The 576716-nt window shown below is 44.5% G+C and overlaps 1 protein-coding gene and 1 non-coding gene across 3 annotated transcripts; both read right to left on the bottom strand.

The window, feature by feature from the left end:
* Positions 1-89632: 89632 nt before the first annotated feature.
* On the bottom strand, positions 89633-533266 carry LOC124589659 (serine/threonine-protein kinase NLK-like). 2 transcript variants are annotated; one of them, XR_006976165.1, is made up of 10 exons: positions 532370-533266; positions 286888-287017; positions 248747-248802; positions 163836-163942; positions 151542-151627; positions 151251-151460; positions 146723-146911; positions 103095-103296; positions 95481-95695; positions 89633-95077 (listed from the first exon to the last, which is right to left on the bottom strand). XR_006976165.1 is itself a non-coding variant. In XM_047131572.1 (10 exons), exons 1-10 carry the CDS (start codon positions 532597-532599, stop codon positions 95023-95025), a joined length of 1359 nt encoding a protein of 452 aa, XP_046987528.1. In that variant the 5' UTR covers positions 532600-533266; the 3' UTR covers positions 89633-95022. The 2 variants fall into 2 exon arrangements, 1 of the variants encoding a protein (XP_046987528.1); XM_047131572.1 differs by having other exon boundaries at positions 95602-95695.
* On the bottom strand, positions 211494-211567 carry Trnat-ugu. The gene has a single exon. It is a non-coding gene; the product is annotated as a tRNA-Thr (tRNA).
* Positions 533267-576716: the final 43450 nt, after the last annotated feature.

Below are 576716 nucleotides of genomic sequence, written 5' to 3'. Positions count from 1 at the left end.
TTCATTCATAGCATCCATTTTATTTAAAACACTCATGTAAAGAGAATTTATTCATTTTGAAACAAATATCCCTGCAAAATTTACATACTTCCATATATACTTCAAAATTTGAAACCTATTACTCAAGAAATGTCAAGCCAAGAAGATCTTAACATCAGTGTACCAGAACTTATAACAACACAATTCACAGATACGGCCAATATCGTTAACAATGAATATCTTACAGAAACTCGGAAAACTCCTACAGTGTCTCAACAACTTTTAAACAATTTCCCCAAATGTTAATTACAGTAGAATCCCAAATCAAGTTTTGAAGTTTCCTAAAACATGCATACTTTAGACACAGGCTAACAGTAGGTCATACACAAAGAAGAAGACTGAAGGTGGTGCTTGATGCGTGACAGAAACTTTTTCAAATCTTACACAGAAAACAGTACAGGAATGTTTCCCTACGTAACTTATGAAATAAGACACAGTAGGCACTGCACAAAGAACAGTGTCCACTGTTGGTTAAAAAACAACACATTTATTTAAGGACCAAACTACTGCAGGAAAACATGAAATAGTCTCGAGATTTATTGATACTGTAGTAAGTCACTTCTACATCTACATCTACATCCATACTCCGCAAGCCATCTGACGGAGTGTGGCAGAGGGTACCCTGCACATCTGTTCAACGTCCCTTCTTGAAAACGGGGATGACATGTGCCCTTTTCCAATCCTTTGGAACGCTACGCTCTTCCAGAGACCTACGGTACACCGCTGCAAGAAGGGGGGCAAGTTCCTTCGCATACTCTGTGTAAAATCGAACTGGTATCCCACCAGGTCCAGCGGCCTTTCCTCTTTTGAGCGATTTTAATTGTTTCTCTATCCCTCTGTCGTCTATTTCGATATCTACCATTTTGTCATCTGTGCGACAATCTAGAGAAGGAACTACAGTGCAGTCTTCCTCTGTGAAACAGCTTTGGAAAAAGACATTTAGTATTTTGGCCATTAGCCTGTCATCCTCTGTTTCAGTACCATTTTGGTCACAGTGTGTCTGGACATTTTGTTTTGATCCACCTACTGCTTTGACATAAGACCAAAATTTCTTAGGATTTTCTGCCAAGTCAGTACATAGAACTTTACTTTCGAATTCATTGAACGCCTCTCGCATAGCCCTCCTCACACTACATTTTGCTTCGCATAATTTTTGTTTGTCTGCAAGGCTTTGGCTATGTTTATGTTTGCTGTGAAGTTCCCTTTGCTTCCACAGCAGTTTTCTAACTCGGTTGTTGTACCACGGTGGCTCTTTTCCATCTCTTACGATCTTGCTTGGCACATACTCATTTAACGCATATTGTACGATGGTTTTGAACTTTGTCCACTGATCCTCAACACTATCTGTACTTGAGACAAAACTTTTGTGTTGAGCCGTCAGGTACTCTGTAATCTGCTTTTTGTCACTTTTGCTAAACAGAAAAATCTTTCTACCTTTTTTAATATTTCTATTTACAGCTGAAATCATCGATGCAGTAACCGCTTTATGATCACTGATTCCCTGTTCTGCGTTAACTGTTTCAAATAGTTCGGGTCTGTTTGTCACCAGAAGGTCTAATATGTTATCGCCCCGAGTCGGTTCTCTGTTTAACTGCTCAAGGTAGTTTTCAGATAAAGCACTTAAAAAAATTTCACTGGATTCTTTGTCCCTGCCACCCCTTATGAATGTTTGAGTCTCCCAGTCTATATCTGGCAAGTTAAAATCTCCACCCAGAACTATAACATGGTGGGGAAATCTACTCGAAATATTTTCCAAATTATCCTTCAGGTGCACGGCCACAGCAGCTGCTGAGCCAGGGGGTCGATAGAGACATTCAATTACCATGTCTGAGCCTGCTTTAACCGTGACCTTCACCCAAATTATTTCACATTTCGGATCTCCGTCAATTTCCTTCGATACTATCGCACTTCTTATCGCTATAAACACGCCTCCCCCTTCACTGTCCAGCCTGTCTCTGCTGTATATATTCCAATCTGAGTTTAGGATTTCATTACTGTTTACATCTGGTTTCAGCCAATTTTCTGCCCCTAGTACTATGTGGGCATTGTGACTGTTTATTATTGAGAGCAGTTCTGGGGCCTTTCTATAGACGCTCCTGCAGTTTACTATTAGCACATTAATATTGTTATTCCCTGTTGCATTTTGCCTACTCCTACCTTGCCGCGTCTCAGGAGGCGTCTTGTCGGGCCTAGGGAGGGAATTCTCTAACCTAAAAAACCCCCATGTGCACTCCACACGTACTCCGCTACCCTTGTAGCCGCTTCCGGTGTAGTGCACACCTGACCTATTCAGGGGGACCCTACATTTCTCCACCCGATAGCGGAGGTCGAGAAATTTGCACCCCAGATCTCCGCAGAATCGTCTGAGCCTCTGGTTTAAGCCTTCCACTCGGCTCCAAACCAGAGTACCACGATCGATTCTGGGAACGATACGACAAACAGTTAGTTCTGATTCCACCCCGCGAGCGAGGCTTTCCGCCTTCACCAACTCCGCCAACCGCCTGTACGAACTGAGGATGACCTTTGAACCCAGACGGCAGGTGTCTTTGGTGCCGACATGAGCAACAATTTGCAGTCGGGTGCACCCAGTGCTCTCTATCGCCGCCGGCACGGCCTCCTCCACATCTCGGATGAGACCCCCCCAGCAAGCAGACAGAGTAAACACTGGCCTTCTTCCCCGACCTTTCCGCTATTTCCCTAAGGGGCTCCATCACCCGCCTAACGTTGGAGCTCCCAATAACTAATAAACCCCTCCCCCCGTGGGGTGGCACTAGACAGAGAAGTGGTGTGGTAGGAATTGTAGACAACGAACAGAGTCACAACCTCGTCTCCGAGTATCGTCAACAGGACACTGATACTTTTTTATGTGAGGCACGGAATTAACCATCTCTGGTGGAAGATGTGGCACACCTGGTCGTGTAGCAGGTGTCGAGATGTTGCGGTGCGAGTGTGTACGAAAACTTCACAATAAGCGTTTCAGTACGAGGAAATGTTACTACGTGGCACATCCGTCGCAGCACGGTCGCGGAGCGGAGGCCAATGTTAATGCCGTTTGGAGAAGGCGAAGAATGAGAGTGAGGCTGTGTTGACAGAAACCTAGGTAGGAACAGAGCTATTGTCCTGTACTGGTTGCCAGGAATCGTAGTAGGCAGGTATCCGGTGGCACAGTAGGATCGACAGCTCGGGATGCGAGTAAATGCGTGAAGGAAGAAATTTGGTGCCTTAGGAGACAGCTGTAGCAAGCTAGAGATGTACGGAACTGCTATGACACGTGTGTGAAAGGCTGCCAGAGGGCCATTGACATCCACTTTCATTAAAGCGTGAACCAGATTCGTAGTAAACATTTGAACGTATTGGCTATTCCTTAATGCAGGCCATTTCCTGAAACATGCATCCCATACACTCATTAACGGTAGGTCGTGTGCAGAGAAAGAGACTGAAAGTAGCGTTTACTGCACAATGGTAACTTTTCAAATCTTGCCCAAAAACAGAGTGAAAATATCAATACTTTAATGTGACGGGCAGTAGTTCCGATAAATATATATAAGGTCCAGGGAGACGTGCAAAACACTTTTAATCTTTCCTAAGATAATATAGTGAAATATCGGTCTTACCACAAGCCCTACATATACTGGACAAGTTTTACATTTGCCACGACAGTACAAATCGTGAACCGCAACTTTACTTGGTGCCCCAGATAGATTAAGAATCACTAATAACTGATTAAGTTAACTAAGCCAAAGCACTGTAATTATTGTATGTCTTGAAACAATCAGAAATAATTATGACTCAGATTAAAGTTGGAGCAGCAGTGTTAATCTTCCAGACTAAGTTGCACAAGTACAAAGATACACAGTATATTTTGGTGATGCACGACCAGGGCCACGTTGTCACACCATCCAATTAATAGGTGACACAATAAGCATCACACTCGCTACTGCTCCATTGCGGCACTGCTTGTTGAATGTGGCCGCTATTTCCTTGTGCGCACATGCACACACCCCCCTGCGGGTTCGGGGGTTAGAATAGCCCGGAGGTATTCCTGCCTGTCGTAAGAGGCGACTAAAAGGAGTCTCAAATGTTTTGGCCTTTTGTGATGGTCCCCTCTCGGGTTTGACCTCCATCTTTCTAAATTGTTCCGAAGAGCGAGCCAATTGGGGAAGGGCGCCTTACATGGTGCACTGTATCTGTTGTGCATTGAGACCTTTAGCCGCCTTTCTCGTCGTTGCAATGGTGTCCAGCTCGTTTTCTATCTCTTGGGCAAGGATACGTCCATGGGTGCGATTTCCATGCTGCACTGTGCAGTGTTGCTTTTCGCTGCGACGACGACCTCATACATTTTTGCACCTAAGATCCAGCACGAAGCCAATCCGTTGTGGTGGGGCCGCCATGTACCCTGTTGGTTGTAGCCCCCTGACAACACAGGGATCGCTCTGCTGATCCCTGCGCCGTTAACTCCCCACGTATGCCAAGGAGTAGATGCCCGTCTTCCTGGGGCATCAGGACTCCTGGCAATGGCCATCCTGCCAGGTGGCCCTTGCTGAGGCTGGGTGGCGCCCATGGGGAGGGCCCTTGGTCGAGTAGGTGGCATCAGGGTGGATGACACGCAATGAAGCGTGGCACATCATCTCTTGCTGGTGGCCAGCCACCAGCAGTCTCTAAGCGTTCGAGGGCTCATTTTAAAGGTAACGTTTATGACCCCAAATCGTTCCCATCCCTGGCCACACCATGGGAGGAACGAAAGGCAATGAATGACAGTGACACGTATTCGCCCTGGTATCTCGTCTGTACCAGAGCTGATGGGGAATCCTTTGTCTCCGTCAAGCCTCAGTTCTTTGTAGAGCATTTAGAGGACAAGTTTGGGGAGGAGGAGGGCTTGTCCAAAATGCACTCTGGGTCAGTTTTGATAAAAACGGCATCCTCCGCCCAGTCACGCAGGTTACTTACTTGTGACAAGTTGGGGGATGTTAACGTTACCATCACACCACATAAGAGTTTATATATGGTCCAGGGTGTTATTTTCCACAGGGACCTACTTTTGCAGTCTGATGACGAGCTGCGCACCAACTTAGAGCGTAGAGGTGTTCATTTCGTCCGGCGCATTCATCGGGGTCCGAGGAACAATCAGGTCACTACCGGTGCGTTCATCTTGGCCTTCGAGGGTGATACATTACCGGAGAAGGTCAAGGTGATGGTCTACCGTTGTGATGTCAAGCCCTATATCCCTCCACCGATACGATGCTTTAAGTGCTGGAAGTTCGGCCATATGTCTGCACTTCCAGCCTCACATGTCGAGATTGCGGACACCCATCTCATCCCGATACTCCATGTGCTCCGCCTCCCATCTGTGTCAACTGTGGAGAGCCTCATTCACCTTGCTCGCCAGACTGCAGGATCATACAGAAAGAACACAAAATCATGGAATATGAGACCCTGGACCGACTGACTTACACTGAGGCTAAGCTGAAATTTGAACGGCTACATCCCGTGCACATGATGGCATCTTATGCCTCAACTGTCACTCCTGCTCCAGCTCCTTTAGCTGCACCACAGTCCCCACTTCTAAGCCAGAGAAGCGTAAGTCTTCTTCGGCTTTTCTCGCTCGGAAGGGATCACTTGGGTCACTCCCTTCCCAGGTTCCTACCAGCGGCACAGGAGACACCAACCAGTGGCTGAAGAAGCCACAGGTTGCTGGTCGTCGAGCTTCGCGATCATCTTCGGTCCCAGAGACTGACTCCAATAAGCTCTCTCAACGTCAACCACAGCGAGAGAAAACGACATTGAAGACCCGTAAGACCAAGGCACCTACAGTGGCACCTACTCCACCGCTATCTACAAGCTCTGCGTTTGAGGATGCGGTGGAGATTCTTGCGTCCGCTGAGGACCTCGATCTCGCCGATCCCTCAGACGCAATGGATAGCACTTGCACGGGTGCTCCATCGGAGCAGCAGGTGACCCAGAGGCGTAATCTGCCTTCCCAGTCCCATCACGCCTTTCTCAGCCAAGGACAATTCCATCCTCCAGTGGAACTCCAGCGGTTTCTTCCACCATCTAGCTGAGCTCCGACAACTTATCAGCCTTCACCCTTTCTTCTGCATTGCTCTTCAGGAAACTTAGTTTCCAGCAATGCGAACCCCCGCCCTCCATGGCTATCGGGGTTGTTATAAGAACCGGGCAGCTTATGAAAGGGTGTCTGGTGGCGTCTGCATATATGTCCTTAACTCTCTTCACAGCGAGTCTATCCCTCTACAAACAGCTTTAGAGGCTGTCGCTGTTCAGGTGTGGACGCCACAGGCTGTTACCATCTGCAGTCTTTACCTTCCACCGGATGGTGATGTCGCGCAGCATGTCCTGGCTGTGCTGATAGCCCAATTGCTGCCACCTTTCTTCTTATTGGGCGACTTCAATGCCCATAACCCTCTGTGGGGTGGGTCGGTGGCGACAGGTCGAGGCGCCACCATTGAGCATTTATTGGCACAGCTCGATCTTTCGCTGTTAAATGATGGTTCCTTCACACACTTCAGTGTGGCGCATGGCACGTACTCCACCATTGACCTTTCGATCTGCAGCCCTAGCCTCTTACCATCTGTCCAATGGAGAGTGCATGACGACCTGTGTGGTAGTGACCACTCTCCGATCTTTCTGTCACTGCCGCGGCGTCAGTCTTCTGGGCGCCCTTGCAGGTGGGCAATGAATAAGGCTGACTGGGACTTGTTTTCCTCCATTGCCGCTATTGAGCTTCTGTCTAATGATGGCATTGATGCGGTGGTTCAATCGGTCACCACGGGCATTGTTACTGCCACCGAATCTTCCATTCCCAGTTCTTCTGGGTCCCCTCTGCGGCGGACTGTGCCTTGGTGGTCGCCTGAGATCGCTGAAGCGATTAAAGATCGCTGGCAGGCGCTCCAATGTCACAAGCGTCATCCCTACATTGAACACCTGATTACCTTCAAACATCTGCGTGCGCGGGCCCGCCGCTGTATCCGCCAAAGCAAGCAGGAGTGCTGGGAGCGGTATGTTTCCACCATTGGCCTCCATGTCTCTTCATCGCAGGTCTGAGCCAAGATCCGACGCCTCTATGGCTATCGGACCCCTGTCAGCGTCCCTGCGCTCTCACTGAATGGAGCAGTTTGTACAGACTCCGACGAAATTGCCAACCGCTTGGCAGAGCATTTTGCTCTGAGTTCCGCTTCTTCCAATTACCCCCCGGGCCTTCCGCTCCATTAAAGAGCGGATGGAACGTCGGAGCCTCTCTTTTTGCACCCACCATTCTGAATCCTACAATGTTTCATTCAGTGAGTGGGAATTTCACAGTGCCCTTGCCGCTTGCCCTGATACGCTCCTGGGCCAGATCGCATCCACTGTCAGATGCTGAAACACCTTTCAGTGGACTGCAAGCGACGCCTCCTCTGGGTCGAGGGTGAGTTTCCATCGCAATGGCGGGAAAGCATTGTCGTCCCTGTTTTGAAACCGGGCAAGAGCCCTTTGGAGGTGGACAGCTACCGCCCCATTAGCTTCACCAACGTTCTTTGCAAGCTTCTTGAACAGATGGTGAGGCGGCACTTGAATTGGGTATTGGAGTCTCGGGGCCTTCTGGCTCCATGTCAGGGTGGGTTCCGTAAAGGCCTCTCCGCCACCGACAATCTGGTGAGTCTGGAGTCGGCCATCTGTACTGCCTTTGCCCGCCGTCAGCTCCTGGTCGCTGTCTTTTTCGACGTGCGGAAGGCGTACGATACGACATGGCGTCATCACATACTTTCTACGCTTCATGGATGGGGTCTACGGGGCCCTCTGCCGATCTTTATCCGAAATTTTCTGTCGTATCGTACCTTCCGCGTGCAAGTCGCGGCCTCCCATAGTTCCTCCCGAGTCCAGGAGAACGGGGTACCACAGGGATCTGTCCTCAGTGTCTGACTGTTTTTAATCGCAATAAACGGGCTCGCTGCGGCGGTGGGAAATTCTGTCTCCGCTTCCCTGTATGCTGACGACTTCTGCCTTTACTACCGCTCTACTGGCATTGCAGCTGTTGAACGTCAGCTACAGGGCACTATCCGCAAGGTGCAGTCTTGGGCTGTAGCGCATGGTTTTCAGTTTTCGGCTGCCAAGACCCGCGTTATGCATTTCTGCCGGCGCCGATCAGTCCATCCTGAGCCGCGGTTTTATCTTGCCAACGAACTCCTTGCTGTGATGGAGACCCACAGGTTTTTGGGTGTAGTTTTTGATGCCCGGCTGACTTGGCTGCTTCATATTCGGCAGCTTAAACAGGCGTGTTGGCGGCATCTAAACGCTCTGAGATGCTTGAGCCACACCCGCTGGGGCGCCGACCGATCTACCCTGTTACGGCTCTACCAGGCGTTAATCCAGTCTCGTCTGGATTATGGGAGCCTCGTTTATGGGAGCCTGGCATATGGCTCAGCATCCCCATCTGCGCTGCAGGTACTGGACCCAATCCTACACAGCGGAATACGCCTTGCCACTGTTGCCTTCCGGACCAGCCCAGTGGACAGCATACTTGCGGAGGTAGGTGTCCCTCCATTGCGGTTCAGGCGCCGAAATTTACTGGCCGCTTATGCTGCCCATGTTTTTAGCATGCCCGGGCATCCAAACTATCATCTCCTGTTCCCGCGATTGGTCATCCATCTGCCAGAACGTCGGCCCCGGTCAGGTTGTACGATCGCGGTCCGCGTCAAAGAGCTTCTCTCCGGGCTTAGGGTTTTCAATGTTCCACCTCCTTTCCGGGCCACTTTGTGTACAGCCCCATGGTGTGTTCCTCTCCCTTGCCTTCGGCTCGACTTGGCACAGGGCCCGAAGGACTCAGTCCCTCCAGAGGCCTCCCGCTGCCGCTTTTATTCCATCCTGGCCACGTATCAGGGCTCTGATGTTGTTTACACTGACGGTTCGATGGTTGCTGGTTGTGTCGGTTATGCGCTAACTCTAGGGGACCATTCCGAACAACGTTCCTTGCCGGCTGGCTGCAGCGTTTACACTGCTGAGCTGGTCGCCATCTTTCGAGCCCTAGAGTATATCCGCTCCTGCTCAGGTGAGTCCTTCGTGATCTGTAGCGATTCCCTGAGCGGTTTACGAGCTCTCGACCAGTATTTCCCTCTTTCTTGTCTGGTGATGGCTATCCAGGAGTCCCTGCATACTCTTGCCCGTTGCGGCCGCTCTGTGGTCTTTGTGTGGACCCCTGGTCATGTCGGTATCCCAGGCAATGAACATGTTGACCGCCTGGCGAAAGAGGCCACCAGGCAACCATCTCTGGATGTTGGCCTCCCAGAGACTGATTTGCGAGCGGTCCTCCGCCGAAAAGTTTTTGCTCTTTGGGATGCTGAATGATGCGATCGGATCACGCCCAATAAACTCCGTGCCATTAAGGAGACGACGACTGTATGGCGGTCATCCATGCGAGCCAACCGCAGGGACTCAGTCGTCCTTTGTCGGCTCCGCATTGGCCACTCCCGGCTGACACACAGTTACTTGCTGTGTCGCTGCGGGGCGGCTTTGACAGTGGCCCACATTTTGTTAGCCTGCCCCCTTTTAGCGGACATTTGCGCTGCCTGATACGCTCCTTGCCCTTTTAACTGATGACCCTGCTATGGCTGGCTCAGTTTTACGTTTTATTCGGGCAGGGGGTTTTTATCATTTAATATGAGTGTTTATGTTTTATTTTATTGTTTTGTGTTGATTCTGGCCTTTGGCCTACGGTTTTAAACTGAGTTCTTAATGTGTTCTCGGTGGTTGGCTTTTCCTTTTTTTATTCTATGGTCGGCCAACCACTGCCACACTCCGTGTGATTTTAATTTGTTATGTCTGTTCTTTGTCTGAGTTTTTCTTGTCCTGTGTTGTCTGTTGTCTCTATTATCCGTTTTCTACTCTGTGTAGTAGTTTTTAAGTTTTGGAACAAGGGACCGATGACCGTTGCAGTCTGGTCCCTTTAATCCCACAAACCAACCAACCAACCAGCACACACACAAACAGGTACACTATGACGTGTCCCGTAATGTGTATCTGGGAAAAACTGCTCCGACCTGGGTAGCCCTCAAATTTCACTGCGACACCAGTAAATATTAATAGGGAGCCCGTTACCACAGTGCAGATAAACACGGTATTGTTTGAGTGTGCAGAAACGTGTGCCATTCTTCGAGAGCTGACAGCCTGCTGTTGGTGCCATTTCCGTGTGAGCAACCTGGAACGTTATTCTGTTGCCCGATTGAAATGTCTACTTCCATTTACTGCCCATCTGTTCCTCCACACCTCTCAGATCGTGTGCCGAAAAGGTCACTCAACCCCGCGATACCGTCAGGTGGCCGCGGTCGACTACAGTAGTGCCGACCACTGGCATATACTCCTCCCTTTATTCCCGGCAATTCCCTTCGATCGTATCTGATCTTCCCGACAGCCACTAGGCTCGATTTGGGATAGGTGAGCTCTTATAACATTTCCCTTCTTGGGATCCACTAACAATACTCACTATACTGTGGCAGGAGCTTTCTATCTTGTCAAGCTTTTTGCTTGAGACCTGGAAGTTCTTGACAGAGACCTGGAAGTTCTTGACAGAGACCTGGTCTCCCACATAATATGGCTCTGGGCACTGTCTGCTATTGTAGCACTGCCTGAAGACGATGCACCTTAAGAAGGTTCTGTTTTGCCCTCTTCCAGTGGACCACAAGTTGCCTTGGCCCGGTCGGTTCCAGCAGCAGGTTGACTGAAGGTACTTTGTGGACTAGAAATCTTGAAACACAGTAGCAGTTCACCTGGTGTCAACTGCAGCTTCCTCTCTATGTCGTGTTTAATGGAATCACCACTCGTGGGAGTGTAGGGTCCCAGTTCTCCCGGTCTTTGCTACGGTACGTGATTAGGGCTGCCCCCAGGTTCGGTTAAAACTCTCAGCATTTGCAGGGTTGGGGTAATAGGTGTGGTGGCATGTGTAATTCCAATACCACACAAAAGTCCCTAAAACCACCCAACATAAAGCATGTCACATTGTCATATGTAATATATTGTGGTGGACGAGAAACACTATAGATGTTCTTTAAGTTCTGTACCATTGCTTCAGTAATAGCTGCCCCGGTGGGAGGCAGGTGCAATGGACCTGCAAAATCAATAACCATTTTTTGAAGGGGACAGTTCACTGTAGCAGATGCTAACCAACCCACCTTCATATACTGAACAGGCTTGACCCCAATGCATACCTGACATATACTCACTCTGTTTTTTATATCACTATCAGTTCTCTTCCATGTAAAATGCTGACATATTACGGCATTTGTGAAAATGCCCACCTGTAGAGCACTCATGGAAATACTCGAACAGGAAAGGCACAAATTGCTGACGCACCACTATCTTGTTGTCCTTGTCGTACCTAGCCCCATCTGGTTTAACAACCTGCCCCTCCCCAATTTTCTTTCTGATTGGCGCTTCTTCCTCATCCTTCTCCTGATGTTCTTCAATATTTCAAAAATGCGGATTGTCACAACTTTTTTGTTAGTCTGTCCTGTTCATCACTCTGTTTTCCTGTTTCCATCTCCTGGCCCAAAATTTGAGCACTAAAATCATCGTTGCCCACCTGGCAATCTAACCTGTCTTTTCTGGCCGGCTGAGGAACCAGCTTAATGCCTAGATGTCAGTTTCTAGCATAAACTGCATATGCTCCTGGTAATGCCTGAATTTTTCTACTCTAAATAGCACTTCTAGAGCCTGTAACTCATAAACTGAGTAAGTGTTCTCTAAGTGGTTTTAGGTCTGGGATGCAAATGCTATTGAAATTATCCCTTCTTCATTCTCCTGAAATAGGACTGCTCCCATCTTACATTCGAGGTGTCCATCTACAAGATGAATCGTGTGCTAGAATCGTGAAGAGGCAGGACCGTATCTGACATCAAACCTCATTTCAGCGTCACCTGTGGTGCTTCTCGTGAGGCTGACCCCTCAGATATATGTCTCTTTTCTCCTAAATCACATAATTTCCCCATCTTCTCTGTGAGCTCCAGGATAAATTTGCAAAAAAAATTTCGCCTTGCGTAAGAATTTCACCACGTCTTTGACATTCCTTAGTGCTGACGGATGTCGATCGACGCTCATCCTGTCTGGGACAACCGTGTGCCTTAAGAAATGCATTAATTCACAGGTGAACTTGACCTCGGCCAGAGGAACAGTTGATCCTGCTTTTCTCAGTCTACCAAGTACTTCTCATAAATGTTGAAAATGTTCCTCCATAGAATTACTATAAACTACCAGATCGCCTGGTTTGGATCTAATGTCGTAAACAGTTTTGCCGTGTGAAATCAGCCGAAACATGAATGACGATCTGAGAGTGATTGTGATCACAATTTCACCTGTTTGTTCAGATCCCTATAATCCACCACTGGGTGATAGCACCCATCTGATTTGGGAACAAAAAACATGGACGCCACATACTGTGATTTGGACAGCCAAATAATCCCCTGTTCTAACATTTCCTTCAACAGCTTCATCGTGGGAGGGGCAAATATATACAGAGCTTTCTTTATCACAATGTTATCCTGTAGCTTGATATGATATTCTACTAATGGAGCAACACTCAACTTTGCCATCAAAACATCCAGGAATGCAAGATAGATTTGAATGCTTTGAGAAAATAGGCCAACCAGTTGCAGGTGTGATTTCATAGTTTCAGCAGTTGTAAAACTGTCTTCTTCAAAAGTACAAGGAGTGTCGAATAAGAAATAAATCACTTTTTTCAGTTGAACAGATGCAGAATTTGTAGAGGAACATCGCGAAATATTTCCGCATCGGCCCCTACAGTTTCGTGAAATTTCGATAGATGGCTGTGCTCTACAGAGCCTTCAAAATGGTGTCTGTAACAGAGGTGCATTCTGTGTGGAGAGTTGTCACTGAGTTTCTTTTCGTGGAAAACCAGTGCGTCACAAACATTCATAGGCACTTGCAGAAAGTCTACGGAGACCTGGCAGTGAACAGAAGCACTGTGAGATGTTGGGTGAGAGGTCTGTCATTTTCGGAATAAGGTCATGCAGACCTGTCCGATCTCGCGTGTGCCAGTTGGCACGCACGTAGCTGTGACTGCTGCATTGTTGGAACGTGTGGACACTCTCATTCCAGGTGATCGACAGATCTCAATCGAGCAGCTCACTGCTCAACTGGACTTCTCCGTTGGCAGTGCTGACACTCTTCTTCACCAGTTTGGGTCCTCAAAGGTATATGCCCTCTGTGTTCCTTGCCGCCCAATGGAAGACCGTCAAGAGCAATGAATCTGTGTGAATTCTTTACACATTACAAGGCCGATCGTGACAATATTTTGTCAACCAGTAGAGTGATGCTGTGTAAGCATACAGGCCCTCCCAGTAAGGTAGCGTAAGGCTATTGCACTGAACAGAGATGGTGTTGAAAAATAGGGTTTTCTAGCCAAAGGAGTGGGGAATAACACGGTTTATTGGAATCCTGAATAAAACAACCTGCATTCGTGGGAGAAAAGAATATTGCATTATATACTGAACGCCCCTCGTACATGCACCTATCCAGGAAATTTTTCACATCACAGTTAAAAAGAAGTAACATAGTGTAAAGGATGTACAAAAACCACTGGATAAAAATATAAACAAAAACTAAATAGACGCATATTAACATACTGGAGATGACAAATTTCAATGCAGAAAAGCTCGTGTCGAGTAAGATGGTACACAGTAAAACCAAATAAAATCAATTAAACAACATTCCCATTAGAGCTGGGCTATGTGTAAAAGTCTTCACATTAAAATATATGAGGAATTAAAAGGCAGTGAAATGGCTCATATGTGGCTGGTGCCGTGCTGCAACTGACAAAGTTGTCGCAGTGCACAAAATAAGAAATATCGGTAGGTGGTGTACCTGTGCGAAAACGTATGCGCGTAACGAACAGATAAACTGTAAACTACCAGTTGGCACGGTACATCAAAAAGGGACTGAGAAAAATTTTAGATAGAAAAATGGGGGAAGATGAGAGATAGGGAGGAGGAGGGGTACTTTAAATCAAAAATATCCAGACACCTGGCTGAAAATGACTTACAAGTTCGTGGCACCCTCCATCGGTAATGCTGCAATTCGATATGGTATTGGCCCATCCTTAGCCTTGATGGCAGCTTCCACTTTCACAGGCATACGTTCAATCAGGTGCTGGAAGGTTTCTTGGGGAATAGCAGCCCATTCTTCACTGAGTGCTGCACTGAGGAGAGGTATCGATGTCAGTCGGTGAGGCCTGGCATTAAGTCGGCGTTCCAAAACATCCCAAAGGTGTTCTATGGGATACAGGTCAGGACTCTGTGCAGGCCAGTCCATTATAGGGATTTTATTGTCGTGTAACCAATCACAGGCCGTGCATTACAAACAGTTGCTCGATTGTGTTGAAAGATGCAGTTGCCATCCCCAAATTGCTCTTCAACAGTGAGAAGCAAGAAAGTGCTTAAAACATCAATGTAGGCCTGTGTCGTGATAGTGCCTTGCAAAACAACAAGGGGTGCAAGCCCCCTCCATGAAAAACATGACCACACCATAACACCACTGCCCTCTGAATTTTGCTGGTGGCACGAAACACCCTGGCAGATGAAGTTCACTGGGCATTCCCCATACCCACACCCTGCCATCAGATTGCCACCTTGTGTACTGTGATTTGTCAGTCCACACAATTTTTTCCACTGTTAAATCGTCCAGTGTTTACGCTCTTTACAGCAAGCAAGTTGTCGTGTGGCATTTACCGGTGAGATGTGTGGCTTACGAGCAGTCGGTCGACCATGAAATCCAAGTTTTCTCACCTCCCGCCTAAATGTTGTAGTACTCGCAGTGGATCCTGATGCAGTTTGGAACTCCTGTGTGATGGTCTGGATAGATCTCTGCCTGTTACACATTACGACACTCTTCAACTGTTGGTGGTCTCTGTCAGTCAACAGACGAGGTTGGCCTGTATGCTTTTGTGCTGTACATGTCCCTTCACGTTTGGAAACAGTGGACCTAGCGATGTTTAGGAATGTGGAAATCTTGCGTACTGACATATGTCACAAGTGATACCCGGTCACCTGACCACATTTGAAGTCCATGATTTCCACCGAGCGCTCTATTCTGTTCTCTCATCATGTCTAATGACTACTGAGGTCCCTGATATGGAGTACCAGGCAGTGGGTGGCAGCACAGTGCACCTAATGTGAAAATGTATGTTTTTGTGGGTGTCCGGATACTTTTGATCACACAGTGTAACTGAGGTTCATGGACTAGGGCCACATCCACATCCTGTCTTCCCAAAAGATGGCTCGAGACAGTACTTACTTCACTTACTATGTTGCAGGTTTATCTGGAACACTTTCATTCACCAGCTTGTTACCATTGTTGCTTTCGATCTCCTTAATTACCTGAAAGTAACCTACAAGAACCATAAATACAGTTTCAAGTCCAGTTCTTGCGTTGCTTTAGGGGATTCCTCACTGACTTCCACCACAACGGCTTGGCAGTCAGATTCAACCTTCCAGTCATCTGTCAAGAGCTCCTGGTTCTGCACTTATACTTTCTCGAAAAGAGTTACTTGAGGAAGAGCCTTAAGAAGTTGCGGTACCCAAATTGATATCTTCAGGATTTTCAAGAGTTCCTTTGCCGACTTGACGAGCAGCTTCACCTCCTGCCACAGCGATATCTTGGGCACCATATCTTTAAGCCAGTCTATTGTTCCCAACTCTTAGGAGATGAAGATAAAAGGACCTTTGTCCAGATAGACACTCTGACATTGGAGCATAGACTTGTGTCTTCCCCAATCTTTTCAAAGATTGAACTAGCTGCTCGGGTTTCAATGTTGTATTGATCAGCAGATATCCTGTTGAATGACTGCTATCCCAAAAACCACGACTTGAAAACTAAATAAAAATTTGCTGCTTAAATAATTAAAAGAAAATTTTGAAAGAATGATTGAAAAAAAATTTTGAAGGTACACATATCCTGAATGAACTTTAACTGGCACTAATATAAACAGACCTTCAATATTCAATACATTTATTCAGATTTAAATTTACATGCTTCTTTTTCTTGTTACCGCTATTGTGCATAGAGCTTGGTATGACAATACTGGTTCCAGATCGCCCCTCTTCTGCTCACGCAAATTATTCCTGCCTGCTTCAATCCTCTCGATGCAGGATTCTCGGCGCGTCGCAGAGAGATGAACAGACTGGTATCGTCACCGTGAATGTATAAATAAACTTTGCTATCTTGATAACTTTCTTTAATACAAACTAAAGCACAATTGGAATACACACTTCTGAAGAATAAAAATGCAGTGGAACTTGTCACACTTCCACCCGCTACCACTTACAGAGACAGACAGACGAATCTAAAGCAATGAAAAAATTGAAGAGCATTTCTCTACCTCTATTGTTTCAATGCCAATTTTATCAATGGTACAAAATTTTATATACGTAGACACAGATATCTTATATGTATAAGAAGAAAAGAAAGAAAATAATAATAATAATAATAATAATAATAATATGTTACATTATAGACTGCAAAAATATCTGTCTCTTCTCCTGATTTGTGTCTTGGCTTTTTCTGGATCTGGTTACCTTGAGAAGTGGGAGTATCTGGACTCCTCTCTTGTTTTGGTAGTGGAAGCAACCTGTTTACCCCCTTTACTCTGGGACAGTCAGTCAGTCTCTCTCTCTCTCTCTCTCTCTCTCTCTCTCTCTCTCTCTCTCGTCCTCTTTTTTTTAATGGTTCAAGGCCTTTTAATGCCCTCCATCTATTCTTCGTTTGCCTCACCTTTTTCTCTTTTCCCCCTCTGAGCCCCACACAAGAATTTGATCTTGATCTGGTCCAACTTCACAGTGATGTCTGCCACTACTTGGGCTGGTCAGTCACGTGATTCATTTGCAGAAATGACTTCCATCAGTTCTAAATCCAGTGTTTGGGTATTTGCGGTATCATCAAGTCCCTCAGTTTTTATGTGTTATCTGTGTTCTCCATTTTAGTCCCACGAGAATTAGGGATATGTCAGTTACCAGTGGGGCCACACACAAGTGTAAGGCTAAGTACTCATGGAGGTCACCCAGAATCCCTGAGGTTCATTTATCCCCTTAGCATGGATCAAGTCTCATCTTGGCTTGGATACCTAGGGAGTTGGAAATGGCTGTGGGAAGAGATGTGTGAAGCACACAGCGTCAGGTTCATCTACATCTACGTCTACCTGGGCTAAGTGTCTGGCTTGTGAGACCATGTCAGTAGTTACACTATCGCCAGCATAGTCCTCGGCTTCACACGAACATGCGAACATCTCAACCACAAGTTCAGTGTTACGATAAGGCAGTGGAGAGGAACCTTATTGATTGCAGTGTTTCTTACATTTAAAGTGCTTCCAGAGCTAGAAAAAAAATCAGTTTCAACGAATAGATTATGACATTCTAATGGTGTTATTCTTTGAAAGACTAAAATAAAAATAAAAACGATTGTACTATCTAGTGTGAAATGCTCAGTGTACAACTGTGAATTGCGCACTGGCAGAAGCGTCCAAAGGAAACATATTGCTGACATAGGAGCCATTGATAATTGTATGCTAAGTCTCACTAGTGTAATACCACAATACAAAATTTGTAAAATAGTTTTACATCTGAACCTATAGTTTAGATTTACAAATGGAACTAGCAGAATGAGGAATTTACAGCTTAGTCATTGCTCAGTCTAAGCGACCAAAGGCGGTGATTCTGGCAGTGACAAGAAAATGAAGAGTGCAACAGATAGAAGACAATGTTCGGTGAGAAATACAAAGTACTCTTCTGTACAATGCCGACAACAGATTTGTGTCATTGCACCCAGTGTGACATGCCCCAGGGCAGTAGGCAAATAAATTTGTCACTGGAGGTGTATGGATTCAGTTATAACCTTGTACAGGCTCCATAAACTTTCCAAAAAAATTGTGCCGCATTATATTTTTGCAGTACATGATCTAATTGTTGTGAGTTCTTGCTTTCTTTAGGAAAGAAATGCACTGTAAAGTGGAATGCATTGGAAAAGTACACTCTCCTCAGCTGAGCGTGTAAAGTCAATTGCTAGAGGTTTGCTTTTCCAAGAAAAAAGTGAGACAAGGAAAACATAGAAGTACATCTATTGACAGCTGCCATACAGCAAAGAAGTGGAAGAATGAACCACCTACTGCAAACCCTATGATGTGCATATTGTGGATATGAAAAGAAGATGCAAGATTCCATCATATGATGGAATAATCAGAGAGAGGTGTGTAAAATGAAAAGAGACACATAGATTTCACTGCAAATAAGAAATGTTTCTTGAAATTCTACACTGAATGGTAATAATAATAATAATAGAAGCTAGTCAGGAGTACAAAAAACATGTTTTTTTAATTGGACAGATAAAAAAACTACTCACCAGGTGATGACAGGAGAATACACACATAAAAGAAGCTGATATTTACACAAGCTTTTGGAGCCACTACTCCTCCTTCCAGCAGAAGGGTTGAAGGGGAAAGAAGAGGGGTGAAGGAAAAGGACTGGAGAGGTTTAGGAAAAAAGGTAGCTTTTGGAAAAGTCACCCAGAGCTGCGGGTCAGGTTGAGAATGAAAGACTGGTTCAAATGGTTCAAATGGCTCTGAGCACTATGGGACTCAACTGCTGAGGTCATTAGTCCCCTAGAACTTAGAACTAGTTAAACCTAACTAACCTAAGGACATCACAAACATCCATGCCCGAGGCAGGATTCGAACCTGCGACCGTAGCGGTCTTGCGGTTCCAGACTGCAGCGCCTTTAACCGCACGGCCACTTCGGCCGGCATGAAAGACTGTTTGTGGGGGACTGCACCAGACAAGATTTGAAAGCCTGAGAATTGAAAGTGCAAGACAGGCTAAAATGCAAAACAGAGATTACTGCAAAAACATTGTGCATGTGTTAATAAGAGTGGAAAGCTAAGTTCATTGTACATAACAGAGACGGGAGGGAGACAGCGATAAATAGACAGGTCACAAAATGAAAGATGTAGATAATTAAAACTGAGTGAAGAAATGAGTATTCACTGTGAAGAAATGCTGAGACTGAAGAAATTAACGTAAATTAAAGCCATGTGGGTAGCGAGAACTGAGGACATATTGTAGCGCTATTTCTCGCCTAGAGAGTTTTGAGAAACTGGTGTCTGGAGGAAGAATCCCGATGGTGCGTGTGGTGAAATAGGCACTGAGGTCACAACTGTCATGTTCTAGAGCGTGCTGTGCAACAGGATATTGTGTGTCGCTGGTGTACACCTTCTGCCTATATCCCTTCATCCTAACTGATAACTTGGTGGTAGTCATGCAGAACAGGATTTTCGTAACAGCTGGTAGATGACGTGTCGTTCCGCAGATCTGTCCTATTCGCACCGTACACCATGCTTGTCACCATTGGTGCCACCTACCTCTATATCAATGTCCCCCCACGTACATGGCGTGTCTGCTGCTGAACATTTCCTCAGTCAGTGCCTGCCTGATTCCAAACCTGTGATATACATTCTGCTCACCTTAATCAACTTTATACTTACCAACAACTACTTCACCTTTGCGGGGCAGACAAACAAACAGATGTAAGGTATTGTCGTAGGAACCAGGATGGTTCCTTCCTATGCCAACCTTTTCGTGGGTTGTTTGGAGTGCATCTGTAAGCCTTCAGCCCCTGGTTTGGTTTAGATACATTGATGAATCATTGCCATATAGACCCATGGTGACACTGAACTGTTAAATCCCTGGAACCTTTAAATACCTCCCCCAATTAAATTTCACACGGTGCTATTCCAAACCCCGTGCAACTTTCCTCAATGTCGATCTCGCCCTCACCGGAGACCACCTACATGCATCCGTCCATATTAAACATAGTAATAAGCAACAGTACTTACATTTTGACAGTTGCCGTCCTTTTCGTGTCAAACATTCACTTCCGTGCAGACTCTTTACGGCAATACACCATTACCCCTAGAATAGGGCCGAGACGTTCCTCCCTGTCGTAACAGGCAACTAAAAGGAGTCTCCCACTTTCTGGCCTTATACATTATGGCCCCCTTTCAGGGTTTGACATCCGCACTATCCAAATTTTCCTAAGTGTGGGCCATTTGGAGAAGGGCACCTTAAGTGGTGCATCTTATATCCCAGATGCATTAAGATCTTCTGCACCCATTATTGTCATGTCGCTGCAACTCCATGAATATTTCAGCTATCTGGGCAAGGACACATCACACGGTGCATAATCTCCATCTGTTGTTCACTGTACTCTTTTGCCGCACAACAGTACTGGATTTCTACACGCCCAGTATCCGGCACAGTAGACAGTCTGTCGTGGAGGTGTCGTCACATACCCTCTCGATCGTAGCCTTCTGACTGTGCAGGGATCATATTACTGATGCCCGAGCTGCAGCCTCCCTACATATGCCACGGAGTAGATGTCCATCATCTTGGGACACTCAGAGTCCCGGCAATGGCCATCGCACCAGGTGACCTTTGCTGGGGCTGAGTGGCACCTGTGGGGAGAGCCCCTACTCACAGTGGCTGGCATCAGGGTGGATGACCCACAGTGAAGCGGACAAAGTCAGCTTTCGCTGGGGACCGAATGATCCCAGCATTCGCTAAGAAAGGGAATGTTGAATACAATGCTGCGACATGTGACACCCCAAGTCACTCCCCTTTGTAGCTATACCGTGGGAAAACATAGGGCTACGGAAAGAAGAGAGCCGTATTTGCCTTGTTACTTAGTGTGCAGCAGAACGATGGGGACTCGTTTCTGGTTAAGAAGCCTCTATTTTTTTGTCGAGCACCTGAAAGATAAGTTTGGGGAAGTGACAGCTCTATTCACAACGTACAGTGGAGCAGTCATGATTCAGACGGCATTCCTAGCCCATTTCAAGAAATTATGTCTCAAACCATGTGTTTTTGAGCGTACATTCATCTTATGTTCACTCCATCTGCGGATGTTTACATTTATTTACGCATCATTAACATTGTTTCTTTACTTAGGATGTGTTAAATTCTGCAGTGCCTAGCTCTCACTCCTGTCAATTTCTTCTGCAGGCTGGATTGAAACAAACTGTTAACAGAATAATTGCATTTAAAAAGTGGGGCAAAATTATGCAGACAATTTCCTACATTTAAACTGGAATGGGATGCTCATCCTACTTCCTTTTTGTTCTGCCTATCTGCAACTCAAAGTGTCATCTTTATGGTGAGAAGCAATCTATCCTTTTCATAATAATTTTTATCTGTTACAACTGTGCAGCTTGAATTCAGAAGGAATTACAGAAAATAACCGCTATGTAAACAGAACATTGTGTGTTGGTATTGGTAATGTGAGAATACTGGTTGAGCTGTGAACAGAAAAGTACCAATCAATCAAGTATGCCAGATGCAAATGGGGAGATAACAAGGTAAATTTCATATGGAGTCCAAAACAATCAATGGTCCACAGAAGCCACAAACTGCAGAATGCTGCAGCAAACTGTGTGGAAGGTTTTGTGATGATGGTTGCATTTCAAACAGTACTTTTTGCATCTTGTGCAACAATTAAAACTAGAAGATTATGGCCATCACCAATTTTGCATCACAGTGCAGGATGTAGTGAGTCAAGAATTTCCATGTAAATTCTGGAACCACTCGACCTTCTGCCTCCTTGAACCCCGATGTTTTAAAGATAAGTGTGAGAAAGCCTATTTACTGCACAACACATGTCTGTGTGTGCAGGATTGACGTTTGTCGTGGGAGGACAGGACCTGCGTCAGACGAGCAGCACCGACAAGTGTTTGCCGTTCACGCCTTGGGAGCTGCATTCGAAGGTCAAGAAGTGTTTGTGTAATATTCTGTGGTTTATGGTACTGTGACAATTGTTAAAGAATAGAGACATTTACTTACTTCATGTATGGGACTCACTAGAGGCAAGACATGTTAAAAATTTCTGGTGGTTATTAAACCAACCATGATATAAGTGTATATTAATAGAGTCTAATGTTTGATGACTGAGTTGGCTTAACAGATGTTAAATGTTTATACAAGAAATGGTAAAGTGGTTTCTTGTCGAAGTGAAAATATACCATGATTGAACTGAAAGTTTTCTACGATTACCCAATTATTTCAAAAGTAGAGTCTTTTAAATTCCTATAACCAGCGATAGCCTTCGGAGAAGAAGCTTTTGGGAGATCGACATGGTTGATTATCCAGAGAAGAGTATCAGCTAGACCTGTGATGTAAGTCAACTGATGAGAGAGGGGTGTGAATTGTGAATGCAATCCAGTTTTGCACTGCTCCTCGAATCGTCAAAATGTTCGAAGGAATCACTTAAGGATGAAAATTTCACCTCCAACCCGATATCCAGCAACAAAGCAACCTTCCTTGTAACTGAAAATGTTAATCACCATAGCGAGAAATTGTGGTACACAAATGAGATACACCAAAACGTAACGTTTTCTGTGCAGTGGCACAGATGAAATGGTATAGCCTGCTATTCTTCTGTGAGAAGACTGATGGACACTTCTGACTTTTACATGTAGCAGTATGGTAGTTTCCTAGAATTTTATCTTCCAACAAGATTGGACACTCCATTATTAGAGCATCAGTGTTCATCACTACCTAAATGACAAACTTCTGCATCAATGTGTTGGGGTAATCAGTAAGATGAAGGCACTTGTGGAACATTTCTTGAGTGCAAAATGCAAACTTGATGAGTTTACTGTTACGTTCATGCATCAGTCATACTTGTACATGTAATACGTTGGAAAATATAGAGCTCTGAAAATGAGTAAATGATTTATAGTAGCGCTGTATTTTTACACTGATAGAGAAATGTTTTTCTCGCTGTCAGGAAACCCTTTAGTTTAATGAGATCATTGTTAGTTCAGAATGTGAAATACTGTAAGGAGAGCCATCTTTGTGTGAATATTTCTGCAGTGCAATTAGCGTTTTAAATGTAAAGTCTTGTAACATTTTGTGAAAGCTTCTTGTTGTGCTCTACAAGCAGGAATAGATTATTTTTGTTCACGGCCAGTGGGTGGGAATAATTGCTTATACATTGAAGATGAATAGTCTGTGAAAGTTTTATTATAAATAAGTGAAATAGGTTGCTCTGCTATCTTTTAACAACCAACAGATGCACCATTCAGAGTACAGATAATTCAGGAATGAGCATCAGTATTGAAGGTCCACTAAGTTAAAATTTTTAACCTTCAGCACAGTGATCTTGATTATAAAACTTCCTGTATTCTGTCTCAATGTATCAGGGAATTTCAGACTATACTCAGCTGCAGAGTGATGTTCTATTCTAATTTCCTTATTGTTTTGTTCAACTGCTTTCTCTTTCGAGTTGCTTACAATCTTCTTTCTTTTTTTTTCCAGGGAAAAATGGCACAGAAAATGGACTATGATTACGATGAATCCAACCCAGATTATTCAGTTTGGGTTCCCCCAGAAGGCCAGACAGGTGATGGTCGTACGAAGCTCAATGAAAAGTATGGGTACTAGATTGATTCCTGCCATGAGTGAAAAGTTATCAAAACATGCACAGTTTTCCTCCCAATGTATATGCACTTCAAAGTACGCTGCAATAGTGCATGTGTTACCTGTTGACATACCTTGTTTGTAGTCCTGGAGCAGTTCTTCTCCCTTTCACAGATAGATAATAATTTGGCAGTCTTTCTTTACTTGTAATGAAGAAATAAATAAAGCAAGGGAAAGGTAAACAGCACTTCTGAGTGAGATGCATTTATTGTTTGTAAGTACAGTGATGCTAAATTGGTACTAACATTTTTGAAATGACAGACTTCACATTGACTTTGTTTCATTGGAATTATAAACATTGGGGGAATGATCATGCATGAAATTTTTTGTTGCTTTTCTTTATTTGTAAGAGTATTCATCACTGAGATTAATAAACAAATAAGTGGTTAAAGCGGATAAACATTTGTAATTTAATTAGTTTCTCTGCATTTTGAGTTGTTGGTGCCTTGAATACTAAAATCTTTGTACATGACATGAGACTAAAGTGTTTGCAGTAAGAGCAGAAGGTTGTAAAAGAACTGAAATCATAGCTTTAATCATAGCTTTAGTAGCTTACAGCACCATCAGTGACAGTGTTTTGTTGGGACTGATGTGAATTGTGTTTTATTCATCTCATGGTGTACATTTGCAGTCCGTTTGGTCTGCATACGGGAGACATGTATGAATTCATCCACTGAGTAAAAGCACTTCAGTGTCAGTACCTCGTATAGCTTTCTTTTAAGTGAACCTAAATTCCTCTGCATCAACTTGTTCCCTTTTAATTTATTAAAAATTTCCATTCCCATGTATTGAGATCCCTGGGCATACAGTCTGAGGTGGTGGGTGGGGAGCATAAAATTTTATTTGTTTCTAGTATCATGTGAATGGACAAAATGGTTTCCTTCAAATAATTCATGTCTGGTGTACAAAAATGTAATAATCTCATGTATGTATAAGGATGGCAGAGTTAATATTTTAAGTTTTCTAAATAATGGTTGACATGATTCTTTGTGATTTGCAGTGCACATATTTTGAATGAGTCTGTATTTTTATATCCGCACTATGTTTGTCGAGTTACCACAAAAAACAATACCATACCTAATAATGGATTCGAAGTAGCTTGTATATGCTACTTTTCGTATGTCCATGTCAGTTGCAGTTGCCAATATTTGCATTGCAGATGCAAAGCTGCTTGGTTTGTTTGCTAGTCATTCAATGTGTGCCTGCTAGCTCAATTTTTTATCTACATTTAAACCTAAGAATTTGAGTCATCTTCTCCTATACCTTGGTTGTTGTGTACAATCTTATCTGCTCACATTTTGACTGTTTGGTATACGAATGATTTATAAAGTTCTAAAACCCTGAAGTAGAAAGCAAAGTTAAATCTCTGCAGTAGAAATTGTAGCTGAATAAGCTCTTCTCTTAAACAGTCTGTCATAGATGCCCGAGCAAAAAACTGTGCCCAGTAGTTGGAAGGAAACACAGGTCACATGTACAAGAATGATCCTCAGATCAGCTGCCAGTTTAAATGACATCTTATGTTGTAGAATCCTAGAACATTTTCTGAGCTTAAATGCAGTGTGATATGTCAAACAGAATGACACCTCCATACCAACCAGCTGAGACTCCAAATACGTCAGTCAAAACCTAACTCGCACTTTTCACACATGACATTCTAAAAGCCAAAATGGTAAAACGTTTCTTTTGACTACCAAAAGAGATTTATCATCACCTGACATGTTTTGGGAAAATCCCATCATCAGTCCGGCAGCATGAAATATCCACATGTATTATAAATGTGAAGGTTTGTCTATGAGTGTTTGTTATTCCTTCATGCTGAAACAGCTCAATGGATCTGGAAGAAATTTGGGATTGAGTTACCTTATGTCCTGAATTAACACAAAGGTTACTGTTAAAACTGAGTAGCACAAGATGTTTATTGATTTGAAGAATATAACTGGAAATATGGACGGATAATTATGCTTGGAGAACCCTATTTACTCTTTGCTTTTGAACTGTATCATATTTGTGAAAATGCTTTTGTTGTTTAATATAGCCTACATAACACAGTTTAACATAATGCTTATACAGTCCTCAGGGTGTTTAATCCACAACTCCATACAAGCCATTTCATTGTAGCTGCTTAGCGTCATGTGTATCTTACAGCTCCTCGGACACTTGAAGACCTGCAACAATGGTTTCATTTTGTGCCATTGACAGAGAGGCATTGAGGCTGGATTTAATTAAAATATGCGAGTGTATCTGCTTGTAACAGGTGTACATGTGAGGACACGACATTGTTGCACATACAAATATTACAAAATATCTGCTGTGCCGAACTACAAATTGGTTATTTTCTTTCTTTGTCAAGTTAGTACGTTTGCTATTTCTTTGTGCTGAAGCAACTGGATGAATTTGGATAACTTTGGAAGGGAGATAGCCAATGCCCTGAAGCAACACATACGCTACCTCTATTCTGAAAAAAATAACTGCTCCCACGGGATGGTCGATGTGACTCCTGTTCCTGTGGGATGGGTAATAGGATTAAAAAGCTCTCCATGAAAGTTAGCTGCCAAATGAGTTGTATTAATTTTATTGGAGATATTAGTTTTGAGAAACGAAATAATATATACATAAATCTAGGACAGCAGAAATATTCCTGTAGGATATAATCAAGGAATGGAAAATTGTTGTTCATATGATCAGTTTTGATAAGCCTGTGCTTATGTAGTCAAAAGTTGGATCACAGTTTAAAATACTTCAAAAAAATCCCCTTGTATTCATTGCAAGTATGTGCTGACATTCAGGTTGTCATTGAGTAATAGCGAGTTGGCACACGTCTGCCTCTCTGACTATTTCAGAGGCAAGCACGGACGATATGTGTTCACCTGATGCCAAGGAGCTACATCTCCAGCTGTCTCAGAAGTATACTCAAAGGCCACACATTCTACTTACTGTTGTCAAGTACGCGAATGCTCTGGTGTCTCAAATGCACACCGAGATGCGAAGCGTTCAGTGTTCTTCCAGTATGAAGCATCAGCCTGTGCCGAGGTTTCAGCCGCTGTGTCATTTGCCTGGCACTCTACCTTCTCAATTCTCCACTTGTTGCTGTCTAGCTATCTTCACAGCTCAAACTCATTGTGAGCTCTGTGATACAGTAATGCCTAAACTGAGGAACTGATGAAGTGAGATATCTGACTTAAACAACCTAACCTAATAGTTAAACAGTGGAAAATCCAGCATGGAATAATGTCAGTATTATGAAACGGGAAGATTGCTACTCACCATATAGCTAAGATGTTGAGTCACAGATAGGCACAACAAAAAGACTGATAAACAAATAGGCTTTCAGCCAAAAGGCCTTTTTCCAAATTAGATGACATACAAATGCACATTCACACTAAACTCACACGCATGTGACCACTGTTATTTCATAATATTGCTATTAACCTAATAATTAACTACTCTAACCAACATTACAACCAAATGGATGACACAATTGGTAATTCAAAACAAATGCCAATTAAAAGAAGGAATGAAATAACAAAACCTAACCAAGAAACAAACTATCAGGATCCTACAAACTAACAAAATTACTAAAGAAACTATGAATCCCTCAAATCTAACTAGAAAAGTCACATCAATGTCCAAAAAGCAAACTTTTGATATGCCAGAAACAATATGAGTGACCGAAGAAACTGTGAATCATTGAAATCCGAGGAGAAAAACTAAGAGTAAGTCAGTGTTTAAGAATCATGATAATATCACAGTCCTGTACACCTCCACAATCCAAGTTTTCAACATTCATTCTTTTGAACTATCCAGACCCTAGAAGCACTCGAAATCTACAAAAAAATTATAAATCATTCAAATCCAAACAGAAAAGCCAAGTCAGTGCTTATGAATCCTGATTACATCACAAGACAATACATTTCTAAAACATTCTATGTACTGCAAAATATTTTCACGTGCATACATTACATTTTTATGGAGTTTAGTGATGATTTTATCCTACAGGAATGTAACAATACAATGGAAAGGGTAGTTGTTGCCATAAAGCGGAGATGCTGAGTCACACAAAAGCACAACAAAAACACTGTCGTAAAGTTAGCTTTTGGCCAACAAGGCGTTTGTCAAAAACAGACAACATACACACAAGCACACACACACACTTTCACACAAATGCAACTCACACACATGACCACAGTCTCTGGCAGCCCTCTCCACCCCAGCTTCCTCCTTACCCCCAACCAGTTGTCTCTCCCAAAATGCCCTGCTGCTCACAGTCTGGCTCCAGCTGCCAGAGACTGCTGTCATGTGCGTGTGAGTTGCATTAGTGTGAATGCGCGCGTGTATGTCATCTTATTCAGGAGAAGGCCTTTTGGCCCAAAGCTTGTTTATCAAACTTTTTGTTGTGCCTATCTGTGACTCAGCATCTTCACTATATGGTGAGTAGAAATCTTCCCGTTTCATAATACTGACATTATTCCATGCTGGATTTTCCATTGTTTAACTATTAGGCTAGATTTTTTAGGTCAGATATCTCACAACATCAGTTCCTGTTTGAATTTGGAATGACTGGCAAATACAGTCAAATCTTCCACAGATCTCACAGTGAGCTCAAGCTGTGAAGATAGCTAGACAGCAACAATCGCTAGTTCTTGCTGAACAGTGCACAATTGAGCAGGTAGAGTGTCAGGCATATGATCAAGCTGCTGGAACCCTGGCACAGGCTGATGCTTCAGATCGGCAGAGCACTGAATGCGTTCCATCTCAGTGTATAGTTGAGACACCAGAGCATTCATATACTCAACAACAGTAAGTATAATGCATTGCCTTTGAACGTGCTTCTGAGACAGCCGAAGAGGTAGCTTTTTAGCATCAGGCAAACTCATATCCTCTGTGCACGCATCTGGAACAGTCAAAGAGGCAGATGTGTGCCATCTCACAATTACTTGATGACAATCTGAATGTCAGAAAATATTTGCAATGAATACATGAGGTTTTAAAAAAAAAGTACTTTCAAAATTGACCATATGAACAAGGCATGCAACTTTTGTGGGGCAACGTATTGGAAGAAGGAGACGGTGGAAATGTGTTGCTTTTGGGGCAAGTTATCCATTCCCACATTAGATGACCCTTTAAAGGAATTACTTTCTGGAAGCACTGATGAGTCACAGTGGTTCCTAAACCGTATAAAAAGAATATATGTCATGTTTTCTTATGACCTCCTTTGGGACAGACAGAGCTACTTAATCGTTTCCAGCAACAACGCAACCTCCAGGCACTCCAGGACAGGTACATCACAATACGTTCATTAGATTAAAATGGCTGATTGCCGACCAGTTTTGTGCGAACCTAGGCAATTAGCTCCTGACCATCTAGTTATAGAAAAAGTAGGATTCAAGACTATCCTCAAAGAAGATATTACTCACCCTTCTGGTATTCCATAGTCATCACCCCTCCATGTAGTACCATAGAAGTATTCTTGGTGCTCATGTGGTGGGTGCTTGGTCCTCATGTGACGATTATTGTGCTCTTAATGCAAGGACAGTACCAGACAGAACAGATATCCAGTACCCCTGTTAAGAGATTTAACTACTTTTCATGCTTTCCCGACGGATCTGTTGCAAATACGCTTTTCGGGTTTGCCGCCGGATCGTATTGTGTTAATCACACAATATTTCTCCGATGCAACTGCTCGCCATCATCAGGTGGTGGTAGCTGCTGCTGTCACTGCTGCAAGGCGCGACTGATGATAATCGTGCGGCGGCGGCGGAATTTATCACGACGGGAGCAGGCAACACGTGTGCGCGGGAAGACGCTCGTAGTTGGAGGAAAGCGGCGCTCCTGGTGCCCCCTGCTGGGAGCCACAGAAAGGCCATCCGCGCGTGCACTATGGGCAATGACTGTGCTGCTGGACGCTCCTGCAGTAACTAAATCTCAACTACGCGTTGTGTCACTTGAGGAAACGGAATTTCTTGTTTTCCCTGTTTTTGATTTAATGCCAGCCAGTGCTGGATTCCAGGTGGCGCTCAGTTGAAAACCTGCATCCCTGTTGATAAGATTGTCCGCCGTGCAGATATGTGTGGCCTCCTTAATAACACAGATCCAGAAAGCTGATACTGGGGATAAAATTTCTGTCTGTTCGTAAAGCATACGATGTCCCGTGTCCAGGCAATGCTCCACTACCACTGATTTATCAGGTTGCCCCCGGCATGTACGACAAAGATGTTCGACGCAACGTTCTTGCACGGTTCGGCATGTCTGTCCAATATAAGATTTTCCACATTGGCGTGGGATTTTATACGCGCCACATTTCCTGAGGCTAAGGTCGTCTTTGACCGAGAACAATAAATTCCTCAGTTCTGCTGGTGGCTGAAAAACACACTTGACGTCGTGCTTTTTGAGGATTCTTTCTATTCTCGAAGACATGCTGCCAAAATAGGGCAAGAACACTGTTGCAGTGGGTGCCTCCGTATCTTCTTTACATCGCAAATCGACACATACAGAGAGCTATATTTGCAGGCCACAAGTGGCCATCATCCTGCGCAACGCGGTAGTGTCCTGTGCTCTTTGGTGCACAGAGCACATGTAGCCTCACATGCCGACAGTCTGCCTGGTGAGCTACAGCACCTGAGAATGGTATTCCAACAGAATGGCTATTCCGATAGGCAGATACGCCATGCATTCCGTTCCAAGCAAACTCAAAGCAGGGATGTAAAAGAAGATACGGAGGCACCCACTGCAACAGTGTTCTTGCCCTATTTTGGCGGCATGTCTTCGAGAATAGAAAGAATCCTCAAAAAGCACGACGTCAAGTGTGTTTTTCAGCCACCAGCAGAACTGAGGAATTTATTGTTCTCGGTCAAAGACGACCTTTGCCTCAGGAAACGTGGCACGTATAAAATCCCACGCCAATGTGGAAAATCTTATATTGGACAGACATGCCGAACCGTGCAAGAACGTTGCGTCGAACATCATCGTCATACACGCCTGGGGCAACCTGAGAAATCAGCGGTAGCGGAGCATTGCCTGGACACGGGACATCGTATGCTTTACGAAGAGACGGAAATTTTATCACCAGCGTCACTGTTCGGGGACTGTGTTATTAAGGAGGCCACACATATCCGCACGGCGGACAATCTAATCAACAGGGATGCAGGTTTACAACTGAGCTCCGCCTGGAATCCAGCACTGGCTGCCATTAAATCAAAAACAGGGAAAACAAGAACTTCCGTTTCCTCAAGTGACGCAACGCGTAGTTGAGATTTAGTTCAGACTTTAACCGCAGGAGCGCCCGGCAGCACAGTCATTGCCCACAGTGCACGCGTGGATGGCCTTTCTGCGGCTCCCAACAGGGGGCACCAGAAGCGCCACTTTCCTCCAACTACGAGCGTCTTCCCGCGCACGCGTATTGCCTGCTCCCGTCATGATAAATTCCGACGACGACGCACCATTATCATCAATCGCGCCTCGCAGCAGTGACAGCAGCAGCTACCACCACCTAATGATGTCGAGCAGTTGCATCGGAGAAATATTGTGCGGTTTACACAGTACGATCCGGCAGCAAACCCGAGAAGCGTATTTACAATTATAACTATGGTTTGCATGGTGCGACTGGCTTTCATTCAAATTCCTCTCACGAATGTGGACATCCCAAAAACCCATCGTCACACCATTTGGCTTGTTGGAGAGTCTCTTAGTGACATTCGGTCTACGCAGTGTTGCACGGTCTTGGTGAAGGTTTATTGATTCCGATAAGCATCAGACACACTTCGTGAAAATCTTTACACATTTAGAGTAATACAGTGTGGTACTGAGTACTGCTAAGAGTGTGCTTTGCCAACCACAGATTACCTTCTTGGGCCATCGGATTTTGTCAGCAGGGTCACTACTGTTTGCTTAGAAATTAGAGGTCATAAAGAAGATTTCACAGTCCAAAACTGACAGGAAACTTGGTCGTTTCCTAGGAATGCTTAATTTTTACCAGTGTCATCTGCCTTGCTTAGCTGCGTTGCGAGAACCACTCACTGCAATACTTTGTGTAAGGGAATTCTCAGACCCAATGGATGGACGTGATGAGGCATGCCTTTGAAGCAGCAAAGCTAACTTCTGGCACACACCAAATTTGACACACCTCTCACATTGATGGAAGATGCTAGCTAGACTGCTTGATGTTGCTTGGCACTCCCCTTCTTTTCACACAAGTTGTCACCTTTGCAACAAAAATAGAGCACTTACGATTATGAGCTGCTTGCTGTTTCAGATGGTCAAGCACTTTCACTCCCAATTGCGATCCCAAGAGCTCACGGCTTTACGGGTCACAAGACCGTAAAAAATCTAAAGTTATGCAGAATGGATCAAGTTTCACCATATGGGGGACACTTGGTCCCTTTTATGGGGAGACTTGATCCACCACTTTATTGTGGTAAATAAAATAATCAATTCATTATTCAAACCAAATTTTATTTTGCCTATTAGATTTAAAAGAGGGAATTGAGGTTTATTAACGAAAGAAATTAACATAAAACCTTAAACAACAAATTTATCGATGATCTCTAGTGGCATTGATGAAGTTGCAATCTGTAGCCTACAAAAAGTGTTATAGGATCTTCAAAAAGTCACTAAGTTATAAAATATATATTTTAAATAATTGAAATGACTGACAATAACACTAGAATAGCATGTTTAGTGTATCAAAGGTGATTTATAAGGTAAGTACATTCATACGAAGAAAAATGTATACTTCTTTAGGTTATCAGTAATGGTTGCCTGTGTTTGAAATATTTAACATGACAAAATTATAGACAAACATACTAATTACTCAATATTAAAGCCCTCGAATTTGACACTGTTAAAACTGAAACTGGTAACTCTGTCATTCTTTGAAGAAAATGTTGGTCATGAAATCACTCATAGAATTTGGTTTCTTTCAATGCCACGTATGTCTTCAGCTTCTGGTCAATTGAACCATTGGTCATCTATCTTTCTGGCATGTTTTACAGTGAAATTCTCTTCAGGAACATTGATAATCTCTCCCACCTCATGTTTTTCAGTTTTCTTTGTTTGGAAAGTTGCAATGATCCATTTACCAATGCGTGGTTCATCATGCAAAATTTCAACAGAAACACTCCTACTCAAACTCTCCAAATCATTATCAGACTTATATGAAGACAGTTCTTCACTTTGAGAAGTTTCAATTTAGGCATATTCTTTTGTTTCTTGTTTTCAAAGATTGGTCTCTTAGGTATTCCCACAAGTTTCAATCTTCGTGCATTTCTGAGTTCTTCCTCAAGTTTATGTTTTACTGGAGTGTTCATTAGGATCGCAGTAGATGCTCATTTCCTTCCTTGTGTATTTGTAGTGCAAGCTGCTATCTTGGGTGCCATCTGATATCTTCATAGGATCTGTATGCAGTAGGTCTGATTCCAGAAGGTAAAGGTGTTGATACTGAAACAGATTTATTTAGAGAATCAAACTCTTCCACAGATTCTAAGCGCCCTGTCGTATATGCTGACGAAAATTCATCATTTATAAATACATTAGAGTGAAAGGGTCATATGTCTGAACCGAAAAACCACTGATCACACTGCTGGGCGTAAAATTTTTAGGGAAAACTGTACCAAAAATCTCAGGGATATCATAGGTAGTGATAGTTTTTCCTGGAAGTGCTGCAGTCCAGTCTCCTGCTGCAGAATTATAATATGCCTTCCATGGACCATACACTGACATACCAAGGGGTTGCATTTTATGGGATGTATGGGGAGGAACTGTCAAAAGAGTAAAACCATTTTTTTTTTTTTTTTTTTTTTTTTTTTTTTTTTTTTTTTTTTTTTTTTTTTTTTTTTTTTTTTTTTTGCAAAAGTAAATATTCCAAACTAATATGACTGTCATGATTGTCCATAATGATAAGCACTTTGTGTTCAGCACTGCACTTATTTCCGAAAATGATTTGTAAATAGAACTGGTGGAATGAATGGGACCACTGACCACTAATTCCAAGAGGAGCTCCATGGAGCATCCTATGCTGCCAGTTCACGCGTGGAAAGATCATTAATGGTGGTATGTGGGCTCCAGTAGCATTTATTGCACAACGTGCTGTCGCAAGTTCACCTCTCTTGGCAGAAGTCATTTTTTCTACGTGTTTCCCTCTTCTTACAGCCACTATTTTTCCTGGATTGTGGACTGTAGTGGGACCCAGTTTCATCTATGTTCCATACAGATTCTGGTCCAAGAACTGCCCCAGTGATAATCTGGTGAAAATTATCAAAAAAAACTATCTAACATTGTGTTTATTAAAGCTGTTTCTTCTGCTTCTACTGGTTGCATCTGGTGTTCGAAGAGAGAGTTCAGGACACCTTCTCATGAAACCTCTAAACCAGTCACTTCCAGCTTGGCCCTCTCTCTTCCAATTTTCCGGAATTTTCTTTTTATTTTCAGAAGAAAATTCATATGCAAGTACATGGACCACTTTTGCGCTTAGGTTACGGTGTAACTTGCTTGCTGTTTTCAAATATTTACATAAAGAATATTCTTCCTCAGTTGAAAATGCTTGAGACATATTATGCAATGCACAGAAATACAAAGAAGAGATTTATTCTTAAGATGAACAGATTATAGAGTCAATTTTTTTCGTAGATTTGGCTCCCTCTTTCCTTTTATATAACACCCATATTTCTGCAATATAAAGAAAAATTATGATACCTTTTGTTTCAGTTTACTAGGCCTCTCATTTCATATAATTTAAAGCATTGAATTACAATAAAATGTCTATATAGTATGATTTTTTGGGTATTGTATGTACGTTTTACAATAATGTGATGCCAGGAAAATAATCAAATCTTTGGGAAACATTTGACTGCTTACTGTGTCGAGTTTGTGAGAAGAGTTAATGTGTGGAGGTTTTCTTCAGATTTTGGTAAAGAATTTCTTCTAACGTTCTGCAGCTGCATTAAATAAAGCGGAAAATAATAACCTAACTGAGGTGAATTATGGCATTCCTGGAGTCCAATAACTAAATTCTCTGTCCCAGTGTCTCGTCGTACGTGAGGATTATTTAGAATAAATCATCAAAATGGAAGCAGAATTCCAAGTGAATTTAGCGGAACAATTCAGGACCACATGTGGAAGTAAATGCACTGTCACAGGGTTGCCAAATAATTGCAACAATGCTACCAACTCTTAGCTGTGCTAGGGACAGCTATATATAGCAATATGTTTCTCATGTTCATCTTACCATGGGTACCCATAGGAGGAGTGCAAGCATGTTTGGTATGAAGTGTCATCTCCTAACGTCGCATATTCTGTATGGGAAAACATCAAACACTACAGTCTTACAGATTCACAGGTCATGCGCATCAGTACCAAACAGCGGTAGGAATGCGAGTGAATGAATAACAGTAACAGTAGTAACAATAACAAACTTATAATGAATTATGTTTATTGCATTACAAAATAATGTTAACAGTTAAAAATAAAAATAGGCTCATGTTCTGATGGGCAATGCATTTAGCATTTTGTTACTGAATTCTGTTCTGGCTATTTCCATGGGGGGGGGGAAAAAAACTGAAATGGTACACATCGATAGTTCAACGAGATCTGAACCAGCACCTAGCCTTGCCAGGGAGCAAACGTGACACTGGTTCATTTAGCTCTCTGCCATTACTCTGGTGGCTGTTAATGCAAACAGTTCAAGACTTGAAATACAAAACCATTTGAAATTAAAGTGTGGAATGACATTCCTATGGTCAAAAAATTAACCTCAGTATCACGTAAACGCTATGACTGTTCAGATTACTTCACCAGTATGAAAAGAGAATGTTACTAGAATTCAGCAGGATCACTCAGCAGCAAAGCTGAAAGAGAGTGAACGATGACAAGGCGCCAAAATATCACCAGCAGATCTCTGTGAGGCAGCGCTACCAGGCACTGACGTAAGAGACAGCTTCAAACTGAATGTAGATTACACTATTGAAAAATGTGAATGAGTTACACACTTACCCTGTTCGGCTTGTGGTGAAAATTTATTTTATCAACACTAGAAATGTGTGCGAAATAACCTTGTCCAGAATGTCAATAAATGGTAAAGATACTGTGCACTGTCGACCTTGCATAGATTGCATCTACGTCCAGCCTAGTGTCATACACAATTAGAATATCAGGAACCCATTCAAAATGTGGAGATATTGTGGATAATAGAGTAATACATCGATGCCACAGAGTAATAAATCAAATTGGGGATCAACAGAGATAAGTTGAACTTGTGACTGCTGAAGCAAATGTACAGTTGTACACCTTCATTCATTTTTTACCTCCATATCTACCATATATAAAGGATATTAACAAGGTTGTTCATTGCTTCCCTCAATGATCCCATCTTGTTTCAAGCTGAGATAATGAACAAAATACAGATTCGTGGTACAAGCAGTAGTACTGGGGCGAGGGGGGTTCTGACTCCCAGGGTGCCCCAAAAGTTCTTTCATGCTGACATCATCTAAGATTGTGGCAATGACGTCACCTGATGAACCAAGTACCATTGTCCAAGATGGCAGGAAACAGTGTGTTCACCAAGAGGTATGGGACTAGTACACAGTACCACCACCACAGGGCGCTGTCGTACACTCCGTGACTTAATCCAAGATGGCGGTCTGGTGGTGGAGAAGTGGGGTCTCATAACAGGAAATTCAAGGGTATATTGTTTATTTATATTAAAAAAATCAGTTTGTTGGGGTTGGATTTCTCTTGCTCATCATTCTCTGCTGTTTGGAAACATGTAGGTCTTGTAAGAAGTAATTACATGGAGCAAACATGTTGCATAACCTAATGTTTGGCACTGTACTCCAGGTGTCTTAACCTAATGTTTGGCCCTTTGTCGGCACTTAACCTATCATTCTGTTAAGTGGTTTTCCATGGCACCCGCATTTCCTTAAACTATTCTACTGTCTTTGATACCAAATTAAGTAATTAGTTATGTCATCCCACCATTTTCTGGTACACTTTTCGAATTTCACATGTTTTCGAACACCATTTCTGGTGCATTCTTCTTTGGCACTCACTACCTTAAATGATTGCACTGCGTTTTACATAAAAGTTATGCAAATTAACCTCCCCTTAGCTATTGTACCACCAACACCACTTTGATATAAAAAATGTATGCAAATTAATTAAATCTATATTTTTCACATGTATGGGGTAGTTTTTTTTTTAATTCACAGCACCCTATGGGTTGTTGAAATCTATGGAATACAGTTTAAGCAAAAGGTCGCTAATAAAAAACAGATCCCGGCACTCGACGCTGACGCTGCCCTCCCTCAGGCTAGCGGGTTAGGCTGCAGCAACCAGGCTCCTCCACCGTCATATCCTCGCTGATCATGTGTGGTACAGCACATACCTCCTTCAACTTCTCCACAGAACTCCAAGACGCGCTCACACCGATCCCATATGCGAAACACCTCTGGGCAGCACATGTGTTTACCGTTGCTGACACTATACCTGTGGATACTGTTTCAGTGCTATCCATCCCCTGAAGGTGTTGTCCCTCCTCCAAAACTCTTCCTCCAACTCAAACAAGCAATGTCAATCATTATGCGGTAACCAACAGCATACTGGTGAACGGATAGGATGGGAAAGACCCCCAGTGTACAGAACTGATGAGCATTACACTTGATTGTGTGAACAATTTTACAGTAATTTCAACACTGACCAATGATGTGACAGCAAATTTCTCAATTTCAGTATCATAGCTAAACCACCCCCTTCTCCACTTTGCAAGTATCATTGCGAATGTGGATAGATAACTGTGCAATACATCCATGCATTGTTAATTCTCAAACACATCCATCATCAAAGTATAACAGACAGTGCTCTACATATTTCTAACACTTCAAGCACAGTGCTTAATTTATGATCTATCTCTATGATGATGGGAGTAACAGAGCATTTTCGCAGTCGTAGGGTAAAATTAGAGACTGAAAGAGCCCCCAACACTGTCATTGACCAACCCGCCCTGCAGCACCATGACCGATTTAATCTGCAATCGACCAGAAGTAGTCCGTTACTTCCCACGTCTTGTGAATGAATGGAGCTTGCGAGTCGTTGCCCATCCAAGTGTGCAAGATTTCTCGAGATGCGTCCATGTCGAGGAGGTTAGCACTCCTTATCGATGTATAGTAACAGATTTGAAAATGTTGTGATGTAATAGCAAACAGTTAAGAAGAACAAGAAACAGGTGATTTTTATGCATGATGGAGCTTCATATGAATGGAGACGAAGCATTTTCATGTAAATCAACCAAGCTATCAAGTTTAAAGTATTATTCCAGAGTCTAGAATCAGTACCTGGAAGTTATTGGTAAGAGAGAACAGAAACATATGCACTCCTATGGCTACAAAGTTTCAAACTTAAAATGGGCTGTATGTTACATCGCTTGATTTACTGACCTATCAGTCGTGTGGAATGCAGCGCTGTTAATATCCCAATGTAAGAATTATATTTCAAGCGCATGGCATATACCCTTCTTCCTGGTTTCTCTACGACAAACTATGTTATCGAACCATAAAACGAAAAAACTACTGCCTTAAAACATCGGCTCTGTGTGATACGAGCATGATATAGCTGCTCAGCCTGCAGCAATGCCAGTGACCTGTGTGGGGTGTGATTCACGTTTCCCATTAACGGTAGGAGCTGTCAGAATGGAGAGGGCTGTTGGAGTGTAGGAAGGTAGATGAATTAACCGTGTTGCCCTCTAGACGACCGAATAGCTAATTAATACTTAGTTTGTGTTGGATAGCTTTCGTGGTCACGTGCAAATTGGAGAAGATTGAATATGGAGGTGCATTTGCGCTGGACCGTTATTCCCAGCATGTAAATTGTTCGGTTGACCGCTTCTGCACATTTCATGCCTTTATTTAGTTGAGAGAAGTTCGATTGTGGTGTGTGCATCTAGCATGTGTAAGACAAGTTTGCTGGTTCTCTAGACATGAGAAACACCTTAGTTGACCTTGTAAATTATAGGGTGATTTGGAATCTGCTACATCACCAACATCAATATTCGCAAGTGGAAATATCAGTTTTTTTTTTTTTTCCGAGTAAATATCTTTGCTTCTAGTTAGTCAGTGGTTTACAGCAAGCTCCCACCTAGCTAAAGTTTCGGGTTTCTAGAGAAATAATTTTCAGTCTATATCTTCGGAATTATATTGAGCAAGTGGTACTGCTATGCAAGCGATATTGATATGTTTTTGATATTGAGGCGCACCGCGAAAATGGTATGATACTCTAGCAAGCCATGCGAAATTAGATATGTTCTTGTAACCCCCGAGTCTGGAAATGGGTGTAGACATGTGAGGAAGCAAGCAAGCTGGTACAGACCAGAAACAGTAATGCGTTTGTGCCAAGGGGGGAAACGAGGCTGAATTTGTAGAACAGGTCTGAGAGTGACATCGATCCACTGTGGGCGCTCTGGTCACTCATTGTGGGTGGATGCCCATCCGACCTTGAGGTAAATATCTAGTGCACTGTGTTGTCTGTCTTCACGGTATATGTACGAATGGTGTAAAAGGGCTGACTTTGTACGGAGCAGGATACAAATTTCATGTTTACTAGATCTATACGGACGGCAGCGTGGAGGGTAAAAATCATAGGGGGAGACCAAGAAATGAATACACTAAGCAGATTCAGAAGGATGTAGGTTGCAGTAGGTACTGGGAGATGGAGAAGCTTGCACGGGATAGAGTAGCATGGAGAGCTGCATCAAACCAGTCTCAGGACTGAAGACCACAACAACAACAACGGTATGCGGTGATATACTGATGGGTCAGAGATTGGTTTCACATTCTAATATTCAAGCTCCCGCCCTCGGTGCGAGAGCAGTGTAATTGAGTAAGAGTCTTTCTGTATTTGAAGATATGTAGGGTAATTTGTAGGGTTTAATTGCCGGTGCAATATGGCGATCTGTGTAAAATAACTGTTGAGAGTCGGGGGGGGGGGGGGGAGGGGGGGGGGGAGGATGGATGATGCTTCCAGACCGGCAGCTTCAGTTATTCAGAGGGTAAATTCAATAAGAGAGAATCATAATCCCTCATTCCATTCATTCACACAACATCCTTTGTGCTGGGATATAGGAGTGTCTACACAGTGGTGAGAACATTTGTGTATGTTGTAAGCAGGAGGGGTAACACGTGGACAGGGTGCCATGTTAGGACCCGCAGGAAGAATGCATTCGAGGCTATTCTGAGCTATTTTCGTAAACAGGTTCTATTAGGACAAGAATTTCCATGCGGAGAAGGTGAGACATCATAAAAGATCCTACAAAAGTGTCAATTAACTATTTCTGGGACACTATACAATTTCGGAGTTGTCGACACAGTTCTTATTTACATAGCCATGTGACGACAGTATAACATTGAGAACCTTTTAGATGGTGAGTTGCCAAGCGGGCATTTCGTGGCGAGGTGTTAGTCATGCTGGAGCAGGTAATCACGGCTGGATGCAGTTTATATGACCTTAGGATCGTTAGGGATACAGCAGCCTGTATTATTCTGGAACAGATTTCTACAGTGCGGTCTGTCACATCAGTATCCACAGGTATAGTGTCAGCAATGGTAAATACACGTGCTGCACAGAGGCATTTCGCATATGGGATGGGTGTGAGCACACCTTGGAGTTCTATACCGGGGTGGACAGGGGTGTGTGCTGTACCTCACGTGATTGGCGAGGAAGTGATGGCGGAGGAGGAGACGCTCTGGAATCGGGCCGCTGCAAGCAGCCTTGTTGCTGCATCCCTAACCTGCTTGCCTGTGGGAGGGTGGCCCGTGGACGTCAGGGTGATGCTGTGGCGGCAACGTTCAGGGTGGGGTCAAGGCCGGGGGTAGCAGCGGCGCTGGGCGCTGAATGGTGTTTTTTATTTGCGATCTTCTGTTTAGACTGTATTCCAACGATTTCGCCAACCAGTAGGATGCTGCGAATTAAAAAAAAGCTACCCCATACGTGTGAAAAATATTGATTTAATTAATTTGCACAAATTTTTTATATCAATGTGGTGTTATCAGTACAATAGTTAAGGGGAGGGTGTGAGTGAGTGAGTGACATGGAGCAGAATAGCAGGTTAAGTGCAGAACACTAGATTAATTTGCATAATTTTTATGTTAAATACAATGCAGTAATTTAAGGGGGTGGGTGACAGAGAAGAATGCGACAGAAAGCATATGAAATTCGAAAAGTGTTCCAGAAACTTGGTGGTAGGACATAACTAATTACTTAATTTGGTATCAAAGGTGATAAAATACTTTAAGGAAATGGGGGTGACATGGAAAACCACTTAACAGAACAATAGGTTAAGCACTGACAAAGAGCCAAACATTACGTTAAGACACCCAGAGCACAGTGCCCGAACACTTAGGTTTGCAACATGTTTGCTCCATGTAATTACTTCCTACAAGACCTACATGTTTCCAAACAGCAGAGAATGATGAGCAAGAGAAATCCAACCCCCACAAATTGATTTTTTTTATAAATAAACAATATACCGTTGAATTTCCTGTTATGAGACCCTTCCTCTCCATCACCCAGACCGCCATCTTGGATTAAGTCTGGGAGCGGACGACAGCGCCCTCTGGTGGTGGTACTGTGTACTAGGCTCATACCTTGTGGTGAACACAGTTTCCCGCCATCTCGGATAACGGACTTGCGTCTTTGGATGACATCATGACCGCCATCTTGGATTACATCATGGATCAGACGACAGCGATCTTTGGTGGTGGTACTTTCTAGTAGGCCCAGACCTCGTGGTGAACACACTGTTTCCTGCCATCTTGGATAACGGTACTTGCTTCATCAGATGATGTCATGGCAGCCATATTGGATTATGTCATGTTGTCGGAAGTTTTGGGGCACCCTGTGGGCAGAACCCCCCCTTTTCCCAATACTAGCATTTGCTTTGAATTTGTTCAGAGACTTTCTCTTGTTTTGTTTGTGATGTAACGTATTCGCAATTCAGACGATTTTGGGTACTGCTGTGTGGTTGCCAGGAGACATACGACACTGAGTGTTAAGATTCAACACTTAACTTCTGACAGTTAGCACCACAATTAAAGTAGTATCGAGAGGGAGCTTTTGCAATTGGAAATGATTTCTAAAGCAGCTATAGTTTTACGAGAAAAACTGTAAAGCTATGCAGATAAGGCATTTCTGCAGTGAACACACTCTCTTTGTCATAATCGTAGCGAAGATAGCTAGCTCACAATGTGAAAAATGAGAGTAGGGGCAGCTTAGGCTACGGCCACACTTGCGTTTTTTGAAGCTGGACGCTGAGCGTCAAAAGACGCCACAATTGTAGTCAGACTGGAGAAGGCCGGTAGTGGCCACACACAGCGTCTTTTTCTGCCAACGTCCGACAGGAAGGCGGATCCTCGAGGTCAGACGCTAGTCGGATGGGCCGGGACCCATTTCCTGTGTCAAAAGACGCTTCTCACATTGCGTTCCCACGTGAACCCAGTAGTAACTTTGTAGTGTGTCAACACAAACCCCGTGCAGTCAAGTGTTTCGTTACAGTTTTTTCAATGTGCGAGATGGAGAAAATTGAACTTGATAGCGAATGTATTATTTTAGAAGTTCAAGCTCGACCTTTTTTATCCGACATTCAAAATGCGGATTATATAAACAGACAAAAAAGAAGAGACGGTTGGCTAGCTGTGACATCTAATGTTGTTGGTGAAGGCTGGGACAACATGGACAAAGAAACAAAAGAAGCCTTAGGTAAGTGTAGTAAAAACATTTAATTTGGGTAGTATAAAAGATAAAAATACAATAAAATAATTTATGAAAGATATCTGATGAATTACATTTGTTAAATTAAGTAAGTACAAGAAGTCACAATATATGTGCTTTATTGTAGAATATTAGAGGTGTCTTGTTATGCCAGCAGTCTTTTTCACTCAGCATTTGTTGCGTATCGCTTTTGCCAGGGCACAGAACCTGCGGTAGAACAGAAACATTCAACGAAGTGGTCTCTTGTGTGTGTGTGTGTGTGTGTGTGTGTGTGTGTGTGTGTGTGTGTGTTCCTTTCATGTTCTCTCTTGTCCCCTGGGCCGGAATGCTGTCCAAAGGACACGATAACGTGTCTTCATTAAGTTGTACCCATCGTTTTCCCTCACAAAGCTGTGCAGTACACAAATGGCTTCAACAATTATGTCAACCAAATCGATACTGACGTCAATCGCATGGTGGAATATACGCCATTTATTGGCTAAAATACCTAATGCACGTTCCACATACTGCCTGGCACTCGATAAACGGTTGTTAAAAATTCTTTTGATGTTAGTCAAGTCCTGACTGGGGTATGGTCTCAGAAGGTTTTCACACAGAGCAAAAGCTTCATCTGCTACAAACACATACGGCAGTAATTGACCAGATGTAACGTTTGGTTAGGAGAATGGTGGTGGTAATGGTAAGTTGTTAGAATAGAGTTTCTTGCCAAAATTAGTACTTTTCAGGATGTTTGAATCTCCCTCGTGTCGAAAGGCCGCAACATCTATATATCTGAAGCAGTAATTTGCGTCAGCTATTGCCATTAAAACTATTGTTAAATAATTCTTGCAGTTAAAGTATGCACTACTCGATTCTCATGGATTAATCACTCTAATATGCTTACTATCAATACATTCCACGCAGTGTGGAAAATAGGCGGTTTTTTTTTCCCCCAAGCTGTGAACTAATATTCAACCAATATTCAGCAGTTGTTTCATATATTGGCCTTGGATTGTTTCCCAGATTCCTGAGCAATGTCTCTCGAATAATCTTTGAAATTGTTGAACGTCCGAGTAGAAACTGGAAGTGTAGATATCTGATAGAATTGCCAGTTGCGAGATACCTACATGATAATGGGTTAAAAGTAGAACTAATATTCATATTAAGTGGTTTTTTTTAGGGAAGGATGTGCAAAAAAAGTAGAAGAACATTAAGGATTGCTACTGCAAAAATGTGAAAATGCACGATGGCTAAAGTGGAGTTTCATCAAAACCCAGGAAACATAACATTTATCACAAACAGTTGTCATTTCTCCAATTTTATGTGTAGAAAGAGAGTGAGTATTTCATATTTATAATGTTCGTGCATTTTTAAGTTCCAGGCTGAGCCATGCATGACCACAAATTATAAAATTTTACTGTGGACAATTAAAGTCTCTTTTTACCACAGCACATCTGGGAATATGGCCGTCGATCTAAACAGAAAGCACGCAAGACGCTGACAGCAACACTGCACAACAAGAAGCAAACACGACACCTGAAATACAACATACTACATCCGAAGCCTCTCCCCCTGCTCGCACAGCGCAAAGGGAGAAAGAAAGTCAATTTCCGAAGAAACGAAAACAGGACGAGTTTGAAAAAAGTTGTTGGGTGTTTTGGAAACGAGTTTGCAACACTCACGTACAAAGAGACCTAGACTAATGATGCAGATGAAATTTTTTTACTGTCGCAAATGCCCCTTATTATGAACTTTAGCCCAGCTGACAAGATGGATTTTCAATTGAAATATTTACAATTGGTTCAGTGCTAGACAGAGGCACAGCTGTCCAGAATCACATCTGAAAGTGACCAATGATCATCTCAGTCCACCAGCAGCACACCTACAATCATCTTCGAGGAAAAATCAGAAGATTCAGTCCTGTCCTTTTATGCATTGTAAACAAATAATACAGTAAGTAATAAAACTTCACTTACCTCAGAGTAATTGACAGTTTTTCTTCAGCCCTTATACAATCACGTAGTCGAGTGTTTCTTCCAGTAATAGCATTCGACACAGTAGACAACAGAGTTTCGTATGACTTAATAGACATCCTGTAGTACTCACATTTTCAGGGTTTTCTTTAAGTTTGTTGTGTAGCAGATTGAATGTTCCCCTCTCTGATCTGTCCTCAATTATTGGATGAGTCCAAAAACGTCTTTTTTGTCTCCGTAGAATCAGTAACAATACAGCAGAAAATCTCATAACTGGAATTGATCCACTTTTTTAGCACCGCTAAATGCTATTAACATTATGGGCGAAAACACTCGTTTTAATATTATACACTTGAAAACATTTTTCCATAAACAGAACTGTCACTTATTCAACATCTACGTACATAGATACTCCGCAAGCCACCTTACGGAGTGTGGCAGAGGGTACCCTTTACCGCTACTAGTCATCTCCTTTCCAGTTCTACTCGCAAACAGGGCGAGGGAAAAACGAATATTTATATGCCTCCGTATGAGCCCTAATTTCTCGTATCTTATCTTTGCAGTCCTCATGCGCATTGTATGTTGGCGGCAGTAGAATCGTTTGGCGGTCAGCTTCAAATGCCGGTTGTCTAAATCTTCTCGATAGTGTTTCTCGGAAAGAATGTCGCCTTCCCTCCAGGAATTCTCACTTGAGTTCCTGAACTACCACTGTAACACTTGCGTATTGTTCAAACCTACCGGTAACAAATGTAGCGGCCCGCTTCTGAGTTGCCTCGGAAGTCTTCCTTCTATCAAACACTCGTGCAGTACTCAAGAATAGTGTTGGAGTGTCCGCAGTGTACAAGCTGTACAATACGGGCCCCAGGACCGATCCCTGTGGCACCCCGGCACGAATACGCCTTCTGGTGGAGGTGGCAGTTTCTACTTTGACGGAGAAAGTCCTGTTCGTGAGGTAGCTCTTGATTAGCTGAACTATGCTCCCTGGAAACCCTTGTGAGTACAACTTGTAGAGTAGCCCTCTATGCCATACTGAATCAAAGGCTTTGGCTACGTCTAGTAGCACTATCCCGCAGTAGCCTCTGTGGTTGAAGCCCTCTGTGGCTGCTTGAACCATTCTCATGACCTGTTGTGGGGCAGAGTGGTTCTGCCGGAATCCAAATTGGAAATCCGGCAGAATTTGCTCTCTGGTAATATGTTCTTGTATGGGTTTTAGCAGGAGGCGCTCATAGATCTTGCTGAGTGTTGGAAAGAGGCTAATCGGCCTGTAGTGCTGCGGGAATAGAGGGTCTTTCCCTGGTTTGTGTATCGCGACCACTTCCGCATGTTTCCAGCAAGCTGGGAACTCGCGGGAACGAGTAATCTCGTTGAGGACGTTCGCGAGGTGTGTGATCGCGGTGGGTGGGAGTTTTTTGACTAACTGGTTTGTGACACTGTCGTGCCCTGGCGCCTTTTTTCTAGGGAGGGACCTGATTACTCTTGCCACGTCCTCGGGGACAAAAAGTATGGGTTCGTCCTCTGGGTCCTCCTCAGCATTGAGGAAGACGGCCAGTTGACGACTGACTACCTCTTCATGCTCTTCATCCTGGGGTTCTGCCGTTTGAAACTGCATCTCGAAGGAGTCGGCGAGGGTGTTGGCCTTCTCAGCATGGCTGTAGACCAGTCCCCGCTCGCCGTGCAGTGGCGGCATCCTAGCGCGTCTTTTTGTGAATTGTTTGGTTGCTTGCCAAAGTGTATGATCGTCTACTTTGAGAGCTGTGAGGCGGTTTTGCCATTGCTGGTTTCTGTGCTCATTGAGCGCTACCTTCAGTTCTCTCTGTAGACGATTGAGCAGCCTCCTGGTGGCCTGATTTCTGGTGATCTTCCACTCTTTTGCCACTCTGTTCTTGTGCTACAGTTAAATTCCAAAGTGGTTTTAGTCAGTCCGTATGCATCCTGCGTCTGCTACCATTTCCGCAGCTTTGCCCAGGTGATCGTTCCAATTTAAGTCGAACTGGGTAGAAGTCGGGGAAAGCCATATTCACCATCTCGTGCAGCCCTTGTAGAAACAGAGCGACCAGAATTAGTGCAACAGGACCATGTTTTGACCATTCACTGGAAATGGGCGCATGGTCGTGAGTCCCCAAACTAGATACAGATACTACAAAAAAATGGTTCAAATGGCTCTGAGCACTATGCGACTTAACTTCTGGGGTCATCAGTCCCCTAGAACTTAGAACTACTTAAACCTAACCAAGCTAAGGACATCACACACATCCATGCCCGAGGCAGGATTCGAACCTGCGACCGTAGCGGTCGCGCGGCTCCAGACTGTAGCGCACAGATACTACAGACACATGTCCATTCACATGTACCTCCCCAACATGCTATTTTCGTTATTCTGCACCATCCATCAGAGAAAAAGTATGCACTATAAAAGCTCAACTAATTTCATCCAATAAAGAACTAGATAAGATTTTTAACGCTTCTCTCTCCGCCCATAAATCAAAAACAAATAACGCATGTGTGCAAGTATCGTGCATAAGAGACAATCCCATTAAATATACAGGTATTGATCAACTGCATGCAACCGTTTAAAGTTCCATCACCTGTACTCTACGAGTATGATCGTATCCTGCGGACTATACTGTAACTCGCGAGAGACACCCCGCCTCCCCCTGTCGCCCTGTCCCGTTGTTTGAAACATATTTTCTACACGCTTTGTACACTGCCAAACATTTTATTTTATGCCACGACTCTGAGGTCTGTGTCAGGTTCTAAACCGACAGTAAGACATTCTGATCCACGGCCTCTCGTAGACAACACCCCAAAGTACAGTTACCCAAGACGTTGCGTTGTGATGCAATTGACGTCATTCAAGATGGCCTCTCAACTGGACTATCTCTACATTTAAACTTATCTGTCACAGTGACGGAATAGCTGATGGCTCTGCATTCCCTTTTGACTGATTCCTCATATTGCACTCATATATACGATTAGTGCTTCGGTGCTAGCAACCCCCCCGATGGTGTCATCCATCCACAAAACTCTTTCCCCAACTCAAACAAGCAATGTCAGTCAATCGTTATGTGGTAACCAACAGCCTGTCAGTGGATGGATGGAGTGGAAAAGACGCCGCTGATGTACTGTAATAAGAAGCATCACAGTTGATAGCATGAACAATTTTAGCAATTTTACAGTAATTTCAACACCAGCCAATGATGTGACAGCATGTTTTCCCAATTTCAGTATCATAGCTAAACCACCCCTTCTCTACTTTTCATGTATCATTACGAATGTAGATGGACGACTGTGCAGTACGTCCATTCATTGTTAATTCTCGAACACATAAATCATCAAAGTATACCAGACAGCACTTTACATATTACTAGCACCTCCCACATAATGCATAACTTACGATCTATCTCTATGCGGATGGGAGTCATGCGGATGGGAGTCATAGAGCATTCTCGCAGTCTTAGGATAAAATTTGAGACTGAAATGCCTCCCCACACTGTCTTTGACCAGCCCATCCTGCAGCACCGTTACCGATTTAATCTGCAGCTGACCAGAAATAGACCGCTACAATCCATGTCTTGTGAATGAAGGAGCTTGCCGAGTCCTCACCCATCCAAGTGCACAAGATTTCCCCAGATGCACCTATGTTGAGGTGGTTAGCATCCCATACTGGTGTATACTAACAGATTTGAAAGTGTTGTGGTGAAATAGCACAGGGTTAAGAAGAACAAGAAATGGGTGATTTTTATGCATGATGGAGCTCCAGACGGATGGAGTTCGAAGCATTTTACATAAATTAACTACGCTATCAAATCTAAAGTATGGTTCTAGAGTCCAGGCTCAGTACCTGGAAGGTATTGGTAAGAGAGAACGTAAACACCCGCACTCCTAAGGCGCTTAAAACAGGCTATAATGTTTGATCGCTTGAGTTTGCAACCTGTCATGTGGAATGCAGCGCTGTTAATATTCCAATGTAAGAAATATATTTCCAGCGCATGACATACATCCTTCTTGCAGGTTTCTCTACGATAAACTATGGTAACAAACTGTAACACACTGACTGTGTGTGATACATGGACAATATAGCTCTCCAGAGATGCATACAGTCCGCTGTCCACATCCGATCACGGTTCAGAAATTATGCTATGTCCACATCATTTCTATATAAAATGATCGTTAATAACTGAGAATACCTCATACAAGGAAACAGATAAATCCATAGCAGCAGTGTCCGACATGTGAAATTACAAGTCTTGCCGCCAGTTACTCTATAAACAGCACATCTGTCAAGGAGAAGTATACACGGTGTCTCACAAACATCTATCGCTAACTGAAGTATCGATTTTACACTTAACATGCGACAGGGGAATGCAGCACATCGCATAAATTTTCGTTCGTTTAGAGGAATTTGCTAAGGTATCATATGAAGCGGACATGCGTGATTTGTTGACCAATGAGGAAGAACCCAATTTGTATGAAGAGGATGGCCTAGTGAAAGATAGTTTACAGGCTATAGTAGGAAAAATACCCAGTCATATCCTTGTGGATACTGGTGCAAAAATTAGCGTGATGTCGAAAGCATTGTTTAAAGAGACTGACAGCCGCACAGCTTCGCCGACCTATCCAGTGCAGAACTGCAGGGTATTAGGAGCCATAGGTGGAAAATCTAAACTAATTAAGTTAAAAACCATGGTCGAAATACAAATTGAAGATATCGTTTTTCAGCCAGTTTTTCTAGTAGTGGAAGGGCTGACGGAACGGTGTATTTTCGACATGGATTTCTTAAGGGAAAAATGTGCAAAAATTTACCTAGAAACAGGGAAGTGTCACCTCTTTATTAATGGGAAGAACTGTACTGTAAAGTCAACAGTAGGAACGGCAAGCCTTGTCAAGCTATACACATCCAGACCTTAAAAGTCAATACATTTCGATGTCCTGCCTCGAACTAACTGTGGAGCAAAACGAATTTGAAAATAAAATATCGGAATGCGCAGAAATCTCTCAGCAACAAAAGAACGAACTTAGAAGTGTATTGTTGCGTTATGTAAGAGTGTTCGATAAGAAATCTGGAGTTATTAGAACGTATCAATATCGCATAGATGTCCGGCCCACGACACGTTCTGTAAAAACGCTCGTTCCGTACCATGGTCACAAAGAGAGGCGGTGGCCCAGGAGATAAAAAGGAATATTATCGCCATATTGCAGTAAAGAAACCAGATGATTCGGTGAGACTTGTTCTCGATGCCAGGGAGATCAATAAATTATTGTCCCAGTAAACCACCCGACCTGAAAACCTAGAACAGCGGTTTCATGGAGTACAATACTGAACTTGTTGACGACTTGCGTAGTTCATACCGCAGATTGCTTTACCACCTGAAAGTAGGAAATGTACAGCATTCATATTTGCACGTAGGTCTTACCAGTATTGAGATTTGCCTTTCGCGTTAAACGTGAGTGCTGGTGTTTTCATTACAGCACTCGACACTGTGTTAGGGCCTGACCTATGCAAACTCACAGCACATATAGACGACATCTTAATAGCAACCCCTACTTGAAATGAACATCTAGAGATTTCAGATAGGCGATAAAGAATTTTCCAGCTTCTTGCACAAAACGACAGCTAAAGGCATTCGTAAGATTGTGTTCTTTTTTCCGTCGGTTCGTGCCGAACCAATAACTTAATAGCATTGCATTATTAGGTCTATTAGACAGACAGTGGATCTGAACGCAACAGTGCCAAGCTGATTTTGATGCCCTGGTAAATTCCAATATTTTAGGACATCGTGACATGGGCAAAGATTTTTGTATAGTGGCAGATGCTTCATTTTCCGGACTAGAGGCCTGTCTGTTTCAGCTGGACGAAGGCGGGGGCACCGACAATGTTAAAGTAATTAGTTTTGCTAGCCGCACACTATCAGAATGCGAACGCAGGTATTCCACAAAAGAGTTAGAGTCCCTTTCTATTGTGTGGACATTTAAGAAAATTAATTATTATCTATTTGGGAGGCATGGACGAGTCTACAGTGACCACTCACTTGTAAGCTGTTAGCCTACAAAATCGTCTTGCACGGAGGACTTTAGTTTTGCAGTTCTATGATTTTGAAATTATACATGTGAATGGCAAAGACAGGGTAATCACCGATGCACTGTCAGCCTGCTTGCACATTACACGATTTCGCCCGTACGGGAAGAAACCGTACGGGTTCAAATCGTAGTCGGTTGATTTTCACATTGAATGATTTTTAAACGTTAAACAAGAACATCATTTCCCTTCAAAGTGTGACATGATAGTTCCTATTATGGATCGTGAACAAGTCATTGCGTTATGAATACTGTATTGACGTCGGAGAAGACGAAGGCGCAATCGCCTTAACTGGCTTCATCCAGTTAATCTGAGACGTGAAGAAGTCGGAGTTTTCTACACATTACTTGCAGATCTGAGAAACGACGCCCGAAAGTTTTTTAACTACTTTCGTATGTCAGTTGGCTCCCTCGATTAATTGCACGGGAAAATGAAGAATGTTCTGCAACGCCAAAACACGCAATTCAGACACTGTATACAGCCTATTGAAATGCTGGCTATGACTTGAAAGTAAGCTTTTAAATACATCTACATCTACATTCATACTCCGCAAGCCGCCTGACGGTGTGTGGCGGAGAGTACCTATTGGTTCTCCCTTCTGTTCCAGTCTCGTATTGTTCGTGGAAACAAAGATTGTCGGTATGCCTCTGTGTGGGCTCTTATCTCTCTGATTTTATCCTCATGATCTCTTCGCGAGATATACGTAGGAGGGAACAATATACTGCTTGACTCCTCGGTGAAGGTATGTTCGCGAAACTTCAACAAAAGCCCGTACCGAGCTACTGAGCATCTCTCCTGCAGAGTCTTCCACTGGAGTTTATCTGTCATCTCCGTAACGCTTTCGCGATTACTAAATGACCCTGTAACGAAGCGCGCTGCTCTCCGTTGGATCTTCTCTATATCTTTTATCAACCCTATCTGGTACGGATGCCACACTGCTGAGCAATATCCGAGCAGTGGGCGAACAAGTGTGCTGTAACCTACTTCCTTTGTTTTCGGATTGCATTTCCTTAGGATTCTTCCAATGAATCTCAGTCTGGCATCTGCTTTACCGACAATCAACTTTATATGATCATTCTATTTTAAATCACTCCTAATGCGTACCCCCAGGTAATTTATGGAATTAACTGCTTCCAGTTGCTGACCTGCTATATTGTAGCTAAATGATTGGGATCTTTCTTTCTATGTATTCGCAGCACGTTATACTTGTCTACATTGAGATTCAATTGCTATTCCCTGCACCATGCGTCAATTCGCTGCAGATCCTCCTTCAGTACAATTTTCCATTGTTACAACCTCTCGATATATCACAGCATCATCCGCAAAAAGCCTCAGTGAACTTCCGATGTCATCCACAAGGTCAATTATGTACATTGTGAACAGCAACGGTCCAGCGACACTCCCCTGCGGCACACCTGAAATCACTCTTACTTCGGAAGACTTCTCTCCATTGAGAATGACATGCTGCGCTCTGTTATCTAGGAACTCTTCAATCCAATCACACAATTGGTCTGATAGTCCATATGCTCTTACTTTGTTCATTAAACGACTGTGGGGAACTGTATCGAACGCCTTGCGGAAGTCAAGAAACACGGCATCTACCTGGGAACCCGTGTCTATGGCCCTCTGAGTCTCGTGGACGGATAGCGCGAGCTGGGTTTCACACGATCGTCTTTTTCGAAACCCATGCTCAGCTTTGTTATTACTGGTGTTTGAACAAATATGCCATTTAAGCTAAATAAGACATGTATAAACTCTTATTGCTGTATTTTTTCTAATTCTATGTATAAAATTCTTTTATTATATTTCTATTTACGAAAGTACCATACAAACAGAAAAGATGGTTATGCAGTAAGGTGATGTTGTAGTAGTAGGCAAAACAATAAAACACATGTAAAATAATCAATTTTATTTGCTAGGCTAGATTTGAGATTATGCTATAAATAAAAATGCAATTATGAACAAATATGAAAATCGCAAAATACAAACATTGTAGGTTTCTGATCAAATTATAGATTTCATTGGATTTATTGTTTTGGTAGATTATTTGTGATGTTCCTAAAACAAATTGAAGATATCAAATGAAGAAATCGGAATATGAGGAATTACCTGAAGGAGAAATAGACGGACTTGTAACATTTTCGCTTTGTGGAGAGTCACTGTGAACAATTTCGTGCAGGTCATGTGGTGATGTCTGTGTTTCTGGTTTGGATTGTGTACTTTTTTGAGAGGCGTTGAATGGTGTGCTTCTTTTGAATGATTTTGCACTCCACATATAGGCCTATGCTGATACAAGGAATGTTCTTCTACGCTAGTTGTAATCTGACTGGAAAACCTAGGCCCTGCATTGTTGAGGTGGAAGTGGAGGTTGTTGAATGTTTAAAAATAGTTGCGGTTGGATAACTGCAGATGGCTGAGACATACACTGAGGGAATGGCGGATAAGATGACATGACATCTGGTTGAGGATGAGAAACTGTTTGCTTTTAATTATCTTTATGTTATCAATTACATTTAACACTCCCATTTGAAATTGAAGGAATTCACTGACAGAATAGTTCGTCAAGTGAGGCATTAAACTCTGAAGGAATGACATCTTACTGCAGGGAATTTTAGGTTCCAGAGCTCTGAGTATTTTCATCTCAGCCTCGTCTGGTTTCTTATCTTTTCTTCCTCCTGTAAGACTCTATGGCGGGTTTACGTTAGTAGAAATCGGAGTTGTAGCACCGGCTCCTTCAGGCTCCCTGTCTTCGTCAAGTGTTTCTGGCACAATTTCTGGGTCCAGGCTGTCTACCGTATCCTTTTCGGTGTAGATCTTGTTTAAAAATTGAAGTTGGTCTGAAAGCAGGTATTTCTTACGTTTTGGCCCCAGATCCACTTTGTAGATTTCAAAGGCTAGAAAAATTGTTGAAGAAGTATGTGCAGCGATTTGGTCAGTAATGCGAGAAGAGTGTATTCCAACACTAACTTGTGATACGTGGATGTCAATCGCTTCTGACTTTGAAAGTGTCGCTAATTTCCCGCAGTCTTGGCGCTGTCGACGGTAAGCATATAAGACTGACTTGTCCGTTTGACTCGGGATCAATGTATTACAATTACAAAGATTACTTTTCTATTATGCTTATGGCTGTAGCAGACACAAAGTACAGATTTGTTTACTTAGGGGAGCTATGGTAAAGAATGTCACTCATTAATATTTAAGAGGTCCAAATTGTGGAGATCAGTAGATAGTGGTTCTCAGTCATTAGCTGTGGAACAACCTATTTCAGGACGGAGAGTCCTAAAGTGCCATACCTCTTTGTTGGAGACGAAGCGTTTGGCTTACACAAACACCTATCGAGACCCTTTGGAGGAAAACACGTAACAGTTGAGAAAAGAATATTTAACTATCGATTTTGCAGAGCACGAAGATATGTGGAATGTGTTATTAGATGTATGTTGAATGAATACTTTCTGTCTGTTGGGAAACCTCAGGCGATCTCATCAGATAATAGAACCAATTTTTCATGCCATGCTTGGAAACATTTCCTAAATGAGCAACAGGCAAAAAAATTTTTATATCCAAATATAGCCCACAATCCAACCCAATAGCAAGAATGTTTCGTGAATTGAATAGGTTTATGCGGACGTATGTAGCCAACAAAGTCTAAATGGATTGAATACTTAAACGTATTTGAACAGGTGATAAATAATCTTCCGATTTAGGATACAACAGTTATACCGTAGAATTCAATACACAATAGGAAAGAAAACAAACAATGAATGGGTGAACCCCATACTATCTGTTCCGAGACAACCTGTAGATTGAAATGATAAGGTAAGACATATATTGATCTCTCTTACAGAACAAGCTCAACGCCGTAAGAAACACTTTTACAAACAGCTACACGGCGTTATCAGATTTCTGGTTAGAGAAAAAGTATTACTTAAGACCCATGTGAAATCTTCTCCGTTCGCCAATAAAAACGCTAAATGGCAAATAAGGTATACCGGTCCGCAGATTATTGTACATACTACGCATCACGGATGTTATTTGCTTGCGTATCCTCACAATGGTAAAACCACAGGACTCTTGGCACACAGAGGCTTGAGGAAATTCTACCATGTTTTAAGTATCACACTTCACAGCTGTCTATGCATAAGAGTGAAATAAGTAACCTATGGTGAAAAGAAGGAATACGATTAGGGTTTTGTTCACCTACAGCTTATCTCCGTCTGCTGAAGAGACACAGCGTAGTAGTCAAGCGATAAGTTTTTATTTACTCAAGCTCGAACGCCAGTCAACTGAAGAACGTAAGTAAATACAAAGAATACTCATAAAAATCAAATAGTAATGCAGATTGTCCGTGCGCTCGTTGCCACGGAATAATGCTGCGTTTCACAGATGTTCTTCTGGAGACTCCCACAGGGTAAAGCAAGTATATTTTATGCAGCTATATGAATCAGGCATTTCACCACCAAGCTAGGGGATTGATGACTAGCAAAGTTAGCATAGGGTGTACTTGGAAAGTCTGACTAAATAGTTTATGATCACAGTGGTATTTTAGTATTAAGTTTATGTACGAAGGATTCTGGAGCGAACAATTAGCACAGACCTCGGAACAAACAAGCTGTAAGTTTTCTTTTGTGCCACTTGTGCATCAAGGTTGTGAGGTACAGGGTAAAAATCATAGACTCCCTAAGGTACAGCACAAGTATATGGTCACGCAATTACATGTCATGTTGCAGAGAGAATTTTTTTTCTGGCATATCCACACCACTAGGCATTATATACGAATGTATCGAGCAAAACGGTATTCATTTTTGGTGTGGTGCAATGATGAAATGATTTCTTGCTCCTAATGTAAGTTTAGTGTGGTATATACCATACGCATGACAACCTAATCTAAGTAAAGTGCATCTAAAGATATAACCTACGAATAAAAACTAGTGTGATCTTACTGAAATAAAAATAGTTTTTCGACTTCATACACACGTTAAAGTGCAAATACACTGTTGAGGTATGATTCGTAAACGTTATCTGAGGCAAACTTAATACTGTCTCTTATAATAATAATAATAATAATAATAATATGTACAACGTAAGTTACAGGAAACTGACCGGCAGAGAAATTAAGTAATGTCAAAACAAACATAATTCTTTACAGGTGGCGTTCATCGAGATGCTACGAGACTTCAACTGGCGATGAGATGCAACTAAGTTACACTATGTCACTACGATTTACGATCGACTTCACAAAATATTACCAAGATCACTGAGAAGTACACCAGAGATTTTTAATAATTTGTCTTTTCTTCGGCATGAAAGTACTAAGAATCTATGTTGACTTTAGAGGAATACATACACAAATTTTCTCTTACGTTCATAATATTTTATCCAATCTGAGTTGAAGTATTTTGTGGAAGATGTAAAATACGGAGTGACGAAGGTCAAATGGTTCAAATGGCTCTGAGCACTATGGGACTTAACTTCTGCGGTCATCAGTCCCCTAGAACTTAGAACTACTTCAACCTAACTAACCTAAAGACATCACACACATCCATGCCCGAGGCAGGATTCGAACCTGCGACCCTAGCGGTCGCGCGGTTCCAGACTGTAGCGCCTAGAACCGCTCGGCCACCCCGGCCGGCTGACGAAGGTCACGTTCAATATAAAAAATAAAATAAAATTGTGCACATACCAGTGATACAATATGAACACACGGACACGAAAACATGTACAAACACAGACACGGAGACTTAGGAAGCAGTATTGCGTACAGCAGCCAAGTTTCATTAGCAGTCTGTTGTTCGTATTACCTAGCATTTTAATTTTCTATTTGTGTGTGAATTTAAGTTGGTCATTTGTTTATTTATGTGTTTTTATTTCATTCTACTTGTTTTTGATGTGTGTACCATGCGTTGTTACAATGTTGGGTTGACGTAAAGATGAAATGCGCCCCACAGTAACTCGCGGGTAGTTAATGCACAGATTTCGCCTCATTGGGAGACAGTTTCTATAACCACTTTGGTGCATTCATTTTTTGTATAATCGTTTCGGTGTATAAGTGCATTTGTAGCACGATCTTAAGTTAGGGAAGCGCTGTTTTTCTCGAAAACGCGTTGTCTTATGCAATGTGAGATGTAAGATAGTATCGCAACCGCGAACTGTAGTGCTAGAGGCACGTATTTTCTGCGAACACATTCAACTTCCAACTTGTGTAATGAAATATTTTGAGCACTATGTAGGCAGATAAAGTTTTGAAAGAGGATACAGGAGCAAATAACGAACGTGGACACAAACTACTAAACACTAGCCAGTGGTCTCACGAACTACAAATTTTCGAACGGTAAAAATAATTACGCAATGGCAGTGAGTTATTCGGGGACAGTGATTTATTCAGTGACATGTTGGTTATACATCTAGAGGCAAGTGAGGATAAGTTTTACACCACGAGCCTTCTACTTCGAAATAAATGAGACCTGGTGGATGGAGGAAGCCTGCCTGCTACGGCACGGGTGTTCGTGCCCCACGATAGCACGACAGTGCGCTGTTGGCCAGATAAACAATAACGTGCAGTGGACGTAGGAGGTGCCCTGTGCTCCCTTCTCACAGTCAAGGTCTACGACGAGTCGAAGCAGGTGCAACAGTTTCGTAAAGGCTGCGAACGCTGCACAAAACACTTCATAAAGACGTACTGAGCGGCACGCGTGGCATAGTGGGAGCACGGCTACCGGACTCGGAACGTGCTGCAAGACTGACTGTCGCGTGTGCGGTTACTTGTAACTGACGGCGTGATGGGAAGAAACCAAAGTCTACCTTCAAATGACCACTCGGCACAGTGCAAAGAGATGTAGAGACACGATTTCCTGACCCACTAAATAAAGTCTCGCCACTACAGCTCATGATTTACGTAGCACGTTACGAAATAAAAACGACACCCATGTTCATTGAACTTAAGGCAGATCAGCAGCTACGTTTATGTATATTTAGTGTTAAGTCAGACTAAGTACTAATCTCTGTGAATTTTATTTGTTACATGTTTATCTTGCCCATGATGAGACAACTACGAAACCCAGAAGGAGATATACTGGGACGTTATCAAATAGATCCTGGTATAACGAGGGAGCCAGTGGAAACCATAAGCAACTATAAGGAAGAATTTATCGCACTTACCACTCCAGATACCCTTGCTAACCCCACAGCCTGGATCGGCACACCGAAATATACGACTTCTTGTGAAACTTTTTTATTTTCAGGAAAAGCCCGCATCTCGTGGTCGTGCGGTAGCGTTCTCGCTTCCCACGCCCGGGTTCCCGGGTTCGATTCCCGGCGGGGTCAGGGATGTTCTCTGCCTCGTGATGGCTGGGTGTTGTGTGCTGTCCTTAGGTTAGTTAGGTTTAAGTAGTTCTACGTTCTAGGGGACTGATGACCATAGATGTTAAGTCCTATAGTGCTCAGAGCCATTTGAACCATTTTCAGGAAAAATGTAATTGTAGAGTCATTTTGTTGTCAGCGTGCTATTGAAAATGTTATTTGTTCACAGGAACAATGATGCTGCAAACCATCATAAAGAACTGAACTCTGCACTTGTATAAAATGTAATGTAATATTCATGTATTTAATTGCAAAGGACGACGCAGTAATTTTTGTGCTTAGTATGTAAGTTAATGTATATTTTGTGTACTCTAGTGTATATGTTTCGTTTTCATTGCTAAGTGCCAGGGCCGGCACCAGAATTATATAAGCAAAGTGGTGATGAGAAATCCCTAAAGAGACGAACAGTGCAATTCAAGTACGTGTGTCAAGTGGTTGGGCTCATTACCCGAAATTTGACATTTCTTCGGACAATTCGCCCAAGGTGGCGATATAAAGGAACTTAATAATTTTTTCTTATGTACTGATAAATGTATAGATAATTATTCGGCTCTCACACCAAAGATCCACTTGAAAAGTATTTAACACTGACTGATAAAAGAAGCTTTACGCTCTTCGTTTATTACTTTTAGTATTAGTGACCTTTCGTTCTTCTCATGTCCTGGTGATAAATTCAAATGGCGCTGAGCACTATGGGACTTAACATCTGAGGTCATCAGTCCCCAATAACTTAGAACTACTTAAATCTAACTAACCTAAGGACATCACACACATCCATGCCCGATGCAGGATTCGAACCTGCGTTCGTAGCGGTCGCGCGGTTCCAGACTGAAGCGCCTGGAACCGCTCGGCCACAGCGGCCGGCCCTGGTGATAAGACGCGCTGTGTAGTTACTAGTGAAACTGTGCTGGATAATGAAAGCAACTTCCGAAACAAAACGACTTCGTCAGCTCCTGTGACTCTGGGAGATTACTATTATTTTAATTTTGTATGGAGAATTTTGATGGAGGCGACGACCTTCACGACGGCGCTTCTCAACAACAGAGGCAGGTGAACGTGTTCGTCTCCTTCCAGTCGTGGCCACCAGTGTCAATTCCAGTATTTAGCTCATACTTGCCGCGACATTCAAAACCTGCCATCTTTTTTTTTTTTCATTTAATTACGAAGTCCGACTATTTTCTTTTTCAGGTGAATAAATGCATTTTAACCACAATTCTTTTTACCCAGGCCACATGGAATGATAGTACTTAGAATGTACGTGCCTCTATCCCGGTCGTACATTCGCATACAAATGTGTGTTCCGACGTAACTATATACTTATGACCGTTTCCTTTACAGTATAAATTGACTCACTCACGAATGTACGAGGGGCGTTTGAAAAGTCCGTGTAAAGTCCGAGAGATGGCACCACCGGTGCATATCGAGGTCATGTTTACTTAGGAGCATCTTTGGAAAGAATGCACACCAAGCAGTGATCTCCTTAGTATAGAGATCACTGACACCAAGTTTCAGCCATATTGGTCTATTTCTTTGTGTTTGGCATTCGTGTGAATCAAGGAAGTCGAGTGATGGTCAAAAAATGGACGAAAAAGGATTTCGTGTGGTGATTAAACATTACTTTATGAAAGATAAAACGCCTCAGGAGACTAAAGAGAAGCTTGATAAACGTTACAGTGACTCTGTACCTTCGATTAGAATAGTTTATAAGTGGTTTCAAAATTTTCGGAGTGTCCATATGGGCACAAGTGATGCTGAACTTTCTGGACGCCCTGTAGAGGTTACGACTCCAGAAATCATTGATGAAATCCATGATATGGTGATGGATGACAGAAGAGCTAACGTGGGTGAGATTGCTAGTGCTGTGGGCATCTCGAATGAATGGGTACATAATATTTTGCATAAACATTTGGACATGAGAAAGCTATCTGCAAGATGGGTTCCGTGATTGCTCACGCTTGGCCAAAAACGGAATCGTCTGAAGTGTTGCAAGGATAGTTTGCAGCTGTTCAGGAAGAATCTGCAGGACTTTAAGCGTCGTTTTATCACTGTGGATGAGACACGGATACATTACTATACTCCTGAGACCAAACAACAATGTAAACAATGGGTTACCAAGAGAGAATCTGCACCAAAAGAGGCGAAGACCATTCCTTCGGCCGAAAAGGTTATGGCGACTGTCTTTTGGGATCCGCAAGGGATAATCCTCATCGACTATCTGAAAAAAGATAAAAATATTACAGGTGCAAATTATTCATCGTTATTGGACCATTTGAAAACCGAGTTGCAAGAAAAACGCCGGACCGCAAAAAAGTCCTTTTCCATCAAGACAATGCACCAGCACACACCTCAGCAGTTGTGGTTGCAAAAATAATGGAAATAAGATTTCAACTCGTTTCACATCCTCCTATTCTCCAGACTTGGCTCCCTCGGACTACTATTTGTTCCCCAATTTCAAGAAATGGCTGGCAGGACAACAATTTTATTCAAATGAGGAGGTGATTGCAGCAACTAATAGCTATTTTGCAGACTTGGACAATTCCTATTATTTGGAAGGGATCAACAAATGTGGATAGCGTTGGACAAAGTGTATAAGTCTAAATGGAGACTATGTCGAAAAATTAAAACTTTTTACCCCAAACACGTAAGTAGTTTTTATTTTTGCACGAACTTTTCAAACTCCCCTCGTACGTGACCTCTTATTTTGTGTATCAGGCGGGTGTATTCCTTGACAACATTACTTTTAGTATTCAGTGGCTTAGTTTCCACAATTGACCTCTGCCTGTGTCTCAATGGCCCTTCATGCAAAATATTTATTACGCGACATTCATACTAACTCTCATTTGAAACTTACAACACTGGTTGAGTAACTTTCTAACAATTTTAACAGGGCAGTTACAGGTCCCCTGGGGCACACCCGTAGTTACTTCTACATCTAATGATGGCTCCACATTCAAAGTAACATTCTGCATCCTCCCTACCAAAAAGTCCTTTATCCTGTCACAAATTTCACTTGATACCTCATATGATCATGCTTTTGACAATAAGTGTAGCTGTTGTGCTGAGTCAAATGCTTTTCAGAAATCAAGAAATAATGCATCTAACTGACTGACTTGATCCAAAGCTTTCAGTAAGTCATGTGAGAAAAGTCCAAGTTGGGTTTCACATGCTGGTTTGCATGGAGGAGGTCATTTTGTTTGAAATACCTCATGTTTGAGCTCAGAATATGTTCTAAGATTCTACAACAAATCAGTGTCAAGGATGTTTCCGGAATGAGATTTTCACTCTGCAGTGGAGTGTGCGCTGATATGAAACTTCCTGGCAGATTAAAACTGTGTGCCGGACCGAGACTCGAACTCGGGACCTTTGCCTTTCGCGGGCAAGTGCTCTACCAACTGAGCTACCCAAGCACGAATCCCGCCCCGTCCTCACAGCTTTACTTCTGCCAGCACCTCGTCTCCTACCTTCCAAACTTAACAGAAGCTCTCCTGCGAACCATGCAGAACTAGCACTCCAGAAAGAAAGGATATTGCGGAGACATGGCTTAGCCACAGCCTGGGGGATGTTTCCAGAATGAAATTTTCAGTCTGCACTCCGCTGCAGGTGCTGGATATGGCTTTCTCCAACTTCTGCTCAGTTCCGACTTAAATTGGAACGATCACATGCTGTAGAAATGGGGGCAGTTGTAGGATGCACAGGAACTGACTAAAACCACCTTGGAAATTTACTGTAGCAGATAGATTCAAGAATGGTGACTCGTTTTGAGATATGAGAGTGCTAGAAGTATGATTCACTTGTAGCTGTGATCTAACACAGGTATGTGGTTGAATGGAAGGACTTGATTCCAAATCACAGTGTATAGCGTAACACTAGAGATCTGAAAAGCTATTGTACATTTCTTATTACCTCAATCAGCACATCATCTACTGCTACTGTTTGTGATCCTTCTCAATCAGTCATCGGCTATAACTCAGTGGATATATTGCAGAACCTCTGACATGGTATCGAGGCAGAATAAGTTGCAAGTACTATAGAAATATCTAGCTAGGGCGGTGTGAGGGAGTTGCAAATACCACTTACATACCACTTTCCTTAGTCAAATCACCCTCAAAATTCAGCGATTTTACAAGGAGTTTGTATCATGGGCTACGTATAACTGAAGTGCTGGTCTGATAATACAAATTCCTATGATAGGGTGTCCATTTCACTTTAATTGAAAAAGGGGACATTTGAAATGAAGTAGAGAAAAACCTGGGACAATGAAGAAAAACAAACGGGACATAAATATTGTATTGACTAAATTTAATAAACATCAAGTTTACCTTTACAACATGCACTCAGATGATCCCAAATCACTTTTTACAATTATTCTGCCACACTATCACCGTACTTTTCACTTTTATGTACTTTATCAAGAAGTCCATTTTCGTTTGAAATTGTATCAGAACAGTCAGTACACGATACACCATTAAAGTGCGTTTTGACAATGAGCAAGGCCCTCACTGTTTCAACTTTCATTCTTGTTTTTTTCATCTGACCACAAAGAGTTCGCTAACGAAAACACACGTTCCACAGTAGCATTTGACCCAGGAATTGCTAAACAAAACTCCTCCAAATGAATCATGTTTTGCATGTTAAATGTTTTTACTTTTGAAATAAGCAAATATTTTACACCATGTTGCACTAACACTTTCTTTGTCTCCTCCTTCACTTTTTATGAAGTTCTGTGCGCATGAAAATTCATTTGTCTTCATCAACAGGAAAATTTGGTACAATACTTTTAACAAAAACACAACAGTCCTGAATATCCTTCTACTCTAGCTGCTCCTTTTCAGTATTAACCCAGTCAAATGCTTTAAAAGGTGTGAGAAATGGTAAACACCATTCTTTAATATACCCAATGCAAGAGTCATAGAAGATGTCAACATAAATATGAAATTGTTCTACAGTAATTTCACCCTCTTCTTCCAGCTTCCATAGAGTCACATGTACAAAGGATGTGAGAAATCTTTCAGATTTTCTACATTGTAATTTGCCCAATAATTTGTTTATTTCTTGATAAACTTCCACTATTGTGATCTCTTGTTTCTCAATACATTTAATTGTTGTGGAGAATCATTTTAGCTGGCTAACAAAAAAAAATTTAGAACAACAATAGACACAGGGTTATCAAAGAATTGTTTAAGGATAACAGGACACTTATCAAGCGAAATGAAATATGATTTCAAAGCAGGAAACATCTCTAGAATTCTTTCCAATGCTGGTAGCAGAGATAGCCACCTTGTCTTGCTGTGCCCAAGTACAGTTTTGTCAGTAAACTTACAGAATGACTTCAGAGATTCAACCCTTACTGTATATACGTGGAAATGCTGGTAGATTTTGTTTACTATTAATTGGCAGTCGATGGGTAGGCAATCTAAGCCAGCTTGTAAGGAATTCAGCACCACATGTGCTGGACAGCCAACACCTACTATATTATTCACTGTGTTCTGTTGCAGTTTATAGATCAAATTGTTTTTTCCTTTCCTCTGCTTACCACCAAAATTGCTGTTAGTGTTGTCTGCAGAAACTGCAGTCACCTTTCCCTCAAGCTCATATTTCTTTAAAACCTCCAGCACATAATTCTGAAATAAATCTGAAGTTTCTACAGCTAAATTAACCAATTCGACCACTTTCACCATGATGCCATTTTCAGGGTGAAAATATCTGATAAGGAGAGGAACCAACTTCAGATCCAGATGATTCGATGTATCAATCATTACAGAAATGAATCGAGCACTTTTCAGTTCATTTAAAACCTGCTGAGCTGCATACGGTACAATAACATTTGAAATGATTGCATTACATTTTGTGTGTCCACATGTGAATTTAGGATTGAAAATTTTTTTTTAACAACTGCTGTAGCACAGTTCATTGACTTAAAGCTATGGTTATGCATTGCACTGTGGTATGCAAACGTAGCTTCTTGTGCTGCCAACTGCCTATCCACTTCTGTTACTGATTTTAAGTTTACATAGTAGTCACTCACGCATTTATTTGCTCTTTTCGTTTGATCACTCATGCGATGTTTCTTCATCTTAATGTGGTTCACAATGTCAGACCTTCCACCATGACCAATAGCTTATTTTGATCTGCACAACGTACACTCTACAGTTTCTCCACTACCAGTGATAAAAGGAAACTCGCTTTTAATATTGCTGTTAAATTTACACTTTCGTTTTGGCATAATGAAACAGTGATTGCACAGTGCAAAACATTAACAGTGTGGTGACGAAAGCCAGAGAGCAAGTATCAGTGGTGTAGAGTATCTGTGGACCGAAAGGACGAATTCAGTGGATCAATTTAGAAGAGAAGAATCTTAGTTGTTATTCGTAATCTATAGTGCGTTTAAAATTACTTGCGATTTTTGACGGTTCGGTACATGTTTGGGGTATGCTGAAAGTCATCACAAGCTTCCTAGCGTAAATAATTGCGCAGTTAATTGCAAGTCAAACAACCAGTAGCGTAAAATACTCTAGCCAAGCGGAATCATAAAAAAATGGGATATTTGAGCGTTCCCAAAAAAGCTTTCGGGACAGCGGGACATTTTGGTAAAAAATGGGACTGTCCCGGGAAAAACGGGACGAATGGACACCCTATCCTATGATCACCGTCTCGGTATTTGTTCGGAAAAACCACCTCATTCAGAAGTAATGTCGTACCTCGATTTATAAAGCCAGTATAGCTTTTAACAGGGATACTTCTGTGCACATGTAGAACCAAGAGTGCTTGTGACAGTATATGCAGTAGTTGTAGCGATCGGTTTTTTTAACATCTGGCCGACTACGTCTCTCTTTCTAAGACACAGTCGAGCACTCGCAAGAAAAACATAAGAGACATGCCCACCAATGGTTGATTTTCTCTCAGTATGATTTCATATCGCCAGCGATCAGGTATTGACGAAGTTCAAAAATGGTTCAAATGGCTCTGAGCACTATGGGACTCAACTGCTGTGGTCATCAGTCCCCTAGAACTTAGAACTACTTAAACCTAACTAACCTAAGGACATCACACACATCCATGCCCGAGGCAGGATTCGAACCTGCGACTGTAGCAGTCGCACGGTTCCGGACTGCGCGCCTAGAACCGCGAGACCACCGCGGCCGGCTATTGACGAAGTACTACACTTAGTAGTAGTAGGGGATGCGTGATAGGTTCACCTTGAGCATCAGGCTTATAAAGTATGTGTTTGTATTCCGACATGTGCAAAGGAGATGACTGTGGAATACTGTGACAGCATGGGAAGAGGATGTCTAGTCATGAGAATAGGTACCAATATTTCTATTTCGAGAGCCACAGCCGTCAGCAGGGTGTATTTCTGATACTTCGCTCATTGATGAATGTCATTCAACTAAGACAGCAATGGTAACATTTATTGTAAGTACAGGGATAAAACATCTATATGTGAACGAATTCGTAGGATCGTTCTGCCTGGGCGTGCTTGGCCTGCAGCAGTGTGCGATTTGCAGGGGGGGGGGGGGGATTTCCCCCCCTCTGCATCAGACCATCCCCCCCTCTGGTTTTATTTTAAGCATCCCAACCTGGGATGTTTATTTCCCACGCACTGGAGTAAAACTTTACATACAATTTAAATTTGTGGAGCCGAACACTGAAAGTTTTTAATAAGTCTTAGTATTAATACTATTAATATGTTTCAGTTTTCTATCATCAGAATAAGTACAACTTTTCACAAATGTGCCTCTACTTTTTGAATTCCCGTCGTATATCTGTACCTGTATGTAGATGATTTTGTAAATAAGCTTTAGCTATAATGTACTTTTAAAGATATAACAAGGGATGGCTTTTCTGACAGTGCATACGCGTCAATAGTGAGTTTCGGCATTAACATCTATTTATAAGTAGCTGTTTAACCATGCGTAACGCCACGGTCCGAGCTAATAACACATATAATTCCACTAACCCCCTAAGACATCCCCCCCAACTGGTAGAAGCACAAGTCGCACACTGGCCTGCAGCACTGGTGACCTGTGCGGGAATGATTCACGTTCCCCGTTAATGGCAGCAGCTGTCCGAATGCAGAGGCCTGTTGGAATGCAGGAATGTATCTGAGTTAACTTTGCCGTCCTCTACAGGGCAGAATAGTGAACTAATACTTAGTATGTGTTGGGCAGCTTTCGTCGCCCCGTGAAAATTTGAGAAGATTGAATAAGGAGGAGTGTTTGGCTCTGAGCACTATGCGACTTAACTTCTGAGGTCATCAGTCGCCTAGAACTTAGAACTAATTAAACCTAACTAACCTAAGGACACCACACACATCCATGCCCGAGGCAGGATTCGAACCTGCGTCCGTAGCGGTCGCTCGGCTCCAGCGCCTAGAACCGCACGGCCACTCCAGCCGGCAGAGGAGTGTTTGCGCTGGACCGTTATTCCCTTCCGGGTAAACTGTTCAGTTGTCTGCTTCTGCACATTTCGCGCCTTTATTTAGTTGAGGGAACATCGATAGTGGTGTGTTCATCTAGCAGGTGAAACGGATGTTTGCTTGTTCTCTAAACATGAGAAACACCTTAGTTGACTTTTTAAATTATAGATATGGTTTGGAATCTGTTAGATCACTGACATCGGTACTCGCTAGTGGAAATATCATTTTCCTCTATTTGTTTCGAGTTCTCACCTAAAGGTCGGCGCAGACGGGATAAGTGCTAAAGTTTCGGCTGTGTAGAGAAATAATTTCCAGTCTGTATCTTCGGAATTATGTTGTGCGCGAGCGATCGGTAGGCTACTGCTGTGTGCTTGATATCGAGAAGTACCGCGAAAATGGTATAATATTTTGGCAAACCACGCACAAATTCTTGTGTTCTTGTAATCCCAGAGTCTGGAGATGGCTGTAGAAAAGCAAGCAAGCATCAGGTCCGGACCAGAAACAGTAACACGTTTTTGCTGAGGGGAAGCGAGTCCGAATTTGTAGAGCAGCTCTGAGAGTGACTTCGGTCCGCTGAGGGCGCTGTGATCACCCGTTGGGCGTGGATGCCCCAGTGCCGAAAGTATACTCGCAGTACATGTACAAATGACGTACAAGGGCGATTTTTTATGTTTACTACATCGCCACAGTATGCGGTAATATATTGCTGAGTTGGAGTTCGTTTTGACGCTCTAATATTCGAGCTCCTGACCTCAGTGGGAGAGCAGTGTAATTGAGTAGGAGTATTTCCGTATTTGACGATATGTAGGTGCACTTTACACGGTTTAATTGTCGGTGCAATATGCCTATCTGTGTGTGTTTTTTTCCCACTGAAAGTCTCGTCTGCAGAAAGAAAGAAAAGGCGGACGGTGCTTCCACACCAGTCGCATCAGTAATTCGGAGGGTAAATTCGATAAGAGCCAATCGTAATCCCACATTCATTCACAAGACATCCATTGTGATAGGTTAGAGGAATCACTACACAGCGGAGGGAATGTTTGTGTATGTTGAAGCAGGAAGGGTAACACGTGATGGACGAGGTATCACGTTAGGACCGCTAGGAAGACTGCATTCGATGTTATTCTGCGCTATTTTCGTAAACAGGTTCTGTTAGGGCAAGAATTTCCGTGCATACAAGCTGACACATCAAGAAACCGAGCGTTAACTATTTCTGGGACACTATACAATTTCCGAGAGGTCGACTGGGTTCTGATTTTGCATAGCCATGTGACATCAGCACAAGATTGAGAACCTCGTTAGATGTACTTGCAACGGTTTGTAGCTATGCGCAAGCACTTCTTGGCATTGCGTCAGTCACGCTGGGCAGCTAAAAGCACAGTTAGACGCAGCTCGCATGTCCAGCTAGGAACAATGCTCACTGTGCTACTCTGACGGTAAACAGGTGTCTCGCATATGGGAGCGGCGTGTGCGCGCCTTAGAGATCTGTAACGTCAGTATAATGCTGACTGTATACTCGAAAACAGAAGCAACTTTCACCTGCAGCAGTGTGAGAGCAATGGGTCACGCTGGCTCGCAACCTGCGGTAGCTCACGGCTGTGTCGGTGCGTGCAGCCCTGGAGTGCCTACGTTCCCGTCCCGTCACATCAGCAACGGTGCCTGGGTGAACACCTCATGCTCGAGGGCACCTGCGCGTGGTTCGACAGCCGACGGCCGCGTCACTTCGCAGCACTGCAGGTAGCGTCCTGTGCGGACTGCTGGACGGGAGGTGGCTGAAATGCTTGCGAGCATTGATTGCGTTTCTGTTGTATTACTTTGTGAGCAGGTGTGTAGGCTGTGCTATGCATTATTTGGACAGTTTACGAGTACTGAGTGTGTCTACACATCACTGTGCTGCATTATTTAGGAGCAGTTTGCAGGACTGTACTGAAATTATTTCAGTAAGTTACGAGCTATTTGCATGTCTGCAGAGCGTTATTTAGGAGTAGTTTACAGGTCTGTGGGCTGTGTGGCGTGACCCCAAGCATGTGTTTTGTATCAGTGTAATAAATATACTCCATCTCTAAATAAATTGTTCCAAGAAAGTAAAGTACACTCCTTCCTTACTCTCTCTAGCATCCCAGCATAGGCTGACTCATTTTCGTGCCTTTTTGCCCCCTCCGGACAACCATCTTGGATTACATCGCAGGAGGGATGACAGCTCCCTCTGCTGGCAGTACTGTGTACTGGGTCAGATGGAGTCTAGATCTTGTGGTGGAGACACTGCCTGCAAAATAAAAACTTATATCCAGCACAGGCAGAGTCGTTTTCCCAACATTTTCCCCCACCTCGAGCCACCATCTTAGTTTGCGTCAAGGAATCGATGACAGCACCCTCTGGTGGCAGTACTGTGTACTAGGTTAGTTGGACTCTGGACTCCATAGCAACCACACTGTTTCCCATCATTTGCCCCCACCATCTTGGATTATGTCACGGAATGGACGACAGCACCCTCTGGTTGTGGCACTGTGTACTAGGTCACTTGGGCTCTGGACCTCGTGGCGAACACACTGGATGGCGGTGATGGCTCAAATTGTTAAATTTCGACAGTTGATGATTAGTAGGCACGTTTGCAGAGTCTTTTAGTGGTCTGCATGTCTGTAGGCTGTGTGGCGTGACCCCAAGCATGTCAGAGCATGTGATTTGTATCAGTGTAATAGATATACTCTGTTCCTAAGTAAATTGTTCCAAAATAAATAAAGTACACTCCTTCCTCTCTCCAGCAGGCCAGCACAGGCTGAGTCCTTTCCCAGGCAATTCCTAGAAAGAGGTGGCAGTCGGATGAATTACGTTAGTGGAGGTAGCCCAAGTGACCTATTTCCTCACGATTTTCTTGTGTTACTAGAGATAACCATGGTGTGATGCATTATCCTTTTGGAATTTGAACTTCCCGCCGATTTTCTGGGGGGAGGGGAGGAGAGGGGGGGGGGGTTAGGTTAGTGGAGGTAGCCCAATTGTCCTATCTTCCTAAAAAAACACCATCTTGGATGAAGTCACGGCTGCCATTTTGGATACGTCATGGCTGCCTTCTTGGATGACGTCATCTTCGCCATCTTGGTACTTTGGTCCAGAACATAGGTTGCCCCAATACTAACATGGGGAACAGACCCAACCACAAAGCCGCCCATAATGGGTTCAGAAGCATCTGGGTTTGTTACCATTAGCTTTTATATTAACTGTATATATATATATATATATGTGTGTGTGTTGAGAGAGAGAGAGAGAGAGAGAGAGAGAGAGAGAGAGAGAGAGAGAGAGAGAGAGAGAGAGAGAGAGAGAGAGAGAGAGATTTCTTATCTGTTCTGCAAAACATTCTATCCAACCAAGAGTGGAGCATTTCACAAACGTTTTGATTTCGAAAAAACATGACTCTTTTCTTTCATGTTACATATGAAAAGCATATTTCAGTTTAAAACAAACAAACTGACCATAAATTATGCAGGTATGAGCTATCAGATATGTGGAAAATGGAAGAAGGCCTAACTTTTAGCAATCTTTTTTTTTTTTAGATTCGCCACTGTAAAAAGAAAAAAGCAATTTTTTGAGCTAGAAGGTTCTTGCCTTTATGTGTACAAGTACCCAAAAATAACTGCTGTAGATGACCAGAGACTTTGCGTAACAGTCCTGCACATAATAACAGATTTGAAACACTTGTTCTGGCGATCAAGGATTGTAGGCATAAAGTAGAAATATCACTGGAGTGAGAATTGCACTACCTATAAATGTTACATTCACATGATACCCTTATCCCTGGAAGTCTACATCCACTAGTATCTCCACCGAACAATGTATCTATTTTAATACATATCTATTTTAAAACGTCAACACATCGGCCTTCCCATTTTTTCTTGTGCAACTGTCTATCTGTTTTTGTATATTATGGAGGGAAACATTCCACGTGGGAAAAATATATCTAAAAACAAAGATGATGTAACTTACCAAATGAAAGCGCTGGCATGTTGATAGACACACAAACATACACACAAAATTCAAGTTTTCGCAACCAACAGTTGCTTCATCAGGAAAGAGGGAAGGAGAGGGAAAGACGAAAGGATTTTAAGGGAGAGGGTAAGGAGTCATTCCAATCCCGGGAGCGGAAAGACTTACCTTAGGGGAAAAAAAGGACAGGTATACACTCGCGCGCGCTCGCGCGCACACACACACACACACACACACACACACACACACACACACACACACACACACACACACACACACACATATATCCATCCGCACATACACAGACACAGACACAAGCTGACATTTGTAAAGGCAAAGAGTTTGGGCAGAGATTTCAGTCGAGGCAGAAGTACAGAGGCAAAGATGTTGTTGAATGACAGGTGCGGTATGAGCGGCGGCAACTTGAAATTAGCAGAGGTTGAGGCCTGGTGGGTAATGGGAAGAGAGGATATACTGAAGGGCAAGTTCCCATCTCCAGAGTTCTGACAGGTTGGTGTTGGTGGGAAGTATCCAGATAACCCGTACGGTGTTGGTTGGTTGTTTTAGGGGAAGGAGACCAGACAGCGAGGTCATCGGTCTCATCGGATTAGGGAAGGACAGGGAAGGAAGTCGGCCGTGCCCTTTGAAAGGAACCATCCCGGCATTTGCCTGGAGCGATTTAGGGAAATCACGGAAAACCTAAATCAGGATGGCCGGACGCGGGACCCGGACGGTGTAACACTGTGCCAAGATGTGCTGGCCGTGGACCAAAACATCGTACAGTATTGTTCACAGGTAAGCTTCGCACTTTAGCAAAACTGTTCTCGAGGATCTTGAAGGGAACACAGGAAAGAACTCACATATTCGTCTTGGGACTATACTGAAAGCGAGCAACAATTTTTGTCATTTTTCAAACTGCATTTCCCGATGTTAAAGGTTGGCAGGTGTGTAGTACCACAAGGGTCATGTCATTATATATTTGGACATTTGATTGTTATCAAGGTGCCGGTACATCCGTATCACGCTCCCTGTCGTCTGGCGAGATAACTGGGCATAATAAAAACGCTCGCTTGAGGCTCCATAAGATCGCACTGACTGGTGAAGCTTGCAGATGACATTGATTTGTTGACCTCCCAGCGTCACCTCCACCACTGCCACTAATACTGCATTGTCTAACAGTCATATTTCAAAGTACCTGACTCAGGATGGTGGTACAACATTGGAAATATTATGGACTTGCAAGTTGTCGAAAATCACTGTGTCAGACCGCTTTGTTTGCGCTTCCGGTCACGTTCTCTAATGATAATGTAGCTAGTAAGATGCAGTTTGGGTGGACCAAAACATCGTACAGTATTGTTCACAGGTAAGCTTCGCACTTTAGCAAAACTGTTCTCGAGGATCTTGAAGGGAACGTTCCTTTTGTAATCGTATTTGACGAGAGCCAAATAACGCAGCTGAGTTGCAACAAATGGATATTGCTCTCAGATATTGGCAAAAAATTAACAAACAAGTTGAAATGCACCATTTTTCATCTGTGTTTTTAGGCCATGCCACTGCTGCCGATATGTTGGGTGATTTTAAGATAGAAACATGTGATCTGAATATTACCAACATGCTTCAGGCACCAGTGGATGTCAATTGGGCATTGTTGAAGGGCTTGCATCTTGATCTGAAGAGTATTCATGGGGACGGTGCGTCAGCTTCTGTTCATATGGTATCTTGTGGTCTCCATACAATTCATCAGAGTTTCAAGAATGCAGTTTAAAGACTAACTGGGGCATTGTACCTATTCTGAGATTGATTTATACTGTGTTGGAGAATGAAAGTGTAAGAACAGCTGATTATAAATGATTTAGTAAACCCGTAAACCCACCATCCCCCAAAAAAAATTTGCTCTGTGCGCTGGCTGGAAAACGAGGATGCAGCTGACTGAGGTGTAAGAAATCATCTCCTTTCTAAAGACTTATGTGAACAAAGTAAAGGAGCACAAGATTAAAATCGATACTTATAGCTGGTGAACGATGTTGAAGTAGCTCAAAGATCCTCTGCTGACAGCTTATTTTACCTTGGTTTCAGGGCAGGTCATCACGCCCTTGCGGGCGTGACCTGCCCCGAAACAATGTGCCCCCGTGGCACGTTTCCTTTACAGTATTTTGTCATCTCTACTTGCTGTCCTTGGTTGTTAAGGTTGAAGCATTCACTGCCATGAAATCAGTGTGTGATATAAAACTTGATAATAAAGCCTAGTCTTATTCCTGACATAAACTTAGGTCACGCCGTACGGTCTGAGCTCTGAAAAATAAAAGTGCCTGCCATAGATATTTTACCTTTCAGGTCTGAGTGCAGGTTAATCCAGTTGTGATAAATAGCAGGCCAACAACTAGCAAGGCTAGAATCTTGAATCCCTAGCAGAAATTCTCTTCACATATTTGGATAAGTGTTAAGGACCATGATAACATTGAGAAAGAATTCTTGCAACTTCTTGGTGAGGAGGTATTTTTGGATATCTGTGCAAAGTACAGGACTGAGACGAGAATTGATCACTTTTGGAGAAACTTATTGGATGGTGATACCACCTGTCAGTATTCATATAGATTTCCTCAAAGGGTTCTCATTCTGAGCCATGGTCAAGCCTTTGTAGAGCAGGGTTTTTCCATCAGTAAAGAGTGTATGATAGCCAAGAAGCCAAGGCATTGGTAGGTATATGTCAAGTATATGATGGCCTGAAATCAGCTGGCGGTGTATTCCAGATCGACGTTAAGAAGAGAACAGTTCTGGAACATCGCAATGCTCGAGATCGGTATGGTGAGGCTTGAAAGCAGAAACAACGTGAAGAAGATGGAAGAGATCCATCGTACAGCAAGTTAAAGAACTGCAGGCCAAAAAGTCATGGATACTGGCTAAAAGGGCCACTGTACTGAGTGGAATTGATGAAGAGATCACTTCTCTCACAAAGGAGTTTGACTGGTCTTCATTGATTGATTTCAACTGTTTGTTTGACAAAATACAGAGTATTATTATTTGGCAGAGAAGTCACTAAATTTACCCCAGTGCTGTGCTCATTTTTTAATCTTTAATGTTATATTATACAACATATTTCTTTTATGTCTGTTTAGTCTGGTGCATTAACTTGGCTGGAAAGTTCATAAACCCTATATGCTAGGATGGTGTTACCAAAGTATGAAACCCCATGAAAATTGTGACTGAAAAGACATTTTGATGTTCAATTTGCCAGGCTAATTGGGATATGAATATATGTTTTATACATTCTAATTTGTGTCCATTTTTTTCAAACCCCCTTGTAATATATAGTTCCAGAATCTTGACCGTAGCAAACATCCCACAACAATTTAGGGAAATGATGCCCAGGTGGCTTATGTGCCACATGTAGACTGCACACAAAGAAAAGAAAATTCATAAAGAAATTAATTACAAATGTATGACACAAACAGATGCCAAAAAGAATTTCAAGCCATGTCTCTTAAAACAATTGTTAACCATTTCCATCAGTTGTGAAGGAGCCTCAAAGCCATTTTATGGATGAACCTCTTACTTCACAGCCTTCTCAGGCAAGCGTCGTTACCCACATCACTGCTTCAGTCTGTCAATATCTACATTATGTGATCAAAAGTACCTGGACACCCCCAAAAACATACTTTTTCATATTAGGTGCATTGTGTTGTCACTTTCTGCCAGGTACTCCGTATCAGCGACCTCGGTCGTCATTAGACATTGTGAGAGAGCAAAACTGGCAGACTCCAAATGTGGTCAGATGATTGGGTGTCACTTGGGTCATACGTATGTATGTGAGATTTCCACACTCCTAAACTTCCCCAGGTCCTCTGTTTCCGATGTGATAGTGAAGTGGAACCGTGGGGGGACACGTACAGCACAAAAGGGTACACGCCGACCTGGTCCGCTGACTGACAGGGACTGTCAACAGCTGAAAGAAGTCATAATGTGTAATAGGAAGACATCTATCCAGACCATCACACAGGAATTCCAAACTGCATGAGGATCCACTGCAAGTACTACAACAGTTAGGCAGGAGGTGAGAAAACTTGGGTTTCATGGTCGAGCGGCTGCTCATAAGCCACACATCACACAGGTAAATGCCAAACACCCCTATTTCGTGGAAGGACAACTGAACAGTGAAAAAACGCGTGGAGTGGCGAGTCACGGTACACAATGTGGCAATCCAATGGCAGGGTGTGGGTACGGGGAAAGCCCAGTCAACATCATCTGCCAGCGTGTGTAGCGCCAGCAGCAAAATTCAGAGGTGGTGGTGTTAGGGTGTGGTCGTGTTTTAATGGAGGGGGCTTGCACCCCTTTATCACAGCACAGGCCTACATTAATGTTTTAAGCACCTTCTTGCTTCCCACTGTTGAAGAGCAATTCCGAGATGGCTATCGCATGTGTCAACACGATCGAGCACCTGTGGCGGAGTGGTTGCACAACAACAACATTCCTGTAATGTACTGGACTGCACAGAGTCCTGACCTGAATCCTAAAGAACACCTTTGGGATGTTTTGGAACGCTGACTTCGTGCCAGGACTCACTGACCAACATCAATACCTCTCCTTAGTGCGGCATTGCATGAAGAATGGGTTGCCATTCCCCAAGAAACTTTCCAGCAGCTGATTGAATGTATGCCTGCTAGAGTGGAAGCTGTCATCAAGGCTAATGGTTGGCCAATACCATATTGAATCCCAGTATTACCGATGGAGGGCGCCACGAACTTTTAAGTCATTTTCAGCCAGGTGTCCGGATACTTTTGATCACATAGGGTATCTCAACTTTCCAAATTCAATTTGAGTTCTATGAAAGAGTGTAGGTTTGTGTCCTAACACAGCAGACACTTCTAATCTGTCAGGAGGGTGTGTGACGACTGATAATACTCTGTGGAAAGAAAAATGTATCCTGAAGAATAGGTTTTGATGTCATCTCTGTTGCAATAACTGTCCCCAGCCCATCATTTGAGAAATGGCTTGTATGATTTGAGACTAAACTTAAAAACGAGATGGTAGTAAATCAGTATTATTAGTGCACATGTGAATTGCCATTTCCAGCAATGTGTTACAAGGATGTGTACTATATGTTATGATTTGAACTGTTGTTAAAAATTCTTACTTTCTTAACAATTTTTCAGATACATTGTGTGTGATGTTGGGCAGGTAAACATTCAGTATTTGCTGAAAGTTAACTTTAGTTAGAAATTTTAAATACAGTATGCCTGCACCCAATAAAATATATGATAACCCTTGTATACAAAGGATGAAGAAGTGTAGTGCTATGATTTTTATATGCATGTCTCATTATATTACTTTAACACTTGTATATAGTTGTTCCATTTGCTTAGTCCTCCAGTCCCAAATGGTTATTATTGGAACTGCTGGTCCTTGTTGTGACTGAAGCTATGTAAAAATACACATTCAAGCCTAAATATAATGCCTGAATCCTTTGAATGCTCATTTTATAAATGCAGAGTGTTTTCTCACAGCTTAAAATTCATTTGAATTTCACATGAAAGGACTGAAAACTACTGAATTTTCACATACTGTAACAGCCTATGAAAATGTGAAACTTCTGTATGGTTGTCATTTAATCATAAGATTGTTGGGACTTTAGATATAAAAGCAGTTTTGACAAACTTCAAAACCATTATTGATTTTAACCTGATGAACAGTTTTGTATTCATATTAAATTCTTGCACTGCAATTCAAACGATTTGTATAATGATATGATATGCCATTACGTATGTTCAAAATGTTTGATTCCATAGAAAATATGTTTTATCTTTAATAGCATTGATGGAAACTAACACATGGTCTTAATATAAAAACCTTAAGATCATCATATTCAGTATTATGTATGAGATTTTGGGATGATAAACGGTAATTAAATAGTGGGTTCTTGCCATAAAAGATTCTTGTAAATTATTATTTCATAATATATCACCGTCACAGCTATTAGATGAAAAACAATTTAAGTTAAGTAAAATTTTCTGTACATACTTCAAATCTTTGCCCTGATAAACCTGTGCTTTTAAGGCTACATCATAGACATACAGATGTGTGTCAGTACTTGTTCTGAATTTGAAGAGGACTGATATTTTTCCAGCTTTTTTACCTGAGTGTTTCACGATGTAATCTCCTAAGCACCAAAGGAAACTAAATATGTGTGCACAAGATTTTGGGGGGGGGGGGGGACGACAAATGTTCCAAATTGCTAAAATTTTCACAGTCCAGTGGGTATTATGAATTAAAAGAACTCTACAAGCTGTACGGGAAACCTTGGAGTTTATATTTCCATTCTGAAATAGCTGAGAATGATATTACAAGAGACCAGAAAAAATAGTACTTTCTAAATTTTTCCGTAAACCAGAATATTTGGCTGAGTTGTAGAAAATTTAGTAATTGATAGAATTAGATCTTTCATGTGATTTTCAAAAGAGGGAAGGGACACTGCCATCAGCAGATAAACTGTAAAAAAGAACTATTAGGGTATTTCAGTCACTGCAGCAAAATCCTGGTCATCATGTGAAAGTAGCTAAAACAATGACTAAATTAAGTAAATTCAAATCTGTGCCTGTCTCAAGAGCCACTCAATATAAATAATACATGCATGACAGTTTTACAATAGTTTTCCTGGCAATTTAGAATTAAGATAGTTAATTACTCAGTCTTCTTAGTGTGGAATGACACACAATTTGCAAAATAGTAGTAGCTATAATGATATCCTCTGTAATCTAGCAGTGTTAAGTCCTTCTGAATGGGCCAAGAAGACATATATAATTATGTGGATGAAAGTGTAGTTCATCTCTGCAAATAATTTAGAATCTCAGATAACAGGAAAATTGCAAGAGCTTTCAGGGAGTGCAATGAACACAGAACAACGGAAAGAAAGCCTCATGATCTACAGCCACTGCTTTATGCTTCAGACACTAGTGCTTGTATCAACAGCTGAGTGTGAATGCTCAATTATGTCTGTGAATCATTGTAATCCCTTTTAGAAATGCCCTTTTTTAAACACATCCTTGGCAACTGTGGAGTGGTGGAGCATGACAAGTTAACTTACCCACAGCGGCTAAAGGGTTAAGAGCTATGAGGATTTTTCAATAGAAGAGATGTGTTTCACATTAGCAAAGATGAACAAATGCTCATCCCTCTTAAGATAAGCATTTTAGAGTTCATATTTCTTCTTTGCTTCGAGTGATCATTCCTGTCATGTCCCTGAGTGCTGACTGTGCCTCCTGGGGCAGCCTGTATAAAATCATTTATACCACAAATTATGAGACTTTCTTCTTTATTAACATTTAGTGATGACATCTGCATGCAGTTTGGAAGTGGAATATGAAAATCTAGGCATGCTTAGAGGAAAACTTGTGGAAACAGAGGACATTCACTCAGACAAAAACACAGTGGAATCTCGTCTATCTGGCCCTCATTACAGTATGTGGTAATCTGTATGTAATAGCAGCAACAATTTACGAGAATCATTAAATTTGAATTTGGCCAACCCCCATATGTAGATCCTGGCAAGTTATTGGTTAACATGTTACCATTGAACTGTACAATATTTTACTGTCCCCTTTTGGTTCGACTGTATAATGTAATCAAAGAAAAAGGTGATACTGGGCCCACAGACAAAAATTTATATGCATTGGATATGATGGATAAAGAATTATCAAAAAACGTTGCTGCTCAAATTGGTACTGAAGCCTTCACAACGATTCCAGGATGCTAAGACATAGGTGTTAGACATATAAATGACGGGCTGTGAAATTACAACGATGCGATTTCTGATGATAAAATTATCAGTTCGTTTGTCTGCACATGATGACAACAGTGTCGATGGATTAGCTGGCAAAACTGGCACAAAATCTGAAGACATTATGGTACATACAGAGGTAACAACACAATTGGACTAAGTAATGGTTTATTTGGAACGCCAGGGGATACAACACTGGCTGAACTATTGTTGGTGAAATGCTTACCTGATCATGTTGCAAATAAATGACATAAGAATCTGGCTCAGAAGAAACTTCAGTGTATGAAACAGTTTTTTTCTTTTTTTCCACGTATCATCAACATTTACATGTAAATTATGTGTAACTAGTATCTTTCCTTGCAAATAAACATGCGTGTGTTTCAACATTTAATCAATGTTATTCCATTTTTTTTCTTTCTGGATTATCTGGATAAATGTGTTTCCACAGCACCAATATTAGAAATTTAGAATCTGGGGAGACCCCCAAGTACTGCAGTATAGAGCAAAATAATGAAACAGCTAAAAAAACACAGGGGAAGAAAAGTTGTTTCAAGAATACTACAAGAGGGTAAAATTCATATTGAGAACTGAACTCTGCTCCAAGAACAAAATTAAGACAACTGGATTACTGTTAGAAAATGTCTTGTGTTAAACCACAGGAACTATCACCAATGCCTTTTAAAGAAAAGTGTGCACAATGAATGGAATAACACACAGGTCATCCCAATCTACAAGAGGGGTAGTAGAAATGTTCCACAAAAGTGTCATCCAATCACCTGCTGTACAAATTTAGAACAATTACTGAGATTAAACATCATGAGCTGTGTCTAATAGAATGGCCTCCTTCATGCCAACCAGTGCATGTGACAAGAGTGTGTTGGTATCTTTGCTGCTCATGTTGTACGTTGATGGTCTCGCAGGCTATATTAAGAGTAACCTTAGACCTATTTGCAGGTGCTACAGTTACTTATAATGAAATATAAATTCTACTTGAAAAATTACACACAAATATCCAGTCAATGTTATGACATCATCAGTGACTCACAACTGGAATCAGCTGACTCATACAAATGCCTGGATTTAACAATTACGAGATACGAAATGGAAAGATCAAGTAGGTTTAGACATAGTTAAAGCAGGTGGCAGACTACAGTTCACTGATGGAATACTGAAGAACAGCGATAGTCTACACAGGGAATTTCTTGTTAAACACTCGGTGAACCATCCTAGAGTACTGCTTCAGTGTATGCGACCCACACTAAATAGGCCTAACAGGAAACGCTGAATGTGTACAAAGAAGGACAGGACAAATGGTCACAAATTTTTTGTATCACATGAGGATCAGGAAAATGTTAAAATAACTGAACTGGCAGACTCTTGAAGGTAGGTGCCTGAGGCAGTTGGAAGTAATCTGGAATGCACTAGACTGCTTGCAACAATGCAATAATATGAAAAATAAAGATAACAGTGACATTCAATGTATTTACTTAGTTCACTTTAGTGACTAATTGCATAATGATGATTCTTTGTTACAGTGACACTACAGAATAAAACAATAAACTGTAAACAGTACAGATAAGCCAGTAGTGTAAAAAATAAATGTGGAGTGTAATATGAGTAACAGCACATAACCAGTTGGTGGATTGCAGGTGCAGTTCACACTGTGGTGATAGAATATGCAATACGATGCAGAAGCAATCCTCTTTGACGGAGCACACAGAAACATAACAGAAGTAATTTAACTGGTTCACAGTGGATGACAGCGATATGACACTGATACATACCTCTAATGTATTGCTCGGTGCAACATGGAGTACTAGTCGCTCCACACAACCTGTGTCATACAGAACACTGGAAGTGAAATTTCATGTTACCCGGTCTGCCTAAAAAATATTTTACGTAGATGAAGCAAAGCTACATCCACCTCTGTAGTTTGTTTATTAGTAATGCTTTTCTTCTTCTTCTTTCGATTTCGGCCATCTTTGGACCACGTTCAACAATTCACTTGCCCGGCGTTTTGATCTTTTTTTCTCTCTTCCCAATATTTCCTCATCATTTTCGAGTGGTTCCTCCTCCGCTCTTCCGACCATTTCCTGTTATTATTCTTTAGTTTCGTTTCTTCTGGAAAACACTTAATTTCGTTCACTATTTGTCTAAACTTTTCCCTGTCCCTGATTGACTCACGGGTGACATTAAAATAGGCCAAATCCTTTTTCACCATCTGTATCCATTTATTGTTGGTTTTTTCGTTCCTGTTACTATGTTCAAACACTTTTCTTGTTAGTCTGTTTCCATCCATCCTCGACAGGTGACCATAAAACGTTAGTCTGCGTTTACGCATTGCCTCACTCACTTTCTCAATAGTTTTGTATATTTCCTTATTACTCTTTAGCTTGTACTCTTCTCCAATCTTTCTCGGTCCTAATATTTTTCTCAAGATTTTCCTTTCTTTCTTTTCCATGTTTTCTATTTCCCCCTTTTTGTTAAGAGTTAGGCACTCCGATGCATACAGGCATTCTGGTCTAATGACAGTTTTATAATGTCTTAATTTAGCTTGAATCGAAATGTTTTTTTTGTTATATATGTCTTTGGTTTTTTGAAAAGCAAATTCCATTTTCCTTGCTCTCGCCTGGTTTGCACTCTTGTCTAAACCATTCACTTGAATTATTTCACCTAAATACTTAAATTTTTCTACTCTCTTAATATTGCCGTATTTAGTAATAAGATTTTTCTTGTTATTTCTATGATTAGACATATACACGGTTTTTTCAAATGAAATCTGCAGTCCAGCTCTGGCCGAAACTTCTTGTAGTTTCTCCAGGTAGTTCTGAGCTATTTCTTCGTTTTCTGTAATTATTGCCAGATCGTCTGCAAAAGCTAAACAGTCCACTTCTATTTTTTCTTTTTTTGTTCCAATTCTGATGTCATTCTTGGTGCCTTTGAGTTCTTCTTTCCATATTCTCAATATCTTTTCCAGTACGCAGTTGAAGAGGATTGGGGATAAACCATCACCTTGTCTAACACCTGTTTTAATTTCGAACTTCCTTGAAATTTCACCCATAAATTTAACTTTGGCCTTACTGTTTGTTAGCGTCTGTTTGATAATTTGAATTGTTTTCGTATCGACCCCAAATTCTTCCAATACTTTCAGTAATGTTTCTCTATCTACCGAGTCGTATGCTTTTTTGAAATCTACAAATACTATTGCAAATCTCTGGCCTCTTGAGATTCTGTAACGAATTAGTGTTTTCAGGTTAAATATTTGTTCAACACAGGATCTACCTTGTCTAAAACCTGCTTGATATTCACCTATTTTTTTATCCAGAACTGGCTCCACGATTTGAAGTAATTTCCTTGACAAAATTTTGTATCCTACTGGTAGTAGCGAGATCCCTCTATAATTATTAACATTCATCTTATCCCCCTTTTTGTGTAGTGGGTGTATCAGGGCACACTGCCAGTCTTCAGGAATTCTTTCTTCGTCCCAGATCTTCTTAAACATATGTTCCAAAACTTGTGGGAGGTTGGTATCCATTATTTTTAGGATTTCTGGTACTATGGAGTCTTCACCTGGGGCTTTATTGTTTTTTAGACTGTGTATTATGTGTTTTATTTCTTCAGCGTCTGGAGGTTTTGACTCGGTATTAGTATTTCGGTGGTTTTCAAAACTCATTTTATCTTTGGGTGGTTCACAATTTAGTAGATTCTCGAAATATTTTGCTAATATTTCACAATTAGTCTTGTTTGTCAAACCTAGCTTGTTCTCTTCATCTTTAAAACATAAATTTGGGGATTGGTATTTGGTTAGCTGTTTTCTAAAAGTTTTGTAGAAATCTCTAGAATTATTTCTTTTAAAGTCTTCCTCAATCTGTTCTAGGTTATCCTGAAATTGTCTTCTTTTTTTATTACGGAAAAGCTTAGCTGTTTCTCTTCTCTGGATTTTAAAATTGTCAAGATCTTGAGGATCTTTTGTGGAGTTCCATTTCTGCCACAATTTCTGTCTCTTCTCCAGGTTCTCATCACATTCATTGTCCCACCATGGATGTCTTCTTACTCTTTTCACGAGACAATTTTCTTTTGCTATTTCAACTATTTCGTTTTTGATCTCCTCCCATCCCGCTTCCTTATTTATTGTGGATATGCCATCGCTATCTTTGTGCAATGCTCTTTGAAACCGTTGTTTAATTTCTTCATTTTTTAACGTTTCTGTGTTATATTTTGGAATTTTGTAAAAGGTTTTCTTCTCTTTTCGAAATGGGAGTGGTCTGAATTTAATCGTAGTCAAATAGTGGTCTGAATCAACATCAAGGCTTTTCAGCACTTTAGTGTTTTGAATTTCTTCTTGACAATGAAGTGAGATAGCCACATGGTCAATTTGGAATTCTCCGAGAAGTGGATTTGGTGATCTCCATGTTTTAGTTTTTCGGCTCAGCTTTTTGAAATGTGTTGTCATTATTTTCAAGTTGAAATGCCTACATACCTCTATAAGCCTTTCTCCATTTTTTGAAGTTCTTTTGTGACCTGGGAAGAGGCCTACTGTTCCATGGTATTTTTTCTCCCTTCCTATTTGTGCGTTAAAATCGCCTACTAACATTTTTATGTTCTTCTTTGAGCATCTATCCAGTTCCATTTCAAGTATCTCCCAAAATTCTTCAACTTTCTCCGGGTTATTTTTGTTGTCCTGGTTTATGGGTGCATGGCAGTTGATTATAGAGTATCCTTTGTTTTTACATTTAATCTCAAGAATGGATAGTCTCTCAGAACTCGAGTAGAAGTTAGTAACTGAATCTAAAATTGAGTGATGTACCAGAAATGCTGTTCCCAGGTATGGCATTTGTTTCATTAAGATTTTACCTGGTTTTCCTTTAAATAAACGATAGTTTTCAAAATCTAAAGCAGTTTCATCTAAAAACCTTGTTTCTTGTAATGCACATATTAAAATTTCTTTCTGGTTCAGCTTTTCAATCAATAATTTCAATTTTCCTACTTTAATTAGAGAGTTTACATTTAGGGTTGCAAACATAGTTGCTTTCTTAAATTTCAGTGTTGAGGGCTGCATACATGTTGGTTGGGGTCCTCCAAAATCCTTTGACCCCTTTGCATTGTTTCTACGAACAACGGAGGATTTGCCATTCGGTCTACCTCTTGGAGTAGTGTCTATCTTTGACGACGTTCCCATCATGCTTTGCAGTAATTGTTGGATAATGAATTGGGGGATCGGGTTGCCCCGAATCCGAAATTAAAACCAAGGTAGTAAGCCCTGGAGTTAGCTCTTCCGCTCTCTCTGCCGTTGGGAAATTGTTCCTCTTCCGCCATTGAGACCGTTGGCTGGGTTTCACCTAGTAACCCTAGGCAGGGGCCCTATGACAGGGTGCTACCATCTGGAGCCGGACGGACCCTGGTTTTTTTACGAGGTTGTTACTCCTCCCCCTCCACACTTCCCCATCCTCTTGTTTTTAGATGGGCCCGGGCTTTTACTATTGACATAAAAAATAAAAACTGCTGTTATTGGGATCTGCGCATGTTCTCCACTATGCAGTCTTTCTCATTTGATTTCAAGGAAACATTTTGATAAAACAATATTTTTTCATGTGTTGACAATGGGCTGATTTTCTTTTCATTATTTTCCGTTGTTATTGTGATACCCCAAAGCAAAATACAGTATGTGGATATTTTGAAAAGTTTGCAGTGAAAAATGTGGTCGCTGGCCAGTTTACAGCATTTATTGCTGTGTAAGAAATGCACCTAATGTATCTAAATTGTTTTTAAAATTGAAAGAAAAGCTGTATCTCCTTCCATTCACAAGTAAAAATGTGACGCATTTTTGACATTTGGCTGTGACTAGCTACAACACACCACACTCAATGCAATGACCGCACGTCAAACTATGCAGAGCTGTCTCATGTTGCTACATGTACAAGCCAAAGCAATCACCCACACATGTGCCTGGAAACATGTCTTGACCTGTGCATTTCTTTCTGTGCTACATATAGTCAACAAGTCGTTCATACAAGAGGACTATCTTTCATTCAGCTTGTTGAGAAAGGCCCTTGTCTGCGGGATTATACCATGACATGATATTTGAGGGAAGATGTCACCAGCTTGACACGCAGGAAGATAGCAATGGAAATGAAAGAAAGAGGTAACAATTGTGGAAACCGTACCATTGTTTTCTACTCATTACCTTCAAGCTTACAAACTGCAGCTTTGGTCGATGGTTGTAAAATGTGTCATATTCTAAAAATTACTTCATACGAAACTGAAAATGGAGCCCCTGTTTAAGGTGCTGGAAATATCAACTGCAGGTATACAAATTGAGCAAGCCCCTGTTCCAGAACATCTCAACATACAGCTTCAAATGAAAATTTTCTACAGTTACTTCGATGAACAGATGGGGCTACAGTTCTAGTTTAATCATTGGATGCCATGACAGAGTAAGAATAAAGTATCACATTACGTGGTCTTTTCAGAGTGGCCATTCGTTATGTAATTGACACACTTTCACCAACTGATCTTATTATAATGGGTAGCTTCTCATCACAAGAAATAACAAATCAAAAATGCACCACAAAGTGAAAAGCATCTGGACTCAATCTGTAGAATTTGTGATTGTGCTGAGAGCGCTCAGGAGAAACAACAGCTTAACTGTATTTGATCTCAATAGCACTGCACAAGTGCATCCAGCACTTCCTCTTGTTTTTCAGTTGCTTGAGCTTCAAAATATTTATTAGCCACAATAATGTCCTCTTCAGAAGAGAACACAATTGCAGCTAACCCAGAAATGTGATTTGTGCTGTCTTGTCGTTTGTCACAAATCAGGTTGCATCGTGTACCACATCACATACCTTATCACCTCAGTGTGAACTGCACCTTAGGAAGCAGCAAGTTTTGGTATCTCGTTTGCCAAGAATCATCTTGGTAGAGGGCTATGGACTATTTTTCTTATATATTTACAATTAAAGAGGAGATGAATACCTCAAAAGTTAAGTTGTAAGAAAAGTAATTTGTCAGTAATAGTATTTGTCATTAATAAACTAAATACTGGAGTGGATTACAGGTATCGATACAAATTTTTTTAAGACACAAGTAGTGACAACTCTCATGGAAACATTCATTTATATTCTGCAATCAGCATTTGATTAAATCCAACACTTCATGTATCCATTTTGTTCTACTGTGCAGTTTTCACTTCATTCCACATAGGCTTACAGGCCTGAGTTACACCAACTTCACAGGTCATTGTGAGGTGAGGAATAACTTTTGCTTCCACAAATTCCTTTGTCCCTGTATTCCAATAATGTATTGCCTCAACAGATATACATACTAAAAGAAACAAAATACTTTTTTAAAACATAGTGGATTCACTAGCACTGAATGAGAATGCCAGCAAAAATCAACCTCATTGAGGAGAAAGTCACTGAAACAAAGTATGATACTATCTGTTTCAGATGAATATGAAGAGCTTTGAAATGATGCTGTATTACTACAATCCAGTTCATTGGTACAATGAAACAGTTGTCCAAGTTATCATCAAATATTTAAACCAGAAGTGGAAATGTATCATCAGATTGTTAACTCTGTTAACTTTTGAATTTGTAATGAATGATGGTATATGTGGGAATGATACTTTAAAAGCAAATGTTCATTTAAGTTATTCATAATTACTCTGTCTGGTAGTTTAATTGAATATATGTACAAGAGAGAAAGAAAATAATCCTCAGATTTTACCCAAATTTCCCGGTTAAAAATATACTTTTTCCCTGGTGAAAATACACGTTTCCCATGTTAAGTGACAGTATATTCTCCCTTGGAACTGTAAAAGTTATCAATCCTTTCCACGGTAGAGGTTTTATACACCAGAGTAGAACTTCCTGACACTTTAGGAAGCAAAACCCATCAAATGAAACAATGCGCTTTGAAAACATCTTTGGTGCTCAGCAACATGTACATTGCATATTTTCGTATTACAAAAGTATATATACAAATTACACCAAACACAGCACTTCAGCTTCCAAAGCATTTAAATGGAGATTATGATTTATATTTGTCAGCCAATCAAGGCTCGTGTACATGATCTCACCAGCCAAAGACAGCAGATATTCAGAGCATAAGATATGTGATGTGGTCAGCCAATAGCAACATCACTGTCAAGGAGCGCAATCACACAAGTAGGAAACTTTCATGGTTTACATTAATATACATTGACTATAGCTACAACAGAAGATAAGCTTTCACATACAATATCAGTCTTTTTTGCTTATGTTGCCCTTTAAGATATATGAAACACAAATACGCCAGTAAAATTTTAAATAATGACATAAATGTCTAGTCTTTTTGGCCCAAAATTTTTTCAAGTGGCTCATCCTCAAAGTGTTAAGTCTTAAGTGAGAATCAAATGCTCTGTGATTTAAAAAATTCATCACACATTCTCACCTGTAACATAATTAATCTTGTGTGAAAGGAAATTTACTTTGAAAGTAAAGCTTCTCACACCACCATTCACAGTATTTTCTCATGAACTGTTAGGTTCACTTGAGCATTTGCCAGAGAGCACAAGGAAACAAGCGTTACTGCGCATGTGCAGCTATGACGAAGTGGGAGGTCCATGCTTTGTGTTTGCTCTGCTCATGCGCCTTTTGTCACATTTCTGTTTGGACCGTGTGTTGTTCTGAAAGGACATGTGGAATTATTGTACTTAGGGCAATTGTTTTACCATATCCTATACAGATAAGAAATGCAAAATAAGAAAGCAGTCCTTGCCACAACATTTACTTCAAAACTAGACTCTACAGATCAAAGCACCCTAATCTTTTGCTATGTGGTGATTTTAACAAAACATTTTTTTTTTTTTATTATTTGTACTCAGCCATACTTTTTAGCAGCCTTTCCAGTCACATTTACATCCACAGAGCACTGCAAAAAGCTCGTAAGAAGGAAAACAAATATCTTGCAAAAATAAAATAAAACCTTTTTTTTTTAGATACACAAGAACTCAAAACAACCAATCTTTCATTACTTTTTCACACTGTATGAGAAATTAACAAGGTTATTTGTGAAGCCAAGAACTGTATAACTGGCAATTTATGTTCTACTTCAGAGTAAATATAAAGCCATATGAGGAGTTACAATGATAAAAAACACAGCATGCTGCCAGTCGACAATATGCCAGATAATGGCGTTCCGTAAATGTAAGACAAATTAAAAAATAATGTCATGCCGAGAGGAGGTATCAGACAAATCTTGAAACATGTCTTGTGATCAAAAAAATATTGTGTTTCACAAAAGGCAGATATGTAAAATTCTGCTAGAACTGTCAATATATTTGAAACAAAACACTATATTCAATACTACTAACCAAATTTGCCTGCTTATTCATCTTCAAGTGAAGGTTTAGATATGTTTGTGTATATATAGCATTAAGAGATTGTACATTACGTCATAAAATAAGTAGGACATCACAGAGTACTTCAAGAGCATCAGAATTCTGTAAGCCATACCAAAATACATAATTCTCCTTAAAGTGCACTTTCATATGTCCAGATTCACACTGAAGTCAGGCTCTACCTGGTATTAAAGCATTACAATGTGGTTTTCACAATGCCAATTTTCTTGGAGCACCAGTATTGTATTATCTCAGGCTTGGTTCTTTATTACAGCATAATGCTACATGTGCCAGAAGATGAAAATGTGCAATTAAAATTCAGTAAACAGTTGAAACTTGTCAACATGTGGAATGAAACACTTAATTTCACATAAATTAACTGTCTCTGTGGAAAAGATTAATAAAGCCAAATTACTTTAGCAGACCGACAAACATAACTCCATTGTTCTGCAAGGTGATTAATGCTCAATCGCCAATAACATGGAAGTAAAATCAGAAAACTGATACTAACAACATATTTTAGTCTTCAGTCCTTATGTGAATTCACTCGATAGCTCCCAGCCACATAAATGCATTTCATTTTCACTTGACATGAGAGCTGTAAACAAAAATAGCAGAATCATGAAATGTAATAATGGTTCACAGGGAGACTACCAACACCCATTAAAACTCAGATTGTTCTGTGCAAGCGCAAACCTGGCAGCTTAGGTGTGCCAGAAAAATTTTTCTGAGTAGCATCCAGTTGCTTGCTGCTGCTGCGTATATGACTAACAGCAACGCTTCAGGTGGCCAGTAGTGGGAGAAGGCACTGCTCAAACACGACTTCATCTCTGCGCTTGTGCACGAGCCTCCTGGCAACTGCTCAAACAAACCTGCGACACACTTTACTGTCTGCAGATGCTTGCATGCGCACTGTGTTTTGTTGTTGTAAATGTCTCATTTATGTTTTATTGCTGCAGTATTATTCTGCAGTAGCAGGCTAAAGTAAAATTCTTACTAAGAGTATCAGATCTTACCAGTCAAAATTACAAAAATTTAACTAAAAAAATTCCTGAATTCTAAAAAACTCTTCAATCTTTCCCATTTGTCTCCCGGATGAAAAAATTCTCGGGTTTTTCCCCAGATTTCTGAGTTCTCCCAGGGTGTAATAGACTGAATATTTACATAAGTAGAAAAGTTTAACAAATTGAGACCCAGTGAAAAAATCTATTTTGTTCCTAATGCCTGTGAACGATAAAAGCATGGAGGAAATGAACAAAAATTAACTGACAGTCTATAATGGAACTTTAAACTGGAATTTTCACTCTAGACGAACTGGATGTCTGCATTCAGTTTCAAGTAAACGCGCCATGTTCCACACTGAGTCTAATCAGATGCAGGAGATTTAATAAAGATCAGAAAAACAAATGTATACACAAAGACAAAAGTGTTTATTTTCTTTTTATATTTTCTCCCTACTTGGCAGTAAACACTGAAATTTTCTTGTGCTTTTTCTGAAAGATTACACAGAATTAATGAGGTATAACAAAGACACCAGTCTTTTAATCTACTAAGTCTTATTTAAATATTTATTTAAGCCCACACACGTCACAACTCATTATGAAACACAGACTACATGTGTCAGCACAACGCAATCAGAGCTTCTGGTGTTTTATTATTGGTTTATATTTTACACAGTCAGATCCTTATGGAGGGTAAAACATATCAGTTGGTCAGTTGATAAATCAGACAGAGACATATGAACAGCATGACAGCATTCATAAAACACTTCTGGATTTGACAATAATGTTGGACGGTATTTCTTTTTAATTAGTATAACTAGCAGCAGAAAACTCAGCTCTTTTATGACTACCAATCAAGCAGCCATTTCAAACTGATCAGCATCTAAAAACCAGCCACAGAGAACAAGCACATCACATCTTTACAAAAAATACCTTTAAAAAATATGACATTAAATTTTTTTACCAAATCTTGAAGAAGAACATGGCAAATTACTTGCTCTTTGTGATGATGTATTTTCAAATTTTTACTTTCAAGGCACGTGCAATATTCATTTAGCTACAAGACAAACGAAAAAGTAATGACCAGCATCAAGTACCACGTACAAATGACAAATTTAATTAAAATAGTGGAATTACACTATGTAAAACAGCTAAACAAACAATGATCACAGCTAAAACTGAACAACGAAACTGAAATTACATTGGTGAGAACATCAGCTTGCAGTACATTTTTGATCTGCCAGGCAGTACACAGTTACCATGTGTTCTGGTTTGTTTTGTGCAGACTACACACACACACACACAATCCTTACTAAAATAATGTACCTTATCCCTCCAGACCAGTGGCCAGCTGTGCAGCAATATCCTCTACTGTTTCTCCTACTTAACATGTAACTGGTTTACTGCTTTGTGTGTGTGTGTGTGTGTGTGTGTGTGTGTGTGTGTCAGAGAGAGAGAGAGAGAGAGAGAGAGAGAGAGAGAGAGAGAGAGAGAGTGTGCCTGTGCGTGTGTGCGGATGAGCATGTAGTTTAAAATTAATTCTGGAATAACAAAGTTAATGACTGTCAGTGTCTCTGCCGATTTACACCATGAGTGCAAAAACAAACAATTCGTACAACTACAATTGTACATGCTGCAGCTTGAAATGCATACAGAGTGCAAGTAAACCTGCATATATGATTTTCTTTAATTTTACACAAATATTGTCAGCAAAACAGTTAATACTAGCCATTATAGAAAACTATGTTGCTCTTCAGTCAAACTAGTGTCTCAAAATTGTGTTCCCTCCTTACAAGTGATGAACTGGGAGCTTTGATACAATACTACATTCACTTTACTGCACCTCTCAAACAAATAATACTCTATTTATCTTAGTTCTAACATTGTAAATAAACAGGAATGACTGAAGATGGTGTCTTTATTTATGTATGTATGTGTCAGTAAGTCTAATATGCTGAATCACTTCTCCTGTTTTTGTTCACTGTGAACCATAACTATTCACATTAAGATTATATCTACTTTAAAGAATCTAAATCCCTTACAGTATAATACAGGGAAATTATGAAAATATTGCGCAAATTTTTCTTAAATAAATTTTTAACGTAATTCCTAGTCAAATCTCCTTTCAATAATAAGTAAATACAGGTTACTGTAAACTGCATTCCACACACTAAGTACGCGTCAAAGTATCATCTTTATCCCTTTTCTAAGTTATTTATATCGTTTCAGAACAATTTCTTGAACTCCTGAAAACAATAATTATTTTATTTTCAGTTTACATAAATATGTCTTCAGTTTCCACAATATTTCCCATTCACACAGCATATATTTTATTACGTGCCCACAGACCCCCAATGCCTACAGTGAGGACATATTATCCTACGAGGAAAGTTATTTGACAGATATTCACAATTACCTTTCAAGTTTACTTTCAAACCTTCTGTCTACTAAACTCTTGAGCATAATTGAGAACTCTCACTGTAGATAGTGGCATGATAACCCGCATAATCTACTTCCTATCACTTTGTAGTCCTCACAAAATATACTTGATGCAGCACAAATCTAACACATCTTATTTTAACAGACTATGATTACAGGTTCATATGGTAGGAGAAGGTTCCAAGAGATATTCAAGTTCCATCCCGTAAATAATGCTTAAGGTATTACACATCTAGTCATTCTCTGTCATAATTAAATTAGTGACCAATAAATGTTTCTCCAATGAATATCACAACACTGTAAATAGGTTTATCAAATATGTATTTCCATTAAACGGAATTTTCATGTTACAAAAATTTTCCATATGTGCATCCTGGCACAGGTTTGTTAATTATAAACATACAGATATTTTTACAGGATTCAGCAAAGCTTCCAGATTGTCACTTGTTGCATACGACTGGAGGGCTGTGTTCTCCTAGTACTTTGTCAGCTGTCAATAAATTACATTTATCAGTTTGCAGGCAAAGCTAATGAAATAACTGGCCTTTCAAATTCAAGTCACTACCAAAATTCGGCAACTTCTTTTACTACAGCAATGGTAGCCATATATTAGAGTCAATCTAAAGTATTAAAAAAATATGTCTGTAAGAACCATCCCATGAACACAGAATAAATAGAGTACAACATTACTTAAGTGAGATGATTCTTATAGAGCAAAGTTGCAAAAACCTTCACCCTACACACATAACATATAATGACAATGTATTTTACAATATTTACATTAAGGAAGAGACTGGTGCTGTCCACTACATAACCACTCCTGATATACAATTGGTGAAATGTGACAATTACAGAGATGAGCAAAAGTATTACACCACAAAAACTACAATCGTCAACATTTCAGTAATGACATGAGCAACTTCCCTGACATAACTGTCTTATAATATGGCTACTTAAACACTGAGAATTGTTAGTTAAAATAAACTCATCTACCTTACTTATTCTTTCCTGATTTTCATCCCTACTATAATGATTTAAAATTTTTATTTTTTTTTAAATCTATAGTATTATGTACATTTTATTTCACGATATTTGTCACTATGTCAAACCGACACATACTGAAGTAAAAATGGACATACAGGAAAGCAAGTGTTTTATATAAGGCTCCTTTTGAAACTTTTCGGGGTGTTATTTCAAGCTACAATTATGGAACAGTGAATCTACATTCTTTTGCAGTTTATCTACTCAACTTTACTTATAAAATCCTCCTCATTAATGAAATAGTGCACTGTACAATAATTGTCATTAACACTGCACTCATAATAAGTAAAACTTCTCCAGTGTACTTTAACTGTAATGATATAATGCAATGTGCATATGATGCACAGTTGTTAAATGAGAAGCAGAGAAATGCTGTGAGCTATTAAAGATTGATCCCAAGCCACACAGCAACAGAAATTGCTGGGAAACCTCCATTAAGGTTTCGCTTATATGCTAATTATATTGTATATAAGGAATGATTCATTCCCTCCATACAGGAACAACTCTGTTCCAGCAATTGGAAATATGACCCATAGACCAGATACAAATGGCAGTGACTGGTGGAAAATTAAAGTAAATACAACATTTGCACATACCTACATCCATAAAGGGGGAAAAAAGGGCAAAGTTCCATACACCTTCTAAAACACATAAAGAAGATAAGCTGAATATTTTCTTACTCACACTTTGGCGATAATAATAAACACCCAGATGAAAAGTCTTTCTTTTTCACTCCAGACATTGAGTAATCGTGACATATACACACAGGAAATCACACAAGTTCATTCGTTACCTACTGTATATACTATACTGACAGTATTTGGTAAGGCCTCAGTTTGTGGGATTAACATAAATCTCAACATTTGATGTACTGTAAGATTTTACTGAGAATATTAATATGAGCTCTAAAACAACTCAGAGCTACACACATACATTTTCTGTACCAATGTAGCAATAGTGAACATTTTTTTACTTAATGCAATTACAATGCTTTCACTGTAACATGTTTCTTAAAACTATATTTTTCTGCATGAGCAAAGAAAAGGAAATGACTCATTATGTAAGCAACTTTTTCTATACAAGCTAATTCAGTAATTTGTGGAAGACAGGATGTAAAATAATTAAAAAATGTTCACAAAGCTTTGTATCTTAATACAACACACAAATACATACATTTCCTATTTTTAAAATTCTTCTTTACCTTTTCAAATTACAATTTATGTGTGTATATAGTGATTTTCCTCATCAAAAGTCTGCTATTCTGAAGTAATCCTTATAGACATATTGTAATGCAGTACATCAGTTACAAATGTTAATTTTTTTTCAAATTTGGTGGTCAGCTGCTACCATAAAATGTAGGTAATACATTAAATGCACACAAGTCAGTTCACTAGGGAAACATTTTATCGCCTAGTTTAAGAAGTCATTTTCAATAAATCTGAAAGTAATACAAAGCTCTCACACTCAAGCCTCACAATGCTCACACTTTAAAATATTGACCAGAGGAACACAAAATCAATCCTCTCGTACCCTAATAACTAAAATAATAGGAAACATTCATTAAGAGAGTTCAAATACATCAACTAAGCAACAATGCTCTAAGAAATAAACTGATAAAAATCTGACTAATTGGTGTTATGAGATCGGTGGATACAATTGCAAACAAAATGTTCCGCAGTGTATTGCATTAAGAGCTTTAAAATAGGGCATAGCAGGATGTATTACAGCTAAACATTAATAATAACAAAACAAGTCAGTCACAATGACTGGCTCTCCTTATCTTATGTACAAGCAAGAACGCAAGAGTAATAATGACAACACACAACCTGAAGGCAAGCGGTGATCTACAGAGGCCTGCAAATTTTATACCGTTTGAGACACGAGTCTACAACCACACACACACACACACACACACACACACACACACACACACACACAGAGAGAGAGAGAGAGAGAGAGAAATCTTACTACGTAACACATTATTTCTAATGCTGTTGAAAATATTAAATGCAAACATAAATGTAAGCCCAGCACAAAACACAAGTTAACAGAGCCATGAGATTTTTTTATTCTGCTTCATAGCTAAAAATAATAATTAAAAACATAACATACTGTTAATAGCTACTATACATCTTCACATCGCAATGTCCTCACACAACAGATGAAACACACAAAAATTACAATTAGCAAACCTCTTTCCTATATTAAAAAATAATGATGTGTCACTACTTTATGAACATCAGTATCAGATATTTCCCCATCAGTTAACTTAGTCTCCTACACTAACAGTTACTATGCATCTTGCTATGCCCACAACTTAAGCAGCACTTAAATTTATGCTACAACTATAATGAAGGTGAAATAAGACAAGGAAACGTGTTAGCCAACTGGAACTACAGACATATCAAGAAAGTGTTTTATGAGTTAGGACACAGATAAGGAAGAAGCAATGCAGTAACTGAAAGAAACCAATTTCAGATCTCACTATTTAAACACCAGAAAATTTGAATGCACTGCAGTCTCAGATATATATGATAACTCACCACTAAATATTTTTACAATACATAAATAAAGATACATGCCTTATTAAGTAGATAAATTAACAGTCAAATAAATTTTGTATCAAATGCACTGATTTACCATGAAACTGCCTTCCAGATACTAGGCAGATACCATTATTTTGTGTACAAATCCACTGGCGCACATGTGTGCACGCACGCACGCACGCCCACACACACACACACACACACACACACACACACACACACACACACACACAGAGTTTGAATACAGTGTTCAATCAGTACTAATGAACACACACTTCTTTTGCCACTTGACACGGTTACTCTCTGAACAGGCCTGTCAGAGTTAATACCACATTTTCAAGCAAATATCAAATGACTGTCACACACATTTTCACTTGTTCATTAACACTGCACTGATTGCATGTAATGGCATCATTAATACAATCACATCTCGGTATATACAGAGGCACAGTTCACTATTTACACTTCCCAATTTGTTTATTAGTATTTACCAACAATACGAAATCTTTTATTTTTGACGGTTGCCATCATGATGTGTCCTTACTCTCCCAACAGCCACACTCCTACACACTTCACCACCACGTTTAGAAACGTTAGTTTGTGAAGATTAGTCTGGAATCAAAATTCAGGTATGTTAAGTTATTAATTTGCATTAGGTGCAAACCATACCCCACTCGGCTGCCACATGTGGAAGAGAAGCAACCCAACAACCGGGCGAGAACGAGAATATTCTAGACATTTTCACAATTGGATGCTAGGATGAGGATAGCGTCACTCCCATTGATGGGGCGAGGGAGGTAGTTCAGACGGGTGGGCAACTGTAGAGCTAAAAAAGAGAGAGAGAAACCAAAATGTTAAATTTTTACAACCACACACCATTTAGGTTAATGAACATTCCATTTCATGACTAAGCTCACAAAATGTTCTAGTCTTTCTAACATATTAATCTATAGTTCATTTTATAAGCACATGCTGCATTATCTGCAGTTTACAACATATCTCTTAACACAAACTTACAGCTCAGCCAACCCTCGATTCAACTTTCAGAAAGGAACACAGAATAAACTTTTTCTCTTTGCCCTAGCAGTAAACTTTCAAACAAAGAAGAAGACAAGAAGGATTCTGCCAAACCGAGGACAAATACTCGTGAGCGAGTGTCGTCGGGAGCTGATCGAGCATTGCCTGCACGTGAATAACGTATAGTAAGTACAGGAAGGTGTGGACTGTACCCTCTCAGCATGTCCGGAGTACGACATAGAGCTTTATCGATCATTATCGGGGAAGGGATGAAGTAGGAGAAGAGAAGGCCCTCCAGATGTTTGCCTCTTGTGGCTGTGGTTGCAGCCTTACCTGGCAAAACTCTTGAAAGCTGCAGATTGAGGATTAATGCACAACGGGACTCTACTGGTATTCAGTTGTTCTGCAATAAACTTGTGCATTTCCTCTGTAAATAAAAAAGGAAAAAAAGGTATTAATTGACAATAATTAAATATAACCTGAAAGACAAGTAAATCATATATATTTTCAACACTTAGCTAAAGAAATAATGCATACACTAATACCACATAAAAGAAAAAGCTCACAGCAAGCCTACATTTCCTTCCGATAAACAGCATCTGTTACAGCACGGTTACAGAACAATATAATACACCTATAAAAAAATAACGGAATAAGATGCTGAGAACTGGGTCGAGAGGTATATTAGGATGGAGCAATCTGAGGTGATCGAGGATGTGGGGACCAGAAGGGAGGGTGTTGCGAGGGCTCTAAGAGGGAGGGGGAGAGAAACACGGTGCCAAAGACAGATTGTCACGATGTAGGCAGCAGCAAATTGTGATACGGGGGAGGAAACATCACAGAGTGAAATACAAACAGAATAAAATTGTCACGACGAAGATGACGACAGAGGACTCGAAATGGGATGGAAGTAGGTGAGTGCAGAACTGGAAATACCTGCAGCCACAATTTTCACTAACCTCAGCCCTACACACTTCATTCCAGAGACCCGACCCACCACCCACCACCTACGAAACCCTCGTCTGCACTGGCCTCCTAACACCCACCGGTACAACAAAATGCAACCAGCTCCCCTAAAAGACTGAAAATTAATATCCGTCACCAACGATAAGGATGTGGTTCCACACCACAAAATTTCCCCATCACCTCCAGAAAATAGGCATTTCTGACTGCCCAACTTATTTTTCGTACAATCCTACCTCAAAAGTTATTTAAATAACCTATTCTTTTTTGTGTGAAAGATATGGCTAACTGCAAATAAGTTTACACGAGAGTAAAGAAATACAATGTAAAAATTTTAGCTGTTAGGACACACTGTACAATTTTTTATGTTTAAAACTGACAATGGCCATGTGGCTGGAGAAATGTACACCCCTACTACAGCTTTATGACACATTTTTATACAATAATGTCAGTGGTAAGTATCAGGGGATTATTGTTTTTGCAGCCTTAGGAACTTTTGCAGCTTTAGGAACCTCAAGGCAAATTAGGTCCAAAAATTAAAGAAAAAAGGACTGTTTAGCTGTGAAAATCTTGCAACCACTATCAAAATCTGGAAAAATTGGAAAGAATAATTTCTAACATTATATTCAAAATGTCTTCCTACAAGTTTCAGAATGTAATTCATTGCCTTTGGGGGATTCTCGGTCTGGACATGACGACATCTCGGTCTTTGAGGACGATGAAAAGACCTGGAACTACTAATGTGATTCAATCTCTTGATTTTTTTGTCAGTAGAAAGCATTTTTCAGAAAACTACCAGAAAATATAATTTCCTATAAGCCTCTACCATTCCAGGTTTTATCAGTGGGATATTATCCTTAAACTTCAATCGTTTATGAATTATCAGTTGCATCACTACATTTCGCAAACTGTGTCGAGTATACCTTGTACACAGCACGGCAGCTGGGACAGTTTCTTATTCCGTCCCAGTTCTGTCTAAATCAAACAAGTACCGTGAAGTGCTTGAAAGCACCAATTGTTCTTCTATCAGGTATGCCCGATGTAAAATGTTTGTTTTCATCCTTCAACAGACATTTAACATTTTTGGGATGACTACAGGGAACAAACAAGGAATTGTTACACCGTTACTGAAACATATTATTCGAAAATTATCATGAGGACTATGCTACAGCAATTCTTATAAAATTATCTACGTGCAAGAAATATTTCATTTCAACAAATTAAGGTACCAACCGACAGGTTTTATTTGTAATGTTAACATCAAATACCGTCTTCATTTTTTTCTCTCTGCTGGTCATCTTCGTAAGAATTACATCCGCAACAGTTTAGCTGTCGACATGAACAGCATGTTGTTCAAAAATTAATTAGACATGATGTTTTTGGTATGATATAGCTATCAAAATTCACATATGTGTAACCTGGGATTTTTGTGGCATGCGGTGCTACACTCTCTTGCCACAGATGCTGATATGCAGCTAGGCTGGAAAGGCTGTGAAAACTGCAGTTATAAGCAGCAAAAACAAGCAACTTCGACATTTTTCGACCATACATTTCTTTTGGTGTATTCTCCCAGGGTAATTTTCAACGTGTTGGATTTGACCACCCCTTGTGAGGCCCCTAACGGTGTCCTACAATTCAGCAGTGTCAGTTAAATACCCAATATGACATGCACACAGACCCTATCTTACTGTGAACTAATGAAGAAAAGAATCAAGGCTTTGTGGCATAGTGGGATGTTTGTAGGCCAAGGGAATCAACCCAGACAGAAAATACTCTGATGCATTAGCCTTACAAGAACAGCTAAAGAATAACTATTTGTATTGCTTTCAACCACAGAGTGAGCCTCAGATATAAAAAGAACCCAACTTCTTGTGCCGGGAAAGAATAATAAACCTCTTGAGTCTGGTAGATATCCAGGAATTGCGAGAACTACAAGAAACAACACTCGGTATGAACATAAAAATAATGTGACAATCTTTGCAGATAGACAGAAGATATTGGATTTGACAAAGAGGAGGAAGATTCATACATTTAGGTCCACTGAACCAAAGTGAAAATATACTAGTACAAATTTGTTGAGGGCTACTTTAAGTTCTACTAGTACAGCCAAAGAAAGGAGGCTCAAAATGGAGTAGGCGTGGTACTCCACACGAATATCGCTACTGTCACTGATGTTACTTCTATAAGTGCCAAAATAATCAAGTCTATAATAACAACTGGGAACACCAACTTCACAGTAATTCAAATATATGCATCTCAACAAGGCTGGAACGATGAGACAAAGCTACAACAGGAGGATGTCATGATGATGTACCAATTTGAATGCAGAAGATGGAACAAACAGGTCTGGTGGTGAGTTAGTGATGGGGAGCCTATGGAACTATGAATACTGAAGCAGCAAGTTTCCTGCATTCTTGTCTCAGAAATATTTTTGTGATCCACTTGTAGCTCTCCTTGCAGTCCTGTCATTCTTTGTTTTCTCATAGTAGTTTCCTACTCTTATACTATTTACCATCTGGTATTTTCTGCGTCCTATTCTTTTTCTTCCACTCACAATTCTTTCTACAGCATCCATCAGTAAACAATCTCTTCTCATCCAATGTCCAAGCCAACTGCATTATCTTCTTCTGATTAGCTTTAAAATTTCTCTCTCTTCTCCCTATCTTCTCAATACCTCCTCATTTCTCCACTCATTTTATCCCTCCCATCCTCCTCCATATCCACATCTCAAACGTTTCTATTCTTCTTTCTTCTTCTTTTCTCAGTATCCATGCCCCTGCTCCATATAGTGACACGTTACATGAAGCACCTCACCTGTCTTGTTCTCATGTCCCTGTCTATGTACCCTCTCCCTAATAAATGCCTTCTTGGCAACTGCTATACGGGTTCCCACCTTATTACATCTCGCGTCATCCCTAATAATGCTTACCAGACATTTGAAAGCACTAACTTGTTCTTTATCTTCCTGTCCCAACTTTATAGTTGTTCTTACTTTTCTTGCACTTATTGCAATACATTTTGTCCTTTTCTTATAAATTCTCATTCTGAATTCCTCAAAGGCCTTATTTAAATTTTTTAACATTCCAGTCACAGTTTTTTCGTTCTCTGCCAATACCACCACATCATCCGAAAATCGAATACATTCTGTCCTCCTACCAACAGCCTACATTCCTCAAACATTTCTGAATGATATGCTCCAAATATATGTTTAACAGTACTGTAGAGAGGCAACAGCCTTGCCCGACTCCCCTTCCAACTGCACTTTTTGCTGCCATCTCATTCCCAATTTGTACTCACAAGATCACTAGATGTAACTGTGATCCAAAACTTAAAACACTTTTTGACTATGAACTAAAAATGATGAAGAATGCCTAGGATAAAGAAAAAGAAGCTGAAAGAAGATGAGAATAATGAGAGCCATTTAAAATTTGGTAAGACAAAATGTTCCAAGAATGGTCCTGGAAATGTTGAAGAATGGAATTTATTCAAAACATCAATAGTCAATTATGTCATCAAAGTATTTAGCCACACAGATATAAAGAAACAAAGAGATAAGAAATTCCAAGTAAAAGGAGTTGTGGGAGAAAAAGAGAAAAGTTGTGGTACCATCAGCCAGGAATTTGAAATATGCACTAGAAGAAATCAGAAAATAGTTACAATATACTGAAAAGTATGAAATCAGAAAGTGAGGAGATAAAGGCAATCTAAACAGAGAAAGGAATCATTGTCATCACAGGCACACGACAAGCATTCAAGTTACAACACCTCCAATTTTGTTTCTCAGAACAGTAAACAGACAGAAAAATGCAGTTTGTTTTAAAATACACTTGCATTCACTGCGAATGTGTGACAGAGACAGCTACACTGTAAGACACACAAAATTCTAGTGTCAGTGGCAAGAGGGAGGACTGGTTTTGATACTTAGAATGGCGACATTTTCATTGCGAGAACAGGATATATAAATATTTGTTTCTCCATTTGTGTGATACAACATAGACTTTCAGTTCTTTCCAATGATGAAGGACACTATGTGGTTGTTGCTTTGGCACTGTGAAAAATGTGTATACTGCAGGGAGATTACACTGGAAGTGACACAAGTTCCACAGTTTATGTGTGTTTGGTTCATGGGGGGAGGGGGGGGGGGGGGGCTACTGCAGCTGTTATAACTTGAATGCACACCGTAGAAGGAATAACAGACGAGAAGAAGATTTATTTGAAAAAGTTATTGAATGTGGAGAATGAGAAACGCCATGCAACAAGTGCTATCAATTACCTGGACAGAAGCAGAAAATGCCCTGAAATAAATGAAAGGAAGGAAGTCTCCTGGAGATGATCAGGTAACTACAAAAGCAATAAAGGCAGCAGCAGGGACCTATGGAGCACACTGAATACAGCTTAGAATCCTAGGAGTGATGTGAAGAGAAAACTAGGAATGAGAATTAAATACTACTATTTAAAGAAGGAAATAGGTAAAAGGATCAAGTGTACTGATTATATGGGGGTTAACTTTATTACCACGATAATAGGCAGTTCACTTCATTACACTCTACCTAAATATCTTTGAAATATTTCTGGAAAAAGAGGTTTGGAGTTATTGCAGAATCGCAGGGAAAAAAGAAAAACAAAAAGGAGAAACAACTGATCTTATTTTGCACTTGGGCAAATAATGTAAAAATATTGGAAGACTCAGGACTGGTGTTCCTATTTTTGGAGAAGACATAAGACAGCATGCTGCAGTATAAATTATGAGACTGCTTCGAGAAATGGGAAATCCCAAACCCTAAATACAAATATTCAGCATTCTCTGTTAGAGTCTGTTATATCAGTCAATTTCCCCATTTGCAGCCCAGGTATCATCACTAGGACTCTCTGCTTATGTACATTCCTTAGCACGCCACGTGGCTGCGACTCTACCGACCAGCATTCGATATCGCGGTGTGCAGTGATCATAATATTTCAGCTCGTCAGTATATTTTTGTTACGGTTATGTAACTGTTGAAGGTTGTTAACGACAAATGAAAGGCAAATTTGGCAAATTATTACTATTCACTGAAGGAATAAACTTGGGTTCTCTTAATAGTTTGATACTGATGCAATTCACAAATGAATGGAATAGCAGACAATATTGTTCTCGTAGGAGCAGTTTAGGCTTCACTGACTGTTATTACAAATGCAAATTAATTGAGAAATAGGAAATTCTGTTCATGTAAAGCAGATTCAAGACCCACCCATCCAGATTTTGGTTTTCACTAATCATTCCAAGTGAACACTGGAGTAGTTTCCATTAATAATTCACGGAGACACTTCTCTCTTTACTCGCATATAAACACTGTAGAGCTTTCTACATTGGTGTGACTACTAACCAGTTGTCCGACAGCACGAATGACCACTACCAACTGTTGTCGAGAACAAAGTTGACCACCCAGAGACACAACATGCAACTGAGCATAATGTGCTTTAATTTCAGTGGCTGCTTAACAACCCAGGCCATTTGGATCCTTCCCTTCACCAGCAGCTTCTCTGGTAACCCAATGTTCCCACAACCTCGACCCAACAATTTTCCCTTCCTCCATCTCATCACTCCTACCTATTCACTTCCCCACATTAGCCTACAGTGTGCCCCCACTGCTTCGGTTCCAACACCAGTAAATCACTTACCATCCCTCCTTCCAACTTCCCTAGCTGGCAAACGAGCTGCCTCTCTCTGAGCTGCTAGCCACCCATCTCTACCCCTCTTTCTGCCTCCCAACTAGCTCTCTCTCTACCCCCACTAGACACAAACCCCACCCCAACCTTGTCCACATACCGAACTGGAGCACTGGCATTTTGAGTCCAGCGGGCACCATCTAAGGGCATAGGCACGTGTGAGTGTGTGTGTGTGTGTGTGTGTGTGTGTGTGTGTGTGTGTGTGTGTGTCAGTCCAAGTTTGTACTATGTCTTTAATGAGCTCTCCTTTCTATGAGGCACTAGCTTAACTGGATACTGATGAGGTAGGGAAACTGGCTATAAATACCTTGGTGGAACCATTTTGGCATTTAGATGCTTATCTAAGGAAACCTTAAGAAAAGTTAAATCTAGATGGCCAAACAGATTCAATCCTCTTTATTAAGAGTATTTCTCTCTTAATTTAGTTGTATTGTACCACAATACAATGTCATTCATATCACACTGATAACCAGGTCTATGCAAGAATTGAATACATTCAGATTGTAGCAGTTGCAGAGCAAACCACCATTTGGTAAGTGGGCTAGTGCTAATGTCCTTAGTGAGAGCAGTGTATCTTACAGTCTACAGCAGAAAGTACACCACATAATGACAGTTTTCAACAGAAAACTGTAAATGAGGCTTTGATGTGGATTATTACCTTGGTAAAAATGTTTGTTTACTCCTATCTCTAAAAAACACGGTACACCCAACTGCATGTGACTGAGTGAGTGATCAAGCTGAGAAACAGCAAACAAACACAGTTGCATAATGTGAAGTATGTGACATGTTCTACTTGTGTTCGGTAAAAAATCTGAAATATATTCTTCAAGAAATTATGTACAATAACTTCTACAGTACAAATAAAAGCCAGTTTTTAACTTCTAACATTGGAAATGCCATTCCTTCATGACCTGTCCATCTCTCCAACAAGATAAAATACCACACTGGTCACAAAAATACTTAACAAGTGCATCAGAGCAGTTACTCGGTTATTGAAACTGGTGATGTTAATGCCCGCAGATAAGGTGAACTATTCTTCACAATTTTGTGTACTTTTATAGAAATTATAATAAATTTGTTAGTAGTTATCTATGTCATGAACATAAGTATTGCAAAATTCAATCAATGACAATATGTTTATATTTTAATTTACTAACCTTTGACCTGCTGAACAGAAGTCAGCTTCTTCTCCCACAGATCATCAAAGCTGTGGGGTGCAACAGGCTCGAAGTCCGGTGTGTACTGCCTGAGGCCTCCCGGAGTCGTGTAGCAACACTTGCACATGCAGGAGTGGTATCTTAAGCGGCCCTCGTCCAAGTACGGGTGAGCCAGAGCATCACCAACTGTTATTCGTTTGTCCTGGCAACAAAAAACAACAAAATAATGGATTACTGCCATGACAAAATCAATATCTGATTTGTCAGCTACTTTCCGCATTTCAGTAACAAGAAAGGTACAATCAGCAGAGTGCCTAAAACCAGTCCAGCTGATACAAATTTGTTTATCTTCCACACTTTATTACCACAACTGGAAGCAACCCCAAAAAATTTTTTCGACATCAAGGTAACACGTTCCCTTCAAGACAGGTTTAATTTAGGTTTGCTCAGCAAAAAACTTAGTGTTCAGATTTGCAAAGTGCACAGCCACAGAGGAGCAGTCCCCTCGAAACTCAGTATGATCCAGGACTGGACCAACTGAATTACATTCTCTGCCAGAGTTTCGATTACCTCTCGTCGTGCCCTGAAATGAGAAAGGTCCTGCCCACTATACTTCCCACCTCTCCTACAGTGGTATTCCGCCATCCACCGAACCTACACAATATACTCGTCCATCCTTACACAACCCCTGCTCCCAATCCCTTAACTCATGGCTCATACTCCTGTAACAGACCTAGACGCAAGACCTGTCCCATACATGCTCCCACCACCACCTAAATCCAGTCTAGTCACTAACATAACCTATCCCATCAAAGGCAGGGCTATCTGTGAAACCAGTCATGTGATTTACAAGCTAAGCTGCAACCACTGTGCTTCATTCTATGTAAGCATGACAACCAACAAGCTGTCTGTCCGCATGAATGGCCACCGACAAACTGTGGCCAAAAAACAAGTGGACCACCCTGCTGCTGAACACGCTGCCAAACATGATACCCCTCATCTCAATCCTTTCCACCAACACCAGCTTTTCTGAATTGCACAGGTGGGAACTTTCCCTGCAATACATCCTATGTGGCCTCAACCTTTGTTAGTCACTGTTCTCACCCATACAGCCCCCTCCCTCTTCCCATTCCAGCACTACATAGCCGTCATTTCACCACCCCACCCAATCTTTTTATTTCTCTCCTTTCCGTTACTTACCCCCCCCCCCCTCCCCTCACCACCTCCTCTCCTGCCCTCTGTCTAAACTTCAGCACTTCACTGTCTGCTACCCCCACCATACTATCACTCCCCCTCTCCAACCCAACCTCCTCCTTACCCCCACCCAGTCGCCTCTCCCATCGTGCACTGGTGCTGCTGCTCGCAGTGTGGTTTCAGTTGTCTGAGACTGCAGACGTGTGTGCAAGTTGCGTGTGTGTGTGTGTGTGTGTGTGTGTGTGTGTGTGTGTGTGTGTGTGTGTGTGTGTGTGTTTTGCCGACAAAGGCCTCAATGGCCGAAATCTATAATTGTGTGAATCTTTCAGTTGTGCCTATCACTCAGCATCTCTGCTATATGGTGAGTAACAACTTTCCTTTTCTAATATTATTATCGAGTAAAAGTGACAGAGATGTTTCTGAAAGTGATATTTCTGATAATGAAGACAAGTAATGTAAATGACACTAGTGTTGACAGTGACACAAATGAAACAGAGAGTGACAGAGATTTTGCAGCAACTGGTGCAAGTGTTTTCTAAAAAACAAAAGGTAAAATCATGGAAACTGGGAATAAATCACGATAAATCTTCCAAAATTTCATTTTCTGGTTCTAGTGGCATCAGTCCTGGGGTTAAAAGACATTTCTCTCAACAACTAATGCCCTTAGATACGTGCAGAAAAATGGTTCATGTGTCTTTTTGTGGGGATGTAACTGTAGAAACAAATAAATGGGCAACATCTTTAAATGAAATCATTATCGCTTTTGGCTGTTAGAATATTATTTATTGTGACTGCAATTTTGACATATTGCCATCTTCAAGCACTGTGGGATGTTGTGAACCAATCACTAATATAAATCTGTGCTATGCTGTGTAACAGCAGATGCATGGGGTGTTCCGTATATCACACATGTCATAGATACAGCTGGTGAAATAATGATGTAAACACTGAAGTCTAAATTTCATTTAGTAGGCATGGTAACTGGATCACAAAAGCGGTACAGATGTAAACATGTTCACATATCATGAAATTCAGCATATTTTGCTTCATGTATTTGTATGGCCCAGGTGAAGAAGCCAACACTTCAATCATATTGGTCAATAAAAAATCATTTCACACTTCTTTCTTTTCTGACGTCACACAATATAGAATATTCTTATATATTTCTAGGTTCCTTCATTTTGTTAATAACAAAAACCAACTGAACAAGTTGCAATCTATTTCAACCATCCCAAACAAAATTTCCAATGTGTTTATTATCCTGAAGATAAGCCCTTATGTCCCAGTCACACAAGAAACATGGAAATTTGGTAAAGCCACCTTGCTGACCATGGAGCGTGCGTGTTACTTTTAGATCGCCACATATCATCCAACCATGAGCAGAATAGCCTATTTTATTTAGCACTATTTCTAGATTTTCATAGCTTTATTTCATATGTACAGAATGTCCAACAGGTATAGATGCATCCATGTTATCATTGTGTAATAAAACAGCCTTTAAACTAATTTTGGATGAATCAATAAACAGCCTCCAGTCTTCCTTTTTCATCAGACTGGGAATGTCTGAGCAGTACACTAAATCCCCTTGTCGAAAAAACTTGGAAAATTGCTGCTCTCTCTTTCTATACATGTATATGCTGGTTCCAACTGCCAATAAGTTCTTTTCTTTTACTCTAGAGCCAAGCAATTCAGCATTTCCTTTTGTTAAGCCCAGATCCCTGACCAAATCGTTAAGCTCAGTCTGAGTAAACAATTTGGGCTCTAGACTTTCTGTATTACAGTGGAATTCATCATCATCTGGTTCATGTAAATCTGATTGTACATAAGAAAATACATCTCTTGGAATAGAATTTAAATCATCTGGTGGTTCAGGAACCAGCAAATCTACTCCATGCCCTACTGGTTGGATGGTAGACGGTAGGTTAGGGTAGCTTACTATCTTCTTGTTTTTCAAATGATTTCTTCGCTCCCTCCATATCATAGGAACAGCAAATCTAAGGGCTTTTTTTTCTTCTTTTTCGACCATTATCTCAGATCTTCAACACACACATAATATATCGTATGTGGTGACAAACCTTTTTCACAAAGTCTGTAATGTTTCTTTGGTGTTTTTTAATCACAAATTCACCACTTATATAACAAAAACTGTCAGCAGAGTTTTTACAACCACGATTAGACATTGTAGTGAGCACATGTACAGGAAACAAAGTGAGGTTAGGCTGACAGTAAACAAAACACCATCTGTTAACGCAAAACTAATATCGACCTTTTTTTTGCCAGCAAATGTTTTTCAGCAGTGCTACCAGTGTCATCTACATTCATTACACCTTCTTTTTAAATTATTTTAAGTACCATATTGGGATTTCCCACACTAAAAAAAAAAAGATTACATATTTTCAGCAAAAAAGTTTTTCCATAGTTGGCCTGAGTTATTGACAAAATTATTTAATTGGATACATAAAAAAAATCTACTCACCCAGCAGCAGCAGAACACACTTAAAAAACTGTTGTAATAAGCTTCCAGAGCCAGTGGTCCCTTCTTCAGGTAGAAGGATTGAAGGGGAAGGAAGAAGGGTGTAGGAAAAAGACTTGAGAGTTCTAGAAAAAGGGGTAGATTTCGGGAAAGTCACCCAGAACCACGGGGCAGGGGAAACTTACTGTACGGGATGAGAAGGAAAGACTGAGTGTTGGTGACTGCATCAGACAAGATTTGAAAACCTGAGAGCTTAAAGGTGGAAGACAGGGTAATATGCAAGACAGAAATTACTACTAAAACATTGTGCACGAGTTAATAGGAGTGAAAAGCTACGTGCATTGTACGTAACAGAGGTGGGCGATGAAAAATAGACGGGAAACAAAATGAAAGATGTAGAAAACTAAAATGGAGTGAAGCAAAGAGTAGTTAACGGTGAAGAAATGATGAGATAGAAGACATTAACATAACTTAAGGCCAAGTGGGTGGCGAGAACCAAGGATATGTTGTAGTGCTAGTTCCCACCTGCAGAGTTCTGAGAAACAGGTGTCTGGGAGAAGAATCCAGATGGCACATGTGGTGACACAGGCACCGAGGTCATGAATGACATGTTGTAGAGGATATTGTGAGTTGCCGATATACATCCTCTGCCTGTGCTCATTCATCGTAATTGATAATTTGGTGGTAGTCATGCCATCGTAGAAGTCCAAACAGTGTTTACATAATAGCTGGCATATGACGTGTCGTTTTGTTTCACAGGTGACTCTTCCTTTGACAGTATATGTTTTGCCAGTTACAGGGCTATTATAGGTGGAGGTAGGAGGGTGCATAGTCTTGCAGCGGGGACGGTCACAGGGATAGGAACCACAGGGTAGGGAGATGGGTGCAGAAGGAGCGTAGGGTCTGACAAGAATGTTGCGGAGATTGGGAGGGTGACAGAAAGTTCTTCTAGGTGTGGTGGGCAAAATTTCAGACAGAATGGATCCCACTTCAGGGCACAATTTTAGGAAGTCAGGGCCCTGTCAAAGTAGCTGATTAACTCATTCCAGACCAGGATAATACTGAGTAACAAATGGTGTGCTCTGAACCCGAATGGTGTGCTCTGAACCTTTTTTGAGGAAGGGTCAGCAGTACCAGAATTGGACACAATAGCCCAGGAAATCTGCATTTTAACTAGGCTGGTGGAGTAATTACGTGCAGTGAAGCCATCCTTTCCATGTCAAATGTTCCTCCCATACAGCCTTGGCATTTGTTTGGATGCAGACTCTTTACAGCAATACGCCACCAATCTCACCTCAGCCTTCACTGCACAGAATCAGGTCGAATCAGTCTTTCCTTCTCATCCTGTACGGTAAAGTCTCCCTTGATCCACGGTTCTGGGTGACTTTCCCGAAATCTATCCCTTTTCCTAGACCTCTCCAGTCCTTTTCCTTCACCCTTCTTCCTTCCTCTTCAACCCTTCTGCCTGAAAAAGAAGCCACTGGCTCTGAAAGCTTATTACAACAGTCTTTTAAGTGCGTGTTCTGCTGCCGCTTGGTGAGTATATTTTTTATCTATCCAACTAAAAAAGTTTTATTTTGGTATTATTCTACTGTTTATGTTTATTGCTATAGTATTATTCTGCAGTAGCGGGCTAAATAAAAATTATTTGTTAGTGTATCAGTTCTTACCAGTCAAAATTACAAAAATAATAACTGAAAACTAAAACAATGAAAAACTTCCAGAAGTCTACAAAATCCCCACGTTTTACCTAGACAAAAAATTCTCACATTTTACCTGGATTTCCCAGCTGTCCAGGGGCATATACACACTGAATATCAACAATATTACGGAAAGGATAGATTGGTACTCACGTAAAGATTACATCCTGTCTCACAGACAGGCACAACGGAAGTCTGTTACACATTGAGCCTTCAGCCAAAGGCTTCTTCAGGAAGGAGAACACACACACACATATTCACATGAGCAATCAAATCTCGTCGATACATGACTGCTATCCACTGCAGATACAACATACGCGTTGCACAAATGACAGCAGTGATAGGGAATGGAGCAGGAAATGGGGAGGGATAGCAGGGTATGGGGTGGGGAAGAGTGCAGGGCCAAGATGGCAGCAGAACAAGGCTGCCAGGTGCAATGTCAGGAGAGGTAAGGCACGGGGAGCAGAAAAGGAGAGAAGCAGAGAAGGGGGAAAAGATCGGCGAGTCCACTGACAGACAGCAGCGCACCACGAGTGTGGGGGAACGTGAACAGGAAAGACGGTGATTGGACGGGGGTGAGGGAAGAAAAACTGTCGGTTGGAGGGTGTGTAGATTGAGGCTGGGATAAGTTCGAGAGTGGAGAATGTGTTGTACGAATAACTTTCATCTCCGCAGTTCAGAAAAGCTGGTGGTGGAGGGAAGGATCCAGATGAGCTGGGTTGTGAAGCACACAGTGAAAACAAACATCAGCTGCGTGTTGTGCCATAGAGTGGTCCACTTCGCTCTAGGCCACAGTTTGACACTGGCCATTCATCCTGGTTGGTAGTCATACCAGTATAAAAAGTTGTGCACTGACTGCAGCAGAGATGATATATGATATGGCTTTCTTACAGATAATCTGGCCTCTGATGGGGTGGCGTAATACGTAGTGCTGAGTGGGTGGACTGGGCAGGTCTTTCGCCCAGGTCTTCCACAGGGATACGATTTCTGTGTCAATGGGTTGGGATTGCGAGCGGCATAATAATGATGTTACGGAGGTCAGGTGGGTGACGGAACACAATTTTATGAAGTGTGGGAAGTATCTCGGTTGGGATGTCCTCTATATCAGGGCACAATAATAGATAACCGAAGCCCGGGCGAAGGATGCGGTTCAGTTGTTCCAGTCCGGGCCGATACTGGGTGAAGAAGGGGATGCTCACTCCTGTGTAGCTGATCCTCGGGGATGGTGGGTGGTCGGAGGTGTGTGGGATATGGCGTGGGAAATTTGTTTGTACGCTCTGGGGGATAGTGTCAGTCTGTGAACAGCTTTGTGATACCTTCAGCATACTGAGCAAGGGAGCTCCCGTCACTACAGATACGTCGTCCCCTGTGGCTAGGCTGTACGAGAGGGATTTTTTGGAACGGAAGGGACGGCTGCTGTCGAAACACGGGTACTGTTGATGATGGGTGGGTTTAATGGGGACACAGGTGTAGATGGAGCTATCAGAGAAGAGGTCAACATCCGAGAGACAGTGGCGTGCTGGGGTTGAAGAGGATAAGGGGTGCTGATGGGAGAGGAGGTGTTGAGGTTGTGAAGGAATGAGAATAGGGTGTAAGGGCCCTGAGCCCAGATAGCAGTTATCCTTACAACACATTCTTTGATCCTGAACTTACTCTGGCCTCAATCTATCGTATCCTCTACTGTCCCCACAACTTCCATCCAACCGTTTCCATTTCCTCTGTCCTATCGCCTCATCCCTATTTGGGTCCACTCACCCTCATTTGTGCACTGCCAACACACCCACTGATCCCTTCCCCTTCTCTGCTCCTCTCCTTTTCTGCTCCCCATTCCCCCCCCCCCCCCTCCTCTCCTGGCAGCCCTGCCTGGACACCATCTAATTCCTGCACGCTCTGCCAGACAGCAGCCTTGCCTTTCCCCACTCCTCCTTCCCCAGCCCCACCTCTGGCTGTCGCTTTCGTCCAACGTGAGAGAGAGCTGCACTCCAGAGGCCAGAGGTGGCAGTCACGGGTGCACGGGGTGCGCCCACTCGTGCGAATGTGAGCGCATTTTATTTTCCGAAGAAGGCTTCGTTCGATAGCTCATCTATAATAGCCTTTTCATTGTGCTTGTCTGCAACTCAAAGTAAGTCTCATTTAATCTCATCTTCATATCAAAGAAAACATTAGTCAGCTTGAAATCAGGCAAGAGCACGGGTCTGTTCTCTTGCCTGAAGATTGAGGAGATGAGTTTTGTTCGAGAAAGCCCTGTGACATCGGCGCATGGCACTTCGTATTTAGTTGCTAAATGGGCAGTTGAGGGGTTAAAAATCTGTTGTTGATTCTGCAGTAAGGTGTGTTAAATCAAAGCACGATTTTTGTGGCTTGTTGACCATTGCTGTACTTATAATTGTCCTGAGTTGTGTTCGAGAACATCTTAGACTGCAACCAGATTGCAAGAAACAATGTTCTCAACAATACTAAATGCATGCCGAAAAACAAAAAGTATTTAAGCTTATCCACTTCAGATGTTTATGAACCTGTGACCGTTTATGCAATATAAATAAAGAAAACTGCAACCAGTCATTTTTCTGAAATAACATTTTCTTCATTAACTAATTTTCGAATCTTTTCAAGCTCATCTTCAGATTGTGCACAGGAGGTTCCACAACTATTACAAAGCATACTGTTGGGTTTGGCTTTGTGACAAGATGGAACACGCTTTAACGCACCACAGTGAGTACTGTTTATACGGTGATTTGGATGCAAAAATTAATTTTGTATTTACGGTGACAGAATGGATGGCTTTGTTGTTAATATTGTATCCATCTACCAGCTTCCATTGCGATTGACAATATGTAACACATATGGTGAAAAAGCTGAGTTTTCAGTCGCATGCTTCAGCTGCTGTCGATCCGTGATACATTTTCACTGTGTTGGATCTGTCAATTAACTGTTAATAAATCTTGCTGATGAACAGTCACCTTTAGAAATTGTTCTGGTGGTCCAGCTACTCAGTTCCACACCATGTACAACTTCTTTTTCTTCTGTACTTCAATCCTTGCTGGGTGATACTGAAATGTTAGATCACGAAGACTACTTAAAGCTACTAAATAAACCCCAAACTCTCATTTGCACTTCTCCCTTCAAGTCTCACAATGACAGATCTCAATGATTGTAATTCAAAATAGTTTTAACACAACATTACCATATTCTGACTTACTCCGAGCTGTCCATGACACCACACACTTAGAGGGCTAACGAGAGAGAGAGAGAGAGAGAGAGAGAGAGAGAGAGAGAGAGAATGTGAACCACACACACACACACACACACACACACACACACACAAGGTCTGGAAAAAAATTGCACTTTGCGATAAATGCGAAACAGATATGAATTCTGCCTCAAAATGTAAAAACGCGATATTACCTAATAAACATTGAAAATATTTCATAGGGAATTGTACTCAGATGCACTATTTTATCAGAGACAGTTTGAAATATCTTTATTTTCTGGATATAAATAACGAAAATTTAACCAATTTTCATTTACTGATATTGCACATCATTTGCAAAGCCCAATTTGGAAAAAATGTACACAAGAAAAAGGACATTAAGTTTATTCCATCAGCATCTAGTTTGACATCATTAACAAGCATGCATGTTGTATCAAAGCCGACAGAAGCCACACATCGCCTTTTGTAATTATTTGAGATGCTAAACTGCAGTAGCCATTTTGCAAACAACTAAAAGGAGCAACTCATTATTTCTTCAGTTGGTATATTCACTGCAGTTTTGGAAGCTACTGACGTCTATTTTCTTTGGAGGTGTGAGCTTTTGGACATAATGACTTCAGGATACAATGTGTAAATGATAAAACTGGTGATTTGGGCAGCAACACCACAGTGGCCCAGTAAGGCATTTTTATTATCATTTTTGTGGAAAAACAAATGTCAGTCAAACACTGTAAAATGATGACAGTGGTCCTTTGTCTGAAACTTCTGACTTCCTAATATTTCTTTATGTAAACATTGCTGCCGCATAGCAGAATGATACAATGCCAATGTTAAACTGGATGCTAGTAGAGAATTACCTTCAGAAATGAAAAGCTGTCAAAATTAAAGACTGAAATGATTAACGCCAAAGCATATTTTGACACATATTGTCTGTACTGTTAACCAATTACACGTATCATTGAAGAACTGTATCAGTGTGTCTGAAATTGTTCTAGTACCAGTAGTTTATTAGTCAGGATTATCAAATCTGATCTTCAAACACACTTTTGAGATTATCAAGCTCACCAGGGAGAAAAAAATTGTAGCAGTCTGATTTATTTGCTATGAGATATCAGGGAAGTCATTAATTACCTGAAAATACCAAATTAGCTTTTTTTGTTTCTGTGTATGTGGTGGTTACACTATTTTTTGTTTTTTCTTGAATACCAGTTTCAGGTGTACTGAGCTGACAATATTGCAAATGGTTCTTTACATCTGTAAAATACAAAGTATTGTGAACATTACTCATCTGACATTTTCAACAAATTTTAAATGTTGCACAGTACATTCACTGCAGTGGCTAAATAGTGATGAACACTGGATTGAAGAATTTTCTATTATGTACATTGCCATTAGTTGTGCCCTAAGTTTTTGGGATAGTGATGAGCAAACAATACAGTCATTTGAAAGTTAAATTTAGCATTAAATGTCACCAATGACTTCCCTGATGTCTCAATGCAAATAAGGCTGACTGGCATCTGTCCCTCTCTGTGATGAGATAGAAAATCTCGATAGTGTATCTGAAGGTCAGACTCAATAATCCTTACTTTTTGTATCCCGCCTGGAAGGTGGCGCGTGGGTCTTCTCCTGCAAACTGAAGGGTAGGCCGAATGTAGGAACTGAGTAGGAGCAGGAAAGGTGAAAATCTCTGCAGTACTGCTCTTAGAAATGGTTTTACTATATCACAATATTAACTGAATACATAACTTTGCACTGAGGTGCACCCGTCGTGTAAATAGTACACAGTCTCAACAGCAAGCCAACACCCTCGGAAGTTAAAATGATGTTTCTAGGCCATCTGCTTGATCAAATGGTCAGAATCTGGAGCGGAGCTCGCAGCGCTCTCCCGCTCCGGCTAGAGTGCGCTGTCGTCGGTGTCTGTCGTAGTGCCAACCTAGCAGAACGCACCTACGTTGTGGCATTGTAGCTATCGATACCACATTACTAATAACCTACTAAAACAAATTCAGACACACTGATGCAGCTTTTCTAAGATATGTGTAACCGGTTGATAATGAGGAGCATATTTGTCAGAATATGCTTTGGTGTTACATATTTCAGTCTTTAATTTTAACAACTGCATCATTTCTGAAGGTAATTACCTACTTGCGTCAAGCTTAAACACCGGCTCTAAACCATGCTCCTACATAGTGGAGATTTTCACATTAAAAAAATATTAGACTGTCAGTAACTTTGAACACAGTATCCGTCACCGTATAACAGCAGCTGACTTGACTGAGCCACAGAGGCATTGCTACATCAATTGCTAGTTTTAACATTTACACATCGTATTGTGGGCTCATTTTGTCCAAAAGTTTGCAGGTTCACATTTACAAGGAAAATAAAGAAAACAAGAGCTTCCAAAATTGCAGTGAATACACCAAATGAAGATATAATAAGCTGGAATGAAATTTCCACTCTGCAGCAGAGTGTGCACAGATAGGAAACTTCCTGTCAGATTAAAACTGTGTACCTGACCAAGACTCGAACTCCGAACCTTTACCTTTTGCAGGCACATGCTCTACCGACTGAGCTACTCGAGCACGACTCACACCCCGTCCTCTTCACAGCTTCTCTACTGCAGGTACCTCATCTCCTACACAGGAGCTCTCCTGCGAACCTCGTGGAACTAGCACTCCGGGAAGTTTCGTATCGGCACACACCCCAACTGGGTCAATCCAAATATGAAGTGGTCCAATAAAAATTAAGTTGGTTGCTTGACCATTTTTAGATATTTTAATTTTATTATATGTGATTACCCTATAACTGAGAAGTTCAAAACAGGTTTAAAAAAAAAAAATTACCTTTCACCTTTACTGGATGGCGGCCATTTTTGTTTGAAAGCGCGCGATAATGTTTCAGGTTAGAGACGTTACCAAAAGTATGAATATCTCTGCAGTGGATTAAGTTACAACATTGCAATTGTGTTTTTAGAAAAGTGTCCTCTACAACATTGTCTATTACACAAAATACCCTAAATTCAAAAATAACCAGTCAAAATTACCTCCAAAGTTTGGTATCTAAATTTTCAAAAATCCACTTTTTAGGCCTAAAAATAACAATCAAGGAATGATTTATGAGAGTCTATTTTTTTCCTATTGTTAGATATCATACACAATTGGCCTCATATAGAGCAAGAACACTTACAAATGTTTCCTTAATTTTTTATGAATTTTTGAAATTTGAAAATTTTCATTTTTTGTAAAGTTTGGGGTTAGTTTTCTCAGCTGGGTCTGAATATAGAAATATGATTTTTGCACAGTTTGTACACCTATATGATAGCTACGTAATGTAAAAATTCCAACACTGATATGAATTTTTGAAAATGAGGAGATAATTCACATTAACCTACAACAGATCTTATGGCTCTTGCCTGCTCATGTGTGATATTGGCAGGATATAATCAATTATTACTGAAGTAAGGTACTGAATTATATACAAAAAGTGAAAACATCACTGAAATTAACATTTATATTATTTTGACATACTTAAAATAAATATTTTCAATTAACATCCTTCAAGATGCAACTGTTCCTAAACCTGGTGGTGAATGTTAAGAACACTTATTTCTTGAGTAAGCTTCTGTGATATAGAATAAGACCTTCCAGTTGTCGTGGTAAGTTCAAGAACTGAAAGTTTCCTTAAAACATTTTTCATTGGTATCCACACTTTGTCACTAGTCAATTTCTTGAACGATGTTCTTGGGCCAGCAGGGTGGTAAAAATGCACAAAAACATCATTTCTTCAGTTGAAACTTCCAGGCTGAGAGGCCGTGGTCGATGTATAAAATTTCCCCCTAACGTTTCATCTCCATCTGCGGGAGACATCGTCTGAGGTCGTCTGGCTACTGCCACTGAGGCTCCCGGTACCCTCACATTTATAGAGCACATAGAGGGCACCACCATTCGTCACGTGATGCCGACGGTATGCCTATCTTTGGAAAGTGTCATCATTCTCGATGAAGAGTAATCAACTGTCATTCTGCTGGCACGTCGACATCCATATTTTGTCTAACTTTAAAACTTCCTCTTTTCTATTAAAATCATTGTTTTCCAAACTTATTCTTTCAACCTCTGCAAGCCACCACTGTCCATCATACACACGTGCCACTATGTCATTCAACGTTAAAAACAGAGATGTAATTTTACTGACAATAATTCCCATACATTTCGGTTTCTGATGTTACATAGCATCGAACTATGTTTTCTGGAATGCCAAGGAATTTGTGGAAATTCCTTGTTCCTTTCATTGCTAGCCTGTACAGTTTTCAAATCTGGTTTGAAGTGTTGTTTTCATATGCAGAACCACTTCTTCTTTCTTGATCAGAAAATCGGTAATGCCTTTAATACTATCCTTGCAAAAGACATGCACATGTCCTGTACTGTGAGAATTTTGCCTGTGGTTGGTCTTTGTAGGCTGGCTTTACTTACTTCATGTTTTGTTGTACCTCCTACTCCATCAGATGCGTTTTTACCATGGCAATATGCAAAAAAAGGGCCATTCAGCCTCCAACCCAAAGTCTACTTTGTGGTTGCACAGATTTGAAAAAGTCTTTCTGTTCTTATACTGACTACCACTTCCATCTGAAAAGTATATCAGCTTCACCACCTTGGGAAAATTTTCGTTTATGTAATTTATTACATACTTTTGAAACACATGTACAGCCAAAGTGTTGTGCCCCACGTAGTCACTTAGAATGCAAATTGAAGAACTGCAAACTTCATCTTTCTTATTTTTAAAGTAGAGAATTGCAACCTGAATCACAAATGTAAAATTTTCTGCAAAATCAGCAAGCATTATGCATTCAGTTTCATTAAGTTGTGCCTTTTTGTGCTTCAAAAACTTACTTTGGATTTTAGAAACATAGTGGTGACTTTTGAGTTTTTGTAAGTTATCAATTAAAGATTCCAAGTACTCTTCCTGATATTTAACCACTGTTTTCATTTCCGCACTGTCAGTTGTGACCCACTGTTTGAAGGTAATACTATCTGGCATTCCCTCATCACATTCATGAAACAATTCAATAACAGTTTCCTTACCACGGCATTTATTACACGAACTCATCATGCAATCATAACTGTTAGTGTCACAGACCATTAAATCTAGTAACTCTTTGTAGTTAAGATCACTGAGTTTTGCACCCGCAATAATCAGCTTGACGTTTAGATGATACAAACAACATATATGGAGTGTGTCCCTGAGGATCCATCCGAAACACACCACTTAGGGCAGAGCTCTCAAAATTATGACCTTCCAATTTTGCATTCAGTACGAGAATTTTTGAAAGCTGCATAAAGTTCACTTAAATCTGACAGCACTAGTCGTTTCTGCTTTGTTACTTTAACTCAATTTATAACAACTCTTTTGCTATCTTTGCAACCTGGGCACATTCTGCTGTTTTCATCACCTCCAAAAAACTTCTGGATCTTTTTAGTTGTTTCTTCACTTATGCCTACTCCTTTCTTCTTTCCTAAAACTGGAAGAATGCCTTGCTCTTTTACTAATTTTCAGGTTAGTTGAACCAAATGATGAGAAACGATGAATTCATTAACTATTTTTTCTCTTGACCGTGAGTTCGGGACCAAAATTAAAATTTTAACTTTTTCCTCTTTAGATGTCACTAAACATTTCATTTTTAATTTCTCTATTAAGCTCAAATATTTAGTGTCTGATGATGCTGGTGGTAGGTTTTCTTCTTCTTTAGAAATAATGTTGGTATGATGATGATGATGATGATGATGATGATGATGATCTGTATTATTAAAGCATGATTCCACGTCTTTTCTAGTTTTGTCTGAAATTTGTTGTACTTTATTTTCAATAGCTGCTTTTCTTTTTCTGCTACTTAATTTTATTGTTTTCGAAGCAGGAGATACGTCTAGCTTACAACAAGCAAAATCCAATATCCTAACAACTTTCCTCATTAGGAATATAAATGTCATTATCAAGGTTACACAATTCTGGTTCTGGATTCACAACAAATATTTTTGAGTTACAATTTGGGCACAGGAAATTTCCAGGAATCACATTACGTTTCACTTGGGGAGCTGTTTCACTCTCACATAACAAGGACAAATGTTCAAGTTTTATTTCCCTCAAACCTTTAGTAATAGGCTTCTTATGAAGTTGGTCACAGCACTTTCTTCCAAAAATGTGGTTGTACTTCACAATATATTTCTTCTCATGATACTCACGCACCGATGTTACAGAAGAACTTACTCGAAATTTAAACAAAGGTTGTCTAACTTCATCAAAGTCATTGACATTTTCCAACTTTTTTGAAACAGAACTGTAAAATGTTTTGTGACACACTCCACTTTCTATCTGTCCAACAGAGCACTGTTCATCCACGTTATTGCATTCCAGTTAATCTCACAAAATCAATTACGAATTACACACAGAACAAAAGACATAACAAATTCTATACTCTCGATGAAGTATATACATCCAATCTAACAGAGGTTTCAGAACAGACTGACTGCAACAATGCCACACCCAGCAATAATGTACTTCTTTATTGACAGTAAACCTAAACATAAATGGGCATTTTTATTACCACAGAACAAAATGGAAAGCTCCTATCGTTTAATACTGCATTGTTAAAAATAAATAAACTAAATGAATATTGGGTGATAGTGTTAACTAAATACATGTCATAATTAAATTTTATTAGAATGAAACAATAAACCATTTAAATAGGCAACAGCCATAAGATCAGGAAACTTCCTGGCGGATTAAAACTGTGCCGGACCGAGACTCGAACTCGGGACGTTTGCATTTCGCGGGCAAGTGCTCTGCCAACTGAGCTACCCAAGCACAACTCACGTCCCATCCTCACAGGTTTACTTCAGCCAGTACCTCGTCTCCTACCTTCCAAACTTTACAGAAGCTCTCCTGCGAACTTTGCAGAACTAGCACTCCAGAAAGAAAGGATATTGCGGAGACACGGCTTAGCCACAGCCTGGGGGATGTTTCCAGAATGAGATTTTCACTCTGCAGCAGAGTGTGCACTGATACGAAACTAAAATGGTCAAGCAACCATCACTGGGCAACTTCACACGGATTGACCTCGCTTCAGATTGAAAATTTCATTTTGGAAACATCCCCGAGCTGTGGCCGAGTCACGTCTCCGTAATATCCTTTCTTCCGGGATGACGACTATTCCACCTGGCGGCAGCGGCACCCGGAACGAATACGCTGCAGGAGCCGGAAGGGGCACAGACTGCTACACGAGTGTCAAAGCGGACAGTGGAAGCGGCAGATGCGGCACAGGCCTATCCCGTGCACGGTCAGGCACGTGTGGGCAGAGCTGGTCGTAGTCGCACGATACTGAGCCGTCGGAGGCGCACGTGACGCGACGGCAGCCGACTCGGCACAACGGAGAACTGCCGGTGTCCACTTAGGGTGCCAGCCGAGCCCTCGGGCCCAGCCGGCAGAGAACGGACGCAGTTGGTGCGAGTCGCGACAGAGAGCAGGTCACGGGGAAAGAAGCCCGTGATGCCTGTGGTGGCTAGGCATCGGCCAGAGCAGATGGAGCAGTACACGGGGCTGGTGGCAACTCCACCAGGGTACCATCACCGACTGGAGTGAGCCTATAAGAACTCGAGAACCTATCGATTGTGTCCTAGGGAAAGGACTGAATGTACAGACTGGGCACTCCACCTCTCCGTCGGGCTGTGGATGAAAGGGAATAGCCTTAACATGCCGGATGTCACTCATTTTACAAAAGTTTTCTCAATATAAACAGTGAGTCATTGTGCGTCACGAGTGCGTACGGCAATACTTCTGTGGAAAAAATCTTTGAGTAAGCCGTGACTGTAGCCGCTGTGGATGTGGACGAGCACGTAAGGGACTTTCGAGAAAGCGTCAACTACTACGAGCAAAAAACAGTTAAGGAATGGACCTTCAAAATTGATACGAATACTCTCCGAGGGGCAATGGAGGGCAGGCCACAGGGAAAGAGAGGCCTGTGGTGCCACTTGACGTGCGGCGCACTAGGACCAGCTTTCACAACACGTGTAATCTCAATTATTTTCAGCCATAAAGGCTATGTTTGTGGACTGTGACTGTGTGGGATAATTATTTATTTCAAGTTTCTGCTACCAGTCACTTTTTATTTTATTTTATGCTTAATCTAACATAATGCAACGCGTTTCGAACATGTTCTGTTCATTTTCAAGCATTAATACATATATACATACACACATACATAAGGAAATAAACAGTGTTAAACTAGATTAGTCTAGAACACTTTGTCCATTGTTTTATTAATTTTTTAATGTAGCTGCTGGTGTGGCATTTGGGGAGAAGTAGGGGGGCAGTGTATATCTAGAAATCGAAATCAGTGATGTCTTCTGCTGGTTTTCTTCTTTGTTGTTGACTATGTATATTACAGCCTATATCGGATGTAGATAGATTTGCTTCAGTTATGTGTTATGAAAATAGTTTGAAATGTTTTTATATGACAGTTGATCACTTACAATTTCATCATCTTGCTGCTTCACTAGCATCACTGGTGTAATGGCAGAGCTGTTGATTGACATTACACTATTGCACATTATATTTTGTCACTGATTGCCACTGCACAAATTGCTTCGATGTTATACACACAACACAAGATGGTGGACTGTAGCATGTGAGTCTGTATCGTTTATCGAGGTTTTGTATCGATATTCTTGGTTCTAGTCAATTATTTACATTGACATTTGTTGAATCTATTGAGTTAGAACTGGCTTAAGACTGTTGAAGAATTTTGAGTTTTTGAATACGGTTATTTCATTAAGAATGTTATCTCCGTGCTTTGTGTTATGTATGAAAATTTCCATTTCTTCCATGATATGCATTCTTTTACTTTTTCCTATTTTGTGTAAGATTTCGAGGTTGTCTTTGATTTTCAAAGGGTGGCCTGTGTCTTTAATGTGAGTTGATCAACTGTCATACAAAAACCTTTCACACTCTTTTCGTAACACCAGCAGAAGACATCACTGATTTCGATTTCTAGATATACACTGCCCCCTCCTTCCCCCCAAATGGCACACCAGCAGATGCATTAAAAATTAAAAAACAATGGACAAAGTGTTCTGGACTAATCTAGTTTAAGACTGTTTATTTTTAAGTAACATTTCTCTATGTATGTATTAACACTTGAAAATGAACAGAACATGTTCGAAACGTGTTGCATTATGTTAGATTACGCATAAAATAAAATAAAAAGTTACTGGTAGCAGAAACTTGAAATAAATAATTATCCCACACAGTCCACAAACAATCTGCCTATCGATAAATACGTAAATAAGAATAGTAATCCCCACAAATTTTTCCCAAGAGTTGTAAATTCAACCAATATTGAATTCAGTCAGACAGAAATGTCACTACTAAATAAGGGTTTGAAGCATAATATAAATCCAAGCATCAATCACAAAAACATAAAAGACACCATATGCTCACTAAAGATAGCCAGTGACTTTGCAAAACTTATGACATTGAACAAATTGAAATAGGCCACAAGGCTAATAAAATTATACAGAAACACATAACCACAAAAGCAACAAAAACAAACAACTTCGAAATAAATGTACTCCAATCTATCAATAAGAAACTACAAAACCATAATCCTCTGGCAGTAAAATTTGATACAGGTTCCACAACAGTTATTATGTTTAAGGATGATTATATACACAAAACACTCGAATTCTTTGCAAACAACCACATACTGGAAGTCCAAGTTGACCCCACAACAAAGTTTCAAGCTAAAATAAGAAAATGCCTCAACAACAGTAATGAAGTACAGGACCTTATTGTGATGAACCCAACAGCCCCCAAACTCAGAGCACAACCAAAAGTCCATAAAACCAACACACCTATCAGGCCTATTGTGAACTCAATTACTAGCCCAGCCTACAAATTAATGAGAGAACTAAATGACATACTTGTAGAAAACTACACATTTGAAAAATCATATTCCTTAAAGACCAGCTATGAACTTATTAACAGTTTGAAAGATTTGACAGTACCACCTCAAGCCAAGCTTCTATCCCTAAATATTGTTAACCTTTACAGCAGTATAAGTGTAGATGAAACAGTTGAGATAATAAGAATGAACCTATTGAGAAACAAGACAATGAGCAAACCAGATATCATAGAACTTGTAGATGAACTTAATCTAGTGCTCTCACATAATTACTTCTCTTTTAACAATAAAATTTACAAGCAGAACCAAGGACTAGCAATGGGAACCCCCTCTCAGTGGCCTATTAGCTGAAATATTTATCAACCATATAGAAAATAAAATTCTAACACTAAATGATAACATCACAAGCAAAGTTAAATTCTATAAGAAATATGTAGATGACACCCTCATTCTATTTGATGGCACAGAAGATGAAGTGACAAACCTCCTTAACAAATTCAATAGCCTACATAAAAATATTCAATTAACCTTTGAACAGGAAAAAGACACCATACCTTTTCTCGACATAAAAATATCAAAACAGAACCAAAAGGTAGCTTTCAATGTTTACAGAAAACCTACTGGCACTGACACCACTATACCAAGCTCCTCAACACACCCCTCCTCCTCCCCCCACAAAAAAAGCTGCCGGCCGATTCCACCTAGACCGGCTTCCCCTCACAGGTCGGCCCCAGTCAGTCGCAGTCTTTGAAAGTGCGTATAAAAGTAATTGCACATAGGAGGCACAGGAAGCACAGAGCCACCTTGTAACGAGAAGTTAATTTATGGTATTTTTTCCTTTTTACAAATTAACAGTTCTATTAATCTGTAAGCGCACAAACAGATCAGTCTGGACTTCCGCCGCCGGGTATCACAACTTCTCCCCTTCCTCGTTTGTGTCTGTGCCGACTCCCAGAGTTTTTTTTTTTTTTTTTTTTTTTTTTTTTTTTGTGGTTTTAGGGCGCACAACTTCAATGGTAATTAGCGCCCTGACTACGTTAAGAATGCACCGCGAGGCACAAGTTTAAAACAACAACTAAAAGGGAAAACACAATAAAAGACAGACTGACAGGCATAGGATTGAAAAACAGCATCATCAAATTGATAAAACGAAGAACACTAGCAGCTGCTCGTGGGTCATCCGCTAAAATGGCATCTAAAGTACATGGCAGGTTAAGATCTAGATGCAGTGTGTTAAAATCCGGACAGGACATTAAAATGCGGCGGACCGTCAGCAATTGCCCACATGGGCAGAACGGCGCCGGCGCAGCCGTCAGCAGATGGCGATGGCTGAACCGGCAGTGTCCAATGCGTAACCGGGCCAAAACGACCTCCTCCCGCCGAGAAGGGCGGGAGGAGGACGTCCATGCCGCGGGAAGAGGTTTCAAGGCCCGAAGCTTGTTGTCTGTAAGTGCAGCCCAATCGGCATGCCACAGCGATAAAATGCGCCGACAAATAACCCTGCTACAATCTGATGAAGGGACACAACAAGAAGCTGTCCGAGGCTGGAGGACCGCAGCCTTGGTCGCGGCATCTGCAGCTTCGTTCCCAGGGATACCGACATGGCCAGGGACCCACATAAAGCTAACCGGAGAACCGATGTCCACCAGCTGCTGAAGAGAGCGTTGGATCCGGTGCACGAAAGGGTGAACCGGATACGGATCACTGAAGCTCTGGATGGCGCTCAGGGAATCGGAGCAGATGACATAAGCAGAATGTCGGTGGCGGCAGATGTAAAGAACAGCCTGGTAGAGGGCAAAGAGCTCAGCTGTGAAGACCGAACAACGGCCATGGAGCCGGTATTTGAAACTTTGTGCCCCGACAATAAAAGAACACCCGACCCCGTCATTGGTCTTGGAGCCATCTGTATAAATGAAGGTCATATTGATGAACTTCGAACACAGTTCAACAAAACGGGAGTGGTAGAACGAACCGGGGGTAACCTCTTTTGGGAGCGAACTGAGGTCAAGGTGAACGCGGACCTGAGCCTGGAGCCAAGGCGGCGTGTGGCTCACGCCCACTCGAAAGGTTGCAGGGAGTGAAACATTAAGGTGTTGAAGGAGGCGACGAAAGCGAACTCCAGGAGGTTACAGGGCAGAGACATACAACCCGTATTGACGGTCGAGAGAGTCGTCAAAAAAGGAACGATAAGACGGGTGGTCAGGCATTGACAGTAGCCGACAGGCATACCGACAAAGCAGTATATCGCGCCGGTAGGTGAGTGGCAATACGCCAGCGTCAGCATGAAGACTCTCTGCGGGACTAGTATAAAACGCTCCGACCGCAAGTCGTAAACCCCGATGTTGTATGGAGTTGAGGCAGCGTAAGATGGATGGCCGTGCAGAGGAGTATACGAAGCTCCCATAATCCTGCTTGGAGTGGACGATCGACCGATATAGACGAAGCAGGACGGTTCGATCCGCTCCCCACGACATACCACTGAGAACACGGAGGACATTTAAAGAACGGGTACAATGGGCAGCTAAATATGACACATGTGGAGACCAGCTAAGTTTCCTGTCAAATGTAAGACCTAAAAATTTTGTTGTCTCCACGATTCGGAGAGCAACGGAACCGAGTCGTAAGGACGGTGGGAGAAACTCTTTGTAGCACCGGAAGTTAATACAGACCGTCTTCTCGGCAGAAAAACGGAAGCCATTGGCGACACTCCAGGAGTAAAGACGGTCAAGAGAACGCTGAAGACAGCGCTCCAGGACACGTGTACACTGCACGCTGCAATAGATGGTAAAATCGTCCACGAAAAGGGAGCCTGATACATCAGCTGGGAGGCAATCCATTATTGGATTGATCGCGATGGCGAAGAGTGCGACGCTCAAAACTGAGCCCTGTGGCACCCCATTCTCCTGGCGAAAGGTGTCTGACAGGACAGAACCTACACGTACCCTGAACTGTCGATCCATTAAAAAGGAACGAATAAAAAGAGGGAGGCGACCGCGAAGGCCCCATGTATGCATGGTGCGGAGAATGCCCGCCCTCCAACAGGTGTTGTAAGCCTTCTCCAAATCAAAGAACACAGCCGCGGTCGGGCACTTCCGCAAGAAGTTATTCATAATGAAGGTCGACAAGGTAACCAGATGGTCAACAGCAGAGCGGCCCCTACGAAATCCACATTGTACATTGGTAAGTAGGCGTCGAGACTCGAGCAGCCAAACCAATCGAGAGTTAACCATTCGCTCCATCACTTTACAGACACAGCTGGTAAGCGAGATGGGTCGATAACTGGAAGGCAAGTGCTTGTCCTTCCCCGGCTTAGGAATCGGGACAACAATAGACTCGCGCCAGCATGCGGGAACATGTCCCTCAATCCAGATGCGATTGTAAGTACGAAGAAGAAAACCTTTACCCGCAGGAGAAAGGTTCTTCAGCATCTGAATATGAATAGAATCAGGCCCTGGAGCGGAGGACCGTGATCGGCCAAGTGCGTTTTCGAGTTCCCGCATGGTGAATGGGGCATTATAACTTTCACGATTCGAGGAGCGGCAGTTAGGTGGCCTAGTCTCCTCTGCCTGTTTGCGGGGGAGGAAGGCAGGGTGGTAATGAGCGGAGCTCGAAACCTCTGCGAAAAAGCGGCCGAAGGCATTGGAGACAGCCTCAGGGGCCACAAGGACGTCATTCGCAACCGTCAAGCCAGAAACTGGTGAGTGGACCTTAGTGCCAGATAGCCGGCGCAGGCTACCCCAGACAACAGAAGAAGGAGTAAAACTGTTGAAGGTGCTTGTGAAAGCAGCCCAGCTGGCTTTCTTGCTTTCTTTAATAATACGACGACACTGAGCACGTAATCGTTTATAATTGATACAATTCGCCACTGTAGGGCGGCGTTTAAAGGTGCGTAAAGCACGTCGACGAGCACGTAAAGCATCTCTACATGCTGCGGTCCACCAGGGGACCGGTACGCGACATGGAGAAGAAGTAGGGTGAGGGATGGAATATTCAGCAGCAGCGAGAATGACTTCCGTGAGGTGTGCGACCTGACGATCGCAGCTTGTGAAGGTTTGATCCTGAAAGGTCGCCCTGGAAGAGAAGAGCCCCCAGTCTGCCTTGGAGATGGTCCAACTAGAGGAGCACGGAGAGGGGGTATGCTGCAGGAGATGGATAACACACGGGAAGTGGTCGCTCGAATATGTATCAGAAAGTGCATACCACTCAAACCGGCGTGCAAATTGGGGAGTACATATAGATAGGTCTAAATGGGAATAGGTGTGAGATGTGTCTGAAAGAAAAGTAGGGGCGCCAGTATGAGGCAGACAAGATTGAGCTGGTTGAAAAGGTCTGCTAACAGGGAGCCCCTCGGGCAGGATGCTGGTGAGCCCCAAAGGGGATGGTGGGCATTGAAGTCTCCAGTTAACAAAAATGGTGCAGGTAGCTGAGCAATAAGTTGCATCATGTCTGCCCTGGTAACGGCAGATGACGATGGAGTGTAAACGGTACAAATGAAAAATGTAAAAGTGGGGAGAGTAATGCGGATGGCAACTGCCTGCAGGCCGGTGTGCAACGTGATGGGATCGTAGTAAATATCATCCCGGACCAGCAACATAACCCCTCGATGAGCCGGGATACCTACCACAGGGGGTAGGTCAAAACGCACAGAGGTGTAGTGTGCCAAGGCAATTTGATCGCATGGGCGTAGCTTCGTTTCCTGGAGGGCTACGACGAGCGGACGGTGCAAGCGGAGCAGGAACTTCAAGTCCTCTCGGTTGGAGCGAATGCTGCGAATATTCCAGTGAATAAGTGCCATCGTAAAAAGAAAAGGAAGATGAAAGAAGGGGTCACCTCGAAGGCCGCTGAGGGCCTGGCTTCGAGCGAGCACTGCCGCCGCTATCAGTAGGCGGACAGTCATCGTCCATTGGGTCTATAGGTTCATCGGCCATCTTGGGAAGATGGCCGGGAGGGGGAGCTTCCTCCGCCGGTGAACGGCCAGATGTTCGGCTACCAGCGGTGCGGCCATGCGAAACGGATGACGGCCTGGGGCGGCAGCCGCTGGGTGGCGCAGGAGAAGAAATGCGCCGTGGCGGAGAAGGAGAACTGTGCTTCCTATGAGCCTTCTTGGAACGACGTTTGGTGGAAGTACCGGTCGAAGGCTGGGAGGTCGAGGTACGTAGGAAGTCTTGAAGGCCCGTGCATCTGACTTCTGGGTCTTCGTCTTAGCAGAAGCTGATGAAGGGGCTGGTGTCTGTGGGGTGACGGGAGGAAGAGGAGATGTTGACCGGGCAATCTTAGCACTGGCCGAACGGACGACCGTGGTGCTGAAGGTCAGATCGCATGTCTGGGTTGCCACCTCCCTGGTAGTCCGAGGAGAGGCGAGGACAGTACTGTATTTCCCCGCTGGGAGCAGCGTGGGCTTCCTACTAGCCAATAGCTTGCGAGCAGCCGAGGTGGACACTTTCTCTTTGACCCGAATTTCTTGGATACAGCGTTCTTCCTTATAGACAGGACAGTCGCGGGAGGATGCGGCATGGTCACCCTGACAGTTCACACAACGAGGAGACGGAGGTGGACAGTCACCCTCATGGGCATCCCTGCCACAAGTGACACATTTAGCCGCATTGGAACAAGACTGTCGAGTGTGATTGAAACGCTGACACTGGTAGCAGCACGTAGGTGTCGGGACATAGGGGCGAACAGAAATAACCTCGTAGCCCGCCTTGATGCGCGATGGCAGCTTAACACTATCGAAGGTCAAGAAAAGTGTCCGGGTCGGTACAAGGTCATTGTTGACCTTTTACATGACCCTATGGACAGCCGTCACGCCCTGCTCAGCGAGGAAAGATTGAATCTCCTCATCAGGCAATCCGTCGAGGGAACTAGTATAGACTACACCACGAGACGAATTCAAAGTTCGGTGAGCCTCCACCCGGACAGGGAACGTGTACAGGAGTGTGGCCCGAAGCAGTTTTTGTGCCTGAAAGGCGCTCTCAGTTTCTAGTAATAAGGTACCGTTACGCAACCTGGTACAAGATTTGACAGATCCGGCTATGGCATCTACGCCCTTCTGGATAACGAAAGGGTTGACAGAGGAAAAATCCTTTCCGTCCTCAGATCGAGAAACGACGAGGAACTGTGGGCCAGGCGGTAGTACTTTTGTCACTGGTGGCTGGTCATGTTTCCGTTTTTGGGCAGAAGTCGAGAGAGATGGAGTGAAATCCATTGCGGAGGAATCCCCCATGATTGCCAGCGTCTCCGATGGCGCGCTCCTTCCTTGTGGGGACCCTCTCAGAGGGCACTCCCGCCTTAGGTGAATGTTTACACCTCAGGTCACACCTCCCGAGAAACAGACGGAGGGACCAATCGGCATGGTCAGAAGGTATCATCTCAGGCAATCACCCCTCCCTGGGCCTGGCCTTTACCAGGGGGTACGCGCGTGCCTTACATGTCTACCCAGGGCGGGGAATTACGCGTTACCCCGTCACCGGCTACGCGTGCGAACGCGTGGGTCGGCCTTCAGGCGCACACAGGGAGGAAGGAAGAAGAGGAAAAAGGAGAGAGAGAGAGGGAGAGAGAGGGAGAGAGAGAGAGAGGACAGACTGTCTCAAACGCCGAGGCAGAGACCAGAGAAGGCAAGGAGAAGAAGGCAATGAGAAGAAGGCAATGAGAAGGCAAGGAGAAGAAGGCAATGAGAAGGCAAGGAGAAGAAGGCAATGAGAAGGCAAAGAGAAGAAGGCAATGAGAAGGCAAGGAGAAGAAGGCAATGAGAAGGCAAGGAGATTTTGCAGGAGAAAGAGTAAGGAAGACAGTGAGGTGGAGAAGAGCAAAGAAAGGAACCAACCAAAGGTAGGAAGAAACGAGAAGTGAAAAAGCAAAATGACCGCAAATAGAGGTCGTGGAACCGTCTGTCTCCGAACGCAGGCGCTAACTACCCCCGTGAGGGGGAGGGACTCCTTTTAGTCGCCTCTTACAACAGGCAGGAATACCTCGGGCCTATTCTAATCCCCGGACCCACAGGGGGGGACTCCCAGAGTGACCGCGCAACACCCGCATCAGAAGAGAGACCATCAGGTTCCTGAAGTGGCGCTAGCTAACATAAAAGGTGATAGACACAAGGAAAAATCCACGGCACAAGACAAAATTGTCTAGCAATTCTACAGAGCTACTGTCCATATGCCACTAAGTTTCATTGCCTCCTCTTTTCCATTAAAATTATCCTGATGCTTATAAATTTTAATGACTTCTCTACATAGTTGTGGATAATAATTTGACATTGTAGATAAAATTTCTGTTTCAGAAAGCTTTACTTTGTCGTTTCCTGACTGAAGAGCATGCTCTGCTACAGATGATTTCTCTATTTCTCTTAGTCTGCAAAGAATTTTGTGCTCTTTTAGCTGTGTACCTACGCCCTCCTTGGTAGTTTCAATATAAACTTCATCACACGTACACGGAATTTTGTATAAACCACATGTCGACAGAGGAGGGCGTTTATCCTTCACAAACTGGAGTACTTGACTTATTTTCACGAATATAGAAGCACGTATGCAAAATCTGCTCATCACATGTTACTCCGACCGTGCCCCCTTTCCTACAGTATATATGTAGCTCTCGGGCGTCCGACTTGTCAGTCGGGTAGCCTCATCGGAGGAGTGCATCGGAGGATGTCTAGCGCAGTCCTGGACAAAAGGCCAGGAACAGAAGAGTTTTTTGGACCACGACCTCACATCCCGAAAGGTTTACCAGCAGCTATGTCATCCGGTCGTGAAAGCCTTCATCCTATGATTTAGTACAGGATTTGTTCTGTGGTAGGATATTTACATAGACATCAATATAATAAGGATGCAAAGAGAGGGATAGAGGGGAAAGGGGGGGGGGGGGGGGGCACTGGGGGGATTCGTCGACTGATTAACTATTTTGAATTACTAAGGTTTTGAAACCAGTGGCTGTCTTTGTGTTGATAAAGATTTTGAATTTTTCAAGAAGGTCAAGAATACAGAAATATGCTTCAGCAGTAATGAATTAAAACTGTTAAACAAAGGCCTTAAGCACAATATTGTCCCCACACTAAGTAAAAACAGTATTAAAACATTAATAGTGAGCACAAAATTGCATTAACAACTGCTAAACTAAAGTACAATGAACAAAATGCTGTAGTCCACAAGACAAATGACATTATTATGAGAAACACAGATCAGAACAAAAAGTGCATGATACAGCAACAAATTTTCAACTGAAAATGTCCTTGTTGTCAGAGCAGACAAGAGCAACACAGTTGTTGTCATATACGAATCTGATTGTATAAACAAAATTCATGAATTTTTCAGAAATAATAACATAAAAAATAACATATGACCGTAACCTCAAATTCCAAGAAACAATTAAAGAGTAACTCAAAAACTGCAACTTCTATTGACACCAATATAAGCAAAGCATTGTGCAGTGATGAACCTATCAGCACCAAAATCGAGATCACGACCTAAGATCTATGAACTAGATTGTATAATACACCCCATTATGAATTCTATCAATAGTCCAAGCTATAAAATCAGCAGGATCTACCTGTGAGGCATATGTATTTGAATATCATTTCTCTGTCCAAAACAGTTACGAGATCATCAGTAGCACATAAGATACCCCACCGCAGCCACAGCTAGATTTGCATTCTTGACACAGTCTACTAATATCCAGACATACCTGTCAAGCAAACAATCAGTACAATATGAAATAACATACTCAAACACGGAACAATGAGCAGAGCTGAAATCCACGAACTCAGAGATCTCGGAACTTGTATTATCACACAACTACTACCAGTTCAACAAGTTTCACATTCAGGAAGATGGATTGGCAATGAGTAGTTGTCTTACAGACTTGCTAGCAAACATATATATTAATTATGTTGAAAACAACTATTTTAGAACTTTACTACAAATGCTATGTTGATGACACTCTCACTCTGATCTATGGAACAACAAAAGAAATAGAAAATCTACCCAAATAACTTAATAAATTACACCATAAGATTCAGTTCTCTGTAGAACATTAAACCAAAAGGCATTATCTCAAATAAAATTTAAAAGCATAACTTACAAATTTTCAGGAAGCTAACTGCCACCAATACTACCATATACAATTTTTCTTGCCATCCACGTCAACATAAAAAAAACATCTGTCAGGGCAACGGTTAATCGCATGCTGAAAATCGCAACGGACACAAGTGAAAGACGTAAAGAAAAAGAAATTAGTGAATCAATTGCTTTCGGCAATGGTAGAACCCTGCTATAATAGAGAAACCAATCCTTACAATGAAATTAAACCCACCAATTACTGTACAACCACCCACAAACAAGGAGACCACATTTGTAAGTCTGCCTCTTCTAGGGAGGATTTTTCACCGTACTGCTAAATGTAGCGACCTGCGTAACATTTCACAATGGATATCTGCATGTGCAGCTGTACAGCGTGCCACAGAAAGTGCAAGACGACAGCACCAGCAGAGGCCTCCACTGTCGGATGCGTGCGCCACTTCACCTTAGTGTACTCTACCTACCTACCGGCCGACCGACATCTCGTGGAGTCGGGCCCGGTCAGCCTTGTTGACATTCAGCCTGTGTGTCCCAGAACTCCGTGGCAAGTGTTTTCCCGGACCAGTATTCTTGAAATAATAAAATGTCGTGTTTGTTATTATCGATCTGTTATTGTAGTCAGAACACCGTACTCTTCGAGACATACAACACAAAGCGAGCTTCCAAACTGGACAACCTGGTAGAAACTTCACAACGAGATTTAAAGAGCACACGGATGTGATAATAACCTGAACAAATCCAGCTTTGCCGCGCATCTAGCCCGACACAATAATTCTGCAAACAGCACAGAACAGAACCTCCAAGTACGTCATCTTGACAACAAAGGCACGATACTTTACCATCCTGAAGAAATCAGAATCTGTATCGACACAAATACAGCATCTGACTACCTAATCAATGACCAGACTGAACTGGGGAACAAATTTTTCCTTCAGAGTTTCAAAGACTAGCTAGTTCAAAACAGCTAAAGTCATCAGTTCATCTAAAGTTTTGTTCTCCTTGCCTTCAAACATAAAAGTTCGTGCTCATACCAACAGCTGCAATTCTCTGCAAATACTATAACTTTATATTATAGTATTTCTGGGCATTTGTGTTAATGCCAGTTTTGATTAAAGATTTTGTATATCGACTTTATTATATGCAAACAAAAACAAATAATGAGCAAAGTAGGCTTCTGCATTATATCTTCATATGAAGATCTTTGTAACAAGTAACAGTTGTACAGCACATGCTGGTTGCTGGCAAAGTTTAGTAACTATTGTGTGTATACATGCAAATGATGTGAAAAGTGAGTGACGCTTACAAAATGTCCATCACAATGGAAGCTGATAGATGGATATTAACAACAAAGCCATCCATAGTGTTGCAGTAAGTACAACATTCATTTCTGTATCCAAATTGCCATATATATATATTTATTTATTTATTTTACTCACGGTGATGCTTCAGTGCACGTTCAATCTTCCAGTCACTGAATTATGCTGTGAAATGCTTATGAAACCCCCTGTGCACCACGTGAAGATAAGCCCAATAACGTTTGAAAACCGGTTTATGGAATTAATAACTAATCCACAACATTGACTGGTAACAGTTTTCTGTACATTCCACTGGCTAAAAACTATAAAACCTTAAAGCATCACTACAAAAATTTGTCACTCTAACTGGCACGGCTTAATGTCATTTTATTGAGACAAAAATTTTTTCTAGGGTACATCTAACCAAATATAAAACATTTATAGTGTTAGTGTAACAATTTTTGAAGGGAAAAAAGTTGGGGCAAAATGAGGAAGACCCAAGCGTGAGCCCAGAAAGACACACACAAAAAATGGGGTAGTTAGATTGTGTCGAGCGGTTGTGTCGGACGGGGTGTGAAAAAAGATACGGGAGGGGGGGAGGAGCGGAGGACGATGGCAATAGGCACGTAGGAGTAGGAATTCAGGAGGAAGAGACAGCACGTGTACGTCCGACAGGGATGCGACACACGTGCAACTGACGAATTTGTGCAGTTCACGACGACACGACACAGAGAATTCGATCGAGAGCCTACGCAGGAGAAGGGGAGACTGTTCGGTAGACGGTACGGGTGCAACGGGTTAGTTGGGATTGCGTCCACGAGACTTATGGGAGCAAAGGATATGTTGTGAAGATATCTCCCATCTACGTAGTTCAGCAAAGCTGGTGCCAGATTAGGATCCAGATGGTGCTTGTCACGTAGCAGCCACTTAACTCGAGCACACCGTGCTCAGCAGCACATTTTGCCACTACGTGACCGTTTGCTATAAGGGGAAATTCAGTTGTAGTTGTGCCCAAATAAAATGCTGTGCATAAATTGCAGCAGGGCCAGTACATGACGTGGCTGCTCTCATAGGGGGTTCTGCCTCTGGTGGCACAGGATAAGCCTGTGACACAACTAGAGTAGGACGAGCACGGTGGGCGAATAAAGCACGTTTCGCACCCGAGTCTCCCGCCGGTATACGACCCCTACGATGAGGGGTCGAGAGTGGAGTAGGGACGGACCGGGATGTCGTGTAGATCAGACTGATGGCAGAACACGACTTTAGGAAGCGTGTGAAGGATTGTGAGTAAGATGTCCCCCATTTCCAGGCACACCGATAGACAGTGGAAACCCTCGTGAAAGACACAGTTCGGTTGCTCCAGCAGGGAGAAGACTATACCGTACGGTGAGAGGAATGCTGCTCTGCAGTCGGTTCTCGGAGGTGGAAGGAGGGTCGGGGTCGTGCGAGGATACGGCACAGGAGATCTGCTTACGAGCTGGGTTTGGAGCTTAACCGGCCTGTAAGACCTTCAGCATACTGAGGGAAGGGGAGTACTGTTAAGCTGCCCACACAACCTACACAAAATCCTGGTCTATCCTTAGGCCACTCGTATTCCCACTCCTAACTCCTCGTCGCAGGGGTCACCCCCTCGTGGAAGATACGAGTGCACTATTTGCCCGAGTACCGAATCCGGTCAGAGGGGAGCCACCTTGGAAAGAAGTCACGTCACATACCAGCTCTGTTGCAAACTCTAGATAGCACTTTATTTGGGCATCTGCTGTCCACGAGAACGAACGGATGTCACCGAACTGGGGCAGCGAGCGGAGCTGACCGGCAGTGGCAGAACACACGACGTGCTAGAGTTCGGCGACCGCTTCACGACACACGTTGTCCGGGTCCGTCTCGCCGGCACCCGCTTTTTCTGTGCCGTCGTCATCGGGAGCTGCTGCGATCTGTAAGTTATACGTGTGCCTCATTTCTGTGCTCTGAGCTTGCTACCTTTGCCTGGCACACACCTCCTGCTTCCCTCTGAGCTGTCAGCCAGCCCTCTACAATCCTCCCTCCAACCTCCTTCCTCTCTCTGTCCACCACCCGTGACACGACCGGCAAAGTTTTCATTCTTTTTTGTGTGCCTGTAGCTGACTCGAGACTTCTACTACCGAGTGAGCTACGGAACTCACTTCAAATATGTAAGATATTGGTAAAAACAATGATGAAGATGGTAAGGTGGTGGGATGAGATGATATACAACCAGGATTTGAATTCACTCTGCAATTACACAAGAATATAGCGATTTAACTGTGGTTTTTTTTTTTTTTTTTAATTCATATATTTACGCCCGATAACAGAAAAAAACTATTTTTGTACCTGTGAAATTGCTGCAAACCAAGTGAACTCGCATTGTATCATCCCCTGACTGAGTGGTTTCATTAAAGGACACCTACTCACGGAGTCCAGTGCGGACCATAATTATCAGTGACAGTGAAACTTGGTAGATATGCTATTGTGTTGATGCAGAACCGATTTACACTGCAAAACAAATTAGTTCCACTTTTCGCCCCCAGGTACAAATCTGGCACTACACGCCGTCCGTACGACGATATGCCGTTCGCACTGTCATTCGACAAACCGTAACGTGAGCTAACAGTACCACTATCGAGAAGAGTGTCCGAGTGCTGCTAGTGAACAGCAGCAATCACAGTGCTGTATTGATAAAATATCACCGACTTGAAAGATCTGATGAGAAGCCCAATGTCATTAAATGGTTTAAAGGCGATAATGAAATTTGAAAGCATGTGATCTCGTTGTACCCGACTGGAAGTTAGTGACGAGTTGCTGTTGCTGTTGCTGTTGCTGCTGCTGCTGCTGCTGCTGCTGTAGATGAGTCTGCAACACACACCCTGAGTAGGGCCAGTGCTCGTGCAGCGTCACGAGAATTGATAATCCCGCGGTCAATGGTACAGAAAGTTTTGCAGTCTCTTTTACACCGATACCTGTACAAAACAAAGATGTTGCAGCACACGACACTTCACGATTCACTGCTACATTCTGAAACTGCTCTTAGGTTTCTTGCACAGATTGAAATTAGTAATATGTGGCTGTGCAATATTCTATGGAGTGATGAGGCATATTTTATCCTACACTGTACAGCGAGTACAGAACTGGGAAATTTGGGGTACTGTTAAACCACGTGTTGTACACGAAGAGCCACTGCACACCTCATACGTGAATGTGTGGTGTGTATTTACAAGCACCTCTTCTGGTCAATTCTCCTTCGAAGAGAAACCACCCAGAAGGCCTATCGTGTGCACCGTGTACGTCTGCGTGTTATCGACATCTCCTCGTACGAGGTGCGATTTCTGCCTCGGAAGAGTGCGACTCTGTGAAAATGACTCTTTTCTTGCAAGTCGGGGCAACATCTTACGTCACTCACCCAGTGAAACACCTCTGTAATGCGACCTTCCACGAATGTGTTATCTCCAGAGGTTTTCCGGGTGCTCGGCCTGCGAGATCACCCGATTCGAGTCCGTGACAGTTTTGGCTCTGGGAATATGTGAAAGAACAGGTTTATACGGGACACATTTGATCTCTAACTGATGCGAAGGCCAATACGCAGGAACACATTGCGCAATTCCACCGCAACTACCTCAACTGACTGTCGATCGTACAGTTCTACAGATACGGCATCTCACTGACAGTTCGTAATAAAATGTGTGTTGACGGAGCTGTTTCATAATTTCAAAGGTGTTCTCACTAATACGTGGAAATGAAGCTTTTTCAATACTAATACTTCACTACAAACACAGTTCACTTTTTATTTTTGTTCTTAACAGAAAATTGGCAAAACGTATACCCGTGAATGCCAGGTTTGTCAGGTAGTATGCCAAAAACCAACAGAACTTCATGGACCCAATCTCGTTATTCTAAAAAAAAGAAATACACTGTCTCAGTTGAGTTTGCTTCTATAGCTTTGAACTACCAACGAAACATTTTCGACGATGTGGAAATCGATACATGCCCGAGTCAATTTCTGCTCAAATGAAATGTTTCATGCATAAACAAGTTATTACTTAACAGTCTTCAAATACAAACACATTGATTGACAGAGCTGTATTAACCTGAAATGGCTCAAAGGAGAAAATTCAGCTTCATATAGTGCTTTCCCATCTAATACGTTTCCCTGAACAATGTCAATAATATCGTTCAAGGTATTGCCTAAAGAACTCAGAGGTCACTCACTGTGTAGAATTTTCCACCGTTCTGCTGTGTACTCTGCCACTTTTCTGGTGTGCCGGCGGTGAGAGCTGACAGCTGCATGTGGTTAGGTGAATGACATTGCTTAGATTTCCTTTTGTTTGAAGGGAGGCCCACAGTCATGAAATTCCACTCCACTGAAATATGATCCCTCACAATGCCACTGACCAATATGAATCCTATCAAGCCACAGATTCCATCTGTTGAGATTTTGTCACAATGGGGACACTAGTGTGAAACACCAGCAAATCCTGAAATTCAAAAACTTTGGCAATGTTTCATTTATCAGTTGTGTATTTAATTGTGCATATATGAATGGCCCAGAAATATCTTCTTCCTGTATGAACATAACAGATTTACCTCATGCTGTCGAAACAAAACATTCCTTCCCCCCCCAAGAATAGTCCACAATATCTCAAACAATAAAATACTTTTTTTGAGAAACCTAGAAGAAAATATAATAAAATCATGTAATTGATTATTCTCTTAAAAACTTTAAATAAATGTTTTAATCAGTTCTTCCAATATTTTTTCACAGAAGATGGAACTGTATATTAGCTTTCTCAAAGGACTTACAACCCAAGTTTAAAACTATACTTTATTCAGTAATTTAAGCAATGACTTTACGTAATTTAAATGTTTCCTTCTTCTCCTTAACTTCTTCAATTTTGTACTAGGCAACTGCCTTCTGAGGTCATACCTGATCTCACAATACAGTTTTATTGTGGACTTGCTACTATGGCAGGTCCATTAGCTCTGTCTATTTTTGCTTGTCTTTCACTTTCATATTGTTAGAGGCTGTTATAATCCACTACATGAGCTCCATTTAGTCATCAGCCACATTCGGTCAGTTTCTGAACCTTTCTTTAAAAAAATGTTTGGAGATGGGGCAAGGAGACTAGTGTATTGAATTTTATTATGTTTTTGTGAAAAACTGAGTCGTCCTGGCGATACCTTAATACTCCTTTTCACAAGCAACAACTCAATATGGTTCAGTTATTACGGTAAAAATTACTCAAAATGTATTAGTAGAGAAGATTTAAACTTTTGCTTTATATTTATGTAAATTATCAGTCTGAATCTGTACCAGAAGTACAACATAGGTACATGCAAAATTAATTAGGAATGATAGGTGGAACAGCTCCATATTATCCATATTATTTAAGCTCTAATAAGGCAATGCATACCAATTTGTTCAGAAGAAATCTCTACTTTTCAACACTGGTAGAAATTAAAAACAAATTCATGTCGCTAGACGTAGTAGTTTGACATTATTTACTCAGATTCCAAGCTCTCCATAAGTGAAACTATGATGCTTCGACGCAAGCAGTGGGTAGCAAAATAATTTTTTTATAGATTTTTCACGTGGTAGTTTGGTACATATTTTTCATGTGGATAAACAGGAATATTGCACTTAGCAAAAATTTTATAATGGACAGGCATTCATAAAAAATTGGCTAAGAATCTGCTCTTCCATTTTCAACAGTTGCAGATGAATAAATTTCTCTAGGTCTCATATTAGATTCCATTTCTGTACAGTTTTGCATGTGTTTTATACAAGATGACTGCCAGATAATATGAGTAATACAGATTTACATACAACTCTCAGTGAAGCCACACTCCAGTAGTCTCATCTAAAATTAATCCCCACCAACATTTTACAAATGCTACCACCGCCATCACCACTATTATTATTATCTTTCCTTTCTCAGACCTTAGGTCTGGTTCGGAATGAAAGTGACGCGGACCTTGATCAAGCGTCACTTCCTTTTAACTGTACGGTATATGTTACATTGCGTTTAGGAACTTTCGGGTAATTGAACATGTATCAATAATTACGGATTTCTGAAGTTGTATATATAAGTTTGGATGTAGCTGTATTGCATTGATGTACTGGTGGATATTGCGTGGTATGACTCCTGTAGTTGAAAGTATAATTGGTATAATGTCAACTTTATCCTGATGCCACATGTCCTTGACTTCCTCAGCCAGTTGGATGTATTTTTCAATTTTTTCTCCTGTTTTCTTCTGTATATTTGCTGTATTGGGTATGGATATTTCAATTAGTTGTGTTAATTTCTTCTTTTTATTGGTGAGTATGATGTGAGGTTTGTTATGTGGCGTTGTTTTATCTGTTATAATGGTTCTGTTCCAGTATAATTTGTATTCATCATTCTCCAGTACATTTTGTGGTGTATACTTGTATGTAGGAACGTGTTGTTTTAAAAGTTTATGTTGTAAGGCAAGCTGTTGATGTATTATTTTTGCGACGTTGTCATGTCTTCTGGGGTATTCTGTATTTGCTAGTATTGTACATCCGCTTGTGATGTGATCTACTATTATTATTATTATTATTAATTCCCGTGGAGGCCCGAGAAAAGAATAGGCCCCCGGTATGTTCTGCCAGTCCTAAAAGGCGACGAAAAGAACAAACCACTAATAGGGCTAACCCCCATTTTAGTGTGATTAGTTGGTTCAAGACAGAACTAAAGAAGCCTCAGACAAGCGCCGTCATAGTCGGGGACGACGCTTGAACCCTATGCCTGCCCACAATGGTAACGACACTGCTAGCCAACTGGAAAATGATTTAAATCCAAATAGAGGTGTTTTGCAGGATATGCTTCCTGCAACCACCCTAGAAGGAAAACAAAGACAGGGGATGAGATGGTCAGATGAAGTTAATTGACACCTCATGTTCTGTTATTACCAAGCAACAAACCTAGGAACCAACACAACTGGATACAGATCACAAGTATACACAACATTTATTACCAGATACCCAGAATTAAAATTTTTAACAGACCAACGACTAGCCGATCAGATCCATGTAATAATCAAAAATAACAGGATACCCCAGTCAGAATTAGATAACATCAAACAACAAGTACAACAAATACTAGAACAAAATAATGTGCAATCAGAAGAAGAAGAAGAAAATACAGTATTGGACTCAAACATCCCAGAGCAAACAAACAAAGGACAACACGCATCAATTAAACAATCAGAGGAAAACGAAATCTTAAGGCAGCCACCAGAACAAGCACAAATAGAACACAAAGTGACACACATGTTAGATATAGAAGAAAAATTTCAGCTGACATATATAGAATACAAAGACACAAATACAGACATTAGACCATTCTTGCATAGACCTCGAAATAACCCACAAGTCGAAACAACAATAAAAACTATCAACACCATCATACACAACAAAATAAATGAAAACACAACTATGGAAGAGTTACAACTGCTGGTTTATATAGGAGCACTCACTACACTAAATATACACACTAGGCAGAGATCAGAACCAACCAACACACAGAAGAAACCCACAAAATCAGCATGGCAACACAGGCTACAGATCACAACAAGAAGTGATAGAGCAATTAGATGAAAAGAAGCAGAAATTACAATCATTGGCCAAACGACTTAGAAGATACAAAACGAGAGTGAAAATAGAAGGAAACAAAACCAAACATTCAACACAAACCAAAAGAAATTTTACCAGACAATAGATAACACACACATTAAAATAGACAATCCACAAACATAACAGACATGGAACACTTGTGGAGCAACATATGGTCAAACCCGGTACAACATAAAAGGCATGCACGGTGGATGCAAGCAGAAACAGACACATACAAGATGATACCACAAATGCCTGAAGTGATAATTTTGCAACATGAAGTCACCCAAGCAATGAATTCTACTCACAATTGGAAAGCCCCTGGAAAAGATAAAATACCAAATTTCTGGCTAAAGAAGTTCACCTCAACACATTCACATCTAACTAAATTATTTAACAGTTACATTGCAGACCCATACACATTCCCCGATACACTTACACATGGAATAACTTATCTGAAACCTAAAGATCAAGCAGACACAGCAAACCCAGCTAAATATCGCCCCATAACATGCCTACCAACAATATACAAAATATTAACTTCAGTCATCATCATCATCATCATCGTCATTTAAGACTGATTATGCCTTTCAGCGTTCAGTCTGGAGCATAGCCCCCCTTATAAAATTCCTCCATGATCCCCTATTCAATGCTAACATTGGTGCCCCTTCTGATGTTAAACCTATTACTTCAAAATCATTCTTAACCGAATCCAGGTACCTTCTCCTCGGTCTGCCCCGACTCCTCCTACCCTCTACTGCTGAATCCATGAGTCTCTTGGGTAACCTTGCTTCTCCCATGCGTGTAACATGACCCCACCATCTAAGCCTGTTCGCCGTGACTGCTACATCCATAGAGTTCATTCCCAGTTTTTCTTTGACTTCCTCATTGTGGACACCTTCCTGCCATTGTTCCCATCTACTAGTACCTGCAATCATCCTAGCTACTTTCATATCCGTAACCTCAACCTTGTTGATAAGGTAACCTGAATCCACCCAGCTTTCGCTCCCGTACAACAAAGTTGGTCGAAAGATTGAACGGTGCACAGATAACTTAGTCTTGGTACTGACTTCCTTCTTGTAGAGCGCTCACTGCATTAGCTTTGCTACACCTCACTTCCAGTTCTTTCACTAGGTTGCCATCCTGTGAGAATATGCATCCTAAGTACTTGAAACCGTCCACCTGTTCTAACTTTGTTCCTCCTATTTGGCACTCAATCTGTTTATATTTCTTTCCCACTGACATTACTTTCGTTTTGGAGATGCTAATCTTCATATCATAGTCCTTACATTTCTGATCTAGCTCTGAAATATTACTTTGCAAACTTTCAATCGAATCTGCCATTACAACTAAGTCATCCGCATATGCAAGACTGCTTATTTTGTGTTCACATATCTTAATCTCACCCAGCAAGTCTATTGTTTTCAACATATGATCCATAAATAATATGAACAACAGTGGAGACAGGATGCAGCCTTGTCTTACCCCTGAAACTACTCTGAACCATGAACTCAATTTACCATCAACTATAACTGCTGCCTGACTATCCATGTAAAGACCTTTAATTGCTTGCAAAAGTTTGCCTCCTATTCCATAATCTTGTAGAACAGACAATAACTTCCTCCTAGGAACCCAGTCATATGCCTTTTCTAGATCTATAAAGCATAGATACAATTCCCTGTTCCACTCATAACACTTCTCCATTATTTGCAGTAAGCTAAAGATCTGGTCCTGACAACCTCTAAGAGGCCTAAAACCACAATGATTTTCATCCAATTGGTCCTCAACTAATACTCACACTTTCCTTTCAACAATACATGAGAAGATTTTACCCACAACGCTGATTAAAGAGATACCTCTATAGTTGTTACAATCTTTTCTGTTTCCATGTTTAAAGATTGGTGTGATTACTGCTTTTGTCCAGTCTGATGGAACCTGTCCCGACTCCCAGGCCATTTCAATTATCCTGTGTAGCCATTTAAGACCTGACATTCCACTGTATTTGATGAGTTCCGACTTAATTTCATCCACCCCAGCCGCTTCAGTCATTACACAGAAATTAATGACACATACAACACAGAACAAAATTATAAATGAAGAACAAAAAGGCTGTTGCAAAGGAGCACGAGGATGTAAAGAGCAACTGATAATAGATGCAGAGGTGACATATCAAGCTAAAACTAAACAAAGGTCGCTACACTATGCACACATTGATCACCAAAAAGCTTTTGATAGTGTACCCCACTCATGGTTACTATAAATATTGGAAATATACGAAGTAGATCCTAAATTGATACAGTTCCTAAACATAGTAATGAGAAATTGGAAAACCATACTTAATATCCAAACAAATTCAAATAATATCACATCACAGCCAATACAGATTAAGCGTGGAATATACCAAGGAGACTCAGTAAGTCCTTTCTGGTTCTGCCTTGCTCTGAACCCACTATCAAACCTGCTAAATAATACAAATTATGGATACAATATTAGAGGAACATACCCACACAAAATCACACATTTGCTATACATGGATGATCTAAAACTACTGGCAGCAACAAATCAACAACTCAACCAATTACTAAAGATAACAGAAGTATTCAGCAATGATATAAATATGGCTTTTGGAACAGACAAATGTAAGAAAAATAGCATTGTCAAGGGAAAACACACTAAACAAGAAGATTACATATTGGATAACCACAGCGACTGCATAGAAGCGATGGAAAAAACAGATGCCAATAAATATCTAGGATACAGACAAAAACTGGAATAGATAATACAAATATTAAAGAAGAACTAAAAGAAAAATATAGACAAAGACTAACAAAAATACTGAAAACAGAATTGACAGCAAGAAACAAGACAAAAGCTATAAATACTTATGCTATACCAATATTGACCTACTCATTTCGAGTAGTGAAATGGAGTAACACAGACCTAGAAGCACTCAATACACTTACACGATCACAATGCCACAAATATAGAATACATCACATACATTCAGCAACAGAAAGATTCACATTAAGCAGAAAGGAAGGAGGAAGGGGATTTATCGATATAAAAAACCTACATTATGGACAGGTAGACAATTTACGAAAATTCTTTCTAGAACGAGCAGAAACTAGCAAAATACACAAAGCACTCACTCATATAAACACATCGTCTACACCACTACAATTTCATAACCACCTCTACAATCCTTTAGATCACATAACATCAACAGATACGAAGAAAGTAAATTGGAAAAAGAAAACACTACATGGCAAGCACCCGTATCATCTAACACAGCCACACATCGAACAAGACGCAACCAACACATGGCTAAGGAAAGGCAATATATACAGTGAGACGGAAGGATTCATGATTGCAGTACAGGATCAGAAAGTAAACACCAGATATTACAGCAAGCATATTATTAAAGATCCCAATACCACAACAGATAAATGCAGACTTTGCAAACAACAAATAGAAACAGTAGATCACATCACAAGTGGATGTACAATACTAGCAAATACAGAATACACCAGAACACATGACAATGTAGCAAAAATAATACATCAACAGCTTGCCTTACAACATAAACTTATAAAACAACACGTTCCCACATACAAGTATGTGCCACAAAATGTACCAGAGGAATACAAATTATACTGGAACAGAACCATTATAACAGATAAAACAACACCACATAACAAACCTGACATCATACTCACCAATAAAAAGAAGAAATTAACACAACTAATCGAAATATCCATACCGAGCACAACAAATATACAGAAGAAAACAGGAGAAAAATTGAAAAATACACCCAACTGGATGAGGAAGTCAAGGACATGTGGCATCAGGATAAAGTTGACATTATACCAATTATACTATCAACTACAGGAGTCATACCACACAATATCCATCAGTACATCAATGCAATACAGCTACATCCAAACTTATATATACAACTACAGATATCCCTAATTAATGATACATGTTCAATTACCCGAAAGTTCCTAAATGCAATATAACATATACCGTACAGTTAAAAGGAAGTCACGCTTGATCAAGGTCCGCGTCACTTTCCATTTTTGACCAGACATAACATCTGAGAAAAGAAAGAAATAATAATAATAATAACAATAATAATTTTTACTCAAATGTGTCCATATAGGTCAGGTGTGTAGAAACATTGGTTGGCCTTCTTCTGTTTCCATATTTCTATCATTCTTTTGTTACGAGCTTTTTTGCTTGTTCAGACCAAGTGCCAGTGAAAAATTTTCAAAATCAGTTACATTGTTCTGTTTTTGCTTTACTCCTGGTTTCATAAAATTCAAGATTTTCTCTTTTAACTCTTTCAAGAGTGGTGGTTATCAATGTCAACCGCTTATTTGACAACACCTTTTGGCTGAACTGGGCAAGTTAGTCGAGCGTGTTCTTCCTAGATGGCAAGGAACTGGACACTATACACTTTGCTATCTTATTGTCACTGCGTTACAATCTGTTTATTGGTTTGCAGAAGTTTTGCTTGGTTTAGCTGGTGTAGATTTTGAAGGTCACATTTTCCACATATACACTACTTTTATTTTCAAGTAAGAATTTCCATACATAACTTTAGTTCACACTAACGAACTTAAGTGACAGGTACGTGAAACAAGTTTATTCATTTCATATTTATGTTACTTTAATCTAGGTTAGCACTGCTGACTACCATGCAACTGACATGCAACTTTCAACTAGTATGGCTAGGAGGTGTCTTAGTTATGATGAAATTTGAAAACTTCTTTTTGAGGACTTTCCATCAGGCTCAGATAGTGATATGTTTGAACACTCTGCTAGTGACCCTACATATGAACTACTCGTAAACAGTGATAACATAATATTATCATGCTTCAAAGAAAATGGCAAAGAATCAAATGATAACATAATGAAATGTAATCATCACTTGTAGCTCAATGAATCAGTATGTGAGGGACAAACCTGTGAAAAGAGGCTATAAAACGTAGATGTTGTGTGATGAATCTGCACATAACTTGAAGTTCTTAATTTATACTGGAAAAATAAGTGGAGGGAAGTCTGAAATGGGACTGGGTGCATCAGTAGTTACAAGTTTATGTGAAGAACTTTATGGTAAAAATCATATTGTTTTCATGGATTAAATTATTCACTTTTTATAATCTCTTGATCCTACTAAAATCCCAGAAATTGTTTGCAGTTGGAGCTGTGAGCACTCCAAATAAATTCCTCCCAAAACTTAAAAGAAGATAAAAGGATGAAATGAGCATCTATCACACAATAGTCAGCAATCATGGGGTATCAATTTACAAGTGGACGGATAAACTAGCTGTGAACCTGATCTACACTATGCATGAGCCAAGTGACACCACAAGAGTAAAAAGGAAGCAAAAAGATGGGTCAAGTACTGCGATGGCATCCCCCTTCAACTGACCAACTGTAACGGGAGTATGAATTTTGCTGTGAATTTTGATCATCTAAAAGGAGACTATCGTTGTGATTGCAAAAGTAAGAAATAGTGGTACAGGTTCTTTTTTTCTTCTCTTTTTTTTTACTTGAATGATGTGTGTCTAATGAATCCATTTATCATCCACAAAGAAACTGAGATGGGGCAGTTCACAATAAAGACGTCTGAAGGAAACTGTATGAAGGACTGTTTGGCAAAGCTACTGTGCACAGCAGTGATGCAAGTCAAAAATGGAAGAGCGTAACTCTCAAAAAACGTAAACCACATGTGAACAAATAAATTAGATTGGAAGTTAATGCCAAATCAGACTATATCTAAAAGGTAGGCAGTACGCAGCGCACATTCTGTTCCTGTTAGAGCACTGTGGGTGTGTTCAACATGTAACGTGCCTCTTTGTCTAAGAAAAGGTAAAACTTGCCTTCAGACATTCGATTCTCAATGTTACTGCACTTGTGAGCTCGTTGTGTAAACAATTTCTTAAGAAATCTGCTCGATTTTACCTCATAAAATCTGTTAACATATAATGGGTACATCTATATCCATTCAGTGCAAAACACCATGAAGTGAGTATTATGGGCAAAGGTTAACAGATGTAAGCACAATTTAATTGACTGTAATTTAAAAAGTAAGCTAAATATGAAATGACACAATTTCAGAGACTTTACTGGTCTCACACAGACTAGTGAAGTCTCTGAAATTGTTTCATTTCATTTGTATCAGTACCTTCACCTGCATTTCAGGCCAGATGCCTCATTTACATTCGATGCTGAGGTGCTATTCCAGAATATTGAGAGCCTCAGCAATTCTGCTTGTAAGTAATGGGGAATTTAAAGAAGACTGGAGTGGCAGTGAGAATATGGATCAAGCAAGGATGTTTGCCGGGTACTCAGTGCTGTTGTGTGAATTGCTACGCCGAGGTGGCTTAGTGGCTAACGCAGTTACCTATTAAGTAGGCGAACCAGGTTCGATTCCCAGCCTCAGTACAAATTTTCACTCGCTGCTTCAGTCTATATACATAAGCAAAATATTGTAAAATTGTATTAAAATGAATTGTTTTGTTTGTTATGTTTTATAATTTTGACAAATCACATGGTTTCATTTTCTAAGTGTATCTGTAAATTTTAATCCAAGTTTCCTAACATTTGTGTTTTGTCACAACTGATTAACCTACAAAATTTGTTCCGAGGATGTTTCTTTGGCCTCACTGTTTTCAATATCTGCTTTCCTGTTCAAAATTAGTTTCCGAAGCAGACACATTCTGCTTTAATGGTGAATTATTACTGCTCTTACTATAACAACAACAATAATAATATAATGATAAGTTCTTTCAACCACTATTTCTTGGATAGCAGCTGATGGAACAATTACCATAACTGCTGAGAATTATATAATGTATGGTTCAGCAAAAAGTTTTCCGCGAAATCTTACTACTACTAGGTAAGTCAACGGAACCATACTTTGGTTGGATTTCAGCTTGGTTTGTGATATTACTTTGACAGAAATAGTTTATAGTGCAGAGTATGTGTGGCAATTTAGAATCATAAAGAGATAATAATTGCTACAATGAAATTTCCCTTTTCTAATTTCCATTAATAGACTTTTTCATAATGTGTGGTTACTTACAGGGTCAAAAACCAGCATCTGGCACAGCAGGTGCACTGCCTCATGCGTGGCCTGTGAGGAGAGGGTGTATAGGGCAGCCATGGAGGGTGGCTTTGGTGCACGTCGCAGCATGTGGGTTCGTGCCCCGTCACAAGCGTACCGCATGTCTTCCAGTGACGGTGTGCCAAGTAGTTCCGTTATTAACTCCAGCTGAAAGACAGAAATAATCATGTTTTAATTATCTGATCTAATCTGCACTGTAACAAAATCTGAGCACACAATCAGAAATAGGTGATTAACAAAGAAAGTTCTTGCTTAGGGATCAATTTCATACTGCATTTCACAAAAACCAACTTCAAATTTTTCTACTCTCTCATGTCACATAGGAAATTCCAGTTAAATGACTACTGTCATTTACGTTTTCTTTGGGGTAATACATAATCCCATGATATACTGTTCGACATGCAATGTACTTCAGAAAAAAAAAAGGTGCAGGAACAAGTAAAAATCATATTCAGTTTCTCACGTGCTAGACTGGGGGCAAAGTCTACATTTTTATCAGTTGTTTCTTAAAAATTTGTAAATACACTTTCATAGAATTTCAAAATGCACACCTGACTCAAAAATTGTGTTTCATTGTCTTTAAAATCACTGTAATGTTTGCTGTAGTTAAAAAGCTACATCCAAGTACAAAGCCTCCATTTCACGACAGCTTTTAGCCTTCACAGGCCTTGAGATAATCATTCAAAATGGCACCACCCAAAATGGTTTATTCTTGATTATCCAAATAGCTTTTTCATTTTCTTTTTTGTCAGATGTTTAGAATCTATTCTCTTGAATGTAAGTTTATTGTACTTCCACAACTGCACTGGTGTTCAAAGAAGTATGTACTATTTCTGAAAAAAGTTGGGGATTCCCAACAAACCGTAACATTGTTTTGCATCATTCTATGCATGCAAAAGGTGCATTAGTGCTAGAGAAACTACAAGACGTCAAAGTAATCATTGCTGTTGCACAGGACAGAGCCGAGTAAATACAGCTGCTGTGTAGTGTACTGGTACTTTTTCGCTCACAGCACACAATTCTATTTACAAAGACAAACTATCAAAACACAGAGATGCCATTGGTATGAATGAAATTTTACTTATGTTGTAGTAGTGCATGTTGTACAATTATACAAGTCAGTTGTCAACTTAATCTTAGGAATTGTTTTGTTTGTACAGCTTTTTAAAGTAGTCTTGCTCTGTGTGTTTAATTCAATGAATAAACAAGAACACTACACACTCAAAATAATTAGTTTCGACATTTGTCATTGACAGAAAGCCATACGAAATTGGTGATTTTCTTTAGGAATCTGATACTTTCCTTTCAACAGATAATCAAATGGGTAGCTGAATTCAAATGTGGTTGAACTTCTGTTGACCATTATTTGAAAGGGATTTGAAACCCTGTTTTAACACCCACTCTATGAAGCAATTTCCGGAGTCCACCAAGGGACCATCTTCCGGCGGGCGGAATCTGAAGAAGAAGGGACTGCAGAAACAGCTGCTGAAAGGATGGATCCAGTCAAGGTCTGAGTAGATTCATCAACACTGACGTGTGGCAATACAGGGGGGATGGGAGCAGCGGAGAAGGCACCCCAATCAGCATTAGATAGGGCCCACCTGAGGGGGGGGGGGGGGGGGGGGGGCGAGGGGTGATGGAGTGAGAGACACTGAAGGAAGGTCAAAACAATCGGGTAATGGCCGCTGTCACGTAAGTCATCATGGACACCCCACTCAATGGAGGGAAGAAGGCTGGGACTGCAGATGGAGAGGTCAATGGTTGAGAAAGTTCCGTGTGCCACACTAAAGTGTGTGGGAGCGCCTGTGTTTAGTAAACACAGGTCAAGCTCTGCCAGAACAGCTTCAACTGTCCTGCCCAGGGCAGTAGTCGTATGACTACCCCAAAGAGGGTTGCGGGCATTAAAGTCCCCTAATAACAGGAAGGGAGAAGGGGGTTGTTGAAGAAGGGTAGTGAGGGCATGGGATGTGGGCAGCCTGTCAGGTGGGAGGTAAAGATTATAGATTGTGAAGGGAGTGGCCAGATGGACCCTGACAGCAACGGCTTCCAGAGTGGTAAGGAGGGGAACCCATTTACTAACAATGTCCTTGCGGACCAAGGTGCAAACACCACCAGAAGCCCGCAAGGGGCCAATTCGGTTCCGACAAAAAGAGTGGAACCCACGAAGGGTCAGTGAGTAAGAACTGACAAAATGGGTGTCCTGGAGCACAATATAAGTGGCAGAGTATAAGGAAAGAAGGGGCTGCAACGCTGTAAGGTGACCCAAATATCCGTTACAATTCCACTGGCAGATTCTCAAGCCGGAGTCGACAGTGGAAGTGATTGGACCGGAGTCGGTCACGCCACCGAGTCGCTATCCGTCACCGATGAGGATGGGGTAATATGCATATAGGTGGGTTCAGACTGTCAGTTCATTGACTGCAGGAGAGGAAGGTCGCACCTCAGCGGGTACCAGAGGGGCCTTGCCCTCGTTCCTGCGTTTCTGCTTCTTCTCTTGGGAAGGAAGAGAAGGGCAGACTTCAGCGAGGGCAGGCACGGAATTACAACGAGCAATCCTGGTGCTCACCGGCCGCGGTTCATGCTGCCAATGTGGAGCAGTAGATCGCCTTTCACGGGGGTGCCAGGAAGAGGAGTCCTAGGAGGGAGCTCCAGTACCGGCAGCTGCCGAAGGAGGGGGAGGGGGAGCACCCGAAGGTATGGGTACTGAGGGAGAGTGGGGGGTGGAGGAGAAGGCTGAAGGCATGGGGCGAATGGGGTGGGGCTGGGAAGAGGAGGGGGTAGGAGGGGGAATGGACGTAATTGAAGCAAAAGTAGAGGTCATAGACACAGGATGGAGCTGGTCATATTTTTGACGAGCCTCAGTGTAGGTGAACCGATCGAAGGTTTTGTACTCTTAATTCCTTCTTTCTTTCACAAACACCGGGCATGTAGGCGAGTGTGGAGAATGCAGCCCATTACAATTTACACACACTGGCAGGGCAGCACAGGCACGCCCCTCATGGAGGGGGTGCCAACAGTCACCACAGAGGGGATCAGTGGTGCAGTGGGAAGATCGTGTGTCCAAACCTTAAGCATTTAAAACATCTCACCTGTGGTGGAATGCAAAGTTTTGCATCACACCGATACACCATTACCTTAACCTTCTCAGGGAGGACATCCCCCTCGAAGGCCAGGATAAAGGTGCCCGTAGTGATGCGATTGTTTGGAGGGCCTCGCTGCACACGGCGGATAAAACGAACCCCCTGCCGTTCGAGGTTAGCACGGAGCTCCTCGTGAGTTTGCAGAAGAAGATCTCGGTGGGAAATAATGCCCTATACTGAGTTCAAAGATTGGTGGGGCGTGACGGAGACTGGGACGTCACTGAGATGGTCACAAGCGCACAGGGCGTCAGATTGGGCAGAAGAAGGTGTCTTGATGAGCAAAGCAACGGACCACATTTTACTCATCAATTCAATTTGCCATAGTTATCTTCAATCGTCTCCACGAAAAACAAAGGCTCGGTCACAGCAAAACTACCGCCATCCATCCTGGTACAAACCAGGTACCGAGGGAAAGGTTTCAACCTAAGCCGGCGAGTTTGTCCCTCCTCCCAGGGGGTGGTCAAGGAGGGGAAGGCCGAAGGATCAGAAGAAGGAGTGTCACGTCTGCTACCACTCTTAGAGGCAGCCACAGAATGGCCAGGACGGTGAAGCTTTTGTCGCTTCATGCGCAAGGCGTCCGCCCTAGTACCACCCACTCCGATCAGGGGCTCGTCCTGTGGGCGCCACCCAGCCACAGCAAGGGCCGTCTGGCACGGCGGCCATTGCCGGGAGTTCTAGTGCCCCAAAACGATGAGCAATGACTCCTGGGCATACATGAGGCATTAACAGCTCAGGTACTAGCAGTGTGATCCTTGTGGTTTCAGGGAGTTCAGCCAAGTGGGTACTTAACAGCCCTACCAAACAGACTGGCTACTGTGCTGGTGACCTAGCAGGAGGGGAGCCAGGGTGCAAAGGGAAAGGGGAGGGGAGGGGGAGAGGAACCTGCACCATGGAAGCTAGGTAGGGAGTTAATCCCCAAATGGCACACACTGAATGGAAAATTTTTGTAAATGGAGGTCATACCCCAAGGGGACCAAAAACGCCAAACAGGAGATGGAAACAGCAAACTAAACAATAGCACAGGCCAAAACAAAGCCAGGAGGATAGCCAAGTCGACATGAAGTCCACTAAGAGGGAAAAGAGGCGGCAGGGACAAAGGAGTAAGGAGAGGGAGGAAGAGGAACAGGGATGGTAATGCAGCCTTCAAAGGAAAGGAAAGGAAAGGAAAGGAAAGGAGATTGCAGTAGCTCGGGGCCCCGTGCGCACCACACACATACCCACAAAAGGACTGTGGGCCCCCTGGGGGGAATGTAATCTAGAGCCATTCAATTTGGAGTTGGCTGCTCGACACAACTCCCTGGTGTCATCGAGTGAGAAGTGCACATTGCAGACCACTAGTGGTTTACCTGTTGGACTGGGCTCTGCGCTTGAAAGAGGATGCGTCGCCCAAGAAGCTCCCCGAAGATGCAGCCGACGCTCCAGACGTCTACGGCAGCGGAGTAGTGTCGCGCGCCCATCAGTATTTCAGGCGCCCGGTAGTACTGTGTCACCACCTCCTGAGTCATGTGCTTTGACTGGTCTGGCTCCTCTACGCGTGCCAACCCGAAGTCGCAGATCTGTCAAAAGGTGACACGTCACTAAACTGCGACACCAGAAAAGTGGAACTGAACATAAATTGGAAAGTAGTAGGATCGTACCTTGAGGACACAATTGCTGTTGACAAGTAGGTTCCCCGGTTTTATATCACGGTGCAAGATGCGTGCAGAATGCAGGTATTTCAGACCTTCGAACAAAACCGAAGAAAGTATGAGTGCACAGTTTTAAAACAAGATTGTACTTTAATTTTGTATTAAAGTATAATTAACTGTTCATTCAGTTGCTTGTAAACAAGACATTTCATCAGACCTATTTCGACTTAAGTTATTGTTCCCCTGCTGAAAACTAGTGTGAAAGAAAAGATAAAGCTACATACTTGGCACACTCAGTTTACACAAGTACTAGTTGGCTGTAACAATTGGCAAATGCACTAGGGCAATCACAGCTAGAACCTAACTAAAGCAGATCTCAATTAGTATGCTAATCCTCTGTGTGCGCCATTTTAAATGTATAATATGGATGTTCAGTGTAGAACTGATGGAGTACACAACAAAGGGTACTTAGTACAGTACCGTGCATCATGGTGTCTTCTTGTTCCAACCACAAATGGAGTGCAGGAAGGCTGATACTTAAATGCCACTATGCATGCTGTAATTACTATAATCTTCTCTCCAGAATCCCTATGCCATGGTATTTAAATGGCAGAAGAATCTCTCTAAATTCTTGAAATTCTGCAAATATGCTTTTCCGTCTATCTTCGAATGTGTGCCAGTTAAGATTTTCTAGCACTTCAGTGACAGTATCCTGTGAATCACACAAATTGTGACTGTGCATGCTGCCCTTCTTTGTACACATTCCATGTCCCTGTTAGTTGTACACAGTTCAGCAATATGCTAAAACAGGATGCACAAGTGATTTGTAACCAACGGCATTTGTGTACTGACTACATTTTCTGAATATTCTGCCCATGAACTTTAAGTCTGCCACCTGCTGTACTTATGGATCATTCCATTTTGTATCCCTGCAAAATGTTACACTCAGGTATTTGCATGAAGTGACTGACTTTAACTGTGAATGATGATAATGTAGCCAATATACTACATTCCTGCCTTTTGAGAAATGCATAATTTTACATTTCTGCACATTTAATGCAAGTTGTCAGTCTTTTGGTAACTTTGCAGGAATATCAAGCCAATTCTTGATAAGATTTCAATTTTTATCACAATGCTTCATTATAGATAGCTTCATCATCTGCAAAAAGTCTGAGGTTGCTATTGATAGTCTCTGCCCGCTCACCAACATACAACATGATCAACAAAGCCCCCACCAAACTTCCTTGAAGTTAGTTTTCCATCCCTCACTGGTTTTCTGTCCAAGATAACATGCTGAAAAATCTTCAACCCAGCTCCAAATTTTATTTGATACCACATGTAATTGTAGTTATGATAATAAAAATGGGCAGTGTACTGAATCAAATGCTTTTCAGAAACCATCTACCTAATTGCTTTGAGCCATAGCTTCCAGGTGTTCAGTGGGAAAGCACAAACTGAGTTTCACACGATTTGCGTCCTCGGAATCCGTGGTGGTCAGTATGGAGAAGGTCGCACTGTTTGATATACTTCATTATGTTCTAGTTCAGACTACATTCTAGGACTCCACAACAGAGGAATGTCAATGAGATTAGACAGTAGGTTTGTGGATAACTTCTATTAACCTTCTCACTGATCAATATGGCCTTTGCTTTTTTTCCAATCACTGTGCTCTGTTCTTTGTTCTTTGTTCAAGGGACCTATTGTGTATTATAATTACAATGGAAGCTAACTCAGCTACAAATTCTGTACAGAACCTAACAGGTATTCTGTGAGGTCATGGAGCTTGTTAAGTTTCAGAAACTGTAGGTATTTGTTCACACTAGTGACAGTAACATCGATATCATTCATCTTTGCAGTGGTGAAAGAATTATGCTATGGCAGTACATCTGCTTCTTTCTTTGTTCAGTATTTCTTCTTTCGCTTTACTGCCCTCAGTTTCAACTTCAGCATCATCCTCGGGTGTCTGGGCACTAAGTCTGGTGCCACCAACAGCTTTTACATATGACCAGAATTTCTGCTATACTAGTCCTTGCAGGCTCCACACATTGTCTTCTTAGTACCCAATTTTGTTTCATTCAGCATGTCCCTATCTACAGTCCCATGTCCCCCCCCCCCCCCCTCCTCTCCAGAAGTTCTTTGCAGCGACATTACACTATGGAGGATTCCACACATCATGAATGGTTCTAAGTGCATATTTATCAAGTACATTCTCCAATATTAGAGAAGGAAAGTTGCAACTCACCATATAGCGGATATGCTGAGTCACAGATAGGCACAACAAAAAGATTCTCACAATTATGCTTTTGGCCACTACAGCCTTTGTTAACAAGACACACACACACACACACACACACACACACACACACACACTTTCTCTCTCTCTCTCTCTCTCTCGTACACACAACTTGTGTGTTGTGGTTTCAGTTGCCTGAGACTGCAGTCGCGCGCGTGTGTGTGAATCCGAGTTTACACAATGTCTTTAATGAGCTCTATGAGGCACCAGCTTAAATGGATATTGATGAGGTAGGGAAACTGGCTACAAATACCGTGGTGGAAACATGTTGGTATTTGGATGCTTATCTAAGGAAACCTTAAGAAAAGTTAAATCTAGATGGCCATTATGTTGTCACAGTTGTTTTCATGGTTGGTAGAACTGCCTTATGGTCACTGATGATGACATCAGTGGAAATGGTAGGTGCATCACTGTTATATTTGGTGGAATTTAATGGTACACAAACCAAGTGAAAGGCAGCCATCCGCCTATAGCAGACCAACCTGAGGTACACAGAAAAACGTAGCAAAAAAAAATATTCACATTAGGCTTTGAGATCTCAGCTCGGTCGTTTTCCAGTAAAAGCACACCGCAGAGACACCTTAATGTGCTCCTCCACTTTGGTGGGTGGGCACGTTTGGGTGTTTGTATAGTTGCATGTGAATGTGTGCACCTTTCAGAAAAAGCCCGAGAGTTCAAAGCCTTATGTTTTCTATATGAAGTCTTCACGGGTTGTCAGCCGAGTAGCATCGTTGCCTGGAGATGACGGAGACGCATTCCATCGAAACGTTGCTACGAGACGACGATGCTACTCTGCTGACAACCCGTGAAGACTTCATATATGAAATTCGTTGAGAAAGCCTGCACTCGCTAATGTTTCCTGTTATGTGTTTCTGTGCATCACGTATTGGTCCCCTATAGGTGATTGGTTGCCTTTCCTTTATTTAACATTATCTTCCCATCACGATGTGTTTATCTTAGTTTTGCAGCTCGAGTACAATGTGCGTACTGCATGCTTATGTATTGTCTACACTTTTTTTTAAAAAAAAGCATGAGGAGTTTAGCATTACACACTTTTCATTTACTCAAAGAGTACAGAGAGTTAATTTGGCTACGTCTAACAGCAGAATGTGTGGTTCTATAAATATCAAGATAACAAAAGAACAAATTTTTGCGAAATGTCAAGTTTAGAGAAAATAGCGCAATTTAAATTAGGGCAAATACTGTGTCAGTGGACCTGTCATTCTACACACTAGTTCTACCTGTTACCTACGACCTTACGAAACTCCTCCGAGAGAGAGTGTGCTACCATTGTGACAGCGGAAATGAGTAAAGATACACAAATTATTCCACAGTTTGCAACTTACACGGGAGAGAGAATTTTAAAAATCATTTTGTATACATTACACCTTCAGTTTTAGTATGAGAATCAAGTTAATTCTGTCACGTAGCTGTTAGTTTCTGAACCTGGTGACGAGTTCTGGCACGTGTAAAGGGTTAAGTCATCAATGACGACGTGGCCAGTCTCTTAAGGAGGTGTTACCTCTCTCGACACAACGTGGTTCGAACGGAGGAATTAATTACACGAACGAAACTCTCCTCACAATGTCGGACTACGGCAACGTACGACACTTCCTGATCTCGACGAGTAGAGATGGTATCGCCGTTCGAAGATTTTACAGTACGAGTTTCACGAGTCGCCTTAAATATTGCGAGAAATAAAACAAAATCTTTGTCTGAAGAAATCGGGCAGTGGAGAGAAGGAAAGAGAAATCGCAAAATGCATTGCTAGGAGCACTCAGTGATGAGACTTTTCGAGCCAATCGATGTGGAGCAGTCAGCTGTTGTGCTATTTTCCCTCTCATCTTGACAAAAGATTTTACAGTAACGGAAGCAGATCTCTGCAGGCGCGATCCACAAGACGGACACACCGGTGCGGGTAAAGTTATGGAAGACGTTCCGAGTGGTGGGCAGATGCACCCACAACTGGCCACACGGGGGAACGGGCGCACCACACTCCTAAACGGCAAAGCAGAGTCCGAGAGCCGAATTCACCGTGCTCTAGGAGTAGCGTATTTGACTGTCAAACAAAGGCCCCTGGGTTCCAGTATACATTCAATACACTGCTTGGATTACGAGTAATATTTATCAGCAACTGCGCCGAAAGAATATCAGTACGAGGAGTCACCGTCGTTCTGCCGATGGCTTTCCAAACAAAGCAGAGCAGGAGCTGCCATCAGGGCACCGTCTTGCCCTCGAGGTGGGAAACTGACTCACAGAGGAAGAATAGGCGACGATCGATGACACTAGGATACAGAAGGCAAAAGGAAACAACTGCACGAAAGAGACACACTGTATAACCGTAGGTCATCTCTCCATTGGCAAAGATTCCACATTCGTTTCCCACTCGTGTCTCGGGAGGGCACAGCCAAAGAGGTGATCGTGAGAAAGCGATTTGTCAACTGACAAAAGCGTAACATTCTAAGAATTGGAGCGTGGAATGTATGAATTCTAAATATGGTGGGAAAGCCAGAAAATCTGAAAAGGGAAATGCAAACAGTCGTCTTTTATGTGGCGGGCGGGCAGTGATGTGGAAGGGAAAGAATTCTGGCCATTTAATATAGATAAAACCGACAGCAACAGAAAATGGTGTGATGGGGTAGAATTCACCGCGAATCGGAAGGTAGGTCAGAGAGCGAGCTGCTGTGATCTTCAGTCGTAGGTTTATCTTCATCCGATTCGACGACAGAGCAACGCCACGTGTACGTGGCAACGTCACAAGCAGAGGTCGAACAGAGAAAGTATACGAGAATGTCGAACGTGTAACTCGGTTAGGGACGATTAACCTCGGTGAACTCAGCGTCGTCTTCGATTTGAGCATATAATGGAGATGAGGGCATTCCACGCACTTATCGGAGGGGATTGGGGGAGTCGAGTTATCGAACGCTGCGCCATATAGGCCGCTCTCTGGCCCGTTCGAACGCGATTATAGTTTGCCCGGCCCTGTGTTTCCATTTCGTAGTTATCAGAAGCTCGTTTCACAACACTGTGCTGCTGATACCGACTTCTCGTGTGTATCGTAGACCTTCAACTGCATTGTATTCAACTCGCTCGTTTTCTGCTTAATTTTTGCTCCCATATTGGGTGGGGTAAACTATTCCATATTTTATTTTATCTCATACAAAACAGAGCTGGCTTTGTCATGTGGTGCTATGTGGACTTTCGTGTATTTGTTACTACTTACTAATCTCTCTGTGAACTGCTCGATTCAAATGCATGTTACGTATATTGCTTTAGTTCTATTTTATTTTTGTTTGCATCTGTTCTCCGTAGTTTCTCGCATTTAATGGTGAACTCTGTGTTAGCAGGTTCTAACAGTATTGATATTCAAGTTTATTACACCTCGGAACGAAATGAGTATGTAATTCTACCCTGGACGGTACTGCATCTTGCCACTGACATTGACTCGCAGACTATGGGTGTGGATGGGTACGGTTTGTAATCGTGTCGACTAGATCATTCTGCCTTGCGAATGTACAAATGCGACAGTAGCCACTTAAAAGTTTTCATAGGAAGTTAACAGGTACTACAAACAGCACATTTTAGTACAAGTCAATGAAAATTTCGGTGGCCCCCATTAAATCCGAGAGTAAGAAAGCGGATAGAAACAAACAACGTAAAATGCGAGCAAAATAGTTACAATGCATTTAAGTGGAGCAGTTCACACGGACTGACAAGCAGCAACAGAAGAGTCCACATAGTACCACCCGACGAAATCACATTCTGTTTCATACAAAACAAGAACAGAAATGGCAACATTTATTCCACCCAATATTACGCATGAGAGCAAAAACTGAGCTGAATAAGAGCAACTTATTTACAATGCAATTCAAAGAGTGCAATACACACGAGAAGATCGTAATCAGGAACATAATTTCCACTCGATAACAGCCATACGGTCGAAATTGAAATGTTGGGTTTTACAAACAAATATACTTTACCCAGATACCAAACCCGCCGTAAAGTATAAATGAAAAATATTATCATCTAGTATTTTAATTTCGTAAAGCAAGAATATGAACTATCGTGTCATATTTTCTCGACTGGAAAAGTTCACGGCCACGCGATTCGGAGAGCTACGCTTGATTTCCGTTTCCTTATCGCTATGTGGGCCTTGCACTACCCCTGAAAGGTAAAATCAAATTTTCTGACGGATAACAGAAAGGTGGGATTGTGTTTTCTGGTTCTGAATGGGGGTGCAGGACGTGCCGCTAGGGGGAGGAGTGGTACAGAGGACGCAAGTGCTTACCCTCAATGAGGCTACTGCACTTTCTTTTCTGAGAACAAGTTTTAGGTAGCAATCGCGATGCACTGAGAACTGCTTCGCCATTCTATGAAAGAGGTTGTTAGGCGTAATCAGTACTAGGCGTTTCATTGACTCATTGGCTCCTGTTTTAATAAAAAAAAAAAACTACAAACACTAAGTATCATTGGTGTGGCGACATTGCAAAAATAAAAATCTTCACAGAAAATCCTTCTCGATCGTGGAAGCAAAAACACCCATTGCAAAACACTACGTTAGTGTTCTAGTCAACAAAATATTGTGATATTGAAAGGTTGGACAATAAGCATATAAAACGGCAACTGACTTTCATGCAACAGCTATGACAAACAACAAATAAATAAAAGTACGACTGATGCACTAATATCCTGTTATTATTTTATGCATAAGGGATTGGCAGAGTATGGCAAGGGTGTTCCGCGTACACTTGATATCAAACTGATATACAAATACTTCCCTCAGATGACGTCACGTATTCTTACCCAGCTGGCGTGCGGGTCTCCACCCCCTGCCCCTCTCACCACCCAATCCTACCGTATGGCGGGAAATTCAAAAAATGGCGGGAAATTCAAAAATGGCGAGACAAGTCGGCTGGAGGACGATGTATTGAATCGAGACGCAATTTGTGTGTTCCATCGTCATTAAGAGGGTCGTATCGTTACAATTAATTGTCAGTTTTGCGTCGGATTCGAAAAGCTAGACTCACAAAAAAACGACCACATGGTGACCGAGGCAGTATTAGACCCTTGGAGACAAGTCGACTGGAGGACGAAATATCGAATCGCGACTCGATCTGTGTGTTCCACCATCATTAAGAGGGTGGGAACGTTAGAATTAACTGTCAGTTTCGCGTCGGATTCGAAAAACTAGACTCACAAGAGAACGACCATCGGGTGACCGAGGCAGCAGTAGACCCGTTGAGACAAGTCGGCTGGTGGACGATGTATTGAATAGCGATGCAATTCGAATGGGAAAATCACCACTTCATCACTACCTCGGAGATGCTGTGTCCCATCACTCTTATGCTGAGTATAACACACTACATTCAGACTCACTTAAATCTCGATAATTTGCCTTGTAGCAGCAGTAATGAATCAGGAACTGTGCCAGTCTCATATAGGCGGTGCAATATTCTGTCTCTTTACATTGTATTTGAACACGCATTCCTATACTAGTTTCTCTGGTGCTTCAGTATACATGTATAGCTCCATTGGAGCGGGTTACCACTTTGTTCGTTAATGAAACGTGAAATGTAGTGGGTCACTGTGTTGCAGGGAGGGTTGACCAAGGACAATGTGGGGAGGGGGGATCTGTCAGTCTCCGACTTTATCCCACGAATGTGAGAATACTGTGCCACTCCCATTCACACAGGGAAAGATGGCCAGTTGGAATCGTAAATTCTGCACTACGATCAATGTGCTAGAAATATGAAGCTAAACAAACTGCATCTATACAGGATGCTGACTGGTATACTTTGGTGCATATGACCGAATGGACGTACTGCACAACCATCTATCTGCATTCGCAATCTAGTATATGGTGCTTGCTAAGTAGTGAAGGGGTGGTTTAGCGATGATACAGAAATTGGGAAGAGTTCTACTGTGTCACTGGCTGATGCTGAAAGTATGGAAGAACTGGTGAAATTGCTAAAATTGATCGCACTGTCAATTGCGGTGCTTACTGCAGTACATCGTCCCGTATCGAAGTTGTCTTTTCCGTCCCATTCATGCAGTGATAAGCTATTGATTATCACATAATGATTGACTGACACCACTTGTTTGAGATGTAGAAAGCATTGGTGGAACCTGCCACTTGTCACTGTAGAGCACAATGAGAGAACAGTATCTCTCTTTATTGCTACTATCCTGGGCATGTTGTGAACAGCTCTTCCTGGCGATAGTCATCACCGAAACTGCAAAATGAGAAAAGAATGGTCTCCAAAATGGAACAATGAAGCATGTGTTATGCAGTCACTGTGGGAGATGAGATTGCTTGTATAGATCATCACCTTCCAGTTTCTGCAAGTAGCGATGTCTTCCACTTTTTTGTTATTGAGAAACATCGCCTGTGTGTTTTATTTCTACCATCCCTTGTGTTGTGAGAGCAGCATAGTTTACGCCATGTGATGTTCTGCTTATTGTGAGAGCCAATGGATCAAAGCATGTTAATGTCAGTTTAGCCCTTGACACACACCTTGTAAGTCATGGTAGAAAAACAAAATGTATGGTGGTGTAAAAAGCTGTAGTCATACACTGCTCGAATGTCTTACAGCTGTAAAATAATGTATTAATCTGCTTACGAAAAAACAAAACAGGAAACTTGTCTTGCGATTAACAGTTTGTGGGATCTGGTCTTTCTCCAGTGCAGGTGACAAAACTTTACATAGATCTGTGAAGCAGACTTGGATCACTGGCCTTCTGCTCCAATGGAGCAATACATGTATATGTAATATCCTAAATGTCAACACGCAGGTGGGACTTGCTTTTCGATATAGCGGTAGAAAAGGCACGATAAAATTTTACAGGAGGTTCTATTACAGAGAGTGGTATGTATGACTGGTTAAACTCTGGATGTATTAGTTCATAGTTTTTTACCTACTCTCGATGTTACAAAATAATGACGAGGAGTGTTCTCAAACATACTAAATGACTGTATAGATGCTGATCTGTATCAGTATTTCATACACCTGCAATGAATGTAATGCCCTCGTGCATAACAAGTTCTAATTTGAACACACGAGATGCTCTGAAACAGAGCTGATTTTGCTCATAAAACTAGCAGAAAACAACTGCGGAATCATGACTTTTTATTACTATCGCCACGACTGTGTGATTAAAAATACCGCAATACTGAGGTACTGCAAGTCCTGTGTTATTTCATACTACATAACTGCCAAGCTTTTTGGAACCTAGAGAGGGTAGTGTTGTACGCAACATGTGTGTAGATCGCACTAAGCAGGCTGTTGTGTGACGATCAAATTGCTTACAAACCTAGTATGCAAGAAGCTGCTGGATTTAGACTACTTCTTCAAGTACGAATGGCAGAAAGTTCACACGCAGGTCGGCAGAGGGGAGCAATGGGGCAAGAATGTAAAATGTCAGCATGCAGATGGTATTTATTTTCAATGTATCTGAGTAATCTTATAGGGTTCTCTATTAGGTGACGTTATGTGGTTCTGTTACAAGAGACGATCTCATACATTTCACAAACGTCAGTGTGTTAAGCAGTACATTGGTAAAATGGGACTGTCCATAGTGTACAAAACAACAAAATTCTTTTGAATAATAGCTTTATTGTTTTTTGTGACATGTGAGCAAATGATATTACACATGGCTGAAATGTTTGTAGTATACATGTCCATGACAAGTTATTTATGGACACTGATTTGAATGCGAGGGAGGGTCCGAAACCATGTAATTTTGTCCATCAAATAAATGGTTCAAATGGCTGTGAGCACTATGGGATTAACATCAGAGGTCATCAGTCCCCTAGAACCTAGAACTACTTAAACCTAACTAACCTAAGGACACCACACACATCCATGTCCGAGGCAGGATTCGAACCTGCGACTGTAGCGGTCGCGCGGTTCCAGACTGTAGAGTCTAGAACCGCTCGGTCACTCCGGCCGGCTTTTGTCCATCAAACTGAAATAAGTCAATCACTTAACATAGATTTTTTTTTTCCTTCAGAGTTTAAATTCTCGCTTTATCTTTATTCTGATCAAAGTTTCGAAATAATGAGGACATTCTGCCGTGATTGGCAGTTTTCGCAGTAAAATAGTGGAAGTTTTAGTTTCGATTTTACGCAGGGGGACATGTCGATGAGATTAATAATACTTCATATCAGGAATATAGCACCGACATCAGCAGTTTTGTCATCTGTAATCGATGACTGTGCTACAGTTTTTTTTCCGCACTTCGTTGGATGTCGTAAAATAAGGGAAGTGGAGGGTGAGGGAGGGAGGGAGGGAGGGAGGGAGGGGGAGAGAGAGAGAGAGAGAGAGAGAGAGAGAGAGAGAGAGAGAGAGAGAGAGATATGGGAATTATATCCTAGAGTCAAACGTGAAACCTATACCGATTTTGCTTACAGAACTAAAAGGAAATGAACTGCGCCTATTTTCATGGAAACGAGAAATTGATTATTGTCGCTATTGTGTATTTTTATTTTTTTAAATAGACATTCGCTTATAAGAGGTGCGTTGACATTAAATACAAACGTTCTGCATCGCAGAACGGCACGTGCTTCTGGGCGGAGCTGCTGGAGGCATACGGGTGGAGTGGGTCATAGTGCGGCACAGCTGACTTTTAGACAAACGAGTCGCACTCGAGGTAGCTGTCATTTATCTCTCGAAGTTCTGTAGTGACGAGATAGCACGGGCCAGGTAAGAGTGGCTCCAAGTTGGTTAGTTCGTGACTGCACATCGATGAGAACGCATGCGTTGCATTATAAGCGCCCGTTTTTCTTTTTTGCACGACAATTTCGATGCGTAATTAGAACACTGAAGCGTTTTCCATCGTTTGTGGCAGCGTGTGTTGGCAGGGTGAGCGAGGAGCAGCGCAGCGGGAGGCGAGACGTCAAACAGCGGCGGCCACGGTGCCCAGCTGGACGCTTACACTGGTAAATGGCCAACACAAGCTTCTCGTCAGCTGAACTAAATTCCCAACAAAAATAAAGATAGCTTGTAGGTGAAGGGTAGAGTTTTAGTACGTCTGCCACTAGTTTCGAATGATATTGTGAACTTTTTTCCCATCAGGATAACAGAAGGTTTTTGTTTTTTTTTTCTCATTGCGTAGCGCTATCCGTATTTTTGTGTAATTAGGACCGATTTTTACTTCAGTTTCCCAACCAAAATACATAAAGTACACTAACCTAACCGTCCCCTCCTGCATGTGGACTGTTTCCGTGTACTGGAAGGTGGACTTGGGTTTCCCGTTCAGAAGGCCCGGCATTCTACTCCCAGAAAGGCCAACCGCCATTTTGAATTTCCCACCAATTGCCGGGTGGAGTGTGGGGTGGGACGTCAGCACATCCGTGGACAAAGAAATTGCTGCCATTCTGGAAGTTCCCGGCAAAACTGGAAATTCCTGGCAATACGGCGGTAGGCGAGGGGGTGAGGTGGGGATGGTGACGGGACGCGGCTGGGGAAAACACTTGACGTCATCTGGTGGTGGGGGTGGAGGTGGGGGGAACTGATTGATCAATTCAATTATTTTGTACAGCAGTTTTATATCACAACTGTCCTCGGAATCCCCTTATCCTACTACTCGGATGAACTCCGTGAGTGTTTATGAAACATGTGACGCAGTAAGGACAGCAACTGTCAGTGACGATTATATGTTTCTGAGCTGGTTTGTGCTGCATTGCTTCGAGTGCACGCCTAACGTTTAGCGTGCAGTGTAATTAAATTTCTTTAAGCGCGTGTCTCAAAGTTTTTCATTTCACCCTGCAAACATACTCGTACCATCCCCAACAGCTGCACAATTTCTAAAGCTGCAGCGAACGTGCAAAAACGGTGTAGACGGGGTGCACATGGCAAAAATCACTGTCAGAAAGTGACTTCTTGCTGTATTTACTGCGTCACCACTCAGACATTGAATTAATTTTACGACCTACAATTTTTTTCCCAATTTAATTCACAAGAAAAGAACTTACAGCTAATGTGAGGAAAAATACGTTGATTATTTCTTACCTCTGAGGATCTGGTAGAGGAAGACTTTGATGTGGTCGGCGGACAGGTGCTGGGGAGATACTATTATTTTGTGTAGATCACTCTGCAGGAGCTCCGTGATGACATAGCTGTGAAATGGTGGTCAAGGATTCGTACATCGACGTGAGTGCAAACAGATAAACAAACCCATACATCCGCCACGTCCGTTGCGGCTGTCAACAAAAATGCAAGTTACAACACACGTCAGCTGAGCTGACAGGTATCTCGTACATGTGAGAGGCAGACTGGGGATGCAGGAAGGTAGTAATGAGCGGCGGCGGAGGCGTCGACTGCTCACTCGCTGGGGCTGACTCATGTGCGTGGGAAGCGAGTGTTAGTCGGGTGCACCGCAGAAACCGACATCCTAATGCAACGTGCCACGGTCAGAGTAACTGTATTGACTTTCGGAGCTTCACTTTCTCCACCAGCTGCCGCCGAAGACTCGAGGACTGTGTCACAGTTAGGTAGGACGAACTCTAACAGAGAGCAAACCGACCATTTTGTGGCTCATTAAGTCTCCAAAACTAGAGATGGTTGGTGATTACGCCTCGCCTTGTTCTAAAAATATGCCGTCATTTGTAAATTATACCTGAATTTTGGACAGCAACACATAACGTTGTTCTATCATTGAAATGACGTTGCGTAGGAAAATATCGACTCGATAAGGCTTTATAATGATTACGTCAGTTTCTTTTAGTAACATTACGTATTTAGCTATAGCGTCAGTTTCAGTGGAAACAACGTGAAAATTGCGAGCACTGGAATATGCGACACACACAGTCTGGCATTTCGATGGAATAGGAGTCAAAAAATATTTCAGAGACCGTGATACGGAAAGTAACCAAAAGATGACCAGTCGAAACTGACTGATTCTTTTTCACTTAGTGACTAGATGGGATGGTACGTTTCAGTTCAATGATTGGATGGATCATACCGGCAAGCACATTTCGAGTACGGCAATTACTCGACAATATAAAAGCTCGTAAGTACCAGAAGCGCACAAAGAATGCTATCGCCGTTGTTCACAGTTCAGTTCCGTTCGTGCGACAGTACCACAAAAATGTTGTAACATTTGTTTCTGAGGCTGCACGGAAGGCGCGGCGTACAGTGTGTTTAATTGTAAGAACCTACAGCAGTGCTGGCACTACAAATTGCGCGTCATGCTTACACGAAAGCAGACGAAAGGATCGGAAGTAAAACTCGCTTTAAATGTTGTTCGTAAACAAAACTGAAATTGTCATGTACATTTATATATATATATAAATCAATGTATGTATGTATGTCTACTATGCGCTCACAAACCATTCATCCGATTGCGATGAAATTTTGGTGATTTGTTCTCCGTACGCCCACGAAGGTTCCTAGCCGAAAAAAAGGACACATTCTTGAGTAGATATGACGTCATAAACAATGAGACGCCACCGCGGGAAAATGCCCAGATTTATGCATCCACTATTTGAGAATGAGAGCACTTAGCGACTAGCAACAAACCCTCGCTGACACCCCCCACAAAATAATGAAAATCTGCCGCAGTAGGCATGACGTTTTAATGTATTATTTCGTTACTATTAACTCTAATCGCAACATATTTCGCATACAGTATCCACATATATCAGTAAACGCGCCGGCAAATTTATGTCTCTTTACGACATATAATTCAGGAGATATGACTTGGTAAACATCGAGATGCTTGAAAAAGTGTCGCGTCAGGCATGACGTTCTGTTCTATTATTTCTTCACTACTAACACTATTCGCAATACGTTTCGCAAAGGTGTTAAAGTATATAAGACCACGGGAGTATTCCTAAAAAACGTTGTGCCAAAATTTTAAATCAATCGGTCAACAACTTTCCGAGATTTCTTTTTAGCACAACTGCACAACAAAAACACGCAGAACAGTAGAGTGCAAAACAATAACGAAGCAGACGACAATGGCTACCTTGTGCAACACAGTCAGCTACGTAATGTTGGCAGCAGTCGAAACTGCGTGCCTACCGAAGCCTCCCGACGTTTACCGACTTGTACCGATTCAGGACTACACGCTGTACTCTTGACGACGCCTCCTGTGACAGTGGCCGGCGTTGCGCAGCAGCGGCGCGGCGCGGCGCGGAGCGAGCACGCGGTCGGCAGCTGGTAGGCTGGCGCGCCCAACTGGCGAGTCGCGCGCTGCCTGCTCATATGAAGTGTCGATAACAAAGCGGGACGTCGTCATCCTCCGCGATCGACGCACTTTCCAAATACGAGGACACTGACAGACTCCGAAGTGCGTTCCCGTGCGCGGACGCACAATTCTCATTTGACCTCTTCCGGTTTTCTAAGCGACTGGGTGTATGCCAGTGCTCTACGGCGAGCGGCATGTCGTATCAGGGCTGGCTGGAAGGAGTGTTCACCGAGAGAAGAGGACCCGGGTTCTACTTGCGACACTTGAAAGGGTCAGCATTTAGACTACCGGCACAAATCCGCAGGAGCCAGCTGCGCGGCTCTAGTGGTCCCATCTCTGGAAGTTGCTAGACTGCAACGGTGCATTTAACTATAGAAATAGGTGCAGTTAAATCCTTATTTACTATGGCGCCTCTTACGTGCACGACTGTACAGCTACTGCAGCAAGTAACTGTACAGGGCAGCGTTCGCAGCCGCGGAAGCTGTGTGAGAAGGACTAGGTCTAGGACTAGGGGAATGCGCCCAGCGCAGCGGCCTCGTCAGCTGGCTGTACGGGCGGGAGCAGAGTTCACAGTATCGATATTCATCCTATTACGCAATTTTGATTTCAAAATGCTCATTTGACTGAAAACCCTCTTCGTATCTGTATTGAATGGGGGACCCTTAACACTGTCAATTCAGACACACCGTAACTCTTGAAAGAAATTCGTGCCTGTGGAATCTTTACAACCACCTACTTTAGCCGAAAAATCCACTGTAAAACTACTGTTCGCCATTTTATGAAACTGATATTCCGTCACTAACTAATGACTCATTCAATTACGTCGGGCTTAGTACAACCAAATATTTCATTCAGTTCAGTAACCGGTTCTTTATAAGAGACTCGAGAACCTCGTTTGCTGAAAATATGCTAATTTTCTTCGGGGTGTGAATGCCATTAGGAAGCCCATTTCTTAGTTCTTCGGTTGAGTGCTATTGTGAAATCTATGCACCGTTTACGAGGGAAGTTTCCAGTTTCACGACTGAGTTTAATTTTTGAAATTTTTCTCAAATTCATACCGTATTGTACGGTTTAGCATCTACATAGGAATCAATATAACCAGTCTGGATATTATTTTCGCTGCAGGTATTGTAATTCTCCGAATCACTGACTGGATGACGTTTTTAAAATCCCGGAGTAATTTTGTAGGGTCAATCTTCTCACTTTCAAAAACCTCGGTTATCTTTTGCGTTTCCTGTACGATTGGTTCTAAGTAACACACATATAACTTATCACAGGCTTCAGCTGTGCCAGATTCGAATTCCAGCAAACCCACGAACGTACACACAAATTTTTGCACTGAGACGCTGAAACAGCGTATACAAACGACGAGTAGTTTTGTAACGGATATATGTTGATTCATCTAAAATTAAGCTCAATACATTTTCACCAATATTTCCGAAAAGTGTGCAACTAACACATTTCTCTGCACTCAGTTCTGTGGAACTGGATTTCTCTCACATATTTGCCCCCTGAAAATTATTTTTTTTTTACACAATTCTGACATGTGGTCACACGAAAGAATTTAACTGTTTTCAGCAACGAACATGCAGATTCCTGCTTCCGATAATGTATTAGCATTTGTTTTAGTCTCTCTTAAAAGAAAGCTTCTGTTGCCGAAAACTTTCGGAAGGATCCGAAAATTCGCTGTGTTTCTGTGTTTTATTAGCTTTTTAATGTCTGCTAACTATGCATTAATTTCGCACTTTCAGCAATTACACCCTTTACATTGAGGACAGAACTTCCAAACTTTTCTGTAATGTTGTTCGAGCAATAGGTCCCATAGCGAAACACAACAGAAATGCACAATTTTGCACACGGACACACTTGGAATCAAACACTGAAATGAACGTAACCTGAGCACACTGCATTCTGCCTGACTCACTGTTGTGACTTGTTTTGTTCATTAGATTAGAACGAGGGAATTCACAGAGAAAGATGAGTGTTAGGGCCAGGAATGCGCTGAAATAAGGCTGAAGAGGGGCAGCGGCCTTTTCAGTAGTTGCATGGGCAACAGTCTGGATGACTCACTGACCTGGCCTTGAAACGTTAGCCCAAAACGGCCTTGCTGTGCTGGTACTGCGAAACTTTGAAAGCCAGGGGAAACTACAGCCGTAATTTTTCCAGAGGGCATGCAGCTTTACTGTACAGTTAAACGATGATGGCGTCCTCTTGGGTAAAATATTCTGGAGGTAAAATAATCCCCCATTCGGATCTCTAGGCGGGGACTACTAAGGAGGACGTCGTTATCAAGAGAAACAAAACTGGCGTTCTGCGGATCGGAGTGGAATGTCAGATCGCTTAATCGGGCAGGTAGGTGAGAAAATTTAAAAAAGGAAATGGATAGGTTGAAGTTAGATATAGTGGGAATTAGTGAAGTTCGGTGGCAGGTGGAACAGGACTTCTGTTAGGTGAATACACGGTTATAAATACAAAATCAAATAAGGGTAACGCAGAAGTAGGTTTAATAATGAATAAAAGAATATGAGGGCGGATGAGCTACTACGACCAGCATAGTGAACGCATTATTGTAGCCAAGATAGACACGAAGCGCACGCCTACTACAGTAGTACAAGTTTATATTCAAGTAGCTGAAGAAATGTATGATGAGATAAAAGAAATTATTCATATAGTTAATGGAGGCGAAAATTTAACAGCAATGGGGGACTGGAATTCGATAGCAGGAAAAGGAAGGGAAGGAAAAGTAGTAAGTGAATATGGACTGGGGGGGGGGGGGGGGGGGGTGTAAGGAATGAAAGAGGAAGCCGCCTGGTAGAATTTTGCACAGAGCGTAACTTAATCATAGCTAAAACTTGGTTTAAGAAGCATAAAAGAAAGCTGTATACGTGGAAAAGGCCTGGAGACAGTGGAAGGTTTCAGATAGATTATATAATGGTAGAACAGAGATTAGGAACCCGATTTTAAATTGTAAGACATTTCCAGGGGCAGATGTGGACTATGACCACAATTTATTGGTTATGAACTGCAGATTAAAACTGAAGAAACTGCAAAAGGTGGGAATTTAAGGAGATGGGACCTGCATAAACTGAAATAACCAGAGATAGTAGAGTGTTTCAGAGAGAGCATTAGGGAACGACTGACAAGAACAGGGGAAAGAAATACAGTAGAAGAAGGATGGTTAGCTTTGAGACATGAAATAGTGAAGGCAGCAGAGGATCAAGTAGGTAAAAAGACGAGGGCTAGTAGAAATCCTTGGATAACAGAAGGGATATTAAATTTAATTGATGAAAGGAGAAAATATAAAATGCAGTAAATGAAGCAGGCAAAAAGGAATACAAACATCTCAAAAATGAGATCGACTGGAAGTGCAAAATTGCTAAGCAGGGATGGCTAGAGGAAAAATGTAAGGATGTAGAGGCATATATCACTAGGGGGTAAGATAGATACTGTATACAGGAAAACTAAAGGGACATTTGGAGAAAAGACAACCACCTGTATGAATATCAAGGGCTCGGGTGGAAAACCAGTCCTAAGCAAAGAAGGGAAAGCAGAAAGGTGGAAGGAGTATATAGAGGGTCTGTACAAGGGCGATGTAGTTGACAGCGATATTATGGAAATCGAAGAGGACGTAGATGAAGGTCAAATGGGAAATATGATACTGCGTGAAGAATTTAACAGAGTACTGAAAAACCTAAGTGGAAACAAGGTCCCAGGAGTAGACAACATTCCATTAGAACTACTGATAGCCTTGGGAGAGCCAGCCTTGACAAAAGTCTACCATCTGATGAGCAAGATGTATGAGACAGGCGAAATAGCATCAGACTTCGAGAAGAATATAGTAATTCCAGTCTCAAAGAACGCAGGTGTTGACAGGTGTGAAAATTACCAACCTATCAGTTTAATAAGTCATGGCTGCAAAATTCTAACACGAATTCTTTACAGACGAATGGAAAAACTGGTAGAAGATCTGGTTGGATTCCGTGGAAATTTAGTAATACACAAGGCAATACTGGTCCTTCGAATTGTCTTGGAAAACAGTTTTAGGAAAGACAAACCTACGTTTGTAGCATTGGTAGACTTAGAGAAAGCTTTTGACAATGTCGACTGGAATACTCTGCTTCAAATTCTGGAAGTGGTAGGTGCAAAATACAGCGAGCTTAAGACTATTTACAATTTGTACAGAATACAGATGGAGTTATAAGAGTGAAGGGACACGAAAGAGAAGCAGTGGTTGAGAAAGAAGTGAGACAGGGTTGTTGCCTATACCCGATTTTATTCAATGCGATGACCACAACAGCAATAATTTTGAAATTCGTAAAAAGTTACAAATTTTCATAATTTATTTTCCCACAAAATGAAAAAAAAAGGCTCAGAAGTGTATTTATCGAGTCTCATAGTATTGGGAACAAAGTATTCATTGAAAATAAATTTAAATCTCTCAGTTTTGGTTTCTTTATTACAATATTTTCAATTTTCGCTTTCATTACGACGTTTTCGCATATACTCTCATTAAGAGAGGTGTGTAGCATTTAAATAGACCACCAGAAAAACTAAATATTGTAGTTTTGGAGAGGTATTACGTGCAACTTCAACATATCTTTTTTTCAGCAAACTTTGAAATAGTGATGTGCCACATTCAGTCTAGACCTGTGTGACTTGATATGAAATGCCCTGTTAGATGTTGGGGTGATGCAAGTGATCCCGTCAAACTGCGTAAAGCGTTCTGGCCATTGATAATGGATACAATGAAATAGACGCTGCCGAATACGTACTTGTGGCAGGTTGTTCAGTGTGGTTGCTCCAGTTATTCAGCTTTCTTTTTACGCAATAGCTCATTAAACAACTGCAAATGTATATTTGTTTAACACAATGCAAGTAACTCCACTACATAAACACGAGCTCGGTGAAGTTATTTTGTCTACTCACACGAGGGAGCTAGAAAGGAGAATGCTGGGGAGGCGTAGTCAGCCTGTGGGGGAAGTCCCCGCAGCTGCCGAACAGCTCGAGAACAGTGTGCACAGATTTACCCAGATTCTGTACACGTGCGCTCATATTATTGGTAATACATATCTGAATTCCTTGACGTCGCAACGCACTCTGTGGAAAATAAACACACCGGTCCATATCTGGACACTGCGTCGGCAGTGACTCGTAAGCCGATATGCGGAATGGTTGGTACAACTTTGTGAAAACCCTTTGCTGTTGCTTTTTGTGACGTACCGCGGTAGAGACAATGGGGAACTGGCCGCTCGCTCTTCATTTTCCAGACCTACAAAGGAAGCAACTGATGACCGCAATCCAGCGACCTAGCTTCCTCCACACTTCCAACCTCCAACCCTTCATTTCCAACTCTCTAACACCCAGTGTGCGATTTGTGCTTTTACCAGTGGGGGGATGTCTTACGGGGTTAGTATAATTACATATGTTACTAGCTTGGACCGTGGCGTTACCCACGGTTAAACAATTGCTTATAAATAGATATTAATGCCGAAACTCTCTATTCACGCGTATGCACTATCAGAAAAGCCATCCCTTGTTATATCTCTAAGAGTACATTATAGGTAAAGCTATTTTACCAAATCATCTACATACAGGTATGTATTCAAAAAGTAAAGGCACATTTGTGAAAAGCTGTACTTACTCTGATGATAGAAAACTGAAACATACGTTATTTTTCTACGTAACCTCCCTGGACTTCAATGCAGTTTTCACGACGTTTTACGACTTCTTTTTTTTTATTTAATCAGAAAATACGTTTGTCGGTTGCATCTGTAACCAATTTTGTACCGCAGCAATGGCGTCTTCATCACTTTGAAATCTTCTTCCCTGTAGTGCTTCCGTTAAGGGTCCAAACATGTGAAAATCGCTTGGAGCAAGGTCTGTACTGTATGGTGGATGTTCCAGCACCTGGAATCTCAACTCCTTTATTGCGTCGGCTGTCCGTTTGGCAGAATGTGGGCGAGCGTTATCTTGCTGCAGGATGACACCTCTTCCACGACGTTTGGATCTGATTGCAGGTTTTAGTTTCGTACGCAACACATCACATCCACCATACAATACAGACCTGGCCCTAAAGCCTCATTTATGCTGGGGCGACGTCCTGCAACATTGTGGCATGCTACGGAAATGTGGCGTACGTTGCTTGCGGCAGGTTAATTTATACCAAAGCTACAGAATTTGTGCCACACATGTGTCGGGTTTGCAGTATACAGGATGATAAAGTATCGCAGCGGCGGCCTACTTGGTACTTGCACATGCAGCTACCAACGGAAATGAAAACCAAAGGAAAAGAAAACGATGGTGGAAGATAAGAGTATTTGAAGGAGGTCCACGAAATAGTATCCCAGGAACTAGAAGCAGACGATGGTGCGTTGTTTAGTAATGTGTACTTTCGTCCCAGGCGCGGTAGTCCGCGCCATACCGTTGCCAAAAGGTGGCCTAACGGTAAATGTTGGCACAGGTACCGGGCCCGTCACCACCCCGTGTCAGGGCCCAGGGTGGGACTTTCAGCCCCCAGCTCACCCAACTCTGCGGCACGACTGCCACGCTACTTCCCTCGCAAGCTCGCAAGTAAACGGATGACGCACCTTGACGAAAGCAACAATGACAACATGAGAATGACGATCTAGTTCTAAATGTTTTGAAATTCTTAACTACTAAATAACACTTTTTCAAAATTAACAGTATTAAAAGTAACACTGTATTAAAAACTTTCAGTGTTCGGCTCCACAATTTTAAATTATATGTAAAGTTTTACTCCAGTCCATGGGAAATATGCATCCCAACCTGGGATGTTTAAACTAAAGCCAGAGGAGGGGATGGTCTGATGCAGATGGGGGGAAATTCCCCCCCCCCCATCCCCCCCTGCAAATCGCACACTGCTTACACCACAATTTACCTCCTAATTGAGTCTTCTGCAGATCGACGTGGTATAATCATTTCATATATGTTCTTCACCTACTTCATTTAAGGATGCATGGTACTTATAAATAGTGGAAAAATCACAATTTTTTATGACTTTATTAAACTCTATAGTTTTTCGTGATTACATTGATGTATACATCATAGGGTTTCAAATGAAAAATGACCTATATATACCAAATTTTAAAGTTATGGTCATGCAAGCCGCCACGCCCCCTTTATTCCTGTTACAGAAACCAGTATTATTTCGAAAATAACTGTGAACTTTCTGTTTCCAGCTATTATACGTATGATACATTGTATATATTGGTAACAGTGCAGGTTTCTAGTGTCTGTAAATGATTATCTAGTATTTACTTTTGTTTCGATAAAGCGGTTTGTTCACGTTTTACTTAATGTTTGTTGCCCAAGTGCTACATATATTTGTCGAAGTATATAACCTTTAGTGTGCAACAAATACGAACTATGCCACGCATCAAGAAACTCAATAAAAGGAAATTCCGCGGTAACAAGTTCAGAAACAAACTGTTGAAACACACTATTGAAAGTAACCTATGTATAAGTTCTTCAGGGAAGAAACTCCCACATGGCACGATTCCTGCTGATTCAAATTTTTGTGTTAACAATGACTGTTTGGAATGGATTTTTTGTTGTTGATGTGGGCATCTTACCTTCTTTGATAAAGGAAGTGCTAAAATGTAAACAATGTTGTGGCGTAGGCTGTAGTAACTGAACACCAAAGCATCAGGAAGGGTTTAGCGACAAAATTAGTTGTTCTCTGTAAATCCTGCAATAAAACTACCACGAAAATGACTTCGAACATTGTGCATAATTCATATGATGTGAATTTGAAGTTAGTGTATGCAATGTGTGCAATAGGAAAAGGAAAAATGGCTGCTCAAAAGTTTTGTGGTTTGATGGACCTTCATCCTCCCCCTGTATGTTCAGCAAGTGCATAAAAATACTTTAGGTGCCTTGACGGTTGTGTATAAAGCATCTATGAAACGCGCAATAGAAGCAACTGTAAATATTACGACATTGCTGTTCCACTTGACTGGTCATGGCAACATTGAGGACATCGTTCCTTGCATGGTAGTGTAAGTGCAACTTCTCTGGAGAATGGAAAAGTTGTCGATGTTGGTAAGTACTGCCACACCTGCCACGGTAACACCGAAGGACATCAGTGTTCTAAGAATTATGATGGTTACAGTGAAGGTATGGAGTGTGATGGAGCTCTAAAAATATTTCAGAGGTCGGTGACCGTTTATAACGTTAGATATACGAAGTACCTAAGTGATGGGGACTCTAAAGCTTACAATAAAATTAATGAGTTCAGTGTTTATAGTGATACCTTGGTAACAAAGCTGGAGTGTTGTGGACATGTGCAAAAGAGGAAGCTACGAAGAGAAATGAAAGGGAAGTCGCTATCTGATGGAAAATTTCTGTCTGCCCGAGGCAGACTGACAGAAACTGAAATAGACCTGCTTCAGAGCTATTATGGACTGGCCATTAGCCGAACTGCACCTCTGAATGATGTTACAGCAATGAGAAAAGCTGTGTGGGCCACCTACTTTCATAAGTTGTCCACAGATAACCAACCTGCTCACGGACTTTGCCCTAAAGGAGCAGATTCTTGGTGTAGTTACCAAAAAGCAAAAGAATGTGGACAAATATACCACCATAAGCATTCTCTTCCTGCCCTGAAATAAAACCAATTTCTAGCGACCAGAGTGACCCTGTTGTGCTTACTAAACGTCTTCATGGGATCACTCAGAATACAAATGAAAGTTTCAGCCATGGGAAAGATTACCCAAGAACGTTTTTGTAGGACTAAATACATTAAAAGTTGGTGTACTACATGCAGCGATATGTTTCAATGATGGAGTGATAGGAAAGTTGGAAATCCTGAGAAATTTAGGCATAAAATGTGGCTCTAATATGGAAGATCACTTGCTTGCGTGTGACAGACAACGGGTGCATGAAGCTGAAAGATTCGCTCTTTAAGTTACCAAAGAAGCAAGAGGTACTAAAAGGAATGCCAAGAGGACGCTCGAAAATAAAGAAATGCTGCAGCACGAAGGCTATGCTTCAGGAATGTTCTGAGGCACAGTTTAATTGGACTGATATCCTAATTCGCAATTTCCCCCAAGTTGTATTTTTCAGAATTCAGATACAAATATGTCCTAAAGTTTATAAAGCATTGCTCTAATTTTTTTCTGAAACTTGCAATAGTCCATACTTACGTAGTAGACCTAAACTTTATTGTAGGATCAACTAAATTAAGGAAAAAATAACATTTTTACGAGGAAAAAATTTCAAAAATTAAAATGTAAGATGTGATATTTTTTATCCTTCTGATATACGTAATAGGTGTAATTAAATGGTTCTAGTACCTGAGCCATCATGTCACGCATTTCTGGTAAAAATTTGGTCTCCATCAAATGTATAACATTGAATTAAATGATACCCCAATTTGAGGAAGCATTTTGGAAATAAAAAAATGCATCCATTTCTTTGTAATTTTTAATAACTCTAAGCAGGTTCAAAAATATTCAAAATACTTCTAATTTGTTTAGAAAGTGTGCTGCATTACCTGATAACAACAAAAAATCTGTAAAACATATACATTATAAACAGTGCCTGAAAGAAATACTGTTGACTTTTACGTAATATTGAGCCGGAAAGGTACCCTGAATGCTTAACTATAAACAGTAATTTTATAGGAGTGAAACACTACATTTAATTATACGTATATCTCTGTCGTTTCGGAGATGTCCAAAAGAACAGACACTACACAAAATCCGCAGCTATGATACATATTATGTAAATTGAGGGTGGCGCGGGGAGAAAGGGAAGAAAAGAAACTAATGATATCAGCTGCACTGGAACTTTATGCGGAATCGGCGGCAGCGAGTGAAAATGTGTGCCAGAATGGGACTCGAACCCAGGCTCTTCTGCTCACGAGGCAGTTGCGTTAACGACTGCGCCAGCCTGACACAGTGTCTATCGCAAATGCGCGGAGTATCTCGTCACGTCACGCTACCTGCCCCACTCCAGCCTAGCGCCACCGCCCGTGCCCTCCGCGTTCGCCAATTGTAGACTGCGCACATGTGGCACCCGCACCGAAGGTTGTGTATCCTGCAGTAGTATAAGGCCTACGAGTCTCGGGCGCGTCGAGTGGAACAAGTGCGGCAGTGGACGATGGACGGAGTGGGGTGAAGGACCGTGACACTGGACTGGCGAGACAAAGGCGGCGGGGGGCCGTCCTTGGCGGCGCCCCACCATGCCGTGCCTACATCGCCACCTGCCACATCCTTAGCTACGCAATTGAGTAACGACAGCATTCGTTGTGTCGGGCTTGTTTTCGCCTCGATTCATGAGGGCATCATCAGCAGCCTGAAATACATATACATTTCCAGCTTACATATTCTGCTACGTGCTGCCGCTGCCGCATCGCGTCGCGTCGCGTCGGCCGCTCTGCCTCAAAACACAGACTCGCCGCCGCTGTGAGCGCCTGCAGCCGCAGTTTATTTATTTTTTCTTTTTTTGCCTCGTTCTCACACTGAGGCCTTTAACTAGCCAGCGGCAGCAGGAGGCAGATCTGTCATATCGGCGGGCGTGAAGTGGACTCTGCGGAAACCGCGCAAACAGAAAACCATATTGAACAGGTGAGGATGTACAGCTCGTCGTGCGATACAGGCGATGCCGATTACGAGAGCATTTCGAAGAAGGCCGAAGCGTACACTGACGTCGGTGCTTAACTGGTTCAAAATGGTAAATATTTCTGAAAAATTTTAATTTTCATACGTGCAATATGTTGTACCAAATGAATTACAGTATAGTATTAAGGACTGGAAATTAGTTACTGTTAATTACGTATACCACATCTTAATGTATCTGGAAGCTATTACACCAACTATGTAAGCAACCGTGTTATCAAACAGGAAACAACGGGTAGAAAATCGAACTTCATTCACGCCTCTGTGTCTCAATCAAACGAAAATTAATTGTCTCGCCTCACCTGGTGTGTCTGATGTCGACGAATTATTTCCGTGCTTGTTTCTAACGCTAACAACATAGTTCTTTTATAATACAATTTAGACCAATACCTCCTGTCTTTTGAGAAATTGTATGCTTAACACATGAAGTCAGTAAAGAGTTTACTCGTTAAAACTGACGTCATCCCCACCAAATTCTATGCTGCGCCTGCGTCAGCCCCTCAGTTAACTAGAAAGTGTCGTACATCCCTCGAACAAAAACTGTGCCCAGAAGTTGGAAGAAAACATAGGTCACATCAATCTACAAGAAGGGTATCAGAAGTGATCCAAAAAACTACCGTCCAATATCCTTCACGTATATTTGTTGTAGTCTTTTCGAACACATTCTCTGTTCAGACAGAAAGAGGTATTTCGAAGAGAATGACCTCCTCTATGTCAACCAGCACCGATTTCGAAAACATCGATCGTGTGGAAACACTTTTCTCACACCAAGTATTGAAGGTAGATGTACTGTTCCTCGATTTCCAAAAGGCTTATGTCCAGTACCATGGCTATCCTTATGATCAAAAGTACGATCGTACAGGGTCACAAGTGAAATTTGTGACAGCAGTTATTGATTGAGAGCCACCAACAGATGTTGACGGAACTTCGGGTGTGCCCCAGGAACTGTGTTGACACCCTTGCTATTCATATTGTGTATTTACGACATTACAGACAATATTAATAGCCATCCACTACGAGTTCAGATGGCTCGGGGCACTACGGGACTTAACATCTGACGTCATCAGTCCTCTAGAACTTAAACCTAACTAACCTAAGGACATCACACACATCCATGCCCGAGACAGGATTCGAACCTGCGACCGTAGCGGTCGCGCGGTTCCAGACAGAAGCGCGTAGAACCGCTGGGCCACCGCGGCCGGCCCACTACGAGTTCACTGTGGTCCACACACTGTTAACTTGCTCTAACTGTTCAGAAATGTCTAACTATGACTTCACAAAACGAAAAATGTATCTTATGACTGCAATACCAACGAGCCACAGTTGGAATCGGCCAATTCTTACAAACACCTCGGTGTAACAGATGCAGGCGTTCGAAATGGAATGATAGCATAGGCCCAAGGTAAAGCAGGTGGTAGACTGGTTTATCGGTAGAATACTGGGGAGAGGCAGTCAGTCTACAAATGAGATCATTTAGAAATCTTACGTGCAATCCACTCTAGAATACTGTGGGACTCGCACCAAATAGGACTAACAGGAGATGTTGAACGTATACAGAGAAGGCAAGCACGAATAGTCACAGGTTTATTTGATCCGTGGGAGGGTGATGCTAGAGAAACTAAACTGGCAGACTCTTTCTCGGAACAGTTTACAAGTCTACCAACAATGTCTGAGGAACCGGCTTTAAATGGTGGCTCTAGGAATACACTACAGCCCTCTACATATCGCTCCCATGTGGATCGTGTGGACGAGGTTGGACTAATTACTGTACGCACGAAGGATCCATTATCCAACAGTTGGAGTAGAATGTCTGCTTCATAATTTTTTTCCAGCAGTAGGTACAACGATAATTCGCGCCACGTTTGAAAATGGTGCGTCTACTTCCGCGAAATGCAGGCCAGCGCGCACAAATAAAGCACTCCACCTTCATCTGGTTTGTCCGCAGCTCTTGGTCGTGTGGTAGCGTTCTCGCTTCCCGCGCCCGGGTTCGATTCCCGGCGGGGTCAGGGATTTTCTCTGCCTCGTGATGACTGGGTGTTGTGTGATGTCCTTAGGTTAGTTAGGTTTAAGTAGTTGTAAGTTCTAGGGGACTGATGACCATCGATGTAAAGTCCTATAGTGCTCAGAGCCATCTGAACCATTTTTTTTCATCTGGTTTCTCCACGATGTGATGAAATACGGTTTTCGCTTCAACTTTAAAAACAATGCCGACATATTGGCTGCACTTAGTTCACAGCAACGTATCGCCCAAAACAAAGGAAATAGCCAGCGGCCACGTTTTTCGCTGCAAACCCTGCACAGTACTTGGAAAACAGATAGGTACCACAGTAACTATGACCAATATAGACAAAACAGACACTTCACCATCATATTGTAATGTGAAGCTACAAAAAACGCAAAAATCAACTTTTTGTACCACTGTAGTATCCTCAGAATCCAGTGCAGAAAACTCACAAAATCAATACAAGTTGTTTTTAATTTTTTTTAAAGAAGAGAATCTCTGTGGAAAAGCTATCTCCAGGAGATGACGTAGCTTTGCTTCACGTACGTACAGTACTTTTTACAGCAAGAAATTCGGAGAACTCGTTTTGCTGGTGTACCGCTACCAGCGGCTGTGTGGGAACCGCTTCCCGTGTGCCGTTAAAAACCGCTGCGTCGTGAACCGCACCGCCACACCGCTATGTGTCCGGCCGGGCCTTTAGGTTACAGCTGTCTCAACTAGGCACTTTCTCCGTTCAGCGCGCGTGAGCGACAAGTCATAAATAGACCTCGGATTTCAGGTAAAAACCCATTTTGTTCCTCATTAAACAAAGGGAAGAAAAGTTGTACATACACGAATTACGCCAATTTATGATCAAAAACGTTACTTTTGTAGCACCTAAAAATACCTAATTTCAGGTCAGGACCTGATGTACCAAAATTTTAAAAGTACAATTAAATAAAAATTTTTATGACTAACATTCTCTCGTGCTTTACCCAGCTAAGAATTGCGCAAATATTTTATCGAAAACTGTAATTTTCTAGTACGTAAAATACCTAATTTCATGTTAGAACCTGACTACCTCATTTTTAAAAATCCTAAAAATAGCTAATTTCATGTTAGAATCTGACTGTATCAAATTTTTAAAAAATTTTGTATGGCTAAAACTACTCTTCTGGTCATCCCGTCTACTTAGAAAACAGTAACTCATATCTGGTTTGTCTGCATGCGTGAACGACGACAGCACAGGCCAGCAGGCTGTTCCAGCAGAGCGTTGCCGCTGTGAAGCGTCAAATGGGCCGGCAGCGCACGTGCTGTAGGAGCCTCGTGGCCAACAAGCCCTGTTTAAAGCACCTGCACTGGCTTGATCAAGTCGGTCAGCGTGCTGCTTGGATGTGGTGACATATTTCACAGCGACAGTGTATCTGTGGAAAGTCAAGCATGCCGAAAGTGTGTATCTGTGGAAAGTCAAGCATGCCGAAAGTGTAATCTCTTATTCGTCAGTGCTTACAAGAATTTACTGATATCTCTACAAAACAGAAGAATTATTCACTGCAATGTGTGAAACAACGACTTAAGTAAAATGTTAACCTTTTATCTGCTGCGCGCACTCAGAGAACAGTGATGCCATTGCTTTTCCCGAGTTAACTTGGACCAGACTCATGCGAAAGCAAAAATATTGTTTCTAAACCCATAATGTAGGTTAATTTTGCTAAGTAAGTCTTGTAAGTAAATTCTTCCACAAAGTCATTTCTTTTTGGTTTTAAGTACGTTCTGAACAGATGTCGCATTTAAGTCAAGTTTTCTAGAGAAATACTGTCACCGCAGCATCCCATCAGAATCGACACTGAGAAAGGACTATTTAGATACTTTATATGAAAATACATTGAGCAGGATAAGTGAAGATATAGGCGATTCATACATGTGGATCTCCGTCCATGAGACAACTGACAGACAAGGTCGGTATGACGCTAGTTTGATTGTTGGGAAGTCAGATCCTGACACTCGCTCTGTACCTCATCTGATATGCAGCAAGAAGATCAGAAGGACTAACCAGGAAACAACTGCTCACTTTGTTAACGAAGGCCTCAAATTACTTTTCCCCAACAGTCTAGATGCAAATAAAGTACTTGTATTCTACACTGATGCAGCCGCATACGTGATTGGTGCTGTTAAATTGTTGAAAGTATTTTACCCAGCCTTGCTCCATATCATATCTCATGCCCATGGCACGAATCGTGTAGCTTGGACGATATGTCTCGAATTTCCACAGGAAGCTAGTTGCAACCATCAGAAAGGTTTTTATTGATGCACCCACAATAATCCAGTTATTTCGAACGTACCACTTCCACCAGAACCCACACTTACTCGCTCAGCAACGTGGCTAGAGGCCGTGGAATGTTACAGCGAGCATTTGGAAGACATTAAGAACATTGCTCTTAAACTGCGGGAGGAGGTACTGAGCATTACTTCGGCTAAAGATCTTCTAAAGAACCCAACAGTTTCCAACGACACTGCATACATGAAATCTCGTTATGCATTTTTTGTCCCTATTATTAAAGCTCTAGAGTGTACAGGGAAACCAGTCTACACGCAACTGCGATTGATGGAAGGGGTGACAAAAACCTCAACTTGGTCCGAGGTTCTATTGGAACGAAAGTTAATGAGAAACTGAAGGCCGTGCTATAATAATAAATAAATTAATTAATTAAAAGAAAAAACACGACTGCACAGTGGCTGAAACCTTATCGGGTAAATCAACAGAACATGAGTGTGCGGTCCCATTGGCCTAATGCCGTCATTTAAATATGCTGCGGTTACATCTGCTGACGTGGAACGGTCATTCTCGGCATATAAGATGCTATTAACACACAAGAGATGCAGTTGCTCAAAGGAAAGTCTGGAGAAAGTGTTAGTAATTTACGGTGACTGTAACTACGGACATGGACAATAATATGAAGTGGATTTTTGTCAATCTATTTATCTTCTTTTCAGACAGTAAAATGTCAGATTTTGGTCACCTATTTTCTAATTCTTATAATCTATTTTTGTAAGTAATAGAACCTATTTTAGGTACCTAATTTAAAATTTTTAGTACCTAAAAGTCCGAGGTCTAGCCATAAAACAGATTCGGCGGTACATACGTCACACAACTGCTTGTGACTTCATGCACAATAGCGGAAACTGTAAGTCCAAAAGCTTTAACAAATTAAGGCGAAAAACGCCAGGTAAACAGACGTTGGTCTCATTCCGCTGCACACAGACTGTACCAACCTGAAAATCATTACTGCAACGGCGTGATTATACAGAATGCGTGAAGAGATGGACGATTGTTGGGCACAACAGGTTCTGGGAGGGGAGTGACAACGGGAGTCGGCTGGGCTTCTCTCGCTTGTTCGCGGAGGTGTGTGGAGACGGTAGAGCTGTGGCAGCTACCTCGGGACCGAGTGCGGTCGCAGACGCAGCTAGGGCGCGGCGCCACCGTACCGCCTGCCGTTTTCCACATCAGCGAGATGCGATAGATGCACTCGGCGGCATAAGGAATAGCAGCACACAGTAAGGTTCCAACACTGTACTTCTGGATTTCCACTGCGCTCTTACAGAGTGAGTCACGAAAAGGAGGGAACAAATCACTCCAACCGCCTCAGACCGGTCAGACAGATACCGAGGGGAAGTGCGTACAGCAGAAAAACGTGTAGTGCGAAGCGAAGGAGCCGCGACAGAATTGGGTCGCTGTCGACGGCGTCCCTGGCAGGGCAGTGGTTCGCCAGCTGTACAGCTGTAGAGCAATACCTGAGTTACTCGGATGTTCTCCCCAGGCCTAGCGACGAAGCTGTTGCGTGTCCGTCTCGAGCGAGCGAGCAGCCAGCTATACAGCACAGCGCCGCCGCGACCACTTGCACACCGTTTCGTTTCGCTCGAGTCCCACTCACTCAGCCTCTTCCTTCCCCCAGAGCCTAGCAGCGCCCTCTCAGGTGCTCTCCACGCTCGCTTCGTACGTCGGCACGGTGTACGTGGGGTTACCATTTATTTCGGGACGTTTCTGAAATACTGTGCTGAAAATCCGGGACAAGTGAGCACAAATCACGATGCGGATAATTTTTTTAAAAAAACGAGTGGTAATAATTTATTCCGAGAAAGTGGGCAAATATTAATATTACTGCGCAAAGAACTCCGATATTAACGCAATATTACGAGTTTCGAACATAACTGGCGGAGTAGCTTTGCAAAAAACAAGTACAACATGGTTATCCGGATAAACGAATAAAAGAATCGGCTAGATACGAGTGTCACTGGAACAATGGACGACTACTTAAATAAATTACATTTCTTCAATATAACTGAGTAACCAGCAAATGGCGCAGTAAAATTCGTCACGAATTATTATGTCTGAATTTCAGAACTTTTCGTCTCGAAACGTATCGGTAATACAGTCCAACTAGCCGAGCCACTTGCTCTACGTCACAGTGTCGTACGCGAATGTAGCTGTTTCATGATCCTCAATGTCCATTACGGTATTTTTCTATACGCACTCACCAATTCCGAGTCACGGCGATTTACTCAGGAGACCGACTTTTTTTCCTGTCTTAGTTACTACACGATTTCTAACGTCGGCTCAATTTCACAAATATTACAATTAATATTCTCACCGTGTCATTCGCAAATGGTCGGTTGGTTAATTACACGTACCACTGACAATTTGAACGATCCTTTTATCGAAATGATGTGTAACGAGTCAGTTTACAGGATATGTATACATGATTAGCGTTAACAGTAATGAACACGTTATCACTTGATTCGTACTCGTGGAACTACATTTAACAACAAGTTTTTATTTTTATTTTTTACTTGCTATCAATGGAGTAGAAGGACTTGTCCAGGAGAAAGGATTTTGACTTAGATTCAAAACTTGCTTCGCTACCTGTCAATACATTTTATGATATTGGCCAAAGGATCAAATATTTATTACTGCTTATCGAACTCCTCTCTGACCCACTGACAGCTTTGACAATGGGTAGTAAAGGTCATTTCCCCCTAGTGTTGAAGGGAGGAATTAGTTACAACGAATTTCAACAGCGAAAATATGTACTGTGACGACGCAGTTGAAATGCTGACGCCTCACTGCAACCAATACTTTCTAAGTAGCGAGTTACGCCAGAAAGTTATGCCGTACTACGTTAGTGAGTGGAAATATGTAAACTCTCAGGAGAATGTTACGTCTGTTTCCAAGATTTGCAGTAATACGAAGGGCAAAAGTAGCTACTCTTAACTGTTTCAGAAGCTCGGAATACGCTTCTTTCAGTTTAACTTTTCATCAATATGTACACCCAAATTTTTGGAGCGTTCTACCCTGGTCACTGACTCTGCTCACGTGCTATGTAAACTGTTGGCATGACTAGTTGTCGTGCAGAACTGAATGTATTTTTTTTTTTTTTTAATTTAGGGAAAGTCCACTCTCTGAGAACTACTTATTACTACGAAGGTAATCCCAAAGGTAAGGTCTACTATTTTTTTTTATAAGTACAGAACTCTGTTTGTGTGGCAGTTGGTCACACTGTTACGAAGAGTGCTTCACGCGCTATATGTAAACATGCGCAAGCCACGCTGAGGCGCTGAGTCTTGGCTTGGCAGCCGTTGAGAATGGAGCTCCCGTTGGATGTTACCGCCAAGTGGGAACTGCGCGCAGTTATTCGATTTTTGAACGCAAAGGGCAATGCGCCGATTGAAATCCATGGCCAATTGACGGAAGTGAATGGTGTGTCGTGTATGGATGTCAAAAATTTTCGTAAGTGGTGTAGAGAGTTTGCAGCTGGTCGGAACGAAATTCACGACGAACAAAGGAGCGGGAGACCGCGAATTTCTGAGGAGACAGTGTTGAAGGTTGAGCAAAGCATGCGTGAAGATCGGCGGATCACCCTGGGTGATCTCTGCACGTTGGTTCCTGAGGTTTCCCGAAGCACCGCTCACAGAATTTTAACGGAAACATTGGACTACCGGAAGGTGTGCGCAAGATGGGTGCCACGCTTGCTGACTTGAGGACCACATGAGGCAACGAGTTGACGCTTCCCGCGCATTTCTTCACCGACTTGCAGCCGAACAGGACAACTTTCTGGATTCAATTGTCACGGGTTACGAAACCCGGGCATACCACTTTACACGTGAGACCAAGCAACAATCGCGCTAGTGGCGGCGAGCTGGTATGACATGGGCATACAAAAATTGCCACAGCGTCTACAAAAATGCATCGACTGAAATGGTGATTATGTCAAAAAATAGCTAACTGATGAAAACCATTGTAGAGATAAACAGGCCTATGTAGAAATAAGAAATACGAGGCGTTCCTTTTGAGATTACCCTCGTAACTCTCTTGTTGTTTTCTCTTTAATGGGATTTATTATAATACCCGTATCGTTTGCAACAAGTACAAGTTTTCCCTGTTGAATGTGAAGTGGAAGGTCATTCGCATACATAAGGAATAGGAGTGGACCCAAAATTGGAACCCTGTAGGACACATTTCCTAATTTTTATCTCAGCCACTAAAATTTTCTACGTTTTTCCGACATTGTCTGAATGATTCAAAACAACCGTTTACGCGCAATTTGTTAAGTATGATTCAAACTATCTATGTGTAAAGCCATCAATTCCACAAAATTTGAGTTTTTCTACGACAGTATCACGACACAATCGAAAGCCTCGGAGAGATCACAAAAAATATCAACTGGAGGTATATTGTTACTTTAGGCTTGTACTATTTGATGAGTGAATGTATAAATAGCATTCTTCTACGTCGATTGAGCTCAGCTGTGGCCCTAAAAATGGCTCGTATATTTATCACCAACAGCATTAGTCAAGAGTGTATAGTGTCTGTCTGTTCCCCAATATTAAATATACAACATAGACCTCAAAAAACCCATTTCGGTGGAGGTTTAACTTTAGAAAGGGTGACTGGTCAAGGTATGCAGATTTACTTGATGCCGAAGTGTCTTCTACAGACCCGACGCCAGAACAGTACGACACCTCGTGGCTGTCCAACATCTACATCCCTGGCCAGCCTTATTTACAGATAGCACCTTATTTATGAAATACCTCTCAGTGAAACACCTATAGAAACAGGAAACAAACTCATTTCCTCCATAAGAGAGTCAAAGAGCGAAAAGAGGATTGAAATAGAAAATCTGGATCTGAAAAGAGGGAGCCATAACGCCTGGAGACTTCTGCGAAACTGTGCAACTGAGACCGTGACACACCAAAATATCACCGCCGACCAAACAGCACACGAACTACTGCTAAATGGGAAGCCCGGCCATAAATCCAAAACCCAAAACTACAAAGAAATGGGCAAGAGGAGAATAAAAACTTTTCACTCTCATTCACGATGGATGAGTTACAGAAGGCTATCAAACAGAATAAAACTGGTAAATCAGATGGCTCGGATGTACGGGCTGAGCAAATGAAGCACTTTGGATTAGCAACTAAGAAATGTAATCTCCAAATCTTCAATAAACGTGATTAGATATGTCAAATTCCAAAGCTATGGCGGACGAGCCGAGTAAGTGCTAGACTGAAACCTGGTAAAGAAGGAAACGGTCCAAAGAATTTTTGACCAATCGCACTACTGTGTCACCTCTACAGACTGCCAGAGAGAGTGATTTTAAACCGTCTCTCAAAGGTTATTCATCCCTTGCTTGCACCTCAGTGAGCTGGATTCCGCCTCGGTAAAAGCTACACAGGGCAATTGCTCTGTGTCTTACGCAGAAGATGGCTTTGAAGCCCGTTCGGTGACAGGAGTGGTATTCGTGCACTTGACGCCAGCGTACATCGCCGACAGTCACCAACTGCTATTAACACCTCACCGTGCTCATCGCCAGTCATCTGCAGTACCGAAGATTGCGCGTTGATCTCCAAGGACAGGGCGGCCGATGGAGGCCACGGATGAGTGTTGGCTACAGTTCTGTTCAATATATATATACTTATGACCAACCCAGGAGCTTCTTGTACGCTGATGATCTAGCTCTGGTAAACCAAAACACACACTTCGATTCAATGGAAATCACCCTAAAGTGCGCTCTTTAAGATCTGTGAAAACGCTACAGACTAAACCAGCTTAAACCAAACCCATCAAAGACACAAGTGTGTGCTTTCCATCTGAGAAATAGGGAAGCACCCCGCAAGTAAAATACAGAATGGTCAGGGGTTAAATTTGAACACTGTGACACTCCAAAATGCCTAGGAATTACACTAGACATATCTGTAACGTTCAAAAAACACCGCCTGTATTTCAAATCTAAATTCTCCGCAAGGAACAACCTACGGAGAAAACTGGCCCGATCACAGTGGGGCAGCCAAGCTGAAACCACCCGAAATTCTGCAATGGCATTATGCTACTCCACTGCAAAATATGCCTATCCTATTGGACACAAGTCAACACATACGAAACAGGTGGATATTGCCCTAAACGACGCATGCAGAGTAATAGGCTGCTTGAAGTCAACTCCAGTCGACTGGCTCTACCACCTTGCAGGAATTGCTCCACCTCCTCTTCGAAGAGAAATAGCAGTAAACAGGGAAAGTACGAAAATGGAGTAGGAAAAAATGCATCCCTTGATGGGCAACAACCCTACACACATTGACTAAGGTTAAGGAAAGGTTTCCTCAGAACATTGGAGAACCCAACAACCACTGATTACAAAAACAGCCTGGAACGACGGAGGGCTGAAACATCCGACCCTCCAGGTTGGAAAAGATTTACGGAATCTTTACCCCTGGTCATGGTGACAATGGGCCAATCTGGAAGTCGCTGAACAGCTTGAGGTCAGGAGTGGACAGGTCACGGGTTAACCTGGCAAAATACGAATACAGCTAAGAAAACAAACCGCAGTTCAGTGTGGGGAAAAGCATCAAAACCGATTCAAGGATTAGTGAACATAGGGTTGTCGTAGCGAGACTGAATATTGTAATCCCCAAATCCTCGAAAAGCAAGCGAAAAATTTAGCTATTCAAAAATGCAGAAATTGAGAGATTTATACCAAATAAAACAACAAAAGACGGAGCTGATCCTCCTTGGTACACAAAACGGGTTAGAACACTGTTGCAGAAACAACGAAACGAACATCCCAAATTTAAACAGACCCAAAATCCCCGAGGTTGGCGATCTTTTACAGAAGCTCGAAATTTAGCGCGGACTTCAGTGCGAGATTGCTATAACAGTTTCCACAACGATACTTTTGTCTCCAAACCTGACAGAAAATCCAAAGAGATTCTGGTCGTATGTGAAGTATGTTAGCGGCAAGAAACAATCAATGCCTTCCCTGCGCGATAGCAATGGAGATAGTATCGAAGACAGTGCTGCCAAATCAGAGTTATTAAACACAGCCTTCTGAAATGCCTTCACAAAAAAAGACAATATAAATATTCCAGAATTCGAATCGAGAACAGCTGCCAACATGAGTAAATATCCTCGGAGTAGTGAGGCAACTTAAATCACTTAATAAAAGCAAGTCTTCTGGTCCAGACTGAATACCAGTTAGGTTCCTTTCGGAGTATGCTGATGCAATAGCTCCATACTTAACAATCATATACAACCGTTCGCTCGACGATAGATCCTTACCCAAAGACTGGAAAGTTGCACAGGTCACACCAATATTCAAGAAAGGAAGTAGGAGTAATCCACTAAATTATAGGCCCGTATCGTTAACGTCGATATGCAGCAGGATTTTAGAACATATATTGTGTCCGAACATTATGAATTACCTCGAAGAAAACGGTCTGTTGACACACAGTCAACATGGTTTTAGAAAACATCGTTCCTGTGAAACACAACTAGCTCTTTATTCACATGACGTGTTGAGTGCTACTGACAAGGAATTTCAGATCGATTCCGTATTTCTGGAAGGCTTTTTTGACACTGTACCGCACAAGCGGCTCGAAGTGAAATTGAGTGCTTATGGAATATTGTCTCAGTTATGTGACTGGATTTGTGATTTCCTGTCAGAGAGGTCACAGCTCGTAGTAATTGACGGAAAGTCGTCGAGTAAAACAGAAGTGATTTCTGGCGTTCCCCAAGGTAGTGTTATAGGCCCTTTGCTGTTCCTTATCTATGTAAACGATTTGGGAGACAATCTGAGCAGCCGTCTTAGGTTGTTTGCTGGTGACGCTGCCGTTTATTGACTAATAAAGTCATCAGAAGATCAAAACAAACTGCAAACCTATTTAGAAAAGATATCCGAATGGTGCGAAAAGTGGCAGTTTGACCCTAAATAACGAAAAGTGTGAGGTGATCCACATGAGTGCTAAAAGGAACTCGTTAAACTTGGGTTACACGATAAATCAGTCTAATGTAAAAGCTGTAAATTCAACTTAATACTTAGGTATTACAATTACGAACAATTTAAATTGGAAGGAACACACAGAGAATGTTGTGGGGAAGGCTAACCAAAGACTGCGTTTTATTGGCAGGACACTTAGAAAATGTAACAGACCTACTAAGGAGACTGCCTACACTACGCTTGTCCGTCCTCTTTTAGAATACTGCCGCGCGGTGTGGGATTCTTACCAGACAGGATTGACGGAGTACATCGAAAAGGCTCAAAGAATAGCAGCACGTTTTGTATCATCGCGAAATACGGGAGAGAGTGTCACAGAAATGATACAGGATTTGGGCTGGACATCATTAAAAGAAAGGCGTTTTTCGTTCCAACGGAATCTTCTCACGAAATTCGAATCACCAACTTTCTCCTCCGAATGCGAAAATATTTTGTTGACACCGGCCTACATAGGGAGAAACGATCGCCACGATAAAATAATGGAAATCAGAGCTCGTACGGGAAGATATAGGTGTTCGTGCTTTCCGGGCGCTATACGAGATTGGAATAATCGAGAATTGTGAAGGTGGTTCGATGAACCCTGTTCCAGGCACTTAAATGTGGTTTGCAGAGTATCCATGTAGATGCAGATGTAGATATCGTTTTTCAACCCTCTAATGTTCTGATGAAATAAATTAATTTTATTTTTCTGGAAACTGTTACATGTATTATGGTCTTGTACTGCTCTAATTTCATTCAATACTCTGTCTGTAACCTAAAAAAAAAGTGGCCACTATTTTACTGATTACTTTGCACTCGCACTTCCCGACCACGACGAACACAGGGCAACTTGCTAGTACCGGAACCACGTACTCGCACTGAACAGTACCATACGGCACAGCACGCGCGAAAAACAACACGTGACGAAGCGGACGCGACTGCAGCGTCCACGTACTGGGCTGGACTGGTGCGCCGCTTGACATGAGCCGACGGAACACGCAGTTTCACGTCCTCCAGTGCGCGCTGTGGCCTGCTGCTGCAGTCTTCTGACACAACGCATTCTACGAGGCGGGGTAATGGCACGGCTTCTCCCCCCCCCCCCCCCCCCCCCAAGTTCCAGCACGGATGCACGACCGGCGGCAAGGTGCCACACGTCGAGTCGTCTGCTGCCTGCATCTCTCAAATAATTGTTTTGCGTAGAAGGAACGAAGGTACACCCGTTAAATAAAACTTTTACTTTTGGCGTAAACAATGAAAAAAAAAAGTGTCTACGAATTTGCGTGTGTTCTGCTCTACGCAATGTTTCTCATTAGACTGCGAGGAAACTATTACATACAATAAGTTTATTTTTTCCCACCTTACAATCTCGATAATGAACTGGCTCTCTTTTCGTTACTGCCCATCATTATTGCGGTACGTCCACGGAAAGTAAAACACAGCGCTTATTTTGAAATGTTTGCAGTACAAAATATCGTCGCTGGCCATTTTACTTTCAGAGCATTTTAGAACACACAGTCCAGCGTAGCAAATGCAGCTGTCTTTAACGCTCTTCCAGTACCGAATAAACAACTGGCGCGTGCAGACAGACTACGCTCCAGCCAACTGCCGACCGCTGGCCGTGTGCAGTGCAGCAGTACACCTCGTCTCTCTGTTCGGAATGTGGTCAGCTTACACTCACACTTCCACTCAATATTGTAGTAAGGGGTACTTTTATTTTACAACTAGAAATAAACATTCGCAGAGCCGCGTTGCGTATCAAACTTGCGCAAAGTGGGCACCGAGGAACTGAAAAGCTATTTATCTTCGTCTGCTGGAGAAGGAGAAGGGCTTGAAAATCTATGCAGAAATTTGTGTCACTTGGCTTCGAGGCTGTTATGTACCTTTGTAGAACTGATGACCGTACTAGAGTCCGCTCAGGCGTTGAAGCTTCACTGTCGGTGTCGGCTTCTGCCAGAGGGAATTCTGAAAGCCGTACAACGAGTTTATTCCGTCTCTCTGTTAACTTGAGACTCAATCTCAAGTACCCCAGTTACTCAACAAACACGTACTTAAATTTTTCACTGCTTCTGAACCACGTATCTTCACCTTCTTTGTCTATTTGCGACGACAGTCCCTAATGTTTCGCTACTTTTGTTGAGCCTTCTGGTCTACATCAATATTAACATCAACTTCGAAATCATTCGTCATTAAATAATGACTAATAATTATATATGTATCTCTTTTGTTTTAGGTATTTCTCTACGTGCTGTTACTTACACGGGAACCTCCCCATCGCACCCCCCTCAGATTTAGTTATAAGTTGGCACAGTGGATAGGCCTTGAAAAACTGAACACAGATCAATCGAGAAAACAGGAAGAAGTTGTGTGGAACTATGAAAAAAATAAGCAAAATATACAAACTGAGTAGTCCATGCCGCAGACAGGCAACATCAAGGGCAGTGTGAGATCATGAGCGCCGTGGTCCTGTGGTTAGCGTGAGTAGTTGCGGGACGAGAGGTCCTTGGTTCGAGTCTTCCCTCGACTGAACATTTTACTTTCTTTATTTTCGCAAAGTTATGACCGGTCCGTTCGTTCATTGACGTCTCTGTTCACTGTAATAAGTTTAGCGTCTCTGTTTTGCGACCGCACCGCAAAACCGTGGATTAGTAGACGAAAGGACGTGCCTCTCCAATGGGAACCGATAACATTTGATCGCAAGGTCATAGGTCAACCGATTCCTCCACAGGAAAAGACGTCTGATATATTCTATACGACACTGGTGACGGCATGTGCGTCAGATGACAGGAATATGTTGTCGATCCACCTAACTTGTAGTGCTCTCGCTAACCACGGGACCACGGCGCTCCTTAACTCTCATTTTCCTTGATGTTGCATATCTTCACATGGACTACTCAGTTTGTATATTTTACTTATTTTTTTCATAGTTCCACATAACTTCTTCCTGTTTTCTCGGTTGATCTGTGTTCAGTTTTTCAAGGCCTATCCACTGTGCCAACTTATAACTAAATCTGAGGGGGTTGCGATGGGGAGGTTTCCTTGTTAGTTGAGCTGCACTGCTCGCGGAGAATTGGCAAGTCGACAGTCGGTACGTGGTGGGAACGAAGAATCTGCCTCAAGCGATAGAGGAGGGGTGGAAGAACTTTGCAAACGGAATACAAAACCCACCCGCGGGAATGTCCCGAACTGCGTAGGGCAAATCGGTGGTAAACACATGCGGTTGGTGAAGCCAAAGATGAGTGAGTCACCGTTTACGATAATACGGACTTTTTTAACATTGTTCTTCCAGAAGTGGCCACCTCAGATTACAGATTCGTTTTTGTCGACGCTGACTCTTTTGGAAAAGATTCAGACGGAACAGTGTTTAAGAAATAACTGTTGTGGAGCTGCCTGAACGAAAATACATTCTCTATATTGGAGCGCTCTGGCTTACCAAATGCCAGTGAGGTAGTTACGCCATTTGTGTTTGATGGCGAGGAAGCATTTGGGTTCAGAATACGTACTACGAACATATGGAGGTAGGATTTTGCACATGAGGACAAGAAGAAAACTCAACTACCGCTTGTCAATGGCTCAAAGGTGCGCTGAATGTTCTTCGTCCTATTGTCAAACAAATGGCTCGTGTTCCACCGATGAATGAACGTGAAATTCGATTACGCTGTTGGCACAATAAAATCGTGCTATGTTCTGTATTATTACGCATGTGAGAGAGATGGGCATTAAATTGAGGGCACATTTAGTGCGAAAGCATTTGAGTTTGCCACAAACTTGGATGATAGAACAGACATGTCAACAATAATAATCAGGGTTGTAATTTCAAATTATTTTGCAAAGAAGGCTGGTAAAATATTTTGGCAACACAGCAAAATTTGATGTTACGTATAACAGAATAAGGGCAGTCATACACATTTTTCTTTATACGTGCAGATTTGTGAATTAAATTGTTTATAATTAGAAGTCGTACCAGTAAATTTACCCGAGTTGTAATAAGGAAACAATGTGCTAAAGGTGACTTTCTCACGCTATCCAGAAATTCGTTTTAGTGCAGTTCTTACTGAAAGTAGAATGTTCAATGTATTTTCCGTTGCGTATTACTCTCTCCAATACTTTAATTGTTCAAGGCGATCATGTGACAAAAAGGAACCGATACCATTACAGTCCATGCTTCACGAACCGATAGTGGGAACAGTATCCCATGCCACCTCATGTAAGAAACTGATGTATACTGCCAGCCACGTTTCATTCTTAACACCCATTCATTGCATTTGTTGTGCACGTTTACAACAAAATAATTAACAAACTATATACTTATCTTCATACTAACAATAAGTATATTAGTCATGTTTCACAGCATTCAACTGTCGATGAATACCTCAGAAATCACATCATTGCGAACTTTCGTAAATATTTTGTCTGCCTTTCCCTTAGTTCTATTTTTTTAAGCTAGTTATTCGATTCCACAATAACTGCAAATGAATTAATATTTTTGCTAGATCGTGTGAGAAGAAGGAAGATGTAACATGCTGACAATAAGACCAATGTATTTTCTCAAAACCTGTGACTCTGACGAACTTGTAAATAAAAATATATCGCTAATTCTATTGCAATTCCGTCTGATCGTGTAACCCCTAGTGTTGTTATAATAATGAAGAGGTGAAAAGAAGTAGCAACGGATTCTCTCTCTCAACTTGGCTGTGCGTCACTGACAGCAAACATCATGTCATGCCGTACCCTTTCTTGTTCTATGCTATACTGATCGGTTCACACACGGTGTAACAAAAATGTACGGCAGAAACTGCACGACGCATTCCTCACATGTAGACGAAGATATTACGTTACATGGATCTGGCAAGTTGTTTCCCCCAACTATTTACCACGGCAAACAAACAAGAGCACAAGGTTAGAACCGTGGCGACGTCTCGTTACGTTGCGCAGCGCACCGCCACTGTTTTGTCTTACGTGTCCCTACGTACGTCACTGCTCCGGCCATCAGCGCTCGGGTTACGACGTAGAGTTAATCACAGGCTTGGCTCGTGTGGTGGCAGTGGACACGAATACAGAGGTGGGAGATGCCCATTTGACGGCAATGGCACTCGCGTTCAGCGTTTGTACCGGCAGCCATTTCCGGGGGGGAACGTGCCCCCGGCAGGAAAACTTTTGAAACCACAGATCGCCGTCACACAGGGCATTTGGGCCTGACACTCGAGACCAGGGGAGGGAGGATGTGGACACCGCAACGGGAGGCGGCAGTTGGCGGCGACCCTGGTGTCTCCACAAGACACGCAGCTGCGACGCACGGCTGTCTGCCGAGGACTGGGTGTGTCCGTATCATTTACAGCGAGTGCAGGCACTACGAGCAGCTGATTTTCCTCCACGGCTACTCTTCTACGAATGATGTATTCGACCTTAATTTTGGTATAACAGTGCTGTTCACAGATGAGGCGTCGTTTTGACGAGATCAGATTGTGTATTTTCACAAACGGCATGTATGGGCACACTTCAATTCTCACAACGGCTGAAGCACCTCATCAACAAGGATTTTCTGCTATTTTTTGGTGACTGGTAGTGCCTCACTTTCTTCCACCCGGAACGGAAAAAGCTGTCGTAATTTCGTAGAGAATGTTCTACCTGTTCCGTTAACACGTGCGCCCTTAGCTGAGCGACAAAACATGTATTTCACGGGCAGTGGAGCTCCTCTTCATGTTAGTGTCAATGTCCGTAGGTTTCTGAACAACAGATTCGGTGACAGATGGCTAGGTACAGATGGACACAGCTGCACGGCCTCCACGCTCTCGAGACCTAAATCCACTCGGGTCTTATTTGTGGGGGCACTTGAAAGGTCTCGTATACGGAATCCAAGTACAAGATGTTCACGGCCCCCGTGCACATATTACGGAAGGCTGCGAAACCGTACGCAGTACTGCAGGGATAAGTCAGTCAGCGCATCCGAGATACACTACGAGGCCCGCGGAGGGCGTTCCGAACGTCTCCCGTGAGAAAGAATTACACACGGTATGCTGCGGCGGTCTGTGCCCGCGATTAACGACTCGGTGAAAATGAGCTGCAACACGGAGACTTCAAGCGTTGCGACGCCCACGTTCACGTAACACCAGTTTCTTCGTCTGCGCGTGAGGAACGTGTCCTGCAATTTGTGCCGTACATTTTTGTTACACCCCGTATAGTTAAAAATACGAGGCCTCTTCCAGTCCTCCATTATCATAATTTGAGTGTCGACTTTCTCAGTACGTCCAGGACACATTGTGGAAGACACTTTGCTGCCACACACACACATACACGCGCGCGCCACAGAGAATACGACCAGCTGGCCACACCCCTCCGAATGCTGGTCGTCACGGCCGATGCGGGCGGCAAGCGGCGCAATTCCAGAGCCGCAAACGTGTGGAGCGCCTGCCCGTCCAGTCCGCGCGCCACCACCGTGCTGCGCCAAGTACTGCGCTCGTGTGGCACCCGCTCCAGGAGCGCAATTTGCTGGCGTCGGCGGAATAGGACCGGGTATGAGGGGGGTGGGGGGGGAGGGGAGGTGACGTGTGCGGTGCGGTAGGGGGGTAAGGGAGGGGAGAGGGCGGGGCGGGGCAGTGCAGCGCAGGCAGCGGCCGGGGGCAACGCACGCGGCTCTTCCCTGTCCTCGCTATTCTGGGCGTCCGGTGCCCCACCGACAGCAAGGCCGCCGGGGCGCAGACTGCGCGGCTGCGCTGCGCTGCCGTCCACAGTACGAGTCTCTCTCTCTCTCTCTCTCTCTCTGACGTGCAGCCGGAAAGCGTAAAAGCGGTCAACGTACAGCAGCTGCCCACTGCACCTGTGCTTTGCACACCGCTCACTTGTGCGCCGTGCTAGATACCTTCGTATTGCACCTTCACGCTACTGAGCCATCCCTACGAGGCCGAACAACAGTCCTAGTCTTTGTCCCGCCGGACAGTGGAGGTTTTTGAAATTATCCCATCAGCAAACCGGCTTGTGACGACTGGCACTCTTTTCTCTCTTCACACCCCATCTCCTCCGTCTCTGAAATAGGCTTGAGCAACTCCAAGGTCCGAGTCAGAGGCAAATAAACTGCGGTTGTAATATTCCTGGCTTTACAGCTAGCACATTTAGTGACAAGGGGCTTTTCTTAAAGCAGCGGTGGGAAGATTTAATGTGGTGTGAGGCACCGGTGACAGGTGGTTTGTTCGGTACGTACATCGAGAGAAGACCGCCTAAATCGTGGTCCTTCTCCACGATTGGCCGCTGTGTTCGGACGCAGCGCGCCAAAACTACACGCTTATGTTATTGATATTGGAAAAAGTAAATAGTGAATTTACGTGCATTTCGTATAAAAGCATCCCCCAATAGCAGGTCATGACTCCATAATTTCAAATGTCTTAACTTCCAGCAGGATAACAAACAACTGCTAGACGCACTTCGGAAATCTCCGGATGGCGCCCGACTCGGGTGAATGGCGAGCTGCTTCGCCTAGTAGACCGCAGCTCTGAGGACACACACGCCGTCCGCCGCGCTCTCCCGAATTGTTGACGCGTAATTCACAACTACTCTGATAGCAACCAGGCAAAAACTTGCAGTTCATTATTTCCTTATTATCTGAAGGACTGAAGAACAGAAATTATTTGTGACAGTGGATAACGACTGGTGACTTTCTCGTATTCTGCTACCCAGACAATGAGTGTTCTCCGAACAGCGCATATTATTTCTGACGAAAGCAGTCTGCAAGATGAACTTTCCCACGTACAAAGAGTGTTTGAAGACAATGGGTACTCTCCACAACAAATACAGAGGGTACTGAAAATGAAACCGAAAGAGGCCACAAAGAAAGCAGAAGAAGAAACCTTTAAATCGATGGCCTTCCTGCCATATGTGGGTAGCCTCTCATCAAAAATAGGACGGATTCTCGGCAGACACAAAGTAAAAGTGATTTTTCGTTCTCCACCCAAAACAGCTGCAGTCGTGGGCTCCGTCAAAGATGATTTGCTGCTCCGAAAATCTGGATTTTACAAAATTCCATGCGAATGTGGCCTTTCTTACTTCGGACAAATAACTCGTACTGTCCAAGAAAGATGTACAGAACACCGGAGGTACACACGACTTTTACAACCTAACAAGTCGGCAGTGGCAGAGCACTGTATTGATAATGGTCACAATATGTTGTATGACAACGTCAAAATTTTGGCAACTACATCATCCCTTTGGGACGCGATAGTGAAGGAGGCAATTGAAATTCGCTTGACGACGAATTTAATTAATAGAGATAGTGGTTTCAATCTTGATAAATCATGGAATCCGGCACTTGCTGTAATAAACTCACAAAGACGTCGTCACAGTGCAGCTCACAATGATATATCGATATGCCAACATAGATCGACTGCGGAGTCATAGATTCAACTCGCGCATAATGCACGTCTCTGCCGCCGACCAACGTCTCTGGCGCATTTGCATCTGTGGCCGCATGCGCAGTTGCGCGCTACACGAGTATAATGGGACGAAGCGAGCACTGGAGCGGCAGTCTTGCGACTCACTCTGAAGATGGCTGGACGGTATACAGCCGTTTCTTGCGGCTGCACACCCGAAACTTAATGGAACCATCTTAACTATTGTTTGGCCAACCTTATAGAATTTTATATAAGATTGCATTTCATGGGCTTTTATTTAAATGATCATTTTAGTATATAAAGTTGCCACCCTTTCACCCTAAGACTTTTCTTAGAAGTTAAAATCAAGTTGTACATGCGGTGGCAAGGTTAATATTTTAATTGTTAGTGTTTTGAACCATTTCTATCCCTCCTACGGGGGGTGCATAGTTCGTGTGCTTGTATAAATTATTAAAACTCTTAGCTTAAAGTTATCTGGTGTGTTGCAGATTTGCACCAATGTAATCTTTCAGAAGTTGTTGTGAGCTGTCGTAACTACGTGTCAAAAGGGAGCGGCAAGGTTCTCTGCCCGAAAGCTCATACAGTCAAAACTTGTTTCTTTCTGCCTCTGAATAAATTGTAACTTCGATATTTAGAGGGTGCTTTCTGATTATAATTTTAAATCTGTTTCCTTAAAAAAAAATTTTAAGCATTATTAAAGTGAATAAAATTCCCATTTGTTAAAAGGAATTTGGTTATGATTTCATCAGTTACTCCCTGGCAACTACTTCCATGCTTACATAGTGTGATTAAATATGTTAATGTTCTTGATGAATCGCTAGTAAATAAAATAGATTCTTAAGAATATTCTTTGAAAATAAATCACGGTTCACCAGTCTCTGAAGAACGTTTCACTGTACTGTTTGCTACAACAAGGGGTGCGGAAGCGTCCAGCTGACGCGAAGCACTCTGGATTATGAAGGCAATGGGAGACACTTAATCTTCGAGCAACACGAAACATCAAAACGTGTACGTGGGCGAAACTGTAGGTCAACGTGACATAACATCGAAAAATATCCGCGAGTGACCTACACTCCTGGAAATGGAAAAAAGAACACATTGACACCGGTGTGTCAGACCCACCATACTTGCTCCGGACACTGCGAGAGGGCTGTACAAGCAATGATCACACGCACGGCACAGCGGACACACCAGGAACCGCGGTGTTGGCCGTCGAATGGCGCTAGCTGCGCAGCATTTGTGCACCGCCGCCGTCAGCGTCAGCCAGTTTGCCGTGGCATACGGAGCTCCATCGCAGTCTTTAACACTGGTAGCATGCCGCGACAGCGTGGACGTGAACCGTATGTGCAGTTGACGGACTTTGAGCGAGGGCGTATAGTGGGCATGCGGGAGGCCGGGTGGACGTACCGCCGAATTGCTCAACACGTGGGGTGTGAGGTCTCCACAGTACATCGATGTTGTCGCCAGTGGTCGGCGGAAGGTGCACGTGCCCGTCGACCTGGGACCGGACCGCAGCGACGCACGGATGCACGCCAAGACCGTAGGATCCTACGCAGTGCCGTAGGGGACCGCACCGCCACTTCCCAGCAAATTAGGGACACTGTTGCTCCTGGGGTATCGGCGAGGACCATTCGCAACCGTCTCCATGAAGCTGGGCTACGGTCCCGCAAACCGTTAGGCCGTCTTCCGCTCACGCCCCAACATCGTGCAGCCCGCCTCCAGTGGTGTCGCGACAGGCGTGAATGGAGGGACGAATGGAGTCGCTTCTGCCTTGGTGCCAATGATGGTCGTATGCGTGTTTGGCGCCGTGCAGGTGAGCGCCACAATCAGGACTGCATACGACCGAGGCACACAGGGCCAACACCCGGCATCATGGTGTGGGGAGCGATCTCCTACACTGGCCGTACACCACTGGTGATCGTCGAGGGGACACTGAATAGTGCACGGTACATCCAAACCGTCATCCAACCCATCGTTCTACCATTCCTAGACCGGCAAGTGAACTTGCTGTTCCAAATGGACAATGCACGTCCGCATGTATCCCGTGCCACCCAACGTGCTCTAGAAGGTGTAAGTCAACTACCCTGGCCAGCAAGATCTCCGGATCTGTCCCCCATTGAGCATGTTTGGGACTGGATGAAGCGTCGTCTCACGCGGTCTGCACGTCCAGCACGAACGCTGGTCCAACTGAGGCGCCAGGTGGAAATGGCATGGCAAGCCGTTCCACAGGACTACATCCAGCATCTCTACGATCGTCTCCATGGGAGAATAGCAGCCTGCATTGCTGCGAAAGGTGGATATACACTGTACTAGTGCCGACATTGTGCATGCTCTGTTGCCTGTGTCTATGTGCCTGTGGTTCTGTCAGTGTGATCATGTGATGTATCTGACCCCAGGAATGTGTCAATAAAGTTTCCCCTTCCTGGGACAATGAATTCACGGTGTTCTTATTTCAATTTCCAGGAGTGTATTTGCGTTATGGACGGCGGTTATTGCTGAGACAACAATTTTTCTGTTATATTGGTTTCTTTCAGCGCCTGTTTAGCCCGATCGTTGAAACCGCTGAAAATAGCCGGTTTCTGAAATAACCGATTTTCGGTTTTTTGTTCCTAGCATTTTCTGTAATAAGTGTACAAATGGAACAAAGACTGAAAATTTTCGACTCTCTCAGTTTCGAGATACATAGAATCAAAATATTAAATAGACATATACAAGAAAACTTGGTCCGTCCGCCATTCGCTGCTATTCTCGGAAAGTGGTAAGAGGTTGAATACTAGAAAAAAATCACCAGTATTCTCGTACTGATTTTAATTTTTTGATACGCTGCTAAAAGTCATGTTGTAATCAGGAGGCCCGGGAATCTGTCCAAAATTCCAAACGCATCAAGAACAGAAGCCAGATGAGGCACTGCAAGTGAACTGAAAAATTGCCGTGGCAGCTTGGCAACGGCGAACAGTCCGGTCGAGAGTGAGCGCTCTGGCGGGAGGGAAACAGCCAACCACTGTGCAGTTTCGCTCGATGCTTACAGTACCAGGCCGCGGGTCTCTAGGAAGCTGCCGGCCTATGTACGGTTGTCCAGTGATCCGTCTCTACGTGTCGCGAAAGGTGCGACACGTGAGTGTTTCCTGCAGCAGAACGGGCGGGGATGAAGGGGGGGGGGCGGAGAAGGAGGCTACTGCTGGCGTGGCCCAACCCACCATTCTCGCACTGTTACGCAGTTTCTAGAAAATCGTCGTCTGCTTGTGACACGACATTACGGTGATTAATTGATGTTGCAGAAGCAAAAATCAATGGCGAGGAGGCTGTTGTTGCTCCTCGTACAATCGGCCACTCTAAAAAAAGAGAGCACTACTTTATCAGAAGGCGAAGGAACTACCAGTACGAGCAAAGCTGCGGGCTAGCACCCAGAAATAAATGTAAACAAATTGCTTCGCCTTACGCTACAGAATGGACGTAAGGAATATGTAGTGACGGGAGTCGCTAACGATTACCTTACATTACATTACATGGAAATCTCACTGCAGCCGCGTACTCTCTTCCATGCGTCATATAAAGACATATGCTTTCGAAAAGACCAACTACGTGGCTTAAGCAGATTAAACATCGCGGTCAATCGTAAATGAAAAGCGCGAAATGTGTTGTACAGTAATACTGTAGCACCAACGCACGAAATTGTGCAATTAAAAGTTGTTATGCCTAGAAGCGATGGAAAAGTCAGTATTAAGATTAAAATAGCCATGTATGGCCATGTAACATTACATGGGATATACACTATGTTATCAAAAGTATCCGGACACCTGGCTGAAAATGCAAGTTCTTGGCGCCCTCCATCTGTAATGCTGGAATTCGATATGCTGTAGGCCCAACCTTAGCCTTGATGACAGCTTCCACTCTCGCAGGCATACGTTCAATCAGGTGCTGGAAGATTTCTTGGGGAATGGCAGCCCATTCTTCACGGAGTGTTGCACTGGGGAGAGGTATCGACGTCGGTCGGTGAGGCCTGGTACGAAGTTGGCGTTCCAAAACACCCCAGTGGTGTTCTATAGGATTCATGTCAGGACTCTGTTCAGGCCAGTCCATTACAGGGATGTTATTGCCGTGTAACCACTCCGCCACAGGCCGTGCATTACAAACAGGTGCACGATCGTGCTGAAAGGTGCAATCGCCATCCCCGAATTGGTGCTTAAAACATCAATGTAGGCCTGTGCTGTGATAGTGCCACGCAAAACAACAAGGAGTGCAGGCCCCCTCCATGAAATACACGACCACACCCTAACACCACCGCCTTCGAATTTTACTGTTGGCACTACACACGCTGGCAGACGACGTTCACGGGTTTTCGCCATACCCACACCCTGCAGTCGGATCGCCACATTGTGGACCGTGATTCGTCACTCCACAGAACGTTTTTCCACTGTGCAATCGTCCAATGTTTGCGCTCCTTACACCAAGCGAGGGGTTCAAAAATGGTTCAAATGGCTCTGAGCACTATGCGACTTAAATTTTGAGGTCATTAGTCGCCTAGAACTTAGAACTAATGAAACCTAACTAACCTAAGGACATCACACACGTCCATGCCCGAGGCAGGATTCGAACCTGCGACCGTAGCGGTCGCTCGGCTCCGGACTGTAGCGCCTAGAACCGCCCGGCCACTCCGGCCGGCAAGCGAGGAGTCGTTTGGCATTTACCGGTGTGATGTATGGCTTATGAGCAGCCGCTCGACCATGAAATCCAAGTTTTCTCTCCTCCCGCCTAACCATCATAGTACTTGCAGTGGATCCTGATGCAGTTTGGAATTGCTATGTGATGGTCTGAATAGATGTCTGCGTATTACACATTACAACCCACTTCAACTGTTGGTAGTCTGTCAGTCAACAGACGAGGTCGGCCTGTACGCTTTTGTGCTGTACGTGTCCCTTCACGTTTCCACTTCACTACCACATCGGAAACAGTGGAGCTATGGATGTTTAGGACTGTGAAAATCTCGCGTAGAGACGAATGACACAAATGACATCCAATCACTTGACCACGTTCGAAGTTCGTAAGTTCCACGGAGCGCCCCATTCTGCTCTCTCACGATGTCTAATGACTACTGAGGTCGCTCATATTGAGCTCCTGGCAGTAGGTGTCATTACAATGCACCTAATATGAAAAACGTATGTTTTTTTTTTTTGGGGGGGGGGGAGGGGGGGGCGGCAGACGGACGTCTCGGCTGGCTGCATTCCGCTGTAAGCCCGTGAAGCTCGGAGAGTCCCTCGCCCATTTACAGCTCTGCACCAGTTGTATCCACAACTCGAGCTGCGGGTAGTGGTTTCGAACCCCGGAGGGGACAGGGGAGAGCACGACTGCGAGTCTGGTTTGAACTTGATAAGCCTGGCCGTGGAGTCGCGGAGACAGGGGACTGTGCGAGGCAGGCAGTGGAAGTGAATTTAAATTTCATAATTTTTTTAATGCTTTTCGTGTGAATTGGGCTCTCTGGATGTAATACAGTGCTGGTAAAATTTATTTCCACGCATTTTTACAGAACTAAGCCTTTACAGTGCTTCAAACTTATTTCTACTTCTTCGTGCTGCCCAACAGTCACCGGCGCACGACTTCGGTTCCTCTGTTTTCCTCTCTTCTTTTCCAGAACCCTGCTCTTACTACTACAGTACTACCTCACGTCTCCATTTTCGTTCTTCTCTGTTAGTGTGATTATTCTTGCCTCGGTATATTTAATTGGTGGATTTTACTTCTATCGAGTTTCTAGCTGTTGTTTTTTATTACTTTCTCTTTATGTACATTAATCTACACATATCCGTATATGAATGATATGAGAAAGTCAGTCACCAGTTGCAGGTATAAAGGTTTATTAAAAACCCTTGACTTGGTTTCAACAATTGTAAAATTGTCTTCTTGAGAACATGGAACTGCACACTCCGAGAATTTGTTTTATTTTATACCTGCAAATGGTTGGCTGATTTTCTCAATTCATTCATTTACTTTCACCTTTGCTGAACAGCTACGTTCAGAATACTCATATATATTATATGAGAGTAACGTGACCGACTTTGACACTTCACTCCCCACTACCAAAAGCAGGGGCCGTATGCAAGCTCCAAGTTCTCGTACAGCTGGGCGTGTGCGAGTCATCCGGTGACAGAATGCAACCCTACGACGGTAGACGCTGCGAACCGTGCACAGCCAGCGGGAGACAGGGAGAGCACAGCCAGCATATACCAGTAATATGTACAGGGTGACAGTTATTCCTCATCACTCCTGCACGGTTTGCGTTAGGAGGTTCAAACTGCGCGGTTGGAGGCGGGGCCTGATAAGAATTGTTCGGTTTGGTTTAGAGACGAAGCCCACGTTCACCTGGATCGTTCCGTCAATAAGCAAAATTGGAGCATTTTGGAGACTCAGAATCCGCATTTCGCGATCGGAAAGTCTCTTCACCCTCAACTGTGTGGTGTGCAATGTCCAGCCACGGAACAATCGGTGCGATATTCCTTGACGGCACGGTGACTACCGAAAGGTACGTGAAGGTTTTGGAGGATGATTTCATTCCGTTTATCGAAAGTGACCTCGATTTCGACAAGATGTGGTTAATGCACGATGGAATCGATCTCATCGAAGCAGGAGAATGTCTGACGTCCTGGAGGAGCACTTTGGGGACCGCATTCTGGCTCTGGGGTACACAGAGGCCGCTGGCATGGGCCTCGATTGGCCGCCCTATTCTCCGGATCTGAATACGCGCGACTCCTTTTTGTGGGGCTATATGAAAGACAAGATGCACAGCAATAACCCCAAAACCACTGCTGAGCTGAAAACAGCCATTCAGGAGCTCACAGACAGCATCGATGTTCCGGCACATCAACGGATCATGCAGAATTACGCTATTCGTCTGCGCCACATCATCGCCAATGACGGTAGGCGTATTGAACATGCCACAACCTAAATCTGAATAACTGTAGTGACGTTTACATGTCGAATAAAGTATGTGCACGCCGTAGTTTCTAATTTACATTTTTTTCGTATAGTTGACTACTGCGCGTATAACGGTCACTGGAAATCAGCGTTGCTTCAGAGAAATATTTTCATTTGTAGGGATCAGCCCCAAACTGTATTTATTTTTTATGATCCCTTTGCGGTACTACAGTGTTCTGCCCTCATTGCTGGCACAGCTCTGGAAGCGATACGTGCTCACAGAGGCAGAAAGTGGTACGTACAGATTTCAGGACAGACACGCATCTAGGTCACGACTAGCTTGTGACGAAAATTCATACAATTCTGGTTTACAGGCATGATGGATCGGTGGCCGGATATGACGCGCTTCACGGAAGAGCGAGACGCCTGGGGATAAGATCACGACGATAGAAGCTTCGCCACCGGTCCGAAGCTTTGATTTACTGCGGAGCACAGCGTCAGGGCTGCACGATACGCGTGCCTTAAGCTGCTGACATACTCAAGAGGTACGGTTCTGTTGCGGAAGCTGACGCCTGGAGTCGTGAAAGTGGTCTGGTGGAGCTGTCTCGTCCCTAGACGGCTGCAATCCAGGGAAATACCTCCAGAAAAGACTTCGTAACTCTTAAATTTATATTCAACATTAACTTTTTTTTTCAAAAATGGCAGTCTGCCGTCTACTTCGGCCATCAGTTATTTTGCTGCCCAAGCTTTAGCTGTCCTAGCTTGAGCGTTTCATTTTCTCAACATCGCCTGACTTAATTCGACTACATTCCTTTACCCTCGTTTTACTTTCGAAGACGCTATCCATTCCGTTCGACCGCTCTTAGATCATTTGCCGCACGTGTGAGAATCACAATCCATCCGCTAACGTCGAAGTTGATATCGACTCTCCCTGAACTTTATTTCCCTTCACAAATTTCTCGTCGGTCTCGCTCACAACTTGCCAAATGTACACGCCGAACAACACAGGGGCCCGTGTCACTCCCTTCTCAGCCACCGCCTTCTCTCGGTGTCCTCCGACGCGTCCAACTGCAGTTTGGTTTCTGTATAAGTTCTAGATAACGTTTCACTCCCTGAATTTTATTCCTGCTACCTTCACAACTCGTAGCGTCCCCCAGTTAAAAACATCGAAGGCGTTCTCTTAATGTACACATGTTACGACTGACATAGGTCACCGTGGCGGTATTAGCTGACGTAATGCTTCACTTCTGTGGACCCGAAACTCGTCTTCCACCACGCTGACCGATACTAATCGCTCAGTTTTCCTCTTTCAGTTCTAATTTGTGTTTTGCAACCGTAGGCGCCCCCCTGAAGAAAGGGAAAGTTTGTTTCGGCGAGTGCTTTCAGAAGGCACAGCGGCGGGTACGGGGAGGGACACCTGGGTAAATAGCAGTATCTGGGGCGGCTGCGATAGCGGGCCCCGCACGCTCACAGAGGCAGCGGCGGCGGCGGCGGCAGCAGCCGGCGGCGTCGCCACCTCTCGGCTGCTAAAAGGACAAACACTACAGCCGCACAGCCACGGCTGCGTCCACCACGTCTCTCTCTCTCTCTCTCTCTCTCTCTCTCTCTCTCTCTCTGCGCTCGCGTGAGTCCTTTTATGCGGTCCTTCACGTCTTTACAACAAGTGTTCGTGAGAAACGAACTCTGTTCTAGCAAGATATGCCCAATAACTGGCGAAACCCGACTAGTTACGGTACTATACACTTGGTCGTACACGTAGTCTGGATAAACCCGCATCTGCAGAACAAGTGAGCCACGTATCCGTGACCCGGACGCTGTCTAAATACGATGAAACAGCAGCACGGGAACACAAATATCAAATGAAATAGAAAATGAGGGATGATACGCACGTCAAGCACCACACTAGCAGCGACTCGCAACGAGTGCGAGGAATAGTGGGCGTCAAATCCCACGCGATTGGAAATCTTCACTGCGCAGTTTTTAGTTGTAAGTCGTGAGTACATACCTTAATAATTCGGTTCAGCGCGCAAATCACTCGAGGAGAGGGAAAGCCAAGGTTTCTCGTAACTGCCGAGGAAGAAACGTTCAGATTTCGACAGCAATCGATCGGGGCCGCAAAAGTAATTCGGGGCGCAACTTTCGACTAACAGTGGCTGTTTTGGTGGTGAGGTGTCGACGTTTAGCGCCACTTCTTAAAGACTATCGTAGACCTGATGTTTCGGAGCGAATATTTTTTCCAATAAGCCACACCATAACCCGTCCTCAGAGTGGTAACCTCAGGACGTGGATACGAGGCGACAATTTGAAAGAGCCTACTCTGCTCGTACACAGAGGGAATTTGGGGGAAACAAACAATTCGACGATGCCGAAGTGGAACACTGCCGGGACAGCGGGTACCAACTTATAGCCGTGGCACTCGTTCTGTGATCGCCGTGTAGCACCACGCCGACCACGGCGTCGTTTCCACGTGTGCAGCACCGCACCGGCAGCCGCGGGGAGGGAGAGTGACGTCAGAGCCTGTCTTCTCTCTCACACTCGTTTTCCGGCCGACAACGAACGAGTTGCGCCGTGCGACGCAAAACACGTGGACGCGGCGCGCGGGGCGTCGCTACTGGTGCGAGATCGATGGGTGGCGACGGTTGGGCGAAGCGCGCTCGCCTGCTGGCGCCGGCGTCTCCACGGCGCCCCCACACGAGGGGGGCACCCTCCAGCATCCCGCTCGGCCCCCGCGTCCAGCAGCGCACGAAATGTGGACGAGGAATTTAAGTCTGCCTATAAGAAAAAGATTAACATCTGCGGTGCTACTGTAATTCTGTCACACGGTAGACGACCTACAGATCAGCTGAACATTCCGGACCGTGTTTTGAAAATACGTTATAACACGAACACGTACAGGATAATGGAATGTAGTGGAACTAAATCAGCTAATGTTGAGGAAACTAGATTACGGAATGAAACTCACGTGAGTTTTCCTAAGCGTAATTTGGGTAGAAAAATAAACGACGATGGTGACAAGTAGGATGGATGTTAAAATCAGACTGGCCGTAGGAAGAAAAGTGTTCGGAAAAAGAGAAATTTGTTAAAATGGCTCTGAGCACAGTGAGACTTAACTTCTGAGGTCATCAGTCCCCTAGAACTTACTACTTAAACGTAACTAACCTGAGGCAGGATTCGAACCTGTGACCGTAGCGGTCGCGCGGTTCCAGACTGTAGCGCCTAGAACCGCTCGGCCACTCCGGCCGGCCCAGAAATTTGTCAACATGTAAGATGAATATCTCGGACAACGTCATGTTAAGTCCCACAATATTTCTGTTCAACAGCTTTACGTGGTTCCGAGTTACTGCGCAAGACGCAGCAACTACCATACTCACCTGAAGATGACGAACAGCTTCTTCGACGAAATAGAGTGCGATTTATATGACGTTTGCCCTCGCGTAAGCCCGTGAGCTGTATTTTTATAAATTCAAAAATTAAAAAGTCTTTCTTTTCCTGGAGTCTAGTCCTCTACGGAACTTAAAACTGCACGGGTAGATGCGATAAACTAATGAACCGTTACTGAATCGAGTCCGTGTGTCGAATTACATTCCGAGGCTAGCAGCCGTCCAGTGCCACGCCGTCGACTGCAGAGCCGTTTACCGGTCGCTAGTCCCTTCACGGAAATGTGTTCACTAAATTATTTGTTATATCCAAGATATCTGTGCCATATTAGTGCTACGAACTGTAGCTGCGTTTTGTAACACGGTCCCAGGACGTTCACACAATCACGCGACGACCGTTAACAAACAGTAAAAAAACTACGGTAGGTATCGAAGAAATAAGCCAGCTGACTTTCCGGAAGTGGTCGTCCACGACTCCGATTCCCACTGCCACCAGCACCGAGGTCCAAAAGTGCCCTCAGGACCACGTCACAACAGCGATGGCACCAGCGTACTCGTCCGGCAAGACATACGGCACTGCGAAACCGTTTCGCCGCAGGCAGACAAGCCGCAGCTGTGAAGACACAATCATCTCACCAAGACGTAACGTGTACCAGCCACCGCCTGATATCAATAGTGTCTCTGGCGGCCCTACTCAACCCCAAATAATAGCGGCTGATGTGAATTTTAAACACCCGACGTGGTATTCTAAGACCTTCAACAGCAACGAGAATATATTATTTGCCTATTATAATACCTCCAGTCTAACACCAAATGAACCAACTTATTACTCAACGAATACTGCGATCTTGCCACACGTTCAGGGCGCCGCTATCTATAAAAATGTACCGACTTTTGTAACGTGTGATACTCTTTCTATCCAAAATATTAACCGTAACCGGTTATTTGTACCTGTCAGAAATACGGCATATATACGGGGTGTTACAAAAAGGTAAGGCCAAACTTTCAGGAAACATTCCTCACACACAAAGAAAGAAAATATGCTATGTGGACATGTGTCCGAAAACACTTACTTTCCATGTTAGAGCTCATTTTATTACTTTTCTTCAAATCACATTAATCATGGAATGGAAACACACAGCAACAGAACGTACCAGCGTGACTTCAAACACTTTGTTACAAGAAATGTTCAAAATGTCCTCCGTTAGCGAGGATACATGCATCCACCCTCCGACGCACGGAATCCCTGATGCGCTGATTCAGCCCTGGAGAATGGCTATCACAGCCGTCCACAATACGAGCACGAAGAGTCTCTACATTTGGTACCGGGGATGCGTAGACAAGAGCTTTCAAATGCCCCCATAAATGAAAGTCAAGAGGGTTGAGGTCAGGAGAGCGTGGAGGCCATGGAATTGGTCCGCCTCTACCAATCCATCGGTCACCGAATCTGTTGTTGAGAAGCGTACGAACACTTCGACTGAAATGTGCACGAGCTTCGTCGTGTATGAACCACATGTTGTGTCGTACTTGTAAAGGCCCATGTTCTAGCAGCACAGGTAGAGTATCCCGTATGAAATCAAGGCGGTGAATCGAGGAAGTACAGTACATACTGACGAAACTAAAATGAGCTCTAACACGGAAATTAAGCGTTTCCGGACACATGTCCACATAACATCTTTTCTTTATTTGAGTGTGAGGAATGTTTCCTGAAAGTTTGGCCGTACCTTTTTGTAACACCCTGTATACGTGGACATTGCTCCAGCCTTTGGTAGGTTTGCTGCACGAGTTAACAAAATAACGTCTACCCAGAAAGCGCTGGCGTCCCACAAGGTCCCCTTTTGGGACGGACACAGTTTAATATACATTTATGTGACATAACTTCCTTCGCAGATCATTTACACCGACCACAAGGTACCGAACATTCGTGACAAACTCTTGCGGGCTCTACCACAGCCTGAAAAATGGTTTACGGCGTGGCAGGCTGACTCCGCCAAATGTCTCCGAGTTCACCTCGATATACGTCTTACCTTTAAGACGCACATAACCGACGTCACCAACAAAGTACACACTGTTTTAGCTGCCTTGCATCCCTCAAGAAACAGGAAGTCTTCTCTAAAACTGGAAAAACGATCTCCAACTTTATAAATCGGTACTACGACCTGTCAGTTGCATGCCTGCCCCATTTGGGAACATGCCACGTCACAACTTCCGGACGTTCAGAACAAGGCATTGTCCATAATACTGAATGCTCCGTGGTTCGAATAGCACGACTCTCAAACACAAATGCGAAATGTTCCACAGGAGACCCGTTCCGTATCTGAAAGCTTTTATGCCGAACTTCCTTCCTCCACAGACACGTTAATTTAACAGTTATCCACATACGATCTCAAAGCCCAGCACAGACATAAACGTCCTAAACAGATGCTGTTGCCGCGTCGGTAATCAAAACGGAGGCTGACATCCTGCACGCAATGTCCTAACCGATGTTCTCACATATTTATGTATCTGTCCATTACAAAGCACTGTAAGTAACGTTTTATAATATTGTAAATTGTAGTGTTGTAATTGTAATATTTTACATTTTCAATTATGTTTTTCTCTTTTATTTCACAGTATATGTTGACCAACAACTATGCATAAGGCTATCTGTATATATTCCAGTATTTATAGTTAGTAATGACCTATCCCTTTTGAAGTGCTAGAATACGAAATGTTATGTAATTGGGTGTGATGACTCTCGGATCAGAACCCTATAAAACGAAAAGTGACGGGACAGGCACATACAACAGTTGGGGCCGGCTCCGGCCCTGCGCACTGCAGTGGGGTGTCTCGTAAGTCCCTGGTACCCCTCTGGAAGCAGCCGACACCAAATCGTTTGCAGAGTGGCAGCCAATCCTGTTGGTGGGTGCACGAGTACGGGCCTCGTATTCCGTGACACTCTACTAGGCTCTGGACTCTGCGGCGGCCACCTAAGTCTTTGGACCTCCCCTGAACCATTGCCGGGCGACGCGGCAGCGATGTGGCGGCACGTTATCTTGAAACACTGCAGAACCGACAGGGTGCCGGAAAGCCAAAAATGGGCGGAGATGGTCCCAGGGCACCTCAACACACAGCGGATCATTCAGAATCCATTCCAGAACAACTGGGGGCCATTACGTATCAGGAAAATGTATCCCAGACCGTGATAGAAACACCATCGCCTCGGACCGTGCCTTCTTGGCGGGCAGCATCCATCGAATCGTGTGGTCCGCGGCACACACTGTGCAGATGCAACATGTTTTCCAGTGTTCATCCCTGGTGACTGGCGACAAATGCGAGCCGCTGTACCCGATAACGCTGGGTTAACAGTGGCACCTGCGCATGGAACCCGTGTTCACTGGAAGACGTGCCCCTGTGTCGAATTGGGCCGTAATTTGTCGCAATGTTGACCTTCTGTCACTACTGACGGTCCGTCTCAAATGTCAACAGTCACGGTCATCGAGGGTGGTTGGACGGTCGCCACATCGTCTGTTGTGGATACACTCGGATGTAGCTGAACCTGTGAAGCCGAATTCCTGCACCACTGCCGAAATTCCCATCCGACGTTCCATGTTACACAAATCACTTCTCAGACGGTGTCCTCCACAACTGCAGCCGGCACAGTGGACGTGTGCTGCACATAAAACACACCTGCGCCATCTGTGCCGACTATCCATTGACACTTGCTATGTCACTGTACATTCTATATATATATATATATATATATATATATATATTAAGATGGTATCTGTTCTTTCGGACATGTGACCGATACCATCGGTGACCATGCAGCTCGTTAGAACGAAATTACAATGAAATGAACACCGTTAGCTGCTTACAGGCATTGACATACGTCAACGGCGACAGATGAAAATGTGTGCCCCGACCGGGACTCGAACCCGGGATCTCCTGCTTACATGGCAGACGCTCTATCCATCTGAGCCACCGAGGACACAGAGGATATCGCGACTGCAGGGATTTATCTCTGGCACGCCTCCAGCGAAACACACATTCTCAACGTATTGTCCCGCACTACATTCATAGCGCCCCCGCCCATTATACTCATTACTCGCGGCGCATTGCCGATTCCCGTAAGAGTTCGGGCACTGCTTGTGCTTTCGCACAGAAGAAGGAGATGGTAAAAGTGTCCTGTGAGCCTTAACTATATATACACTGAGTATAATGGGCGGTGGCTCAGATGGATAGAGCGTCTGCCATGCAAGCAGGAGATCCCGGGACGAGTCCCGGTCGGGGCACACACACATCCATCTGTCCCCATTGACGTTTGTCAACGCCTGTAAGCAGCTAAGGGTGTTAATTTCATTGTAATTTCACTGTACATTCTCGCATTGGACAATGAAAAAAGGGTGCCTCCTTTTCAAAAGGAATTGACTTGTTTCAGGGAGCCAAGGAAAACCTAAATATGTATACCCAAGACTCGGATGCAAACCTGACTTCTCTCGAATTCGGGTGAAGGGTGCTTACCTCGGTATCACTTGTGTTCTGGTCAAAAGGGTCTTGTAATGGTGTCCCGTCCAATCAGAGGGATCTTATCTCCGCCTATGGTAAAAATAAATGCCAAAATCTTGTGCTCGAAAACGACAATTTCGAAATTGCAACGGTAACATAAAACACTAACAGCTGAAAGCAAGTAACTTCATTTTAAATATTCATAGAAGCTGTTAACCCATATTACAGAAGATTAATGAACTTTTCTTTTTATCTGAATCGTTGGCCAGTTTCGACGCCCAAGTACATTATCGTGCGTCCTGAGAGGACACTGCACTTGCTATCCATCTGTACGAGGGTACTCGGTTTGTGACATCTGGATCTATACACATCACCAAACTGCAAATCGATTCAAAAGAAAGAAGGTGGTTTAGCTAAGCAGTGCCTGAACTACTACTTTCACGATATTAAGATCGCCCAATGACTACGTTGCACGTTCGACTGGCTGAGCAGGTTACGTTGTGACGCGCACTACCCGTATCTGACCCGTGCAGCACGAACCTCAATTTATTTCAAACTCTGATGGAAGTTAACCGCACATTACAAACACATAAAAGTTACTCTCTCTCTCTCTCTCCCCTCTGTCGTCTGAAAGTCGAGGATTACAAATATCTCTTAGACATTTCGGAATTTTTGTACATTGGCGATGTCTTTTGTTCACAAAAGGCTGCATGAAACGACACGAAGACTATTCCTTTGAAGAATTCTCCACACGGCGCCTTCCCATTGTGAATACGACGGAAGTGATTGTCTAGGACTGCAGTACTGATACGTATATTTCACTACACTGTTGGAAGAGTTAGTGCGCTACAATCCGGGACAGTTCCCGTCCTAGTTGCAAATGGAAGCAGTAACAGCGTGGGTAGTTAGGTCACGCATTATCCGTCGCTAAGCTGCAGCACGGCCACTATGTAGACATCACAGAACAAGGCAGGGAGGGGGGGGAGGGGGTGTCGCCTCTCCACGCCAACGACCCCTTGTTTTACAGATAACAACTGAAGGCACTTCTGTGTCTAGTCGGCGTCCCAATGCCGCGTCATAGCTGGAAAAGGAACTCTCATGGAGTGCTACAGGTGCGTGTGTGGGAGGTAGGGAGAGAGAGAGAGAGAGAGAGAGAGAGAGAGAGAGAGAGAGAGAGAGAGAGAAGGGAGTTATTTCCATTACTTCAGGGTTAATTACTATATTTTCTTTTCAGTATGTCGGTAATAGGGTATTTTAGTTGTACTGTACTTGGTTTTCAGGCCTACTTTCGAACTTAGTCCATCGAATTATCCGATTAGTGGTAGGAGTTTGTCTACACGCGTTTATTGTTAAAGTATCCTCTAGGACTACTGAGCATGGCTCTTAGCTCTCGCTCTAGCACGAGTGAAGACGGCAACGTGGTTCGTAGGATAAGTCAGTGTGTCGAGAACCGCAGTATTTCGTGGGCGTGGCGCTTACCGAAGTGTCTGACTGTTGACGGCTCATTCCTTCTTGTCTGAAATTTGTGGTTAGGAAATTGACTCTCTTTAAAAAAAAAACACGCAGGAAGTGTTACCTCGTTGTGTGTCAAACTAGGATGATTTGGTCATTCCCTAGATCTGATACTGTCTAGTGCGCCCCGGAATTACAGCTGTCTCTTCTTAATCTATAAGAAGCTAACAGCTCAGCTCCCTCCCCCGATCAAAATCCTGGACTCGAATCTGGTCTAGTGAGTGTAATTGTGGAGAATTTGGCTGTTATGTGCTCGAGGATGAATTTGTATGTGTGATGAATTCTGCAGATATGACGTACTTGTTCCGTTGTGACGTACTGAGCGTCAGTCGTATGTATTTGTTTTTCATGAGCAGCTTCTCTTCTCTAAGTCAATCTGATGTTTGTTTATGTTCATTTCATTTGGATCCATTTGTACTTCTCTAAATCAGTTGTTTTTTGTCTTACTGGGTGTGTCCACTGGCCATTAACTTCGTGGTTTCTATTATTTCTTTCTTAAAAAAATAATCGTTGGAAGTATTCTCTAATCAACTTTTGTGCAATTTATCGGTTGTTGCTTGACTGTTTAGTTTAAATAATGCTTCACTTGCATCTGTGTTGGCTCCGGTTTAACGACGGAGGAATAACGCCGAAGTTTAGCCTTTATCGAAAGAGTAGTTTTTTGTTAATTGGCGCCGTAGTGCTCTACTGTTCTATGTGTCGACGATCTTTCACTGGTATTCCACGTAATAGTCTCGGCAAGGGGTTTGAAGTTGTTTACCACCTTAATTCTTTGAGCATTATGGAGAACCTAGACGCATTTATTTATTTGGCAGTGACTAAGAGTTTCTTTTATAACAGCTGTTCTACTGTGTGTGTGTGTGTGTGGGCAGCTGGCGCGGCTGCGGCGAGCTGGCAACGGCGTCGCCCCCGGCCCTCGACACACATCCCGCGGGCGCGCTTCCTGTTCGCCCCCCGGCCGCTCTCGCACAGCAGCCGCCCGTGTCAGCGCATCGCGACCTCCGGGCGGGGAGCCGCGCACCCACAGCAGGGCCAATATACAGGGCGACCCAAAAGTCTTTCCCTCATTACATAAATTGATAACTCACGCTAGAAGTAAGATACAATTATGAAACTTGTCTCGAACTCTTTACAACTATCAAAGTTTTTTATTCTGTTTTAGGTTCGCAGTACGTAAGTAGTGGATGAGGTACAGTGCCCAATAAGCCATGTTGACCAATCAGGAGAAGGCACAGTGTGTCCTGTGGTACCATGAGACACGATCACCAACCACAGTGCAGAGACATTTCCAGACAACATTTGGAAGGAATTAACCTGATGTCGAGAGCATTAAAGCCTCGTATGAGAAGTTCGAGAACACAGGATCGGTTGCTGACCTTCCGAGGTGTGGTCGACCGAGAACCTCGGCAGACAGGGTGGAAGCTGTAAGGCAGTCTTTTCTGCCAAGTCCGAAGAAATCGTTGCGCAGGGCCTCACGTGAATTACAGATGCCAAAAAGCTCTCTCCGTGACATTTCACACAAACGTTTATTGTTTCGTGCATACAAAGTGCAAATCGTTCAGGCCTTGTTGCCCAATGACGGTACACGTCGATATAACTTTGCGGTCGAAATGCTATCACGTATTGATGACGATGACGGTTATCTCAGACGAATTGCCTTTTCCGACGGAGCGACCTTTTCTCGTCAGTGGAGTAGTGAATCGCCATAATGTGCGCATTTGGGGTTCACAGCCCCGGAGTGCACCAGAGGCAGTCCAGAGGTGGATGTTTGTTGCGCGCTACTGCACGATCGAATTATCTGGCCATTCTTCTTCGCTGAGGCTACCGTCACATCTGCAGTGTATCTGGACGTGTTGCAACTCTATGCTGTTCCTCAGCTGCTTCAGTATCGCCCCGCTGTCTTGTTTCAGCAAGACGGTGCACCGCCTCATTCGGGTTTGGACGTCCGTGCCTATCTCGATATGACCTTTTCTGGGCGACAGATTAAACGGTTTGGCCTCCACGCTCTCCTGACATAACCCCATTAGACTTATGTCAAGGACGAGGTCTACCGAAATCGTGTACCAGATCTTGAAACCCTGCGGCAACGGGTAACCACAGTCGTTGAATCGATCCCTCCAGTGATGTTGGCTAATGTGTGGACGGAAATTGAATATCGCCTAGCTGTTCTACGTTGTGTTTACTGATGTGTGAAAAAAACTGATAGTTTGTAAACAATTAGACACAAGTTTCATATTTGTATCTTACTTCTAGCCTGAGTTATCAATTTTTGTAATCAGGGAAAGACTTTTCGGACACGCTGTATACGGAGTATTCAAATGAAACCTGGTCACTAGTGTAAAGTAACGGTAACGATTTTATTAACTCAAAATGTAGTTATGCACAGCATACATACTCAAAAATAGTCGCCAAAACTGTTGGCACATTTATCCCATTGCGGCACTAACCGGTCGATTCCATCTCGAAGAAGCTAGTAGGCTGCTGTCGGATCAGGGCCTGGACCCCCTCACACACCTCGTCGTCCGTTGCCAATCTATGTCCGCGAATAGCTTTTAGAGCTCCAAGTATATGAAAGTCACACGGTGAAAGGTCGGGACTGTACGGTGGATGTTCCGGCGTTTCTCAGGTTCCCCGTTCCAGGAACTCGACAACCAGCGGGCCCTTGAGGCCAAAAAAGGACATCACGACCTCACCAGAACTCGTGTGTGCGGCCTTTGATTTCTTTGGAGGTGGCCAAGTCGCACGTTTCCACTGCTTGCTCTGACGGTTACTTTCCAACTAAAAATAGTGACACCACGTTTGCGTCACCTGTTACAATAGGCGACAGAAAGCCGTATTCCGCTCACGATAACGTTACAGATGACTCAAAGACAGCGCTATTCGAGTACTGCGCTGTTCGGCTGTCAGTTGGTGGGGGACCCACTGCGCACAGATTTTTCGAAAGTTTGATTGTCGATGCATTACGGTGTAGGCGGTGCCCACGCTATTACCCAGCAACCGACGGATATCGTCCACGGTGATTCTGCGGTTGTCCGCAACCATTTCCGGTGTGACGACACGATGAGCCTGTAAAGGACGAACATCGTTTTCCAGTGATTCGCGCCCCTCGAGGAATCGTTTGCGCCTTTCCACAGCACGTGAACGACTCAGACAGTACACGTGTACACAGCGTTCATCCGTCGATACATTTCACGGCCTCCAACTCCCTCCGCCGCCAAAAATCGAATCACTCCTCCTCGCTCTCGCTTACTCGCCTGCACGTTCGGTAGTGGACGATAACTTGAGTGACCACCTTCTCTTCGGCGTGAAACCACACTGGCGCTATGCAACATGGAACGGTGCGCAGCCGTCAGTCTGTCCAACATTTGACGGCGCCACCATAGCCGCAGTTACTTGCTGCCACCTTACGTGTAAGGCAAAGGTATGCGCACTGACCAGGTCTGCGTTTGAATGAACGTCGTATATCCTGCCACACGGTGGCAGGCGGGCGGTGCTTCCGCCACGGCAAGGACAAGGCGGCGCGCGCACACAAAACGAAAACTGCACAGAGCCGCGCGCTACTTTGGCCAGCGACGGCCAATTCGCAATGGTCGTAACGCGACGCCAAACCGCGTGTCGTCAAAACATACTGTAGTGCATCTCAAAAGGCGGCATCAGCCACACCGTCGAGGTTCCACGGCGAGGAACTTTCGGCGGTCGACGTTATCCGTCCGTTGTCGATCACGTGACCCCTAAGCTCATTTGCCCCCGATACACGGCCACGCGCACATCCCCATATTGTGTTACGTCGTGGTTTTCGTAGACGATACAAGTTGTTTGTTGTTCGTTATTTGTTACGAATTGTTTCGTTTCGTCATTTCCTTTGTTAAACTTACAATAAATGCAGAAGATTAACTGAAGTGGTGAAGTAGCAGTCTGAATTGTACGACACGGGCGAGCTACATTACGTGCTGTCCGCCACATTCATAAAGTGGACTCTCATACGTATCGGTATGTAATATTTTGCTATGAAATGGATTGCAATACGGGTACAAATTGTGAAGTGAAAAAGATACTGTGGATAGAATCAGACTGATTAGTAGGTTCAATTTATTTTACCATCGTCAGGCACTTGTAGTGTTTCGTAAAGAAATGCACTGCAAGTTATTTGTTTAAATATGGGTTTGTGGCAGGCTTATTTTATTGTTAAGTAGCTCTCCCGATTGCTTATGAAACACTTTTGTAAGCATCAGTGGTCAATATTTACGTGGTTTCACTAGCAAACCCTAGTACAAATAAGGCACTTTAACTACTGAAAGCCAAATACGAGATGTACAGAAAACCTATAAAACTTGAAGGGAAAGCCACTGAGAGAGACACGACTACTGCGCAACTACACTAAACTTCAAATAGAGCAATTTTGTACTGGATGTGATATCAGCTCGTAAGACTGTGTTGCTTTTGGTAATTTTGGGTGCAATCTGACTTAACAAATGAAAAAATGGATGCTTCGACTCTCTAAAATATAAAATGCACACTCCTCTTTCTCCAGCTCCTTGTATAGTGTGTGAAATTTCCCTTTAGTATCACGAAATGAAATTTTTCAGACTCTCACTTCTTTTTTGTGTCGTTTTCTACTTCTGCTTCCTTCTCTAATATACAAGCTATCCCTACACGGTGCAAACCGCCCGAGTCCAATAAAAGTCATTTCCGTACAGATTTGCACTCCGGCATCCATGTATATAAGCTACCGCATTGTGTACGTGCACTTTGGGCATAAAACAGTTGAAAATCATCTTGCGCAGTTCCAAAAAAAAAAAAAAAAAAAAAATAAATAAATAAATAAATAAATAAAAAATATATACATGTAAGTTGAGGACAGCCTTGCGAGTCGAGATGCCGTTGCGTGCCCTTCCGCGGCGTGACGGCCGCTGTGACTGCTCCTTGAGGAGACGGCCAGTGTGAACTGGCCTCGACAGTCCTCAAGTCTGCGGCTGCGGGATCACAGCCACACAAGGCGACACAAGCGTCGGCAATCCTTTGAGTACTGCGTGATTTCCGCCGAAAAGGTAAAGTGCACTCTATACTCGTAGTACAGGCATTTTTAGCTTTCACATGGCAAACATCTGGAGAAATAAAAGCGAAATAGGATGCTATTTATAGCGGCCGTTAGCCATCAGTAACAAAGTTCGATCAACTTAAACGTCGTCCGAGTCTCGTTTTCGATTAACACTGTTCAGGACGGGATGCTACGCCAAGAAATCACCGAGAAAACGATTCATAGACAAGAGCCACTACAGTAGGAAGACTTGGGGGCTCGAGAATGCAGAGTAGTGTTAGCAATGAATAAGCCCCACAAATTACAGGACATTTGCAATGTGATAACTCGTGGAACTTGAAGCGCTTACGACAATCACAAAAAGTAATAAGCACAAAAAAATATACCGATACATATACGACTCTACAAAACAGACTTTTAGTCCCACTGGCTCTGGCGACTGCAATATCGGTGTTAGACAGTAACCGCACTGCCCGACTGCAGGACCACTCGGTCGCGGGGAGACGACTGCGGACACAGAGCGATCGGTACAACTCCGATCGCTCACAACGCACGCCTTGGACACTACAGTTTCAGAGTAGCATCTAATAGTTAAAACGGTACCGAAAGATACTACAGCCAAATGTAACTTATGAAGAAAACTTCCAACAGAGGGAAAAAAGTCGTTTGTTGAGAAACAGACGCAGACGAGTTTAAGGCTATTGGTAACCTCTCCGATGAATTTAAAAAGAACCGACCAAGTTTTTCTTAAAAAAACGCTCAGAAATTAAATAATGATTAGATAATCAAAGGAAATGGGACTAACCGAGCGGCCTTAGGCGCTGCAGTCACGGACTGTGCGGCTGGTCCCGGCGGAGGTTCGAGTCCTCCCTCGGGCATGGTTGTGTGTGTTTGTCCTTAGGATAATTTAGGTTACGTAGTGTGTAAGCTTAGGGACTGATGACCTTAGCAGTTAAGTCCCATGAGATTTCACACATATTTCTCTTTTCAAAGGAAATGTAAAGATGAAACGGAGAACATCCGCAAACTTTTACGAGGTACACCACCTACAGTTAACATCTTTTTTGAACTAATTAAATTTAGATGTAATGGAAACAAAACATCGAAAAACTGCATAATGGAAACGTAGATTATATCCTGGAGGATAAGAAGGAAACGGATTATAGGGAAGAAGGAGGTGGCATAAAAAGGGAAGAATCTTGAGAGTGTAATAAAGGAAGAAGAGGACGGCGAAACACCAGCACAACTACTGCACGCAGTCTGAGGCAGAACTGTAACACGAAATTTGCAAAACCGGCGATCGATCCTGCTGACGGATGCGATCACTTCTGCTCGGTCTTCAAAACAGAAGAAAGGATACATAAAACGGCAGCTATTCAGCTGCTCAAGTTTCATTACCTATTTTGGCAGGACACATTTCAGAGCTTTACTTGGCAAAATATGTTTTTCCTTGTGTCAGTGTAATGAAATCATTACGAGAGCTCTGTGTAGGCAGAGCAGGTATTCGGGCAGGCTGCCGACGGAACGTCGAGCTCGGCGCCGCACGTGGTGTTGCAAGTATAGTGTGGCATTTCACGGCCGTCACACTGTTGTACCGACTGAGGCAGTGAAACGCGTCGGTACTATTTCCTGACGAACATTTCGCGGCGAGTCGGCAACGGGTCACCTGGCTTTCTCACGCATTACCCGCTCCAGCGCGGCCGAGCCGGCAGGCTACGTAGTTTGTAGGAGCAGGATCTGCTTGTCGAACTATCTTTGTTTATCTTGACAAGATGTCAGTTTCCAGTAAACAGAGATGTAGGGCAAATTCGAACTAAATATCCGGTTTTTGTTTTGAGGAATATTCTTTTTTTAGCTCCATTTCGGGTAACAAATGGCTTTACCGTCACAAGATGAAATGAATTCGTCGTGTGCCTCAATATTCTCGATTCCGTAAACTGTTTTCTACTAATTTACCTAATTCGAGTTCTGTTTCACAATCGTGACGGTAATATAAACCGAGGTCTCGGCCCTGTGTGTGAAAGAATGCCGACTATCTAAGTTGATGGCGGCATATGATTTTGTCCGTAGTACGAGGAGGTGATTCGCACTATCGGAATCTTTCTGACCCGTCTTAGCGGTAGTTTACTTGTTCCTGCACGGAAGCCTGACGCACGGGCTACCTGCTCCACGTGCGCAGCTGTTCTTTTCATTTCTCGATTCCCGTTTTTTCGAGAGAGTGTGTTGCTATGTTGCGTACTCTACCTCACAGTTGCGCTGAAGATATGTGCAACGGCAATGCGCAAGCGGAATAATGGTAACGTACTCTGTCTGCGTATTACCGGGCCCAAAGATCGTACTTTCGGGCCGAGTTCACAAGCCCACGTGACCAACAGTCCTACCTTAACGCATAAAGTGAATTCTCAGATTACTCACCGTGCATATCAAAGCTATGTACGAAAGACACAGAGCAGAGGATGAGGACGATTACGCCGACGGTGACGAGAAGGTAGTTCCCGAGCGGCGTCACTGGGTTACGGACGTAAGAATTCCATTCGATGGAGCCCTTGCACACGATCTGCACAGCCTGTATTTCTTAAGCTTTTCAGTCGACAATTCTTGTGATGTTGCAGCACGCCACCGTATAAAATACTTAAAAATAGTAACTGTTAAAGTGACGTGTAGATCGTATTACATCCGCCTTTCTGAGAGCGAGACTGGTTTTACAGGACGAAAGGTGACGCAATTTGCCGCAAACATTCTGCAGCAGTGCGTCACACTTTGGCCCTTTGTCGGTCCTGGGGTGGCACGAAGTGGGCCATCGGTGGACTGTCCGACCGCGGCGGAAGCCAAGCCCCGAAGCGCACCACGGACTGCAGGGTAACCGCAGGCCGGCGAGTCGGCATCATTTTTCGCGCAGAGCGTCGAGAAAACGCGGCCGTCGGCTCCGCACCTGCCCAGGTGTGACAGCCTGCGCTCGGCGACTGTCCGTGACTGACGTTCCACTGGCGAGATGGCAGGAAACGAGGTAGAAAAAATACGTGCCCATCGAGAAGGCGGACAGTCCACCAACAGCCCCCCAGCCCCCCTTCCTATGCCGTCCCTCAGGCCACAAGCAGCTTGTTATATTCTGGGACCGACAAGGTGCGACAACGCGAGGTACTGGCCCGGGTGTTTGCGTTACATAGGGCCACCTTTCCTCCTACAAACCCTGTCTCGCTCTGAGGATGGCCACTGTAACAGTACCTTATACCGTGACCTCGTGCAAAACCGACAGAATTTTAAGCACCTCAGCGCCGTCGCAGAAGCGTCCGCACTTACGTTTTGTGTCCTCGTTAACTGCCATTAGATAAGGCGAGTAACGTAGTCGGATGTACGGGAACAGAGTGGGAACGGCCACGAGGGGGGGCTGCGTGGGCGGGAAACAGGCCGCCGGCGCCCCCGCCGGCGCCCTCGCCGGCCACGGCACTCTCTCCGGACGCTCGGCCGCCGCCGCCACGAGGCCCGCGTCGTCGCGCGCCGCATTCCGCTGGAGGACGCGCGAAACGCAGAATCCTTATCCCGCGCTCGTCTTCGTCGTCCTGTCGGAGGAGCGCTACGGCGCTTTCCGCGCAACCTTCCCCAGCTGCGTCTCCTCGAGGTGCTCGTATCGAATACGGGCGTAGAGAGCCCGATCCGGACGTCCGCTTCGACCTCCCGATATCAGCAATTGCAGTGAGCGCCAGGACTACGGGCAGAATTTGCTACCGTTCTATCCCCGGCCGTTGTGGCGCCCTCCACTGGCCAGCGCGCCACACGACGTAGCCGTTGCCGTTCGCAGTCCGCCCGGTCCGGAGCCCTCCTCGATTGAGATCTATTAGCTCGTCGAATGTTACTGTAGTCGTCAGCTTTTGCGTTTATACGCCAGAACCGGCACCACGCCCCGTCATTTACTCCCGTTTCTGTTAGCTAGCACACCGCTTAGGCACGTGTGCCCCTTAGGAGTACAGAAGGAACATAAATCGTTACACGAGTCAAATAGCGGCAGGGCGTCGTAGGTCGCAACAAGGGCAACGCAGGGTGAGAGGGCACCGGAGACCGCTCAGCCGGGAGGGGGGGGGGGGGGGGCGTAGAGGACCAGGAGGCCACGTCAGCGCAGCACGCCACTGACTCACTGCTGCGGCCGCAGTCGCAGCGCAGGGTGACACACACAGCAGGCGCCCTCCCCGGCCCTCCTACAGTGTTTCCGTCACCAGTTGCGTCACTCGCGAGCACCGAGCAGAGCAGAGCACATCTACAGCAACGCCTGCTTACTAGCAACCACAGGTCGTGTGCGCCGGCTGCCTGACGGAGGGCTCCGGCTGCTCGGTCCCCACCTATCTCCCCACGCCTGCCAGCAGACGCCGACCACCAGACCAATTTTACAGCCACGTCGACCTCTCGCGAGATGCATCTTCCACCCTGCCATGCACCTTCTCCCTTTTCCTAATTTTCTCTCGCCTAGTGCTTCGTTTCTCACCTCCTGAAAATCTCCTTCCTTCATTTAAGGGGGGACGTACGTGAAAGCGACGAAAATTGTGAAAAACTTTTCACTGGATCTCTATTTACTACACGGTATCGAAATTTCAATTCCAAAATATTAAGTTCCAATTTCACTCCAAAGTGTGATAAAAGCCGGCCGTCGTGGCCGAGTAGTTCTAGGCGCTTCAGTCCGGAACCGCGCGACCGCTATGGTCGCAAGTTCGAATCTTGCCTCGAGTATGGATGTGTGTGAAGTCCTTAGCTTAGTTAGGTTTAACTAGCTCTAGGGGACTGATGACCTCAGATGTTTAAGTCCCATAGTGCTCAGAGCCATTTGTGATAAAAACAGTAATTAACAACAGCTTGCACGGGGCCGCGTCCCTTCGTTATTCTGCGTTTCCTCATATTATCTATTCCAGTTTTATGCCGTCACTATATGGAGAATATTTCGGTGTGTGTAGCAGATCTAGAACCTGTGCGGAAATGTGTGCAGGGAAAAATTCACATTCTTAATGAAAGCTACACCGTGCCTCGGAGCCGACACTTGATTGTACAACTGCTGAGGGGAAGTTGTAGCGTATGATGCTTGCTTGGTTTTTACTGTGCGAATCCTGGCAAACTGCGGACTCTCCACACGCTAGGCCTTGTCCTTGGTCCAGGAGCTTTCGTTCTGTCTATATTCAACGAAATCGATGGTAGGAGAATTGATGTAGCCCACAATATTCAGGTTAACCTAAGAGGGCAAGGAAAGAAAAAAGGTCTGCTAGAGGATGGAGAGGATAATGCGTACATGTGTACTATTTCAGCCACTTAAGGTAAGGCCTAATACAAGTAATGTCAAATCTTTGATTCAGGTTTCCCACAACTTACGTTTTTGCAACTTTATCTACCCCTTCCTCACAAATCAATGACATTGTAGTACAAAGGGCGTTCAAAAAGTTTTGCACAGTCGTCTCTAATTGTTTTATTTTTTGCAAGAGGAGAATGAAATTTTTTATGAACATACTTGCAACACTTAGCTATAAGTTGGAATATAAAAGTATTTTCTTTTATTTACAAGTGAGCCATAATGTACCGTGAAGCAGATGTCAGGTTGCGACACCGGTCGGTGATGGAGTTCCTCTTCAAGACCGGCACTGACTCTGCCACATCGGTTCACAGGAAGTTGCTCCCTGTTTATGGGGAGGACACAATGGGTCGCAGCAGTAACCAGCGGCGGTTGCAGGGGGCTAAAGAACGTCATTTCTCTCTACTGGACGACCCACGAGGCGGTCGAGCGTCGACGGCAGTGAGCGGTGTGAATAAGGAGACCATTGATCAAATCATCCAAAATGACAGATGTGTGATGACACGATGGCTTGGTGAAATGACTCGTTTGTCATTGGGTAGTGTCGTATCACTGGTACAGTCACTACGGCATAGAAAAATGTGTGCTCGTTAGATGTCTAGATTATTGACAAGAGAAATGAACGTTTGATGAGGAAGAATGTGTGCGAGGGTCTTATGAAGACCTTTACTGAAGAGTGGAAACAGAGTTTGGATTGCGTCATTACCCAGGATGAAACATGGTCGTTTTTGTCCGAACCTGAGAGCAGAACCCAATCACCCAATCCATGGAGTGGCGTCATCCGGGTTCCCCTCAGAAGAAGAAACCAAGACTTTCACGAACAGCAGGCCGAAACGTGATGGCCTCCTTCTCGGATCAGTGTGGTCTAATTTTCATTGACTTTTTGGAACCTAGCTCCACAATCAACTGGGACCGTTACTGTGTCATTGAGAAGCTGCGGCGTGCCATCAAGACCCACAGGGTCAGCTCATCAGACTGAGAAAATCAGGAAAATGGGTTGGAAAATTGTTCCTCACCCTCCCTACAGTCCGGACTTGGCTCCGTCTGATTTTTTACCTCTTTGTTCGTCTGAAGGCCCACCTGCGCAGTAACACATTTGATAGTGAGAAAGACCTTATTTCCCGTGTTAAGCGATGGTGTAAAAGTCAGTTTTAGTAATGTGCATTTACATCATGGGAAGAACGTTCGCCCAGATGCGTCAAAGCTGATGGAGGCTACATTGAGCAGGCTCAATGTATTGCTAAACGTTCCAAGTATGTCCACAAAAAATTTCGTTCTCCTCCTGTAAAAAATTTAAAAAAATTAGAGACGAAAGTGCAAAACTTTTTGAACGCCCTAAATTTCGCGTGAAATCACTCAATACTGTAGTGAAACATTCTGTGGGACTGAAACATTCTGGGGGACGAATGTTCATCTACTACCATTTATGTAAGAGAAAAGCGCTAAGATTTGGTACACTCTTCTTCCGCAGAAATTTAGAGAGCTGTAAAAATGTAGCAAAGGAAGATATCAATATTCTGTTCCACAGATACTTGTAATAATGGTACATCAAACTGTGTACATTACATTCATTCTGACAGATTTTGCAAAAAAGGGACATTTGTATTCACCTGGTTCAACAAATTTCAACTGTTTATAGAATGGTTGAAACGGATCTGAGCAGTATGGGACATAACATCTGAGGTCATCAGTCCCCTAGAACTTAGAACTACTTAAACCTAACTAACCTAAGGACATCACACACATCCATGCCCGAGGCAGGATCCGAACCTGCGACTGTAGCAGTCGCACGGTTCCGGACTAAAGCGCCTAGAACCGATCGACTACCGCGGCCGGCAACTGTTAATAGACAAAAACGTACAACTTCAATAAGCATTATAACGCATCTGTGTATCCATAAAAGATTCCTTAACAACTATGCCAAATTTAGTTACATTGCCCTGAAAACTTTCGACTTTAAACGTTTTTCCTCTCAGAGTATTGTAACTTCGCATATGTCTGCCGTTAAGTCAGTCTCTCTCTCTCTCTCTCTCTCTCTCTCTCTCTCTCCTTCTCAGCAGAATGTCCGATAAATTTTGCGGAGGAAGAGCATCACCCACAAATCTTGGCGGAATTTGAACCGTGAATGGCGACCTGCAGTGACTCACCGTCACCGCCTGCCCCGAGCGACAAGTGAACGTGTGGAGGGGAGGGGAGGGGGCAGAAGACTGCGCCCCGCCCCGCTCAACCGACCTCCACCAACCACTGAAACAGCTGACAGGACAGCAAGGTCACAACGTAACGTGTACCACCAAACGCCTCATCCAAATTCTCGACGGTTACGGATTTCGTCGTTATCGTCGAGTCTCTCATAATCCCAATCGAGTATACGACGACTATATGTTTAAGAACTTTTGGAGTGCGAAATCGTCATTGATCACAAACTTTTCTTTATTCGATGACCGACTTCGATACTTACACCTATATCAGACACGTCCAGGAAACACAAGAAGTGCACGCAAACTCACCAGCGACAGCCACTAGGTTGGGGCACAACGGGCCGACCTCGTAGCGGCACGAGTCAGCTGAAGCGCAACACGCACGCCTGCCTGCCTGCCTGCCTGCCTGCCTCATTAAACATGAAACCGACGACGCCACGATATACGAACACGTGCCACGTGCTAACGCCGCGGCCTCACCTGCTGCACCTGCAGCGTTCGGCCGCTGGCTTTCCCAACCTGCCCCCGCACTCTACAGTGGCAAAAGGAGACCTGTTCAAATTACTCTGTACCAGCTCCATTTCTATTACCTTACTAGCTGCTGCCGGCCACGGGTCGCTGTGCTTCAGTTCGGCGAAATGGGAGAGGAATAAAAGCGGAGGCACGCGGTTCTGATTTCTACAGGAACTGGATATACGTCCTCATCTCCTTCTCTCCCACCCCCCTCCCCCTCATTTCCTCTTGCCCCCTCTCTCTACCCATCCCCTTCTTTCCGTTCTCTGTGTCCGTTTACTCCCATCTCTTTGTTCATCTCTTCTCTCTGACCTTCAGCCTCGTTTATTATTATTATACACGTATGGGCCCAATAGGACCACGCGAGGTACAATCCATCAAAAAAATGGTTCAAATGGCTCTGAGCACTATGGGACTTAACATCTATGGTCATCAGTCCCCTAGAACTTAGAACTACTTAAACCTAACTAACCTACGGACAGCACACAACACCCAGCCATCACGAGGCAGAGAAAATCCCTGACCCCGCCGGGAATCGAACCCGGGAACCCGAGCGTGGGAAGCGAGAACGCTACCGCACGACCACGAGATGCGGGCTACAATCCATCAATGTCACTTTTGATGGCCTTCCTTTGTGTTAAAATTTGTTTCATCCTTTCAGAATGAAGTCTCTTTCGTCAGACCACTGTGTTCCAGTCCTGTTTTCTAATTTCCCTCAGGTCAACTTTACAAGCTCATATCTTTTGCTCGAATGTTTTTCTATCTATAACATCTGCCCGAGTTATACTGGCTACTTTAAGGTCCTCCTTAAGCGTAGGATCCATTTCATTGGCTCAGTTTTGGCCTTTACTTCCGTTTTCGTAGAATTCTACTATTTGATTTGTCACCCTAGTGGGTGCCATTCCTTTAATGTGCCCGTAAAATTTAAGTCTTCGTTTTCTCATATCTGTGTATTCTTCTCTTTCCCTATTACTTCTCCATCAGTAAATTTGGGGCTTCATATTTTCCTAACAATGTATCTTTCTTTTGAATTTCCTCTATACTCGTATATTTAAAATTAAAGTTTCTGCTCCATAAAGACATTCAGGTTCGATTACAGTGCTGTAATGCACAAGTTTACTGAATTTACAAAGGGATTTTTTATTGTACATATTTCGTGTTAATCTGAATGCAGCTGCCATTTTTTCCGGCGACCTTCGTTTGCAGCTTTTCCCAGACCGTTTTCTTGCACGGTTTCCCACGAGTATTTAACTGAGATACCCTTTTTATTTTTCCGTATTTTGTGTTCAAAAACTTTGGTGCTTGTTTGTTGCACATCACATACTCCGTTTATTCGAATGATATTTGTAGTCGTACTTTTTCCACAACTTCTTTGAGAATTTGAATTTGTTCTCGAGTTGTGGTAATATCCCTAGCGAAAATTGCCAGATCATCTGAAAAGGCGAGACAATCTACTCTAATATTACTTCTGCCTAACTTCATTGATCTATATTTTCACTCGACTTTTGCTTTCTGTCATCGCCTTTTCCAAAACACAGTTAAAAAGTAATGGGGAGAGTCCATCTGCCTGTCAGTTGTTTATTGTTATTTCAAATTCAGATTATGCAATGGCATTCTAATCGTACACTGATAAGCCATAAATACAACTTTTCTGTTCGCTAACAACGTCTTCCTATTATACATACATATTTGAGATTTTTGCTACAGTATTTCCCCTTCACATATTACACATATACTTATATATTATGTATACTGAAAATGCTTGTCCATGTGTTAAATGGAGTACTGTGTAAAAATATACACATTAAAATAGGTTCACGAAAACATGCGTGTATTCGAATGCAACGTTGTATCAAAACTTCAAAGCAATCGGTGAAGGACTTTTGTAGGCTTAAGACTTTTAACAAAGGAACATTTACAATTTTACATACATTTGCACCCGTAGTTATTACATACATACGTATATTTGTGTACTGTATGTGGCGCGCTCCAGTAGGCCTATAAAACCACGTCCGTATTAGAGTGCGACGTTGCGTCAAAGTTTCGAATAATTGCGATTTCGGACAAACGAACATTTTTCATTTTTATTTATGTGGCTGTAAATGTTCGTTTGTACAAAATCGTGTATCTCAAGTTCTTCACCCATTGCTTTGAAATTTTTACATAACATGGCATTCGAATACGTACGTGTTTTTATAGACCTACTGGACTGCCGTGTGGTATATATACACTCCTGGAAATAGAAAAAAGAACGCATTGACACCGGTGTGTCAGACCCACCATACTTGCTCCGGACACTGCGAGAGGGCTGTACAAGCAATGATCACACGCACGGCACAGCGGACACACCAGGAACCGCGGTGTTGGCCGTCGAATGGCGCTAGCTGCGCAGCATTTGCGCACCGCCGCCGTCAGTGTCAGCCAGTTTGCCGTGGCATACGGAGCTCCATCGCAGTCTTTAACACTGGTAGCATGCCGCGACAGCGTGGACGTGAACCGTATGTGCAGTTGACGGACTTTGAGCGAGGGCGTATAGTGGGCATGCGGGAGGCCGGGTGGACGTACCGCCGAATTGCTCAACACGTGGGGCGTGAGGTCTCCACAGTACATCGATGTTGTCGCCAGTGGTCGGCGGAAGGTGCACGTGCCCGTCGACCTGGGACCGGACCGCAGCGACGCACGGATGCACGCCAAGACCGTAGGATCCTACGCAGTGCCGTAGGGGACCGCACCGCCACTTCCCAGCAAATTAGGGACACTGTTGCTCCTGGGGTATCGGCGAGGACCATTCGCAACCGTCTCCATGAAGCTGGGCTACGGTCCCGCACACCGTTAGGCCGTCTTCCGCTAACGCCCCAACATCGTGCAGCCCGCCTCCAGTGGCGTCGCGACAGGCGTGAATGGAGGGACGAATGGAGACGTGTCTTCTTCAGCGATGAGAGTCGCTTCTTACTTGGTGCCAATGATTGTCGTATGCGTGTTTGGCGCCGTGCAGGTGAGCGCCACAATCAGGACTGCATACGACCGAGGCACACAGGGCCAACACCCGGCATCATGGTGTGGGGAGCGATCTCCTACACTGGCCGTACACCACTGGTGATCGTCGAGGGGACACTGAATAGTGCACGGTACATCCAAACCGTCATCGAATCCATCGTTCTACCATTCCTAGACCGGCAAGGGAACTTGCTGTTCCAACAGGACAATGCACGTCCGCATGTATCCCGTGCCACCCAACGTGCTCTAGAAGGTGTAAGTCAACTACCCTGGCCAGCAGGATCTCCGGATCTGTCCCCCATTGAGCATGTTTGGGACTGGATGAAGCGTCGTCTCACGCGGTCTGCACGTCCAGCACGAACGCTGGTCCAACTGAGGCGCCAGGTGGAAATGGCATGGCAAGCCGTTCCACAGGACTACATCCAGCATCTCTACGATCGTCTCCATGGGATAATAGCAGCCTGCATTGCTGCGAAAGGTGGATATACACTGTACTAGTGCCGACATTGTGCATGCTCTGTTGCCTGTGTTTATGTGCCTGTGGTTCTGTCAGTGTGATCATGTGATGTATCTGACCCCAGGAATGTGTCAATAAAGTTTCCCCTTCCTGGGACAATGAATTCACGGTGTTCTTATTTCAATTTCCAGGAGTATATATATATATATATATATATATATATATATATAAAGACATATATTGATATACCATATGGTAGTCCAGTGGTGTATAAAAACACACGCGCATTCGGACCCCATGTTGTGTCAAAATTTCAAAGGAATACGTGAAGAACATTCGGAGATTTACGATTTTGTGCAAATGAACAAGAGATTTTTGCTAACAACATCTACCCTTAATACACCGATGGGAAACAAATCTCAACAGCAATAAGGATTTGTGCAACATAAACAAAAGTTGAGAGGCGTGTTTGTACGTCTGAAACGTGACGTGTGTTAAAATTTCGCGCCAGTCGCTTAAGAATGTCGCTAGTAGCGGCACAATGAGGATGCAGACAGATGAGGTGAGGTACTGCTTTAAAGGCACGCCGTAACGGTCGTGAGCCTCTCTTACCTTTCAGAATGGACGTGTTAAGATGGAGTTAGCCAAGCCTTCAAGGCGACAAAGACACGGCATTATTAATATTGTACAATGTCGTGTATTACGGCTACGAGACGTTGGATATCCATATGCGACCTCAGTAATGTAGTCACTGTATGTCGGTGGTCACAGGAACGTAGGGTGACACGAAGACCGGGCTACGGACGGCCACCGCCGTATTCGGCGTATGGCTCTGTCGCACCGTGCTGCATCTGGAGCAGCGCTTGGCACCACAATGGCACGACCAACTGTTGCAGATCGGTTACTCCAAGGACAGCTCCGAGCCAGGCGTACCGTGCATTTCGCTCACCCCAAACCAACGCGATTTGCGACTTCAGAGGGGTCACTGGACGTCAGCGTGGAGCTGTGTTGTGCTTTCCGATGAAAGACGGCTCTGCCTGGCTGCCACTGACGATCCTGTATTGGTTAGGAGGCCGGTCGAGGGCCTGTGACGATGCTTCTGCGTGCTGCACACAATGGACCTACACCTGACCTTACAGTGTGGGGTGGACAGCAGGACCAGTCTCCTTTTTATCCCATTCACCCTGGTAATTTGCCATTCGTGAACGGCATTCCAGCAAGTGTTTTCCAACGGGACACGCTCGCGCACGCACCGCAAGCTGCACTGAGTGTCGCCGTGCTGCCTCGGCGTGCTCGATCGGATGGTAACTACGGTGTCAGCATTAACCGTCGCTGTATTGACCGACCGGATGCAACAGACGTGCAATTCCACTCCACAAACTGATATCCGGCACCTGTTCCATTCAACATTCTGGCAGTTACACCCGTTATTAATGATCAGCATCTTGGATTTGGAATGACTTATCTCCCGCTCCCATTAACCCTTTGATCTTGCAATATTAACCACTTAAATGTGTTTCCTAGACAAATATATTCCCGAAACTTCATTATTCTACACTAATTATTTATTTTGCCGTTGCTTTTTCCATTAGTGCATTTACACAATTTGGCGCTCCAGTGGGTGCGTACGAACATGCTCGTGTTCGAATGCGACGTTGTGTGAACTTTGAATGCAATCGGTGAGATACACGATTTTGAACCAACGAATATTTACATTTTCATTCGTACAGGTTAATTAAAAATTAGTACACCCGTTTAGAGATTTCCAATTCACTTAAGACTTTGTGTTTGAAAAATGCATGTGGAGTACACGAAACGATTACATTTACAGATGAATAGCACAGTCGGTTCTGAGGTACCGGGTATAGACACATGGTGGAACACGCATATCAGTTGGTAGCCTCCAAGAGCTAGGGCAGGCGCAGACTCTGGCTCGGAGTCGGTAGTACGGTCGGCGAACACGCTTGCTCGACCTGTAAGAGTTGCCGGTTGACGAGTAGCACCACACCCACACACGTTCGACTGGAGTCGGGTCGGGACATGGTGCTGGCCGGGCATGTCGCAGCACGTCCTGCTGGGACAACGCGTCACTTTCCGACAACTATGATCTGCAGCTACGGAGCGCCGGTGCGTCCCCTCCACAGACACCAAATGTGTACCGGAGTGTTTGTAGCACAGCCTGCCTAGGCTCTGGGGTGGGGCCAGTGCGTGTAGGACGAACGGACTCTACGAGATAGCGCTTATCAGTTGTGCGCCGTACGCGCAAACGACTGTCACTCGCGTGCAGGCAGAATCGGCTTTCGTCGCTGAAGACCGCGGAATACCATTCCGAGTGGTCCTCTGACGGCACCAGTGAGTGGAAGACGGGCAGGAGGTGAGAGTGCCGATAATCTCAGTGCTAATAGCCGGTTCGCAACAGTTGGTGGTGACACGTCCGGGCTCAGCAGCCCTCTTCTCTTATCCGTGCCATGTGCCACTGCTGCCCTGGCTGGCGTCTGTGATGCGCGGACGTGCAGAACCTCGCGTACGGGTGTGAGCAAGTTCACGCAGGTCGTCCAACTGGGAAGGGAGCGTGCCTCCAGTCGGGAGGCCTCAGTGTGCCGCCTTTCCCCGTCGCTGCGCTAGCCGCAGGAGGCACGGGCGCGGCTAGGCGGCACACTGAGGCCTCTGGCTGTGAGCATTCCCTGCTGCAGGGCAGACGCGACGCCATTATCACCCAGCCTACCATCCCCCACGTGGCACAATGCTGTCCAAGTCGTCTTCCCAGCTGCACTAATTTTCTTTTCCGGCAGTGTATATTCGCTTAGCAGGATTTTAATGTCCCTATCACTGTTTTCGAACACCCAGATGTAAACTGTGCCTGAAGGTTGGCTATTCTGTTCCCAAAAACAGTTTTGTAGACTTAATTTTTGCGATAATGTGTAAAAAGGTAGCTTCCTGCCGTATATCAGTTCCTTTAGCTAAATTATTTCACGAAAAAGTGACGATAAAAAATAATTAATAAAATCACTGAGATCAGCAGGTAAGACGCTGAAACACGTATAGCTTTGCAGAATTCTGGTACCAATTTGTCCAGTTTTCGTTTGCATTACGTAAATCGAGAGCTATAGTATCTCGGGAGGGAGGTGTGTGTGTGTTTCGGCGAGGTTCAGTCCTACTGTCCCGTACTACAAATGAACGCAGTGCCAGGTGTGAGCGGGCGAGGACGACGCCAGCGTGCGCAGACCGGCAGTTCGTTCCCACAACCACCCACTCGCTCGTGGCCTGTCTGCTCGACAAAACTTACACGGAAAAACTGCACAGTCCAAAATATGCCCAACAAGCCCCACCTGTATAACGGATCAGCCGGCTCGTCTTGGCAAAATCACTACCCGTCTCCAATTACCACTGTTATCAGCAAACTCTACTTGAGCCGTAAATGATACCGTTGCACTGTCATAAAATAACCAGCGGGTTACACTTCTCAGTCGGATACAAAAACCATCGAGACTTCGTGCGGAAAGAGTGTACATTCAGTACAAAATACCCGCAAACACACCCGTCCGAGAACTTTCCGAATCTACTCCAAGAGGTACGAGTTTACCATGTACTGCCCTCTAGTGCAATGCGAGAAGCCTAAAAAATACGTGGAATAATGTGATAGCTACTTATGACCACATTTCGAGCAAGTATTGCTGTCCGAATCGACAACTGAACCTTGGTGTCAGTCAACACAAAACTTATCCGAAAGACAAAAGTAATGGTTATGGTGGAGCCGCTCAATAATAATATCTACATGTATGTATTTTGTGTGTGTGTGTGTGTGTGTGTGTGTGTGTGTGTGTGTGTGTGTGTGTGAGGGTGGAAGCCGCACGGTGGCGGCACGCGGCCCGCTCCTCGCCATCGCCGATCGCCGGTGTGCCACGCCCTCGCTTCACTTCACCACACCACACGCTGCGGAGAGGCCCGGAATTTAGTCCCGGACACAGCCGCAAAGTGTAGTGATGCGGAACTTGTCGCCACCGCCTAGTGGCAGGCACACGAAAGTGGCACACACAGGAGTACACACAACTGCACGGGTCTGTTGCTGCTTATATATTTTCATTTTTTGTAGTAATTTTTACTATTGTTTTGAAATTATGTCGAACAGATGTCATCCGTATATTCTTCAAAAAACAACAAAGACTGTGTAAAAGGGAGAAAAACAAATAAAAGCCGCGCATAGACGGCTCGAAGGTCGGGAGCTAACTCGGCCGCGAATGCGGGTAGTCGCTGCACTTGTGGCGAGAAAAACATCACTCTCTTACGTTGTGGTTGTAGGCAGCCTACACAAATAGTTTTTCCTTTTATTATTTTGTTCCATTCATTATGTTTAGCTAATAATGCCAGTACATTCAAACCTTACAAGAGCATAATTGTTTCAATGTACCTGTACGTCCTTTTGCAGTAACGGACCCTGATTCCGAAGATCGAGTGGTAGGACAGCGGCAAGCAGGACGCCGACGTTTGCCGTGTGGCGTGGCAGCTGTGCGTACAGACACGTGTGCAACACTTACATCGATACGAGCACCATACGGTGTCAGCGATTAACCTCTCCGCCTACCCGCTGTCGTACGATGGCTCAGCCACTCAGCTGTTTCGCAGTGTTCTCGAGCCACCGGTGTAAACGTGTGCGTCGCGTAACACGTATACCACGGGGCAACGAAAGGTGTTGTGAAATACACTAACGTTTGTGGAAATTGCAACACGGAGAAGGAAACGCACGAATTCAATTAATTTAATACCGCAGATTAGGTACGTGACAAGGAAATGGTTCAAATGGCTCTGAGCACTATGGGACTTAACTACTGAGGTCATCAGTCCCCTAGAACTTAGAACTACTTAAACCTAACTAACCTAAGGACATCACACACATCCATGCCCGAGGCAGGACACGAACCTGTGACCGTAGCGGTCACGCGGTTCCAAACTGACGCGATTAGAACCGCACGGCCACACCGGCCGGCCGTGACAAGTAACAAGCCCTACTACTCAGTACGTTCGATGGGCGACATGTCTGGCGAACGTGCAGGCCACGAAGCAATGGGACGCGTCGCTCTTCAAAGAAGACCTGTACTTTCCTCGCAATATGTGGCGGGGCATTGTCCTTCTGAAATGTGGCCTGTGAAGCCGGCGGCGGTGGCCGAGCGGTTCTAGGCGCTTCAGTCCGGAACCGAGCGACCGCTACGGCCGCAGGTTCGAATCCTGCCTCGGGCACGGATGTGTGTGATGCACTTAGGTTAGTTAGGTTTCAGTAGTTCGAAGTTCTAGTGCACTGATGACCTCCGATAGTGCTCAGAGCCATTGGAACCATTTTGTGGCCTGTGAAGGTGCCTGAAGCAGGCGAGATCCGTTGTTGTAACCAATGGCGCCCCTGCTGTTTGTCCGTTACGCCGCTCCACAATGCAGTCCTCCAGGTTGCGCTCACCACGGTACCGCCGGACACACATGCTGTAGGAGACGTCGAAGCGGGACTCTTCCGAAAAGATTACATGTTGCCACTCAGCACCACAGTGACGGTGTTCACGTGCCCATTGCAGTGGGAGGAGCTCGTGGTTCCTGGACAATGGAAGCCGACGTGATGGCATGCGTGCAATCAGTCCAACCTGCAGCAGACGGCGACGAACCGTCGATGCAGACAAGTTCACACCTGTGACGAGCCAACACTGTGGATGACGCTGTACGGTCCGTAACGGCCATGCGGACAAAATGGCGGTCATCCCGTGCTGTGGTCACGTACCGTGGTCCAGTTCCCGCTCGTCGCTGCGTACGACCTTCCTCTATCCACTGCTTCCACACACGCATCACTGTCGTAGCAGCACGGCCTGTGCGAGCCGAAATGTCACGGTATGACAACCCCGTTTCCCGGAGACCGACCATTCTGCCCCTTTGGAACTCGCTGACACGCCGATACGGCTCCCTTTGACGTCGACGAGGCATACTGGCGCTCACCGCACTGTCTTCAGCTCGTGTGACAGCTCTGCACCGGCGACACGATAGGGCTCTGCTCAGCCTACGTGTACCCCATCTCACGGATCACACATATTGCCTGCACACCCGTCGCCACTTCCGCCAAGTGTGCCGCTATTCGGATGATTCCTTCTGGGTGTTGCACTTTTCACAAACGGCAGCCAATAATGAATAAATGAAGGAAATATAATCAACCCAGCAGTGAACAAAAATGATTCATTATTTACATCTGGACAATGTATCAGTAACAATTTGTAAATGAATACTTGGTTAATATTAATTACGCTCCGAGAACAACCGTACACAGTTACTTATCTTCAACTGTGTGATATTTTTTTTCCGTCTTCTTTTTTGTACACACTTTGCGCACTCTTGTTGGATGACGTAGGGTCCTTCTGTTTCAGTACCATTGGCATATCTCCGGTCGACAGTGGTCGTTGTCTTTTTTAATCTCGTGGCGGCACGATTTGCAATGATGCTTCCGCTATTTGAACTCGATGCTCACAAGGGAACCTCCCCATCGCACCCCCCCCCCCCCCCTCAGATTTAGTTATAAGTTGGCACAGTGGATAGGCCTTGAAAAACTGAACACAGATCAATCTAGAAAACAGGAAGAAGTTGTGTGGAACTATGAAAAAAATAAACAAAATATACAAACTGAGTAGTCGATGTGCAGCATAAGCAACATCAAGGACAACTTATGTGCAGGAGCGTCGTAGTCTCGTGGTTAGCGTGAGCAGCTGCAGAACGAAAGGTCCTTGGTTCAAATCCTCCCTCAAATGAATATTTTAATTTTTTACTTTCAGAGAATTATGTGACGCACATGCCGTCACGAGTGTCGTATAGAATATATCAGACGTGTTTTCCTGTGGAGGAATCGGTTGACCTATGACCTTGCGATCAAATGTTTTCGGTTCCCATTGGAGAGGCACGTCCTTTTCGTCTACTAATCGCACGGTTTTGCGGTGCGGTCGCAAAACACAGACACTAAACTTATTACAGTGAACAGAGACGTCAATGAACGAACGGACAGATCATAACTTTGCGAAAAAAAAAAGTAAATTTTTCACTTGATCCACGACTTGAACGAAGAACCTCTCGTTCCGCAGCTGCTTACGCTAACCACGGCACCACGGCACTCTTGAGTCTACGCTGTACATGAAGTTGCTTATCTTGCGCATGGACTACTCAGTTTGTATATTTTTCTTATTTTTTTCATAGTTCCACACAACTTCTTCCTGTTTTCTCGATTGATCTGTGTTCAGTTTTTCAAGGCCTATCCACTGTGCCAACTTATAACTAAATCTGAGGGGGGTGCGATGGGGAGGTTCCCTTGTCAGTATAATTGTGTTTCTTTTTCATATTATTTTTGTTCCAAAGAAAATATGAATTATAAAGTGCCATATCAAATACCTAAACAAAGATTTTCCGGCATCCTTTCAAATACTTCCACATAACAGGGAAACCCGCTGGTATCTGAACTCTTGAGTCAATACCGATCGCTTCCCTGTGGTCATCATCAATGCATTTCGCTTTGGAAGTAGGCTTTTGCTTACTTCCGTTTCCTTCAATCATGTGTACACTTCATCGCTTTGTAGAAATAACATCGATGCCAATTCATCTTTCCACTTCAATGCTGACATGCCATTGTAGCTTAACATGCATTCCCCTTTTTTAAATTTTGCTTTAACATAGCATATTTTTTTCTTTTAAAACGTACTGTCCCAACGACATTCGTTCCCTTTCCAACTTAAGTTACGAACAGTTTCGGTGAATAAAAGCAATTATCCATATACATGTAGTGTGATTTATTTAACACTGACTTCGATAACTCGATTACAACAGTATCAGGTGCATTGTAACGAAGATGTTTTATCGTTTTGTGAATATATTTTAAAATTAGAGCAATAGCACTATGCTGATTCGCTCAGTTTATAAAATTTTATATTTTAAATTGTTTACACGACACGTGTCCCTTTAATTTCATTAACTATTCACCGATCGCGATGTTCTCTTCTATTACAGTTTCTTCTTTGAATTTTTTATTAAAATAGTTTACCAAAGGCGTGACTACTTAATTATCCATCTCGTCAGCTAGATTCTTATTTGCAAAATGTAAACACCTAGTGATTTGCAAAAGTATTTCCGGAGGCACAGTTTTCCTAAATATAGGTGTTTCTATGATGGCTGTTTTAGACCAGTTCACCTGATTTTTTAAATTTTACTTGAACCATTATTATGGTTAATGCAAAGCATATTTCAATTTGATTACAACTGACAGTGATTCATGTCTCATCAGTTTTCTTTCTTGTGTTTTCACAGATCGTTGTTTGTTTTGTGTACCGATTCATTTTTGTAACATTGTTATCCCAAAACACATCGTCGAACGTCGCATAAAAGAAGTTTAACTCTCTAGTAGTTCCACCTAATCGCTCTGAAATTGGCGCTATTATGCCAGTAGTCTGCGTATACTGCCAGAGTACTGTTATTTTTTCTTTCCAAATTCAAATTTCGATGATTGACGACTGATAACTGTCTGATCTTAACTGATCAATCTTCTTAGACGTTTCCCTACAGGAAACACAACACCGCTACTGCCAGTGCCATTATCGACAGATTAGACCGGACCAGTGTGCGCAATAATGATAACAGACCTGGGACTCCTGTCATCACTATTAGATACAATGAAGTGGGATAGTGGTACGCACAGACTCAGGTGGCGGTAGTAGCGAGCGCACGCAGGCTGCAGAAGAGCACCGCACTGGCCAAGCTGCCGTCAGCGCTCAGGTGGTCCGTGTGAACAGGTTTCCACGTGACTATGGCCGCACGGCACGCATTAACAGACTTGGGAAGCGGAATGGGCCTTTCCATTTCGGAAGTGAATATTCCGCGGTCCACACGGTTGAGAGTGTGACGGGACTACCAATTTCAGGCTCACCCCTCACCACACACAACGCAGTGGCAGCCAGCCTTCAGTCAACGACCGGGAGCAGCGGCGTTTGCTTATGTCAGTGCTAACAGACAAGCAACAGTGCTCGAAATAACCGCGTAGAGCATTGTGGGACGTGTCCGTTAAGACAGTGCGGCGAAACTGGGCGTTAATGGACTACGGGAGCAGAGTGCCTCTGCTAACAGCACATCGCCTGCAGCGGCTGTCCGTAGCTCGAAACCGTGTCGGTCGGCCCCCGGGCGACCAGAAAACCGTCGCCCGGTCACACGACACCCAATTTCAGTTGACGGTAGGGTTCGAGTACGGCGCAGAAGCCGTGGATGTAAATAGTGAACGAGGCACTGTGCAAGCTGCTGTGTTCACATGAAATGGGGTGGGTGCTCTGGTCCAAGTGAACCTGTCATTGGCTGGAAAGAGATACGTTAAGCTTTTTGTAGACGAAAAAATGGTGGGATTTTTGTGGATGACGATGTCCCATGTCACCGAGCCAGAAATGATTGCGATTGGTTTGAAGAACATTTTGGACAAGTCGAGCGAATGATTTTGAAACCCAGGTCGCCCAACGTGAATGCCATCTAACATTTATGCGACATAATGGAGACGTCAATTCGGGCACCGGCAGCGGCAGCGGTTCCGCAATTGCGAACGGCTGTGGAGGATGAACGGTCCAGTATTTCTGCAGGGGAATTCCGACGCCGCGCCGAGGTGCTGCACTCGAGGAGGTCCGCCCCGATGTTGGGGCGCAGCCCGCCGCTTGCTGTCACCTCACTGTATACACACGAATATTAACAAACAAAATGAGTTTATTTCCATCAGATGGCAAATTTAAAGGCTTAATTTAAGGATTGTCGATTGAAGCAAATATCTGGAGAGTTGAACTACGAGGAACTAATATTGGAACGATGACGCAGAAAATACCGTGGGGACGGCGAACCAAAAGAGTGCGTTTTTAGAGGTAAAACACGCTGAAGATGGGACAAATGTAGTGAACAGGCTGCTTGTGCATCGTCTCCTGGAGCAACGCCGCGCGGTATGGGAGCCTTCCCGGATCGCATTGACGGAGCGTGCGTTAAAGACAGGTGGTAGCTTCTTTTGTATTATCGCGAAATAGCGAAGAAAGTGTCAGGGGGAGGATACGGTCGTTGTGGTGGCAATCATCAAAACAAATGCGTTTTTCGTTGCGGTTCCACTGAATATCAGTCGCGAAGGTTGCCGTCCGAATGTCGCACTACATAGTATGTGAGTAGTACAGCTTCTAGCAATCCGAGGATTTGGGTAGTGTGGCACCACTACTGACGCCTTCTAGCAATCCGAGGATTTCAGTAGTGTGGCACCACTAGTAACGCCTCCTCTCGTCCTTTGTGCAGGGAGGGGGGCAGCCTCAGCCTCTCAGCCTCCGGCCTGACTCGGACAGGGGGCGAGGGCGGCGTCGCCGGAGCCCTACTTGATCAATACTGTGCCGCGCCGCGCTGCCCCCGCACCCCTCCGCCGCCATCACCCTGCACAGCTGGGGCGTGGGACGGGACAGCCGGCGTGGCGTGGCGTGTCTAGCTCCCCCCCCCCCCCCCCCCCCAAAGAAAAGAAGAAAGAGCCAGTGTTGTGTCCGTACTGACGCTTAGCACGATACTCCGTACACTTGCGAGCGAGCGCACTCTCGACGGAGAGTGACTCCGACTGCAACTAAATGACGAAAATTCGGCAGTAGGTGCTCACTGCCATCTAACGACACGTCGATGGCAACGAACTCGATACTGCGTGCCCCAATTCTGGTTTATTAGGGAAGGAGGGAAGGGAGTGAGGCGAGAGCCGCGTCCGTCCCAAGTGCCACCGACGACGAGATCATCAGATACGGACGACACGAGTTGGGGATGTCGGCCAAAGGCCAAAGCTGCCGATGTGCACGGAAGAAGTGCAGATTATTGGAGCACGAGGAGGAGGAGATCAGCGTCTACCGTCCCGTCGACAACGATGTGATTAGAGACGGTTTATGGGAGGACGGATAAGGAAGTCGGCCGTGCCCCTCGAAAGGAACCGTCCCCGAATTTGCACGAAGCCATTTAGGAAAATCGCGGAAAACCTAAATCAGGAGGGCCGGATGTGGGTTTGAATCGTCGTCCTCCCGAATGCGAGCCCAGTGTGCTAACCACTGCGGCACCTCGCTCAGATTATCAGCTTCAATTACATCCTACGGAGTGACTCTCCACCTCTGGAAATGACCGCCACATCCTGGCTACACCGTGTAATAAGGGCCGTAAGCCGGTAAACGACTAGTGAGAACTGCACGCCCGTCGCTGTAGTGCCAGAGCGACTGTACCGTTCGCCTCTGTACCGCGGCCTCTGCTCTGTCCCCCCTGCCTGCCGGCCCTGCTCTGGAGACTGCTGCCTACTTCCGCGCATTCCCACAATTACTGCCCCGCAGCACGCTTTACGCCGATTAGATGCAACCTATTGAGCAGCTCTAGTCGATCAGGCTACTTGCCCACTCGCGGCCGTTTATCGGCTCCGACTCTACGCAAATACTAGAGGTGGGTAAAAAGTAGCGGCAACAGTGGAGGATGTGTGCCCGGTGGATGGAGGTGACGGCGGTGCGGTGCAGTGCAGTGCAGTGGGCGGGGCCAGTTCGAGCGCCCTGACACCGCGTTTAGGAATCGTCGGTCGAGGCTGGCGTGGCACGTGGCCCGAGTGCACGACACAGTGCTGTCAGGGACTGCGTGAGGCAGCGTTGCCGCAGTGCTTCGAGATGGCGCGGCTGTCATTCGGCATCGGGAAACGAAATTAACCGCCCTGTTCTCCTCGGCCAGAGAACGTGCTTAGTGAACCGGCTGGTACCAAAGTAACGGTCGCCGTGTGAACCGCAGTGTCGGCATATCCGCGGCTCGACGCTGCAACACTTTGTACCGCAGAGGCAGGTCGTCACTGCACGGTAGTGACGTCACCTCCGTCTCGCAAAGAGAAGAAAACGAGGGCACCTTCTGCAATGCGTCACGCCTCCTTCGTGACAAGGCAAGATTGCGTAGAGTGTTCCCCGTGCAGAATCTCCCGCGTACGTGGCGACCGGAAGTAGTGGAACAGTATTCACGCGAATACTACCTGTTCGCCAAAATGAAGGACCTCGGTGGTGACACGTGCCAGAACAAGACAGATGACACCGTCCGTGGCATACGGCGGTCCTCGCGAGACATCGAGAGACACGGGCGCACTCACTGTGTACGGCGCCTTCCTCGCGTGTGGGAGAATACGATCGCGAAACGGAGCAATCACATGAGGCCATATAATACAGTGACTGTACGTCGGTCGAGTCTAGTACGAATTACCGTGGTGTTAGTGCTACTTCTCACGCGACCCACGTGAAATCGTCGCGTCAATTGAATGACAGTCCCGGAGCTGGTTGCCCGTTGCTGCTGCATGGGGCAGCGTGAGGCGGGCGCGGCCCGCACACCTCACGCGCCGCTGCCCGGCTTCTACCCTCTGCACAGCGGTTCACTTTTCCGCTGTTCCAGCCCCTCTCTCGTACCTGCAAAGCTGACAGTACGTGCCTACAGCACGCAAGTCCGTACGTGCTCCAGCTACTCGGCAACACGTTTCTCGACGTATTACGATAGAACATACCGTATATCGTCGAAAACACCACCCTGTCGATGTAGGCGCGACACGACGTTTCGCTATTACGTAAACTAAATCGTGCTGCAGCATCGAGCCACGCTCTCGATACGCCCGAAACCCCAGCCTGGAGCAATGCTCCACAAGTAGCAGAGGAAACGACTCACGGGAGGGCCCTGTTCCACGACACAGGCCGTTCCGAGTGCAGGAGAGGCGGCTGTGAAGCAGCTACGGCGGCGGCGGCGGCGGCGGCTCCCAGCCGGGTAGCCCCTTCTGCGATTCATTTCCGCCGGCTGCTGCGCTCGATTGCCAATACTCCGTCCTGCTGCCCCCCCTCCCTCCCCCACTCCCCACCCGAAACCAGTTTTCCAAATGCCAAATTCTGTTTAGCACACCAATCTCTTCCCGGAAACTCGCAAACCCCGTTCCATCGTTCCCGACGTACCCTCAAAATCTACAACGTTCTGGAGCTCGTTCTTCGCGGCCAGTATCACGACAGACAAACACGACGCCGAACACCTCTGGCGTCAGTGTTTCCACTGCAGACAAATGACGGGAATAACACGTATCCGAACACTGCCGGGTGCCTCACACATCTCCTCCGAGTATGCGTCCAAAACGTAACTTCCTTTGTCGTTCTCGACAATCGGACGCCTGGCCGACAACATAAATCCTCCTTGGGAAACAGTCACCGACGAACCACGAATCCGGATCACGGCTGTACGTTTCCTCCGAGGGCTGCAGCAGCCCTCGCTCGTGTCCCCGTGTCGACGGACCGAGAAAATTCTTCCCCGTCACCGAGCTCCGCAGTGCTGCGGTTAGCACGCTGCACGGGGCCCGTCCATCTCCGTCCGGCCGCACACACTCAGCTCTTCCGAGGTTTCACCAAATATACTCACATCTTCCGATGTTTCGCCAAACCGGTTCAACCAATTTCCGGGGGGGAATTTCCGGAAGTGGCACGGAAAACCCGCTTCCGCGGCACCAAATTTACCCAGCTGTGAGGGCCGCACGACACAAACGTGAAGCTTTCTCAGACACACGTCTGCGTCCGCACCACTGTCAGCTTCAAACGCTTCTCAAACTTTTTCACCAGTACTGGCCACCACAAGCATTTGTTCCCAAGCGAAGAGACGTAACGAGACAAGGTTACATACGAAAATTCCAAATCGGTATGGAGAGCGTGTTAGCTAATAGGTTAGTACTTTCTTCAAAGACTGTTATTCGAAGCTTCACGTACAAGCTGAAACACTGTTGTATCGTAGCGACGACACGAACACGAAACAGACGTTAGGGGTCCTCTGGCACGCCGGCCGGAGTGACGGAGCGGTTCTAGCTGCTACAGCCTGGAACCGCGCGACCGCTACGGTCGCAGGTTCGAATCCTGCCTCGGGCATGGATGTGTGTGATGTCCTTAGGTTAGTTAGGTTTAAGTAGTTCTAAGTTCTAGGGGACTGATGACCTCAGAAATTAAGTCCCATAGGCCTCAGAGCCATTTGAACCATTTTTTTTCTTTCTTTTTTTCTCCTGTGGCACATTGTACGAACGACTCGCAGAATGAAGAAGACGGCGGTGAGTGCAAGTATATCCCCTTATTTCCTTATCGCAACTGCCAGGTCGTTTCACGTATGATGATTTGTCTGGTGCAGACGGCACATGTAATACGCACGCCGGCTCCTACACGTTCCAGCGAATGTGATGACAAGTACGTATACACCCCTGTACGTGAACAAGTCGAACGGTCTTCTGAACTGGTCCTGTGATCGAAAATAAAACGGCTGTGCTGTGGGGCCGCTACGGACGGCAATCAGCAGCCTTAAGAGAAGCAAGCCGCATCCTGCCGCCGTCCCGTACACTGTACTACCACTTCAGTTGGCTCGGCAGTGAAGCTCGCTCGAGTACTGCCGCAGCCACCACCGGGGCAGATTTGCACAACATCCTACTGACGTCAGCACTGCAGTTACTCGAGTCAGTGTAGGTTTTGAAATTATGAGTGCGTTGATCACAAATTGGTACCGTGAACATTATTACCCGTGAGCTAATGCTACCCATTCCACGTGACATTCCTGCAGAAACAACTTGAAATGAGGTCTGGAAAATATACGCGTGTACGCGTATACACGAATGAATCAGAATATTATCACCTTCTGCCTCATACCCGGCGTGTCCAACTTTGGCACGAATAACAGCGACGACGCGCCGTGCCACGGAATCTACGCGACCTTCCTGGGTTGTTGAAGGGAGCTGGCACCACACCTGCAAACAGGAGTCACGTAATTCCGGGGAGGAGGGTGACGAGCTCTGGCGAGCTCGATCGAGTTCAGACCTGGCGACGTGGTGGGCCAGCACATCAGCTGGAACTCCTCACTGAGCTCCTCAAACCACTACGTCACACTGCTGGCCTCGTGACACGGCGCACTGCCTCGTGGGAAAACATCACTGCCGGCGGGAAACACGGCTGTCACCAAGCGTTGTACGCGGACTACAACCAGTGGCGGTATCTCGCGCGAGCTGTGCTGGAGCCACGGGTGCCCACGTGGCTGCTCCCCCAGAGCACAGTGCAGACACGTGTCGAGGAGCTGTTCCCCTGCAAGGCGACGGAATCGCGCTCTCCCATCGGCACGACGACAACTATATGGGATCTACCAGACCGTGCAACGCTCTGCCACTGAGCCAACGTCCAGTGCCGATGGTCACGTGACCGTGTCAGTCGTAGTCGTGCTGTTAACATTGCCAGATGTATGGGCCGACGGCTGCGGGGGCCCGTCGTTACGAATGTTGGGTGCACCGTGTGTTCACACTTGTGCTGTGCCCGGCATTAAAGTCTGATGTTAGATCGGCCACAGTTCGCCGCCTCTTCTGCTTTACCCGCCTGTCCAGCCTGCGACGTCCGACATCTGCAATAAGGTACGGTCGGCCGTGGTTTTACCTCTGTTTCGCCACGTGTTGAGGACACTCACCACAGCACTCCTCGAGCGCCCGAGCCTTCCCCGTCCTACACGGCGACAGCGGGCTCACCGTTCGTGCGTGTGACGCCAGTACCCACCGCCTGGTCGTGGTGGTGGTGACGCTGGCGAGCGCAGGCCGCCGCCGCCGCCGCTCCTCTCCGAGCGCCCCGGCCCAGTCGCCACTGCAGCCGAAGATCGATGAAGCCGGATTTCAAAAACTCGTCTCCTTTCTGCTAACATGCGCACTTTACCTCCGACGAACGTTTCAAGCGCAGGGTTAAACCCTACAAAGATAAATCCGTACAAATTATAAAACCGGATGTACTTTAAGTATGTTCCACATCTTCTCTTAAACCACTGGGCCTATTTCACCCGAGCTTGGTAAACGTAGCATAAACTGTCGAAACAACTACTTCTCAGGTAAAAACAACGAAACAGCTGTGTTGCCCACGACGAAAAAACCTACGCTTCAGTTATCCAATATTTGACATTGAGAGCACTTAAAGACTTGCAAGAGACTTTACACATAATTTCAAATCTTAATGAAATTTTTTCTCGCTGACGTCTCAAAACAATGAAAGGGAAAAAAAAAGACCTCGTCGCTTACTGGATTTTCGCTTTTCGTGTGGTAAAAAAACTGCCACATGCAGCTTGAAGTTTCAATTTATTACTTATCTAGTAACGGGGTATTCGCAACGCATTTCGCAGGCAGTATCAACATTCCGCGCTCCGCGTGAGAAGCTGCCGCAGCGTCCGTGACGTTCTAATGTATTATTTTTTTACAACTAATTCACAGCACATTTCGCAGACAGTGGGCACATATACGACTGATTTATCTGCAAAATTAGATCATTGTACAGTATACAGTTCAGGAGATGCAATGTCATAAATATTAAGCTGCGTGGAAATGAAATTGCTGGTTAAAATTTCCTAGACATACAGGCCAAATGTGTGTACAAAAACGCGTGAAATGTGTTAAATATGTTTTACATGTCTTATGTGAGAAAAGCCACTGGTAAAAACCTCATACTAAACCTCTGCAACTATTTCAATCAGATTTGGTACACATCTAGAAAGAAATATCGTATCTCTTACTGGGACGATTGTGGTGACGTGGAAAGAGAAGGGAGGACGAAGAGATGGGAACACAGCGAGGGCGATGAAGGAGACAGGCAGAGGTAGGACGAGGAGGAGGAGGAACCGGAGACAGAGAGAGAGAGAGATGGGAGAGAGATGTGCTGGAAGAGATGAACGGACGGAGAGGCAGCAGCAAATAGGCAACAAAAAAGAGCAGAAGATCGACAGAGAGAGGCGAGAGTTCGAGACGGACACAGAAAGGAAAGGGCAGGAGGAGACGAAATGAGAAGCGGAGGCAGGACGTGGACAGAGAGCGGCCGGAGGAGGAGATGCTCTAACGACTGGAATAAAAAAGTACGCGGGCAATGCCGGCTTTCACAGCGAGCAAAGAAACTGAGAAATTGATGTCCTTCCACGTGGACTCACGATTGTAGCACGCATCCACCGGGCCAGGGATTTTGTTGAGCTTTCCATGATTATAGAGCGCACTTTCGTATAACATACGCTGCTCTGTAACGACGCTCTACCCCGACGTTCAAAATTTTATCGAGTGTGAAGAACCCGACGTTGGAGCGGCAGCTGGCGAGAAGCAACGTAAATGCAACTATAAGCTGTACCCTCCTCTGGCCAGTATTCCGGCAACTACTTGTACAGCTACAACGGAAGGCTTTTCTTCAGAAAGGAACAACAATAATGATGCTTCCATCGTTCTCGGGTGTACTGCCGGGTCCAAAAGCCGAAGTCTACCATATCAATAATATAATGATGATCATCCTTATGTATTTGTTGGCAGATGAATCGCGTTATAATAAGAAATCGTGATTGAATGAACATTTGTGGATGCATTCGCGGGCGTATTCAAAGGTTATCGCAATGGCGTCATTAAACTTACGAGTGTTGTTTCACATCGGCTAGCCGATTGCGTTACGGTTGTGGTGGTCCATGACAAAAAGCACCAAAACCATACCACGAACTTGACTCAGGCCATTTTCAGACGGACGCGTCTGACTTTATCAGCATGGCGGGAAAAAAACCACGCACACACCACATTAGCACTCAAAAACAGTGGCTGTTCGTACACACTTATTTACGCAACCCGTGCTTCTAACACAGGTACGACCACTGGGACTGTCAACAGAGGCAGTACCTGACACCGAACAGTAGCGGAATGTTCCTGACATGCAACCATGAACAATCATTCTGCAATCGCTTCAGGAAATTTTTAAGCTGACTATGGAAGTATAAATCGCAATGTAGGGACAGAGGTGTCACGATTAGTTGTAGTAGTACGCAGATTATACCACGTGGCGAATGCACCACTATGTTTCTCATTAGGCGAATAATTGGGGTGAAAGGATAGGAAACAGGTTGGAAAAGAGGCCGGAGGGAAATTTGCAGGCGCACGAGGCACTGAAGCTGTGCGACGGTCAGAGCTGAAAATCTGTGCACGAACGGGACTCGAACCCAGATGCTCCGCTTTTCTACAGCGGTTGCCTTAACCGCCTCCCTGACACGTTTTCCGCCAGACCCAAACTCCCAACCTGTCGCTCTCCGCACCTACGCATTAACTCCCCGATTACCGTAGGAGTTGGGACGTCGATTGTGCATCCGCAGTACAACTTTTTCATCAAACAGCTCTCACGCCCATAGACTTGTAGATTTAAGACCTGTCGTACCTACGTTTACCGTCACGGCCGTCCCTTTGCGATGAGACACGACTGGCTGCAGCGACACACATGTTTAGCGGAAAGCTAGCGAGCAAAGAACAGGAGGCAGCTGGGACCGCTTTTACCAGAGTACTGCCGCCGGCTGCTGAGTGATCCACGGCCAGCTGCTACCGGAAGCACCGAACGTCTAGCTACACTCCAAATCAAACTTCTCTACTGGCCAACTGCAGCCGGTGGACAGTGTATCGATCAAAGTGTCATCGCCAGTCAGAGGACGAGCAGTGGACTACGCAATCCGCGTCGGGGAAGCAACCGGGAAGCCGTCGCGGTGCAGGAACACAGCCCGCGGCTACTCACCGCGGCAGCAGGCGCAGCCATTGCAAAGGATACATTTCCTGGAAGAAGTCCAGGTGCGGCGGCTGGAGGATGTCCAACGCGGACAGCACCTGCAACAAGCCAACAAAAGGCGGCATCAGTACAATACAAGGCGGCCAGGCCCCACTGCCACAACTACGTCCTTTCTGGGAAACGAATGGTGCCTTTTTCACACAGGAAGAATACACTGAAAGAAATGCACTGTCAAAATTTTAGCTGCCAAAGCACACTGCAAATAATTTTAAAAAATGTTACAGTTATCCATTTTTGTCGCACGAAGAACCGTTTATACCAGCGCTTCGTACTACCCTTTCTTCCTAGCCGCGAATCGGCGAGTTTTAAAAACTTACACCGTACCAAAATTGTATCAAAGCATTAACTTTTTGAATGTCTTGCGCAGTTTACATAGTCAGCTGAACTGCTCAAGTTTTAACTGAAACATAAGTGACTTACAGAGAAAACAAAATCGAGGCAGTGTCTGATGTCATTCCACAGATGTTTTCCGTCAATCGGAGCTTTAATTTAATTATTATGGATATTAAATGAGCTGCAAATCGGAGCGAATGGTAACTGTTAACAACTAACAACTGTGTCAGACAAATCATCAAGTGAAATTGGCTTTCAAATTACGGTCGCGCTGTTCCGCGTTATCTGTTAACCAAAGCGCCGTCAATCTAAGGTACGTGCCTGCAGGGCCACAGCTGGACAAACTTTTGTAACGGCACCAGAGCCTTCTCAGCCCACAGCAGTCAATTACGACAAAAATTGATTCTTCAGAACCTTGTTTTAAACGTCAGCTTTAAATAAATGCTGCCTGAACTGTCAATTTACTGACTGAATGTACTGTATTTGAATAGATACAAACATCAGCTCATACCATTAATAACAAATTAATAATAATAATAATAATAATAATAATAATAATAATAATAATAATAATACACCAGCTATAATAATAATAAACCATACATAACGTCTGAGAAAGGAAAGATAATAATAATAATAACAATAATAAATTAATAATAATTACTCAAATAAACAAGCCTAACTTTTAGTAAGAAATCTTTACAGCTTGGAAACCTTCGCAGCATACTTCGTTATCTTGATTTGAAAAGTCTCGTTCAGACTTTCAATATCAGCTGTAGATGGAACCGTCAATCATCTACTCTTGCAATGAATGAAGTTATCCACTACATCGCTGAAGCTCATTTTAGATGTAAATTAATGCTATATTGATAACGGTGCTAGATGATTTAATCCTCTCTCACCACAAGCAAGTAACTGGTAGGGTAATAAAAATCCCGAGTTCGAGAAATACGGATTGTAACTTCAACTTATAAATTTCATTTAGAAGGAGCCCTTTGTTTTTTGTTTCGTCAAATCTGGAAACGCAGCGGCACGGACTGACTTAACATTAGTATTTCTTTGACAAGATTATTACTAAGATCATCAGGATAAGTTCTAAATAATTTCTTAGTCGTATCACGATGATCCAAATTTGTGCTGGAGGCATGAATTAAAAAAACGCCTTCAGTCACAACTTTTAGTGTTTTATTACGTACACGATGCACTTCGGACCCTGTGGCTCCATCATCAGGTGTAATTTGTCTTAATACATCATTTATTTTTTCTCTTGAATGAGGTGGAATGCATATTTCTGTCACGAAAGGGTCTGATGTTAGGTTATGAATTTCGTAAGACAAAAGCGGAAAATATGTGCGAAATAGTGGAAAAGATGAACAGTGGTTCCGCTTTTGACTTATGAAATCCACACCCTAACATCAGACCTTTTCGTGACAGGAATATGCATTTCACCCCATTCAAGAGAAAAAATAAATGATGTCTTAAGACAAATTCCACCTGCTGAGGAACCCACAGGGTTCTATTGGGGTTTGCTCGTAACAACTCCATGCTAAATCATTATTTTCATGTTCAAGAAGAATATAGTTCTTTCCACGTCGTTTTCCTGTCGTCAAATCTTTCATGCAATTTACCTAACGTATTTGCGACAGGCTTTTTGGGATAATTCTGAAAGCGTGGCCAACAAGAGGGCTTTTCCTGCTGTTCAATACACATTAACCAATGCCTTTTTACTTCAAATTTGCTTGGAATCTAAGTGATGCTTAGTAAATTTTGTACTTGGTTCGTCTACAACTGTTGAAATATTCGAAGGTCAACGTCCCTACCGCTGTTATTAAACGGATACGGCCATTGCCCAGGAACAGTTGGATTCTGCACAGTCGGACTTTGGTCCGCTTACCTCTCCTTCATCAGGCGGCATCAGATGCTGTTAATTTAGGTGTTTGCTGAGAGCAAGTTTCCGTTTCTGCGTATGTTGAAGTGTTACAAATGGCGATGGTTTATCTTTTGGCACAAAATAGCTACCAATTAGTTTTTTCAACTTTCTCTAGCTCTTTCGCAAACTTTTAATCGCGTTTACGTGGAAAACCCAACATTATCCTGGAAAAAGATGATTAAAGTACCTACTAAAACACGTCTACAGGAATAAGAAAAGCTTCAAATAACACTGAAAGTAGTGGTACTAAATTATTTTTTAAAATTTTGTAACCTACCTCAAATAAAACAATACAGTGTACCTGCAGGAGCAATGATGGCTAATTTTCACGAAAACGTCTCGCGCACTGCCGTCACCGCCAGTATTAACTGATGCGCAGCACTTAAACCTGTCAACACGCCGCGTGTAGAACGCCAGGCGGGCGCAAACACAACGGTCGACACTACTGTCTGCCCACGCCGTTTCTATGAGAACTGCCAAGTCCCATTCCTGTAGGCCCATTTCCAGTGGTATTTAATCTCTAGAAAATTATGATTATCTGTCGCTGACAAACGTGCCAAACGCTACGTGTGGGTATTAATCGAACGGACGGTCGTGCTTGTACGATAGCCCAGCATAGATAAGTTCAGCAAAAATTTTAGTCTAACAAAAATACGTAGTTCTAATTGCCCCCCTCACTTTCTTTTATTCCACAAAAACAGTAACAAAAATGGCTAGCTTACAATGAAATGACGTAAATAAGGTGACAGATAATTGCAGTCATAAATTACAGCATTCAAAGAATAAGAAATGATATTAAGTCTTTAGCAGCAGCACACATATAGCACCTTCAGCTGGCGGCAGTTCAGCACGCACATTTTCTTCTTCTGCACCCTGAGGTTCCTCATCATCATTTCCCAGACCCAAATTAATCATTGAGTAAATCCTTGATGTGTGTTCCTTCCAGGGTAGATTACGTGGACAGAAGAGCAGTCCCGAACAGCGACATTACAAAGTCCTTCACTGTCTTCTTATTTTTTGCCAATAACAGCCTCCTAAACGCATCCTTAGGGAGTTCAAGATCTTCCTTTATAACAGACACCAGATGTTTGCCGTCATATTCTTGTATATGCTGTACTACTGATGTATGTGTCATGTGTGACTTGCAGGTGAGGTTAGGGCCGAGAATGTGACACAACCCATCCCCTCTCCACGAGGAATCCGGTTCCTAACCCATACCCATTCTGTTGAATACAATTCGGAGCATGTTACCATATTTCTTATTGGGATTCTGATACTTAAGTGTTTTCTCGAATTCATTTTCCATATACATCTTGTATTCAATATGTCCATCCCTCCCAGTATTGTTAAAAATGTAGCTTGTATATTTGCCCATTAACCAAATCACTGCGTTATTTTTTGCCTGAGGGTAGTGAGCCGTGGCTGACTAGTGTTATGCTTTGCATTAAACCTTGGTTGCTATTCTGTCATTAGTCTCCCGCGGTTATCGCCATTATGCTAAATAAATAAATAAATGTGGTGTGACTAGGGCCTCCCGTCGGGTAGACCGTTCGCCGGGTGCAAGTACTTCGATTTCACGCCACTTCGGCGACTTGCACATCGATGGGGACGAAATAATGATTACTATCTTTGGCCTCGCGCTTTTGAAAAGATGTTATGTGTACATGTGTCCGGAAACGCTTAATTTCCATGTTAGAGCTCATTTTAGTTTCGACAGTATGTACTGTACTTCCTCGATTCACCGCCAGTTGGCCCAATTGAAGGAAGGTAATGTTGACTTCGGTGCTTGTGTTGACATGCGACTCATTGCTCTACAGTACTAGCATCGAGCACATCAGTACGTAGCATCAACAGATTAGTGTTCATCACGAACATGGTTTTGCAGTCAGTGCAATGTTTACAAATGCGGGTTTGGCAGATGCACATTTGATGTATGGATTAGCACGGGGCAACAGCCGTGGCGCGGTACGTTTGTATCGAGACAGATTTCCAGAACGAAGGTGTCCCGACAGGAAGACGTTCGAAGCAATTGATCGGCGTCTTAGGGAGCACGGAACATTCCAGCCTATGACTCGCGACTGGGGAAGACCTAGAACGACGAGGACACCTGCAATGGATAACCCTAATGTCAGCGTCAGAGAAGTTGCTGTTGTACAAGGTAACGTTGACCACGTCACTGTATGGAGAGTGCTACGGGAGAACCAGTTGTTTCCGTACCATGCACAGCGTGTGCAGGCACTATCAGCAGCTGATTGGCCTCCACGGGTACACTTCTGCGAATGGTTCATCAACAATGTGTCAATCCTCATTTCAGTGCAAATGTTCTCTTTACGGATGAGGCTTCATTCCAACGTGCTCAAATTGTAATCAACATGTGTGGGCTGACGAGAATCCGCACGCAATTGTGCAATCACGTCATCAACACTGATTTTCTGAGAACGTTTGGGCAGGCATTGTTGGTGATGTCTTGTTGGACCCCATGTTCTTCCACCTACGCTCAATGGAGCACGTTATCATGATGTCATACGGGATACTCTACCTGTGCGCTGCTAGAACATGTGCCTTTACAAGTACGACACAACATGTGGTTCATGCACGAATGGAGCTCCTGCACATTTCAGTTGAAGTGTTCGTACGCTTCTCAACAACAGATTCGGTGACCGATGTATTGGTAGAGGCGGACCAATTCCGTGGCCTCCACGCTCTCCTGACCTCAACCCTCTTGACTTTCGTTTATGGGGGCATTTGAAAGCTCTTGTCTACGCAACCCCGGTACCAAATGTAGAGACTCTTCGTACTCGTATTGTGGACGGCTGTGATAGCCATTCTCCAGGGCTGCATCAGCGCATCAGGGATTCCGTGCGTCGGAGGGTGGATGTATGTATCCTCGCTAACGGAGGACATTTTGAACATTTCTTGTAACAAAGTGTTTGAAGTCACGCTGGTACGTTCTGTTGCTGTGTTTCCATTCCATGATCAATGTGATTTGAAGAGAAGTAATAAAATGAGCTCTAACATGGAAAGTAAGCGTTTCCGGACACGTGTGCACATATTTTCTCTCTTTGTGTGTGAGGAATGTTTCCTGAAAGCTCGGCCGTACCTTTTTGTAACACCCTGTAGTTTCCGGCTGTGCCGAGTGCGGGCAGTTGGTCGGTTGGCGTGGAGCAGCGAGGTAGTCTCCGTGGCGCGTCTCTGGCCGGGGCCGCTGGCGGCGTCCACACGCGGTCGAGTGTGAGCGGCTGTTCCCACTGCTACGAGGTCCGTGGCTCACTGATCCCGGACACGAAAGTTGAGTCTTTACTTAATCTACCAGCCAGCCCCAACTGTTCACATTGTGTCGTTTGAATTTCGTTGTGGGCTGTTGGGACATTCCCGCTAGCAACAACGTGTGTTTTCAAGTTGACGAAATTCTAGCCGCCCTGCTGTAGAGTTTAACACGATTATTTTTGAATTGAAGTGCACCAGCGAAATTTTCTGCCTCGTGGCCGTTAACGTTCCGGTTACCAGCCCTGGACGTTGACGTGGCAGTGTATTTTCCTCGTCGTGTTGTGACTGTCCACCAGGGCGTGTAGCTTGACAGCTGAATGTGTAATTCGTTGTGGGCGCCGATACCTTCTGCGTTGTTCCACTGAACTCCCTGTTGTGTGCTGGTCGGGTGTAGCAGAAGTTATCGTGCCGCTTGGTCCGCTGACGTCTGTCGGTCGGGTTGCCGTCGGATTAAAGAATTGTGGGCCGACTGCCTGTCTCACCTAAGCGAGCGTTAGTGTTCCAGGCCGACCCTTGGGAACTTGTTGAGCGCCGTTTGATGTCCTGCCATTTCTTATTTGTCCTTGTTGTTTATGTATGGCTTCTAGCTGATTTTAAATTAAAGTTGTTTTGCCCTTAAGTAGTAAGATTGATTGTACCTTCAGCCACATTTAAAGAAATTTTAGGATAATGCCTTCTGCCTTTTAAAATTCAAATTCCTGTTTAGAACCTTAAGTTATTGACCTTGAGCTGATTTTAGGTTAAAGTTATTTTGCCCTTAGGGCATGAGATTGTTTAGGCCTTTAGAGAATTAGCAGTCTAGTTAAAAGTTTATTAACTCTCTACAGTAAATTGTTCATTTCTCAGGATGGATGGGATGTGTGACTGCTGTGTACGGACGCAGGAGGAGCTGGCCACTACAGTAAATTGTTGATTTCTCAGGATGGATGGGACGTGTGACTGCTGTGTACGGACGCAGGAGGAGCTGGCCACTGTTCGCGAACAGCTGAGCGTGTTGATGGCCGCGGTCAGCCGTCTTCAGGCTGCTGCCTCTGAGTGTAGCGGCAGTGGGAAGTCTGGTGCGTCGCATGGTACACCCCAGGTGTTACATGCTTCACCCACTGTCCCTGCTGACGAGACATCTTCCCGGGTACAGGGCGCGGTTGGGCCACCCTCTCCCCAAGGGGAGTGGCGGATACAGCGGCGTCCGCGGCGCACGAGGCGGAGGGTCAATGTGGAGGCTGGCCGTGTGGCATCGCCCGCTCTGCCTGTGAGTGGAAATGTGGCCGCTCCTTCAGCAAGGTCCGAGCAGGCACACGGGGGCAGGGGTTTATTAGTGATTGGGAGCTCCAATGTTAGGCGGGTGATGGAGCCCCTTAGGGAAATAGCGGAAAGGTCCGGGAAGAAGGCCAGTGTTCACTCTGTCTGCTTGCCGGAGGATCTCATCCGAGATGTGGAGGAGGCCCTGCCGGCGGCGATAGAGAGCACTGGGAGCACCCGACTGCAAATTGTTGCTCATGTCGGCACCAATGACTCCTGCCGTCTGGGTTCAGAGGTCATCCTCAGTTCATACAGGCGGTTGGCGGAGTTGGTGAAGGCGGAAAGCCTCGCTGGCGGGGTGGAATCATAGCTAACTATTTGTAGTATCGTTCCCAGAACCGATCGCGGTCCTCTGGTTTGGACCCGAGTGGAAGGCTTAAACCAGAGGCTCAGACGATTTTGCGGAGATCTGGGGCCCAAATGTCTCGATCTCCGCTATCAGGTGGAGAAATGTAGGGTCCCCCTAAACAGGTCAGGCGCGCACTACACGGAGGAAGAGGCTACAAGGGTAGCGGAGTACGTGTGGAGTGCACATGTGGGTTTTTTACGTTAGAGAATTCCCTCCCTAGGCCCGACAAGACGCCTCCAGAGACACGACAAGGTGATGGTGGTAGTAGTAGAAATAGGCAAAACGCAACAGGGAATAACAATATTAATGTGCTAATAGTAAACTGCAGGAGCGTCTATAGAATGGTCCGAAAACTGCTCTCATTAATAAACGCTCGCAACGCCCATATAGTACTAGGGACAGAAAATTGGCTGAAACCAGATCCAAACAGTAATGAAATTCTAAACTCAGATTGGAATGTATACCGCAGAGACAGGCTGGACAGTGAAGGGGGAGGCGTGTTTATAGCGATAAGAAGTGCGATAGTATCGAAGGAAATTGACGGAGATCCGATATGTGAAATAATTTGGGTGAAGGTCACGGTTAAAGCAGGCTCAAACATGGTAATTGGCTGTCTCTATAGGGCCCCTGGCTCAGCAGCTGTTGTGGCTGAGCACCTGAAGGGAAATTTGGAAAATATTTCGAGTACTTTTCCCGACCATGTTATAGTTCTGGGTGGAGATTTTAATTTGCCGGATATAGACTGGGAGACTCAAACGTTTATAACGGGTGGCAGGGACAAGGAATCCATGGGAAAATTTTTTAAGTGCTTTATCTGAAACCTACCTTGAGCAGTTGAATCTCGTGAAATTTTTTTAAGTGCTTTATCTGAAAACTACCTTGAGCAGTTAAACAGAGAACCGACTCGTGGCGATAACATATTAGACCTTCTGGTGACAAACAGACCCGAACTATTTGAAACAGTTAACGCAGAACAGGGAATCAGTGATCATAAAGCGGTTACTGCATCGATGATTTCAGCTGTAAATAGAAATATTAAAAAAGGTAGAAAGATTTTTCTGTTTAGCAAAAGTGACAAAAAGCAGATTACAGAGTACCTGACGGCTCAACACAAAAGTTTTGTCTCAAGTACAGATAGTGTTGAGGATCAGTGGACAAAGTTCAAAACCATCGTACAATATGCGTTAAATGAGTATGTGCCAAGCAAGATCGTAAGAGATGGAAAAGAGCCACCGTGGTAGAACAACCGAGTTAGAAAACTCGCTGCGGAAGCAAAGGGAACTTCACAGCAAACATAAACATAGCCAACGCCTTGCAGACAAACAAAAATTACGCGAAGCGAAATGTAGTGTGAGGAGGGCTATGCGAGAGGCGTTCAATGAATTCGAAAGTAAAGTTCTATGTACTGACTTGGCAGAAAATTCTAAGAAATTTTGGTCTTATGTCAAAGCGGTAGGTGGATCAAAACAAAATGTCCAGACACTCTGTGACCAAAATGGTACTGAAACGGAGGATGACAGACTAAAGGCCGAAATACTAAATTTCTTTTTCCAAAGCTGTTTCACAGAGGAAGACTGCACTGTAGTTCTTTCTCTAGATTGTCGCACGGATGACAAAATGGTAGATATTGAAATAGATGACTGAGGGATAGAAACACAAATAAAATCGCTCATAAGAGGAAAGGCCGCTGAACCTGATGGGATACCAGTTAGATTTTACACACAGTACGCGAAGGAACTTGGCCCCCTTCTTGCAGCGGAGTACCGTAGGTCTCTAGAAGAGCGTAGCGTTCCAAAAGATTGGAAAAGGGCACAGGTCATCCCTGTTTTCAAGAAGGGACGTCGAACAGATGTGCAGAATTATAGACCTATATCTTTTAACGTCGATGAGTTTTAGAATTTTGAAACACGTATTATGTTCGAGTATAATGACTTTTCTGGAGACTTGAAATCTACTCTGTAGGAATCAGCATGGGTTTCGAAAAAGACGATCGTGTGAAACCCAGCTCGCGCTATTCGTCCGCAAGACTCAGAGGCCCATGGAAACGGGGAACAGAGGGCCATAGACACGGGTTCCCAGGTAGATGCCGTGTTTCTTGACTTCCGCAAGGCGATTGATACAGTTCCCCACAGTCGTTTAAGGAACAAAGTAAGAGCATATGGACTATCAGACCAATTGTGCGAATGAATTGAAGAGTTCCTAGATAACATAACGCAGCATGTCATTCTCAATGGAGAGAAGTCTTCTGAAGTAAGAGTGATTTCAAGTGTGCCGCAGGGGAGTGCCTTAGGACCGTTGCTATTCAAAATATATATGAATGACCTTGTGGATGACATCGGAAGTTCACTGAGGCTTTTTGCGGATGATGCTGTAGTATATAGAGAGGTTGTAACAATGGAAAATTGTACTGAAATGCAGGAGGATCTGCAGCGAATTGACGCATGGTGCATGGAATGGCAATTGAATCTCAATGTAGACAAGTGTAATGTGCTGTGAATACAAAGAAAGAAAGATCCCTTATCATTTAGCTGCAATATACCAGGTCAGCAACTGGAAGCAGTTAATTCCATAAATTATCTGGGAGTAGGCATTAGGAGTGATTTAAAATGGAATGAACATATAAAGTTGATCGTCGGTAAAGCAGATGCCAGACTGAGATTCATTGGAAGAATCCTAAGGAAATGCAATCCGAAAACAAAGGAAGTAGGTTACAGTAGACTTGTTCGCCCACTGCTTGAATATTGCTCACCAGTGTGGGATCCGTACCAGGTGGGGTTGATAGAAGAGAGAGAGAAGATCCAACAGAGAGCAGCGCGCTTCGTTACAGGATCATTTAGTAATCGCGAAAGCGTTACGGAGATGATAAACTCCAGTGGAAGACTCTGCAAGAGAGACGCTCAGTAGCTCAGTACGGGCTTGTGTTGAAGTTTCGAGAACATACCTTCACCGAGGAGTCAAGCAGTATATTGCTCCCTCCTATGTATATCTCGCGGAGAGGCCATGAGGATAAAATCAGAAAGATTAGAGCCAAAGAGGTATACCGACAATCTTTCTTTCCACGAACAATACGAGACTAGAATAGTAGGGAGAACAGATAGAGGTACTCAAAGCACCCTCCGCCACACACCGTCAGGTGGCTTGCGGAGTATGGATGTAGATGTGTAGGTGTAGATGAAATGTTTTAAGATGAGGCCTTCTGCCTTTTAAAATTCTTGATTTTGAGTCGTAAGTGATTGGCCTTCAGCTGGTTTTAAATTAAAGATGTTTTGCCCTTGCCCTTGAGGCGTGAGATTGAATGGCGCATTTAGCCGGGTATTAAATTCTAAAGTTAATGTTTGGCTTCCTCTGTTTTTAATGTTTTCTTTACTCTTGTAATGTTTGTCAAATGAATAAAGTAGTAGTACGTTAGAGTGCAACTGACAGCCACTCATTTTGGCCCCTTTCCACAAATTAAACAATCTGTCCTGTCCTGTCCTGTCCTACGGGTATAGCAGGGGATCTCAGGCAGTAACTTCCTTCTGGTCTGAAGAAAATGTTAATCGGTACATTGTTTGCTGAAGTTATTTGGGCAATTTTCTCCCTGGTTCACCTCCAATTAATAATCCGATGTCCACATGTGTAACGATGAGGCACATATCAACGAGGTTGCATTTGCTGCAGGGGTTAAACCGATGGCAGAGAGGCGCTCATTTGTGCACATGATGTTACTGACTACCTTGTACCATGCTGTTCTCACGTCACACCAAAGAACATCACTACTGATGTTTTTCTACACCACATTCCATCCTATTCGAGCATATTTAGTTTCTATGTTATTTTTCCTTTCACGTTTCCGTCTTCCAGCTAAAATCGCCTTTGCTGTAACGTTTTTGAAGTTTAAAAGCTTTTTGCTGAGATAGCTCAGTTTAAGATAATACTCTCTAATATATATTTATCGGCGGCTCTACACTTCCTGGCCTAACAATATCGTATAGGTTTGCTCTGTTGTATCCTGGATCGTTACACATTATGCTCCATGTTCGTTTGACATACAGTGCCATCGGTTTAGACTTTATGTCGGTCAGTCCCATTCCTCCATTCCTTGGATCCAAATCTGCTGTCTTCACCGGCACTCGGAACAATTCCCCTTTCCACGAAAACTTTGCTAAGATGGACATGATAGTCTTCACCACCATTGATGGAATGGTGAGAACCTGTGCTCTGTAGTAGGCCTTGGATAAAATATACGTGTTGATAAACAGTATTCTCTGGAACTGGTCTATGCTACGTTGACAGTTTTCAATCAAAGCTCTCTTGATTTTTCTTGCCACCTCTCGCCAATTTATTGCTATCATTTTTAAAAGGGAAGTTGCCAATGCTATTCCAAGAGCTTTGTGTACCTTAACATCGTTCGCCCACTCAATGCGCAAGTTAGCAAGCCGCTTTATATTTAGAAATTTACTTTTGTTTTCATTTACCTTCGCACCTGATGCGGAACAATATTTTGCAAGTACCGTCTTTAGTCCTGTGGCATCTGCTTGGTCTCTGATGATTACGCCTACATCGTCCGCGTAAGCACACGGGCTTTGATACTTGAATGGTAATGCCTGTCAGCCTGCGCTTTGGCTGTCTCAGGAAAAAGTTCCAGCGATATAATAAACAGCAGCATGGATAAGGGGCTTCCTTGCGTAACACCCTTTTTATTTCAATTTGTTTGGGAGTTGACAGTTAACGGAGATTTTTGCAGTAACACCCATTTTCATGTTCTCGATGATGTCTATGGTTTTTGGCAGAAGTACATTCGGCGCACTGTCTCTATCAGGTATTTGTGATTAATTTAATCAAATGCCTTACGGAAGTCTATGAAAAGCAGTCAACATTTTATGTTACTTGCCTGCGTTAGTGCAATGACATCGCGATACAAAGCCGCAGTTTATAAAATCGTCCTTCTAAAAGCACAAACTTGGTGCATGCCGTCTGCTACAGAAAAATTTCAGGGTAGGTTTCGACATGTCGGATTGGACAGTTCCCGTGTAAGAAAGGTTTATTCTTAAGCTCTCATGGCGACTACTTCCGATCAATGGTGCCCGTACGGTAATTTGTATGGGAGGGGGGTGCGGCTAGACCTGGGGGCAAGGCGTATTTTTTATATTTTGGAAGACGAATGGCGACTTAAGTAGGCAAAAAAATTTAGGATCCGACCATGTTAAAAACCTTGTAATACTGGCTTTTCAATCGTTTTCTCGAAAGAAAAGACCTGAGTACACTAATTTTTTCCCCCTCAATGAGAGCTAGGGGAACACTAGGTAATGCGGAGTTTTGATCATCAGGACACGTGTATCTCACGTCTTCCTACTGCGAGGTGCTACAGACTATGGGGCGGATATATGTGCGACCGAGTGGGGCTGCGCAGTGCGCCCGTTTCACGAAGAGCAGGTCAAATCACCACCTTCTCCATTCGAAAAACGTCTGAAGTAACTAATAGTTTCGAAACACTACAACACAACTTAGTGATTCTGCTGGTTTGTACATAATTTGAATGTAGTGGGACGCATATGCCTGGGAAAACTCCATAGCATGCAGAAGACGTTGCTGTGTAGTATGTCACGGCCATCTTCAAATGTTCCGTTCAAAACTTGTGTGCGAGATTTCATGTTTTTCACTGTCTCTCCCGATAAATAAGTTTTGGTACTGATTGTTTATAGTTTCTCTATAATTTATATTCTGATAAAACCATTTTAAAATGAAAAATTTAACTCTGAAAATCCTAGGTTCACACGAAGACATGAATCGAGTTAGGTTGGTGATCTGGTACGGCTCGCTATTTAAATTTTTTTGTTTTTTGAAAGTTCCCGCCTTCTCAGTACTCGATATCGGATTGGAGTCTCTGGTCGGCGCATAAGTATCTCTGGCGAGTTGGCTTCAGAGGGCAGTAGGGTGCTGCTGTAGGTGAGCTCTGGACTGTGCGTGAGGAGAGACGTAGGGCGAGGCCTCTCGGTGTGAGGGCCCCGCAGAAGCAGAAGCAGTCGGCCGGGGCGGAGCGCCGTGGGCTGCAAGATCCCACCTAGTGTGTTGTCGAGGGCCGGCGGCGCTCATTCTGTGGTCATTCACGGGCTGAGTAGCGATTTCTTGGTTCTGCCCTTGGATTCCGACGAAGAGTTACGGCACGTCTGGTGTGTGAGGTGAACACAAGAGTTCTAGAAACGTGCACGCTGGGGGCGTTGATATCGGCACTGTCATCTGTTCAGCTGCTTTACAGTAAATGACTGTTTTGGATCGAAGGCGGACCCAAGTGAGGCGCCGAGTCATTGCTTGTCTTATTAGGAAACCTAAGTCGGCCCCCAGAGTGTTAAACCCTGTTATCCACAGTTAGAACGAGTAATTTGAGACTCTAGCAGTGTCGATGAGTGAACTTTGGAGGTACTTTTAAGTGCTTGTAGTGACTGTGGAGCTTTTGAGCCGGACGCTTATGAATCGTCTTAATTGCAGTTCATTTCTTATGGTATTTTACGGTGTTACTTGTCGTGGCGAAATTACCGATAGTATTTTCGTAATTTAGCTTGGGGCGTCATTCTGTGGCTTAGTGTGGCCATCCTAAGAGATTAAAGCCCCAGATATTTTCTTACTGCTTTGCTGAGGTTGCCTTGCAACAGTTGTTGATTAGCCTCTTGTCTGCCCCACCGTACTGCTGTTTGGTGCGGTGTAGTCGAAGTGTACAGTAGTACCGCGTCTACTCCCTCGCCCGTTTTAAGATTTGCGAGCCGCATTCACATCGACGTATAGTCCCAGTATGCGATTTGTGTAAGTTGATTGCGTCCTGTTAACGTTTTGCGTAGCGTAGAAAATCTTTCCCGTGTCGCGTGTGGTGCTCGAGGACGGCAATGTGCACAACAGCGCATGACCACGACGAAATCGAATGATATGTATTGTATATTTTTAATCACTGAGATACAGAGTTGATTTGTGTGTTTTTTATTTATTCTGAAAGGAAAAGATTACATACCTGGTTAATTATAACATCTAAGCTTAATTGTCGTAGTTCGTTCCGTGTAGTACGCGTCAGACGTAGGGAGGATTATGGTGCACAGTCTTTAAAAGGAAGGAAAATAATTTCTGATACGGTGCGCGTCGTAGAGGCTACGGGGTTTGAGTGTACGTTGATAGTAATCACATTTTATTGCATTTAAGTTGTTTTAATTAAAACTTTGCTATCAATATTTTATTGCCTTTAGAGATCACAGGTGATATGTAAGAAAATTTTGGTATTGCCATGTGGCGTCACAATCTTTTATTTAACCTTGCATTATGCAATTTGTATTTCTTTCCTTTGCTTAAAAAGGGATTTTGAGTTTTAAGCGTTGTAAATTGATTCTGAGAGCTGTTCTTCGATCTGTTAAAAACAATACTTCGGGAACTTTCATTAACGAACGATACTGAGGATCTTGCTGTTGATGATAACGAATGTTCACTTGCTTCTTTAAAATCAGGTTAGTGAAGTTGTAAAACTTTAAACGTAAAAAAAGGCTTTTATTGGAGAAACGATGCCTGCCCGTACTCCCCACACATTCCAAGTACTCAAAGCAACGGCCTTCGGGCGCTGTCTGATGTTTCCCCCGGTACCTATACCAGCTAACGCCTGCGCCGCCATGTCCGTGTCCCATTTCACCGACTTTCAAAATCGGTCAGTTCGAAAGTTTTTTGGTAGTGAAAGTATCATTTATCACAAAGGAAGTTTGCAAATTTTGAGATGGCAGAGTTAGAGCGGCAATGCGTCTCCATTAAATTTTGCGTGAAACTCGAGAAAACCTTTATAGAGGCACGCCACACCGGATGACGCAGGAGGCCAAACTTACGGTGGTTAGTGCTGAAGCCGTACCGGGCGTTACGAACGGTTCACACGGTTTAGATATGGCCGGAAGGAAGTTAAAGGTGACCCTCATTCAGGAGTTCGTTGGGCGTCTATCGACGATGCTAACGTCAGGAATGACTGCCAATCAAAGACTGACTGTCAGAGACATTGCAGAAGAATGTAACATTTCAACTGAATCGTGTCACGAAATCCTGACGCAGCATCTCGGAATGCGTCGTATTGCAGCTATGTTCGTCGCATGGCTCACGAATAAAGATCAGAAAGACGTTCGCCTCGCAATCTCTGAAGAGGTTTTGGATCGCGCAAATGAGAACGAGATGTTCTTAAGAAAATCGCAACTTGTGATGAGGCGTGGACGCACGGTTATGAAATTGAGACAAAGGTTCCATTTTGACAATGGGTCGGGAAAGGTTTTCCAAGATCAAAGAAAGCTAGTCAGGTGAGGTCAGGTGAGGTCAAATGTCAAAACCGTGCTGATAGTTGTCTTTGACTTTGAAGGATTAGTTCATCACAAAAAAATGGCTCTGAGCACTACGCGACGTAACTTCTGCGGTCATCAGTCCCCTAGAACTTAGAACTACTTAAACCTAACTAACCTAGGGACATCACACACATCCATGTCCGAGGCAGGATTCGAACCTGCGACTGTAGAGGTCGCGCGGTTCCAGACTGTAGCGCCTAGAACCGCTCGGCCACCCCGGCCGGCTTAGTTCCATCACAAATTCGTGCCACAGGGACAAACTGTTAACCGAGGGCACTATTGGAACTTGTTGCGACGCCTGTGAGAAAATGTGAGACAAAAACGGGCTGGAATGTGGCGAGACAATTCGTTGCTCTCGCATCACGATAACGCACCTCCCTGTCGGTGCGTGGCTACTGCACAAGAAACGAAGTCACTGAACAGCCTCACCCCCCGTACTCTCCAGACCTGGTCCCTGTGGACTGCCTTTATCTCCAAAGTTACAATCCCGTCGATAGTACAGAGATTTGCAACGACGGATAAGATAAAAGAAAATTCGGATACATCGCTCCTCGCGATCCAGCGAGAAGCGTACCGAGACTGCTTCGGGAAGTGGAAACAGCGTCGGGAGCGGTCTATCGCTTGTGGAGGAAAATATTTCGAAGGAGACCGCGCGCAGTAAGTAAGAGGTAAGCGTAGTAACATTTTGCGGACAAATTCCGGCATTTTTGAACAGACGACGTCCACATTTTGGGACGGGCCGACATAACAGTGGCGGCAGCCGCCCTGCTGCTCCCGCCGACGGCGCCGGCGCCTCTGCCGCGCTTCCGTGTTATCCGCGGCCACAGACGCCACCGACAGGACAGCACATGCATTGTGAGAACCGGCACGGCTGCTTCGTTCTTTCAGGAGGACGTCTCCCTTTTCTTTTCAACGTTTCTAATATCAACACAGTAATTTATATTGTGCAGTATTTACAAAATCACCAGAAAGGCGAAGAACGTCAGGGCAACAGCCGTGAATTACTTAAAAATACAACAACATCCGAGTCGATGTCAAAAGCATGAAAAACAGTGATGCCTTAGCGAAACTATTAAATAAGTTGCAAGGCGAAAAGGGGGCAGCCAGGCTGTCGTCAGTAAACATTGGCCGTGGGCCACGATAGCGGACGGTAGTCTTCTGAAAACGAGTCCGTGCCTCGGAAACATCGCACCGGATGACACCGCAATACGGGCAAACACTTGCTGCTTTCCAGCTGTTGCACCAGCGGAACCACAATACACATTCCTGACACTGTCAGTTTGTCGGTCGGTCGATTTGAGGAAGTGGACCAGACAGCGACGCCATCGGTTCCACAGGACTGGAGAAGTAAGAGGAAAGGAGGAAGTCGGCCGTGCCCTTTCAAGTTAACCATCCCAGCATTTGCCTGAAGCGATTTAGTGAAATCCCGGAAAACCTAAATTAGGATGGCTGAGCCGCCGTCGTCCGGAATGCGAGCTGCGTGCGCTGACCGGTGCGCCGCCTCGCTCGATGTCACTTTGCGGGCGGTCTGCTGTGTGTGGTAACTGAACCGACCTTCCCAAGTCGACGTTCGCTAGAGTTGCATTATACTGGATGACCGGTTTCGACAGAGCTACGCTTTCGTCGTCGGATTTTACGCTTTAATTTTAACAACATACTGTCCACCGCAACACTGACGGACAATACGTTGTACAAATTTTAAAGCACAGCCCTGTCGGAACCGGTCATTCAGTATAATGCTATTCTAGCGGATTTCGACTTGGCAAGTTTCCTTCAGCACGAGGTGGTGTTCTGCGTAAGCCGCGCAGTTACACTGTGAACGTACAAGTTCTGGACAGCTAACACTGGCATTCCTCGACTGGATTTCGTCCCGTGGCAAACGCCCGACAGCGACACTCGACGCCCTCGCTGGACTACTGTGCGTCCGCCTCTCGAACCGCACCCTGCAATCTTTCCGCGAGCAACAGCCAACTCTGTAGTCGGCCGCCCCTTTCACCTAACTCCCCCGGAAGGCCTTAGGTCAGCACGCTTCCGTCAGCCAAATAACCGACGTCTCAAAGGTTTCCATTTGGTTCGAGAATTGAAGTTGCCGCAACGTTAGTGTATTCTTATTTAAATAAATCCCACTGTGAACAGTGAACAAGAATGTGATTAGCGTACGTGCCTATGAATTTGGACGGTATGTGTTCGTCCTCTGTGCAGCCTGTACGGTTTTTAAGGATATCTGACGATGAAAAAGCGCCCAACACTTACCTTTCTGCGAACTATGTGTGACACGATCGTCAAAGAACACACGGACGCCCGGTGTTAAGAATAAGAGATGGTGCGTGTTCACAGTAATTTAATTCCATCCGGCAAACTTTAAGCCTTACTACATGAGCAACGGGTCTCTATGTGTAATCTGAATCTTCATACTACGTAATACAAGCAAAGCTTTTTGTGATAAATAAACAGAAGGCGAAAAGAGTGAAACACATTCATAGGCACGCAAGCGGATCACATCTCGTAACGTAACAATACATGTTTCGCGACCGCTTTCGATTCTGTTGACAAAGGGGGGAACAAATATTGCAAGAAACAGTGTCTGTCCACCTCACGTACATCTGCAGTTGCGACTTCTTCGTGTTCTCCGCGGGCGTGACGTGTAGAGTTAAGCTTACACCATTCTACGTACGACATAGACTGTACTCTAAGAGGGAGGCGCAGCTACCTAATCCCGTATACAGGCGCCACTATCCAGTATCGCCCAACACGGGGCCCAAGCCCGTCTAAATCGGGGTCTGGCCTCTCCTTGAAAGACTGACAACGGGTCAGCGAAAGTGAAGAGAGAAAGGAAATCGTGGAAAAAAGGGTGGATACCTCGCCTCCGGCACCCACTGGACGCGGCCTGCCCAGACTGCTCCATCCACTCTCCAGCGAGCGGCCAGTATGGACGCAGCAGCGCGCGGACCAACGGGGGGAGCTCTCAACAGTTGGCCTCTCCACATCCGGGGGGGAACACTCTCACGGGAGGCACAGCAGGTGACCTCTGAAAACTTTCAGACTCTACCGTACAAGAGCAAGATCCTAAACAGCCTCACCGGAAACGGCCAATTAACCTGCTACTATTGTGTGATATTATTGACGTCCTTTTTATAAAAAGTTTGGGTCGAAAAGTTGGGCAATCTGAGGCGTACAGTAGTTGTAGTTGCTGCAGTCAGTTTCAGAAGATACAAGGTAGATGGAAAATAAACCACACACGAAAACTTAATCTGAAAATTGAGATGAGCGGAGGTTTCACCTGGCTTAAGACACACAAGCAACAGCTGCGTGCGTTAAGTCGAGTCACAGAAGAACAAGATTCTTCTAAAGAAGGAAGGTGTGTTCCCGAACTGGCACGCCGGCATCGTCCGAGCCTGCGCTGGTCGGATGAGCCACGTTCCTCCATGCAGGCAGGGGTCGGCGTGGGCAGTGTTCCACGGGACTCGCGGCAGTAATCCAAGACGCCACAGCGCTCGTGGACTGTGTGAACATCACTGCCGATCACCAGCATCCCACCTTCGCCTAAGCCAATGCAACTTCCAGCAGGATAACTGCCACACTCGTAATGCACTGGTCTAAGGAGCACAACCCTGAACTCCGAGGCCCCCGAATTCGCCCAATCCGAACGCGACGGTGCACAACCTGGGACGCGGTCGGACGCCTACTCTGCACCCACAACTGACCTTGTCGAATCCGTGGCACGCGGAAGCAGTTGTAGCGCTTTCCGAAGCTGGACCGACACACTATTAAACCAGTGTTAACCAGCTGAGTTCACTGCACAGGGTACTTCCCTTGAGGACTTCTTCCCGTTCCATTTACGGACGAAGAGCGGGAAGAATGACTGCTTGCGCGCTGTAATAAATCAGTCTAATGTTGTCTCTGTGTTGACCACGGGAGCGATCCGTTCAATATTTTTTTGATTCCTCACTTAAGAGTTGGTCCTTGAAACTTTTAAGTAGTCGATGCTTTGCATATATTTTCAGTCTTCTGCCAGTTCAGTGTTTTCAGTATATTCGTGACGCTTTCAGACGGTACAAACGTTACACCACACATTTCAAAAGCTTTTTTAATCACGTAGCACGCTGCAAAATCTTTTAATACAACTTACACATGTTCAGTTTTAACGCCCTCGAGGAAATAATGTCCAAATGTCCAATTACATTTTTCCTGCATAGCGCAGTCTCCATTTTATAGGCAAAATATCGTTCCCTCCCAAGTTAAATCAGTATCCGGTGGCAAAATACTTAAATACTTTGACGCTCGTGTGACGGGAGAGGGGGGGGGGGGGGGGGGGGGGGATCACAGTGAATAGTGAAAGGAGGCGAAATATGAAAACGAAGACTGGTGGATACTTGGACTGTGCTCCCTGCCGCCGTTGGATAAGCAGCTGCAGCAGCAAGTCGTATACTCCTAGCTCACTCATTTGTTACATAGTTTAATTCTTAATTTCTTTGCGTGTTTTTGGTACTTGCATTGTTTAATTCATAAATTTCGAGCGTATTATAGTATTTGAGAGTTGTAGCATCGCGTTTTAGTACCTGAATAGTGTAAATTCGCGTAGTCGTTTGTCTACTGTTTTGTTTTGAACGGCCAGTGTCGGTTGGTCGCAGTCAGTGTGCTCCCTGCCGCCGTTGGATAAGCAGCTGAGCAGCAAGTCGTATACTCCTAGCTCACTCATTTGTTACATAGTTTAATTCTTAATTTCTTTGCGTGTTTTTGGTACTTGCATTGTGTAATTCATAAATTTCGGGCGTATTATAGTATTTGAGAGTTGTAGCATCGCGTTTTAGTACCTGAATAGTGTAAATTCGCGTAGTCGTTTGTCTACTGTTTTGTTTTGAACGGCCAGTGTCGGTTGGTCGCAGTCAGTGTGCTCCCTGCCGCCGTTGGATAAGCAGCTGAGCAGCAAGTCGTATACTCCTAGCTCACTCATTTGTTACATAGTTTAATTCTTAATTTCTTTGCGTGTTTTTGGTTCTTGCATTGTTTAATTCATAAATTTCGGGCGTATTATAGTATTTGAGAGTGTAGCATCGTGTTTTAGTACCTGAGTAGTGTAATTTCGCTTAGTCTCCTTCCGCCGCCGAGCAGTGTCAGCAGTGCGCAAGTAGCAGCATTACTGCATTTACTAGGCAATCTTGTATTTTAATAACCGTTTAAATTTTGTCGATTTGTTTGCGCTCTCTGTAGATTAGTTCAGACGTTCTTAGCAAAACAGTTTTTAGCATGGATAGGGACTGCAACTGCTGTGTTCGGATGCAGGCTGAGTTGGCATCCCTTCGCTCCCAGCTTCAGGCAGTGTTGGCTTCGGTCACACAGCTTGAGGCTGTTGCCAATGGGCATCACTGTGGGGGTCGGGATGGGGGTTTGTCGGGGACGGCCAGCTCGTCCCACGCATCCCCTGATCGGACTACGACTGTGGTTGCCCGGGATACTGCCCGCATTGAGGCTGATCCCTCACCTGTGGTAGAGTGGGAGGTCGTTTCAAGGTGTGGCAGGGGGCGAAAGACATTCCGGAGGGCTGAACGGAAAGCCTCTCCAGTTTGTCTGACGAACCGGTTTCAGGCTCTGTCTCAGGCTGATACTGATCTTCGGCCTGACATGGCTGCTTGTCCTGTTCCAGAGGTTGCCCCTCAGTCTGCAAGATCCGGGCAGTCGCAGAGGGTGGGCTTACTGGTAGTTGGGAGCTCCAACGTCAGGCGCGTAATGGGGCCCCTTAGGGAAATGGCAGCAAGAGAGGGGAAGAAAACCAATGTGCACTCCGTGTGCATACCGGGGGGGAGTCATTCCAGATGTGGAAAGGGTCCTTCCGGATGCCATGAAGGGTACAGGGTGCACCCATCTGCAGGTGGTCGCTCATGTCGGCACCAATGATGTGTGTCGCTATGGATCGGAGGAAATCCTCTCTGGCTTCCGGCGGCTATCTGATTTGGTGAAGACTGCCAGTCTCGCTAGCGGGATGAAAGCAGAGCTCACCATCTGCAGCATCGTCGACAGGACTGACTGCGGACCTTTGGTACAGAGCCGAGTGGAGGGTCTGAATCAGAGGCTGAGACGGTTCTGCGACCGTGTGGGCTGCAGATTCCTCGACTTGCGCCATAGGGTGGTGGGGTTTCGGGTTCCGCTGGATAGGTCAGGAGTCCACTACACGCAACAAGCGGCTACACGGGTAGCAGGGGTTGTGTGGCGTGGGCTGGGCGGTTTTTTAGGTTAGATGGCCTTGGGCAAGTACAGAAAGGGCAACAGCCTCAACGGGTGCGGGGCAAAGTCAGGACATGCGGGGAACAAGCAGCAATCGGTATTCTAATTGTCAACTGTCGAAGCTGCGTTGGTAAAGTACCGGAACTTCAAGCGCTGATAGAAAGCACCGAAGCTGAAATCGTTATAGGTACAGAAAGCTGGCTTAAGCCAGAGATAAATTCTGCCGAAATTTTTACAAAGGTACAGACGGTGTTTAGAAAGGATAGATTGCATGCAACCGGTGGTGGAGTGTTCATCGCTGTTAGTAGTAGTTTATCCTGTAGTGAAGTAGAAGTGGATAGTTCCTGTGAATTATTATGGGTGGAGGTTACACTAAACAACCGAACTAGGTTAATAATTGGCTCCTTTTACCGACCTCCCGACTCAGCAGCATTAGTGGCAGAACAACTGAGAGAAAATTTGGAATACATTTCACATAAATTTTCTCAGCATGTTATAGTCTTAGGTGGAGATTTCAATTTACCAGATATAGACTGGGACACTCAGATGTTTAGGACGGGTGGTAGGGACAGAGCATCGAGTGACATTATACTGAGTGCACTATCCGAAAATTACCTCGAGCAATTAAACAGAGAACCGACTCGTGGAGATAACATATTGGACCTACTGATAACAAACAGACCCGAACTTTTCGAATCTGTATGTACAGAACAGGGAATCAGTGATCATAAGGCCGTTGCAGCATCCCTGAATATGGAAGTTAATAGGAATATAAAAAAAGGGAGGAAGGTTTATCTGTTTAGCAAGAGTAATAGAAGGCAGATTTCAGACTACCTAACAGATCAAAACGAAAATTTCTGTTCCGACACTGACAATGTTGAGTGTTTATGGAAAAAGTTCAAGGCAATCGTAAAATGCGTTTTAGACAGGTACGTGCCGAGTAAAACTGTGAGGGACGGGAAAAACCCACCGTGGTACAACAACAAAGTTAGGAAACTACTGCGAAAGCAAAGAGAGCTCCACTCCAAGTTTAAACGCAGCCAAAACCTCTCAGACAAACAGAAGCTAAACGATGTCAAAGTTAGCGTAAGGAGGGCTATGCGTGAAGCGTTCATTGAATTCGAAAGTAAAATTCTATGTACCGACTTGACAGAAAATCCTAGGAAGTTCTGGTCTTACGTTAAATCAGTAAGTGGCTCGAAACAGCATATCCAGACACTACGGGATGATGATGGCATTGAAACAGAGGATGACACGCGTAAAGCTGAAATACTAAACACCTTTTTCCAAAGCTGTTTCACAGAGGAAGACCGCACTGCAGTTCCTTCTCTAAATCCTCGCACAAACGAAAAAATGGCTGACATCGAAATAAGTGTCCAAGGAATAGAAAAGCAACTGGAATCACTCAATAGAGGAAAGTCCACTGGACCTGACGGGATACCAATTCGATTCTACACAGAGTACGCGAAAGAACTTGCCCCCCTTCTAACAGCCGTGTACCGCAAGTCTCTAGAGGAACGGAGGGTTCCAAATGATTGGAAAAGAGCACAGATAGTCCCAGTCTTCAAGAAGGGTCGTCGAGCAGATGCGCAAAACTATAGACCTATATCTCTTACGTCGATCTCTTGTAGAATTTTAGAACATGTTTTTTGCTCACGTATCATGTCATTTCTGGAAACCCAGAATCTACTATGTAGGAATCAACATGGATTCCGGAAACAGCGATCGTGTGAGACCCAACTCGCCTTATTTGTTCATGAGACCCAGAAAATATTAGATACAGGCTCCCAGGTAGATGCTATTTTTCTTGACTTCCGGAAGGCGTTCGATACAGTTCCGCACTGTCGCCTGATAAACAAAGTAAGAGCCTACGGAATATCAGACCAGCTGTGTGGCTGGATTGAAGAGTTTTTAGCAAACAGAACACAGCATGTTGTTATCAATGGAGAGACGTCTACAGACGTTAAAGTAACCTCTGGCGTGCCACAGGGGAGTGTTATGGGACCATTGCTTTTCACAATATATATAAATGACTTAGTAGATAGTGTCGGAAGTTCCATGCGGCTTTTCGCGGATGATGCTGTAGTATACAGAGAAGTTGCTGCATTAGAAAATTGTAGCGAAATACAGGAAGATCTGCAGCGGATAGGCACTTGGTGCAGGGAGTGGCAACTGACCCTTAACATAGACAAATGTAATGTATTGCGAATACATAGAAAGAAGGATCCTTTATTGTATGATTATATGATAGCGGAACAAACACTGGTAGCAGTTACTTCTGTAAAATATCTGGGAGTATGCGTACGGAACGATTTGAAGTGGAATGATCATATAAAACTAATTGTTGGTAAGGTGGGTACCAGGTTGAGATTCATTGGGAGAGTGCTTAGAAAATGTAGTCCATCAACAAAGGAGGTGGCTTACAAAACACTCGTTCGACCTATACTTGAGTATTGCTCATCAGTGTGGGATCCGTACCAGGTCGGGTTGACGGAGGAGATAGAGAAGATCCAAAGAAGAGCGGCGCGTTTCGTCACTGGGTTATTTGGTAACCGTGATAGCGTTACGGAGATGTTTAATAAACTCAAGTGGCAGACTCTGCAAGAGAGGCGCTCTGCATCGCGGTGTAGCTTGCTCGCCAGGTTTCGAGAGGGTGCGTTTCTGGATGAGGTATCGAATATATTGCTTCCCCCTACTTATACTTCCCGAGGAGATCACGAATGTAAAATTAGAGAGATTAGAGCGCGCACGGAGGCTTTCAGACAGTCGTTCTTCCCGCGAACCATACGCGACTGGAACAGGAAAGGGAGGTAATGACAGTGGCACGTAAAGTGCCCTCCGCCACACACCGTTGGGTGGCTTGCGGAGTATCAATGTAGATGTAGATGTAGATGTAGAACACTGGCACAAGTAAGAATACTAGAAAACCTTGAAAGACAAATGGAAAAGACTAATATGAAAAAGGAGTCGCTCAGGTACAATGGAATGGACGTGAATAACTGCTGTCAGTCGAATGTAGACTATGCTACTGGCAGGTTTATTGATGTAAGGCTGAAAGCAGAACGAAAAGATATATTGATTATCCGGGTACATTTGCCACATTCAGAACATGATGACCAGCTTGCAGGAGAAACGTACAACACCACATAGAAAGTAATGGATCATAATCAAAGATGCTGCAAAAGAGTAAAGGGCGATTGTGGGAGAAAGGCGGCCACGGTCTTGGAAGGAGGAGTGACGGAGAGGAACAGCTTATTTACTCTGGCAGGGAAAGAGACACCTGTAAAACATCAGACGATACACACAGAAACCACATTTGTTTTATAGTGGTGGAGAGACGTACAGAAATGGAATCAAGAAGGTGTACACATTAACAGGTGCAGATAATAGTTAACAATCACAATTTTCTTATAGCAGCAATAGAAATAAAAATGAAAAAACTGAAGAAGGTGGCCGTGTGATGAACTGGAACCTAGAAAAGATAAGATCCTTGAAAGAAACAATCATGGAAATGCTATCATATGAGATTACTAAACATTAAAGACAAATAACTACGTCATAATGTCAACTAGTATTGGAATATGTTATATAAAGGAATCATAAAAGCACAAGTACTATATATATAAACGATATAAGAGTAAAGAAGCTACGTGTTGCAGAGGAAATGATTTCGAAGATAGAGGAGAAAACAAAATATAAAAAATAAGAACAATGAAAATGAAAAAAATCTGTATGGAAGGCTGAGTAACGAAGTGCGTATAGGAACAGAGGAATCTAGAGAAAGGGCTGAAAGAGGAGTGCGACGGAACTGGAGGAGGAGAAATGAGAAGAGGATGGCGTGGCCCTACAGGCCTGGGGCCCGCGCCTGTCTTCCTGCTGACGTCACCTCGGCAATTTGCGCCTACGAGATGAACCCGAGCGACGAGGATCTCCGACCCGGTGCGGAATCGAACGCGGGACCCCACGACCTGGCGGCAGCTGCACAACAGGAGAGGAAGCGGAGGCAGGACGTGTTGTACAGCACAGCACGGCAGAGATTGCAGCGTGATGCTGTGAGAATACGGTGCACAAACGTCGTGAGAGCGTCTTCCAGAGCTGTACGACACGGACCAGGAACCAACAACTCTGCAACTTGAGTTATTAAACGGTCTAAATGAATCGGCCAACAATCATAATGCACCAAGTTAAAGAACGAATGTGAAAGCAGCAGGCACAGATACGACACCCTGAGAAATAGGAAATGTTTGAACCGAGAAGGACTAATTGAGAGATACTGAGGTTATGTAACAAAATATACGACAGAGGTGACTGGACGATGGAAACAACAAATGCAGTGTGCTCAGAAAAATTAACCTTATTTCACATGCAGCCGAAGTTACCTTAAGAAACATTAATGAAACATTCGAAAAGGTAATGAAGGATATTTTGGCTGAGGAGCAATTTGGCTCTAGACGGAATATAGGCACAACAGATAGAATAGGACACTTTCGAATTTTGGAAGAGACGGCTACTGAAAAGGTATCGCAGACCTGGAAAAGGCATTTGATAATGCAGCTACAGCGAATGAAATGGAGTGGGCTGGAAACTCACACGACTCATTTATATGTAAATCAAAAAGTGTCTACCATAATAAGAGGATAAAATACCAAATGGATAGAACTAGGAAAAAGAGGAAGACGAGGCTGCTGTCTGTCTCCTACTCTTTTGAGTCTATACTTAGAAAAGGGCCATCCCATGCCAAGTGATATAATTTCGGAACAAGTTCCCGCATGACCACCACGGATTTTATCAAAATTCTGTCTCAACATTCGCACGTGGTCCCTGTGAACACTTCGGCAATTTAATGCTTGGAGAGATACAGTTCTTTCTTTGACTCCAAAGCGCCGATGTCGACAGCGCATCCACGAGTTTTCGGCAACTTTGAGACATAATATCTCGGCAATTTTTTCTTGAAACAACCAAAACTATGCCATCTTGTACAACTTTTGGCGCTCTCCTACGCGACATAATAAAAAAAGATTTCCTCAGCAATGCGCTGGAATTACGGGATAAACCACCCTGTCGTCTTTTATTTCCGCCTTCTGCGATCGAACTGCAAACCTAAATATAATGGCGATCTAGAAAATGGTCTTTGTAATGAAATAGTTGCACAAAACACTTTTTTCGTAAAAGTGGGCCAAAAATGGCCATTTTGGCATTTTTAGAAACTACTGGAAAGCAGTAGGACAGTGAAATTTTATATTCTAAGACTTTCTATTTGTAAGTTATTAGGTGCAAGGTTTCAGGTATATCCCACAATTGATTCCGGAGATATAAAAAACTAACTTCACGTTTTTTACGAGTGTTTGAGATACTTCAGAAGCGGACAGAAACCAGAATGAATTTTTCACTCTGCAGTAGTATGTGCGCAGATGTAGACCTTAGTGGCAGATTAAAACCGCCTATCTCGAGACTCGAACTCGAGATGTTGTCTTCCGCCGGCAGGTGCTCTACCGACCGAACTACTCAAGGACGACTCACGCCCCGTCCTCCTCACAGCTCTACATCCGCCAGTAGCTCATCTCCTACCTTGCGACCTTCATAGAAGCACTCCTGCGAATCGTAGAGGGAGACCAAGAGATGAATACACTAAACAGATGCAAAAGGATGTAGGTTGCAGTAGGTATTGGGAGATGAAGAAGCTTGCACAGGATGGAGTAGCTTGGAGAGCTGCATCGAACCACTCTCAGGACTGAAGACCACAACAACAACAACAACAACAACAAGATTGAACCTACACGACTGTAATACTAGAATTGGTGACGGCCACGCTTTGATTGAAATTTGCGACAGAAATAAAGACATCTACTTTAACGACCAATGCCGATCCTCCTTTTGTTATTAATCGAATCCCTAGTTACGTAGATAAAATAAGAACGCAGACTGGTAGAAGGCGATCTCGGGGATTCCAGCGAAATATGTAGGGACGCGCAGAGCCATATAGTGGCCCTACCACTTTTTCCTAGAAGAAAGATTGAAGACTGGCAAACCTAGATTCATAGCGGAAAGGTTTTGACAATATTGACTGGAATATACTTTGCGTGATTCTGAAGGTAGCAGGAATAAAAAACGGGGAACGGAAGTTTATCTACCCCGTACAGAACGCAGACGGAGATGGCGGCAGTAGCAGCTGAGAAGGCAGTGAGACAGGCCTGTGGCCTCTCCCCGATGTTAATCTGTACTCCGAGCGAGCAGTTCGAGGAAAAGAAATAAAAACTCGGAGGAATACCGATGACATCGAAATTCTGCCACACACGGCAAACGATTTGGACGAGCCATCGAATGGATTGGGTGATTACGAGACGAGCGTCAGCAAAACGTTATGCATCACACCTCCGCTGACTGCCAGACAACTCTTACCGTTTAGCTTCGTGGTTTTCGGTATAGTTTTCCTCGTATTCTTCTCGACAGTTAATGTCTATAATCCATTAAGTGTTCCCTCGAGCAGTTTCATCCCTGCCGTAATTTTCTTGGGCTGGTAGTTCATAGAACAACGAAAGTTAACTGCCAGAACCATCAGACAAGTAAAACGGCAGTTCACAGGAGATCAATTGACACAACTGAATGACAACTTCAAGTAAAACAACACCAGGAATGTCTACAGAAGTTTTAAACCCAACATTACCTAGTGACTGGACCTCTACCTTGACTCATCCCATACACAAGATTTGACTGAAATCAATAATTATCGAGGAATCTCATTGGTACCTGTCACATACAAGATTTTCTCCAAGGCCTTACTAAACAGAGTCGAACCTCAACTGGGCCCTCAGCTAGGGGAATACCAGGCAGGATTTAGTAAAGGTCGCTCTTGAACTGAACAGATACTGAACCTGAAGTCAGTGCTATGAAAAGTAAAAATGGATGGTAAGAAGTACGTCGTCATCTTAGTTGACTTCAAGAAGGCATATCAATCTGCTTATAGACCTACTCTCATGAAGATGCTGCATGAAATAGGGCTGAATAAGAAGACTCACAGCCTTATCCAACAGACTTAAAACAACACAGAGTTAAGCTCAGAGGAACCCTCTCAGAAAGTTATTAAATCAAATCGGGAGTTAAATAGGGAGATGGTCTGTCCCCACTCCTGTTCAACCGTGCCCTGGAAGAGGTAATAAGAGAGTGGCGGAAAGAGTCAGCTCCAGAGGGGTGTGTCTCTGGGACATAAGTGCAATGGGCTCCATGTTGATTGCCTGACATTTGCTGATGACCTAGCACTTCTATCAGATTCAATAGAAACTTCAGTGAAACAGCGTTCTACGACAGCAAGCGGCAAAGGTTAGGCTTCATGTATCACTTGAAAAGACGCAGTACTTCACGTACATAGGTGAATCTCCTAGTACACTGCATCTACACCAGGAAGGGATGGTTTAAGTACTTGGGAGAATGGCTGCAACCTAATCTATCTATCAACTCGAGTCAACAAGCTGGAGCTCGCGTACCAGCTGACCAAGAATACTTATAATAAAATATGTCTCTCCCGTAACACTAAACTGAAGCAGTACCAGCCTCATTTGCTTCAAAATGTGTAATACTCAATAGGAAGGGACTTACTGAATAGCTCTAACTCCAGGAGAGGAAGATAATGAAGAAGATAACTGGGGTCAGTCAAGGAAGGCGACAGTTATAAAAGGCGACCCAACCGAGAGCTCTACGAGCACCGTGAAAGAATTACAGATGTGGCTAGGAAAAGACGTCTAGCATTTTATGGACACGTTTACAATATGCATCGTGACAGATTGACCAACCAGCTTCTCTGTTACTGGCAAAAGCCACCAAGCCACCATGGTTGATGGAAGTGGAGAAAGATCTTCAGGAACTGGGAACAACAGAATGAAACTTGAAGGACCAGACAATACTCAGGAAGAAGTTTAGACAGAAGTGCCAGGACAGACTACCAAGAAAGAAGACTGGTGCCCTCTGGAAACCAGAGAGGAAGATCAACACAGCCTGAGGATGCGTAACTACTGGGCAAACGTCAAAGCGTAACTACTGGGCAAACGTCAAAGCCCACTTCAAACGGAATAGTTGAATGTCGTGTTCCTTAGTTGGCGTATATGAAATAATAATAAGAATAAGAAGAAGAAGAAGAAGAAGAAGAAGAAATTATCCTTAGCTCGTTACAACAGTCTCTGCCTTTTCTTTAACTGGTGCAGATAGTAACGAGATCATAATCTGACGAAAGAGGTCTATAACATCACGTTCAGTCACACCAAACAGTAAAGACCAGCAATGTGACACCTATTAGCAGCAATTAGTCCAAATCACTCGTCCCTGAAGGGCATTGGTAATACCTGCTTGCTATCATCTACCCAGATATTTGTGAACCTATGACTGAGTGGGAAGACTTGGTAACAGAACGTGTTGAGAACGACAGCAATTATAAGGCTCGCTAGGTTGACCACGGCTGAATCATGATTTGTCTTTAAGTAGAAGCGAGGTGTTATAATCATCTGGAAAGACTAAATCAATCAACAACATTTATGGAGGTCAAAACAGCAGGTATTGGAATTGATTAACACGTGTGAGGAGAAATGTACGATCCCGACACAAATGCTCGAGTCACAGCTACTGCCAACACAGTGGTGCTCAGAGGCGTTCCTTGTACCACCTGCAACCACGTGCCACGCTCTCAAGTCACACAAGCGCACTGCAGGTTGGTTGGTTGGTTGCTTTGGGGGATGCAAGGGACCACACTGCGACGGTCATCGGTCCCTTTTTCCAAATACGAAAAATACCCACAGAGACTAAAAAACGTTCAACAGAATAGGAGACAGACGACACAGAACAAAAGAAACGTAGACAGGGACCAGACAAAACTAAATAAAATCACACAGAGTGTGACGGTGGTTGGCCGACCAAAAAAAAAAGAGAGGAAAAGCCAACCACCGAGAACACATTAAAAACGGAGTTTAAAACCGTAGGCCAAAGGCCAGAATCAACACAAAACAATAAAATAAAACACAAACACTCAGATTAAATGATAAAAAACCCCTGCCCGAATAAAACGCAAAACTAAGCCAGCCATGGCAGTGTTATTTGTTAAAAGGGCAGGGAGCGTGTCAGGCAGTGCGAACGACTGCCTGAGCACAGCTAAAAGCGGACACTCCAATAAAATATGGACCACAGATAAAACGGAGCCGCAGCGACACAGAGGTGGGTCCTCACGGCGCAATAAGTGGCAGTGTGTCAGCCGAGTGTGCCCAATGCGCAGCCGGCAGAGGACAACAGACTCCTGGCGGGAGACCCGAAGGGACGACCGCCATACAGTCGTCGTCACCTTGATTGGACGGAGTTTGTTTGGCGTGGGCAGATTGCGCCATTCAGTGTCCCAAACCGACAGAACTTCGCGGCGTAAGACTGCCCGCAAATCAGTCGCCGGAAGGCCAATTTCCAGAGATGGTTTACTGGTGGCCTCTTTCGCCAGGCGGTCAACATTTTCATTGCCAGGTATCCCAACATGGCCCGGGATCCACACAAAGACCACAGAGCGGCCGCAACGGGCAAGAGTATGCAGGGACTCCTGGATAGCAATCACCAGACGAGAACGAGGGAAACACTGGTCGAGAGCTCGTAAACCGCCCAGGGAATCGCTACGGATCACGAAGGACTCACCTGAGCAGGAGCGGATATACTCTAGGGCACGAAAGATGGCGACCAGCTCAGCAGTGAAAACGCTGCAGCCAGCCGGCAATGAACGTTGTTCGAAATGGTCCCCCAGAGAGCGCATAACCGACACGACCAGCAACCATCGAACCGGCAGTGTAAACAACGCCAGAGCCCTGATACGTGGCCAGGATGGAATAAAAGCGGCGGCGGAAGGCCTCGGGAGGGACTGAGTCCTTCGGGCCCTGTGCCAAGTCGAGCCGAAGGCAAGGGCGAGGAACACACCATGGGGGTGTACGCAAAGTGGCCCTGAAAGGAGGTGGAACAGTGAAAACCCTAAGCCCGGAGAGAAGCTCTTTGATGCGGACCGCGATCGTACAACCTGACCGGGGCCGACGGTCTGGCAGATGGACGACTGTTTGCGGGAACAGGAGACGATAGTTTGGATGCCCGGGCAAGCTAAAAACATGGGCAGCATAAGCGGCCAGTAAATTTTGGCGCCTTAACCGCAATGGAGGGACACCTGCCTCCGCAAGGATGCTGTCCACTGGGCTGGTACGGAAAGCACCAGTGGCAAGTCGTATTCCGCTGTGTAGGATGGGGTCCAGCAACCGCAGCGCAGATGGGCATGCTGAGCCATAAGCCAGGCTCCCATAATCCAGACGAGACTGAATTAACGCCTGGTAGAGCCGTAGGAGAGTAGATCGGTCGGCGCCCCACCTGGTGTGGCTCAGGCATCGCAGAGCATTTAGATGCCGCCAACACATCTGTTTAAGCTGCCGAATATGAGGCAGCCAAGTCAACCGGGCATCAAAAACTACACCCAAAAACCTATGCGTCTCAACCGCAGCAAGAAGTTCGCCATAAAGATAAAGCCGCGGCTCAGGATGGACAGTGCGTCGCCGGCAGAAATGCATAACGCAGGTCTTGGCTGCCGAAAACTGAAACCCACGAGCGACAGCCCAAGACTGCGCCTTACGGATAGCGCCCTGTAGCCGACTTTCAGCAGCTGCAATGCCAATAGAGCTGTAGTAAAGGCAGAAGTCGTCAATATACAGGGAAGCGGAGACAGAATTTCCCACCGCTGCAGCGAGCCCGTTTATGGCATTTAAAAACAGGCAGACACTGAGGACAGATCCCTGTGGTACCCCGTTCTCCTGGAATCGGGAGGAACTATGGGAGGCCGCGACTTGCACGCGGAAGGTACGATACGACAGAAAATTGCGGATAAAGATCGGCAGAGGGCCCCGAAGACCCCATCCATGAAGCGTAGAAAGGATGTGATGACGCCATGTCGTATCGTACGCCTTCCGCATGTCGAAAAAGACAGCGACCAGGTGCTGACGGAGGGCTAAGGCAGTACGGATGGCCGACTCCAGGCTCACCAGATTGTCGGCGGCGGAGCGGCCTTTACGGAACCCACCCTGAGACGGAGCCAGAAGGCCCCGAGACTCCAGTACCCAGTTCAACCGCCGGCTCACCATCCGTTCAAGCAACTTGCAAAGAACGTTGGTGAGGCTAATGGGACGGTAGCTGTCCACCTCCAAAGGGTTCTTGCCTGGTTTCAGAATGGGGATAACAATACTTTCCCGCCATTGCGACGGAAACTCACCCTCGACCCAAATACGGTTGTAAAGGTCGAGGAGCCGCCGCTGGCAGCCCACTGAAAGGTGTTTCAGCATCTGACAGTGGATGCCATCTGGCCCAGGAGTGGTATCAGGACAAGCGGCGAGGGCACTGTGAAATTCTCACTCACTGAATGGAACATTGTAGGATTCCGGATGGTGGGTTCGAAAAGGAAGGCTCCGACGTTCTATCCGCTCTTTAATGGAGCGGAAGGCCAGTGGGTAATTGGAAGAAGCGGAACTCAGAGCAAAATCCTCAGCCAAGCTGTTGGCAATTTTTCGGAGTCTGGACAAACTGCTCCATTCAGTGAGAGCGCAGGGGACGCTGACACGGGTCCGATAGCCATAGAGGCGTAGGATTTTGGCCCACACCTGCGATGGAGAGACATGGAGGCCAATGGTGGACACATACCGCTCCCAGCACTCCTGCTTGCGTTGGCGGATAAGGCGGCGGGCCCGCGCACGCAGCCGTTTGAAGGTGATGAGGTGTTCAATGCAGGGACGTCGCTTGTGACGCCGGCGATCTTTAATCGCCTCAGCGATCTCAGGCGACCACCAAGGCACAGTCCTCCTCCGAGGGGACCCAGAAGAACGGGGAATTGAAGATTCTGCGGCAGTAGCGATGACGGTGGTGACCGATTGAACCACCGCATCAATGTCATCACTAGAGAGAGGCTCAATAGCGGCAGTGGAGGAAAACAAGTCCCAGTAGCCTTATTCATAGTCCATCTGCTAGGGCGCCCAGAAGAGTGACGTTGTGGCAGTGACAGAAAGATCGGAAAGTGGTCACTACCACATAGGTCGTCATGCACTCTCCATCGGACAGACGGTAAGAGGCTAGGGCTGCAGATCGAAAGGTCAATGGCGGAGTATGTGCCATGCGCCATACTGAAGTGTGTGAAGGCACCGTCATTTAACATGGAAAGATCGAGCTGTGCCAATAAATGCTCAATGGTGGCGCCGCGACCTGTTGCCACTGACCCACCCCACAGAGGGTTATGGGCGTTGAAGTCGCCCAGAAGAAAGGAGGCGGCAATTGGGCTATCAGCGCAGCCAGGACATGCTGCGAGACATCACCATCCGGTGGAAGGTAAAGACTGCAGACTGTAACAGCCTGTGGCATCCACACCCGAACAGCGGCAGCCTCTAAAGGGGTCTGTAGAGGGACAGACTCGCTGCGAAGAGAGTTAAGGACATAGACACAGACGCCACCAGACACCCTTTCATAAGCAGGCCGGTTCTTATAATAACCCCGATAGCCATGGAGGGCGGGGGTTTGCATCGCTGGAAACCAAGTTTCCTGAAGAGCAACGCAGAAGAAAGGGTGAAGGCTGATAAGTTGTCGGAGTTCAGCTAGATGGTGGAAGAAACTGCTGCAGTTCCACTGGAGGATGATATTGTCCATGGCTGAGAAAGGCGTGAAGGGACTGGGAAGGCAATTTACGCCGCTTGTTCACTCACTGCCACCGATTCAGTACCCGTGCGAGTGACATCCATGGCGTCTGAGGGACCGGCGAGATCAAGGTCCTCAGCGGACGCGAGAATCTCGACCTCATCCTCAGACGCATAGCTCGAAGGGTGCGGTGGGGTCGGTGCCACCGCAAGTTCTTTGGCCTTAGAGGTCTTGCGCTTGGACTTCTCTCGCTGAACCTTGGGTTTCACCAGCTGGGAAGGCCTCACCGAATCAGTCTCCAGGACGGAGGAGGATCGCGAAGCCCTACGACCAGCCACTGGTGGGGACTTACGCCACTGGCGGCCGTCATCCTTCCGGCTGGTTGAAGCCTGGGAAGGGGGGGACCCAAGGGAACCCTTACGGGCGAGAGCAGCCGAAGAAGTGAGACGCTTCTCTGGCTGAGAAGCGGGGACGGACGTCCCCGATGGGTGGGAGGATGTTGCTCCTGAGGCAGGTGGTGCAGGAGCAACCGGTTGGGTAGAGCCCCCCACGGGCAAGGGGGCAGGAGGAGTCGTACTGCTCACCGAGCTGGCTGGAAGTCTCGAAACTGATGGGGCTACCACAGTAGTTGTAGCAGCTGCGTATGAAGACGTCATTTGCACAGCATGTAATCTGTCATATTTCCTTTTGGCCTCAGTATAGGTCAGCCGGTCCAGGGTCTTATATTCCATGATTTTGCGCTCTATCTGAAAGACTTTGCAGTCTGGCGAGCAAGGTGAATGATGCTCTCCGCAGTTGACACAGATGGGAGGCGGGGCACATGGAGTATTGGGATGTGATGGGCGTCCGCAATCTCGACATGTGAGGCTGGAAGTGCAGCGGGAAGACATATGGCCGAACTTCCAGCACTTAAAGCACCGCATCGGGGGAGGGATACAGGGCTTGACGTCACAACGGTAGACCATCAAATTGACCTTCTCCGGCAATGTATCACCCTCGAAGGCCAAGATGAAGGCATCGGTAGCAACCTGATTGTCCCTCGGACCCCGATGAACGCGCCTGACGAAATGAACACCTCTACGCTCTTAAGTTGGCGCGCAGCTCGTCATCAGACTGCAAAAGTGGAAAATAATGGAAAATGTAAAATAACACTCTGGACCATATTTAAACTCTTATGTGGTGTAATGGTAACGTTAACATCCCCCAACTTGTCACAAGCAAGTAACCTGCGTGACTGGGCGGAGGATGCCGTTTGTATCAGTACTGACCCAGAGCACATTTTGGACAAGACCTCCACCTCCCCAAACTTGTCCTCTAAATGCTCGACGAAGAAGTGAGGCTTTGTGGAGAGAAAAGACTCCCCATCAGCTCTCGTACAAACTAAGAATCGGGGCGAATAACTGCTACTGCCATCCTGAGACTTACGCTCCTCCCACGGCGTGGCCAGGGAGGGGAACGTTTTCGGATCGTACTTCTGAGCATTAAATCGAGCCCGAGAACGCTTAGAGACTGCTGGCGGCTGGCCGTCAGCGAGAGATGATGTACCACGCTTCGTTGCGGGTCATCCGCCCTGATGCCACCTACTCCGACCAAGGGCCCTCCCCACGGGCGCCACCCTGCCGCAGCAATAGCCACCTGGCAGGATGGCCATTGCCGGGAGTCCTGATGCCCCAGGGAGACGGGCATCTACTCCTTGGCATACGTGGGGAGTTAACGGCGCAGGCATCAGTAGAGCGATTCCTGTGTTGTCAGGGGGCTACAACCAACAGGGTACATGGCGGCCCAACCACAACGGACTGGCTACCGTGCTGGATCTTAGGTGACATGTGGTCCATGGTCGCCGTCAGTGCAGAAAGCGACACTGCACAGCGCAAGGTGGAAAGTGCGCTCAGGAACGTATCCATGCCCAAGAGATGGAGAGCGGGCAGGACTGCAATGCAACGACGAAGAAGCTGGCGAAAGGTCTGATCGCTAGACGGACACAATGCACCAAGTAAGGCGCCCTTCCCCAATCGGCTCGCTCTTCGGAAAAACTTTGAGAGATGGAGGTCAAACCCAACAGGGGACCATCACATAAGGCCGAAAAAGTTTGAGACTCCTTTTAGTCGCCTCTTACGACAGGCAGGAACACCGCGGGACTATTCTAACCCCCGAACCCGCAGGGGGAGCGCACTGCAGATTGCGTGAGCGAGTGCTTCATTTTACCTCTCTTTACAACAGGTCACATATTTCAAACACCGGTCACTGCTAAGCTACGTACACGTTATGACGGGCATTCGGAATACGCTTAAGGCTTTCGCAAGAAGTGCGCTCGCAATGATAAGTTTACTCCGCGATGGTCAAAATTAACGAATGTACAAACGACTGGTTCAAGCAATCACCACTGCGCCATTCACTTCCAGGAATGGTGGATTGTTAAGCCAGAACAGATCAGTTTACCCCGTCAACATTACTCTTATTATTTCTTTCCTTACCCAGACGTTATATCTGGTTAAAAATGGGAAGTGACGCGGACCTCGATCAAGCGTGACTTCCTTTTAACTGTACGGTATATGTTACATTGCGTTTAGGAACTTTCGGGTAACTGAACATGTATCAATAATTACAGATTTCTGTAGTTGTATATATACGTTTGGATGTAGCTGTATTGCGTTGATGTACTGGTGGATATTCTGTGGTGTGATTCCTGTAGTTGATAGTATAATTGGTATAATGTCAACTTTATCCTGATGCCACATGTCCTTGACTTCCTCCGCCAGTTGGGTGTATTTTTCAATTTTTCTCCTGTTTTCTTCTGTATATTTGTTGTATTAGGTATCGATATTTCGATTAGTTGTGTTAGTTTCTTCTTTTTATTGGTGAGTATGATGTTAGGTTTGTTACGTGGTGTTGTTTTATCTGTTATAATGGTTCTGTTCCAGTATAATTTGTATTCCTCCAGGACATTTTGTGGTGCATACTTGTACGTGGGAACGTGTTGTTTTATAAGTTTATGTTGCAAGGCAAGCTGTTGATGTATTATTTTTGCTACATTGTCATGTCTTCTGAGGTATTCTGTATTTGCTAGTATTGTACATCCGCTTGTGATGTGATCTACTATTTGTTGTTTGCAAAGTCTGCATTTATCTGCTGTGGTATTGGGATCTTTAATAATATGCTTGCTGTAATATCTGGTGTTTATTGTTTGATCCTGTATTGCAATCATGAATCCTTCCGTCTTATTATTATTATTATTATTATTATTATTATTTCTAGTACGTCTGGTTCTCAAGTGCCCCACAAAATCTTTTTGCGCTGCTTGTAGTGTGCCAAGAACCAACGGCACGAGTTTCACTGGTCTACGATATGGTCACTGTAGTTCGGTTTTTAAATCACGGTATCTGGCAAGTTTATTCAGTTGTTTCTCGTCGATTCCGCCATCACTTGGGATGACAATCTCAACTAACCACACGTCCTTTTTCTACACAGTTGGTGTGTTGCGGCATGCTATCTGCTGAAGTTGCACCGTAATTGGTATGTTCGTTTTCGACAACTTTTCTGGGTATTTACTTAAACAGTTCGTTGCCACCAGCAGATGGCCATTTAGGCGCCACTTCCAGTTGTGCATTCGTGCGTGCTACCTGTTACTAATCAGTGTGAGTGATGTTCCTGCAACAAGTGAAGATGCGGCCATTCATTTGCAGAGCGTGCAGCTTACGTGGCTATTGTGGGCTGTGCAGCAGGTACTCACGTTCTCGTGCTTGAAGAAGCAGAGCATCTTGAGCTCGCGGAAGACGCGCTTGGACGAGACGAGCGACTGGAAGACGTTGGGCAGCTTCTTGAGCGCGACGCGCCGCCCGTCCCTCGGGTCCGTCACCGCCCTGCAACCCAACACAGTCGGCAGGTTAGCACGCGCCGCCACCAAACCACCCGACACGCTATTTGGCGAGTCGTCGCCGTCAATGTCCCACGCACATTCACGGAGTCGCTGCCTTCACAGCGCCTCGTAAAGTTCCAATCACTGCCACACACCTGCCAGAACTACCCCTAAAGCCAATCCGTGCAGAGTTTCATCTCTCTAGAGCGGTAGTTTTTGTTTACACGTCGGCGCCAAAACTGCGTGTGTCGGGAGAGATGCTGTCTACTGCGCGTTTGTACGAATGAGGTTATGAGGGACTATACTACGAAAATAATCGGAATACAGTACCAAAACGTAGGACAAGCGGTGGTAACAGAGTTTATTAATGACCGCAATAAAATTCATAATGGATGTTCGTGTCAAAAGTCGAGTGACCCCTGAGAATTGGTTAAAATATCGTCCATACATTTCAAAACATATACATTTATTTGACCGAGAAAATTTATACTTGCAAAAGACATCAAAAACAATGTGTAGAACGCAGTAAATAGCTCCTTTTTACTTTATTCTCTACTCCTTGTTTTTTTTTTTTTTTGGTCAAGTGCCAAATAACATGGAAATCATTTTTCTCGTGAAATAATATGGCTTTTTCACTGCTGAAGTAATTTTCGTTAAAACACGTTTACCTGTCTACGTTCTTGTTCTTGTAGAGTGAGGGATTGTTCTCTGTGAAACGTAAATACCGGGTGATCAAAAAGTCAGTATAAATTCGAAAACTGAATAAATTACGGTATAATGTAGATAGCGGGGGGCAAATTGACACACATGCTTGGAATGACATGGGGTTTTATTAGAACCAAAAAAAAAAATACAAAAGTTAAAAAATGTCCAACAGATGGCGCTTCATCTGATCAGAATAGCAATAATTAGCATAACAAAGTAAGACAAAGCAAAGATGATGTTCTTTACAGGAAATGCTCAATATGTCCACCATCATTCCTCAACAACAGCTGTAGTCGAGGAATAATGCTGTGAACAGCACTGTAAAGCATGTCCGGAGTTATGGTGAGGCATTGGCGTCGGATGTTGTCTTTCAGCATCCCTAGAGATGTCGGTCGATCACGATACACTTGCGACTTCAGGTAACCCCAAAGCCAATGATGGCACGGACTGCGGTCTGGGGACCTGGGAGGCCAAGCATGACGAAAGCTGCGGCTGAGCACACGATCACCACCAAACGACGCGTACAAGAGATCTTTCACGCGTCTAGCAATATAGGGTGGAGCGCCGTCCTGCATAAACGTCGTACGTTCCAGCATGTGTTTATCAGCCAGGCTGGGGATGATACGATTCTGTAACATATCGGCGTACCTCTCACCCGTCACGGTAGCAGTTACTGGCGTTTAGCTGTCCAGCGCCATTTGTCCGGCATTTTGTGAACTTTTTTTCGTTCTAATAAAACCCCATGTCATTCCAAGAATGTACTTCAATTTTTACCTCTCTATCTGCATTATTACGTGGTTTATTAAGTTTTCAAATTTATACTGACTTTTTGATCACCCTGTACGTTTTTGCTTTCAGGTATTTCGTCTCTCTTGCGCAACACTTGTGTGAAAAATAGCGACACCTAGTGCAAAAACGAAAACAAAGTAAATGAGACAATAACAAGACACGAAAGTAGAAAATCCATTTGTATAATAGAGATGAGCTCGGCCTGTCCGCGCCCCAGCAGTGCGCAAGGTACTCTGAAATGTAGAACTGCACGCGCGGTACGCGGTACAGATGGCTGACGTCACAGACTCACTCGCGACGTGCTCGGCTGCTGATGCGCCGCGAGCGCAGCGGGGGCCCGCCCGGTCCGCCTCACACAGCCGGTGCTCCCTCCGGACTGCACTCGTCCCGTATCGCTTGTCGCGCACACGTTCTAGTTTTCCGGATCTGTGACCCACGGCCCGGCCCCTCGCTGATTTGGTCTAGTCATCGTCCGATCACCATCTTCGAGGAATTTGGAAGCTTTCACCGACAAGTACTCATTTTCCTGTTGCACGGAAAATAATAATAATGCTGCTAGTATAAAACTGATGACAGTACAATATTACCATCCCATTCCACAAATTTAAAACAGCTACTCCAAAAATGAGGTGGACGAACCCTTAATTAGCCCTGGTCAATTTGAAGGAAAATAAGCCTCAGATTTTAAATCTAATCAGAGCTGCAGATCTCGAATTTTTCAAGTTTGCAAAGCAATTTTTTTTTTTTTTTTTTTTTTTTTTGGTAACACTGCTGCCGTACAGTTTCTTTGTAACTTTTAAATTAAATTACGTAACAAGTGTGTGATTCAAGGAACAAATAAAAAGTGTACAAGCTTCGTTTCTATGAGGCAACCGGAACATACTCCAGAATAAAATTATAGTGAACAATTTATAAAGACGTAGGTGTATTTTGAACTCTTATTCACACATAAATGAGACTGATGGATTTCTTTTTCAGAAGACTTTAACAAGAATCATGAGCTACTCTAAATTACTACTATTAATTCGTTCTCTATGGTCAACCTGGGGTAATGTATTTATATCACACAAAGCAGAGAACCGCAAGTGACTCGAGTATGTTGTTGGGAAGGTAATTACAATCTGTGCGTTTTTTTACTCAAAGACGGAAATTCCGCACCGAAGCGCATTCAGGGAGCTGTTTGAAACATTCGATGACACTCTTCAGTTTAGTGTGACACTGCTGTAAGGGTTCCACCCCTACAGCCGCCCACCGCCGTCCAGACTCCACCCCTTCTCTCTCGCCGACTACACCTGTGCGCCGGCGTCGATCGAGTACTGGCCGCGTCTGATGTGGCCGCTGGCGCTGCAGGGACGGCGGTTCGGTGCGCCATGTACCCTCGCCCGCAAACACAACCGCAGCCTCGCGCCGAAAACGCTCGTCGAAAGTAGCCGACCGAAAGGGGCCTCCACTGCCAGTCACTTACCGCCCGATAAACCCTGCGTAAATGACACCGAGAATCGACTTCCCGTCGATGACGTGATGCTCACGCCGCGTACACGGGACGAGGTTGTTAACGCTGGCGTGCGGCTCTGCGTGCTCTGTGACGTCAGTTTCTGCTGTTTTTGGTCGAGTAGCTGTTTCGTCACGTGAAACACAAAATAAGTTGTGCGATATTTCGGCAAAGTGCCACGTGTAGTAGAACCAATAGGAAGCAAGAACGCTGCCTACGTCACAAGCAGAAACCGAGACGGTATTCTTCACGTTTGGCAAAAGCCTATATTGGATAGGTTTTATGTTATACGTTACACCCTGTGAATGTACGCTGTTCATAAGCACGAGGACGTTGAATGTCACGACACTCCTCGTCAATTGGTTCAAGTGGCTCTGAGCACTATGGGACTCGACATCTGAGGTCATCAGTCCCGTAGAACTTAGAACTACTTAAACCTAACTAACCTGGGGACATCACACACATCCATGCCCGAGGCAGGATTCGAACCTGTGACCGTAGCGGTCACGCGGTTCCAGACTGAAGCGCCTAGAACCGCTCGGTCACCGCGGCCGGCTACACTCGTTATCGGTACGATCTGTAGGAATAAGATGACGGGAATTTCCTATTGGTGGTTAAACAATTTTCGTATGGAGTTATTATCGCGTTGTAACTCGTGTGCTTTGAGAGTAAGTCGTTTTAAGGCAACGACCCATTTAAGATTGAGGGAAACGTGTCGTTCTTGTTAAGATTTAATAACAACAAATGTGAAGACCGCCTCGGTGATTAAAATACAGGAAACGCTGATAAAAGCCGAGTCTGAGCACAGCGTATCTGTGCGGCTCGGGCTTTTCTAGAAGGTTGTGGAAGTTTCGTATGAAGTGAATAGCAATTATTTCTGTAATATCGGACGTTATATACATACGAGTGCGCTCTTTGTCAGGAGTAAGTTTGTTTGAGTTTTCCAAGTTTTATAACCTGCTGTCTTTCCTGGGTGGACACGTATTTTTCGTTTTTGTCTTACAACACGTTCACGGATATTAATCCTTTTATTTATTTACATCACAGACAGAGCGACATAACTAGCATACGGTCAGCAAAGCAAATGTTGGTATCTGTAGAGCTAACGTAGGAATTCTATGCGCGTCCACTTTTGTGAACAAACTGTACGGTTCGCGTCCGCAGCTCGTGGTCGTGCGGTAGCGTTCTCGCTTCCCGCGTCCGGGTTCGATTCCCGGCGCGGTCTTGGATTTTCTCTACCTCGTGATGACTGGGTGTTGTGTGTTGTCCTTAGGTTAGTTAGGTTTAAGTAGTTCTAAGTTCTAGGGGACTGATGACCATAGATGTTATGTCCCATTGTGCTCAGAGCCATTTGAACCATTTTGTAAGGTTGGCGAGGCAAATAAAGTCTACAACCGCCGCTGTAGAGCGTGGAGAGCGCAAGACCACGTGGAGCCGGTTCCACCGACAGCTCGCTCTATTATTCGATATTCTCCCAACTGAGTCACCCTCCTGCTGGAGCTATACTGCAGCGGTGCAGCAGGAAGGGCCGCGTCACGTCGGTGGCAAGTCCGGACCGAGAGGGGAACTCAAGCGGGCCCAGCCGCGGACCTTTCCTCCGTACAACAATTTTTGGTCGACCTCTGAGAAACAACTGCGAACACTTCTTTGTGAAGGCGACCGATTACCAGAAGCTGAAGACTGCGATTCGACGCAGTGTTGTAGAGAGCTGGGTACTGCAGACCCAGAAGAACGAAAATTTATGAAGAGCGTAAAAAAAAAAAAAAAGACCACCCGGCGAGAACCACGCAGTTTTGTAAAGACACTGTAATCGAGTATGCGGCAAATTTCTAGGCTGCTGCTGTTTTACGAAGAGTGAGTGACAATTTCTAAGAGAACAGCGCGAGTCGCGGCCGGTACTGAAACCTGAGAGGGCGGCCTCGTGCCGCGGGACTCTGGCAGACCTTGCAGAGAGGAGAGGTGGCGCTGCGCTGCTGAGGCCGCTCCGGCCGCCCGCGGAAGGCCGCAGCCGGCGCACGACTGCGCACCCGCAGGCTCGGCGCAGACCTGCCCCACGTCACGGACGTATCCCGGCGGCGTCAGTGGCCGTACTTACTGTCGCACTCACATTTACGTACGAGACTGTGCCAAATTCGAAAAGTTTCCAATCACAAATTGGGGTCGCCACGATTTTAAGTTTGGTACATATTACACCGTACGTTGCTGTGTACGAAATTTAGCTAATATTTCGAATTTTTCTTGAGACTTGGGAGGCGGTCTCTACCAGTCTCCAATCTCGAGAAAATGAATCGTACGTAGCCGTTCACTCCCGACCGTACGTGCGCTAGAATGAAATATTCGTAACATCCTTCGTATCTCCTAAACCGGTCGAGATATCGAAAAGACATTTTGGCGAATGATAGCACGCGAGGAAGAGAGTATTTTGCCAAATCGTTAAAACGCGGCACTTTCTTATCTACGGCGATATAGAAGAAGCTGTAGCTTTTTTCAACCGCAACTGTAATTTTTTTAAAAGTTATCGACAGTTAGAGAAAAGATAATTTCCTACTACGAAAGTAAACATGAAATTTCTTCTCTTACCTTACTGCAAACCCAAACAAAGACTTTTCCGTAAGCTATCGCTCTCTCTGGTGCCGAAATACTTCTTTAATGAGACACCCTGTTTCCGGATTCTGTCGCAATAGCTACTACAAAGTGAGTTTGTGCAAGTTATACTTAGTTTCGACACAAGGAGCACAATCAGACTTGTGAAAAAAAAGTGGGCAATACTAATAAATAACGATTTTTCTTCGATTGAGGGAAAGTAAACAATTCGTACAAAAGTAAACTGCCAATTGTGTTGCAATTTTGGCAGAATTCCAATAACCCTTCGAATTTTCAATAGTGAACAGCTGGAAACTTACCGAAGCTTTTTCTTCCTCTCCCTCGTCTAAGCAATATGAAAATAATGACGAACGTGCCCTTCTCGCGGAGTAACAGGCTCCTAGCTTCTTGTTGTACAGAATATCTAATAATAAACAAATACTTAAATATATAGCTGCGAAACTGGCAGTACAGGATGTTTATAAATGAATATCGGGGTATAAACGCTTTATAATATTTATTATCATTTATAACTGTAAGTTTAATATATGTCAAATGAAAGAGCAACTCAAACAGTTTTACCAAGAACCTTATAAATGTTCAATGTGGGCACCATTTGTCACACGGCAGACATCAAGTCTATAGCAGAGTTCTTCCCAAACGTTGATAAGTGTGTCTTCAGAGATTGTAGCAACAGCTGCTTCAATCCGGTTTCTTAATTCAGGGAGGTCTGCTGGTAGCGGAGCCACGTACACACGATCCTCGATGAAGCCCCAAAGGAAAAAAAAATAAAAATAAAATAAAATAAAAAAAAAAAATCGCACGGTCGGTGAACGTGGAGGCTATACAAAGCACTCCCTGTCATTGGGCCCCTTGTGGCTTATCCAGCGCGTGGGTACAGTGAAGTACAACCAATCGCGTACTTCGCTGTGCGCACTGGTGCCAAACACAGCTGTCTCAGTTGCACTTTCATTTGACATATCATTTATAACTGTAAGTTTAATGTAATTAATATTATAAAGCTTTAAAACCCCGATATTCATGTAGGAACACGCTGTATATTTACAACGTGCAGCCGATATCTTTTTGGCCGGTAGGTCGATTATTTATACGTATGTATCGATAGTTTTTAAATATCGATATGTGAGACTCCCGACGTCCTACCGCCGAGTACTGGCTGACACACGCGGGCAATACCGCAGGCTGGCTGGCTCGCGACTCTGCCTGCCACTTCCTTGTCGGCGTTGCCTTGCGGTCCTTTCGCCTCTGCCGATACCGCACGCCATTTTGCGTCTCCCGTGACGACCGATCCCTCCACGTGGAGAACCTGTTCCGCAGCTGGGCAGCTGCGAACGCGGCCAGCCGCACAGCTGCCGGCGGTCGCGCCACGTCGCGCACGTACTCTGCCGACTCGTCCGTGTCGGACTGGCTGGCTGCTTGGGACAGGATGGCTCGGCTTAGCTTCCTCGTTATGTCTACATTTTCCGCCACAAAACCAGCTCTTTGTCAACCTGTCAAAAACTATTATTGTACACAGCCAAGGATTAGCAACGCTTCTTTGGCGTTACTCTTTTCCACTAGTTATTCACTTCTTTGGTATACTATGAAACCATCAAGGAAATTACACAGCGTGAATCTTCTAAACTTTGCACCGCAAACATTGCAGAAATGGAAATTGCTACTGATATACGATTTCCACAGAATCGATTGGTAGTCAGAGGCTAGTACTGTTGGCCAATAAACAGACTGTAATAATATTTAGAAAGTATATTCTCTATGGAGAGATACACTTTTTAAATGGAACTATGCCTACTGACAACAAACTAAAAGCAGGATGAATTAGAATGTGAGAGGGTTTGTTGCAGGATTTCAGTGCGAGTCGTTTACCAGATATCATATTTTTAAACGTTCCCACACCCACACCTTGTTTCTGTCATTTAACCTGCGTACCTGCGAGGGACATGGTGTTATATTTGCTTATACTGTGCTTATGTTTTCTTGAGTGCATTGTGACAGTCCACGCGGTAGGTCGTCAGTGGACGACGAAAATGACCAATGCCGAAAAAGCTGACACGCTGATGGCGTACTGAGAGTGTAGGAAGGACACAGATCGTTGATGTACGGTGTGTCCTAATAGACGCCAATCATGACGGCGGTTAATTATCAGCGTCTGCAACTAGTTATGTGACAGTGTTAGTGTAACACCCTGTCACAGTAACAGAAGGAAACAGCTGACCACAGAAGACAGGGAAATTAATGTACTTGCTGCAGTTGATCCGCACGTTAGCTCCAGCGTAACAGCACGATGAAGTGACATGAGACAGGCAACTGTCCTACGCATTCTCCATCGACACACAATCTATCCCTATCACGTCTCTCTCTCTCTCTCTCTCTCTCTCTCTCTCTAACGAGGGCTGCATGGAAGTGATTACGAGAATCGTGTTAACTTGTGTACATGGGATACTCCAGATGCATGTATGACGTACACTGTTTGGTGGTGATTTACTTATCACGGTCAGGCGAACAGCCGAAATATGCTCTATTGGTCTATTGACAATCCTCGTTGGCATCGTCAGATGGAAGGTCATCGTCCATGGAGTGTACGACAGTAAACCATCATCTCATACGCCCGTTTTTCATAGACGAAATAATGAACGCTCAGAAGTATCGCATCCTCCTTACAGACCATGTTCGACGGAAGCTAGAAGACGTTCCTCTGCAGATTAGGAGCAACCTATGGTATCAACATGACAGTCCAGTCCATGGTGCACGAAGTACTGCAGCATGTCTTCACGAATTCTTTCCAAGTCGTCGGACTGGACACAGGGGATCTGTACCTTTCCGGCCCGTTCCTCGGATTTGACGCCTGTACACTTTTTTTTTTCTGGGGGATAAGCTGAAATATGCTGTCTACAAGTACATACCAACTACACGCGACGACCTATTACTGCAGCCTGCTCGGACATCTCCGCTGAAATGGTAGCTAGTGCCTAGGCCTTCGTCACGCGTTCTCTCTGTACGGGCACATCTTCCCAATTTCTCTGTGACGGTGGCTCGGTTTGCCGATCCGGACGTCTTAAGAGGCACCCTTTGCAGTTTTGTTCATCTCGCATACCCTGGTCATCACGCCGGCGCAGCAGGACACAAAATTGGGCGCCAAACGCGTCGTCATACTTACGTAATTGTCTGTCACACGTATGGATGCCGTTACAATCAGGAGACAGCCCTTAATCGCCTAAGTGACATATGCATTTCGAAACTTGAATTCAAAATTAGGTGCATTAGATACGAATTACATCACCTAAGGCAGTGAAAAAACCCACTTACACGGTGTCTCATCGTAGAATGCAGACGTTTGTGCGACATTGTCGGCGAAAAACAGAGTTTCGGAGCACGTATTAGGAAAATTAGTCCCAGAAGTACGAAAGCTACGACCAAAACTACGGCTTTTCCCCGCGGAGCCGTCAACCGAAGTGCGCTTATTTCTTACGCCCTGCACTACCGCCCGAACAATTTTCAGGTGAGATTCCATTACTTCTGTGATGCCATCACTCCACCTCATCCTCTTCTCTTTTTGTCTGTGATTTTCACCAACCGTACGGTCTTCCGCACGGCTAATCGTGCCCGAAGCAGGTTAGTACGAGACCTTCCGAAGTGGTCTCTCGTTTTATCTGCATTAATGCCGCCCCGTTCACTGAAGCTGCAGCCCGTGGAACTCTTAGTGAGTTTCCTGCAACACAACGTGAATACCTGGTCATAATTCCCGTGGCAATTGGCACATCGACTCTCGCTGCTTTTACGTGATGGGTCCTCGGGATAGACAATTCTAGCTGCAGGTAATGTGTTTAATACCGTACTTTATTTTATCGACGCACTTTATTAATACTTCTCACCATTCCTATTTGTAATAAGAACGCGGCGGGGTTCGGTTTGTACTAACACTGAAGCAAACATTCCGTAACTCGAAAAGAATGTAAGAAACGCGGCAGGTGAAATTTGTGGAGGCCTGCTCCAAGAGGACAGAGGAGCAGCTGTTCCCATCCCGCCGCCTACTTCGCGTTGACTTTATACTGTACGAGTGACATCTCGCGTCGTCGTCACGCGACCAGTGTTGGTCAGAGCAGCTACATTTACGTCCCACTGCTTTCCTTTAAAGGCAGAGGTTGCCGACCATTATACAGGCCGCCTCATTACTCACTCCTTATTTATAAACGGCTGTCATTTCTTTACTTATAAACCAATTTTCTTAGAACTAATTTTTTTTTAGAAACAGCACTCCTTGATACTGAGTTCAACATCATTTCTTCTTTTGCTCCAGAACGAAAATGCCGCTGTGTTAACTGTGGAGGGCCCAAACAGCAGTACAAAGGTGATACAGGGCTTAACGAGGTTTCCGTGCAACACCGGACGCAAAAGAAAGTTAAAAACCGCCATCCCAAATTACTAAAAACACGACGATGCAACAAGATCAGGATCCCTGAGAAAGCACTGCGTCAAAGTGGCCTAAAGCCTTACACAGTTGCGACCTCTCTCTTACGCCGTGGAGGCCGCGTTCTGTGTAGCAACTGCTTCCTCATCACTGTGGCAGAAGAAACGAACATAGGCGACAGTCAACGGCACGTACAAATTTTACAAAATGCGTAACACTGTGCTGTCTCCTACTGGTTTCGGTTCTAAACCGTCATCAACGCCAGCTGGACAACATATAAAAGTGGACAATGTGACAATGGCAAACGAAATAAAAAACAGAAAAAACCGTTAAATCGTTCGAAACACACGGCCACACAATATTTTTACTATTTTCACAGTTATATTAATTTTGCCATGTGTTTACAGTCAGGGTTAAAAGCACCCTCTTATTTTTTGTCACGTATCCTTGGTTCTGTCAATTAAAAAAAATTATTGTGATATGATTATTTATTTCCCTATATTTGATTTCATAATTCAGTATTGTTCTTCCTTTATTGATTTTGGCCTCTAAGCTAACTGGTGTTTTTCATTTTGTCTTATGACAGTGTAGTAATGTTGATGAACCAATGTGTGGGTTCGAACCCTATCTCTCTCTTAATTTTTATCAGTATGATAAATGAAATTTCGATTATATTTTGTTATTTCGTACACACTCGATAGCATATTCTTGTAAACAATGCGTAACAGTTTAGACTACACCATCTTTCTTCACAAAGAAAGGTTACGTTATGGCGTAAGCATGAAATTTTAGATCTCTTACATTTACATATTCTACATTCCTTTTGTATTTTCCTTCACTCATAAAAATTGAATTTCCTTCGTATTAATTTATTTTAATGTGTATTTTTCTCAAATATGGCTTGAGTGATTTTAATTTCAGGGATTGCTCTGTTGTTTGTATTTTACATGCTTACGCTTTTGACTCGTTTGGAAAATACAGCATATCCTTACATTTATCAATCCTGTTATTCTATTACTTTACATTTTATTTTATTAATTTTTTTATTTAATGTCGGCTGTTAACACTTCAATGTTGTAATCCGATTACCAAAGAAGTATTTAATGGCAGCTTCTCTGGGCTTGGCAAAGACTTTGATCTTTGACTTTTATTGCTGTACCTCACATGTTATACTTTCGTGAATGTGCCATCACCTTGTCACAATTTTTTATTTTTATTGGCAAGTACGGTTTTCAGTGGTAACTTATGTCGTAGCATGTATGACACGTGATACACCTGTGATAATTACTGAGAGTATTTCGATCGATTTAACGGTTTTTCCTGTTTTTTCTTATTTGGTTGTCACATTTATTGTCCACTTTTGTATGTTGTGCAGCTGCCGTTGATGATACACTCCTGGAAATGGAAAAAAGAACACATTGACACCGGTGTGTCAGACCCACCATACTTGCTCCGGACACTGCGAGAGGACTATACAAGCAATGATCACACGCACGGCACAGCGGACACACCAGGGACCGCGGTGTTGGCCGTCGAATGGCGCTAGCTGCGCAGCATTTGTGCACCGCCGCCGTCAGTGTCAGCCAGTTTGCCGTGGCATACGGAGCTCCATCGCAGTCTTTAACACTGGTAGCATGCCGCGACATCGTGGACGTGAACCGTATGTGCAGTTGACGGACTTTGAGCGAGGGCGTATAGTGGGCATGCGGGAGGCCGGGTGGACGTACCGCCGAATTGCTCAACACGTGGGGCGTGAGGTCTCCACAGTACATCGATGTTGTCGCCAGTGGTCGGCGGAAGGTGCACGTGCCCGTCGACCTGGGACCGGACCGCAGCGACGCACGGATGCACGCCAAGACCGTAGGATCCTACGCAGTGCCGTACGGGACCGCACCGCCACTTCCCAGCAAATTAGGGACACTGTTGCTCCTGGGGTATCGGCGAGGACCATTCGCAACCGTCTCCATGAAGCTGGGCTACGGTCCCGCACACCGTTAGGCCGTCTTCCGCTCACGCCCCAACATCGTGCAGCCCGCCTCCAGTGGTGTCGCGACAGGCGTGAATGGAAGGACGAATGGAGACGTGTCGTCTTCAGCGATGAGAGTCGCTTCTGCCTTGGTGCCAATGATGGTCGTTTGCGTGTTTGGCGCCGTGCAGGTGAGCGCCACAATCAGGACTGCATACGACCGAGGCACACAGGGCCAACACCCGGCATCATGGTGTGGGGAGCGATCTCCTACACTGGCCGTACACCACTGGTGATCGTCGAGGGGACACTGAATAGTGCACGGTACATCCAAACCGTCATCGAACCCATCGTTCTACCATTCCTAGACCGGCAAGGGAACTTGCTGTTCCAACAGGACAATGCACGTCCGCATGTATCCCGTGCCACCCAACGTGCTCTAGAAGGTGTAAGTCAACTACCCTGGCCAGCAAGATCTCCGGATCTGTCCCCCATTGAGCATGTTTGGGACTGGATGAAGCGTCGTCTCACGCGGTCTGCACGTCCAGCACGAACGCTGGTCCAACTGAGGCGCCAGGTGGAAATGGCATGGCAAGCCGTTCCACAGGACTACATCCAGCATCTCTACGATCGTCTCCATGGGAGAATAGCAGCCTGCATTGCTGCGAAAGGTGGATATACACTGTACTAGTGCCGACATTGTGCATGCTCTGTTGCCTGTGTCTATGTGCCTGTGGTTCTGTCAGTGTGATCATGTGATGTATCTGACCCCAGGAATGTGTCAATAAAGTTTCCCCTTCCTGGGACAATGAATTCACGGTGTTCTTATTTCAATTTCCAGGAGTGTAGTTTAGAACCGAAACCGTGGCAGAATAAATAACATTATCACAGGCAATCTTTTGTGAAAAGAAGAAAATTTTATTGGGTTGCAATGATGACTAGACTGAACTATTTCGGAACATTCTGTGGACTGATGCAGCAGTTCTGCACATTGGAGGATGGCATAACTGCTATTACTGGGCACCCGAAAACCCACACGAGTACGTTTAAAAAGCACAGGGTGGTGCACAACGAACGCCCTGCCCGCAGCGCCGATTTAACGCCTCGCAATTTTCTTTTCTCTGGGAGTGGGCTAAGGAGGAGATTTACAAGGGACAACCACGAAGCAGTAACCTCTGACCTGTCAGCCAATGTTCGCCCTGACATGTTTCAGGCAGTAGCATCGCACGTACTAATTCGTTAAAAAAATGGAGAATGCTCGAGCGTGTGTGAAGTTGTAATAATTTCAAAGAAGACCTTCTACAGTTCCAAGTTTTCAACCCAAAGGAATTCGGCACTGTTGTTAAGGAATGTTATATGGATATACACATACGTTTTAATGCTTACTGAAGTTATACGTTTTTAATTATAAATAGTTGAAATTTTTCACGCATATAAATGTTCCTTTTTGGAGAGAGAGAGAGAGAGAGAGAGAGAGAGAGAGAGAGAGAGAGAGAGAGAGAGAGAAAAAAAACCTGTCAGAACGAAATTAGCTGCAATTTGCATGAAAATGATGTGAGACGACGCGGCTGTTTATGTGAACTTTTAATAACTTCACTTGTTTCCCATTTTCCAGCGCAGTGTTGTCAGTCATATAGGTAAACGGCTGTATCACGTCAGTATTCTCGAGCAAGAGTTTCAAATGGCTCCGAGCACTATGGGACTCAACATCTGAGGCCATCATTCCCCTAGAACTTAAAACTACTTATACCTAACTAACCTAAGGACATGACACACAGCCATGCCCGAGGCAGGATTCGAACCTGCGACCGCAGCGGTCGCGCGGTTGCAGACTGATGCGCCTAGAACCGTTCGGCCACAACGGCCGGCAAGATAAAAAGGGTATCGAGATTCATCAGACCACGTAACGCTCCGTCACTGCACCAACGTCCAGTGCCGAGGGTCACGTGGTGTTAACAGTGCCACGTGCACGGGTCGTCGGCTGCGTTACGAGTGTTCGGTGCAGTGTGCGCTCGGACACACTCGTACGGTGCCCGCCATTAAAGCCTGGTTTACTTCCGCCACTGATCGCCGCCTGTCCTGCCCAGCCCACGACGTCCGACATCCGACATCTGCGCGTCTTCCCCATTCTCCACACGGACGGCACGCTCACTCATACTGTCTGACTAGCAGTCATTCGTGGCCAGGTGGCGCCGCTATCGCCAGGACAGGTTTAGCATGTCGGTGGTCATAAAGCTCTGGCTGATCAGTTTGCAGTGATATTCGTGGTTAGGACGGTGGCAGTCTGTTAGCGAACTAAGAGAAAAAGCCACGTGACACGTGTCGCTGCAATACGTGACAGGTGAGTCGGCAGCGCACGCACTCGGCTGCCGCGTGCGTTTACGCTTTCGGCTCGATCGCCGCTCGCTACCCTACGATCCTCGCCAGGCAGTGACTCCATTTCCTGGCGCGGCCGACGCCGCGCGTCCTGAAACCTGAGACGTGGCAGCCCGACAGCGTCACGTCTACTATTCCACCTGCGCCGTTTCTCGCACAGCGTACATCTACATCTGCACACTACTATGAAGTCCGTGGCGGAAGGCGGAGACTCTAACAAAAATTTAGGTATGCGCTACAGTGCGCTGGGCCGTACCCCTTTGAGTTACAAGTGCAGTAATCGTAACTAAATTGAATTATTAAATTTACGTCAAGTCTTTAGGAAGCATGTTTCTACCTTTTACTGCGGCCATCTCAGACGAAATATTGAAGGAAACTTGAGAGATGCATCAACCTGCTTATAGGTATATCTAACCTGGCCTCTTGGAAATCGACAAACATCTTTTCAATTCAGTAACCAGTGGCAAATCATTGACCACAGATCAAATAATTGTTCGGAACAACGCCAGCCACTCCTAAAACCACCTAGGTATTTACCTAAATTACGCTCCACTACTATATTTACTTTAGAAAAAAATGTTATATGCAACTGGTTACAAATAAATTCCTCTGCAGTTATTAACATTCTGCTGCCTTTCGTACGTAATGGATATATCAAGCAACCTTCTACTCTCCTAAGAGATTTTCTGTTTTCCTGCTTAACTTGAGCTCATTTTTCATTTTCGTAGAGACCGTTTCAATAGTTCTGCAGTAATACGGCCTTCTCCATTAATTTCGTGAGGTTTAAATAATTTCTTCAATTTCTTTGATATTTGCACGTAAATCTTCTAGATTTTCATAAGTGTTTGAGTATTTGAGCTGATGGATTGGTTGTGGGCAGTTAAGATGCCGATCCAAATACTTCAGTTTTTAATTGTTACATAAACCAAAGTGGCGATCCTTGTCCCACGCCCCTTTGTTGTATGATTTACGTTTGAAGTAAATAAAAATAAAAGAGCATAGCTGCCAAACCCTTTGAATTTCGATTTCCACGTCAAAGATCCACTGGAAAAGGGCCTCTGCTCTCTACTGCAGATCATCTACAGAAAACGTTTTCATGCTAAATTTCCTCATATACTAGCTTTTTTTTTTACGACCTTTGCCTATAGTGTTTTGACTTACGAGGATATAACAATGCTAGGGATAAATTAAAACAAAAAAATCTGTTTTTAACAGCAGGAATGGAAGTCGGGCCGACAAATTACGTCCACGCACAAAACCACTCGACGTCAGAGCTGTCACAACAAGCTGGGTGTCAGAAGAGACGATGTCACATCAGCGCATGCGCTGTCGAGAACGAACTGCGTCCCTTCTCTGACTTGTTCGTAGCGCAGCTGGACATCATTTGAGCACTCCACACTGCTGTCTAATTATCGCGGAGACCGCTACAAAACACGTTTTGTACACCTTATTTCCATACCAGCGCACACATTGGAAGAGAAATGACGAAATTTTAGTGCGATTTCCGGCTCGCATTCAAAGCAATATGGCACTATTGTAGTGCGATATTTCCAGTTTGCTCTGGCACACTAACACATGCCATTGTTCCCATTGTACCACATATGAATCTATGGAGCGCGGGAACAATGATTAAGGAATATCACTGTGCAAGCGGTACTTACATTAATCTTTTCTTCGCCATCACTGCCAGATCGGCAGGCAGGCAGCTTTAGTATACTCCCACATTCACCACTTACTACAGGGTTGCCGCGCGGGATTAGCCGAGCTGTCTGGGGCGCTGCAGTGTGTGCTTGTGCGGCTGGTCCCGGCGGAGGTTCGAGTCCTCCCTCGGGCATGGGTGTGTGTTTGTCCTTAGGGTAATTTGGGTTAAGTAGTGTGTAAGCTGAGGGGCTGATGGCCTTAGCAGTTAAGTTCCATAAGATTTAACACACATTTGAACATTTGAACTACCGGGTACTTGAAACGTCGAAGAAATCTTCCACCTTAGGTTTTTCTGTATCTCCGCGACTCTTTTCCACAAGTAAATGTGCAACCACTGATGTCGCCCTCCTTACTGTACTTTCAATGTCTGCCGATAAGTCTTATATGGTATGGAGCCCTCACACCTGAGTTACATAGTACGTACCTCCTTTGTAGACGACTGAATTTTTCCAGCATTCTATATATGAAACCACCCTACTCGGACTGTACAGTTGCGAGAACTGTAAGTGGCGATTTTAAGCAGGCACTCATTTCAGCCGCTTTTGGACGCACAGCTATCTGGGACCTAGAGCATACAGATCATCATAACTGCTTCACGAGCGATCATATTAGGTGTAACAGAAAATTAATTCCATTGCTTCACCTAACGTCTCTGTTTCTTTTTCTGTTACAATATTCAAGGGCTGAATCCATACGTCGCCTGCTTTCTCGTTGTCAATGACCACAATTTTTGTGCGAACGAACCACCGTTATTGTCGTCAGACGATGCACAGAGCGTAGCTTTTACTTCACCCACTCAAAGCGTCTCGGTAACGAGCAATATGGACAGCCGCAGGGTAAAGGTTACCGGCTTGCAAGCAGTCTTGCCATCGGCGCTCATTCCGAAGCGGGACTCATCACTGAAGACAACTCTGTTCCACTCAATGAGACTACAGACCGAAGGCAGCTCTAGGGTACCGTCATACGGCCTGACAAACAGGAGACCCCCTGGGTGTATCCTCGCAGCACAGCGGTAAGTCTGGTTTTTACCGTTCACAGCAAAGCCATCCTGTGCCTACACTTCGGCAACGTAATGCCCGCCCGCACACAGCGAGAGATTCTGCTGCTCGTCTTCGTCGTCGCCAAACCCTACTTTGGCCAGTGAGGTCGTCCGATCTCTCCCCAGTAGAGCATTACGGGGAGGACCCTCCCATCAGCTCCGCATCTTGACGAGCCACTTTAACGGAATCTGGCACGATATCCCTCAGGAGAACATCCACCACCTTCATCACTCAATCCCAAGCCGGGTAACTGCTTCTACGAACCATCCATTTTTTCTGAAATTGTAATCGTCTGTTTGTCTGTACATGTACATCACTGTGACGTCGCAAGTTATTACGGAGTGACATTTACTGCAGTAAGGCTAGGCGCAAATTGAGACGCGTATGACGTCACACGACACTACAGCGCGACACGCACGTTCGCACGAGTCGCGCGGGTCCAACGTATATTGAGACGCGTACACGAACATCGCACGCGCCGTTCGCGACGCTCGGGGCTGACAGCAGCGAAGCGCGCACATACTGTAATCTTTCTCAAACGATTTTACAGAAACTAGTCAGTAAAAATATTTCATTTTTACCTTCCTTGTAGCGTTATATTTCAGCTTCGTGGCGAAGTGCCCATAATCTCGCTAATGATTAAAATGGCTCTGAGCACTATGGGACATAACTTCTGAGGTCATCAGTCTCTTAGAACTACTTAAACCTAACTAATCTAAGGACATCAGACACATCCATGCCCGAGGCAGGATTCGAACCTGCGACGGTAGCGGTCTCGCGGTTCCAGACTGTAGCGCCTAGAACCGCTCGGCCACTCCGGCCGGCAATCACGCTAATGGTTATACTTATTGTGGTATAAACATTTTAGTAAGACGCAACGCAAAATTTGAAAAGTTTCCAATGAAAAATAGGGGTCGCTATGAGTTTCCGTTTGATGCGTATTATACCATATGTTGCTGCGTATGAAATTTAGCCAACATACTGAACTTGTCTTTAGACTTGGGAGGATGTCTCTATCTGCCTCCGACCTCGAAAAAATGGATCCTACGTAGCGCGCTCACTCCCAATCTGACGCCAGCGAGAACGAAATATCCACAACATCTCTCACATCTCCTAAACCGCTAGAGACATCGAAACGAGAGTTTGGCGTATGATAGTACACAAGGAGGAGAATATTTTGCCAATTCGTAAACACACGGAACTTTCTTATCCAGTAGTTATACTTTCCTTTTTATTTTTTTTCACTCCAGTCACTGTAACTTTGTAAGAGTTATCGACAGCTAGTGAAACAAGACTTTCCTAGTATGAAAATATACATGAAATTTCTTCTCTTATGTTACTGAAAACCGACAGTATGAGGTTTTTCGTAAGCTCTTTGATTGTCAATTACTTGTTTAATGCGGCACTTTGTTTCAGAATTCTGCCGCAATAGCTGCTGTGAGATGAGTTTGTGCAAATTACACCGTGTTTTGGCAAACGAAGAGAATTAAACCTGTCAACAAGAGAAATGTGGCCGTTACTCATAAATGGTGATGCTTCTTGAGAAAAGGTTAGCAATTCACACAAAAATAAATTGCCAATTCTGTTGTAATTTTGGTGGAATCTCCGTAACCTATCGTATTTTCAACACTGAACGACTGGAATGTAAACTTACCAAAGCATTTTATTCCTTCTCCTGATCTGAGCAGTATTAAAATAATGACAACCATTCCCTTCAGGTGGAATGATATGCAAGACGCTGGTTTCTCACCTACGGCTTGCCAAACTGAAAATGTGTGATTCGCGAATTAAATAGTTGTTACTGAGAAAATTAAACAATTGATCTGTCCCACAACACAGTGCTCAGTGGATTGTCAGTAGCTGAGCATAATGCCCGCGAAAGGAATGCGGTAACTACCCATGTGTGCCTTGTGAGCGGGAGTTCGGAAAACGTTGTCATGAAAGTAGAGCTGCCTTTGTCAGCAATACATTTCAATAAATTAAATATATCTAATCCCGACAATCTTTCAGGATACGCCTACTTTCGTAATAATTTCGAACATTTTATTTTCATTTGTGTAGCCTGTTGTGTAATGAGTTTATTAAGTTTATTAATGCTGATAATGTGTATGCAACAATTGAAATGCTTTTTCTCAACACGTCGAGCCAATTAAAACATTGTTATTTGTGCTTTTCGACCGTTTCTTGCAGTGGAAATGTGATGTCCACATGTAATGTCTCTTATTACATCCATCCCCAAGTAACAATACTCAAACTTATGTAGTTCATTCCTTGGACGATTTTTTTCCAGATGCACAAAGGGGTCATGTTGTTATTGTGGTCTTCAGTCCTAAGACTGGTTTGGTGCAGCTCTCCATGCTACTGTGTCCTGTGCAAGCTTCTTCATCTCCCAGTACCTAGTGCAGCCTTCATCCTTCTGAATCTGCTTCGTGTATTCATGTATTGGACTCCCTCTACGATTTTTACCCTCCAATACTAAATTGGTGATCCCTTGATGCCTCAGAACATGTCCTACCAACCGATCTCTTCTTCTAGTCAAGTTGTGCCACAAACTCCTCTCGAAATTCTATTCAATACCTCTTCATTGGTTGTGTTATCTACCCATCTAATCTTCAGCATTCTTCTGTAGCACCGCATTTCGAAAGCTTCTATTCTCTTCTTGTCCAAACTATTTATCGTCCATGTTTCACTTCCATACATGGCTACACTCCATACAAATACTTTCAGACACTTAAATCAATACTCGATGTTAACAAATTTCTCTTCTTCAGAAACACTTTCCCTGCCATTGCCAGTCTACATTTTATATCCTCTCTACTTTGACCATCATCAGTTATTTTGCTCCCCAGATAGCAAAACTCCTTTACTATTTTAAGTGTCTCATTTCCCAATCTAATTCCCTCAGCATCACCCGAGATAAGTTGACTACATTCCATTATCCTCATTTTGCTTTTGTTGACGTTCATCTTATATCGTCCTTTCAAGACACTATCCATTCCGTTGAACTGCTCTTACAAGTCGTTTGCCGTCTCTGACAGAATTACAATGTCATCTGCGAACCTCAAAGTTTTTATTTCTTCTCCATGCATTTTAATACCTACTCCGAAGTTTTCTTTTGTTTCCTTTACTGCTTGCTCAATATACAGATTTAATAACATTGGGGGTAGGCTACTACCCTGTCTTACTCCCTTCCCAACCACTGCTTCCCTTTCATGTCCCTCGACTCTTATAACTGTCATCTGGTTTCTGTACAAATTGTAAATAGCCTTTCGCTCCCTGTATTTTACCCCTGCCACCTTCAGAATTCGAAAGAGAGTATTCCAATCAACATTGTCAAAAGCTTTCTCTAAGTCTACAAATACTAGAAATGTAGGTTTGCCTTTCCTTAATCTTTCTTCTAAGATAAGTCGTAGGGTCAGCATTGGCTCACGTGTTCCAACATTTCTACGGAATCCAAACTGATCTTCCCCGAGGTCGGCTTCTGCTAGTTTTTCCATTCGTCTGTAAAGAATTCGCGTTGGTATTTTGCAGCCGTGACTTATTAAACTGATAGTTCGGTAATTTTCACATCTGTCAACACCTGCTTTCTTTGGGATTGGAATAATTATATTCTTCTTGAAGTCTGACGGTATTTCACCTGTTTCATACATATTGCTCACCAGATGGTAGAGTTTTGTCAGGACTGGCTCTCCCAAGGCTGTCAGTAGTTCTATGGAAATTACGCCTTTTCGACTTTTTGCAACAACGTCAGCTTAACAGGCAACAAGTAGATAACCCTGTCTTACTTTCCTGCTTTGCTTCTATATCACGTGATTTTATAATATTTCTTACTTCCTCATTCTCTAGCTTCACGATGAATCGTCTGTCCCTTCTAACGATCTGAAAACATTGTGGAGGCAGAAGATATAATCCCAGTGACTAATGGCTCACCAGCTGTGCATTGCTCTTGACAAAAGAATAAACAAAACGAAAGAGCTGTACGGATATATGTAACTGAAAACTACTATGAACAAACGAAAAGAGATGGAGCGCTTAAACGGCGAAAAACGAAACATTACTCAATGATAATAAAATTCAGTATACAGTAAGGCCGTACTTTTCGGATGGGCAGTACTTCCAGTGCCCATATGCGCCCTGCCGCCTTCCCCCTCCCCGCCTCACCCCTCCCACGCGCAGTACTCGAGCGGCTCGCGGGGGCCAGAGGCTGTGTGTGCCCCGACCACAACGCCGCGTCAACTGGCGCAGTCGCGTCGCGTCGCAGTTTGCGCCGCCCCATTTGACCCTTTTTTTTGTCGTCAGTCTACTGACTCGTTTGACGCGGCCCGCCACGAATTCCTTTCCTGTGCTAACCTCTTCATCTCAGAGTAGCACCTGCAACCTACGTCCTCAATTATTTGCTTGACGTATTCCAATCTCTGTCTTCCTCTACAGTCTTTGCCCTCTACAGCTCCCTCTAGTACCATGGAAGTCATTCCCTCATGTCTTAGCAGATGTCCTATCATCCTGTCCCTTCTCCTTATCAGTGTTTTCCACATATTCCTTTCCTCTCCGATTCTGCGTAGAACCTCCTCATTCCTTACCTTATCAGTCCACCTAATTTTCAACATTCGTCTATAGCAGCACATCTCAAATGCTTCGATTATCTTCTGTTCCCGTTTTCCCACAGTCCATGTTTCACTACCATACAATGCTGTACTCCACACATACATCCTCAGAAATTTCTTCCTCAAATTAAGGCCGGTATTTGATATTAGTAGACTTCTCTTGGCCAGAAATGCCTTTTTTGCCATAGCGAGTCTGCTTTTGATGTCCTCCTTGCTCCGTCCGTCATTGGTTATTTTACTGCCTAGGTAGCAGAATTCCTTAACTTCATTGACTTCGTGACCATCAATCCTAATGTTAAGTTTCTCGCTGTTCTCATTTCTACTACTTCTCATTACCTTCATCTTCCTCCGATTTACTCTCAAACCATACTGTGTACTCATTAGACTGTTCATTCCGTTCAGCAGATCGTTTAATACTTCTTCACTTTCTCTCAGGATAGCAATGTCATCACCGAATCGTATCATTGATATCCTTTCATCTTGTATTTTAATTCAACTCCTAAACCTTTCTTTTATTTCCATCATTGCTTCCTCGATGTACAGATTGAAGAGTAGGGGCGAAAGGCTACAGCCTTGTCTTACACCCTTCTTAATACGAGCACTTCGTTCTTGATCGTCCACTCTTATTATTCCCTCTTGGTTGTTGTACATATTGTATATGACCCGTCTCTCCCTATAGCTTACCCCTACTTTTTTCAGAATCTCGAACAGCTTGCACCATTTTATATTGTCGAACGCTTTTTCCAGGTCGACAAATCCTATGAAAGTTTCCTGATTTTTCTTTAACCTTGCTTCCATTATTAGCCTTAACGTCAAAATTACCTCTCTCGTCCCTTTACTTTTCCTAAAGCCAAACTGATCGTCACCTAGCGCATTCTCAATTTTCTTTTCCATTCTTCTGTATATTCTTCTTGTAAGCAGCTTCGATGCATGAGCTGCTAAGCTGATTGTGCGATAATTCTCGCACTTGTCAGCTCTTGCCGTCTTCGGAATTGTGTGGATGATGCTTTTCCGAAAGTCATATGGTATGTCGCCAGACTCATATATTCTACACACCAACGTGAATAGTCGTTTTGTTGCCACTTCCCCCAATGATTTTAGAAATTCTGATGGAATGTTATCTATCCCTTCTGCCTTATTTGACCGTTAAAAAAAGTCCTCCAAAGCTCTTTTAAATTCCGATCCTAATACTGGATCCCCTATCTCTTCTAAATCGACTCCTGTTTCTTCTTCTAACACATCAGACAAATCTTCACCCTCATAGAGGCTTTCAATGTATTCTTTCCACCTATCTGCTCTCTCCTCTGCATTTAACAGTGGAATTCCCGTTGCACTCTTAATGTTACCACCGTTGCTTTTAATGTCACCAAAGGCTGTTTTTTCGACTTTCCTGTATGCAGAGTCTGTCCTTCCGACAATCATATCTTTTTCGATGTCTTCACATTTTTCCTGCAGCCATTTCGTCTTAGCTTCCCTGCACTTCCTATTTATTTCATTCCTCAGCGACTTGTATTTCTGTATTCCTGATTTTCCCGGAACATGTTTGTACTTCCTCCTTTCATCAATCAACTGAAGTATTTCTTCTGTTACCCATGGTTTCTTCGCAGCTACCTTCTTTGTACCTATGGTTTCCTTCCCAACTCCTATGATGGCCCTTTTTAGATATGTCCATTCCTCTTCAACTGTACTGCCTACTGCGCTATTCCTTATTGCTGTATCTATAGCGTTAGAGAACTTCAAACGTATCTCGTCATTCCTTAGTACTTCCGTATCCCACTTCTTTGCGTATTGATTCTTCCTGACTAATGTCTTGAACTTCAGCCTACTCTTCATCGCTACTATATTGTGATCTGAGTCTATATCTGCTCCTGGGTACGCCTTACAATCCAGTATCTGATTTCGGAATCTCTGTCTGACCATGATGTAATCTAATTGAAATCTTCCCGTATCTCCCGGCCTTTTCCAAGTATACCACCTCCTCCTCTCGTGATTCTTGAACAGGGTATTCGCTATTACTAGCTGAAACTTGTTACAGAACTCAATTAGTCTTTCTCCTCTTTCATTCCTTGTCCCAAGCCCATATTCTCCTGTAACCTTTTCTTCTACTCCTTCCCCTACAACTGCATTCCAGTCGCCCATGACAATTAGATTTTCGTCCCCCTTTACATACTGCATTACCGTTACTATTACTAAGTATAGAATAGTACCTAACTAAGTATAGAATCGTACCTCACTAAATGTGGACTTGATAGCCATAAACGTGTGTTATTAGGCAATAAACATTACTGGTCATGAAATTTTAGGACGCTTATTTCAGTGAAAAATACACCATAGTAGCACCAGAAATTTTGAGAAATAGGAACTCTCAGGAACTGTTTCCACCACTAGAGTTACGCGGACTCTGCTGGGTAGGTAATAGGCAACGTTTTCTTCAACGCCGCTTTTTCGCCGTGTAGTAAGTACCTACGGTAGCAGAGCGGAAGCCGTGCTGGGGTAGGTGGACATTTTAATATGAACAGTACGACGAATGTTCGAGGCTAACAGTCTATTATAGCGTAACGTAAAAAAACTTGCGGCAATTGTACGTATACCATGTCATTATCATAAAAAAATGTGTAGCGGAGACCGTATAGAAAGGGTAAAACAATGTTTCCGCAACTACAATTTATTAGGCCAAACTATGGGAACAAAATACAATTATATGCGTCAATATGTTTCACAGTGCAACCCTTTCAACTAAAACCGAAGCAGACTTCACATCACGCACAACCAAAATAAAGAGAAAACCTTCATCTGCATTACTCAGCCACTGACGATGAACAGCGGTATGTCAACAATATCTAGGAACGTTATCGACAAACGAAATGGAGACTGTGAAATATCCTCGCCTTCCGAAGAATCCGTTCTTGAAAATCAAGAACAACTTCTTCCGCCTGTCAGAAAACATCGAGATCTCAACATAGTTACGGAAGGTCATATGCCAATGCGTCACGTCTCAGAAATCAGGAAATAGATATTTCAAAGTGCGGTGCTGAAAATCCAGCTCGCCGCCACAGTTGAACTGGAAAATGAAGTACTGAATAGTGACCATCAGACATACTCCAACAGGAGTCTGGCCACACACTACACCGCGGAGAAAATTAATATGAATCGGAAAGTGTGTTTTGCACACACATCATAATAACAAAGACCAAAAATATAACACTAAACATGGGAAATACACGAATAGTAATAAAAATGAATGACACTCACAAAAGCTGTCTATACATTAAACCGGCGAAGTTTCCGTCGGAGGAACAGGTTATGATAACAGCGCCAACATACACGCACTATATCTACGGAGCAGACTCTACTAACAGACAATCAATCCACAAACACAATGCGAGTGCATTATAACGAAATGTAGAACTATAAAGCAAAATCGTAAAATGTATCAAACAATGTGAGTACATCAACAAATATAGACAGTACACAACATTTAGCAACAATAGGTCGAACCCACATTAATAAACACATGGAAACACAGACTTGAAAAAATGGTTCAAATGGCTCTGAGAACTAAGGGACTTAACTTCTGAGGTCATTAGTCCGCTAGAACTTACAACTACTTCAACCTAACTAACCTAAGGACAACACACACATCCATGCCCAAGGCAGGATTCGAACCTGCGACCGTAGCGGTCGCGCGGTTCTAGACTCCTACATGTCCGGGGACCCACAGAAAGCTGACAGAACCGCCATTATCAGCGAAAGAATGGAGGGACTGCTGTATTCGTTGAATCAAGGGATGGACCGGATAGGGAGCCCCAAGGCTCTGAAGAGCACTGAGTGAGTCAGTGCAAAGTACATACGATGAATGGCGGTGGCGGCGGGCATACTGAATGGCCTGATGGAGAGCAAAAAGCTCGGCCGTAAAGCTGGAACATTGGTCAAGGAGCCGGTATTTAAAGGTGGCGGTCCCGACGACAAAGGCACAGCCGACACCATCGTCAGTTTTGGAGCCATCGGTGTAAATAAAGGTGTGACCAGCAAGTCGAGCACGAAGTTCGACAAACCGTGAGCAATACACTGCAGCCGGAGTACCCTCCTTCGGGAGTGAGCTGAGGTCGAGATAAATACGAACCGGAGCCTGGAGCCAAGGTGGTGTCGGGCTCTCACCCTCTCTGAAGGTGGTAGGGAGGGCAAAATCCAATTGTCGAAGCAGGCGACGGAAGCGGACTCCGGGGGGCAGCAGGGCAGACACATACAACCCGTACTGACGGTCGAGAGAATCGGCGAAGAAGGACTTGTAAGAGGGGTGTTCGGGCATAGACAACAGCCGGCAGGCATACCGACACAGCAGTATGTCACGCCGGTAGGTCAATGGTAACTCGGCAGCTTCAGCGTAAAGACTCTCGACAGGACTAGTGTAGAAGGCTCCGGTCGCAAGACGTATCCCCCGATGGTGGATGGAGTTGAGCCGGCGTAAGAGGGATGGCCGAGCGGACGAGTAGACGAAGCTCCCATAATCCAGCTTCGATCGGACTATGGACCGATACAAGCGAAGCAGGACAGTGCGATCCGCTCCCCAAGATGAACCGCTAAGAACTCTGAGGACATTAAGGGAACGTGTACAACGGGCCGCCAAATAAGAGACATGTGGAGACCAACACAGTTTCCGGTCCAACGTGAGCCCTAGAAACTTAGTTGTGTCCACGAATGGGAGAACAACGGGACCGAGATGTAAGGATGGCGGAAGGAACGCTTTATATCGCCAAAAGTTGATACAAACCGTCTTCTCTTCAGAAAACCGGAAGCCATTTGCCACGCTCCATGAGTAGAGGCTGTCCAGACAACGCTGGAGGCAGCGCTCCAGGAGGCATGTTCTCTGGGCACTGCAGTAAATCGCGAAGTCATCGACAAAGAGAGAGCCTGAGACATTAGGTGGAATGCAATCCATAATTGGATTGATCGCGATGGCAAAAAGGGCTACGCTCAAGACGGAGCCCTGAGGCACCCCGTTCTCCTGGAGGAAGACATCGGACAATACGGAACCCACACGTACCCTAAACTTTCGATCCGTTAAAAAGGAATCAATAAAAAGGGGCAGACGACCGCGTAGGCCCCACTTGTGCATAGTGCGGAGGATACCTCCTTTCCAACAGGTATCATAAGCCTTCTCCAAGTCGAAGAACACGGCTACCGTTTGGCGCCTTCGCAAAAAGTTGTTCATGATGAATGTCGACAAGGTCACAAGGTGGTCAACAGCGGAGCGGCGGCGACGAAAGCCGCATTGGACATTAGTAAGTAGTCGTCGAGATTCAAGAATCCAAACTAACCGAGCATTAACCATGCGCTCCATCACCTTACAGACACAGCTTGTAAGACAAATGGGGCGGTAACTAGAAGGAAGGTGTCTATCCTTCCCGGGTTTGGGTATAGGAACAACAACGGCGTCACGCCAACGCATGGGGACCTGACCTTCGGTCCAGACGCGATTGTAGGTACGAAGAAGGAAACTTTTGCCCGCCGGAGAAAGGTGTGCCAGCATCTGAACGTGAATGGCATCTGGCCCCGGAGCAGAGGACCGGGACAGTGCAAGCGCACGTTCGAGTTCCCGCATAGTAAAGGGGGCATTGTAAGTTTCCAGATTCAGCGAGTGGAAGAAAGGTCGCCGAGCCTCGTCTGCCTCTTTCCTGGGAAGGAAGGCAGGATGGTAATGGGCGGAGCTTGAAACCTCCGCGAAAAAGCGGCCAAAGGCGTTGGAGACAGCCACAGGATCAACAAGGACCTCATTACCTGAGGTCAGGCCAGGTACTGAGGAGTGGGCCTTAATGCCCGACAGCCGGCGCAGGCTACCCCAAACAACGGAAGAGGGAGTAAAACTGGTAAAGGAGCTCGTGAAAGAGGCCCAGCAAGCTTTTTTGCTGTCTTTGATGACTCTACGGCATTGCGCTCGGAGTCGTTTGTATTCAATACAATTCGCCAACGTAGGATGGCGGCGAAAGGTGCGTAAAGCACGTCGTCGAGCACGGATAGCGTCCCTACAAGCCTCGTTCCACCAGGGGACGGAAACGCGACGTGAAGAAGAAGTAGTACGAGGTATGGAACGTTCGGCAGCATGGATAATAACAGCCGTGAGATATTCGACCTGACTGTCACAACTGGAAAAATCGTGGTCCGGAAAGGTCGCCAGGGAGGAGTAAAGTCCCCAGTCAGCTTTCAGTATCTTCCAGCGCGAAGGACGTGGGGATGGGGTGTGGTGCAGGAGACGAACGACACAGGGGAAGTGGTCGCTCGAATAGGTGTCAGAAAGGACATACCACTCGAACCGACGGGCAAGAGTGGTAGAACAGATCGAGAGGTCCAAGTGGGAGTAGGTATGAGTAGAGTCCGAGAGGAAAGTCGGGGCGCCGGTATTGAGGCAGACAAGATTGAGATGGTTGAAGACATCCGCCACGAGTGAGCCTCTTTGACAGGATGCAGGAGAGCCCCAAAGGGGATGATGGGCATTGAAGTCGCCAAACAATAAGAACGGCGGGGGAAGCTGATCGATCAGGTGCATCATGTCAGCCCGACTAACAGCAGATGACGGTGGAGTGTAGACGGTACAAACTGAAAAAGTAAAAGCAGAAAGAGTAATGCGGAGAGCTATTGCTTGGAGTGGGGTGGTCAATGGGATGGGATGGTAATAGACATCGTCCCGAACGAGCAACATGACCCCACCATGAGCTGGGATACCGTCCACAGGGGCGAGGTCATACCGCTCCGAGGTATAGTGGGAAAAGGCAATACGGTCAGTCGGGCGCAACTTGGTTTCCTGGAGACCAAGGACGAGCGGACAGTGCAGGCGGAGGAGCAGTTGTAATTCCTCCCGATTAGACCGAATACCTCTTATGTTCCAATGAAACAACGCCATTGCGAGTCAAAAAGTTGGGGGAACGAGACGGGGAAGAGCTGGTCACCTCGATGGCCGCGGAGGGCCAGGTTGCGAGGCAACAACGCTACAACTGACGGCAGGCGGATCCGGTTCCATCGACTCGTCGCCAGCTGCGGCCGCTGTCCCTGATTGTGTAGGAGGGGCCGCATCATTTGCCGACAAAAGGCCGGCGGAACGCCTGGCAGCAGAGCGTCCCGGCGAAACTGAGGACGGCCGGGAGCAGCGACTCACGGAGGAAGCGTCAGATGAAACGCGCCGGGGTGGAGAGGGGGATAGAGACTTCTTCTTGGAGGCCTTCTTGGAAGGCCGAGGAGGCACAGGGATGGTGGGCTGGACCCGAAGAAGGTCCTCACGCGCGGGGTCCGTTTTGGAACGCCGGACCTCGGAAGCTGGGGTCCGGAACGTTTCCCCGATGGACGCCTGAGAAGAGGATCGCTTCTCAGGTGGCGTGGGGGGAGGAGGAGGAGGAAGGGTGGCCCCTTAGGCAAGGGGGGTGGGGGCCGCGGGGGAGGAGGAGTTGGAAGGGAGGGATTTGGGAGGCGGAGGCAGAGCCCCCTGATGGGCAGAGGAGGCGGAGGGGGGACAGGATAGAGGTGAGGATACAGCGGAAGGAGTGGACACAACTGAGGCAAACGAAGTGGCCAGTGACACGGGATGAAGGCGGTCATACTTCTTCCTGGCCTCAGAATAAGAGAGCCGATCCAAAGTTTTGATTTCTTGTATCTTTTTCTCCTTCTGATAGGCGGGGCAGTCTGGGGACCTAGGCGAGTGGACGCCAGGACAATTAGGGCACCGAGGTGGTGGGGTGCAAGTATGTTCCTCACGAAGAGGACGTCCACAGTCGCCACAAAGGGGCTCAGCCTCACACCGGGACGACATGTGCCCAAAGCGCAAACACCTAAAACAGCGCATAGGAGGCGGGACGAAAGGTCGCACGTCGCACCGGTAGCACATCACCTTTACCTTCTCCGGGAGAACGTCCCCCTCGAAGGCGAGGATAAAGGCCCCGGTGTCGATGCGACGGTCTTTGGGGCCGCGCTGGACTCGCCGGACGAAATGCACGCCGCGGCGCTCCAGGTTGGCCCTGAGCTCCTCATCAGATTGTAGCAGGAGGTCACGATGAAAAATAACCCCCTGCGTCCTATTTAGTGCCAGATGTGGGACAATGGAGACTGGGATGTCCCCTAGGCGGTCGCACGCCTGGAGTGCCGCCGATTGTGTGGCAGAGGTGGTCTTGATAAGAACGGACCCTGATCGCATCTTGCTGAGAGCCTCGATTTCCCCGAAGACGTCCTCAATGTGCTGAACAAAGAACATGGGCTTGGAGGTGGCGAACGTCCTCCCATCTGTTCGAGAACAGACCAAATAGCGGGGGAAGTACTTCGCCCCAAGCCGGCGGGCCTGTCCCTCCTCCCATGGAGTGGCCAAGGGGCAAAGGGCAGGAGAACCAGAACTAGAAACGGTACCTTTTCTTTTGGAAGACTCGGCCGCAGAGCGACCTGATACGTGTTGACGTTTCATGTGCGAAACGTCCGCCCCGATACCACCCACTCCGACCAGGGGCTCTCCCCACGGGCGCCACCCAGCCGCAGCAAGGGCCACCTGGCAGGATGACCATTGCCGGGAGTCCTGATGCCCCAAGGAGACGGGCATCTACTCCTTGGCCAACGTGGGGAGGGTGCAGCTCAGGTATCGGCAGTACGATCCCTGTGTTGTCAGGGGGCTACAACCTAGAGGGTACATGACGACCCCACCACAACGGGCTGGCTACCGTGCTGGATTTCTGGTGCCATGGAAAGTCCATCATGATCGCTGGTGCAGATGGAGAGGCACTATGGGCGTAACGTGGACAACCCATCAGGCGTTTAGGCCCAATTTGAGGAATAATGGGTATGGTGACAACGCCGGTGCAATGCTGAGTGCCAAGGTCTTAGTGCACTTAGGACCAGTGGTACACCATGTAAGGTGTCCTTCCCCAAAAGGCTCGTACTTCTGTAGAATTTTGAAAAATGGAGGTCAAACCCCAAGGGGGACCATCACATAGAAGGCCGAAACGGTTGAAACTCCTTTTAGTCGCCTCTTACGACAGGCAGGAATACCTCGGGCCTATTCTTACCCCGGACCCGCAGGGGGTAAACAACGATTCGAATGTACACTACTCCGGATTGGCCAGCAGCCATCACAACATAATTGCAGTCAGAATCCACGACAAAAACAATATCAACCAAAAATTTAAAGTTAAGAAATCAAATGGAGCAAGCAAGCTACATGAAAACTTGTCCTGTGTCAACAATGTCCGGCAGTACAGACCTAGGGACTCGAGTTCTACAAGAAATAAAACAAGACGCGCAACTCGACTATCTACAAAGCTCCCATCAAACCATTAAAAAATGATGCTGCGGACACCTGAGCTGACACATATTAGACGGCGTACAACGCGAGCCAGAAGGAACTGTCGAAGGCCCCCACTACGGCCAGCGAAGTAGGCCGACTGCCACAGTACAAAAACATCGAGTGCCAATAAACTGCTTTGTCAGTGGGAAAGCTACTGCAGAAATCATGCAGACATCGGACGTGTGGAACAAACTGTCACCATGAGCAGAAATGACAAAATAGGTAAAATGTCCGAAAGAATAGACGCCATATCCATATAAGTATATAGTTCTGGCAAAACCGGCCATGACCTCCTCCTGTGCGGATGCACACATATTCCCCGACCTCTCACGTGACTTGGTAAGAATGTCTTCCACGAGTAATGAGTGTGTTGGGTAGGGACACTACGAATGTAGTTTGTGGACATACAGGGTATGAATGTGGGTCTCACAGGAGGCGTGTGCGAGATAGTCGCTGTAGTCGCACTATCCTCCGTGCCCACGGTTTGCTCAGATGGATAGTGTGTCTGCCATGTAAGCAAGAGATCCCGGGTTCGAGTCCCGGTCGGGGCACACATTTTCACCTGCCCCCTTTGATGTATATCAACGCCCGTCAGCAGCTGAAGGTATTAAACTAATTCTAATTTCGTTCTAGACGGCTGCAGGTCATCAATAAGAACAGACACCATATCCATATAAGTATAATGTCTGCAGTAGTGCCGACTCCGTGAATCCTGCAGGGCTGTACATAAATCCGTAAGAGTACGAGTGGGCGGAGATCTCTTCTGAACAGCACGTTGCAAGGCATCCCAGATATTCTCAATAACGTTCATGTCTGGGGAGTAGGTAGCTAGCAGAAGGGTGTTCCCAGAGCCACTCTGTACCAATTCTGGACGTCTGGGGTGTCACATTGTCCTGCTGGAATTGCCCAAGCCTGTCGGAACGCACAGTGGACATGAGTGGATGCAGGGGATCAGACAGGATGCTTACATATGTGTCACCTGTCAGAGTCGTATCTAGACGTATCAAGGGTCTCATATCACTCCAGCTGCAAACGCCCCGCACTATTACAGAACCTCCACAACATTGAACAGTTGCCTGCTGATATGCAGGGTCCACGGGTTCATGAGGTGTCCCCATACCCATACACGTTCATCTGCTCGATATAATCTGAAATGAGATTTGTCCGACCAGGCAACATGTTTACAGTTATCAATAGTCCAATGTCGGCGTTGACGGGCCCTGGCGAGGCGTAAAACTGTGTGTCGTGTAGTTATCAAGGGTACTACACGAGTAGGCTTTCGGCTGCGAAAGCAGATATCAATGATGTTTCGTTGAACTGATCGGACGCTGACACTTGCTGATGGCCCAGGCTTGAAATCTGCAGCAATTTGCGGAAGCGTTGCACTTCTGTGACGCTGAACGATTGTCTTCAGTCGTCGTTAGTTCCGTTCTTCCAGGATCTTTTTCTGGCCGCAGTAATGTACGAGATTTGATGTTTTAACGGATTTGTGATAAATCTTGATAACCTGCGATTGTAGCAGCAGTAGCTGAACTAACAACTGCACCAGACACTTCTTGTTTTATATAGGTGATGCCGACTGCAGCCGCATATCCTGTCTGTTTACGTATCATTGTAAAAATGGTTCGAATAGCTCTAAGCACTATGGGAATTAACATCTGAGGTCATCAGTCCGCTAGAAGTTGGAACTAGTTAAACCTAACTAACCTAAGGACATCACACACATCCATGCCCGAGGCAGGATTCGAACCTGCGACCGTAGCAGCGCCTAGAACCGCTCGGCCACCGCATCTTTGTGTTTGAATATGCATGCGTATACCAGTTCCTCTGGTGCTTCAGTGTAGACTCATTTTATAAACAGCTGCACAATATAGCAAAGCAAAGGTCCTACTGGATATGCAATAGCGTACCAACAAGGGAAGCAATACAGCTAGATGGCTACACAGCAGATCCCCACACGTTCTTTGTCGCACTATCGACTGCAGTGTTTATTACAGTACACAAACCTTTCCAATCCTTTCGTCCCTGGGAGTGCTGTTAATTAAAAGTGCCAGACGCCTGTGCTTTAGAACTCTTGTTTGCTGATTGAAAATACGTGCAGCCTATTCTCGAAACTGACTGGCTCGAAGACTTAAACGTGGAATAATTTCCTAGACCTGAGGAGAATTAAGACACCTAGCCGATGTGAGTGTGGACATACCTTAGTTTTTTTGGACGCTGTACACATAAAAGTTAACTGCATTGTTCGTGTGATATGTGTATTTGTTGGAGTGTAAAGTTACTGCAGGGAAACTGTGATTTCCGCACACCGATAGCCGTTAAGTGGCACGAAAGATTTTACGTCGAAAATTATGTCCAGTCATAAGAAGGATACAGATTTACATGGGAAATTGATATTTTCAGAGCCACAGTCGTCAGTAGGAGGTATGTATGCCCGACACTTGTCCCAATGTCGAATGTCACGAGACTGATGGTGCAATGATAATATTGAATTGTACTTACACTGATAAGCATGTGGTCGGTTTCGTAGAACGGCGCTTGGCAGAGGTAGGTGGTGGCCGGAACGAGTGGAGTTCTGCAGCTTAAGGCACGAGCTGCCACAGCCTTCCGAACCGGACACGCTGGACACGAGCGTGCAGTGAACGACCTACCCGCGGCGTCGCAGTCTAGGCGCCTGAACAGCGAAATAACATTCAGTATGTGTTGCACACGGTTCGCAATCGCGTGTGTTGCTTCTATTCTGAGAAGATTCAACACGACGAGTGTTTGCACAGGCCGAGGCCTCCGAGTGCGTGGCGCGGCTGCAGCCACGTGCTGGCCGCGGCTCTGCGGCAGTCGGCGGCCGGTGCGCGCTTCGCGATCCGAGGGTTTCTCTCGCAAGATACGTGTAGTGAAAACATTGTGGTAGAAGTGGCTTCCTGTGCTCTGAAACGTTAGTGCATACAAGATGTGAGATATATTTAGCACTACGATAGATTGTGGTGGAAATTTAATTCCTCGATTTGTATAATATTTGCATGTGATTCTCAACCGTTGCAAATACGTTTCATTACGAAGAAGCATAATCGTAAGATGGTGGTATTTTAAGCGATCTATTCGATTCCTGTAAATTTGATAGGGTAGTGCAAATGGACTACTGATCGCCAATGTTTACATCGGATTTTCGCAAGCTCCCCCTCTGTACCCCGCATTACCCAATAAGAACACAGCAATCTGAGGAGGGACGAAAACGTCAATCTGCGTGTTTGGAGACGTCGGTTCACGCACACGCAGGAAGTAGCCACTTGTGAGAGAACAGAGGTGTTTTCCCAGGTACCAAATGTCGAAGGAAGGCGACTTGTACTCTGCGATCGCTGCACTGTCCAGATGTGACGCTTACGGGTAGCTCCGATACGCGAATGTTTTCCGTGCACGATATATTTTTTACGACTTGTTGGTGTAGCAACGTTCTGTGATTGAGTTCACGGACTAAATATACCGAAAGTCTTCACTGTTGTATTATGCGTGATCTATTTAATTAGTCATCTGCTACACGCTACCGTTTTAGTTACTCAAAACAGACAGGTAATGCTGGGGAGATTCTAACTACCCCTGTGTAGCTCAGTATTTTTTCGAGTATGTCGAGTGCGTCATCAGGATTTAATTCCATTTGCACGATCAATTACAGAAAGAGATGCCAAGTGTTTAAATATACGAAAAAAGCTCCTGCAAATTGTGAGCTCAGTAGTAACTCGGTTTGCTGGATTGAGGTGCAGGTGGAGCTCTCCTGTTGCTCTCTGGGAGCTCAGTATGCATACGGACCGATAAAGTGGGGAATGAGGAGGTTCTGCACAGAATCGGAGAGGAAAGGAATATGTGGAAAGGAGCGGGAATAACTTGGTCGGTACTACAGGGAGCTGTAGAGGGCAAGAACAGTAGAAGAAGACAGAGATCCGTGCAGATAATTGAGGATGTAGGTTGCAAGTGCTAATCTGAGATGAAGAGGTTGGCACAGGAGAGGAATTCGTGGCGGGCCGCATCAAACCGATCGGTAAGACTGGTGACAAAAATGACAGTGTGTGTACGGTGAAGGCGCCAACAGCGGGATGCGCACGCCCGGCGGTCCCTGGAGGTGCGCAGCCCGGCTCAGGTCGCAGACCAGGCTGCTCGTGTAACCGTGCGTCAGTGGATACGAGGAGTGTCTTTCCCGCAAATTGCATTATCCCCTGCAGTAGATCAATTTGATCAGATAGTTCCTACCACATACGCGAGCGATCAATCGAGAGCGCTTCAATATTTCCGGGGAACCGACGGGTTTTCACCTAATCGCATCGCAGAGGAGCCCCGTCTCCCGCAGACTGATTAAGTAAACAATATGCCGCAATATATTATTGACACCAATTTGATTTTCGCGTCGTGACAGACTGAGTCTTTTTCCGTCAATTTGCAGATGAGGGAGGGGAACGGTAAGTCGGGAAGGTCTGGGGGATCCCTTCCTGGAGGGGGGGAAAAGTGGCTCAGGACCGATCGAGTGCCCCTTTTCCCAGAGAAAAGGGATACGTTATAATGCGGGCTTAGTAGAACAATAGTTTAAGGGGAGGAGTAGTTTTGATGACCACTTTAATTATTTAGCACATCAATTTGACATCAAAAGTGGCGTACAGCAGATATTGCTCTACTACTTCGGCACGACGCTCCAGTGCTTCGAGCTTTGTTCAAAGTACGAAACGTTAACGTCCACGCACTCTGGGCATGTCGTGTTGTAAATCACAGCAACAGATACCATTCTTCTTCATAGGTAGGACCATTTCTTTATCGTAAATGAGCCCACCAGCGCTGGACTGCTGGAGCGTCACGGCCGCTACTTCCGCGAGCTGAACTCGGCGCGCAGTCGGCGCTAGCAGCGACCCCGTCACCTCGGCGCTCCCAATACGCAAACACCCGCGCACCGGCCGTGACCGAAAAATAGCGGGAATATTTTCTTTTTATTTCCCTTAAAGAGTCGTTATTTATTCGTCAACTTCGACTTTGATCCCTTCGAAGTAATCCGCCGCAGATATTGCACAGTTGTACCAGCGCTTTTTCCACTCTCGGCAGCACTTCGGGAACTCTCTGTTCGTTATGGTGTCAGCTCCTTCAGCGCTTCTGTTTTCGTCAGGTCTAGGGTGCCAAAACGACGTCCTTTCGTCGTTGTCTTCCACCTGGGGAACAGAAACAATTCCGGAGAGTACGGTGGCTAAGGCAACGTAACGGTTTTGTTTTTCTGCCATAAAATCACTAACAAGCGTTGGCGTGCGACCGGAAGCATTGTCGTGATGCAGTTTCCGCCAGTAGTTTTGCCACAATTCTGATCCTTTCCTGAGAGCTGCTTCACGCAAACGGCGCACAACTTCGTCCCTGAGCGACATGTATGCTGGGGCGCCTAGGCCCGTCGTCTCAAACGTCGACACCACTCTTACACTCTTGTCTTACTCATAGCAGAGTCTCCACATTTCCAATGTGGTCTGCATTTTATTCCATTTTTCGACCAAAATTTAATGCAAATCCTTCGATTCATGTTTTTCACAAGTAAAAATTCGCCGGGCAACCGAAAACACTTACAGACTTTTTGATAGTCAACAATAAACTGAAGATTCAAAACAGCTGAACATGGAAACATACATCAGGAAAATGTGTAGCAACAGGATAAAAAAAATTGAATACAGGATGTAATAAAGCCCACGAAATAAAAAAAATCCCGTTACTTTATTATCACACTTCGTACAGTTTAACTACCCCCGTCCATCCTCTTCTGGAGTATTATTCCGCCGGACGGGACCCTCTGCGTATAGGCTTTGCATAATCGCGAAATAGGGGGCACAGCGGGACGCGAGTTGTCGTGGCAGTCATTACAACAAAGGCGTATTTCGTTGCGGCACGATCTATTCACAAAATTTCAATCGCCAACTTTCTCTCCGAGTGCGAAAATACTTTGTTGACGCCAACCTACAAAGGGAGAAATTATATATATAAGACTCAGCAAATACAAAAACAGGAACAGGAATCAACTCGCACGGAAAGATTTAGTGTCGCTTTTCGCATGTGCTTCAAGACATGCAGACGGAATCTTACAGCAGACGATATCTGTAGCCAGTCCTCATTTTGTTCCGTTGGAAAGGCGCTGCAGCGGTCAGGTAATAACTCCGGCAATTTCACACTTACCATGGCCTCGCTAGATACCTCGGCAACCAAGTTTATTGTGCCATCGGAAACTTTGCTGATACAAATTACGCTCGAGTCAAATGGTGTAAATTGATGACGTTCCCCCATATCGTTTCTTATTTTTGTTCATTATATAATACATAATTTGATGTTGCGCATATTTTGGTTGCGAAACTTGAATACATATTTTGGCGACCGTAACTGATTTGTTGATGGCCTTTGTAAGCTTGCGACAGTAGGGAATTGCTTGGTTGTGCCAAAAACGTGTTATTCCGTATAGATGATTAAATCGTTTTTGTGGCTACACAAATTACAACAATTGTTAGAATTATGTCATTGTGCAGCTGTGGCGTCACTGAAATAATGTATTTCGATGATCTTTGTTTGAGTCGACAAAAATTTTCGAATAGACATCTGCACAGGTTTCTCACCATATCACAACTGATCTGATAACTAATAGTTTGCACATGCCCTGTTGCCAAAAGAAGCTACAAAAGATTGTAATTTAGCTTGCGAATTTTCCCAATGATACCCCTCAGCAGCATCTTGAACAACAAAATACAAATTTTCAGCAAAGTAGTTGAAACTGAAATTTAGAACACAAATTACAGGTCTGGGAATCTGGATGAAAAAACCCACCCATTGCTCGGACTGCGTGATCCTATGGTGATGGGGTTGCTGGGTCATGTTCTTGAACAGGTAGTGACAATGTCACCATGGACCAACGCAATATAGTGAGATATTACTTGTTAATATACAAATAAAAACGACACGCAACGAAACACGGACACGGACACGGACACGGCCTGTTGCTGTGATACATGCCCTCAAATTTGTCCGTCATTTTCAGGTATTGTTAGCGCACACTGGAAAGTCGAACATGATTTTCTGGATGCTTGAGAACATGCTCTTTCCAACGGTGATTAGTTTGAAATCAGTTATATGAAAAACAAATCTTCTAAAACCAAACTGAATGTTTCCAGTTTCAAACTGAATGTGATCTATTTTCATAATTTTTACGAAAATCAAGTTTGAACTGAGTTTGCAGAAATCCGGAAAGCAGCACATGAACGATGTTTTGTGTTGGAAAACCTTATCTTACTAAGATGCTGTGTCCAAAGGTTCATGTTAATCATGCCTTTACTCAACGAGATACAAGAAGCCAAAATTAAAACTTTATTCGCAGCGCAATTTTTCCTACTACTTTGATTCAATTTATTCAGCACTGTTAGCCTGTTTTCTGTGGGTGTTTAAAAGACTGTTTTGAATGAGACTGGTTTTAAAGCTTTAATGTAGAACGGTATTTGTAAAAAAAAAGTGTCGAACGTACCCATTTCCACCTTTTCACAAAAATCACAATCATTTCGACGAATTTTTCGATTATTGGAAAACAGCAGATGAATGAAATTTTGTATTCCACATCCTTGTGCTACAAAGTTATTGCATCAAGTTTCATGTTCGGCATGCGTTTACTCTACAAGATATAAAAACCAGGAGTTATACTATTCCCGTGCCGCGATTCTCGTGCCAAGCATAAGATAAAAATTGTCTAGCATTGTTAGCCAGCTTGCATAATCATATACACTTCGTTTTGCGGTTTAAACCATGGTCTTCCTAATGAGCCCAGTTTGGAGAGTTTCATAGAAGTTGTTTTGCAAAAACAGGTCGAAAATACAGCATTTTGACATTTTTGCAAAATTTTAATTTTACGCTTAATTTATTAAGTATTGGAAAATGGTATATAAATGAAACTTCATGTTTCAAAATCTTGTGTTAGGGTACTACGTGTCAAGTTTCACGTTCGTCCTTAAAGTCCGCCGAGATATAAGGAGCCAAACTTTGAAATTTTTTTTTATTTTTTATTTTTTTTGGCTCTGATTTCTTCAAAATGTTCTGACTGAATATCGCTCGCAGAATTACTTTCATTGGTGTTATGTTCGCAACAGAGAATTGGTATTTCCTATCCCATTCATTACCATCCGCTACTCATCCGTGTACAATACTAGGTGGTTTCTTACGCTATATTTTCTCTGGTATTTGCTATCTTTAACTATTTTTTTTTCAATGATATGGGCATTTTCCACGTTATGCCTGCTTCATGGATCTAGGTGTCTCATTTACTGTTACACCACGTCTTCCTCCTCGGTGTCACGTTTTCGCAGTCAATGTGGCTGTCACTGTCCACCCTCCGGCGGAGATCGTTACGTTGCACAGAGAAATGTCTCCATGTTGTGCCGCAGGTACTCTTCATCTGTTGTTTTTGACACACTGTTTATTACTGCGTTTATTAGTGGCCATTGTTCTTCGTATCTTATTGCTATGTATATATGTATGACTCCTTCTGTGCAGTCAAAGTGTAGTGTATGCCTATAGTTCGCGTACTGCCCGCAGAAGAAGACAGTGTGTTCTGGAGAACCTTCTTCCCCGCACGTGCACGAAGGCGTTTGTCTCGGAATCACGCAGTTTAAGTACGTGTGGTAAGGTTCGTGTCCTGTTAACCGCGGCTGGGCGATATGTTTCATTATCAGCCGCCCCTTTGCGTCAAAGACGAAGTCATGCAGTTTACGTCCCTTACCACTTACATCCCACTCTCCCTGCCATGTACCCAAACGCCAACTTTTAAAGCGACAAGTCCGTGTCGGTTATAGTGTGTACCTTATCTAGTCTCCTGATCTTGGTATCTATGGGGCATACCCTCAGTACCACACACAGTGCATCCGCTGAGGTGCTGCCGAAGGCTCCTGGTAGCATAAATAGAACACTTCTCTACCCTCGTCTGAGTGATCGTTTGTTGGTGACCAGCGTGCTAGCTGCGAAGCTCAACACTTTACTTTTCCTACTTTGACTGTTGTTGCCTTGTGTGTTCGTGAAATTCAGTTTCTCAACTATGTGTACTGTTGTGTCTAGACAAGACAGCCTAGACACAATGAGAGGAAGCCGAAAGGCACGCGCTACGCTCACGCAGATGGGCGTGAGGTCTGAAACAGGATACGTAATGAATGCCATAAAGAAAAGTACGTAGCTTCTGGAATACTTAACTTTAATCCATCCTTTTGGTACATCTGGAGATTGTGGCGATACAAGTGAGACTCTTTAGATACATGCAATGTTACTAATGGCGCCTTGCTAGGTCGTAGCCATTGACTTAGCTGAAGGCTATTCTAACTATCTGCTCTGCAAATGAGCGAGGCTTCGTCAGTGTGCATCGATAGCTACGTCGTCCGTACAACTGGGGCGAGTGCTAGTCCGTATCTCGAGACCTGCGTTGTGGTGGCGCTCGGTCTGCGATCACACAGTGGCGACACGCGGGTCCGACATGTACTAATGGACCGCGGCCGATTTAAAACTACCACCTAGCAAGTGTGGTGTCTGGCGGTGACACCACATGTACCACAAGATGTACTTGTTTGATACCTGAGTCTCCTATTCTAACTGAAGGATTCCTTTGGAGTGATCCTTTCAGTAATATGTATGTTGTTTTGTTTTGAGCTATCCTGTGTTTGTTGTTGTGACACCACTGCGTAATTGTTTGAATATTTCACTGGTTTTTGTTGTTTGCAGTTACAACTTATAGGTCATCTGCGTAGGCAACAATTCCGACTGACCTATCACCCCCAACTAGAAGTAGTAGAAGGGGTTCGATTGTTATGTCCCAGGTCTGGCCATAAATCGACCCTTGAGGGCACCCATTGGTAACAGTAGTCTAGGAAACTCTTGTACAGTGATTGCTGTACCTACCGATGTTTCAACTTTTGAAACATTGTGGGCCATACCCGGTAATGTCAATTATTACTGTCTTGGCGTGTTTCTGTGTTGCAGTACTAACTATGTGTAGTGCACGGTTTGTTGCATCACCCATGGATTTGCCGGTTCTGAAGCCGAATTGAAGTTGGCTCATGCGTTTGTAAGCGCTTACACAATTGCTTTTCCTGAATCTTTGCTAGAGAGTTTATTAGGCACATTCGTCTTTAGGGCTTTGGATCTGAAGGATAATTGTCTGATGATTTCTTAATAATGACTGCTTTGGAGGTTTTCCATATTACAGGCAACTTACCCACGTGTAACGTTGTTAGGAACAGGCTGATCTGCTGTGCTAGTTTTTCTCAATGTTTCCGAGTGAATACCATCAGGTCCAGATGCTTCTTTGTGTCTGAGATCGAATTGCTAGCGCAACCTCACCTTGCGCGAAAGGACGGGTGACAGTTGCAGTGTCGTATGGAATGTGTATGTCTTCTCTCAGCGTTGTATGATACACACTGCCTGCACCGATGACGTCAGAAACTCAGCTGTATTCCTGCATCCCCTTGTCATCTTGCCTTATCGTTCCGAGAACTAGTGGCGTTTTTATCTTCTCTGTCGGTATTTTATACGGTTAGCCCCATGTATTTTGCTCTGTTCGTGTTGTTTCAAATCGTTCCCATTGTTGCTTACGGAATTAGACTGCAGCAATACCTGTAGGCCAGCTTCGATCAGTCTTCAGCAACTTGCTGACCGAGGCCGAAAAGTGCCAGGAGGCGGCTGGTGGTCACATTCAACACCTCCTACAGTGCGGCTAGCGCTGTATTTGCTTTTATCTGCTATGTTTCTTTGTAGCCTCTGCTTTCCAGGCCATTTTTATCTGCTCCACCCTCCAAGTCCAATTTAAAATTTCCTGTAGCAGCCATAGTCATTTCTGTCTGTAATTATGGCAACATGTGTTGGTAGACACAAAATAGTAGCTAATTTCTGTGATATCTGCCAGCATCTGTTGTATTATGTTGTAAAATACCCATTTTGTGTCTGGTGTCTCTGGGTGTTTAACGTGCACACAGCATTTACTGCTAGTCTATGAGTGATCGAAATACACTCCTGGAAATTGAAATAAGAACACCGTGAATTCATTGTCCCAGGAAGGGGAAACTTTATTGACACATTCCTGGGGTCAGATACATCACATGATCACACTGACAGAACCACAGGCACATAGACACAGGCAACAGAGCATGCACAATGTCGGCATTAGTACAGTGTATATCCACCTTTCGCAGCAATGCAGGCTGCTATTCTCCCATGGAGACGATCGTAGAGATGCTGGATGTAGTCCTGTGGAACGGCTTGCCATGCCATTTCCACCTGGCGCCTCAGTTGGACCAGCGTTCGTGCTGGACGTGCAGACCGCGTGAGACGACGCTTCATCCAGTCCCAAATATGCTCAATGGGGGACAGATCCGGAGATCTTGCTGGCCAGGGTAGTTGACTTACACCTTCTAGAGCACGTTGGGTGGCACGGGATACATGCGGACGTGCATTGTCCTGTTGGAACAGCAAGTTCCCTTGCCGGTCTAGGAATGGTAGAACGATGGGTTCGATGACGGTTTGGATGTACCGTGCACTATTCAGTGTCCCCTCGACGATCACCAGTGGTGTACGGCCAGTGTAGGAGATCGCTCCCCACACCATGATGCCAGGTGTTGGCCCTATGTGCCTCGGTCGTATGCAGTCCTGATTGTGGCGCTCACCTGCACGGCGCCAAACACGCATACGACCATCATTGGCACCAAGGCAGAAGCGACTCTCATCGCTGAAGACGACACGTCTCCATTCGTCCCTCCATTCACGCCTGTCGCGACACCACTGGAGGCGGGCTGCACGATGTTGGGGCGTTAGCGGAAGACGGCCTAACGGTGTGCGGGACCGTAGCCCAGCTTCATGGAGACGGTTGCGAATGGTCCTCGCCGATACCCCAGGAGTAACAGTGTCCCTAATTTGCTGGGAAGTGGCGGTGCGGTCCCCTACGGCACTGCGTAGGATCCTACGGTCTTGGCGTGCATCCGTGCGTCGCTGCGGTCCGGTCCCAGGTCGACGGGCACGTGCACCTTCCGCCGACCACTGGCGACAACATCGATGTACTATGGAGACCTCACGCCCCACGTGTTGAGCAATTCGGCGGTACGTCCACCCGGCCTCCCGCATGCCCACTATACGCCCTCGCTCAAAGTCCGTCAACTGCACATACGGTTCACGTCCACGCTGTCGCGGCGTGCTACCAGTGTTAAAGACTTTGATGGAGCTCCGTATGCCACGGCAAACTGGCTGACACTGACGGCGGCGGTGCACAAATGCTGCGCAGCTAGCGCCATTCGACGGCCAACGCCGCGGTTCCTGGTGTGTCCGCTGTGCCGTGCGTGTGATCATTGCTTGTACAGCCCTCTCGCAGCGTCCGGAGCAAGTATGGTGGGTCTGACACACCCGTGTCAATGTGTTCTTTTTTCCATTTCCAGGAGTGTATGTTCGTCCATGTTCTCCTACATGATCTGCATATTTTTTGTGCAAGTCGAACGTTCTGACCTGCGCAGGCAGACCTGGAGCAGGAGACAGAACAGCGGCTCTGCTGATGTAGAAATGTTCTCTGTCGTTAGAATGATTCTGTCTGTCTCCTCTGTTACTGGAAAACAGGCAGAACCACTCTCTGGATGGTGCAATGTAAGTAGCATCCGCTGCGCTGCCTAAAATTTGTTTTTTTCTCTAGTGTACTTACAACGGCCTTACCGCAGTGGATACACAGGTTGGATCACCCGAAGTTAAGCGCTGTCGGGCGTGGCCGGCACTTGGATGGGTGACCATCGGGGCCAGCACGAGCTGTTGCCATTTTTCGGGGTGCACTCAGCCTCGTAGTGCCAACTGATGTGCTACTCGACCGAACAGTGTCGGCTCTGATCAGAGAAAACAATCATAACGACCGGGAGAACGGTGAGCTGACCACACGCCCCTCCTACCCGCATCCTCACTGAGGATGGCACGGCGGTCGGATGGTCCAGATGGGCCACTTGCGGCCTGAAGGAGTGCTTTTGCTTTTCTACCGTACTTAAAAGTAAGTTAAATTACCAATTATCAGAGTCAAGTATAACTAAGTTGAATCCATGCCTTAAAACTCCGATATTCATTTTGAAACAGCCTATACGCGAATGAAGCCCGCGATTCACCAAAGTGCTGTAATACTTATACTGACCGTTAACGTCATAATGGAACAATTTTCCACGTAACTGTAACATACTTGGGTACATCAAATCGTGCTCTTCAACCGAGTTGTGCTTACGGTATCCCCCTCGTGCTATATTTTATCTTAGATGCATTACGTCCTTCTAGACTCTAGCGAGAAGGCACAAGATGCAACCCACTGCCCACAATGGTCATTGTGAAATTCAGCCCATTCTTCGGTCAGCGGGATATCCTGTGGCATATGATTCACCACCGCCACCGCCGTATCGATTAAGCCAAGCCGCGTGTTGGAAAACGCTCGATCAATGTTTGGGGCACACGTTCGTCGAAACGAGCTCTGGTTTGTTTGTGTGTGTGTGTGTGTGTGTGTGTGTGTGTGTGAGTGTGTGTGTGTGCCTGCGCACGCTGGCTTTTTTTTTCCTCTCCAATGAGGATCGGCTAGAGATCCAAGAGAATTATGTGCTGGCTCTTTCATCCAACACACGACGCGTCTCTCCCGCGCACGTGAAACAAATTATTCACATTTTGTTTTCATTTCCTCGAAATTAATCGTGAAAATGTTTAATCCTTTCAGTCGTGTATCGCCCTGGGAATCATTTGGACAGATGATGGCGCCGCTGCTCGGCTGCCGCCTCACGTATGCGCCCCGGCTCCGGCCAGGCTTACTTCATAATTCGTTCACTCTATAAACCCGCGCCCTTAATAAGCACGTCTCAATTTCGCGTCTAATCCGCCCGTTACGTGCTTTGTCCGATAATGTTTTGCGCTCGGAAATGCCAGACTGGCAAAGGACGGAGCAGAACGGCATACTGACAATTACTGGTTCCACTAAGGTGAATGCGCACGGACAAAAATACGCAAACACCGAGAGAAGTGCGTACTTGCGCAAAAATGGTGATGCCAGCCGAGCCCGCACACGTCGCGCCGCTTTATTCGACCGGGAACGCCACCTGCGCACTCACAGATCGCGCGCCGCCTCAGACGAGTGTGTCTCTCCCCCCCCCCCCCCCCCCCCCCCCTCTCTCTCTCTCTCTCTCTCTCTATCTCTCTGCCAGTTGAATAACATTTACAGACTTTTGTTGTGGCCCGAGCTCGACACCACCTGAAGAAACACTGTACTGAAGAGTGACAGATTTATAAATATTTTCTATCTACAGATATATTTGTATACTGAAATCTACTGTTAGCAACTCACGCTGCAACTACAGTAACAAAGTTCCGTAGTATTTTTACTATTTGATGTAAATGCACAAAAAATCAGTACCCGAATTCTCTGTTCGTGAACGGCATGTTACTCGCTCCACTGAAGAACCACGCAGCGTGGGAAGAAAAGCGACAACGCGGGCGGAAGTGTGTGTGGGTGCGTGGGTGTGTGTCAAGTGATCGTCACAGACGGCGATGTAAGAGGATTGTGACGAAAAATAAGACGACGCGAGACTGTAAAAGTCACTGCAATACTGACGATCGCACTCGCGAACCCTGCCAGCACCAAAACAACGTGGTGGCAGACCGTCAGCAGTGGACTGCAGGGCGAACTGCAAATCAAAGATGTAAACGGCCTTACCGAAAACGGGTCTCTTTTCGCACTGTTTCGGGCTTCTGGACGAGTGGAACACGGCGGGGCTTCGATGGCGATTCGAGCAGCCACATCGCGGTATTCCGTGGGCTCCACGGTTACTCTGCGAGGTCGCACTAGTGCCGCGCACTGGGTGACCGGCTCCATCCCACGGTGCGACCGTGGTGCCGTACTCCGAGACGACACCGAGCTCGCATCCTCCACGACTCGTTCTGCGAGCACGAGGATAAATTGTCATTATCTCCCCCGGCCACGATAGTCACCAGATCCCAATATTATTGAGCCCTTGTGGTCTACTTACGTGATCGCTATCCACCTATAACAGCACCTGTAACTAAACTCATCCGTTTCGACACGACTGGAAGCTGTTATGAAAGCCTACAGGTTCGCTACACCGTAGTAGGCGCGGTAATGTGTTGCCTTTTCGCCTCGTGATACGCTATAAAGCTGTCTACAAGTCAAGTCCGCCGGCGCGTTTACCTGCCTACATGTAAAGGTTACTCTGGGGAAACAGTGTACGGGTGTCGATATCGGGCTTGGGACAAGTCGTCCGACTGCAACAGCGAAGCCGGGGCGGGGCGGGTGGCAAGTTTAGCGATAATTACACGTTACACCCTCGTCTGGGGATATTTTGTGGGCCAAACGAGCAACTACAACGGTAACAGAATGGAACCTTGCAGACGTATGCGGCCGGCTGTGCACGACGCGACGCGGCCGTAGTGAGCCGAGGGTGGCGCCGTGCTCAGTAGAGGGGCCCGCATCTGCTCCTCCTCCTCCTCCTCCTCGTGAACCACGCCTGTCGCCCGACTACACTCAGCCTGCAAACTCAAGGGCGAGCAGCGCTCGCTGTTTCTTCCAGAAGAGTGCACGGATACCGGCAACGGCGTGCGATGATCCAGTTCGTATGTCGTAAGTTATATCACCAACTGATTTCTGAACTCTGTACAGGACGCTAGCAGGGCGAACGCTTCATCACTGGCCCGAGAAACGCTCTACGGAATAGGCGGCAAAAGACCTTCTCATACATCTGTTCACCCATTACTGTGACTGAAGCTGAGTAAAGTACGGAAGAGTTGACACTGTTCGCGTTATTTACTGGCTCGGGCAGCACGGAGCTCTCTTCCAGCAGCGGCACATCGCAACGAGGCAGGTCCGTCACTGCACAACAGGACCGCGAAAGAAATTAAGTTCGAGAACGGCGACCGAAAAGTAAATACGAGGTAAGGTTCTGAGATGCGATTCAGCTTGACGGATTCTAGTACACGGAGTAACAGCACGCAACACTCCACAGCCCACGGTCTACTTCTTAGTGTTTTCATACTTGTGTTTGGCCGAAAAACACACGTGTAGCTAACGACTATTTCACAACATAAAATAAATCTTAATTTAAAACGCATAAAAATAACACACTGACTCCTATCCGAACTGTATTACAGATAAGAATCTGTCTCTGTGGTCCAAGTGCGTCTACCGCGAAGAGAAAATGCCAGTTAACACGAACTTTACTTTTTTTTCGCCGGGGAGAGAGAAAGTGACAATTCCGTCACAATTTGTCGCCTGTGTTTTACATTCGTAGAGTGCGACGGCCTGTTAAAAGTCCCTAAATTCAACGGAATGATTCCGAGCGAAATACACGTACCCAATTTCGTCTAATCCCTTACGACTAGCTCATCCATCTGAGTAGCAAGCCAAACAGAATATCTTAAAAAAGATCAATAAAATACATTTCATAGCAAGCCTCGATTTCTCAAATCACGTCCCTCAACGCACACTATCTTATCACACTCACTGGGTCCCTCAATCCATTAGCCAAGTTCACAACAGCGATACGGACGTGAAGCGTATGTTGTTCCCTGTTCCCATTACTTTCCACATCTTCAAAATCGGGAGCGTAACTTGCTCCTGCACTTGTCTCCATATTTCGTGTTGCTAATAATACTTGAAAAGCTACACTGCTGGCCACCGTAAATGCAACACCAAGAAAGACAAGAGGTAGCACAAGAAGATTTATTTTGTAGATAACATGTTGACCAAGTATCAAATGATTACGTTTACAGACGTCTGTGACATGTGGTTCCTGCCAGAATCAGTAGCCAGAGTAGCCGCCATTGTTGGAGATCACCGCTGCCACACGTCTCGGCATTGAGTCAAAGAGACGTTGGATGTGTTCCTGGGGTACAGCAGCCCAAGCAGCTTCCACACGTTGCCAAAGATCATCTGGTGTGGCAGCTAGGGATGTAATCTGGGTCACTCGTTGAGCAACCACGTACCACATGTTTTCTATCGGCGAAAGATCCGGAGAGCGAGCCGGCCAGGGAAGCAATTCAATCTGGTTATTGACGAAGAACCTTTGGACAATGCGTGCCACGTGTGGTCGCGCATTATCCTGTTGAAATATGGCTGTGGCCGAGCCCTGAAGGTAAGGAAGGACAACTGGCTCCAGCACCTCGGATATGTAGAGCCGGCTTTTTGAAGTACCGGCAATGCGTACTAGAGTAGTATCCAATACCGCCCCATACCATAATACCCGGTGCAAGACCAGTGTGGCGGTGCATAGTGCAGCTGACCAGCATCCTCTCTCCACGGTGTCTCCACAATCGAATCCGACCATCGTGGTGCTGCAGACAGAAGAGTGCCTCGTCAGTAAAGACAACGTCATTCCATTCTGCCGTCCACATCCGTCTGTCATCACACCAATGGCGACGGAGACGTCTGTGGTTCTGCGTCAATGGTAGACGAAGCAATGGACGTCTTGCGGACAGACCACTCTGCTGTAAACGGCGTCGAATGGTACGCGCAGACACTGGATGATGCGTTACAGACGCAATGTGCTGTGCTATGGTTCGGGATGTCACTGAGCGATCCGTCATTGCCATGCGCACAATTTGCCTATCAGCACGTGCAGTGGTGCACCGAGGTGAATGCGATCGACCACTTCGGTCCGTCTTACCCTCCTGCATCCAACGGTCACATATCCGCATTACAGTTGTTTGGTTTCGTCCAACACGGCTAGCGATTTCTCTGTATGATAATCCACAATCTCGGTAAGCCACTATCCTTCCTCTGTCGAACTCGGATACTTGATCAAAAGATGTTCGCTGTTGTCTACGAGGCATAACTGATCGTTTTGTGAAACAACCACAAGGTAAACACACGTGCCGAACGTACACTCGTCGAAATCGCCAAGCCTTAAATGGCGCTATGAGGTGGCGCCACAGGCGCGCGTGACGTGCGTCTGCGCTGAAATTCTAATCAGTTGCATATCTCATCGCTGCAAACCCATGGTGTAAATTTCACTTGATTCGGATGCTTCCTTCAGGGTGTTGCATTTACGGTGGCCAGCAGTGTATTTTAAATCCCGCACAAAGATTAACAGATTACTTTCTGCATAAACCAACGGGATTACTGTCGATAGCATGTAAGGCTACAGGGAAATTCAATTCAAAATACGCACCATAACGTGACGCCGCGACGGCTAGTATGGAAGACTCCAAGCAAGCACGTACAGGTGGCGGTAGCACGGTCTATCAGAGTTCCACCATAGCCGACACTTTGTGCCTCAGCCGTTTCTAGTTTAAATATTACCAATGGAGAGTTACACTCGCGGTTACGCACTACCTCAAACGTACGTAGTGGGTCTAGTACAAAATACGAGCAAAATTACAATAACGTGACAACTATGTTATCTTCTTCTTTTGCTACTGCCTCTGTCCAACATCATGCGCAGGGTCAAGTAAGGATGTGGCACGGTTAATTGTAAAGGGTGGCCGGATGCCCTTCCTGCCGCCACCCCACACCCCAGGAGACGGAACAAGTGCACCCCAGCTGTCTGCGGGCCGTGGGGGCCAGCCCAGGCCCGCCGGCAGACACTGGGCGGATTCGAGGCCGGGCCGGCGCGCCTACCCGAGTCCAGGAAGCAGCGCGTTAGCGCTCTCGGCTAATCTGGCGGGTTCTTTATTCAATTCATTGCATTATACATATTTAACTCACTACCTAACTACATTAGTGGGTCCTAATAATGATACAAAGAAATGCAGCTCTCTGTTCTACACTACAGGTGATTTTATTATTATTACTCTAATCTTACCGCTATGTGGTTCTAAGCTACTTAATCTACAAGGAAACTTAATGCTACCTGCAGCGCTACAGGTGTGCCAGTGCTACTATAAACCTGATGGATGTTGGCCAGGCCCACTGAGCTAATCCCAGTGGGTATGCCCCTGACACTGGGCGGGCCCTCAACTTGGTATCGCTGCAGTCTATCCTACACTCTTATCCTATCTTCTGCATCTAATCTAGATTACTTAAGTCATAGTCGGTGCGTGCTCCAGTCCGGTGTTTTTTGTACCCCCCTCCCTCCTAGTCCAGGGCAAGGCGGATTCCAGCCGTGAAGCGGCTGGCCAAGTCCCTACCCGGCGGTACAGGAAGGGTGCACGGAGCCTGAGTCGGTGAAGAAATTTTTGCTTTTAATGATTGTCCCTTAAAAACTTTTTAAGGACTTTTTTCGATATTTCGTCTGTGAGTTTGTTTAAGATGTTGAAAGTGTTGTCGTGCCTTGGTAAGTGGTACGTGTCATTGTTTGGTAGCTGTTGTCTTAGGTCACTGGCTACGTCATCGAAGAGGTGGCACTCATACACCACATGTTCTGGGGTGCCTTGCACAGCACCACAGTCACACGCGGGTGTAGCCTGCTTCCCAAACCGACATAGATATGTTCGGTATGGTCCATGTCCAGTAAGAAAGTGCAGCATTCCTCTCGTGGGCGTGAAAAATGTGAGTTTTATCCGTTCCTATGTCCCGTAGCAGCTCATAGGTTCTGCGTCCCGTATCCTCGTTGCTCCACTGCTCCTGCCACAGTTCGATCCCTCTCTTTTTAATGGCGTTCTTATCCCCAGCATAAACCCCAAGTATCTCCCTAACTTTATCCCTGTTCTCCTTCTTCGCCCAGTACCACGCGGCCTGCTCACGAATTTTTATGTCCAGTGGACAGATTCCCATTAGCACTAAAAGCGCTCCCCCAGGTGTTGTCCTGTAGGCCCCTGCTGAACGTAGGAGCATGTTCCGCTGCACTCTTCTTACGGCCATGGCAGGCATGACCCTCGTGAGTCTGTGTGCCCAGACCCCTGATCCGTATCCTACTATTGAGGTCAAGATACTATTATGATATAATTTGATTAAGTTGGGTCGAAGGTGAAATCGTTTGTGACCAATCCCAATGAGATTGTTTAGTAAAACCAAGGATTTTTGAGATACGGTATCAATGTGTGATGCAAAGTTCCACCTCTCATCGATGATTACGCCTAGATATCGGGCCTCGCGGCGCCGAAGAACTGGCGAGCCATTAATTCTTACAGTAGGGTTCCTGACCAGTTGGCCCTTGAGAAGCAGGTATGTAGATTTACTGGGCGCAATCGTCATTTTGGTTTTATGACACCGTGATGTAAGTACGGTTATGGCTCTCTCCACTTTGGGCTCTGAGTCCTCGCGGCTACAGCCGCCGATCAGCAGGAGGAGGTCGTCTGCGTATGCTATGACCTCTAGCACATCGTCACTGTTCTTCAGGTCTTCCAGTAATGGCTCCATGTTGATATCCCAAAAGAGAGGTCCTAGGACAGAGCCTTGAGGACATCCTTTGGTCACAGTCTTCCTGACTATGCCGCTAGGGGCCGACAGCCAGACCTCCCTGTCTGCACAATAGCTCCTCAGACAGCCATATAGTAGCCCTGGGCAGTTCTTCTCCCGCAAGCAGGAAAAGAGTGAGGGCCACCACAGGTTGTCGAAGGCGCCACTGATGTCCACCATGATGCCGACGACATACTTGTGCGGGGTGGAGCCACAGACCTCGGCGGCCAGGGCGACTGCGTCAGAAGCAGAACGCCCAGACCGGAAACCGAATTGTCTGTCACTCATCCCGCACAGCATGCAGTGTGCTGTCAGTCTGTTTGCCAGTAGCCTCTCAAAAAGTTTGCCCAGTATGTCTAACAAGCAGATGGGTCTGGCGGGTTCACAATTTATATACTGCGCTACCTAAAATCCTGAAGCTAAAGAAATTCCAGTCTGCACGTGTCCTTCAATTAACACCCTTTCGGTGCGCCCATCTATTAAGGACGGAAAACAGAAAATATTAGAACTGTACGACATAGTGCTGCTTTAGACAGTAACTGAACACAACTGTTAGATAGCGTGTTGCACATGCTGCGTCAGCACCTCTCACCTGCCCAAAAATGGAAAGGAAGGTGAGCTTAACGACGGGTTACGTTACTTCTTTTTTGCATAAATTCAGTGTTAAGATAATTTAAATTCATTTATAGCAGTCCCGTATTTGCTGGTGCTGTAGGACGTTCCACAGACCTCAAGACGCCATTAAGGTAGAATTCTCCTCTCAACTCACGTCTAGACAGGCGCTCGCGACTAATCGTCTGCACAGTGCTTGCTGGACACATTTCCAACTGCACCAAAGGCAGGGTCACATTCTTCTCGGACGTTATTGTTCGTAGGTCCCTCGAGAGTTACAGGGGGAGGTCCTACACCAAAGTGGCGATTTGCCGGTAATGTGAACTCACGATCGTCCACGCTCGTCGGATCCGCGCATAACAGACTTTGTGAGTGACTCGACCGCTCGCTCATCTAGTCCCTTGTGACCGACTGCGAAAGGCAACCGCCGAGGAGCACACACGTGACCGATAAGCGCTGAATCTGTTGTTTACAGTGCATACACTTTGAGAAAAGACAAGACCGCACGAACCTCCCCCGCCGATTTGATTCGTATTGACAGGGTGTGTAGGGCGCGAATACGACTTTGACATATGTAATCAGGAAGACGCAGCTCTCGACCGTTTTCGAGAGAGAATCGAGTTTGAAAACGTTACGCGTGCTTATTCACTTTGTTGGATCGCCAGTATTCCACGAGTCCGCAGCCGAGTTTTATAAGCGCGAGGTCTGTGGACCGAAACTTGCTGCCGGTAGTTAGTTTTTTATTCCCACGTAATTATAACAACATATTTATTACGACTGCGCAAATTATCAAAATTTGAAGATTCGTGTATTATTTTTCCTTTCTTTATCCTAAAACATTAAGAAAAAACATTGTGACGGAGACTGGAAATACGAAAAGGGCACACGAGAACTTTCAAATAGATGCAGTCAATTTATGTATTTTATTGTATCTACATTTGGAAAAATACTATCTATAACGTATGAAGGACTGCACGAATCGAGAAGATAGTGATCGCAGACACAGATAAGACAATATACGACACGTGTAATAAGCAGTCAAGTTGTCCGTGTGCATCGTTTTTTCGACGTGCAATGGAAAACAAACAATATTCACACTCGTAAACGGTTCTCGGCCGTTACAAAATTTCGGGGTGCGGCGCATATCGAAGCAGACCACCGAAAGCTGGTGCAGAGGCTCGCGAGAAAACTAAAACTAACACCCGCAACCGGGCTCGATCCAGTTACGGCGGCCTCGCGTTTACCATACTGAGCGCCTACTCACGCGGCTGTCGACTGCCTGAATACAAAGCACGCCTAAGACTTTCAAACTCGATTTAGTTCCAAGGCGATTTAGAGTTGCGTCTTCTTGTTTACATATGTTGAAAGCCCTAGTCGTCCCTGAGACACCCTGCCAGCGAGGGGCAGTCGCTGCGGTCTCCCTGTTAACCGAGTGAAGGCGTAGAGCAGAGGCGAGGTGCCGACGCCAGTTATTCGTGTAACAAAGCGGGGTCAACTGGCGCGTCTCACAGGGCGGCGGCGTCACCCCACTTACACCGGTCTCCAGCCGGCAGCTGCGCCTGACGACGTGTACCTACTTTGGAACTGTGTGCAGGGCTTCGTAAGCCTCGCCCGCCCCCCCCCCCCCCCCGTCTCTCGATTGAATTTTTGCTATAGCCACGTTGTCGCTAGGGAGTACGTTCCAACTGCGGCCTACACATTTGTTCGCACTTAGTACCACAGATGGAAGCGGAACGGAGAGGAGGCCCAGGCGGCCGGTGCGCGGGCCTAAGGGTACAGCGGCCGCATGTATCGCACTCGCACCGGTAAACGCAACCGCAGCTTGTTGCACTCGTACGGGCGATTCGAGGCTGTCAGCTTCGTGACGTAATACTGTGTGCGGCCAAAGACGTTCATAAACAGAGCTGTGTGTACATTCGTACTCATCGTACTACTTCCGACGTCGAAAACATCGTCGTTAGTAGCGATATAAGTAGTTGCAGTTACGTTTCGCCGCGAATTATTTTAACCAGACGACTTGCACGAATTCTGTTACCAACACGGGAGAATTAATTTCTCAGCTTAGACTGCATCGCAGTGTTCGCGAGAGAAAAGAAAAGTCATTAATTAAAACTTCCGTGCTGGATTGCCGTGGTCCATATATAAAACTACTTCTCCTTCCTGACGTTTCGTTGCCGGCTGCGGGCAACATCCTCTGAGGTGAGTCGGCGACTGGCTGCTAGGCGCTGGTGGTCCCACTTATGTAGAGCGCTTAGATGGCGCCACCACTCGTCACGAGCTTTCGACTTCAAAACTATCTCTGGCTAGTGCCATCTCTCTCGATTACAGGTAATCGATTATCACTTCGTTGGTACAAAATCGAACACCATATCTTGTCTAGTTTTAATCCTTCTCCTTTTTAAAATTATTTCCGTGCTTGTAGATCTCTATAGCTTCTCTACACATGCGAGTATAATAATGTGAGTATAATAATGTGAGGTCCTAGCTATCACGTTTGTCTCACTAAATTTTATTTCGTGATCACCGTCTTTGAAAACGTGTTCCGCTACGGCTGATTTCTCTATCTGTCCCAATCTGAAGTTCCTTTTGGGTTCCGTTAGGCGGGTATTAATTAACACTCCTTTTAGTTGTTCTAATGTTAATACCCGCCTAACGGAACACAAAAGGATGTGAAACACGGACACTCGGAGAAGCAGAAAAACGTAACATTACGGCCTTCCAGTTGTGGTGCTACCGCACAATGCTCAAGATTTTCTGGGCAGACGAGATATTAAACGAAGAGGTGCTCCTCAGAGTGAAGGAAGAGAAGCGTTGTGCCCTAAAGGTAATTCGACGCAAAATGGACACTTGGGACGACCACGGTATCAATAAAAATATCATCGAATGGGCAGTAGAGGGGAAAAATACGAGGGGCGGGCCGAGACTAAAATACATCAATCAGATCGTGGAGGAAACCAGCTGCACCGCTCTCGAACTGCTGGGAAGCGACCTCACGGACGAAGTGAGAAGCAGAAGCAGCGGCCGGAGCAGTGCGTTGCCCGCGGCCCGGGCCGAAGCGGCGGCAAAAAATCCGTCCGGGCGGCGCGCGCCGCCGGTTGCCTAGCTGGCAGGCACTCCACAGGTGCCGCCAAGGCCGGCGCTCTTTGTTCCTCCTCGCACACCTGCCCTGCCCTGCCCTGCCTACCTACCTACCTACCTACCTGCTTGCGTGCGGGCTCCCGGCACCGGGAAAACAGTTTCCCAAACACATTTCTGCCGTCGGCTTTTACAGCTTAGGTACACGTATCTTGTTACCTAGAACAAATATCGGTTTACCCGCGTCCGTTCATTTACGTGCGTGCAATCTGCGTGGCATCAGCTGTTTCGATTTTGCCATCGCGGTAAAAGTAGGGGGATCTTTACTTTTGTAATTCGTAATAAGATGTAGATTTCAGTGCATCTGAAGTAGAAGGTGGAAGTTTGAAGAAAATATGTCAAACAGTGTCGTTCGCGCTAATTAGTGCGTCCGAAACTGATCAACTAGGTCACTGTATTGTGGGAACACGTGGCAACTGCTCCCTCGCAGAACATTACCGTACCGCATACCGTATCATTTTCGAAACTTCTCTAACACATCACACTGAGTACAGCCCTGTTCCTGTGCACAGAATTGGCGAGTGGTTCGTTACTTGCCACTGTTTGTATGGAAAAGGCTTTTCCTCTTTTTTGTTTTAAAAAATAAGCGTCTCAATTCAATTTACTAACCTCCAGCCACCAAACAGATTTGTTTACGAGACATCAGCGTGTAGTTATCTCCATTCAATACAGATGAACAACATGCTAATCTACGATAAACGAATGAGTAATTTCCTGGTTAGTCCGATACTGTTACTACTTTCTTCATTACACAGAAAATAATTTGCTCCGCGGTTAGTGTCATTTTCTAGCGTGGGCGCCACGTTTCTGTGTCTTACTCTCCGGCCAAGTTCGACTTCGTCGCAATTTATTTCTGACCGTGACTGAACGGCTACGAACGAGGCAGTGTGTTCAGCCGGTCAATACGGGTCTTAATTACCAAGTTTCTTCTAAAAAGGAATATTCAGATCGAAATTATTCCTGCATACGAAGAATGTCGCCTTTCAATCACAATTAACTGGTTTCAGTGCGACTTGTTGCTGGTCGCACGCTCATCGACTGGCCGCGACTCCGGCCCACGCCGCGCAGCTGCCGGCTGCGCCTGCGGCCACCAGCTGCCGGCTGCAGCTGCCAGCTGCTCGCCGCCACACACCTGCCGCTCGCCTCCCTCCTGCAGCTCACGCACCACGCCGAGCGACCTTCCAGCTGGTCCAACTCACCACATCCTAAGACGCTGTCAAAAATCCAATTCAACAATGATATTTCGTGTGTGTGTGTGTGTTTTCTTGGGGCTTACGGGCGTTCAACCCGGAGGATATCACCGCCCTTACACACACTAAAAGAAACGATTGTAAGTAACAGGATTTTAATTGGTGTGACGTAGCGAGGGGGAAACGTATGAAATGACACTCATTCACTCGCGTTAACCCAGACAATCATTATCTCAAAGGCCTTAATACGAGGGACAAGGGCGAAACGTGCTACAAGTGGGAGTCAAGCAGAAGTATAACCACAGAAGGGCTACACGAAAAGCACAGGGAGTGTGAAAGATTAGATTACATTAGTACCTGTTCCATAGACCGTGAATACGTCAAGACACTTCGTAATGACGTGAAACGTGTCAGGTTAATAAAAGGTGTCTATACAAGGTATTACATTACACAAAATATTGCATGACACTTTATATTTCTCTTGGTGTGGGGGTGAGGAAATTACCCACTTACTATATTAAAAAATTCATCTAATGAGTAGGAGGAGGCGCCATTCAGAAATTCTTTTAAATTCCTTTTAAATGCTGTCAGACTTTCGATGTTATTAGGTAAGTGACCAAAGACTTTTGTGGCAGCATAATTTACCCCCTTCTGAGCCAAAGTTAGATTTAACCATGAGTAGTGAAGATCATCCTTTCTGCTAGTGTCGTAGCCATGTACACTGCTATTACTTTTGAATTCGTTCGGATTGTTAATAACAAATTTCATAAGTGAATATATATATATATATATATATATATATATATATATATATATATATATATATATATATATATATATAGTGAGGCTACAGTGAAGATCCCTAGCTCTTTAAATAAGTGTCTGCAGGATCATCTTGGATGAGCTCCAGCAATTATTCTGATTACACGCTTTTGTGCGATGAACACTCTTTTACTCTGTGACGAGTTACCCCAGGATACGATGCCATACGAAAGCAGAGAATGAAAATAGGCGCGGTAAGCTTATTTACTGAGATGTATATCGCTAAAATTTGCAATGACCCTAATAGCATTAGTAGCTGAACTCAAACATTTCAGCAGATCCTCAGTGTGTTTTTTCCAGTTCAACCCCTCATCAAGGCATACACCTAGAAATTTTGAATATTCAACCTTAACTACCGACTTCTGATCGAAGTCTATATTTATTAATGGTGTAATTCCATTTACTGTGTGCAACTGTACATACTGTGTTTTGTCAAAGTTTAATGAGAGCTCATTTGCAGAGAACCACTTAATGATTTTCTGGAAACATCGTTTACAATTTCACCAGTTAATTCTTGTCTGTTGGGTGTGATAGCTATACTTGTATCATCGGCAAAAAGTACCAGCTTTGCATCTTCCTGAATACAGAATGGCAAGTCATTGATATATATTAAGAACAGCAGAGGACCCCAAGACCGAACCTTGCGTCACCCCATCCTTGATTGTTCCACAGTTTGAGAAATCACCAGTTTTTTGCATATTATGTGAACTGCTTATTTCAACTTTCTGCACTCTTCCAGTTAGGTATGATTTAAACCATTTGAGCGCTGCCCCATTCATACCATAATACTTGAGCTTATCTAGAAGTGTTCGATGATTTACACATTCAAAAGCCTTTGAGAGATCCCAACGGGTAACTTTCGGTTACTCAGAGCATTTAATATCTCATTAGTGAAGGTATATATAGCATTCTCCGTTGAAAAACCTTTCTGCAAACCAAACTGACATTTTGTTAAAACTTTATTTTTACAAAGGTGTGAAGCTACTGTACAAGACATTACGTTTTCAAGAATTTTGGGTAAGGCAGTCAGAAGAGAGATTGGGCGGTAGTTGTTAATATCAGACGTATCCCCTTTTTCTTGCAGTGGTTTCACAATGGCATACTTCAGTCTATCTGGGAAAATATCCTGCTTCAGAGAGCTATTACCTATGTGGCTACGAATCCCACTTACCTCTTGGGAACAAGCATTTATTATCCTGCTGGAAATGCCATCAATTCCATGTGATCTTTTATCTTCCTGGTTTCAGAAGGAGAGGTGGGTGGAGTTTCAATTGCATCAAATTGTGTGGGTAACGCCTCTTCCATAAACTGCCTTGCTTCTTCTAATGAACATTAAAATCCTATTTTTTCTACAACATTTAAAAAATGATTATTCAAAATGTTTTCGACTTCCGGCTTTTTGTTTGTAAAGTTTCCATTCGCTTTGATGGTAATGCAGTCATCCTGTACTCTTGGTTGCCCTTTCTCCCTTCTAATAATATTCCAAATTGTTTTGATTTTGTTGGCTCTGAGCACTATGGGACTTAACTTCTGAGGTCATCAGTCCCCCAGAACTTAGAACTACTTAAACCTAACTAACCTAGGGACATCACACACATCCATGCCCGAGGCAGGATTCAAACCTGCGACCGTAGCGGTCGCGCGGTTCCAGAATTTGATTTTGTTATTAGAGGTATTAATCTCAGACATGATGCACATGCTTCTGGACTTTTTATAACCTTTCTTAATGCAGCACAGTAGTTTTTACAATATTTGGCTGTTTCTGGGTCATTACTCTTTCTTGTTGTTAGATACAGTTCCCTTTTGTGGTTACAAGATATTTTTATTCCTTTAGTAAGCCAAGGTTTTTTATATGGTTTCTTATAATTAAATTTACCTACTTCCTTGGGGAAAGTTTTCAAATTCTCTTACAAGTGTATCATGAACTAAGTTATATTTTAAATTAGCATCGGGTTCCTTGTACACCTCATCCTAGTCTACCTGCTGAAGATTTTCCCTGAAATTTATAATTGTTGAGTCATTAATTGAACTCATAACTTTGGAGGGTAGTTTTGAATTACTGAATGGAGCTATGTCATATACTGTAACTAGCCGAGCACCATGATCAGAAAGGCCATTCTCAATAGGACAAGAATTTATGTTTTAAAACCTATCTTGGTCTACAAAAGTGTTATCTATCAATGAGCTGCTGTCCTTTACTACCCGAGTAGGAAAATTAATGTTGGATGTCAATTTGAAAGAACCGAGCAAGACTTCCAGGTCATTCTTCCTATTACACTCTTTCAGTGAATCAACATTGAAGTCCCCACAAATAATAATTTGCTTTCCCCTATCTGACAGATAGCACAACAAGGCATCCAAGTTTTCCAGGAATAAATGAAAGTTTCCTGAAAGGGACCTATATACTGTTACAATTACAGAAGAGCCCTCCTTCAGTTTAAGTTGACAGCCACATGCTTCTATATGTTGTTCTAGACAAAACTTTTTACAGAGTGATAACTTTTGACATATATGGCAACTCCTCAAAAAAATGGCTCTGAGCACTATGGGACTTAACAGCTGTGGTCATCAGTCCCCTAGAACTTAGAACTACTTAAACCTAACTAACCTAAAGACATCACACACATCCATGCCCGAGGCAGGATTCGAACCTGCGACCGTAGCAGTCACGCGGTTCCGGACTGAGCGCCTTAACCGCGAGACCACCGCGGCCGGCCGGCAACTCCTCCTCTCACCTTATTCTCTCTACTCATATGTGCAGCTAGTTTACAACCACTGATATTTACCTTTTCCATATCAGGCACAATGTCATGTAAACAAACCAGGAGCTCATCTACTTTATTCTTCAATCCCGGAATATTTTGGTGAAAAATGGTAACATTATTTTTTACTTTACTTTTGTGAGAATCTACTGTTTCCTTTAATCCCCCAATATTCTGGTTAAATATGGTAACATTATTATTTACTTTACTGTTGTGAGAATGTTGTGAGAATGTTGTGAGTTTTGGAGCTCTTTATCAACTGCCTGTCATTGGACACTGATATTAGTCTAAAAAAGAGGTACATCCATGAGTACTAGTGCCCCCCCCCCCCCCCTATGGATTTGGCTAACAACCCTGCCAGTTTACCCTTCCATTTCCTATTGAGGTGTAGGCCACGCCAGTGGGGGTGCCAGTCATCCTGTGAACACATTAAGACCATCTCCCTAGAATTTGCGCAAACAAGTTGGACAGATCAGAGAACCTTAAAACTCTAACCACATTCGTTTCAATGTTACTTAAGATAGAGGGCACATCTTCCGCTGCTCTGTATCCCGAAAATAAAACACAGTCTAGTGAAAAGGGGCGCACAGTGATCTCTCCGCCACGAACACCCATACTGGTGGGTTGTTGCGTCAGAACAGGAAGCCGTGCGTCATAGGGCTGTGGCGTGGCTGGAGAAGCGTCCGGACATTTGTCACGGTTTTACCTGCTCCGAAGGGTCTGGTCAATTGTCTCCGCCCCCCCCCCCCCCCCTCCTCATCCTCATCACCCGCTCACCCTGTTTGCTTTCGAAGTTCCTAACGTGACCATCAGTATGGAAGTTATTACAACGAACAAGAGCAGGTCTTCTGCTCATTACAAAGGTTACGCGTATCTTAAACAGAGGGAATCTAAAGAAGGTGTTGTTACATGGATGTGCTTACGCCGAAAAGCGGAGCATTTCAAGGGAAAGCTGTTTTCGAGGAACGGAGAAGTGGTGAGCGTATTAGAACATCTCTGTGGACCACCTGACGATGCAGCTCTGAAAGTGAGAAAGCAAGTGGAAAGAGCGAAGAGAAGGTCTCGAGAAGGAACTACACAGTTATCGGAGATATACGCGGATGAAATGGGAAATCTACATAATAAAGTTCATGACTTTGTTACAGTGATGCCAAATTCAGAATATATGAAGAGAACCATGTGTCGTCGACGGAGTCAAGCGCGGGGGAACCAAAAAGAGCCTACGAACTCTTATGAAATTGATCTTCATGAGGAGCTGTTAAAAATGGGAGATGGCAGTAGTTTTCTTCTGGAAGACGATAGATTAGAGGTGAGAATAATGATTTTTAGTGGAAGCAAAGCGAAAAAAAGTTTAGAAACATGTTCCAATTTTTTTATGTATGTAACATTTAAGAGATGCAGCAAGCAGTTTTCACAGATCCTTATCATACACGTAGACTTAGGAGGCCCGATTAAAGAAACAAACATTCTTCCTACTGTATTTGCACTGCTCCCTAATAAGAAGAAAGACACATGTTCGTCTAATAAAACAGGCAGTCTCTGAGTGGTGTCCTAAACAAGTAAAGGTGGACTTTGAGGCAGCTGCGATATCGGTCATTTGTCAAGTTTTTCCCACAACTGAAATAAATGGATTCTATTTCCATATCAAGAAGAGTTTATGGAGAAGAATTCGAGTTCTCGGTCTAACTGAGGAGTATCGCTAGAACGAGGATTTTAGACTTCATGTCAGCATGTGTGCAGCGCTGGCAGTTGTAAAACTGGAGGTCGTAAGCAATGGATGGATTGAAATTCATGCAGAAGCTCCTGATAACGGAAGGTTCTCTCAATTTTTTGACTACTTTGTGGATAACTGGCTAGACAATAAGGATATCGCAATAGAAATGTGGGACTGTTACGGGAAAAGGCACCGAACGATGAATGCTGTTGAAGGGTGGCACAACAACCATCACCCTAGAATCAACTATTTGGTGGAGTGCTTGAGAAAGGAAGCAGAGCTCACAAACTGTATGTAAATGAAACTGGAAATGAATCTTGAAGGTAAGAAGAGGAAGAAGAAGTACTTGAAGCTGGACGACAGGATAGAGAGAATCGTAAAGAATTATGAAGAGACTGGCAACATTAGGCCTTGCTTGAAAGCCACTGCCCATATTCAGAAACTGGACTAAAATACGTTAAAAATAATGTATTAAAAACTATGAAGACCACTGAGTCCTCGCAGGTTACTGAGATAAAATTATTAAAACATTCAAGCAGCATTATCGGAACTATTATTAAGTTGTAATTGTAACTAGAGTGTACTTTAGTTCAGCGTGTTTAGGCTGATTTAACACACGCCAGAATGGTAGATGGTCATTTATCATTTTCACGGTCCAAAGCCTGTGCAAAGTGTGATGCGAATCAGCCTTTAATGTAAAAAATAAAAAGTGTTTCAAGCCTCACAAAAATATCCCTATTGTTGTCACGTTAAGATAACTTTTTTCTACCTTCCAATATTATCGCCATACTATTAAATAATTGTTAGTTCTAAAATAATTTTCTAAAGCTTCAGAATCGCAACTATCACCTAAAATATCATGGTTTGTTAAACTGATAGTACACGCTTTTGTAAAAGAAAATGGGAACTGAACCTTTGAATTGCACCTAAAATTGACATCCCAAAACTGATCTGATCCTAAGGTTGACAATTTTGTAACCTCAAATATTTTTTATTTACGTTTAGCTGCAAAAATTTATAGTAGATGTAAATCTACTTAAGTACATTACGATATAGTGCTCTAAACATTAACATTTCTTACTAAATTGTTGATTATCCTTAAACAGGTCAGTAAAAGCAAGGAGCTTACTACTGAAAATTAATTGTTACTAAAGAACATCAGAAACAAATGTATTAGACCTACTTTTCTTATACACTAGAGACTTTTTGAAAAGATATTCATCATCATTTCATGCCCATCGACGCGCAAGTCGCCGAAGTGGCGTCAAATCTAAAGACTTGCACCAGGCGAACGGTCTGCCCGACGGGAGGTCCTAGTCACACAACATTTTATTTTATTTCCTCTGTCACTGACAGTGTAATTTCAGTTGCTTTGCAACAGCAGGGATATCTACTTCTAAATTATGTTTGCAGCTGTTCTCATTTCGAGTTCTGGAATATTTACTTCGTCTTCTTTGGTGAAGGAATTTCGGAAAATGCACTTACTAACTCCACTTTAGTGGCACTGTCATCAGTAACATTACCGTCGCTGTCGCGCAGTATAGGTACTTAACCTCTGCCCATTCTAAGTCACAGGAACTATCTGCTTCAAAGTCGATTGTGCGCTTACATTATATTTCCTTAAGTTGTCCTTCTTGTTTCTGTTGTAGTGCAGATAATTACAATTACGGCTTTTCCCTCCAGAACCTAAGATGCTTTCTCTGTGACCCTGTAAATACCAGAGCTAAACAATGTAGAACAAGCGTTACGTTACAAGCGTAGCATTCTGTATTACTTCATTTCCTTGTTTATAACATTTTAAAATTGTAAGTCGACTTTAGATGACATGTCAATCATAGATGTTCTTATCTCTATTTAGTGAACATGTTTACAGTTATGTTTTGAACATTGTCCCGCTACACTTTATTAACTAATGTTTTTAGAGAGTAAATTAATGTGGAGTATCTCGTTCTTCTTTTCAAACATTCACAAACCCATTTATTCTTTCCCTATTGTCTTTTGGGTATGCAGTTGTAGTAATTCAAGTAGGCACAAACGCAGTGATAAAAAAGAAATGATTAGCGTACATTCGCATTCTCGTTTCATCGTTCCTTTTTTGTTGCTCCCATGCCGATGGACTGTTTCTATCGCAATCAGTAAGCGTGAAAGGAAGCTACCGTACAGACAGAGGGATCTATATTTGTACTTTGCAGAACTAATTACATGGTGACATAATCGTCGGTATTGCTTTCGTTTCCCAAAAGTTATAAATATTTCGATTTCGGAAAAGAAGCTCTGTATTTGGCCAAGATGTCTAAGAAGGAAGTCCCCTACGTACTGGTTGTACCGAGTAAGATGTGGAGACGGCGGTTTGAAAGCGGACAGAGGTAGTGCGGGGAAGGGCGTCCCTTACCTGAGGGATCGCTACTCAAGCTACCTGGCGAAGGGGCAAGTGTGGCAAATGTCCGGCATTCGCTGGAGAGACACAGCGTATTATCTGTCACTTCCGGACGCTCACACTGTCATCTACGCAAGACACTGTACCTCAACGCGAGGAGATGGCGCTCATAAATAACTGACCATCACGACACGCCTCCTCGGTTGCTACATCCACACTTTCGTTCCTCGCAAGACCCGTGTGCCCTGGTACCCAGCAGAAAGGCACATACTTCTCCAGCCGTTAGAGTCGGAGGAGGCCGTGCTGGGTTTCCTGGACTATTTTACGTGCTGGGTACAAGCGTCCTAGACACTCAGAGAAGACTGTAGCACTCGAAGAACGTCTCATCCGCTTCAGTGCCCACAAGATCGGGCGTCGAAGACAGCAAAGTCTCGAGGACACGATACACGAAAACAACAGAGCAACCAACCGAGTCCCCCTGTTTAGAACCATCCGTAAAGACAGCTACATAGTTGTGGTGCTCATTTGAAATACAAAAATATCGCATTAAAAACATATGCAGGAATGCAATCTGTATTGTACTGCAACAAATCTAAAATTACACTAGGGCCCTGCAGTAACCGTGGATTGGGGTTGTGCACGCCCGACACCGAGTGATTACAGCACACGCTGCACGCGGATCCCAAACGGCAATGTCGTCGTCGATGACTGGAGAAATGACATTGAAAACGTGGACGAGCAACAGTTTGGTATGCAGGAGCAAAGTCCAAGCTGCTTTTTCTATGGCGCATATTGAGATGATGGGGCAGAAACTGATGAGTGTCGAGCTGGAGGCTTTGCCAGGAAGCTTAGTCACTCGCAGATAGAATGTTACCGAGCCTAAGGCGGATGCCGTTCATCAATTCGTAGGAAAGTTATCGCTGCAAGTCGGGGCAGAAGCTTGGCTTCGACGAGGTAACTGAGTATCCCAGCGTGGCTAACACATTGTCGTGGGACGTAAAGGACCTGAAGCGCCATACCGAAAGCCGGAAAATGTCCGACGAGATCGTGCAGCTCTGCAACGAAGCCCACGGCGGACCAGTCCGTCGCCAATGCAGGGAACTACTACAAAACCCTCCCCCGTCTTGGCAGCTGACTGTGAAACAGGATTTACAGTTTCATCCTTACGAGCTGCAAGTGGCTAGAGAGAGACAAAGTACATAGGCGCAACATCACTGAACGGCATCGACTGGGATGACGCGTTTCTGACAATTCTGACGCGTAACTTTCATTTCCGATATTGCTCGGACGCAAACACCCACCTCATTCGTGTAGTAGTCCAGGTGTGCTACTGGTCCGCTGACTGTACTCGTTGGGCAGGAACGACCGGCCAATCAGTGTCGGCGCCGAGCTGTACGTCGCAACGGTTACAATTTCCTCATTCCTTCGCTGCGGGGGCACTGACGTCTAAACACGATAAACTTTCGACGAGATGGGGCTATATCGTCCGCGATTCAGTAACTACACTGAGATGCCACTTCTCATACTGATTACTCCCACGATACGGTGACACCTCGTGGCCAGCGAGACAACCTAATCTTGCAGCGACTGTTTTCTGTAGGGTCGTCTAAAAAACATCAAGAAATGTTTGAAAACGTAACGTAAAGAGTAGCGTCCGCGAATCGTCCGTTATCACCTCACGTATTTATTCGCGGGTGTCTACCGTCGTCTGTCGTACTGTGGCTTCATTTCTGCCGAGTCTTTCTGCAGTATCGTAGAAGGAACATCGAGCTTCTAATAGCCATGATCTCGTTCAAACTCGGTGTCTCTTTGTCGCCTTAAAGCCATTCTTGCCTTACATCACATAAGCACGTCCAATCTCAAATATACAGTAACTACCACTCACGACCGTACAACGTAAATTTAAAGCATCCTCACAGTGGCACTACTACCGCCACTCTTACACGAATGGCCTAAATGAGAACAGATATCTTTCAAGTGTAGAAACATGGCTACCGACTTTTGTTTATGTCGCACAACTCCTCCTTGGTGTTACGATTTTTTTCGTCAGAGTATTGGGTTGGTGATTTATCGTGTAACCAAAATTTAAAGGATCCATTTAGTACTCATGTGGTTGACTTCACACTTTTCATTTTACAAAATTGTTAAGGCTTTCGTGGCCACTTGTTGACAAACTGCCTATTGGCTCCTGTTCAAAATGGTTCAAATGGCTCTGAGCACTATGGGACTTAACATTGTGGTCATCAGTCCCCTAGAACTTAGAACTACTTAAACCAAACTAACCTAAGGACATCACACACATCCATGCCCGAGGCAGGATTCGAACCTGCGGCCGTAGCAGTCCCGCCGTTCCGGACTGAGCGCCTAGAACCGCCAGACCACCGCGGCCGGCTTGGCTCCTGTCTCGGGTTTTTCGGCCGACGTTCATCTAATTATTTTACTGACGTTTCGCCAGCACGAGTGGCTGGCATCGCCAAAGCTCCACCCTCCGTTGCCGGTGGTGAACTGGAGGCGAGCTCGCGGCCGCAGACTATATGTACCTGGCGCGCCAACGTCCGAGGGCTTCTCCGCGGTCATTTCCGGTGAGGTTCTCCTCTTGCTACCTGCGACGGTCGTTTGCTGCAGTACGGGAAGCCAGGATCCGCTTACCTGAAGGCTTTCCTCTTTGTTCTTGAAAATGTTCGCGTGTTTTTGTATTTCTACAGCTTATCTGAACAAGCGCGTGTGATAGTGCTTCTCTACAGCCAGAACTTCCGCGTCGGCGAATTTTATTACGTGATCGGTCTGACTGCCACGGCCGATTTCTCCACCTGCCCCAACCAGCAATGTCGCTTATGTTCTTTGATCTCGGTGTTGATTGATCGTCATAAACTATTCCGCGTGTGCACGGTATACGGTGTATTCGCGACACTGCAAGTGGGTCTCTCTTCTCCTTTGCCGATCTAAGACACTATTTGATCTTCCTTGTCGGTTTGAAAATCGTCTTTACGCCGTGTTTGCGCAATATACGGCCGATTCTGTCCGTCACTCTGGGAATGTATGGCAGAAAGGCCGTACTCGACATTTGTTTTTCTGATGCCATACTTGTCCGAGTGTTTGGCTCTGTTACACTTCTAATATAACCTGTGGAGTACCCGTTGCTCCTCAGAACACTTTTTCAGATGTTGCACTTGGCGTCTGAGGTGCTGCGGCTCACACATTCGTCCTGCTCGCGGTACGAGCGTGCTAATCGTGCCTCTGTTGTGGCTCGGGTGGTGGTTTGACAGTTTGTGCAGTTATAGGTCCGTGTGTGTCGGTTTTTGACACACGCTGTGCCCCTTGTGACCAGCACATCTAGAAATGGCAGTTCTTTTTTGTCCTTTTCTACTTCCACGGTAAATTTTATGTTGGCATGGAGGCTGTTCGAGTGTCTTAGGAAGTCACCGAGCTGTTCTTCACCATGGTTCCACAAAACGGAAGTGTCATCGACATACCTTTTCATTTTAATTAGTACTTACGTGGTTGACTTCACACTTCATTTTTGTTTTTAGTCAATTGCCGCTTTTCGAACCATACCGATATCCTGCCTAAATCACTTTGCAGCTCACTGTCACTATCGGATGACTTTACACAACGGTAAATGACAACAATCTACGTGGGGTGCTCGGACTGTCTCCTAAATCGTGCATGTAGATCAAGAGCAGCAGAGGACCTATTACACTTCCTTTTGGAACGCCAGATACTACTCCTGTTTTACTCGCTGACTTCCCATCAGTTAGTAAGAACTGTGTGACCTTTCTAACAAGAAATCACGAAGCCAGTCGGACAACTGAGAGGATACGCTATATGCACGTAATTTGATTAGACCTCGATCGTGAGGGACTTGTGGAAATCCAGAAATATGGAATCAACTTAACATCCCCCGTCGATAACACTCATTACTTTATCAGAATAAATAGCTCATTCTGTTTGAAACGAACGATGTTTTCTGAATCCGTACTAACTATGATTTTGTAGCGCGTTTCCTTAGAGGTGATTTATAACGTTCACATACAGTGTATGTTCCAAAACCCTACTGCAAATGGACGTTAGCGATATGGGTGTGTAATTCAGCGTTGGGTACTGGTGTGACTAGTCTTTAGGTAACGATCTCTCGATGAGCGAGTGGTTGTGTATGATTACTAAGTACGGAGCCGCTGGCGCCCTGCGGACGTTCGCGGCAGACCCGGCCCCCGGGTGTGGGGTTGCGGTCCACAGTGGGGCGATGCCGCACACCAGCGGGAAGCTGGGACCACGGACATCCGTGCAACTCGTACCGTCCAATACACTCGAAGGGGTATTTAGAGTCATCCCAAGTCCGCCAAAACATTGTTTTATGTGGACTAAGCAAAGCTATACCCGTATCTGTAGTTATTTTCTGAATAAAACTTCTGTTCGTAGCGTAAAACGTTAGAAACCACAGTTTTGGGTTTCATGTGCTTTGTGCGCAATGCAGTTTCTCATTCGAGGAAATTACTTGGCTTCAAAAAGTTTTTTCCCAGCGTATACAGTAATATCATAGCTTGGTAACTATTGTTGTCAGTAAAACACTGTGCATATTTGGAAAAGTTTGCAATGAAAATTGTAGTCACCAGCCAGGTTACGTTCGGCCCACTTTAGAGCATATACTGCTGCCTCATAAATCCAGCTAACAAATCGAAATTGTTTTTAACGCAGGAAGGAGAACCGTAACTCTGCGTGTGGCCGCGACGGGCGACGACCCCCCCCCCCCCCCCCACACACACACACCACTTGAAGCTAGGACCGCGCACCGCGCTATACGGAGCTGGCTCCTGTTTCTCTTCTTCGTACGCTGCTAATACAATACAAGCCGAAGCATCCACACGCGTGTGTTCCGAGTTGGAAAGACGTCGTTCACACAAGAGGACTGTTCGAAGAGGATCTTTTTCGTCCAACTTGTCGGAAAAAGCTTGAATCTACTCAACTACACCTTGATGTCATATACGGAGGCAGATGTGATAACTTGGCGTGGAGCAAGTTAGCAACAGAAATGGGTACAAACTTTTCTGTGGATTCCGTAACGTCGTTTGCAACGACTATTTTCATTGTTGCAGTTTCTTATTGATCTCATAACCTTCTAGGTTATGTCGTGTCTGCATATAGTTTTAATTATCTACCTGTCAACTACGTGAAGATTGTTAATACTGACTCCAGAAAAGCCGATAGAAATGTTATATGAAAGCAGGAGAAACAATATGAAACAAGAGAAACAGTTTTTTCTAAGTGTAGCACATTGCTCTCCACAGTTCCATCAAATACAGACACTGTCGAATTAGGTCTGGTTCCCACAAACAGTGTTATTCCACAAGTCTTAAGGAAAAAAACCAATTGTCGAACAGACTTAAACCATTCCCTATTAAGACAACTACTCCCCTAAGCACAGTGGTCTGTGCAGGAAAAAGAAAACTGGAAATGGAGAGCACCGAAATCAAGAAACGAAGCCTGGAGTATATTGGGAAGACAAGGAATAATATTAACTACTGCTGGACAAAAAGTAGCTATTGCAGCTGTGCAAACAATCTTTTTTTTACATACTGCTTTAAACATAGTGTATGGAGAAATCTCGCTACGACTTGGGAATGTAAAATATCTGCATTTACAATAATCAGCAATATAAACTGGTGAAATGCTGGAGTGCTGGCCAAAAACAATGAACTCCAGAACTTTTACTACACTAAAAGATACACGACAATTTTTTTATACATCTCCATTCCCATCTGGATGGTTTAAAAAATGGTTACATTGTGTATTAATGTGGTGAACTTGACTCTGTGCTCCTAACATCAGAACAGCTCTTTGCGGACGGAATATCTACACTTAGTGTACACTAGTTTGCAAAACTTGTAAAGGAACAGCGATAACTGTTAACCCCGTAAGGCAAATATTTCAGAGGCGCATCCAGAAACTAAATTTTCCTATTTTTTTTTTTTACAAAAACAAAGATAACATAGTTACATGAAAGATTTTGTTGGCAACGGGTACAGCACTGAGCTATTTCTCGACGCAGTCACCAAAAGATCTGAGACAACTGTAATATCGAGGGATCAGGTTCTGTTTCCCAGAGTCGTACAAGTCTGCCGCTTGTGAATGGGACCAGCGTGTGACAGTCGTTGTCAAAATGTTGGCCAGAGGACAGGAATTTCTCGAGGTGCACGAAAAGAAGAAAAGAGCTGGGAGCAAGGTGAGGACTATACGTTGGATGAAGGCAGCTCCCAGCCCAACACGGCGGTAGGGGCACGAGCACTGCCACGGGGCAACGCGGCACCTGCGGCAAGGCGTCCCACGCCCCTCGCCCCGAATGGCAGCACGTCGCGGTTTCACAGTAACGGCCAGTGTTCGCTGTTTCACCTCTCGACAGGAAGTCAATGAGCAGAACACCGTGCACGTCGCTTTCTGCACCGACACAGTCTGAATTTCGTCTCGACCGGAGATCCACTGCGACGCCAATGCATCGACTGCTGCTCGGTTTCCGGGGTCAAGTGAGAAATCCGCGTCTCATCGTACGTGACGATCCAGACGCCACGATAACGCTGCAGAAATGTAATTGCTGCTCCGAAGCGTTTGGTTTTGGTTTTTCGGCATCCACCTCGCACACAATTTCCCGAACAGCAGGTGCTCAGTAACAATTTCGTGCAACAGGGACCGCGGTATCTGCGAAAAACGGCTGCTGAGCTCCGTAATCGTGAAGCGACTGTTCTCCGGGATGAGCTGCCGCACCAGCTCGACCGAGTGACCGTCGCTGAGGGACGTTCGCCCACTACGCTCTTCATCGTGGACGCTTTGACGACCTTCGAAAAAATGCCTACACCACCGACGCACCATCTGTTTGCTCACGATGTTCTGCCTGTAGACCTGACAATGAATTTCGATGGGCGCTGTTTTGTGCATTACGGAACCTTATCACGGACCGCATCTCGCAGCCGGTGAGAGAGCGAATAAGAGGCGCCATTTAGGGCGCACCTGTTCGGCCGGTATTTGATTCTCACGTCATACATCTATTGCGCATGTGCTATTTTCCCGGCTAAATACGTCTACTTTAAAGGAAACAATATCGTGAAACTTACTTTCTAGATGCGCCTCGTAGGTATGTAGTAGAATTCGAGAATATACCTTCTTTGTACATCTCAAGCTACTGCCTAGAGAACGGAAGATCTGATTCGGATGCGGGTTTATGTCAGATGTTATTAAAACTATACTAAACAAGAATAAAGAATGTTGATTTATGTGAAAATTTACTGTATATGCAAAATCAATAAAAGTTTTTGTACAAGAATGTTTGTTGTTATTCGCTACCCTGCCAAAAATCTAAAAAGTCTCCGACGTACGATGATCTTTATGTTGCCTTTTGTATAGTAGAAGTGGGTAGTTGAAACTAGGTAGTTGAAAGCGTAACGACCCCCAGTCTTTAGCTATACGAATATAAATCGTAGAACTGCCTAACGTGTGGGGGTTTCCCGAGGAGGCGGGAGGGAAAGGAGGCAAAGTGGCGGTCTGCAAGGAGCTGTAGCCTGTAACCCGATACCGGACGTGATAAGACTTATTTCGGCTAGAAAGCCCGCTGATAACCTACTGCTTATCAGCTGCGGCGTATCGTATCACAATCCCGTATTGATAACACAGCCGCTGGCTGCAACTTTTCACAACGTCTCTCTACGTGTTTCGGAAAGGGAGTTCATCGTCCGTCAGTTAAGTACGTGTGCTCGTACCCGGCCCACCTACCGTGCCGTCAGCAGCAGACACACCCCAGCGCGGCAGCCTGCGGTGTGGAGACGGCGTCTAGCGCGGCTCACCTACGGCAGCTGAGCCGTCCCCTTTCGCACCCGCAGTGAATTATGCATAAGGCACTTTGCGCCGTGAGAATGACGTCAAGCGGCTACGGAGAAAAATCTCAGTCTTCCCAGCCGTGCGCTCTAGTAGCACGTTTTCTCGACGTGCAGTACAATTTTACATCATTTCTACAGACTACTACAGCTAGTCCTAATAATACAACGAAGCGACGAGTCGCGCCGTTACAAAGTCAGACCGGTGAATTCCTTGACGGGCTACAAATTCAGAAAGCTTGTAGCCCATACCCCAGGTTTACGGTCCTGCCACGCGAAAGGGGAATGCTTTCTTCATTCTTCGGGCAGTGTGTTAAACTCACGGGCCTCACTAGCTGAGTCTGTAAGGCCGGGCCACCCGGGAACCAGAGGACTGCCATTTTCACACCGAGCTTCGTGCCGAATGCTGCTGTAAGCGTATGGCTCTTAACGTATCGCATGCCATAAACTGCCGTGTATTTGTGACCACAATTTTCTCGTGCCGTATGCAGTCCTATAAACGTGCAACATTCACCTTTTTCAACCTTTAAATCAACGAGATACACGGGAAGTTCTTCGAATCTCCGTGGACATTCTTGCTGAGGTACGTCAGTTTCGCTGGACGTTTCAGCTGAGACACCTTTATATGCTGGTGCGTCAAAGATGTCGAGCACTCACATCTGTCAAACAAACAAGTATACAGCGTAATATCTGATCTGCAAGTGACACGAAAGCGCAGCACACGCCTTCGACGGGCGTCGTTTCACTGCAGACAGCTGTTTTGGGAGTTGACACGATTAACACGGGGTCGAACCTTTACTTGTCCGACATTTACTTCTACACCTTATCTGGTTAATGGTCAGCCACAAATGAGAACGGCAAATCTGGGAAACGTCGGTGGAGTTGCTGTCGAATGTTGGGTCTGCTGCCAGAACTGTGTAACACCAGCGCCGAATGAGAGAGGTCACACTGTGCCGTATACAGGGTGTTACAAAAAGGTACGGCCAGACTTTCAGGAAACATTCCTCACACACAAATAAAGAAAATATGATATGTGGACATGTGTCCGGAAACGCTTAATTTCCGTGTCAGAGATCATTTTAGTTTCGTCAGTATGTACTGTACCTCCTCGATTCACCGCCAGTTGGCCCAATTGAAGGAAGGTAATGTTGACTTCGGTGTTTGTGTTGACATGCGACTCATTGATCTACAGCACTACCATCAAGCACATCAGTACGTAGCATCAACAGATTAGTGTTCATCACGAACGTGGTTTTGCAGTCAGTGCAATGTTTACAAATGCGGCGTTGGCAGATGCCCATTTGATGTACGGATTAGCACAGGGCAATAGCCGTGGCGCGGTACGTTTGTATCGAGACAGATTTCCAGAACGAAGGTGTCCTGACAGGAAGACGTTCGAAGCAATTGATCGGTGTCTTAGGGAGCACGGAACATTCCAGCCTATGACTCGCGACTGGGGAAGACCTAGAACGACGAGGACACCTGCAATAGACGAGGCAATTCTTCGTGCAGTTGACGATAACCCTAATGTCAGCGTCAGAGAAGTTGCTGCTGTACAAGGTAACGTTGACCACGTCACCGTATGGAGAGTGCTACGGGAAAACCAGTTGTTTCCGTACCATGTACAGCGTGTGCAGGCAACATCAGCAGCTGATTGACCTCCACGGGTACACTTCTGAGAATGGTTCATCCGACAATGTGTCAATCCTCATTTCAGTGCAAATGTTCTCTTTACGGATGAGGCTTCATTCCAACGTGATCAAATTGTAAACGTTCACAATCAACATGTGGGGGCTGACGAGAATCCGCACGCAATTGTGTAATCACGTCATCAACGCAGATTTTCTGTGAACGTTTGGGCAGGCATTGTTGGTGATGTCTTGATTGGGCCCCATGTTCTTCCACCTACGCTAAATGGATCACGTTATCATGATTTCATACGGGATACTCTACCTGTGGTGCTGGAACATGTGCCTTTACAAGTACGACACAACATGTGGTTCATGCACGATGGAGCTCCTGCACATTTCAGTCGAACTGTTCGTACACTTCTCAACAACAGATTCGGTGACCGATGGATTGGTAGAGGCGGACCAATTCCGTGGCCTCCACGCTCTCCTGACCTCAACCCTCTTGACTTTCATTTATGGGGGCATTTGAAAGCTCTTGTCTACGCAACCCCGGTACCAAATGTAGAGACTCTTCGTGCTCGTATTGTGGACGGCTGTGATACAATACGCCATTCTCCAGGGCTGCATCAGCGCATCAGGAATTCCATGCGACGGAGGGTGGATGCATGTATCCTCGCTAACAGAGGACATTTTGAACATTTCCTGTAACAAAGTGTTTGAAGTCACGCTGGTACGTTCTGTTGCTGTGTGTTTCCATTCCATGATTAATGTGATTTGAAGAGAAGTAATAAAATGAGCTCTAACATGGAAAGTAAGCGTTTCCGGACACATGTCCACATAACATATTTTCTTTCTTTGTCTGTGAGGAATGTTTGCTGAAAGTTTGGCCGTACCTTTTTGTAACACCCTGTATATGTATTTCCTTCGCGTTTCGCACTGCTGCACTATACAACGGACTTGTAGATGCCTACTTTTAGCACTCTCTCGGATGCATACTCGTGTGCTTTCATACTTCTGATGGTGAGAGGCATATGTAAGGGAACCTCTACATTTACTGCCATTGCGTAAGGGATGGGTACCGTGTAAATCAGAAATTTTGACTTTACTAAAATATTACAGTTTAGTACTTTTTCGTCGACTAAGTATCTCGTTTTAAAGACGGGCGGCATAACGTTGAGGGTAGCACGTGAGGCGCATGCGACGCGCAGACACACTGGCCAGCAGATGTCGGAACTGGCGATAAACACACCAGTGGCCGCTATCTCTCGGCGTTCTCGGAATGCCGCCCAGTCACGTTTAACAGGAACCGGCCTGGGTCCACACTTTGTTTCTTCAGATAGTGGCTTACAGCACTGATTATCAAAAACCAGAACCCAAGTTTTCGCGCAGCTTACTGCGAGAACGATTACAGCGACAGATTCAAAGAATGGAATTAATCTAGTGACGTACGTATCAGGTGAGGTGGTTTAAGAGGAAATTTCAACACCACACAAATGACCGAGTGCGGTAGCGAGAAGTGTGTTCAGTGAGTGAGTCGCCAGCTTACATTTATTATCATCAGTATGACGGCTGTTGAATTCTGAAAATCGGATAGTGTTCCATCCCACTCTACTGACGGTAACCCAAAATGTGCAAAAACACAAATCAGACGACCGGACACGTGGCTGTGCGGCCCGTGTTGTGCAACACGACCAGAGAAAACGGCCTCAGCGGGCCGCAGTTCCCAGGATTACGCAGTTCTTGCGAGGTCGCCATCACTTTGAATCACCTCCTGCAGCCTAGGAAAAGTCACTAATGAACTGTAAGAGTACGCCGAGGCACTCACACTGTTCGACCGTTTCGTACGAGACACGCCGGCGTGGAAGGACCCCCGAGCACTGGCAGCCACCAGGAGCGCTAAATGCAACAAAACTGACAACTCCTCCTCTCCTTTCATTCGACTACCTGCTTGTCGACGCCGAAGCGTTCTCGTGACAGCATCCTAAGGCGCAAGAGGAATGGTCATCTGCGTTCGCGTCAGCAGCCGAAGCGTACAGGCACCCAAGTTAACCTTATTTTTTCGTCCTACGCCTGAATATGAACAAAAGACGTCGTTTACAGAAGTAATATGGCTACACAGTACACCCGGCACGCCGGTCGCGGTGGCCGAGCGGTTCTAGGCGCGAAGTCCGGAATCGCACCACTGCTACGGTCGCGGGTTCGAATCCTGCCTCGGGCATGGATGTGTGTGATGTCCTTAGGTTAGTTAGGTTTAAGTAGTTCTAAGTTCTAGGGGACTGATGACCTCAGGTGTTAAGTCCCACACGGCACGGAACGTAGTTGCGTCCAGAACTCAGTTAAGTGTCGCTCTTTGGGCCTTACCTTCAGGAAGAACCACTTTGCCACGTCCAAAAAAGGTCCAGACTGGTAGTTTTATTGTTCGTCTGTGTTCCATACGCAACTATCACCGACGGACTAGCTATATGTAACCAAGTCTGCAAAAAAACACATCACAAAAAGTTTTGCATCACCCCGGTTCCCAGAACTCCTGAAGACAGACGTTGACTGTGGATACTGTATCACAGACACAGTCCCTTTGACTGTTCAGAGATGTCAGCAAACCTGCCCAAAGATATAAACAACCATGCATGGGCAGCGCCTATTAGACGGAGTTCGACAACCGATCCCTTCCAGTCATTCCACCAGGCAGGAGGTACACGGCTCATGTTCTCTGTACTGCGGTTCCATAGCGTCCGCATTGTTACTTTGTGCCAAGAAGGACTCTCAACAAGGGAAGTGTCCAGGCGTCTCGAAGTGAACCAAAGCGATGTTGTTCGGACATGGAGGAGACACAGAAAGACAGGAAGTGCCGGTGACATGCCTCGCTCAGGCCTCCCAAGGTCTACTACTGCGGTAGATGACCGCTACCTACGGATTACGGCTCCGAGAAACCCTGACAGCAACGCCACCATGTTGAATAATGCTTTTCGTGCAGCCACAGGACGTCGTGTTACGACTCAAACTGTGCTCAATAGGCTGCATGATGCGCAACTTCACTGCCGACGTCCATGGCGAGGTTCACCTTTGCAACCACGACACCGTGCAGCGCGGTACAGGTGGGCCCGACAACATGCCCAATGGACCGCTCAGGATTGGCATCATGTTCCCTTCACCGATGAGTGTCGCGTATGCCTTCAACCAGAGACGTGTTTGGAGGCAACCCAGCCAGGCTGAACGCCTTAGACGCACACAACACGGGTTGGCGCCGCTGCCTCGCACTTTGTGGCTCCGTTGACGAATGAGCCTTGTCCTGCTTCTGTTATCTCCAATCCAGGTTCCGGCGTGTGACAAAAGAAACGTCTCATTCGAACTAATGCTTTAAAAAGATTCAACAAAACTAAAAAAATGAAGTATGGAGTCGCGCGCTTGTTTTTATACCACTTTTGAAAATTTTCAGTATGTTCTGTCACGCACTAATGAGTTCGTGTTCTGACACCACGGACACTGAGAAGAGTTTTCAATAAAATCCGTACTTTGGGTCTGAGCTTGAATAGGCCTCACAGCTGCCCAGCATTCTCAGTGCATTGAATTAAATGCAACAGTACACAGCGTATAACAAAAAACTAACTTCCACAACCCGCCTCGTGCAGAAAACTGACCGCGCCGCCTCCTCTACGAGCCTCCAATGCCGTACTACCGGCAGGCCGAAAGCAGACGGTATTTTAGTCGTTTGGAAAACACTAACTTAAAAAGAAATAATGGGAGCAGCACGCAACGGAACATTCCCCCGTTACAACAGGGGTGGGAGGGTTGGTTGGTTGGTTGGTTTGGGGGATTAAAGGGACCAGACTAGGTGGGAGGGAGACCAGAACCAGTTGGGCCTTGTTTTACTTTGAAAAGGAATGGGCATGTTTTGAAAATTACTACTATACGGTACAGGGAACATCGACTGTACACTGACTGTGCCAAAACATTATGACCACTGCCCACCGCGAGACTGAATGCCTTCTCGTAGTGTTGCGGTCACGTGACGTGGTGAGGAAATATACGAGTATATATGAGCAGAGCAGAGTCGTTACAGCGAATGCAGAAATCCGCTGTTATACGTGACTTTGACAAAGGTCAGAATGTTATGGCTCTGAGCCTGGGCTCGAGAATCTCGGAAACGCCGAATTCGGTCCGCTGCTCGCGCACTGCGGAAAATGGTAGAAGGATGATGAAAGGACGAGTAAGTCACGTCAACCTCTCGTGGCAAAGCGTGGAGAATGGAGGATTGCCAGCAGTGTACAGCAGGACAGGCAGCCGTCTGTGGCAGATCCGACGACAGAACACAGTGCTGATGCAGGCACGTGTGTTTCGCAGCACAGCGTTAAAAGGCCACTGTCGAACGTCGAGCACCACAACACACGACCTCTGCTTGTTCCCCTGTTGACCCGACGACGTCGTCAATTACGACTGCAGCGGGCACATTATTTGAAACAAAACTAAGCCGTACACTGCCATCGTCTGATAAAGTTTAGGTAACTTCGAGTGATCACTAAATGACCGAGACCACTGTACAATAGTTACGACTCAGGGCGTGAGACGGACAGAAGAAGTCGGCGACGTATGACTAACATAACTTCGCCGAAGGAGCAAAGTCCCGAAATATAATTAAATTCTCATATTATTCCTCTGCACAAGTAATCATTGTAGAAGTATTCACAGCTCCGTGCGTCCACGGCCAATTAAAAGCGCACAAGACAGGTAGCAGCCATTTAATTACATACGAACGAGTCATTTTCCACTCACGTCAGCCGGTAGAAACATGTAATTTTTATAATCTGCTTTACAATTAGAAATATTTACTAACGAAGTTATGCGAAAATTTTCGTCAAACTACCCGCAACAAATCATTTCACATGCTAAGCGACAAAGCGTAGTTTCAACACACCTACTAGTCACAATCGCAACAGTGTCTCAGAAACAATGAATTTCTCGATGCAAAGTGACAGGAATGAAAAGAACTCTGAGTGTTACGCCAGGATGTGTCATTTACAACTTGAAAGCCCTTTACGACGGTATTGTATTGTACAGGGTGTACGTAAACTCCGGAAACACTTTCAATTATTTATTGCACAAGAACCATACACTGCACAGATATCATACATGTAATTTTGAAGAGAAACCCTGAAAGTTTTTTTTATGTATACCGCCACAGCGTAGTTTGGTAATTTACCGACAGTCAGCGCTAGTCGCGAACATGGCGAGTTCACGAGCGGAGAGAGCTTTCTGTGTGTTGGGAGCTCGACAAAAACAAGTGCCCTACAGCTGTTCAACGGATGTTTAGAACCAAGTACGGTAAGAAGCCACCAACAATGAAGGCCATTTACCACTGGCACAACAAATTCGTTACGACGGGTTGCTTGTGCCCGGCAAACAGAAGCGGACGTCCCAGTGTGTGTGTGAAGTGAATGTGGAGCGCGTGCGAGAGACATTCAGGAGGAGTCCAAAGAAATCGGTGCGTCGTGCATCCCGTGAACTCGGAATGGCTCCAGTGACAGTGTGGAAAGTCCTGCGACAGAATCTGTCTGTGAAACTATTCAAATTGGAGCTAGTGCAGAAGCTCAATGACGACGACAAAGACAAGCGTTTTGAGTTTTGTTCACGGCTGCAACAACTGAATGAGGATGGGAATGGCATTGTTGATCGCTTAATTTTTAGCGACGACGCCACTTTTCACACTATTGGGAAAGTGAACAGGCATAATTGTCGAATCTGAGGGACAAAGCATCCACACGAATGCACTGAATTTGAGCGTGATTCCCCTAAGGTAAATGTTTTTTGTGCCATGTCACGTCGAAAACTGTACCGGCCACTCTTCTTCGCCAAGAACACTGTCACTGGATATTGCTACTTGGACATGTTGCAGCAATGGTTCAAATGGCTCTGAGCACTATGGGACTTAACTTCTGAGGTCATGAGTCCGCTAGAAGTTACAACTACTTAAACCTAACTAATCTAAGGACATCACACACATCCACGCCCGAGGCAGGATTGCAACCTGCGACCGTAGCGGTCAATCGGTTCCAGACTGAAGCGCCTAGAACCGCTCTGCCACCACGGCCGGCGTTGCAGCAATGGCTGATGCCTCAATGCAATCGGACTCTCTGTTCATTTTTCAGCAGGATGGGGCTCCATTCTATTTTCATCGCGGAGTTCGTGGGCACCTGAACACGAGCTGCCGCATCGATGGATCGGCCGTGCTACAGAAGGGGACAGCTGTTTCATGAAATGGCCTCCTCGATGACCAGATCTCACTCCGTGTGACTTTTTTCTGTGGGGACACATTAAAGATCTGGTGTATGTACCGCCACTAACACGTGATATAGCAGAGCTCCGGAAGAGAATACGGGAAGCGACTGCCACAGTCGACGATGCCGTGCTGGGACGGGTATGGCAAGAATCCGATTGGCGTATTGACGTCTGCCGGGTCACTCATGGTTCGCATATCGAATATTTGTAAAAACAAGAAAAAAAACTTTCCGAGTTTCCCTTCAAATTGCAGTGTGTACGAAATCTGTACAATGTTTAGTTCTTGTGCAATAAATAACTGAAAGTGTTCCCGGACTTTATGTACACCCTGTATTGTATTAAATCGGGAACCTAGAAACGACGGAGAGGCTTCGTCCCAACGTAGCCCTCAGTGGTACTCAACACGCCACAGCAGTCCTACCACCCTACCACCACCGCCCCACACCGAACCCACGGTTATTGTGCGGTTCGGCCCTCAGTTGACCGTCCCGGGAACGTCTCATACCACACGAGTTTACCCCAAATGTTTGCGTGGTAGAGTAATTATGGTGTACGCGTATGTGGACACGTTGTTTGCGCAGCAATCGCCGACAGCGTAACTGAGGCGGAATAAGGGGAAGCAGCCCGCATTCGCCGAGGCAGATGGAAAACCATCCACTGGCTGGCCGGCACACTAATCCGCCGGGTGGATCCGTGCCGGGACGGGGCGGGCGCGGCTTCCCGCGCGGGCCCCCTTTACCATACTAAGCTTGCTGCCAGAGTCGACAAGTGACGGATTAAAACTCCGCAAGTTTCGGGTTCACTCCCCGTTTCGTGCCGGGACTCTTAGTGCTTCTTCCGCCTCTAGTAGTCTTTTAAAATATGAAAAATGACTAGTTCTCGTTAAACTTTGTCTGTCTTACAACTGGTCACGGAAGTCCCTCGAATGGCCGTACCAGGGCAAAAGCCTGACACTTCCAATAGACCCGTGTCTATTTCAGCACTGTTTGGTTCAAATCAACCATCGGGTTGACCGTACCTTCACTTTACTTCATGTTTTAGGAAAAAAAAAACCACCAGTGTACTGGGTATAACACAAGTTGGTCGAATCATCTTTCCAAAAATGAAAGAAAATGAAGAAATAGTTGCGTTTTGCAAATGGGACTTGCACCAATATATTTTAAGATAGCTTTTTCTCAGTTCCGCTGAAAGCTTTGGTTTCAGCAAAAGACGCCAACTTAAATGCGAGCGCACTCGATGATTTAACGGTCCAGTGAAAGACAGCCACCAGTGCGGATGCAACGGCCAAGTGACAAATAAAGGAACGAGTTGACGCCACACGCCACAGGACAGAGCGGTCGCTGGTTTCAAATGCCCGACATGTCATTCTTAATTATCTGAATGAATGGTAGCTCTGCGGTAATTAGAATGTAACGTTTTTCACCATTTTCGAGTTCCCAGTAGCTGTTGCTTTCTTTACAATTAGACTGGCGGAACAGTGCAGATTGCCGAGATATTTGCAAGCCATCTCAAAATCATTGCTCATCTCTGAGCAACAAACCGTGTAGTTTATTTAATAACGGTATTATGCGACCCGAATAAACAAACCAGGGAAGGCACGGCAAGGACGTTGCACGAGAAGGGTTACGAAACGTGTCGACAGTGAGCGCTCTTCCAATCCGACTCGGCGCACGCGGAGAGGATATCGATGTACAGAGGAAATGCAAACCACTGCAGTGGCGATGCAACGGTGCCCTTGTTCCTCGCCCTACTTCGCAATATCGTACACAAATGTCAGCAAAACCTAAGTTAATACCAAAATTGCACTGATTTCGCTGAGGGCAACACCTATACGGTTGCAGCAAAATTTCGCACTGACAAACACAACGTACACAAAACTTGGAATTATTCATCGAACACCCAGTAATCAAACGAAGATGGCGTCGCCGACAAACTAATTGTAAGGTCAAGACGCGAGCAGTGAAGAAGGAAGAGGAAGAATGCAGTTTAACATACTGGATAGCGGGCGCATCGCACTCCCGACAGCAATGTGATGCTTGCCATTCGCCATCAGCGGGGAATCCTTTTGCCGTCTGAGGCTCCATTAGCCACACCAGCCAGACACTTGTGGACACTGGCGGCTTGTGCTACGACGTAGTGGCTTATAGCGTTTTGACTTACTACGTTAGTAGTCCTAACTAAGTTGAATATATTGAATGTGTGTGTATATACTATTTATATTTTATAATTAATCAACTAACTACAAGGAATAAAATAAGAAAAAAATGATGGTAGTAGTGGGATTCGAACCTGAGCCGATCAATTGTCAGTCATAGCGTTTTACCTTATTTTTTCACAATCTCTGTGGGGTGTGAAGCACGGCGGCAGAGAGAGTACGGGTCGCCACCAGAGGCCGGGCCGGGCCGCTGTGTCGGCGGGTCTGGCAACAGTGATAGCAGGTGGAGATGCATTTTCTTTTTTTAATTACGAACTAAAGATCCTGCCAACTAGGTAAAGAAAATCCTACAGCAGCTGACTCTCGTGGACCATCGCCGTCTATCTTTCCTCGCACCTGGAGCACACCAGCTATCCGGAAGGTCCATAAACAACCAACCCAGATAGTTGGGAAAGAAGGACCGATATTTCGCCCAGTATGTAAGCCCGTGTGTTTGTCCAAAAGGAACGACTATAACGTAACACTTCTTTGACACCGCCGTGGAAGAAATAGTACAGCGCCATTCACTTCAATCCGACCGACTTCATTTTCCCTGGCGGCTGGGAAGTGCACAGCATCGCGTGGAACAGAACGTCAGAAACGATCGACGCGGGTCGCCGACGTTCGCCGTGTGAGTAGCCAAAGCCGACGTGCAGCCGAGAGCGACAGTATCAATTACGACGCAACGTGGACACAAAGGGCAGCCGTTGGCCATTAGGGAATTCGTCACTCACCATGACGTACCGTGCGTGGGGAGGCGGATCGCACGCCGTACACTCTTCCAGGGCACGGCGGGGTGGTGTCGTTCAGCCACGCCGGCGCGTTGGTGTCTCTGTAACTGGCGATAATAGCCTTTCGTCGTGGCCGGTCGTGTAGACGTCGGTCGTCCGGCAGATTACTCTTGTCAACGAGGAACGTCGTAATGTGACTAATGTGACCGAGCGTGGGCGAAGTACGACCGACAGGGATTAGAGAGTTCTACAATTATTGTCGCGCCACTCGGTCGACCACGGTGCCTGTTCGGATGACTCCCTGAGAATGACACAGTCGGCGCATCGCTCCGAGAAACAGTGCTCGCGCACTGTTCCTGACACTGGTCAGGCCAATGTTAAGGCGTCGTAACGAATTTTAGAAACAAGGTCAGCACTCACGAAATGTCCAAATGCAGTTTGTACGAGGGCAGTTCAATAAGTAACACAACACATTTTTTTCCTCGGCCAATTTTGGTTGAAAAAACCGGAAATTTCTTGTGGAATATTTTCAAACATTCCCGCTTCGTCTCGTATAGTTTAATTGACTTCCGACAGGTGGCAGCGCTGTACGGAGCTGCTAAAATGGCGTCTGTAACGGATGTGCGTTGCAAACAACGGGCAGTGACCGAGTTTCTTTTGGCGGAAAACCAGGGCATCTCAGATATTCATAGTGGCAGTGGACAAAAGCACGGTGAGTCGTTGGGCAAAGCGTGTGTCATCATCGCCGCAAGGTCAAGCAAGACTGTCTGATCTCCCGCGTGCGGGCCGGCCGTGCACAGCTGTGACTCCTGCAATGGCGGAGCGTGCGAACACACTCGTTCCAGATGATCGACGGATCACCATCAAACAACTCAGTGCTCAACTTGACATCTCTGTTGGTAGTGCTGTCACAATTGTTCACCAGTTGGGATATTCAAAGGTTTGTTCCCGCTGGGTCCCTCGTTGTCTAACCGAACACCATAAAGAGCAAAGGAGAACCATCTGTGCGGAATTGCTTGCTCGTCAAGTGGCTGACGGTGACAATTTCTTGTCAAAGATTGTTACAGGCGATGAAACATGGGTTCATCACTTCGAACCTGAAACAAAACGGCAATCAATGGAGTGGCGCCACACCCACTCCCCTACCAAGAAAAAGTTTAAAGCCATACCCTCAGCCGGTAAAGTCATGGTTACAGTCTTCTGGGACGCTGAAGGGGTTATTCTGTTCGATGTCCTTCCCCATGGTCAAACGATCAACTCTGAAGTGTATTGTGCTACTCTTCAGAAATTGAAGAAACGACTTCAGCCTGTTCGTAGGCACAAAAATCTGAACGAACTTCTCCTTCTTCATGACAACGCAAGACCTCACACAAGTCTTCACACCCGAGAGGAGCTCACTAAACTTCAGTGGACTGTTCTTCCTCATGCACCCTACAGCCCCGATCTCGCACCGTCGGATTTCCATATGTTTGGCCCAATGAAGGACGCAATCCGTGGGAGGCACTACGCGGATGATGAAGTTATTGATGCAGTACGACGTTGGCTCCGACATCGACCAGTGGAATGGTACCCTGCAGGCATACAGGCCCTCATTTCAAGGTGGCGTAAGGCCGTAGCATTGAATGGAGATTACGTTGAAAAATAGTGTTGCGTAGCTAAAAGATTGGGGAATAACCTGGTGTATTTCAATGCTGAATAAAACAACCCCTGTTTCAGAAAAAAATGTGTTGCATTACTTATTGAACTGCCCTCGTAGCTTCGCAGGAATCGTAAGACGTACGGTAGCACAGGGGCGAACTGGTTTAATTTCGGAACCAAGTAGAGTAGTAGACATTAAGGTCCTGTGTCCGTTCGAACCATTGCACCTACGTGTTGTACAACTGGCCCCAGAGCTACTGCAAATAAAACGGCGGACAATGGGCATCCTTGCCCTTACGGAACGCCGGATAGGGAAGGGTTCTGATAGATAATCGTTCGAATCGAGCGCAGGACTACATCTACAAAGACGCGGGGGAGGAATGTGCGTTCCGTGACAGAAAACCGTGATCGCCGAGGTCGACCGCGTGGTCCAAATCCACTGCAACGAGGATTGCACGTCCACACCGGAGCGATCACGTCGCCACGTGAACAAAGCTCCTTCCACCGAGGCACATGTTGCATCCTCGACTGTAGACTGCAGAGAGGCGAGCAGTATGCGTGTAAAAAGCTTATAGTCGGCGGTCGATAGTGCTGCGGCGCCGCCGATCGCGGGTTTAGGCCCGTAAATACTGTGGCGACTCGGAAGACTGACATCGTGAGTTCTTCACACACACTGATCCGTGTTGCGCTCTCGAGACCGGTGAAGGAGCGATAGAACCCAATACGGCGCCCGTCGGGCCGAGGTGACTCGGTCGACGCCCCGCTCTTCGAGGCCGTATCCAGTTCGTCCCGGATAGTGACTGGCAGAAAGAAGCACGCCGTCGTTACGTGTCGATTCGACGGGGACCAGTGTGCAGACTGTCCTGTCGCGTTTCACACTGTAATTCCTCCTTTCCTTTTCAGCACAGCTATGTTTTGAACGTGTGTATAGAAACGCATCAATAAATTAACTTTGCGAACAATGCACAAGTCATTACGTGCCAATTTCACTTCTCTCATCCCACAACAGACAACGTCCTGGATGAGCCGTGATCAAAACTTGCGCTCGAGCCGGGCGACACGATCGCGGACCAGTGCCACGCGACACTCCGCTGGCGTAGGACGCCGCACTAGGAGCGCTAGCATTGTACACCGTCCACGTGACGGTGCGACCAGCGCACGCGTAGTAAGGGTCCTGTCACACACGTCCGTGCCGTGTCCGCGCCCAGACACGTCCGGGTATAACACAAGTGTAGCGGTCCCGGCACGGAGAGCGCGTGCCCGGTGGAACGTGACGGACGGACGACGCGACTGTACAAGACTGTTCAGCGTGCCAAAAACGAATGTGGAAAGACTAAAGAATTTCCTAAGTTTTTTGTGATTTATGACCACACAAATGAAACATACCGGAATGTAGAGTCCAAAGACACGGTCAGGGGGAAAAAAAAAGACTGCGACAGATCTGCAAGCCAAAGGTAAGATAAAAATTATGCAAATTTTCTAATTTCCAAATAAATGCAAGTTTTTGCTTTGCCTCATCGCTATATCTTCCTGCCATTCCACAGTCCCTTGTGGAGAATTTAGCAAATTTGTGTGTTCGCTTCGTACACCAAATACAGCATCAGCTGATCTCCCACGAATGCCTTCTGTTTACGTTGTGTTTACTCTTTTCTCAACATACCTTAAAAAAGCAGCCACGTGTTCTTTGGGTGAAAAGGATAGTGTCCATAAAGTGATTTGATAAAGGGTGTGCTTCATCGTCTTAAAATACCCATAAAACTCTGCTTCGTGATCCACGAGATGAGGAAACAATGTTCGAAATTCTCAATGTACTAGGCTTGTTTTCCAGGCACAGTGGATCAAGATTTTTCTTCGTTTCTTGCCTCGCCTTTTTTTCTTATTTCACTCTAAAGCAATTACTACAAGTCCTAATTCACTATTACGAAAATTAGCGAACATATTTGCAACCAATACAGAGCACCACTGTTGCCGTGAGACAGGAATGCGCTCGACGAAATAAGAGTGGAGTTTTGCACAGTCGGAGACGCTGCAATAACGCGCCCGCATTTCGTGACACCTTTCCGCGCAGAAGGAAGGTAACGCCGTGCGATTTACTTGCAGCTTTTGCTGACACATGCGCTCTTATCGTGCCCTAACAAGTTTATCTCGAGATTGAACTAAACGTCCCGTCCACGACTAGGCCCAAGCTGAAGGACAGGAAAAAGGAATTCCGCCACGTCCTTATGAAAGGAACTTTCTCGGCACCTGCCGTACTGCTTTTGGGGAAACGGCGGAAATGCTAAACTCGGGCGACCTAACAAGGATTTGTACCCCCGTCTTCCCAAATGCGAGTCCTGTGTCTTATAACTGCGTATCTCCCTCGATGTGATGTCGCCAAAACTTATTTAGGAGAGCGAGCAAACCAAACTCAAAATTGCCGTACACGGGATCTACTCGGGCACTTGTGCACGGTGCTGACAGCTCTTAGCAGTTTTATTCAGTCCAGCTTAATATAAAGGCGAAGAACAGTCTCGACACGCGATGTGGCGACGGTGGAGCTGCTGCACACCACGGCGCTCGGTGCGCGCGTACCTCTCGCATAGGCGTCCGTACAGTCTGCGCTTCCAGCTTTTGCAGTCGGCACTCCGAGGTTACGAAACGAGATTGTGCGCTTTGGCAGCGTGTAACAAGATACGAGTACTACGCTACATGCAGGTCTCGAGACCCCTGGCGCGCCTACGAGAGCCGTGACAAGCTGTACCTCGGAATCGGCCCGCGCCTCCGTGGCGGGCCTGCATCGCTCTTGCCTCAGTGCTGCCCCTCGCACTGGTCACGTGACGGGGAGGGTGGGCCGGGCCGTCGCCGCAGCTGACAGCTCAGCTCACGGCAGCCCTCGGGCCCCAGTGGGAGCTCCATTACTTCACAGCGTTGCGGCCTCTCACAGTAACAGGCTCAAATCGTCCGAAGGACTCGAAAACGCGTTTCGCTGCTCTGTGGCAAATGTCTGTCGCCAAACTTTCTCCAGTGGCACAAATGGGAAATCCGACGGAAGCGTCGCCTTCCCGTCCTTGTTACCTGACCCGCAGCTATCTGCTCCACCCGGCCTCGTAGCACGGATATGATGCTCACGTCTAACAACAGAAATCGAGATCTAGTCACCATTTGTAACTTTTAGAAGACGACTTCCCTTGGCGAGTCGTACACTAATGCGGTTATCTTCAGTTGTGTGCCGCTCTCGAGGCGAGTCTACCCAGATCAAACTGTTCAGCAGAGCTCCCATAACCGTTACTCTGAGAACTATACCCTCCTCGATCGACAAGACCGGTGCGCGAGCAATGTTTCCGTTACGCGGTGAACCACTCCTGACGACATCACTGCGACGGACTTGTGCTGTCGCTGTCAGTAGAGGCACTCTTCTCGTTCTGTTCTCCGCGCTGTGCTACCCTGTGCATCCTCTCCCATCACGTGTGCACTCGTTAGAAGCTGCTTACTGTAAACATGCCTTCTCGTACAAATCTTAACCCCCACCACACACTTCCCTTCATTACCAAATTGTCAACAGCCTAATGTCTCAGCATCCCTTCCTTCAGTGGTGCGATACATTTTTCTCGTCCATTAGATTCAGAATCTTTGTAAGTTATTGAGTTATCTTCGGCGTTCTCTTGTAACTCCAACCTTCAAAAGCTTACATTCCCCTTTGTTTGAACTGTTTATCGTCCCATTTGCACTCCTCTATCGGGTCTCACCCCAGCCAAATATATTCAGAAAAGATTTTCTAAAAATATAATTAACATCGGGTTATTACTCCATTCTTAGATACTGTTTCCCTCTGATGGCATTCGATGCTTCTAACTGCAATTTCGTTTCTGTACATAAACCTTTGCTCGCTATGCTTCAGAGCAAGCCTCTGGGCCCGCAGTCATTACTGGTAGTTGCAAGTTCCAGTACCAGGCGCTGTTTGAGCGCCTTCCGGATACGGTTGCTAAGGGGGTGAAGAGATCCACTGAGCATATTGGGGGGAGGAAGTCATTCGAGATGTGGAACGAAATGAGGAGCACAGGCTGCAGTCAAATGCGGGTGGAGGCTCCTGTCGGTACTAAGGATGTGTGCCGCTTTGGATGGCGACAGATTCTCTCTCGGCAGGCTGAAGTCGCGAAGACTTCCAGTCTCGCTTGCGAGATGAACGCAGAGCTCTCCATTTGTAGCATCGTCGACAGCACCGGTTGCGGACTTTCGGCACGGAGCTGCAGATTCCTCGGCTTGCGGCACTGCGGACAGAATCGAGCACTAATGAAAGCACTCAAGTTCGGATTGTTACAGATACTGAAACCTGGTGAAAGCCGAAATTTTTACAAAGGATCGAACGGTGTTCAGGAAGGACAGATTGAACACAGCTGGTGTTGGAGTGTTTATTACTGTTGCAAGTACTTTACCTTGTAGTGAAATAGAAGCAGATAGTTCTGGGATTTAGTATGAGTAGAGGTTTTACTTGACAACCAGGATGCATTAGTAACTGGTTCCGGCTCAGATTGAGTTCGTGAACAGTTCAAAGAAAACTTGAGCCCGATTTGAAATCAGGCAACTACAGTTGGTGGTGACTTCAATCTACCCTCGATAGGCTGACGACGATACGTGTTTAAAATCGTTGGTAGGCACAGAACGTCATCCTAAAACGTACTGACTGCTTTCTCCGAATTAAATCAGAACAAGCAGTTTAGGAATCCACTCGAAGAGAAAATTGCAGCGAAAAAATACTTGATCTCTTAGCAACAAATAATACTAAGCAAAAAGAGAGCAACACGACGGGTACAAGGAGTAGTGACCACAAGGTGGTTGTATGGTTCAAATGGCCCTGAGCACTGTGGGACTTAACTTCTAAGGTCATCAGTCCCCTAGAACTTAGAACTACTTAAACCTAACTAACGTAAGGACACCACACACATCCGTGCCCGAGGCAGGATTCGAACCTGCGATCGTAGCGGTCGCGCGATTCCAGACTGTAGCGCCTAGAACCGCTCGGCCACACCGGCCAGCAAGATGGTTGTAATCAGACCGAATACCGTAAAATTCAAATCCATCAAAAATAAATGCAACGTATATCTATTTAAAAATATTCTCAAAAATTCGCTGACGCCGTCCTAAGAGGCAGTCTCCATTCCTTCCAAACGAATTATGTAAGCGTAGATCAAATAACCAATTCAGAGTAATACTATAGACGACAATTTAGAGATATACACTTAATACATACATACTATAAAAATGGGAGTGTGTATAAGTGAGGTGACTATAAAGTTATGGGATAGCCATACGCACGTACAGTGTCGTGTAAACAAAAGGTCAGAGCGTTGACGGGGCTGTCACTTAGGCTCAGGTGATACACGTGAAGAAGTCTCCGACACGACTATGGCCCCACCACAGCAGTTAACAGGAATGGTAGTTGCAGCTACACGCATGGGACATTCCCTTTCGGAATTCAATTAGCGAATTCAATGTTCCGAGATCCACAGTGTCAAGAGTGTGCCGAGAATATCAGATTTCAGGGGTTCTCTCTCTCACCACGGGCAAAGCTGTGGCCGACGGCCTTCACTTAACGACGGAGAGCGGCAGCGCTTGGATAGAGTTGTCTGTGCTAAAAGACAAGAAATACTGCGTCAAATAACCGCAGAGATCAATGTGGGACGTATGATAACCGTATCTGTTAGGAGGTGCGGCGAAATTTGGCTTTAATGGGCTACCGCAACAGGCGATCGACGCGAGTGCCTCTGCTAACTGCGCGACATCGCCTCTCCTGGTTGGACCCTCGACGTGGCCTGGCCAGTTGGCCGATGGTATAGTGGCACAAAGCCGTGACCCAAATTTCCAAGAAGGCACTATGAAAGCTGGTGGTGGCTCCATAATAGTGTGGGCCATGTTTACATGGAATGTGCTGGGTCCTCTGCTGAAACTGAACAGATAATTCACTGGATATGGTTACCTGGAGACCAAACAACGATAGAACTGTTATGGATGAAATGCCTCATGTCACCGGGCCAGAATTGTTCGCGAATGATATGGCCACCCAGATCGCCCAACATTTATGGGACACAATCGAGACGCCAGTTAGCGCACAAAATACAGCCCGGCAACACTTTCGCAATTATGGAGGGCTACAGAAGCAGCCTGGCTCAATATTTGGGCAGCGGACATCCAACGATTTGCTCAGTCCACGATAGGTCGAGTTGTTGCCCTAGACTGGGTTAAAGGAGCTTCGAAATGCGATATTAGGAGATACCCTGTGACTTTTGTCACTTGAGTATTATTATTACACATTTTTGCTCCAGGACAGTGGTTAACCAGAATGTTGCATGATTATTCATTTTTTCTCGATTCCTTCTTTTTTCTCTTCCCACAACCTCTTCATTCTTTGGCTGTGTTCCTGTTGCCTTTGCTTTGTCCACATTTTGCCTGATTTCTTCCTTTATTTTACTTCCAATTTCGTGTTCTTTGTTTCTGAATCTCTCATTTATCATTTCTATAGTTATCCCTGCTTGTTTTAGATCTATTTCCTGAAAGCAATTGGTTTTTTTGATTGAACTATTTACTACATCAAAACAATCCTCTTTGTGAGTCTCCCGTTTTTCATTCTAGGCATCTGAACACAGAATGTTAGTCGGCATTTTCTGATCATGTCTGTATGTTCACATAATTCTTTGTTGGGTCTCTTCGTCCATATACCATCTCTATGTACTGCTCATTTTCTAAGGATTTTATGTTCTATTTGTTGTGTCTCTAAAATGCCTGATGCTCTGATTGTGGTCGTTTCTGATGCGTAGAGTGCTTCTGATAACACAACTATACTGTAGTGCTTGAGTTTACCTTTCTTGAAATATTTCTTTAATTTTAGTGCGTCCATGTCAGTTTGCACGCATTTTGAAGTTTTTCTGTTCTTTGCATGTTGGATGCCTTGTCTGATCCTCCTATTTTTATATAGGCCTATTCCCAAGATATTTGAACTTTTCCACTCTTAACCTTTCCGCATTTTATGAACATGGCTTTGTTGTTGTTGTTGTTCTTTCTTTCTTTCTTTCTACTTATTGCGCCTTCTCATACGATATCTGTAGACGTGTTTTTGCAGAAACTTCATTTAAGTACTGTACAAATTTTCCATTCTATTCCATTGTCTGTCTGGAGTCGTAGGCCTTCTTAAAGTCCACGAGAGTACTCCTGTGCTGTTCGTCTGTCTCGCCTTTGGGAGCGTTCAGACTCCCAGGTATTCACTAATCTTTGGATCAGCTTGTGCTTCTACTCTGTTGAGTAACGCCTTTGAGAGAATTTTCTAGTGACCGTTAATAATGAGATACCTCGGTCTGTCTTGTCACTCTGTAGCGTGGGTGAATCAACGCACATTTCCATTACTGTAGAATGTTCTCTGCATTAAATATTTCTGTAAGAATATCACGGATTTTCTTCGCTGTGGATTGGTCTTTTGAGTTTCCATAACTCGGAAATAATACCGTCTTCTCCTGGAGCTCTGTTGTTTTCAGTTGATTTATAATTTATTCTGTCTCTGTTATTGAAGGCGGCTTTGAAACTGGCTTTGGTACTGTTTCCGTGGAGAGTAATTTTTCTTTAGGCTTCTCGCAACTGAAGAGTTTATTCTATAATTTTTTCCCTGAAAATTCTGTTGAAATTTCTCGTGTTATTTTCCTGAAGTGCTCCTAGATTTAATGTAGTCTACTTTTGTCGTACGTCCTTTTCACTATTCTAATATCTTTCCAGGCTTGTTTCTGGACTTCGTGAAAGTCTTACCATGCCTCATCTGTTCTGTTTTGCAGGCCTGGATTCTACGTTCAGTGTCCTAATCATAAATTGCGTTCCACTCCAACCCACAGCATCCTGAATTGTCTTCGCGAGGTCTGTCCAATTTCTTGCTGACCTTTGACTAACCTCGCCAATAATTTTGTCTTTGTTTATTTTGAAGTATTCTGGGTTCGGTCTTATAATTTTTTCTGTGTTGTCTTTCTGTTTCTTGGGACTGGCCTAATTTTTACTTGTAGCAAGTGATGGTCAGACTCAAGAATCCTTTGCGTGTGCCCACATTCAGAATTTCGCTTTTATTTTTGCTTGTGAGGGCTACGTGATTTGAAATTCTACGCGTACGTTTCTGGGCGTCTTCCATCTTGTGAGTTTTTGTTTTTACTTTAGAAATTCCTTTGACATCATTTTTAAGCTAAAATTATGACAGTAAAGTATGATATGTTCTCCATTGTTGTTGGTGCGTTTGTGTGCTGTGTAGGGGCCTGTGATTTGCTTTTAAGCCTTCTTCTTGCCTAGTTGTGCACTGAAGTCTCATACTACAATTTTAACATGTCTTTCTGGCATTTTATTTCTTATTTCTTCCATGTCATCACGAAAGTTTTCGACTTGTGATTTCTTTCTGTTGTGATCGTTTGTCGGTGCATGTTCATCGATGATTGTGTATCTTTTGTTTCCTGATTTGAAGGTTGTTGTAGAGATTCTTTCTGATACTGAATTGAAGTCTCGATGTTGTCTATGACTATTTGTGAATTGCAAATGCTGTGCCAAACTTTGTCGGTGTTCTTCTTTGCATATCCTGTAGTTTTCCGTGTTGAAGTGATTTTCGTCTCTGAAACACGTCTCTTGTACCGCAAAGATTTTGATGCGAATTTTTCCAGAACAGACGTAAGCTGTTTCCTTGCCTATTTGTGTTGAGCGTGCCAGTGTAGTGTTTGCGAAGACGTTTCGAGAAGCTCCGATGGTTCTCCTTCTCATGATGTTCAGAGTCCCTCAGAATCCGAACCAGAAAAGTCCAGTATATTTACTGGGTTGGTTTTCCCTGTTGTTACCTCATGACTTTTTTCAGTTGAAGATGGCTGTGGTGACCTCTTTTGGAGATCACAAATGTTAAAGACGTGACTGTTGAGATCAAAACAAATTTGTAGCAGCCGCACCAACTTGGTAAACACACGCTGCCCACTAGCCGCTGGACGCCAGAACAGATACCAATCGGCGCGCGCGCGCGCGACCCGTCCCCTAACACCAGAGGCTCGTAATGTTAGCCAATCAACAGATTGTAATAATACTTACAAAGTGTATTTCTTGTGTAACATACAGTTTTTTAAATGCAACAATGCCTATTGGCACTAAAAACCTAAGCTCAGTATAAGTTAGAATCTCAGCGGTGTTCAACTGCAGAATTCTAGTAAGAGTCGTTTACGAGATATTGCACTTTGAAAAGTTCCCACACTGACACTTGTACAGTGTTCCCACACGCTGAAGAACAACACATGTGCGTACACTAGTTATGTGAATTACCTCGTGTGTCCAGACAGCTACCCGTCACAGGTTGTGTTCAAAATGACCACCGGCAGGGGCGACTGCTCACACGTTTAGCATATCAGCGGGCATGTCCGAACAAGCTGCAGTAATACGTCATGGCAAATTATCGGGTGCAGCTGGTATGTCCTTGCAGACACATCTTTCAGCTTACCCCACAAATAAGGTGCTTATAACATCAATGTAGGCCTGTGGTGTGATAGTGCCACGCAAAACAACAAGGAGTGCAAGCCCCCTCCGTGAAAAGCACGACCACACCATAACACCTCCGAATGTTACTGTTGGCACTGCACACGCTGGCAGATGCCGTTCACCGGGGATTCGCCATACCCACACCCTGCCAGCGGATCGCCACATTGTGTACCGTGATTCGCCAGTCCATACAACGTTTTCCCACTGTCCAATCGTCCAATGTTTACGCTCCTTACACCAAACGAGGCGTCGTTTGGCATTTGCTGGCGTGATGTTGGCTTATGAGCAGTCGGTGGACCATGAAATCCTAGTTTTCTCACCTCCGGTCTAACTGTCTTAATAGTTGCAATAAATCCTGATGCAGTTTGGAATTCCTGTGTGATGGTCTGGATAGATGTCTGCCTATTACACATTATGACCCTCTTCAACTGTCTACAGTCTCTATCAGTCAACAGACGAGGTCGGCCTGTACGCTTTTGTGCTGTACGAGTCCCTTCACGTTTCCACTTCACTGTCACATGGGAAACAGTGGAGCTAGGGATGTTTAGGAGTGTGGAAACCTCGCGTACAGACGTATGGCACAAGTGACACCCAGTCACCTGACCACGCTCGAAGTCCGTGAGTTCCGCGAAGCGCCCCACTCTGCTCTCTCACGATGTCTGATGACTTCGGAGGTCGCTAATATGGAGTACCTGGCAGTAGGTGGTAGCACGATGCACCTAATATAAAAAACTTGTTTTTTTGGAGTGTCCGGATACTTTTGATCACAAAGTATATTCCGGCTGTTTACATGGCTATGATTCGTAAATGTGGCATCACCACTAAACAATGTCCATGATACATCTGAAGTATTGTGTCTTAATACCCACGTACTGAAGTTAACACGATCTCTTAGTTGTTTCCATGCAGCTCTTGATGGAGAGAAATGAGATAGGTATGGAATCTATACCGATGGAGAATGAGTAGGGCAGTTGCCTAATTCATGTCCTTTTCTCCTGCGATTATCCGGGGGCTAACGCGCAAATCAACTGCAACTGGAGCAAGAACATTAATTTCCCTGTCTTATGTTGTCAGTTGATGCCTTCTGTTTCATTGTGTAGGTGTTACACTGCCATTTTCATGTAACTGAAGAAGCGGTTGATAAATAAGTGCCGGCCGCTGTGGGCGAGTGGTTCTAGGCGCTCAGTCCGGAGCCGCGCGACTGCTACGGTCGCAGGTTCGAATCCTGCCTCGGGCATGGATGTGTGTGATGTCCTTAGGTTAGTTACGTTTAAGTACTTCTAAGTCTAGGGGACTGATGGGCTCAGATGTTAAGTCCCATAGTTCTTAGAGCCATAAATAAGTGCGAAGACGGTTCCTGTCTATTGGAATATATTATCACATACATCATACATGAACGATCTGTGTTCTTCCTACACTCGGCTTCTTCTGCAATGGTAAATCCCATCGTCAACTCACGACCTGTTGCCTGGACTGCCATATACAACTAACTAGGAAGTCGCACTGCCCTCAAGCAACACACAAGCACACTGTAAGCAAACATAACAACATCGTACCTAGCAACTGCACAGGTTCAACGGCATAAAGCAGTGTGTGGAAACTTTTCAAAATACGATATTTCGTAAACAAACACCACTGCCATTCTGATTTACCCTATTTTGAGTTTGTGACTGTTTATTGTTCCATTTAAGAAAGTGTATGTTTTCACAAGACTTTCTAAGCATTATTACAATCAGTTGATTGGCCAACAATACGAGCCCCTGACTATCAATCCATTCTGTGAAAGTCTCACTCAGTAGTACTTTCTATATCCGAGATATTTGCGGTGGTAGTTTTAGCTGATTCACCCTGTATACAAACATAACATTTGTGTGTTTTCGACATCTACTCCTAAATTGTTGGGCCGATTTCAGCCAAACTTGGTACTTACTGTCAGGCAACAATCGCTGGGAGGGGAAGTTACAAACCACTTACATATCATACTTCAGGAGACAATGAGATGTGTGAAAAACTGCCGCTAGCAAGACGCTTAGATTTATCTTTTTTGTGGCACTAAGTTTACTGGCAATAAATTTCGCAGACAGTATTGACGTATGCCGCTAAATGCGCCTACATGGTACCACACATAGTTCGCGAGATATTAACACTGAGACGCGTGAAAAAATGCATCAAGTTTTGACACATTTATTCGTTACTACTAACACACTCCTACAGTCAAGTTCAGGAAAGCCCTGATATCTGGCAGCGCTTACGACAGCTTTCAACTGTGAAGGGCAAACGGTTGTAAGCGCAAACAATGGTCGTCTACAGTGCGGCGAAGGGGCGTTGACAAAGAGACGTTCACAAAATGGCGCTGTAGACACGGGAAGCAGCTGCGTCCAGCGCAGAGAAACTGACCGGGACACCGTACTCATACACTTGTATATCGTGCATATTTATTTGTACGACTCTTTCACGAATGTATGGGAATGAAATTTCTTCGATATCACGCTACACAGTTAATTTTTTGTTTTCGTTTCTAACAGAAAATGAATATGCGGGAAATACCGGGTTTGGTAGCTGGTTAATTAATAAGAGATGGTCCTGATGTCTCACTGGACACGAAAGAGGTCAGAATACTATTGCAGAAAAACTGAAAAAAATATTCCAAATTTACAAGAGCGCAAAATCTCCAGTACTGGTGATGTTTTACTTACGCTCGAAATGTTTTTAACAGTTCCATGACGAAACTCTGTCTAGAAATCTGACAAACCCAAAGACATGACATATGACCCATGGCCTTATGTAAAGAACACCTGGTACCACGGCAAGACGCCTTCACTGCGCAATAGAGTGTACGCTGGTACAATAGCTCCGTACTTAGCAGTAGTATACAACCGCTCGGTCATCGAAAGATCCGTATCTAAAGACTGAAATGTTACACAAGTCACGCCAATACCAAAGAAAGAAAATAGGGGTAATTGCTGAATTACGGACCTATACCGCCAACGTTTATTTGCTGTACGGTTTTGGAAAATATACAGTATTGGGACATCATACATTACCTCTAAGGAAAAGTTTTACGAACACATAGTCAGTAGGGATTCAGAAAATATCGTTGAAACACAGTCAGCTCTTTATTCTCACAAAGTAATGAGTATTATCGACCGGGGGTGTTTGCTCCATATTATTGTACTTCCAGATGTCCTCCACAAGCGCCGTTTAATCGAAATGCATGCCTATGGAGTATAGTCTCAATTGCGCCCCTGGATTCGTAATTTCCTGTCAGAAAGGTCAGTTCATACCAACTGTTGGAAAGTCATCGAGTAAAACAGTGGTAGTACCTGGCGTTCCAAAAGGAAATGTTCTAGATCCTCTGTTGTTCTTGCTCTACATGTACGATTTAGGAGACGTTCTGAGGAGCCCACTTTGACTGTTTGCAGATGATGCTTACATTTATCGTTTTGTTAACGTCATCAGGTGATCGCAACCAACTGCAAAACGATTTAGACAAGATATGTGTACAGTGGGGAAAGAGGGAAAAGAGGCAGTAGACTCTGAAAGAAATTGTGTTACGCCATCCACGTGAGTACCAAAACGAATCCTTTAAATTTAAGTTACACGATAAATCGCACACATATCTAAAGGCTGACAGTTCAACTAAACAGTTAGTTACTACAATTATGAAAAACATAAAGCGGAACGACCACACAGATAAGGCGTTTTGTTGACATAAGACTCAGAAGACACAACAGGTCTACTAAAGAGACTGCGCTCCGCTTGGCCGTCCTCAGCTACAGCACTGCTGCACCGTGCTGTGACGCCGTTACCAGATAGGTAGGGTGCGCAAAAGTTCGCGTTTTGCGATAATGCGCAATAGATGCGAAATCTGCATGACATGAGAAAATGCGAGGCTTCTTGACAGACTCTATTTTACAGTGAATTGTATCCAGATGAACTATTTTCTCAGAGGCAGTTGAGACAGCTTTATTCAAAAAATGGCTCTGAGCACTATGGGACTTAACATCCATGGTCATCAGTCCCCTAGAACTTAGAACTACTTAAACCTAAGTAACCTAAGGACAGCACACAACACCCACTCATCACGAGGCAGAGAAAATCCCTGACCCCGCCGGGAATCAAACCCGGGAACCCGGGCGTGGGAAGCGAGAACGCTACCGCACGACCACGAGCTGCGGACAGACAGCTTTATTCTCTGCATATAAATACCGAGAATGTAACCAAGTTTCAGTTACTGGTATTAAGCGTCATATGGCGAAGCCCAATTTGGAAAGATAAATTGCGTAAGAACCTGTTAGTAAAATACGACGTACACCAAGGCAACAATGTAACAATGCGCTCATTGATCTGGGGCCATGCACACTGTGCACGGTTGAATGGTCTGTTTAAGAAATACACGTAGTAGTGCTCCGCCGTGGCACCTAGCATTTTACAACAAAGAAACGTGTCCGTTTGTTTGTCAGCTAAAGCTCGAGAGATGGTATAACGTGGACACTTTTTTAAATGGGAAAATAGGTGGCGGGTGTAACTACGCCCTACCAACACCCTGCTAACGCCGACAAGCGACTGCGGGGCAATCGTCACCGAATGCCTCGTGCTGCGCGTTTCTCGTTCTTTCCTCCTCCAGCCTTACACCAGCAGAAGAGATCGGCGGTCCCTGCAACGAGGTGCCAGTTCTGCTGTAGGCCGCTGCCCTGCTAAGGCTGCGGCACAGAAAACGATCGTCAGACGCCGCCCGACAGCTCGGTCACAGAGTGTCCGATATCCTCCGTCAGTTTGTAGCAGGGTCGAGGTGGTCACGCCTATTCTAGATTAGATTTTAACCTCCAAAGGTGGGATGGATACCACGAGGCCTTTGTGCTCGGAAACGAGTGCTGCAGCGCGACGTTTATTAAAAAGATGTCGAGTGTATATAAATAAGCTACATCTGTCTTCAAAAGAACGTGGCGAGTAATCAGTAACTCTAATCAGTTACTGGAATTACGCGACAAGTTTTATGAATATGAGATGAAGGGTTAAGTACTGTACTACAAAAGTTAAAAAAAGCTTTAACTATGTGACAACTTTTCCTTCTCCCACCACCGATTAGTGTGAGAAGGAACCTTTGAATCTAAAATGTCGTTCTTGATGTATTTCATCTTTATACGCGTGTATTACGAAAATAGGTAGTAATGTGGTTAAAGTAGATGGTTTTTCTATTAAATGATACACGTACAGAATTTGTGCGAGAGCAAGGGAGTATTATTTAATTATTGAAAGATCGATCTGTAGTTTCATAGCAGCTCACCTTATTCCAAAAATGGTGAAAATTAATGCAACAGTGGCAGGATATTATGATAATCATATTCTACTTCTGGAAACTTCCGTGTTCTTAAACATATGCTCAGTGGATTTGAGAAAGGAACTAACGAGGTTGGTTATTTCCGATTAAGTGAAGCTTTTAATAAAGAAAATCATCTACAACTTATCACAGTGTCTTTTTAGTGCACTTGCACAAAGCATAGCTTCTAAATTCAGCACAGAATAAATTTAACATTTCGTAGTACTTGAGGTACAAAAGTGAAGATATTAGCTTTTAATTAGTCTTTAGGGCATCGTAAATAGCATCCAACATATTAAACAAAAATGTGGTATAGGCTTGTATATTTGAGAGATGTAATCGCCAGATGTCAAATATCGAAGTGACACGTCTACTTTTACTTGAGACAGAACTGCTTCTTTAACGTGAGTATCGGATTTTTTTTAACTTAGTTCAAATCACAGTTCTTGAAATTAGCTTTCGTTATCCGAAGGTGTTTCACGCATGAGCCTTCGGTTTTACATATTCAATACGAGAAGTGATGACCCTCAAAAGTAACATTACAAACACAATGTTCTGCTGTATTTATTTGAAGTTGTTCAGGCATACATTAACTAACACTCAATGACTGCCATTTAGTATATGTGTGAAATATAAACAAAAATTACAATAAGATACTCTGAACATGTAAAGCACTGAAAAGTGGACACACGTAACATCCACGTTTGTAACCCACTTCCTGTAACAGAATCGCCACTCTATCGGCATAAAAACGTCAGTAAGCAGTAATAATAACTTGTACACGGCTGATGTCCACCTCACAAACCAAAAAAAGATCCTCTAAAGTAACTTTAACGAAAAGGTACGCCATCCTTGTCATTTGAACAAATTATTTTTTGACGTTATAATTTACAGACAAAATTTCCGAGAAAGATTTTGCCAACTTGCGGTTTCCAATAAGCCTGCAATTTCAGTCCGTGGATTGCGAAATACATCCCGGTTATTATGTTTTTATCCTCTGGATGCTACAAACTCATTGCCGGCCGCGGTGGCAGTGCGGTTCTAGGCGCTCCAGTCCGGAGCCGTGCTGTTGCTACGGTCGCAGGTTCGAATCCTGCCTCGGGCATGGGTGTATATGATGTCCTTAGGTTAGTTAGGTTTAAGTAGTTCTAAGATCTAGGGATCTGATGACCACAGCAGTTGAGTCCCATAGTGCTCAGAGCCATTTGAACCATTTTGAACCACAAACTCATTCATTCGTGGATTAAACATCAGTGAGAACATAGGCCGATTTGACCGAAGAAAAGCCTTATCTGTATTTCAAGGACTGTCGTCCGAAGTCGATACGTCCGGCTACAGAGTGACCGCGCTCCTAGTGGCGATGTTGGTCGTCGGCGGAACGCAACGATATTGGTGCAACTGCGGCCGTGGCGCGGAGGGATGCGCTGGTTTGCCTGCACCGCTCCTCGCCCGTCTGGCGGCCAAAATCCTGGTTTGTTTACGCTCCCGGCCACCCGCCCGCCCGCACTCAGCGCTATAACGACAGGAAAACGAATTCTGTGTGTTTTTCGACTCCAGCGAAATCCTTCCCCTATCGTAAAAAAAGAATTTCCGTACGTTCGATTCTACTTCTATGCTAAGTACAACACACTGTCAGTCCAGTCTGTAGCGTTGTGAAGCACTGGTTGCACAGCTATGATTGCCCACGAAAGGTCGAAATTAATAGTCTGCAGATTTTGTAATCATCGAATTGGGCGCGAAAGAATGTCCAGAAACACCTTAGTTCGGAGATGAATTCCGTTCACCGGCGCGAAAATGCTGCTGCTTTTCAACAGAACAATCATTCTTGAAAGCTTAACTACTGCGAAAAGAAGAAAACAAAGCCCATTTCGGAACAGAAATAGTGTTCAAGTTTTTGCAAAAGCAAACAGTCCAGTCACAGAGCTCCCAATGAGCACTCTTCTAACAGTCAATTTCAAAGAACGAAGATTTTGTTCATCTTCATTCATGTAACGTGAAAACCATTTAAGTTAGTGGGACTAATCATTAAAAAAATTGGAAACACTGATAAGAATTTTGCCAAAAAGCAGATGCGAATTTTGCCACAAATTGACGCTAATTTTCCGGTCCCTACAGATAGGACTGACGGAAGATACCGAAAAAGTGCAAAGAAGGGCAGTTAGTTCTGTATTATCGCGAAACAGGAAAGAAAGTCTCACGGATATGATACCCGAATTAGTGTGGGAACTGTTGAAACATACGCGTTTTTCATTGCGCCAAGACTTTTTTCACAAAATTTCACTGACCAACTTCCTCATCCGAAGACTAAAGCATTTTATTGTCGCCAACCTACATAGGGAGGAATAATCATCGTAATAAAATGAGAAACCATGGGTCGCACAGAAAGATTTAAGTGTTCGTGTAACCCGCGCAGTCGGCCGCTGTGGACGAGCGATTCTAGGCGCTTCAGTCTCGAAGCACGCGACCGCTACGGTCGCAGGTTCGAATCCTGCTTCGGGCATGGATGTGTGTGATGTCCTTAGGTTAGTTAGGGTTAAGTAGTTCTAAGTTCTAGGGGACTGATGACCTCGGATGTTAAGTCCCATAGCGCTCAGAGCCATTTGAACCATTTTTAATCCGCGCGCTGTTCGAGCGTGCAACGGTAGAGAAATCTCCTTTGCCAGGTAGGTCATTGTCAGTTGTGTGGCTGAGAACCTGAACACTTTCCAGCAGTCTACTAGTGTCAAAATTGTCGAAAGCTTTCTCTACATCCACAAATGTCATAAAATATTGCTGTATGCATCGGAAAATAGACGGCCTAGAAAACAGTCCTTTTGATCTTTCCGCCTGTTCACGAGATGGCGGAATGCACGCCGGAAGGAGAAAAATCATCCAAGTCATGGGTCTTTGTTCTTACAACATTTCTCAAATGACCCGCTACGTTATGTGCGTCGCAGGGCGCGCCAGAAGCGACGTGAATCTGTTACTTGTCAGACCTCCATTTGCCCGTCGCTGTGCAAGTAGCTGTACTTCCCCATTGTGCCCTCAGAAGATTTCAGTTGCTTCGAGGATTCTGGGTCACTGGGCAGGAACGGCGGCGGCGCCGGCGGTACTCACACTCCACTGGATTTCTACCAGTAGGTGGACACCCCGCGTGAAAACTGCTAGACGGGCAGGGAACAGACTGAGTGGGTAGTGCAGACATCTGCAACTCTGCCGTTCTGTTTACGCCTCTAGAAGCCACTAGTACCGAACTCAAACAAACTAATAGTCTTCTTGTGACGGGACATCTTCCTCTAGCATTACTTTTCCTCAACAGTAGTTGTCGATACCAGTATTATTTTTCGTATTTTGGACAGGTCAATATTATTTCAGTTGTTTTTCTGAAAACTTTCATAATTTTACACACAATGTTATATTTCAAGCTAAAATTAATGAGAAGGAATTACTTTATGAAATATTTTAGTTTCGATGGTATAATCGATGAGTACTGGTTCTGAATGTAAAATTAAAATTACTTTTTTAGAAACATTTGAAATTATGAATTATTTGCACGCTTACAATCTCTATTATTAATTACGCAATGCTGTACTGTCTACGATATTTATTTCTGGATTCATTTATGAAATAATAATCAAAATTAATAATGGAACGAAAACTAGTAGAAATTCATTAGTTAAGAAAAATTGCAAACTCTTAGAAATAGTTATTTCCGCGGAGTGTGAGTGTCGTACGCTTGCCTCTGATGTGATCGGACGTATTTTTGTATAATAGGTGCGAACAATATAATTTCGGCTTTGTGAGAGTGAAAAATCAAAATACTGTATGTTATACTAAAATGCGAGGAAATCAATGGAAATTATATTTAGCTAAAAAATTCTGCAACAACATTCTTCCAATTTATTTAGTTCAAACCAACCGTGAGGACCTTATGTTTTAAGCTTCAAGAATTAGACCCCTAGACAAGAAGAACTGGAGCCATCTCAACACGAGAAGCTAAGTAAACTCGAAAGTTTATCGTAATCTTCGCTCCTCTCAAATCCTTATAAAAAGACTTTGGTTATTAATAACTTGGACTGGACATTGATTGTGGTGGACAATAGACGGAGGAAGGAAGGAGGGGGCAGATTAGAGTCTCGACATGTGTGTCATTTAGACTCCAGAAACGGTTGCTATCACAGCGAGGACACTTTTGCTCTAGATGTGGGTAGCACTGGCCGTAGACTGAATGCCAGCGTGCAAGCGACACAACAGACAAAGTAAGTAGGCTGCGGCAGCCGCTGCCAGAGGCCAGCAGTGTTCCGCCCCCTTTCCGCCGGTCGACGACGACAGAATCGAGGCGCGCCCTGCGCTTTCTAGAACCATTTTACGGACACTATTCGATTAAAAAAATCATTTTTGCGTTACTTATAGCTTTATACGTCAGCTTCAAGTCGATGTGCCCATCATTTCGTTAATGGTCACAGTCATTATTATGTTTGCAAGTAAATAAGACACTGCGTCAAGTCCGAAGAAGTTCGCAATAAAAAATAGTAGCCGCTATCATTTTGCGCTTGGTGCATATTACGTAATCCATTAATGCGTATGACATTTAGCTAAGGTTTTAAATTTTTCTTCAGGCTTGGCTGGAGGAGGGTGTCACCAGTCTCGAGAAAACTGACCTGACGTAGCACACACTTGCAATAATGGCCCGCGATAATGGCAGAGTGAAGTATACGCAGCATTCGTTATAATTCACAAACGGTTTGAGATATTTTGGCAAACGATAGCACACAATGAGTAGAGTATTTGTCATGTGGTTGGTGTGCAAAACTTCATTAGCTACCGTGTTATTCCGCTAACTGCAGCCTTTTTCGGTGAAGAGTGTAATAAGTGCCATCGACAGCTGTGAAACGAGAAATGCTATGAGTTTTGTAACAACATAAGTGAAGTCGTTACACGTTTATTTTTGTACCGAGGATGTGCTTCTACTGTAAGCTACTGACCTTCCTGTTCCTCGGTTCGTCAATTACTAAACTACTGCTTCACAATTCTCTCACAATTGCTTCCTGCACAACATGTTAGTGAGATGACATCGTGTAAACGTCGCTGTGTTTTAGCAAAAGAAGCAAATTTTAACCTGGCAACGAGATAAATGTATAGGTTTTACTCCATATTCGCCACTCGTGACGCTTCTCTGAAAACGGACATATTTTGCCCCTTTTGTTGAATTCTTTTTAGATAGCGGTGACAGCAGATCTTTTCTAATGGTCACGTGCCAGCGTCGGCGCGGAGGGGCTTGTAGGAAACGTGAGCGCGGCCCTCACTCTAGCACTCGCCCCACGGCGCCTCCCGGCTGCGCACCTGCCGGCCACGTCGCTCTGCGGCAGCGGCAGCGGCAGCGGCAGCGGCAGCGGCGAGCACGCCAACCTGCCGCCCCAGCCGGCGCCGGCGCCGGCGCACTCTTCTCGCGTTTTACCAACAGCGCAATTTTTCGTTTTAGTTTCACGCAACTGCGTTTTGAACAGCCGTCTAAGGCACATATTGGGCGGGCACCTTTACAAACGGTCTGGAAATGTTTATGACGGATGTCATTAGAGAAGTGAATTTATTTTCCTGCGAGCGCAAAGATAAATTGGCTTTTCTAATCCCGTTACTTTCATTTCGCAGACGCAGACGCACAGACTGAGTGGTGTGTGTGTGTGTGTCGCAGCAGTGCGGCATGAGCTTCGATTCCGAGGGAGGCCTTGGCCCCCACTTATCAGCCGGCGGGCGGGCGCTGCGTCAACACAAGCTCAGCGGCTCGGCGGATGCCTCGCTGCCCTGACTCTGCCGTGTCGGCCGTAGGCCCTGCAGTTAACACTCAACTTAATGCTAATTCTATGAGCGACTGCTACTTTCTAAGCAGGCTCGCTATTTAGTTTAAGCACAATATACACATTATACACTGTGACTCAAAAAGGACTGTACAACTGTTAAATGATATAGTTCAACATCTGAGGTCATCAGTCCACTAGACTTAGAACTACTTAAACCTAACTAACCTAAACACACACCCAAGCCCGAGGCAGGATTCGAACCTGCGACCGTAGCTGCACCGCGGTTCCGGGCTGAAGCGCCTAGAGCCGTTCCGCCACACCGGCCGGCAATGATACAGTGTCATTTTGGTTCGATCTGACTACAATTTGTGATGTGGCAAAACGTGACACCGGTAATCAGTTTCTTCCCACATTCGTAGCGGGGAATCGATCGCGTCTTGTGCAACTGCAACGTAGATTCGATTTTTGAGGTCGGCTAAGTTGTTTGGTAGGCCTTGGTCTAGAGGTAGCGTCTTTGATTCATAATTAAAACGTCTTCGGTCCCGGTATCGATCCCCGCCACTGCCTAAATTTTGATAAATAATCAGCATTCGCGGCCGAAGACTTCCGGCATAAGAAGTCAGCCTCATTCTGCCAACGGCCTTGTCAAAGAGCGCGGAGGAGCGGATAGAGGTTCGTGGCACTCTCTTGTCCTAGGGGTGGTAAATTGCCCCTAAAGGCGGAAGAATCAGCAATGATCAACGACATGAGGATCCAGAAGGCAATGCAAACCACTGCATTAAAGACACGTAACGTGTATCCACAGGACATGTGGCCTGTATTTGAAGAAGTGTCATGATGATCTCGCCATTGGCAAAAGATTCCGGAATAGTCCCCCATTCGGATCTCCGGGAGGGGACTGCCAAGGGGGAGGTTACCATGAGAAAAAGACTGAATAATCAACGAAAGGATAACGTTCTACGAGTCGGGGCGTGGAATGTCAGAAGCTTGAACGTGGTAGGGAAACTAGAAAATCTGAAAAGGGAAATGCAAAGGCTCAATCTAGACATAGTAGGGGTCAGTGAAGTGAAGTGGAAGGAAAACAAGGATTTCTGGTCAGATGAGTATCGGGTAGTATCAACAGCAGCAGAAAATGGTACAACAGGTGTAGCATTCGTTATGAATAGGAAGGTAGGGCAGAGGGTGTGTTACTGTGAACAGTTCAGTGACCGGGTTGTTCTAATCAGAATCGACAGCAGACCAACACCGACAACGATAGTTCAGATATACATGCCGACGTCGCAAGCTGAAGATGAACAGATAGAGAAAGTGTATGAGGATATTGAAAGGGTAATGCAGTATGTAAAGGGGGACGAAAATCTAATAGTCATGGGCGACTGGAATGCAGTTGTAGGAGTAGATGAAAAGGTTACAGGAGAATATGGGCTTGGGACAAGGAATGAAAGAGGAGAAAGACTAATTGAGTTCTGTAACAAGTTTCAGCTAGTAATAGCGAATACCCTGTTCAAGAATCACAAGAGGAGGAGGTACACTTGGAAAAGGCCGGGAGATACGGGAAGACTTCAATTTGATTACATCATGGTCAGACAGAGATTCCGAAATCAGATACTGGATTGTAAGGCGTACCCAGGAGCAGATATAGACTCAGATCACAATATAGTAGTGATGAAGGGTAGGCTGAAGTTCAAGACATTAGTCAGGAAGAATCAATACGCAAAGAAGTGGGATACGGAAGTACTAAGGAATGACGAGATACGTTTGAAGTTCTCTAACGCTATAGATACAGCAATAAGGAATAGCGCAGTAGGCAGTACAGTTGAAGAGGAATGGACTTCTCTAAAAAGTGCCATCACAGAAGTTGGGAAGGAAAACATAGGTACAAAGAAGGTAGCTGCGAAGAAACCATGGGTAACAGAAGAAATACTTCAGTTGATTGATGAAAGGAGGAAGTACAAACATGTTCCGGGAAAATCAGGAATACAGAAATACAAGTCGCTGAGGAATGAAATAAATAGGAAGTGCAGGGAAGCTAAGACGAAATGGCTGCAGGAAAAATGTGAAGACATCGAAAAAGATATGATTGTCGGAAGGACAGACTCAGCATACAGGAAAGTCAAAACAACCTTTGGTGACATTAAAAGCAACGGTGGTAACATTAAGAGTGCAACGGGAATTCCACTGTTAAATGCAGAGGAGAGAGCAGACAGGTGGAAAGCCTCTTTGAGGGTGAAGATTTGTCTGATGTGATAGAAGAAGAAACAGGAGTCGATTTAGAAGAGATAGGAGATCCAGTATTAGAATCGGAATTTAAAAGAGCTTTGGAGGACTTAAGGCCAAATAAGGCAGAAGGGATAGATAACATTCCATCAGAATTTCTAAAATCATGGGGGGAAGTGGCAACAAAACGACTATTCACGTTGGTGTGTAGAATATATGAGTCTGGCGACATACCATCTGACTTTCGGAAAAGCATCATCCACACAATTCCTAAGACGGCAAGAGCTGACAAGTGCGAGAATTATCGCACAATCAGCTTAACAGCTCATGCATCGAAGCTGCTTACAAGAATAATATACAGAAGAATGGAAAAGAAAATTGAGAATGCGCTAGGTGACGATCAGTTTGGCTTTAGGAAAAGTAAAGGGACGAGAGAGGCAATTCTGACGTTACGGCTAATAATGAAAGCAAGGCTAAAGAAAAATCAAGACATTTTCATAGGATTTGTCGGCCTGGAAAAAGCGTTCGACAATATAAAATGCTGCAAGTTGTTCGAGATTCTGAGAAAACTAGGATAAGCTATAGGGAGAGACGGGTCATATACAATATGTACAACAACCAAGAGGGAATAATAAGAGTGGACGATCAAGAACGAAGTGCTCGTATTAAGAAGGGTGTAAGACAAGGCTGTAGCCTTTCGCCCCTACTCTTCAATCTGTACATCGAGGAAGCAATGATGGAAATAAAAGAAAGGTTCAGGAGTGGAATTAAAATACAAGGTGAAAGGATATCAATGATACGATTCGCTGATGACATTGCTATCCTGAGTGAAAGCGAAGAAGAATTAAACGATCTGCTGAACCGAATGAACAGTCTAATGAGTACACAGTATGGTTTGAGAGTAAATCGGAGAAAGACGAAGGTAATGAGAAGTAGTAGAAATGAGAACAGCGAGAAACTTAACATCAGGATTGATGGTCACGAAGTCAATGAAGTTAAGGAATTCTGCTACCTAGGCAGTAAAATAACCAATGACGGACGGAGAAAGGAGGACATCAAAAGCAGACTCGCTATGGCAAAAAAGGCATTTCTGGCCAAGAGAAGTCTACTAATATCAAATACCGGCCTTAATTCGAGGAAGAAATTTCTGAGGATGTACGTCTGGAGTACAGAATTGTATGGCAGTGAAACATGGACTGTGGGAAAACCGGAACAGAAGAGAATCGAAGCATTTGAGATGTGGTGCTATGGACGAATGTTGAAAATTAGGTGGACTGATAAGGTAAGGAATGAGGAGGTTCTACGCAGAATCGGAGAGGAAAGGAATATGTGGAAAACACTGATAAGGAGAAGGCACAGGATGATAGGACATCTGCTAAGACATGAGGGAACGATTTCCATAGTACTAGAGGGAGCTGTAGAGGGCAAAAACTGTAGAGGAAGACAGAGACTGGAATACGTGAAGCAAATAATTGAGGACGTAGATTGCAGGTGCTACTCTGAGATGAAGAGGTTAGCACAGGAAAGGAATTCGTGGCGGGCCGCATCAAACCAGTCAGTAGACTGATGACACAAAAAAGTTGTTTGGTACGGGAGGAAAACACACACGGTCTTCAATGAAACCCCACAGGAAGAAATCCAGCGGCGTCAAGTCTGTCTGGGGAGCGTGGTCACCATGCGATTGGCCCTTCGCGGCCAATTCGCTGACCTGGAAAGCGATTATGGAGGAAATCGCTAACTTCGCGAGGAAACGGGGTGGTGCACCGTCTTGCTGGTACTAAACCGTCCCATCTCGGTCACCTTCATCGCTCTGTGCAATTGAAATATTTTCAAGCACATCCAGAAACCCATTATCAGTGACAGTTTTCTCCAAGGTCGGTACACTTTGAATTTGCTAAGGGCACAACCTGTCTCAATAAATTTCTTGTGCCAACAGAAAATTCTAGGCCTGCTCCGAGGTTCCTTATCGTATTCGGGGCAAAATTTACGCTAAACAGTTGTTGCACAGTTCACTTCATGAAACCAAAACACACCGCGAGCACGCTCCGCAGCAGTGAAAGTACACTCCTGGAAATTGAAATAAGAACACCGTGAATTCATTGTCCCAGGAAGGGGAAACTTTATTGACACATTCCTGGGGTCAGATACATCACATGATCACACTGACAGAACCACAGGCACATAGACACAGGCAACAGAGCATGCACAATGTCGGCGCTAGTACAGTGTATATCCACCTTTCGCAGCAATGCATGGTGCTATTCTCCCATGGAGACGATCGTAGAGATGCTGGATGTAGTCCTGTGGAACGGCTTGCCATGCCATTTCCACCTGGCGCCTCAGTTGGACCAGCGTTCGTGCTGGACGTGCAGACCGCGTGAGACGACGCTTCATCCAGTCCCAAACATGCTCAATGGGGGACAGATCCGGAGATCTTGCTGGCCAGGGTAGTTGACTTACACCTTCTAGAGCACGTTGGGTGACACGGGATACATGCGGACGTGCATTGTCCTGTTGGAACAGCAAGTTCCCTTGCCGGTCTAGGAATGGTAGAACGATGGGTTCGATGACGGTTTGGATGTACCGTGCACTATTCAGTGTCCCCTCGACGATCACCAGTGGTGTACGGCCAGTGTAGGAGATCGCTCCCCACACCATGATGCCGGGTGTTGGCCCTGTGTGCCTCGGTCGTATGCAGTCCTGATTGTGGCGCTCACCTGCACGGCGCCAAACACGCATACGACCATCATTGGCACCAAGGCAGAAGCGACTCTCATCGCTGAAGACGACACGTCTCCATTCGTCCCTCCATTCACGCCTGTCGCGACACCACTGGAGGCGGGCTGCACGATGTTGGGGCGTGAGCGGAAGACGGCCTAACGGTGTGCGGGACCGTAGCCCAGCTTCATGGAGACGGTTGCGAATGGTCCTCGCCGATACCCCAGGAGCAACAGTGTCCCTAATTTGCTGGGAAGTGGCGGTGCGGTCCCCTACGGCACTGCGTAGGATCCTACGGTCTTGGCGTGCATCCGTGCGTCGCTGCGGTCCGGTCCCAGGTCGACGGGCACGTGCACCTTCCGCCGACCACTGGCGACAACATCGATGTACTGTGGAGACCTCACGCCCCACATGTTGAGCAATCCGGCGGTACGTCCACCCGGTCTCCCCCATGCCCACTATACGCCCTCGCTCAAAGTCCGTCAACTGCACATACGGTTCACGTCCACGCTGTCGCGGCATGCTACCAGTGTTAAAGACTGCGATGGAGCTCCGTATGCCACGGCAAACTGGCTGACACTGACGGCGGCGGTGCACAAATGCTGCGCAGCTAGCGCCATTCGACGGCCAACACCGCGGTTCCTGGTGTGTCCGCTGTGCCGTGCGTGTGATCATTGCTTGTACAGCCCTCTCGCAGTGTCCGGAGCAAGTATGGTGGGTCTGACACACCGGTGTCAATGTGTTCTATTTTCCATTTCCAGGAGTGTATTTTAACCGAGAACTACGCTGGCGCTCCTGGTGGCAGAATGGGGTACTGACGCACTACGTCAATCAAACTTGCGCTTCTTCGCCATAAAATAACACCACTACCGATTCTGTAAGCTATCTCAATAAATGTTTATATCGTTCCAAAGTTGCAAAGTCCTTTTTGACTCATCCTGTATAGCATGTGCCCTCTGCAAAACGAAATACACTACTGGCCACTAAAATTGCTACATCACGAAGATGACGTGCTATAGACGCGAAATTTAACCGACAGGAAGAAGATGCTATGATATGCAAATCATTCGGTTTTCAGAGCATTCATTCACAGAAGGTTGGCGCCGGTGGCGACACCTAAAACGTGCGGACATGAGGAAAGTTTCGAACCGATTTCTCATACACAAACAGCAGTTGACTGGCGTTGCCTGGTGAAGCGTTGTTGTCATGCCTCGTGTAAGAAGGAGAAATGCGTACCATCACGGTTCAGACCTTGATAAAGGTCGGATTGTAGCCTATCGCCATTGCGGTTTACCGTATCGCGACATTGCTGCTCGCGTTGGTCGAGATCCAATGACTGTTAGCAGAATATGAAATGGGTGGGTTCAGGAGGGTAATACGGAACGCCGTGCTGGATCCCAACGGCTTCGTACCACACTAGCAGGGGAGATGACAGGCATCTCATCCGCGTGGCTGTAACGGATCGTGCAGCCACGTCTCGATCCCTGAGTCAACAGATGAGGACGTTTGCAAGACAACAACCATCTGCACGAACAGTTCGACGACGTTTGCAGCAGCATGGACTATCCGTGGCTGCGGTTACCCTTGACGCTGCATCACAAACAGGAGCACCTGCGATGGTGTACTCAACGACGAAACTGGGTTCACGAACGGCGAAGCGTCATTTTTTCGGATGAATCCAGGTTCTGTTTACAGCATCATGATGGTCGCATCCGTGTTTGGCGACATCGCGGTGAACGCACATTGGAAGCGTGTATTCGTCATCGCCATACTGGCGTATCACCCGGCGTGATGGTATGGGGTGCCATTGGTTACATGTCTCGGTCACCTCTTGTTCACATTGACGGCACTTTGAACAGTGGACGTCACATTTCAGATGTGCTACGACCCGTGGCTCTACCCTTCATTCCATCCCTGCGAAACCCTACGTTTCAGCAGGATAATGCACGACCGCATGTTGCAGGTCCCGTACGGGCCTTTCTGGATACAGAAAATGTTCGAGTGCTGCCCTGGCCAGCACATTCTCCAGATCTCTCACCAACTGAAAACGTCTGGTCAATGGTGGCCGAGCAACTGGCTCGTGACAATACTCCAGTCACTGCTGGTGATGAACCGTGGTATCGTGTTGAAGTTGCACGGGCAACTGTACCTGTACACGCCATCAAAGCTCTGTTTGACTCAATGCCCAGGCGTATCGAGGCCGTTATTACGGCCAGAGATGGTTGTTCTGGGTACTGATTTTGTCAGGATCTGTGCGCCCAAATCACACGTCAGTTCTAGTATAATATTTGTCCAATGAATACCCGACTATTCTGTTCTCGCATCCTTTGCTATAGAGCGCCGCTCGTCTCCCCTTTATTTCATTGGTTTCCGAAGGTTGCACGGCGACTCGGCATTTTTCCTTCCGCAGTTCTCATGCCCGAGAGACTAATGTTTCAAAATGTTTGTACGACACACAACTTACCGTCCGTCTTTTGTCAAGAACGTGCGTCACGAATGTTGCTTTCGCCCTTAATACCTATTCTGCCACTACTAGTCCCTGTGCGCTGATACCACACTCCGAATTTTTGTAAGACTGTTTTCACTGTTCAGGGCCTCAGCGTTATGCTAGCGTTCCGTCCAGCGTCAAAACATCGCCGCGCTCTCACGTGAATCTTTACTATTCTTGGATTCACACACTGAAATCAGTTAAATATGGCTGGAAGAGAGATCTCATTCCATTCACTGCCTTACAGCAATACTGTCGAGCGTATCGGACCCGAGAGACCAAAAACATGTTTCACAAAACCGCTTTTTAAGAACCGCACCATCTTCCAGGCCCGCGGAACGGGAGTCAGCAATGCTAACATGATGATATCTAATCACAGATTCGGTCTAGGGACATGCATCGCCAGACCACAGTGGCTGTGATGCAACCAAATGTTACTACAGTTTTAATGCATTCGTCGACAAAGGAATGCAGCGCATTTATTTGTATATCGGCAGTAACGCGTAATAACGAGCAGTCAACGTCTAGACAACACTCGCAGCTGCAAAATGTTTCCACTGGCAACTACCGTTAAGATGCAACTCGATTTTTCTGATATTTCACAACTGATTTGCAATTTCAGTGTGAATAAGTATTTGTAAAGACTTTGTCTCGACTTCACAAACTTGTTTTCAATGTATTAATTTTAATTTGTCTGTAAGTTAGCTACTAATCAATATACCAGAGTGGTCATAATTAACAGTGTTATATGAGGAGTGACATCGTTTTGACTGGGTTATAAACTGAGTAGGAGGAAACATAGAAATGCTGACCTCTGCAAAATTAGATTGGCGGAAAATATGAAACGGCAAAGCGGAAATCAGTAGACAATATACAAAGTTGTAGAAGAATGCAACATTACACGAAAGGCAGCGTGTTGTAAAAACAAAGAGAAGCTGCAGGATGAATATCTAGAGGTCAGGTGGCAAGCCAGTACTGAACGAAGAAGGGAAAGCTGAAAGGTAGAAGGAATATATAGAAGCGCTGCACAAGGGACGAAAACAGCTAGAATATTATAAAAACACAAAAGGAAGTAAATGAAGATGAGAGGAGAGATATAATATTGCGAGAAGAGTTTGCCAGAGCTTTGAGAGACTCAAATGAAAAAAATCCCTTAGAACACATGACGTCCCACCGGATTTAATACTTGCGAGAGTCAACCATCTTGTATGCAAGATATACCAAGATACGCGAAATACAAAAAATGGTTCAAATGGCTCTGAGCACTATGGGACTCAACATCTTAGGTCATAAGTCCCCTACAACTTAGAACTACTTAAACCTAACTAACCTAAGTACATCACACACACCCATGCCCGAGGCAGGATTCGAACCTGCGAACGTAGCGGTCGCGCGGTTCCAGACTGAAGCGCCTAGAACCGCTCGGCCACAACGGCCGGCTAGGCGAAATACCTTGAAGACTTTAAGAAGAATGTAATAAAGTTGCAGAATACTAACTAGAGTTATTAAACAGAGTAATGGAAACTGGTCGAAACCGATGTAGGGGAAGATCAGTTGGGATTCTTGAAAAATGTGGAAACACGAGGCAATTCCGAGCTTACGACTGATCTTACAAGCTACGCATAAAACCTGCTGACGTAGGCAAAGTTTTTGACTGTGTTGACTGGAATACACTCTTTGAAATTCTGAAGGTAGCCGGGACAAAATATAACCTATACAGAAACGATACTGCAGTTATAAATAGTCGAAACAAACCACGGACAAATTTAGAAAGGCAATTAAAGTTAAGGAAGAAGAAATAAAATTTTAGGCTCGTCGATGGCATTGTAGTTCTGTGAGAGACGGCATAGGACTTTGAAGAAGAGCTGAAAAAGGAGTATATAGAGTTTTCAAAAGAGGTTATAAGGTGAACATCAATAAACGTAAAACAAGGATAATGTGATGATGATGATGATGAGTCCCATACTCCTTTACAGAGCGTAGGGGAGCGACGCGGGAGATCAGCGCCGCCTTACTAGGCAAGGTCCTGTAGTCGAATTAAATCAAGTGATACTGAGGGAATTAGACCAGGAAGTAGTAGATGAGTTCTTTTATTTGGGCAGGAAAATAAACGTTGACGGGCGAAACAGGGAGAACGCAAGACGTAGACGTGCAATGGCAAGGCTCTGAGCACTATGGGACTTAACATCTGAGGTCATCAGTCCCCTAAAACTTAGAACTACTTAAACCTAAATAACCTAAGGACGTCACACACATCCATGCCCGAGGCAGGATTCGAACCTGCGACCGTCGCGGTCGCGCGGTTCTCGACTGTAGCGCCTAGAACCGCTCGGCCACTACGGCCGGATGCAATGGCAAGGAAAGCCTTTCTGATTATAGATTTAAATGTTAAGTAGTTTTTTCTGAAGAGATTTGTCTGCAGTGTAGCCTTGTATGGAAGTGAAATGTGGACGAGAATCCTGAAGATTAGATGGGATGATCGCGTAACTCATGAGGTGGTGCTGAATGGATTTTGAGAGAAAACAAGCTTTGTGGCAGAAGTTCATTGTAAGAGGAGATTGGTTGGATAGGACAGATCCTGAGACATCGTCAATATGGCAATGGAGGGAAGTGTGGAGGTAAAGATAGCCTCACGTGCAGAGCTGGTGGCCGTTCACAGTTCGCTCACCTAGCATTGCACAGTGTCACCGCTCTACCGCTTTGCTGATGCGATTTTCTTGGCCCAAAGAAAGTTAGGCGAAAAACCTAGACAAGGGCGATTAGGCGCAGAGCGCTTTGGAAAGGCGGGAGCGGCCTGCGTGGGAAAGAATTAGCGCGGGACGCGTTCTGCGAGCCGTCCGGAGGGCAAACGAGCCTACAAGGTCGCTGGAGCTTTCACCGTACGCGGGAAACATCTCACCACAGGCTGCCGGCCAGGCACTCACCCTGAGAGACCGACAGCCGGGGCGGAATGCAACAGACTGTAAAAAAGCGAGCAAAGATACGAAGAGTATATACACTGCGTAATTACGATTTAATTGCACTAAATGATGGACCTTTTGCATTCGTGCTGTACGAATCGGCCAAAATTACTATGGGAACTTTGGCAGAAATATATACCGACACAGCACGAGAGATGATCTGTAGGTAACTTTAGCAGTGTTTAAGTGTCAGCGCAATTTAGCGATCTGTGCAAAATAATTTTACCTCTGAAAGTCTCGTCTGCAGAAAACAATGGCGAAACTATCGCTTGGAAGAATGCATTCTGTGCTATTCTGGGAAGCATTGGACCATCTTTCTCGGTGCTGGACCATACCACAGCTGTACGTCATCGCACATGGGACCAGCCTTGGAGTTCTGTGACGTCAGTATAACACTCGAACAATTCTAACTGTACACACAAAAACAGAGCCAACTTTCACCTGCAGCGGTGTGTGAGAGCGATGGCCTGCCGCCGGCGGTGGCTCGTGGCGGCGGTGTCGAGTGGAGGGATGTGATTTTTATTAGCAATCTTTTGTTTAAACTATATTCCATCGATTTCACCAACCGATAGGATGCGGCAAATTAAAAAAAAAGCTACCCCATCCATGTGAAGAATATCGATTTAATTAATTTGCATAAATTTTTTATATCAACGTGATGTAAGCAGTGCAGTAGTTTAGGGGAGGGTGTGAGTGAGTGGGTGAGATGGAGCAGAACAGCAGGTTAAGTGCAAAACACTAGGTTAATTTGAATAATTTTTATGTTAAATGCAGTGCAATAATTAAAGGTTGTGGGTGACAAAGAAGAATGACATTGAAAAGCATGTAAAATTCGAAGGGTGTACCAGAAAATGGTGAGGGGACATTGCTAATTACTTAATTTCGTATCAGTGGCGGAACAATAGTTTCAGTGCAGTGACATGGAAAACCACTTAACAGAACAATAGGTTAAGTATTGACAAAGGGCCGAACATAATGTTATGCAACATGTTTGCCCCATGTAATTGCTTCTTGCAAGACCTAGATGTTCCCAAACAGCAGAGAATGATGAGCAACAGATATCCAACCCCCACAAACTGAATTTCTTACAAATAAACAATATACCCTTTCCATATATTCTGCACAATGTCTGAATTGTTTAAACAATATTCCATACACTAAAATCGAATACCCTCCAAATGATCCATCAACTGAGACTTTTTCCTGCTAATTCCTAGCAAGAGGTGGCGATCGGATGACTTAGGTTAGTGGATGTACTCTTTTTTCCCCGCCATTTTCTTAGGTTAGTACAGGTTGCATTGTCCTGATGGAATTTGAACTTCCTGCCAGGGGGGGTGGGGGGGGGCGTGGCATGTGTGTGTGGTACTTTCCCGCCAGAGAGGTTAATTAATTGATCAATTTAATTAAGTAGTCATTGTGACCTATGTTTCCACCACTGTCTTTGGTCAGTAGAGGTTGCATTGTCCTGTTGGAATTTGAACTTCCTGCCAGGGGGTTGTGGCATTTCCCACCAGAGGTTATTTAATTGATCGATTTAATTAAGTAGTTAAACTGATAAGAGTGAGAGGGGGTCTATTCCAATAACTTAGACCTGAAAGTGTGCCTGTAGCAGCGATGGGGGATTGGGTAGGGGAAGGGGGCAGGGGGAGCAGAAGGTTAGATGCCTGTCAATCAAAAGGAAATGGGGGTGACATGGAAAACCACTTAACAGAACAATAGGTTAAGTGCTACGTAGGGCCAAACATACGCTAGGGCACCCAGAGCACAGTGCTGAACATTAGGTTATGCAAACTGTTTGCCCCATGTAATTGCTTCTTACAAGACCTACATATTTCCAAACAGAGAATGATGAGCAAGAGAAATCCAACCCCACAAACTGAATTTCTTATGAATAAACAATATACCCTTGAATTTCCTGTTTGAGATCCTTCCTCTCCACCACCACCAGACCGCCATCTCGGATTACGTCACAGGACGACAGCGGCCTCTGGTGGCAGTAGTGTGTAACAGGTCAGTTGGACTCTGGACTTTGGGTGTACGCACTTGATGGCGGTACTGCATCTAACTGTTTAAATAAAGACTGAAAATAAAGACTTATGTCCAGCACAGGTCAAGTCCTCTTCCCACCATTTCCTAGGAGGAGATGGAGGTCGGATGTCTTACATTAGTGGAGGTAGCCCAACTGCCCTTTCTTTCCGTCAATTTTCTTAAGTTAGTGGAGGTAGCCTTGGTGTGTTGCATTGTCCTGATGGAGTTTAAACTTAGCGCCATTTTCTGAGGGGGGAGGGGGATGAGGGTTTACCAGTGGGTGAGAGGTTAATTAATTAATCAATTTAATTAAGTAGTCAATCTAATTGATAAGAGTGAAAGGAGCTATTCCAATAACTCAGACCTGAAAGTGTACCTGTAGCAGCGAGGGGGGGGGGGTTGGGGGAGGGTGCAGGAGGGCAATAGGATAAGCGCCTGTCAATCAAAAGCAAATGGGGGTGACATGGGAGAACCACTTAACAAAACAATAGGTTAAGTGCCTGTCAATCAAAGGAGAACAATAAGTCTGCCCCTGAGTGGATACTTGCCCCTGATGTAGGCAAACCGCCCTGCCCTTCTATTATCGCGTGTTGACGCCGTACGAGGCAGCGACTCAGCTGTGACCACTGCCAGGCAACGGACGTCGATAAAGGCGCCCATACGATAGTTCGTAGGACAAGGGGGGGGGGGGGGTCTAGAATTGCGGGTACGATGTATTTTGGAAGACTAATGACGACTTGTAAGTAACCATAAGGAAGTTTCAGTTGTCAGTAGGTGAAAAAATACATACCGTCTTTTCCTTTTTTTTTTTTTTCTTTTTAAAGAAAATAGCCTGTCTGCACTATGTCCTCTGATAGGTACACCTCACGCATATAGCTTTACGGCTACCACAGTAGGACAAGCAAACTTGACAGAGTGTAATGCCTAACACCTCTGCTAAATTGAAGCCAGCAACTCGGATGTAGCTGAAACCGGCACGTAGAAGCTCTACTGAATGCGTGAGAAGCAAACCCAGCCTTGTTGGTTGCGACCTCCATACCGCAGCGGACCTCCATAACTGCTTCCAGAGGCCCCCGTACAGACTAGAGGCGAGAAGAAACGTGCAGTTCGCTCCGGCCGCTTCACCTCTCAATTTAGTCTCATTTCTCGTATGCGAACGCAAACACTAATAATTTCATACCAATGCAAACGTCTTTTTGAGAACGTTCGTTCATTAAAAAGGTATACTAACTATTCCATTTTAAAAAATCAGTATCTCCGTCGACGTGAATTTAAGTAGCAGGGTTGCGCACCTCTGCAAACTGTCGTGTGGCGAAATTCTCTTTCTGATAACTACAAACCGTTCATCAAATAACAACAGTGGGGCTCGCTGCATGCGAGTTACGTCGGGGCACCATTATCCACTGGGCGATGCACAGCAAAAGACACACACACACACACACACACACACACACACACACACACACACAAACAGCAGAAAACTGTTATAGAGAAATAAAAGAGGAACGACCAGAAGACGGGCACAGTGGACACGGCAGCTCCACGACGTCATTAGAGGCAGGGCTACGTCACGAGCCGGCGGCGGCGGCAATCGATAGAAGCGGCAGGCGGGCGACGGCCGCGGGCCAAACCCCCGCCGTTGTTGCAGCATCGGAGTCGGCCGGCGTCGCGGTGGATTCTACCGCCGACTGACAACGGCCGAAGACGCCGCACACACTGGCGTGCGTGCGCGGTCACACTGCAGCCCATCTTATGCCCCGAACGAACGGACTGCGGACGACAATAAGTTTGCTTTCTGCGGTCAAATCGACGGACGTTCTCGCACGCGAAATAAGTTTAGTCAGAGGAAGACTCTGTTTGCGACATCCTTAAGATGAAAATATCATAATCAGGGTATGGTGGACTGAAACCGCAGGTTTATTAGAAACCACAAATAGGCAAAATCTGAATTGGCAATTTTAGGTATAGATTATAACCTCAAAAATTAATTTGTTCGAGTCAAATGGGTGGCGTATCTTATATGCTTATAGCTACTGCACTGGATCTTTTTTATGGTAGGTTGTCATTAGTCGTCTACAAATTATTGTGACTGCTTACTGGCGTTTTATGCCAGTAGGGTAGTGATTCTGTTAATATCAACTGGTTTGCAAATGTGGTGTACGGTACGTATTTCCACTTTTAAGTGCTCTAGATTTTCAAAGTGTCTTATGCTACACTTCGTGCTTATCTTCCACTCGAGTGCTAAAATATAGCGAAACAGAGTGTTTATAACTTGCTTTTGAAGGTCAGCACGAATTATATCGAGTATGTAACAGACTGTTTCCGATAACTAAGGACAGAGTGTAAGTACTCGCCACGCTTCTTGCGAGACAGGAAAGCTCATTCGCATGCATTCGGCGTCTCTCTAAAAGCAGAAGCCGCTATGCAGCACTCGTCTCCAAACACAGAGGCGTCGTGGTATGCACCCCACGCTAAGAGGTTAACCTACCTTCGTACGTAGAGTAGATAGAATAGATTCTGAGCTAACCTAAGGCAACCTCCTTGGCCCTGCCAAAAACTTGGAGATACGGCGCGCTACGACCACCACGCTGTCGGCCATTGTTATCGGACGATGTCAGGCGACCGTTGTGGATGCCACTGTGAACGCAGCCTTACACAGGCTCCCGCTGTCTGCCGATTACCAGAACTCCAACTCCACCTCCGGCTAGTACGTGCACGCCCCCAGCCTCTCGTCACGTTCTGGGAGGGTGATATCACCGAGAAGTGGCGACGCGGGTTTTGTTTCCTTTTTCGGCCTCGTAATTGTACACGCACATCCGAAATGACATTAGAACACACGAATGCGACAACTTAAGTACGAAAAAGAAGTTACAGTACCCTTGCGTGTAACAATTGGGCAAGGCAAATTAGAGAAGACGTTAGGCGGCCACAGTGCCGCGTCTTCCTCCTGCGACGATGGAGTTGGCGGTGTGCGCCGGCGCGGAGGCGGCTGGCAGCCAACTCGAGCGGACAGTGTCCTACTGCCGGCCTCCGGAATCACACGCCACAACCCGTCCGCCAGCTACGAGAGCTGTGTGTGGCGGTTGTAGTCTGAGGCGTCCGGTGGGGCACTGTGTCGACCTTCAGACTTGCAAGTGGTGGACGCACGTCATATTGGAAAAGTTAAGCTGTGAACTTTCGTCAGATACGACTGGTGCGCGTATCTGACTCTTGTCATCGCGCAGAGAATAAGGGACGATATGATGTGTCTTTTAAACCTTAGAGTACTGTTTTAGTGTATACTCATTCTGTTAGGTCTAATTCGTGAAATACTCGGGGCACCCGTTTTACTTACCTGTCATGGATTTTGAAAGTCGTGCATTTAAAAGTGTCGCCCGTAATGTACACTTATTTGGCTAAGACTAACTTGCTGAGTGCTCGACGCCACGATTCTCTTTACGGAGTCTTTCTAATGCACTGACTAGAATTATTAGCTTTTCACTCTGAGAATTGCTATGTTTCAAAGTTTTCTTTAAATCTATTTGTCATGCTTATGAGTTTAATGCTGATATGAGAAGTGAGTAATTTCGTGGCCCATTGCCTAGTTCCTTGTTAATGTCAGTTAATGATTACCTTTCTGCTGCATGTGCGTTTTCTTCTTCGTTACTGAGAAAGCTTATGTCCGATATCTTGAGAGATCCTTTGGATCTGCTATATCAATGGTTACTAGTAAAGAGTCCTGCACGGAACGTGGCAGTGGCAGTACTCGTGGGACACGGCTAACTATCCACGAACGCAGTGGCATACCATTAACGTGATACAAAATTTTTCCTTTCATTATACATACGAAAGTTCATTTACTTTTCAACCAATGTGTCTTGTACTTTGTATCCTTGTTTGACGAAATCTGAACAAGTGTAAGGGCTGTTGCTGTATTTCTTCTCCATGCTGAAACAAGAATTATGTTCTGGCCACCAATTCGGCAATACTAATGGTAAGATGCATTTTGGTCTCTTCGTGTCAGATTGTTCCCTACTGGTAGTTGCAGTACGGTTTGTTTTAACAATCAGGAATAAGTACAAGTTCTAGGCACGTGCTGTGAGTTTTCTCTGCCATATATCGCTTGTTAAGGCTAAAAGCACTAAGTTGAACCGTGTTTTGTCCCTCTATAGTCGGCCGTGGAGATCCGGTCAAGCGTCAAAGGAAGCCAAGGCCGTAGCAATAGGGTATTTGGCTGTTTTCTGTAAATTGTCTTAAATGATTAATTGTGTCATTTTATGCTCCTACCATGCTTGTTTTCCTCTTGAATTTCAGTAATCTTTTATAAAAACGTAAATGAAACTCGAGTAATTTTAAATCCGGCTAAAACGCTCCATTCGAGTGATATGATGCTTGTGACTTCACTGGCTAGCTCGTTGCCCCTACTACCACAAAGCTAATTTACACTGGTGCCTTGTTTTGGAATTTACGTTACGGAAAATGGGTTACAAATGGTGTGTAGTACCACACTGTGCAAACACATCTGTAAAAACTCCTGAAAAATTGTTTTTGAGTGTTACAGAGGTTGAGAAGATTCGCAAACAGTGGTTGCACTGTACCGGAAAAATGCAACCTCATCCTCGTACAAGTTCACTAACTCAATTAAAAATATCTCGCACTCTGAAGTTAACATTAATTTACCTGCGAGATGTGCCTTCACCCTGTTACAAACCAGGATAGCGTCATTCAATGAAATTAAACTCTGAGTGAAAATTGTCGTTTTACCGAACCACACGCACATTACTCTGTAGCTGAGGTGTTAGACCGGTACAGTGATGAATGTTTGAAGAAGGTGTCCATAGACCGCTGATTCAAACAAGTCAAAAAGAATATTTCAACTTGTTTGAAAAACGACTCGACACTCCTCTCAAATGAAAATCAAGTCGTAACTACAAGATTTCACCATACCGAAACAGAGTATTACTGTGTTTTCCTTGCCGTTTACACGCGCTTACGTGAATCGCTGTTTCCACACGTCACGCATAAAATATATTTTCTAGTAAATGGAACCTCACACTTTTTACTTTATTAGCAACATTTTTTTTTAACTTCGCACTGTCCAGCTAGACTTCTTGAAGTTTCATCTTCTTACATAAAGATTAAGTAACTCTGCTTCAGAAACTGACGCGAGTTTACGCTCACAAACATCACAGCCCTTACGTTTGTGTTACTTGCTTGTTGTACATGCTTTGTGTCTCTCCGAACATAACACCACCTCGTCCTACACCTCGTTTTACTGTGTGCGTATGGTGGTATCTTCACTATGAGCAATACTTTCCAAAAAAGTGAATTGTTTGTTCGCAGAGTAAGTGCATTTATCCTCTTATCCATTTCTCACACTAAGATTAATGTGGAGCTATATGTAATACATCCCACCACACAAACAACTGCTACAATCAGGTCTTGCCAACACTATTTCCATATTTCGTGTAAAACTTTTAAAAATATATAACCGTTCCAGGATTCGAACATGTGACCTCTATATGTGCGGCAGTAGCGCTATCCGTTGCGCCACCAAGCGCATACTCGGGGTTAGTACCGAAGCCGAGTGTTTTGTAGAGCCGGAATCGGCACAAAGATCTGCCTAGAATAACTTTGTTATACTTTGGGTAGTAGCTCATGACTGATGGCCGACAATCTAGTTAGAATATACGGACTCATTCGTCAGTTTTGAGAGGGCTGAATGATGTTGCAGGAAGGAAGGAAAAGGAAGTCTATCGTTGCACATATCGCCGCTCTAAATGAGTGCAGCATAGATGCATCAACTTTCGCAAGGTCTCCACTGTCAGTGTTCACAAAAATTCCTCTGTATTGTTACTTAAAAGTTGTACTAGCGTTTTCCATCACTAAACAGCTAAACTGTTTGCGAAAAAAGTACGTAAAAACTCCTACAACACACGCAAACTTCACCTTAGTCTGATTATGTGACGTCACCGGGGCTTCAACCAATAGGAGCGCGTATTCCATCACGTGAGCAAATCTCGATGTTTAATTATTTTTAAGCTTTAATTACATAAAAATAACATTGTTTGAGAATATTGACCGTATATGTTGTCCGAGTATTATAATTAATTAGAATAACAACAATCCGAACCGTATTTTGAACACAGTAAAATAGCCTACTGCAACAGGACCGAGCATCGTAAATGATAACCATCGGGTTGAGGGCAACTTTATTTTACTAAGCTGATAGTTGGACTGCGTTCATGTGACACCTCGGTCAAAACACGTCACGAACGGAAACGGAATGAAAAGCGTCTTTATAGGCAAGGCCACTTGCGAGAAAGTCGCGACGACTTGGGATAAGGGTTGTGCCCCACGAATCGGTGACGGCACGTATAAGCTGTGCGTGGAGCGCCGGCATCCCGCGACGCGCTGCAGCGGCGGCCGGTCACATCTGCCGCTTGCTCTCCGGTAAACGACGCTGCAGCTTCCCGTGCGACACGTGTTTGATGCAGACACACACACACACACACACACACACACAAGCGATACTCGCCGCCAGCACGCATTGCCTACTTACTGCGCAAGACAGTGGCCTGCTGGTGTCGACACTTACCTGAAACAAATAACAAAATCAATGTCAATTCCAGCTTCACAGGGTACGCGAATTTTACACTCAAATATACGAGGCCACAATTTCACTTCATTTTGTTGTAGATATTATTACAAAATCGAAATCTATTTAGTCGTACTACTTAAACAAGTTTACTAATTAATTTACATACATTATAAACTTCTCACAAAACGCGGCAGGAAAATTTCGTAAACTAAGGCAAAGGTGGCGGTTACAACTCGACAAAAAAAAAAAAAAAAAAAAAAAAATCTTTCAAGAATAACAAGTTCAATAAGTGGCAAAGCAACAGAATATTTATCTGATTTTGTAATTCACATTTCTGAAATTTCCATAAATTTTTTTAAATAAGTAGAGTCCCAGCTTATTCCACGAGTACCTCCAAGAATTACCGTCTGCTCCATGTCACAACGCCCGGGACAAGAAACTGCCCTCCCGTAGTTCACTAGAAACTGAACAGTTGTGCACCATGAGGCAGATCTAAGTAAAGGTTAAATTTTGTCATGAAGGAAGGGAGCATCGTCCTGCTTTTCATTACATAGACAAAGTTTTGGAAGGAAATGGAATAGTTTCCCCTGTGACTGTTGCCATACCATCGAACCTGAATCAGATGTAAGCAATATGGCATACTGAAATAAGTCAGGCATCTCGCTGTCGACTCTATTATTATAATAATAATAATAATAATAATAATAATAATAATGGTTGACGCTCTTCCTGCTGTGTGTGACATTACAAGAATGGTTAAGAGCGCCGTAACACGTAAAAAAGTGTACAGTGATTGCTATATGGGAAATCCGTTGATGGATTGCGTATTCAGAGTGGTACACGCAAGTTACGACGCTACCCTTGTTCTCTGTTCAGTTTCTATATAGCTGGACGGAAAAGGAACTATGTCAATACGGCTTCAACTTTTTTAGTCCAGTCTTCCTTAGTTGCGTGTAAATCGGTATATTGATAACCTTTACTTATGGCCGTCTGACAGCAACTGAATAAAACAATTTTAGTGCCATACGCTTTTCGCCTTTATTTTCTGCAAGGCATCATCAGTGGCCTGGAATATGTGGATATATTTGCTATTTAATTTACATTTTTGTCACTGCGCCTATAGGTTATAAACAGTTCTGGTGGTTGGTATTTCCTACAAAGTAGTAATGTTTGGAACTATACTTACAGGTTGCGTCGACGATTTCCTACATATTACGTTCTGTTGAATTTTTGGTGTTGTTCTTCTTCTTCTTCTTATAAATGCCAATTTGCGGCTTTTTTCCCCACATTTCACAGCACTATGAACTGAACTCTTGTTTGGATGCGATGTTTTGGTTTCTGTTGCCGACTGTCAGATGTTTCTGCCAAAGATCAAATGCTATTGCCAAACTTTCGAGTGTAATTATTGAAGTATCTGTGATCTGTTCATGTATGCATTTGTGTGTGTGTGTGTGTGTGTGTGTGTGGCGAAACGCGTATGGCACTAAAATTGTATTTTGTTCAGTTGCTGTCAGACGGTCCATAAGTAAAAATGATCAATATATCGTAATATGTCAATACGGCGTTTGGTGCTGTATTCCAGCGGGTATCGGCACCTGAGCTTTTTAAACCGACCATGCGAGCACGGCAGAAAGCTCGCCCATTTACGTGGCAACGTTTATTGGTTGGGTTAGTGCCGGCTTAGCAGTGAGTTTGGTATGAAGATGGCGAGTTGCACTGAGCTCTCGTGAGTGGCCGGGTGCGGCAGCTGGAGGGCGAGGGCCTACCGCAAGCGCGCGGCGCAGCAGCCGAGCGATTTTCATCCTGGATCGTCGCCTTCTCATTCGCTTCCACCACGCCTCTACACGCAGGCTACAAAAAGTACGAGCATTAGTTCTGGAACTGTCTGGCCGAAAAGAGCGACCTTTGTTACTGGAATTTGCTGCGGCGCCACCTGTGATTTCCACCAACCTGAGCCGCTCTATTTTTGTGTTTCTGCGCAAAATCTTTGCATAATCTCTTAATGCCGAGTGTCGCGAAATCGCATCGTACCGACGCTGTCCTAATAGTTAGAATTTTAACTGTTTTTGAGCGCCAGTGCCGATTCTGCGTGAAGCTACTGCCGCTTCTCACAATTGCTGCATCCTCCTGTGTGTTTCGGTACCTCTGAAGCACAACGATTTTGATTTTTACCTTTTATGTAGAAATTTATTCAGGTATTACAGGATTAAGACTAGAAGAAAGCGTTCTCGACTTACGTTGCGGCAATATCGCATTCCTTCCACGCGACAGAATCCGTGGTAAAACTGTTTCGATTTCAGCTTTCTCAGCTGTAGAAAGTACTTTGTGGCCGCTTCTGGTTTTCCATTGTTCGCGTTTCCCGGGTGGTTATCAGAAGGAACCGTAAGCGCTCGACAGCGGCTGTTCCGTCCCGGAACAGACAACGGTACCAGCGCTGGATGCGTGCTCCCCCACTGGGCACTGGTTTCCGCTTCATCGTGCACCTGTGTGAAGACAATGACGCTGCACGTCCTCTCTCTCAATTCGATCACGTGAGCGACAACTAAGTGTGAACATTAAGTACTGCAGACGCGATATGCCGCGGCGCTCCACCTTGGCGCGGGCTATCCAGTGGGCCCTGCAGACGGCATTCGCCGCGCGGCCTGGTCGGCACTCGAGTCTTGACGACGGCAGGCGTCAATAGCCGCTCAGGGCTGCATGCCGGCCCGTCGCAAGTTCTTTTGTCCCGTGCACTCCCTGGGACGGATGTACCCTATTTACTGTTCTGTGCCGCTGTCCCTGCTATCTGGGAAACACTCAGCTCGACATTCGTGCTAGCTGGTTCGTGTGACCTTCTGCATTCTGCTTGTGTGGTGTCGTTTAGCTATCTGCTGTTTCATCAGGATTTTTAGAGTGCTGTCACTTTTCAGTTCCACAGACAAATGGCACATCGGCGTCGTTGCACTGACGAAGAGATACTGACAAGGAGTGACAGTGAGTGTGGCATCTCCAATGAATGTAGTGACGATGAAGATTCATCAGAAGAATCTCGTAGCAATACACCTCCATGCACTTCACCTAGTAGACCTCGCCAGGACAGTTCTTCAGATTCTGAAAGTAAAGACGAGTCGATCCGTAAAAGGACACGCCATAGTGAGAATGAGAAATTTGATTGGCAAAAACGTGGTTTCAGCCAAGCAGTTCATGCATTTGATGACTGATCTTCAGGATGACTAGCGCCTGATTCAAGCGTTCTGTCGTTTTTCATGCTATTTCTATCAGATCGGTTGAAATTTACAGCACTTGAAACGAACCGATTTTTCACTTTTACCATGGAAAATACGTCGGAATCAGTTCGTTCTCTACTATTCACCTGGAAAGTACAGGTTTTGAGCAAATTGGTATTTGGCTTCTCATGGCTCGTGTTAAAAAGTTGAGAATAAAGGAATGTTGGTCCAGAGATGTACTTCTGAGTACTCCTATTTTTGGCGAAGCTATGTCCCGTGACCGTTTTATGTTACTTTTGAGGAGGTTGCATTTTAGTGACAACTCGACCAATCGTGGACATGACAGTTTGTTTAAAATTAGGAAAATAACTGATATAGTTCGTGTGGCGATCCGCAGTGCATTTAATCCACACAGAAAACTCTGTGTCGATGAAAGCCTATTATTGTTCAAAGGTCGCTTATCTTTTAAACAATACATTCCTCCGAGACGAAGTAGATCTGGAATCGAAACATTCGTGTTGTGCGACTGTAAAACTGGATATGTCTTGGATTTCACTGTATACACAGGCACAACAGAAATTGGAGTCCATAATTTGCGGAAATCTGGTGATATTGTGGCAACACTAATGAACCCATACCTTGAACGTGGACATACTCTGTATGTCGACAAATGTTATACAAGTCCAGCCTTGCTCCTCTGGCTTCACAGCCAGAGAACAGCAGCATGCGGTGCTGTTCGTAGGAACAGGCGCAACTTTCCGAAGCTACAAAAGAAACTGAAGCGAGGAGAAGTTGAGTTTATGTCAATTGACGCAATGCTTACCATCAAGTGGTGCGACAAGAGAGAAGTGTTCATGCTGACTACCTGCAACACTACAGAAAGGCGTGACACGGGAAAGACAAACCGGACGATTGGCGAAAAAGTAATAAGCCGCAATGTGATGTTGATTATAATGCAAACATGGGAGCAGTAGACCACTCCGGTATGCTATTAAGCTCTCTTGCATCTTTGCGTTTAAATGGTACACAAAGTTTTTTTCTTCTTAATGTTGTGGACCTTCACAGATCGGTGACAGGGAGCAAAATATCATTATCAGATTTTCATTTATGTCTGGTACGAGAACTTGTGGAAAAATTTGCTACAGAACGGAGAAGAGATAGGAAAGGAAGACGCTCTGATGACGAGAATCTTCTTCGCTTTACTGGGGGACACTTTCCACATGTCATTCCACGTGACCAGCCCACGAAACGCGGACTGTGGCGTAGATGTGCAGTCTGCTCGAAACAGAATGTGCGTCGAGAAACAAAATATGAATGCAAAACATGCAATGTACATTTGTGCGTTGACCCATGTTTTGAAACATGCCACACAAAGAAGAACTTTTAGCTACAGCTGGAAAATGAAATGAAGCCCTTACTTCTGAAAAAATTACTTAAAAATTAAAATAATTACAAAAATTAAAGAAAAATATTTTTAACTTCGCCATTCCCGGTCCAAAGCCCGGATGAGAAAGAAGGATGGGAAATACAACGGTCCACAAATATATATATATATATATATATATATATATATATATATATATCAGCGAATTATCTGAGCTTGAAGAGCCTCTCCAGATGACATAATTTGCTAACAAACACCTTATGTACGAATATGTGAAACATCCAGTCTGTGCTGACAAACACAGACTGGATGCTTCAAATGTTCAAACAGAAGGTGCAAAAATAAAAACTTAGCACAAATTTATGGATTCTTCCATAACTTATTGGTAGAAGTTAAACCTTAAACTTAGTGTAAATATCATTAATTAAAGAAAAAATTCTAGCATTATTATTGTATAGCCTGGGTTGTGGTAAAAGGTATTTATTTAAGCGGCGACTAGTTCCGAGCGAATCCTATTTTCGAACCATCATGTAAAATAAAGACTGTGACAACCACATTATAGCTGTTAATAAAACCATAGAAGATGGATAGCTATCGATATTCTATGGTTTTATTAACAGCTATAATGTGTTTATCACATTCCTTTTTGACACGGTTATTTGAAAATGGGCTTCGCCGCTTAAATAAATATCTTTTATCGCAACGCAGGCTACAATTTTCTAGTAGTATTCAGTAACGGATTACTGTACTATTTTTCCAGGACGCTGGATTTGTGAAAAAATTATAGGCCTGCACTTGGAAAGGGCGTCTCGGCACACGTTGGTCAGTTGTACACACTCGCCTGTTTCTGAAGCACAAAAGGTCATTAGGAATTAAATTTCACATTTAATTAGGCAGTTTACAAACTTGAGTATTTCCTTCTTAAACAGAAGTTATAAATCAATGTTTATTTCTACTGTACAATAACAACTGCGTCCCACATAAAAAGAATTCAGAATTGATCGTTTGATTTTGAAGTTTCCTTGAGGATAATTTATTGGGTTAGTGATCAGCTTCAAAAATGTGTCTCGGCATCCAGACACTTCCCTCGAAGGTTGTTTGCGGGCGAATTATTGCGCTAGTATAGAATAACGTCAACGTTTGGTCGTTACGGTTTCTACAGCGTTTACAACACACACACACACACACACACAAAGAAAAGAAAAAACTCTAGGCACTATGGGACTTAACATCTGAGGTCATCAGTCCCCTAGAACTTAGAACTACTTGAACCTAACTAACCAAAGGACATCACACACATCCGTGCCCGAGTAAGGATTCGTACCTGCGACCGTAGCGGTCGCGCGGTTCCAGACTGAAGCGCCTAGAACCGCTCGGCCCCAACAGCCGGGCCGGCCGGAGTGGCCGTGCGTTTCTAGGCGCTACAGTCTGGAACTGCGTGACCGCTACGGTCGCAGGTTCGAGTCCTGCCTCGGGCATGGATGTGTGTGACGTCCTTAGGTTAGTTAGGTTTAAGTAGTTCTAAGTTCTAGGGGACTGATGACCACAGCAGTTAAGTCCCATAGTGCTCAGAGCCATTTGAACCAACCCAACAGCCGGCTGCGTGCAAAAATCTGATAATTAAATATCAGTATGCCAAATAAAACACAGATGTATACTGAGACCTTATGACGATTCTCAAGAACTAATTGCAAATGAAAGAAAGCCTCTGGTGAGGAGTTACATGTTAACAGCGTAAGCAGTTTCAGTGTACATTAGGTCTGTCGAGCAATTCATCTCCAGATTCAATGCTATGGAATAAGTATTGAGATATGCTGCGTTTATTTGTAGCGTCGGCGATCACACTAACTGCGAGACTGCGGCGACCGCCGTGGTTCCAGGAGTACTGAGGCGAGGCCGAGGCAGAGTGCGAGTGGAGAGCTCAGGCAGACACAGCAGTCCGGCCAGCCGCAGCACTCAAAGGGTTCATACTGCACACGCGGATTCCTCATAGAAATGGAGGAAAAAGGATCCTACGAAGATCTGTCCGGAAACGCATCGTTACCGCGGTAGATGCCCGCCCCGACAGCTGAATGGTCAGCGTGACGGACTGCCGTCCTAAGGGGCCCGGGTTCGATTTCCCGGCTAGGTGGGGGATTTTCTCCGCCCAGGGACTGGGTGTCGTGTTGTCTTCATCATCATTTCGTCCCCATCCGGCGCGCAGGTTGCCCAATGTGGCATCGAATGTAATAAGACCTGCCCCGTAACGGGCCTCCCGGCCAATGACGCCAAACGCTCACTTCCATTTACCACGGTAGAAGGCGCTCACGACTTACAGTTTCTCTGACAACCTGCCGTGTGTTCGTTGTGTGTTGCAGGCTGTCACTGACAGCAGCACAATGGCCCGGCATTCGCGGCCGAGCAGATGGAAACGGTCGAGAGGCGGCACGGCTACAGCAGAACAAGTAGCCTCGGGACACTGACCACATCACAGAACGTTTGCGTTTGGGTGATCGTGGGTCCTTTTAGACAGACGAACGTGCAGGGAGAAGCGGAACGTGCGTACGCCAGATGTGGAGGACCGGGTTCTACAGGATATTGAGACGAGCCCCAGTACCAGGTCCAGGCAAGCGGCCCGCTAAAGCGGTTCAACAGCTGTGTGTGTTCTGCGAGCACTGCATCCCGTGGCCACTTTGAACACCTGTTGTGACGTGGATGCCACGCAGCTCTATACTGTGTTTGTTGCTGTTGCACGCACCCCGTTCATTTTCGGGCACATGTTCGTACGGCCTTTTTTCGTCCGTCCCTCCAGTTTGTTTTATTAATGTAATGTAGAGAAATACAAATCAATAGTAGGAAATTTTCCCGGACACAAACGTACAATAATGGAGAAAGGTTCATCAACTTCTGTAGACAATTTGACTTAAAACTAATGCCAAACTTTTTCATGAAATTACCGAGGAAAAGCCCTGGTCTTCTTCTAATACACATTTAGGCTCATATCGACTGCAAATGTGGCAATAACCAAACAAAATAGAGAAGTCACGAACGTACGGGTCACAAAAGAATAGAGAAACGGAAATATCACAAAAAACGATTACAGAAAATAGATGCAAATTTCAGACAGAACACCACTTGGGACTTGTGAAAAGTTTTCAAAGAAGAAATAAGTTACAAGCCGATGAATCTACACTACAAAGATTCAACAGACAAACTGATTACCAACGACAAAGACGACTGTGAGTTACTAGCAAAATACTTCAAAAATCTTGTAAGCTTCGAGGAACGAACACAACGACTAATTTTGAGACAGCCTCAAAAGGAAAACCCACCTTCAGAACCACAGTCACTGCGAGAGCTGTGTATAGCGAGTGCGGCAAATGTGTTGCACCCGACAGGACGGGTGGTGTGGCATCCGCTCGTGTTCTTGTTGCAGAGCCGGCTACGCACAAGGGGATGTTCGCTCCACCGGAGGTGAGTTCATCGATCACATTTCTGTGGGCTAAACGTATCAGCTGCACGGACATTCGTCGTCAAATCACTACTGTATTTGGTGAGCGTGCAACCTCCCGCCTAGGTAACGTAAAGTGATGCAAGCAATTTTACGCCGGACGCACGGGTCTCGCCGACGAATATCGCGACGGCAGGCCCGCAATGTCCAGCATCGTTGCAGGCGTTGACCGCGTAGATGCGATCATTAGACAGGATCTCCACATAAAACTGCAGGAAATTTCCAACACGCTGAATATTTAGTGTTGGCAGTGTGTTCTCTCTTGTTCACCAGCATCGTAAACTCTGTGCCAGACGGGCCCCACGGCTGCTCACCGGCGTTCACAAGGGACAATGTTTCCAGTCGTCACTGGCAACGAGATTCTGCGGTGAACCATCACGGGCTCTGAACCGTGTAATCAGCACTTCAACCTCGAAACGAGGAATGGGTACACACACACCACACCACACCACACCACGACAACGAAAGAAGGCCGAGGTCCAACCTTTAGCACGAAAGGTGACGGCTACAGTGTTCTTTGACAGAGGATGTGGTCCACGTGGAATTTATGTCGAAAGGCACGACAATCATCTGTGCTTCGCACTGAGAAACGTTGCACCGGTTGCGTCAGACAAAGAAAAGTGGCGGGAAAACTGAGCGCCCGTATAACTTTACTGCACGATACTGCAACACCACGCTCGGCCCGCCCAAAGTCAAAACTGCTGAAGTGGGACGTGTGACAACATCCTCCATCCTGCCCAGGCCTAGCGCCATGCGGTTATCACGTTGTCGGCAAGATGAAAGAGGATCTCGGTGCAGACGAGTGAAAGCCGGGTTGTTACATACCGCTGGAGTGATTTATACATATCAGGAATCGAGAAGTTCGTTACCTATTCCAAGAAAAGTTTAGTCTATTGGGCACTGTGTGGAAAAGTGAACACATTGTATGTTGTCATAGCCAAGTTGCCTACGTGTATGTGGTTTAATAAATGACCTAACTTGGAAGTATAGCTTACTTTTTGATTCGTCCTCGTAATAACAACAATATTCAAACGAAAACCTTGAGGTCAAGTTTACATTTCGTCGCAACCGTTTGAAATGGCGCCACGCAGCGCTCACGCGCCTTGAACTTGAGGCGAAACACACACACGCACGCACACACACACACACACACACACACACGCACACACACACACACACACAGGGGCAGCCCGGCGAGCGAGCACTAACCCCTGGCGCCCAGCTTACAGGCGGCGCTAAATTTAGGTGGCAATGCGCACGTGGCCGGCGCATCGACGTCTGCTGCAAGGCCGGAAACGCAGCCATCCATAATTTCAACCCGTCCACGCTTACCGTCACCCTGCGCCCTCCGGTCTCCCTCCTTCCCGTTATGCTGACGGTCACTGCTGCGACCGCACAGCTGCCGCGCGTTTACCCGCGACAACAGTGTCACACCCCCCAACTATCGATTGCAGAGGCGTTCTGTTATCCGTACGGTCTACACGCAGCTATTACCGTCCCTATGGCGCGTTTAACTTCGTTGGATGGCTACTGTCATACCTAGTTGATAAATACTGCCATTCTGGAATTATTCGGTTGACGTGTTTCGTGCCATTATTTCCTTTACAGTGGCACAGCAATTTCCCACATTTTTTTCTAAAATCTCCAGTATTCCATTCCTGATAACTTTATGCGCTCGTTCCATTTCATCTTGTATCCCTTTGTTGCCCCTAAACATTTACACGATACGCTCTGTTCCAAATGCGATCTTAGGGTTAACGTGGTACAAAACATTCTTAGTCGCCCTGGTCATTGCCGCGATAAGCCAATTCTCCTTAAAATACTACTGCACTGTGGTGTGGTGTATGGAGCTAGCAGATTGTTCGAATGTCTACATTTAGATCTACATGTACATCTATACCCCACAATTCGGCGCACGGCGGAGGATATCCCGTACCACAACTAGTCATTCCTCTCCTGTTCCAATCGCAAAAGGAACGAAGGAAAAACGACTCCCTCCATATGACGCCTAATTTCTCGTATCTTACCTTCGTCGTCCTTACGCGTAATGTAAGTTGGAGACAACAGAACCGTCCTGCAGTCACCTCCAAACCTCGGTTCCCTAAATTTTCTGAAAAGTGTTCCTCGAAAAGAAGGTCGCCTTTACCGATTCCCATTAGGGCTCCCGAAGCATCTCCCTAACATTTACGTGTTGTTCGAACTTACCAATAACAAACCTAGCAGCCCACCTCTGAACTGCTTCGATGTCTTTCTTTAATTCGACCTGGTGCGGATTCCAAACACTCCAGCAGTACTCGACAACAGGTCGCACTAGCGTGCTGTATGCAGTCTCCTCTACGAATGAACCGCAGTTTCCTAAAATCTCCCAATAAACCGAGGTCGACCATTCGCCTTTACCAACACAATTCTCACATGATCGTTCTACTTCATATCCCTCATATCTATTTCATATCCCCCTGTTACGCCCAGTTATTTAAACGACGTGACCGTGACAACCAGCACATTACTAATGGTTTTTACGAACATTACGGGTTTGTTTCTCCTACTCATCAGCATTAACTCACATTTTTTACAGAAAGAGGCACCTGCCATTTATCACACCAACTGGAAATTTTATCTAATTAGTCTCGTATCTTTCTTCAGTCACTCAACTTCGACTCCTTACCGTGCACCACGGCATCGTCAGCAAACAGCGGCAAATTGCTGCCCACCATGTACGTATACAGAGAACAGCAGCAGTTGTATGACACTTCCCTGCGGCACGCCTGACGATATCCTCGTCTCTGATGAACACTCGCCGTCTAGGATAACATACAGGGTTCAATTACTTAAGAAGTCTTCGAACAACTCACATACATGCCAACCTATCCCATATGCTCGTACCTTCTGTAACGGCCCGCAATGGGGCACGGTGTCAAACACTTTCCGGAACTCTATTAATATGGAATCTGCCTGTTGCACTTCATCCTAACTTTCCTGGGAAGCAGCCCGTCAGTCTTCTAGTGAACTGTTGGGTTCTGTCAATCGGGATGCTACTCGCTCACTACTTCGACGTCAAAAAGTGTTCCTTATCTCACAAGCCTGTGTCGCGTTCAAGTTAATTCCTCGTAACTGCTATTCTCAAGTAGGAACCATTATTGCATTACTTGTTACGTGACATCGCATCTCAAAACCTAAACTAAATCGCTGCGTAGAATTTTCTTCGATGATTCGTTGTTCCGTCATAGCGAAATTAAGGGAAATTGTCTATAAAAGCGGTGAGATCTCTTGTACCTTCGATGTTAACTGCTGGACCTGCATTTTAGTTCTTGTTTCCAGAAACGCTCAACAAACTGTTTACGCGCTAGGTGCCAATTCAGGCCCAGTAAGAAGCATTCCGCCGCGCCATCAAATAAAATACTAAACACGACATTGTTCTTCACTGAAGCACAGATGAGACGCCTTTTACTTTAGTATTCTAATACTCGTAAGTATTATATATGACAACGTGACCGTACACCCAGTAAAAACTCTTACGAATGTTTGAGTGTCGGAACATTCGAGAGTGTGTAAGACCGGATAGAATTGGTTCGTTACTCGTCAATGATTTAAGGTTTCTCCGTCTCTAGAGTCAAACAAATCAAGGCTTTTCGTAGAATTTAAAAACGCTCGCCACAGGACGACGTCACTCTTTGAGAGACGTGGGAATTCACATGGAAACCAGTCATTTTCTGTATAGCATCTAAAGTGAGTACCGTAACGGGCTCATCTGGCTGCGTTCTGATATCGCTGACCGCGGATAGTCATTAATACAAGTAACGCACCGTACTGCACTTCTTACGTCACGGCTGCTGCGTGAAGGGATGGAGGTCATTCGTGGACTGCGCGCACGTTCAGTATGAGCGACAGTATCGCTCCTGCCCCTCTCTGTCGCGGAACACAATTAGTCGGCGTCCTGTCTAAGCCCCGGGTTTCGTCCCGCTAACAGTATTACAGCCGCGCCACTGCGGCTCGCTTGCAAAGCGGATTCCTTTCTCGGCGCGTGTTTGCTACCGTGACTCACACGGCACTGCAAAACCGCCAGCTTGTAACCTCAATAACGACGCTATACGACGACACCGGAAAAAATTGCGGAATGCAGAAACGTGTGCACACGGTATAAATACTGTCACAGCTGACTCACTCTAACCAAACGTAGCGACACACACGTATCCTCACCGACTCGCTTTGCCCACAGAACCCGTCGATTCATCGCGACTTATGGCGAAACGACCACAAATCTATCATTCGAAGAATGCCTGTAAAGTTTATGTACAGAGGAATGCTTGAAACCTTGAATTCGGTCAAATCTCGAGTACTGTTGCTCTCTTGTGATTCTTGCCAAACAGGATTAATTAGAAGGGATCACTGAAAAGAAAAGCTACGTGATTTGTCACGGATTTCAAAACCTGGGCACGTGCGACACCCATACTCGATGAGCTCTTTCAAAGAGGGGAGGGCGAGACAATGACTGCGCGCGTCACCACGAGGACTGACTGAACACCATAGAGCGCATCGTTGGAGAAGTGTCACGGAATGCGAGCCATTGCAAGCAGAGCTGCTCGTGTGGAGTGCGATGCTGTGCACAGCCCGCTGACAGAGGGGCGTTCTAAGAATTTGAGACATTGTAGAAGATGAAATTCTGAAGCTTATGATAAAAGGAACATACAGCGAATCTACAGCACTACGCACTTTTTACACACTGGACAAGTTAAATAATATACCAGGCTACTGTATTTTCGGACACTTTTATTGACAGCAGAATACTTTCAATTACTGTAAACCGAATCTCTGGTTTCATTGCAGCAGAGTAAATTCGACGACCATCAACTTCGGTACATAATCTGCAACGACTAACCACGTTTCTTTTGTCTGATTCTCGGCAATATTCAGCGCTCCCTTCTAATGGTATCGAACGCTGAAACTTCCTGGCAGATTAAAACTGTGTGCTGGACCGAGACTCGAACTCGTGACCTTTGCCTTTCGCGAGCAAGTGCTCTACCATCTGAGCTACCGAAACACGACTCACGCCCGGTAATCACAGCTTTACTTCTGCCAGCACCTCGTCTCCTACCTACCAAACTTCACAGAAGCTCTCCTGCCAACCATGCAGAACTAGCACTCCTGAAAGAAAGGATATTGCGGAGACATGGCTTAGCTACAGCCTGGGGGATGTTTCCAGAATCAGATTTTCACTCTGCAGCGGAGTGTGCGCTGATATGAAACTTCTTGGCAGATTAAAAGTTTGGAAGGTACGAGACGAGGTAGTGGCGGAAGTAAAGCTGTGAGTAGCGGGCGTGAGTCGTGCTTCGGTAGCTCAGTTGGTAGAGCACTTGCCCGCGAAAGGCAAAGGTCCCGAGTTCGAGTCTCGGTCGGGCACACAGTTTTAATCTGCCAGGAAGTTTCATATCAGCGCACACTCCGCTGCAGAGTGGAGATCTCATTCTGCTATCAAACGCTGTTAAGATGCGCTCAGTAAGCTCAGGTGTCGAGGCCTGAGTACACAAGGGGCTTCACAGAACCACAGAGGAAAAGGCGAGAGAGGTGCGGGGAGGGGAGCTCGTGGGCCGAACGCCCGGGCGTCCCCTCTCTCGTCCTGAAAGACAAACCTCTGTGCATTTGCGAGTGAACGACAATTTCATGTAAGGCATTCTCCAGCAAGTTTAAGTAACACGCACCATTCAAACGATCTGGTGAGATGTGATCCAATGGAAGGTGACGTCCAAGAACTACGGTGCAAATGTTCGCATAGAATCTCACAAGATAACTTCTCGTACAGGTAGTGCGTGGATTTTCAACAATCCAGTGGTGGCAGTACAAACTTTATTTCACATTTCCGGCAATAGGTTCCCGATATCTAAAAGTTCAGGATTTCATTCTCTACAACGTCTCAAATTTTTGAAACGTCATTCTGTTACACCCTATAAATTTCTGTCTTTTTTTAGTCATCAGTCCTCTGGTTAGGTCTTCCCCTAGAATTCTTCCTCTACACTCTACAGCGCCCTCGAGTACCACGCAAGTTATTCCCTTTCACTCAGTCCCTTCTTCTCGTCAGTATTCTCCACAATCCCTTCGCCGTTCTCATTCATTATTTCATCATCGGTCCACCTAACTAACTTTCAACATTCTTCTACAGCAGATCTCACACATTCCGATTCTTTTCTCTTCTGGTTTTCCCACAGTCCACCTACATACGATTCAGGGCTCCAAACGTACAATGTCAGAAATTTCTTTCTCAAATTAAGGTCGATGTCTGATGCTAATAGGATTCTTTTCCTGTGCTGGTATGCTTTTAATGTCGTCCTTGTGTCGTCCGTTACGACAAATTTTGCTTCCGAGGTTGCAGAATTCACGTTTCTGCTGGCGCCAATATCTATGTTACGTTTATCACTAACCTCATTTCTATTACTATCCTATTTCTTCGGTTTACCCTCAATCCCGTTAGACTGTTCATTCCGTTCAACAGGTCCTCTAATTCCTCTTCACTTTCATTTAGGATGTCAATGTCATCAGCGAATCTTTTCAGTTATATTCTTTCATCCTGAACTTTATTCCCATCCCTGACCTTTCTTTTGTTTCTGCCACAGCTTTTTCTATGTACAGATTGAACACTAAGGGCGAAAGACTACATCAAATGGTTCAAATGGCTCTGAGCACTATGGGACTCAACTTCTGAGGTCATAGTCCCCTAGAACTTAGAACTACTTAAACCTAACTAACCTAAGGACATCACAAACATCCATGCCCGAGGCAGGATTCGAAAGTGCGACCGTAGCGGTCTCGCGGTTCCAGACTGAAGCGCCTAGAACCGCTAAGCCACACCGGCCGGCAGAAGGACTCGACTTGCTACGAACAAGAGGAACAGAGCTTTGTCAATGCGTTCTGTTTTAGGTATGCACAATGCTTCAGAAAATTTCACTTGAGAACTGGTGCTGGAGGCACACCTACACCAGAATTTTACCAGAATACAATACATTAGATGTATTCGCAATTGCGAATACGGACGACCATGCGATGTGGAATGGAACGACGCCAATGAAATGACGTACAAGTGCAGGCTGTGGAAGCTCGCGTCTGCCAGTGAGGCGCGCACGGATAGCGTAACGGTAAGGCGAGGCGAGGCGAGGCGAGGCGAGCGCTCGCGATAAGAGGGAAGGCCGGGTAAGGCACCAGCTTCCTCTGTCGTCATTCCATTCCACGGCGGACGGTTGTCCGTATTCGCATCTGCGAATACATTTTATATATTTCACAACGGATGTAGTCGTCGCAGTACCTGTTCCTTTGGACGTGAAAGCATCGTAATTCAGAATGGCACAGGCACTGTAATATTATTTTACTAGAATGTCGAAACAAGATTTCGAGAAACTCTTACACGCAACAGGTCCATGAATTAGTGAAACTTCCGCTTTTAGCTACTGCTGATTCGCACACAAGTTTGATGTACCGCTTTAAAGTTCACTAATCACCAATAAACCTGACGTTGCGAGAAGTATGCAATGCTTTGGTAAAAGGGCTGAAAGATTTCATTACGGGAAGTTTGAAATAAGAATACAATTTTTATTTTTATTTATTTCCTTCACCTACACACTTAATTCCTGCTTCGGGTACGTTTCGAAACAGTATGAAATTCACTGCATAAAACGCACACCTGTTGGATGAACAGGCACGTGCCACTCTTCCTACGCACTTTTTTTCCGCCTCTCACTTGGCTTAGGTTCGAAGACTTGGGAATTTGACGAGCGCGCTTGCGAGCTCATCGGAAACAGCTCGCCAGCCGTTACTTTCAACGTTCCACAGCTCTGGCCCTAGTTCTCTCGTTTGCACATTTTTCCACTGCTGTAGACAACAAATTCACGGCAACAAACGACGATATGGTTCAAATGGCTCTGAGCACTATGGGACTTAACATTGTGGTCATCACTCCCCTAGAACTTAGAACTACTTAAACCAAACTAACCTAAGGACATCACACACATCCATGCCCGAGGCAGGATTCGAACCTGCGACCGTAGCAGTCCCGCGGTTCCGGACTGAGCGCCTAGAACAGCTAGACCACCGCGGCCGGCAAACGACGATAGAACACGTGTCTAGATATAAGCACGCGACAGCAGCGAAACGATATTGTTTTCGTTCTGACATGTGATTGCAGCGCTGTTGGTGAGAAAGAGGGAAACAAAAGTGACAGCTACAAGAAAGCATTTACAGACAGTGTCAAGAGACAGGTATTGTCCTCGGACAACACCGGCAACATTGCCGCGTACTGCAGCAGTGTTGACGGAGGCGTGGTGGCAGCAGAGGCGCCGCTGCCCGCGTGCCACCAGAGACGTATTAGACAACTGTCCGGAGCGGCCTCACATTTGTCTACTGCGACCCTAAATTTGGATGGCTCGCCGGAGATCTGAAACCTGGTCCTCCCGTGTCTAATGCTGCCTGAAGCTTGTCGCAGACTGCCGACAGTTTACTTCCGCCACGTGTCATTTCAGGTACACTATTCCTCTGAAGACACCACAGATGATCCTTCTTTTCTTGCAAACCGTTCAAAACGAGACCCACGCTCGCAATAAAGGTACAATCGTCCAGGTGTTGCGGACCGACAACAGAGAACCATTTTCCCGTCTAGATATCGACATAGCGAAAGTAATGGGCCGAGGACAGCTAACGTGCTCCGGAAACAATTCCAAACAGCCTCCTCCGCACTAGCTGTGGCTACCACCGCCAACAGCCGCTTTTGAAGATCATCCCAAATCTGTCGCGTCCCGGCGCTGCTACTAGTACAGAGTTGGTGCGACCTGTGAGGTGCTGTCAGCATGTTACCGACGATATTGTTCCGTTGTGTTTCCCCTAACGGAGAGGGACGTTTTTTAGGGTTGGTGTCGGGGGAACGGAAGAGGATTAGCAAAATGATGTGTACTGTTTCGACACGTTTATTTACCGCTGAACATATTTATATGCAAGGTGCCTGACCAACAAATCCCTAAACATACATCCATAAGCCTCACTTTTACTGTTTAAACTCCTTTCACCTGTTACACATCGCCTTCCCGCTATCAAGAGACGAGAGCCACCTAGCACTATTAAATGCACTACCTAGGGTGCCTAGCTCAGGGACACGTGCAAGCGTTGCCACTTTGTGTGCTTTCTACTCGGCCCCAGTACCAATCAATGGCCCCTCGGCCCAATTCAGAGGAAAAAGGACTATGCAGGTACTTGCTTCTAATAGCAAATGAAATCCGATACAGTGCTATTAGACACGAAAAAAGGCTATCTCTGTTGCAAGACTATCCAGTTCATCCATCAATTTTCATCGCCCTGTTTTCCTACTGCTCCCCGTCAGTAGCGGCTGCTCTCAGCACTGCCGTCTCTTCCGACACTCCAGTGCTCTACTGCTCGATGCTCTGTCACTACTTTGACACTGCCCGCGACTGTTATTGAGAGCTCGCTTCCACTCGGATCTTCATTACCTATCTGCAACATTCGGTCTAGCAGGCAAGAATCCGCGTTGTTCTGACCACTGGTAGCCACGGTACGCCGCCTCGGCTGACATGTAAGTGGCAACCCGCTTCCAGCTGTGTCCAGACCGTCGTCTCAGCAAACATGCTGCCACCACTGGCGGATGCTCACGTACACACGTGCATGCCTGACAACAAGTTTCGTACGAGGCTGTTCGATTTATATTCCGACAAATCAATGCTTAGTTTTAACTTATTTACTAGGGTCTAACGAAACAGTTACAACAAGAACGAATTTTAAAAGTAATTTGGATTTCTATACAATCTCCCCCCCCCCCCCAACACACACACACACACACACACACACACACACACACACACACACACCACGAATTACGGACGTCTTGCGATATGCCCAAATCAATCTCGCAACAATGTTTACGGTTATTCACGCGACCAATGCACACGATCGGACACCGATGGCCGATGTGAAGTTAAGGAGCTCAGACTGACCCTCTTGTAGTCCACAGCTGACAGGTGTGTGTGAAATCTTATGGGAGTTAACTGCTAAGGTCACCAGTCCCTAAGCTTACACACTACTTTAACCTAAACTATCCTAAGGAGAGAAACACACACACACACACACACACACACACACACACACACATACCCATGCTCGAGGGAGGATTCGAACCTCCGCCGGGACACAGTTGACAGGTCCGGCATCTTGTAACGATTTTAACCAATAGGGGTTGTCGAATACTTCCGACTGTCGGTAGCCGCCGTGATAGCGACCTGCGACGATCGCGCGCTTCCAGTGGCCTGTGGACGTGACGCTGTCCGCTGCACGGCACACGTGACAATGGCCGACGGTCGACAGGGGCGGCGCTGCTCTTACCTCACCTTACTCACCCTCTCCACAAAATACCTGCCCTGCTCTTCACCACGTTACACGGGAACGACTTTTTGGATAAGTCGAGGAGGGCAACCGCAGGCGAGCCGAAGTAGACGCAAAACACCGGTATCGTTACACTACTCTACGGGGACCCAGAAGCGAGTGTCGACATGGAACGGACAGTATACTCTTGACTGCGGGGAACGCAACGTCGGCCCCATAAAGTTACTAGCAGGACCCTAACAGACTGCAATTCACGCGCAGATGTGGTTCTTTACGAGGCTTCCCACCGACACATTTTTCAGTTTCCTTTGTCGATCTCTGACCCTTACCAGGTTTAGAGCAATAGAAGAGACGGGCTGCACGATCCGTCACAGGTACATTTATGCGGTGCTCAGGCGGTGGCGTTACAAGCGGACGTACACAGTGGAGAAAGAGCCACGTCGACAACTCTACGAGTACAATCAAATCCGAACGCACGCGGCACCAGCTCTTTCGTGCACCGTGTAACCACCACAGAGTTCAAATTAAACGAATTCTGGCGGATACAGAAGGGTACCTGGGCAGCCTCGGCTTACGGAGTACCAGTGTAGATGTCCACTACCGACGTCTCTGTACTCGATACGCCGCTGTTGCCACATATCAAACAACTGCACGAACTGTCGGCGTTACATGACAAACACCCCGTGTTCACAGTAGCACGGAAGGAGGTACACGGCTCGTGTTGTCTGTGGTTCAACCGTGCCTAGACGGTCAATACCGCGGTTCGATAGCGTCCGCATCGTTACTTTGTGCCAGCTAGGGCTGTCAACAAGAGAAGTGTCTCAGAGAGAACCAAAGCGATGTTGTTTGGACATGGAGGAGATACAGAGAGACAGGAACTCCCGATGACATGCCTGCCTCAGGCCGCCCAACGGCTACTACTGCAGTGGATGACCGCTACCTAAGGATTATGGCTCGGAGGAACCCAGACAGCAACGCCACCATGTTTAATAATGCTTTTCGAGCAGCCGCAGGACGTAGTGTTACGACTCAAACTGTGCGCAATAGGCTGCACGATACGCAACTACTCTCCCGACGTCCATGGCGAGGTCCATCTTTCCAACCACGACACCATGCAGCACGATACAGATGGGCCGCTCAGGATTGGCATCATGTTGTCCGATGAATGTCGCATATGCCTTCAACCACACAATCGTCGGGCTACCCGGTCAGGCTAAACGCCATAGACACACTTTCCAGCGAGAGCAGCAAGGTGGACGTTCCGTGCTGTTTTGGGGTGGCATTATGTGGGACCGACGTACGCCGCTGGTGGTCATCGAAGGCGCCGTAACGGCTGTACGATACGTGAATGCTATCCTCCGACCCATAGTCCAACCATATCAGCAGCACATTGGCGAGGCATTCGTCTCCATGGACAACATTTCGCGCTCCCCATCGTGCACATCTTGTGAATGACTTCCTTCAGGACAACGACATGGCTCGGCTATAGTGGCCAGCATGTTCTACGGGCATGAATACTGTTGAACACGCCTGGGATATATTGAAAAGGGCTGTTAATGGACGACGTCACCCACCAACCATTCTGAAGATTCTACATCGAGTCGCCGTTGAGGAGTGGGACAATCTGGACCAACAGTGGATAGTATGCCACAACGAATACAGGCATGCACCAATGCAAGAGGATGTGATACTGGGTATCAGAGGAACCGGTGTGTACAGCAATGTGGACCACCACCTCTGAAGGTCTCGCTGTATGGTAGTACAACAAGCAGTGGGTGGTTTTCATGAGCAATAAAAAGGGCGGAAATGATGTTTATGTTGATGGTTCAAATGGCTCTGAGCACTATGGGACTTAACATCTGAGGTCATCAGTCCCCTAGAACTTACAACTACTTAAACCTAACTAACGTAAGGACATCACACATATCCATGTCCGAGGCAGGATTCGAACCTGCGACCGTAGCGGTCGTGCAGTTCCAGACTGAATCGCCTAGAGCCGCTCGGCCACAACGGCCGGCTTTTATTTTGATCTCTACTCCAATTTTCTGTGCAGGTTCCGGAACTCTCGGAACCGAGGTGATGCAAAACCTTTTTTGAAGCGTGTATATTAAATAAAAGTCAAAATACCACGCCGTTTTTTATAAGAATGGGTTCAGATAGCGAGGACCCGTCGCTAGACAGAATTATGCGCTGCACGCATGGCTGTCCTTACGCTAAGTTCGGCTTCGTTCAGCTGTGTTTGCAATAAATCTCTGTTTTCTTAGCAGCTTTATAACACGGCTGTGTGTACAGCGGGTATTTTCCATCCCTCACAAAGTTCTGTTCGGCCATACCTGTGTACAGCGTGTTGCACACTACTTTTGAACTTTGTCCATTGATAGTGAACGTTGTTGGTGGTGGAGATGAGATTTTCATGCTGACCGCTTAGGCAATCAGAAATCTGTCTCTCGTCGTTTTTTGCTAAGCAGATAGGCTTTTCTGCCTCTGTTTCCTATTTATATTCGTGTTCAGTGATGGTGTAGCGGCCTTATGATCGTTACGAGCAGAATTAAGACGTTACCTTCACGAGTTGATTCTCTGCTCAAGCTAATTTTCTGATGAGACATTTCAAACAATTTCACACGATTCCCTGTCACTATTGCCCGTTCTAATCACTTGAGTCTCCTACTGTATGACTGGACTTGTCCACAGACGCTCCTGCAGTTAAATAATAATATATTAACATTTTCTTTCTCCGGATTGTGTGACGGATGCTACGCTGTATGGAATGCGAACACATCTTATAGGGCCTATGGAGGTATTGCTTTATCTAAAACAACGATACGTGCAGGCCAGACTTTGGCTACTATAGTGCCCCAGTTGTCGCTTCCTGCGTGTAGTGCAGCGGGAACGACGACGACGACACTTTTTCCACCCAACAGCGGACGGAAGTCGAGAAATTTGAATCCGATACCGTCGCAGAACCGTCCGAGCCTCTGGTTTTTATCTTCCACTTGGCTCCAAATCAGCCACGATTTGCAGCCGGGTGCACCCAGAGCGCTCAATCGAGAGCTTCCTCCATATTCCGGACGAGACGCCCCCGACAGGCGAACAGAACGGACACTGGTCTTCTATCCCGACTCGCCCTTATTCGTAGCAGGTGCTCCACCATTCGCTTAACAGTGGAGCTCCCGCCGACAGAGAATCGCACCCTCTGCAATCGTCCGGGCCCTTGAGCAGGACTGGGCACAGTTCCAGCTGGCTGATACGTACTTTCGAGAGCAGTCAATAACTCTAAGCCCGTTTTCACAACGTCAGTGGACGACCACTTGGGCCTTCCTCTGCCAGCGAGCGACAGGTAAGCGGCGATCGGCCAGGACGTGAGCCGGAGGGCGCTGTGGACTGCTGGGCACTCGCCTCAGGTGCCGTGGCCGGGGGCAGCTACCTCCAGGCTGCCGACCGCTGCTAGCACAGCTCACAATTAGGTAACGTAATACTTTAACACGACAAGTGCAACTCGCTCAACACCAACGACGGAAAAATACGCAAATTCTTACAACAAAATAAATAGCACTACTAAAAACAGCTAAGTAAACAAATGGTAGCTGTGCACTTCTACTTGCAGGCACACGGGAGTATGATTAGACTAAACGATGTGACGCAGACCGCCGGTACACGAGCGACACGACTGCGGACCAGCGGTGAGTGGGGCGGAAGAAGCCGCCGCCGGCCGCTCTCCACGCTGTGCTGTGCTTTCCTCCGCCGCCTGTCTACGCTGCCTCATCTGTGCGGGGCAATCCGGCGATAAATGATTATCGCTTCTACGCAAATAGTAAATACAGTCTTACAACCTCCGTCTCGAATAATCTTACACACACCGTTTTTTCCTAGCTGTCACTTGTCAACGATAGCGAATGAGTGTCTCACTTTGAAAAGACGAGCGCCGACAGCGTCTAATTTACGATTACTTATTTCACTGCGAGCAGATTATCTGCCGGCGAGTTAAAATTGTGTGACTACCTGAGATCGTCATATTCGCCTGACTGTCGGAATCACTGCGCTACCAACTATGCCATCCCAGAACGCCCTTATTTTTGCAGTTTTTGTAATTTTACAATTACAACTCGCCGACGGACAATTTATTTTCCTGGAAAGTAATGGTTGCACACAATCTGAGGACACCGCAGGGATGTCTGCAAAAATACCAGATATACGCGTGAGAATGGTCTGAGGGTTGCTTGCAGAGCAATGCACGGAAGCGTCTGGGGAAGTTACAAGACGGAGACAACCGTGCAATAGTACGTGAGTTGACGGCTTTAGAAAATATGCGAGGAGAACACGGAGCAATATGACTGAAGACCGGAACGCATTTAGAAGTCTACGGGAGGCCTTTCTGATGGTGTCGGTTTTGGTGGTGGTGAATGTCTGCTGCTTGTTTGACAGCCCACACGAGTCTCTGTGGAATCTTCCTTCACATCCAGATCTGTTCCACGAAGGCACAAAATTATTTTCCGCTAATGTAATAAGCTGGTATTATCTATAGATATAGCGCATGTTAACTGAATAGATGCACGTGAATTTATTTCCCGCTACAACAGATAGTTCTTTTCATTCAACAATTTGTTGTTTATGAGGCCTTCCACTGAATTATATGAAACCTTCCAACGATATGCAGCTACTCTCTCACAGAAGTTGTTAAAGATGGTAGAGAATGACCTCTCTGCAACTGAGGAATTAAATTTACTACTTCTATCTGACTTAATGACACGTACTCTAGACAGGACTTTCACAACATACCTGAGACTCATCAAAATCTGTGATTAACAGGTCTCCCCTTGTTAGTGTCGAAAAGGTAGAAATGCGTTGTAGCGATAGTCCATCAGAGCTGCATTTTTTTATTTTTGTTATTTATTGCTACCGGTTTCTAGCACGTCTCACTTGCGGTACGCAAAAAGATCGTTATTTGAAAAACAGCATTTACGATCTTACGGCGTACCCTTTGCAATCGAGCAATAAATAGAAAAATAAATAAATGCAAAAAAGAAAAATATAAAAAAGCAGCTCTCGTGCACTACGATTACAATGGATAATAAAATTTGTAGCTGCAGAAAAACATACAAAAGATGTAGTGACGTGAGAAAGGTGTTAATCCTTCTACTACGCTCACAATTACAAGCATTTCTTTACTTTTATGAGCAGATCTCCGGTTCCTGTGTAAAACGGCGGGAAGCTCAAATTTCAGCCACGGCCATTTTTTGTGCTGCCAAGTGTAGAAAGCGTGGCGCGACAAAAGTAGGCGGCCGGCAACTGGAGCGGGGCGGGGTAAGACGGGGAGGGGCGCGGGCGCGTACCGAGCACCAAGCGAGCCTCGGCCGGCCACGGGAGGCCACACTGCCGCGTCCCCGGGCGCCAGCACACCTGCACACAGCCCAGATCCCAGAATCACTAATCCTTAGTGCATCGCACTATAACTGCACTACCGCATCCACAGTCACTTACTAATACATCGTATTCCGTAAATCCTATCGTGAAGGAATGTGGAAGAACGCAGCCCGAGGCAGAAAAAGCAGGCACCACTTCCGTAAAATGCTACTCTGCTCACACTGTTAATTACGGTAATCACTTCCAAATTACTCTGTGTACACGCAGCACTACACTAAAATAAAACCACTATCCTTTTTCGTATTGTTCTCGGCTGCTGTTATATTCCGAGTGAAGCATCGATGTCACTTAGCAGCTAATAGCTGTCAAACAACTAGAACATTTACAAACCTGTTTAATATGAGTATTGCTGTTAATTTTTTACTTTGTCAATGCCCAAAAACTTAAATAATCTTGTGCCTTATATTTGCTGGCAGCCGGAATATAAAAACGTGAACCCACGGCAGTCCTCACATCTGTGGAAAACTTCCTCTAGCTGCACGCACTTAGCTCCGAGGTCAGGTCAATCAATTCTTCCACCACTACTTAGAGGCTCACTTTCACAGCTATCAGTACTTTATTTATCTCGTTCAAATTGCTTACCGGCCGGAACAAACAACTACCAACAACCATTCCCAGCTCGTTTTTCCACCTTTAAGATTTAACTTGCTGTCGGATCGTGGCAACGCGGCTTTCTAAAGTAGCCACACTGGCATGTATCTGAAGGGATTCTGGAAAACCACGTGAAATCTAAATCTGGGTGGGCAGACTGAGCCTGTGTTTGCTGGCTGGCTACGTACTGCGCAGCTCGAAGAAGACACGCCGCAGGCACAGAACGAGACACCTGGACAACTTTCGCGGTGCTTCGTATTTCGTCGATCAGTGTTTCTGCGGTTGCCCACACGAATGTCGGGATGGTTGCTTTGAAAAGAAATGGGCGATTTCCTACCACACTGTTACCCAGTCTCTAATGATCCCGTCGTCAGCAGGACGCTAAACGTCTGCTGTTAAAATGGCGCCGATTCCGGCCGATGATTGACCCCTATCAAACACGGCCGATTTTACCAAACCCGTTGGTAAGTGTCCAGGCACATTGGTTTTATCGCTTCACATTTCCAACATTGGACGGCGACCGATGAAATTCAAATCTGTTTTCTTCGTCCGATTCGGGCGACATCCTCTAGCAGCAGGAGCAGCAGCAGCAAGTGAATTACTTGAAAATATTTTGTACCAAATATGAGTAAGATGTACCTATTCCTCTATTTCGATTCTCTTATAAACTGACATTTTCATACGAAAAAGGGGAATTTCTACTTCTCTCACTTGCCGTAACGTTCCTTTCGCCACACAAAAAAAGAAACAGATTATTTTTGTAAAGTCTGTTTACTTTAAATGTGAAAACAATCCATTAACTTCGATACTACTTACTGTCACTGAGAAACCTCGCCATTAGTCAAGCATGTGCACTAAGATTTAACATGCTGTCGAATCAGGGCAACGCGGCACTGATTTGTGTTGACAAAGTACCGCTTTCCTCCCCAGCGTCGGCCAGATGTGTGTTCGACACCACCTCCTCCCTTTCTGGACCCATCGTCTCCTCTGGCCCTCTGTCCATCATCTCCTTCTCCCGCCTCTGCCCATCGCAACCTCACCCCTTCCTCTCGCCTCCCTCTCTACCCATCTTCTTCCCACCTCACTGGCCATTTCCTTCTTCATCTCCCTTTGTCAATAACTTCCAACCCTCTCTCTGTGCCCATCTACTCCGGCCTCCCTCTCCCTAACTCTTGCTCCCCATCTCAACTTATTCATTCCCTATTCATCCTGCTCCCTGTCCTCCTCCATCTCCCCCCCACCCCCTCTCTCAGCTCCTCACTCCTTCCACTCAATCTTTGTCCACTCCCTTCCATCCTCCTCTCATTTTCCATCACTTCCTCTATTCGTCTTAACCTTCCCCTGATATATCTATCCACACATGTAGCTCCTGTGAAGCAGGCTGATACCACACCAACATGTCCAGTTGTGCAGGGCAGCCTACTGTTATGAACTTGAAAACAATTTTTTGCTCCTGACCTACTACACCAAAACATGCCTATCATGCAGGGCAGCCCATATGTCAGGAGCTGAAAAAACGTGGTTTTGCCTATCTCAGCTCTCACACACACACACACACACACACACACACACACACACACACACACACACAGAGACAGACAGACAGACAGACAGACACACACACACACACACACACACAGAGAGACAGACAGACACACACACACAGACAGACAGACAGACGGACGGACACACACACACACACACACACACACACACACACACACACACACACACACTAAAGGGTCACAGAAACTGGTACACCTAATACTGTGTAGGCACCAGTGAGCACGCAGAAGTGCTGCAACAGAACGTGGCAGGGACTTGATTAATGTCTGACGTAGTGCTGGAGGAAATTGACACCACGAATCCTGCAGGGCTGTCCATAACACCGTAAGAGTACGAGGAGGTGGAGCACTCCTATGAACAGCACGTTGCAAGGCATCCCAGATGTGCTCAACAGTGTTCATGTCTGGGGAGTTTATAGGCCAGTGGAAGTGTTTAAACTCAGAAGAGTGTTCCTGGAGCCACTCTGTAGCAATTCTGGATGTATGGGGTGTCACACTGTCGCGCTGGAATTGCCCAAGTGCGTCGGAATACACAATGGACGTGAATGGATGCAGGTGATGACACAGGATGGTTACGTATGTGTCACCTGACAGAGTCGTATTTAAACGTATCAGGGAGGGGTCCCGTATCACTCCAACTGCACGCGCCCCACACTATTAAAGAGCCTCCGCCAGTTTGAACAGTCCCCTGCTGACATGCGGGGTCCACAGATTTGTGTGGTTGTCTCCATACTTGTACACGTCCATCCACTCGATACGAGACTCGCCCAACCAGGCAATATGTTTCCAATCATCAACAGTCCAATGTCGGTGTTGATGGTCCCAGGCGAGGAGTGAAGCTTTGTGCTGTGCTATCGTCAAGGGTACACGAGAGGGCCTTCAGCTCCGAGCCGATATCGATGATGTTTCATTGAATGGTTCGCACGGTGACATTTGTCAATGGCCCAGCATCAAAATCTGCAGCAATTTGCGGAAGGGTTGGACTTCTCTTCAGTCGTCGCTGGTCCCGTTCTTGTAGGAACTTTTTGCGGTCGCAGCGATGTCGGAGATTGATGTTTTACCTGATTCCTGATATTCGCAGTACACTCGTGAAATGGTCGTACGGGAAAATCCGCACTTCATCGCTACCTCGGAGATGCTGTCCTTTCGCTCGTGCGCCGACTATAACATTACGTTCAAACTCACCTAAATCTTGATAACCTGCCACTGCAGCAGCAGTAACCGATCTAACAACTGCGCCAGACACTTGTTTTATATAGGCGTTGCCGACCGCAGCGCCGTATCCTGCCTGTTTACATATCTCTGTATTTGAATACGCATGTTCATACCAGTTTCTTTGGCGCTTCGTGTTTTTTTTTTTTTGCGGTGGGGGCGGGACGTGAATGTGTCAACATCTGATTACTTATCGTTGATGACTCATTACTTCATTCAAAATTTAGCTAAAGGTATGCCCATTTCTTTTATTTGAAATCACAATGTGTGGATAAGCAGTAAAAGCGAACTCCACACACATGTAAATCACGCAACAGAACGTTTCCTTCTTCATTAACACGCGTCAGTAAATAGCGTGCGTATGTTTGTCGGATTTTGACTGCGGGTGTTTCTACTACAGAAACTTTGGCGACTGGCGACTGACGCAGCTCGAGCTAGCTGCGCCGCCCACGCGGACACGCGTATCCGTTCGCGGAGAGGCAAACCGCCCACGTTTCATCGCACTGGTCCCGAGTGGTTGTGCTGTCAGTAATGAGATGTACGTTCGTCACACAACCTTACTTTCGAACGGCGTCGTCGGATGTCTTTAAATTTTTCCCGCATCGCGGAACAAAAGCGAAATCCCCTTCGTGCGCAAGGTACGGGAACAACAAGGGCTCTCGTCAGCACGCGCAAAAGACAAAACAAGTGTGCCCGGGGAAAGCGAGGCCTAGCGACGAGGCGGCCGGAGGACAGCCGCTCGGCTCTCACAAGCGAGTCTGACTCTTCACTAAATTACTTTGTTCGGATGTCAGAAAGGTTTCTCTTGCCAATCTGCTTCACAATCCTCCTATTCCTGAGGTGGCGCGCCGTCACTAGTAACCTCGATGTCGATTTACGCAGAACGGCGTTCCCTGTCGATGCAACATACTGCGCTCTGCTACCGTGCTGGAGAGGCTGTGGAAGCACTGACACTTTCATCCGTTTCGTGCAGCTCACGTATTTTTGGGAAAGTATTTCTTAATCGCTGAGTTCCGCGATACCAGTGCAGCCACTGGCGCCCCACTCCAGTGTCGGTGCTCGGCTGCGCTCCTGCACTGGGTCGCCGGGTCGGCTAGAGACGACTGCTCCTCCATCAGACAGGGAAGCTTCCCAGCCGCTGTAGTCGGCCGCCCGCCTTGTCGCACACGCCTCCACACAGCGGCACACACCACTCTCACTACTTCTCTGATTCCAGCGATCAACCCGCTGTGTTTTGTCTGAGAGCAAACCGAGTGGACTACTGGAGCAGCAGACAGCGACCAGTGCTTTTTAATTGCACGTCGCTTTACAAGTTCCGATAAAAGTTCCACATTCTCACAGCGTGTCATTCGAAACAGGACGATTACGACGCCTACAATGACCTTTATTTTCATTTCTCAACAGAAAAGCGTACAAAATTACGACTAGGAAGCTGCAATAACGCATCTGTCGGTTTTCAATCGATAATGTTCTTCGTAATACTACGTCCTACGATTTTATACTGCAGTACTGGCGGTTTTCTAGCATTCTGAATTTCGATGTTTAGTAACTCCTCGGTTCTCTTTGGCTCCGTTTGGTTTAGAGTTTACTAGAATTCGCAGCCACTCTATACCATTTCGAAGTAGTCCCAGGTTTACCCCGCATTCGACTTGGACATCGTGCGCCATTTCTTCAGCAACAGTTTTTTATTTTTTTATTTTTTTTATTATTTCGATACAACTGAACAGTATCGTCGGTAAGTTCCATGCCCTTTGGGAAACGATACAATTGTCGATACACGTTTCATAGGTCTCTTAACAGAGGGTAGCAAAACTAGGGAACTACATTACTTCACTCGCAATAACGTAAGACGCGTGGCTCTATTGGTAACTTCTCCTTAGATGTTCTATACTCCTTGTTTTCAGTACTACAACACACCGAAACCTACTGAATAAAGTACGTTCTGCGAGATATACAGCCGCGCATGTGTTATTGCCCTTCGCATATCATTTTCGGCAGTGAACTTAACGGAGAGGTTTCGATTGCAGGTGGAACATCATCTGCGAGTGCCTGTTTCAAAGATCCAACCAAGACTGGATCTGTTTTCGTCACAAGTACAAGCACACACGTCAGGCCAAATGAGTAAATGTCATAAAATTTCCGAATTTTGAACCACGTGCATTTTTACTCTTGTTTATTTCTTTTTGGATTATCAGTTTGAAAATAAGTTTTTAAATTCGTATTTAAATGTTGAATGTTGAATATTGTCCTCTCATCATTTGTACCTGGTACCTGGTGAAATTCCACGTATTAAAAGTGTCTTAATGATTTAGAAGCAATGTAGATGGAAAAAAGTTAAGCTTTAAGTAATTAACTGGTGAACTAATTTGTAAAAACAAACAAATGTAGAGAAATACACACATTTTCCCAGTTCAATAACTGCAGACACACACAACCGCGGTTATACGTAAACTATTGAATTTCACTGCCTTTGGATAATAGCAAAGATATGATAATTAAAAAAAGTTTAACTGTGCTTGAAGAGCACTAATAATCACAATAATAATAATAATAATTATTATTATTATTATTATATTATTGAAACTCATAATCGCAAAAATTTGAGAGATTTAAATAGATATCGTGGTCCGTTTTCGCATCTGAGACGTGCTGAGGAAGAAAAGGAAAGTAGGTTGTGGAGGGGGAGAAATAATTTATGTTTCAGGAGGAGGACGCGATGTACTATGCCAACGAAGATCAACCAATCGCTTCGCTGGCCGAAATTTGTACGGGCGGAAGCCGGAACCAACGAAGGCGTTGGCGTCGGTCGGTTCGGACTGCCGGCGGTAACATCGAAGCTTTGGCGGTGATTTGGGCATGGGATCCACCTCTTAGTGTGGACGACAGGTGGAAAGTGCATTGGTTCAGTAGCGATTTGCTGTGTCTGTTGAACGGGTACGTATTTATCGTCTAAAAAATTGGGAGTATTAAGAGGAACACAGAGAGAGCATAAAAGCTGAGATTTTATTGTGAACGGGAATGTTAATGGGATCCTACGAACTGCGATTGGGGAAAAAAAAATAGAAAAGATTTAGCGCTTCGAGGGAAATAAGTTAAGTTGTTGGAAAATAATGTGTACGATGTGCAAAAAAACACCCATAATGAATGTCTTTTCACTGCTGGTACAGCTCTCCTAAAAGATATGTTATCTTTGACAATTTTAGGGCTTGCACAATTCAATAATAATTCGAAATCTGTAGTGTCATTCGCAATAAATAAATATAAAATAAAAACTTAAGAAATGATGAAATAATCCATATTCGAGTTACGCTTAAAGGTCACACAATTTTGTCCCACCACACTGCTCCCTACTTTTGAGAGAGATGCCGTCCTCCACCGGCGTCGTTTCTTCTTCTACTCCTCTTTTTGCTGATCAGGCGCTTGCAGTAAAATAAATGCTGTACATGCGACGACCGCTAAATCCTCTTCTTCCCTCACAGCATCGGCTGGGGAATCTACTTTAGAACAGTAACAAAACGGGAGGGACATCGACAAGTTACCAGAGCCAACTGCGATCTCAGCCCCTTGCGCTGCCGACCAACAATCTGGTCGGCCAAATCCACTGCCTGTCTGGGTTGGGCTATAGCGCACGCGCCCTTACGCCCCTTGCCCACGACAATAATATTCGCCGGTAGAAAACCGGACGCCCTCGCCCACGGAGACGGCACCGGAAATACTGCAGTCGAGTCGTGTGCAACGGACCAGTAGGATGGATAACAGCGACCTTTGCACTCTCGTTGCACTATATTACTTTTACAAAAAGAAACTGCGTCGTCGTAGGAAGTATCGGGTGCCTTCAGTACGCTACATGAAAAGCTACGACAGGACGACTCAAAGCACTTTAATTTTTACAGGTTGTCAAAAACAACGTTTGACAAACTACTGTCAATTTTACAAACTCATTTGGCAACATAAAGACACCAAAATGCGAAACTGCATATCTGCTACTGAAATGCTTGCAGTGACACTGAGGTAAGTACACAATTGAAATTTAGTAATTAGACACTATTAACGGGCTGTATCAAAAATTAACATCACAATTCAAAAACGCTCTTGATAAACAAAGTAGAAAGACAGTGAATAGGGTTTTCTTATTTCCATTAAGATGAAAGAAACAATGTTCGATTTAGAATTAGTTTCAAAAATCAAATGTCTCGGAAATGTTGGATACGGTGGATGCAGGACTTGCATACGTTTCCAAAGACACGTCTTCATTAGGTGGCCTTGTACAAGTTGATACTTTATAGTGTTTTGCAGAGGTGTACGCCGAATAGTTGCTATCTTGATTCGACCTTGGTGTATGGTACGATGATGTTCCACCAAAAGTTTGGTATTCCTGCGAGGCATAGTTCCAGGAACCTTGGCCAGATTGCTGATGCATGTTTCTGTATTGTGGTTTCGACCTAATTCTTTTTATAAGTTTCATGACTTCGTACTGGAAGTCTACGATACCACCATCGTTAAATTTATCTACAGTTGGGGCAATCCCCCTAAAATAAGACATACTTCTACAGTGGCCCTGCTCATTTTTCTGTTCAACTCATTTGTAGCTGTTTAGTTTTTCTGCGGTTTTCTTTAACTTGGTGACAATGTTTTTGAGACCTTGTCAGCGGGGTTTACGTCGTCACTATTATCCGGCATACTTGATGAAGTTTCTCGCCCGTCTGCTTTTTTTTTATTTTAAGAAAATGTAACTGCTCGTAAAATATGTATTTCCGCTTCTTGCTTGCTCCAGACCATCTCTTATTTCCTTCGTTTAGTTTCCTGTGGCATTTCATCCAATTATCTCTTATGTTTGCCTATTTTTTTATTACCATCTTTCCTGAAAACACACACACACACACACACACACACACACACACACACACAAAGCCGGAGTAGAATCAAACCCAAATGTTTTTCTCATTTCAGGTACCTTGCAACAAGAAATACTTTCACCGATCTCCATTACAGTTTCAGACTGGGAATAAAAACAATTACTAGAATTGTACGTGAGGTTTGTATGAAGATGTGGTTGTTATTGCATAACACATACACGCCCATTCTGGAGCAAATTACTGGCTGAATATAGCGCGTCAGTTTGAAAATACTGCAAAATTTCCAAACTGCGTAGGGGCCATTGATGGTAAGCATATCAGAGTAATCAAACCACAAGAAAGTGGATCAATGTTTTTCAATTATAAAGGCTATTATTCGTTAGTCCTGATGGCGGTAGTGGATACAAATTATAATTTTATTTATGTGGATGTCGGTGATTATTGTATAGATAGTGACTCAAGTGGTTTGAAAGAAACGTCTTTATGGAAAAAGTTGCAGACAAAAACACTGAACCTACCTCCTCCTAGGGTATTCCAAAATATTTCAGGGGAATTGCCTGATGTTTTCGTTGTAGATGATGCGTTTGCATTGCATAATAATTTACTTTGTCCCTATAGTGGGCGAGATCTTTATATCATTAAGCGTATTTTTAACTATCGGTTAAGCAAAGCAAGACAATTTGTAGAGCGTGCTTTTGGCATAATGGCCAATGAATGGAGGGTTTTTCACCAACCTTTAAATGCCTCCACTAATTTTGCGACTGATATAGTAAAGGCTTGTACTGTCCTACAAAATTTTATCCATAAAGAAGAGGGTCTTAATACTCTGTGTGCGGATCTGGACCCTGACCTGTGAGAACTGCCACGTACACAAGCAGTACGAGGTGGCGTATGAGAAATCAGTTCGCTAATTACTTTGTTTCTGAAAAATGGCAAAATTCCGTGGCAAGGTAAGTTCGCCTAATGTATTCATATTTTATGTAGAACAAAAAATAATATAGACAAGGAATATGGTGTGTAATGAAAACGAAACAAAATAAATTTGAGATGAAGTTAAACTACACACCTATATCATTTCTTTCCTTATCTCCAAGCGTTTTAAAATCTTCTTTGTGTACACGCATCCTTCGACGCTTCCAAAATCAGTCGTCTATCCTTACATTCTTCGGTTGTCTTATGCCACAGAACTGGTCGTTCCTCCACCGACGCAATCGAAACTTCACAGTCAATATCCAGTGCAGCATTCATCTTGAAACTCAACAGGTAGCACGTATGACGGCTCCAGGCGCGACTAAACTCTCCCGGCACCCGGCGAGCTGCGGGCTCGTGGACACGCAGACATGTTCCAACATGTCCAACAGAGAACCCGGCGCACCATCCGGCTGCCGGCTGCCGGCTTTGTAGTGGGCAACCGGAGGTGCACCCGGCAGCCGGGTCGGTCGTTTTGCCGTGGACAAGCCCTCATGAGAAACAAACCCGGAGGATATTGTCGTGGACGAGGGCCCTTACTTAGCCAAGCAAGCGTCGGTGGCGCGCAAACCGGGACGGCAGAGAGAGGAGTGTGGCTGGCGCTATCGAGCGTACACCGACAGTACGTCCGCCCCTCTCCCTCTGCTCCTCTTCATAGCTGAGCCCAAGTCGTGCTGGATAGCTACAGTTCCATCACGCCTAAACTTTTCTGTTTTGTTCTCCCGTACTGTAATTACCTGCACTTTACAGCATGCAGAGCGATGGGTACAAAGATAGAAATTGCAAATATTTTTGGAAGTGACGGGATTCTCTCTCTCCTCTTCGTAACAAGTTTCGTCGGCGGCGCAACAAATCTCTCGCAAATAAACCGTTTTCGTACAGAATACTGATGTGTAGTGTGTGACGGAAATTAATTTCATCGTTTCCGTAACGCCTCTGCCTGCAACGTGAAATCCATTCGCCTCCAGCAGTGTTTTAAGAAGTCTCCGTCCTACTGCTCGGAGAGCGATGGCAGGTTCCTTTTACATGCCGTTTGTCGGTACTTGCACACTTTCTTCACTACGTGGAGAAGTGCTTCCAACTACGAGGCACAGGACCGTTCCGTTCAGCATTGGCACGCAATGTTTTGTGAACGGTCTGGGTAGCAAATTAATCTAGTGACGCGTTTCGACACGTCGCCATCAGACATACCTGCGGTAAAAACAAATAAATAGTACAATATAAAAAAATGGCACTAACGTACGCGTCGTCAACCTCAATTGAGGTTAACCGTTGTTTTAGTTATGTCACTGCAGGGGGCTGTACATGATGATAAATGGTAATTTGTTGCCATCGTTTTACACAGCTCCGTGGACTGATCTCACAAGGGGAAGGCCTCAGACACGGCCAACCGATTCGGCTCAGATTTGGCAGGTCGCTTGTGTACAACCTAAAACGAAGGAATCTAAGATATTTTGGTCAACACCCCCGCGTTTTTGAGAAAATCACCCCTAAAGGTTATGACGAGCGATCGACTCAAAATTGGCGGGATCGATAGGTAATTGTAAGCAGAGCATTTTTCATCATCAGGTATGGGGTCCAAAAACGCATACTTTTCCAGAAATCGAGGTAAGAAACTTTTACAACTGCCGCTTCTGTACCCACATGGTCAACGCTTTTCGCCGACAGCACCGATAGCGCAACGGCGAAGGTAACTGGCTCTGTGTCTCGAAGAAACGTCGTGGATGTTATTCTTTTGGTTTGTTTTTTCCCATATCTCAGTTGATAGGGTTAATAAGGTAAGTAAATCAGTAAGGAATGATAATAAGGTACGCAAATAAATTTCTCAAACCTCTTGGGATAGTAAACAACTAAAATGTTACTCCAGGTCACTTTACAATGGCTCTTCCAGTCACTATTACGTGTCCTCACTTTTCTTCAAACAACTAAATGGATGGTACTTGTCATATAAACATTCGAGACAAATATACTCACGGCACCAAGAGCATCTAATGAATGCAATCTTTCGACAGCTACACTGTTCCTTCCCTATGATGTGACGAAGAGGCAACCAGGACAAAATAGCTCTCCTCGCTGTAAACAAGCGTCGCACGGTTGGCTATCTGTGATCCCTCGTGAGGAAGTTATTATCTTTCCGTATTGTATCCATTGAGACATGGAAAAATACAAACGAAAAGAATAACATCCGCTAGTTTTCTTCGAGATTCGAACCCGAGTTTACCGATTACCAGCCAGTAACCTTGACCGTTGCGCTATTTTCTTTTTTTTCTTTTGAAATCTCATTTTGTTCGCTTTCTTTCGTTGCATCTGCACGGGGCGGAGTCGTAAGGCATCCGTTTAAGTTCGTTGTTGATCGATTAACTCAGTTTTTTTTTTTTATTACAGAGGGGTGCTAACCCTCTGACCGAACACGCTGAGCTACCGTGCCGACGTTACCCGCGCTGTCGGCGACAGGCGTTGACCATGGGGGTACAGAAGCGGCAGTTGTAGAAGTTTCTTACCTGGATTTCTGGAAAAGTATGCGTTTTCGGACCCCATATCAGATGATGAAAAATGCTCTATTTAGAATTATCTATCGATCCCGCCAATTTTGAGTCGATCGCCCGTCGTAACTTTTAGGGGTGATTTTCTCAAAAACGTGGGGGTGTTGACCCAAAATATCTTAGATTCTTTCGTTTTAGGTTGTACACAAGCGACCTGCCAAATCTGAGCCGAATCGGTTGGCCGTGTCTGAGGCCTCCCCTTGTCAGCCGCGCTTATTAGGAAATGCCTCGAGTGTATTTTGCGCTATGCGTGTGTGGACACGATAGGCACGGCAGGAAGGCTGCGCCGCTGCGGCCCCCGCCCTGGCACATCCTGCCCCCCCACCCGCCCGCCGTGCCTGCTGTTGCTGTTCCTGTCCTTCCCTGCCTGCCAGCTCCCGGCCACGTACATGTCCGATGGATTCTGCAAGATTTCCAGGCAGGCACCACCCGCACGCCGTTACCTGCAATTGTCCGACCAGGCGACGCCGACACATGTGGCGCATTCTGTAACGGGCCACGTTCTCCTCTGCTTTCCTGCCTTGTCTCGTGTTCTTACATGCTCAGGTTTTAACTCGAAAATAATTTAAGGCAATGAATGAACGGTAACAGAGAAGATAATAGAAGCATGTCTACGTGTCCTCTGTGACGATGCGGAGAAACAATAAAAACTTCTATCTGCAGCATTCCCAGGTAACCACACGCAGGCTAGTAATTTTACAATGCGGGAAAACTAGCACTCTAACCTGCACCCGGTGTGGCTCAGCCTACGCTAGCCAAACACACCGAAACGTTAGAACCGTACGTCTCGAGACTCCCCCTCTTATCCCAGTCCAGGAGCCCTGTTGAGTATCGTTCACATCGATCGGTGGAGTCTGTTATCCTCGGTAGTGACGACGTTTTCGGTTCTTTATCCGAAGTTGCTATTCTGTAAGGTTCTGAGACCTGTTACCGATCGGTCCTGCCGCCGATTTTCCGACAACAGTAACGAGAGGTGGTTACGTTTCGTTTTGGCCACTGGTTCGATTCGGTGTGATCTGATTACAGCCACAAGTTATTTTAGAATTATTAAGATTTTTTAGTTCGGATTTACTGATTATGTTTTACTTAAGAATCACCAGGACGCATCCGAGATGAAAGTGAGTTCATAACAGTTTTCCTTTGTTAGAAATATAAAAATGGTTCAAATGGCTCTGAGCACTATGGGACTTAACATCTATGGTCATCAGTCCCCTAGAACTTAGAACTACTTAAACTTAACTAACCTAAGGACAGCACACAACACCCAGTCATCACGAGGCAGAGAAAATCCCTGACCCCGCCGGGAATCGAACCCGGGAACCCGGGCGTGGGAAGCGAGAACGCTACCGCACGACCACGAGCTGCGGACAAGTTAGAAATACAGTTTGTACTGTTGTTACTGTGAATGATTATAATATAAAAAAACATTTTCGGTCAATATTCTCATTAAATGCCTGTTTTTTTTTACGTAATTAAGTGTTTAAAAATTATCAAATTTCAAAACGTCCGTTTTGCTTACGTATATTACATGAAATTACTAGTGACTTCACCTACTTATTCCCACAAAAGGGTTACTTACTAATTATCGAAACGTGTTTAACAATGAAAAGGAATTTTGTGGAGCCCGACAGTAGAAATCTTCCAAAATTTCATGCATTTACGGCTTACGCCCGCACCACAAGGCAAGAGAGTCAGCCTGCGTGTATCTCGACTAGAAGTACCAAGAACAAGCACTCGTTGCACGGAAGTTGTAGCAGCAAAGCGGGTATGGCAACGAGCTGCAATGCCAAAAGTTGCAGGTTCGCATACCACTAAGTTCGATTTTTATCAGTCGGCTTTCGGCCGTGGTCGCGTCGTGGTATTTCGTGTTGTGTAGCGTCCATTACTACTGCACCTCACCTCATGGCGCACTGTTACTGCCGGGCGACACTTGTAGTATGGCCGCCTCTTCTTAATCCATTTACTGGCGTCACTAACTACCTGCCTTACTTGCCCGTGAGCGGCAACAGCAGCGATAAGCGCACTGTCGTACCATATCTGGAGCGACCGGCAGTATTTCCGGGCCGTCGTGTCTCTGGCAGTCAGTTGGAGACGGACCAGCAGTGCAGTCGGCACGCAGCAGCAGTGGAGTCGGGGACGGAGCGCCGGTGAGGCGGCGACAGCCAGTGCTCGCCGACCGCTGGCGCCACACACGAACTGTCCGACGGAGGGAGATTGGAGCCGGACGACCGATGGTTGGTCGTGTCATCGGCCGTCGTGTATTTGGTTACAAATGACAGCTCCGCCAACGCACTGCCCTTTTATAACACGAGTACGAGACCCTATCGCCATTCCATGGCTTTTGTCTGCTCGGTGTACTGCAACTGTATCGGATGAAAGGCGGGTCGCGACGGTCGGCGAATGCCTGAGTACCAGTGCCAGTGTCCGCGGGACTGTGGCAATTCTCCGGCTTCTCGTACGCCGGCTAGCGGGTGCTGGCCTGGCCCAACTGGGTGGTCTACCAATGCGAGTGTGTTCCCCACAGAATGGCGTTTCCTGGTTTCCTTTGGGCAGAACCTCCTGGGAGTGTCGGCAGGCACGTCTCACTTTACAGTACGACTGTGAGGAGGCAAGGGGAAACCGCAGTGCCTACTTTCTGCCCTGGAGGATGAGTCGGCGAAAAGTCTGCAAGTGAAAAGGACTGCCTCGGATCTGTGAGCGGCTGGAAATCGAGGAGTCCGTCGGTGGCACTGGGAGGGAGCAGGAGGTGAGTTGAGCCCTCTGTCGTGGAGGTGGTGGTGGAAACAGTGGTCAGGGAAGTTCAAAGCTTGCGTAGGAAATGTCTCAATCTAGTGATGGTTTTCGAGATTGGTGAAAGTTAACTATCGAGTCACCTAACAGAGTGTGGAGCAACTGGCTAGCAGAAGATGTTGTGTAGCGAACGAAGCGGACTTGGCGATGATTATTAGAAGAAGAATGAACTGCGTTTTGCTCCACATAAATCTGAAATGTAGTTCTCGTGTATGCCTTCGCCCTCTCTGACTTTGGCACCGTGTTCCTGTGTTGTCTAATCCGGTCGGTGACTGTATGACTGGTTGCAGTGATCGTTGCCGACCTAGTGGTCGGACTTACAGTTTTCGAAGGTAGCTAGATGGCTTTGGGCCACTGAATAGTGGTACACAGAAAGGGGCGTAGGTGGAGCCGAGCCTAGCAGTCATCCACGCCCGCTTGCAGACCTGTCTACGGAGCAGTACGTCGCTGAGAGCACACGGACTGGCACAGCACGAGTTCTCGCATCACACGATACATATACAAAGATTACTAAACTACTACATATCAACGTTTCCACACAGCTCTATAGCATAGCGTGACACAAATGCCAACAGCTGTAGACTGATATCATCGAGCGAAATTTGTGACTGTACTGAGGACTTTTTTGCAAGGGAGAACACAGATGCTCCTGTTGGGTGGAGGATCATCGACAATTGCAGGTGTGACCCAGGGTAGTGTGCTTGGAATTTTGGTGTTCGTGTCGTACATTAAAGACCTTGCAAATAATATAATCTCCGGGTATTGGCGCACGATGCAATCACCTGTTACGGAGTACTGTCTGAAATCTTACCAATTACGATAACCGTTTAGTACCGTACCGTATCGTAAACTGGAGGGAGATCCCGTACACCACACCGCTGTTAAGCAGTGTTGTCTGCGTTCTTTATACAGGGTTTTGTTCCGGACGCAAATTTAAAATTTGCCCCCACTTCCCAAAATAACGGGTACTACAAGTAAGAACAGTTAATACATTTATTAAGCATCACGGTTTACATTCTTTGTATAGGATTATGTTCGAAACACATCTTTAGCACAGCTGCTCGCGATGAAGCATTATATTTCTTCTGTCAGTTGTCAGTTGTCCTGTGCTGCTTTTGGTACATTTCGGTACACATCCTGGAAAAATACTTCAGCCTCATTTATTCGCTTGAGATAGTGGATGACGTCGTACAATAAAGTTATATGTAAGTCCGCAGGCTTTCGTGACCGTTGTCACTGAAGTTAAAATCTTCTGGGTTATTAGGCCGCGTCATGTTTCTTCTAAAATGATCGACGTTTCGACCCCTCTGCTGGGATCTTCCTCAGGATCTTCTGGTGTCCACTACTGGTGTTCTAGCAGTAGTGGACACCAGAATATCTGGAGGAAGATCCCAACAGAGGGCTCGAAACGTCGATCATTTTAAAAGAAACATGACGCGGCCTGACAACCCAGAAGGTTTTAACTTCAATAAAGTTATATAGCCTTCACAAAATACACGGTATTTTCTACACTGCTAGTTCTAGGTTTTTACAGAATTCTAAACTTCGCTGTTATAGAACCAAGTGAATATTCTGCAACCATTCTTGCCAGAGACACGCGATAGCTGTATCTGTATTCAGCGTCACCTAGCCCATAACCTTTCTCCTTTCTGGAAAAGGCCTCATTAAACATTCCTTTAGAGGAATTGTGGCATCCCCTACGAAGAAACGTGGACACCTGATAGTGCATACTGGCAAAAATTCTTCTAATTTCCTTTGCATATCGCAAGGGGCAATGACCGTTCACTTTTTACGATTGTGGAAATAGCCGTTTTTGAAACTTTGGAATTTTGACAGAAAAAGCGAGTCGGTGGAACTGTACATCCGTGGCTAAACACCTGGAATGAATTAAAACGGGTATTAATTTCTTCTTATTACTTTGAATACGCTTCGAAAAACCAATAGCTTCTAAACTGAACAACGTTTTTTTATGTACTTCATGCGATATATCCAACGTTAACAAAGAAATCATTATTTCTATAACCTGTATCTTTCACATTTGGTGACAATAAGCGAACGAGCTCGGGATGATAGTCACGTTAGTATTCAGCGCGACATCCTGCCGTTATACGTTGAAACAGAGCGTCAACGAGCAGTGATTCGGAGTGACTGACTGTGATTCGCTGGAAAAGCGACAATAAATAAGGTGGATCAAATATGTACGAAGAACGCGGCCAACGACAGAATGAAGCTATGCAGCACCTCATCAGTAACTGTACCGTGAAACAACCGTTTTATTTTCCCACACTACGTACAAGGATGTCTCAGCAGCACGTATAGTTTTATACTCATTTTATCTCCTGTATGCTCAGCTCGTACGGTGCGGCATATGAACAGCGTTCCATTTTCACTGATCCGCAATATACCGTTCGTCATTAATTCGAAACAATCAATCAACAACTTGCAGAGTTCGCCACTGAATGGGGAATTGTTAAAGACACAGGCAACTACTTTTATTATTGTTATGTTTCCAAGTCATTTTTAAAAATATCTTAATTTTTATTGTGGAACACACGGCAAGAAAAAGAAATGGGAAAAATTTAATGGACACGTTCAAAAAAACACACACAAAAACTTCGTTCTGGATCTGACGCTGACAGTGAACGGTTATATACAGTCACTTAGCCACATTTTGATTCCAAACTATTTTTTTTAAAATTATTTTAAGAGTGCAAAAAGAAGGGAGAGAGAGAGAGAGAAGATTCAACGAGATGAGTCTTGCGATGTTCTGGACTCGACATGAGCTGCTGCTCCGGACACACAGAATGCCTCTCAGCTGGGCAAGTTTTGAGATTGTCAGTGACACTGGTGCCGATGTCGGCGATTAGCCTGAACTTCTGGGTCACGGATCTGAACAACCAGATCTCCCGAGTGAGAGAAACAGTTGCAGCGAGGCGCAAACGCAAAGATGGGCTACATGCAGTTCTGGGATTAGGGGCAAACTTATGCGCCAAAATCAAAAAGATACCAGTGACGAAGACCACCCTTGTTGAAGTCGATATTGCCATTCACGAAAAGATTACCATCGTTAAATAAATTAACACTTAAGAAAGCAGAAAGAAATACACCACAAGAGTCGCAGCGTGATCATTCAGACCTTTGTAAACTTTAAGAACTGTAAAAGAGTAAGTACATACATGGACATTGTTATGGGAATAAATACATGATTTCCTACTTATTTGTTCTCTTACCTCAAAGTCACAATCAACCGTTCTTCAACAGAGATAGGTCGCGGCACAACAGGTTTTATACGGTCCACGATAAAATCAAACGTTTTAGGTAGCATTCAGGCGTACTCCTTGAATGACAAAGATTGACATTTCAATTCTTCAACTGCGAAAATCTCCAGAATATGCTTTTCTAAATATATAGCATTAGTTTCACTTCTTTGTTGTTAGGTAAAAGATTCCCGTTGAAAACTTTTTTTCGTTGTGTCCACAATGAATGCGCTGTGCTGCTGCTCACAGCGGAAACTTGATGACCGAGATGCAGGCTACTTGTACGTGGTGCGATCGTGCTTCAACTTGTGTTTTCTCCATACTGTAGTTAGATATGGCTTTCGTTTCACGTTTAAAAACTATTTCGATATGTTAGCTACGTTTCGTACGCAGCAGTGCATCACGTAAAATAAACCAAAACGTTAAGTAGCCAGTGACCATATTTTTCACTGAAAATCCTTCAAATTTTATGCTACAGTTAACCTAGAAATTATCACAATAACTACGAATAATACCGAGATAATAGAGACTTCATCGTCAAGATGTGATGTGAAGTTATCAGAATCGAAGGAGAAGTGTTATATAGTGAATAAAATGGGCAAAACCGACATTAGTGGTGTTTAATTTTTTAAACGAAAAGGAGACTGTACTCGGGGAGTTGATGTAGCGTTTCTTCGTTAACATACGGCATTTCCCGCAGCAGGGAAATCGGAAAACTGATTTTTCTCGTGCATCGCAATCGCGCACCCGGGACGGGCAGAGTGGTCGGACCGCGTCGCGTTCACGCCACGCGGCTCACACGGGCCGAGGTGCCGGCAGAAAAGCGGCTGGCGGGCGTGCCCGATGGCGCAGGTGCGGCCAGAGTGGCAGAGCGCAAGCGCAGGCGCAGCTGGCCGCAGCAGTCTGCTTCACTAACACGGGATAGCTCACAGACATTACATGTACGCCGACACGTAGATTCCGTTTAGTGGGCCAAGCCTGCACGCTAACATCGCAGGCATCCGTTCTCCGCGCTCACTGAAAAACGGTTTAATGCCCGTGTCCTACTGGCCACAACATCACTGACCGTGTGTTTGGAGTCCTCGTCAAATAGGCAAGACAGCAGTCACTGAGCAAAATCAGAGATCAGCTGCTAATATGGCTGTCTGCATGCGAGAAGACACTTTTCTCACAGAAACGCTGCCGGCACCGTGGTCCACACGGACGGTCACGTGTCCCCAGCACAGCCAGTGTAGAGCGATGGCAACCTCCCTGGGACTGCTACAAACTTCTACCACTTAGCTATACGGTGCAGTTTTCGATCACTGGCTTATCACCGTATTAGCTGGTAGCTGAGTGTGCACCCTAACGGGATTGTAAATGTAAAGTCCGTGTTTCGAATCTTGCTAGCACAATATTTCTTTACCTTTTACGTAAATTCTACATTTAACAAACAAAGGAAATATTACCAACACATACTGAATTGTAATTGTTAATAAAGAAAAATAACGTTTTTCTCTTAACTGCCTTTTTCACCGCGGCTTCGCTCGGATACGCGTATGTCGCACATCTTTCTCACATACATTTGACATATTTCATCTATGTCTTCAGCGAATTACGCCCTCGAGTGTCATCTGAATTCTACGCAACTCTGCCAGTAACACTGTCCTTCCGAGATGAAGGACTGCCATTGGCAACTCTCCCACACCGTGCGACTTTAGCACTGGGCCCGAGGCACATTCGCTCCAGTGCTGATTCTCACGAAGTGGTCGATGCACTGGACAACACCTGCCAATATCTACTTACAGGCAGGGACGCCACTAGGCAGATAATTATACTTCGTCCCCTCGTTTCGACATAAATGTAACTTACATCTGTCTGTACGTACCTTAAACTAAGACCTCTGCTTGCTTGTTAGTATCATAAATACATGCATGTTGAACTCTACACACTCGAATCAGGCTGTTTACGGCGCGCTTTCTTTGTAGCAAAGTCGTCGTACATATCCTCACAGTGTACTTGCTGTGTTATGTTACAATTCGCGGAGAGGACGGCACGACTGTTGACTTCATCCTGCGACAAGGACAACCGCAAATAATTCTCGTGTCTTTTGAAGCGTGACAAAGTGCGCTGCACAGAACAGGTTGCAGCAGCTGACAAAAATATTCGTAGTGCAATCTCCGAATTAGGAAACAGTTTTCGAAGTGGTTTTCACGCAACACTTTATACGAAGTACTCAGAGAAAAGCTATTTTATTTCGTTTCTCTTCACTAACGATTTAAAACTCATAACCTTATCACTCAAAAATTTTTGCGATTCGTCTTTGTAAGGCTGTTGCAGTTTTATAGCAAGTTTCAACAGTTCACTGTTGTCTCGCCGAGGAAAATTACTTGGGAGCACAAAACTGTTGCAAAACTCTTCCAGTGGTTTTTTTTTATTTTCTTCAATTCAAATATCATTCTGTCTATAATAGGCGGAGAAGTATTTTCCAGAGAAATCTCGGTTGTATCGTCTACTTTCAGTTTTATCGACGATTTCCTTTGTGTGGCGCTCTTGTACGATTTACCTCAACCTTACTCTTTTCGTTGCGAGCGTGCTCACTTGTGTCGTACGTAGAGCGATTCTCTCGAACGTATTCAAGCAAACAACTTTACTGCAGTCACAATATTTGTATCAACACTTCGCAACAATTTATTTCGAGCATTAAATCTCTTTAATATCGGAAGTTTCCATACTCTGAAGACTGTTCAGCATTCCAATCGCCTCGCATCGTAGAAGCCTTTTGAGTTTCATCATCCCGAATAACTTCCGATGTGATATTAGCGCCATTTCTATCCAGTTGGCACTGCGATTATACCAGGCATGTTGACGCCCTGACCAGCGTGTTTCTGAAGGCCTTTTTCAGGAGAATAGACTACTCTGACTGTAAAATATCCTTCGTTGTTTCTCGACATTCCTCATGACTCTGAAAGACAAACCATTATTTAAGTATCTCAGAAGATTGTGTGCTGCATGAGCTTCTATAGGGATACGATAGCGAAGGAATTCATTTATTATCTAGTTCGCAGGACCATTCGCTTTATATGAGGCATTTACGTCAACTTAAATGACAGTTTCCGTAACATAATATCGGCAACTGATTGCTCAGGTAACCAAAAGCTGCACTATTTTTGGTACTGTTCACCATTTAAGCTCTGTCCAACCGGGGCAGTGCTATTTGTGTCATGCTTTGTCGGTGTCTGCTGAACCTGGGCACTGACTTTAGCTTTTGTGTTGGCGGTGGTGGATGTTTCCCAATGCCTGCAGCACTGACTACGTTCTATATTATTACACTGTTACGTTTCTAGACTTGAGCTCGAGCTGCAACTACCTGGCTGTGTCTGAAACCACACGACCGATTTTAACCACACTTTGTACACATATACCTTACTGTCGGCCGACACTCACTGTGACGTTTAGAACCAACTACGAATCAAAGGTATCGGGATGGGCGTGAAAAAGAAGCACAGTCTACGCCGCGTGAATTTCCAGACTGTATCCAGTATTTGAGAACGAGACCTCTTAGCAACTTGAAATCTCTACTAAATTTTTTCTCACTAACAACACTTAAAAAATAATGAAAGGGTAAGTGTTTATCGACCAGCACTTTTCCGCTATTAGCGCAGTAAAAGTACCGCACGTTATAAATCGCTACATCTTTACTACTACTAAATGTATTCGCGACACATGTTAGGGAGCATGCACTTACGCTACTGAAAGTAGTTGCAAAATTGTATCATTATGCGACGCTGAGTTCGGGTAATATGGCGCCATAAACAAAGAGACGCGTGAGAAACTGCCGCATCGCGCACGGCTCGGTTGCTGCTAACTCCATCCTCAACACATTTTGAGGACAATGCATAGACGCAAGGCCAAACGCTGCGTGGCAAGGGCTATAAATAAATATTCGGGCAACGCCGGGCCGGATTTGTCCGCTACTATTGAATATATACTAGATTACTATTCGAATGAAAATTTCAGTATCCACAATGAATTCTAATTTGCTACGAAAATGCGAAGCATCGAATAAAGAATAACACTTGTTCTTTCCAGAAACTGAACAGTATTATTGATGTACGTAGTTTTCACACTAAACAAAGTGGCATTTCGCACGCTTGTATCAAATTTTTAGTTTTTTTTCATACGACCAGTAATTAAAAAGATGTTTTTCTTTAAATTATTACTCCATAATGAGGAGGTACTGAAAAGAATTGGGGGAGAAGAGGAATTTGTGGCACAACCTGACTAAAAGAAGGGACCGGTTGGTAGGACACGTTAATAAAAATCGTAGAGGGAGACCAAGAGATGAATACACTAAACAGATTCATAAGATGTAGGTTGCAGTAGTTACTCGGAGATGAAAAAGCTTGCACATGATAGAGTAGCATGCAGAGCTGCATCAAACCAGTCTCTCGACTGAATACCCCAACGCAACAACGACAACGTTAAGATTCCCGTATGTTAATAACTATGGAATTTAAATTATAGTTTTTACCAGCGATGTTCGAGCCAGTGACTTGATTACAAGGCTATTACGATGTGCACTTAGCTATTGACCATATCTGCCAGCTTTTGAAAAGAGCTATCCGAAAATCTCACGCGCGACAAGAAAATCTAATGATTTTCGACATACCCCGGCTTGACGAATATAATATACTTCAAATGCTTCAATGAATTCACATCTACTTACATCATAGGCCAACGATCCGTAGACGACCTTGACACGAAGAAATCCATGTTAAACAGCAGCAGGCGCGGTGAATATTAGTTTGGAGCATACATAACAGGACTTCCTTGATAAATTAAGCAGATAAAACTTGTTTAACGTAACAGAGGCAAGAAATAATACAATACACACTGCAAATCACATTCTAGTTCGACTCACGCCACAACTGTGAGTGTTTATAGCTTCCTGCAAAAAGTCTTGAAAAAATGTTTTGTGATAGCATCGTCAAAATAGAAAGACTCCAAAGATGAGAACACGTTCACATTCTACACTGCTATGGGGTATGACGATTACAGAGAGCATTACTCTAGAAATTAGGTTCTGTTTAAGAAGTCCACCGGCTCCACGTATTTGTGTCCAACTGGAATCACTTGCAACTTCGTGATTTGCAGCCACAGTGTCATCTACCAGAAGAGCTGTGAACTGCCTCTGAAGCTCATTCACCACCCAATCTGTATATCCGTTCTCTTCCTTCCATAACATGACAAGAAACTTTTCCAAGAAAAAACGAATGTAAGAAAACTATGCAGTACAAAAGTGGTTTCTCACTGATGAAAAGAAAAGGGATTTCTCTGTATCCTGGAGATCATTTACTATGTTCGAAGTCTGACTGCTAATAACTAACTTATCATCACTTCTTTGATTTTCAATCAAGTTTTACTCAACTTCAGGCAAAAATGAGATTTTGACAATTTTGGACTTAACAAACTTGGTGAACAACTGCTTCAGCAAATCCATTAGAAGTTCTAATAAAATGTAGGGAAGCAACATTCAAATTGTCAACTACAAGAACAGCAAAGTCGAGCACACATGAAGGAAAGTGCAAAAGGTCTTGTTCAAGTTTGAGGACAGGAACATAAACAAGAAGTCTTACTTTTGAGGATGGGTTTGTCACATTTGGAAGAATATGCTACTCTTTTAAGGGCATGTGTAGTAGCAGAATCAAGGAATCTCTGCTTCCGATACTATTTGGGTCCACTTTGTTCAACTCTAGCTAGTCTGAAAGATGTCAAGCTGGTGGAAATGTTTTGGGTACATAATATTACTTCCTCCTCGAAGAAAGAAAAAAGCGGATCCCACTGGTCTAGTAGTCTATCCAAACATCTGCCTAGTAAACAAGTACATATATGCTTCAGAATTTTCTTTGTCTCTTTATTACGGAAGTTCTGAAAATTCTGACACCGTTCTTTTCTCTTGACACTCTTCTATGAGAAATAAAATACATCAACAAGGATCTCATCCACTTTAAGTGGAAACCTTTTTCAGCTGCTACATTAACCTGGTGGCAAATGCAACCTATGATGGCAACACCTGGTTGAACTTTCTTCAGTACTACGCATACCCCATTTTTGTGTCGTATCATACCAGGAGCATTGCCGCAGTAGAAAGCTACGCGGTTTTCAGTTGCTATGTTGTGAGAACTCAGCTGTGACAAAACATCAGGTTACCTGTGTTTCGCCCTGCTGAGTCCCCGTCTAACGCTGGCACGTCTGGTCTAATGCTCACCACTTTTTCCCGCGGAATATCACAGAATGTAACAACAACGGGATACAACTTTTGGCTTTCGTATCATTGCTTCCATCCGTTGGCAAAGAAAATGGTTCGTTTCGGAGGCACTTAACAACTTCATATGATGCATTTCTAGCCACTTTATTTACAATGTATGTCGTTTTCGTGCGACCACAGCTGTATTTCTTTACAACTTCTGGTGTGGAAAGTATCTTAAATAAAGCACCAGCATGATCAGCCGCACTTGAGGGCACGTTGTGTTCCAGCAAAACGGAAGTAAACAGGCACTCGGCCCTAATTACGTAACTGCCAACGTTTCCGGACTTCGCTAAGTAAGGTGTAGATCTGCTTCGATTTAACATAATTTACCTGTTTATCGCACTTAGCATGATTACTTAAATTGCTTCTTCCATCATACCGTGCATTACGCAAAATTTTCTTCCTTTCTTGATTTTAGTACGTACGGAAAATCAACAGAGTCTGATTCTTTAAATGTCTGTAAGTACGGTTTCTTGTTGGATTTATTCATGAATCCTACATTAGGAATATAGAGTATGAAAATGTCCCACAAGAATGTCTCGACTTGTATTGAAACATCGAAATCAACCTAGATCACTGAACGTCACATAAAATTATAACATAAACACTGAAGGCTGTCAAACACATCATTGAAATATGTTAAAAGCACACGAAGCCTTAACCCACTAAATGAACACGACCCGAACAACGTGAACAAAGCATATGAACATGGCAAAAAACACACAGGCGTGCAACGAATGCAATTAGTCCCGACGAGGTCAAAGAATATGGCTTAAATCACAAGCCGAACGGAGCGGAACAAAGGATTTGCGGAGCAGAGCCTTCCGACACGTAAGATTCACATGCAAGAATTGTTAGCCCAGCTTTAAGTTCAATTTCAATGACGACACAAACATCAAACTGTTAAAAGTCCGTTCACATCAGAGAACGACATATCTACTATCGTGGACTTCCCTTCGACCCACGCAAACAATTGATTGTACGGAAGTGGGGGTTATTATCAAATGTTAATGTTTCAAATTTTTTCTGCGACGTTATAAAATGACACCGCCCAGCCGTAAAACCGTAAAATGCTGCAATTTTACGAATAAACCGCAAACGCTGGCAGGTTTGTAGCGACGACCACGTTAGTAAACTATAGAAGTTGTGTAGAGGGTGGTTATAATTAAACTATCGCTACTTGGGAGGGCCCCCATTAAAAACCAGTGATCTTAGGACAATAAAACTTTGTGGAAACATTTTTAAGGATAAGCGGCAGAGAAAAAACGAATAAACCATTGGGAGGAACACATTTTAATTTCCACATTTGTTAACAGCGTATCATATTTACGGGCCAGGTTACAAACGTTGCTCAATATGACGACAATCGGCATCCACGACAGCCAGGGACCGCACAAGAGATTGCTGCTGCCTGAAGCATCTCAGGTGGGATGTTGACTACTTCCCTCCCTATGCTCATCTTCAGCCTCCATTGTATGTCAGTGTCCCGTTGCTAAGCATTGTTCTTCATGTGACGTCACAGCCAGAAATGATACGGGTTCAAATCTAGTTATCTTGGTGACCAAGTAATCTGGAACGACAGGCCACTAATTCGGTTTTCTCCAAAAGTGTTACGGAGTAAATAGGTGACCTAAAGATCAATGTGAGGGAGTTCTCCATCCTTTTACCGAAACCGCAACTCAGATCATACAATTGCCGAAAGCTTCAAAGGTCTTAGTTCAAACATACATTCGACTCATACAATTGCAGTTGGTGGTGACTTCAATTTACCCTCGATATGTTGCCGAAATATATGATTCAATTCGTAAGTACGCATAAAATATCATCCCAAATTGTGATAAACGCATTCTCTGAAAATTATTTTGAGAAATTACTTGATCAGGCCATTGGAATAGTAAACGGTTGTGAAAACACGTTTGACTTAGCGACAAATAATCAAGAGCTAATAACGAGCATCAAAACGGGTACAGGGAGTAGTGAACACACGGTTGTAGCGAGACTGACTACCGTAGCTCAAAAATCCTAAAAAAGAATACACACATACATACCTATTCAAAAACGCAGATACAAATTCACTGAAACATAATCTCCAATTCTTCGAAATTAACGCTGTAAGTGTAGATCAGATGAGGCACGAATTCACAGAAATACTACCGACAGCAACTGAGAGATTTATAGCAAATAAATTAACAAACAACGGAGCTGATCCGCCATGGTACACAAACAGGTCAGGGGACTATTGCAGAAACAACGAAAAAAGCATGCCAAATTCAGTCGAGCGCAAAATGTCCAAGTATAATAACGGCAAGACAATCAAAGCCTTCTTCGTGCGATAGCACTGGAAACACTATCAACGACAGTGCTGCCAACACCGAGTTACTAAATACAGCCTTCTGAAATTCCTTTGCCAAAGGAGACGACGTAAATATTCCAGAAATCGAATCGAGAGCAGCTGCCACCGTGAGTAACTTAGAAGTAAATATTCTCGGAGTGGTGAAGCAACTCATATCAGTAAAAGCAAGTCTTCCGGCCCAGGCTGTAATACCAATTAGGTTCCTTTCAGGCTATGCTCCATACTTAACACTCACATATAGCCGTTCGCTAGACGAAAGATCCGTACCCAAAGACTTGAAAGATGCAAAGGCACACCAATATTCAAGAAAGCCAACAGGAGTAATCCACATAATGGAAGGCTCACATCATTAAAGTCCATATGCAGTAGGATTATGGAACATATACTGCGGGCGGTCATTATGAATTACCCTGAAGAAACTTCAATCACTAACTTTCTCTTCCGAATGCGAAAATATTTTGTTGACACCGACCTACATACGTTTTTTCTCGCGGGCTGTTCGAGATCGGAATAACAGATAACTGTGAAGGTGGTTCGATGAACCCTCTGCCAGGCCCTTAGCTGTGATTTGCAGTGTATCCGTGTGCATGCAAATATTGTATATCGAGCATCAATGCAGTCGAGTTGGAAGCACCTGCCTCCCGTAGAGGAGGGAGCAGACCAGACTGACGTGCAAGCCGCTCCCACTGCATGCCCCTGGTCCTTTGCGTCCACGGCCTAGTCATTCCTGTAATGTTGGGGACCCATACGGAAAATAGCTTTCCGTCCCACTGGCTGAAACAGCGAATGTTTAATTATAGCACCATGTACTTCACAACCTCCATGTCCTTTAAGTGTGAAGTAAGAGGGGACAGGACCGTAACGTCCCCTAGTCAACTGTAACTAGCAGCGAGCAACGGTGACCCAGCACAGATCCGCAGCAGGTGGACAGCGCTTTCTGCCGATTCAGAGGAGCACAGACACGGACTGTAGGCACCAAACTGTGTGAAAACTAATGTCCGTGGCTTGCCGTTACGCACACATTCACTCGGGAAGGTAACAGCATATCTTTGTGTCACAAACCGGCGGCCAGGAATGTTTTCGTATGAGCTGCCTACAACGTGGCCGGTGGCGGGGGCCGCGGGCAGGCGCTGCAAGGGAAAGGCCGCTCTAAACTGAAGCCTACGCTTACGTTTTCTACAAGTATTAAGTGCAGCCCCTCCACGCCGACACTTGTACGGTGACCATTCAAAAAGATCTACTGTCAGCGGTGCTTTGGTTAGTATCTAAGAAGAATTCAACTGAAAATGCAACAAAAGGGGCAAAATATGTCGTTAACCAATTTGTAGCTTTCAGAGAAGTGTCACGAGTGGGGAATTTTTAGTAAAACCTATACATTTATCTCATTGCCATGTTAAAATTGGCTTCTTTTACACCGGCCGTTGTGGCCGAGCGGATCTAGGCGCTTCAGTCCGGAACCGCGCTGCTGCTACGGTCGCAGGTTCGAATCCTGCCTCGGGCATGGATGTGTGTGATGTCCTTAGGTTAGTTAGGTTTAAGTAGTTCTAAGTTCTAGGTGACTGATGACCTCAGATGTTAAGTCCCATGGTGCTCAGAGCGATTTGAAAGAAAACCAGGATATATTTCGACTATTGTGATGTTATTCCCAACTGGTCAAATTCTCTCCATTGGGCTCTGGTAGTTCGGTCGTCAAAACGAAGGCAACGTATCGGACTCTTAAACCGTTTGAGAGTCATCACGAGATTGAATTTTCAACGCCGTCGCCTTTAGCTCCTCCAGATGATGACTATTCCCTCTATATGCACCTGATATTTCTCTCTGAAGAAACGATCCTTGACAGTGTTAACGTATGTATTTGACGATGGTCAGTAGCTTACGGTAGAAGCACATCCTCGGTAAAAAAATAAACGTGTAACGACTTCACTTATGTTGTTCCAAAAAAATATTTCTCGTTTCACGAGCTATCGATGGCACTTATTACACTGTTCACCGAAAAAGGCTGCAGTCAACGGAATAAGACGGTAGCGAATGAAGTTTTGCATACCAACCACATGGCAAATATTCTTCTCATTGTGTGCTATCGTTTGCCAAAATATCTCAAACCGTTTGTGAATTATAAGGAATGCTGCGTATACTTCACTGTGCCATTATCGCTGGCGCAGCGCGATCGCTCCGTCAGGTCAGTTTTCTCGAGACTGGACATAGTGTCCTCCACCCAAGCCTGAAGAAAAATTGAAAACCTTAGCTAAATGTCATACGCATTAATGGAATGCGTAATATGCACCAAGCGCAAAATGATAGCGGCAACTACACTCCTGGAAATTGAAATAAGAACACCGTGAATTCATTGTCCCAGGAAGGGGAAACTTTATTGACACATTCCTGGCGTCAGATACATCACATGATCACAATGACAGAACCACAGGCACATAGCCACAGGCAACAGAGCATGCACAATGTCGGCACTAGTACAGTGTATATCCACCTTTCGCAGCAATGCAGGCTGCCATTCTCCCATGGAGACGATCGTAGAGATGCTGGATGTAGTCCTGTGGAACGGCTTGCCATGCCATTTCCACCTGGCGCCTCAGTTGGACCAGCGTTCGTGCTGGACGTGCAGACCGCGTGAGACGACGCTTCATCCAGTCCCAAACATGCTCAATGGGGGACAGATCCGGAGATCTTGCTGGCCAGGGTAGTTGACTTACACCTTCTAGAGCACGTTGGGTGGCACGGGATACATGCGGACGTGCATTGTCCTGTTGGAACAGCAAGTTCCCTTGCCGGTCTAGGAATGGTAGAACGATGGGTTCGATGACGGTTTGGATGTACCGTGCACTATTCAGTGTCCCCTCGACGATCACCAGTGGTGTACGGCCAGTGTAGGAGATCGCTCCCCACACCATGATGCCGGGTGTTGGCCCTGTGTGCCTCGGTCGTATGCAGTCCTGATTGTGGCGCTCACCTGCACGGCGCCAAACACGCATACGACCATCATTGGCACCAAGGCAGAAGCGACTCTCATCGCTGAAGACGACACGTCTCCATTCGTCCCTCCATTCACGCCTGTCGCGACACCACTGGAGGCGGGCTGCACGATGTTGGGGCGTGAGCGGAAGACGGCCTAACGGTGTGCGGGACCGTAGCCCAGCTTCATGGAGACGGTTGCGAATGGTCCTCGCCGATACCCCAGGAGTAACAGTGTCCCTAATTTGCTGGGAAGTGGCGGTGCGGTCCCCTACGGCACTGCGTAGGATCCTACGGTCTTGGCGTGCATCCGTGCGTCGCTGCGGTCCGGTCCCAGGTCGACGGGCACGTGCACCTTCCGCCGACCACTGGCGACAACATCGATGTACTGTGGAGACCTCACGCCCCACGTGTTGAGCAATTCGGCGGTACGTCCACCCGGCCTCCCGCATGCCCACTATACGCCCTCGCTCAAAGTCCGTCAACTGCACATACGGTTCACGTCCACGCTGTCGCGGCATGCTACCAGTGTTAAAGACTGCGATGGAGCTCCGTATGCCACGGCAAACTGGCTGACACTGACGGCGGCGGTGCACAAATGCTGCGCAGCTAGCGCCATTCGACGGCCAACACCGCGGTTCCTGGTGTGTCCGCTGTGCCGTGCGTGTGATCATTGCTTGTACAGCCCTCTCGCAGTGTCCGGAGCAAGTATGGTGGGTCTGACACACCGGTGTCAATGTGTTCTTTTTTCCATTTCCAGGAGTGTATTTCTTATTGCGAACTTCTTCGGACTTGACGCAGTGTCTTATTTACGTGCAATCATCATATTGACTGTGACCATTAAGGAAATGATGGGCACATTGAAGCCGAGGCATAAAGCTACAAGTAACGCAAAAATTATTTTTTTAATGGAACAGTGCCCGTAAAATGGTTCTAAAAAGAGCGCAAGGCGCGCGCCTCGGCTCTGTCATCGTCGAGAAGAGTAAACGCGGTGGCCACAGCCCGCAGCCCGCGCCGGCATCCAGCGCCTGCTCCCCCTCCCGCAGCCAACATCGCCGCCGCAGGTAGCCGAGCTTCCTCTCCCACGCCGCCAGCGGCAGCACAAAGCCCTGCCGTCCTCTACAATGCGCCCAGTGAAATTTGCACCGAGAAAAGGCCCAGGAAGGGTCCACTAATCCCCGACCTGCCCGCCAGGTACAAGGAGCGAGCGGCCACCCTGCTGCGCCCTTACGTGACGCGCTGATGGCGAGATCTGGAGATGCTCGAGCAAGAACTGAAACGCCTAAATTTGTACAATCTCAAGTCGTTATAACCTTTTATTTTCTGTCGGACCCAATGAAATTTTTCAATGTACGACCAGATTTTCAAGAAAATACATTAACAACTAATTACAGACACGGATTTCAAATATCGTATTTCCTCTACTCGACAAAGCATACAGTAAAATAAATTACAGGCTACACCCGTAAATCAGCATGTTGTGTATTTAATGCGCTTAAGATCCGTTGACATTCTAACGAAATGGATATTTTGCACGTATACACAGTCAACTAGAACTACAACGACAAAATTTCGGAGGTTGTCGAGAGATATTTTACCGAGTATTTGGGTAGGAGAGACCGTTGCTCTCCAGTTTTCTCATTGCAGAGTAATTACACTCGGTTCGATTTGTCTGCCCCTGTACGGCACTAGCGTCGTCGGTGTGCGCTGTGTGTCTTGTTCCATTCGCTGACTGTACACTCTGCTGACCTACTAACTCTCGGTCCTCAGTACTGTTGTGCCCCGTGTCGTGTTGCTTTTGCGGAAGTGTTAGGTGTACATTAACAAGTGATGGGTTTCGGCAGATATGCGTCTCGTGAGTTCACTTGAACGCAATGGGAAAGCGGGACGACGACGACGACCGACAGACAGACAGTACGCTCTGCTGTTTTCCCCCAGAACAGCACTTACGCATCTGTAGACAGGTGCCTACGAATAACTGGATCCGTTCATGTCAGTAAGTTTTGGTGACAGCATATTAGCCTACAGCATTTTTCACTGTTGTGGCAGTATTTTCACACAGGAAAAGACAATTATTGTAATAAAACCTGTTACTCATAATGACATTACTGCTTTGTAACTAGCCTCCAGAGACCACGCGGCCTTACACTCCCTGGACAATCTCTCAAATTTTGTCGCAGGAGTTCTGGTTCATCCTGCATGGGTGCCACGTTGTACGTTGCTTCTTCTCCCACTCCTAGCGCAGTGTAAGCGCGTCCTCTGTATGTGAATTGAAAACATAAAGACAGTTTTCTTGATAACAATTATTCTACATCTACACCTATACTGTGCAAACCACTGGGAAGTGCACAGCAGACGGTACTGCCAATGTACCAGTTATTTAAGTTTCTTAACGCTCCATCCACGTATGGAACGCGGAAAGAATAACTGGTTAAACGCCTCAGTGGACGCTGTAACTAGTCTATACTGTCCTCTCTATCATTACGGACCGACAGTCTACGTAGAGCGTTGTAGTATATTCCTAGATTCATCATCTAACGCTACTGGTACTTTTAACTTAGTAACTGCTGCCAACGCGAAACTGCATACGAATTACGTGCGCTAATCTAATAGCTCCACATTTAGCTATCATATACAACAGGTCGCTCGACGAAAGATCCGTATGGGAAAGCTACATGCAGATAACACCAATACTCAAGGAAGGAAACAGGAGGAATCCTATGTCACGGACGTCGATTTACAGTACGATTTTCGAAAATAATTATACTGTGTTCGAGCATAATGGATTACCTCCAAGAAAACGATCCATTGACACACAGCACGGATTCAGAAAATATATTTTTTATGTGAAACACAACTAGCTCTATGTTCGCATGAAATACTGATTACTAACGACAGTGGAGATCAAATCGATTCTAGAAGGATTTGACACTGTCCCTCACGAGCGACTTCTAATTAAACTGCGTACCTTCGGCGTGTCGTCTCAGTTGTGCGACTGAATTCGTGATTTCCTGTCAGAAGGGTCACCCACAGTTCGCAGTAACTGGCGCAGTCATCGAGTGGAACCGAAGTAATATCTGGCGCTCCCCAAAGGAATGTTATAGGCCTTCTGCTGTCCCTTATCTTTATAATCGCTTTACGTGACAATCTCTGCAGCTCTCTTAGACTATTTGCTGATGATGCTGTCGTTCATCGAGTAGTACAGTCATCATAATAGCAAAACAAACTGAAAAATGACGTGGACGAAGTATCGGCATGGCGCCACAACTGGCAACGGACTCTAAACAAGGAAAAGTGTTAGGTCGACCCCGTGAGTACTAGAAGGAATTCGTTAAATTTTGGGATACACGATAAATCGCGAAAATCCAAAGGCTATCCTTTCAACTAAGGAACTACTTTAATAGCTACGATCAAACAGATAGTGTTGTGGGGAAAGCAAACCAAAGACTGCTTTACTGCCACAACAGATCTACTACAGAGACTCTCCGTCCCCTGTGCTGCACGGGGCCCTTACCAGATGGGACTGACGGAGGGCAGACGTACCTAGGGAGAAATAATCATCGTAATACAATTACAGAAATCATAGATTGTCCAGAAAAACATTGGTGTTCGTGACTATGTAGACTTTCCCGGCGTATTAGCTATATCAAATTCTTGCCGGGTTTCCAGCCAGATCAAACTGTCACCTGAGCACGATATTTCTACGGTCCACCTGGCCGATAACAGCGTAGGTTTTCTCACCTGACGATGGCGACCAGATGGACCGCTGAAATATTGTGCTCAGATGACAATTTGATCCGGCTGGAAACCCGACAAGAATTTGACATTGGTGTTCGTGTTACCCGCACTGTTCGGGAGTGGAACAGTAGATAAATAATGTGAAGGTGGTTCGATGAACTTCCTGCACCGGCCGCTGTGGCCACTCGGTTAATACTCGGCAGAAATCAAACTTCTATTTGCATCGGACTTCCTTAACTATTATTGAAAATGGATGCAGCAGTATACTGCACACCTTTTTGCACAAGCTGCCACTCGAATTCAAAAATCTTAGGAGTAATCCACGCGCTTTCAAATCGTAACTGAAGAGTTTCCTCATGGGTCACTCCTTCTATTCTGTCGAAGAGTTCTTTGAAAAAATTAAGCTGATTCTTAATGTATTGCTGATAGCGTTTACTTAAACTTATGGGTTGACTTTTTTTCAGGTTCATGAACATTTATTTTTGTGTGTTATTACTTTTATGTTGTAAGTTCATGTACTGACACGTTCCATGCCCTTGGAGATTTGCTCCTCAATTTGGTCCTACGGTTCTTGACGTGTAAATAAATAAAATAAATAAAAGGCGCTTCAGTCCGGAACCGCGCGACTGCTACAGTCGCAGGTTCGAATCCTGCCTCGGGCATGGATGTGTGTGATGTTCTTATGTTAGTCAGGTTTAAGTAGTTCTAAGTTCTAGGGGACTGATGACCTCAGATGTTGAGTCCCATAGTGCTCTGAGCCATTTGAACCACTTTTGAACTTCCTGCGCCGCGCGGTTTGGGGCGTCATGTCACGGACTGCGCTACCCCTCCCGCCGAGGCATGGGTGTGTGTGTGTTGTTCTTAGTATAAGTTAGTTTAAGTAGTGTGTAACTCTAGGGAGGGATGACCTTAGCAGTTTGGCCCCTTAGGAATTCACACACATTAGAACATTTGGACTTCCTGTGACTATACCAACGTGATAAGCGCGTGTAAGAGGGAGTATAGTAGGGCGTTGTGCCGTCAATTTGTGGCGCTGTCGCTGTCCTTCCGACAGCAGGACGCGTGCCACCTGCACGGCGGTGTAGGTGCGGCTGGGGCAGGGGCAGGGGCGCGCACCACCCCACTGCCCCGCCGCGGGCGGACAGGCGCAGGTAGGCCGTGACGCGGTGACCAGGTAGTTTCCAGCTGGCTGCAAACCCTCTGGTACTGCCGAAATGTACAGGCAGGTACTAGTGGGAGCGTTCACCGGCACACACGTTCGCTAAATGACCCGCCAGAGGCGCGTCTCGTTCCACTACGTACACCGCTGACTCCTCTGTCGTACCGCTTCGTCTCTGTCCCTCGCTTAATTCTGAACGCTCTTCTCATCACCGCCCTATCTCTAATGTACTTAGAGACTGACAGCTCCGAAGCACGTGGCGCAGTGATGCTGACGTTCAGACCCGTAGCAGCCGCGTCACTACGCTGGCCGCTTGCACTACGCCGCAGTTTCAGCCGCCTTGCTGTCTTGTGGCATCGTTCGTTGCAGGCAGGTTCAGATGGATGTTTGATGTGTCCGGTCCCACAAAGCAGCACCGTATTTTCACTACAATACGGCAAATAAAAGACGTTCTTGTCAGTAACTCAGTGAAGTTCACTTCACTTCGGGCTCGCTCTCTTAATAACATAAAAAAAAACCTCTGTTCGCATTATAACTGCTGCAATACTGAAGCCGTGTAGTGTGTATCACTATACTTCTTTCTTCCAAACCGATAAGATAAATTCCCTCAACAGGCACATCCCCGACAGAGCTCCAGGTTGGAGCAGATGAAAATTAGTACTCTTAATCCTCCGTCCGGCGCACGTCTGGGACTCCCTCGTTCGGGCGCAATCAGCCTGTCAGGCACAGATTTTAAGTCGGGTATTATCTCATACTTTCAAACTTTAGTAACGTAATCAGTGGATTTCATGGGAACGTGTGGAAACAGATTATATGAAAGCGGATGCTAAAAAAATTAATATAAAAAATTATGTAACACAAACGAAATAAAATATGAATGACAGAAATTTTGAATCCACCACTAAACAGTTACAGTTTTCAGTACATAAACGATACCAAACAATAAATTTACGCAAAAAACTCCCCTTTTAAGTGACTACTTTTCGGTGCTGGTATCTTTGACACTCATTCAGAACTACCAGCAGAAATACATTGGCGGACACAGAAGCAAAGTTGGTAGCCCATACTTGCATGGGATAAGCAGATCGTGTTGTGGCCGTCTTTACGTTTCTGGTTTGACATCTTTCTCCGACCCATTTCTGTACAGCGGGTGATCCATGCACCTTTTGGGATGTGGAAGAGGTACTGATTTCTCTCGGTCTTCTGGGCGGTTAAATTTTTTGAGTGGACTTTGCAAGCTGGAGAGGATTTCAATCTTCTTCGTACTTTTCCTGCGTAGCTCTCCAAGAACAAGTTGACGTGCTAGAGATTTTTTCTCCAGTTGATTTCCAACGTAAATAACCTGGGACTTGACATCACACACACATTCAGTATTCTCAAGGAAATGATCATTGGCCGGTGCTTTGTGTTTCTGCTCGCAGTGTAAGCAGCACACATTTCATCTGTCGTATCTACGCCACCTTTTGTTGAATTGCAAAATCAGAATCAATGGCATTGCCATTATAAAGCGAAGATACAAGAATTACATTTTTGTTCTGGCGTGGTATGTATGAAACCAAAACCTTATCATTAAAGCCAAACATACTGCTGAATTGTGTCTTCCCTTCTAGATCAACAAAATCTGATGGCAACTGTTATTTTTTCTGACAGCTTTTTTGTCTTTAAATACTCGATGACGTCTAAATCAGAAAACCAGTATTCAGCAGTGATATTTCGACCGGATCCAAATACATTCTCTTACAACTGCGGTTGGTTTGTCGCTGACACAGAAAGGACCCGCTTGCTGTAGTCCAATGTGGATCTCTATGTTCGCTGTGCATAGCATCGACAAGAGGAAAATATTTAATTCCATAATTATACAGCTTTGAGGGTATGTACTGCTGAAAAACACATCTATCACGAAAATCAGGAGTCAGCCGCAGAAGGTGAGCGGTTCTAGGCGCTTCAGTCCGGAACCGCGCGACTGATACGGTCGCAGGTGCGAATCCTGCCTCGGGCATGGATGTGTGTGATGTCCTTAGGTTAGTTAGGTTTAAGTAGTTCTAAGTTCTAGGGGACTGATGACCTCAAATGTTAGGTCCCATAGTGCTCAGAACCATTTCAACCATTTGAACGAAAACCAGGACGTATTTCGACTATTGTGATGTTATTCCCTACTGGTCAAATTCTCTCCACTGTGCTCTGGTAGTTCGGTCGTCAAAACGAAGGCAACGTATCGGACTCTTAAACCGTTTGAGAGTCATCACGAGATTGAATTTTTCAATGCCGTCGCCTTTAGCTCCTCCAGATGACGACGATTCCCTCTATATGCACCTGATGTCTCTCTGGAGGAACGATGCTTGACAGTCTTAACGTGTTGATTTATGTATTTGACGACGGTGTCAAGGATGTCGTCAGTGAATAAGTTATCCCAACATTCAACTGCACTTTTAGCGTTCTTACCATTTCCTATGACTCCAGGGAAGGCGAGTGACGATGTTGTGACATCCCATACGATGTCTTTTCCAGATGGCTTTTTGGCCTACACGGTCGTCTTATCTCTTCCGAAATAAAAGTTCCTTGTTTTGTTGTCTCTTCCTTCTTCATCTTCAGCAGTATCCTCACCATCTTGCTCGGTTGCAGAATCGCCTTCGCGTTCTTCCACGTCGTCCTGTGAATTAATGTCACTCTCATCACCAAGATCCTGAGAGAGCATGGGGTCTTCCTCGCCATTTCACATCAGCCAAACCCGTATTTCTCCGAGATGACGTGGGTAGACAACTCGTAAAAATTCCGAGTCATATCTGCGGAGAATCTGGAGTGTAAAAGAAAGAACAGCCGGATAACGACGTATTCAGGTGCAATGTGCCTGAAAAGTCGAGATCACTGTACTATATATTTTTAGAAAATATTCACAAAATTCACATTGCTTATTCACCAACTAAGCAAAATAACAACTCTGATGAAAAAGAACCGAAAATGCACACTTCCGTAAGGGAGACATTCAGGCGGAATGAGCCTGAGAGGCCACTAACGTGACAATTGCTCTCCACAAGGGTCGCGCGAAAAGTAGTGCTAGTAGTAGTGGTGGTGGTGATGGCGGTGGTGTGTGTGTGTATGTGTGTGTGTCTGTGGGGGGGGTTTGTAAACAGCGCCTGAAGATGGAAAGGTACTAATGGCGGGGAAATCCCACGCTGGCTAACTGGGGAGAAGCGAAGAAAAACACTTCGTCTGTGCCTGTCGGGCCGATTGCGCCCGACGGAGAATTAATATCTAAATTCAATTTTTAAAAAAATATACAGCGAGAGTCATCCATCTGCTTTGTTTCGTATTTCTTCAGAATTTCTATCACTGGCAATCTCCTACAGCCTGCCATTACCAGTAAAAAGCACTGTTATAAGCTGAACTATATTCTTTCGGGCAAATTAAAAATGGCAGGGTGTTATACCTATTTTGTCAGACAATTTAAAAATAGTAAATCTTTCTTTGTTTAATGTCTGACTTCTCCGTTGGGTGCAGAAGAACTTAAAGTTGCTGGATAATTTTTTTCCAACACATGGCGCACTTTCGTTGTTAAATTACTGTCGTAGAAGCGGAAATGGTGTCAGTTCAGGAGAACTCAAAAACTGTGCTTTGGTAGGCAGTGTTTAAATCCATTGTTATGGTGCAAAGGCAGTTCGGGGTGTTTTACAGGAAAGCAGGACCAGACGCCAGAGGACAAAAGCATGGCACATTCGGTTTATGGAAACTGGGGTATGGAGGAGGTCGGCGCGCCTCTGAGCAACAAGTTCAGAACATCCGCAAAACATTCCAAATAAGTCCACGAAAATAAGTTCAAGCTTCACGAGAACTTCAGATGCCTCGAGCAACTGTTCGTAAAGTCCTTAGAAAGCGGTTGCGTCTGTATTCATACAAGGTGCAGATACTATAGGCCGTAAAGCCTGACGGCAAGCAGCGAGGATAAAATTTGCATGTGAAATGCTTAACCGAATCGATCGGAATCCTGCGTTCCTGTCAAGTGCAATGTTTTCTGACGACGCCACATTCCATGTCTCTGGAGCTGTGAACAAGCATAACGTTCTAATTTGGGGGTCGCAGAATTCACAAAGTGTCAGGGAAAAAGTACGAGATAGCCCCCTAAAGTGAACGTTTGGTGTGGTCTCATCTGTGACAAGGTAATTGGATCGTTCTTCTTTGCTGACAACTGTCACAGGAACGACGTATCTAGACTATTTATTTCCCCAGGTTTGGTTTCAGCAGGATGATGCTCCACCTCACTGGTCGCTGGATGCTCGAAAAGCTCTTAATGCAACATTTCCAGGACGCTGGATTGGACGAGGGGCAGCGTTAATTGGCCTCCACATTCTCCTGACATCACACCGTTGGATTTTTTTCCTATGGGGCTACGTCAAGGATAGCGTGTTCCCTACTGCAGTGCGGGACATTCAAGACCTCCATACTCGGACTGTGGAAGTCACTGACACCATTCCTTCGAACATGTTGCAGCGGACCTGGATGGAAAATGAAAACAGACTGAACACTCTTCGTGTCACCGCAGGGAGTCGCGTGTATATGTTTTGATTCGTTGTTGCAACATTTTTTTTTTCAAAACTTATCTTCACATACAACCTATTTTTGTAAAAAATAAAGTTACTTTATTTAGTTTTGTATTATTGCTGTGGTCTTCAGTCCTGAGACTGCTATGATGCAGTTCTCCATGCTACCCTATCCTGTGCAAGCTTCATCATCTCCCAGTACCTACTGCAACCTACATCCTTCTGAATCTGCTTAGTGTATTCATCTCTTGGTCTCCCTCTACGATTTTTACCCTCCACGCTGCCCTCCAATACTAAATTGGTGATCCTTTGATGCCTCAGAACATGTCCTACCAACCGATCCCTTCTTCTAGTCAAGTTGTGCCACAAACTCCTCCCCAATCCTATTCAATACCTCCTCATTAGATATGTGATCTGCCCAGCTAATCTTCAGCATTCTTCTGTAGCGCCACATTTCGAAAGCTTCTATTCTCTTCTTGTCCAAACTATTTATCGTCCATGTTTCGCTTCCACACACGACTACACTCCATACAAATACTTCCAGAAACGACTTCCTTACACTTAAATTTATACTATATGTTAACAAAATTCTCTTCTTCATAAACGCTTTCCTTGGCACTGTCAGCATACATTTTACATCCTCTCTACTTCGACCACCATCAGTTCTTTCGTTCCCCAAATAGCAAAACTCATCTACTACTTCAAGTCTCTCATTTCCTAATCTAATTCCCTCAGCATCACCCGATTTAATTCGACTACATTCCATTATCCTCGTTTTGCTTTTGTTGATGTTCACCTTATATCCTCCTTTCAAGACACTGTCCAATCCGTTCAGCTGTTCTTCCAGGTCCTTTGCTGTGTCTGACAGAATTACAATGTCATCGGCGAACCTCAAAGTTTTTATTTCTTCTTCATGGTTTTTAATTCTTACTCCGTATTTTTCTTTTGTTTCCTGTACTGCTTGTTCAACATTTGCAGAAATGGGCTGTTGCGAAGGAAGAGCTCCCTCTCGGTGATTCAGAAAAGTGTACCACGTGGAAGGCTCTCGTCAGACTACGCTCTTGTACCACGAGATGCCAAGATCGGCCTGCAGAAATGGGCCCTTCCTGTCCAGTCAGTTTTTTTTTGCATGCGTCGTGCTGGCAGAGTCACGACCATCTACTACAGAGTGCATCTCCAGCCACATGCATCTCGAGACCTCATGAGAGTGACATCGAATGCACTGGACGTGGCCAATTTCTGGTAACCAATGTATAAACTGATGTCAACGGTCAATTTCTTTTTGTTGATTATACACTACCCGCACGATAATAAATAAAGCGTCACACTGGTTAAAAAATATTCCGGGCTATTATGCCGTGGTAGGGCGAATTCCTAGTTGAAGCGCAACGTTTCGTCCAGCCTGTGGAGGACGTCTTCAAGAGGTGTAGTTTTTAGGAGCGTCTGATTCAACCCCCTCTCTCGTCACTGACTGACAGCGAGTGTGTGCATAGGGGCTCGGAAAAAGCCAAGTCACCTCTTGACGACGTCCTCCGCAGGCGGGGACGAAGCGTTGCGCTTCAACTAGGAATTCGCCCTACCACGGCATGTTGTTGTTGCTGTTGTGGTCTTCAGTCCTTAGACTGGTTTGATGCAGCTCTCCATGCTACTCTATCCTGTGCAAGCTTCTTCATCTCCCAGTACTTACTGCAAGCTACATCCTTCTGAATCTGCTTAGTGTATTCATCTCTTGGTCTCCCTCTACGATTTTTACCCTCCACGCTGCCCTCCAATGCTAAATTTGTGATCCCTTGATGCCTCAGAACATGTCCTACTAACCGGTCCCTTCTTTTTGTTAAGTTGTGCCACAAACTCCTCTTCTCCCCCATTCTATTCAATACCTCCTCATTAGATACGTGATCTACCCATCTAATCTTCAGCATTCTTCTGTAGCACCACATTTCAAAAGCTTCTATTCTCTTCTTGTCCAAACTATTTATTACACATGTTTCACTTCCATACATGACTACAATCCATACAAATAGTTTCAGAAACGACTTCCTGACACTTAACTCTATACTCCATGTTAACAAATTTCTCTTCTTCAGAAACGCTTTCCTTGCCATTGCCAGTCTACATTTTATATCCTCTCTACTTCGACCATCATCAGTTATTTTACTCCCTAAATAGCAAAACTCCTACTACTTTAAGTGTCTCATTTCATAATCTAATTCCTCAGCATCACCCGATTTAATTTGACTACATTCCATTATCCTCGTTTTGCATTTGTAGATGTTCATCTTATGACACCGTCCATTCCGTTCAGCTGCTCTTCCAAGTCCTTTGCTGTCTCTGACAGAATTACAATGTCATCGGCGAACCTCAAAGTTTTTATTTCTTCTCCATGAATTTTAATACCAGACCGAATTTTTCTTTTGTTTCCTTTACAGCTTGCTCAATATACAGATTGAATAACATCGGGGAGAGGCTACAACCCTGTGTCACTCCCTTCCCAACCACTGCTTCCCTTTCATACCCTTCGACTCTTAACTGCCATCTGGTTTCTGTACAAATTTTAAAAGAGCCTTTCGCTCCCTGTATGTTACCCCTGCCACCTTCAGAATTTGAAAGAGAGTATTCCTGTTAACACTGTCAAAAGCTTTCTCTAAGTCTACAAATGCTAGAAACGTAGGTTTACCTTTCCTTAATCTTTCTTCTAAGATAAGTCGTAAGGTCAGTATTGCCTCACGTGTTCCAACATTTCTACGGAATCCACACTGATCTTCCCCGAGGTCGGCTTCTACCAGTTTTTCCATTCGTCTGTAAAGAACTCGCGTTAGTATTTTGCAGCTGTGACTTATTAAACTGATAGTTCGGTAATTTTCACATCTGTCAACGCATGCTTTCTCTGGGATTGGAATAATTACATTCTTCATGAAGTCTGAGGGTATTTCGCCTGTCTCATACATCTTGCTCACTAGATGGTAGAGTTTTGTCAGGACCGGCTCTCCCAAGGCCATCAGTATTTCTAATGGAATGTTGTCTACTCCCTGGGCCTTGTTTCGACTCAGGTCTTTCAGTGCTCTGTCAGTGCTCTGTCAAACTATTCACGCAGTATCATATCTCTCGTTTCATCTTCATCTTCATCCTCTTCCATTTCCATAATATTGTCCTCACGTACATCGCCCTTGTACAGACCCTCTATATACTCGTTCCACATTTCTGCTTTCCCTTCTTTTCTTAGAACTGGGTTTCCATCTGAGCTCTTGATATTCAAACAAGTGGTTCTCTTCTCTCCAAAGGTCTCTCTAATGTTCCTGTAGGCAGTATCTATCTTACCCCTAGTGAGATAAGCCTCTACATCCTTACATTTGTCCTCTAGCCATCCCTGCTTAGCCATTTTGCACTTCCTGTCGATCTCATTTTTAAGACATTTGTATTCCTTTTTGCCTGCTTCATTTACTGCATTTTTATATTTTCTCCTTTCATCAATTAAATTGAATATTTCTTCTGTTACCCAAGGATTTCTACTAGCCCTCGTCTTTTTACCTACTTCATCGTCTGCTGCCTTCGCTACTTCATCCCTCAGAGCTACCCATTCTTCTTCTACTGTATTTATTTCCCCCATTCCTGTCAATTGTTCCCTTATGCTGTCCCTGAATCTCTGTACAACCTCTGGTTTAGTCAGTTTATCCAGGTCCCATCTCCTTAAGTTAGCATCTTTTTGTAGTTTCTTCAGTTTTAATCTACAGCTCATAACCAATAGATTGTGGTCAGAGTCCACATCTTCCCCTGGAAATGTCTTACAATTTAAAACCTGGTTCCTAAATCTCTGTCTTACCATTATATAATCTATCTGATACCTTTTAGTATCTCCAGGATTCTTCCATGTGTACAACCTTCTTTTATGATTCTTGAACCAAGTGTTAACTATGATTAAGTTATGCTCTGTGCAAGATTCTACCAGACGGCTTCCTCTTTCATTTCTTCTCCCCAATCCATATTCACCTACTACGTTTCCTTCTCTCCCTTTTCCTACTACCGAATTCCAGTCACCCATTGCTATTAAATTTTCGTCTCCCTTCACTACCTGAATAATTTCTTTTATCTCATACACTACATCAATTTCTTCGTCATCTGCAGAGCTAGTTGGCATATAAACTTTTACTACTGTAGTAGGCATGGGCTTTGTGTCTATCTTGGCCACAATAATGCGTTCACTATGCTGTTTGTAGTAGCTTACCCGCACTCCTATTTTTTTTTTTCATTATTAAACCTACTCCTGCATTACCACTATTTGATTTTGTATTTATAACCCTGTATTCACCTGACCAACAGTCTTGTTCCTCCTGCCACCGAACTTCACTAATTCCCACTATGTCTAACTTCAACCTATCCATTTCCCTTTTTAAATTTTCTAACCTGCCTGCCCGATTACGGGATCTGACATTCCATGCTCCGATCCGTAGAACGCCACTTTTCTTTCTCCTGATTACGACGTCCTCTTGAGTAGTCCCCGCCCGGAGATCCGAATGGGGGACTATTTTACCTCCGGAATATTTTACCCAAGAGGACGCCATCATCTTTTAATCATACAGTAAAGCTGCATGCCCTCGTCTGGAACCGCGTGGCCGCTACGGTCGCAGGTTCGAATCCTGCCTCGGGCATGGATGTGCGTGGTGTCCTTAGGTTAGTTAGGTTTAAGTAGTTCTAAGTTCTAGGGGACAATGACCTTAGAAGTTAAGTCCCATAGTGCTCAGAGCCATTTGAACCATTTGCATGCCCTCGGGAAAAATTACGGCCGTAGTTTCCCCTTGCTTTTAGCCGTTCGCAGTACCAGCACAGAAAGGTCGTTTTGGTTAGTGTTACAAGGCCAGATCAGTCAATCACCCAGACTGTTGCCCCTGCAACTACTGAAAAGGCTGCTGCCCCTCTGCAGGTACCACACGTTTGTCTGGCCTCTCAACAGATACCCCCTCCATTGTGGTTGCACCTACGGTACGGCACAGGCAGCTCTCTCGCACTCAGACTATCTCATCTTGGAGTTTCAGTTTGTAGCGGATGAATTTCAAATCTATTCTTAAGATTCCGTTTGCATAGTGTGTTCAGCTAAATTCAATAACAAAAAAGTTTGTAGCATGTGGAAAAGTCAGTAACGTTGTCAGGAAATGCATTTTCGTGAACTGTCCTTATATCGTTCTAAATTATTATAGCCGCATACAAGAGTAAAATTAAAACACAGGATAGCTCACCCAGAAGAGATTGATATCCGGACACAGAATAGTTTGCAAGTTTGGGCGCGTTGAATGGAACGTGTTCTGTGCGAGACGTGGCAACTACACTCATGCTTATAAACTAAGGATAATGCTGATACATGGTGAAACAGTGATCTGGTGGGCGGTATCCGGGTTTAAATAACCTCGGGGTATGACCATGCGATGGATTTGACCTGTGGTCGTCGCACGGTGGTGCTGGCAGCAGTCCACATACCCAGAGGTGTGTTGGTGCATGTCAGAGTACGTTGCAGCGAGTAAGTGTGCAAACGTTTTCAGATGTGCTAATGGTGACTGTGTGTTGAAAATGGCTCAAAAAACACATATTGATGACGCTATGAGGGCGACTGGAGGCTGCTCGAATACAGCAGGTCGTAGCACGGGCCCTCTGTGTGCGCCACAGAGTGTGATCTCAAGATTATGCCAACGATTCCAGCAGGCGCTACAGTACGAGACGTCCACAGTGTACAACAGCATAAGGAAATCGATATCTCACCATCAGTGCCCGCAGACGGCCACTAAGTACTGCAGGTAGCTTTGCTGGGGACCTTACCGTAGCCACTGGAACAGTTGTCTCCAGACACACAGTCTACAGACGACTGAACAGACATGGTTTATTCGCTCACAGACCTGCAAAGTGCATTCCACTGATCCCTGGTCACAGGAGAGCCCGTAAAGCCCGGTGTCAAGAACACAGTACATGGTCATTGGAACAGTGGTCCCAGGTTATGTTCACGGACGAGTCCAGGTATAGTCTGAACAGTGATCCTCGCCGGGTTTTCATCTGGCGTGAACCAGAAACCAGATTCCTACCCCTTAATGTCCTTGAAAGGGACCTGTATGGAGGTCAGGGTTTGATGGCGTGGAGTGGGACTATGATTCGTGCACGTACACCCCTCCATGTCTTTCACAGAGGAACTGTGACAGGTCAGGGTAAGGTGTATCGGGACGTCATTTTGCACCAGTATGTCCGCCTTTTCAGAGGTGCAGTGGGTCCCACCTTCCTCCTGATGGATGATAACGCACGGCCCCACCGAGCTGCCATCGTGGAGGAGTACCTTGAAACAGAAGATATCAGGCGAATGGAGTGACCTGCCTGTTCTACAGACCTAAACCCCATCGCGCACGTCTGGGATGCTTTCGGTCGACGTATCGCTCCACGTCTTCAAACGCCTAGGACACTTCTGGAGCTCCGACAGGCACTGGCGCAAGAATGGGAGGCTACACCCCAGCAGCTGCTCGACCACCTGATCCAGAGTAGGCCAACCCGTTGTGCGGCCTGTGTACGTGTGCATGGTGATCACATCCCATATTGATTTTGGGGTACATGCGCAGGAAAAAGTGGCGTTTTGTAACACATATGTTTCGGGACGGTTTTCTCAACTTATCACCAATACCGTGGATGTACAGGTCTGTGTCGTGTGGGTTCCCTATGTGCCTAAGCCATTAGCGCCAGTTTTGAGCAGTGCCACGTTGTGTGGCACCACATTCTGCAATTATCCTTAATTTATGAGCATGAGTGTATGTTCTGTACCTCCGCATTTTTAACAGATTACACACACCATGCGATGCCTTTCGACAAGTTATCTCGCCTCTTTGACGTGGACTCCAATTCAGTGACCACTAGCATTTTCCACATTAATACTGCCAAAGGTGAGAAAAAAGAAAAGCTGTGTGGTAAAAAAATACTTCTACATTAAGAGTCTGGACTTCCCCGTGAACCGCCGCAATACACTGATTGTATCTTACGGGCTCTAGAAGTATATGCGGGATTAAGTGTCTCCGAAGCGAGAGCGTAGTCATATAAGGTGTGCAACAGAAAAGAATAATTATTGTAATTATTACCTCTGATAAGATTTGACCTCTCGTAAGACAGGGATATACACCGTCTTTCAGCCACAAAAGATGTATATCCTAAGACGTGAAAAAAAATTGATATACAGCAACCCGTCAGCTGAGTGTTGAACTGAGTGCCACACAGGATCCGAGTAAATTACACACACACACACACACACACACACACACACACACACACACACAAACACAAACGCGCGCACTCGCGCAGAGAGAGAGAGAGAGAGAGAGAGAGAGAGAGAGAGACGCAAGCTGATGACTGTAAGCAGGAATTGGACGCCTTGGTTTCAGTCAATCCGAACAGTGGTGATGCAACACAGCGACGGAATTCGCCGCCCGCTGGTAACTGGTCGGTTTGCAATTACAAGTACGCGTACCTACGAGAAGAGAAAAAAGAGGGGTTGGGGGGACGGGCCGTACGAACAGACAGCGCGGCAGGCAGCGGGACAGAGCAACTGCCGCCATTCGCTTTGTAACACGCGGGTTGGGGCTTACCTTTCAAGCTATGCCCCAACGTCGATAAACTCGATGTCGTCATAACCGGTTTCGACTGTATTTAATAGTATCCTAAGCAGCTGATTTTTTAAAGAAGTAATCACGAATAGTGCAAAAACTTGAGATCGTGTGCAGTTAATTTTAACGCAGTCAGACGAATATTTTAGCTAGAGCCATTAATTAAAATTACCATTGCACATAACTGGGGTATCTGTTTTTGGCCTCTATTGCCGTTGATCGCACCTAGAACGGTCATAATTTTCCTTGCGCGTCCAGGATGGAGAAAGCGCAAGGTTACACACACAGTATAACACCATTGAATATTCGACTCCCGATAAGCCACACACAAAGGAATACCGGCGATCATCCAGTATGCCATCTTCACTAGTAACAAAACTGCGAAGTGTGAAAAATGTGGCAAAACACGGAACGTGCCCACTAGCTTCTCAGAGCACTGGCGCACAGGCTAAAAAAAAATATGATGGGTGTGTGTGTCCACTCTGCGCCTTTCTCACGGCTTCAACTCTGCTTGGCGACTCAAGAGTCTGTGGAGGAATTTGTCATGTTGGACGTTGTAACTCTTCCTGAACATGTTCCACTGGTTTCGAGTCGGAACTGCGGGCAGGCCAGCCCGTTTCAGGGTAGGAACGTTACTGTCTACAAACCGCTGCCTCGTAAATGGTGTGATATAACAGGGTACGTTGTCGTGCTGGTACAATCACCGTGTCCAACTGTTCCTCTACGGTATGCAGTACTACAGTGCTGTGAAAATGTGTTCATACGCACCTTTTATTAGCGCAATAAATGGACATTATCTTAACCCTTTATTAGGCAAATATAAAAGTTGTAGAGATAATTTTTTTCCATGTTTATCCTGATGATATAGACTTATAATTACGACAATAAAAGTTTCAATTGTAATACTTATTCATTACACAAAAAATGCCTCATCTACTTTCTGTTCACTTCAGTTCATTGTGATAAATGTGTCCACAACCAAATTATTGTCTTCATACACGAAAATATCAGTCTCCTGATACACACAACATTTGAAAACGAAGATTACCAATGATGGATAATTTCACATATCTATTACATTTTATATGTAAAGCCTTAAAACAATTTCTTCAAGGCACAAATCAGAACTATACTGCACCGGATAATTTCACATATCTATTACATTTTATATGTAAAGCTTTAAAACAACTTCTTCAAGGCACAAATCAGAACTATACTGCACTTAGAAAACGCAACTGTAGAGTAACATCTTGGGCAATAACGACATCGACCCTTTGACCCATAAATAGGCCAGTGGTCAAGGCCACCGAACCTAACGTCTTGTACAGGCACTGGAACCTTTGCTCTCTTCTCGGGAGGTGGTGTTCCTTACTAGACCTTCCTGCTTTCTTTTTGTTTGCACCCATCAATGTATAATCGAAATGACTTCCTTGAAATTTTCATATCACAATTGTCACCGTGCACTGGCAGACAAAAATTGTTAGCTACCAGCGCTTTAACGTGTGAGGCACTACTCGATAAGCATTCCCGCCGTGTTACACCGCCCATACGCTTATTGTAGAAACTGACTACGTTCGGTCGTGGCACATCTTTCTTTCGTTTTTGAATAGTATTCCAACGTTTTACAGCCTTCACTGGCCCTATTCCACAAAATGAACTGCTAAACACACTATCCTGTTATCTGTCCACCTAACTATGATGATTCCCGAATTTTCTTCCGACCTATAATCGTAGCTTCCCCGACCTCGCTTCGGTAGTGACTTCTCTGGTTCTAGTGGGCAATCTCTTATACGATTCCCACGCACTGTTCCCAGAGAATCTATGTTCATTTATTCTTCAGGAAAATGAACAGTTCCAGTGTGGAAAAGAAGTCGTCAAAGTACACTCTGGAGTTGAGCGGCTGAGCTATTATCTTTCATTCATTACAACTCGGCCACCAAATCCAAATTTCTTTTCATTTTCTGAAGTTCGTAATCGTACCTTTATCGATATATGGAATATAATCGTATACAATTCCAGACACTCTTGCTCATACAAAAATCTTGAAGACCCATTTGTGGGGTTTGTCCTGAATATACTGCCGTAGATTGCCAGTCCTGGTACCTTTATACGGAACCGTAATTTCATACTGAATATTCATTTTATGCAGCAAGGTTTCGACACTTGATTACTACAGCATCCAGAGCAGGTCTAACTTTTCACAAACCTGTCGCTAGAACTGGCAGAATTCTCATTATTCGAGAAGTGAAGGTATCTGGGGAGTTTCTGAAGTCTTTTCAAACTCTTGCCACTGGAGATTTTTTTCTATATTAGTAGACTGAGCCATGTAATCGGTGTATGTAGGCAAATTAGCGTGCCAATTAATTGCTCCATTTCATTTACATTTGTATTCTGTGACGACGATGTCTGTTGCACAGAATATAGGTTTGTCTGATCAACAATAACTATTATTATCTCAGAGTCAAATAGTTTTCTGAGGTATTGTAAAGGAGTTTCACTAAACGATTCACGTAATTCATGAGACAGATCTTAACACACACACACACACACACACATATAGAATCTTGCTTCACCCAATTGAACTGGCTTTCTGGGGGAGCTTTACTCTTGGTGAAGGTGGAGGGTCCTGGTGTGCCACTCAAGTCACATGGTGATGTAGTACTGCTTCGTCTGTTGTTACTTCATCATCTTCAGAATCAGTTTCTGCTACGACTATCAGGGGATTACTTTGTTAAATTTCAGGCTAGAAATCCGTATCTTCATCAGAATTGTCCGCTAGAGTATCCAATTCCGAACTCGAATTATCGCAGTCAGAGAGCAAAGAGTCCAGAGGAAGAAATGTGGTGGCTTTACACTTCCGTTTTCCATAAAAACTCACTGGATTCATATACTTTTTAGCGGCAAACAAACGTACCTATTAGCCGTGATGTTATTTTTCAAGTACTTTTACTGGCAATGTTGCTCTGAAGCAATGGGTATATTTTGTCATTTCCCTTCATACAGATTTGCTTATAAACCAGAAATGACACCTCACATGACAATAACATTTTTCTACAGATAAATTGCAGATAGACTTATCTTTTCAAAGTTCTACAGCGTAAACCATATAAGAATCACGAGAACTATACAGGTTAGTCACAGCTAACCGTTACATGCACTCAAACAAACGATTTCTGCGCGCCTCTCAGCGAGCAATTAGAACAACAACGTGCTGAATCATGTGCTGGGAGTGTTAACAAACAGCAACACTGACAAGAAGTAGCGCGTATTCATGAAGGCCGGCAACAAGGCAATAAGAAAAAACATGTTGCTTGAGACCAACATTATCAAATGAAGTGTAAACAACGGAAGGCACCCCCCCCCCCCTTACCACCAATTCCTCCGTACACGACACATGATGGCAAGAATCGTTCTACAGGCATTCGTCACAACCAAACTGTTGCGTCGGACTGCCACAGGATATAGTACGATACATCACGCCAGATCATTCGTTTCCACTTAGTCACCCTCTGTCCACTGACATCGCCCTTCACACCATCTACATCTACATCGATACTCGGCAAATCACATTTAAGTGCCTGGCAGAGGGTTCTTCGAATCACCTTCACAATTCTCTATTATTCAAATCTCGTATAGCGCGCGGATAGAACAAACACCTACATCTTTCCGTATAAGCTCTGATTTCCCTTATTTTATCCTGGTGATCGTTTCTCCCCTTATGTAGGTCGGTGTCAACAAAATATTCTCGCATTCGGAGGAGAAAGTTGGTGATTCGAATTTCGTGAGAAGATTCCGTTGCAACGAAAAACGCCTTTCTTTTAATGATGTCCAGCCCAAATCCTGTATCATTTCTGTGACACTCTCTCCCGTATTTCGCGATGATACAAAACGTGCTGCTCTTCTTTGAAGCTTTTCGATGTACTCCGTCAGTCCTATCTGGAAATGATCCCACACCGCGCGGCAGTATTCTAAAAGAGGACGGACAAGCGTAGTGTAGGCAGTCTCCTTAGTAGGTCTGTTACATTTTCTAAGTGTCCTGCCAATAAAACGCAGTCTTTGGTTAGCCTTCCGCACAACATTTTCTATGTCTTCCTTCCAATTTAAATTGTTCGTAATTGTAATACCTAGGTATTTAATTGAATTTACAGCTTTTACATTAGACTGATTTATCGTGTAACCTAACTTTAACGAGTTCCTTTTAGCACTCATGTGGATGACCACACACTTTTCGTTATTCCGACATTTCTTCTAAATCGTTTTGCAGTTTGTTTTGATCTTCTGATGACTTTATTAGTCGATAAACGACATCGTAATCTGCAAACAACCGAAGACGGCTGCTCAGATTGTCTCCCAAATCGTTTACATAGATAAGGAACACCAGAGGGCCTATCACACTACCTTGGCGAACGCCAGAAATCACTTCTGTTTTACTCGATGACTTTCCATCAATTACTACGAACTGTGACCTCTCTGACAGGAAACCACAAATCCAGTCACATAACTGAGACGATATTCCATAAGCACTTAATTTCACTACGAGCCGCTTGTGTGGTACAGTGTCAAGAGCCTTCCGGAAATCCAGTAATACGGAATAGATCTGAAATCTGTTGTTAATAGCACTCAACACTTCATGTGAATAAAGAGCTAGTTGTGTTTCACAGGAACGATGTTTTCTAAACCCATGTTGACTGTGTGTCAACAGACCGTTTTCTTCGAGGTAATTCATAATGTTCGAACACAATATATGTTCTAAAATCCTGCTGCATGTCGACCTTAACGATATGGGCCTGTAATTTAGTGGATTACTCCTACTTCCTTTCTTGAATATTGGTGTGACCTTTGCAACTTTCCAGTCTTTGGGTACGGATCTTTCGTCGAGCGAACGGTTGTATATGATTGTCAAGTATGGAGCTAATGCATCAGCATACTCGGAAGGGAACCTAATTGGTATTCAGTCTGGACCAGAAGACTTGCTTTTATTAAGTGATTTGAGTTGCCTCACTACTCCGAGGATATTTACTCATGTTGGCAACTGTTCTCGATTCGAATTCTGGAATATTTATATCGTCTTTTTTTGTGAAGGCATTTCAGAAGGCTATGTTTAATAACTCTGATTTGGCAGCACTGTCTTCGATACTATCTCCATTGCTATCGCGCAGGGAAGGCATTGATTGTTTCTTGCCGCTAACATACTTCACATACGACCAGAATCTCTTTGGATTTTCCGCCAGGTTTGGAGACAAAAGTTTCGTTGTGGAAACTGTTATACCAATCTCGCACTGAAGTCCGCGCTAAACTTCGAGCTTCTGTAGAAGATCGCCAACCTCGGGGATTTTGCGTCTGTTTAAATTTGGCATGTTCGTTTCGTTGTTTCTGCAACAGTGTTCTAACCCGTTTTGTGTACCAAGGAGGATCAGCTCCGTCTTTTGTTGATTTATTTGGTATAAATCTCTCAATTTCTGCATTTTTGAATAGCTAAATTTTTCGCTTGCTTTTCGAGGATTTGGGGATTACAATATTCAGTCTCGCTACGACAACCCTGTGTTCACTAATCCCCGAATCGGTTTTGATGCTCGTTATTCAGGATTATTTGTTGTCCTTCGCAACATTAGCCGGCCCCTGTCCGTCAGCCCACGAGGTCTTCCTTCAGCTGTGGTTGTTCCTTCGCGACAGCAGCACGGGCAGTTTTAGGAGGACTGGGTCGTCTCTGGTGTTCAGGTGACACCCAACGGCCAGCCCTAGTCACTGAGCTCTCCTCAGCCGTCACTGCTTACCTGCTTACAACTCTACCCTATCATACTGGCGGTCCGCCTCTCGCGACTTCTTGCGATCAATTCCGCATTACTTCGGGTTGTCGAGATACTTTTTTGATGAGACAGTATAGGTCTGGTTAACGACACCACGTTTACAACTCTCCTGCATCAGTATAAGACTTAAGTCCACATGTTCGCGTGTGACTGACACTGAGGTTGCTTCGCAAAACCGACAAAAGTCAGACACTAACCCTGCTCGATCTTTATTACTATTTAAGCGTGCCACTACAAGAAAACCGCACTCTACCGATAGCATTATTTCCTGCAAAGACATTACTACAAAAATACAGTCACTTTTAATGGCGAATTCTAATGGACCCTTTACGGCGAAGTGAAGACAAGTGAACCTGCAACAGCGAACAAGGGACGTCTCTGGCGTAAAAGCTAGGCGCGCGTGAGCAGAGGGCATTCGCTCGTGTGCTTCAGTGTGCCGCTGGTTGTCGGTCTTTTAGCAAACCGTCAGAGGCAGTGCGCGCCGTCTCTGCTCGAGCCCTGGCACTGCACACTGCACACGGCTCGCGTCTCTTATCTCGTCTACTACTGTTGTCGACACGAGCTGTGTGAACGATGGAATGGTCCGAAGACAATGTAATGTTGCCGATAGAAGAATCTAGATATCGTACGTTATTCTGGAATCTGAGAGACGCACATCACACATGTAGAAGTAAAAGCGATTGGTTGATAGAAAATTGCTGATGCACTTGCACATTGCTTTTCTTTCCCTTCCTTGCAGCCAGTGAGAAAGACGATAAACTTATCACTGTTACGTTAAAGCCTTTTTATGATAAAAATGGTTTACACGAGCTAACACTGACTGCCCTAATAGACTATATAGCAGATTTTATCGAGTAGCCTATGCGACAAGTGGTTTGTACGTTTCATAAATCCAGTTTTATCATCTTGCTTATACGTGCTCAAATTAATTCCTTGAAGTGCTCCTTACATTAGCGGCAGACATCAGAAACTCTGTGAGATATAGCAGGTACTGAGGTGCGAAACAATCTCTAACGTTAAGCGTCTCCGGTTGCTAATAACAAGAGTTGGTCGTTTGTAATTAGTGTTCTGCTTTTTAAATTTGGTGCTCAGTCGTGGAGAAGCCATCGAAAAGCAGCAATCGAAGAAAGTGTGAAGTTTCGGACTAATGTTAAGAAAGCTGAAACCGCAATACAGTGATAACCGCACTACGCCCACGCACTGGCGTTTGTACAGATTCGGACACCTACATTCCTTTTTTTCCTACGACATTTTCCTTACTGAGCTCGCTACGTGAAGTAACCAGTTTCAAGTTTCGTAGTTTCGCACCTCAGTTTAGCACTAGCTAATGACATACTCGCGAAACAAAACGCCACACTATAATTATGAGTGTGAGAGTAGAGCGGCTGGCATGAATGGTGTGCTCTGAGATCGCGTAGGGCGTGTATCGACTGCCTAGGGCGAGGGGGGGGGGGGGGGTGTTGGGTTGGCAGCGGGGCTGAGAGGGGGGGGGGGGGGGAGGGGAGCGGCGGCATCGACCGGCCAGCCGCCGCGCTGGACCGGGCGGCTCCGAACCTCCGGCGCGTTTCAGTTCTTCCCGCTGCACTTCGCAGTACTTCCCGCCCCCAGCTCCGATTTCTCTTAGTTTATTACGAACGTCATTTCTCCCTATGCACGTGCGAACCAGCAAAATATTTCCGCATTCGGAGGCGAAAGCCGGTGATCGCAATAAGAACGCCTTTGTATTAATGGTTGCCTCGCGTGTCGTATGTGTGACGCTCTCTCCCCCCCCCCCCCCCCCCCCACCATTTCGCGCCCTTCTTTGAATTTCTCTGACGCCCTCCGTCAGGCCTATCTGCTAAAGATACCCATACCACGCAGCCGAACTCCTGAAGAGGACGGAAGAGAGAGTAGTGTAGGCAGTTCCTTTATTAGATTTGTTCCATCTTCTAGTGTTTGTCCAATAAAACGCTTTGTTTCGCCTTATCCACCATATTTTCTATGTGATCGCTGCAATTTAAGTTGTTCGTAATTGTATTCCATAAGTATTTACAATCCATAGATTTGCACGATTCGCCAAACAACCGAAAAAAAACCTTGCACAGTATTCGTGAGAAAGATTTCACGAGCCACGTAGACATTTTGTGTAAATTACTTTGCAGTTTGTTCTCATGTCTGATGACCTTATTACAGAGCAAACGATAACATCGACTGCAAAAACAGAAAAATATCAAATGGCTCCGAGCACTACGGGACTTAACATCTGAAATCATCAATCGTCCCCCCATAACTTAGAACTATTTAAACCTAACTAACCTAAGGACATCACACACATCCATGCCCGAGGCAGGATTCTAACCTGCGACCGTAGCGGTCGCGCGATTCCAGACTGTAGCGCCTAGAACCGCTCGGCCACACACGCCGGCAGCATCAACCGCAAAAAAATCCGGCAGGGTTGCTCAAATTTTGCAAAAAGTTTGATATCGGAAAGGCCCGGGAGGCGACTGGGGAAGAAAAAGTATCTCGGTCTGATATTTTATCGCTCAACAAGACACCGCGTGGCACACTAGCCGTCATGCGATAGCCAGTTAGAATAAGCTGGAAAAGGGCGTACAAATCAGTTGCATACATTTGGGGGGGGGGGGGGATGTGTAAGTCAACATTACATGAAAAGTGGGTTATGTAGCGCAATTACTTTCTTTTCTTTCAATTTTTCTGTTGGAAAATAATGAAATTTGGAAATTTGTGGAAAGTTCTATGGAACCAAACTGCTGAGGTCATCGGTCCCTAAAGCTTACACACTAAGTAATCTAACTTAAACTAACTTAGGCTACGGACAACACACACACACACACACACACACACCCATGCCCGAGGGAGGACTCGAACCTCCGACGGGGGGAGCCATGCGAATCTCGATAAGACGCCCCAGACCGCACGGCTACCCCGCGCGGCGGAAAATAATGAAACCACCCTTCCAAGTCAGTCCCAGGTCTCAATACTAGCGTGTAAACATTAACAGATAACTGACAGGAATCTCATTATAGATCAAATTTCGCTACAAATATTTGTATTTTCTGTTTCCTTTGCTACTAACAAGAGCTAGAGAGGTTGACACACAATAAACGAACAAAATGCAATACGCTACAGACAGACAGAAAGGTTTATGCAGCATCAATAGGGAAAACTGTGTGTAACACCAAAACGATATTGGGTGCATACACCTTTAAATGAATTTGATTTAGAGTTTCTTCCTGCATAAATTTACAAAAAATAGCAAATAGCGGTCGTAATACTCGTAGCTGGTGCCGGTGGCTCGTATGCACACCAGCCAAGCAACTGGTCTAACCGCTGCCGCTTGCTTCTGTCTCAGTCTACGGGCTTGCACAAGTGTTTAGAGGATACCCATGTTAACAAGTTTAGCTTCTGCGTCAAGGAAACGCCGATCGTAACGATGTATTTCATGTCTTGGAGGAACTATTCTAAACGACCGTTACTAACGACTTCAAGATTATCAGGGAAAAGTGTAAATGATCATTCGAGTAATTTACTTTGAACGGTATGTAGCATCCCTTAAGACATGTGGTCCGGCCTCAGTAGCCCGTTCGCAATACCGCGACACTTCTCTGCCCTTATGGTTGACTAAAAAGTATGGGTACACGTGAAAGACGGCCATGCCTTTCAAGATCACTCAACGACTCGAGGAAATGTTCAGACTTAATTGCATAATCTGCTCTACTACAAATATTACTTTCTTTACTCTTGTTTCACTGATGCTTTGAAACTTCTCTCGCGTAGACACGAAGCAGAATGAAGTTTTGTCCCCGGCTTACACGTTTTTGACTAGACTGACTAGACCTAATTTACGTTAATTCTGTCCTTGGTGAAACATTTTTTACGTTTGGAACGAAAAATACAAGACTCTTGTGTAATTTCCTTCAACATTTGCTATTTCCGTTGGGTTGTTTGCTCATGATGCAGTTTTGTTTGCACATGATGCAGTTATCCATTACGAGCCAACAATGCCTGCGGAGGAACAAATGAATGGTGCGGGGAGTAGCAGTTGACCAAGAACCGACGGCGAACAAACCCGAGAAAAGAGGGGGTGGGGGAGTGGGGGGTGAGGTGTGTGTGTCCCTTCCCACTCTTACTTCAAAGTCGGAGGCGGGGAAGAGAAATACGGTTTTCGCCCGCCGTCCAAAAAATTCGATGACAGATATTACATGATGCACAGACAGAGCCGACGTCTGTAAAGAATTCGCGTTAGTATTTTGCAGCTGTGACTTAATAAACTGATAGTTCGGTAATTTTCGCATCTGTCGATACCTGCTTTCTTTGGGATTGGAATTATTATATTCTTCTTTAAGTCTGAGGATATTTTACCTGTCTCATACATCTTTCCCACCAGATGGTAGACTTATCAGGGCTGGCTCTCCCATGGCTATCAGTAGTTCTGACGGAATGTTGTCTACTCCTGGGGCCTTGTTTCGAATTTGGTCTTTCAGTGCTCTGTCAAACTCTTCACATATACGATGATGAACTACGTATCATGGGTAGAAGTCAAGTGTGGTGACATTAACTGATTATTAACTTTCCAGAACTGTCTCCAGCATGGCAGCTGGGCGCAAAGTCTTTCCCCAAGCAGTGTGCACTCTATCCATTGTGCAACAAGCGACATGTGTCGCACTGCTGAAATCGGATGCGCAATTACTTCTTAGCATAACTGCGAAGCAAGAAGATTATCATGCCTCTGATTTTGCCTGCATTTTCAAATAAAACACACACAAAGGCGCGCGCGCTAGCTGTATGCATTTACAGGACGTAATCATCATGTCTTAAATTTCTATTGGTAAAGTTAGTAGACGTAAAAGGTACTGCGAATTCGGTGGAGAAGATATGAACTATTGTCACGGCAACCTTTATAAGTGTGTCACAGTCGCATTTGAGAAGTGGTATAGCTGCACGATCATACTAAAAATTTACAAAAGCGGTACTTGATTTTCTTGACAAGGCTATATGTTTAGATGTGTCTAAGGCTTTTGAGACTCTTGACAGCAAGATTGTACTAAGCAAGCTACTATTATTGGTAATAAGAGATGTGGCTGGCCGTGCGGTTAGAGGCGCCATGTCACTAATTGCGTGACCCCTCCCGCCGGAGTTTCGAGTCCTTCCTCGGGCATCGGTGTGTGTGTGTGTGTGTGTGTGTGTGTTTTCTCAGCACAAAGTTGGATTTAGTTTAAGTAGTGTATAAGTCTAGGGACCGATGATCTCAGCCGTTTGGTCCCTTAGGAATTGACACACATTTGAACATTTGAGATGTTGCTGGCAACATGTTGCGATCGTTACCTGGCAGCTTACTGACCTCTATCAGCGACCGATTTATAATTAACTTCCCAACCACACTGTGGTATCGGATCCGACACGCCTTTTGGTTTGCACGAAAAACAGCGCTAGTGTGTGATATGCACGTAAACCAGACGAACCCGATTTATAAGAGGAAAAACCGTTTTTTAGCCAAGTGTCGTGTACGACAAGGCCTCGTAACATGCGTCCTTATATTCCACCTCGTGGCAGGAAGGTTAAGATTACGTTATGTGACTCAGGAAATGGAGACGTACGGTACAGCATTCTACAGCAGTAGTAAACCTAATCGGCACCTCACTTGACGCAGACTTGGCTGACAACACATAGCTACAGCCAACATAGAAACACACGAAACCTACATCGGAAGTCACGTATTACACGCCGATGTGTTTGCCCAACTTGCATATCTTACTGTTGACGCAAGACGTGTCATTTCATTGCCATTACCGGTCGAGTCCGCCCTCCAAAAAAAAAAAAACTGTACAGTCCCATCCCATCGGAGCAATATTTGGAGTCTATTAAGCAGAAATGTCGGTGCAACTTTGCGATTCTTTTTCCGAATTGAGGGAACAAGCGCACACATTGACTGCAATCCCGCGCGTACCGCCTAGCGAGTTCGGGGGAAAGGCAGAAAGCTCGGCCACCGCTCGTGTCGGCGTTTCCCGGCACGTCCGACGCTGGGAAGCGATTTCCGCCGACGCCCGCAGCCGCGAGACCAGGCGCGCCGTGTTGCCGCTACGGCCGACAACATCGCTTCCGGTCCCAAATACCGCAGCGCACACCCGCCGTTGCAACTCTGCTGGCACACACGCCTGCCCGTGACTGCCGCTCCCACCCGTCACCTGTGGCCCCTCACGTCCACACATCTAAATCCAATATATACCTAATGAGCGCCAAACAGCTGGTAATAGTTATTCACGTTACATTCTGGCTTTGTTAACTGACAACTGTCACCTTCTCGACTAATCTAGATCTCTGACTAAGCTGCACATCACCACGACTTACAACCCTAAAAATAATGTAGAAGTAAAATAAACATCGACAGTGTTTGTTCTATGTCTGTCAGCGCACATTTGGCGTTACACATCACTACTTCACAAGTCGAACGAGATGTCCGGTATCCGAAAGTTGAATCTACGAGCTTCCAGCATTTGCACGTGTGTTTTCAAACCGCTCGCACGTGGTCGGGGCCGAGGCAGCAGCTTCCGGGCGTCCCCTGCAAACGGTAAGGCACTGGGCAGTCAGTGCAGAGACAGCTCAGGCGCCTCACTTATTTTTTTCATTAAGGCATTTGCATCAGTATGCCAAAAGTGAACCAGTCCTGACCATTATTTCTGTCATTACATCAAGTTTTTCATCGTGTCACGAACAACTGCGTCATCTATGTCGGTGAAGCAAATGTTCTGCATACAAACAACGCACAGCGTGACTCAGCAACGGTGCCCACAATACCGCCGGCCGGCCGAAGTGGCCGTGCGGTTAAAGGCGCTGCAGTCTGGAACCGCAAGACCGCTACGGTCGCAGGTTCGAATCCTGCCTCGGGCATGGATGTTTGTGATGTCCTTAGGTTAGTTAGGTTTAACTAGTTCTAAGTTCTAGGGGACTAATGACCTCAGCAGTTGAGTCCCATAGTGCTCAGAGCCATTTGAACCATTTGCACCAATACCGCCGAAGAAATTCGTAGCTGAGACCGCATATCGTATACGGAAGTGTAACTTTCGTAAACCTGGACGTTAGAGCGTACTCAGTCAAGCAGTACCGCATGTGGATGGTAACGTTTTTATATAATCCTCCGTACACACATTTTGGGCTCATCGGCGACTTTGACAACCACAGTCGTAAAGGGATGACAAGAATGGAAAAGTTGTTAGTCTGTGCTAACCACTGGGAATGTAACCCGGACACCCTTTTTGACAGTCAACACCCACCTTAGCACAACAGTGCAAGTAAATGAGTATGCACATCGATCCCAACTATACAGCTCCGCCCAATTAGGTGCCAAATTTTACACCCACTTATCCAAAATGATAAGTACAGGCAGAGACGCGATTTCAAAAAAGCGCACCAGCTGAAATTTATTAAAATACTGGACCAGGGGTCCAGTCGCACAACGGAGTATACAAGTTCTTACTACCAAACCAGCTAGCGACCCACATACAGAAATACTATGATGACTACGAATAAAATGCCTTCGTCCACAAGAAGCCGTCATAAAAACTCAGAATGTTATCTGTAGTATTTCATACTTAGGGAAGGAACTGTGGAGAAACTGACGGACAGGTAAGTTACTGCCAAAACAATTCGGCACTCACGAAACGCCTCGCGAACGAGCAGCAATGCAAATAAACGTCAGCTGTACTGAAATCGTACGGTTACTCCCAAGAACGACATGCAATGCCGATTACCAAATTGGGAGAAACGAAAGTGGCAGCGCAAATGAAAGACAAAAGACCTGTCGAGACCCTCTGACATACAGGCTCTTAACAAAGCAATAGAGGAGTACAAAAATGTTAAAGCTGTCGGCCACAGGATATCCAAGTTGAGAATATCAGAAGATTTGGTGAAATCAGTTAAATTACCATAAATCTGGTCTCAGTAACGCCCTTTTCGAAATCGGATAATAATCAACATGATTCTAAGAATTATAGACCATACATATCATTGCTGTTCGAAAGACTGAACCTACATCAACTAACGAAAGCTATCACGAGCGATTCAGCCCTACACTAAACCGAATTTAAAGCGCGTAACAGCTACAAGTCATGACGTCTGAATTCATTTTGCGCAGAGCATACTGAGAATCGTCTTTAACCCTAGAACACAAAAAAGGCGGGTGGGATTTTATATTGCTATTAAACTATCCTAAATTGTACTATTCCAAATTTATTCAAAAGAAGTCATAATTTATACATAATGCATTAATGAGTTACAATTATCAGATATCCATAAATATGTTACATACCAAATAAAGTACAAAATGTCGTACTTGGTAGCCTACTGGAACCGAAAATTTTACGAGGACTTGGTAATCTACGGTTAAGAATGGATCACTACAGGAACGGTGTGTATATGCCTGACTGCAGGCTGAGACACGATCACCCACAGAATGCTGATTTAAAAAAGCTTGCCAAATTTTAAATTTTGCCTCATTAGACTGCAGATTTTTTGATAGTCGAGGACGTACTGGCGGTTGATGACGCGAAGAAATGGACTGCATCAACCAAATGTCCTAGCTCAGACACTAACACATACATCAATTACCAAGTCCTGCTGAAGACATAGAGCCCGCATCTCGTGGTCGTGCGGTAGCGTTCTCGCTTCCCACGCCCGGGTTCCCGGGTTCGATTCCCGGCGGGGTCAGGGATTTTCTCTGCCTCGTGATGGCTGGGTGTTGTGTGATGTCAAAAAAAATGGTTCAAATGGCTCTGAGCACTATGGGACTTAACATCTATGGTCATCAGTCCCCTAGAACGTAGAACTACTTAAACCTAACTAGCCTAAGGACATCACACAACACCCAGCCATCACGAGGCAGAGAAAATCCCTGACCCCGCCGGGAATGTGTGATGTCCTTAGGTTAGTTAGGTTTAAGTAGTTGTAAGTTCTAGGGGACTGATGACCATAGATGTTAAGTCCCATAGTGCTCAGAGCGATTTGAACCATTTGAAGACATAGAAAGTTTCATTGCTATTACAGTCCAGGCAGAAAATTTCGAATTGTCGAGACAAATCTGTCCGAAATCATAACAATAACCTAGTACGGGAAAGATCAAGACAAGCCACGCCAAAACAAAACTCACACTTTGGCCTCTCACCTAATACACAAGCTTTAACCCTAGAAGTGTATACCAGGATCCACCTGGCCCTGGAGGTTTTGTTTGTTACTGGGCATGCGCCACTCGACAACACACCGCCCGCTGATACCCACGTAAATACAGCATTGACAGACCTGCAAGTAGAGTCGGCGTTACTGCCCGCTTTCATCTAGAGAATGAGAGAGGAAGTGAAACCGAGGGTAACAAAGCGAAAACTGAAATGCTTAACTCGGTTTTCAAATGTTCCTTTAAAAAGAAAAACCCAGGGGAATTGCCAAAATTTAATCCTCGCACCACAGAGAAGAGGTCACATCACCTGTTACACTCGATCGGTCAGTCAGTACAGGAGCGGTTAACGCTGTCAGTTGTCGTCCGACGATGCCCTACTACGTGCTCGCTCGAAGACAGATCTGGTGACCGGGCAGGCCTCTGACAACAGGGTTACAACAGCGGTATGTGGGCGAGCGTTATGCTGTTGGAAATCTGGTCACGAGTCGTAGCACAACAGGTAGAATCGTTGCAGTCAGCGTGCGCGCGTTAACAACGAACTCGTGCAGTCGGACCAAGTCGCACCCCAGACAGGTCGATTGCACGCCCGCAACTTCCCTCTTCCTAAACAACACGAGGCAGAACCAGCTTTCATCAGAGAACACGACAGACCTCCACCGTGCCCTCCGATGAGCTCTCGCTTGACACCGATCAAGTCGCAAATCGCGGTGGTTTGGGCTCAGTGACCGATTTGTAACAGTTCGTTGTGTCACTGTTGCTGCTTAAGATACAGCACGATTCGCTAGAGCCTCCGGTGGTGCGACGTGGCCGTCCGGGGCGCGGTCTTCGTACACTCCTGCCAGCACTGGCTGCATTCTGCCGCACGAGGAACATCCGGCTTCTCGTACGACCTCGTTCAAACTCGGGCGCCTTGTCGCCTTAAAAGCATTCTCGACTAACATCAGCTCACATCGAATCTCAAAGCTAACTAACGCTCACGATCGTTACAGTCTGTATTTAAAGCAAACCTGATCTGCAGCCTCACAGTGGCGCTATCAGCGCTACTCTTCCGCGACAGCCGCTACATTTGAACAGACACAATCTTTCAGACTGCACAAAGCCTTCCTGTTGTTAGAATTTTTTTGCCCGTCAGTGTATTATTTCACTATATCTCTGTATTACTGATTGCTCCCAATGTAGTACGTCTCGTTATATGCTGTTTGTACTACGTAATTATTAGTTCGTTCTAGGATACTTTATTTAAATGTTAGGCCTACTTACAGCTCTCGATTTACGTGTCGGATTCCTTAAAATCAAAAACATCTTAACATTATAAAAGACCCCTTAGATATCGGGGTCTGGTAAACTGCACAATATATAAAATACTAATGCTTGCTCTACGTTACTAGTGTTCTAGTTTCACATTTTAATAAACTAAGAAAACCGACCGTCTATTTACATAAACCATTTGCTTTAGCTGTGCCCACATTATCTCAAGCAGCCACAGCACTATTTACTTTCCCACAGTTATCAAAGCCTCAAGCTTTCGCCAATTTCTTCTCGTGTGGTTCCCGGGTTCGATTCCCGGCGGGGTCAGGGATTTTCTCTGCCTCGTGATGGCTGGGTGTTGTGTGATGTCCTTAGGTCAGTTAGGTTTCAGTAGTTCTAAGTTCTAGGGGACTGATGACCAAAGATGTTAAGTCCGTTAGTGCTCAGAACCATTTTGAACCAATTTCTTCCATCCTCGTTAGCTGACTATCCATAACCAATGCTGAGGAGGTACGTTGTATTTAAGTGGACAGCACAAATTTGCCGCAAGCTCGGATAGTATAAGGGTGGGAAAGAAAATCGGCCACGTCTTTTGCAAAGGAATCCACCTCAACTCACTTAGGATGGCCTTTAGTCTCCAAACAATGCGCCTAATCATATTGTGGTGGCGCCATATAGGGGCCGACCAACACGCCCCCACCCGTCACCCGGGACGCCGCCAGCGGGCTCTATACTGACGGGCAGTATTTCATTCTGCTCGTCGGGTCTGGCAGCATTTCTAAATTTCTTTACTTTTGTGCGACGCCATGACGATCTAATGGCCAACGGTTCCAACGATGGATTTCTTCGAAATCTGAGTTATTTTAAAATAACGCTGCAAGAATACCGAAACTGATAACCTAACATACAAAACGTAACAGAGTAGTTGTGCAAATACTGCATGTAATCATTAATAACCGATTTACACTTCAGATTAATTGGCTGTGTATCAATATGTCTTTCAAGCGGACAAAAAAAGCTGAACCTGGTTTTCCCTCTGATCGAATCAAACATGAAAATACTCTCTCTCTCGTGTGTGTGTGTGTGTGTGTGTGTGTGTGTGTGTGTGTGTGTGTGTGTGTGGGGGGGGGGGGTTATGTTTTCCCTCCCCCTCCTTACAGCAAGTGCTCGTCAAGAAACACAGCCGAAGACAACGTGCAACACAAAATGGGGAAAAAGGGGTTTTCTCTGGCACTTACACGGGTGTGGGCCGTGAAACCCGGACAGAGGCGGCTGGTGGCTGCCACCGTCCACGACGCGCACAGCCGTGTAGGTCCGCAACTGGCGTACATTCTCCAGACTGAACATCTTTTTCAGCCTCACAACGACAAGAGCGAGGTGGAAGGCCAAAGCTAAAGCAGTTGACGGAAGGCGAGGTTTGCCGCCTCCTGCCCGTATCACATTGACGAATACTCCACTGTCCTCCCCCCCTGTCCTTCGACGCTGTTGTGTTCTATGCCGTTTAATGGTGTCACTGTGGGGATTGAGCGATAATACACGATCAAAGAATTGTATTCTTAAAAAGGTCGTGTTCTCGGTATACTATATGAAACCGTCCCTCTGAACAACGACTCTATTCAGTGCTACTGTGGTAGCCAATTAGATTTGCGTAATCCACATTGGATTCCCTCTTCAAGCTAATTTGTTTCGTTCATTATCTTTGACATTCACACTTTTCATGCACATACTCGACAGGATTCGACAGCTTGCATTGTTTCATGAGGCGGATACGATTTATCAAGCTTTGGATTTCAGGCAGATGCGGCTACTGCTTTCCACTAAAACTGTTATTGTGGTTTTGCATCTGTACACTTACATTTCCCATTTTCGCCGTTACATAGTCTTTTTTCCAGGCATTATTCGGCTGTAGTCATTATTTTCATAAAACTCCAACACTAGCACCTTTATTTCTGAACTCAAGTGCTTGCCCTGAGTCTTCTGAAGTTGTGGAAGCACTCCTTGGGTTGCTTTTATTTTCCTAGATTGCTTCACCATATGTGTAGAAACACTGGATTCCTTTGCAGTGTAGTCAATAGACCAGCTGGAAGGCGCAAGGGGAAGAATAGCTACTTTTTTCTGGCGTGTGGATATGGCACATTTTTCTTTCAAATCATGCCTCAATTTTGTCCAAATCAGAGCATTTCTGGCATGATTTCTGTTCCTTTGGAGCAGATAGTGTTTCCTCTTCCTTCATTATTGTGTCACCTAATTTGTGTTTAAATTCCATTTGAGCTTCTTGTAGTTTTCATCTACCATAGCTAGGCCTGTCTCTCTTTCCCAGCTTTGTGATTCAGGCGGATACGATTTATCAAGCTTTGGATTTCAGACAGACGCAGCTACTGCTTTCCACTAAAACTGTTATTGTGTTTACGTCTTCATCTACATATCAAGCTCCGTAACCCATTGTATGGCGCGTGTGTGGTGGAGGTTTCCCACTTCTTAAGGACTAGTTGGCTTACTGGAAATATTGTAGACTGTGATAAAGTTACGTGAAAGGGCTTCCTGTAAACTGCAAACCGCATATATTTTTCACGCACACGATTTCGCTACAGTTAAAAATTGTACAACAAAATCAGTCCCGTGTCAGCAGAAATGGCAAGACCTCTTTAAAGTTTAAAGATGCTTTAGTGACAGTTAAATACCGACCATTACTCACATTGTATAGCTAATTGAGGTACTGGTATTATCAATCTAGATTTTTGCATATTTATGTTGTTCTTACATAAACCATGTAGTAATTCATGAAATTTTCAAATCGTTTTATAATGCACGCATATTTTTGTGAGTTGGAGCCAATTACCTCGCTACTATGAACCAGTGCGCTTTTGAAGCTTGTCAATGAAACTTATTAACACTGTGTTTACTAAATCGATCAGAATGTTTTGGACCATGTTTCTTCTCTCAGGACGTATTTATCTGCTGCTTAAATCTGGTTCTGAAGTTACGAGCCGTCCGAACGACCCATTATAAGCTACTTCTGCGGAGTATCATTGCTGGAGTTAAAGCTTCTGTTACATCCCCTACATACACTGAAGCCCAAAGAAACTAGTATACGCATGCATATTCAAACAGAGAGATACCCACACACGCAGAAAACTCCGCAGCGGTCGGCATCGCCTACACTGTATAAGACAACAAGTGGTTCTGAAGTTACGAGCCGTCCGAACAACTCAAATTGCTGAGGTCATCAGTACCTAGGCTTACAAACTACTTAATCTAAGCTAATTTACGTTAAGGACAAAACACACACACACACACACACACACAGACACAACTGTGGAAGGACTCGAACCTCCGACGGAGGGAGCCGCGCGAACCGTGACAAGGCGCCCGGACCACGCGGCTACACCGCGCGGGAAGGCAATTGTGTGACGCAGTTGTTAGATCGACGACTGCCGCTGCAATGGCAGATTATCAAGATTTAAGTGAGTTTGAACGTGGTGTTCTAGTCGGCGAAAGAGCAATGGAACACAGCACCTCCGAAGCAGCGATGAAATGGGGATTTTCCCGTACAATCATTTGACGAGTATACCGTCAATATCAGGATTCCAGCAAAACATCAAATCTCCGCCATCGCTGCCGCTGAAAAAAGATCATGCAAGAACAGGACCAACGGCGACTGCAGAGAATCTTTCGACGCGACAGAAGCGCGACCCTTCCGCAAATTAAGCGTGCGAACTTTTCAAGGAAAAGGTTTTCGGAGCCGAAGGCGCACTCATGTACCCTTCATGACTGCATTATAGGAAGCTTTACGCCTCGCCTGGGCCCGTCAACACCGACATTTGACTGTTGATGACTGGAAACATGTTGTCTGGTCGGACGAGTCTCGTTTCAAATTGTATCGAGCGGATGGACGTGTACAGGTATGGAGACAACGTCATCAATCCAAGGACCCTGCAAGTCAGCAGGGGACTGTCCAGACTGGCGGAGACTCTGTAATGGTGTGAGGCTTGTGCAGTTGTGGTGATATGGGGCGCCTGATACGTCTAGATGACTGACAGTTGACACGTACGTAAGCATCCTGCCTGGTCACGTGCAACTATTCAAGTCCATTGTGCATTCCGACGGACTTGGGCAATCATAGCAGGACAACGCAGAATCCCAAACACGAGTTTAAACACTTCCGCTGGCCAGTAAACTTCCCAGACATGAACATTTCTGAGCATATCTGTGATGCCTTGCAAAGTGCTGTTCAGAAGAGATCTCCACCCCTCTCGTACTCTTGCGAGGATTCATGGTGTCAGTTCCCTCCAGCACTACTTCAGACATTAGTCGAGTCCATGCCACGTCGGGTTGCGGCACTCGTGCGTGCTCGGGGGGGGGGGGATTTGTAATAAAGCCAAATATTCATGCAACCCTAATACACTGAAAATAGTGACGCTTCAGACTATACCCAAGGAACGAATAAACAAGTTACGATATTCACCGAAGAAGTCTGTAATAGCAGTCCACGCAAACCTCCGAGAACATTACACTTAAAACGGATTTAATAATCCGTTAGTACTAATGAATTAAACAAGGGCTGCAAATGAATTCAAGTGAAGAATACACACGACACGCGGACTAAACTTCGTGAACGATAACAGAGAAAGCGCAAATGGTCTTTAACTGCTCCACTCACGCACTGATCTCTGGCTGCAAATAAAGAAAAGTAAAAAAGGGCTATCCTTCCACCTTACGAAATGGATTGCTTACAAAATTAACTCATTAAATAAAAGTCCCCCCCCCCCCCCCATGAACCATGGACCTTGCCGTTGTTTGGGAGGCTTTCGTGCCTTAGCAATACAGATAGCCGTACCGTAGGTGCAACCACAACGGAGGGGTATCTATTGAGAGGCCAGACAAACGTGTGGTTCCTCTTAGACGGGCAGCAGCCTTTTCAGTAGTTGCAGGGGCAACAGTCTGGATGATTGACTGATCTGGCCTTCCAACACTAACCAAAATGGCCTTGCTGTTATGGTACTGCAAACGGCTGAAAGTAAGTGAAAACTACGGCCGTAATTTTTCCCGAGGGCATGCAGCTGTACTGTATGGTTTAATGATGATGGCGTCCTCTTGGGTAAAATATCCCAGAGGAAAAATAGTCCCCCAGTCGGATCTCCGGGCGGGGACTACTCAAGAGGACGTCGTTATCAGGAGAAAGAAAACTGGCGTTCTACGGATCGGAGCGTGGAATGTCAGATCCCTTAATCGGGCAGGCAGGTTAGAAAATTTAAAAAGGGAAATGGATAGGTTGAAGTTAGACATAGTGGGAATTAGTGAAGTTCGGTGGCAGGAGGAACAAGACTTCTGGTCAGGTGAATACAGGGTTATAAATACAAAATCAAATAGGGGTAATGCAGGAGTAGGTTTAATAATGAATAAAAAAAATAAGAGTGCGGGTAAGCTACTACAAACAGTATAGTGAACGCAATATTATGGTCAAGATAGACACGAAGCCCACATCTACTACAGTAGTACAACTTTATATGCTAACTAGCTCTGCAGATGACGAAGAAATTGATGAAGTGTATGATGAGATAAAAGAAATTATTCAGGTAGTGAAGGGAGATGAAAATTTAATAGCAATGGGTGACTGGAATTCGATAGTAGGAAAAGGGACAGAAGGAAACGTAGTAGGTGAATATGAATTGGGGGGAAAGCAATGAAAGAGGAAGCTGCCTGGTAGAATTTTGCACAGAGCATAACTTAATCATAGCTAACACTTGGTTCAAGAATCATGAAAGAAGGTTGTATACATGGAAGGAGCCTGGAGATACTAGAAGGTATCAGATATATTATATAATGGTAAGACAGAGACTTAGGAACCAGGTTTTAAATCGTAAGACATTTCCAGGGGCAGATGTGGACTCTGACCACAATCTATTGGTTATGAACTGTAGATTAAAACTGAAGAAACTGCAAAAAGGTGGGAATTTGAGGAGATGGGACCTGATTAAACAGACAGAACTAGAGGTTGTAGCGAGTTTCAGGGAGAGCATTTGTGAACAATTGACAGGAATGGGGGAAAGAGATACAGTAGAAAAAGAATTTCGTGGTTGAAAGCGCAGGCGGCCGAATTTTACGACGAAGGAATTTCCAAGCCCGTCCATCGCTACGATAAGTGCCTTAATTTAAATGGCAACTATGTAAAAAAGTAGTATTTAAGGGTGACTCATCTGTATATAATAAAAAAAATTTCCAATACTTTATTTTTAATTCCAAAACGTAATGTACTTTGTGGATAGCCCTCGTAAATACTGCCTACAGGAAAATTCTATGGAGAAAAGAGAACCACTTGCATGAATATCAAGAGCTCACATGGAAACCCAGGTCTAAGCAAAGAAGGGAAAGGAGAAAGGTGGAAGGAGTAAATAGGGGCTCTATACATGGGCGATGTACTTGAGGACGATATTATGGAAATGGAAGAGAATGTAGATGAAATGGGAGGTATGATATTGCGTGACGAGTTTGACAACGCACTGAAAGACCCGAGTCGAAACAAGGCCCCAGGAGTAGACAACATTCCATTAGAACTACTGACAGCCTTGGGAGATCCAGTCCTGACAAAACTCTACCATCTGGTGAGAAAGATGTTGAGACAGTCGAAACACCCTCAGACTTCAAGAAGAATATAATAATTCCAATCCCAAAGAAAGCAGGTGTTGACAGATGTGAAAATTACCGAACTATCAGTTTAATAAGTCACAGCTGCAAAATTCTAACGCGAATTCTTTACAGACGAATGGAAAAACTAGTAGATGCCAACCTTGGGGAAGATCAGTTTGGATTCCGTAGAAATATTGGAACACGTGAGGCAATACTGACCTTAAGACTTATCTTAGAAGAAAGAATAAGGAAAGGCAAACCTACGTTCCTAGCATTTGTAGACTTAGAGAAAGCTTTTGACAATGTTGACTGGAATACTCTCTTTCAAATTCTGAAGGTGACAGGGGTAAAATACAGGGAGCGAAAGGCTATTTACAATTTGTACAGAAACCAGATGGCAGTTATAAGAGTCGAGGGAGATGAAAGGGAAGCAGTGGTTGGGAAGGGAGTGAGACAGGGGTGTAGCCTCTCCCCGATATTATTCAATCTGTATATTGAGCAAGCAGTGAAGGAAACAAAAGAAAAGTTCGGAGTAAGTATTAAAATCCATGGAGAAGAAATAAAAACGTTGAGGTTCGCCGATGACATTGTAATTCTGTCAGAAACAGCAAAAGACCTGGAAAAGCAGCTGAACGGAATGGACAGTGTCTTGAAAGGAGGATATAGGATGAACATCAACAAAAGCTAAACGAGGATAATGGAATGTAGTCGAATTAAATCGGGTGATGCTGTGGGAATTAGATTAGGAAATGAGAGGCTTTAAGTAGTAAATGAGTTTTGCTATTTGGGGAGCGAAAGAACTGATTATGGTCAAAGTAGAGAGGATATAAAATGTAGACTGGCAATGGCAGGAAAAGTGTTTCTGAAGAAGAGAAATTTGTTAACATCGAGTATAGATTTACGTATCAGGAAGTCGTTTCTGAAAGTATTTGTATGGAGTGTAGCCATGTATGGAAGTGAAACATGGACGATAACTAGTTTGGACAAGAAGAGAATAGAAGCTTTCGAAATGTGGTGCTACAGAAGAATGCTGAAAATTAGATGGGTATATCACATAACTAATGAGGAGGTATTGAATAGAATTGGGGAGAAGAGGAGTTTGTGGCACAACTTGACTAGAAGAAGGGATCGGTTGGTAGGACATGTTCTGAGGCATCAAGGGATCACCAATTTAGTAATGGAGGGAAGCGTGGAGGGTAAAAATCGTAGAGGGAGACCAAGAGATGAATACACTAAGCAGATTCAGAAGGATGTAGGTTGCAGTAGGTACTGGGAGATGATGAAGCTTTCACAGAGTAGAGTAGCATGGAGAGCTGCATCAAACCAGTCTCAGGACTGAAAACAACAACAAAAAATAAAAGTTTAAGTACAACGTTTACAGAAGGACTCTAAAGATTCGTAAAAGAGTATATAATAGTCGCAATAGTTGTATTTTGATTATTCACCTACCTAAAAAGACTAGTGGTTTGACTTTAATTCTGGTTACAAACGTTCTTTCACTTAAACCACTGCCCATTTATACTTACACGATCTTAGAGCTGTTCTCGTAATTGGGTCTTTCCATGTCAATTCAACCAATTTGAGAAAATTTGATGTTCCAGCTGATAGTCTAACATTTGGCTGAAATCTAGCACACCAAAGCTACCAAGTGTGCAACACTCATGTACAAAATTTTAAGTTCCCCTGCCAATTAGTTCCAGAATTATGACTTGTGAAAGAAGGTCGCGTGACCCAGAAATTGCAACTCTGTGGTGGTGGTGCTGGTTGTTAGTGTTTAACGTCCCGTCGACAATGAGGTCATTAGAGACGGAGTGCAAGCTCGGGTTAGGGAAGGAAATCGGCCGTGCCCTTTCTAAGAAGGATGCATCCCGGCATTTGCCTGAAACGATTTAGGGAAATCACGGAAAACCTAAATGCATCAGCAATCTATCTTCAGACCCAAATTCGAGTCTTAATAATTTTGGAACTTTTGCACACAGTCCAGTGAAATTTTTACAACTCAGTAACATCCATTTAGAGAACACACTCCAAGAATCAAAACGCCAACAACACATTTCTGAGGGAAAATAAAAAATTCCAAAATGTGATTAAAAAGATGTAATACGTTGAAAGGTACATATTGTAGGTGCCCTCTATGCCAAATATAATACACTCAAAAAGGATATAATTTTTTGTGGTAAGCTTAATGTGGCCTAAACACACACAGAACTCATCTTGCCCATATCAGTAACTGAGTTACATGCACATGAAAATACAAAAATTTGAAAAATTACCTGAAAAACGTGGATTTTGTAAGTGTGGTAGCACAAAAGGGACAAGTGGTATCCAAGCCAAATTTCTAACACTGCTGCATAAGTAGACCATAATATAATATGTGGCAAAATTTCAACTTGTTATTGCAAAGCATTTGTGTACAATAAAAGTTGACAGAGATGTATTTGGTTACGTTTCTTTTAACACGATTTAGCAAGTAATAGTGATGATGCAGACAGCTTGTTTCTGATAACGCTGCAGCAATTGTTGGGAACCATTAGGCAACAGAAAGTTAAACAATGGTAGTTTTCAGGGACAGAATGAGTCAGTATGGAGGCAGAAGACTGCTTTTGTTCAAACAAGTTGCAGTATTGGTAGAGCACAAGCATCTGAATGCCATAAAACAACGTATGGAACAAAATGTGGCATTCGCTTTGTACTGTACGATCTGGATGAATTGGACCAAGATTTGTTGCTATGGAGATCTGGGATACACCCTGTGGGTGCGTGAAGTTCAGGAAACTTTAATGTTTGTTATCATCACATGAAAGTGTTTCTTTCCTACAAAGAAGTTGTTTTGATCCATTTTGGACTCATAAGAAGACAGTGAAGTGTAGCCTCAGAGAAATTGATATAAAATCAGTATTGAAAGTGAATCAGTGCATGGGACTTAACGTGAAACCAGGGCAAAAGTTATGTTCCAGGTGTGTTACACTGCTAAAAAATGAAGAATATTCTGATAATTTACATGACAGTGACGAAGAGTATCGGCCACCTACAACCACAGCGGATTACTTCAGTGACTGCTGTCGGTTTGTCTCCCATGAAGACACACAAAGCTGGGAAAGAGACAGGCCTAGCTATGGTAGATGAAAACTACAAGAAGCTCAAATGGAATTTAAACACAAATTAGGTGACACAATAATGAAGGAAGAGGAAACACTATCTGCTCCAAAGGAACAGAAATCATGCCAGAAATGCTCTGATTTGGACAAAATTGAGGCATGATTTGAAAGAAAAATGTGCCATATCCACACGCCAGAAAAAAGTAGCTATTCTTCCCCTTGCGCCTTCCAGCTGGTCTATTGACTACACTGCAAAGGAATCCAGTGTTTCTACACATATGGTGAAGCAATCTAGGAAAATAAAAGCAACCCAAGGAGTGCTTCCGCAACTTCAGAAGACTCAGGGCAAGCACTTGATTTCAGAAATAAAGGTGCTAGTGTTGGAGTTTTATGAAAATAATGACTACAGCCGAATAATGCCTGGAAAAAAAGACTATGTAACGGCGAAAATGGGAAATGTAAGTGTACAGATGCAAAAAAGACTGTTGCTATGCAACATATCTGAACTATATGTAGGATTCAAGGAAAAGTATCCCAATACCAACGTAGGTTTATCACCTTTTTTCAGTCTTCGGCCAAAATGGGTTGTGCCTGTAAGTGCGAGGGGCACACACAATGTTTGTGTATGTGAGTCCCATTAAAACGCTAAGCTGATGATTGCTGCTATAAAGGAGTCTGGTCTGGATTACATAGGTGCAATGAAGCTGCTGGTGTGTGGCATCAGTTCCTACCAGTGCATTATACACAGGTGTGAAAAGTGTCCTGGTAAGGCAAATCTTGCAGAACACATGAATAACAAACTGTATGTTGAAATCGTTATGGATGATGATGAACTTGTTTCTAATGCACGATGGACACACATGGATCGCACAAAAGTCTTGAAACAAAGCAAAGTACAGTGGAAGGTTTTATTGAAATGTGTTGTCAAAAAATGGACAAATGGACCACACACAGCTTCACAGCAACAGTACAATCAGCTTATCTCCAGTTGTGTAAGAATAATTTGAAACAAGATGAAATTATAGTACGCCTAATACTAGACTTTTCTGAAAATTATGCATTTATAGTTCAAGATGCCATCCAAGGATATCATTGGGACAACAGTCAACCAACTCTCCACCCATTTGCGATTTACTATCGAGGTGAATCAGGTGATGTGTCTATCATGAACCTGTGCATTTTTAGTGACTGTTTAATTCGTGATATCATTGCAGTTCATGCCCACATTCGCACTGTCACGGCATATGTGAAAAACAAGCTGCCTCACATACATTTTGCGAAATACTTCAGTGATGGGGCAGCTAGTCAGTACAAAAACTGTAAAAATCTCAAAAATTTATGCACGCATTACCACGATTTTCAGATCCACGCAGAATGGAATTTTTTCGCAACAAGCCACGGTAAAAATGTATGTGATGGTATCGGTGCTACTATTAAGCGCACGGCGTCACAAGCTAGTCTGCAGCAGTCTACAGAAGGTCACATTCTAACACCTCTTCAATTATTTACTTGGGTACAGAAAAATATCTCTGGCATACAATCATTCTACGCTTCGAAAGATGAGGTGAAATCAGTCGAAGAGTTGCTAAAAAGCAGACTAGAACACGTTAAAACTGTTGCAGGCACGAGGAGCCATCATCACTTCTCTCCAGCGGACTCTGACAATGTGCACATGAACAGACTGTCCGGTTATAACTAAAGGTTCGTGCACAACATGTGTGTTCACAGTGTGTCTGACTCAGGATTCAGAAGCAAAAGCAGCAACATACAACCAGGTTGCTATGTTATTGCTGTTTATGATGACAAAAGGTACTTAGGATGTGTTGCAGAGTGCTGTGAAGCAGAAGGTGATGTATTTGTGAACTTCATGGCACCAGCAAGATCATTTCATTGGCCACGTTTGGCAGACAGGTGTTGGATTCCTTTTGACACATTCTTATGACAGTTCCAGTTCCTACCCACAGTGTCAGGAAGACAGTACAATTTGCCACTCAATGTACGGAGTACAGTAGCTTAAGTGTGGGAGAACTCCTGTTCAAAGCTTGATCGACATTTTTAGCAGTTAAGGTGCAGTAAACATTAATGATAGGTTGTGTTAATCTGTCTATATGTTGTTGCTTAGTGATTAAACAGTTGTGGGAGAGGAGACGAAGAGGCAGAACAGTTTACGATATGTTTTTACAAAATTGTGTTGCGGAACAATGGCCACATCACCAAATACATCTGTCAACTTGCATTGTACACAAATGTCTTGCAATAATATGCTGAAATTTTGAGATATGTATCATTATGATCTACTTATGCAGTGTGTGAAATTTGGCTTGGGTACCACTTGCCCCTTTTGTGCTACCACATTTCAAAAATTCAAGTTTTTCAGGCAATTTTTCAAATTTTTGTATTTTCGTGTGCATGTAACTCTGTTTGTGTGACTGATATGGGCATGATGAGTTCTGTGTGTGTTTAGGCCACATTAAGCTTACCACAAAAAAATTTATACCCTTTTCGAGTGAATTGTATTTGGCATAGAGGTTACCTACAATATGTACCTTTTAACGTATTACATTTTTTAAATCACAGTTTGGAATTTTTTATTTTCCCTCAGAAATACGTTGTTGGTGTTTTGATTCATGGAGTGTGTTCTCTAAATGGATGTCACTGGGTTGTAAAAATTTCACTGGACTGGGTGGAATAGTTCCAAAGTTATTAAGACCTGAAGTTGGGTCTGAAGATAGATTGCCAGATGCGGGTTGCAATTTCCAGGTCACGCCACCTTCTTTCACAAGTCACGAGTGTTCCACTCATGGTAGAATTAGTGTACTGAATTTCAGTCAAATCTGAGACTATCAGCTGGAGCCCCTTGTTGAGCTGTGCCAATTGCAAGCAATTCAGTGAACAGTCTGGCGCATGTGCTGCTTATGGAATCAGATTTTTTTTTTTTTTTTAAGCGGAGTGTATCCTAAAGGTGACAGCTGAAACACAAAGACCAATTGCACCTGTCGGAAAGTGAACGTATTAACTTACAAAACGTATCTTAGACATTAACACGAAATGTAACTTTTACTAAGCTTTTTTAACTGTTTTGTTTTACTCTGAAGAAATGTCTATCGTCTACATGTGATACTTCCCAGAAAAGCACTACCTGAGCTCTTTTTTAAATCTACTTGTTTCTTTGGGAAGCTGACTCTACCTAAGAATTCTACCAATGAAATACAGCCTGACACTTTTCTTCCTCCGTACCATAGGTTGTTCCAAAATAGTGCATACATTACTTTCAATGATGGTGATGTGTTGTTGACATTGTCTAATGATTGCTGTCAACATTGTGCACAATTAACCGCTTGGCTCCGTGTCTTGTCTTCCGGCTAGGTCGTCTCAGGGAAGGAGCGAGGGAGGAACGGCACGTAGAGTTTCCGTAAGCGTGACAAAATTCTGACAGATATGTAATGTACAGGCATTCGAGGTTCAGAAGATTGGTTTTACGTTGAGAAAATCGAACAACATTGAATATGTCGAACTGCGGTGTATTGATCCTTGTGAAATAAAACTGCAATCAATATTTTAATACCTAGCACGGGTGAGTCTTTAAATCGCCGCTAATTATTTACGGACCACACTTTTGTCAATCGCGCGGCTATTCGAATCTGCGTGTTTTCAATTTATTCGGCAAAGTCAAACACACACAATGCGTCTGAGGGCGTCCTATACCGAAGTGTTATTTGTGTTCTCTCTGTGGCTTTAAACTACTCTCGTCGACGTTATCACGCGACAGAACTGGATTAATGTACCAAGTACACAATGTAGCACTTTTCCCTAGAAATAATACGGACAAATCACCAAGACGAATTATTGATTTACGCACACGTCTTCGTCCAACAAAACAGAATAAAGCAAAAGCGCTCTCTCCCCTGTCCACGAATAAACGAGGCACTTACATCTCACCTTCCTCTGGCGTGAAAATCCAAAGCACTTCAATAAAGCTATCTACGCAATTCAAAGCCAGACAGATGTCAAAACAAATATTCTACTGTAAATAGAAATATCTCCCGTAATTAAATCAGCACGTTGCAAAAATTTAATTTCGAGATCGTCCACTTTGCAAGCAAGAGCCAATTTGATGTTTTGGTACTTATCTCGAGTGCAATTAAACTCTTTCTCGAAATTCATGTTAAATGGTGAAGCTCAAACTTCTATTGACTAGGAGACGGCACACTCAGTCACGTTATAACTGGATTGTATTTGATGTTCGTCGCCCCCGAGCACGCACCGCCCTGCGAAAGCGGCCTGTGCCAGGAACTTGTATCTGAAATCAGGTCATATACTGTGACGGTGGGTGAGTTCCTTGACTTAGGAAATAAATTACTTGAAAAAAAAAAAAATGCACCACCTAGTTTTTTTTATTTTATACTTCATTCACGCAAACAAAATTTCGGTGTGTTTCCTTTGTCTTCAACCAGCATAAAACAGTCATGCGTATGTCGAATGCTGCAGCGGAAGATAGTCGATATAAACGTAGTAATATGTATCTATGTATAAAAGGCCCCTGAATGACTGACCCATCATCGCCTAGCCCAAACCGCTATGGATACAAACTCGAAACCCGGAGAAGGTATGTATCTTATACTGTAGGCGACGTATATGAAGGCACTTTACGAAATTCCAACCCGAAGGGACTGACATAGGGGATGATGATGATTTTTTTAATATATATAGCTATTAAAGCAATTTTGAAGTTACACCTATGAAAATTGGTCTTTCGTTTCTCAGTCGGAAAATAAAAAAACGTCGTGTTTCAGCAGTTTTGGAAATTCAATCGCTAAAGGGGTAAAATAGCGGGTGAAAGTTTTCCAAAAATAAATAATTAATAAAGAACTACTACAGAATTTTTAAAGGCTACGTCTATGACAAGTGCTTTTGACTTCTCGGTTAGAAACGAAAATATACGTGTTTCGGTGTTTCTGGAAATTCAACCCCTAATGAAAGCGGTACGGAATTAAAATTTTTAAAGCCAATTTTTTGGAAATCGGTACTTCACTTCTCGGTTAGGTACAAAGAAATATTTGTCAGGGGATCACAATTGTTATGGAAATATCTCCGCAGAGTCGCAAAAGGCACGATTAACAAAAATTTTGAACTCCAGCTACCATAATCGCTTTTTGGTTCGAAGTACATTCGGAAAAAACACTACGTATACGACCTTCATTAGCGTGAAAAGCTTAGGACGTTTTGCAGTTTGTGAAAACACAACAATTCGATTAAATAAAAACAAAGAGTAATAAATCACTGTAATCGCGCCAATAAAGTAAGGCGGCTCATGAAAACACGGAGGTGGGACTCTCGGTCGGTCGTGTCGTGGCACAGTGCAGCAAAACACTGCCAAGAACAGATTTTTTTTTCTTTATTATCTGTTTCACAAGGTCGAGAGCTATACACACACTGCCATGAGGGAAACAGAAGAAAAATGCGTCGAATACAACAAACATATACATGCACACAAAACATAAACAACGAATCCACACACACACACCCGCGCGCGCGCACACACAAATTTTAAACCACAGCGATAAATCTCAAGCACACAACTAAACAACAAAAAATGGGAACTATTAGAAAAGTATTGAGGTACGTACGTACAATGTGAATACAAAAGTAGAGTGCACACAAACGCTGTATTACAATCGCAAGCTTTTCTACTGCGAGAAGACAGAAGAAGAAAACTGACATGGACAGTGGGGTGAGGAGAGAACAAAACAAGAAGCAAAATGCCCAGTCATCGTGCATTCTAAAATGCATGACTTCAATTCTATGGGCATATATCGTCTTCAGTCCAGTAAACGGTTTACTGCAGCTATTCATGCTGGTCTCTGCTGTGCGAGCCTCTTTATCTCCAAAAAGTACTGCAGCCTACGCCCTTCTAGTCTTCTTACTGCACGTATATTCGGCTCCCTTTACAATTTTCAGCTCAATCGGAATCTGTAATACCAATCGACGACTTTCACTCGCCGGCCGAAGTGGCCGTGCGGTTAAAGGCGCTGCAGTCTGGAACCGCAGGACTGCTACGGTCGCAGGTTCGAATCCTGCCTCGGGCATGGTTGTTTGTGATGTCCTTAGGTTAGTTAGGTTTAACTAGTTCTAAGTTCTAGGGGACTAATGACCTCAGCAGTTGAGTCCCATAGTGCTCAGAGCCATTTGAACCATTTGAACTTTCACTCGTGACATTACTGTGTTGTGTGACGTAACACAGGCGCGGCATATTTGAAATACATTGTGTTTTCAGAGGGCGTGTTGGACTAACGGGTGGCGCACTCTAGTATGGGATGTTTGTGTGTCTCCGTTGTTTGTGAATGATGTTAGTGCAGCATTCGACTTAGTCCTGTGTGTTACTCGGTGTTTTGAAAGTTTGTCTGATTAAAATTACTTGATAGCTGCCACTTCACGTTTTGGAGGTCTCCAGTCTGGAGACTAAACTGCCACCTTGAACAAAAGGTCAGTTCACTTCCAATTCCTTGTCTGGCTTTCTTTCTTGCTGTGTTTGGATACCGAATCCCGAGTCCGGCCCCTTTAACTTCGTATTTCAACACACACGATAAACACAACCAAAACAAAACGCACCAAACGATGGGAACAAAATGACACACAGGCTATTGGATTATTTCGGGCAAACGCCTTTTGGCATCACATATTCAATTATCACTATCACAGAGATCGGCTTACAATAGGTAACCATGGCGTGAAACCGAACTTCTGAAGGGAACAAATGATCGCTGGAAGTGGTTCTCTATTTTGCTTTTGAATCTTTGTCAAAAAGTCTCATTACTATTATCTCCAATTAACTTGTTTCAATGCAATTTTTTTATTTTTAATCTTCTGTCGCACCATTTTCATCACACTGACTTTTTTTTTTATTTGCTCTTATTTTTGTTCCTTTTAACGTTTGGAATCTGCCTGTGTCGTCTATAAACTGTAAAGGAGTTCCAACCAGGACTGCTCAGCCCTCGGTACCGCATCAGTCCTTGTTGCAAAAGCGAGATGTTGCAGTTCGTTTTCTGCCTCGACTTTACTCGTACAGGTCAGCTTCGATCGCCGTGAGCAAAGCGAGCGTCATTAATAGTTCTGCCGCAGGTTACTGACCGCCGCTTTCTCGGATACATGGCACATCAAGAGGTAGTTAGTTAGGTTAGTACAGGAGTGTATTCGGGGCTACAAAACGCATTGTCTGCCGCAACTGAGTCAGCTAAAATCAGCCGCGGACAGAGCATACATGATGGCAGCAGCTCCGCGTTACATCAACAGCTGAAAGCACTTATGGTCCGTCGCCTTTAACAGCGGTTATCGATGGGACGACACTGCACAGCAAAGTGACAGACGTCAATTATCAAGCAATTTTAAACGGACTGGAGTTATCGGCTGCTGGTTTGCTTTCGGTTTTGAAATTCTTTGTTAATAGTGCTGTTAATCGTTTGAAAGTTAATTTTTTGGTTTTTCCTTTGGTACTGGGTATGGGTCTTCCGACGAAATTCGTTAGTCGTTCGATGGTTGCTGCTATGGAAGATGACATGGCTGGTACAATTAAATTTCTCTTGTTATATGGCCTCGTGACGCAGTGTGTTAGATTTCTCTGCTTCTCAAACGAACATTAAATAATAAATTAGCACCGGTTGGTGTTTTCTGCGACCTCTCAAAGGCAATTGACTGTGGGAACAACAGTATTCTCCTAGATAAATTAACATTTTACGGGATTGATTTTATAGCCGACCAACGGATAATGTCATACCTAAGCAAAAGACTGCAGAAAGTTGTACTTAGAAATTCAAGCAAAAATAGTCCAGAGTCATAACTCTGACTGGGGAGAAATCAAGTATGGGGCTCCCCCATGGTTCAATCTTAGGTACACTACTGTTCCTCATATACGTAAACTATTCTTCCATGTAGTATACAACAAACAGAATTAGTTCTAGAATGAGATTTTCACTCTGCAGCGGAGTGTGCGCTGATATGAAACTTCCTGGCAGATTAAAATTGTGTGCCGGACTGAGACTCGAACTCGGGACCTTTGCCTTTTGCGGGCAAGTGCTCTACCATCTGAGCTACCCGAGCACGGCTCACGCCCCGTCCTCACAGCTTTATTTCTGCTAGTATCTCGTCTCCTACCTTCCAAACTATACAGAAGCTCTCCTGGAAACCTTGCAGAACTACCACTCCCAAAGTGCTCCACAGTATCCTTTCTTCCGGAAGTGCTAGTTCTGCAAGGTTCGCAGGAGAGCACCTGTGAAGTTTGGAAGGTAGGAGACGCGATACTGGCAGAAATAAAGCTGTGAGGACGGGGCGTGAGTCGTGCTTGCGTAGCTCAGATGGTAGAGCACTTGCCCGCAAAAGGCAAAGGTACCGAATTCGTGTCTTCGTCCGGCACAGTTTTAATCTGCCAGAAACTTTCAGAATTAGTTCTTTTTGCAGAGCACACACACACACACACACACACACACACACACACACACACACACACACAAGAAATGATAAAGTTCTTAAAAGTGCGACCAACTGAATTTTTGCGAATGGTCTCGTCCTCAAATTTTAAATGACATGTCATATTCAGTTCGGCACATCTAGAGGTACTACACCAGTGATAAGTGGAACATATGATGAGGAAAGAGTAAATAGAGTGGAAACTTCAAAATTCTCTGGGTCCATACAGAAGTGAATTTGAATTGCAGAAAACACATTTTGGAGCTCCTAAAACGACTTAGTTCAGCTGCATTTGAAGTTAGAATTATTGAAAATCTCGGGGAGAGACAAATCAATGAGTTGACATATCTTCCTTCAATAATGCCATATAGAATAACATTCTGCAGTAATTCGTCTTCAAGAAAGTTTCCACTGTGAGAAAATGTGCTGTGAGAATAGTGTTTTGTGGACATCTGTTTAAGGAGTTGGGCATTCCGACTACTGCTTCACAGTATATTTATTCCCTCATGAAGTTTGTTGTAAATAATTCACTAAAGTTAAAGAGGAATGATGAGGTACAAAATTACAACACAGAAGGAAAAATGACATTCACTACTCCACACTAAGGTTGTCTCTAGCACAAAAAGTGGTGCAGAATGTTGCAATAATTTTTGATTATTTACCCAGTGAGATAAAATGTCTGACAGACAGCCAAGTAAAATTTCATAAAAAACTGAGAAAGTTTCTCCTTGACAACTCCTTCAAATCTGTAGAAGAATTTCTATTATTGTAATGTGTAAAAGGTGATTGGTAGGAATTAGTAACCCACATTTGTAAACTGTGTTTTTCTTTTTGGGAAAAGAGAGAGAGAGAGAGAGAGAGAGAGAGAGAGAGAGAGAGAGAGAGAGAGAGAGAGAGAGAGAGAGAAATATTCAGAATGTAATCATATGTACAAATTAATTTGCGATGTGAATGTGTGATGACTGTTTCCAAATCATTATGATCTATTGAGCAGAAAACATGAAATTTGCAGAGACATACGAGAATTGTGGAAAAAGTTACAGGTCTCGAAAGTTACGGAGACAGTGTGAATTTTTACATGTACCTGTCTCAACATAAGTAACTATAATTCTAGTTCCAATCCAGACACAGCAATGAAATGTATATCACTGAAAAGTTAATAAGTAGAGCTTTACAATGATATGCAATGTGGTGGGTTTCATAGAATTTTCACATTCAAGGTCACCGATGACAATGACGATAGTAAGTTTGTGGGGCGCTCAACTTTTTTGAAAATGTACTGCTACAGTGTGCTGCTATATACATTGTAAATATCAAGATGGCACACCAAAGGCATCATGACCAAACATTTATTTAGTCTGCACCACTACACTAACAAAATGCAGTAAGCACCTAAGTATCCAGTTTTTTTAAAAATCTGGAACAGCAGACAATAACAGGTGTTATCAATTTCTTGATGTGAATGAAAAATCAGATACACTTTTATTTCAACCAACCATCATTAGCCTGTTTATTCAAACAGCAATGTACATGTGCTGTGAAGTAGTGTTTGGTAGTAATTTGAAGAAAAAAAATTTGGATTTAAAGTCAAAATTGTACTGTTGTGTTCCACTGTAAGCAGGAGGTCACACGTGAGTGCAGAATAATTCGAGGAATGTTCAGGACGTGGAAGGTAAACAAGTGTCCTCATGTATTGCTAGGTGGGAAAATTTTCAGCAAATGTAGAAAGCAAATATCGCAAAACCCATCAACCCCTGCAGGTGTTGCCTCAGCTGCGGTAAGGTATTCGTAGAGATGATAAGTGACAATCTAACAGCATCAGACCTGATATTGGATTGTTTAAATACTAGCCTTCAGGTTTTAGGTTAATCTCGCGTGAAGGAAAATGAGGCTACAGTACGAGGAATATTACCCAAAGCATATATTGAAAAAGGCTGCCTCAGTGTCGGAGCAACTTAAGTAGCATAAATGGAAAAAGAAATGGAGAAAAAGAAATCTTAATGCCGGCTGAAAGATAAGTTTCACAATACAAAATATATATGCGACAAAACACAAAATTTGGCAGTAGTTCCAAAGAGCTGGAGTATGAGGAAAAACGTTGAAAGAATTTTTCACTTCAGATTACATGACACTAAGATCAAAACCGTTAGCAGTAGAACATGGTACACCGGTGACACCAAATCCAAGTAAGACATGTTATGCAAAAACTGTTCAAAGTATACAAGAATTCTACTGTGATCGTTGCGTGAGCCGTGTCGTTCCAGGAAGCGATGACTCTGTGTCTCTGAAAGAAAAAGGAATTGCAGTACATAAGCAGAAGCAGCTACGGCTGCACAATCGTACAATGCGTATTTCAAAGACACATAACCAGATGTAAATAGAGGACTCTCAAAATTTTGTGCAATGTGACCAAAGCACGGTGTTCTTGCCTATGCCAGTGTGACCCGTGCTGTTCGTGAATCTCAAACCATAGTTTTGAGTTAACGGTTGAAGGGTGCAAACTGGAAGAACTAATGCAGTGTAAAGAACAAACGTTACCACCGTAACACACTGTGCAGCATTTGATACACGCAATCTGCACTTCAGCATGTTTCTTAGGTCCATTGACAAGGCAGACTGACTATCTGTTTTAACTGGTTGTTACGAACTGCACCAATGGAATTACATACAAGTGATTTTTAACTACATGCAAGGTAGTTCTAGACACTTAAAAATAAGTGACGGACGATCTCGCTGACGTGTTTGCGTCAAGTTTACAAAAGCTCCTGCCACACTCGTGTATCACCCTTCAGGAATCACAATCTTTAAAATCACTATAGAAGGACTCAAAGTAAATGAACATCTTGTTTTTGATTTTGTAGAAAATTACTACTTCACCATTCAGAATGAATTAGAGATTTCACTTGAATAATTCACAGGTTAAAATTCACCATCCGTAACTTACTACAGACACACACATACTAATGAAATGCACCACATGTCTTACGTGGAAATACCTGCTTTCAGCACGATACAGTGTGTGTATGTTCTTTCCAGCACAATTTCGTCAAATTCTTAAAATGTCACTTTCTACATCTACACTCTGAAAATCAAAGTCACACTGACGGTTTCTTACTGTTCTATTCACATACGCAGCGTGGAAGAATGATTATTTTAACGCCTCTGTGCGTGCAGTAATTATTCTAACCCTATCCTCACAATCCCATTTAAAGCCAGTTCTTGAAACTCTATTAATAGACTTTCTCAGAATAGTTTACATTTACCTTCAGGAGTCTTCCAGTCCAGTTCCTTCAGTATCCCTGTGACACTCTTCCACGGATAAGAAAACCTGTGACCATTTGTGCTGCCCTTCTCTGTGTAATTTCAATATCCTCTGTTAGTCTTATCTGATATGGGTCCCATAAACTTGAGCAATATTCTAGAACCTTTTGCACGAGTGATTTGTGAACAGTCTCCTTTGTAGACGGATTGTACTTCCCCAGCATTCTACCAATAAATGGAAGTCTACCACCTGCTTTACCCACAACTGGGCCTATGTGATCATTCCGTTTCATCTCTCTGCAAAGTGCTACACCCGGGTATTTGTATGAGATGGTCGATTCTAACAGTGGCTCACTGGTACTACAGTCACAGGATAATAAGTTTTTTTGTTCTGTGAACTGCACAATTTTACATTTCTGAACATTTAGAGCACGTAGCCATGTCCACACCATGTTGAAATCTTATCAAGATCTGACTGAATATTTTTGCAGCTGCTTTCATATCGTAATTCATTACAGATTACTGCATTGTCCGCAAAAAAAAAAAAAAAAAATTAATATTGCCTGCAAGGTCATGAACATACAACTTGAACACCAAGGGTCCCATACTCTTCCCTGGGGCACAGCCGAAGTTACTTCTACACTGACAGTGACACTCTGTCTAAGATAACGTGCTGTGTCCTCCCCACCGAAAAGCCCCCAATCCAGTCACAAATATCACTTGATATCCCATAAGATCATACTTTTGACAATACGCGTAGGTGTGGTACTGAATCAAATGCTTTTCGGAAATCGAGAAATACTGCAGCTGCCCGATTGCCTTGACCCAAAGCTTTCAGTACACCATGCGGGAAAAGCGCAAGTTGGGTTTCACGTGATCGATGCTGGCTGGCATGGAGGAAGTCATTCCGTTTGAAATACTTCATTATGTTTGAGCTTGGAGTATGTTCGAAGCTTCTATTACAAATTGATGTCATCCATTGCCCTTCTTGTAGACAGGTGCGACCTGTGCATATTTCCAAGAAATGGGTACAGTTCTTTGTTCAGGGCTCTACAAGAGATTGTGGTTAGAAGAGGGGCTAACTCGGCCGCCAATTCAGTATAGAATCTGACAGGTATTCCATCAGGGTCAGGAGCTTTGATCAATTTTAATGATTTCAGCTGTTTCTGAACACAGATGACATTAATACTTGCTTTCCAATTCCAAAGCTTTTTTACTACTCTTCAGGTGGATGTGCTGCCCAATAAAATAATAATAATAATAATTCCTTTATGTGTTTTCAGTTGTAAGTCAGTTTCCCATGATGATTAAGACACTGCCGAGCTCAAGAAACATTTCAAGAATGCAAATACAATGGTAGGTATCTATAGTACTCATTAGGTAATACCTATTAACAAAAGTATACCAAAAACAAGACATATTCTGCTTCTTTCGTGAGCAAAGAGGAGTCGGTGATTGCTATGTGGTAGAAATGCTCTTAATAGATGTAAATATATTTATTGCCTGTATGTATAACACTGGTGAGTTGCACAAAACTTACAGAACAATGAAGAAACAAATGAAGTACACGACTTCTTAAATCCATATGAACCATCTCCATCACTTCTTATTCCTGCCGTAACTGACTATGACGTCCTTAAAATACTGGGTCCAGTGACACTTGCCAAAGGACAGTCTCTCTCTCTCTCTCCACAAGATCTACTGAACACTAACAAATTGGAGATATGTGAAACAATATGTAACCCCATTTTACAGCCTTTTAATTGAAGCTACACTGTAAGTGGACCTTAATACCAACATAATCATATAAACAATATTTTTGCACATCACTTATGAACAGTATTTTTTAATAACTTAGGTTTCATATTATGTGCTACCTCTTGCACTTTTGACAAATTTTTGGGCATGATGCCCTTGCTGTGCCATCTTGATATTTATCATCTATATAGTAGCATAATGGAAAAATAAAATACATTGTTATTAAAAGAAATTGAAGGTGAGACTTTTGAGGTATTCAAGATCAAAGTTTCGGATCAATGACCTTGAATATGAAAAATCTTAAAAACCATCATGTTGCATATGAATGTAAAACTCTACTCATTTGCTTTTCAATGACGTAAGTTTCACTGCTGTACCTAGATTAGAACCAGAATTATAGTTATTGATGTTGAGACTTGCATTGTTTAATTCATAAATTTCGGGCGTATTATAGTATTTGAGAGTTGTAGCATCGCGTTTTAGTACCTGAATAGTGTAAATTCGCGTAGTCGTTTGTCTACTGTTTTGTTTTGAACGGCCAGTGTCGGTTGGTCACAGTCAGTGTGCTCCCTGCCGCCGTTGGATAAGCAGCTGCAGCAGCAAGTCGTATACTCCTAGCTCACTCATTTGTTACATAGTTTAATTCTTAATTTCTTTGCGTGTTTTTGGTACTTGCATTGTTTAATTCATAAATTTCGGGCGTATTATAGTATTTGAGAGTGTAGCATCGTGTTTTAGTACCTGAATAATGTAATTTCGCTTAGTCTCCTTCCGCCGCCGAGCAGTGTCAGCAGTGCGCAAGTAGCAGCATTACTGCATTTACTAGGCAATCTTGTATTTTAATAACCGTTTAAATTTTGTCGATTTGTTTGCGCTCTCTGTAGATTAGTTCAGACGTTCTTTGCAAAACAGTTTTTAGCATGGATAGGGACTGCAACTGCTGTGTTCGGATGCAGGCTGAGTTGGCATCCCTTCGCTCCCAGCTTCAGGCAGTGTTGGCTTCGGTCACACAGCTTGAGGCTGTTGCCAATGGGCATCACTGTGGGGGTCGGGATGGGGGTTTGTCGGGGACGGCCAGCTCGTCCCACGCATCCCCTGATCGGACTACGACTGTGGTTGCCCGGGATACTGCCCGCATTGAGGCTGATCCCTCACCTGTGGTAGAGTGGGAGGTCGTTTCAAGGTGTGGCAGGGGGCGAAAGACATTCCGGAGGGCTGAACGGAAAGCCTCTCCAGTTTGTCTGACGAACCGGTTTCAGGCTCTGTCTCAGGCTGATACTGATCTTCGGCCTGACATGGCTGCTTGTCCTGTCCAGAGGTTGCCCCTCAGTCTGCAAGATCCGGGCAGTCGCAGAGGGTGGGCTTACTGGTAGTTGGGAGCTCCAACGTCAGGCGCGTAATGGGGCCCCTTAGGGAAATGGCAGCAAGAGAGGGGAAGAAAACCAATGTGCACTCCGTGTGCATACCGGGGGGAGTCATTCCAGATGTGGAAAGGGTCCTTCCGGATGCCATGAAGGGTACAGGGTGCACCCATCTGCAGGTGGTCGCTCATGTCGGCACCAATGATGTGTGTCGCTATGGATCGGAGGAAATCCTCTCTGGCTTCCGGCGGCTATCTGATTTGGTGAAGACTGCCAGTCTCGCTAGCGGGATGAAAGCAGAGCTCACCATCTGCAGCATCGTCGACAGGACTGACTGCGGACCTTTGGTACAGAGCCGAGTGGAGGGTCTGAATCAGAGGCTGAGACGGTTCTGCGACCGTGTGGGCTGCAGATTCCTCGACTTGCGCCATAGGGTGGTGGGGTTTCGGGTTCCGCTGGATAGGTCAGGAGTCCACTACACGCAACAAGCGGCTACACGGGTAGCAGGGGTTGTGTGGCGTGGGCTGGGCGGTTTTTTAGGTTAGATGGCCTTGGGCAAGTACAGAAAGGGCAACAGCCTCATCGGGTGCGGGGCAAAGTCAGGACATGCGGGGACCAAGCAGCAATCGGTATTGTAATTGTCAACTGTCGAAGCTGCGTTGGTAAAGTACCGGAACTTCAAGCGCTGATAGAAAGCACCGAAGCTGAAATCGTTATAGGTACAGAAAGCTGGCTTAAGCCAGAGATAAATTCTGCCGAAATTTTTACAAAGGTACAGACGGTGTTTAGAAAGGATAGATTGCATGCAACCGGTGGTGGAGTGTTCATCGCTGTTAGTAGTAGTTTATCCTGTAGTGAAGTAGAAGTGGATAGTTCCTGTGAATTATTATGGGTGGAGGTTACACTAAACAACCGAACTAGGTTAATAATTGGCTCCTTTTACCGACCTCCCGACTCAGCAGCATTAGTGGCAGAACAACTGAGAGAAAATTTGGAATACATTTCACATAAATTTTCTCAGCATGTTATAGTCTTAGGTGGAGATTTCAATTTACCAGATATAGACTGGGACACTCAGATGTTTAGGACGGGTGGTAGGGACAGAGCATCGAGTGACATTATACTGAGTGCACTATCCGAAAATTACCTCGAGCAATTAAACAGAGAACCGACTCGTGGAGATAACATATTGGACCTACTGATAACAAACAGACCCGAACTTTTCGAATCTGTATGTACAGAACAGGGAATCAGTGATCATAAGGCCGTTGCAGCATCCCTGAATATGGAAGTTAATAGGAATATAAAAAAAGGGAGGAAGGTTTATCTGTTTAGCAAGAGTAATAGAAGGCAGATTTCAGACTACCTAACAGATCAAAACGAAAATTTCTGTTCCGACACTGACAATGTTGAGTGTTTATGGAAAAAGTTCAAGGCAATCGTAAAATGCGTTTTAGACAGGTACGTGCCGAGTAAAACTGTGAGGGACGGGAAAAACCCACCGTGGTACAACAACAAAGTTAGGAAACTACTGCGAAAGCAAAGAGAGCTCCACTCCAAGTTTAAACGCAGCCAAAACCTCTCAGACAAACAGAAGCTAAACGATGTCAAAGTTAGCGTAAGGAGGGCTATGCGTGAAGCGTTCATTGAATTCGAAAGTAAAATTCTATGTACCGACTTGACAGAAAATCCTAGGAAGTTCTGGTCTTACGTTAAATCAGTAAGTGGCTCGAAACAGCATATCCAGACACTACGGGATGATGATGGCATTGAAACAGAGGATGACACGCGTAAAGCTGAAATACTAAACACCTTTTTCCAAAGCTGTTTCACAGAGGAAGACCGCACTGCAGTTCCTTCTCTAAATCCTCGCACAAACGAAAAAATGGCTGACATCGAAATAAGTGTCCAAGGAATAGAAAAGCAACTGGAATCACTCAATAGAGGAAAGTCCACTGGACCTGACGGGATACCAATTCGATTCTACACAGAGTACGCGAAAGAACTTGCCCCCCTTCTAACAGCCGTGTACCGCAAGTCTCTAGAGGAACGGAGGGTTCCAAATGATTGGAAAAGAGCACAGATAGTCCCAGTCTTCAAGAAGGGTCGTCGAGCAGATGCGCAAAACTATAGACCTATATCTCTTACGTCGATCTCTTGTAGAATTTTAGAACATGTTTTTTGCTCACGTATCATGTCATTTCTGGAAACCCAGAATCTACTATGTAGGAATCAACATGGATTCCGGAAACAGCGATCGTGTGAGACCCAACTCGCCTTATTTGTTCATGAGACCCAGAAAATATTAGATACAGGCTCCCAGGTAGATGCTATTTTTCTTGACTTCCGGAAGGCGTTCGATACAGTTCCGCACTGTCGCCTGATAAACAAAGTAAGAGCCTACGGAATATCAGACCAGCTGTGTGGCTGGATTGAAGAGTTTTTAGCAAACAGAACACAGCATGTTGTTATCAATGGAGAGACGTCTACAGACGTTAAAGTAACCTCTGGCGTGCCACAGGGGAGTGTTATGGGACCATTGCTTTTCACAATATATATAAATGACTTAGTAGATAGTGTCGGTAGTTCCATGCGGCTTTTCGCGGATGATGCTGTAGTATACAGAGAAGTTGCTGCATTAGAAAATTGTAGCGAAATACAGGAAGATCTGCAGCGGATAGGCACTTGGTGCAGGGAGTGGCAACTGACCCTTAACATAGACAAATGTAATGTATTGTGAATACATAGAAAGAAGGATCCTTTATTGTATGATTATATGATAGCGGAACAAACACTGGTAGCAGTTACTTCTGTAAAATATCTGGGAGTATGCGTACGGAACGATTTGAAGTGGAATGATCATATAAAATTAATTGTTGGTAAGGCGGGTACCAGGTTGAGATTCATTGGGAGAGTGCTTAGAAAATGTAGTCCATCAACAAAGGAGGTGGCTTACAAAACACTCGTTCGACCTATACTTGAGTATTGCTCATCAGTGTGGGATCCGTACCAGGTCGGGTTGACGGAGGAGATAGAGAAGATCCAAAGAAGAGCGGCGCGTTTCGTCACTGGGTTATTTGGTAACCGTGACAGCGTTACGGAGATGTTTAATAAACTCAAGTGGCAGACTCTGCAAGAGAGGCGCTCTGCATCGCGGTGTAGCTTGCTCGCCAGGTTTCGAGAGGGTGCGTTTCTGGATGAGGTATCGAATATATTGCTTCCCCCTACTTATACTTCCCGAGGAGATCACGAATGTAAAATTAGAGAGATTAGAGCGCGCACGGAGGCTTTCAGACAGTTGTTCTTCCCGCGAACCATACGCGACTGGAACAGGAAAGGGAGGCAATGACAGTGGCACGTAAAGTGCCCTCCGCCACACACCGTTGGGTGGCTTGCGGAGTATCGATGTAGATGTAGACAGACAAATATAAATTCTACACAATTTCCAAACTTCGCAGACGTGTAACTTACTTCACAATTGCCATATATTCTGCAAATTCGTAACTGTCCATCTCTCTATCTGTATCATTGGATGCACCAAATTTAAAAGAAATCAGATGGTCAGGTTGAAAATATTACTTTTCTGTGTTAAACTGACATGGAACCTACCTATTTAGTCATTTATAGTGGTGGGCATCATATAGTGTATTGTTGTTATTTTGGTCTTGTTAGGTTTTAGTAATACTTAGTTCTGATGGTTTTGAGTTGTCATGGTGGAGCTTAGTTCGAGCTAAATAGGTCAATTGAATTTGTGCTATCTAGTTTGAGGCTTGCCGGTATCACTGTGTTTGTTTGAGTTACATAGGTCATGAGATATCTATGGTATGAATGGGGTGATTGTCCACATTTTTAGATTCGGGTGATCATCGATGATTTAGTGTACACCTTTATTGAGTGAATACTGGTACGGAACCCTGTTGTGGTTGTTACTGTAATATTTAGTTTGTTCCCACCCAAAATCCCCTACCTCCAGCAGTTTTGCCATTACTTTCATGTTACTGCACGAGTTAAATACTACACAATGTTACAGGGGTAGGTTTAATACTGAATAAAAAAATAGGACTGCAGATAAGCTACTACGAACAGCATAGTGAAAGCATTATTGTCGCTGAGATGGACACGTAACCCACAGCTACGACAGTAGTAAAAGTTCATATGCCAACTAACTCCACAGATGAAGAAGAGACTGAAGAAATGTATGATACGATAAAAGAAATTATTCAGATAATAGTCATGGGGGACTAGAATTCAACAGTAGGAAATGGAAGAGAAGGAAAAGTAGTAGGTGAATATGGACTGGGAGTAAAGAACGAAAGAGGAAGCTGCCTGGTAGAATTCTGCACAGAGCATAATTTAATCATCGCTAAGACTTGATTTAAGAATCGTGGAAGAAGGTTGTATACGTGGAAGATGCCTGGAGACACCAGGAGATTTTTTTAAAAATATATATCATGGTCATACAGAGATTTAGGCACCAGGTTTTAAATTATAAGGCATTTCCAGGGGCAGATGTGGACTCTAACCACAATTTATTGGTGAATTGTACATTAAAACTGAAGAAACTGCAAACACATAGGAATTTAAGGAGATGGGACCTAGATAAACTGAATGAACAAGAGGTTTTAGAGAGTTTCAGAAAGAGCATTAGGGAACGATTGGCAAGAATGGGGAAAAGAAATACAGTGGAAAAAGAATGCATAACTTTGAGAGATTTGGAATGGTGAAGGCAGCAGAAGATCAAGCAGGTAAAAAGATAAGAGCTAGCAGAAATCCTTGGGTAACAGAAGAGACACTGAATTTAATTTATGAAAGGAGAAAATATAAAAATGCAGTAAATGATGCAGGCAAAAAGGAATACAAATGTCTCAAAAATGAGATCAACTGGAAGTGAAAAATGGCTAAGCAAGGAGGAATATAAGGATGGAGAGGCATATATCACTAGGGGTTAGACAGACATTGCCTATAGGTATGTTAAAGACCTTTGGAGAAAAGAGAACCTCCTGTTTGAATATCAAGAGCTCAGATGGAAAACCAGTCATAAGAAAAAGGGGAAAGCAGAAAGATGGAAGGAGTATATATAGAGGCTATACAAGGGCGATACATTTAAGGGCAAAATTATGGAAATGGAAGAGGACTTAGATGAAGATGAAATAGGAGATACAAAACTGCGTGAAGAGTTTGACAGAGCACTGAAAGACCTAAGTCAAAAAAAAAGTCCTGGGAGTAGATAACATTCTATTAGAACTACTGACAGCCTTGAGGGAGCCATCCCTGACGAAAGTCTACCATCTGCTGAGCAAGATGTATAATACAGGTGAAATACCCTCAGACTTCAAGAAGAATATAATTATTCCAATGCTACAGAAAGTAGGCATTGACAAGTGTAAAAATTACCAAACCAGCAGTTTAATAAGTCACAGTTGCAAAACACTATGTGAATTCTTTAGAGGTGAATGGAAAAACTGGTAGAAGCGGACCTCGGGGAAGATCAGTTTGGATTCTGTAGAAATATTGGAACAGGTGACGCAATACTGACTCTACGACATATCTTAGAATATAGGTTAAGGAAAGGCAAACATACATTTATAGCATTTGTAGACTTAGAGAAAGCTTTTGACAATGTTGACCGGAATACTCTCTTTCAAATTCTGAAGGTGGCAGGGGGTAAAATACTGGGGGCAAAAGGCTATTTACAATTTGTACAGAAACCAGATGGCAGTTATAAGAGTCGAGGGACATGAAAGGGAAGCAGTGGTTGGGAAAGGAGTGAGACAGGGTTGTAGCCTCTCCCCAATGTTTTTCAACCTATATATCGAGCAAGCAGTAAAGGAAACAAAAGAAAAATTCAGAGCAGGAATTAAAATGCATGGAGAAGAAATAAAAACCGAGGATCACCGATGATATTGTAATTCTGTCACAGACAGCAAAGGACCTGGAAGAGCAGTTGCACAGAATGGACATTCGTATTGAAAGGAGGATATAAGATGAAGAACATCAACAAAGGCAAAACAAAGATAATGGGATATATTCGAATTAAATCAGGTGATGCTGAGGGTGTTAGATTTGGAAATGAGATACTTAAAGTAGATGAGTTTCGCTATTTGGGGAGCAAAATAACTGAGATTGTCGATGTCAAAATTGTTCAAATGGCATTGAGCACTATGGGACTTAACATCTGAGGTCATCAGTCGCCTAGAACTTAGAATTACTTAAACCTAACTACCCTAAGGATGGCACACACACCCATGCCCGAGGCAGGATTCGAACCTGCGACCGTAGCAGCCGTGTGGTTCTGGACTGATGTGCCTAGAACCGCTCGGCCACCACGGCTGGCAACTGTCGAAGTAGTGAGAATATAAAATGTAGACTGTCTATGGCAAGGAAAGACTTTCTGAAGAAGAGAAATTTGCTAATATCATGTGTAGATTGAAGTGTCAAGAAGACTTTCATAAAAGTATGGAGTGTAGCTATGAATGGAAGCAAAACATGGATGATAAATAGTTTAGACAGGAGGAGAATAGAAGCTTTCGAAATGTGGTGCTACAGAAGAATGGTGAAGAATAGATGGGTGGATCACATGACTAATGAGGAGGTACTGAATAGCATTGTGGAGAAGAGGAATTTGTGGTACAACCTGACTAAAAGAAGGGATCTATTGGTAGTACACATTCTGAGACATGAACAGATCACTAATTTAGTACTCGAGGGACACGTGGAAGGTACAAATCATAGAGGGAGAACAAGAGATGAATATACTAAGCAGATTCAGAGGTATGTAGGTTGCAGTAGTTACTCGGAGATAAAGAAGCATGCACAGGATAGGGTAGCATGGAGAGGTGCATCAAACCAGTATCTGGATTGAAGACCATAACAGAACTCAGCAGAAGAGACTAAACTGAAAACATTGTCAAAAGTAGGGAAAGGAATTACAGTAGTTTTATGAGCACATTGACATAACACAAGAAAGTAATTTCACAAAATATTATCAAAACAGAATCAGACCCAACAATCAGACCACTAAATCACACTAGAGGACAGCGAAAAAAGGAAACAAATAAAAAAAATAAAAAATCCCACTGCAGCCATCGTCTGATGCCAACTGAAACTCCGTAATCAGAACATTTCAGTCAGGACTCATTGTAAACTTCTCCCAAAGTCCCACTAACAAACTTTTACAGAACCCATTTTAAAATCACTGTTTGAAAAACTATAAAGCAGAATATGACAGAACTATAAAGGAAACCACACAGTTAATAATACTCGTAGAAGATATAAAAATTCCAGATGCAGCTACCCTTTTGTCATTCTACATAGAAATAGATCTGGTGAATTTCCATGAGAGATTGAAACATTTTTGCTGTGGCATCGTATAAAGAATTTCAACAATGTACAGCATATAGTTCACTGCTGAGAGCCATCTGAATTGGTCAGTGTTGAAAATGGAGAAAACCAGATGTTGCGCGTTACTAAACATTTTCATTTGATTTATTCGATTGCTTTACAAATCAAAACGGAATTGACTGAAGGTCATGCAGAGTCTGCACCATTATTGAATAACATTTACTGGATAAGCGCTGAAGACGAAGCGTGCTCCAACCAGCGAACTGACATGACCACAAAGGAGACCACCGACGAAATCCATGATATGAAAATGCACGATAGTGAGATTGCTGGGACTGTAGGCATCTCAACTGAGCAAGTGCATAATACCCTGCATTGAGCTGTGTGTGAGGTGGGTGCCACACTTGCTCACAGTCGGTGAAATGTGCATTCGCACATTTCAACCCAATGCCTGGCAATGTTTAATTAATCACATTCGCACAACTCTTTGTGCAGGTAGTGACTGCTGATGAAACCTGGATCCATCATTACACACCAGAGTCAAAATGACAGTCAAAGCAACAAGGAAAGGCTGGTGAAAGTGGACTGAAGAAGACAAGGACAATTTTGCCTGCTGGTAAGATGATGACCACTGTTTTTTGGAATTTCCAACAGCCAACTTCCAAATGACCACATTAACGAAATACTCAATTTACTAGAACTAATGACACAACACATTCATTTACAAATAACAACACAGCATGACAACACATACAAGCTAACACAAGGAAAGAACAGCACATTTCACTCCTAACAAAAAGGAAAACTTGCAGTGGTACACAATGACATACAGAAACAAACTCATGCATAAAAGAAAACAGACATTTTCAAAAGACAAGAAAACATGGCTTTCACACAGGTAGTACTGTGCAGAAATACAGAGCCTACTAAGAACAACAACAAAGGCATCTACCAGAAAGGAGGAACATACCTATAACAATGCAGTAGATGGAGTAGGGTGTACATGTGACAAAGCAGCAGTAAAGTCAACTTTAACTACAGCCAATATATCACAGCTTGGAAATACGGAATGAATGAATTGACATTTGTAGGGCATTCAAGAGATATGAATCTCAGACCAACAATAAAAATGGCATTCAAATGATTGGAACAAATAATAAAATCAACATGCTAATTTTACAAGAAAACTATCATATTTCCAAAACAATGGCGGAGAAGAAATTACTCTTAAATGTTAAAGTGAACTTGTCAAACAGCTCACCAGTTGTGACTCATAGAATAGCAGAGTAAATAAAATTCCTAACAGTCTCACAAATCCCATCCATCTTCTTATAATAAAAACACGCACACATGGAGCCGTAAAAGTGAACATAAATTTGCGAACACTGGCACCCTTAACGAAACAAATGAAGAAATGAAACAAAGATGTGATGGCAACGACAGTGACAAGTACATGAAACTATAGTATCAACCACAACACACATCTTCCGATTTAAACATGTTAAAATCAAGAAAAACAACGGAAAAAGTACAACTTTCAATCTGTTACATGGATTTCAGCCATCACTGAGACATACCCAACTGTTAACGCACTTGCATTTTACATGAAAAGTTATATGTGAATTGTATACAGCACATAAAAAGCGTTTTAAATGATACAATTATATAGTTGTTGCGGAAAACTGCCACTAAAAGAAAATAAGAAGGGTCTTCAGTCTGCAATATGACAAGTCGCCGCATTGCTAACACATCCAATGAGGACCTAATAAACATCTAAGAATGATTATGACTTACACAGAAGTAGAATGACCAGAAACACAACTGTAAACGCTCGAGGAAATTACGATATCTGAACACAAATACACAACATTCTAGTATCAGTTTCGTAGCCAACTTCTACTGACGAACTGCAAACAGTCAACCTTTGCCACCCATGATAGGCCCACGTAAACAAACAAAAGTAGATCTCAGTAATTACCAACAACGCACTAATTATGGTTCACCCAAATTGAAACACGTCACAGTCAAAGTAAAAATTCTCTGACAAGAATGATGCCGAGCAATTGGCACATGTTTGTTAGTAACATAACTGCCGTCGTAAAACATATCAATCATAATGTAGTAACGTAAGCACCTCATTCATGAGATCCAACCAAATACGTCAATGAAGGCACTTAACACTTATCGTAGTTAAGTTTACTGATAATTCGGTTAGAGATATAAACATACTTCCAAATAAATCCTAACTCTATGTTGGGAGTAATAGTATCCTAACTGCAGTTTCCACATCAGCACGACATGCAACGCCAAGGCTTTCTTTCTTAAACAAGTCATGGGAGCCTTGTTAAGGCATACATATCGTAAGCGAATAATCTGATTTCGCTATAGAGAATTCCATTACTTAAGGAAACTACACAACTAGACAAAAGAAATGTACACGGCATATCTTCAACGCCCAACTCTTTGTTATTTGCAGTTAATTGCAATTTTGCAAATTGTCGCACAGCCACGACCATTCATCTATAGTTTGAACATTATACGTAATTTTGGTGAATGAGAAAAACAGAAAGCGAACTTTACAAATAACACGCCAATTCTTTACTCTACACTTTAATTAGAAGCAAATCTCTACGCACAAAATTAAAATTTCTATTTTCAACGAATAACTTAATTCAAGCAGTTTCAATGTCTTGTTTTTAATCTAAACAATACATGAACTGGGAGACATGTTTACTATCAATATTAAAAGCAAAAACAAATTCCGCAAATTGGTTTTGGCGAAGAGACAACGTAAATGTATCACAAATATTAACTTATTAAAATCAAATGTCAAAATTTTGAGACCTATATGCAAATGATGTCATGTTTTGCATCATCTCACAGCCCGCTTTTACAGCCATGTCTTTAACAACCACACCAAAGATATTTAGAGGGCTGGATTCCTCATGAATAATTAATACAGTCTTAAGAGAAAGCAATGGATCTGATCGCAGCAATTGTCAATAATCTCATTATGTATAATGAACTTACCAAACGACTCCGAAAGCTCCATAACCGATTGGTCTATCCGGTTGCACATCCTGTGTGTGAGAATGTGCAGGCGTTGCTGGCGTTTGGTGAGAATGTTGTGGGTGGTAATAAGGCTGGGCAGCTGCTAATATGGCTTGTTGGTGTCCTCCCCCTCCTCCCCCGCCAGGCATGAGCGGCATCGACACGGACATGGACACTCTGGAGTGTCTGCTAGGACCAACTACAGCCATGAAGTTGCTATCTAACACGGGTCAGAAATATCCGTCCCGAGAATGGTCTTTTGTCGGTTGTCTTCGTACGTCGATGAAATCCTTTAATCGCTCGAATAACTTCAGAATTAAATTCTTGAACGAATTTTTCTGTTCTTGTTGTTGTCAACTGGCGGAGAAAGAGAGAAAAGATTTTCAATATCACAGCCACATCTGAATAATACGCTGAGTCCTCAACGCCGTCTCCTTAAGTACAAAGACGTACGATTCCACGTAAACGGCACGAAACATGTGTTGCAGCAGCCTCTTTGCACGTTGTCTCATTCCTTTTCCTGTCTTCCTTTTTCAATTCATTTACATATATATCACTTCACTCCATCTGTCGTTAAACCACGAACATTAATTTCACCAATACGTGACACAAAATATTGCTACTCACTACTCTATTAATTTTAACACGGTATTCGTCGAAGTCTTGCCCTTGCTTTCATGTCTGAGTCCTTCATTCATGCGAATCTTCTCTCGTGTTGTTAGAACTCTCCAGAACGAAAAATACACACATTAATATGGGTAACGTCGCAAAAGTTATCGTTTTTGAGAACTTTCTACCCATCACACACTTGTCAGTAATGCACCATCACAACACTCGCAGCAACACGCAACCTCCCCAAGCACTGCGTCCCTCCAGACAAAGGGAATCCAACGACTGCAGCGAAGCCAAAGCGAACAAACAGCTGCACAAAGCTAGTCACGTGATTCCGCATGCGCACTAGCGCTCCTAGCGGCTTCGGCGCCAAATTGAAATCCGCAGAAGAAAGCGTACTTACGCGTAATGTGCAGTTTTCTTTCTTCAGGAAATACCTGATATACTGCAATCACTAAATATTAATCTGGTCCGCAGTTCAAAGCACGTCACTGAACTATGCATAAATTGCTGTAGCATTATTACAATGTTCCAGTTGTGTCAAAGACAACGATAACGATATCATTCTTTTTTTGGATCCATGTTACCGGAAGTTAATCTGAAAATTATCTTAAAGCTTTTACTGTAGCTCTTCACTTAGTGTCGCTCTAACTCGTATTAAAGATGCACAATTGCGCTCGTCCACAAGGACGACAAACGGCTGGGCACTATGCAGTTTACTCAGGAGCAAAATTAATTTTAAACAGTATTATTAAAGTCTTTTTCAGAATTATTGACCCTAACACACTTTTGCTATAACACATTGCCTCTGAATATTTCTCACTATGCTGAATTCAGGAAAAATAAAGTTCAATCTGATATGCAAATATTAGCAAAATAAAATATGTCTGATGAAAGCTGTCGTAGCCGATTTACTGCTATTCCTTACAGCTATTCTGCCTTTGATTTCTAAAGAGATCCTGCAAGCATAGGCGTCTGCGGAGGCAAATGTGGTAGAGGCGTGGTAGGAAAGGGGGGGGGGGAGGGGGAGGGCCGAATTGGACACCTTGTCCCTCTCTCCCGCCCTCAGAATTCCAGTACACCTCTAGAAGTTGGTGGATAACTATCCGTTTTCTGGGATGTAATACTTTTTTGTGTCACCTTGAGAGAGGACTAGTCACTCTCTCACTATGCTCCATATTCAAGGGTACCATTTAATGTTGATTTTACACCCAAGACAACTTTTGTAAGACAACTGGAAGTTACCAGCATGAGCAAGCAGTGATGGGAGCATGTTCATTGTTAATGCATGCTGGATCTTTATGGTGGCTCTCGTTTGAATAGTATTTTCTAGAGCTGAGAACAAGCAGGCAGTTTGGTCATTTAACAGTAAATCTTGCATTTGGCGTTTGGGGATTGAAAGCCACGTGCAGCTATTAGGGAAAGGATCCTCTCGAAGCACTTTCAGGGGACAGAATGCTGGGCCCAAGAATTTCTCGCGCTGGTGTGCTGACAATGAGTTTGGTCAAAGAGGCGGATAAACTGCCTACCTAGACCTCCATGTTAGGCGCCCCTTGCCACAGCAGCAAGAGCGCGAGAGTAATCCTAGGTCGCCCGGCCAACGTATTATGACATTGTCGCAAACTTCCTTTCTGAAGAGGGATGGCGGCCATAAAATTTCCCGTGTTTGCATGTTCATCGTGGACCGGACGCTAATGAGGGAGCCATAAGGTGGCGTCGTCCCTCTGTCCGCAGAGTTTTTTGGGAAGCCTCAGTCCTTCAAAACAATTTTAGAAGGAATGTAACATTTATGGCGACTCTGAAACGATCTGTATTGGGACACTTCTCATACGTTAGCTGGGGCCCCTGGTCGGACACGGGGGAATATTCGGGCTGTCCATATAATGATCTCCATGACAAATGCGTTGTTTACTTTAGAGCTATACTGAAACTCAAAACAGACTGCCTAAAGTCACCGTTGCAATATGCGAGTAACGGTTTGGCTGCTTCTCCTGAAAAGAGAACAACATGTAAACTTTGATTACGATTGGCCAAGGAGTAGTGCAGAGTCAAGTCCACTGGACCTGACGGGATACCAATTCGATTCTACACAGAGTACGTGAAAGAACTTGCCCCCCTTCTAACAGCCGTGTACCGCAAGTCTCTAGAGGAACGGAAGGTTCCAAATGATTGGAAAAGAGCACAGGTAGTTCCAGTCTTCAAGAAGGGTCGTCGAGACGTGCGTCTCGCGGGCCCCGAGAAATCGCTTCATGACGTCATCAGAAAGGCTGAAAGCGTGACAGCGCTGCCTCGTGACTATACCTGTAAACAACTCTGTTGACGTAAGTGACGTCACATGTTGGCTACAGCGTTTATACCATGGAGGTAAGAATTACCTCCATGGTTTTTGCAGACCTGCCTTCAGCTGTTGTTTTGAAATGTCAACGCAATCCAGATTGTTTGAATGAAGCTTCCGTTAACAGAATAAAATGTAGAAAGAAGGTTTAAATGCGAATAATCTGGATTATGGTGACATGATAAATCCGCAGCGTAGTCAAAGTTACATATTAGAGTCGTACGTAATTGATTGAAGCCAACTGATTACAAATTATTGGTCGAAAGGCAGGATGATTTATAGCATAACACATATTACGCATTGCGGACAATGTGTCTAAATGTTTTTAACGCATTAACTGCAGCTTACTAATGTAGGCTAACTACCACTGAGACGTTTGAGCACGAATTTGTCTTTGAACCCATACCAGGAGTAGCAAATGCGGAAAAACGAATCAAATATGGTAAAGGATGCTTAGTGGAACGCCCATTGCATTTTTCCAGTTTGCGTACGATATCTGTACGTAATATGCATCAAAACACGTCGGATGCTTGTTCATTTTCTAACATATGTTTTTTGGGGATGACCTAGTAGTTTTATTTTTTTTTATTATGAGAAATGCGTTAAATGTGGGAAAGCGCATTTAAATATGCCGCAAACAAATATTAGGCAAAGACACACGTCTGTCTGTTACCACAACCTTTATTTCTCATTCGCTGTGTTCCACAACTGCCAACGAAATTATCGCTTTTCAACCTAATGTAGACCTCAGACTATGCTACAAATAAAGTTATTACTCCAGTCAAGGTTTCTAGGGAAAAGGGGGGAGGGGGCAAAATCCAGTATAGTGCTCTAGCCCAGATATGTGCTCTTGCCATGTGTGTGTTACCGATATGCTTAAATTTTGATCGTTGTTTTCCTGTAAACAAACAGCTGTATGCCAATCACATCTTCCTGTATGTAGTTTCTCAAAAATCCAGTTTATGTGATCTTAAGATAAAAAGAGCTCAATGAGGGAATATTAATAGATCGAAGCAATACTGACATCTCCAAATTGTGAGACTGCTACAGATGCAAGTCACTGACTGTCAGAGTGTGTCAGTGGGACAAAACATTTGAAGTAAATCACGAAGCTTTAGGTTAGTTCAACTATTACTTCTTAATGTAGTAGGCAGTCACAATTTTCTTCCATATATACATACTACACAAGCAACCAAATGGTACCTGGTGGAGAGTAACTTGTACCACTACAAATCATTTTCTTTCCCATTCCACTCGCAAATAGAGAGAGGGAGCCCTGATTTCTCATGCCTTCTAAATTTTCTCAATAGTGTTATACAAAATAATACTCGCACACAGTTTGAAACTACTGGTACCCTATCTAGCATCCAGCCTCTGAGTTGCTTCAATGTGTTGCTTAAATCTGACCTGGATCTCAAATTTTTGGAGCAGTACTCATGAATGTGTCACATAAGTGTTCTATACGGGTGGTCTAAGTGATCTTCCCCTCATTTCCAGTCACAAAACATATTCATCTTCCCAGAGGAAGGAAGTAATGACCCTGAAAGCTAGAAATGGTTTTTTTATTCAAGTGCTGTTTTTCTCTCTTACTTCGTGCAAAGCGTTTCAGAATTTTACAATGAGTACTGACAGCCCGACATATAATGGTAACATTGAAACACTGTTAATTTGAACCTTAGTGTTAACTAGCATATGCATCCTTGAGGAGAGGCTAATAAAATAATTATTTTACTCTGTATTTTTTTAATATCTTAGGATTTTCAGTTTTCTGCTTGATGTCTAGCAGCAACCTGTTAAAGACTTTTGATCAGAATTTGAAATTCCATTCTGAATCGTAGGCAGGGATGTATAGTCTACATGGACATTGTTTTTCCTTCCAGTATTTTGCCAGTTCATTTCACTGAACAGAGTAAAATTACCCCTATTATGAACAACAAATACTATTAGGGAGTAAATATGTTGACATGTAAATGAAAGACTCCGAAGACCCTGAAGAGACTTCTGTAAGAAGCTGCACTATCGATTTTACACAATAATTTTACTCACATGGATCACAAGTTCTGTTAACTTGCCATATCAGATTTGAATGATATCGCTAGCTTTTCATAACAGCCTCCATCACCGTCACCAGTAATGGTACTGGTATGTAATGGCATGGTGTACTGTAGCAGCCCATTAAAAGTGTTTCAATTGAATTGATTCTGCATTATTTCTCTTCCACATGTCCTTGTCATTGATGCTACCAAATTATGTTCTTGTACGGTAATTAGTTTCCATGTTATAACATGTTAAATATAGAAAGTTTAACTGTAACCAAGCAGTAGTTTTCTTTGATGACAATATCAATTCCAGTGCACAACTGAATTTCAAAATCTCTCTTGTGGGGTGAAAATCTGTTACTGCTGCTATCTTGTGCTGACAATGAGATGACTTTCATAGAAATACTGAATTATTTCATTTGTAATACAGTTTCATAGTTTTTGTAGTTGTTCATGATCTTTACACTTGCATGCAATGGGTGTAGCATCAGCATACAGAACGATCCTTGAATTTGAGGAGCAGTATTTTGTCATTTACACAAATCAACAAAAGAAATTGTCCCAGTACAAAGCCCTGGGAACCCTGTATTACCTATCAGTAATGTTAGATCTATGAAGAAATTGATGCACTGGATGTGAAGTGCACAGTTTAGTCTACCCAGCAGGTGTTCCAGAAGATGGCCCTGCACTGTTCTATACCATCATGAACATACCTGTACATTAGTGATATATTCATCACTGACAGAAAATTGAATAATCACATTTTTGCTTCAAGTTTCTGAAATGGCAGTTGATGAGATCATATCTGAAGAGACAGCTATCAACCCACACTTTCAGCATGAGGTAGGACTAGCAATTACCAGAATTCTGAAATGTGGATCTTGTAAACCTAGAGTTGCTCTAGGAAAACAAGTAAGATGTGACACGTGTTCCAGATCAAAGATGAGAAAATAAAAGGTTACTGTATTAGATATAGCACACAAATATGCAGTGGATAAGAAGTGTGAAATGACTGCGTTCGCCGGCCGGGGTGGCCGAGCGGTTCTAGGCGCTACAGTCTGGAACGGCGCTACCACTACGGTTGCAGGTTCGAATCCCACTTTGGGCATGTATGTGTGTGATGTCCTTAGGTTAGTTAGGTTCACGTAGTTCTAAGTTCTAGGGGACTGATGACCTCAAAAGTTAAATCCCATAGTGCTCAGAGCCATTTGAACCAACCATTTTTTGACTGTGTTCATAGCTATGTAGACTTGTTTAATTCCTGGTTTCAGTAATTGACATTATTTCATTGCTGTGTTTCCTGCTGCCATCCATTAATACCAGAATGTCAACAATACTTTGTTACTTTAAAATCTTCAACATGTTCACTGTGGCTGACACAAAGGTCAATAAGAGCTACTAGCCACGAGCTTTTAAGTGTCAGCCACAATGAATGTGCAAAACAAGAAAATTTTTGCAATTTAATTTAAAGTCCTATTCAGCTTCATTTTTGAGGCTTGTTTATTTTTAAATATTAAAACTGATGACAGTTTCATTACAAGACCCCTAATTTTGAAATCTGGATGACATCATCCCAGCACTGCAACAAAATGTGCACCATACACAACAGGTTTCTCCTCTCCACAAATTTGCACCTCAGATGTGTTATATGTCATACATCATATAATACTACAGTTAATTTTTCATATATCTGAGCAAAACGAGTTATTGTGTGTCCATGTCTATCTCATCTAGGCATTGCATCTTTCCCTTAACTTAGTGCGCTTGGCAATAAAATTTGTATGAAAAGTTTTCTGTGTAAATTACCTATTCTACACCTACAGCTAATGCTTGTGTAACCCAGTGTGCCGTTCAGTTGGGTTTACTTGTGTGTCAATATAATTGTCAGGTTTGGTTTGAAAGGGTTTCTTGAAATATATTCCCACAAAAAATTTTAAGTATCTATTCTCAGTTGCAAAATATATTACACATTGTCAGTGCCATTTCAATGCAAAAATTTTAAATCATGCCAATAATGCAGTTCCAGTATACTTCAGAAATTTAATTTTAGTTGCTTCAACCAATGACAATTACGGACCAAGTCTTGCACTGCCCTGTTTTGTGTATTAACCTGTTGGCTGGCGTGAAGGTGCTGGTGGTCACAGCAGATTGCTCTGCTGGGGCCAGCAGTGATCTCATGGTAACAACCAGGTATCAGCAATTTTACACTTTAATCTTAGAGAGGAAAAACATTTACTTATATTTGATATCCCTTACCATTTCCATACGATTTTTCGGTTTGCGGTATTTTTATTTTAATATCTTACAAAACCAAATGATTAAATGACTATAAAGTTATTCATGAATTCAGTTTTAGATACACATTTAACATAAGATATTTAACTGTGTAAGGGATAATTCCTGAAACAGTAATTAGCATTCTAGCTGTATCTTTTGAGCCAAGGCTGTACAGATGCATATACTTCACACTAGTTCCTAAATGACTGCTTAACACATTGACTACCATGCTGCTGACAGCAGAGCAGCACACTTAATGCTGTATGCCAGACCTGGTGGTCAAACATCTATTACTAATCATGTCAGGGCCAGGAAATGCAGAAGATAATCTGTCAGGGAGTACTATAATCTAATAATGTAAAATTATAACTACAAAGGCCATTTCCAACTATGTCTACCAAGCAAATTATGCTTTGAGTCAGTGATTTCTTTTGCCATAACTGAATAGTGAACACGCATGCCAGAGGATGGTGAATATTTATACTTTGCCTGTGAGAAGCAGCTATGCACATAGTTCAATTTATGTTGAAATTATCACCTGGGTATTTTAATTAAATTTGCTCTACTACAAGCAACATGATAAAGGAATCAAAAGAAAGACACACACAGAATTAATTTCTTTATTAACAATGCTCGGATTTCCACATCACCATAGAGGTACCAAGCTGGATGCGTTACTCGTTTTTTTTACATGGCGAGTTTCCCCAGTAGGCCTATAAACCATGAAACAGACAAAAAAGCTACTTCTCGTTGTCTTCTCTTCCTTGGACTTTCACTTCTGAAACATCCATTACAAAAACACATTACACCACTCACAAATCTGGATTCAGTCACTGCAATTCATATCTATTTTACTGTCAAAAATACTGACTATGATCAATGATTAATTGTGAACATTCAAAAGTTTTCAAATGTGCAGGATACTGAAGTTAGAATACAGTTACTACACAATTTTTGATCAGGAAAAAATACCGAAGCCATTGTTATGAGAATACGCCGTTACCACAAATAATCCACATAGATGCATTGAAAGAAACTTTACTGGGCAACATAATGCATCAGAATACTATCTGCACAAAGAATGAAATTTCTGTAGATTTACCATACATTTTACTTTTCTTGCGCATGATAAGATTACTAATGGAAGTTACTTACCGTCCATTGTCTGGAATATAAACTATGCTTTCTCCTCTGCGAACATGTGCTTTTGTAGCAAGTATTATCAATTTTTTCCGTGATTGAGAAGCTTTAACGCACACAAATCCCACCATCATACACAAGGCATCAGCATGTCATGCTCAAAGAATATCCGCGTTTCGAAAACTACCAGCGATATTGGCTAGCATGAGAGACGACGTCATGCCATGATATGACGTCATGATTCCTCGGGGCCCGCGAGACGCTTCTGTCGTCGAGCAGATGCGCAAAACTATAGGCCTATATCTCTGACATCGATCTGTTGTAGAATTTTAGAACATGTTTTTTGCTCGCGTATCATGTCATTTCTGGAAACCCAGAATCTACTCTGTAAGATTCAACATGGATTCCGGAAACGGCGATCGTGTGAGACCCAACTCGCTTTATTTGTTCATGAGACTCAGAAAATATTAGATGCAGGCTCCCAGGTAGATGCCATTTTTCTTGACTTCCGGAAGGCGTTCGATACAGTTCCGCACTGTCGCCTGACAAACAAAGTAAGAGCCTACGGAATATCAGACTAACTGTGTGGCTGGATTGATGAGTTTTCAGCAAACAGAACATAGCATGTTGTTCTCAATGGAGAGACGTCTATAGACGTTAAAGTAACCTCTGGCTTGCAACAGGGGAGTGTTATGGGACCATTGCTTTTCACAATATATATAAATGACCTAGTAGATAGTGTCGGAAGTTCCATGCGGCTTTTCGCGGGTGATGCTGCAGTATACAGAGAAGTTGCAGCATTAGAAAATTGTAGCGAAATGCAGGAAGATCTGCAGCGGATAGGGACTTGGTGCAGGGAGTGGCAACTGACCCTTAACATTTAACATAGACAAATGTAATGTATTGCGAATACATAGAAAGAAGGATCCTTTATTGTATGATTATATGATAGCGGAGCGAACACCGGTAGCAGTTACTCCCGTAAAATATGTGGGAGTATGCGTGCGGAACGATTTGAAGTGGAATGATCATATAAAATTAATTGTTGGTAAGGGGGGTGCCGGGTTGAGATTCATTGGGAGAGTCCTTAGAAAATGTAGTCCACCAACAAAGGAGCTGGCTAACAAAACACTCGTTCGACCTATACTTATGTATTGCTCATCAGTGTGGGATCCATAGCAGGTCGGGTTGACAGAGGAGATAGAGAAGATCCAAAGAAGAGCGGCGCGTTTCGTCACCAGGTTATTTGGTAAGAGTGATAGCGTTACGGAGATGTTTAGCAAACTCAAGTGGCGGATTCTGCAAGAGAGGCGCTCTGCATCGCGGTGTAGCTTGCTGTCCAGGTTTCGAGAGGATGCGTTTCTGGATGAGGTATCGAATATATTGCTTCCCCGTACTTATACCTCCCGAGGAGATGACGAATGTAAAATTAGAGAGATTCGAGCGGGCGCGAAGGCTTTCCGGCAGTCGTTCTTACCGCGAACCATACGCGACTGGAACAGGAAAGGGAGGTAATGACAGTGGCACGTAAAGTGCCCTCCGCCACACACCGTTGGGTGGCTTGCGGAGTATAAATGTAGATGTAGATGTGTTAGAGGTGAGAAATGGAGTTCTCAGAGTCTTTCGATTGGTACAAAACTCTTGTGGGGGCAGTTGTGCGTATACTTTTGTGGAGTTACCGAGGTTTGATGGAAAGTGAGGAGAGGAATAACTTCGTCCTTTGATTTAGACTCTAGTCTCGGGAGGATTCTGGTCTTGACTTTTGTCAGGAGTAGGTTGCACTCGGGACACACGTCCTGAGCGTGACTTTACAGTAGCACTTGTCTCGACGGAGGAGCTTGTGGTGGTGACTCCGCTGTGCCGACAGTTTGACCTCAGTCATCTCGAATAACTCGCTAGGCCGAGGGCAATCTTATTCGCGACAGGTCTGCCGCCTTCACATTTGATCTCACTGTGCACACTGCCATAGAAGTGAGTCAAAATGGTTCACGGCATGGCCGGTGAATGGGAGTGTCATATGCTGGAATCTGCTGAGATTTCAGCACTTCATTAGAGAGCAATTGCGATTCACCTAACTGATCGCCATCCGCTACTTTGCGCATTTCGTGCCTGCAGTCGCGAATTACAGGTGCCGCACGTCACCGCGCTGCAGACGCTCGAACCACAACCGTCACCTGAGACAGTGTGACACATCGAGAAGAGGAGTACTGTACTGCTGCTGCAGTTTGTTAGGGCAAACAGGGTCACAGTCTCGGAGTTGGCATAAGCTGTCTGCGGCAGATGTGCAGCGCGAAGATCGACAGTAGGAGCGGGATCGAGCGCGGTTATGACGTGAGAGGCCAGAGGCACACCCTCGAGCAACACGCCACCGACGCCCTCTCGACAACAAGTATGTAGGCCGCCGCCGCTGGCCGGAGGGCTCACTGGCTCACACTCCAGTTGGTGTCTGTCAGTGAGTTGCAGTGCGTGCTCACTTCACCTCACTGGCTACGACAGTACATAACATCAGAATTGTGACTGTAGCGAGATTACCGATATTGTCTGCAAGGGGACAATTACTGATCAGCTTGTACCACGAACATGAACTGTATTAAAGTTAAATAGCAGGTTAGTGGAAATAAAGAGCCATATTAATCCACGTGTGCATGTGTGTTGTAGAAAGAGGATAGTGGCCACGCAAAACAACACCCTGTCCCTGGCTCCCTAAGGTACAACACTCTACAGTGGCGGCGAGGATACTATAGTCTCGCCACTTGTTTTCACCTGCACAAATGTAGTATAACTTCTGCGCAGAATAAATCCATCGAAGCCTATTCAGTGTTAGATAATTTCAGTCCGCATTATCCATGTCTTGATCGAAGGAAAAAGTTCAACCTTGCTCTGTGCAAATCAGTCGCCATCCAGGTGAGTGTTAACTGTTTGTGGCATATTTGTATTGCCATCAGTTCACGTTTGTTTGTCGTCAAGCTTAACAGGTATTTGTTGTCCTATTTCTAATCAATAAATTTATGCCATAAATTTTATAAAAGATTAGTCCGTGTTAATTTGTTAATCACCATCAACAATTGACTAAAATAATGACAGGGCCACCACTTCATTAATATTATTACAACATTCAAGTTCGTGTAGATTCTGATAAATGTGATAATCTGTAATGCAGAACGTCAATAAGAAACACAAAGGGCAAAATCAATTTTAGCAGACACATGGGTGAGGTAGTCAAGTGGAAGTCTTTAACAGTTAAAGTGTTTTCTGTCAGGGTAATACTCACAGTCGCCTGTCGCCTTCCAAAGCATACCGAAAGTCCTGTGTACTTTTCCAACCTATACAATTTACTCCTTGTGTCATGATAACCTGTCGAAACAGACTAGGTCTGTTATATTAATTAAAGAGTGGCAATTTTAGTGACTCCTCCCTCTGACTGTGCTTGTAAGCCATATCAATACAACCATCTATGATACTCTTAATACAATAAGACAACAGACTGGAGAAGTGGTTGTTTAAAATCCCTGAACCTGATTACACCACGGAAATATACTGTCCATTCCCATTTTATCTCAGATATTACAGCATTTAATTTTGTAATGAAGTACGATTGACATGTAGCTGTTTTGTTACAACTTACGAAAAAAGAAAATTTGCAGTGCAATGACTGTATGTTGCATGTGAACAACTATCATAATGCCTACTTCTCACATGCACATTGCAATAAAACAGTTGGATGTTGCATATGAATAAAGTTTAGGACTTGTGCTCCTTATGCCAATGATGACAGCTGTTGCTTCCATTGCTATACGGTCGGACACAATTATACAGGTTGTACATAAAGTTCGGGAACACTTTCAAGTATTCATTGCACAAGAAGTAAACATTGTACAGATGTCATGCATAGCCCCCTGCAGGTCCGAGGCTTAGAATAGGCCCGAGGTATCCCTGCATGCCGTACGAGGCGATTAAAAGGAGTTTCACACGTTTCGGGCTTCATGTAAAGGTCCCCTGTAGGGTTTGACCTCCATTCTTCAAAATTTTCCCGAAGAGCGAGCCAACTGGGGAAGGGCGCCTTACAAGGTGCATCGTGTCCATCGTGCATCGAGATCTTTAGCCCACTTCCTCATCGTCGCATTGCAGTCCCACCCATTCTCCATCTCTTGGGCGAGGGCACCTTCCTGGGTGCGTTTTCCACCGTGCACTATGCAGTGCCGATTTCTGGGTCGACAATGACCGTGGACTTCTTTGCACCTGATGTCCAGCACGGTAGCCAGTCCATTGTTGTAGGGCCGCCATGTACCCTGTAGGTTGCAGCTCCCTGACTACACAGGGATCGCTCTATTCATGCCTGCTCCATTAACTCCCCACATATACCAAGGGGAAGATACCCATCCTCCTGGCGCATCGGGACTCCCTGCAATGTCCATCCTGCCAGGTGGCCTTTGCTGCAGCTGGGTGGCGTCTGTGGGGAGAGCCCCTGGTTCGGATTGGGTGGCATCCGGGCAGATGACACGTGATGAAGTATAGTCCATCATCTCTTGCTGGTGGTGAAACACCAGCAGTCTCTAAGCGATCACAAAGTCAATTCAACACACAGAAGTACGGCCCAAAATCGTTCCCCTCCCTGGCCACACCATGGGAGGAACATCAGGCTAAGGATGGCAGCAGATCTTATTCACCCCGGTACCTTGTATGTTCGAGAGCTGATTGGGAATCTTTCATGACGATGAAGCCTCAGCTTTTTGTTGAGCATTTAGAGGATAAGTTAAGGGAGGTGGAGGGCTTGTCCAAAATGAGATCTTTGTCAGTCTTGATAAAAACAGCATCCTCTGCCCAGTTCAGGAGTTACTCGCTTGTGACAAGCTGGGGAAGTTTCTGTAGCCATCACGCCCCGTATGAGCTTAAATATGGTCCAGGGTATCATTTTTCACAGAAACCTTCTTTTGCAGTCCGACAATGAGCTGCGCGCCAATTTAAAGCTGCGAGGTGTACATTTCGTCCAGCGTGTCCACGGGGGTCCGAAGGATAATCAGGCTGCTACTGGTGCCTTCATTTTGGCCTTTGAGGGTGATACATTGCCCGAGTAGGTCAAGGTGACGGTCTACCAGTGTGATGTAAAGCCCAATATCCCTCCCCCAATGCGGTGCTTTAAGCTGGTTGGTTGGTTGGTTTGGGGAACGAGACCAGACAGCGTGGTCATCGGTCTCATCGGATTAGGGAAGGATGGGGAAGGATGTCGGCCGTGCCCTTTCAGAGGAACCATCCCGGCATTTGCCTGGAGTGATTTAGGGAAATCACGGAAAACCTAAATCAGGATTGCCGGACGCGGGATTGAACCGTCGTCCTCCCGAATGCGAGTCCAGTGTCTAACCACTGCGCCACCTCGCTCGGTGGTGCTTTAAGTGCTGGAAGTTCCGCCATATGTCTTCCCACTGTACTTCCAGCATCAAATGCCGAGACTGCAGCTGCCCATCACATCCCAATACTCCATGTGCCCCGCCTCCCAACTGCGGATAGCACCATTTGCCTTGCTCGCCTGACTGCAGGATTTTCCAGACAGAAAGGAAAATCATGGAGTACAAGGCCCTGGACCGACGGAACTACACTGAGGCTAAGAGAAAATTTGAACTCCTGCATCCTGTGCATATGACATCGTCTTACACCGCCGTCTTACAGTTCCGGCACTATCAGCTCCTCCAACCCAAGTCAGCTCTCAGACTACACCTGCCCCCTTGATGGTGGGGGGGGGGGCATATCCCTCCCTGTTTCTCCTGCACCACCTACTTTGGGAGCAACACCCCCGCAATCATCAGGGACATCCACCTCCAGTTCTAATCTGGAGAAGCGTAAGTCTTCTTCAGGTTCTCTCGCTAGGAAGGGGTGCCTTGGGTCACTCCCTTCCCAGGTTTCGTCTAGTAGGAAAGACAACATCTGCCAGTGGCTGAAGAGCCCAAAAGCAGCTATTCGTAGGGCTTCACGCTCATCTTCAGTCCCGGAGACAGATTGAGTGAAGTCCTCCCAGCCAGGGAAACCAAAGGAGCAGCGAGAGAAATCCAAAAAGAAAGTCCCTAAGACCAAGGAAATTGCGGTGGCACCCTCACCACCGCTACCTACAAGCTCTGCAGCTGAGGTAGGGATGGGTATTTTAGCGTCCACTGAGGACCTTCTCGCCAGACCCTCAGACACCATGGATATAGACTGCTGAGGCAACAAATTGGTGGCAGCAGGTGACTCTGAAGCGTAAACTGCCTCACTGAATGTTCCATGCCTTCCCAGTCTCACGATGGCATCCTCCAGTGGAATTGCAGCGGTTTCTGCCACCGCCCGGCTTCCTTCCCACTCTCACGATGTCATCCTCCAGTGGAACTGCGGCAGTTTTTTCCACCGCCTGGCTGAGCTACAGCAACTGTTAAGCTTTACACCTGCTATCTGCATTGCCCTCCAGGAAACCAGGTTCCCAGCAATGCGGACCCCTGCCCTCCACTGCTATAAAGGATATTACAGGAATCGTGGCGACTATAAGCGAGTGGCAGGTGGAGTTTACGTTTGTGTCCTCAACTCGGTATGTAGTGAACATGTGCCCCTTCAAACCCTTCTTGAAGCTGTGGCTGTCAGAATAAGGACGACTCAGGAAATAACTGTCTGCAATGTATATCTTCCTCCAGATGGTTTAGTACCCCTGAATGTATTAGCTGCACTGATTGATAAACTCCCTAAACCTTTCCTACTTCTGAGAGATTTTATGCCCATAACCCCGTGTGGGGTGGTACCGTGCTTACTGGCCGAGGCAGTGATGTCGAAACTTTACAGTCGCAATTCGACCTCTGCCTCTTAAATACTGGAGCCGCCACACGTGGCTCATGGTAGTTACTCGGCCATTGATTTATCAATTTGCAGGCCAGGACTCCTCCCATCTATCCATTGGAGGGCACATGATGACAAGTGTGATAGTGACCATTTCCCCATCTTCCTGTCACTGCCCCTCCCACGCCCGGGTTCCCGGGTTCGATTCCCGGCGGGGTCAGGGATTTTCTCTGCCTCGTGATGACTGGGTGTTGTGTGATGTCCTTAGGTTAGTTAGGTTTAAGTAGTTCTAAGCTCTAGGGGACTGATGACCATAGATGTTAAGTCCAATAGTGCTCAGAGCCATTTGAACCATTTTGTCACTGCCCCAGCGTCAGGCACGCGGACACCTGCCCATATGGGCTTTAAACAAGATGGACTGGGGAACCTTCACCTCTGCTCTCACCGCTGAATCACCCCCACATGGTAAAATCGATGTGATGGTTGAGCAGGTGACTAGCACCATTGTTTCTGCGGCAGAAAACGTGATCCCTCGCTCTTTAGGGTGCCTGAGACGTAAGGCAGTCCCTTGGTGGTCGTCGTAAGTGGCTGAACCGATTATGGAGCGTCGGCGAACTCTACAGCGTCATAAGAGGCACCCTTCCCTGGAGCACGTCCCAGCCTTTAAACGGCTTCGTGCACGTGGTCGCTACCTTATCAAACAACGGAAGAAGGAGTGTTGGGAGAGATAGTTCTCGACCATTGGGTGCCACACGTTACCTTCCCAAGGCTGGGCAAAGATCAAACATCTTTTCGGGTACCAAGCCCCAACAGCTGTCCCCGGTATTACCATAAATGGCGGTTATGTACCGACGCAAACGCGATTGCCGAACACTTTGTTGAGCACTTTGCTCGAGCCTCTGCGTCGAAGAATTACTCGCAGCCTTTCGCACTCTCAAACGGCGGCTGGAAGGGAACGTCTTCTTATTCACTTCGCGCCACAGTGAATACTATAACTTCCCCATTTACAGCGTGGGAGCTCCTCAGTGCCCTTGCACATTTCCCCGACACAGCTCCTGGGCCTGATCGAATGCACAGCAAGATGATTAAACATCTCTCATCTGACTACAAGCGACACCTCCTCGTCATCTTCAACCGGCTCTGGTGCGATGGCGTCTTTCCATCGCAATCGCGGGAGAGCACCATCCTTCCGGTCCTCAAATACCGTAAAAACCCGCTTGGTGTGGACAGCTACCGGCCCATTAGCCTCACCAACATTCTTTGTAAGCTGCTGGAACGTATGGTATGTCGGCAGTTGGGTTAGGTCCTGGAGCCGCGTGGCTTGCTGGCTCCATGTCAGGGCAGCTTCCGCCAGGGTCGCTCTACCACTGATAATCTTGTGTCCATTGAGTCTGCCACCCAAACAGCCTTTTCCAGGTGACAACACCTGATAGCTGTCTTTTTTGACTTAAGCAAATCATACGACACGAGTTGGCGAAGTCATATCCTTGACGCATTGTATGAGTGGGATCTCTGGGGACCACTCCCGATTTTTATCCAAAACATCCTGTCACTCCATACTTTCCGTGTCCAAGTTGGTGACTCCCATAGTTCCATCCATATCCAGGAGAATGGAGTCCCACAGGGGTCTGTATTGAGTCTCTCTGTAGTTTCAGTGGCCATTAATGGTCTAGCAGCGGCTGTCGGGCCGTCCGTCTCACTTTCTCTGTATGCAGATGCCTTCTGCGCTTCGTACTGCTGCTCCAGAATTGTTGTTGCTGAGCTCCTGAGCAGCGCCTCCAGGGAGCCACCCACAAGGCGTAGTCACGGGCTCTAGCCCAAGGCTTCCAGTTTTCAGTCGCAAAGTCGTGTGTCGTACAGTTCTGTCGGCCTCCTACCGTTCATCCGGACCCACACTTTATCTCAATGACGATCCACTCACTGTAATGGAGACATACCAATTTCTAGGACTGGTTTTTGACACTCAACTGACTTGGCTCCCTCATCTTCGTCAGCTTAAGCAGAAGTGCTGGCAGTACCTCAATGCCCTCCATTGCCTGAGCAACACCAATTGGGGTGCAGATCGCTGTACGCTGCTGCAGCTCTACAGAGCCCTTGTGCAATCCTCAATTGACTATGGGAGTGCGGTTTATGGTTCGGCTTTTAGAACGAGACAATTGATCAGTGTACTGGTAGAGGCTGGTGTCCCTCCACTGCAGATCAGATGTGCGCAACTGCTCGACAGTTTCGCAGCACACATTCATAGTTCCCCTGAGCATCCGAATTACAGTCTCCTTTTCCCGCCCGCGGCAGTCCATCTCCCGCATCGGCGGCCCAGATTGGGGCTAACAACTGCGGTTCGCATGCGGTCCTTTCTCTCCGAACTGGAGTCCGTCCCTTTACCACCTCTACCTGCGGTCCATTCACGTACGCCTCCCTGGTGTTGTAAGTAGGATGCTTAGGTTTTATTATTGGTAACGCCACGTAGCGCTCTGTTTGAAAATCACTGGCTGTGCTGTGTGCAGTCTGTGGCTAGCTTGCATTGTTGTCTGCCATTGTAGTGTTGGGCAGTTGGCTGTTAACAGCGCATAGCGTTGTGCAGTTGGAGGTGAGCCGCCAGCAGTGGCGGATGTGGGGAAGTGAGATGGCGGATTTTTGAAAGCGGACGATCTGGACGTGTGTCCATCAGAAAGAGTAAATTTGTATTATTGGATGTCATGAACTGCTATGTATATTATGACCTTTGAACACTATTAAGGTAAATACATTGTTTGTTCTCTATCAAAATCTTTCATTTGCTAACTATGCCTCTCAGTAGTTAGTGCCTTCAGTAGTTTGAATCTTTTATTTAGCTGGCAGTAGTGGCGCTCGCTGTATTGCAGTAGTTCGAGTAACGAAGATTTTTTGTGAGGTAAGTGATTTGTGAAACGTATAGGTTAATGTTAGTCAGGGCCATTTTTTTTGTAGGGATTATTGAAAGTCAGATTTCGTTGCGCTAAAAATATTGTGTGTCAGTTTAGTGTTGATCAGAATAAGTAAAGAGAGTAATGTCTGAGGACCTTCACTTTTGCTCAGCTGTTTGAAAATCAAATAATGTAAAAGGTTTATCAGCACAGTAATTCATAAATTTTTCTAAGGGGACGTTTCATATGTCGACTCTTAGCCGAGGATACCTCACAGGAATCTTCTGATTTTTTCTTGTAGTTTGTGTAATTAGTGTAGCTTTTGTTTATTGCTAGCGCGTAATTGTAGAGAGAATCCCCTTTGTAGTTGCAGTCTTTCATTGTTGTACAGTAAAACAGTTGTGGCATGCATGTAGATTTGCACCAAGTATTTCACAGCTGCGCTTGCAGTTAACTAGATATTATTTTCAGTGCTATGTTAATGTGTTCTCTTAGTTTTGCTCTTCAAATTGTGCTTTTCTGTGTTATCGTGTGGAATATTGTGACAATAATGGCGTGTGAAAAACGTAACACTAGGCTTCAAAGTAAACCGAGAAATAATAGTGATGACGAGTGTAGCTTATCAGCACCACTGAGTAATGAATTAACAGATATTCAAAGTAGTAATTTGGTGATAGTGAATAGGTAAATGGAGCTGGCGGCAAATAATGGCGTAGACAGTGAAACAATTAGTGAAGAGGGAAGCATTATCGATCGATCGGTCGGCAACAGCTCGCCTCAGGAATCCGAAATGACAGGACACAATCTCGCAAATACTGTGGGTTCAGATTTTGGGTCCTCACCGTTTTCTCAAATGAGTCAAGACGCATTTTCTGCTTGTCAAAATGTGAATGTTGCCGGTGAAAATGCACTGCCAAAAAGCATAGAGAAACAGATTCCAGACACGAATACATTATTATTGCAATTAATGCAACAAATGGAACAAAATCAGAGAGAAACACAGCAAAAGCTTCAAAAGTTAGACACAATGGAACAAAATCTTCGGAAGTTAGACACCACGCCTGAACAAACACGTGAAGATTTAACTACTGAGTTTCATAACATTGAATCGAAATGTCAAAAAGTCTGTAATGACGTAAAAACACAAATTTGTGAGCATTTTCAACCTATTTTTTCGCGGCATGAAAATGCATTACAGAATCACGAAGCAGCCATAACAGAACTGCAAACTATTGTTCATGAAAATCATGAGACCTTGCAAGCTAAAATTGACTCAGTTGCATCTACCGATTCGGTTACGCAACTTGCAAAAACTCAGGAAAACTTAAAGGACACAGTAGATACTCTGAAAAAAGGTTCAGAAAGACACATGGAGGAAATTAGTTCATTATCAGAGAAAGTAGTTGAACTTTCGGATCAGCTAAATAATTTATCTACAAAGGTAGATGATAATCTGAATGACACAAAACCGGTAGTCTTTAATGACACAGGAGGGTGCGAACAAATTAAGAAATTCAAACAAAATCAGAATCAATTAATACGCAACACCAAAGAGAAATCCGGGAAGTACAAGATCAGCTGACACAGGTAATACAAGAATTACGTATTTCAGAGGACACTCGCGCTCCAATGCGGGAAGAGGGACATAGAAATACGGAACAGCCACAAAATAACAACACGGGGTACTTCGGAAATTATGAAAGAAATTGGTAAGGTATACCGAATTTTGAGATCGAACCGCCGAAACGAAGTAACAATGACCGATATGCGACTCGTAGACATGATGATTTTGACTATAAGCCGTTTATTACTACACGTAAATTCAAAACATTTAAGAAGTCCAGCAACGACATTCATCCACAAGCGTTGCTCCATCAATTCTCTCATTGTTTTCCTCCCAACTGGTCATTAGAGCACGGATTAGAATTTATGTGTGGCTATTTAGAGAATGAACGAGCTGTAAGAATGAGATCGGTCATTCACGATTGCCACAGTGAAGGAGAATTTTATCATGCCTTCCTCTCAGCATATTGGTCTCAAGCTACACAAGACCGAGTAAAACATAGCATCATAATGATGAAACATTTCGAACAATCTGAATTTTCCAGTCTTGTGAAATATTTTGAAGAGATGTTGCATAAGAATGAGTACCTGTCAAACCCATACAGCCCCCCAGAACTCATCCGCAATTGCTTAATCAAATCACCTGACCATTTACGACATATTATTTTGGCAGGACGTTGCAAAGACGACACTGAAGCTTTTCAGGGACTCTTACAAGAATTGGAAATCGATACTGACAATCGCGGGACGCGAAAACAGGAACACAACAATTGCAGGTCACATCCGTCACAATTCCGCGTGGAAAGAAATAATAACTGGACATGACAAGGCTATTCTTACAATGTAAATCTTGACCAAAACAGACACCACCCGTATGACAACCGTTGGCACAGTTGTAAGAATTACAAGGAAAGATCACCTCTCCGTGGTAATGGCTATCACAGAGACAATCAGAGAAACAGACAATATGGGAACCAAAATAATTATTACCACGGGAGACAGAATAACTTCAGACGCAACGGTCCACCGTACAGTGATAATTCAGGGAGAAATTCTCCACCACTTAACCGACAAGAAAGAAACTACAGGAACTACCAACATGACGACAGACGATATAATCATAACGACAGACCTGAATTTCATCAGAACTGGCGGGATTCAAACAGGGCTGGGCCCTCTCGACAAAGTGAATTTGTAGAAGCTGGGTCTCCTAATCCTAATAACGACGCGCGCCAACAAAGAGACGGACAATGACTCGCACCGCAGGCAGCCGCGTGCGCTGGCTGGCTCAGAGAAAAATAACATAGACGTTGTTAACCTTGAAAAAAAAATCCAGTATTCTTTAGCGACGTATACCGCATGACAATTGCATTCAAGTTGAAACTCTGAGTACTATGAAGAGTAAAGGATTGCACCACATTTCACATGTAAAACCGTCTATTGAGAGATAATCTGATTTTTAACTTAGTCTTTGCTATAAAATTTTTCACTTTACATTACTAGTATGCTTTGTCAGACTTAGAATCTGTTAACATGCAACAATGTTTGAAGTTAAATATCCATCAAGAACCAAGAGAACGTATTTAAACAGAAATTACGAATGCATTGTTATAGTGAACAGACGTCACAGTGTTATTGTGTGTGTACATTCTTGCTTGTTAGTTGCACGATTACGTAACGACTGTAAGGCTTACATACTTAGAACATATACTGGTACTGCTAATGAGATTTTAATGCAACATTTTGGTTTACTTGAAAATACATTCTGGATTTAAAGTACTTTCTGCGAGATACCAGATGACACAGTGGTTAGTTTATGTGACAGGTACACGATTTTATCACGACGCTACTAATGAGTGACAATTTACAATCCTGCTTTTGCGGAGTTTCTGTTTTATACACTCCTGGAAATTGAAATAAGAACACCGTGAATTCATTGTCCCAGGAAGGGAAAACTTTATTGACACATTCCTGGGGTCAGATGCATCACATGATCACACTGACAGAACCACAGGCACATAGACACAGGCAACAGAGCATGCACAATGTCGGCACTAGTACAGTGTATATCCACCTTTCGCTGCAATGCAGGCTGCTATTCTCCCATGGAGGCGATCGTAGAGATGCTGGATGTAGTCCTGTGGAACGGCTTGCCATGCCATTTCCACCTGGCGCCTCAGTTGGACCAGCGTTCGTGCTGGACGTGCAGACCGCGTGAGACGACGCTTCATCCAGTCCCAAACATGCTCAATGGGGGACAGATCCGGAGATCTTGCTGGCCAGGGTAGTTGACTTACACCTTCTAGAGCACGTTGGGTGGCACGGGATACATGCGGACGTGCATTGTCCTGTTGGAACAGCAAGTTCCCTTGCCGGTCTAGGAATGGTAGAACGATGGGTTCGATGACGGTTTGGATGTACCGTGCACTATTCAGTGTCCCCTCGACGATCACCAGAGGTGCACGGCCAGTGTAGGAGATCGCTCCCCACACCATGATGCCGGGTGTTGGCCCTGTGTGCCTCGGTCGTATGCAGTCCTGATTGTGGCGCTCACCTGCACGGCGCCAAACACGCATACGACCATCATTGGCACCAAGGCAGAAGCGACTCTCATCGCTGAAGACGACACGTCTCCATTCGTCCCTCCATTCACGCCTGTCGCGACACCACTGGAGGCGGGCTGCACGATGTTGGGGCGTGAGCGGAAGACGGCCTAACGGTGTGCGGGACCGTAGCCCAGCTTCATGGAGACGGTTGCGAATGGTCCTCGCCGATACCCCAGGAGCAACAGTGTCCCTAATTTGCTGGGAAGTGGCGGTGCGGTCCCCTACGGCACTACGTAGGATCCTACGGTCTTGGCGTGCATCCGTGCGTCGCTGCGGTCCGGTCCCAGGTCGACGGGCACGTGCACTTTCCGCCGACCACTGGCGACAACATCGATGTACTGTGGAGACCTCACGCCCCACGTGTTGAGCAATTCGGCGGTACGTCCACCCGGCCTCCCGCATGCCCACTATACGCCCTCGCTCAAAGTCCGTCAACTGCACATACGGTTCACGTCCACGCTGTCGCGGCATGCTACCAGTGTTAAAGACTGCGATGGAGCTCCGTATGCCACGGCAAACTGGCTGACACTGACGGCGGCGGTGCACAAATGCTGTGCAGCTAGCGCCATTCGACGGCCAACACCGCGGTTCCTGGTGTGTCCGCTGTGCCGTGCGTGTGATCATTGCTTGTACAGCCCTCTCGCAGTGTCCGGAGCAAGTATGGTGGGTCTGACACACCGGTGTCAATGTCTTCTTTTTTCCATTTCCAGGAGTGTATCTGCACAGTTTTCTGTATTATTCTGGAAAGTAAAACATGTCTTGTAGTAACTTTTGTGGTATAGCTACAATGAGGCAGCCTTTTCCGCAGCACAACAATACGTTACATTATAGTACTTTCTTGATCACGGTAAGGTACGTAATAACTACCATATCTATACGCAAAGCATTTCACTTTCGTTTATGATGAGGTGAGTACACTGACTTCAGCAGAACTTTGCTTACAGAGGACGATAACTACGACACTTCCAAAGAATTATCTTACAGCAAGACGCACATTTAGCGCTACAGGACACGCATTTGAGTGATTAATTTTGTGCTTAAAACATTTATTTTTAAAGATTTTTGAATTACAAAGAAACTTTTCCGTGATACATTTCATTCCATTGCTGTAATCTGTAACAACTGAGGGTGTAATTACATTAATCCTCAGGGGGGTACACGCTGACTTTGTGTAACATGTGTTTGGCAAGCACAAGGAGCCCTAGCTAATGTGGTATTTGCTTATACAACTTTACACATCGGTACCATATTTCCCCAACACAGAATTACACAGCTACCTGATTATTTAACAGAGAAACAAACATTTTTTTTACTACGTCAGTGACACATGTTTATGCAATTACACAGTTGGATAACTTTACACTTATGAAATTGTATTTTTTCTGTACTTTGTGAACTGTTCATATTTTTTCGGAACCATTGTGATATCATGAGAGCTTTGAATGATGTATTTGGTATGGGGTAATGATTTTTAAAGTACGTTTAAGGTATATGACACTATTGAAATGAGCAGAGAATTTTCTTTATGTTTCGAAATTATTGCAGAAAACTACGACGTTTTTGAGATTTGGCTGAGTTTTTATGATGATATTATTACGATGGCAATGTGTATTATGCTGTTGAGGTACGTTTATTATCAATAAGCTGATGCTAGATGAGGAATTTGTTTATGCTATGTAGTTATTATGATGAAATATTGAAGAAGTGTCGACGAATAGGTATATGTGTAAGGAATAATGAGTAGTGGTTAGGGACTCTGACTTGTGAAAAAGGATGTTGGAAACCTAGAATCATACTTTAAGAGTTATGAAATGTGTGTAAATGCGTGAATGTATCACAATTGCGACGAATATTTTTTGGACACTGTTATATTTATAGGATTTTGTTCCTACAGATTTGCAACGCAAATTGTCAACCTGTGAAATTTTTATATGAGACTGTCACTGTAGTCAAACTGGTGTCGTAAATATTTCGGTAAGAAAGTTAATTGACCACCTTCATGTAACGCGTCGTGGGCACCCAGCTGCACGACAGTCGCCTGGAAGAAAGCCATTAGTGTGTGCCTTTAAGAGGCACAGATGGAAAAAAAAGAGGCCTTTATCTTCGCTATTGACATTCCTTTGTAGAAAGCATCGCAAATACGACACACTCAAACTTGAAAACATATGATTGCACTTTGGAGCTGTTAATTTATGATATTTACTAAAATGCCTGATGAAATGATGAGAAACATTTTACATCTATTGTCTTTCTAGTTGAGAGATTGCTCATTTTGTTTAATATCTAGTTTCTAGCTGCACTGCAGCATTGCTTAATATAAAATTTAATAGATGGACTAATGTAAATATTTTCTGTCTACAGATCCATTAAACAATAATTTTATGATCTACTTTCTTTAAAAAAAGGGAACGCAAATAGACATTGCCCTACACAGGAATTGCATAAATGATTTTTTTACGATTTGGTAACTTGTCTGCTATAGTAAGTTATCGTGATGCATCACTCTAGTGTTAAGATGTGACATAGGTATTAAACATGGCCATTTTTACTGTAGTATTTTTTCTGCTTGAGCTTTGTCATGTTTAGGTACAAGTTATAACATTTGCTGCTGCTGTTTGCCAGGCATAGTGCTACTGAATTTCACTTTGAATTACTCTGTTAAGCCAGTTTTACTACTCATTTATTTTTCTTGTTGCTGTACATTGGCTCATATTAGTTGTAATTTTGCATTTGCTCTGTTAATTTAGATTTACTGCTGCTTGCTTTGACAATTTCCATTTTGTTGTCATTGCTGTTTGTGTTAATTGTTTTATGCTGCTGCATTGCCTCGTCCCTTAGTTTAGCATCTGAGCTCAGTAGATTTAAGTTAGCTTAAGATGGGGTAGGCTATATAAGAGAACGAGTTGTGATTAATTGGTAGAAATGCATGGAGAAGCTATAAGAAAGTGATTTGGCCAAAAAAGTATTTTGAAAGTGGATATGAACAAAAAAGTAGGGTTTAGGGACAACAGGTTTAGGTAGGATTTTCTTGGAAATAAATTATGGGGTAAGGTAATGGAAAATAATGTGGTAAGAAATAGGCGAACATGTAAATACAGAAAGCATGCTTGGATGGGATTTTTTTGGTGGAGACAAATGTTGAAATAAGACGAAAGATCTATGGAATGAAGTTTTGGGTTGGACTGCAGTACCAAATGTTACACTGAAAACAAACCCTGACCTTTCCTCCTGTGTTATTCTGCTATGTGTTTGTGTACTCTTGTGTATTTGTGTTTTTTCTGTCTTTATGTGTTTAGCTAATAAGATTTATGTTGTAGAATTTTTCTAGTACAAAGCTACACTCACTATGATGAGGAATACTGTTATCCTCAAATATAATTTGCATTAATAATATGTTATTTGTTTTATAATGTATAGACATTATTAGTTCTGTTCTGTTTCAATGTTCATGTGTGAAATTAATGTTTCGAAAACTATTCTCATTATTTTATATATTTACTTATGTCATAATTCCTGTAATACTGATGTATATGTTTATTTCTATTCTTTTGTAAAGCCTGTATTACTACAAATGTTATCTGTACTATTATGTTCTTTAATGATGTATTTTGTACCTTTGTAATTGAATTCTTATGCTGTAAATTTATAATTGTATAGACACCACTTCTTCAAACTAAGTTACATTTCACTGCACATGTTTCTGTTGGTCATAGTAATGCGCAATATGTGAGAAGTTGGGACTGTTAGTGTTTGCATGTGTGTTAATAATTCAGGAAGGGACTGTTAACAGCATTGCTGGTTCTAAGGACAATTCCATAAACTTTGTGCGTGCACAAGTGGTGGTTTATGGACTTGCTATATTCTCCACAAGACTCTTCGATGGTGATTGTGCACCTGCACAGTCGCAACGGATGGCTGCTAGCCATCTCTACAAGGACTAGGAGTACAGTGGGTCCACACCTTCAATGGCGCACCAATACCATAATCTCTGTCAGGACTACTGTGGGTCTGCTCTGTGATGACCTGCTTACCAATATTCTTCAAAACTTCGACTGACTCTGCTGTGGGTTTGCTCTGTTGTGGCCCATTACCTGTCTGCATGTCAAGAGTCAGCACTGCCTTTCCGTTGGAAGGACAACACTACTTCTTCAAGACTGATTGGAAATCCACTACTTCCATGTGCATTTTCTTTTAGTGCTCAGACTTTGAGAAAAAAATTGCAATTTTACTATGATGGATGATCAGGACTGTCTTTATGGACTGAGAAAATTTTAGCTTTTGACCAACATTGTATCAATAAGTGTGTGCATTTGATTTCTTTGTTATTGTAATTGTGGAAAAAAATTAACAAATATGTATTGGCCAGTGCCCAAAACAATTTGCAAAATTTTTTGTGGGGAGCATGGGGGCTATGTAAGTAGGCTGTTTAGGTTTTATTATTGGTAACGCCATGTAGCGCTCTGTATGAAAATCACTGGCTGTGCTGTGTGCAGTCTGTGGCTAGTTTGCATTGTTGTCTGCCATGTAGTGTTGGGCAGTTGGCTGTTAACAGGGCATAGCGTTGTGCAGTTGGAGGTGAGCCGCCAGCAGTGGTGGATGTGGGGAAGTGAGATGACGGATTTTTGAAAGCGGACGATCTGGACGTGTGTCCATCAGAAAGAGTAAATTTGTATTATTGGATGTCATGAACTGCTATATATATTATGACCTTTGAACACTATTAAGGTAAATACATTGTTTGTTCTCTATCAAAATCTTTCATTTGCTAACTATGCCTCTCAGTAGTTAGTGCCTTCAGTAGTTTGAATCTTTTATTTAGCTGGCAGTAGTGGCGCTCGCTGTATTGCAATAGTTCGAGTAACGAAGATTTTTTGTGAGGTAAGTGATTTGTGAAACGTATAGGTTAATGTTAGTCAGGACCATTATTTTGTAGGGACTATTGAAAGTCAGACTGCGTTGCGCTAAAAATATTGTGTGTCAGTTTAGTGTTGATCAGAATAAGTAAAGAGAGTAATGTCTGAGGACCTTCACTTTTGCTCAGCTGTTTGAAAATCAAATAATGTAAAAGGTTTATCAGCACAGTAATTCATAAATTTTTCTAAGGGGACGTTTCAGTGTACGCCTTGACGCAGCTTCATCTGGACCTATTGCATGGCCCTACGGACTCCGTTAACCCTACCGCTCTCCACTGTCACTTCCTCTCGAGTCTTGACATATTCCGGGGCTCTGTTGTGGTTTACACTGACGACTCAATGGCTGATGGTCACGTAGGCTTCGCATATGTTCATGGAGGACATATTGAGGAGCACTCCTTGCCAGTTGGCTGCAGTGAGCTGGCGGCCGTACCTCGTGCTCTTGAGTGCTTCCGCTCATGCCGTGGCGAGTCATTTCCCCTGTGTACTGACTCACTGAGCAGCCTACAAGCTATCGACCAGTGCTACCCTCGCCACCCTATTTTAGCGTCCATTCAGGAGTACATCTATACTCTGGAACAGTCCCGCCATTCCGTGGTGTTTGTGTTGACCCCAGGACACGTCGGAATCCCCGGCAACGAACTTGCCGACACGTTGGCCAAACAGGGGATGCGGAAATCTCTTCTGGAGATAGGCATATCTGAGGCTGACCTGTGTTCTATCTTATGCTGCAGGGTTTTCTGGCTTTGGGAGACGGAATGGCATAACAGCATGCACAACAAACTGCGTGTCATTAAGGAGACTATGAATGTGTGGAAGTCTTCCATGCAGACCTCTCAGAGGAAATCAGTTGTCCTCCGCTGGATCTGCATTGGCCATATGTGGCTAACACATGGTTACCTACTCCATTGCAAGGACCCTCCTCAGTGTCGCTGTGGCTCCCAAATGACAGTCGTCCACCTCTTGCTGGACTGCCCACTTTTACCCACTTTGTGGCAGACTCTTAACTCTCCCAGCATCCTGCCTTCGGTGTTCTGCGACAATGCCTCCACAGCAGGTGTAGTTTCACGTTTTATCCGTGAAAGTGGGTTTTATACTTCTATGTAGGTTTTAGTGCATGTCCTTTGTCCCTCTGTGTCCTCCATCCTAGTGCTTCTAGGGTGGAGGTTTTAATGTGTTGCAGAGTGACTGGCTTTCCCTTTCCATTCTCGTGGTTGGCCAGCCTCTGTAATCTGCTTTCATGTTTTACTCTCTTCTGTTTCCAGCGTCTCTCTGTTGTTCTCTTGTCCTCTTTTGTTCCTTTTAGTGTTCATTGCCTTCCCTTCATTCTTGGGGCTTTTCGTTTCTTTCCGCTTTGTGATACGTTTCGTCCATTTTATTCTCACATTTGTGCCATGGTTTTATTGGGAACAAGAGACTGATGACCTCGTAGTTTGGTCCCTTCTCCCACCTTTAAATCAACCTACCAACCAACTGAGGACAACTTCCTGGGTGCGTTTTCTTCCACCCTCTATGCAGTGTCGTTTCTGCACTGAAGAGGACCATAAAATTCTTTGCAGATATCCAGCACGATATCCAGTCTGTTGTGGTGGGGCCGCTATGTACGCTGTTGGTCGTAGCCCCGTGACTACACAGGGATCGCTATGCGCCGTTAACTCCGCAACGTATACCAAGGAGTAGATGCACATCACCCTGGGGCATCGGGACCCCAGGCAATGGCGATCCTGCCAGGTGGCCTTTCCTGCAGCTGGGTGGCGCCCGTTGGGAGGGCCCCTGGTCAGTGTGGGTGGCATCAGGGCAGATGACGCACGAAGTGAATCACCGCATCACTTGTTGGTGATCAAACGCCAACAGTCACAAAGTATTCCAAGTCTCAGTACTAGAAGGGAAGCATGATCCTAATCGTTCTCCTTTCTGGCCACACCGTGGGAGGAATGCCAGGCTAAGTATGGCAGCAAACCTTATTCGCCCTGGTACCTCGTATGTACAAGAGTTGATGAGGACTCCTGTGTCTCAATGAAACCTCAGTTGTTTGTGGAGCATTACAAGTTTGGGGAGGTGGAGGGCTTGTCCAAAATGTGGTCAGGGTCAGTCTTGATAAAAATGGCATCCTCTGTCCAGTCACAGCCATTGCTCGCTTGTGACAAGCTGGGGGATGTTTCCATTACCATCATGCCTCATAAGAGCTTAAATAAGGTCCAGGGTATAATATTCCGCAGGAACCTTCTTTTGCAGTGTGATGACGCGCTGCATGCCGACTTCGAGTGAAGAGGAGCTAATTTCGTCCAGCACGTCCATTGGGGTCCGAGGGGTAATCAGGTTGCCACCGGTGTCTTCATCTTGGCTTCGAGGGTGACACATAAACTGAGAAAGTCAAGGTGATGGTCTACTGCTGTGATGTCAAACCATATATCCATTCCCCAGTATGGTGCTTTAAGTGCTGGAACTTTGGCTATACATCTTACCACTGTACTTCCAGTATCACATGTTGAGATTGTGTATGTCCATCCCATCCCAGTACTCCATGTGCCCCGCTTCCCATCTGTGTCAAGTGCGGAGAGCATAATTCCCCTTGCTCACCAGCCTGCAGGATTTTAAAACGAGAATCATGGAATACAACAACCTCGACCGAGTGACCTACACTGAGGTGAGGAGGAAATTTGAGTGCCTACATCCTGTGGTTATGACCTCCACTTATACTGCTGTTATGAGAACAGTTGTTGCATGAGTTCCAGTTGGCTTTCAGAGATGGAAGACTACACCTGCCCCCTTGATCATAGAGGGCACTTTCCTCCCCGTTGCACCTGCACCACCTACCTCGGGAGCACTGTCCCCCTCCCCCCCAACAATCGGGGATACCAGTCCCCACCTCTCAGGCAGAGAAGCGTAACTGTCCTCTCGCTAGGAAGGGGTCCCTGGGATCACTCCCTTCCCACGTCTCTGCTAGTGGGAAAGATCAGATCCACCAGTAGCTGGAGTTCCCCAAAAAGCAGCTGTTCATAGGGCGTCACGATCACCCTCTCTCCTGGAGAATGAATCAGTGAAGCCCTTCCAGCCAGAGAAACCCAAAAATCCGCGAGAGAAATCCAAAAAGAAGACCCTCAAGACAAAGAAAATTGTGGTTGCACCCACACCACCGCTGCCTACATGCAAGGATGAGGTGAAGATTCTGGCGTCTGCTGAGGACCTAGATACCACCAGACCCTCAGACACAATGAATACAGACTGTTCAGGAAATACGTCTGTGGCAGCAGGTAACCCTAAGGCGTAGACTTTCTCATTGAGTGTTTCATGCCTTCCCAGTCTCACAATCACATCATACTCCAGTGGAATTGCTGTGGTTTCTTCCACAACCTGGCTGAGCTATGGCAACTGTTAATCTTTACACTTGCTTTCTGCATTGCCCTCCAGGAAACCTGGTTCCCGGCAATGAGGACCCCTGCCCTCCATGGCTGTAAGGGATATTACCGGAACCGTGTTGTTGTTGTTGTGGTCTTCAGTCCTGAGACTGGTTTGATGCAGCTATCCATGCTACTCTATCCTGTGCAAGCTTCTTCATCTCCCAGTACCTACTGCAACCTACATCATTCTGAATCTGCTAAGTGCATTCATCTCTTGGTCTCCTTCTACGATTTTTACCCTCCACGCTGCCCTCCAGTACTAAATTGGTGATCCCTCGATGTCTCAGAACATGTCCTACCAACCGATCCCTTCTTCTAGTCAAGTTGTGCCACAAGCTCCTCCTCTCCCCAATTCTATTCAATACCTACTCATTAGTTATGTGATCAATCTATCTAATCTTCAGCATTCTTCTGTAGCACCACATTTCGAAAGCTTCTATTCTCTTCTTGTCTAAGCTATTTATCGTCCACGTTTCACTTCCATACATGGATACACTCGGTTGGTTGGATTTGGGGAAAGAGACCAAACAGCGAGGTCATCGGTCTCATCGGATTAGGGAAGGAGAGGGAAGGAAGTCGGTAGTGCCCTTTCAGAGGAACCATCCCGGCATTTGCCTGGAGCGAATTAGGGAAATCACGGAAAACCTAAATCAGGATGGCCGGACGCGGGATTGAACCGTCGTCCTCCCGAATGCGAGTCCAGTGTGCTAACCACTGCGCCACCTCGCTCGGTATGGATACACTCCATGCAAATACTTTGAGAAACGACTTCCTGACACTTAAATCAATACTCGATGTTAACAAATTTCTCTTCTTAAGAAATGCTTTCTTTGCCATTGCCAGTCTACATTTTATATCCTCTCTACTTCGACCATCATCAGTTATTTTGCTCCCAAAATAGCAAAACTCCATTACTACTTTAAGTGTCTCATTTCCTAATCTAATTCCCTCAGCATCACCCGACTTAATTCGACTACATTCCATTATCCTCGTTTTGCTTTTGTTGATGTTAATCTTATACCCTCATTTCAAGACACTGACCATTACATTCAATTGCTCTTCCAAGTCCTTTGCTGTCTCTGACAGAATTACAATGTCATCGGCGAACCTCAAAGTTTTTATTTCTTCTCCATGGATTTTAATACCTACTCCGAACTTTTCTTTTGTTTCCTTTATTGCTTGCTCAATATACCGATTGAATAACGTCGGGGATAGGCTACAACCCTGTCTTACTCCCTTCCCAACCACTGCTTCCCTTTCATACCCCTCGACTCTTATAACTGCCGTCTGCTTTCTGTACAAATTGTAAATAGCTTTTCGATCTCTGTATTTTACCCCTGCCACCTTCAGAATTTGGAAGAGAGTATTCCAGTCAACATTGTCAAAAACTTTCTCTAAGTCTACAAATGTTATAAACGTAGTTTGCCTTTCCTTAATCTTTCTTCTAAGATAAGTCATAGGGTCAGTATTGCCTCACGTGTTCCAACATTTCTACGGAATCCAAACTGATCTTCCCCGAGGTCGGCTTCTATCAGTTTTTCCATTCGTCTATAAAGAATTCGCGTTAGTATTTTGCAGCTGTGACCTATTAAACTGATAGTTCGGTAATTTTCACATCTGTCAACACCTGCTCTCTTTGGGATTGGAATTATTATATTCTTCTTGACGTCTGAGGGTATTTCACCTGTCTCATACATCATGCTCACCAGATGGTAGAGTTTTGTCAGGACTGCCTCTCCCAAGGTTGTCAGTAGTTCTAATGGGATGTTTTCTACTCCGGGGGCCTTGTTTCGACTCAGGTCTTTCAGTGCTCTGTCAAACTCTCCATGCAATATCATATCTCCCATTTCATCTTCATCTACATCCTCTTCCATTTCCATAATATCGTCCTCAAGTACATCGCCCTTGTATATGCCCTCTATATACTCCTTCCACCTTTCTGCTTTCCCTTCTTTGCTTAGAACTGGATTTCCATCTGAGCTCTTGATATTCATGCAAGTGGTTCTCCTTCCTCCAAAGGTCTCTTTAATTTTCCTGTAGGCAGTATCTATCGTACCCCTAGTGAGATAAGCCTCTACATTCTTACATTTGTCTTCTAGCCATCCCTGCTTAGCCATTTTGCACTTCCTGTCGATATCATTTTTGAGACGTTTGTATTCCTTTTTGCCTGCTTCATTTACTGCATTTTTATATTTTGTCCTTTCATCAATTAAATTCAATATTTCTTCTGTTACCCAAGGGTTTCTACTAGACCTCGTCTTTTTACCTATTTGATCCTCTGCTGCCTTCACTATTTCATCCCTCAAAGCTACCCATTCTTCTTCTACTGTATTTCTTTCCGCCATTCCTGTCAATTGTTCCCTTATGCTCTCCCTGTAACTCTGTACAATCTCTGGTTCTTTCAGTTTATCCAGGTCCCATCTCCATAAATTCCCAACTTTTTGCAGTTTCTTCGGTTTTAATCTACGGTTCATAACTAATAGATTGTGGTCAGAGTCCACATCTGCCCCTGGAAATGTCTTACAATTTAAAACCTGGTTCCTAAATCTCTGTCTTACCATTATATAATCTATTTGATACCTTTTGGTATCTCCAGGGTTCTTCCATGTATACAACCTTCTTTCATGATTCTTAAACCAAGTATTAGCTATGGTTAAGTTATGCTCTATGAAAAGTTCTATCAGGGGGCTTCCTTTTTCATTTCTTAGCCCCAATCCATATTCACCTACTATGTTTCCTACCCTTCCTTTTCCTACTGACGAATTCCAGTCACCCATGACTATTAAAATTTCGTCTTCCTTCACTACCTGAATAATTTCTTTTATCTCGTCATACATTTCATCAATTTGTTCGTCATCTGCAGAGCTAGTTGGCGTATAAACTTGTACTACTGTAGTAGATGTGGGCTTCGTGTCTATCTTGGCCATAATAATGCGTTCACTATACTGTTTGTAGTAGCTTACCCGCACTATTATTTTTTTTATTCATTATTAAACCTACTCCTGCATTACCCTTATTTGATTTTGTATTTATAACCCTCCATTCACCTGACCAGAAGTCTTGTTCGTCCTGCCACCGAACTTCACTAATTCCCACTATATCTAACTTTAACCTATCCATTTCACTTTTTAAATATTCTAACCTACCTGCCCGATTAAGGGATCTGACATTCCACACTCCGATCCATAGATCGTCAGTTTTCTTTCTCCTGATAACGACGTCCTCTTGAGTAGTCCCTTCCCAGAGATCCGAATGGGGGACTATTTTACCTCTGGAATATTTTACCCAAGTGGACGCCATCATCATTTAATCATACAGTAAAGCTGCATGCCCTTGGGAAAAATTATGGCTGTAGTTTTCCCTTGCTTTCAGCCGTTCACAGTACCAGAACAGCAAGGCCATTTTGGTTAGTGTTACAAGGCCAGATCAGTCAATCATCCAGACTGTTGCCCCTGCAGCTACTGAAAAGGCTGCTGCCCCTCTTCAGGAATCACACGTTTGTCTGGCCTCTCAACAGATACCCCTCCATTGTGGTTGCACCTATGGAACGGCTATCTGTATCGTTGAGGCGCGCAAGCCTCCCCACCAACGGCATGGTCCATAGCGACAATAAAAGAGTGAGGTGGAGTTTGTGTGCATTCCCTGAACTCAGTATGTAGTGAACCTGTACCCCTTTAAACTCCTCTTGAAGCCGTGCCTGTCAGGATGCAGATGACGCAGGAAATAACTGTCTGCAATGTATATCTACCTCCAGATGATGCGGTACCCCTGACCACATTGGCTGCACTGATTGATCAACTCCCTAAACCTTTCCTACTTTTGGGAGATTTTAACGCCCATAACCCCCTGTAGGGTACCACCGTGCTTACTAGCCATAGCAGAGATGTCGAAAATTTACTGTCCCAACTCGACCTCTGCCTCTTAAACGCTGGGGCGACGACACATTTCAGTGTGGCTCATGGTAGTTACTCGGTCATTGATTTATCAGTTTACATCCCAGGACTCCTCCCATCTATCCAATCGAGAGTACATGGTGATCTGTGTGTGTCACTTCCCCGGTGTCCTGCTCACAGAAACGTACCCAGATGGGCTTTAAACAAGGCAGAGTGGGAAGCCCTCACCTCTGATGTCACCGCTGAATCCCTCCCACGTGGTGCCATCAATGTTGTGATTGAGCAGGTCAGTACAACGCTAATTTTTGCAGCGGATAACGTGATCCCCCATTCTCTAGAGTGCCCCCAGAGAAAGATGGTCCCTTGGTGGTCACCCAAAGTTGTTGAGGCAATCAAAGAGCGTCGGCGAGCTCTACAGCGACCCTTCCCTAGAGCACCTAATAGCCTCTAACTGTGTCTGTGCCCGCATTCGCCTGCTTATAAAACGACGGATAAGTCTGGACAAAGATCAGACATCTTGTTGGGTACCAAACCCCAACAGATGTCCCTGGCGTTACCGTAAATGGCGTGTTATCTATCGACGCAAACACGATTGCCGAGCTCTTTGCTGAGCACTATGTTTGAGACTGTGTGTCAGAGAACTAGCTCCCCACCGTTACGCACTCTCAAACGGCGGATGGAAAGGGAAGTCCTCTCGTTAACTAGACGCCACAGCGAATCCTATAACGCCCCATATACAGAATGGGAGATCCTTAGCGCCCTTGCATATAGCCCCAACACAGTTCCTGGGCCAGACCGGATCCACAAGCAGATGTTTAAACATCTCTCATCTGACTGCAAGCGACATCTCCTCGTCATCTTCAACCAGATCTAGTGCGACAACATCTTTCCATAGCAACTGCGTGAGAACATCATCATTTTGGTGCTTAAACCCGTTAAAAATCCGCTTGATGTTGATAGCTATAGGCCCATCAGCCACACCAACGTTCTCTGTAAGCTGCTGGAATGTATGGTGTGTCGACGGTTGGGTTGGGTACTGGAGTCACGTGGCCTACTGGCTCCATGTCAGGGTGGCTTCTGCCAGGGTTGCTCTACCACTGATGATCTCGTGTCCCTCGAGTCTGCCATCTGAACAACCTTTTCCAGACGCCAACATCGGGTTGCCGTCTTTTTTGACTTACGTAAACCGTACGACACGACCTGGACACATCATATCCTTGCCACATTGTATGAGTGGCCTGCTCCCGGTTTTTATCCGAAACGTCCTGTCACATAGTACATTCTATGTCCAAGTTAGTGCCTCGCATAGTTCCCACATACTTAGGAGAATGGCGTTCTGCAGTGTTCATTATTGAGTGCATCTATATTTTTAGTGGCCACCAATGGCCTAGGAGCAGCTGTAGGGCCGCGTCTGGCGTTGGCGCGGTAAGACGCCCCTCAGTGAGGGTTAGCCGCGGTGGGACGCACCTCAGTGAATCGTTTCCACGGTGCGAAGCCCCTCGGTGAGGCGTTGTCACGGTGCGACGCAGCTCGGTGAGGCGTTGTCACGGTGCGACGCCCCTTAGTGAGGCGTTCGGGCTGTGTGACGCCACTCGGTGAGGCGTTGCTTTGGTGCGACGCCCCTCGGTGAGGCGTGGATTCGATGTGACTCCCCTCGGTGAGGCGTTGCTTCGGTGCGGCTCCCCTCGTTGAGGCGTTGGCGCCGTGCGACGCCCCTTGGTGCTGCGTTGGCGCCGTGCGACGCCGATCGGTGCCGCGTTGGCGCGGTGCGACGCCCCTCGGAGCGGCGTTGCTTCGTTGCGACGCCCCTTGGTGCTGCGTTGGCGCCGTGCGACGCCTCTCGGCCAGGCGTTTGTCGCAGTGCGAAGCCCCTCGGCCAGGCGTCTGCGCGGTGCGACGCACTTCGGCGAGGCGTTTGCGCGGTGCGACGCCCCTTGGTGGGGCGTTCGGGCTTTGTGACGCCACTCGGTGAGGCGTTGCTTCGGTGCGACTCCCCTCGTTTCTAACATTCTGCATTGTGTCTGGTGTTCTATATCGTGTCTCCCTACCACTTTCACGCAACGACACTCTGAGCGTGCTTTTTAGGGAATTGACTAGTTTGAACCTGGGACCTGTTGCTGGTAAGGAGACGCCAGACCACACATGACATATAGAGTTCAGAAGTGTTCAGTGAGACTAGCGATGATATAACCAAATACTTAATGATTTCAGCGTCAGCTCCACTGCACTCGCTATAAAAGAATCTTAATACTAACTAAATTTAGTGGAAGGAGTTCAATGCTTTCCTATTTTTAGTTAGCTGGTAAAATAACTTCGAAAAAGCAGTTAAGTTTACCACTGGAAATTTTATTCTACTCACAAAACATTGTTTATAAATTGAACTATTGATAAAAGGAAATGTTTTAATACAGGATGGTAAAAACGAACTGCGTTCAACAAAAATGTGAACGAATATTCCCTAAATGGGTTTCCAAGTTCTACAATGGATCGAAGGATGACCTATGCCATATCACATCTATAATCTAGGTTTAAATTAAATTTCACAAAAGAGAAAACTATCAAAATGGTCTACAGTGACCCTCAATTATCTTTAATTGCTTATCTAACTTGTCATAAATTACAGTAGCTGATGTAGCTTCTCAATAACTGACGATTGACGATCGACACTAGTGTTACGCAAAAAGGGGGTGTAAGAGATGAGACTTCTGCAGTTCTGAGTGAAGCTTTATGCGCTGTTATGCGGCATCGTGTGCGTCCATTACCTTGTCGGTGTTCGTCAGGGGGCGGCGAGCACCACAGCTCCGCTCACCTCGCTGTCTTGGAAGCAACTCTCCCCTAACTTCTCCTTACTACAATTTAATTTAATTTGATTTAATTTAATTTAATTTAATTTAATTTAATTTAATTTAATTTAAAAAAACTATCTGGCTGCGTTTTCATCTGACCAATCAGGGTCTCAATGTTAACCTTAAGCTCCGCCTACAAAAATTCTGTCTATCCAATGAGAAACGTTATACTTTTCATGGTGGGGCAATGCTTTTAAAGTTTGCAACGTAACAGAGATGCGAAAAAGTCTCACACTAAAACTTGCAGCTGGTGTGGATCTTTTAGTGTCATCGTAAGATCTATACTGTCTGGAGGGCTCTATCTTTTAACATGGGCTGGGGGTGATCCTGACGTAACAGAGACGCGAAAAAGTCTCACGCAAAAACTTGCGGGTGGTGTGGCCCTTTTTGTGTTATCGTAAGATCTATACTGTTATTCTGGAGAGCTCTAGCTTTTAACATGGGCTGGGGCGTGGTCCTAGCGGTTAGCTGGAAACGTGGGTGTCCGTCCCTTATCGTAGGGCCTTCCAGCTTAACACGGTTCTGCTCTCGTCTTCTGTTCTCGTTCCTCCCCTCGGAACTGCGTCTGTCTCACGGTGGGAAGGTATGACATGCATTTAGGCATTCTTGTGTTAGTCTGTGGTATTCCATTTTTCACTCGTTACTCGTATTACTTTGGTTAATTTAATGTCACGATTTATTCGGAGCTATGTGACATACTACTGGATTTGCTTATCATGTCAGGGTTTTCATGGAAGGTGTTGGATTTGCCTGACACCTTACACGTTGAGTCATTGCTTTGGTGCGACACCCCTCGCTGAGTCGTTGCTTCGGTGTGACTCCCCTCGGTGAGCCGTTGCTTCAGTGCGAATCCCATCGGTGAGGTGTTGCTGCTGTGCGATGCCCCTTTGTGGCTAGTTGCTTTGGTGCGACGCCGATTGGTGTGGCGTTGATTCGGTGCGACGCCCCTCGGTGAGGCGTTGGCGCCGTGCGACACCCCTCGGTGCTGCGTTGGCAGTTTGCGACGGCATTGCTTCGATGCGACGCCCCTTGGTGGTGGGTTGGCGAGGTGCGACGCCCCTCGGTGCTGCGTTTGCATGGTGCATAGCCCCTCGGAGCGGCGTTTCTTCGATGCGACACCCGTTGGTGCTGCGTCGGCGCCGTGCGACGCCCCTCGGTGAGGTGTTCGCGCGGTGCGACGCATCTCGGCGATGCGTTGGCCCCGTGCGTCACTCCTCGGCCTGGCGTTTGCGTGGTGCGAAGCCCCTCGGCCAGGCGTTTGCGCAGTGCGAAACCCCTCGGCGAGGCGTTGGCGCGGTGCGGAGCCCCTCGGTGAGGCGTTGGCGCGGCGCGACGCTCCTCGGTCAGGCGTTGCTTGGGTGCGACTCCCCTCGGTGAGGTGTTGGCGCCGTGGGACGCCCCTCGGTGAGGCGTTGGCGCCGTGGGACGTCCCTCGGATCGGCGTTGGCATCTTGCGACGCCCCTTCATGCGGCGTTGCTTCAGTGCACCTGAAATAACTGATGATGGTCAAAGAAGAGAGGATATAAAATGTAGACTGGCAATGGCAAGGAAAGCGTTTATGAGGAAGAGAAATTTCTTAACATCGAGTCTTGATTTAAGTGTCAGGAAGTCGTTTCTGAAAGTATTTGTATTGAGTGTAGCTATGTATGGAAGTGAAACATGGACGATAAACAGTATAGACAAGAAGAGAATAGAAGCTTTCGAAATGTAGTGATACAGAAGAATGCTGAAGATTAGATGGGTAGATCACATAACTAATGATGAAGTATTGAATAGAATTGGGGAGAAGAGGAGTTTGTGGCACAACTTGACTAGAAGAGGGGATTGGTTGGTAGGACATGTTCTGAGGCATCAAGGTTTCACCGATTTAGTAGTGGAGGGCAGCGTGGAGGGTAAAAATCGTAGAGGGAGACCAAGAGTTGAATACACTAAGCAGGTTGAGAAGGATGTAGGGTGCAGTACGTACTGGGAGATGAAGCATCTTGCACAGGATAGAGTAGCATGGAGAGCTGCATCAAACCAGTCTCAGGACTGAAGACCACAACAACAACACATGTGGAGGTATAACTTCAGCATATTTAAGCCAGTCCAGTAATGTTCCTGTCACAAGTGACTGATTACACAAATAACTTGAAGATATGACTACGCTCACATGAGCACTCTTTTATTAACTTTGTTGCTATGTTATCGTAACCACTAGAATGCTTTGATTTCAAGGACTTTATGATGGGATCTATTTCTTTGGGTGATGTAAGTGTCAATTCCATTTTATTGAGATTGCTTGTGCGCATTGCTCTAAGATATTCCATTGCATTATTTACTGAACCTGAGAATGTCATGTTATCAGTAACAGAGAGAAAATACTTGTTTAAATGGTTTGCAACACAACATGCGTTTGTTACCAGGGTTACATGTATTTTTAGAGCTATTTGTTCCTCCTGTCTCTGACTTAACTATATCCCATATTGTTTACATTTTATTGCTGGATGTATTTATCTTCTTCTCACAATGCAGGTATCTAGATTTCTGGAATACCTCCTTCAATATTTTGCAGTAATTTTTATAATGAGCTATAATGCTAGTATCAAAGGTGTCCCTTGGTATCAGATAGTGTTTCCTTTTTGTCTCACATGATACCTTTATCCATTGTGTGCTCCATGGTTTCTTATTAGACTTATGCTTAATTTGCGTTACCTTCAGGAGAAAAAATTTTCAAATAGTCGGATCTCCGGGAAGGGACTACTCAAGAGGACGTTGTTATCAGGAGAAAGAAAACTGGCGTTCTACAGATCGGAGTGTGGAATGTCAGATACCTTAATCGGGCAGGTAGGTTAGAATATTTAAAAAGGGAAATGGATAGGTTAAAGTTAGATATAGTGGGAATTAGTGAATTTCGGTGGCAGGAGGAACAAGACTTTTGGTCAGGTGAATGGAGGGTTATAAATACAAAATCAAATAGGGGTAATGCAGGAGTAGGTTTAATAATGAATAAAAAATAGGTGTCCGGGTAAGCTACTACAAACAGCATAGTGAATGCATTATTGTGGCCAAGATAGACACGAAGCCCACGCCTACTACAGTAGAAGTTTATATGCCAACTAGCTCTGCAGATGATGAAGAAATTGATGAAATGTATGGTGATATAAAAGAAATTATTCAGGTAGTGAAGGGAGACGAAAATTTAATAGTCATGGGTGACTGGAATTCATCAGTAGGAAAAGGAAGAGTAGGAAACATAGTAGGTGAATATGGATTGGGGCTAAGAAATGAAAGAGGAAGCCGCCAGATAGAATTTTGCATAGAGCATAACTTAATCATAGCTAATACTTGGTTTAAGAATCATGAAAGAAGGTTGTATACATGGAAGAACCCTGGAGATACTAGAAGGTATCAGATATATTATATAATGGTAAGACAGAGATTTAGGAACCAGTTTTTAAATTGTAAGACATTTCCAGAGGCAGATGTGGACTCTGAACACAATCTATTGGTTATGAACTGTAGATTAAAAATGAAGAAACTGCAAAGAGGTGGGATCTTAAGGAGATAGGACCTGGATAAACAGACTAAACGAGAGGTTGTACAGAGTTACAGGGAGAGCATAAGGGAACAATTGACAGGAATGGGGGAAAGAAATACAGTAGAAGAAGAATGGGTAGCTCTGAGGGATGAAGTAGTGAAGGCAGCAGACGATCAAGTAGGTAAAAAGACGAGGGCTAGTAGAAATCCTTGGGTAACAGAAGAAATACTGAATTTAATTGATGAAAGCACAAAATATAAAAATGCAATAAATGAAGCAGGCCAAATTGAAAACAAACGTCTCAAAAATGAGATCGACAGGAAGTGCAAAATGGCTAAGCAGGGATGGCTAGAGGACAAATGTAAGGATGTAGAGGCTTATCTCACAAGGTATAAGATAGATACTGCCTACAGGAAAATTAAAGAGATATTTGAAGAAAAGAGAACCACTTGTATGAATATCAAGAGCTCAGATGGAAAACCAGTTCTGAGCAAAGAAGGGAAAGCATAACGGTGGAAGGAGTATATAGAGGGTCTATACAGGGGCGATGTACTTGAGCACAATATTATGGAAATGGAAGAGGATGTAGATGAAGATGAAATGGGAGATATGATACTGCGTGAAGAGTTTGACGGAGCACTGAAAGACCTAAGTCGAAATAAGACCCCAGAATTAGACAACATTCCATTAGAACTACTGATAGCCTTGGGAGAGCCAGTCCTGACAAAACTCTACCATCTGGTGAGCAAGATGTATGAGACAGGCGAAATACCCTCAGACTTCAAGAAGAATATAATAATTCCAATTCCAAAGAAAGCAGGTGTTGACAGATGTGAAAATTACCGAACTATCAGTTTAATAGGTCACAGCTGCAAAAATACTAACGCGAATTCCTTACAGACAAATGGAAAAACTGGTAGAAGCCGACCTCGGGGAAGATCAGTGTGGATTCCATAGAAATGTTGGAACATGTGAGGTAATATTGACCTTATGACTTATCTTAGAAGAAAGATTAAGGAAAGGCAAACCTACGTTTCTAACATTTGTAGACTTAGAGAAAGCTTTTGACAATGTTGACTGGAATACTCTCTTTCAAATTCTGAAGGTGGTAGTGGTAAAACACAGGGAGCAAAAGGCTATTTACAAATTGGACAGAAACCAGATGGCAGCTATAAGAGTCGAGGGACATGAAAGGGAAGCAGTGGTTGGGAAGGGAGATTTGCTTGGATATACACAGGATTTGACGGTCTACACACGGAAAAATTTGAAAACGTTAAAAACATATTTTGACAGAGCACAGAGAAAACTGTGCGACTGTGAAATGGTTGCATTCATTTGTTGCAGTTTATGTCACAAACTTATATGTTTTCATCACTTTTTGGGAGTGATTATCACATCCACAAGAAAACCTAAATCGGGCAAGGTAGAAGAATCTTTTTACCCATTCGCCAAGTGCACAAGTTAGGTGGGTCAACAATATATTCCTGTCATGTGACTCACATGCCGTCACCAGTGTCGTATTGAATACATCAGACGTGGTTTTCTGTTCCCATTGGAGAGGCACGTCCTTTCGTCTACTAATCGCACGGTTTTGCGGTGCGATCGCAAAACACAGACACTAAACTTATTACAGTGAACAGAGACGTCAATGAACGAACGGACAGATCATAACTTTGCGAAAATAAAAAAAGTAAACTTTTCAGTTGAGAGAAGAGTTGAACCAAGTACCTCTGGTTCCGCAGCTGCTCACGCTAACCACGGGACCACAGCGCTCCTAACCTCAGATACTCCTTGATGTTGCCTATGTTTCGCATGGACTACTCAGTTCGTATATTTTGCTTATTTTTTTCATAGTTCCACACAACTTCTTCCTGTTTCCTCGATTGATCTGTGTTCAGTTTTTCAAGGCCTATCCACTGTGCCAACTTATAACTAAATCTGGGGGGGGGGGGGGGAGGGGAAATGCGATGGGGATGTTCCCTTGTCAGTTTCTTCTGCGACATTGCTGCCTCCTTGAGAGAACAACGTCACGGTGTTACGTCCTCCTAGTCCGCGACCGAGTCATCGGTCCTGCACACTCCGACTCCCGATGACTGATGTTCGCCCTGGCGGTGACCTCCTTAGATCTCCCCTTGCCGCTACGTTCTGCGTCACCTTTCCGCTTGTTGCCTGTCGCTGGAGCTCCGAATTTGCCCTGTGTTGTAGGATCCTTATAGGGCTTCATTCGAAGGGCGTGGACCGTATCTCTGATCTTTCATCGTCTGTGTCGGGGTCGAAATCTTCAACTTCATAAGCAACATCAGACAACTGTCTTACAACCTTATAAGGTCCAAAGCAGCGCTTGAGGAGCTTCTCGGAGAGACCGACCTTCCGAACAGGAGTGAAGATCCAGACGAGATCACCAGGCTGGTAGGCAACAGGGCGGTGGCTCGCGTCGTACCTTCGGCGATCGTTTTCTTCAGCCTGCAGCATGCGGAGTCGAGCTAACTGCCGAGCTTCCTCAGTTCTGGTTAACACCTGGCCGATGTAGTCGTCGTCCACGTCATCAGGATGTAACGGAAACACAGTGTCCATCGTCGTAGTCGCCTCACGCCCATGCACCAGGAAGAATGGAGTAAATCCTGTGGTGTCTTGTTTGGCGGTGTTGTAGGCAAATATCACGAAAGGTAGCACCTCATCCCAGTTGCTTTGCTCAACATTGACGAAGAATGATAGCATGCCGGCCAAGGTCTTATTCAGGCCTTCAATAAGTCGGTTAGTTTGCGGATGGTTGGCAGTCGTCATGTGACGAGTAATGTTGCACCGACGGTTTATCTCTGTCACAAGATTCGACTGAAAAACTTTCCCTCGATCAGTAATTAACGACCTTGGGGCACCGTGTTTTAATTGTATTATACGATAAATATGGCTACCTCGAATGCTTCGGCTCTTTTCACAGCTTTTGTAATGGCATAGCTCGTCAGTTAAGCAATGCAAACAATAATCCATCTATTGCCACTAGCAGACGTTGGAAATCGTCGGAGGAGGTGAATCCCAACACGCTGGAAAGGCGTATCGGCTGGTGGAATTGGTATGAGTCGGCCAGGTGGTTTCTGAGGAACTGCCTTTCTCCTCTGGCACTCTCGACAGTGCGACACGTAGTGACGGACACTCCTTAATAAACCTGGCCAGAAAAATCTCTTGCGGATCCTATCGTATGTCTTAATAAACCCTAAATGTCCGGCCTCAGGTGTGTCAAGGAATTTCTGTAGAACATCTAAGCGCGTGTGCTTAGGAATCACTGGTAGCCACCTCTTTCCCCGCGGATCAAAGTTTTTCTTGCAAAGTAATCCATTAAGTATCTTAAATTGTCCTTTCACATCCTCTGACCGATTTAAGGCAAGCATAATTTGAGATATCTTGGCGTCCTTCTTCTGCTCAGCAGAGAGATCTTGGAGTGCAGCGAGACAGCCACTATCTTCATCAAAGTCTTGATGGTCTTGCACAGGGTTTCTTGAGAGACAGTC

Source organism: Schistocerca americana, unplaced genomic scaffold (genome assembly GCF_021461395.2).
Source record: "Schistocerca americana isolate TAMUIC-IGC-003095 unplaced genomic scaffold, iqSchAmer2.1 HiC_scaffold_72, whole genome shotgun sequence".
Classification (NCBI taxonomy): Eukaryota; Metazoa; Arthropoda; class Insecta; order Orthoptera; family Acrididae; genus Schistocerca; species Schistocerca americana.
Note: the sequence above shows the minus strand (reverse complement) of the source record. Positions and strands in the feature narration are given on the sequence as shown.

Bases quoted from the DNA above. Each gene is read 5' to 3' on its own strand.
- LOC124589659 (XM_047131572.1), bottom strand. From the start codon at position 532,599: ATGGCTGTAGTTGGTCCTAGCAGACACTCCAGAGTGTCCATGTCCGTG. The intron at 103,297-146,722 runs GTAAGTAACCAC...TTTTGTTGCCAG, and splicing joins AGATGCTGGTTTTTGACCCT to GACAAACGAATAACAGTTGG. The intron at 95,696-103,094 runs GTTAGTAAATTA...TTTTATTTACAG, and splicing joins TTCTGTTCAGCAGGTCAAAG to AGGAAATGCACAAGTTTATT.